We start from the raw sequence: 422,739 nt of genomic DNA on the forward strand, positions 1-422,739 counted from the left end.
TAATAGTGCTAGTTTTGTTAGTCAGTCTTAATGGGTCATGTTGAAGTTTTATCTTGATGAGCTGGTAAGGCTGCTGCACTTGTTTCATTCCCAGAAAAGGAAAGTAATGAAAGTACGTATTAAAATACCACTGATGGTAGAACTTGTATGTATTTGACTTTGCTACTTTGATGTTTTGTCTCTCATCAGGGTGGTATCTGAGTGCACGGAGATTGTGCAAGTAGTCTGTAGAGTCTTTGGCTTTCTGCTGTATTGTGGAAGGTGGCTTTAAAAACAGTACACATACACAACACTGAAAATCGTGGTGTGATAGGAGGTGCCCTCCCCACCCTCTCCTAAATAACACTCTGCTGCTGAGTCATGGCCTTACCCTGAAGGAAAACACCTCAGGAAATAGGAAGCTTTCTAGACATGAACAGTGTGTGTTCTTTTTGGTGTTTATCTTGGGTGTATATAACTCTGTTAACTTTGATCAAAGCCAAAGAGATTCTTCATTATTTCTAGTATTATACAACTTATGATAGTTGCAGGATTTTTTGTATTGTTACAGTTTTTGGTACTATTGAGGTTTTGTTATAGAAATGAAGCAAAAGCAGAAAGCTGATCCAACAAGTTATATGTAATTCCAAAATAAAGTCACTTCATTACCAATATGTACTATTACAACGCTTATGTGCGATACTGAAAAATCAACAATTATGAAAGATAAGACAAATGCATCATAGTAAAGTAAAGGTTGGCACTGCTGCAGATAATGCTTCTGGGGAAAAAAAGTGGCATCTGAAGTGGGATGAACAAAACGGTCTGGAGGAGGGGTGCATCCTCTGCTGGCATCTCATCCCCTTGCCAAAACTATGGTAGGTAACCTACTCTTGCCTGGGCTCCTGTAAATCTACTTAGTGGACAGTGTTCAGGTACCACCAGTCAGATGTGTCTGTTGTGTCTGCTTCACAGGCAAATTTTTCTCTGTCTTTGAGATGACAAGATTTTTGTCAGACAGTCTGGCATGAGGACATCCTTGCATCTTGGGAAGTCAAGATGTTTCATCACCAGCAATGAGAACAGACAACACTTTTTCAACTTTGACCATATTCCGTCTATATGTGGTGATTTGGGGAGAACTTATGGACATTTGTCATTTTAATTAAAATATATATAATACAGACACGTTATTTAACGTATTGGAGGCTTTCTGTCTTGCTGTTCACTTGTTTTGTGGCAAGATATGTGTCTGTGATAGAATGCCAGGCTTACGAGTTGTTTATCTTATTCATTGGATACTTGTCACTTAGTGTTAACTTAGAGCTGTACCATGTTTTGCCTTAAGGAATAGCCTTTTCTTCAAAAAACCAAAAGACATGTTTTAGGTTAGATTTACGTTATTGACAGTACAGCTGGAGAATATGCTATTGTCATTTTGATTATAATAATAACTCAGTAGTTTTTCAGAGGGTAAATGTTCCATCTTGTGTTGTTGAAAAAGTCAAATTCAGGCAAAGAGTTCTTTTTCTTGGATGAGATGTGTAATGTGGTTTTACTCTTATCACTGAGATTCTTGTTGAATTTCATTTGTAGTAGGGAATGAAGGTTTCACATCACAGTAGCTAAAATCATGTCCGTAAACTAGGTCCATCTGAGGGCTTTCATCTAAGTGTGGCTCATGAACTGAGAGAGTATCCCACATGTCGTTCTTCCTCAGGGATTTATGTAAGAGTTCTCTCATTCTCCTGTTTTCTTTAGATGTTGCTTCCCAAATGATTTCAAGTTCCCCTTCCACTTTCCTAGAAAAAAAACAAAGATAAATCCTAATTTTAAAAACACTTTTCAGCAGTATGTAGTTAATGTGGACAACTAAATTATAAACTGCATGTTATTTAGATGCTTGAAATTATCCGATTGAAATTCATTCCTCTTTTGTTTTTCAAAAAGCCCACTAAGTGTAAGAGAAAAAAAAGATTTGGACCCGTGTAGTAAATGAGATTAAGTCCGCACAGAAGAGCGGTGCCTGTGAGATCCAAGCGTTGTGACTGCCACTGCCCACTGATTCGGGATGGGTTGTGACTGCTCTGCCTCCTGCAGCAGGTATGTCTGTAACGTGTGCCCCTGCTGCCAGGTCCCGGGAGTTCCACATCTTCCCACGCCCGGGCTCAAAATGCCTGATCAAACCGAGTGTCAGACTTCGCTCAGCTAATGCCTCCTCGTGGAGCTCAAGCAGAAGTGGTGTAAACTTCGGGTTTTTTTGGGCAGGGGGATGGGGAGCAAAGATAGTGAAGGACAGTCCTCAAAGCATTATAACCTCATGGGCCATTTTCTCTGACTGCCCAAGCATAAATGAATGAATTATTTAATGTTTTTCTCGAGAAGAAAGTTACTTTTCAAACATGGCAGCTAACATGATTTAATAATGCAGTATATTCCAGCCACAGACTTTTTAGTAGGTTATATTTGGTCAAGGTTAAGCTCTTGGGTTTTCTCTGACTTGCTTCTAGTATATGTCAAAATACAAAATAATCAGAAAACCAAGATCATTTGAAGTGGAAAGGAAAATTATTCCATAGAAAATGAACACACAAATCTTAATGGTATAGACTTCTCTAACACGGTCACTTCAAGTCACTGCCTGAAGCACTTGACAGAGCGAATTGTCCTGAATACTAGGTTCTAAAAATGAGAAGCAAATCAATGCAAAACATAAATGTGTTAAGATTAAATGCTGTCAGGCTATGTTTCTGGCAAAAGGTGTATGGTAGAAATATATAATTGGTACTTCTTACGGAGCTCTTTGTGATCAGTAACACTGAGAAGAAAGTGGTAAGAAGTGGCCCAGACATAGTACTAGCTCATTTTGTGTTTCACCTTATGACTGGATATATAGATGGAAAATTAAAAAAAAGCCTTACTGAGAAGGTCTTAAGATTATCCTTGTATATATTGCCTGGAATGAACTTTTGGTGGTGGAGGCAATCGTTAACCATTAAGAATAGAATTAAAGCCAAGGAAGGCAGGTGAAAGCAGTACAGTTGCTGAGAGTAGCCCAGGCCTCTGCCCAAGAACATAAGAAGCCACATTAATGAGTTGGACCTTTCCATTTCTGCCAAGTCTCTAAAAAGCCATTGAGAAGCAAGCTCTCATTTTTATAACACCAAAACTGTAGAGGACTTTTTTTCTCACAAAGTATATTTCTCCTTGAGCCAGTGGTAAGAGTGTCTAGTAATACTAGTTGCTCAGTATATGCTTCAAAGTACTTTACAATGGCAATTATCATTATCCTCAGCTTACATTTTGGGGCATGTGAGGCACCAAGAGTAAAATTACATGACTTAGCTCCCCCAAGAAGTCTGGAGTTTCACCCATTGGTTGACTGTGGCCCTTTGTATTGTGATCTTAGAACATTTTCAGCATCTTGTTTTATTTTTAAATGACCTTTTATATCGTGATAGGGACAAGCTCCTGCTCTCTGTTGCTGCCTCTCTCTGATGAGAGTTTGCATGCAGTGTACACAGCACTCTTATGTTCTACTATTAATACACAAGAACTTAATCTGATTTACACTTACGGTAGTGCAGAATGTTACTTGGGCTTTATTTCATCTGTGAATTTCTAAAACCAAGACTTTTTTTAACAAATTGTTTCATTGTTAATGGTTGTATGAGCTTGAGGCAGAGAAAATTGGAAATTAGAAGAGGAAACTGACAGTCAGAGAGTTCCGAATTGTAGTTTAATGCTGTTGGCATGCTTGAGAAATGGGATGCTCATTTTCAGTCCATACATTCAGTTCAATGGCAACTGCATCGATTTTAGAAAAAACAGTTCAAAGAGATTAGTTTTAAAAGTATCCATGTGGTTAAAATTACTTCAATAGCAAGGAAACAGATGCCTTCAGAAGTAGTGGTGGATCTGAATGCTTCTTGGAGGATTAATTTTTAAATAGAGCTGAGAGATGCAGACTGTAAAAGTGCTGGCTGACTTCGCTTTGGAATGAGCCGTCAAAGCGTGTTGTTGTCAGGGCAGCACACTCAGCACGCTGCAGGCGCCCCTGGCCTCGCACAGGGTATGCTGCAGTCATCAGTAAGGCCTTTCAGCGTGGCAGAATGTCCTGCTGCTATAGTTCAGCTGTTTGTCAGCTTCAAGAAGTGTTCAAGAAGTGACAATTAAGATCCAACTGGAGTTAGACAAGGGAGCTTTGCCTCTGCATTTTGTTTGGTTTAAAATTCTGACCTGATCAAAATCTAAAAATAAATACAGAAGAATAGGTTGAGGAAAGGGTGTCTTTTATTCTTGCTAGTCACAACCTCCCTGCTGTCTTAGGAACTTGTATTTTATATAGCAGCTTAGTTACCATAGCTGCTGATGGTCTGTACCTTTTTCTCAACACTAAAATTGCCTTGCTCCTGCTTCACCGGGCAATGGTGCTCTACCCTTCTCTTAGATTTTTTTTGGGATGTCAGCAGAAATTCCCTCAAGCTCCGCAAAGCATTATTATCCTTGACTGTGACCACTGTGACATTACCTTATACAGGTCACAGGTGAATAGGTAACCATTGTTATTCCATTGTGCCCACAGCAGCTGGTTCACCTCTTCAAACACAAGTCTTTGTCACTTGGCATTTAAAACTAGATACGTATTCAGTAGTAGATGTGTCCTGTTTCCAGATGTCTTTAGGCAAAAAGCATTAAGTTTGTTTCTCATAAATGTAGGCTGTTGTTACTTAAGTAAAAATAAAAATTCCGCTCAACCCCTAACCTAGCCAAAATGTAAGGTTTTATATCTTGTTGAGAGTAAGCAAAATGCCAATGCTGTACTGATGTTTGAGGATGAAAAAGTTAACAGAAATAGATTCTGAAAGCAGATTCTTCTTTACAAAAGACAGAGCTTTCTGCCCTCAGAGAAATAAATTAATTCAGCCATAATCTCCAAGAATTTTATCTGGGCTGCTGGAGTTAATTTTCATTTAATCTGTAGCAGTTTACTTTAATCCTTATCATAAAGATCAACAGTTTTCTCATGGTCAACCTTACAAGTAAGACAGCTCCTCTCCCTGGCCTGTGCATGGCTGCGAAGCTTTTCTACTGCTGACCCTCTTCTGAGGACAGTCTGAGGCTCATTACTGAGGCTTTCAAACCTGCAGTTAACATCCACAGTACAGCAGCTGTACTGTCTAGAAGTACTGTTCCTCTGCAGAAGACTTATGAAATACATTGTGACCTAGAAAGCTCATAAAGGTAAGTGTCCCGTGAAATTAGACAAGGCATTTATGAACCTGGTTTTCTACCCTAGAACCACATTAACAACTTGGTTTATACCTGGAACATGTGATGTATTTCATTTAAGGAAAGGTATGTGATAGTGATGGCTCATAAGATCACTCTGTAAACAATACAAATGTCATTATGATTATCACCTGCCTGAAGAACAGAAAATGACACTGCTTTCTTGTTAGTTGCTTCAGGCAAAAGGTTGCTGTGAATTTCCAGTATTCTCTAGCAAAGGCTGTAACTGAGAAGGCTCTACAGAGCAGCTTCTAGGAAATCTGCATATCTACAGAAGTTTTAAAAGCTTTTATTTATTGAAAGGACATAGGCATTTCTGTTTGACAACCAAGTGGAAAAATTCTGTCCCCTTGGACACAGTGGGAGTTGCACAAGTAGTGCAATCCCTGATTTTTGTCACCAGATGAAAGATGATGCAGAAGGGGAGAAAATTTCAAAGGAAAGTCACCTTTGTTATGTTTTATGAGGCCCATGTTAGTTTGGATGTAGGCTTGTTAAAAACAGAATGATGAGAGAAGAAAATGAGGAAGCACATGAATATTGCTACTGTTTTAAACAAACATCACTTCTGAATATGCTGTGATCTGCAGGCAGTGCACCTCTGGGCACATCGGTGCCATCTCACATGCCGTGGCAGGAGGGTCCTGCCCTGTGACGGGTCAGGTTTGCTGTGGTCCTACTGGCGGGGCTGCTTATCTGCTGCAGCATCTCGCTGAAAGAACAGTGCTGCTTCCAGATCTCAGTGGTGTCTTCCCTTGTTTTACAAGAAAACTTACCACCACCTACAGATACGATAAACGTTTATGATAAAGACTTTAATGGCAGTAGCTAAGTAAGACTTGCTATGATTTCCTAAATTCACTACTGTAAAACTAAATTCAAGAGCAAAAGCAATTATGAAATTGTTTTTGAACAATTATGAAACAAAAATGAAAAAGTTTTCTGGGATCACCCACTTATGCTTCTTTTGACTAGACTGACTGTGGTCTGTGCCTTTAAAATAGTTTAATTTGGTTTATAGTTTTCTTAAAGAGAAATTGTAACTTTAATAAAATACAGAATCAGCTATCCAAATAGTCAGCATACCTTCAGCTAAATTTTAAATTAAACTGGCTTTCTTGCTTAAAATATGACATACTACTTTGATTTTCATTACTTAAGCACTGAAATTAGAGAATGCAATATACAAAATACTTATTGTACCTTAATGTTTATTCAGGTATTTTGAATTAAAACATTATCAGCTAGACAGTTTTCTGGACTGTAAATTTACTCCATGAACAAAGCTAGTGGAAATAAATGTAAATGTTTGGTACTGTCCTGGCAGTAGTGACTTCAGTTGCCAAGCTACAGATGACTAGCAACATCTCAACTACAAATAATTTTTCCTTCCTTACTCCTGTGACTGTGTGGATGGAAGGGAGAGAGAAAGTAATAAGTCTTATAAAACCAGAAGTACACAAAGCTGACCAAAATACATGTTTAATTTCTGGCAGATAGGCATAACAGAGTACGTAAGTATCTGGATTACCCTGGGAAACTGTATTACCACAATACTTGAGATGCATAAAAGAACAAGAGAAAACTAGTTTATATGAACAGTATAAGCCATGGTGTTAGTTGGTTTTACTGATTTTGTTTTATAAGAATAAATATATATTCTTATATAGGTATAGAATTCAGCTAACTTATCAGTGGCATTTTAATCTAGATTTTTTTTAATAGTTATTAAAGGAAGATAGTGGATGATGAGATGAACCAAAATACAGCTTGAAAGATGAACGTAAAAATTACTTTTTACTTTCAGAGTTGTGTTGATTATGTTACACTCTAATAAACCCTTAAGGTTTAACTACCACCAGAGAAAGGCAGTCACCAATTACACTGTTCATTAACGTAGGAGACTACAGCAATGAAAGACATCTCTTTGTGAAGTTCATCTTGTCCTTGTTGCCATAAACCATTTTTCTTCATCATCATATTGTTAAATGGACTACTATGTTGTAGTTCCAGGTGCAAATCTTGCTGCTTAAAAGTTAGTTGCAAGTATTAATTTTGTGTGGTTACTGAAGAAAAAATTAGTCACTTCAGACTGGAGAGGAAAAGGTGATTTAGTATACTGTATGGAAAGTGTAATTGTATGACATAGCTGTGTTACATCATCTCATTTCCCTACTTTGGGGCTAGAAAGATAAATTTTTGAATGATCCATATTATGGGACTTTGCTGTTGTACACTGAAAAACTCCTCTTAATTTAACTAGCTGTTCTCTACTGTAAACAACTGTAACATAAGCCCAGAGGTATGAAAGGCACTTAATTAGTTAAAAATCCTAAATCACTATTTCCAGATAAATGTGGAGTAGTCAAATTACTATTGTTTTCATGCAAATTTTATAGATTAGTGGGATGTTCAGTGTACAATTCCCAGTTACTCATACTTCTTTAATATTACTGTATAAAGTAATGGAGAACTGTGCTGATAAAAGGTAGATGATACCAAGCCCTGTTTTTCCATTGCCTTTAAATCTATTATTTCACAATGTCAGAGGTGACTTGCAAAATGATTTCTTAATTACCTCTCTTCAGTTTTAAAAAGCTTTTCCTGTATGCTGATAATGTGAATGTGCTATGAAATTTTCCACAACCAGAGGGGAAAAATACCTTTAAAGGACTCTATTTTAAAAGAATATTTCAACACTGACAGTCATAATCTTGTATAAATCTGTTAAATGATATTTTCTTCTTTTTATTCTGTATGTAGCCAATCTAAGTCACTTACAGAACAGTAAGGTAGATTCAAAAGGAAACCCATCATATGCATACTTATTAGATTCTTTTGATTTCCTGCTGTTCTGAACACTGTTGAGTGGGGAGGGTAAAAGTGTTCAGCCTTTAGTAGAAGGTGCTATTAAATAATTAACATATATCTTGATGATACATAGACCTCGCAAACCATCAAAGACTAGGCTCAGATTGATATTCTTAAGAACAGCAGTAGTCATCCAGAATAAACTCCTCCTTTAAAAGCTCTTTCTTGGAGCTGGGAACCAAGAGGAGTGTTTCAGCATTTTCAGTATAGCTAAAAGATACGTGAGAAAAGATACCTGGAATATACCATGTGAGGCTCAGATGAAAAGTAAGAGCCTGCGGCTGTGTGGAGCTGCCTCCCCCCACCCCTTTTACCCATCAGATCTAATTGGATTGCTTCTGCCTCCGACTGACTGACTTACTTATTCTGCTGCAGCACTTCATCAAGGGTTTCCTGTTTGTCTTGCAGCAGACGCTGGAGGTGCTTCATCTCTTGCTGGTACTGAGCAGTCTTCCCGGCAAATTCTTTCTCCCGCTCAGTCATCCTGAGACTGATATCGCCAAGCTTCCCAGCTGCTTTCTTCTTATACACCTGTAAGGGTTAAAGATAATAGGAAAAATGTGATTATAGGAGAAATAAGGACAACTCACTGCCAACAAAAGAAATAGCTAGAGATACTAATTTGCAGTTTAACCTTTACATCAGTGCTGCCTTGCTTAAATATGTCAGGTAGGTTGCATTATGTTCTTTTTCTTTATTTGTTAATTTGAAGGTATTACACTTGTACTTTGTTCTGCTTATAAAACTTGTGTGCACAGTGAACACCAGACCATATGTTTGTCTTACGGGTGAAAAGAATTAGCTGCAAAAAAAGGGCTTGTTTTCCAAGATGCAAAGCTCCACTTTACTGCATGTGTTGCTTACCACTTGTCTAACAGTCCTATTTATCAAGTGTTTGTGTTCTGTTAGCTGGTTTGTGTATTGTGTTATCTGAATACTAAGAGGAAGAAGAGTGGCTTCATGTTTTGATATATCTTGCTGCTTCACTTAATAGCTCCTTCTGTTCAGTGAAGCACAAGTGATTTTTTGCTTATTGGCAATAATAACCAAATGTAGTGGTCTAATCTCAAAACCAATAAATCCTTTTTTTACAAAGGGATTTTACTTTCTGAAACAACATCCCCATTAAATTACATAAGCACACGAGGAATTGAAAAATATGGCTTGTGTATTGTTACACATTTCTACATGCTGCTTTTGACAAAAACAATGGGTATTATCCAATATTAGCTTTTTTCTCATGATTACAAACAGAATGCTTAAACTGTTATTGTATCTGCAGAAAGTGATATTTGATATAGGCTATAGGACAGTTTTGGGATGGAAGCACCTCCTTTAATAAAACTGCAAACTACTTAGCGAAGCTTTGAAAACACTGCTATTTCTGTCTTGCTAATATAAAGTTTTATCTGAGGTGTTACCCACTAAGGTTTCATGTTCACCTAAATCAAAGCTGAAAGTTTGAGTACACCCTTTGCAGGAGGAAAAGAAAAGGGGGGAGCATTTTAGGTATGTGCTGCAAGATATATAATCCTTTCCACAGACTGTTTTTAGCTCTTGTAAAATATGTCGTTTTGGAGCTTGATTTTCTGGAGGTAATAGGATAGTGATAAATAATATTTACATAGAACATTAGTCATTCCGTATTTAAGGCTGACTTCCATAGATTTTTTTTTTTCCCCCTAGCTTTTCCCTGTCAGTTCCAAGGAAAGAATTAGAAGGCTGCAAATTAACCAGTTACATCACTCAACTTTTTAGATTCCTGGAGAAGTCTTCAAAACAGAGTTAGATGCCTGCACTTGTAATGCCATGGTAGGATAAAGGTAAACGTGTTCCTTTTGAGCAGAGGGTTGCTTAGACCTAGCCTAGAGGAGGCGCAGAGCACAGGGTGACAGCTGAACTGTCATCTCTGTCAGTAAATGCTGCCTCCAGCTCTGGACCCAGAACCTGAAATTCCTTCTTTAGGGCAAGTGCCTATAGTTATTTTAGAGGACTAGAGAGAACTTCCTCTCCCTTTTAACACATAAAAAGCTGATAAGGAAAGCAGCCAATAGTATTGGTAGTATTGGTGAAATCTATTTTTTTATCTAGTGGTTGTTGACCATCCAGCTGCTGGGAGGTCTGTGTGTGAAGCTGCCCTCTGCCCGAGACAGCTCAAGACTGTGGCTCCCGCATATCCCGTAGCTGCCTCTGTTGGCTTGGCATGCCAGCTCTTCCTTTGTCCACTGAAGCTGTGTCACGTGCAGAACAGTTACAAAATCAATGGGGCACAAAGAGCAAAAGTGCACCATCTTCTGACCTAATGATTAGGACATGAAACTAGATATGAGGGGTATGTAGTTCTGATCTTGCTCCTATGACTGATTATAACTAGGTCTACTTATAATGCATAAGCTACCTCGGCAGACCTTCACCAGGATGGGTGAAGAGTGCCTAGACCCCTCCGTACTCGCCGCGGGAGCCTGGCCAGGTCGGGCTGGTTCCAGACACTCCAACACACGTGGCTGCTGGCACTTGCAGATCCTTCCCAGCAGGCTAACACCTTTGAGTTGTTCAAGACAACCTCCTATCAGTTTCCTCTGAAGTGAAGCAGGTAGCAGTAAACTGGTGGAGATTACTATTTTCAGGAAGCGGGTGATAACGTGTAGCTGGAAGTGGTAATATGTTCCTCTAGAGGTGAAAAGCGTTCTCTGCCCAAGGTCATGGCATCACGGGTATAGAGTAGGCACCCAAGATGTGTACCTACCTACTTGTAGATCTTGGGTGCCTACCCAAGATGATCGTGGATGCAACAGCTGGTACTGAAAAGAACATGATTTACACTCTTCTAAAGTAGTTTCAGGAAGGTATGCTCTTGGGCACCATAATTATTTTACACTGAATTACAAACTGGAAATTGAAGCATTCTGGACAGAGAGCCAACAAAACATTATTTCTGCAAATGTAGTCTGCTGGCCACAATACATGTAATGATCGGGACCCAAGATCCTTGTTGAGGCAACAGAGCTATCTTCTGTCAGTCATGTATTGTTTTTCTGCTATCCTTTTACCAGTAAAAATTAGTATCGTCCCTTCCAAAAGAGATCAAAGTCTACTGTCTGAAGAAAACTGTCTCCCCGTCTCTATAAAAAGTGTAATTCTGATCCTGACAGAACAGCCCTGTAATGGGAACCCTGATGAAATTTTTCCTGGGTGCTATGGAACATTGCCAGTTGTCTCCCATGGCAACTAAGAACTTCTGAAATACATTAATTAAGATCATAGACAGTTATCTGCAGGGCTGTGTAAGAAGTCATAGTATGGGGCGGGGGAAGTCCCTTTTTAGTAGTAGACAAGGATGATGTTTATACCCATAACCTTCCCAGTAAACTTAGCTTGTCACAGATGAAAAGTGATAACCTATATATTCAGAAGTTTTAGTGAAAGAAGGTATTTTGTCAAACAGTATTGTGGTGGTAATAGAAAAAAACATTTCCTCACAAACACTAGATTTCTGGTCTGTTAAGGGTTTGTTTCTCTATTCAGTCTCTGTGAAAAGGATGAGGAAACTTTTAAATTCAAAAGCCAAGAAAATCAAGAAAATATTCAGCTGTAGTGTGCCACAGTAAATAAGCTTCCTTATTTGCAGACAGATACTGGCACATACATGAAAGGTAGATAGTTGGGCAATCAGTTTAAAAGGGGAAGCTGTTTATGCTGAAGAAACCTTGTGTCCAAAGGTATGAGATGGTTGTGCATGTACATGACCTGCTTGGACAAAAGATAATCTAGTATTAGATAAACAGAACTTTTTTGTATTTGAGACAGAATACAAAATAGACACAAGAACAGGAAATTGAAATTTGTATTACTTGAGTCTTACTTTATTCATGAGCACAGTGAACATAAACCACTTTGCAAACTGACCAAATATTGTGAAACAGATTTAAAGTAATTTAAAGGAATTATCTTAAAATTCAGTAGCTCACTACAGAAATCACTTTATACAGGATATTTCCTTATCTTACTCTATTCCTCAACCTATTCTTATCTTAATCTGTTTCTTTAACCTATTTCCATCTTAATTTTCTCCTCCTACCCTAAAAAAGGGTATGATGAAGTATTCTGTTCCTATATAGAACAGAACTTGCATAAGTACAGGAGAAGGCTTGAGTTTACTTGTTTCATCTTCCCCCTGGTTTTTGAACTTGCAGGTTGAACTCGTCAAATTTAAGTATCTCTATAACCAGGAAGGCCAGAAAGTTCTTTTTAAGCAATTGGGTTTTTTCCTAGTAAAAGCAAGCTTTTGAGAGCTGAGGGAGGATTTGGCAATGATAAATTTTCATTTTCTGAGCAACACAGCAAGTGACTTAGTTTTATTAATTTCATGAAACAGAGCACTGCTACAATAGTAGGACAGATGAATAGTTCAAATATTGGGCTTGTAGCATCAAGGCAACATTTAGAAAATATTGCTCTGGTTAATTGCAGGTTTATCCTAAAGAGGTTCAGAAGATTTAGCCTGAAGTTTTAAAAGGTACTTAAATGTGCTAATGCTGAGTGTTTACTGTTAATTGCATTGCTTCATAACATGCCACCACTATCAGTTTTCTCTGAAGAGAAGCAGGGAGCAGTAAACAGACTGGTAGAGATGACGATTTTCAGGAAGCGGGTGATAACATGTAGCTGGAAGCAGTTAACATTTTCCTCTGGAGGTGAAATGAGTAGTCTGCCCAACAGAAATTTTCTATCCTCCTCAGGCTCTAGTATCAAAGTAACTTACTAAACTTTCTGATATATGCGGTTTCTTCCACCTCAAGAAGGTACCAGCAGATTTCAGATGTGGTAGGTTAATACTTTAGAAAAAAAAATAATCCATTACAAAAATGTAAATTCAGTGATCAGTTGTCACATGCAATGTCTTATTTTAGAGACTGCACATAGATAGCAGCAAGCATATCAAATTTCTGTAGTTATTGTATAACTGAAGGGTTGTAACCACAACCAAAAACCCAAACACACACAAAAAACCCCAAACCAGTTCCATTCCTGTTAAGAATTGTAATTATGCAAAATCCTGCTGTAGAAAACATGACATTGTAGTTTGTTGTTGTGACAAATCTGAGGTGTTAATCTAACTCATAACTTTGGTTAGTTATTAATTTGGAACTTTCTACATAAAATGTTAAGGTGATTGTAGTTTCTCTGCAAACTATCTATTTTGGCTACCAAGTGTACTTTAGAGGGGCTTAGTCTAGTCATTCTTATTCAGAAATTGTTAATCTAAATTTATTATTTGGCTTTGAAAACCCCCAAAATATTCTAGGAGGAACCTAAGCACTTCTTTTAAAGAAGACTCTGAGTTCATAAAACTGCTGTCTGTGCTTAAAAATTTTCCTTTAGGATCTTCACCTCTGAGCAGTTTGTTCTTTTTAGAAGGCTTAAGGAACCAACACGCAAAACTTAAACTGAAGTAATCATCCTTGAAGAACAGCATACAGGGAAAAAAAGAAGAATTTATATAAGCTTTGTTTAAGGGCTCATGCCTCTGCTCAACTCTGGAAATAGGCAGGGGATTTCTTAAAAGTCTTAAGAGGTGTTAACTGTTTTGCAGCTTTGGATGTTGGTTAGCTTTTGGGGTTTGTCACCATTATATGACTGTACTGCAGTGATGTGCCCAGGTTATGTCTGGAAAACCAGAGGTCCATTTTGACTGTGAGGGAGGGGGAAAGAGCAAACCATGCTCTCCCTTTTCTGATTCTTTGGAGAACACACAGACATAATGCACTCCTCTGTTTCCCATCCACTGTTTAAATAGGACTGGCTGAGACAAAAGCCACATGCCAGAGTTGAAAGCAGGTTTCTGGGGAGAGCGAAGGTGGCTTCTAGCTGCTGGTCATCCTCATAGACATCACTCAAGCTAAGCACAGAGATTTAGATGAAGCAAGGAAAAATCAATCTGTGATAGAGACAGGATCTGTTGCTAACTCTAAAGCACATTAGAGAATACCTCTAAAGTGAATACACTGCAACAGGTCAGCAGGTAGTCACTTTTAGTAGAGAAGTTTATGATGCTACCCCATATGCTCAAAACAAGCCCCACAGAGCCTGGCGGGGTAGGCACTGTGCCATCGTTCTGTCTAGGCTCCTAAGAGGACCTTGTTTCCAGGATTCATTACAGAGATCTTGGGAACAGATGACTTTGTAGCTATGATGGAAAGACAGGTTCTACTCAAGTGAGTGGTTCAGAAAGGCTGAGATACATGGCCGGAGTTACTGGGGATATTCACCTCTTCTCCGATTTGTAGCAGTACTTGTGTACTCTGCCACTCATACAAAAATAATCTACCTGTAAGTTCACAGTCATGACTGAGTAGAGGTGTAAGAAAACTGAAGCAGTTTCAGACAGAAGCCAGAGTAAGGGGCATGTGTGTGTCTCCTGTGCACGTAGACCATCTCAGGTGTGTGAAAAGAAAACTTGGAGGAAAGAATACTTGTTTCTAGTGGTGTTTCCTTATCAGTAAGATGAATGCATTTCCTTTCAATTTTGGCTATAACTTCTGTTTTCTATGCAAACACTGTTAACTCTGGGGAACAAGCTACCTAGTATACGTAATAGTAACCTGTACTTACAAGACTCACTTAGGGATTCTTTGTATACTTCAGCTAACATCACAAAGTCTGAAAGATCTTGAACATGTCCTGGAATTAAGGGAAAACAGGTGTTGCAGTATTATATGCTCTACTACCTGGGCACTTGCATTTCTTGGTAATTTGGGACAAAGATACGGTTGCATGTTCTATCAGATGTTATCCTGCCCGGTAATTAAAAAATCTGGAAAAAGTAGTTCCGTGGGGTTTTTTGGTTGGTTGGGTTTGCTCAAAGTTTGCATGTAAGGAGAAGGACACAGCCACCCATATTGATGGTAACAGTGGGTGGGATGAATAGATGCCGGAGGGACTTACTTTAACCCCTATTCCTCTAGCACCTTTGTCTATGATAAGAATTAGGGCAGAAGAGTGAATCTGCTATTTATTCTAATCTTCTGAGTCAGAGATCTGCCTTTTTTTCAATTATGATTACAATCTCTATAAGAGACATAAAATTGAAGAGGTTTAAATAAAATTATCTGCTATTCTGTGATGGTCATGATTCAAAGAATAAATTTGTGCATCTTCTCAAGAGACAGAACTCTCATCATCATCCCATCTCAAGTTCTATGTTAATGAGTGACATCCAGGACCTCCTGAAATTAGTGGCAGTGCTTCATTAGGTCTATTACTGTATCCAAGATTGAGACCAGGCACAGTTAGAAAATGGTCATAGAAAAATTCTGGGAAGGGTGGATCCTGTTCTTGGTAGGTACTGAATGATTGCTTAGAATAAGCCTCAATCCAAACAGAATCACATGGCTAGATGGATGTATTATGATGACAAAATGAATATGGCATTAAGAACAAAGTATGTCTTCTAAACGCTGAATGCAAAAAAAAGCCAACAAAACAACCCACCATAAAGTTAATTGCTGTGCTGACCTTGCATTCTGAAATTGTTGGGGAGAAAAAAGGAAATACATTTTACTTTTTTTTTTGTATATAAAGCTCTTCTATGCTTAGTAATTTGCTGGTTCTGTCTTGATATTTAATGCAATAGAACAGTTCAGGTGCAAGGGACCTATAACAATGATGCAAAAGCTGATCTAAGTGTATCATTCTGTTTTGATCATAAAAAGTTTTATGTCTCAAGGACTCTTACAATTATTGCTGACAGTATATCACTTTTAAATGCAATACAGATTATATGGGTTTTATAGGTAGTTTCCTTGGCTGTGTCTTCTCCAGGGATGGAATGTAAATTAGTAAGTGCCATCTTCCCTTCCTGCCAGAAGGAACATGATTGGATAGTGCCAAAACAGGGTTGAAGAAAAAAAAAAGTAATCAATTCTAATGCTTTCTATTCCAGTCTTACAGAGCTAACCAAAAGAAACTATGTACTGAAACTGAAAACATTTTAGCAGGCCAGGCATATGCTTAGAATAAGAAAGCAAGACAGCGAAGTGTCTCTTGGATGTTCTGGGGTGTTCAGACATCTCAGTGAAAAAAGTGAGACTCAAGTGCACTTTACATATCTCCCTTGAGTTTTATTCACGTTCACTTGATGTGAGAATAAGGGGCAAACTCCATGTGGTTAAGGTCCATCTTTAAGGCTGACAGAACCATGGAAGCAGTTTCTTCTCTGGCTGCATTACAAAACCAGCAATGCTTAAATTTTCAAGGGGCCCACAATGGAAAACTTTAAATTCTAACAGAGTAGAATAAGCTCTGGACAGAAGAGCCATGTGTGCAGTGTCACTTAAATAAACCCACAGTCTCCAAAGCACCTTTCCCTAAATTCAGATTAAAGTTGATGGGAACATGGTGAAGAAGCAACTCTTGTTTCACTCAAATGTGCTGGTGTGTGCAACGGGTTTACAGGAATAGAGGGAGTAAGTTATGCAAGAGTTGCAGGCACTTCTGAAATGCACAGTTCCTCAATGTTCAGGTGGTATTAAAACCAAACTTTTAATGCTTTCTCTTTACCAATAACAATTTTGTACTCTAAATGCATTATGTAGCAAGATGGTAGAACAAAAATTAAGGCCAGCCTGTTTGGTAAAATTGCATGAAAATGAGAGGAGTTACAGTTGGAGACGCTAGGTATCTTCAGTATAAAGGTTGTTTCTACCTATTTTTACTAAAACCTTATGACTGACAAAATTAATATGAAATAGAGATTCAGAATCCATGAAACAACTTGTTATAATCTGACTTCTTCTTTTTGACAGTGTGCCTAATTTAAAGATGAATAACACTTGCACTGAAGGAGAAGAAAAAGTGCCTGATGACGAACTGGAGTGCAAAATCTGTTATCAGATATTTACTGTTCACAGTCGTAAACCCAAAATCTTGGATTGTCTTCACAGAATTTGTGCTAGATGTCTGACAAAAATCCTTCATATAGGAGACAGATCTCCCTGTGTTAGCTGTCCCTTTTGCCGCCATGAGACAAAGTTGCATGAAGGTGAAGTTGAAGGGCTCCCTGATGATACAAACATTATGTCCAAGCTCATATTAAAAGACAAAATAGCATGGAATTCTGACTGTAAAGAAGTAGTTTTAACACCAGAAAACTTGACTTTGAGTTCTTCCCATGGATTGTCAAACTGCTTAGTAATTACAATTGCAGAAGTACAGAGAGACTCGCCAAGGACTCCCAGTCAAAGTACTGCCTCAGATTATTCTGCTGACCATGGCACTGAGTCAGTATCGCAAAGTTCTCAGAGTCAGCTGGACCAAGATCTCTTTTCAAAGCTGTGCAAGCACGTACCCAGAATACTGGTATGGCTGCTTGGCTTTCTTTACTTTGGTTCCCTCCCTCTCGGGATCTATTTACTAGTGATTCAGAAGGTGACCCTGGGTGTTGTGTGTGTGAGTTTTGTTCCCTCCAGTCTAACTGTAGGTCTCTTGTACGGCTTCTGCCAGTGCCTCTGCGATGGAATCTGTGACTGCTCTTCATGAAGCTGATACGCAGTGTTTTATCAATTGGTAAATTTTTAATTGAATGGTAAATTTTTAATTGAACCATAAAACAATCACAAACTTTAACCTTTACAGACTGTTAAAAGTGCATATATATGACATATATGTATTTTTGTTAAAGCACAATAACTTGTGTGAATGCTGGCAAAATTGACAACATGATGCTGTGTTTTTTCTTTTACTAAAAAGATGGTGGTTACTATCACCTGATCCTGAAGTTACAGATGGTTTTAGACCACCATCTCATTAACTGTGAATAAAACAGATAGTTGAAGGGTGCTTACTGCTTAGAAAAAAAACCCTCCCTCTTTTTATCAAGTACATTGTCACTAATTTTAAAAATGGATGGAGTTTAGAAATGCTGTGTATCACCTGTTAAAAAAAAGTCCCATTACAAGCTAGCTCGGATTTGAGTCAGATCTTTTCTGATATCAAAGGGAAATAGTTGCATTAAATATTCTGCCCTGCAATCAGATTTTTCAAAAGAGTTTTGAGTTACAAGAGTTATGAAAATGCTTGTAGTTGAATCTTAAAGGGCCAACTAACACTTTTTATGTAAGTTATTTTTCTTGATTCAATATGTCTGGAAAATTATCGGACATAAATATAAAATATCTGATATAAAAGTAGAAATGAACCCTATTTGTTTTCATAATTAAAATACCAACGTACGTTTTGTTTCCTTAACACAGTTCCTGCACAAAAATTATTTTCTTTTTCTGAATATTTGTCTTTAACCTATTTGATACTGCTCTACTGTTATTTTCTAAATTTCATATGATTGTACTGATAATCTACAAAACTTTTTGCACAGTAAATGACTTTGTAAACAAACTTTACCTATTTTTAGTTTGGGAGTTAGCAATTACTATATTTATAAAAAGAATCACTTTTAATTTGCTACCTTAAACATGCACAGTTTAAAATATGTAATAAAGCTGTGTATATAAATCAACATGGTTTTGGGTTTTATTTTAACAATAACTTGGTATTTAGCTTTCAAGACTCTCACAGTGATTCTGTGTTTAACAGATCTGCCAGATCTTAATTTGAGACTTCTCAATGAAAAACCAAAACCACAGGATTTTTGTTCATTTACTTTCTCAAAAAGAATTCATTAAAAGGAAGAACTCCAGATCAGAAGATCAGATTCACTTTTATATGCAAAGCACAAATGGCCTGACTTCCAAGGGAAGTGACCTAAAGGGAATGGAACTGCCAGATTTTTGAATACGCCCTGGCAGTAGGGTAGGTGATGTGTGTTTCCAGTGAAGAAGGGCTGTCCCGCCTGCCTTCCTCCCCTCAAATAACATTTGCAGTGATGTGGAAGAAGCCCCAGGAAATCATCTGACACACACACACAGTGCATCTGACCTGTAATGTAATTTTGGATGAGCTTGTGCCTGCTGAGATACAGGGCAACACGTTCATCAAAAGGTAAACTTAAGATCCCTGGTTATGTCTAAGAAGTAGAGAACACAGAATACATTATAGGCACTTGTACCTCACTCAAACCTGCAAGCTAGAAGCTTTTCCCTTCCCATATCCTGAGGACTGTATGCTCTAATTAATATGATATAATTTGTATTTCTTATCTCATGTCTTGCTGAAAGAGCTGAAGATGGCTAAAAGCCAATGCAACTGCACCCTTTCTGAAGATAAGAAATAGTGTTAACATCTCATTACCAGTAGTTATATCACCCTTACAGAAAAATGAATGCATTTTAAGTACTATTATCACTAGAGGCAGATTACAGCTAAATACCTCCTAAATACTTTATCCTGTAATTCAGAATGCAGGGAGGGCAGTTACCCAATTTCCTAAAGCAGCTGATAATAGTATTTCTCCATCTGATCTAATCATAGCGTAGTTTCAGTTGGAAGAGATCTTAAAGGTCATCTAACTCCACACCCTACACCCTGTCCTGGGCAGGGACACCTTCCACCAGCCCAGGTTGCTCACAGCCCCGTCCAGCCTGGCCTTGAACCCTGCCAGGGAGGGGGCAGCCACAGCTGCTCTGGGAAACCTCTGCCAGTGTCTCACCGCCCTCACAGGAAAGGATTTCTTCCTTAGATCTAATTGGAATATACCCTCTTTCAGCTTAAAACCATTACCCCTCATCTTATCCCTGTGCTCCCTGATACAAAGTCGTGTGTTCCCCCCCCCCCCCCCCCCCCAATTTTACCTGCAGCCCCTTTCAGTACTGGGAGGCCGCTCTAAGGTCTCCCCGGAGCCTTCTCTTCTCTAGGCTGAACACCCCCAACTCTCTCAGCCTGTCCTCACAGGGGAGCTGCTCCAGCCCCTGAGCATCTTCATGGCCTATTCTGGACCAGCTCGAGCAGGTCCATCTCCTCCTTCTGTTGGGGGCCCCAGAGCTGGACACAGCACTGCAAGTGGGACCTCACAAGAGCAGAGTAGAGGGGGAGAATCCCTTCCCTCACCCTGCTGGCCACACTGCTCTTGCTGCAGCCCAGGACACGGTTGGCTTTCTGGGCTGTGAGCACACATTGCTGGCTCACAGTCATTTTTCCATCCGCTCATACCCCCAGGTCCTTCTCCGCAGGGCTGCTCTCAATCCACTCCTCGCCCAGCCTGGGTTTGTGCTGGGGATTGCCCCGACCCATGTGCAGGACCTTGCACTTGGCCTTGTTGAACCCCATGAGGTTTGCACAGGCCCACCTCTTGTGCCTGTCCAGGTCCCTCTGGATGGCACATCCCTTCCCTCCAGCGTGTGACCGCACCACACAGCTTGGTGCGTTTGCAAACTTGCTGAAGGTGCCTCGATTCCACTGTCCATGTTGCCAACAAAGATGTTACACAGCACTAATGAGTTAAGTTAATCAGACTAATGAGACCTCCAACCTATCTCCTTCAAAGAAGTAGGAAGTATTTAGTCTTAAAGTAAGCTGCTGTTCAAGTTTAATGGTTGTTAAAATTGTGCATGAACTGTGGTGGCAAACAGATCTTGGAAGTGAAGAATCCTTTTGCCTTTTCACATTCACCTGAATTTTTATCAGCAGCACCTGAAAAAGCAGTGTGTGCAATAGGGCCTGTCCTGTTTGAGGTATTGTATTACATACTGGGATTAAAAAAGTCTTGTGACTGAAAAGAACCAAACTAAAAACCTGACAATGTATTTAGACCTACGATATTTTTTTTAAATATATGTAACACAAAAGAATCCCCATAACTTCCCAAAAATCACCGAAGAGAAAAAATTAATAAAGCTTCTGTTTAGAAAAGTGGATTACCTGACTGGAGGTGTTTAAGAAATTAAGATGTTTTCAGCAAAGAAAGAAATGATGCTAGCTTTTAGCAAAGTTCAGTTAATACTGAAGTTATAACCAAGTAGTATATGATATTTTAAGGTGTTTTGTGACTGTTTAAGTCCTCTGCATTACTGGCAAAAGTTAAGAACAAAAAAGTTTTGCAAGTAGATTAGTCTTATTTTTGCTCAATAGAAAGAGCAATATTTAAGAACTTTATTTATAGGCTGTTCTTTCTAATTTCTGTTTATGGTTGATGGGTTAAGAATGATTTTTTCATTTTATTTGGTTTTGCACTTAAAATTCACAGCATGTACTACATGTAAATATTCCTAATTTTATGCAAGTCTGTGTTCTCTCTCTTATAGTAGTCAAAGATCTATTACATTGCAGAAAATCTGTATTTAAGAAGAATACCAGCCACTGTGTTGGTAGAGAAGATTTTTTCTGAATTTAGATAGACATGAATGAGGATGAAAAATGGCTAAAAACATTTTATAGTTTTATTAGTAGAATTAGAAAACTTTTATGGTAGTGTTTCATGTATTTAGATTTTTTATGAAGGGTTTCTTACAAATTCTAGCTATTTTTCAGCTTACTTCTCTCTGTTTACGTCTACAATTTGGTTTGTTTCTAAACCTAATTGCTGGGCTGTGTTTACAAGGCAAGTGCTTGTAAGAAGGAGCTGGTCTCCGTTAACACAGTGGTGCACATTTGTGTCATTTGATGCAGGAATACCAGCGTAGGTCTTGACTGGAAAAGTGCAGTGTATGGAGACTTTCTGCTTTAGGGTAAACTGCACAATCTTGACTTAGTACAAAACAGCTTTTGAAAGTAGTATGTATTACTTTCTGTATCTAGAAACCAATATACCAGATAGCCTTCTCCTTCCTTTTTTGAATTTACAGTAAAAGCAATTATGGTAGTACGAAAGATGCTAAACCATGAAAGTTTCAAATGTATTTCATGCTATACACAGTTATACTGCAGTTACACACTGTGCTATGTATTTGTTTAAGAGAGTTGTACAGAAAACCCATAATATATTCTCTAATGAGGCTGGATGTTTGAACATCCTCTCAGTTTCTAAACCTCCTACCCTATGGCCATAGGAAAGTATCTGATGATCACTGTACACTTGAGAAGTGTTTTTCATTCTGCCACATCTAACTGTAATGGACTTCAAGTTGAAGCATTAGTACAGCCTCAGAAAAGCAGGAGAGAGAATAATTGAGCAACACTACAGAACAAAAATTAAATGCAAATTAAGTGTAATTTTTAATTATTTTTACAACTAGTCATGATTCTTCAGGTAATGATGTAAATGCAATGACCTGGCAGACATACAGTGTACAAATACAGTGGAAAAAGATACTTGTGAAAACTATGCTGATGATCTATTTTGCTTTTTAAAAGCTCTTTTTAAAATAATCTTTCATAAAAACACTGACACAGATTACCTACTGACTTTTCTCATTAAAAAAGGAAACATGTCACATAATATTTAGCTTAGAAACACCGCTTACCTTAACTTTTTCTTCCAATCTCCCTAAGCGTAGACTGCCTTCTACTATTTTGTTAAGAACACCATGATTCTCATTTTCCAAACATTTGGCCTGCAACCATACAGTATACATGTAACTAAATGCAATCATTACTTTACACAGGGCAGACAAAATACATACACTGAGGAGGACAGAGCTGTTCTGTTTTGAGCTCCAAGAGTCTGAAGAACCAAGATGGAAAAAAAAATCCTGAAAATTATTCTAATAATGTCTAATTAATAATTTGTCAACTAACTGTGAATACTATCTCACTAACAAAATAATACCCTGAAACAGTTTTATTCTGAAAGGATCATAGCTACTAATACCATAAACCCAACCGATTCTGCATATTTTTCTAAAGATGTATGTAGGTACATGTAGGGATCCCATTTGTATGCATGAGACTCAGCCTTCTGGGTCAGATTTAATAGTCTCTTCTCAAAAGAGCCCTTGAAATTGGCAGGGGTTCAGCCAAGGAATCTGACATGTGCCTTATGAGATGCTGCTGTCTTATGACTGTTTCCATCATTTCACAAGCACCACATTCTCGCTCAGATATAGAAAGTAAATGACACAAGAACTGCATAAGCTGTAAACAATAAAATAATTTTGAAACTATGAGGTTTCAACTGTTAAATCCACTGAAAGCATTCAAGAGAAATAACCAGGTTTTAGAATCAGCAATGTCTGACCACCTCAAACTACCCATCTCTCTCCAGAGACCCATCTCCTTTCACAGAAGTAAAAATTAACTAGCATTGCTGGAGTCTGCAAGCATCATGCTCAGTCAGTGACATTTTGATTTATTCTCTGGTAGCTGAATCATACAATACAATAAAAGAATCATTTTGACAGCTGCTAACTCAGGATTACAGTTCATCATTAGTGTTGCACTATGAAAATAATTTTAAATAAATTTGTTGCTGCTCTGTTTTACCGTTTCTGGATTTATCAGTGGGCTGTCACTGTTCCCGGAATAGTAAATTTAAGACTATCCATTTATTTTTGTGGACATGTGATTACTGCGGATTTATTTATTTATTCCTCATTAAGTAAGAATATAGGCTAATTCTTAGAGTGCTGTACCCTTTCTGCTTTCCCCATTCTTCTGGATTAAATCTTTAGTTCAATTAGTGAATTAAAAAAGAATAAGGCTAGGGTAATAGCAGTAGCTGAACTGAGTAAACAAACCTGACATTACTGAATTTTGAGGTGGGGGAATGATAATAAATTTTTAATTATACTTTATGCTCAGTAGTGTCTCTTCATAACCATTAAATTCAATTCTAATCAAATTTTTTTTGGTTTTTAGGCCTTCCCATTAGACAACCATATCAGATTACCTGACTACAAGATACCTGCAGTCTAACTTTCTGCCAAGGTAGGTTTTAAGTTCAGCAATTAAAAGTAGGAACAGGTTGTTCTGATCCAGCTCTACCTGGCAGCAAAGTAAACCGGTTATTTAAAGATTTTACTGATACTAGACTATTTCAGTAGAAAAGTTTTTTCAGACTATCTGTACTGTCAGCCCAGACACAGTGAATTCATGAAAAAAAAAAGCAAGACTTGTGTGCTGTTTAGTATCTAAGCCACAAAATGGAGAAACAATGGACAGCAAGTAAGTATGTGTCATCATCATAAACATACACAACAGAATGTGATCCACAAGGAAGAGATAAATCCTGTTTTGCATGACAGGACTAGTTTCTAATTGCTGGATCAGTTTATACCTGTTTGGGCTGCTTTCCACAGACCTACTCTGGTTTTCTGCACCTGCACAAAGTTTTCTAGTGTACACTGCAGGTTTCAGAGGGGAAGAATATTATGTCAGATACTGCACACTTGCAAAGACAGGTGATACTTACACTACCTTGTGGTAATTAAAGTTCTATTAAGACATCTTTCCTTCCGAAACAGGCTTTTTCTGCTAAAAGCATTCTGAACATCTACTAGGGTATTATTAAGCTAAATGGCACACCTTGTATTTAAAGGTAATTCTGGATCTCTATGATACTTCAGATGTGGTATACTGAATAATTGAAAGTAGATATGCCAGAGATTGAGAGAAAAGAACCAAATCCCCTAATTCCTAGGAGACGTTTATTGTCCCTAGTTTCACAATTCTCAAGTCCAGTTTGCAGTGGACAAGGATTTGAGTTGGGTCACCACAGTTCCTCTTCTAAAATTAGGAATTAACCACTATAGAATCTTTTTACCCAACACTAATTACAACCTTTGTCTACTACCTGAACAACAGAAACAAAGGAAGCTTTATTTTATAACACAGTTTTGTGAAATGGTTTCCAGGACCACTTTGAAGACAGAGTACCGATATGTAAAATTGAAATTGTATCTAAGATCTTGTAAAGGAAATGAAGTGTGCCTGTAAAAAGCCCAGTAACCTTGAACCAAACACTTCCACTAAATATAAGTTGTTCCAAAAGTCTCAACCAGCCTGTCAAAATGACTGCTCACCAAAAAGGAGCAATAACATGCACGTGCATCCATGGTAGAAGGTCCATAGAGATCATTTCAAGGATAATAGTTTACCTTTAGATTCAGAAATTATATTAAGTTTATGATTGCGAGCTATTTTTCAATACAGTTGAAGCCAATCTCTAAAATCAGGTTAAAAAAATCTTTTAAACTTGATATATACCATTGCAGACCCTAATGATGATATAAGTTAAGGCTTAATTATCTCCAGAAATATTAATTATTTAAAGGTAATTACCAAAACAAGAAGATGATCACGTTCCTGAGTTATCTTCTCCACCAAACCAATAAGGTTAGTTAGATAGTGATGGGCTGCAACTTCTTTTTCCATTGCTTCCTCCAACTGCAGTTTCAAAACACTTATTTTCTTCTTTAATTGCCTATAAAATTAACAGAAAAAGGAAAATCTTCAGATTGGAATTAATATTGGCATTGAAAGAACTTGCATTGCATGTGCAAATCAACTTGTACAAGTCTCAAACAATCAAATATACTGTTCAAGGTGCACTGGCTCAGAATATTTGCAATGCCTGAGTATCATTTCCCACTTTTTGGGGCTGTCTCTCTTCACAATACGTTGTGTGAATAACAACAATAACAGTGATTCAAAGAGAACAATTTGTGCAGTGGCGGCAAGGTCATGTTTCTTAAGAATATAGTGACAATATTGGGTTTACTTTTTAAAGTATCATGAGCCCAACTCTGAACCACTGGGATGTATGAGAAGGTCTGCAAATAGTGTAAGACCCTATTTTTCTGTTGAGTACACAAATGATTACTTGCTATAGCTAACTACTAGCATTAAAGATATATTCTTAATTTGCATGTAGACGTATAAAAGTGTTCATGAACACATATAAAGTTTAGCAAAGTTACTTGACAACCAGGCCTTTAGATATGACAAAGATGTGTTTAGGAAACATATTTTTTCTGTAATAGGTAGAAATTATACGCTGTAGGATGTCAGAAAATATTTTTACAGATATTTCTGCTGTTATTTTTAGAAATAAAAGTATTTTTCTATAAGAAAATGAGAACATGATATGACCTGTTTGTTTTTCGTGTCACTTCCATCTCAGTTTCTAGGATCTTGTTGTCAGCCGTGAAGTTATTTTTCTCTAAAAGCAGTTTCTTGTTTTCAGCTTGCAGTGACGCTATCTTTCCCATTAGATCTTCCACCTCACAGCGCTTCCTCTCCTGCTCCTGTTCTAAGTGGCTGCAAAAACCCAACAGCATAGAACAGGCATCATGTATAGAGCTACATCACTAAAAAGGTAAGTTACAGCAAGATACCCATGTTGAAGGCATGAAAAAGATACACTGAGAATGCTTCATGTTCAGTGGTGACATCAGAGAGGTATTACAATCTCATGACATATCAAATAATGAATGAGCATAATACAAACAGAATTATTCAAGTAATTAATCCTGACTGTACTTGAAATAGAATTTTGATCATAAAAATATTCTGTATAGTCCAAATGTATTTCCTTCCTTTTTTTTAATACTAATAATGCCAAAAAACAAGGTCTGAACTTCTCAGGAAGGCACCGTACGAAGAAACAGTAACTTGCACTATTCTAAGGCGTGACAGTAAACATATTTACAGAATGTCTTTAGAAAAATGTTGCTTTACAGATGACGCTGCATGACAGCACTTTTCTGTTGTGCTGTTTCGTGTTATTTTCATATTGTACAGACTGGAGAAACTTAGAATTAGTTTAGAATTTCAGGATCTTTCAGACATTTTCCAAAGATGGGTACAAAAGAATGAGAACTTTTTATACACAGTGTTGATAGAAGTAAACAGATTTGACAAAAATGGTATTTTTAATGCCTTCTAGTATTTAAAAAGGTACATTTAGCAGTACGTGCTCTATGGTAGAAACACTCCTACTGATGTCTCTAGATGTGGAATTTCCTTCTGTAATTTTAATTGTCTACAAAAAGCAAGACAGTAATTTTGAAATATTTCTTTACCTTTCTTTGTACTTTGGTAGTTATCTTTCTAGATTACCAGCATAGGTTTCCACTCACCTCCTACCTACAGAGTGATGCATATGCGGATCTGTTCATGTGAATGCTTTGCAGAATTTTTGTCTGTGCACCATATGTAAACTTATACCTTTTTAAATCATTCACCACAGCAAAGTGCTCCTCTGATGATATTTTGCTATCCAGTTTGGTCTTCAGCTCTTCACAAGTAGAACGCAAAGCTTCCAACTGCTTCTGGTACTCTGCTATCTCTTCTTCTTGACTATGTTTCCTATCTTCTAAGATTACTATCTGTTTGGTCAATTTTGAAGCTTTTGGGAGGAAAAAAAAACAAAACTGGGTACAGCAGAATTAATTCAATTACCTAGTGAAACTCCCAACTAAACCAGTAATATGTTAATTCCAAGTTGTTCATAGCATTATGTAACAGTGGATTTGTCAGTTTGTTTTGTATTTTAACAGTTTGAGGTTTGGGTTTTTAGTCTCAAGCAGTTTGTTTTGGGAAAGTGCCAAAACTTCAAAACTGCTTCTTTTCAGGGCTGTAAGCTATTTGCTCATCGAAATGTCATTTTACTCTGAAAAATCCCCTGATTCAGATTTTACTAATTCAGGAAAAGAACAAAAAATGGAACATAACTTTTGTAGCTTAGTCGCCTAGAGACTGGCCTGTTTCTGTTCACTGATCTCTGAGTTTTTCCTGTAGTATGTATTTCAATCACTGGATACACTGCCAAAACAATTGTAGGAACTGAAAAGAAGATCAGGCCTCTTGTTTCCTCGTGAGAACTCCAGCAATAGATAACAAAATCTGTCAGTGTTTACCAGGGATGTTAATAACTCATGTATAATAACTCATACTGGATCAAGCTATTTTGAGATTTGGAAAGAGGAACACCTGATTTTGGGGTATTATCGAGCCTTTGGCCCTGGGTATGATGAGTTGTTATCTTCTAAACACAGATGGATATAGAGAGATAAAACTCTAAATAAGAAACTCAAACTTTAAAAGGAGAAAGAAAAGTATTTATGGAATTAGATGGCAGATGAATAAAAAATTTCAGGATTGAAGTTTTGCTGTGTAGGTTCACTTAAAGAAATTGTTCTTATCAGTGACTTATGTTAATTGCACATAATTAAACATTTTTCAGAACATCCTGATCTGTCAAATAGGATTCAGTTTTGCTTTTTAAACTTCACAAAGAAATCTTACTTTCAGTTTTGGGATTTTAAACTATAACATGTTTGTTCCAGTCAGAAGGCTATTAAACAAGAAACATTCAGAGGAATCTACTGATGCAAAAATTAACTAATCAACAGAAAAATAATCTTGGTCAAGAAATAGTATTTACAAGCAAAACAAGGAATACCAAGTGTTTTGAATTCAAGCAAATACAAAAATCTGATAAAACAGTGATAAATTATTACTTGAAGTTGCATGTAAATTTAAGCAGTATCATTACAAAAGTCTAAAATCAAATCATTCTATTTATGATATAATTAAGTATATTAAATGATAAACATTAGTTACAAAGCAGAAAATTTTAAAATCTTACAAATTCTAAATTAAACATTTAAACAAGTAAAAAATACCTCACAAATTCCAACCTGTAAAATATAAAGTGCTCTTAAATTATGAAAATGAGTGTATTGCTGTTTAACAGTTCTTGTCACTTTTTCAGAGGAAGCATGTCAAAATGGAGTATGCTGTATAGAGTCAATAGGTGACACTGACATTTCTTTTCAGTATCAGTTGACATCCAGAGCTTGATCTCATATTAGTATTACCTGCCTCCAGGGATGCTTTGTAGGCATACATGAAGTTGCAAAAAAAGCCAAAAACCCCCAAACAAAATAAAACTTACAAAAAACCCCAAACAAACAACTAAACCTGCAGTACCATCTTTGGTGTAGTTCAAATGACCAGCAGCTCAAGTGCTTTACCTTCTTTAACATGTTGTCTGTGACTATCTTTTGCTTTAGCTTGTTGAATTTCAAGTTGCTCCATCAACAATCTATTTTCTTCCAAGACCAGCTTGGCCTGAGTTGTCAGCTGCTGCCTGCAATGACAAACAGCTTATAAAAAAATATATCATTCAAATATTAACATGTCCAAAGACAACACTCAACTGAACTCCAACAGTGTAAACTTATAAAATCATATTTGAATCTCTTTAATAAGCTTACCTTGGGCCTTGACATTGCTTTCAATTAGGGGTTTTAATTTGTTTTTTTAGAGACATGAACTCACAACCCTCAAAATTTAAAATATTTTAAATAATGTTTAAAACCTTTGACTAACTAAAGCAAAAATTCCCTACAGAAAGAAGTAAAAATACGTATGTGTGAATTAGAACCGTAGAAGCATAGAATGGCTGAGGCTGGAAGGGACGTCTGGAGGTCATCTGGACCAACCTCCCTGCCTAAGCAGGGGTGCCTAAAGCCAGAGGCCCAGGACCACATCCCGATGGCTTCTGAGTATCTCTAAGGATAGAGGCTCCACAACCTCTCTGCACAGCTTGTTGCAATGCTCACAGTGGAAAACTGTTTCCTTATGTTAAGAGGGAACCTCCTGTGTTTCAGTTTGTGCCCATCACCTCTTGTCCTGTCACAGGGCACCACTGAAAAGAGCCTGGCTTTGTCCTTAGAGTCTTCCCTCAGCCATTTATACACAGTGATAAGATCCACCCTGAGCCTTCTGTTTTCTAGGTGAAACAGTTCCAGCTCCCTCAGACAGTTCTCATACAAGAGAATTAAAGCTACATAATGGTGCCATAATACTTGCAGTCAGATGTGTAACTAGAAACTGAATGAGATTTGTTTTCAAATCATACAATAAATTCTTGGTTAGGATTTGGATTTACTTGGCTTTAATCTCTGTAAAAATACTGCCAGTGTGGCTGATGGGCCTATCAAGAAGATGGGAATTTAAACTGAACTACCCTGAGCAGAGAAATTAACTCCCTGCTTTATAACTAGCATTAATTCAGCTTTCAAGAAAATCAATACCACTCTTTCTGATGTTATCAAAAGCTTAAGAAACTATTTGCTGTTCTAATAATAACTTGGAAAGTTGAAAAGTATTAGCCAGAATGCAAGTAGGTGCAAGTAGTATCAAATGATATCACGTGAACTTGAACTCAAGAGTTGTCATCAATCCATCAGCAAGAGTAGCCTAAACCCAAACAAGTGTAGCAAAATAGACTGTTACTGAGGAGTTCTGATGACAGCAACTAACACAACATATGTATCTATTGTGTTCATGTGTGGCCTGACCTAGATAAAAATGCGTCCTATTGTATATAGATCTACAGGGACAAATGCATCCTGTTGTGTCTAGATAGGGACAATTTCCCCTACCATTAAATGATACTCTGACTAAAATTTAAGCTGAACCACACAGCTAACAATTATTGTCTGGCAGCTCAAAAATATAGTCTCAAACAGTCTACCCTGAAAATTTTGCAAACACATTAACAGAAGTCAGCTTACACTTGTATCAATGAAAACCACTGCCCACAGGAGCTTGTAAGTTTAGCTGACTTAATTTACTGTGAAATTTACTGCAGTGGGCACAGGAGAAGGAAACAAATGCACATCGGCCACTTTGAAATCTGTTAATAGCTAAGATAGAGTTCATACTGTTTAACCACTTAAGACTGCATGTTTTCATCTGAATGGATAAATATCAAATGAAAACTGAATGACAGAATACATTAGTTATTTATGACAGGAAGGTCAGTGCTGATGTAAGATGCTAAGCATTACCAACTGAAAGAAACAATGGCAGTTTTTTTCCCTGTCAAAAGTATCCATGCTGGAGTTAAGGTTGAGAAAATGGATTGTGAATCTTACTTGACAAGTCTTTGAAGTATAACAGTTTTAAACAAAGAACAAAATAATTCTCCAGGCAAAACTACAACCTTCAAACTGGTATCACTAAGATCATACTTCATCAACAGTTTTAGGCACAAGAAATGTCTCCCACACTGTCAAGCTACACCCTCACCCTCAGCTATGGCTGGCACCATGAGGCTACATTGTAAAAGAAAATTTTAAAAATTGCTACAAAAGGGGGATTAGGCTGATCAAGATCAACTCCTTTTATGTGCCTGACAGTGCATCCCCATGAGCAGTTATGTCAATACAAATAAAGGAGCAATGCACTGCAGCACTCAGCATGAAGAAGCCACTGAAGGTACAAAGAAAAAGCTTGGTAAGCTGGTATTGCTGCTGACATCCCTGCCTTGCTGAACCTCAACCTTAAAAAACAGCTCCCAGACAGAGACTAGAGACAGCCTGAAACAGCTCAGACACATAGAAACTTCTTGAATTCATTTGCAGAGAGGCAAAATTAAAAGTTAAGGTGTTAAAAGTTCAAAACCTCGTATTTTAAGAAGCTGAAACACCTCTATGAAGAGTGTTTTGGAATTTGTGGACAGTATATAAGCATCCAAAGATACGTAAAATATTCAGAGTACGTTATTAAAGCACCTATAAAAGAGTATGATACCTTTATAACAACCTACTTAACCAAATCTGAACAGAAACTAACCACTTCTGTAATTCTGCCTTGAGAAGGCTCTCATTGAAAGTCAGGTGATGTTACTGGTTAAATCTGCAGAGACTTAACATTGGAAGAGACAGCTTGAGTCATAAAGTCCTCCTAGTGAGGGCTGCATATGATCCCTTCCATATAACTACCACCTGTGTCATGAGTGCAGTAAGAATTTTTATGTTCATTCTTCAGTGGATGCTGTTCCAAAACCTGTTATACTGGTTAGGAATCATCTTCCAGTTTCTACTTTAAGTTTGTTTATGGTGAATGAATACCCAGTTGTTGTTCTAGTAACACTGCCTTCAGTCCTATAAATGCAGCTTAAAGTAGTTCTTTGTATACTCCATGACTCCTGTTCCTAATGTGCTTACAGAAAGCAACACTGTCCCCTCTCAGCCTTTGTTTTGCTAAATGAGAAAGGCCAATCTGTCTGAACTCCAAATAAAAGAGGCCCTCCATTTCCTTAGCTACCCCACAAACCCTTTCAGCTTTGTTTCTCTTTACTTAAATATGGATGACTGGGACCCTCCAGAGATTTCCATATAATTGTGTTGTTATTGCCCAGCCTCTACCAGAAGGACCTATTCTAACATACCCCAGGACTCTACTGCCTTTTTTTTTTTTTTCTTTATAGCTGTTGCCCTAAAAAGCTCACAATCATCTTGTAATGAACCAGTACAACCAGTCTCTTCCCCATCTGAAGTTACCAACTGATGAATGCCTGACTCAGGTAAATTGCTATTAAGCCTTGTATGTATTTTATACTACTTAATTTCATTATGTTTGCATTGTTTCACTTCTCAAGAACATCAAATTCTTCTAATGCCATATTCCAATACCATTTTATATTAATGAAAAACTGAAGTCATTGGCACATTCCTACTACACGTGGAAGTGTAAAAGTTAAGTATGTAACCTACAAGGTCAGGGACAGAATTACATGGGCTTCAGGTGCAACACTGCACATTCACTACTTAACCTTTACTCCATAATTATTTCAGGCATTGCAGATCAGCATTGTTCCAACAAGACATACTCATGACCCTGCTAACTCTTCAGCAAAACTTAACTTGCTTGAGGTCAACAAAACTTTTACTTAAGATCTATAATCTTAAAAGTTTGCATGCAACAAAAAAAATAATGAGTAGTTTTAAAATTAATTTGTAGTGATATAACTTACCATTCTCTAGGGGTAATAAAGTTACTTTTATTTAATTGCTCGTGCAGGTCTTCATTCTCCTTCACCAACTCTTCAACTCGTATTTTAAAATTTTTCATATCCTCCTGGAAGACAAAAGACTCCACATAAAATTCTTTAGAGATATTTTGTGTTAATTTTTACATCAACAAAAAAATCTTATAAATATACGTGCCTGGGTGCCTTCTAATTCTTCTGTTAACAGCATATTACCTCACTACTCACTCACCTTTAATTCAGATGTGCATACTTAACTTCTAAACTGCTTCATCAATCTAGTAATATTTGATTAAAAATAATATAGATATTTGAATTGTGCCACATATTTGCCAAGTGTCATTTGAATTAAGCAAGATGTAGATAGTTAAAATATGGATTCAAAAAAATTAATTCTGAAAATTACTAGACGGTACTATACATTTTCAGTATGAATGACATGAATTTGAATACGGTAGGAAAATAGAGTGAATTTACAGTAATATAAAATGCTTGGTGTTTTATGCTCATTTTATAGCTTAATTTTTTGAAGGAAGTAAATTATTTTGAAAAGCTATGGCAGTTCTGCTTTGAAGCAAATCACCATTTTTCAAAGCTTCAGTGACAACAGAATACTTCTAAAGAGCAAAAAGAGTACCCATTCCTTCAATATCTATAAATAAATATTCTTCTACCACAAAATCCACAGGCCTGTAACTGGAAGAGCAGCTATACCGGGCACTGAATCCCCGTTATGAGTGACAATAGTAAATTCTTTCCACCACTGACTGTGTTTATGGTTTACTCTATTCAGAGAGCACAGTTCTTTTACATCTCAGTGTAGTGCTTGCTTCTAGCCAAGTAGGATAAGATAGTACAATAACCATGCATGGAAAACTTTAATTTTAGGCAGAAAACAGCTTTGACAAATCCCTTTAAAAATATTTCAGTAATTTAGTGTAGAAGTATATTTTCTTTAAATGGAAACCTACCTCATGTTCAAGAATTAAATCTTCCTTTTCTCTTATTCTGTCTTCATATGCCAACAGAAGAGGTGACAAATATTTCATATCCAACTTAAAAAAAAATAAATCAATCCATATAAATCAAATACAAACCATAGTCTCATCAATATTTTTTTACTTCTTCTCCTGCTATATTTTGCTAGTTTTAAAAGCTGTTAAGGGTTTTATATATGCTTTGCAGACACAAGTGCAGGACTCGCACAAGCACGCAGACCACCATATACAAAATGATACCGCAGAAGCACTTAATAGCATCACTTTAGGAGCAAGCTTTGGAAGGGACAAGGCTAGATGCTAAACTTGCACGCTTCACTAAAATGCAACTATTACTTATCAGTATATATAACACAGCAGAATGTGGATGCAATTGAATACAAAACCAAACTGAAACACTACAGTGAATATAGTTAATAATCAAATTTAGCCCAGGTTCATTAGCAAGCAGCGAAGAAATTTTTACACTCTCAAACCTACATCTTTAAATACGCATGAATGTCATTCCTGGATAGTATAGCTAGAAGGACAGAGCAGATGTACCTATTTCTGTATAGTTCTGACTAACAGTGAGGAAGGAGAATTTAAGATCTAGCCTTTCAAGGAGAAATTGTTTCACATATTGCAAATGCATTCAATTTCACAGACTTGTCAGAAGTTCATAGTCTACTAATGGACCCATGATCATTCCTACCATCAGGATCACTGAAATACACTATTTTCTTTTAGGTTGTCTTAATAATAATCACAACAGAAGATTAACAATTAAAAAGATTAACAATTATGCAACAGACCTTGAAGCAAACTATATGCTAGACAACACTAAGTGAAGATGGTATTTATGATTCTCAGGGTAACAGTACTTCTACTTAATTTGCATTCAGTAGTTCAGAGTTGGTGATTGTACACAGCCTATAGCTTACTGTAAATTCAACTGGACCTGCACACAATCATTGCAGAGTTCTGCCCTATATCTTTTTATGCAACAAACAAAAATGTTTATAATATTCTACTACTATGTGATAGATCAGCAGAGTAACTAAACAATATCCCAAATATTTTGATTCCAGTAAAGAAAGTCTACTACTTTACTTAGAAAGGAATGAACAGATGAGTGAAAATATTATTTTACTTACCAGCCATGGTGGTGGTGGTCCTTTCATGGGTAAACTTTTCAGTTTTAGATGCTAAAGGAGATTTTTAAAAACATACTGAAATTACTTCCTGCGTTTTGAAGCACCAATCACTGTCCACTGCAGTCACAACTATTACCCCAAAAAAGCTTATGTTTCTAATTAGATGTGTTGCATATGTAACACACACTCAACAAAGTCAACAAAACTGAAGTTCAGTATCTTACTAATATAGGAGAAAGTCTAACTTCTTAAGTTAAGACTTAACAATAAATGCTTATTTTAAATTTCAGAAAAAGCCTATGCCATTTGTAGACATTGTATAGATAAATATGGTAAATATGGAGAAACTAGACTTAAAAACTCAAAGATGAAAGAAAGGACAATGGGACACTTCAGTACAAATTGCCTTTATAACCAAGATTCTTACCTCTTCTTGGGACAATGGTCTGAATTTAGTTTGATAGCGACTTAATTCTACATTTAAACGATGGACTGTCATTTTCAAAGCATCATTTTCATCTACCAGTTCTTGTGCTTGTTGTCTGAGAGAAAGTAATTCTGTAGCCTCCTCTATTATAACAAAAAGAAAGTTTAATCAAAATTCAAGAAATGTTCACAATAATTTGTTAACTGTAAGGAAAAAGAATGTCAATAAGCTAGAATCAGAAGAGAACTTCTCTCTAAAATACTGTAATGGAATAATCCCATGAAAGCTTACTAACAAAAACCCCATTAAATTTCAAACAACCAAGTAATTTTTTCTCATGATCATTTAAGTATTCCCTGCAAAATTTCTACAAATGTAGAAAACACTGTTCAGAAACTAATTCTGCATCGATACTTGCTCAAATCAATGAGTGGAAACCTGCTACTGCAGGAATAGGTTGTAAGAAATTAGAAAAATCAAACAAGATAATTACAGAATAGCTTATGTTTCTCCCACCTTCTCTATGTGACTTCTCTGCAGCTTCTTTAAGACTTCTGTTTTCTTGTTCTAGTCTCTTCATCTTTAATTGCTGTTCTTCCATTTGCTGTTTTGTTCTCTCAAATTGTTGGACCATAGCCTGGTATGCCTTGTTCAGAGACCAGTTTTCTTGTTTTAGTTCTCTGAACTTTTCTTTATTCATATTTTCCCGTGCTTGCCTTGCCCGAATAGACACATCTGTAATACCACAGTACAATGTATTTAGATGGTATTCAGACTTGAATATGAATTTCAGAAAATTATAATCCATTTTTTCTAATATTAGCATTATGTATGAGTGATACTTTGTAAGATATAGATCAGCTCATGGCTCCCAGAAGATAAGGCCAGAGAGAATGAAGAAAGTGGATTTGGAAGGAGAGCTGTATAGTGGAGTGGCTGCAAGTTCCCATCTTTTCTCTCAAACACTGAAAACATTCCTTCCTTAAAGTGTCAGCAGATCTCCCTAGCACTGGGACTAGAGAGGCGAGACAGAAATATCCACTGCAGTAAGCAAAGTGTATGTGCCCTGCATGGACTGGTCAGTCCTCTTGACCCCTCCTTATTTGAATCACCTACATAATGAAAGCTTTACCGTCTTTCTCACCAAACAGGCTTCACTGATCTGTAGAGTAGAAATTACTTAACAGTCCTTACAAAAGTAAAATTCTAGATCATCTGCAAAATCATGAATGTACTGTTGCATCAGTAATAATGGACTGCACTTTCAAATTTTTCTTTTCATCTGTTTGGGCTGAACAACTTACCTATGAAAATGAAGGCTGAGATTTTACCCTTAGCATCAGACTTTTAAGAGCCAGCGTAATCTAACAACATACAGGCACGAATATAACTTAGTATAGAACGATTCCTCAGTATAGGATATATATGAAACACAAGAACTGGTTCTGAAATACAGACCTATCTCTTGTTATTGATGACACAGAACAGCTTCACATTTTTAGTAATATTTCAGGCACTTACGGTCACTGTTCATTTACTGTGAGAAGGCATAAGATACATGGACAGCACAGAAATACACAGAAACCCATGAACTCATGATAGGCACGTATGCCATCCATGCGAGACCCAAAGTTCAGAGGTGCTGTGCCTTTCCAGGCATTGCTCCATGGATGCAGTAACATACAAATAAGGCACTAGCTGAAGGTAGACCACGTATTTCTTATCACTGTATGTTTAACAATTCAGTTGCGATGGTATACTTAATAATGGTGAAGTCCTCTAGTATAGACAAAACTTAAGGGATTGGAGAGTTCTAGTATGACTTTAATTTCATTACATCATTTCACAATCATTTACTTAAGACTTCAAAAGTCACTCAGACTGAAAAATAAAAACACCTAACATAAAAAGCCTGGAACTACTGGTTTTATACATATCACTTTCTCGTCTCCTGTACAGGAGAAATACTTCCCCTCCACCCCCGAATTAGGCTTAGAGAATACAAGCAGTAAAATGTATTTCTATATACATATGCATATTATTAAAGTGAAGACAGGTAGTAAAGTCATTGAAAAATCAGAAGTACCTGGGGATGGTGGAGGCTTTTCACATATCAGATTTTCAGCTAATGATTTTTCTTCCTAGCAGAGAAATAAAAAAATTAGACAATTTGCTTTAACAGTTGTCCTTTCTGAAGTACTCTGAATAGCATCACTATTGAAACACTTAAGAAACAGAACTTTTGAAGCAGATTCTTCTATATCCATAGAATTTAAGTTGGATTCACTACGACCAATATACTACTTATCCTACCTATCTTGACATCATTTTGTCACTTATCACTGCCATCAGTCACTTATGGGCACTTAAAACTGTTAATATTTTCTTTCTTTTGTTGTCAGAGAGGTACAGTTCTCAAAACAGTTTTGTGGCTGACATAAAAGTCACATAAACAAAAAAGCTTCTTGACCAAACAGGATGGACATTGCTCCCACTTCTTAGTTTGTATAAAATAAGACTTCAGAATACTCAGTTATGATATAAACTGTCAGTCCCTAACTGGGAATCAGCAAATAAATTAATTATTTTTCAAGCCTATGAAAGCAGTTAGATGTGCCCAGCTGGAAAACTAGATAAAAATCTAGTGAAGGCAGGCTCAGAATTTGAAAATTACCAGCAAGAGCTATCTCTTGCTATAACATGATGCCTCCCACTCTCAGTTTGTTTCTTTCACATGAGGAACAATGGAAGATGTATTAAAAACCCCCAATATGGCCTATATACCTATAGTCATATTTTTCAAAAGGAATTATTAGCCATTCTTGTACTTCAAAAGAAAAAGATTCCCTATTGACAATAAATTAGTTTTCTTTTAAGTGATTGTAAACTGTTAGCTCTTTACAACACCCTTTTTCCCAAAGTGCATCAACAAATTAACCTTCATATATGTCTTACCTTTGAATTCACACCAAGATGCTGGTCTTCTGCTAAAGAAAAACAATCTTTCAGCCAATTAAGAACTAAAGAATCTTTAAGTCCACAAACTCTAAGGTTCATATAGATATGTAAGCACTAATATTATATACTGCAAATACATGTAAGAAAGTCTTCCCCAAACCACAAATTAGATCACTAACTTTCCATTATCTCTTTCATGGTGTATCAGGATACTGATGTTGAGATCTTACTTTACCTCACACTGTACAAATGCAACTACGGAAGAAATTAAGATGTATTGTTGTCTTCCACTATTATTTTAGAATTTGACTAAAGGACAAATGAAATATTTTAATTGATTTTACTGGGCTTCTCTGAACAAGGCGAGTGCAAATCTGACAGCTTCCAAGATCTGCAGCACTTACTATGTAGAAGAGGGATTAGAAAGAGTTTATGTATCCTGTTCTTTTCCGTTTAATGCATCCACTTCCCAACTGGTTTTATCAAAGCAACCCATTCTTTCTGGATATTGCTCTCTGTAAAGCTTTTTAAATAACTCCACCGAAATATTATTGAAACAGCACTAAGATCCAGCACAAACAAAACACAGAAAGACAAAGATTTTTCAAAACAGACTCAGTTCTGCTTCCTCCTTCCTATCCTTTAGCTACTAGAGTGCTGCCATCCTCTGCAAAAAATGCATTTTGCAGCTCTAGTACAAATTCTGATTTCCTGTTTTCCTGATTTTAAAATAACGGACAAGATAATTATGCAATAAAACTCCTGTACAGGTATTTAGTAGCATTTCTTCCACTGCCCTTTTAAAAAAGGAATATATCATTATCATATAGTATTAAATTCATTTTATTAAAAAAATATTTTTCCCCATGGTATTAAAAGATATGGCATTTTGACTTAAAGTAAGTTATTTTACCTTCTGTTTGCACATTTGACTCATCCATCAGCACCTGAAACTCAGTTTCATGAGAAGGCACTTCTTTCTTGTCAGCATTAGTACTAAGAGATGGTGGAAACTCTTCCTACGTGAAAATAAGACAAGCCTATCTAAATCATGATAATACGGTTAAAATAGCCCTAATCTTGACATCTGTACGAAACCTTTAGTGTACTAATGACTCAGTCACACTCAGAACTCCAATATTTTAAGATAATAAGTGATAAGAGATACTTTTTTATTTTGTTTAGGGCTCTCTGTAAATAAAATCTAAACCTTACAATGATCAACAGGAGGTAGGAAACTATGTTAGTCATTTAGTTCACAGGACAAATATTTCCTGTCACCTTATTCAGTCACAAGAGTCAAGTGAAATGATCCTACATTTTCTTGTTTGCCCTACCATAGTAAGAACTTGCTCTTAATAAAAGATCAACCATGTATCTTCTACATCAGAGCACTGAGGGATTCATGAATAATTTCTAACATTCTCTTCACTGGTTTTCCCCTGTCAATCGCATACCAGTGTTCCATGTATTCCACTCCCTTCTTTTCTTTTCCCCTTCCCTCCTCCTACTGACTACTATCTCTTCAGAAAGAAATCTTCTGATTTCTTTCCCATGCATAGCATTTTATTGCCTCTTTACTACTCAGTTATTTATTCCTGTTTCTTAAATTTTTGTATAATTTTGGACTGAACTTTAAATGTGCTTTAGGAATATCAAGCTGCTCGTTGCTGGTTAAGGTAATCCAAAACTGTAACATAGAAGAATTCCACTGGTCTTCAAGACAATAAGGTAATTTATTTTGTCTGATTCTGAATCTCCCTGTCTCTACAGAAGTCTGCTCATTAGCACAATACTGATTCATTAACTAATCTTTCACCATCTAAAATGAAAGTTCCTAGTGTTTTTAACAAATAATCTACTATATAAATATTACACTCAACATAAAATATTGGACATTTTAGGAGACTATATTATGCACAATAATTATACACAATACCAGTGTTTTCCTAATGAGAAAAGGCTCCTCATGATCAGAGATATGGCGTCTGTGAGGATCAACAAACAAACCTAAGTTGTGTAAAAGTGATTCACAAAAAGAAGCATGGGAAATAAAAACTGAATAAATGTCAAGAGTAAGAAAAGCATGAAAAGCTTTAGAAATATTTAATGTTTGCATTAATATATTAAAAAGTGGTAAAGGAATTAACACATTTGAAAATCCTACCTTTTTATTTTTGCAGGGAACAGCATAAATAGCATTGGTGCTAAAGCTTTGTTCCCTTTTCTCATTACTCTGACAGCTGGACTCTGCCTCTTTATCAGCATCTGAGAGATAGGTATCCATGTCCTCATCTTCACCATAATTGCCTGATATTTCCAGGGACTGTACAGATCTGTCACTATCATCAAGTTTCCAGTTGGGCCTGCAAGTAGAAAGCAGTTTAAAGCCTGTTTCAGTGTTGCTTACTCTTCCAAAAAAATAAGCAACAGTAAAGCAGAACCATCAGCCTTACACTATACACAAGTCCAAACAGCCAACACAGACATCTAAGCTTCTGTTAGCTGCAAACAAGGAATCTAGCCTGTGTGTATGCTTTAAAATAGACGATTAACACTGGAGCTACATTTTCTTCTCTACCTTAAAGAAAATGCCAGATTAGAGACAGAAGGTTGCCAATTCTACCAAAAGAGTCTGAAATAATTATTTAACATGAAGGAAATCTCTGACATGTAATTCAGGTGATTCCTCAGTGATTAACTGTTTGTATAATTGATCATCATTTGACAGAAATAATATGTGGTTTTACTTATGACTGCTGTACAATCCAAATCTCCCTCCCTGAAGATTGTATGCATGACATCATGTTATGAGAAGTGGACCAAGGATTGCAGACACTTCAGATCCAATTTACGATGTGGAGATACAAATCTAAGTGGCTATAATAGCAGGAGTTTGCTGTGACTCTTTGGTAAAATTGTGTCATTGGCAGATTCTAAGATATGAAATCAGAAAGTATACACTACCCCATTCTGAGATCTGTCACTGTCGCATATGGTTCAAAGCATTCTTGTTCCACATAGGTGGAATCACTTTCAGAAAGGGATCGCTGCCGAGGCTGAGGAATAGCAACAGTGCGCCCTGTTAGTGTTGTTGCAAGGATAGCTGCTGCTAGAGCAGATCTGGACAAAAACAGAATAAAACAATGAAACAATACTGATGTCTTCTCCATGCTCCACATTTTGTATTTTTTTCCATTGCAAAATGTCTTCACTACTTAAGGAAAGCAACACATTCACAGTTAGCAAGCATAAACACCGCTGAAAACGCTAAGGGACTGGTTATAAACTATTAATTCCCAAAGTAAAGCACAAAACTGGGCAAGCAATTGTAAAGCAGCTATCTAAGAGTCAAGTACAGTACCTACTGGCTTTCCCAAATCACGTGCATGAAAATCATGGAATATACTGAGTTACATTCCCAAAATTGACACTGATAATTAACAGTACTTAACATTCACATCAGTCATAACAATACTACCAGGCATCATGTTGAAAAAGTGTTCCATGTTCTGCTATTCTGTCTCCTACTTTCCATTATTCCCTACTCTGAACCTTTTACTGATGACTTTGAAGCTGTTAATAAATGCTGGCACATTGCAAACTAGGGCAAGTAGAAGTGCCTATTTGTGGGATGCAGTGGAGTACAGAGAAGCGTAAGATAAAGGAGGAAAAAACAAGGAGGAACAAAGATTAAAGGAGAGAAATGGTGAGGACTAACAGGAATGACAACAACTTGAGGTCAAAAAGGAAAAATAAATTAACTAGGATTAAGTAGGAATGTTAGAGACACTAGAAAGACCACAGAAAACCACCAGAATTGAACTAAATATAGCAAAAACCTAAAAGAAACTTCATGTATGTAAGAAACTACAAATGAAATTAAATTTGTATTTTCTCTTTATGTAACTTGACTATATAGCTAATTCAAATTCAATCCAACATGGTTTTACATGCCAATTTTGTAAGTCCCTGCTTTTTTTAATGTTCAATAAAATGGCATGTTAGTAACATTTCATTTATGCTTTTCTAATGAGTTAAAACTACTCCTATACTCTACTGTAGCAGCCAAATTAAAAATGGCCCTAACTTTAAAAAGTCCATTTGTCTTTAATTGACTCAGATTATAAGAAGTTACATATTCATAAGTCATTGTCCCCATTATTTAGCATGCTTAGGAGTGGGAGAAAATAGGTATCTTTAAAATTCAAAGTAGGGAACCACCCCATTTAAAATATATTTTCTATTTATGAAAAGGTTTATGTAAATACTGCAGCAAGGACATGCAATTCTTTTAATCATGCTTTTCTAGTATGCTATTGTATTTGATGAAGCAAAAAAAAAAACCCAACCAACAACTCAAAACCTACCTGGGCCTTTCTGGAGAAGGGTTTGGACTACGAGGGGGAGGGGTGCGGGGAACTGCAGGTTTAGGAGCTATGGTAGCAGCAGGGACCAGGCCACGAGCTATATGTTTCTAAACAATTTAAAATAAAATTAGTTGACATTGACTTTAAGGATCACAATGAAAAAGCACAGAATTGAACAAACAAACTAACAATGCAAAATAATATAAAAGGGAAGAACAATTACATGCAATTAATGTAAACAGAAGAACTCAAAATGGTTCCAAGTTTAACTTTTTAACATGTATGAACAGCTGCTAATGGAGGTTAGAAATGTAATTTACATAAGACCCATGAATGTAGGTTTTTCCACCCACTATATCGCAATCTTCAAAACCAGAATTTTTAACTTGCTCATTTTTTTCCTGTATATATACAAGAAAAAAGGAGTACTAAAAATTAAAGTTTTTAAACAATATTTGAACCCTGCTTCAGGGTAACAACATTAGTCCCTTTCTTACAGTCTGTCAGTCAAAATCCTCTGTCATAGCAGAATGAGATGGAAGAAAAAAATATTACTAAATGAGTCTTGCAGTCAAAGGTTCAACCTGAATAAAAAAAAAATCCTAATGTGTTTTTATCAGCAAACCCAACATTTTTTTTAAAAGGGTAACATTAAATACCAGCTCTTCTGAGACCAGAGTTCCCTACAGAGTACTTTGAATGGAACCACATAATGGTTGAGGTTGGAAGGGAGCTCTGAAGTCCCTGCTCAAAGCAGGGTCAACTAGAGAGGGTTGCTTGGGATCCTGTTCAGTCGGGTTTTGAGTATCACAACCATGGAGACTCCACAACCTCCCTGGGCATCCTTTTCCAGTGTTGGACCACCCTCACAGCATTTTTTTAAATTATTGTTATGTTTAAGATTAATTTTCTGTGTTTGAACTTGTGCCCGTTGCCTCCTGTCCTCTCTCCAGGCATCAGAAAAAACTACATCATAATAAAGTCCTTCTGACAGATGTTGCTTTTTTTATGGAATAAAACAGGCTGTTTCCACTATTTCTGCTTCAGAGATTTTTTTTTTCAATTATTTTTTAATTGTCTTCTCCAACAGGATAATAATGAACAGGTGAACTGGGAAGTATTTCTGTCTTTACAGGAAGCCACATCAAATAACTAAATAGTGCATTACAAAGTACGTCTTTTTACTCAGGTTTGTCTTGCAAATGCACTCCTCCCTAATTCTGGAAGTCTGTCCAGCGTACACTGTTTACTGTAGATATCTTACTATGATTAGCAGGGAATACAGCCGAGGTAAAAGGATGATGCTGTCATCCCACAGTAAGACAACATAAGATAAATATTTTCATTCTAATAATAAAAAAAAGTTCAATGGCTTCAAGTACGTTAAAAGGTAACACCCGCACCCTTTCTGACAACTCCACAACCCTTGGCCGCTCGAAGCGTTCGCTGTGCACCATGCCAGCGGCAGTGAAGCTGTGCTTCCAGGCCCGCCTCAGCAGGCGCCGGCAGCCCCGCCGGCACCCTGAGGGCTCCCTGGAGGCGAAGGGCGCCGGGCACACCCCCCGCCCCTTTGGCCGGGTGTTTCTGAAGACGGGCAGGCCTGGGACTAAGGGAAATGAGAGCGCCAACACCGGCCGCCAGACACCTCCTTTTCCTCGCTTAGGAGTTATTCCGCTCCCCGTTTTTCCCTTCAGACAAGCTGGTGCCTCCGCTCGCCCCGCCCGGGCACACCCCCCGCCGCCCCCGCCTCACGGGGACGGAGACCTGCCCCGGAGGGGGCGATACTCACAAAGAGGCCCTTGCGGCCTCTCCTGAAACTAAACACCATCGGGACCGAGTAGGTGACGGCACTCCGCCACCGCTCCCCGACTACTTTCTTCCCGCTTCGGACGTTTCCCCCGTCGCGACGCGCCTGCTAACAACAGCGCAGCGGATTTGCTGCCGGCTTGCGCTCCCCCAATCAGCACGCGCGTTGCTCACCCCATCTCCGGCCTTAGCAACCTACCAGTGGCGAGGCTCGCCCCGTCCCGTCCCGCCTTCTCATTCGCTCACGGGTGTCAGCGCTCTCGCTTCCTATTTGCCGCCGCCGCTGTCAGTCAGGCGCGCACGTTGGGGCGGGCCGCTCGCCCGGTAGCCGCGCGGCGGTGGCGGGGTTTGCTCCCCGCGCGGCGGGCAGGGCCGCGGCCCCGGAGGGCCGGCGCGTGCGGGACCGAGCTCGGCCTCTTTGGGACGGGTCAGCCGTGGGCTGGCGGCCGCCCCTCTCGGAGCGGGCCCCCGGTGAGGGCTCGCTCTGGGCCGGGCTGCAGGACGTGGCTCAGGGCAGGGGGGCTGTGGTGGTGCTAGTAGGCTCCTATTTGGCTTTTCTCCTTGAATCCTGCCGCAGCCGCAAAGGCTCCAGATTCCCCCTGAAGTCAGAACGCCGCGTAAGGCTGGCAAACCTGGAAATAATCTCTCCCAGCAACTACCTTCTAATAATCTGTCTGGAGACTTCGGGCAGCTGAGGGCTAGAGACGCCTCTGGAGCCAGCGTTGTAAGTGAAGCAGGCTTTCTCCCGGGAAGGGTGGATGGAGGCATAGAAAAGGCGGGGTTTTTTTTTTACCATCTGTGGTAAATAAAAAATACAGGTGCTTTTCAGATTGACTGGCAAAGATGGGAGTAGAAGTCGCAAGCCAACAGTTTGTGTTCAAGTAAATAGAGTTAATTACTGAATTTGATGTTAACTATAACTGTAAGGTAGCTTCGGGGGGGAGTATTATATGTTATAAATTTTAATCATAAAATTAAGTTTGGAACATGCTTATAAACTGTGTTAATATCTCTCCCGCATTTTTTTTTTATTATTTTTTTTTTAGAGTGTAACTGCTACTGAAGTAAAGATTTAAAGGCGATCTGATGACAACGAAAGCAAACTTTCCTGTGACAGTAGGACCTGTAGTTGTCCCTTATGGGCATGTGATTGGAAATGAGAAGTGGAGAGGGTCAGAGATAGCCCAAAGGCTACAAGGTAAGCACAAACAAATTGGAAGAGCAAAAGCAATTCGGGCAAAGCATTCCCCTCTATCACCCAGTATTGTTGACTGGCTGGAATATGCTTTACTCTGTGTCAAACTGGTCCCATATGCATAGTACAGCCTATGTTAGCAGGCTGAAAATTCCTATCTGTCTATCATGTATTTACAGGATCAGTTCTGTCACGTTTGTACAGTTGCTGAGCACTGTAGCGAAGAAGCAGAAGTATCTGCTTCTTGCATATTCATGTTAGCCCCGCTGCTGTGGTTCCCATCTCCACAGAAATCCCTTGAATTTACATGGATATTGGGACTGTATGTGCTATCATCTGTTGGCACTGCAAACTAAATTAAAACGATCCTTTCAGAGTAGCTTGTGATGTTTTTGTTCAAGTCCAGAATTTACTGAGAGGCTGTAGCACTTTCAAATCTGTAGTTTGGAAGTGCTATTAATTGGTATTACTAAAGGCATCACACTGTATATTTGATTGCTTGTACCAGTTTTGCTTAAAGAGAAGTCAGGCTTTCCAATAATAAATGCTTTGTTGTCAAGTCACTGGGGTTACTGACACATTAGGAAGGCTGTGCTGTAATTTTTTATTTTTAACTACTGTATTTTTTCTTTTCACAAACTTGCATTAAGGGAAAATCAGACTCATCTTTGAAGATGGTTTGGGACTTGTGGATTTTCATCTTTCAAACAGAACTTGCATTTTATATATTTCTGAAGCAGATTTGGTTGCAGGGAATGAATTTAAACGAAGATTGGTTCGGTTTAGAAATGTAAGTACTACATAAAGAGAAAAGGAAGAGTTTTGAAACTGGTGTTTGTTTATTCTGTGCTTCTGAAAACATTCTCCTAGAGTGATTTTTAAATTCCAGTGGAGCTAAACTTTTTTGATGATTTCCACCTGAAAACTGAAAGATTATGCAGCTGTGTAGTAAAGCTGTATTAAACCTCAGTACTGTTACTGCAACTTCTATTCTTCCTCCAATTCACTTTCAAGCAGCTCATACTTGACAGAAGTTTGCTCTCTGTTGTATTGTATCAGCTTGTCATTGACAAGTTTTTTTCTTCTCTTTTGCTTTCATACAGGCCAGCAGTCTTGAGGGAATTGTAATTGTGGAGAGAACCCCAATAAGTGATCAGTACTTCTTAGCAGTACAAAAGCTTGTTGTGCTAGAACTTGGAATGGTGGTGTTTCCTGTGGCAAACCAAGGAGAAGCTTCTCAACTTATTACTCAGCTAGTAAGTTTCTATGTTATCAGAGAAACGTTTATTAAAATATGAGATATGAGGAGAATGACCTGTTTTCCCACAATCTCACTCATTTCAGAAAGAATACCTGAGATCTTAAAGGAACACGACATGTTTTGTTGTTTGAATGTAAAGTATCATATCACTGTCATCAGAGATTTATAGTATAATTCAGCTGAAACTGGCTTACTTGGGAAAGAAACGAAAGAGTTTAAGAATATGATACTGGATTTTTTTAATGTGATCTTGCACTGAGGTGCCACTAGATAGTTTTGACAGACAACTTAAGTGAGGATTGTCTAATGCTGACTTGAGATTTTGCTTTGTCTCAGGCTGGGGAAACTATGTTCTTATTTCTGTTTTCCTTTATCCTTTCTCTGATTGCATCAAAAAGATGAAAATCATTGTTTTAATTCATGGTTGGTATTGAGAAACTGTTGGTTTCCTAGTGAGCTTTTGTGGATCTGCATCAAAACCCTTAATAAAGGTGCACACTTAAGGAGTAGTTTTAAAACTTCCTAGTGTTTGCACTGAACTCTTTTGAGATGAAAGCAACTATTTTAAATACCAAAAGCTGAGCTCCAGCAGAGGGCACTCAGTGTCACTTCTGGTTTTGTTTTGCTTTAGGTCCGTGAACAAAGTAAGGATCAAAACAGTAACCCCTTTCTTCGTAAACAGTCTTCTCAGCTGGCAGAGCCATCACTGCTCCGAACGGTGCAACAAATTCCAGGAGTTGGGAGAACAAAAGCTCTGCTTTTACTGCAGCAGTTTGGGAGCATCCACCGGCTATGTAATGCATCTGTCAAAGAGCTTGAGCTAGTAGTTGGACAAACACTAGCACAACAAATTTACAATTTTCTGTGTTCCTGATGTGCATGTGTAGTGCTGTTTTCGAAAACAAATACTTTTTGTTTGTTTGTTTCTGGTGAATTACAATATTTTGGTTTTAATAATCACATATTATGGTAATTTCTATAATCCTGGCAACAACGGAATGGTGTTGACTAATGGTTTAGATATTACTCTGCTGCTGCTTCTTTACAGCTTATGGAGGCTGAGCTCTGAAAATGACCTTGGAAAGAGGGCTGTAAAGTGTTTTGTATCTACACTGTACAAAAAACCAGAAAGCTGTCCCTTTCAGCATCCACAGAAAAAAATGGAAAATAAATTTGTTTGTTTGCTTTAGTATTCCAGACATACTGTTAATATGTGGATGGTGTTATCTTCTCAGCAACCGGAAGTGAGTTACAGTGCTTTAAAAAAGTTAGTGTTCATTGCTTTATAATATCTTTGATTTATAACTTTTGGAGTTCCTTTGGAATGTGCTGCTGGAATACTTCTTTGACTTTACACCATCTTATTTTTCTGGAATCTTTTTCAGTTCTCAAGGTGTTACCAAATTTGTTTCTCTTCTGTCTAATATCAAAAATCTTTCTTAATTAATTTTGGACTTTTGAGAATATAGGTTGGGATAATTATAAAAAAAATACAATATATTTGACACATTACAATTGATAATTAATGTATTATAATATATGCTGCAAAGAATAATATGGAGAGCTTTGATCAAAATTCAGGATTGAACCTGTTCTTCCAGTATTAATCTTTATAAATAACTATTGAACAGAGGAGTGATTTTCCTGACATACCGTGTTTTAAGTTATATTCTTATCCTATTTAATAAGGGCAAAATTGCCTTTTGCCTTATGCACCCACTAAGGAAGTGTGTGAAAAGCTTCCTTCATACTGCTTGGATTTTGGATCGCAGCAGGAAGGCAGTTGAGCAGGATTTTCAACTCCCTTTCATAAACTAAAAGGAAGTGAATAATAAAGCTTTGGCACCTCTGTAACCAATTTCATCCACCAGTTAGCATGGACAGCAGATAGACTTGTTATTTATATTGATTCCTTACTTGGGCTAAAAATATAATTTGGCCCTAAATATTTAATTCACTGAATAAGAAACATCAGAATTTCCAGAACTACAGAACAAGATACTACTTTATTACAACTAAGGAATGCTAAAGTTTCTTTATAAATCTGTTTAGATTTTATTCTCATGCTCTCAGACTTTGCCACTTCGCTGTGGAGACTTAGATGTGAAATCCAAAGGTATGTGGCTATTGATGTTGCAGGGCAAACACCTTTTTATTACTTCAAATAATCCTTTGTTCAGTGCATTAATTGAACTTAAATTTAAATAAAGTAGTTAACAATTAGTACTATTGGAGTTACAGGCTGAACTACTAATCCACCACAAATCTTTATTTTTAGGGCTTTAGAGTAGCCTTTCTTCAAGGACTAGTGAGTGTAATGATGGGAAGGGAAAGGCAGTTTAATCAGCCAGCTAAGAGAGAGTTGTGGGAAGACTATCATAGTGGGCGAAGGCAAATGAAGAGCTAGAAAGGTGATTCATGTGGCTTTGCTGAAGCTTTTATTAGCCAAAAAGTAATTTTAGCCATACACGCAAAGTAAATCTGTTCTGTATGGAATAGTGCATGGCAAGGTCTTGTGTATCAGTAAGTGACTGCTGCTGCTTGTGTATCTGAGAAGTGCTATTACATGTGAAAAATAACCACTAAGGGTGAGTCACAAGTAATTTACTACATTTTGGTTTATGTAACCTTTAGAGTGAAACTAGAAATAGATTAACATTCTTTGTAAGGAAGTTTTAGACTAATTTTTAAGTTTATAAACTTTTAAGAAAGACAAGTTTAGATCTTTGTAAGCAACATTACAGAAATATGTAAGAGGTATGCCAGCAGTAAAGAGTGAAAGCCTGTAAATTATGCTGTAGCAGAATCAAGGAGCTACTACTAAATGGCAGCATCTGATTTTTATTCTTAAATAAGTGTCATCAACATATTTACACCCATTACAAACTAAAAACAAATGACAACTTTAAAGTTTACACCCAGACACAAAATTTCCCCTTAGTTTAAGTTTTGAGTATCAAACAGCATATATCTACTCTGTAGATGGCAGTGTTAACTAACACTACAGTGTTAGCTATTTTTCAATTTCATAAAATAGAAGAATCTCAAAGAAATACTCAGTTATTTGTTTCTCCCAATATATATAGCCAATACTTGCTCATTCTAAGGGGAGAAGGATTTTATATCTATTTGGGTTTTTACGTGGTCTGATAGTAAATAAATACTCTGCCACTTTGACTCACAAGCACTTCTTTTCTCCTATTTCAAAGCATCACCACGATTTATGTACTCTTGATCAATATACTGGAATACATCACTTTTGAGATTTGTTCCACAGCTATAGATTTCATCAAGGCTAATGAGATACAAGTCTGATGGTAAGTAGGTTAAAGGATTTCAAGCTTGGAATAAAACCTGTTAACAAATGAATCAGCAGGCACTTAAAATATAACCTAGATAAGAAAAAGAGCAAAGTAAAAGCCTTCTGTAGTTCAAAAGATCTTTTGACTTCTAAGTCTTCTAATTCTCTTCCAGAATTAAATTAACTATTCAGTAGAACACACCTATACCGTCAGAAAGAGAATGTCTGTGTGTAAAGACCACAACTAGATACTGCCCCTTGGCACAAGGCTACTTGCTCTGAATAACATTATTCTCTCTTGCTGGTGGTTTGACACTAAAGTAGTATTTTAACAAGTGATTTATTACTGACTCAACTTTTACAGTAAAATCATCCTTTGCTGTGTCCCATTTTACATGCAGCATCAAGTGTGTAATAAATAAGTCCCATCAGTTATAAAAAAAGTAGTTATGATACTGTATTTTGACATTCCAAAGGAATCCCGTCCTCATATAAGCAATTTTATCTACAACTTGTTATTGCATACCTCCCAAACCACTTCATTCTAATTTTCAAATACTGAAGTTTTAAATTTTTTGTCAGCCTCTGACCTTCATAGTGGCTCAACACACAGTAAATGAAGTCAATGGCATTTGTCTGAATTTATACATATAGATAATTGATCAATATTTTTATATACATTTTAAAGAAAAATGTCAAGTTAACAGATCCTTCTGAAAAATTCAGTACAATGAACTTTCTGTGTTCAGAAGTGTGAAGGGAGAAAGCTTCTTCTTAATCTGAGAAGTTCCAGCCACAGCTGAAGGAAGGCAGAGAGTGCTTGCAGCTTTTTGTCTATTTTTAGTTCCCCAACTTAGAAAAGGCAGCTTCAGTGGGGCTTTCTTGGTCTGATCAATCTTATCATCTTCCATGGCCAAACAGATTAAGGAGTAGGTTTTCTGCATTCCCACAGAATAAGTTGCACTCTTACTATGCTGTAGGAAAAAGAGAAGCATTATAAGAATCAGTCACCCAAAATGGGTCAAAATTTTGATGATAACAAAGGATTACTGTGTAAATAGTTTTCCAAGATGGACTACAGCAAGCTTTCTGTGCTAATGACATACTAACTGAACACAAGGCCCTTCAGAGTGCTGTGATTCTGGCATTCTGTCTGTGTAGACTCGAGGGTGTACTATGCAAAGTGTAAAGGGACCTGTGAATTTTTTCCACGGGCTGTGTTATAATTAGCACTTACTGGCTTCTAACGTAACTACGATATATACGCTAACCTCTCTACAAAGCTTAAGTATGTAGCTCTTGCACAAATCTCTGACAGGGAGTCTTTTTGCTGTCTTTGGACAGGTTCCATGTTGATTGCAACTACGACAAGAGCTACTGTATGACATTTTTGGGGATACCTGGAAGGCACAGCCTCCTCTGTCTTATGTTAGCTGTGCCCTGAAGTAATTTGATTATATTCTAGCCTTTTGTTTCCAGGTAGCCGTTTGGAATGGCAGGTGTGCAATAAAGGAAAACCAACTTCTTAAACAAAACAAGAAAACCTAACAACAGTAAGAAGACCTTGATCACTTGTAAGGCAGCAATGCTTCAGTGCCTAAGCTTGCTAGGGAATGTTACAAGCATGAAGCACTGAATTCAGATGAACTACAGGTTCTCTTACACTACAAATAAGTATTTAGAGCTTAACATTTTTTAATCTTGTGATCATTTTTCCTTAGTCTAAAGCTTCTACAGGAGCTTAGTAACTAACTAAACAGTTAAAGTCCAAAGTAAAAACCACATTAATCCATGATCCAATACAGAAGTCATGGATCATTTATGTAAACAGTGCATAGAAAATAAGCATGTGGTCTTGGATATTCTACTTTAGTCCCTTATTGTTTCATTGTGGCTTTTCCAGTGCTGAACAAGGTAAAATTTTCATCCTCTAGGACAAGTTAGGGGAAAATAAAGTGTGCCCTGGAATTTATAATGCAATTAAACTAAGTAGCTCCACTACAAAAAACACCACACAACCATTCTTATGTACACAGACTGTACTTTAGCTCACTAAGTCATGATGATTTAAACAGACTTGTTTAAAACTGAACACATGCCTGAATGCTTTATGTATTCACTGGTGAAGTAGGATATCTGACTACATGAAAGTAAACATTAAATCAGGGACCAAAGCCAGGAAACTGAAAAAAACTTTCACATATCCAATCTGCAAAACGTATTTGCTTTACTACATACCATAGACGCTGCTGTATCCTGGCAACTGATAACCTCAATCTCAATGGGCTGCTCTCCCACGCTTTTGAATTTTTCCAGTACCTCATTCACTCCAAGCCACTTGCAATCCACGTCACCAACTGAAACAATGTAGTCGCCTTCTTTTAGGCCCATTGACTGTCAAAAAATTTTGCAGACGTTATTATCTGGAATTATAAAGATGCATAACATGGTTTTGTCATCATACAGTATCTGCCCTTTAAGGCATTTCCCTCTTAGATGCTATAAAACTACTGTCTAGCCAGATGTGGAACATATGTATACATAATGTAGAAACATGCAACTTTTTCAAGTATACAAGTTACCTATTTGAGTTACCATTGACAAATGTGATTCTGACATACTCAAATGTTGGCTCTTCTTACATTCTTTCACTTTCCCCTTAAGAAAGGGTAATAAAAAACAGGTTTCACTATCATCTCCCATGAGATATTTTCTCCTGTTTTTACTTCTAAGTATTTTGTTATTGCTACTTTCTAAAGCCTTTATCCCTTCTAACTTCCGGAATTAGATGGGGAATAACAGTTGCCTTTGTTATTTGTGACTTTTTATCTATTAAGTGCAAATGGATACTCTAACACGTAAGGTTTGTATAGCACTCAGAACTTCTTCAGATTCTACGCATTGACTGTACTGATGTCTAGTAGAACTCAATAAATACTCCATGCACCAGTATCCACAAAGCTAAACTTACATTTAGGAGACTGTCATGCCAGAGTCTGCAGATAAATTGTTAATGTTGCACCAGTGTACTTACTGCTGCAGAACAAAGTGGATCAAGACAATAAATTTGTACTGGTGAACCTCCTTTAAGACTGAATCCTAGCTCTCCCGCTTCATGGTGGATGCGAATGGTACGTGGAGCTGTCCATCTCTGCTTGGCTGAGAACACTGTCAGTGGACCCTGGAGGAAACACAGCAGGCACATTACAGTTGACTGACATTCGTAAGTAAGCATTTCTAATTTTTCATGTTATAATGCTTTAAGCTCATCTTAATAAAGGTTTTACTCAGGTTAACTTTCAGCTACTTCCACTGAAATGGAAGAGTGAGATTTATCCCATGAGTTTAAGATGTCCCCTGAAGTGCTCAGCCCTACTTTGTGACTGTTCAGGTGATGCTTCAGACAGAGGGGGATGACAGCAACTGCCAAGTTATTCTGAGATCTCTGTTAAGGTGTGCATAAATCTTTTGGCTGCAGCAGGCTCTATAGTCCTCTATTACTCCATTTTGGAGGAGATAAACTGATTCACAAAACACTGTATATTCTGATCCTAACTGCAACTCCCAATTCCCTTTGCCCACCGATACACACAGAGCCACCTGAAAGACTGGCTTTGCAGCTTGCAACATTCCATGATCTACACGCCCATCCTCATGTACTACTTGTTTCTCCCTGTCTTTAAGTTGTATGCAATTATCCATTGAAGCTTCATGGGACTTTTGTGAAGGTTATAAAGAATGAATGCTGTGCAAGGTCACATACAAATGGCAGTTTTATTCTTTGCTAATCACAAATTAACATATCTCTGAAACTAGAGGTGTTCTCTCCAATAACTTCTGAAAAAAAACCAGTTACTACAGGATCATTTTTTCAGGCTACAATACTTGTGTCCCTTCCCTCACATTAAGAGTGAATTTATACTGGCTAGCAAAATGACAGAGGTTGGTTGGCATTAGCGTGTTACGTACCAGCCTGTGAAAGAAGTCTTTAACTTTCACCTTGGAAAACTGAGGAGCGATTGTTTCTATTCTGTGCTCCGTTTTAGCTAAAACAAAAATAAAAACAAATTTATTTTCTCTCAAGTATTAGTTAAAAGACGTACAATTTTTTTTTTTCTTGCATTCCAAGCTAGACAGAAACTTCTTCTGAATTCTTACCAGGTTATAGAAAAACTTTTTTGTGGAAGTGTGCAAGACAAATACCTGAACTGCCTTCAAAAGATTTTCAGAGCTCATAGTATCAAAACAGAAAAATTAAAACAATCCATCCAAACAAAAATATGGTATTCTACTCTTTATTTTTCTTTGGAAAAAAAAAAAAAAAAAAACAAAAAAAAACAAAAAAAACAACTAGCCCTTATTCTTTCACACTGCTTCCAAAGAGGAAACGCTTGGATGAGCTGGATTAAGGTAGGAAGAATCAATAACAGTCAAACTGAGTTAACTCGGACCAGTACGAATTGTGCTACAAGAAACAGTTTTTAGTTTTCCCCTTCATTATTTTAGCTCTTAAAGTTTCACCAAAAAAAGCTGAATTCTAAACCATTGTTATCTACCCCAGAAAATGATGTGGCCAGAGACAAAACTACTGTAAAACAGCTGTAACAAAATTCATTCATCTGTGATTGAGGAAACATGTAAGGAATCTGAACTCAAATGCACAGTCTATAACTTGTGCATTATTTATATTATGTATGGATGCATATATTATATGTGTATACATATAGAGGCATATCCCCATGAAAGCATATACATGTATGGTTAGATACCCTGTATTTCTAGCTGCATATACTTACGAAGGATATCTGGAGCCTGGATTAGGCTGAGAAAGTCATCTTCTGTCTCCTGCTGAGCATACTTCAGAAGTGAGCGCTTATGTGCTGCTGTCAGAACCTCCTGAAGAACATCAATGTTTCGAAGCTTTTTGCACAGACCACAGACTCTTAGAGCTTCTTCATGGTAAACAATGGCTTTGCGTAAATGTGCTTTCCCTGAAAAAATTACAAACTGTTGGTTGTCCCACACACACAATAAATACAAGGTAATTTTCAACTTGTATCTAGAAACTGGCAGTTACCTAATTGTTTTCTCTGAACTTTGTCTTTTAAAACGGTGAGAACCATCAGTCCTTCAGGAATGCAGTCATACAGCTGGGACAAGGCTTTCTCCTGCTGATCTTCATCATCACCAGACTGCACTATAATAATTGACATAGGACATTAACAATGACACATCTCTTGGTGCCCTGTTCTTCTAGGTGTATTGTTGTGTAGTTATTACTACTTTCTCTCCAAATGCAGTCAGATATTTTTCCACATATATATATTGATAGGAATTTCAAGTTTTTAAAACTTTATCAGTTTTATCATCTGCAATATGCAAGTAATAACAATATGCCAGAACTTATTGATGAGAACTGAACAATTTAGTAGCATATAACAGATATAACATTTCTTTTGTTTCTACAAACATTAGTTTATAGAATTTTCACATTCTTCTGGAAAGGACAAAAAAAGCATGGCCTCATATCTGAATAGGAAAATGACCACAAATTAACATAAATTTAAACCCCAAAGTTCTTGGCTCCTAGTCTTATTCATAGACCAAATTATAACTGTTTATATGTAGTTTCTACTGTTATTTATATGAATATATAGAAAATAAATGATTCTTACATTCATGGTCACACAGAATGGTGGCAATGAAGTAATGTGCCAGAGCTTTGTAATGGTCTGATTTTATTTGTGCCAGTTTAGACCAGGAATAGGGGATATTCTCTTTCACTGGTTCCTGATTCATTGCAGTGTTAACCAGCATGTAAACCTCTCCCACCTAAAATAAAGCACAGAATTGAAGTAGGAGAATTTAACATTAGTTATTAGGAGCTCAAGTAAGGGATATTATATTCAGCCTTAAGATAATTTCATGGGCATCACATCAAAGGAAGGGGGAAAAAAAATTTGTTGGAAACAAGTTTTGAGAAAATTTGAAATTTCATCTCTGTTTTTTTCCTCTACAAGAAAAGGAAATAAGTTTTGTACAACAGATGGGCTAAGTCAGTCAGTCTATGGCTTTGGAGTTCAATAAAAACACCATGAAATAAATGGGTTTTAACTTACAAATACATCTCATTGTTAACTCAGCTAAGAAAAAGGGTGAAGCATATTACTTATACAGTAGGTTTGTGCTTCACTTCTGAAACTGTGGAGTCGTATCTAGCCTTAAGTTTGTATCGTTTGGTTAAAACAGGGCTGCTAGCCTTTGTGCAGAGGAAATAAAATAGCTTTTCAAGCAGTAAATGCTGCTTTAATGGATCAAACACCACCACTTGACAGAATCAGAAAATCTTTCCCCTGCAGCTGATCAATCCTAAATATAAGTTAGGGTGGCTTTACACGGTTGGTAGGAAAGACTTTGCCCATTTATCTAGTATGGAACCAAACATACATCTGCTACTCTGACTATATAAAATAGTGATATTTAAATTGCAGCTATTTGTGTTTTAATCTTCTGAAGGGTTGTGATTCTCATTGTAGCTGGCAAGCTGTGCCTTGTTACGTTTGGTTTTCAGTAATGGTTCTTAACATTTATGTTTAATAAATTCTGTTAATATTACTAGAGGCTAGTAACACAGCACTGGAACCAGTTATTTTAACAACTAAGTTGTAAGTCTCATATATTACCTTGGCAACTTCCTGTGTCATTTTCACTAGTGTGAAAAACTCATTGCGTATTCCAGGAAGACCAATCTGCTCAAAAACACACTCTTGAGCTTGTGCAAGCATCATTTTTACCAGTACATTCAGCATGGCTGGGCTCATATCATAACTTGGCGTGTGAGTAAAGGTCTCCTTTAAGTAGCTTAGGACTCCTGAAATTACAAAATGGTTTTGTCAGCATTACAAAGAGAGAAACAAGTGAGCTTAATTCTAGCATGTACCATAATAATTAAGATTGAAAGCATACTTTCTAGTATTGCACTCTGCAATTTGAAGGGATTCTCAGTCTACATGAAATTTAACTGACCTAAAGGTTTTGCTTTGCATTCCCGTCAAACATCTTCAGGCACAGTTCTCAAAATTCAGAGAAGCAACAGAAGCTGCAAGTTTTAAGGGCCATACCTTCAGATTTGCTTATAACAATTTTCATGATTGCCCATAAAGCTGTGCTGAACTGAATGTAACTTGTATATGGCAGTAGGAGGCTAGGACTTATAGAAAGGACAAGAAAGAAAAAGAAATCTACACAACGATAATAAGGAGATGACAATAGAACCTGTGGATGGAAGGAAAAACCACAAACATATAATAAACTTAATTACGAATCTTCTTTTCAGATGCTGCTAAATGCATTGTGTCCCAATGCAAGCTCAGTTCCATCCCTGCAAGTAAACTAGAACAGTGTATTTAATACGGTAAAATTTGATTCTGCTCTAGACATTCGGTTCCACCAACATATTAATCGTTTCTATCATTTATCAAATTAAAAACAAACACTATCTGTAGTGCAAATATTAAGTAACAGTTTCATGGATGGAAGCATAAAATTCAGCACTCACGTCATCCAACAGGTTTAGTGACTTCTACTAGCCTGCCAATTGCTTTTTGAGTGTGTCGGCTTCTGTAATCTTACTTCTTGCCACTACATTCAGTTCTGGTTATGTTGTGCTGTATTTTCCTACTACCAGTTTCTGAGATTTTTCATGTTCTGTGTTACACTTGTATCATTTAACTTATTACTATGACCCTACACAAATTTGAATTATGGCCATCTCTGCCTTTTTGCGCCAAAAAACCCGAACTTGCCAGGCACATCCCAAGTACTGACAGAGTGCCCTACTGAAAGAAACTGAAAGTACAAGGGGAAAAAAAACAGGTTTTTTGTTCTCAACATATTTCTGCTTTGCAGTAAGCATATACATACTGAGAGCTTTGTTGAGGATAAACTCTGTTCAACATTTTCTGTTCAGCACAGAGAAACAGTTAATACATGCCCTATATCATGTCTCTACCAACATAGTGAACTGCGTTACGGAGCCATGCACAGGTACAATGCAATGCCTCCTGAACGCGTTGCTTTGGGGCCCTGGAAAGGTACTGTGGTAGCAAATCATGCATTTAAATTTATTAATTAATTCTGTTCTGCAAATACACTAAAGTGAAAAGCAGTGATTTTTGTATTTGCAAAATGCCAAGAGCAGCAGCAGCAAAGTGGAGAAATTCCTCCAGTATTGAAATTTTTTAGAGGAAATAAAGAGATTTACACAAAGATAATATAAAAAGAGTTTTTCAGCATTTAATAAATGCATGAAGACATATTACCGATTTTTTTTGATAGCTGTGTATTCAAAAGAGGGGGTTTGTGACAATCCAGCTCTGTGGTTCACAGTTTCTAGCTGATAAAGCTACCCATACAGTGGAGACCAATAGCCACAGATTGTTAGTGCAGACAAATCTTACAGTACATATTAATTACTCAGGTCATGTCTCTAAGAATTATATATAGCACAGATGACAAAAAAAATCAACTTGGAAAAAAACAAACCAAAAGCTTCAATAACACGTTAGTTCAAGGGACATGATTCTTTATTAGAATTTGGGGGTTTTTTTGCTTGCAACAGAGATTGAATATTTTGAACCTGTTTGCCTTTAGAATCTATGGAAAATGTTGTAAACTTCCAATGAATTGCAAATTTCACCAGAGAACATAGTAAGATAAATTTTGAAGAGATCATATGGAAAACTAAGTTTTAAGCCCTTTATCCACTCTTTAAATTGTTTCCTGTACAGATTTCACACCAATATCACTGAGGTAAAAGCAGCTATGCTGGTGAAACAAAGAATGAACAATGAAGCAGTTAATATTAGGGCTATTACTCAGACCTTTGAACTGCAGTTCATTAATCATTAACCACAGTATTCACTGTCTTTATCTGCATGTTCAGACTACAGTTCCAGGTTTTGAATTAAAGCTTCATCTTGGCTCTTTACTAGGCTTCTTGAATTTCCCTATTCATCCTTTTTTATGTAATGAAGTCAGTGGGAAATGCAGAAATCTGCAGGATGTCAGGATGAAATTATGAACATTTGCATGAAGACCTTCCCCATGTGTTTAAATTTGTACCTGCAGCTCTCTGAAAAGCATCAACAGCATTTTCAAGTCCAGCCTGGGTCTGACGATTGCATCTTGTTCCAATCTGAGTGTAGAGGGCTCCAATGTTGAATAAAATACTAGCTTTTTCAAGCAACAGATTTTGCTGACACACTGGGACACCTGTGAAAGAATCGTACCTTGGGAAACAAATATTAGAAGGAGCATTAAGATTAGCAGAGTCCACTGAAACAACAAACATTTTCACTCAATTTTCCAAAAGAGAGTCAGATTCTTAATATTTCTGCTACAGTGAACATGAAGGTGAATAGAAATACCATTATGTACTGTGAGGACAATTTAATTGCTGCAAGCCAGAGAATGGCTTTATTTGAGGCTTAGTTTTCAGCAGGCTTTACAACAGTGCTTCCATAAACATACTGGATCTAACTGAAAAGTGCCTATAAAACATCAGAGAGGCTGGGAGTATACTAGAGAAGTATCTATACGTGCTGCTGTGTTCTCGCACTTAAGACGTTGCCAAAGATCAACTATTGGCATCGTCAGATCCTCTATAGCTTGTATTTTACAAGCTATACAAGTTTCTTCTTGCAGCTATGACTAAATATTTAATAGTTCCTCTTGGCTGCATGGTAGTCATCTTTTTTCATCATAAAAACAAGAATTCTGAATTCAGGGTCAAACTTTGCTCACAGATGTAGTAAACACTCCACTATAATAAAGTTGCTTCTCCTCTCTTCTGGCCCAAATGGTCGTCTTCAATTGAAGGAGGGGAATTAAGGTCTGACTCATTCCCTATCTGCTTCATGTAACAAGGTTCAGAGTCCAGAAAACATCTGAAGTTGTCCAAAATGAAGTCTATTTTCTCTCTTTTTCCTCTGTGCTAACCTGTAGCCCAAATCACAATCTAGCCAATGGCGTCATTCTAAGCATGAAAAGGTTGTATTGTATTCAGGTTTACAAGACTTAAAAAAAAAATAGACACAACACACACTGTGGGGTGGGGGAGAAACACACCAACATGCTTCAAATTAAACAGAAGACATTTAATCATTAACAGTGTTCTGGGGAAAAAAAAAAAAAAAAAGACAAAAAGACAAACATGAACTACATACTTACCATGTAAATAAAACTCCCATGTGTCTGGTGGGTGGGAAAAATCTGTTTTCTACATAACCAAGTTGAAGGAAATAGCTTATCAACATCTCAATGCCAGCTTCATCTCGGCTAGGAGTGCGGCAGGCCTTAAAATACAATAGATTAAAATAAAGTGTATTCTGTTGAGTTACAGGATGAATACTGAAACACCAAGGATAAAGCTCTGCAGAAGTCCAAAAGAAGCAGATCATAGAAATGTGTGGAATCTGAGAACATTAAGCTTAAGGCCATATGGATGCATTCCAAATAAGAGTTTTTCAGCTGCACAGAAGTAGCACATAACCTTTAAGGAAGCAAAGAGGATCTGTTTGGCAAGTCTCAGAGTTAATTAAATAAAGATTGTAGGTATTTTATGAAAGCTACAAAGAATTTTATGTTTCTAGTATAATACAGGAAACAAACAATAGTTAGAAATAACCACCGTTCTACTACAGAATTTTGCCAGATTAATTCACTTCAACACTTCTCCTGCTAAATCTAAAATACTTTAAAGTAAAAAAAGTAGATAAGAAATCTTAGATTTACAAGATTTACAAAGTTGTGTCAATAGCTCATTCAATTCACATAACCTTCATCCTTTTCTTTACTCAGACTGTAAAGCTCTTGTACAATGGAGATTCATGTCCCATATCTCAGAAACTGAGTCCTTAACAATATGGTAAAGTATAATTAATAGTGGCATATTCTGATTCCATGCAAATATTGTTATTTTACAATACCTCATGGTATGCCATACTCAAACTTACTTGTCTCAGATCCATGAGATCTGCTATTTCATCTTCGTACTCAGAACCGTCTTCACTATAATGTTCCAGAATAAAGTCCTAAAAAAAAGGTTAAAATGGAATATCTAAACCCATTTATTTTTCTGCAGTTACAAACAGTACAAAATAGATTCAATTGTGATTTGCATGGTGTTTACTCCCTTACAGTCAATAGTACAGTAACATATAGCAATAAGACTACAAAAAGACAATAGAACTAATAATTTGATATCTGAGGCAAGAAATTTCAGTCTGATGTAAAGGAACCGAACACCTATTACATCAGCTCCATTGGGGTTTAAAACAACAACAACACTTAGTGGTTTTGAAAGGGACAAATGAACCCCGTTAGTCAAAATAACAAGGGAATCAAGTGACCATAAAAACTTGTTAACAGAAACTGCCAAATTCTTGTCAATTATATTAGGGCAATTCCACTTAAATTAACAAATCTGCAATGGCATAAAGCAGTGCCATAATCTGACCTTGGACATTAACCTACAGAAGTAAAAGCAGAGACAAATGCTACAGTGATATAAGATGTTTTACCATGAGATAAAATCTACATTGCACAATACACAGTAGTCCAAAAAATACAGAAGTTGGCTCAAATAGCCAGCAAAGTGTATTAGCCAACAAACAAGCAGTGTTATGCTGCAACACTGCTTCCCAGCTGAGCTAGCCTGGTTACTGCAAGTTGGAGAATCACTGTGTTACCCTGAGTAAAACCCTCATTACTACTTCCTTTCACGCTTAGACTAGTAATCAATAATCTCATTTGAACCAAAAACTTTGGAAGGAATGTTTATTCTGTTTGGTTTTACTCTTCTGTCTCCAAAGTGGGATTTCTTATAACATCTTCTGACTCCTTGTCCCAGTTAGATATGAGCAACAACCCAAATAATTGGTGGTAAATTTTTAAAACATTGTGTTCTCAGTTTTAGGGCAAATAAAAATTACTTTGTACATAAATTACTTCTGCTTCTTTAAACAAATGAAATTTACCTTAAGAGGGAGTGTAAAGTCTACTTCTTTAGTTTCCTTCAGGCCAAGAGGTACCAGGGGAATACTGAAAGTCTCTCTATGGAAAAAGCAAAGAGATTCAGAAATACTTGGGTTTTGTTTTTCTGTTGATAATTACTTTTGTTTCATTTGATGACAGGAAGTTTGTATGCTGATGGTGTTCAAGTAAAAGGCACATAGTTTATAACAGTTCCTTCCTGCCCAAGAAAGTCTGTTTAATGGCCTGTGACTCCTCAAGAAGAGAGTGAAGAGAGCTACTTGCATATGTCCTTTTTTTTTTTCTTCAGTTGAGGCTATTTTTCCTTTAAGTAAAAAAAAAAAAAAAAAAAAAGAGACTCTTCAAAAGCTGGCTTACTGCAATTTAGCTCAAACTTCACACACCTGCACAAGTTATATGGACAGAAAACAGCTCCATAGCTGCTAGGAGATCTGCCATGATAAGAGCTATGGTAATTATCAACAGGTAGCAGGTTTTTTACATGCTACCAATGGTTTACCATGTGGAAGTGATGTGTGTCTAACATAGGAAAAAGCAGGGCCAAAGTATACCAGCTTTAACAGTGAAAGGTCTAAGAGGAAGAAGTCTGAGAACTACTTAGGTTCTAGACAATGCTAGGTGTTAACCTCTAAAACATCACAGGGCAGTAAGGATGAGAACTGTGACTTAAAAAAAAAATAATCAGATCCTCAAGGGAATACGCATCTGTATCACAGACTTAAACCCGGATCATGTTAGTAAAAAACACTAGCTAATAAAGACTATTAGGAAGTAAAGAGCACCATTTATCCCTCAAAAGCTACATATATTGCTCTTCCACTAAGCATATTACCCAATTATAGAAAAGATCAGAATAGCTTCCAGATACATCGTTTGTCGAGTAGGTATAATGGATCAGTATTGGACAATTATAAGGTTTATCCAACTTTTTTTTTTTTTTCTGAAAACAACTGATTGACTGTCTAATCATTGTTTAGAGTGTTCCATCACCAAATACAAAATCCCACAGGTGTGATTCATTTATGGTCTTATGAGCAAAGCCAGCAAAATCACTTTATTAATGGTGAAAATTCCATCCCAGGAAGGTAGGAGTAGGAACACAGCTTCCTCAGCAGAGAAAGAGTCAGTCCTTAAACTGGTTGGCATGATCCAGAAAGTGGCTCTGCTAGCTTGAGAAGGACCTCCAGGATACAACACCAAAACACCACTGCAGGTGATGCCAATGATTTGATTTCTGATGAGGCTATTAGAAGAAACCACAACACTTTTACAACAAATTATATCAAGACTTTTTCCCCAAAAGGAAGTGAGACATACAAAGGAAATCCTAACTTACTGATTTAATGAAATCTAGTACCACCCATATTCCCTGTAGACAACAGCATTTGTCATTCAAAGGAACTGAATTTCTGTTTTTTAAGTTTCTAAGGTACCACACCCATGGAGCCAACATCATGGAGACACTGAATAGTTAAGGGAGGTGATCCTGGATTTCCAGAACTGAGTAGAAATAGCATCATGCTTCCCAATCCAGCTGAGCTGTTTGCAAAGTACTGGAAAGGCCAACCCTTCAGACAGCTGTAACACAATACAGTATAACCCAGAAATGTGAGCGTGACCTCACGTTGATGACTATATGCACAATAGATTCAGAGAGCAACTATTAATAACTATTTGGTATTAAAGGCTAGAGAGCAGTTACAGAGAGAATAAATTATTTTAGCTGATGGAACATAAAAAACATTTAGAACTTAGAATGAACAGCATCAGAAAGGTAGAACACCATTCAAAACATTGGGAGAATCAGGAAAGAATGAAAAACATACTACTGTCCAGCCACAAGGCTTCTACCTGCCTTGGGGCCTGCCCTACTGCTCACCCTTCATTGAGAAACCAAGTATTTCAAATATTCTTTAGCTAGAAGAAGGAATAGTACTTCTGGAGTCTTGCTCTCATTTCCACAGCCATACCTTTCACACTGCTCTCTATGCTCACATGCATCTATGAAGACTGCTAAAATCTTAAACAGAAACCATTTTTGCATCAAATAGTTGTCAAATTTTGCCATGGGGGTGGAGGGCAGAAGCTTTAGCACAAGTTTCTTTTAGAGAAAAATGAAACACAGATATTTTACATCAGGCCAGCATTCAGTTCAAAGATATGCCACTGGAAAGGTGCTTAGTCCTTCTACATTAAGAATTCCTTGTAGTCCACCTGGAAGTTAACACCTAACTGAGAATAGTACTAAGAGGGACCCAAAATTATACCTCCCTCATATGAAGGGCTTCAATTTGGTCCTGAGCTGCTAATGTTAATCAAATAGTAAATGTTTAGTTTTAAGAGCAACAAGACATCTAACTGATACAGAAATCGTTGCAGTATTCAGGCAATGAAGAATCTTCAACTTTGAAGTTTTATCTTGGAGAAATCATCACAATTTGAAGTTTAGTGTGCTCTTTAAAGGTGGAAAAATATCTTGGAAAAATTCCAACTTCATCTACTAAAAACTCCTGTTTTAGCCAGCTGATTTATGGATTTCTATTACTGAAGTGCACACCCTAAAGATTACTTCAAGTCTGCTTTAAACTCCAAATCAGTGTTGTGCTTCTATTCTTCAGCTAAAGAGAGGACTGTTGTATGCACTGCATTTGAGAACAGATATTGTATCACTAAGTTTGCTCACTCCAGAACACACTGAACCAATTAGCCATTCTAGCACTGGAAATTCTACTAGGTGTCATGTGTCTCCCCATACAGCCCCAAGAGCTTTCAATTCTCGCAATACTCTCCTCCACACAGGAACTCCGTATCTAAGGATTAGTGGTACATACCTTGCCCAAGTGAAAGACAAATACGCAGACTAACCCTTAGTCAACAAATCTACCATCAAATATGTTCTCTTCCTATCAAGCTCTCTGTTTTTTCATGTAGTTATTGTCCAGCATTCACATTCACCTAGAAACAATTTTGTTTCCAAGCGTAAACAGACAAATGTTAGTAACTGGGTAACTTAGATTTATACTTACTCTGTATTTTGATAAACTTCTACTGAGATATTAAGTCCTTCCAATTCCTCCTTTAAGATCTGCAGGTCTGAGTTTACGAAACTCAGTTCCAGTAGTACCTGCTCTCGTACTTTGTTGTTGTTGGTTGCTCTGCAGAAAGAAAGAGACATAATTTTTTTTATTGCTGAGGAAAAGGTTTTGTACATAAGCTTGGTTGACCCGCTTCCTGGCATTCTCAGCATTTTTAAGATTTTTTTTTTTATCTCCTTAAGAGATGATACATGACTTCATGTTTCAGAATTTATTAGGTTTTTCTGTCAAGAGAGTGCCTGGGATGGTTTCCAGATAACAGCATGCAGACCCATAGAAGGTTTGCTATGTGCTAAATTTTTTGTGTGATTAAGGGTCAGGCTTATTTTCAGATACATTAATCCACAAAACTAAAGCATCTTAAACAGAATCACTAGCCTATTTTCAGGTTTTGTGATCTTTTCCTAAAAGAAGATATGAGGGTGGAGGTGGAGGAGTCAGGAGACGTTTTTTCAAGAGACTTCCCCGCTTTGTAAATTGAATAATGATCTGTTGAGACTTCTGATATTAAGAGTAAGAGAAAACAACTTTTCCATAAAACTGCTACTACAGAATGTTTTACAATCAAATATACAGGTAGAAAGATATTTCTTTTTAACACAATTTTCTTCCCTTTTCTTTTTGGTCAGATGCAAATAGGATTTTTTTGTTTGCTTAATTTCTTTGCCATTTATATATTTACATGACCACATTTTGAACGGCTAGTACAGTGAATGTCCATATCTAACCTCACAGAGAGATGCTCTGGGATTTCTTATTTGTGTATTTCAGGATACTGTATCACTATTTCTAACCTGATTCTCTGTACAGTATTACTGTTTTCAAGAGACTTAAACTGTTTATCTATAACCACAGGTATAAGATAAAAGGTCTTGATTCATACCCAGGCCTAAGATATTGTACCCCCATATTAAGAGTCCAAATCATTAGAGGATAACAAACTTATTTTAAGTTTGCAGCATTTTGCATTTATCTTTACCTTAAAATAAATTCACCTTCAAAATACTTATGAACAACCCTCTCATACATCTAGGCTCTACTTGGAACAATCCTCCAGTTTTATGGAGCACCTTGGTGAAGAACTAGTTATTCCAAGGCTCAAATTCTAAGCTTGTACTTCATATTGTAAATGTGTGTTATCCGTGAATTTTCCATATTGTACTCTTGAATACCCAAGATTGCTTAAATTAAGCAATGTTAACATCTGTTGCCTGAATAAACCAAACAACACAAATATTGGGTGGAGTGGATCTTCCTTGATAAAGGCAGCACTACACAGATAACTGGGTGAGCTTTGATGCTAGCAGCAATTCAGTTAGGATGTTATTAAGGCTCCATGTTTGGTCTAGCTTACTGTCCTCCACAGAAGGGATTCTAATATCTTCTTCAGAGACCTCAATGCTCCATCCAGATGAACTTCTCCAATATGGCTATATTGCTCTCAACATCCATGCCAATTTGATTACCTTTTCATGGTTTTGCTCTGTAGATATACTTTGTAATAACAAACAACAAAAGACAGCAACAGGGGCAAAGTGATATCCTTGAGATCCACATAACTCTCCTCTAAGTTCAGACTTCCAGAACAAAAGACAACAAAAAGGAGAGGGCAACTTTCAGAAGTTCTAAAACCAAAAGTCTTTACACAGATCATTTGTTTCAAACCTAGCGTTTACTTTCAGCCAAAAGTAAAGAAACCCGCATTTCCAGTTTTTTCTCACATCCTATTAGAGGAGGCTCCTTGTGAACAGCTATTGGTTTGCTTCTTTTAGAACCTGATGAAATGCAAATAGAATCTGAAAACACAAAGCTCATTTATTTATGTTTTCCTCTAGGATCCTGTAAATATGTTTAGCAATGTGAACTATCTAGTGGCCAGGTTACTTTAAAATTGCTTCTTTCAGAGAACTAGCAAGTTTTAATAGTCTAACAAGTGTAAATTCATTTTAGATTTTTAATAACTTAGAAATAAGTTTGATCTTCTACTCTTCAAATAGGCTTAGTTCCCACTCTCGTCAATAGCAACTTCAGTATTTCAGCAGTTAATATTGGTATCAGGAGTCAAATTTTAGGACATCTTCAGGTTGAAGGTTAGAGTAACTAGTGTTCACATTAGATATTACTCATCTCTTTGGCCTTTCCAAAATATTTCTGTGTTGGCACACAGAAACATCTGCTGAATGAACAACGTTCCATTTTGAAAGCCAATATAAGAAGTTTGCTATGCATACAAAAAGTAGCAAAACACCCTAAGTCTTACTCCTCAAGTCAATTACCAGAAAACAAAGCAAAATTAAGTCAGGCACAGAGGCTAAAACTACGTGAGCTTCGAACCTATCACCTCTCTTGTCAAAAGTGGAGATAGAAGCAGGTCACAGGCAAAGGGCAACCTATCAATAGCAGGTATAAGAGAAGTGAATTTATCCCAGCATTTTTCATTCTCTAAGGGAATTGTATTGACTAGATTTTTGTTCTTAAGAGTTCCATTGTTGTTCCAGTTGCAGAGAAACAGACATGATAGGAGACTATTGTGGATGAGTATTGGGGAAATTTTCAGTTATGTGTAACAGAGAGGTGGATTGTTGGAAAGCCACAGGGCTGTTTGGTAAGCAGTTAATCAGGGGATCTAATAGACTCAAGACAGGGTCAACGCAAGGCTATTCCTGTGGGAACAGCCACATAAGAAACTGTCTTTAAAAAAATTTGGTGGACAAAACATAATACGTAAAGGTCAAAGTCTCTTCCAGTTTACCTCAAATTGTAGGAGAACTTGGTGGCAACTGTAGCCCAGCTCCAATTAGATTTACGCTACCCTGCTACTCCTATATCACTACTACATGGAATCAATAAGGCAACTGTTGGTCCTTTCCACTGTGGAGCACAGATCTAAAAGGATCTTGGAAAAAGCAACAGCATAGTGACAATACCTTTATTTAAGGTGTAAAAAGGATTCATTACAATATTCAGCAAGGTTCACTTGCCATTATCATCACAAGCAAGAAAGCTGATCAAACAGAGCAACACAAGATAGTCTAACATTCAGCTCACTTGCTACAACATAGCAGCTTTGGAAGTGCACTTTATAGCAGGCAGTGACTATAGAGCTACAGCACTAAAAAAACTTCAGGGAGATTCACAAAGCATCCAGCAGTAATTATGCAGCATGTTAGAGGAGTGGTTAGGCACACTAGGAAAAAGCAATAGCTAAGAGGCTTTTAAATAATCAAAAAAAGAATAATTTTGTTGCTCTGGCAAGAGAACTAGGAAGTCATAACACATACCTTAAAAGATTTTCAGCACCAGCTCTCATTCTTACTGCTCTTAAGATCTGTTGGTTTAGGACAGCTCTTTGATTTTGCAGTTTGCTTCGACCAGTCTCAGCAAGAGGATTACACCCCTAGAATTAAGGAAACAAGGTTTTTTTGTTGCTGTTATAAGAGACTGAAAAGGAAGTAACACTGAATTTGAATGAACTTTAAGGGGCATGGATTCTGCATGAATACAAAATAACTACATTTAAATCAATGATGAATGACTGACAGTGGTTTTTTCCTCAAATTTGGTCATCAAAAACAGAAGAGACACCACGACCGATTTGACATTAAAATCCAGGCAGAAAGTATTTGTTCTAAAGTTTACGTACATGTGTGAGACAGTCTGTTTTCCCCTACAAATCTTTTGAAGCCATTTTCCAATGACAACCAGATTTGACAGTGTTAAGTTTCTACAGGTTTCATAAAAAACAGCATCTGGCAAGGTAGTAACTCTTATCAAAGCTTCTGCTTAGCCTTTGCAAAATATCGGAGTTCTGTACTGGAATATATACAGCCTTGAAATACAACTTTATCAAAACCAGGCTTCGGTGGCACCACTGTTCACAGTTTTAAGAGTCTTTCTAAGGATGTCTACTCTTGTTCCTTCTGGTACTCAGACAATCAGTACAGTTCCTCCTACCTCTTGTTCCCCAGGTTCCTTTCTTTCCATCCCAAACTTATTTTTTGGCACAATACTTATCTGCACTGCTCTTCTTCACACCCAGGAAATACTCTTGGATCTTTTAAGTCTACCCTGACCTAACCCAACAGCACCTTTGCATACTGCAACAGAAATGTGAAATATGAATAAGCTTTACAAGTTATTTCACAGTGCCAGATGCAATGATTTATCCATCCATTAGTTTTTCCTGTTACCTGTTGGCCAAACAAAAATTATGTATTGATAGTTCAGTATCAGCTAAGATGGGAAATGGAATAATATGAGATGGGATAAGATAAAATGGGATATGGAATATAGAGCTTGACAGGGTAAGATAATGATTATACCTTCAGATACTCATCAATTCAAGCCCTTAAAAAGTAAAGCAAGAAATCCAGAATTCACAATTCCTGTGTAATTGGATACCGTACAAAAGCACAAGACTCAAACTACTGCAACCTGTGTTTGAGGAGAACTGAGCCACTGTATTCTGGTAAGCTATACCTAATGAATATGACTGCATGTTTTTCTTTGTTTTTTAAGGGAAACACAAGGTTAACACCCTTTTTTAATAGGTTAGAAGTTTCACTTCCACTTTATTATTTGCCCCTGCCCCCCCCTTTTTTAAAGTATCAAGTGTCTTTGAATATTAATACTCATTTATAGCCAACCAGCACATCCCTGCCATCTTAACTACTGATTTTGAAGCGAATAAGACCACTTTGTTTTAAGGCTAGCCCTTAATTAAACCGTGTCCTTTTGAGTGGCCTTGTCAGGCATCATTACAAAGCTTATCAGGGTCCTGCTGGATGGTGCATTACGCAAGAAAGAGGCTCAGATCTGTCTGGTACAAGTCTTCCCTCAAGTACTCCAGCCACTAAATTATGTGCTATTTTTTACCTCTCCCTCTTAGTTTTAAATACAAAAATTTGGTTTTGATATAACAGCATTTAAAAATCTCTCCACAAGCTCTAATTATGAGTGGTCAGGCAGTGACATACCAGCACAACAAAAGCAAGTATTTAAATAGAACATCAAGTTCTAGTCACCTGTTTGAATTTCAGTTCTTATCTGGGTTGGCAAGTGAAAGAAAATTCACTTGACAATAGAGAAACAAGCTGATCAATTCAGTTTACACTAGTTCAGATGAGAAATCACATAGCCTAATATTGTTAATTTTAAATCTCTAGTTGAAAAGTTTATTATGAACAGGTAGAATGACAAGAAACTTGTGCAAACATCTTCAGAAGCACCATTTGCCAGATAACTTGAAAAAAAACCCATGCTGCATTAAATTATCTTATTGCAGAAATGTTTCTGCATTGAAATACCAATTACAGCAGAAGCCCAAAACTTGGGTGTGGAGTATATACTCTCTTCATGAGAAAGCACTGGCAGCAAGCACGATACACAGAAAATTAACTGCTTACTGGAGAGGACACGCACAGGTAGCAAACTAATTCATTCATCTCAGATTAAAAGTAGTCCTTTAACTACCAAATACCTTGTGCTTCTTTACACGTGTTTATACAGAGACATAAGCAAGACACACTTAAAGGTACAACATGGTCTTGTAACCACAAGTTGCCTTCTGCTCTTAGCCTGTTTCTTTTTGTGGGCTGCCACTGTTTTTCCTACTTTGCTTTTTTCTTCATTGTGTTATATAATCTTTCTCTATTACGGGTATTCAGTCTTTTTCCATTTTTCATTTGAACCTTGCCAATTATTTCCTCTTGTTTTTCACATTCAGTTTGAATACTTGATTCTAATCTTGGGCCTGTCATTTCTATATCCCTGTATAGGTCCTGTGATGCTTTCTTCCTACTTCTTTCTCAACAACTTAGTCCAAACATCCTTCCTAAATGCATCCTTGCCCTACCCTTGTCTTCATTTTCTCTGTAAAGCTGCAGCTTCTTTCCAGAACTCTCTCCCCTTCCTGTGTGCCAAACAAGTTTCATGACATCATTCAAATACTTCTTTACAGCTCTATTTCTGGGAAATTTTTCAGGAAGATCAACTGCCTGATTCTCAAGTCCATGAAGCTCTGTAGAAGTGGTATATTTATTTCAGTGCACCTTTAATCAAGCTCCAGCCCAGAAATCAAACAAGCTCCCATTGAACAATTAGTGCAAAACTGCAGTGATCTTAAACTGTGCAAAGAAAAAGTGGCAGAGATGTTTCCTTGCATTTCAGGACCAGCCACTAAACTCTGTATGAAGCTTTAATGCAAAAACAGCTCTGGGGCCTAAGAGGGCAAGGCACAGAGGACTGACGTATCTGTATCGCCTCCAGTGTGCCTGGAAGCACTGCACTTTTGTCTCCTTCATGAAAGGCTTCTCATGGAGAGAGGAGTCTGTTTGCAGGATCACCTGCTGCAAGCACATACCTCCCATTTACTTCTTAAGGCCTGTAAGGAACTCCTTTTGGAAAACACTCCTTTTATTTTACCTTTATGAAAACACTCCTTTTTACAATTCCTGCACAGAGGACAGGGACACTCTGCCAGTTTGTGTTCATTTGCAGGCTTAAACTCTTATCTTGTAATCAAGCTGCCAGAAAAGTCATGGGTAGGAGTCCGCATAGAAGACAGTGAAAATAACCAATATCTGCAAAAAACATGGGAAATACACAATCTGGGGAAGATTTCCCTGTGTATAAAGCACAAGTTTTGTGTACTAAGAAGTTATTTAGCAGACAGGTCCAAGAAAGTGTTTAATCTTGTTTTCCTCCATATAGAAGATTCCTTTCCCAGACAGCATTTGCACTTGGTTCACATTTGGACAATCCCAAGAATGTTAATGTTTAGTTCATTACAGTACCTGGCAGCCAAACTTCCCAGCGGTTTCCACACCTACTGTTTCATTTCTTATCAACAGGATGCTAGATGCTTCGTTTAATTACTGTTTATTTCTTTGCCAAGCCAAGACAACTTGGAAGAGTGAACTGGATTTTACCCTGGCTTATACACTAGTGGTAAAATTATTAATTAAATAGCAACAAAAGAATGGTTATTACTAAGGAACTTGCAAAAATGACCAAGAATGGAGTATGATTTAAGCTTTCACTGCATGCATGGGGACGGACACACACACACACACACACAACGACACAGACATGACACAAATAGATTGAGTAACTTTGCTGTGAAGAAAATCCAAATAGTAAATTCAGCTGTCAGTTTTGGAGCCTTTTTCCTCTCAGAGCATAGCTGCACTTCTTAAATAAGTGCTTAAAGTGGTTAAATATTATTATCCTGAACCAATAAAAGCTTGTTAAAACCTAAAGTTCAATCAGCTGGTTACTTTATTTCTTCCTGCTTGGTTGAATAGCATTGTTGAGCTGCACAATCAGGAAGCTGGCATGTTTTTAATGTATCAGTATCAGAGGCAAGACCTGCACAAGTTACAGATTCTTGCTATATGTTATTTGTGTACCTATTCAGGTAACAGACACTGACGTTAGACAAATAAACGTGCACCTGATGAAGGCTGGCCTGTGCAGGAGCTGCATGTGTGCTAGCAACCCTCTGACTCAGTAATGGGGTGTGCTGACAGGTTCCAAGGGGATTCCTGCTGCTCATCTCTTGTGATAGCTAATGCCTGAGTTTAGCTGGCAGGATATCCCCTGGCTTTTATTTTTAAGTTTATAAACATTATCCCACACACACTTATTTGACAGTCAGTTGTATTATGAATACCTGTGGGATCTCGGTGTGACACTGCCTCTGTCAGACCAGGCTCAGCCAGCTCAACAGCAGGAGCTCAAGCAGGGCTAGAAAATGGCTGACTGACTGTTCAGGACTCAACGTGGGATTTTAGGAGAGATTTTATTCTACATATCACATGGGCAGAGAAGGTAAGTAGGCAAACCTGTAGTCGTGTTAACTATGGATGGATAGTATCTTGCCTCTGTACAAGGCACCAGTGCTTGCTGAAGGAGCCTTAAAATTTCCTACTCTAAGCGGTATAGGCAGTATCTTTCGGTTTTTCTAAGTTTAGGCTCTAGGCCTTGAGAAACTACTTACCACAGAAGGAAGATAGCTAGCAAAAGTATGGGCCCCAAATGAAGAAGCAGTTTTATTTAATTAGGATGCCAGACAGTTCTTTCTTCAGGACAGAAGTATTTTTTAATATCAGAAATCCAGTTGTGATGGACACAGAAATCACGACTGTTTGCCAGACAATGAGTAATCACAGAAAACATATTAAATTAACATAAATATGATTTATGAAGTAGTGGTTTGAACTTTTAAGGTGAGCCATACACTGTCTGAAGGTGACACAGAGTTGAAACTGGGTGTGGTGTGCCTTCTTACTTAAAATAAAACATTCCTTTCCAGCCAGTGCAACCTGTACTGCTCGTTAAGCCCAGCAGTGTACACAAATGGCCATATCCTCCAGATATTTAAACATGTGTGTAATTTAACTTATGCATGTAACTTCTTTGGCTGTAATAGCAGTTGTAGTAAACAGCATGATTCACAGCAGTATTTCTAGAACTGATCCTAAGTCTTGCTAAATTATTATGTTTATTTCCTTACCTTCTTCCATTACTATAATTAAAGTTTCTCTTTGCATGTTTCTACTAGTTCAGTTTTGAAATTTTAGCTATATACTGTAAGTATTTCAATAGTAGAAGTTTTATCTGACTTTGAAAAAAAAAAAAAAGAGGAAGACCTGGTCTCTCAGAACCTGGTCTACTTGTGCCATTAACAAGTATTTTACAGTTCTAAGTGCCTGGCCCCAAAAATTAATAAAAAGTTTTAGAACTAATCATTGTATTAAATCCCAAATATGTATTTCCTATACAATACTGCATCTTGCCACACCACTCACTAAGCAAAATGAAAATTAATATTTCATCAGAGATGTTGTCTCTTGACTAACCAAGTTTCAGATGATTCTTAGTTTCACATGAAGGCCCACTTTCAGTTTTAGGTTTTATTAATTTGTATATAATGAGTGGATGGCATGACAGGGGTATGATTCACAGCAACATTGTTTCTGTCCTGTCAGACCAGTGGAAAGAGAACAAATAGGCAAATAAATATTCCTGTGTCAATGCTAATGTTGATGGTTGCCTGGCTACTAATGATTAAAAAGAACCACAGGTAAACCCCAGTGGAAGCACAGGTGTAGCAAGTTGGTAAACTGATACATTAACCACAGTTGGGGGGGAAGCCCTGCAAAAGAAACTCCAAAACTTGAGAGAGTTAATTAGGGAAGTGTTGATTCACAAGCTGGTTACCATACCTATCATCATTTTCAGCCTGGTGCTTCATTTAAGGAACTGCTTGGTTTCTGGTTTTAGCCTTTTACCCTGACAGGGAGGACTAATATATACTGTCTTCCTTTCTGAATCACCAGCTTGGGCTATATGATAAGTATCTAGCCTCACAGACAGAACCAAAGCTTTAAGAAAGGGAAGATGAGCATCTTCATTAAAACTGATCAGACTCTAAAGATTCATTAAGCTAGCTGTCCTACTGCTCTGCCTCTATGTAGCACAATGCACTGCTATACAAAACCACCAGATTGAAAATGGGATGTTTAGTGCTGTACCAGCAGGTGTGCTCTAAGAACTACAGGAAGGGTAACCTTGGAAAATAAACTATGGCTTTTTCTTATCATTTATTGCAACTTTCTGACCAATTAGGGAATTTGAGAAGTTACAGTCTGCATAAGGTGTTACAAAGCAGTAAACCAAATGGGAAAGATAAAGTAGAAAGAACTTGCCAGGTTCCTTGCCCCGCTCCCACCCACCCAAACAAACAAAAAACCAGGGCAGGCATAGCCCTACTAACAGATTATCATGGAAGTATTGGATCCTGTGACTGGATGAGTATTACTTTACAGATAACCTGAGTTCTGTATATTGACCTGTTTTGGGGATATTTACTTTGCAAAAACTTACTGGTTAAGTGGGGTGGTGTGCTGTAATGAGAAAAAGAGAAAATAGGGGAGAACAGCTTGAAAAAGAAAGCTGTTTCTCCCACAAGAGTTCAAAAGTAACTAAAAACACAGGAAGAGGTCCAAGAGGCCGAGCAATTCACAGAACCACAACAGGGTTAAAGAATAAATTCCCCAGAGATGAGAGAAGCATCTCACATAAGCAAAGCAGCACAGGAGGACAGATTGCTGAAAAAAAATCTTCCTGTTTAAATGCCTTGCTCTACTTTTAAAACAAATTGTTCTTTGCTCTTATCATTAGTTTTGTCATTATTTTCTGCTGACCACAGACTCTTTCATAGGAAGAAAGACTGGGAGCAGGATTTGGATGGATGTGCCGGCTATGCATGGCTGATTCACAGGTTGCTGCCAGTAATACTGAAAGAATGTGAAACTCCCGTAAAGAGGTCAAGGCATGAGGTCCAAGAGTACTCACACCACCCAGAAGTACAGGTACAGTTTGCCTTAGCAACGTACCATAGAATATACTGAACTAAGCTATCCGCATGTGACAGTCGAGATAAACAAAACAGTAGCAGAACCAGTTTCCTGGTGTATTATCTTCCCAGAAAGTAAAAAGTTGTAGACAGAAGATCCATCTTCTTTTTGATGGAAAGTGAGGTGCTTTTTACACTTTGCCATATCCTGTTCAGGACACAAGCAAGGATTTTGTTGTTGTTCACTTTGTTTTAAAAACTAAAATCCTTCTCACAAGTAGTCAAATTGTTAAAGAAGACTGGTTTGGAGGGGAGATATAAGGGGAAGGGAATAGGGTCAAGAGTGACAGAGTTGCATATACATGGTGTGACCACACAAGTAATTTCCTTAAAACTAGATATTAAAAAAAAACCAAACACCCTTAACAAAATGCATTTGAGCTAGCCCAAAGCATCTTATAGGTTTAAGGAAAATTTAATTTTGCCTATAGAGATATGACAGGCCTTTGCCTTGGGGAAAAAGGAGATAACACACAGAGATGGGGTAAGGGAAGCAGGAAAAGGTCCCTACAGAGCAGCTCTGACATCACTGGAAGGGAATGGAGAGAGGGAGTCTGAGGAATGGTGCAAGTGGACCACAGTAGCTGCCACTCATCACATCCACAACTCACCAGGCAGTGTCACAGCAAGCCTGACTTCTGCCACACTAGAAAGCTAAAGCAGGAAACAGGGCTGTGCAGCTGTTGCCCCATTTCTGGTCATGGCCCTTTACATAGAGCCAGTCATAGTTCTACAGGGCCTCCTCCCTACAGGAAAAAAAAGAAAATCACTAAACAAGAATTAAGTAAATAAGTTGGTTTACATATTGCATCTTGGGGATACTGATGGTTGTTTTCTGGTATGCTGTATTTAAGACTTCAAAAAGCATAATACACAAAAGGGCACTATACGAACTTTGAGCATGCTTCCCACAGTAATCCGTTCATCAAAAGAAAATATCAAGAGTCTAAAACAAATGGACATTGTATGAACTGCTCATTTTTTCTCAATTATAAAATTTCATTGTGCACAATATTCTTGCAAAGTATGGAAGGCACTCTCATTGTGTAAATAGTGCTTGGAAGCCCTTTTGTGATCAGGACTGATACAAAGCAAGAGTTTTCACCTTGCTCCACAGCTTACAGAATAAATGTCTTTTGATCTAAAACCACGAGGATTAGCCTTGGAAATTGATGTGAATCCGCACCAACAAGACTGGTAAACCAACCCTCAAATCCTTCCAGGAGAACAAAAAGTAGTGTGATTGTAAAAGAGAAGGGAAAGCAATACAAAGGAATTTGGGGCGGGGGGGTGGGGTGGAGACCCATGGACACACACGAACAGCTCAGTCACTAGTTTCAGTAACATGATATCACCTAGCACACCATTCAGATTAACACGTAGGACCTAAACATGCTATGTGCAATGCGTCTCCTCGGGTTCACAGCTTGTATCTGTTCCAGATTCCAGAAGAGGTTTGGGTTTTTCGTTGGTTTGGGCTTTTTTCCCTCCTCTCTTCTCATAGAATTACTGAGTCAGAATGAAAGCTCTGATCTTTGAGACCATTCAACTAATGTATAACAAGGAATACTGGTTTCCTGCTTACATCTCACTTTTAGGGACAGAAGGCTTTGAGCATCTAGCCTGATCTGAAGTTGACAACTATTAAAGACACTCATGAGCTAGTGAACCTATCAAAGGTCTGAGTGAACAGAGGGAAGAATGTTCCACTGCAACACTGGCTCACCCAGATTTAATATCAGATTCATATCTATTTTCTACTGCTTTAAGATAGAAGAATTGCAAAAGTGGGAAAGATGCTCATGATTAGGTATAAAATTGATCTTACAGTATTTTCATATACAAGAAAAACTTCATTCCTGTTTGGGATATGGGGTTTACACTGATCTAATATTGTTTCAGTGAACTTAACCCTAACATACAACAATTTAATTGAAAATAAATTCAGTCCTTTAGCAAGTCCAAGTGCAGAAAATATACTCCTTTTATGACTTACGCAGCAGAACTTGGCTATTAAACTTCAGTTAATCCCCATCAGTAAAAACAAACAGGTGGAAGAGTTGATTTATCTAATTTAGCGATCCTGACAAGTTCATGAAAAGTCAACTTTTTACTGACATGCCTCAAGGCAGCCTACAAGCATCCCACACAATAGAACACATAGCTGTGAAAATGCTAAATAATTACAACTCTGCCACACTTCGTGATTTCCTGCTATGGACTACTAAGAAAGAAGTTATTACTCACCAAATATTATAGTAGGATTACTCAGTGAAGAAACCAGACAAGATTTGGTCGAAGTTTTGTTTCAGTCTGTCTGGTTATTTATACAGCAGTACCGATTCCTTGCAGCATGGTTGGCACAGGTAAAACTTTGCCCTTTTCAGCTGCAAACAATTCCTCTGCTAAAGGGCAGTATTGTTGCTTAAGCTCCTGGAGGCTTATGAATTTGGTGACTACTGGGGGCAAAAAAACCAAACAGCCAGGGCAACAGAGCAAGAGTATGTGCCTCCCTACCACGTAATCCAGGTGGTGGCTGAAGTGCATTGTACGGATATTTTTTGTGCAGAGGTGAGCAGCAACAACCTGATGTGTGACGGGCTTTTATTTCCTCCATAGAATAAACAGTTTGTGATGTCGGATCCAGAATCTAAACCGTGTACCTACACCCCTATTTATAGCCCATCACCAAAAAGTTACAGGCGCGGGAAACTTAAAAACAGCCAGGAAGGGCTGAATCAAAGCACCCCGAGAACGGCACTTACTGCCCTTCACCTCCGGTGAAGTTCACCGAAGCCCACAGGGCTGCATTACAGGCGGCACTTAACTCTAATTACTGTTGTGCAGAACAGAACTCGGGTGCAGGTTGTGGCAAAAGCCGCCCACTCAGTCTGAAAAGTAATTAGGGCAGATGTTCATTAAAGACTTCCTAACAAGTCTGTTAACTTCACTATCTTACACCAGTACGCTTTCTTACAGGTACACAAGGCAATTTACTGGAGAGCGAGCGAGAGGAGGCAGCGAGGAGCGAACAGGAAAGCGCGCGGGGTGGGGGAGGAAAAAAAAAAAAAAGATATTTCACTTATTTCGCAGAGGTATGAGCGCTCCTGTCCTGCGAGGCGGAGCCTGGCCCGGGGACAGCCGAGAGTCGCGCCGGTGGCGGTCCGGCCTCGGTCGCCCGGGACCCCGCGGAGCGCCGCGCCCGCGCAACGCGAACCGCGCAACGCAGCCGTGGCCCGGCCCGGCAGAGGCGCTCGGCCGGAGCCCGGGTCCCCACCTCGCCCCCCTTCCCTCCCCGGGGGCAGCTCCCCGCGCCGCGGGACCGAGCTCTCGACGCTCCACCTGGAGAAAGCGGCCGGGGGACCCCCAAAAAGCCCAGGTGCGGGGGGGGGGACACGCAACCCCCCACCCCTCCCACCTTCCGAAAGTAGCCGTCCTCCGCCGTCTCCGCCGCCTGGCAGCCGCGGGGCGGCAGGGCGTCCATCATCTCCAGGCGAACCAGCCGTCCCGCCGCCGCCGCTGTGCTGCCGTGGGGAGCCGCGACCCTGAGGGAAATGTCGGCGCTGCCCCACGGCGCCGCCCGGCTCCACCTCCGGCCGTGGCGGGGAGGAGCCGCCCCGCCCGGCCCCGCCCGGCCCCGCCGCCCCTCCACGCCCCGGCCGGTCCTCGCAGCCACCCCCCGGCCGCTGCCCGAGGGACCCCGCGGCCCGGCAGCCCCCGGCATGGCGGGGCGGCTCCGCCCGCTCCTCCGGTTGCGCTCCGCTGCGCTGCAGCGTGGCGGGGCCTGGCCGGCCGCCCCGCGGGGACCGCTCGCCTCTTGCCGCCTTCGCCCGCCGCCGAGCCTGGCCACAGCCCGCGGCACCGCGGGGCCGCCGCCAGCTTTCCCCGGGCCCGCTGCCCGCCTCCGGGGAGCAGGGTCCCGCGGGTGGCCGCCGCTCAGCGCGGGCTCCTTCCTCCGGAGGGCGCCCCCAGACCCGGTGAAAGGCAGGGCTGGCCCCGGCTCCGGGAAACGGCTGTGGGATCGACCTCAGCGTGGCAAAAATCTGCACCGTTCGCACCGAAAACCTCCTCTCTTCGAAATATTCCATGTGTAACCGTTTTTGCAGATGTTACTGGACGCTCGTGTAAGGGAATTGCTAATACTGGTTCCTGTGACTAGCTAGGTCTAACCTACGGACTTGTGTGGGCATTTAGCATTTTAAGATGCAATACAGCAAAATACTTAATATTACCAAACTTGTCTTCCCCATCTCCCTTCTGTTTTTTTCATCTTTCTTAGAACTACGGCGGTTTTGTGTCAGGGAAAAATCTGCAGCAACAACGTTTCTTTATCAAAGGAAAAATATCTTTGGAATTACACCCTTAACTGAAACTCTTTGAAAACACCGGTGTCTCCAGAGAGTTATGCAAAGCAGTCCAGTTAAACTGTGTGTTTACTGCCTGTTTTTAAGGAAGAAGACGAGTCAGCAACTCAGAAATTGAGATCTTGAAGTCAGCTGAATTTTGCTCTTTCTCATTTTGTTTACTCTCACCCCAGCACTTTTTTTCAATAATTCTAAAGATACTGGATTAATGTATCCATTTCAATGTTAAATAGAAATGGGTAACAGTGGGAAAGTAGTTTAACTTGCTCCAATTTCTATTTAGAAGTTGTAAAAAATGTTTTTATTTTTTTTTATGGTGTTAGTGTACTTACCTGCCAAATTAAAAAGGATTTTAAAATTTAAATCTTGCAAAATCTGTGTGAAAACCCAATGCAATACACATACACTAGTTTAAGTTAATATAAATGAGAGAAAAATTAGAAATTTGCCAGCATAGGCCATGCTGATACAATCTGGCAATTACAACAGTATTAACATGACCATCTCAGGAGTGTGCACTTCTTCACTGGATTTATTGAAAACTGATCTCACTGAAAGGCTACAGCTGTTACTCCAGATAAAGTCCTGAGAGTTTGTAGCCAGACCAAAGAGTCAGACGGGTAACAACAGGACGAATAACTATTATCATGGTTATGTGTAAAACACACACACATTTGCAGAAGTTTCTGCACAGTACGATACCAAAGATAACTTCTAACATATCCTGCTGACAAAATGCAGCCTTTCTTCATTGCTGGTGGATACTCTGAATAAAACAAAGTCAGCAGTGCTACACACTTCTACATCAAATTCAGGGGAGTTCAAGATAGCTCTTACAGGCTTCCTCCCCCATCTTTAGTGTCCTGGGTATATCACCCAACACTCTCACAACTGCCAGATTAGACTGTGCCTTCCCCTCTCTTCATCATGACTGCATTAGGACTGATATCGTAGTTCTTAAGTAAGTCACTGTAAGTTTTATATGCATATGGTGAATATGCTTTTTTGCAAAAGGCACATGTTGATTTTATGGTCTCAGTAGCTAGGGCTGAGCTGTCTAATGACTGGGTAGGAGTGTTCTCTGACCCTGGAATGTTAATTGCAGTTTAGAGCATTCCAAAACCTGGTTTACCCTCGAAATACCATGTCCCTGTTCTTCTCACCAGTTGGTTAAACATCCTGACTCCAGTAGCTTTTTGGCTCCTATTAGAATCCTAAATAGAGGTGGGTTCATACCACAGACTTTCTCAGTTTCACACGATTATGTTAATCAGAGGGTTTGGTTTACTGTATTGTAAAGACTGAGTAATAATAGGCTAAGAATCTGGAACACAGGCACTTAGAAAAAGGGGCGTATAGATTCAGATGTTTGGTTGATATTTAATATTAGAAGAGAGTAAATTCAGTGATCTATTGCACTAGAAATGGCACTACCTCTGAGAAAGCATCAAATGCTTAAGAATTTGCATCCAAAGAAGGTCAGTATGTTGTGCCTAAAGTACTGAAATTGAAGCAATTAATCTTATCTCTGCATCAAATCTCTTTGTTTTACAGAACTTGGTGCTATCTGGCTTTGTGCATATTCAGAGATAAACCAGGCAGGTGATCCAAACAATGACCATGCTGAAAACAGGCACAGAATAGCAGAGCTTGAGTCGTCCCAGATTGTGTCCCACAACAGTAAAGGTAAGAGGGACGGGAATTTGGACAGCCTTACCACAGACACATGATCGTATGCGACATATATGTACATGTGCACATTATGTGCCATATATCTGTCATGTTTGTATCACTCCACTTGCTCAGTCAATCCCCCTCTCCCATCTTGACAAATATGTGAATATATGAAATTCCATCTTTAGTCTTCTCTTTGGCCACTAGGAAGTGGTCTCAGTTTGGGAAATTCATTTCCTGTTGGGATGTCTGTTACATATTGAAGATAGGAATTTGCTTTGACTTAGTAAGGACAGGTGCTGCTCTCTGGAAAGAAAATGTTTCTTTTTTGTGATTTTACAGACCTTGCAGCTACAGAATGGTAACAGGTGCCTCAAAGACAGCTTTTGTCTCAGACACAGGGGCTTATCAGCAAAAGCACATAAGAATGATACTGTGTGAAGGGAGAAGTATGCCTGAACCCCTGCTGTTTCTCAAGGTAGATTCTTGAATTCTGAACCTGACACATGGTTACTTATTTCTCCCCCTATTGTTGGTGGCTTTGAATATTAAACTGTTCTGAGCGGAAAGACAGTAAGATTTTGTCAGTAAGCTGGACAGCCTGTAGCTTTGCAGTCGATGAATTCAACTGTAGCGAATTAGTCGACTTAATATCCTCCTTTATTTCTGAAGATTGCAGTTCTTAATGTGCAAATGTCTAGCTACCGTAGGGAAGTTTTAGGCGAGGAGAGAGGAAAAGGGATTTTAGGTGGATTTTTTTTTTTTCCCCACTCTCAACTCTTTTGAAATACCTACTTGGGAGAAAAAAAAAAAAAAGAAAAGAGATTGAGAATGGCAAAAGCAGGGCATGGGGGCACAGTAGCAATAGTGATGTGAATCTGCTTTGAGACTATTGTAAGTTTACAAGATGTAGGACATTTTCACGTTAGAAAAGTTTGAGAGTAAAGAGTGGGAAGGTGTTCTCATAAACAAAAGAAGCTCTTTTGCGTTTTATGACAAATGAATTGAAAAGTCACCAGACAGGAACTGCAAGTAAGAAGTGCCAGTAGAAGGTTTCCTTACCAAGAAATCTACTGAGTGATGTGATAACAAAATAGTATAAAAATGGTAAATAAACTCAGTGTAAGGGCTTTGGATGGCCATGATATGTTTGGCTATAGGTGCAGTATTTCACTACCGCTTCTTCAGGTCAACAGTGTGGGGCAGCTTCATCTTCACTGAAAAAAAATGCCATTTACTATTGACAAGCTAATAATGCTTTGCCCATTCTACTGTGAGATCATCTTGGAAACGAGATGTTGCAGTTCCACTTCTAATTAAGAATGTAAGCCCAAACATGGGCAAAATCATCACCACTCTTCTCAGATAAGCCTTTGCCTTTAGCTGAGATCCATAGATAAAAATCTGCGTACTTAAGGACAATATTCATTATCTCTTTTGTTGTTGCTGTTGTTGTTTATTTTAAAAAATTAAATTTAGCACTTTGTAAAAGCTAAAACAATGCCTCAGGGTCTGTACTTCATGTGTCTGTTTTGTCAACTGGTACAGTAGCCATGTGTTGACAGGAAGAGTATTAGGGGGAATATTCCCATTGAACGCAAGGCAGAGGTGAAGTCAAACTGTTTGCCTCTTTTTGCTGTGTTTCAAAAAAAAAAAAAAAAGTGTATTTAATACTGGTTTTTCATACTTACTGTACTTACGTATTCCTTTTTTCTTTAACATGCTTTTAACACCCCTGTATATGAATCAGATGTTTGATTCCTTCTTTTATATATCGATTATGCCACTTTTAGTCTGAAGTTCCAGTGACTCACATAACTTAAAACTAATCAACAAGAAGTTATCTGAAGAACTGGTTTTAAATTATATAACAAAAGATGTAGGAAGAGACTTTTATGGACGACTTTCTTGATGCACTAATTCAAACAGATGTTGAAAATGTGTTGGAAAACTAAACCTGAAGTCCATCTATGGCTTAAGGGTGCAATTTCAGCCTTATACGTACTATTTGAGATTTCATTGAATTTTTTTTTTTTCACCAGCCAAATAACAGTACAAATTTAATTTAAATGTAAGCTATCCAGACCTAGTAATATTTTAGTTTCATTGCAATTATCAAAAGACACTGGAATTACTGTCTTGTTTAACAGGTACAAATAGCAATTGTCACCTGGTTTAACAGTTGTAAACAGGAGATAAAGTTCACCATGGAGAAGGAAATACCATTGGGATGCAAAGGTAATTCTAGTCTGATAAAAGCCTTCAAGGGAATAAAACCTTCAATATTTGATTACAACTCTTTGAACATAACAGACAAGACACTCAAAAGATTTTCTGTTAACACTGTGTAAAAAAGGTTTATTTAAGCCTGTGTGTTGAATCAAAGTCACATAGAATTGACTACTGAGGAACAATTATTTCCTAAACAAAGAGAAACAGCAACTGTGCTAACAACTCATTTTGCCACTGTATGTTCTAGCTAGCAGCTTACTAATTAGTAATCATGAGAAAAGATAATGCGTGTAGATAAATGTCTGTGGCTTCTACTATATTGTTTTAAAGTGAATTAGAAACCTAAATTAAACAGAGTACTTCCTATTTGCATGGAACTGTGTAAATATTTCCTATGGAAACCACATGAAACTCTGGTAGTTTCACTTTGAAAGAAACCAGTTCTGTGTATACAAGCAATCACAAAAACTGGATTAGAGAATATGCCCCTAAACGTGCAGAAGTCTTATCTGTTAAAGGCAGGAATCTCTCAACTTGTGTTGTGATTTATTTTCAAGGATTTCAAGAAATTGGATACTTGCTTACAAGTTGTGGATTGATAGAACCTATTTTCAGCACAAAATGAAGGGGTTCTGTTTTGAGTTTGTGGTGGTTTGGGGGTTGTTTTAAAAATTTCTAATATATTGTGCTGTGGTGAATCTGAGTATTGAGGTAAAATGTGAGCTTGAGAAATCAAATGAATCAAAATCGACATATGAGTTTCTCAAGGAAAATACTGTGGAGAGCCACAATATTAAAATCTGAATTTTCAACACTTGGGACTTACTGGTGAATACTTACCGGTCTTACGTGGTCTTTGTATAAAATATATTCGGTAAAAGTTTCTCTCGTGATACAAAACTCCCAAAAGAGGTGCAGAGATACCTGAAAGTGAAGAGGAATAAAGCTCTTTTAGTCAAGGTTTGAATGCAGAGATTTGTGCACCTTCTTTTTTTAATAGCTCCTAAATCAACGTGGTTAACTAAATTTTGCCACGTATCTGCTAAAGTCTGTAATTCAATTGGATCCACACCTCCCTGGCCATATTGATTCAGGGTGGAGTTCGCTTTACACCTTGATTTAGATAAAATCTGTTTTACAGAAATTTTGCTACCCTTTTTCTAACCCATACGCTGAGGCCTTTGGCGAGCGGGCCTGATCCGATGCCCTGGATGTTTCGAGGTGGCTGATTGCATGGCCGTGGCTTATCGAGTGTTTGACGTTTTCTAGCGTTATTAAAGACACTAAACAGCACTTCGGACCGTGGTTTAGGAGCAGCACGCGGTAGCATTTTGCACGAGTTCAGAGAGTTCTCTGGGCCCAAAGGGCTGGCCGGAGTCACTGGAAATCCGGCCTTTGGGACCTCTTAAGTCGAGGCCGGTGGCGCTGGAGGGACCCCGGGCAGGCTCTCCGGTCCCCGCCGGGCCGGCCCCCCGTCACCGCAGCAACCCACAGGGAACATCCTCCGGGAGGGGCCCCTGCATCCCGGCGTCCGCGGGGAGGACCGGGACGGGCGGCGGCGCGGAAGCTCCGCTCCGGCCAGGGGCGGGGGCCGGGGCTGGGACCGTGTCTAGGGGCAGGAGCAGGGGCCGGGGCCGGGGCCGGGGCCGCCCGGCCCAGCGCAGGCGGCTGCGCTCCGCCTCCCTCTTGTGGCGCAGGCTTGTCCCGCGCGAGCCACCGTCGCGGCAAGATGGCGGCGGCGGAGTCCAGCGATAGCGAGGAGGAGGATCTGGTGAACTATGGGACCGCGCTGCAGCCGCTGCAGGAGGGTAAGGGGCCCGCAGGGAGCTCGCCTGCTCCTCCTCGGTGTCTCCGTCGTGCGCTGCGGCGGGCGCTGGGGAGCAGCGCGGGCTGGGGGCGCTGGGCCGGCGTGTCTGGAGGCCCGGCCCTGTCCAGCCCGGGGCTGCTGTCCGCCTTCTTACGGTCTTCACTTCGGGAAAGCTGTGGCGGGTGGGCCCAGCGCAGGTCTGCCTCCCCCTCCTGCTGCCGTGGGGCGCAGGGGCTGCCCTGGCAGCTGCGCTGGCCTGCGAGAGGGGTGCTGGGGCCGGCCCGGGGCGAGGGGCCCGGGGGTCACGCAGTCTGGGACCCACAGGTCGGCGTCCCGCGGCGGGAATGGAAAAAGGTCCTCTCAGCACTACACCGGCTTCCCGGCCTGCGGGTGTGGGCTTGGGGTACCCCAGGGTGTGTGCCGGCACTGTTCTGGTTGGAGCTGGGGGCCTGTCTTTCTATCTGTCCTTTCCCCAAGCCTCAAAAAAAAAAAAAAAAAAGAGTTCAAACATATTAGCTCCAGTGTATGCAGTTATACTACTGTGAACGTTCTGCACCTCTTTCAAGAAACGGACTCAGCGTCATCCAAGGATTTCTGTACAGCTGTGACTCCTGAGTCTGTGCCACCTATTTCATAGAAATACTGTTGAAAGGGTGCAAATGTTTATGTCAAAGTCGATAGCTTTTGTTTGGTTTCAGTTTTGGACACTTGTGTAATTTCTCCAGACAGTTACTTAAGGGATGAAATCCTGTCAGGAGTCCTGCATGCTTAAGCAACTAAAAGTGTTCTACAGGGAAAAAAATGCTCTTGGAACTTGTTAGAATTTAGGATTTGTATTTGAACACTTAATGCTTTTACTTTAGGAGTGTATATCAATAGTGTATACAAATATTTAAAATAGGGTGTGAATAAATGTAAACTGCTGATGCTTTCCACTTCATGATGGCTACTATTTGATCCAGTTATTAATTGCAAGGAAGAAGTGGCGTCTGGAGCAAGTGGAGAGTCCATTCTTTATGCAACATTGTGACTTAGTTTCTGATTTATCTGTCTGTAGGTGAACGAATTAAAAAGCCAGTTCCTCTTCAAGAACAGACTGTTAAAGATGCAAAGGGACGATATCAGCGTTTCCATGGAGCATTTACTGGTGGTTTCTCAGCTGGTTACTTTAACACTGTTGGAACAAAAGAAGGTTAGATATTTCTCTGTCTTCTGGGAGAGGTAATTGATTACCATTAATTTAGTGTTAGTGAAAACAAATTAACTGTCATAAAGCTATGGGTTTTTTTTGGGGGGGGGGGCTATTCCTTATATGCAAATAGTTGAAACAATATTGTTTAAGTTATTTCCCCTTGAATGTTTGGACTGCAGTTTTGTAGATGTTCTCATGATGTATCCTTAAGGTATAAGGTTGAAATGTTTGAATTGTTTTCAAATATTGTGTTGAAGTTTACAGTGCCTTCCTTCAATATTTACTTTCTTTAAAGGATGGACTCCTTCGGCTTTTGTATCATCACGGCAGAAGAGAGCAGACAGAACTGTTCTTGGACCAGAAGACTTCATGGATGAAGAGGTAAATTTAGAAAGAAGTACAAATCTTTTGGTAGTAGTTGCCATGACGGCAGGTTTTTCAGGCAGTGAAATCTTCTAAAGAACTTAAATAGCAAAAATGGAAGTAACTTTTTATTCCTTGTATACGGTGTTATACTGCTAGGTCTATAGGATGTTTCGTAGATTCACTTAGGGATCTCATGTAATCTCAATATTTAAAAAACCCCAGAACTCAACCCTTTTACTTTCTCTATCAGAAAACGCAGATACTTTTGAAGCTGTTTAAAATATGACCATTCAAGTTATTGAAAAAGCAACTGCATAAATGTCTTGAAAAATTTGGCCATATCCCATCATATCCTGTTTTCTTTATTCCACCATTACAGTAAGTAAGCCTTTGAGGGAAATGTATTTTTAATCAAAATTTTTCCATTTTGTCTATATTTTCCAGGATCTAAGTGAATTTGGGATAGCACCAAAAGATATTACAACTACAGACGATTTTGCATCCAAAGCTAAAGACAGAATAAAAGAGAAGGCTAGACAGATCGCAGGTGTAGTTGCTGCCATTCCAGGAACCACCGCATTTGATGATTTAATAGGACCATCAAAGTAAGTAAATTCAAATAAAAGTTAATCAAATGTTCCTTTCACTGAAAAGTGTTATGTTGGTTAGAAAAGTAACGTTTGACCATAGCGATCAGTGAAAGGGACTAGAAGATCTCGAGTGTTACACTTTCTAAGTGACCTCCACCTGGATTTTTGTTTTGTCTGTGTAGAGTTGTACCAGGTCAATATTTACAAACTAGGATGTAGTGTGTATACAAATACTGATACATGCGGATTTGATTTTCAAGTAGGGTATAAAACCATGATTTTGAATGGTATATATGTATATTATTTCTATAGAAATATTAAAGTGGTGGTTTGAGGTATTTTTTTCCCTTTTGTTTTCTTCTTAGAATAACAGTTGGGGTTGAACTGTTACGAAAAATGGGCTGGAAAGAAGGACAAGGAATTGGACCACGAGTGAAAAGAAAGCCACGCAGGCAGAAACCTGGTAAGTTCAGTGAAGTTCTTGAATTCATTAATAGAAAGTTAGCATTCACAGACTGATTAGAATGTTCATTTTAAAGCCTCCTTTTATTTGGTCTGATTCTTTAATCTTAGAGAAATTTAATAAAGAACTGTAGTTTAATATGATGCTATTATGTCTCTGACAGACCCTGCAGTGAAAATATATGGTTGTGCGTTACCACCTGGATTGTCTGAGGGTTCTGAGGTATTGAACATGCAAAACTTGTTTGCTGACTTATGTAAGAATGTGTGCTAACACACTTTAAAAAACTTCTTTGATGTCTTTGAACATGCCGTATTTAACATGCAGTTTCAAGTTTTGTTAAAAGTATTAATACGTATTTAGTAACATTATTGTGAAAAAGGGTTTTAATGTAACTAAATTTACTCTTTTGCTACCGAAGCACATGTAGTTCATACATATTTTCATATATAATTTAGGAAATGCAAACTTGCCTAGTCTTATGTTAACTAAATGTTGTAAAAGCCCAACAGACAGAACTTTTAGTAGTACTTGCTGTTACATACTTTTGTTTTGTACAAGGATGAAGAGGATGAATACCAGCCAGAGAATGTGACATTTGCGCCAAAAGATGTAATGCCTGTAGATCTGACTCCGAAAGAGAATGTCCATGGACTTGGCTATAAGGGTTTGGACCCCTCACAAGCTTTGTTTGGTGTATCTGGAAGAGAACACCTGAATCTTTTCGTGGGTAGTTCTGAAGACACAAGCAATTTACTTGGTGATCTGAGACATAGTAAAGGAAGAAAACTAGGTATTACGGGTCAGGTAAGGACACTTTTAAATGCTTTTTATTATTAGCGCAGTAAAATTTAAATAAATTGTGATTATTCTGTGGGAGATGTGTAGTTTTGGTAGAGTTATTGTAAGAAATCTTAAGTATCATTTGAGAACAGGATTTATTTTGATTTTTACTTAAGATGTGAGTAAATCCTTAGAACTCTTAAATGCCTTCACTTATCAATATTGTTAAAGAGAACTATAAAATACCTCTCTGAATAGTTGGGTGGAGACAATTTTGTTATTTTGATTAGAGAATGTTGATAATGTGTTTTTAGCTTATTTTTTTGGTCAGTTTTGCTGAATCCTTTCAGTAATGTTTAATCTGTCAGCTAGAGAGGTTCTGCTTCCCTCCACAGTATTAGTATTTCTTATGTAGAAGCATTGCCAGTTTATATTTCTGGGAATTATACTTGTTTAATTTTCATACCAACTTACACTTTTTTTTCCTTCTGAGAACTTAACCTGCTCTTAGTCAGACTGCAGATGTTACACTGTGGAATTAGGCTGCTGTCCTCTTCCTGTACAGACCAAACTCACTGTCCCTCCCTGCCAAGGGAGTGGAATATGTTTGCTTTTGTGTTTAGTGAGGGTTTTTTAAATTTTTTCACTAGTTGGTACCATTTTTTTTGGTGAAGCTGTACATTTTTCACAGTATATATATATATTTACTGGACATTTATAATACAGATGGATAGATAAACATGTAGATGTGTTCTGACATGTGACTTAAGTATTATTTTTACACTTTTGTATTCTCATTATTTAAAATATATTTTAGGCTTTTGGTGTAGGAGCTTTAGAGGAGGAAGATGATGACATCTATGCAACTGAAACACTGTCAAAATATGATACGGTTCTAAAAGATGAGGAACCTGGAGATGGCTTGTATGGCTGGACAGCACCTAAGCAGTATAAATCAAAAAAAAGTAAGAACTATAGTTCTGCCTAAAGAGCAAGTTTAATTTGTACTTGGGGGGGAGGAAAATTACAGAAGTCTAGCTTCTATTTTCCAAATATTTTAATTTTCAGTGTACTGATATCTTCTATGATATCTGAAACTTCATCTAGTCTTCCTTTATATTGAAGTGCCCAAATCTGGAAATAATTTCCAAAGTCCTCCACTAATCCCAATGTAGATTAAACCTCCAAATTATATTTTTAAAAGGACAATATATGCTGCATTGTGAGATACAGCATTCAGTTCCACTGAAGAAAACAAATGATTATGAACCATGACTACAAAATATGACCCAATTCTTGCAAAGATTTTTTAGATATACTTGTGTATGTTCAAATAACATTTGTAAATTTTATCTTGATAACACTTTTACTGCAATATTTAAGTGCATGAAATATTGTAGTGATTTCTAGAGTACCTGTTGATGTTAATTGTACATAATTAATGGCACTCGTGATGTTAGCTGTGCACAGTAGTGGTACTGTCACATCACTATTAGCCATGCTCATCTTACAGCAGTCTCTCTGGTAGTAGTTTTTTAGCTATATAATACTAATCCAGGTTCAGAACCCTTAATTTTAAATGAAAGGCAGTGAAGACAAAGAACTACAATTATGCTTCATAAAAATACCTTGAAAAATAGAAAATATTCAGAAAAAATGCTATTTGGCAAATGTACATGTTTTAATTATTGACCAATTCTGTGGTCATTTTGTAGGGTCAGAAAGAGAAGTTAAATATATAGGAAAAATCTTGGATGGTTTTTCCTTGTCATCAAAATCATCAACTCCAAGCAAGGTAAGCAGATACTGATATTTTTGTGTTAAGAATAACATCAGCAAATCAGCATGTAAGCTGTATGGACTTTACTGTTGCTCAATGTTTGTTATGTTCTTAGAAATAAAAGTTCTGGTCAGCAATGAAGATTGCTGAATGAGCAAAATTACAGCATTTGAGGCTATTCATTACAAACCTAAAATTTGTGAGACTCATGGATGAATTTAAACTTTACTTATGTACCGGCTTTGAACAAATGCCTTCCACACTATCCATTGTTATTTGTGTAAAGATGGAGGAATGGTTTGATTCAACTTTGAAATAAAAAAAAATATATACAAAAAAAATGTACATCTTTTGCTTCTGAATCTTTCAGGTATCACATTAAGTTTTCTGTAAAAATCAGGCCCCATGCTTCATCCACTTCCCTAGTGACAAGTTAATATGTTTGTGCTTTTCTCAGGTTTGTGTCATTTATGCCATATATATTTGTATAAATTAAAATGGTAAACATAGTTGTATGACATGGCCCTCTTTCTAATAAAGAAAAAGGAAGAACATTTACATGGTATAGAAAGTTGCATCTTATAGGAGGCACAGGGATAACCTTTGAAATAACAGCTTGAATGAAGAACATAGGGGGAAAAGGGCTTTGACATATGTTAAAATACCGTAAGCACAAAAGTACTCAGGAGTCCAGTTAATTGATTAAATCATGTGACTTCTGTTTAAAAAAAAAAAAAACACAACAACAAACCAATACCAAGTGCATTTCATCAATAGCAGTGCACATTAAGACGATTGTTAATTTTGCTGTGGCTTGATGTGCATGTTTTCCTATTTTTCGTCACTGATAACAAACTGTTATATTGTTAATGTGTAACAAAGTTTGTATTATGATGCCACTTAATGAATAGGGTCTAAAAGAATCAGTAGCTTGTAACATCTGTTTCTACTGTTACGACATAAATTGAGGAATGTTGAGATTACTTTTTCTGAAACACATTTGTAAGTGTTAGATACAAAGTTGTATCTCTCTCTTAGTGGATTTTTGTTTTGTCTTCCCCCACCAAGATTTATCCACCACCTGACCTGCCACGAAATTACAGACCAGTCCATTACTTTCGACCTGTGATCGCAGCTGGGAATGAAAACTGCCGTGTACAGAAGGCATTAGAGGAGTCAACTGGAAAACTTGAGAGTGATACGGCACAACAAAGCAGGCATGCTTTGAATGCGTCTCAGAGGAGGGAACGACTAGGAGAGACTGGTCTAAAAGGTATTGATATATGTGACTACACCTTCACTTGTGTTCAGGTCCCCTGTTTGTGTAACAGTAAACGTTTGGGCTAAACTTGAACACTCTTTTCTAATATAAACACATTAATTCTAGTTCGCTTAACTAGAATACCTTATCATTGTTCAGTTTCATCTCAACAGATGAAATCTGCCTGTATTTTAAAGATTAAAACTATGTTTGGGATTGTGTTTTGTTGTGATTTTGTTTTTGCTTTTTGTGGCCTTAGGAATTCAGAATATAGTAGGCTGAGAGGGTTTCTTTTGCCTGTAAAATGAGATTTCACTGAAATAAATGTAAATTCACTGAAAAAGTAATTTGTAAATGTGGCTCACATTTTTATCTACAATAGTAAGGTTTCCAAAGTAATATGTAAATATGTGGTAAATATGCTATAAGATAGAATAGAGGCCAATTTTTTGTCAGCTATCTCTGCCATTATACTGTTTATTGCTGCTTAAGAGCATTTTCTCTGAATATATATGCATAGTGGTAAGCTTTTTTTCTCCACTGAAATGACAGAAACAGTTGTCGTAATTTTTCATTTCTATTTATCTCTTACTACTTTTTTTTTGTTTTTTAGGTCCAGCTCCTTCTGTTTTGGAATATCTGTCTGAGAAAGATAGAGAAAGACTCAAAGAAGTGAAACAAGCAACTGAACAACAAATGAAAGCAAAATTATTGCCTCAGCAGTCACAAAACAGCAGATTTCAGCCAGCCTCCTCCCACGATGCTTCTCACAAATGGCATATGTTGTTGGGGGGGCAGTTAGCAAATGCTGGTTCTAGTGACTTCAAACCATTTGCAAGAAATCCAGAAAAACAAAAAAGATACGAAAGTTTTTTGAAAAGCCTTAAACAAGGAGAAAAAGGTAACTGAAGATATTAATTCTTCTTCCCATTTTTTGTCCTGATGCATTTTATGTTCACTATGAGTTCTCTTCCTGAATTCCATGGCATTTCTCCCTCTACTTCTTTTTAGGGCCAATATTAAAAGAAATTTTTACGGATATTTAATTGTGTTGACTACAGGAAAACTGGTCAGTAATTTAAATGTCAGCAAGACTTGATTATATGCATTACATTTCATACTTCTATGCTGTAGCAGAAGTTCTACTTAATTATCTGTGTTTTCCTTTTTGTTTGCCAAAGTGGACTTCAGCTTTGGTCAGTACCATAAACTATGCATGGAACAAGCATTTTCATTTAGTCCCTTTCTCTCTAAGGAGTAAAACTGACAGATCCTATAAAGGCAGAAGGATTATCAGATCATAGTAGAATGATAGGAAAAATCAAAAGAAAATCCATATCCCACACTTCCAGAGGAGATAAGGGCTTATATTTCCTTTAGGTACTCAAAATGCCACTGTCACTTACATTCATCTTAGAAAAATTTGTGGCTGTGAAATCACAGCATACACATGGAGCTTTTACTCAAAACCCAAAAACCCCACCCCCCTTCATCTGCTCATTTCATGCTGTTTCAGTCTCCTTGCATTTTGTTTAGGTTCTTGCTATTAAATGATACTATGGTGTATCTTAAATTGAACCAGGTACTTATGATGCCTTGTGGTGAGTTCCCCAGTACTGTGATTTTTCTGTAAGTCATAAAAAGCTGAAATATGATCTAAGAGATCAGCAGCAGCAGGTGAATCTAGATTTTTTTTTTTTTTTTAAGACCAAGTTGGCCTGTTTTAAATTTTAAAGTACAAAGGGGCTATTGGGGAAGAAGAAAAAGGGCACCAGCAAAGTTTTGCAGAGGAAAGTGTATAGTGTCAGTTAGAAAACCTAGTGTTTTTATTTTAGGATTTTTTAAAATAATCCTTTTCACTACATGAAAAAAAATTTCCTGGTCAGTAGCCTTTTCTGGTTACCCCATTGGGACAGACCACTTGAGCTTGGAACCCATTGCTCTTCCTTTGAGGTTTTTAGTTTTTTCCTGGTGTAAAATTGAGTATCATCTTATGACTGTAAGTGCCTCCTTGGTCATAATGATGAAAATGCAGAAATATTTAAATAACTTGAATGATTAAGATTCTGTAAGAGTGTCTTTGCTTGGCTGCTGTTATTTTTTTATTCCTTCTGAATAGAAGGAATCTCAGCCTGTTGCTTTAAACAGGGTCTGTATTGTTTAAAAAAACCTGTGCCAAATTCTTTATTTATCAGTGGCTACTTTGTATACCACAAAGCCCCTTGAAGTTACTGAAGCTTGGCCAGGCTTACTCTCTGGTTAACTTTTTTGTTCTGTGTTTTAGTTATCTGGTAAAGTTTTGGATTATACTTTTTGTTTTAAACACCTATTAAATACATTAAGTATTTTGAACATTCCTTAGAGGGCAATGAGTACAGAAATGAGTCAGCATTACAAGTAAAATTATTTAAAATGTTTTATCTTGCATTTGACAAATGCTATCATTCTTGCTATCTTTAAAAACTACCTCCACTTATCAAGGAATAACACAGTTGAGGAATAACAAGGAATATTAAGGAATAACACTGTCCTTAAACTAAATATTCATTAAATATTTGCAAGGATGTTTGCTTATTATCTTATTTTTTTGTTTGAAAAGTGTTGAACTTAAGTAAACTGTAATTTCTGCAAAGCACTTCTCTCCTTATCTTTATAGTAGATACAGTGGAGCATTATTTAGACCCAAGTATGACAGAATGGGAGCGAGGAAGAGAACAAGAGGAGTTCTTCCGTGCAGCAATGTTCTACAAATCCTCAAATTCAACACTGTCATCCAGGTTTACTCGGGCCAAATATGAAGATGATGTTGACAAAGTGGAAGTTCCTCGGGACCAAGAGGTATGTGCTGTTCACCGTACATTGGACCTGTAGTTGCTGCCTTAACCCTGACTTTCAAAATTCTTTTTCTTTGAAACTATCTTGTAGATGTCAGTGTCTTTTTGCCTTTCTGTTTAGCAAACTCTTGAAAACACTCACCACATACAAAGCGGCAATTTGTTAAACTACACTTAAATATTTATGTTTCTGTCGTTAAGAAAGTCTTAATTTGGTAAGTTGTTACTTATTCATCAGGTATAAATATTTGACTTTTTCAGAATGATATTGATGATAAGGAAACTGCTGTGAAGATGAAAATGTTTGGCAAACTCACAAGAGACAAGTTTGAATGGCATCCTGAAAAGCTGTTGTGTAAAAGATTTAATGTTCCTGATCCATATCCTGAGTAAGAAGATTACTACTGATACTTTTAGCATTTTTTTAAAATTCTGTGTTTTTCATTTGCTTGTGGAAAATCTGGCTTGATGTTTTCTTTTTGTGTCATAATAGATGTAATAAAGAACTGCTTAATGTTTTTACTTGCCTAGTGACCTCTGACAAATAGTATGCAGAGTAAGGATGGCTATAGGTGTTTCAGCTTGTAAATAATTTGAGGCCTTTTCTGTGTTGAAAGCAATAATCAGCAAACACTTTTATTTCCCTCTAGTTCTTCCATTGTTGGGTTACCGAAAGTGAAACGAGACAAGTATTCTGTGTTTAATTTCTTAACTCTGGCTGAGCCCACCACATCTGTAACTCAAGCAACAAATGAAAAAATCCAACAGAATAGCAGTCTCAACAGTAAGTTTGTTGTTACTTTATTCATTTAGCTATGAGTGGGATATTAGTATAGAAGAAGCATATCTTTGTCATGGAGAACTTATCCACCTGATTTTTTTTTAATTTTAAAAAAACCCAAAGAAACTGAAAATAAATTCAGTGACGGGAAGTCAGTGGTACTATGCCAATTTCTACCTAGAAGACCTTTACAAGTCAGATATTCATTAGAAAGATTTTTTTAAATGTCAGATGTTTTAAAATGAAATACAGGATAATTTTGCATGCAACTGATTTGAATGTTTGGGATGTTTTTAGAACCAAAGAAACCTTCAAGATGGGATGTGTCAGATAAAGAGAAGGAGAAAAAAGATTCTATCACTGAATTCATTAGTCTTGCTAGATCAAAAGCTGATGTTCAGCAGCAGCCACCAGTGCCAGCAACAGAAGAATGTGGAACTGGGCCGAGTGAAACTCTTCCCACTGAAGTGAGTTTACAGTGGTGTTTGAACTTAAAGGGGAATAGCTGTAAACATTCACAACCCTGAAATAAGGTTGGGTAATCTTGATTTAATACAGATCAATTTGCAGAAGAGCCAACTCAGAATAAGCAAAGACGTGAGATAGTTGTTTGAAGAATTTTGAGGTTTTAACTCTGAGATGTAAAATGTATACAGCATACAAGGACAGCAAGTATGACTGTACTTGAAGTAGCAGCTTAAGAGAAGGAAAAATGTAGCTCAGCAGTCTGGGAGTTAAATTCAGTCCATTACACCCACTTTGCTCACAAGCACAGAATATATTTTCTGCTTTGAAAGGCAGAGGGTGCATACTTTGGGGAGAAAGGTGACGTTTTCCTTTTTCTTAAATTTAATAGTGTGTAATTGCAGTTTGAACTAATGAATTAGAATTTGTAATACCTGGGAATCTATCTTCAACTGTCAGTGTAGCACAGATTGCACTACCCTTTAGAGGACACTCACTTAGTTTAAGCAGCATTTTAGAGTGTTGCTTTTTTGGACTAGCAGATCCTAAGATCACAACTGTTGTGATGTTTGAAATACATGCCGGCATGTTTGAAGTTATTACTTATCAGAGAGAGATTCTTAGCATCTTTAATGTTTAAATGCAGTTTGCTATGATGCTGTTTTGCAGGCAGCTAAGGAAGATAAGGATCAGGAAGAAGAAAGCAGACCATCCATGGACTTATTTAAGGCTATCTTTGTGAGTTCATCAGATGAAAAATCATCTTCTGAAGAAGAAGAGAGTGATGAAGAACAGCAACCAACTGCTTCAGTAACAGATTCAGAAACCACCAAGCAAGTTGATCTACCAGTCAATTCTTCGTCTAATGTACAAGGTAGTACTTAATGGATGTTCATTTTCAGAAATACCTTGTAAAAGCTTCACTTATGAATCAAATACTCCAGGACTGCTAGGACAGTGCTGTGTTCTCGTGGAGCTGGGCATGTAGAAAATGTGAATAATCCAGCACTGAATAAGGCTTGCATGTTATAGTGTTATTTACATTGCCATGTGTCTTGTTAAATGGTGAAGGGGATCAAAACATCTAATGTTAGAGCATACTTCACTGGAAAGTACAGGGAAACTTTTATACCTATGATAAATTGTAAAATAGATTGATAAATTATGACTGTCGTGGTGGATATTTGACAAATTTGGAAATAAACAACTTGCATTTATTGGATAATTAAATTCACTCTCTAAAACTGACATTCCCGTAAAATATAATGTGGAAATAATTTTATGAAGACATCAAAAAGTTGCATTTTATTTGTATTCTAGTTATTGAAGTTCCCCGAATACTTCCACAAGAGAGGGAGAAGACTAATCTTTTACTCTGTCTCACAGTAAAATTTAATAAGTGAGCTGTAAAAAGTTCCCATATTTCAGGATGTCATTAAATTAACAATATGTACAATCTACTTAGCTTACAGTGTAAATACTTTGTCCACTTACTGTCACAGCTGGTTCTGTTAACATTTAACTTTTAGTGTTTATTAATTTTATAATCTTGTGGAGTCTTTTATGCATTGTAAGTAGTGTAAAAGTAGTACTGTGTTACTAAATGAAAGCAAAGACATGACTGATATTAATTTAATTAGTAATTGTATAGTGTAAAAGGTCAATTTTGATTAAAACAAAACCAAAAAAGTCCAAAACCTGTTATGTTGACAAGTTTCAGAATGTGAGCTATCCAGTTGGCCAAAGCAGTCCAGAGATACAGGATGCTGATAAATTTGCATACTTAGAGCTTTTTAGAAAAGCTTCCTTTAACCTTCTTCAGCACTTCTTGAAAAAAGCCTTACCTTATTTTCCTTTCAGATAAAGATTTTGTTGTTGTTGTTTTCATAGAGAATGTGGCTGCTGCAGCTGATCCTGGCGTTTCTTTGTTGCCTGCTTCAAAGCAGGAACTGGATGCAGCAGAGGAATTTGGACCAAAGTTGCCTCCAGCTTTTACTTCTGGTAGGTTCTGTAGACTTCCAGTGTAAATATATGTAAGATATATGATATTTCTCTTCAAAAAACATTTGTGAATAGGCACTTTACCTCTTAAATGCCTGTTATTTCAAACTGGCATCAGCAAACGCTTTGTTACCATGCTACGATCCACTAGCAGGAACCTCTTTGCCTGAGTACCAATTTTGTTGTAGCTCTATAGAGGCAATGATAAAAAATTGTAGTGAAAATATAGGACCAGCCTTGCAATTTCTTTTAATAACAGATTGAAAAGGCATTTAATTACAGTAGGCAGGTTGCAGTTAGGAGTTTCAGACATTTTATTTCCATTTAAAAGTGTAGGCTTTTTTTAAAAAAAACCTGTCCTATTAGATGAAAAGTAATATAGAATTTAATAATAAAATTACATTTTTCTGTCTTTTTGTTTGTTTCTGCATTTGCTTTGTACATTAGGCCCTACTTGGCAACAAGAACCAATGGTGCAAGCAAGTTTTCCTGGGCCCAGTAGGAAAGAAAAACATAGGAAGAACAGAGAGAAACACAAGACTAAGAGAGAACACAAACACAAAAAGGAAAAGGTATTTAATTTAAGTAAACAGCTTACTGATTCTTTGTTCTTTTTGAATTTTTATTACTTATGCTAGGTTGTAGAAAACAGTTATACTGGGACTAGATCTTAAGCAACTGAGTTCTGAGGTGTCTTGAAACCTGAAGTTCATAACAGAAAATTATCCAACTAGGATGCTGCTTTTTCCATATATACAATGTGACTACAGATACAATACTGTGGGTAGTTTAATGTGGTATGCTGAAGATGTCAGGCGTATTCTGGGGACTGCATATAATTCATGGCTTGTATAAAATAATAATAAAAATGAAATTTCTATTTTGTGTGTGGTTGAGTGTTTGGGATTAAATGGGTGATTTTGGTATGTTTTTTTTAGTTCAGTCTGAGTAGTGGCACCAGTCATTGTTAACTCTTCTGTTTCAGTTATGCTTGGAGTCTACACTGAAATAAACTTTTTGCTGTTGTTGCCTTTCAGAAAAAAAACAAGTTTTTCACAATGACATAAGGGATTATTTCTCTTCTTTTTATAGAAAAAGAAACATAAGAAACAGAAGAACAAAGGAAAACACAAGAATAAAAAATCGGAAAAAGACAGCAGCTCAGACACTTCAGATAGCAGTGACAGCCTTAGTGATACAGATACCACAGGCTTGTCACCCAAAGAACTTCTAAGAAGGTAAATAGAAAGTTTAAACACTTAACAAAATTTGCAGTGAATAACAAAACCTCAATTTAAGTTGCCATTCTAGTGAACCTATTTGCAAGGAAGTATGGATCAGCCAGTCTCTTTATGAATGTAAACCACTGCTCAGTTTTTTTATTAAAGTGAGGAAGGATTACAGATATTAAGTATCTTAATTTAGAGGGTGGGTAATTTTAGGATAGAAGCCTCTTAAGGTAAAGGACACTAAATACACAACTCTGCTAGTAAATGGAGGTTATAGTTAAAGATGACTGATATTTCTGGAAGGTATTTTGAATGACAATTAAAAATTGAACAAGTGCAGGTGGTGACTCATATTTCCATTACTTAGTTTACTCCACTTGAAAGCATTGGAAGCAATATTGTCCACTTCAGTTTGTTGATAATAGCAAAAGATCTGATTCAAATAGAGCCCTTGTGTGGCATTGATGCTTAAGATAATTCTGTACTTTAGCAAGGAGCAGTGAAGCAGGCAGAAATTAATTTGAGTCATGTACGTGACTGCTAAATTTAGACTGTGCTGTTACATTTTTATAAACTAGAGAAACTTGAACATAGTGCCAGCAGAAATATGAAAATCAAAAAAAGAATGGTTGGCAATTTCATTTTGCTCACACACGTGAAGTACAAACAAAACTGTCAGTCTCTAGTTCAGATTATAGTCAACCTCAAGTCCATCCCATGTGGAACAGTCACTGTGTTGGCTTCTGTTTAGTGTCTCTTCTTAGCTGGACAGGTCTGAAGGTATGTGTTGAAGTACCACATCCAGCTGGCCTAATGGCAGAATGGTGGGGGTCAAGCTGTTCAGTAGAATAGATGTGTACCAGTGGAAAGGCTGGCGTTCGAAAGGACTCTGCCTTACATTCCTTTGGAACTGAGCTTCAGTTATGTGTTGGTGTTTTATTAAAAAACACAACTACTTCTCCTTTGATTTCTAAACAGCTGAAATATGGTTTTATGCATTTTGCGTAGACTTCTTTGTACAAGCAGTTATTTTGGAAATCTTTGCATTTGCATTTCTCTTTACATCACTGAGAAAATGTTTTTCTCTCACACAACTCAGATCTCTCAAACTAAGGTTTAAGAAACTGCTTAAGTAATTAAATGTTCTTAATGTTGCATGTTACTGTTCAGCTTAACTGTTTTCTTTCTCTTTCTCCATTTTAGATTAAAACAACTTCAGTATTGAAGAGGTAGCTTGCTTTCTTCAGTGCTGTGTGAATTGATCTCAAACTTTTGATCTCCTCCATGATGGTAGATCAGTCATGTATACTTTGAAGCACTGTAGATACTGTATTCATATTGAATTTGTTTGAAAGTAAATGCGTATATGTTTATTTTGTGATGCTTCATATGTTCAAAATGTATGAATTATGGAATGTTGAAAAGACCCCCTTCTGGGCAGCATAATCTGAAGTACTGGAGGCTCTTGTTTTAATTAACATGAAACAAGATATTTTAATAAACCTTAGTATTAAAAGTCATTTTTGTACAGTAAATCATTTCCTAGGACCTCTAAAATGCTGGAGAGTAAGTTTCAGTCTGAATTAAATTTAGGAAGTTTAAAAACTAAAGCAATGTATTGGGTGCAGGTATTTTTAATGAGTGTAATGCCGAATTTCACACTGCAGTTTTGTAGTATCTGCTATACTTTGAGTTATTTTTACATCTCCAAATTATATATAGCATTTACTATAGCAGATCTAAGCTAATAAACTATCATTTTGACACAAATTATTGAGGCTAAAGTACTAAAAGATTAGTAGTAGATTATGTAGTTACAGTGAAAACTGTTTATACCACGTTTCTTTTTTTCATGCAGTACTTTTAAAAAATCAATTGTCATGTTGTACAATTATTTTAATATAGAGTATGAAATAAAACGGAACTGCTTTTTGAATGATCAGGCTATTAAAATAGACCCACAGAGCTTGTATTTCCAGGTGCACAGGGAAACTAAAAGAATATTCCTGCTTGAAATGATGAACAAGAGCGTTTACTGGAATTCACTGTTGTCTATGGCAGTTCTCTGGGGCGCGATTTAATGTATTTTTCAGTATCCACAGCTCTGTGACAGCTCTTGATGAGAGAAAAGTGATATAATAGTCTCGTGTTGACACACTGATTGGGTGGTTTTTAAATGTTAAGTCAACAAGAAAACTTGAGTGATGGAAGGAGAATGAAGAAATTGATCCTTGAAGTTGCTTCTGTTACAGGAAAGAAATGAACCCGGCAACTGCGTTTTGCGGTGGTTGCTGGGGATTTGTCCCCTGTTAAGGCTTCGCAGGTGTTTCGGCAGGAGCGGTAATGCAGCGGCGGCAGGACCGAGCCCGTGGCGGCAGGACCGAGCCCGCGCCCCTCTGCCCTGGCGGCGGGCGGCGAGGCTGGGCCGGGCCCCCGGCGCCGCCTGAGGGGAGCGCGGCCCGCGATGGCGGCGGGCAGCAGCCCTGCGGCCACCCTGTCCCTGCACTCCCCGGCCGAGGGTCGCGGGGGCCACCGTGCGCTGGGAGCAGGTAGTCCGGGGAGGGGGCAGGGGCAGGCCGGGCACGAAGCTCTCCGCCACTTTGTGCCGCACTGGTGCGCCTGGCCGCTGGGGTTTTGCTAAGCTCTGTTCGCACGCATGCTGGACTGCCATGAGCAAACTCCCAAATGACTGAAGAAAAGCCTTTTCAAAGTATCTTTACAGAGTTTGTAATGGTCTTGGCTAAAACGTGTGGCCTAAGAGCTTGATGTGCTGCCTTTTGATGGGCCAGAATCAAGGATACAAGTGTTTGAAAGATTTGAGAGAGACTTTCCGAGGTTTAAAAGATAAATATTACTTCTCATCAGAGGAAGATCTGGGAAGCCAAACCTCCTTCCCTTTCAGAAAAATAAAATCTACATCCATCCACCATTCTTCCTCAACCAGATTTGGTAAATCCGCACCAAGCTAGTACCAAGGGAAGGATGTGAACTCTTCTCAGGCAAATGGAACTTAATGTTCTCTGCCGGTTCTTGATTTCATACTCCCCCTTGTGGACTAAGCTGTCAAAAATAATTTCAAATATTCCTAAATTTTGCTCTGTTCCTTTACAGATCCAATCTAAAATTCTGAGAGGACACAGTGATACTGTGAGCTCCTGCCATTTGTGCTTTGAAGACACAAATCCTCTTTCATGTTCTTATGATAGAACAGTGAAGCTCTGGGTATGTTATGAATGCAACAACAACAAATTAAAAACAAACATAAAAGCTGAAATCAAACAAGGAATGTTATACAGGCATTAAGATTGAATGAATTATCAAGGAGCCTTTTGAAGATATTTTACTGAAGTTTAAAAATAGCACTGTAAATGTTTTTGCAGTTACAGATAAATAGTAAAACTCATTTCATACTTTGCATTTTTTGACATTAAAGGGTGACTGTTGTAAGCAAATGTAGCATACATTGAATCAGATCTCTAGTTTATTAATATTTTAAAACTGTAAATTGATACACAAAGCTTACTCTTCTGGAAGTTTATTTTTCTGACTTGTATGTGGCTGTTTGCGGAGAGGTAGGAGTTAGGGATCGCACAGTTGTTACCAGCATGGCCATGGTATTTTCATACTTGATAATAGATTTTTCCTTTTATTTAAGTCTTGATTTTGCACCCTTTTATTTTCTTGCGCGTCCAAGTTTTATGTAGTTAGCTGGAATTTCCCTAAAATTCCAGCCACCTTGGGGGCAGGGCAGTGGTGAGATCTGAAGTGGTGAAGTGTACAGATTCTGGGTGATCAAGTATTAATTTAGTCAAAAAAATAGCTTGGGGATGTATAGTTATGTGAGCCCTTGAATTTTATGCAGACAAATTACAATGTAGCTGTGCTAAATAGAATGCAGACATTGAGATCTGGCATATACTAAACAGCCATGACTTGATCAAGAGTTGGTAATGATTTATAGAAGTGCCTTCATATGATACAAATACAGATAAAATAATTTGATAATGAATCTAAAGTGTTGACTTCTTACCAATGTGGTAGTAGGTTCCTACCATAATCCAAACCTTCTTTCAGACATACTGAAAAAGCCCAGGAACCCCCAAAATGTAAAAAAAGCCCCATCTTAATGATCAGTTCCAAACTAAATAAACACTTGGAGATCTTAAGCAAATATTGTAGATATGAGAAATTATGTTCATTTATTTTGATAAGATTAATTTTGTCTGGACAAGCCTAATTTCCTCTTCTGCAGGAACAGCGGAAGCAATTAGAATTCAGGAGAGTATGGAGGACTTGGTCGCAGGGGGCTAGGCCAGCCCTGATAATTTCACTTTGTGGTTCTTTTTTTTTTTTTCCTTTGAAAGCACAGATATCAAATGATTGAGTGTACGGAGAAAACATTTGAAGTTCCTCTTGAGAACAGACAGTGTCTCACTGTCAGTCCACACATCTTTTGGAAAACAAAGATTAATAGGGCACACAGCAGACAAAGACTAGATAAGCCTAGAAGGGCAATTGTAACTGCAAGGCTTTTTTGACTCAGAAAAATAGAAGAACATATGATAACTTGGATCTTTTTTTTTTTTCCTTTGGTCTTAGAGACATTCCTAATGATTCTAGCGTCAGTTGATAGTCCTGTAGCGCACTGATGCACGTTCAGAAAATAAGTGAAGAAGTGAAAAATAAATTTACTTTCACTCCAGTTTTGTCTGTTACCGAGAGCTGCCAAGTTAGCAGGATATCTCCTTCAAGGTCCTGTAAGGAAGCAGCTCTAGATCTGAGACTTGACAGTTGATGTTAAAAAGGGGAGTAGTAGTCAGTAGTCAGAGGTGCAAGGCTTTATTCTCATAGTGAAGACAAATGAAAGAACACAATGAAGGGATTTTATGTTGCCCGCTTCCAGACTGATTCTGAAACCTCTTGGTGCTTATGCAAACAAAAGTGTAATTGAAATAATTGGGTTAATCATGGAAATAGAAGATTATTTACCTAGATGTATGTACAGTATGATGACTGATCCTGTGATACTTTTGATCTGTGAGTTCCTTTGCACATCAACAGTCCTCCTGGGTTTTTTTGTTTTGATGTTTACAGTCATGCACTGTGATCCATTTGTAGAACTTGATTCATATTTTTATTACTAAAGAACTTCAAGGCTTTACTCAGGGTTTAGGACTGCACTATGCTTTGAACATTATACATGTATGACTAAAATGTAGTCCCTTCCTGAAATCACTTAAAACTCTGTGTAACAGACTAAGTAGATAGAAGATGACAGAGAAGTGTAACAGCCTCAAGCTGTGCCAAGGGAGGTTTAGATTGGATATTAGGAAAAATTACCGAAAGGGTTATTAAGCATTGGAACAGGCTGCCCAGGGAAGTGGTTGAGTCACCGTTCCTGGAGGTATTTAAAACACTGTAGATGTGGCACTTAGGGACATGGTTTAGCATTGGACTTGGCCATGTTAGGTTTTTGGTTTGAGTTGATGATCTTGAAGGTCTTTTCCAAACTAAATGGTTCTATCATAAATGAACCAGTAATGCAGTATGGGTCAACATCTCAGCAATTCAGCAATCTGTTGACTGCTGTTGCAGAAATCACAAACCAGACATTTAAGTGGGATTTTGTATTAGGAGAGAGATTTCCAGTTATTTATAGGTGACTCCTTCAAAACATGAGGGACAGCAAAGGGGAACTCATAAATTTTGAAAATGTAATAACTGAGTGCCAAAGACTGGCATCAGAGGTCGGGCAGAAGGGAGATGATGTCTGGGGATAAATCACGCAGAGCTTTGTATTTGAAGACAAGAGGCTTGTATTTGTGGCTGAGAATGAGGAATAAATGAAGAAACACAGACAGAGGGAAAGATATAATGCGGTAAAGGGAAATGTGTGGAAGAACATTGCACGTGATTACAAGCAGGGGAGACTGCATTTGTAAAGAAAATTGTGTTACAATAGTTGATACAGGGATGGCAGGCCTTGAGAGAGTGTGAGTTTTAACTACGTGAATGAAAATGGAAAGCCATATATTAATTTATGAAGAAAGACTTGCCAGAATTTGGGTTCATAGACGTGAGAGTCTAAGGAGAACTCTTCAAGAAATTTCGAGTGAAAACTATTACGATGGGAAGAAGATAAATAGAAGTCTGGGTGGGATAGATGAACTACTCAGTATTGAAAAGGAGTAGAGAGTCTGAGATTGTAAGAGTAACTAAAGTAAGACTAACTTTACTGATTTCACAAGTTTGTTTTCTTTTGTGATGCTTTGTATTTTTTTACAATTTAGCAAAGCACTTCATAATCAAACTCATTTGGATTTATTCAAGGATATTGAGAAAGGTTTTCCTATTCAAGTTTTAGAAGAAGAACATACTGCCCCAATTTCGGAGTGTAACTTGACTCCTGATGACAGAATGTGACCAATTTCTATCTTAATTTATTTTTTTAAAAAGTGATTTTTTTTGTGATTTCAAGGTTCAATTTCAGTGCATGTAGAAACACATTACAAGTAGAACAAATAAGTTACTTTTTCAATCCTTCCTGTGGTTTCCTAACTTGTACTACATCAAAGTCAAACTTTTTTGCTTACTTTTGTGCTTCATAAATCATGCTGTTATAATTTTGTTTTGCATCTCCCTCCGTATACTTATCCCTCTTCATCCTCGTGCTTTTATTTGTGCTGTCCATACTCTGCTAGCAGACTGTTTACTGCCAGACTCCTTCATCCCCATGAACTACCATAAATCTCACCTGGACTCACCTACAATTTGTACAGGAGCGCTTAAATATTTTCTGGTTTGCATATGATGTCTGCTGAATTAAACAGGAATCTTTTTATTATCTTAAATGCATGTTGGAATAGTCTGATAGATTATGGGCTCTTTTAGGGCAAAGGACTTGTCTAATTCTGTTTTTGAGTTATACAAGGCTGGAAGGCTATCTTTGCTATATGTTCTGAAAGCGGTAGATAAATATATATCACTTGTATAAGAGAACAGTGTTGAATTAGCCAGGGTTCGGGGGTTCATCTGTCAGAGATTTATACGTTCATAAAACTTCTTGTCTGTCTGTATTGTTTATTAATATTCTGTAGCCTTTCTATTAAGCCTGTCTTGTCAATTAAAGAGAAAATTCACCTTAATCCAGTGTCAGTCTGTGGACACAATAATTAAAACAACTGCAGTTTATATTAACATTCAGCTAAGTAGGTCACACAATGCCTCCAGGAGTACTATTTCTGGCATATTTTATCTTTAAGTCATACTTTAAATCAATTTTTATCAGACTGTAGAGTTGACTGATTAGGGTTTTGATCACTGAATAGTACATGTGCTACACTGCCTATTGCAGTTGTGTATATCTTCAAAAACTGTTAAACAGCAAGTAAAATACCACTGCGTACAGCCCTAGAAACCACTTTTCAATTAAAAATGCTGCCAGCTCATAAACTTCATGTGATCTTTTGCATTATATGTTTCTGTTTAGGAGCAGAGATTGTGATGGTTGCAGGAAGTACGGAGAAGATAAAAGATATTTTAATAATTGTGTAATTTTTTGTTAGAATATATATGTATAATTGTAGTTGTTAGAATTTTAATGCATTGACTTTCTTGGGCAAAACGTATAAAAGTGACAGTTTATGAACTTTATAAAAATAAAAAGCCACAATGGTACTAAAAACATTACAATATAAATATTACTTAATATGTGGGAATATATTTTTTTAACAAAACTGTGTGAGTGAACATTTTTGGACCGCCTATTTAATGGAAACCTGCCAGTTTTAGTAAACTTTATTGAATAGCTTTGTTGTCTAATGTGACTTTGTGTTTGTGCAGAGCAGCGTTTGTGGTAGAGGGTTACCCAGCAACATAACCACTAAAAATCAAAAAAACCCCTACTGACAAGAACACTTCACATTCATTAAAGAAAAGACATCATAATGGCTTTTAAATTATTCTAACGTTAGAAATAATTAAATATCTTGTAATGGATGAAATTAAATTGAGTGCTTGCACTGAAAATTGCATATGTGACTTTTTTATTATTAGTTTCTCTCTGAAATATAAACAATCCTTTTTTCAGCTAAGCAATGCAATAATTTTTGCTGTAGCCTTTTGAAATCTATTTTAAATTAGTGGGTGTGAAGATGTCAAATCATTGTAAGAATTAAATGTTGTTTATTTTTTAAATACCTTCTTTTAAGTGAAAATGTTGATTGCTGTTTTCATTAACCATTTTTTAGAGTGGTAACATCATCATATGATAACACTGTCAAGGATTGGGATATGAAAACAGGAAAAATCCTTTAGAATGCATCTTGGAAAAGGTACAGGTGCAAAATTGAGATTTACTGCTTTGTTATTGATAAATAAGAAAACACAACATTCTTTGTTAGCACAATGCAGTATAGTTAGGGTAGGTGGGCTTGATTTTTAGTCCTAGTTTTGGTACTGATAATTGCTTCATCTTGGGTTCATGAAGTTTTTCAATGAACATGTCTTAGTTATTTCAGATAATGGGTATAATAATAACCTGTCTCAGAAGATACATTTAAGATTGATCAACATTTTAGGATTTGAACAGGGTGGCCTTGTCTAATTTTAAGTTTATTGCTAATGCAAAAATAGAAAAATTGGATATAAAGACATCTTTCAGCTTTTACCTAAACAAAGTAATACCAAAAGCCTTCTTTCTGAATCTGTTTAAGATTACAGAAAGTCTGCTGTAAAATTCTCTCTAACCCTCAAGCATGCTTCTAAAACCTTTTATTTTCTCTTTAATGGGCAGTAGAACATGAAGGCATTGTAACTTCATGTAATATTTCTTGTGATGGCAGATATGTGGTTCAGACAAAGAAAATGCCATATATCTTTTTGGTGCAATAAGTGCAGCAGTTGTGGCACATATCCAAGGTAAGACATAAGGCTTTTACATCTTGTTTATGCAACTTTTGAATTTTTTTTTTATTTCTTACGAAATTTGAGAAGATTAATTAATTCAGTTCAGTTCAAATACCCTTACTTGAGAAAGGCAAAAGAAACTTATCTGTAAGACACTAAACCAAATATTTTTCAGAACAGGCTTATGAAAATGAGATAATAGGCCAAAATTAGACAAACAGTGATTCTTTTCTGAATGATAATTTCCCTTTGAAGATAATTTCACTAGTGATACCTCAGTCCCATAAGGCTTCCACTCAGGACTGCAGGTCAGGGAGTCTGCCAGTCCTGCAGAATCAGCTTCAAAAGATATGAGCAGTCTTGCAAATGTTCAATTAGCACATGGTTAACGTGCTCCTGTGAAACAGAGCCTGATGGTAAAATCACTTGGATTTAAAAATAAAAGGTGCAACAAATGGATGTAACTTTCTAGAACTGTCTCTGTTAGGTGACACTATCAAGACGTATTTTTTTTACACTATTTTAATGGAGTTATTTGCATTCTTAAAGTGTAATTACCTACTTAAGTGCTTCCTAAGATTCTGAGCAGTTAACTGTCATTGGCATTTGGGGCCACGATTCCGGACTTATTTTCAGGAATGGAGCAGAGAAATAAGCTACTACAGGGCAGCATGTGAATTTATGTTGAGTGCCTGGGTACAGGCTCATATTCCATACTGTCTGCAGTAACTCTGAGGCCTCTCTTTCACTGAGAGGTAGGTGAGGAGTTGTCCTAGCCAATGAAATAGCAATTTTGAAATTACAGTGGTTTGGAAATAGACTGATGCATAGATGCTATGCCTGCCTTTCAGATCTGTGTTCTGAGATCCAGATGTAATTATTCAAAATTACTAATAGTCTCGCTTGATGTTTTTTGTATAGGTCATCACAAAAGTACAATCACAAGATTTTGGTTATCAGGGTCAAAACAACGAGTGACTTCATAAAGCTATGGGATATGATAACACGATCTGCCTCAATTACAATTAATGAGTAAGAAACAATACTATAGTTAATTATCCATGGCAGCATTTGCATCTTCCACAATTATCAATGAGATTTGTGCTAAGATTTGTATAAGAGAAAATGAGGAATACTTACTGAACTAAATAATGTGGGAGATGACATATAACTCCCCAAGAACAGGGCTTGAGAGAAGCAGGCCTGTGAGAAAAAACAGTCTGAGAGAGATAAGGGGTGCGGGGGAGTGGAGACCTTCTGAGCAAAGGAATGTCTCAAACACACGCAAGTAGTGAAACTGTAGTCATGGGGTGGATAGTGTGGAGGATGAAGCTGATAAGGCTGCCTGGAGAGCACAGGATGCAGCTGGCGGAGGAAGCCCTGGGAAGGCAGGAGGGTTCTGCTCTGGGGCATCTTGTAAAGTTTCAAGAACCATCTGTTTGGTGAATGACCTTTGCTTCATTATCCACAAAATGCATGTTAAAGATGACAGCCCTGAATATGCTTATAAAGACTAACAAGATCATGCTAATTACATCATCCCATGAAACACCTTACCCCTCCCTGTACATGGGATACGTAGGTATGTGGGTTGACCTAGGGGACAGACCCAAAGAAAGTGGGTATAAATTAAGGTGGGGTGTGAAGAGTGTAAGGGAGAAAGAAAAAACGAGATGTGAAGGAGTGAAGAAGATGGATGCATCCCTGATGAACTTGGACAGGACCAATGCAGGAACCCCAACCAGTGATCTCTGTTTCTCTGTTATCTCCGTCTTCCTCCCTTCCTTTTTCCCCTTTTCCTTCAATACCATTAAGTAATGCAAGGCATACTATGTTGCTTGCCATAACTCATTATATACTCAGCCAATTATTGTGTATCCAATTAGTACATTGTGGGAAGTTAATAAATATCTGGACTTTGAGACTTGCCTCACCATTGTCCACTCTGTTGGGGATTTACAAATCTAAGCTTCCTGCTGTAAGTAATTGAAAAACCGTTTTTTGATGACTGTAAGCATTTCTAGTGCATGCTTTTTTGGAGCTTCTAGGTTCTTGGGTATATATAGAGGCAGAAGATAACATATGCAATATGGTACTACGGTGTAAACTTCTCATTCTAATTTCTAATTAGGAAAAATGTATAATTGACAAATGAGGAGATAAAATATTACTTAGAATAGTGAAGCCTTTAAAAACATTATGGAGTGAAGCAAAAATAATAGAGAAGGAGAAACTACATCTAGATGTTGGGAACTGATAATTAATCATGAATTCTTAGAGAATATTTTGTGATAATTAGGTTTTGCACTGTAACCAGACCACCTTTAGCCCTTCATAAAATTCCTGGGCCTCAGAGCAACAACAGGATAATCTTATCTGCTTCTGATGAGCTCCAGTGAAGACCTCACAGACTTACAAACGATCTGTTCCATTGTCTCACTGTGTTAATCATTAGAAAGATTTTCCTAAAGTGGGATATTTTGGTTGCAGGGTAAGCTCACATGTTTCTGTTAAGATCCACTTCAAACATGGAGAACAGATTATTTGCTTATTTTCTTCTACATTTTTATATAAATCCAAGAACTTCTATTATATCTGCTGAGTCATCTTTTCAGTAGATTAAACCATCCTTACTAATATTTAATTATTTTCTATTTTACTGATCATTCTTGATATTGATCTCTGAGATCTTTCCAACTGACCCATATTTTTCTTGAATTATACAGCCCCATAATGTAAACAGTGTTCCCTCTAACTGGAAAAATGTAGAAATGAATTTTTATTACATGTTCTCTGGATGTGCCTCTGTTCATACATCTTGGGATGAGATGGCAGCATGATGGTGAAGAGGAATCAGTATTTGTTGAATCTTTTTTTTTGCAGAACAGTGTAGTCCATTGTTCCTACCTCTTATCTGTGCAGTTGATTATTTGTAAGTTACTACAGAATGTCAGACTTTACAGATTGACCTGATCAGGCAGCACACATTTATTGAATAAACACCGTAAGACTCGTACAAACTGCAGCGACAGCACTGTTTCCTATGGAGACTGTTATAATCCTTTTATTTTCTCAATAATTTCTTCAATTTGTGAAGATAATTTTGAATTTTAACCTCCTTTGTATAACTGCAGACCTTCTTTGGCTTCATTTTGTATCTGTACTCTATCTCATTATCTACATTGTTAATGGAAGTATGAAATAAGACTGGATTCAGGACAGATGCTGTGGAACCCAGCTCACTATGTACATTCTTTTTCACAGTGAACCAATTATGGCCACTCTTGAGTACAGAGATTGTTTTTCCAGATCATTTTTCCTTATGTGCTTTTGGAGAAGGTCATGCCCAGTGCCAGAAGCCTTGCTCAGTATGATCTCCTGAGCCTTCACATGCTGAACTCCTATATCTCTCACCGAAGTCAGTAATACAGTAAAAACATTATGTCAATTTAGGATATTGTTATTGTTTTAAGAAGGAAGTATGCAACAACAGAGATGTCAAATCAACTGTTTAAAATATCAATGGCTTTAAATAAACTCAACCAATTTAGCTTTGAATTCTTAAAGCAACAATCGGAGAGAGAATCTGCTGTTAAACACTGAAATAAAATTGTCTTTTGAAGGATTAGGAATTACTTTAGATGGGAAATTCAAGGTGGAACATTGTAATGTTTCTTTTAAATTGCAGTGACTACAGCATTGTTTCCTGTAAGAGATGCTCATAATCCTTTCCCCACTGTAGGTCTGAGGAAGCACTAGAGTCCTCATCCAGTTCTGGAACATCCAGATTTCTTTTCTGATGGGTATCACTGCTTCCAAAGTAAGACTTTAATTTAGAATTGTTTAATCTTTTTCCTCTGAATATTTGAGCTGAAATTTACACGTAGAGAGATATGCTGTTTATTTAATGAAAAATGCGTGGCTTTTTTTGTAACTGCTAGTAAAATGTGGTTGTGTTGTAGCTGCTGAACAATTTCTTGTTAACCTGTGTTCCACAAAAAAAAAAAAAAAAAGAAGAAAAAACCCTATGGTCGCATGTCACTTAACAGCTAGGGTTCAATCCTGCAGAATGACCTAACCCAATAAGGGATTGAAGCCCATGCTGGCTGCGAGTTTGTAAGCAGCTCCGGAGACTTTGCAGAGCTATTCATATGGTTAAATTCAGAATATCCTTCTGATACTTTACTGGATGGGGACAGGGTGCTCAATGTTGCAGGAGGCTCTTTGAGAGATTTTTAGTGGTTACAAAATCTCACTCTTCCTCTGTTTTTATCTGTGTTTCAGGGGACACAGCAGTGCTATTTCAGATTGCTGCTTTACCTCTGTTGGTCATTACTTGTGCACAGTGTCCTGGGACAAGAGTTTAAAAATATGGGATATAAAACCAGAACAATTTTGGTGTCATGAACTGGTTTCCTTGGATCAAGGACATGAGGGTTCTGTTAGTTCCTGCTTTTTTAGCCAAGATGGTGAGTTATCTTAATATTAGTGCATGACATGTCTCAATGCCTATGTATAGGACATCTCACATAAACCCTGACTGACCAATCTAGTCATGTAGGTAATGAATTCATCGTTTCCAAGATAACATGTTTAATTATGAGAAAATGATGTCCATGTAAATAACTAAATTGAAGTTGATGGTCTGTGTTCTGTCTTAACCAGGCAACTAGAACACTTGCTTAATTGATATACCCATCCAGAGGTATAATGAAAAGTTCATAATGGAGTAAAAGCACAATACTATGTTAAAAGATTAACTTGGCACTTGCAGATATTCTCCTAACATTAGTTGAAAAAACATGTTCAGTAAATACTGTACTGATCTGTAATCATTAGGAAAATGTGTGTGTCTCTGTTAGCACCCCCAAGAGTAATGTTACTTCACAGCCCAAACAGCATATGCTAGTAATGGACTTCTGAAAAAATACATGGATGTTCTCAGCTACCCTGATGGAGCACATACACTACCATGTTCAAAGTAGATGATATTTATCACTTACAGCAAGACAATCTGGCACCTGGAACTCGATGTTTTCTTGATGCTTGGATGAATAGGAGGAGAATAGGAGGAAGAAACAGACTCCCCAGTTTACCTGTATCTGAGTGGAGGTAGTGGGGAGCTGTCTCTTACCGCTCTAGTTCCATCATTTTCACTAGATCATAGACAACTCCGACTCCCTCCACAACATGAAATTGGTGTTACTTCAAACTGCTGCTGCACTGAAATAGCTCCCTTCCCCTTCCCCTTCCCCTTTCCCTTCCCCTTCCCATTTCTGTGCTTTGTAATCTCATTGGCTGTTTTCTTTTGCAACTTCACATTTGAATACTCCAGTTAAAATGACTCCTGAACTGCTGACAGTGGGTTAATCTGCAGTCATACCCAAACAGTGCCTTTTGAGTTAGGCAACTCAAATAAATAAATAGCAGCTCTGTGGAGAAAAAGGTGCCTGTGGCATCAAGATGTTCAGATGCAGATAAGCCTGTGAATGCTGGAATCTGAAAGTATGCTTTCCACACTAAACTCTACTTTTTTGGTTTTATTCACAGTTGACCTAATAATTCTGGAAGTATTCTCTATACTTTAATTTTTAAACAAGTTATCTCCTTAATTTTCTAAGTCAACAGAATCGTCATGTACATTTTTTTCCACTGTTTGCTAAATTTATGCATTAATGTTTGCTAAATTTATGCATTAATGTTTGCTAAATTTATGCATTAATATTTACAAAATTAAGAACATCAACAGGTAGCCTAAAGGAACTTTTACTATTTTGTTAAGGCATGACTAATACCACATTATTTAAATTTTTTTACAAAGTCTGACTCACTGTTAGAAAGAGCCTCTTTTTATTAGTGTGTATGACAAAGCAAAGATAAAATGTATTCTGATTTTATATTTCAGCATCACTTGTGTCTGGCAGATATGACAAAACTATAGCTGTATGGGATACAGATGCAGGCTATAAAAAGCTAAGCTTAAAGGTACTGAGCTCTTACTTGGTCACTAGTTTGATGGGAAGGTGTCAAAAGTTTAAAAGCATTGTATATTATCTGACAAATACTCTTGCCCATCCTTTTTAGATACTGGCAGGAATATATGCTGGACTTGTGCAATTTAATTTCCTAGAACAGTATATTCTTATACAATTAGCTACAAAGATATTACCTTTGTCAAGTCAGTTGTTAATAAACTATTACATTTCTCTGTTTATGAACAAGCTCATTTAAGGATTACATTGAATGGAGTTGTGCCTGTGTTTTAGGAGAGAGTTTCTTCCAGCAGTAACAAGGGCCTGCATAGTACATATATTCATTTTGAGACATCACACTCTTGTATATCTTCATGTTTACATGCTTGCTTATGTCCACAGAAAACAGAACATTTTAAAGGGATGCATTCAAAAAATGTAAATACCAGTGTTGAGGTTGTCAAGCTTAGGACAGTCCCTAGGTTACATAGTTTACGTTACTGCTTATAGTGACAGGGATGTGGTCCATCCACCATGTTACAATATTTTCTAGAAGGGACAATTCTGTAAATGAGGTAGCTGTTCAGTATTTAGCTATCCCTGCTTAGAGCCAGGCCTCCTCTTTTCTTCCATATCCATGGTAATACTGCCCAAAATTTGAGGCAGTAAGTAATACCTGCATAAAATTTAAAAAAGGTCCAACTCTCATTAGCATTTTTTTTTGTGCCATCATGACTTTATTTTTTGCAAATGTACCTTATTTTATTACGATACCTTTCATTTGTTTCTTATTTTAGTGGAAACAATGCACAAGAGTTGAACTAACGATCAGACGTGGATCAAAGAAAAGGATTAACAGGATTCATAAAGTTACGTGCATGAGTTTTGCAAATGTTAATTTCACAGAAGTCAAGCAATGTCAGAGTTCAGATTTGCAACCTTGGGTCTTTCCTATCTTATGAATTTTATGGACTTCCCTATCTTAGGAATTTTAAGATTTTACTGGACTTTTTTTTTTTTTACTTACTGCATACACTATTCAAGGCTTAGTTAAAACAGAGATCATAAGCCTGTGCCTCACACTTCTTACCTTAAATGTAAGCTTACTTACCCTCCAGAACTGGAACTGTACCGATCAAACCTTTAGAGCCCTAACAGTACACATTCTCCACCAGCATCAGTGCTTTACATAATGCAGCTACTGCAAATTCCCCAGCTCACAGCAATCACTGTAACTCAGTTTCCCATAAAAAAGAAGGCGTCTGTTTAAATGCTAATATCTTTGTAACTATGGAGAATTCCAGTTCAGTGTCTGTGCTTTGGTATAATTATATTCTGGGCTCATAACGAAATTTAAAAACATGTTTTAAAGATTCTGCTATAAACCCAACATTTTATGTATGCATGTTTGATGACTACCTTGTGCCTGAAAAATACATGTTCATCTTTTTATTGTATTTCTCAGATGTGCCATTTGTCTATCAAAACGACACCATGCCTTCCTAAACTCTAGGAATTTTATCTGTCAATAGCATTCACATTTGAATCCCCGCCCCCCCCCCCCCAATAATTAATTACAGATTTTAACCTGTTTCTATTCTTATGCCAACTCAATGTTGTTAACCTCAAATCAGCTGTGCTGCTGGTGTCAGAACAAGGATACCCAATACAGCCACTTGACTTGGCCTGCTTTCAGAATTGGTTTCCTTCGCTTAAATGGGGGGAAGCTGCTGCCTGTTCCCACAGCTCTGTCCCTCCATTAACACATGATAAACAGCCTCAAGATTTTTTAGCCAATAAGTATTAGAAGTCAACTTTCTCTTCACAATTCTTTATTAAACTTTTAATAAATAGAAAAGACTTGTGCTTAAATGGAGCTTAAACCCATGGTAAATGTGTAGCTTAGAAATTGTTCTAAGTGCTACAACTGGTGTTCTGGTTACCAGAGATAGTAACGGTCACTGTTTTCAGGTATATGTAGGAAAGGATGAACTTCATAACAACAGTATTTCTTGACTGAACATGAGGCAGTCTAAAAAGAATTTTCTTACTGCATTTCAAAATGGATTTATGGTACAAATAGGGTGTTTTTTTATTATAATAAAAATAATAAAGTTTTTTTTCATGTGTTATAGTTACATTTTGCTTTATTGTAGGGTCATTGGGGCTGGGTGAAAGATGTTGCAATTAGCAAAAACAAGGAATGGATTCTTTCTGCCTCAAAGGTAATCGCTCATTCCTGATGTGGTTTCAGGAGCTAACTTACAAATGGATGTGGAGACTTCATCTGTTATTTTCAGGGGTTTTTTGGCTTAAATTTAACAGTGGTGTCGTTGTTCATAAAAAGTGCTAAATTGTAGTCAGTATTTACCACAAGTAATTAGATAAAATCTTTAAAAGAATTTGATAAGTAAGTTTACTTTTGATTATTTAAAAGTGTGCAGGCAGTTTTAAGATTGCTAAAGATTGTTTCCAAAGACATGATACTTAAATGTGAGAAAGTTTAGCTCTCAAATTGAGAGGGTTCCTCTGATGAGATGAGATTTCATCCCTTTGGAAATCACTGTTTTGCTAATATGTAAATACATCAAAATAATGGTATCTTTTTCTCAGGATTCTACTGATAGGGAATAAGATGTGGAATATTGAAAGAGTAGATTGCAGTCTTTCAGTGATAGAAGGCAGAAAATCAAGAGGTTCAAAAATTGTTAAGGTTCTATCACTTTGTTTTTTAATTACACCTCATACTTTATTCAGAAAGAAAATTTGAATGTTAAAGGAGAGCTGTCAGATTTCTACACTAAAACCACAAACTGTGTTTTATATTTGCAAAGATCGTCAAATTGTTTCTTGTGAGTTGGATGTAGTAATAACAGTTCTTTTTAAAACTGATTTTGGTAAGGACACCAGTTTTCATATGCAAGTGCATTTGTGGTTTTAGAAAACAAAGCCTCCTGTGTGTACTTCTAAAATTAAATATGTTTTGGTTTTCTACACCTAATGCTTCTGCAGAGTAATTGCCTGCTTATATAGGAGTATTACTAAACCAAGGCAGGTAATATTCATGTGCTCCTGGACATAAATCAGCTTATATGAATTCTGAGGAGTGTCTTTTCAAAGCTGAGATGCTATGTATTCTGACTTCTAAAACATGAATTATAAAAAGGTAAGGAAGAAGAACATTGACAAGCTTAATGCCATTGAAACATGCTTTTTATTAAAGTCCTTCAATTTGTTTTGGTTGTGGTTTTGCAAGACCTTGTATATATTTTTCTCCTTGTCAATAACCATTAAATGAAACTGCATGAAAAAGACTAACATTTTTTTACTATTTTTGTAATATTTATCAGACTTTCTTATTGAATAGCAGGTATTCAAAAGCAGTGTGCAGCTTTTAAATAAGTTTTATAAATGTGCCAGCAGTAAAAATGTGTATATTCCTAAAAATATCAATTAACAGAAGTTTGAGAATTTGGTTAAAAATGGTACAGGAAAGGATCTTTTGGTGCATTTTAGCAATACTTAAAGCATACCAAACATTTAGAAAAATGTCTCAAATTTTTTGTAAAAGGTTTCACAAGTAGTGAATTGGGAATCCATGTTATGTTGACTCTGATAGAAGTGGATTAAACTTCAAGAGTATGCGTGTAGTCAGCAGAAAAATTTCTTTGTACTGACTACAGTGGGTTAATATTTCATCTGAAATCATTGTTATGTATCAGTTTTCCTTTTTAAAATTTTTCTTTCTACATTTCTCCTTCAGTCAGACAATGATCAGGTAAAAAAAAAGTAAACAAAAAAAGCCAGAAACCACATAGTGATTATCATCAAGACAGAACAGCTGAAAACTGGCTACCCATCAAGCCACCCAAAAAGTATGATACTGTATTATTTGAAAAAAAAAATAATCAAAAGTTCAGATAAAATACAGTTTTATTCAGGAAAAAACTCCATTACAAGAATGAATTTTGAGCAGTGCTATCTGTGTCAAGTTTATGACAGCTATACGCTCAGTGCATCCCTAAAATCAGGCCAAGATACATGTGTGTATACAGAGCTGTACCTTCATGAGTGAACTAATGCACATCTGTCACAGATGATTAACTGAAATGACATTTTTGTTGTATTTACACCAGTGTGAAGAATGTGAAAAACCTTTCTTATGCCTGCAGTGTAGTGACTCTGAAGTGATAACCAAGTCTTCTCCAGTGAGAAAAATTTTGCCATTGCCACCTTCTGTTCCTCCTGACCTTTAAATTAATCTAGCAGTCCTAAGATGTTAACACATTTAAGTATAAATGGAGTGTCTGTACATCTTTATGTAATACACATATAAAGCTCAGACTTTCATCTAACCTTGCTCCACTACAGTATTGTGTATGAAGAATAATAAAATACACTGTAGTAATCCATTAAATAGCTGTGACATATCAAGTAAAGAATAAAATCCCCAGGAGTAGAAACTTTATTTATGCTGCATGGTACTAGATAATAAAATTACTTGTCCTTTAGGAAATTTTAAACAATTTTAAATAAATATACTCATTCCAAGTTCAATTTACTAAAGAAAATATACGGATATGTAAATTATCAAGAGGTTTCTTTCCGTTCTTCAGATAAACCATTCTTCTTTACTATGGCAAGCAAAAAATCTTTGCTGTCAGTGGACATGAGAAAGAGGTTTTTGAATGAGACCATGAACTTTTTTCTAACTTGTTGCCATACCCCTTACAACAGTTTTGTAGAGGAGCTTTCAGGCATTGAGAGTAAGTTGTGTTTCATGTCTGACATGTTCCAGCACAAATTAGTTCTGTATAATAAAGGTTTCCTCCAGCAAGAAACATGGTATTTTTTCTATCCTCTCTTAGGAGCAACCCTGAGAGGATTTTATCTATTCAGTATATGTGAGAATGTCAATTAATAGAAGATTAACTGTTTCAAAATGTTTGGAAGCCTTATTCCTAAAAATAGTGTTTTCAACCTTTTCAACATGTCTTTCTAAAAGGAACTTGAAGTGGGGAAAATAGGTGGAACAGGGCATGTGACAGCCTGGAATGCAGTCAAGCTGTAGAACACAAAGAAATCTAAGTAGGTAGATTTTTTTTCTCTTGTTTAAATCATGTGAATTGTGTAGCAACAATTACACTTGAATCCAAGGTTAAATGAAAAATATTTCTAGGGAATAGGATGTTTTGTACAGATTTATGGCTTTGAATAAGTATTAGGTGATAAATAGTATTATTTTCTAGCATTCTCTTCCCCCCTTTATCCATAATTAAATACTACTGTTTTGTTACAGGAGCTAAAAGAAAACGCTGTGTCTATGCTCCTCATGTGTTTTTTTTTTTAAAACAGATCACATAAAATATGCATGGTTTATAGCTGGATTAATTTGGCTTTAATGCAGTTAGTAATACTGAACTAATTTCTCTATGTTAGAAAAGATTAGTCCTAGAAGAATTAATGTTATATTAGAATTGAAGGTGTTACTTGTTTCTTTCTTTATCCTTTTCAGCCGGAAACATCAAAACTCAATTTTTTCTGCTGAAACAGGAAAAAAAAAAAAAAAAAGCAGTTGCTTTGTAGAGGCTTGGTTCATTTTGCATTAGTAATGTGAATAGGTTGGAAATTTTCTTCTGAATGAATCCTTTATTTCACAAATTGAGAAAAACAAGGAAAAAATAATTCTTGCATTCCAGTTTTAATAAAATCAGGAAGTTTTATTACTTACTGCTCTTTTCTGCCCATTATCATCATCTGTTTAGTGCTTGAGTGCCAGGTGAGTCAGCTGGTCCTCAGCCCTGACCTGATCTCACCTGCAGATGTAGGCTTGTGTTTGTGTGCAGTATAGGTTTTGTGGAGAATAGGTTACAGACAATTCATAAGATGGAGATTTATCTGCATTTTTTCTGGATCTTGTACCCCCAGTAGTTTGACTATTCCACTTAGTCCCTGTTCTAACTTGATGAGCAAGTTGTAAAACTGTTCTAGACCAGGTCAGCGTGGCTGCCCTTCTGTGGGAGTTGTTGGAAGAGTAACATCTGTAATTTGGCTGTCCGTGTGCCTCAGATGCCTGTTAAATTGCCAAGGCCATTTCTGTCTGATTCCAGGCCGGTAACCAGGTCTGTTCCTGAGCTGATCCTTCCCGCTAATCCTTGGCTTGTGGGCCCGGCTCCGCTCGTCCCGCCCGGTGACACCATCCGTCTCTCGGCGCGGCGCGGCCTCGTTCCCCGCCCTGCGCAGGTCAGGCGCCGGGGCCCTGAGGGCAGGCCTTTTCCTGGTGGCATCAATTCCGTGTGAATTCTGAGTAGCTCTGTGGAAAACTACCCACTTTTTTCTAGTTATTAAGCTCGTGTGAACGTGTGCGGGTTGGTCAGGCAGTGTGGGTTCTGTGTGTGCACCGGTCATACGGCACACAAGCAGTGTGTGCGTGTGCATATGGTCGTTCGGGGCTTTTGTGTCGTTATGGATGGTCGCGGCGGATAATTGGGGTCTGATCTTCCCGTGGTGTCTTCTGCGGTGAGCCCTGGGCTACGGCGGGACTGGAGCCCAACCGCAAGCAATCCTGCCCAAGCATTTTTTCGAAACGCTGACATTGACGCGTTTCCCCCCAGTCTCTCCCTGTGTTGTGCCGAAACAAATGCCACGGCGCGCCTGCCCTTCCCAGCGGCGCCCTGAGCCGCCAGTCCCGCTCGCTGCCCGCCGCCCCCCTCGTCCCGCCTGCTCGCAGCTGCGGCACCAGGCGCGGTCCGGCCCCCGCCGCCCCTCAGCGCCCGGCCGGAGCTGAGCGGATCCTGCGCGGGTCGGGCCGGGGTGTTGGGGGGGGGGTCAGAGCCCCGGGCCGGGGTGTTGGGGGGGGGCAGAGCCCCGGGCCGGGGTGTTGGGGGGGGGGTCAGAGCCCCGGGCCCGGGTATTGGGGGGGGGTCAGAGCCCCGGGCCGGGGTGTTGGGGGGGGGTCAGAGCCCCGGGCCCGGGTATTGGGGGGGGGTCAGAGCCCCGGGCCCGGGTGTTGGGGGGGGGGGGGGGGGGGCAGAGCCGCAGGCCGGGGTGTTGGGGCCGCGCGCAGGCTAAGCTTATCGCCCGGCGCCGTGGCTTAGTTGGTTAAAGCGCCTGTCTAGTAAACAGGAGATCCTGGGTTCGAATCCCAGCGGTGCCTGCGCGGGGGGAATCTCGCTCTTTTTTCTTCTTTTTTATACCCGCGGGCGCTGTTTTATTGACGGCGCGGAAAGGACGGGGCCGCCCGTGCCGCCGCGACGGGAGGGGGCGCCGGGCCGCAGCTCCGCTGCGATTAGGACGAAAAAATCCGGGGGCTGTGTGTGTGTACATATATATATATAAACGAACACGTCTCAATTCGGATGACGCGCGGTGCCCGCCGCAGGCTCGGCACCCCCTCCGCGCCTTACAGCCCCACGCGCCGGGTTTCATTCATATAGAGGCAAGAAAATGCATCTCAAAGTTATTTTTTTCTTGTCTCCAGATCCTCAACAGCATCTCAGTAAGGTGAATGGAGCTATTCTTTTGGTTTGTTTTTTGTTGTTTTTTTTTTTTTTTCCTCTTACAGGCATGTTGGCTAGGTGTCTGCTGCTGAGGCCTTTGTCACCCAAGAGTACCAAGACCGAGCTTTCACCTCTTCCTTATGGTACGTAAAGTCTGGCTTTTCCAACTGAAAGTCACAGTAAGTGCTCTGTGCTGTCCTCCAGGTAATTAGTGACACAACAGAGGGAAGGTTTTTCCTAGACGTCTTTAAAGATCAAAGGTGAAATCCTGCCCCATTAGGCCTGTGAATGAGATTCAGTGAAATTATTCCAAATTTGTTTTACTGTAAACAAAGGCAGTTCTGCCCTCAGATCTAAAGATAAAAAGTCTTAAAACCAATTAATACAAGTCCCAGTCTAGCAGCTGTATCTTCAGGCATTTTTGTGGGCCCACACAGCAGTGATGGGAGTAAATGGCATATTTGGAAGGTCAGGTTTTCAGAACTTGGATTTGTGGCCAAATCACAGCTGACAGTAGCCCCAGATGCAGCCTATAAATCTTAATGTCCAGGATGACCATCTTTGGTTACAACAGTTACCTGCAGGAATCTTTCTTTGAGTAGTATTTACTGTAAAAATGCACCATAGATAGTATTTGATATGTGATAAATAAAAGTAAACTGTAATTGCAAATTGTAAGGTGTTTGTTTAAAATTATGAGTATCTTGGGATTAACCTCCCATAGATTGGCATTGTGTAAAAGAAAACAAAAATAAATAGAGTTTAAAACAATTGGAAAGTGCAAATTAAGGAAGATTTGGGGAAAAGAAGCTGCAGCAAATGTCAGCCAGGTCCCCTACTGCTCCTCAACTAGCAGCAGTTTGAATCCTGCAGAAAACAAGAATTTTGAAAATAAAAATCTTGTGAGATTTTTCTGTTTCTCTGGCCTTTGTAGCTGATACAAAATCATGTACCTTCTAGCACTGATTTTGAGCCACAGGTGAAGTGCAGAATTGATGCACCTGTGAAATTTTAATGTCAAGAAAACTCAGTAGTTCAGTGTCAAATAAATCCTGCAGTTGTGAACAGTGAGACCAGGGAACCAAAGTCCCCTCTGGAGGAGAGGTTGGCTGGGCCCTGCTTCTGCGCTGGGTGGTGTGTAAGGGAAAGGCATGTCCGTGTCCTCCCTCCCTGCCCACCCGTGCGTGGAACCCCCAAAGTCTCCTCTGGATTTGGCTCTTGGGATAGTGCTCTCTGGACACCTCTCTCTTCCCTGTTAGGGCTCCACTTCCTCCACTTGCAGCTTCTTTGTGCATTAGGAGAGTAGTGCCTTAAATGAAGAACAGAGAAAAACAAATACTCTGGTAGTTTTTGCACATGCTGTTTGGAACCAAACAGGCTTGTTCTCGGCTCTTGCACAGTAAAGAGAAATGACTCAGAGGTTCTTTATTCTGGATATTTGTATGTGCTGTTACGCTGCTAGGTTTCATCTAGTTTCTGTTCTCTAGTTTGTGGATGAGAACCACCGATGTTAATGAGTATCCAGGTGTTTGTATCAAAATTGTTAACACTCTTTTTTGATGCATCATCAGGAATGGCACAATGAGCCAGCCAGGATGGCACCGAAGTGGGTTGGTCACTCTGTACTTCAACGTGGGCACCCTAAAAAAAAGCCTCAAAACATCTGAGGAACCAATTACGGAATTGTAATCGGTTCATAAGCACAGACTTAATTCCTCTGGATTCTGTAAGAGTGACTTTGTATTTTTATATATTAGTCACAAACATGGAGCTGTGGCTTCTGTAACATTTCTAGGGTGATCTGCATACTTACACAGGAAGTAATATTTTAAGGCAATATTTAAGCAGATTGAGTGAACTGTGGATTTATTTTTTTTGGGGGGGGGCATAGATCTAATGATATATAAATACATCATATAGGTTGCTTGTTTTGGCTTGCACTTGGATGTTTTAAATATGTGTTCAGGAAATCCCTTCATCTGAGCGCTGAGCTTTCACTCACTGCCCAGAGAGTATGGGTGAAGGACCTGCTGTGCTCAACTATTTGCTGTATTTCTTATTTAGGTAACAACATTAATAAGAAATTCAACAATGTGAAATTCACTTAGATGTGCCTGTTTTGCTGATAGTAACACTATCTAAGTGTTTAATTATTTCCAAGATTTGCCACCAACCTTTTCCTTTCAGAGGGGCTTTGGATACTTTCATGCTGTAATATGTCAGCCTAAAAAGGTCTAAGTCCACCTGCTTTCTTCATTCGCTTTTTCCAGTGCTTTTTCCAATGTGTACAATTGCAAAGAGAAAGGGTAAGTGATGTCTACAGAGCAGACAAAATTCAACTGTCTCCAAAAAGATCGGGTGTTCCGAGTGTCCCAAAACAGGAAATCTGGTTCAAAGTGGAAGTGGTGCCTATTCCTGTTGAAATTGGTCTTGATTTTGGCTGTTACATCGCCTCACTCATTTTCCTTGTAGGAATAGTGAAACTGTTCCCATTCAGAATTCTTTTTGGGATTAAGGCCTTTAGCTGTTCTTATTCTGTTACAAGTAATAGTTCCTAAATTGAGAGATAGAATGGGAAAGCATACTTATCAGTGGGATTGTGTTTTAATACATGTGGTAAAAAAACAAATCTCTGTTAAAATGTCAGAATAGTAGGCATGCCAAAAAGATTCTGTATTATTTATCATGTGAGATTCTACAAAGGTTTCTGAGGTAGTTTAAAACAACTAGACAAATTGCTAACACTTAAACTAAATTTGCATGTTGAGTGTGCATGGGTTTTTGGTTTTGTTTTTTCTTTGTCTTTACATTCACATGTGGGAATAGGCCAGATGAAGTCCACTTACATCTAAAGTAAGATTGTAGTTACAGATTTGTTAATAATGTTAAAACTGCAGTAAAGCTTATACATAGTTTGCCAGGTAGCAGGTAGTAACAGCTGTCTTTGCATAAATATTTGCATTTTCCGTTTTAGTGTGAGCTGAATAAACTTACTTCTCCCACTCCTCACCCAAATCTTACACCATCACATCAACAACCAGTGAAGTAAAGCAGTTGTACTCTACATAATCATGTCATCAACTGTTCTGAAATACAGCAAGTGGTGCTTATAGACTCCTGGCCTTTATGCTACTAGTATTTTCAGTTTTATATTTTAAAATACACATATAGTCAAGTGTGATCTGTTAACTCCCAACAAGAGAGAGAGCGTCTGCTCAGACTGGCCTTTTGCATCAAGAGACCTGTTCAGTGCTCCTTAGCTGCTGTTTGGCTTTGGACACACTGCTCTTAACTTTTGATCTCTTTTGCCATCTGCAAAATTACAATAATACTGAGCTCCCAGGGTTGCTGGGAGAGTTAATGTTGTATGAAGCACTTTGAGCTTTTGGATAAAATCAATATTATTAAAGCCATGTTTTTATTTTTCTTCTCAATAAGCTCAGTCTTTCTTCGGTTAGGTCATGCTGGTAGTAAGCCTCTTCAATAGTGCTGGCAAAGTTCACAGATGCATTTGGATTGTTTCTGGGAAAAGGGGCCTGACTGTCTTCATCTCATTGATGGGGTAGAAAATCAACTTGCAAATAAAACTTCTGAAGGTTTTAAATAAATGTGTTCCTTGAAAATTTAGTATGTAGGACTGTTTTAATGTTCTTGCTGAAGGTGCTTATTAGCTGTTCAGGTTATTTTATGCTTACCTCAGAAATACATGTAATTCATGTTTTTCCAGGCTAGTATTTTTCTGTCAAGATACTTTTCCGATTTTAATCTCTCAAAATATTGCAATATTTTACAGGAAGGTGTGTGATTGTTATATCAATATAAGATTGATATTGTCTGAGAAGAGGTGTCTTATGGTGAGTATTTAGAAAAGACTTTAACACCTTTCGAATTGTAAAAAAAGCTATTTTTGACGCCAAGCCTAAACCAAATAGCCACACTGTGTAAGAAAGGAGGATGCATACCATGTTTCTTATGACCTGTTCCCATAATGGCTGCTTCCTTCAGATGGAAGAAATTAACACCTGGTAAAGGCAGGGAATCCTTGCAAGTTAAGTATGATAAACTACAACCTTTTGTAAAAGCGTATTATAGGAGCTCACATACAACCCTGACCAATTCATGCAATAGACATAAGTCCCTAGAATTGTTAATGTGCTCTGGTCCTTTTATCCACAGACCATACAGTGCTCAGCATTTTTAGAGCTGTAATGAATCTCTGAAATCATATTAAGGTGGAACCGAAGAATAATTTAATTGCCAAAAGCAAGTATACTGTTTAATTATTAAAACTGGAAGAGGAAAACTGCCTGCCTTTGAAAATTTGGGACGAAGTAAACAGTATAAATTCTTGAGCAGTAACTGTTTGGGTCTTCTCTGTGCACATTACATATAGGTAATTTAACCATGATTTTCTCTAATGGTTCCTAAAATGCATTGCATTTCCTTAGTCATTACTCATGTTTACCTTAATTTTCTAGCGTGTACAGGCAAGGACAAAATATGTGAGTTGTGGATTCATGAGCAGGTCAGGAGGCTCTGTATTGTTCATGTGTATTCTGTAACCAAAGCCCCATGTAAGTAGTACAGTGCAGTCTCCTGCAAATCCTTAGCAAAAGGATTTTCAGTTTAGAAAGGCAGAATTTTTATCATTAAATGTGTTGCCTTTGTATATTCATTGGCTGTTTATATGACACCTGCCTTTAACTTGCTCTTGTATGGTTTAAATGCAAAATCTGCAAAATACAAGCCAAAAGATCTTGGGTCAGGTGACTCCAGCATGAACCAGGTATACTAGTGCTCTGGCCTGAACCTGCTTGATGGTTTGTACATGACATTCTTACATGTTTTGAGTTGAAAGTAAAATGTTGGCTTGGAACTAGTCTAATAAAACACCTTCCATCTGGAATAGAAAGGACCATAGTTCCAGGCTTTTATGAAAGCCTTAAAAACTAACTTTGAATTAATAAATAAAATATCTTTTTATGTATGTAATTGGAAGTTAATTTTGTGTCCTAGCAGCTTTTCATGCTTTATCCCAGTGGTGGTGAATTTACTGAGGTGAGAAAGAGAGAAACAAGGACTCTGACTGCCTGTGTATTCACAAATAAAGTATGTTTCCTTCTGTTTTGTAACAGCAGCAACATCACTGGAAAATGTGTTCTAATGACAATATTTATTTTTAAAATAGAAGACTAAACTACTGAAATAACACTGCTTTATAGAACTTTGGATTGGGCCGAGTGACTTTTAAAGCCCAGGAACTACATTTTGAGAGGTGTCAGCTTAGATTCTAGCTTTATTCTCAGCTGCTGCTGCAGGTTCTTTCTTTTGGTGTCTGACTGACATAATTTGCACACTTAGTGTTTGACTTGCATGTGTAAGGTGTACACCAGTGGTGGAAAAAAATGATATATTGCTATACTTTATTTGACTTAACTACAGCATATACAGTACCTCTAAGGAGCTGTAGGGTAATAAATTTAAGTTATCCTGCTAAGCGTATTTTTAATAAGCTTTTACCTTAGGCAGTTGCCAAAAATTCTGTAATTTATACCTGTTATTTATTTATAACTGAGTTAGGAGCACAAAACTAACCTGTTCTTGAGAATCAGCTGCTGAGATTCTATCAAGGTGCTATAGAAGAGTTACACGTGAAGTAATAGCAGCTTAGCGTTTATATAAAAATAATGTGAAATGAAGAAATAAAAAGCCAGTGTCTGACATGTTAAAGAATTCTCAAAGTGGCAGGAATTGCTCCAGAAGATCTTTAACTCCTGTGCTGTTGTCACTAATAATTTTCTTACGAGTTTCATAACCAGCTTGTTCTGTAAAATTGTATCCAGAACTTACACAGTGCAGTCATGGTGACTTATGAAGTTGATAATGTTAGGTACCACTTAAGAAAATAACTATACTCAGAGTGAATCGGACCAAAGGTGTATCTAGCCTAGTGTCCTCTCTATAACCATGGGCAATAGCACATGGCTATGGCAGAACTAAGCAGAGGGCAAACATGCAGTGATATTTTGCCAGAATACCAGCCCCTGGTGATTTCCAGCTCAGGGTCTTGAACTCTTGCATACAGACCTGATCAAATTTAATTTTTCATTTCTCCATGTCTGTGAATAGGAAAAAGTGAAGTGACTCCTGCAGGCAGATGTGCATATTGGAGATGTCTTTATCACAGGGACAGTTGCCTAAAGAAGGAAGAGAATGTTAGCGGCAAATGCTTAGTGGCTGTTTATTGCAGCAGTGACTATAGGCTTAGGGGACGATACTTTCCATTTCGCCTGTGAACTGGCATTGCTGCCTGCATATTATTCACAAAGATTTGGGTGAAAACATTTGATGAAAACATCGTGTGAAGCCACATTGGCTGTTAACCCCAGTTTATAAGACTTTTGTATTTCCTGACATGCTCTTCTGTGATGTGTCATGCTTCAGCAGCCATGTCCAGTTGCACAGTGTCATGCCTGTATAATGTGATGTGATGATTGTGTCATGAAAGGATTTTCCAGAGTGTAATATGTCAGCTCTGAACTTGGAGAGGGGGAACTGTTTGGGGTACTGTAGTCTGCACATTGAAAAACAAAGACATTTTCCAGTTATTGATTTGCTGCTTTTAGAAAATACTGGGATGGATGGTTTAATTTGTAAGTAATTTGCAGAAATGATACCTGTTACTTGTAGACTTGTTGTAAGATTTTCATTGTCTGTTCTTACAAAATAAGCAATGACACTAAAGTGTCTTACTGAGAAGAAAGTGACTTGGCCCCAGCACCCAGCAGGTCAGTCCCTCCTGTATTCTGCTATTGATATTTACAGTCCAGACATTTCTGGAGGTAAAACTGGCCTGTGAACTTAGAGATAGATATCCCATAGACTGTCACTTAAAAGACAGAAAACACGACAGAGGGCAGCAGCAGAGAGAGTAAGAGATGGGCAGTGAGCAATTTACGTTCTTCACATTTAGAACCTGTGTTGCTCCAGCTTATAAGTATATCTGAATAGAAAAAAAGAAAAAAAGGGTTTTGAAAGCATGCTTGTATTTCAGTTCAGAATGAAAACCCACATTCTTCAAGCGTGGAGACAGGTTAGCTAGAAAATTACTAGTTGTGTGCCTTCCTGCAGCAAAACAGAGAATTTTTCATTCAAAACGCTAAAATCTATAGCCACAAAATGTGGGGTTCTGAGGGACCAGTGAGAGAAGGGAGGCAATTTTGGAGATGTTCTTTGACCACTCTGAAAAATGTTATTTTATTAGCTATGCTTGGCTTATGTTCAGAAGTTCACTTTCTTGAAGGTGTTTTTACTTCGTGATTTAAATGTACATTGCCTATCTTGACAATTTGGATTTGTCTTTATTAGACGGTGAAGCTATTACAATTCAGTTTTTCAGCTTAACCTTCTATTTCTGCTCCAATAGGTTATAAATGAATTAAAAAAATATGTATATGTAAAAGTAAATTTTTATACATTTTTCTGTGGGAATAGTATAGATTTGAAAGCTATGAAGCTTGATGTCACAGAAGACCCATGTCCTAAGTGTGATTCAGGTGGTGTGAAGATGGACTTTGCAGTAAGAAATACATGCCTGTAAAAATCATAGAATCACAGACAGGTTTGATTTGGAAGGGACCTCAAAGACCATCTAGTTCCAACCCCCCTGCCGTGGGCAGGGACACCTTCCACCAGCCCAGGTTGCTCAAAGCCCCGTCCAGCCTGGCCTTGAACCCTGCCAGGGAGGGGGCAGCCACAGCTGCTCTGGGAAACCTCTGCCAGTGTCTCACTGCCCTCACAGTGAGGAATTGCTTCCCTAGATCTAACCTAAATCTACCCTCTTTCAGTTTAAAACCGTTACCCCTCATCCTATCCCTACATGCCCTGACCAAGAGTCCCTCCCCACCTTTCCTGCAGCCCCTTTCAGTACTGGGAGGCCGCTCTAAGGTCTCCCCGGAGCCTTCTCTTCTCCAGGCTGAACACCCCCAACTCTCTCAGCCTGTCCTCACAGGGGAGCTGCTCCAGCCCCTGAGCATCTTCATGGCCTATTCTGGACCAGCTTGAGCAGGTCCATCTCCTTCTGTTGGGGGCCCCAGATCTGGACACAGCACTGCACAGGGGGGCCTCACAAGAGCAGAGGAGGAGAATCCCCTCCCTCGCCCTGCTGCCCACACTGCTCTTGATGCAGCCCAGGACACAGTTGGCTTTCTGGGCTGTGAGCACACATTGCTGGCTCACAGTCAGTTTTCCATCCGCTCATACCCCCAGGTCCTTCTCCGCAGGGCTGCTCTCAATCCACTCCTCGCCCAGCCTGGGTTTGTGCTGGGGATTGCCCCGACCCATGTGCAGGACCTTGCACTTGGCCTTGTTGAACCCCATGAGGTTTGCACAGGCCCACCTCTCGCACCTGTCCAGGTCCCTCTGGATGGCACATCCCTTCCCTCCAGCATGTCAACAACACAGCTTGGTGTTGTTGGTGAATTTGCTGAGGGTGCCTCGACAAAGATGTTAAACAGCGCTGGTCCCAGCACCGACCCCTGAGGAACGGCACTTGTCACTGCTCTCCGCTTGGACATTGAGCCACTGACTGCAGCTCTTTGAGTGCGACCATCCAGCCAATTCCTTATCCACTGAGTGGTCCATCCATCAAAGTCCTGTCTCTCCAATCCAGAGACAAGGATGTCATGTGGGACAGTGTCAGATGCTTTGCACAAGTCCAGGTAGATGACGTTGGTTGCTCTTCCCTTATCCACCAATGCTGTAACCTGTGTTGCCTAAAACTCTATTTCATGTATGTAGCCTTATTCATTTTGAGCAAAGGGCAAGTGTTAACACCTATGAAATAAAATCTACAATGTTAAGGCCTCCTATCTGTAACATTCTGTCCTCAAATTAGTTGAAATTTAGTGTTTTTTAATGGCTGTTGTCTCTGGTCAGTGTCTGTACCTCTCTTTCATTATGGTTAAGGTAGTGAGGTGCAGCCATTGCACACAGACCTGGGGAACCTGCAGCACCATCCCTGCAGGCGAGTGCTTTGCTCTGGGTTCATCTGCATGAGCCTCATTCCAGGATGTTGCCTGTGTAATCCTGGAGATGTAAGACTGCACAGATTGCACGGGCACACATACACTACTGATGTGGTTGTGGGAACTTCTGTTTTACACATTGGAAGGGCCAGCATGCAACTTACAATGCATTCAGCAACAACAGAAAAGCCAGAAATTTATCTCTGTTTTAAGTCATTCAAAAGTCAACACCTGTGGTATATGAAACAGGGAGGCATCTGTCTTTCCTTTTTGCAACAGGTCTTTCCCTCAAAAAACTGTAGTTAGGTTATGATTAAGGTTTAAATATACAAGGATATTTTTAATATTAGTTGGTGAGGTAATCAAGAATTGACCTCACTGACGTCAATGGCAAAACTCCCACTGACTGTGCTGTAGTCAGGTTTTCATTCAATAAAAAGATAATAAAGAATCTGATTCATAATGAAGGGATGAAAAGATGAATCAACCCAAGCTGTGTGGGTAGAGTTTTTCCTGTGTTATTAACTGTGCAGTGCCATCGAAACAACAAGATCTGTCCTTATCTCCTCTAGTGTTTATTGTTATTCTTTACTTATATACGACTAAACACAATTAGCCCTCATGTTATTCCTGCCAAAGCCTGTATTCTTGTCAATGGAAACTTGAGTGCTGTGTTTTTCTGAAAAATTTCTTGATAATTCCAAAATACTTCTTGTGTTAAAATATTATCTGGATTACAGATTTTCTATTACATAAAGTTTGATTAGGTATTGTTTCTAGATGATTTTTAAAAAAGAAATGTGCTTTTTAGTATGTATACTATATACACTAAAAATCTTTTTCTCCTGTGACAGCAAATTGTAATGGTCAAAACTATTGTAAGAGCAAATAATATGCCCATTTATACCTATAATTTCATTTGACATATCTTGGTGAATGAGCATACTAGAATGTCATAACCCAGAAATAATTTAGTGCAGTGTCCCTAATTATTATGTATTCGGGTTAATATTTGGAAAACTGTCTGATATAAACTATTCAATTAACTTTGTGTGTTTATTTGTGGTGAATTATATGTACTGCTTTTCATATTTACCATCAGTAACAGAAATTGTCAAAACAACATGTTAAGTCAGTTCTGTTTGGCCAGCCCTAAGTGGCTATCATTTTCAGTACTAGATTTTTTTTTTAATTAACATTTTAATTCGCATGTCATTTTCAGTCAAAACAGAGTCACTCAGATTTTTCTCTGTATGGATTATGCTTTTTTTATTCAGTGTTTCTCATGGTCATTTGGGTTATCTTTATATAATAAATACACATTGATGCATTATCTTAATTGAGCAGGGTACCACTATCTTGTTATCTCCCTACCAGTCCTTGTACAATGTTATCTGTATTAGCTAGTTTTATCATTAGTTTGTTCTTTTGTTTTCTAATAGAATATCCTTTAAATTGTAAGAGCTCTGTGTCCCCAATGACTGTAACTGCACACACCTGAAGGCTGGGATTATGCAGTGTTCAGGTACCATTATCACATGACATCCTTTTCTTTTGCCCGAGAATATGTTTCCAAGGTATTTCTAGCAAATTCCTTAAATGAAACTGGAATATGTAAGGTTTGCATATTGAAGAAAAAAAATGCTTAAGATTTTTACGTCTCAACTCTAACCAGCTGAAATGATACACAGGTCTCTGTGCTGCAGTTCTTTGACTACCCAGAGAAATAAACCTCTCAGTGAGTAGTTAACTTGGGGCACTTGGTCAAGGTGAGTATACTGCCTTGATTGCCATGGCCAAAGTGCAAGAATGGGGTGAACTTCATGTGCTCTTTTAATATTGTTTCCCATGAGGTCAATTGCCATGTCTTACTAGCAGTCTCTCTGGCTGCGGACTGTGGAAACTGAATCTGGAAGATTAGGGAAGAATTAATGAATTAGCAGTTGCAAACACAAATTTGGAATGATCAGAGCCCAAGATGGCTATGAGTTAGCATATCTCTTAAAAGGCGTTAGTAAACCCCTAACTGTAGTTCAGATACAGCAATCCAAATTTGGTTTTATATGACTAGAAATAAAAGAAGGATTTAGTCACTTTTTTGGGTACCATCTTGTAAACTGATTATGCAGCTGCTGCTGTTTCCATATTTCAGCAACTCTGAACACGGGGCCCTCAGGAGAGCATAAAAATAGATTTGGGGCTGTCTTGGCACCACCAGCTTTAGGTCTGCCTGACACTCATCATAGCTGATTTGGCTGCAGAGCTCTTGGTTGGTGCTGTACAGTCTGAAATTGATCCAGATCTTTGCTCTGTGTCTGTTCTTCCCTGTGAAGAACTTGAGGAAGAATATTCAGTAATGACCACTGGAATGAAAATTGCCTGTGAGGAAGAGAGCAGACTTTATTCTGTAAATACAAATATTTCTGAAACAAAGTTACAGTGTAGTAATACTAAAACTGCGAATGCTTGCATATCAAGATTTATGAATTACTAATGTTTTTTGCATTAACGTTTTGTCCTCTGAATTCTGGACGTTAGAGCTTTGCACAAATTCTGACAAGCCCTTCTGTGCTGGAATGCATCAAGTAAATTGCCCGCAAATACGGCTAGACTTGTGCAGAGCTAAATGTGGGCACTGCAGTGAGTAATTGCTTCCAACTGGGATTACTGCACTTTCAGTAAATCTATAGACATGGGATGAAATATTTAAAATTTCTTGGCAGTTAAATATTTACTAGTGTGCCTCACTTTTGAGAAATAGGAAACCTCTGTGATTCATACCTCTGTATCATTGCAGTCAATGGGCACTGATTTGCCATTAAGTTCAGTGAATGTGGGATTGAGAACAAATGAATGAATCAGAATACAAAAGTTCTTTGAATAGGAGAGACAAGAAGAATTGAATTTGTGATTGCTGCATCTGGGGCCGTGGAAATGGATCAATGTTTCATTAATGAAACAATGGTATTAAATATTATCTCTTTGGATCACTTTTTTTTTTTTTTTTCAAGGTAGTACAATGCCATTTTTATGAACATAACTTCCATTATTTTTTTTATAATTAGAGCAGAAAAGCATTGCATAAATCAGATTAAAAAATAACAATTATTGTAATTACTTTCACTTGCAAAAGTTGACAAGTTACTGCAGCAGAATAATATTTTAAAATGCATAGGTTTTCCTAAATTGCATGAAAATTATACGTGAGCTGTGATATTTTTAGTACTTGACAACATGAATGCATAAAAATATTTTGTTCATTTGTTCTAAGATGGTCTGTGAATAATGATAGATTCATAAAAGCTAATTACATTGAACTCCCAAAGCAACTGGTTGGTTGAGTTAGTAACTGAAAAATCAACACAACCTGTCTATAAATGATTCTGACAAAGTGAATACAAATTTAAGTATAAATAAATACTTATTCTTCTATTCAAATAGGTTTTAAAACTGGTTTAATCTTCACAGCACCTCCCCAGACATGAACGAACCAAAGAATACGCTGTCATGGGAAGAAGTGCTATGATGAAGGATATTTGAACACTGATAGCTGTAAATGCATATGCCCATCTGGGTATCATGGGAATTTCTGTGGTATGTGTACGGCATTACCCTGAACTCTCGTATCTCTACAAGATCAAAGTACTTTTCTGTTAGCTATTTTTAATTTAGAATTTGTGACCCTGCTGGTTCCGTCTACCAGCTCAACTGCTTTCTGTTTAAGAGAATTCATAAACGTGTAATGTATAAGTATAGAGAAACACACGCATAAATTGGTTTTTATTATTCTTTCCCCCCCACCAGCCCCTTTGGAACATTTGTTTACTTTTGAGATTTCCCAGACTAAAGAACTCTGTACAAAAATAATATATTTAGGAAATCACATAATTCTGATTTTGAGTAGGTACCATTTTGTAACATTCCCATTCACCTGCCTACTATTCCAGATACTGGTGGATATTATCTTAAGTTGTTCTACTGCAATTTTTTTTTTCAATTTTATTTCCTTTTTTTTGTTAAAATAATATTTTCATTAATTTAGTTGGCTTTTCTGTCTGGCACCTTCATCTCCCACTCAGTTAAAGGAATAACTGGAACATTTTGACAGCCATGTAAATATTCTGGGAAGGGATGACATCTCGGGGCAGTAGTGCATGCAGCTGTGCTACTGTTGCCCTTAAGGATAAATAAACAAATGTCAGCTCAGGGGAGTACCATTGATCTCGTGTGAGAGGTTGATGCGTATGAAAGAGGATCTCAGATGACTTCTACCTTCAGAGAAAGGAAAGTGCAAGGGCAGGAATTTTCTCACATTTTCCTTGACTTTGTCTTTCAATTTTTGACAGATATTTTACTGCCTCTGTTTGTCATTGTATTTAGATATGATGTTGTATTGTAACAATGTGTATGGTTACGTAGTCCAGGTCTTAAACTGTGTGAAGAATTTCTCAAAAATCTCGTGAAAGCTTTGTGAAAACAAGTACCTGTGCTCTCTTAAAACAGTTTTGGTCCTCTAAATCTACTCTACTTAGTAGTATCCTCATACTATTTCTTTCTCTTTTTTAAATTTTTTCCTCTCCAGACCCACTTATAGACTATGTGTGTATGAATCCACAGAGCTGCTGTCTTGTTCATTCAGCTACACAATTGTTGCAGTGATATTCCCTTCACATTCTTCAGCCCATTTACCACAGACTTCTTTTATTTACATGCTTTGGTCAGAATGTTCAACTGGCATCCATAGCTCTGCTGCACAGACTGAGTATATTGGGGTGTATTGGATTACGGAGTTTTCTTTGTGCGAAAGAAAATCTGACTTTTCATGGTTTTAAGATCCATTGAAGGTTGAAGCAGATTTGATTCTTCTGCAGATCTCTACCATTAGCTTTGTTCCATGGTTTTTGCTTATCCTTTTCTTTTTGTTTTGTTTTCTTCATCTCTTTCAGTAATGTGGTCTGAATTAGTATGCTCATTTGTCAAAATGTTATTTGGTTTTATATTAATCAGATAGAGTTCACCTGCATGCTTCAGACAGCTTTTACTTCTTACAGATTTTTGTACACTGTTCAATACTAGAAAATAGCCTAATCAGCAAGGAACAGAACATGGCAGCTATCATTTCCTATCTGCAGCTACTAGCCCACCATCATTGATGACAAGCTTCCATTTTTTGTTTGGGACACTGAGTGTTTATACAATAAATACCTATTATTGCCCTTGCTGCTGACAGTTGGTAGAATCACTGAGGTGCCAGAGCAACAGTGTTTGTTTATTGAGTGTGACACAGCAAAGAGAGCAGAGCTTTTTGTATTATGGAAACATACCTCATGACTTAGTAGCGATGGACTTGACGTGTCCTGTATCCCTTTCATGGTAAGGATTGACACACACTCTGCATAATGATCTGACATTCACATGTGAGCACGTTGGTATTTCTGTTTCCTGGTGCTTTAAACTTGCTTTGACTTTTAGTGAAATTAGCTGAAAAGATTATTGTCCTGATGAGCCAATACACTGTCATCCTTATGTCCTTGTTAATACAATACTGTGAGTCTGGCTGTATTATCCCTGTGCAAAATAAGGAGAAATTTGTAGGTGAGCTCATGCGTTCCTTTACATCCTTTCTCGTTCTTCCTGTGGAACAGCCTCACTGATCCATAGTTCCAAATTTTTGCTGTGTTTTCTGTCTATGCATGTTAAGAAGAGCTTTGCAATCATTTGGGAAATAAGCTGTAATTACTCTTTTATGGACCCACAGTCACTGTGCTATGAATATGTATTGAGAATTTAAGAGAAAAAATGTGGAACAATTGTTAGTAATAATGATTTTAGCTGATTCCAAGGACACTTTCAGACCGTAAAATCGTTAGGACTTTTAAAACTGTGTGGAGTATTGCAGTGAATAAGAAGTGTGGTGCTTTGTGCAGAATGGGTTTAACAGAAATTTATACTCAAAAAACATGCCACTGGAACTTTAAAAATATAACTGTAGTAGACAAATAAGGGAAATGAAGCCATAAATCAGTGTTAGCGACAACCCCTGGGACAAGAGGAACACAAGTTACATTCTTTAGGACCAAATAAAGCCTCTAAGGAGGTGTCCGGGCCTAATTTTAATGAAAAAGAGTAACACATTAGTAACACAATAAGTAGTAGAAAAATTTTTTTTTAAATATTTGTCAATGAAACATGACAAGGTTATCCTTACCGTTTGTTGTGCTTTTTCTGCTGAACTAGTAATTGTATGCAAGTATAATAAGTATACTGGATAGTATAGACTATAACTCTATTTTGTTTACAGCAGAATTGCTGCAGTGCTCAAAGACCAGTTCAGAATTGTACTGCAGGTATTGCAGTGATTTTTACCCCAGTGCTTGCAGGTGGCACTGGCAGAGCACCAGCTCTGTCTTGCTGCACCATTCCTCAAACGTCAGCTTGCTGAATGTCATGCTCTGGCTTATTTATATCAGTCTTGTCTTTGCACAAATTTCCCAGTCATAAGACATGTGGATGGAAGATGTGTCTAAAAATTATTAGTGTTCCCAGCCAATGGGCAGTGTTACACCAGAGAGCATTTTCTAGGCTGGCAGTGGGAACACTACAGGGTAGCAGGACAGGGGAGCTGCTCTGCAGCCTCTCCATCTGCATTGCCGTTGTGTCCAGCCCTTCTCCACACAGTACAAAGGCCAATCACTGAACTCATTCAAAGGTGTCTGTTCAGTCCTAATTATATGTTTTGCTTTTCCATGTATGCTCAATTTTAGATATGCCTGTTTGCATGCAACATGTTATTTAATTTCTATTCTTTTTCTTTAAAAAAAAAAATTTAAAAATTGGAGGCTGGAAGCACATTGCTGAGCAACCTTGTGGCTATTTTTATCTGCTCTGATAACAATATGCATACTGAGCAAAGAAAATTTTTGTTCTCTCCCTAGGAGATAGTTTTAATGCACATTCATTGTGTTCATCCTGTGACTTACAGGAGCTTTCATCTTTCTAATACCAATCTGTTTGATCTCCTACTTAAATTCTAAAATAAGTCTGTAGTAATTCATGCAGCTAGTGTATGTTTGGCTAAGAATTTGTTGATAGTTGGTTTCATTTCTTCTGTAGGAAAGAAGTAATATAGACAATGTCAGGCCTTACTGAGCCCATCATTTTTGTGAATTTCTGTATGTGAAGGCGAATCTGGAAACATGTTCACACACCTGAAATGTGATTCAGCCTCAGCATTGTTCTTCTATCATTTACAGCAGAAGAGACTCACTTCTGAGTTACTTTAGCCCTCATCTACCCAAGATTTTGTATATCAAGTGGAACAGTAAATCCTTTAATGACTCCAGCTACCAGAGAGAGTAAGCTCCTAACATAACTAAGGCATGAAAGGATTTATGATAAACTAAATTAAATCATCCAAACTCGGCTCATCAATAGACATGAAGGAATGGGCAGAAGAGAGAAATCAATTTAGCATTTTAGTAGATCAGGGGCCTCGCTATTGTCTTGCAGTGATTTTCAAGTACGTAGATAATAAAAACTAGCATCACCACAGTTTAAATCAATCTAAATACGGTTATTAAATGATAAAGTCACCAGGGAGGTAGGAGGTGTGGTGTAGTGTTGAAGTAGCCTTTTACTGTGGAGTGACAAGTGAAATAAATTTGTGGGAATTCATTGTACTTGTGTAAGCTGCAGAACCTCTGTGCAACACAGTGGGACTGGGAAGGTGCTTAAAGGATCCCAGGAACCGGAGCTGGGGAGCGTGCCGCAGGCAGCGAGGTGTCTACGTTGGCAGGTGATAGATGAGAGCCTCCTGAAACAATTGACATAGTTGCTGGCATCAGACAGCACCACAAGTGCTTTTTTCTCTTTCAGGTGTCCAGAATGACTTGCTGTCCAGTGGAGCTTAATGATTTTGACAAGGAACCTGGATAAACTTCCTCATATTATTTCTGTAAGAATTAAAAACGAAGACAATTCTAATCCTTTTCCATAATTATGCTACATGTTTCAAAACTTTGATTTCAATAACACTGTTAAATGAAAATGAGACCTAATTTACTTAATGGAGCAGGTCACGCAGACCTTCAGTTTTGCTAAGAGAGCTAAGTTAAAAGTATAAAAAAAATTAAGATGCAATTAATGCTGCCTTGATAGTAGTTACAAAGACAACTAAACCCTTTCAAGAGAGAATGATTATATTTTATTTTTCAAGCAATTACCCTAATGTAATTGCTACTCATAATCTGGCCTGCTTGATACAAATTCAGGATTTCATTGAACATTCAGAGTGTCACAGAGGAATATCACAGCTTTGCACTTTCTTTGGAACAATGCCTATACATGGGTGATCTTATTATAGTATTTCTCCATCAAACAATTTGGATTCACTTTCCTGTAATACCAAGTTGCTTATATTTATTCCCCTCACATTTCATAAAATGAATGTGAATTACAACGGAGTTTTTTTCAGCTCTTCATAGAATACATGAATAACAAATTCTTAAAGAAGAGTAAGGAAAATAGTTCACTGTGAAGTTTAGTAATGGTCTATAATGGATCAAGACTGGAATAGCATTAAAGTTGGTACAGCAAAGTACCCTTGAGAATTTTCTTCCCTTTTGAGGAGAGTGTAGTTGTCACTAAATGTAAACCTTATTAAATCCAGCCAGATAGTGTTATATGGTGGTGCAGTATGAACCCTTGTAAAAATAAAGCTAGCAATAAACTCTGTGAGGTTGAGACAAATAATGCATGTTACCACACCTAATGTTTTCTAACCAACTTTAGTGCCAGGTTTCAAAAAAGAAAAGTGATGATTTAAATATATGGGATTGCGGGCTAGCTTATCTACACAGCTCCGTACTGCCTTTGCACTGAAACCAATTTATGCTGAAAAAGTGATACATGCATAGAAAGCACTTGTGGAACAGGTAAAATTATAGTCTTAGTTTAAAGAAATTTCAACCAAATTAATCCAAAGAGAGAGACGCTTATAAAAGAAGCATAAGCTTTTATGAGTTATGAAAATTAGATATAGAGGGAACTGATGTGGAAAATGTAAGAAAATTATATGTAGTCAGACTAAGCCAGAGATTACTTGCATGGACAGGATAAGGTTCCAAGTTATTTTAACATTTTTAATACTAATATTGATGAAATCTATCACCTCTTTTCAACATTGCTGTATCATTTCATGATGTCTTCCTCTTTTTACTGCGTATTTTTAAAAGTAACTTGTAATATCATTTGATTACACTCAGTAGAACTTTATCAGAACTTTATTTTGGTGGTGCTGCATGACTTTTTTGTGATCCAGTTCTGTCAAAAGTGTTAAAATGAATGAACATGCCTATAGGTCCAGCATATATAATGTACAACTTCTACTAATGAAATTTCCTAGAGCCGTCTCCGTATCACATGTTCTGAAATGGGATATGAAGGCTTGACACTTGGCTGGCAACACTAGTTTAGCTTGGTGCAACTCTTTTAAAATGATTTTAAAATGATCTGCAAATCATCCTGAAGTAGACCACCTAGAATGGGTTCTGCTGATTATGTTTTCAAGGTGTTTGTGTGGATGTTGAATATTATAATGAATTCCCCTATGCCAGTAGATGCTGGAACGTATGTATATGTGATTTCATATATAATTTTCTAGTTTTTACATATATTTCCGTGAACACAAAAGTGTGTGACTGAAAATCAGGAATCAGAATTTTAAGTTAGTCTTACATGAACATCAAAGTATAATTCTAAACTGAGTGGGTTTTATCTTAACAACAAGTTAGTGGCACGGATAGAGTCTGCTAAAAAAGAATGTGCATCTGTTGCTTTGCTTTCAGTCCTATACGGTCTACTGTTTCAGTGAGATGCAAGGATATTATTTAATGGAAATGAGAGATGCACTTTACTCATAATTATCATAAAAAGGGTTAATGCGGAATGTAGAGGTGACTAGATACATTATTTTATTACAATAATAGACTCACTGAAGAAAAACTCTTTTATGACACATTCCATTATTGCTGTTACAGACCCATAATTTGAAGACTACTGCTCAAAAACCCAGACGAAATGATTTTACAATCATGGGCCCATTAAAGGTTTAAGAATTGTCTGGTTAGATTAGGAAGAATTTAGTTGTGGAAAATGTTGTGTGATTTATTATGCTACTTAAAAAGAGCACAGACACATGTAGTTGTAAAGCAGGCTGCAGAACAGCCAGGTCACCTCCGTGCTGCATGAGGGGCCTTCTCACCTACGGGTAAACTTCATTTGTATTGATCCGCTTATTATTTCTGCATCTTTAGCATAGTAGAAGTATTTATTTTAACATCCAGTTCTCTCATCCCAAGTAGACAGGACGTGATACTATTGATCCTCAGGCCAATCGTCCATTAGGCATCCATTAAGATCCAGAGTGATAGACAAATGTGAATTACAATTACTATAATTCCATCAGAGGGCTGCTAAGATAAGGCACCAGTCTGTAGCTCAGCAAGGATAAGGATCACCTGAACCCCCAAGATATTACTGTAGCCACACTTTATATTGTTGAAATAAAAAGGCCTAAAGCAATATCTCAGTGTGCTGAGAGATGTCCTTTGGTGAACCGTGATGTTTCCAGGCATTAAAGCCCTTAGTCCTCTGTTTCGCCACTCTGCCAGTTTTTCACTGTAAGAATCAGCAAAAGGGAACCTGAGTCTGTTCTTCAACTTTAATGTGCTTTCTAGCTCCAATGCGATCTGCTTCCCGTAGACACTCCAGAAAGCGTCTGTCATCACTGTTGCCCTAAAATAGTATCAGCCTGGCCTGGTATTTTCTCATCCTCTTCTGCCTTTTCTTTCTTATCTGGTATTTCCCATGCTATAATTTGGTCTTTTTCTCTATTTCCCTGGCCAAATCTGACTCTCAAACTTTCTGCTGAGTGAATTAATTTTAAACAAGATATGGTGCTGTGAGCGTAGCTCTGTGGAATGGTTTTATTTTAGACACGTCTGAAAGTATTTATTTAACTGAGCAGTGTGTTTAAAATTGCACTCTTGAGCTTATGGGCAAATGAGGATCATAGTTCTAATTAATATTTTTAAACTGCATGGCACCCCAGGCAAATTAAGTATGTGTTGTAGCTTAACCCCCACCAGCAACTAAGCACCACACAGCTGCTTGTTCACTCCCTCCCGGTGGGATGGGGGAGAGAATCAGGAAGGTGAAAGTGAGAAAACTCAGTTAACAGGTAAAGAAAAAGCTGCATGTGCAAGCAAGGCAAACCAAGGAATTCATTCAGCACTTCCCATGGCAGGCAGTGCTCAGCCATCCCCAGGACAGCAGGGCTCCGACACGTGTTAGGGTGACTTGGGCAGACAAACGCCGTCACTCTGAACGTGCCCCCCTTCCCCTCCTTCCCCCAGCTGTCTGTGCTGAGCAGGACGCCCTGGGGGCTGGGACACCCCTGGGGGCAGCTGGGGTCGGCTGTCCTGCCTGTGCCCCCTCCCGACTTCTTGTGCACCCCCGGCCTCCTCGCTGCTGGGGTGGGGTGAGGAGCAGAAGAGGCCTCAACTCTGTAAGCGCTGCTCAGCAGTGACTAAAACATCTCTGCATTATCAGCACTGTTTTCAGCACAACTCCAAACAAGCCCTGTACTAGCCACTGTGAAGAAAATCAACCCTATCCCAGCCAAAACCAGCACAGTATGCTTTTCTCTCATATTTTAACCATACAAACGGATGTTTAGAATTGTGCAGCTGTTTTCCTCGATGGAGCATGCACAATTAACAAACACCTGAAATACCCATCCAAATGCATATTTGGGTGTGCATCAAATGGGCCTTTGGTGTGAGAGACCTGGTGATGTATGTACACAACTGGGCAAGTTACCTGGCATGGGCTTGGGAAACCCAGCTCCCCCCAGAGCCACTCATGTCCCTCCCCACATCCACTTTTGTAATTACACAAGCTTATTAACATTCTTGAACGTGCTTATTTTTAACTTGTTTTTGGGTGGTACCTGATCTAAACCTGACTCTTAAGATGACAATCAGAAGTTTGACACAGCACAAAGCTTTCAATATATCATAGCAACTGTTGCATCTCTTAGTGAGAATCTTACTCATGGTGTACGTGCTGCTAAAAGGTGATGTTCACTGTTAGCAGATGCCTCAGCTTTAACTCAGCATCCCAGTTAGTTCCTTTTACTGCTGTCCCTTGCTTTTCTTACTCTTCCCCAGGAATGTCGCCCTTTTGATACAATCACTCCACCATGTCTAGTTGGAGTGAAGAGCTGAGCCTGGGCCCATCGATAACAGAATAACCGAGTTCCTGTTTTGATAACTGAATTGCACCTACCGCAGCTAACCCTGGAGGGCGTGAGAGTTCGGGTGTGTGTGTCATTAGCAGTTAGACCTCGATGTTGGATGGAAAACCCTGAAATACGAATTTTACTTGGGAATTGCATCCCTTTCATGGGAAACTGGGTACAATAACGTATGTTATTGATTGTTTCGTGATGTTGATTTTACCGATCGATACTTAATTTAGCCATCAGAGTCTGTTGTAAATACACACAGACTGCACGTCTGGTATCTCTCTTGTGAACAGCCGCAGAATGCAAAGATGCAATTTTTTTAAAGCACGTAGGGAAATATTTCTCTTTATAGTGAAATGCAGCAAGACCTCATCTTTGCCCTAGAGGATTAAACTGTGCCCTGTAGCACAGCCCTCATTTCTGTAGTTTAAGAAGAGGTGCTGTCATGGAGTTTTGTACTGTTGTTGGTGTCTGTAGCTCAATTAAACGGCTGCTCGGTGGGCTGCAGCGCTCGTGTCAGAGCAGCGTGGCAGTGCCGTCGGGGCTTCGCGGCTTGGAAGAGAGAAGCTGTGCCTCCAGCAGAAGAGCTGGTACAATGAGAAGTTCAGGAAATACGTGAGGTAGAGCAGGAGATACAGAAGGTATCTTCCATCGTTCACCATTTTGCTGTTCTGCTAGTGAAGTTCCCAGTGAACTTTGTCATCTCGCCGCTTGTTGTGAACAGGTGAGGCTGTCCGTTTTCGGTGGGACGGGATGGTTCTCCGTCGCTTGTATTGATCCAAGCTGCGTTGACTCGCTGCGGATCCGTGACCCCGGCGGTATGGCCTGATTCCTTCAGGTTCGCACCGCGCGGGGCCTGGAAGGATCTGGGTCCCATCGCTCCGGCGGAGTGACCCGCCGCCTGCTCTGAGGGCAGCGCAGGGCTCCGGGGACCAGCCGCGCCGCAGGGAGGCTCCTCTCCCTGCGCACGTTACCGCCGACGGCCCATTTTAAACCTTCAACGCGTTCGCTCTGGCGGGCCGCGGAGGAGGCGGCCCCGGCCGCCGCTTCCCCGAGCCCCCGGCCCAGCTCCGGCGCAAGCCCTGCCCGCAGCGGCTCGGCCGGGCCCGGGCGGCTCCCCACGGCCCGGCGGCGGCCGGGGGGCAGCTCCGCCCGCCCCCGCGCCGCTTCCCCCGGCAGGGGGGGCCGGCGGGCCGCGGCGGCGGCGCTGGGCGCGGCCTCCCGCCATGGGGCCGCGGGCTGCCCGCAGCCCGCCCGGCCGAGGGGCAGCTCCCCGCGGGGCGCCGCACCGCCGGCCCCGAGCCCGGCGCGGCCGCCGGGGCGCGCCATGGCGGAGGGGCCCGGGGCGAGGCGGGAGCGGAGCGCCCGGTGCCTGACAGGAAGCCCGGCGCTGCAGCGGGCGGGCTCGGCCCTCGCCTGCCCTTCCGCCCCGGGCCGCGCTCCGCCTGCGCCGCCCGCCGGCTCGCGGCGGCCCCCCAGGTGTGCGCGGCGCGGAGCGGCGCGGAGCGGGGCGGCGCTCCCCTCGCCCTCGGGCCCGGCCGCCGCAGCTGCACGGCGGGCCTGTCACGTGGGGCGGCGGAGCGGCGGCGGCGCTGCGGTCTGTCCTCCTCCACCTGCCCCGGGGCGGGCAGCGCGGACCGGCCATGGGGCTGCGGCGGCGGCGGCAGGCGCCCGCGCCACTCCCGGCCCCCCGGCCTGCGGGGGCACCGCGGGCTGCCCGCGCCGCCGGCTCCCGCGGCTCGGCGTAGAGGCCAGGCGGGCGCGGAGCTGCCGTGGTCCCCCCCGCGCTGAAGGGCAGGCGGCGGCGACCCGCCATGGAGAAGGCGGCGGCGGAGCTCCGGCAGGGCGCGCTGGCGCCGCTCACCGCCATCTGCCTGGGTGAGTGCCGGCCCCGCCGCCGCCGCGCGGCCGGGCATGTCCGGGCACGGCGGGGCGGGGGGCGGCGCGGGCACCTGTGCCGGGGCCGCCGGGCCCCCTCCTCCGCTGCGGGGAGTTACCGGGGCGGGGGAGCGGGACGGGACGACGACGCACCAAACCGGGCCGGCGGATAGTCCCCCCCGCCCTCCTTTCCCCCCGCACCGTCTCCGCTTTCTAGCAGGGCGGGGGGCGGCGCGGCCGCGGGTCCCTCGGGGCGCCCTCCCGGGTCGCCGTGCCCGGCCGCTCCCCGCCGGCGGCGGGGCCGAGCGGAGTTCTGCCCGCTCCCTGCGGAAACCAGCGGTTTGTCCTTCGCCTTGAAACCGCTACAGTAGCCCCGCATAGCGTTTAGGGGAGGAGAAAAAAAAAAAAAAAGTTTAGACATGATCGGTGCCTTCTCCAGACTTTTAACTCTTGTGCGGCGCGGTGCGGGCAGCGGCTCCCGGGGCGGTTACGAAACTGCCCGCGGTGCCGCCTCGCCTGCCCGGCGCTCGGTCGCGTTTCTCGCCTGCCTGTCACTTCTCTGAGTGGCAGGGTGGAGAAACATCCCCCCCCCCTCCTCCCCGCCGTTTCTCTGCCATATTCCGCTCTCCTCCCTCCCTTCTGCTTGAAGCAATTGCTCTCCTCTCTGCTTCGCAGCAGGTGTTAAGTTATGGCAACGCGATGAAGCGTATTACTGGTTTCCAGTCTGTCAGCCCTTTCTGTCAGGGAAGATGTTTTTTGTTAGGGAGAAGCGTTGACGCTTGTGACTAGAACGAGCGAGCGAACGGCCCTGTGTATTTAACAGGGGCACGTAGAAATTGGGAGTTACTAAAGCTGACTGCTCCGTTCCTGCGTGCTGCCGAAAGATTCTGGGGGAGCAGCGTCGTCAGCAGCTCTGGTGCAGCTGAGCGGTGCCGGGGCTGCTCTGGACTCTCCTGACAGTTGTTTGGTGAACTGCTACAGCTCCTCCAGCTAGCATGTACTGAAACCACAGCTATTTGCTAATAAAGTGGATCAGAGTTCATTTTTAATAATCCCAAATCACAGTTAGCGTTCATTATATAAATGATCAGAAATGGGTGTCTGGCCAGACTGCTCGTTCTATTTTTGTAAAAGTGTTTTTTTAACATCAGTGCTTGCCTAGAAAAATGTAGGAAGTTGAAGTTTAAAAGCTGCTCTGGTTACTTCAAATGTATCTATTTTAATTAACGGAAGTGCAGTGTAAAACGCTATCTAAACTACAAACCGGTTTGAACATCCGTTCTAGCTAGTACAACTTCTTTTTGCGGAGACTTAAAGGGATGTCAGAGATGTGCACAGCGTGAGGATAACGTCTGCTTGCGCTGTTTATTTAAAGTTAGAGAAGGATACAAGTTTCCACCACATCTTTGAATTTCTTGGGTATTTTTTTGTGGCTCAGTCAGACCTTCATTAAAGCTTTTGTTATTTAACAGAAATAGCATGGTGACTATTAAAATGACTATTAAGATAATAAAAGATTATGTAAACTCCAGAGTTTTAAGTGAGAACTCTACTTGTATTTAGCTGTGGGTAATGCCAGGCTGAAAGTTTAGTAGATTTTCTGCTTTCTATGACTTCTAGAATTTCACTGTCTGGCTCTTCAGCAGGAATGTTTTATTCCTATTCTTTGAACAACTGACACTAGTAGAAGTTGGGAAACATAGGAGGTGGGAAGCTTGTAAGGTATTTGCTTCAGTGAACCCATAAGAATATAATGCTGCTGCTTTAACTGTTTTTCTATTTTACTTCCTGCTTGTCTGTCCTTTCCTTTAGTTCTCATTTTTGGTTCTTGCTTCTTGCCATCCTTTTCTTTTGCTTTTTGTTTTCCCGCAAGCTATAGGAGGTCTTTGGTGTCTGTATCAATTCATTGCTACTGACCATTGCTGTATGTGACCTCATCTATAAACTGCTGCTCCAAAGAATTGAACTGAGTTTGTTGCAACTGTTTTTTCACCAGGCCATTTTGTTTCTCATTCTTGAGAAATTCTGGAGGCCGTAGAAAGTTATCAAATAGGAAGTAATCAAAACAGCGAGGCTGATGTCTCCCCTTCTCGCTGTGGGAAAAGCCTGGTAGCTGTCATGTGGTTCGGAGGTGCCAAGATGTAAATTTCCCTTTTGATCCAAATAACTACTTTCCCAGCTGAAAACCTCACCCTGAGAATTATTTAGCAATCCAAATGAATGGCACAGTAAGTTTCCTACATGGAGTTCAAGCCAACTGAACCGCTTCTGTTTTTTCTGGCTTTCCCATAACTCTGCTCTACAGTTAAGAAAAAGAGTGTCTAGAAAACTTTCTAATATATCTCTAGCCTCTCACCTATTTTTATATTTTGACAAGATTTTGGTTTGTTAAGAGACAAGGAGACCATCAGGGAATGGCTGTTCTTTCTGTAGGGCCTCTGACACTTTTAAGAGCTGAGTGCTTCAGAAAATGCTGGTTTACATCACTCGTGTCTTGGTTTGACAGTCTTGAGTGAGACTGAGCGTGAGGAGAACACATACTGGCAATTGTAAGCTTACTCAGTCACTGGGGAAAGTACCTGATGTGAAACTTAGACTTTATTTTAAAGAACTGTTCTTGACTGCTGACTTAGTGTGAAAGAGTTTGAAAATGAGAGCAAAGAGCTTGCAACAGCAGCCAATAGATGTTTTGCATTTGCAGAGGTAAAAGAGCATTTTTGGAGGTTGTCCTTCTTAGGTATCTGCCAGGGCTGATGTGCAAAGCTCCCTATAAATGTCCTTCTGGTAGCAAACTAGGGCTGTCTCCTTAACAGTCCTCAGAAGAAAGTAAAGTGACTCAGAGTCGGCTAATTCCGCTCTGTCATGCCCCTTGTCCTCATGCTACTTATTTCCATTTAAAGGGCATGGGGGCCCCTCATCAGCCGTACGAGGGAACCTTTGCTTGGGAGCTTGTCTTCTGCTATGGCCATCGTGAAGATTTGGGTAGGAAGTGGGAAGAAAGATTGTAGAATGGTAGTACAGACCCAGACATTTCCATACAGCCCACCTTCAAACACTCCCTTCAGTTGTGATGCTAATAGCTATGCAGACTATATTCGTGTACTTTCTTTGGAGCAAAACAAAATATTTTAATTTTAATGCAATTACATTTGTGACTTAATCACTGGTTAATTTCTTCTCAGTCTTTATGACTATATTACTATGGTTACAGGAATAGTGGTGCTTTAATACAGCGTGAGAAAATGTTGTGTCGCCGTTATTTCTGTGATCCAGGGTTTGTCACAAACGGACGTGCTGCTCTGTCACAGAGCGAGAGTTAACGGAGCTGAGCTGTTTCCTGGTACAGGATGGTGGTGTTGCTCCTAGGTGTGCTTACTGACCTATTGGAGCAAACCGGTGCCATGAAACAAAGGAAATAATTACATGTCATGTTGTTATCATATAACAAATGTTACATTAATTATGTAATAAAATCAGTGCTGTTAAGGTCCTTTGAACGTCCTGTTAATGCTGATTAACATAAATCTGCAGCTCAGGCCTGTTTCTTCTCAAGCCACAGCATATGTATGCTGACATTTAGATAAACTTCTGCGCTTGTGCGTTACTAAAAGCTCAATCCTGCAGCCCCTCGGAGGGAGCTCGAAGTCCCTGCCCTTGCGGCAGTACCCTGAAGCCCTCTGTGACGGGTGACACCAGGAGCGGTCGTTCTCTCTGGTTTGTGGGGCCTGGTCTCAGGCTGAGGTCTGTAGCAGTCTGTGCGCCTGCCGAAATGGCTGTCTGCATTTAGCTCTCGGGGTCTGTCTTCAGGAGGGAGAAAGTCCAAGTTGTGGACACCCAGACCTAAGTCGGGGAAGGGCTGCTGCTGGCACCTGGCCTGCTGGAGTTTGGTGATAGTTCAGATCCACCACTAACTGAAAACTGACTGGGCTCAAACTGGCAAGCTAAGGGATCATTTTTAGCTTTTCTATTTCCACCCTTTCAGTTCTAGGTACATTTTTCCTCTTGTGCTCGTCTAAGTTACGCCAGAAGGTGGTTAGGGCAAGGGTCATTGTTTTGTGATGTGTTTGGACAGTGTCTAAAACAATGGTGGCCCACACTTGTACATGCTACTCTGAGACATAAATAGTGTTAATTGTCAGCAGCTTCCCAAGTGACTGTTGGGAACGGGACAATTTCTCTTCCTCTCTTCTCCTATTGTTCATTTTTTAATGATGTTTTTTACAAATGCTTGCCAACAGATCGACTATAAAAAGATTTAAGACTTAACACATGCAAAATAAAGCCAAAGTGAGTGCTTGAGCTGGGATGTTGTAAATTAAGTTTTGGTAACCTTTTAAACCTTTCTAATTCATTTAAACATTTGTCATTTTATTAATAGGCTGTCTTTGTAGATTATAGACTACTGCTAAAATGAGAGCAGTTAGTGAAATATGCTGTAATTCTTTGAGAAGTGCCTTAAAGAATATATGGGGAATCTAATATGATACTACATGTTAATGCTGACCTCTGGGGCAACAATGACAGGAGAAATTTTTTTTGGCAATAACTACTCTTACCAGATCACTCTAATGGTATATACTGTGAGAGGAGACTTCTGAGAGTATTTTGGAGACTAATTTGTAAGTCAGGTGTGTGTTGCAAGCATTGCCTTACCCTGTTTTGATTTTACTAGTGGACCTTTTTGAAAACTTCATTGCCTTTGATTAGTCAAGGTAATCATGTTAGCTTTAGCAGTTTATTTTCAAGGTGACATTTACCCGAGAGAAGCTAACATTGCTTTATTCAGAGGAGACATATTTAAAGATAATAATCTTATTAGTTGCATTTAAGCAGGTAAAGTACCTAGCTGTGATGATGAATGTTTTAGTATAATTGTTGTTCTGTCTTCCCCAAATAAAAAAAAAAATCCTGCAGAAGGCAACTTAAAATAGATTGGCAGTTGTTTCTTTTGGTAGCATATTTGATAGATGCTAAACTGACATTGTGTGTTGAATTTTTTTATAGCTACAGTGAAGGATAGTAGTTGACTTGCCTGTATAGATAAGCAAAGTTCTTGTTGGAAGACTGTGGTGTATTTATATTAACACCCCAGTGAACACGTAGAAATGGTTAACTACTGGCTGACACCCTGTGCCACTGGAACCTGTATCAACATTATTTTTCTGTCTTTACACAGTGAATCTCTTCCTGACTGGGAAAATAGAAAGTGCTGTTACCTCATTAGGTAAGACGTACTTTTCTTATTTGCATTTACTGTTCTTTTGAGTCATTACTGTCTTCCCCATGCCAAGAGATCTTTTAACAAAACAGTATGACCATTGTTTGAGAGAGTAACAATGGCGGTTTGGGAAGCTTAGGGCTTCTAAGTCTTCCTGGGGTCATAGACCCCCATTGGTGTCACTGTGCTAGGAAAAAATTGTGAGTTTGAGGCTAAGGTTATAGTACATGTGATATGTTGAGGGGAAAACTGTGTTTAGGAAATGTGCCTGGGAATATCAAGCCAGGGACAGTGGCCCATTCCCGGGGGAGCTAAAACAAGAATGTTAAAAATGCCTCGTGAATGTCAAAGTGTAAAGTCAACCAGAATTGCAGCACTTGGTGTAATTTCCTTTCTATAGCAGTACTGTGACTTACTGATGTTACAGGAACATTACGGGTCCTCTTAGTGATAAGAGCCCTCTTGTGCTTGTCAATTCACAGTCATGTTGGCAGGCATACTTTATGCCCAAAGAGGTTGCAATTTAAATTAAAACAGAAAAAACAAATAAGGGAAACAGGAGGAAACAGAATGGGAAAACACAAAAATAATTCTAAGGCAGTGGGTTGATTAATGTGGGAGCTTTAGCATTCAAGTCAACAGGGGGGTTTGAGAGAAGGTTTAAATCAGGAAAAGGTAGTAATTTTATGATTAGGTAACTGCCTTAAATTTAGCTTAGGGGAAGTGTGGATGAACCATATAGGACGTGTGTTGCTTGCAACACAGTATTTACGGTTTTTCATTAGAAGAAAGTCCGGAATGTCATCTATGTCCTAGTCTGTTCTGCCTGGGTGGTTCTTTGGCTTTTCATGGACTTTGCCATCCGTTTGCTGTATGGTATATGAGTTTACAAAGTGTAACTTGAGTAATTATGCTGGCCTAGACTGGTGATAGCACCTCGTCCTGAAGTATATAATGCTTCATCCAGTTGGCTCAGCTGCTTTCTAGTGCCGTTCTTTTGCTAGAAGCAGAGAGAGTTGTAACATTTGGCTTTTATTCTTTCAAGTATTCTGAAAACCTCAGAGTACTGTAGCCTTCATGTTTTCTTGTCTTGATATAGTTTTGAGTTATTTTGTCTCCTGACAGCATGACTGGAGCTGGGGAGAAAAATGATCATAAAAATGGTCATTGCAATAGTGTGATCCATGTGTAGCTTTTCACCTGTGTGTTGCAGGGTAACAGGTTAGGATAGTGCAGTTGTAAGGCAGATGATGTTCCTTAGGGGAGCCCTGATAAAAGTTGGGAGGAATGCTTGCTGTCCTAAAACACGTCCAGACAAAGCAGCTTATTACAGCGTTGATCCCCACGATAAGGTGCAGTGTGGTTTCTTTTCAGAAAGCTAGTAATAGCAGAAATAATGAGTTCTGGAGAATGCAGGTTGAGTCACCATCTTGGCTGTATTGTACAACAACTTTAAGCCAGAAAAGCTGCTGTTGCTGACAGGGAGCAGACCTCCCCCTGAGCCCCCTTTTCCCAGGCTTGCCTTGAGCCAGTTCAGCCTGTTGATGCAGCGGAGTGCGAGCTCAGCTTTTGTCATATCAGTGAGTTGAACCCTTGGGCGGTGCCTTTGCTGGTTCTGATATCAGGGGCAGAAGCAGCCTGCTGGAGACTGGATAAAATGAAAAGGAGTCTTAAGTCCTTTTCTCTCCACAGGCATAAAGGATCTGCATTAAGCAATGTGTGCAAGCCTTCCTTCAGGGAGCATTTGGAGAACTTGGGGAGAGTTTCCTGCTGACGCTGAGGTAGCTACTGAGGAAGTGTATATTGCCAAGCATTTGGTTTTCAGAGAAGGTTCCTTGTGGCAGGTGCAAACCATTCTTTATGCTGGAGCAGATGGCTGGGATGTGTCTCTTGGGGCTGGGGCAGACCCTGGGGCATTGCAGAAGAGTGTGAAACTGCAGGATTTATTTTCTACTGGGATTGTCTGAAAATTTATTCCTGCACAGTTTAGTGCCCCCAGCGTTGTCCTCTGGTGGAGCTTGACGTCTGTTCTGTTCTAGTTGCTTTCGCAAAAATAGGAGTAATATTATTCATGTAAAGTTTTGAAGTTTCCCAAACTTCTTGCAAGTATTTGTGGCATATTTAACTGGCAGGGGGAATCTTCTGCTGTTTACAGTAGAAGAAATCCATTTGATTATTACAGAAAGAGCCTCATTAAGATTTATGCCTGCTTGACAGAAACTCTCTGAACTAAAACCTCTTCTGGCATTTGTTTAAAGGTTTGGTTTTTTTTTTTTAATCTATGAAAGATTCATTATTGTGTGTCTTAAGAATTTATGCTTTTTAAAAGCACCATCTCAGTAAGATTTTTGGTGGGTTGGTTTGACAATCCAGGGATTGGTATTCTGTTATGTTTCTTCAGTAATCCTAAATATGTAAAATGTAAGCCATTTGGGACTTTTAGTAAATTGGGTTTTCACTTTTTTTCTGGGTTTGTGCAGAAAGGCTGCAGAAAAAGTTGTAGGACAATTGTTGAAAAAATGTTGTTACTGCTCTTCTTGTGTGTTGTTGTTGATGATAAGGCCTTCAGAATCCAGGACTGTACCTTTCTATTTAGAGACTTCCCTTTCCTTTAGATGTTTAGGCAATTTGAAAAGGCTTTTGTTTATTTTCCTTAAGGAATCACACTGTCCTGTTGAAGCCCAACTTAATAACACAGTACTTACACATGTATGTGATTCTGCAGACTTCATGGCCAGGAGCTGAGGAGGGAAGTGGTGCCCCTTTATTGTCACCAAAACTCCAACAGTATGAAATTGTGCCCTTGCGTGGTTTTTGTTTAGTTGATACCACTGAAGGCTTTGTTTAGGGACTTCTATTTCAAAATTTATGTAGGTGAAAGAACAGCTGCTAAAAGTAATGCTCAAGATACTTCACCCTGTCTACTACACAGCAGTCAGCGCACAAAGGGTAAAGAGGCAGATGACTGGTTAGGAAGATCTAGTGATACATTGCAAATACCATAGTGATGGGTCTTGATGGGAACTGAAAGGCATCAGAAGCATAAGGCAATTAAGTGAGGTCTGGGTAAACACAATAGTAGTTTTGGGGGGTGGATGGGTGTGTGTCCCCAGTTTGGTCCAGTAGGTTTAGGGGACTGGGGACATATCCTTAAAATAGTGTAATTATGTTTTGGCAATATGAACTCAGATTAGTGGTCCATTCAAATCAGGAGCCTTGGTAAGAGCAAAGCAGTTGCCCTTTTAATTTTGAGTAGGGCACGTCTGAACTGCTTGTGTGTCAGAGGGGTAAAGCCATGGGAAAATATTGAGCAACAATGACCATTGCCAGATGAACTGCCCAAAATGGCATATAGTGTCAGTGTGGCCCTTACCTTGCTTATGTCCTTAGATTTTCACAGCTACAATTCTTCTGTTAAAAGAGGAAATATTTTTCATTTGTCCGTTCTTCCTTCTGTGTCCCACATTTGTAGCAGATGTGCAGTGTTAATAAGAAAAAGTATTTTTCATTGAGAACCTGGACTGTCATGTTACATCAGATCAACTGCTTACAAATGAGGAAACTATACATCATTGCAAAAGAAAAAATGCTAGCGATGTTACTTCAAAGAAGCTGGCATGCTTCAAATAAAGATTGCTCAGAATCTCTGTAAATACTTCCTAAAACTGAGAAACAAGTACTTGGGAGAATAAAAGCTCTGCTTAACTGCACTGATGAATGCAGGAGTGGAAGTGCTGGTGCGGAGTCATCAGCGTGTCAATGGGGCTTCCTCAGAATGGAAACTAAAATAAGTTTTGTGTAATTATGATTCTGTTTTCTATTCTAATGCATATAATACGAATAAGGGATATTAATCCAGAACAGTGCTTGGTATAAGGGGAACAGAAATATTTGCAGAGCTGTTGCTGGAAGCCTCTGGATAGTGCTGTTGGGTGTATTTGCTCTTTCTGCTTTGTGCATTCTATTTCCTTCCCATTGAGAAGTTTTAGTAATCTGGCAGTTAAGAAATGCAGTCTTTCCAGCTCCTTTTATGTGGTTGCTAGCTCTAGTTAGGTCCTCTTATGCTGCTATGATACGTTGATGCAGTGACAAGCGTGTGGAGGAACACATTTAAAGACCTAAACAAACTGAGAACTCGAGTTGAAAAGTCCTGTGGATCTTACATTTGCTTTTATGAAACTGTAATCGCATCTGCATCTCAGTATTTTGCCAGCATCTAGCATGGAGCCTCTCTGGTTTTAAAAATGTGATAACAAAAATGTTCTTGTTTTTGGTAACTGCTTTAATGCAAAATGTTTGGAAAATAGATGGGTTATTTTTCATGTATTCATGTATTCTGTATGGTTTTGTGGCCTTTGAAACTAGTAGGAGTTATATACACATGTTTCAGTGGAACGCCCTGCTTGGAGAGTAAAAATAATGGCTTTTTACATGTTTTTGCCTCAGGTAAGTTACCTCAAGCTTTTTATATTCCTGTGGCTCTCGCTTCAAAAGTGCTTACTGTGAACAAACAGAGTATCACCAGACACAGATTTGCTGGTGGGGGGATGCTGCAGCCTGGCCCCGGCCCCAGCCAGGAGCTCTGCAGGCAGCCCTGCCACCTGACTTGATTGCAGGCAGGCAGCTTTGCCGGCGGTCTTCACCCTGTCCCTCCAGTGCAGCTAAATCTGATCCGGACTGTGAATTGAAAATGATGCATTTATGTGGCTGAATTTCAAGCAGTACTGTAAATCTGAGATTTATAAAGTGGTATATTTGGACATGTATGCATATGAGGAAACTTGATGTATAGGCGACCTTTTTTTTCCTTGCCACCTTTTTAAGCTACAAGAAAGTAAGCTTCTGTCAAAAATTGGAATACTTAGCTGCAGTCCACGAGTCATGCTCTAGATAGTCATTTGTTTTAAAAATAGTTTTAAAAATATTTTTGGAGAATGTTCAGAATAGCTATTGCGTTACACAGAATTTCCCCTCATAGTCTGCTGAGAGTACATTTTCCCATCAGAACAGCTTTCCCACTTGTCCTTGGAACATTTCACTTTCATTTTTGAATTGCTTAATTACAAATTATAAGTATTTGATGTAGCCTTAATTGGCCTGCTGTTTTTCATAGGAAGAACTGAAAGTGCTTTGAAAATATTGAGCTTTATTTAGCCCTGTTTGCTCCTTTCCCTGTCTGGAAAATTTCTCCTATCTATGGGAGTTCAGAAGGAATTTAGAGTATTTAGTAATGTTCAATGAAAACATTTGAGTCCAGTTTACTTTTTTCTTTTTTGTTGGGGATTTTTTTTAACCATTACAGACTCTTCAGGTCTGTCATATGGTCAGGAGAATAAACGACGTGTCCAGGAACACGTTACAACAAAACGAGCTTCTAGGTATTTTAAATTGAATATGGATCTTCTTCAGTTGCTGGGTGATATAAGCTGGCTTTGGGAAACTGGTAAGAAGGAATTCTGTATTGCATCCTCTTGGCAGATCCATGCAGTAATATTGATTGTAGCCTTCGGTAGATTCATACAAGGTTATTGATTGATCCTGCATTGAAATGCAGGTTATGCTTACCTACACTTAGAGCGGGTGTCTTAATTAAAAACCGAGGCAGTGAAGAAAGGAGTAAAAGGATAAAATTGTTGACTCTCGTTTGTCTGCAATCCCCAGGAATTGATGAAAGCTCTCGTAGATAATGTGAATTGTTGATTAGGCAAAGCATTAACAATTTTTTTTTCCCCCCCTTATTAACAGCTCCTTGCAGTGGAAAACTGGAACAGCACACAGAGAGACGGGGAGTCATCTATAGTCCTTCTTGGCCATTGAACTATCCTCCAGCTGTGAACTGCAGCTGGTTCATTAAAGGAGATAGTGGAGACATGATAACAATTAGGTATGGTTTGATATTCCATGGAGATAAAGAATTGCTTTGCTGAAATGAAACAAAACGCGAGTTATCTGATATACCAGTATGAGGCTGTTTGTCAGAGCTACTGAATGGTTGAAGGAAGCTGAAGTTGATTACACTGAAGCATGATTGCAGGTTGGGCACGTCTCTCATTTTAAAAGTGTTCCACTGTGTCTTGTTTCTGTAGGCTACTTCTGACATCCATTATTACATATGCAAGTCACTTGTAGTCTCTTAATATCTTTATCTTCACAATACCTGAGAGAGATTTCATCCACCTTTGATAGATGAGGAGGCGGGAAAAAGTGATATATTTACTCACATTAAATAGTCCCCCTTCTCTTCATCACTTATAAATAGGAATAGGTGAAGGCTATAAAACCTGCAGCAGCCTCCGTGGGATACATAAAATTCTTAGAGCAAAAATGGCTTTTTCTGTAATGTCTTGAAATGGTGCTTTGTTTAACTGACAGTTGGAGATAATCATGGCTTATTGCTACTTGTTAACCAAAAGACACATGCTTTTTGGCTTAATATTTATTTCCAACAGAATTAAATAATAGAATTTGTGGCATAATTTCCACTCATTCTATAAAAATACTATTCAGAAAAGGCTAGAATATGTTAGGAATGGCTTGTCAGGAATGTTTAGGCTATAATATCAGCATACTGTGAATGTGTTTAATTTCTCTGGGCTAATCATAGTATCCTTCTCAAACCAAGAAATTCTTATTTTAAAAAAGAAAAAAAAAAACAAACCTGGGAAAGGGGTTTTTGTTTGGTTTTTAGTACTGTTGTATTTGACACCATCTGCTCATTCTTTGCTCAGCTGCTTAAAAGGACTGCAAACCTCTTCAACTGCAGATGCTCAGCAATTAAAAACAAATCTGCCACAGATGGAATAATAGGAGGGCTCCACCATCCGTAGGTCAAAATACGAACTACTCATCAAAAGTAAGGAAGTAGATACCTGCCAGCATTTTTGATCCATAAATAGAAACACGCTTTTAAACCCCATTAAATGTATTGGACTTGGGGAATTTGTTTCAAGGCAGAGATTGTTGGAAACTCTGAGGAAGCATACAAATGAGACATGGGACTTGGCTCTGGAGAATAGTGCTGCCGTTTATGCTATGAAAACATCTCAGAGCTCCCAGTTAGAATTAGGGTTCTCTTCTGCAAGTATGACTATAACAGAGGCTAAAGAAATGAAGGAAAGATGAGTGAACTGGTAATAACGTGTGTATACAGTTTAGATGTGTGCATAGCAATATGATTCGAAAGCTTTCTTCTCAATGGGTTTGTTTTCTGTCACTGCCATATCCTGCCCTCCTATGCACATGCAAACAATGGGAGCTATGTGTTTACATCCTAGGGAGTAGTGTTGTGGTGTTACATTTCTGACTATAAGTGTACTCGGAATGACTCACTCTGGTGTATGAAATGCAAAATGTTACAGCATCAGAGGGTTTCTTTAGAAGATTGTAGCCCTCGTGATGCCAAGGACGTAAAAGAAGTAGCTGACTTGCCTAGGCTAGCATGATACAGGCAAGCTGGGAAAGAGGGTTGAACTACAAATTTTTTTCCTCTTAACAGCTGGGTATGCTTCTTGTCCTAACAGCATGCTGATAACAGTACAAAAGAGTAGCTTTTTAAAATTTTCCTAGGAAAATCAAACACAGTTCTTGTGATAACATCTGGATTTTGAAAGGTTTAAAAAAAACCCCACCTCCTTTGTGTTATGTTATGCTGAATAGATTTCCTTTGATCTTGAAATCTCACTGACAGTAAGACAGCAATGTTATATAAGAATCATATTTGAGATACAGCAGGAGTCATCAAGGGATAAAATTGCAATTGAAAGTAGTTTTGATTTCTAAAACATTTGCAGCCAGTGGTCATTTTTTATAAACCTATTATTCAGCAGCTTTCAATAGAACAGTGTCCAGATCTACACATGGTTGTAAGATGCTGCCTCCTGTGGGCATGTCCTTTAGAAGCTTTGTCTTAATATCTGCCTTTCGTGTGTGTATTGATTTTCTTCATATCCTCACATTTCTGTGGTTATTGTTTTGCTTTATAGTTTACTGTTTAGAAATCCTTGGGGGAGACTTCACAAGAACAGGACATACATGTTCTTTGTGCTTAGACTTCTCTGTTAATTGTGCGTGTTTCAGTACTTTCTTCCAAGTTTGTGTGCGTGAAGCAAGGGTGCTGTTCAGACCTGGGAACAAGTGTGTAGATACTGTTTTCCAGGACTGTGTTGTGTCACTTTTAGATTCAGGTAATCAGTCTGTTCTGTTAGTTATTGTTTTGGAAACTACTTGATTTTTCCTCCCATTTTCTCTATTTTTATACCTATTTTCACATTCACAGAGGAATACATAAAAATCCTGTAAGATCAGATAAAGATGTCATATGCAGTGCCTTTGTACCATTCTTTACAGGCTTTATATGTGTATGTTTCCTTATATATGAGAAAAAGATCAAAATTGGTTTTGTTTAGCAGTTGCTGTTACCTGATGGTTGTAAATTAACCTGATGTAGGCAGAGTATAAATTGCTTTTTATTATAAGAATTTATGGGACTGAGAGTAAAATGTTCTCCATGTTCAGAATTCAAGATAAGAGTATTGAAAAGTCATCTACTTAGTGATCCACTCAGTAAGTCTCTTATTAATTGAGGTGGGAAGGGAGTGGATCACCTTTATTGGCTTTCACTTCAGTGATTCATGTCATCAGCTTTGAAAAAATATGTTTTAATAAAAAAATATGTTTTCATGAAAACCTGAGTTTCAATTTGAGAAAAAAAAGACGCCTGTTCATGTAAAGGCTTCCTGGTCTGTAATTGTATGAAGAATTAAATGGACTGCTTCATAGTCTATTTACCAAACTCACATTGTTTCAGATCTTGACATTAATTGGAGAAAACTCATAATAGCCGTTTATTTCACTCAGTTGCATGTGCTCAGCTTTTGAAAACACAGCCCCTGTGTCTCTGGCCTAAGGTTACACAGTTAGCTTGGTGCTTGGGAGCTGGGACTAGAATAGAGGTTTCCTGACTTCCAGGTCCTTGTGCTTCAGCGGTTAAGCAGAAGTTTTTAATGAGCCAATTAAGTCATCAGTTGTTCACAGTCTGCACTTGCTGTGAGAGGTTGGCAAATAGAAGTAACTTTTCTTGCTTAATTGGCTGGTCTGTTTTATTTTGGGACTGTGCTCTACTGATCTACCCATAATATTTATTCTCCAATTTTTTAATGAGTTTAGAGGGCCAAATTGGACATTTATTTATTTTATTTATTTACTAATTACTTTCATTCAGTTTTTACATCTGCTGGGCCTCTAACAGTTTACCCTTTTTTTTGTTCGTTTTCCTCATCATCCCATGTTTGTCCTTTTCCAGTTATTAAGAATGCTGCTTTTTAAATTTTTCTTTAATCTGTAGTTGCTCGTGCTTAAATTACTAAGGGGGTCGTAAGGAATTCCCTACATTATTTATAGAAGTACTTTTTTTTCCTAGCTGCTACTGCTTCTTTCAGTGCAGATGACAAAAAGCTTAGCTCTGCTTAGTATAAGTTTTGCAGGTAGCACACTTTTTGCGTATTTTCAGTGTAAATGAGTATTTAAGATAAGCTGGTTTAATGAAGTTCTTTCCAGCAACATAAGAAATACTTGACAGTTAATAGGAAAATATCATTGTAGGCTACTGTTGCTTCACTTGAGTAATTTTACAGACAAGATCTGATACATAGCTGATCCTGTGATTTTCTGTAAGCTCCTGGAGTCCTGTTCAGTCTTGGAGGTAACCTTGTTTCAGTATCATACCACTGAAAGAAAAATCAGGTGCTTTTACCTATTTCTGCAGAATCCTGTAAAAAAAGATTTAGTGCTGCATTGTCAGTTCCTATTGAGTTGTTCTGGTCCTCAGAGTTTGAATGCTTCCCGTGTTTAATAGACTGTGCTTGTACTTCTGTATAAAATTAGGGGATTTGTATAAAATTAGGGGATTGAGCAACTGACGTCATCTACCTGGACTTGTGCAAAGCATCTGACACTGTCCCACACGACATTCTTGTCTCTATATTGGGGAGACAGGACTTTAATGGATGGACCACTCAGTGGATAAGGAATTGGCTGGATGGTCGCACTCAAAGAGCTGCAGTCAGGGGCTCAATGTCCAGTGACAAGTGCCGTTCCTCAAGGGTTGGTATTGGGACCGGCGCTGTTTAACATCTTTGTTGGCAACATGGACAGTGGGATCGAGGCACCCTCAGCGAGTTCACCAACGACACCAAGCTGTGTTGTTGACACGCTGGAGGGAAGGGATGTGCCATCCAGAGGGACCTGGACAGGTGCGAGAGGTGGGCCTGTGCAAACCTCATGGGGTTCAACAAGGCCAAGTGCAAGGTCCTGCACATGGGTCGGGGCAATCCCCAGCACAAACCCAGGCTGGGCGAGGAGTGGATTGAGAGCAGCCCTGCGGAGAAGGACCTGGGGGTATGAGCGGATGGAAAACTGACTGTGAGCCAGCAATGTGTGCTCACAGCCCAGAAAGCCAACTGTGTCCTGGGCTGCATCAAGAGCAGTGTGGGCAGCAGGGCGAGGGAGGGGATTCTCCTCCTCTGCTCTTGTGAGGCCCCCCTGTGCAGTGCTGTGTCCAGATCTGGGGCCCCCAACAGAAGGAGATGGACCTGCTCGAGCTGGTCCAGAATAGGCCATGAAGATGCTCAGGGTCTGGAGCAGCTCCCCTGTGAGGACAGGCTGAGAGAGTTGGGGGTGTTCAGCCTAGAGAAGAGAAGGCTCCGGGGAGACCTTAGAGCGGCCTCCCAGTACTGAAAGGGGCTGCAGGAAAGGTGGGGAGGGACTCTTGGTCAGGGGGTGTAGGGATAGGGTGAGGGGTAACGGTTTTAAACGGAAAGAGGGTAGATTTAGGTTAGGTACTAGGAAGAAATTCTTTGCTGTGAGGGTGGTGAGACACTGGCAGAGGTTTCCCAGAGCAGCTGTGGCTGCCCCCTCCCTGGCAGTGTTCCAGGCCAGGCTGGACGGGGCTTTGGGCAACCTGGGCTAGTGGAAGGTGTCCCTGCCCATGGCAGGGGTGTTGGAACTAGATGGTCTTTAAGGTCCTTCCCAAACCAAACCATTCTGTGATTATTTAAAGGAATTACCTGTGGAAGAGGCATTCCAAAAGCTAGATAACTGGAGTTAATAGAAGAAACAAACCCTGCTAAATTTGGTCCAATAATTTTGATCTTTTAGACCAGTCTCTCTTCCTGTATTATGTTGGAGATCACAGGTAACTGTGGGAACAGCTTAAGGGACAAAGCACTTTAAAGGATGTTCTGTGTGTTAGTGATGGGTTCTGTTCTTTGTTAATAGTGCAGTTCTTAAGTGCTCGAAATACCAGTGATTGGTTCCTGCAGTATTGTGCCTGAATGTTCCTCTTCTCCCTGCCCTCTGAACTAGGGCTGTCTGCTCTGATTCTGAGGAGGAAAAAAAGCCTGGAGAAAAGCAGTGTTCTTCCCTTCATCACTGAGTGCTGAGATGCCAGAGCAGAGGGGTGTTGCTTATAAGTTAAGCCTGTGGGTGAAGGAGGGTGTTTGCATCCCAGGGAGCAGCTGCAGTGTGGTGGGGAAGGCTGTAGTTGAGGGGTGCAAGGGCTGGAGTTTAGTGCCACTCTGCACTGCTGCTTGCATGGTAGGATGGACCTCTGTGTCTGTAACCCACTCTTTCAGACATGTGCTCTGCTAGAGAGGGTTAGTGACTGAACTGACCCTTCTCTTTCTTTTCCTCCAAAACCCTGTGCTTCCCTGCCCAAGTACTCGCTGATGATGCATGAGATATGGGTGACATTATCTGTTACTACTGTCTGATTCAGTACAACTTGATTCTGTTTCTTGTTTCAATCACAGAAAATGATGTGGGTTTTGGATACAAAGGGCCTGAGACCTCCTTCAAGAACCGTAACTGCAGACTTCATTCAGTACTTTTCCAAAGACTGTATGATGTTTGTACAGTTCTACAAGCAGTAGGATCACAAGACTTTATTAATTTTTTTCGACTACATATTCTCAATCATTCAACCACTGGGCTAACCCTTTTCACAGAAGAATTTGCATTCCAGTTTGAGAAAGTTAAGTGGAATAAGTAAATGTCCATGTGCTCTGTTTTGTGGGTAGCAGGATTAAATTATTCTTCTGAAGACTGTAACAACACCAGCACTAGATCTAATTACAGATGATGAAAGAAGTGAAGTAGCAGAAGTTGAATGCACTATTCAGGATTCTTTGGTAAAATAGATTAGTGGGCTACTGAATGTCAGATTAGTATGGCAGAAACTTCTTACACAAAACCTTGTTGTTCCAAATTCATTATAAAGTGAAAACCAATTTTATATATTTATACACGTGCATATACATATGCATGTTATGTTGTATTTCTCTACAAAGGAGTGGTTTTTGTGCTGAAGTCGGTTGATGGCTTCTTCAGATATATCATGCTTTTGGTCTTGAGTAAAAATCACCATCAATTTAAATGGGGCAAAATTTGTTTTCATTGAAGATGATATAACTTGAAAGGATGCTGGAGTGCAGTGACAGTGACTTAACCAAAGCAAAATTTGTCTGTTAATTAGTTTGCATGAGATAAAACATAATTGCTTTGACTGCTTTGGCCCTTAGAAGAAGAAATTTTATAACTGCTATGGTGTCTATGTAATACTTTACATCAGAACTAGAACATCTGTATTTCAGAGAAATTGTGTTTATTCAGTGGTGTTTGAAACTTGTAGGCACCTGTGATTAAGATACTGTTTTTGAAGAAGAGGTCATTCTTATGTATATTCTGTATTGCCCTTTTTTGGATACCAAGGCATTTGTTTCGGTAGCTCGAGCATCCCTGAGAGGCATGGTGTTTTCAGGGAGGCTGTTAAAGATGATACTTCCTTGCAACTCTTATTCTGCCTCATTACCCCTGTACTCAGTTTAGTGGCTAAAGCTTGTGTTTCTTAGTGGAGAAATACGGGATTCTGCTCTGCATCTATTTCACATCCACAACTGACACTCAGGAAAATCAGTTATCCTCTGTATGCCTGTGCTTCTGCTTTGGAAGACGGGACTGAAGTTTCTTCCTTTTCCACGCCATTTTTAATAAACCAGAAAAAGCCCTTTATTAGCAATGTACAATACTATATTCTCAAGGTGCAAGTAGAAGATATTGTTAATTATAAACAAATGCAGGTTTTCCAGAGGTATCGCTCTCATCTGCAGAGGAGCTTTTAAACAAGGCATATATATGTAGCTGACTTTTCTGTACTCTTCCTTTGTGTGAATCTTAAGTGTTAAACTTTTTTTTTTCCCCTAGAAAATTTGCATTTTAATGTAAGGTGCAGACAGCTTATTATGTAGGCAAATTCTTCCCTGGGTGTGTGCAGTCTGTGTTGTGTAACAACACTGATGGGTGAATTATTTACCTGACAGACAAAAGTAGCTCTTTTCAGCAGAGTGAGGAAAATGTGTGGCTGTTGGACTAGGCTGGAGTGCTGGGAACTTGGTAGGACAGGAGAACAAATTGTTTAGCTCTTTTAGGTTGGTCCTGGTGTATCTAAAATAACCATAAGAGATCAAAAGATTTAGTAAATGATCTTGTTTGTATTGTACAAGCAGAAGTTTTTCTAGTCATCCTCTGCCCCCCCTTCCCAGTTCTGAGTTTCCATTTCTTGATTCAGTGACTGTTCCATTTTCTTAAAAATTTTTGTTGTTGGGCGGATAGATATTTCTAGTACTTATCCTAGTCTTTATGACGAGAAAACCTTGCAAGCAATCCTCCAAGTAGATGATAGAAACCCTTGTTGATGTCTGGTGCCAAAATGAGTTATAGAGAGCAAAACTAATGTGGTAGCTTAGTAATGCTGTCTCACATATCTTGCAACAGGCTAGACGTGGGTGCCCATAGTTTCACTGATGCTTTGTATAATTCCTCTTCATGCTGTAGTGCTCATTCGTACACTTTCTTGGTTATTAAAAAGTTTTTTGCAGAGCACCGGGGACAGAGATACTCTTTAGTTTACCATTGCATGGCTGAATACTTAAACCTTTTCATTCTGAGTACACAGTTGTCTAAAACTTCCTTACAAAATATGCTGGTTTCAGAAGCTTGATGAGATCGCTTGTAGCAAAGAATTAGGTGCTGTGGGAGTATTTCTTCCTGGCTGGAAGACACATAGAACATGGTGAGACAAGAAGAATTAGGAAAGAGGAAGGACATATTTCTGGTTGGATTGACCTTGCCTGCACATATGTTGTTGGACGTCTCTTGATTTCCATTTTAACCTAACACTTTCAGTGCTCTCTCACTGCTCATTATCTTGATGATAATTTTTTTCTGGTGAGTTATGAAACCTATGTATTTGGGAGAACCTATGGGGGGGGGGGTGTAAGGTGGATCTGCTTAAATCAGTTGGCTAGTTTATGTAGTTGCTGTTCTTTCCCTTTCACCTTTAAACGGCAAGATCTGGCAGGTGTTGACAGTCTTTTGTAAATACACAGTGATATCAGAAAATTATCTTTATGTTTATCTTTTTCAAAGAATTAATCTTTTATTTTTGTGAAAAATCCTTTGTGGAAGGAGGACTGTGTTTTCTTGCAGCTTTTCAGCCTTTCTGAAACTTTTGGCTAGGTATTTGCATGCACAAACTTCTACCAAGTTAATTTTGTGTAGCCGAGTTATATGAAAGAGGACCTAAATTAATTTCTAAGTGTCCTGAACAATGTGTGCTTTCCTAATGACTGTACTTCTCTGTGCAGTGCTATTGTCATTGCAGATTACTGAATGCAAATGTAATCTGTTTCATCAGACTGAACAAATACCCTGTATGGTTCCTGAGTTACAGGTTATCTGGTTGTGTTCAGTGTTTTGCAAACAATTGGGGCACCTCTTAGCACTAGGTGAGCTACTATTGAATAATCACTGAGCCTGGGTCAGTGGAAGGGCCTGGAGGTTTGACTGTAAAAGGTTACAGGCTTGTTTGTGTTTGCATTCCCAGAAACAGAATATTTCAGTTAAACTTTAGGTTCCAGTTCCACCCCTTACAGTCCTCTTTTCTTCTTGCCCTCTGTCTGCATATCCATATCTTGAAGAGTTGATTGGTTTTGTCTCTTTTATTTATCCCTTTAGGGTTCTGCTCCCTAATGTTTTTTTTCCAAGACAGTAGTCTCCCCTCTCATCCCATAGTTTAATAGCTTTTAAGGTTGGAAAAGACTGTTAAAATTAATCTACTTTCTGTATAATATATTCTGGGATTTTGCTTTTACTCACATCTGTATATTAAGATGCAGTTTTGTTTAAGGACTCTGGTAAAAGAATCATCATCCTTTCAGCTTTTGCAGGTACTTGGCATGATGTTTATGCCTGTGAGATGCGTGCTTTTCTGAATTGGGGGAATTTGAGTGCTTTGTTTATATGTACTCAATATACTGTATGTCTATCGTTATCTTTGAATGTGGTCTCTCTATGTCAGCACTACTTGGTGCAGAATATCAACTGTTACAGTCTTTTTTCTTTGTTTGGCTTTTAGATCTATGTCCTCTTTGTAACTTGTGTTTTCTTTTGTTACTAACAGTTTTAAGAACTTCGATTTGGAAGACTCTCAGAAGTGTGCAGTAGACTGGTTGATGATTGGCCCCTCTTCCAAGAGGGAGGAGTACAAAGTGTGTGGATCTTCCATACCTCCGTCTTTCATCTCTGCAAGGGACCATGTTTGGATATATTTTCACTCAGATGCATCAAGCTCAGGACAGGCTCAGGGATTTCGCCTTTCTTATATTAGAGGTAAAACCTTACAGTTTTGTTGCCTTCACTTATGCTCTCTCTGGCAAAACTTTTAAGACAGTAGATTTTTTTTGTTGACAGGAGGCTTGGGCCAGTCTTGATGACTGTAAGGTGTTAGGTTGGTAACACTGACACTGTTTCCACTTCGCTTCTTAGCAGTGTTCCTGAAGTATACTGGCCTGACTGATTGACTTGTGACATGCAGGGTAGTAAACATTAAAAAGTGACATCAGATGATTCTGGGAGTTCTGATAACTGACATTTTTCCTCCTTGCCCTCTTTCACAGGAAAGATAGGTCAGGCTGTATGCCAGTCAGATGAATTCCGCTGTGCAAATGGAAAGTGTATTCCCAGTACTTGGAAGTGTAATTCCATGGATGAGTGTGGTGATAACTCGGATGAGAGAAACTGCACTGTCCCTCCAACAGAGCCTCCGTCCAGCATCTGTCCCTCAGGAATGTTCCAGTGCAGTGCAGCCCACTCCACCAAGTGCTTGATGAACGAGCTGAGATGTAATTCAGTTAAGGATTGCAGTGATGGTTCAGATGAAGATAATTGTCCTGATCTTTCCTGTGGCAAAAGGCTGGGTAATTTTTATGGATCTTTTGCTTCCCCAGACTTATTCCGTGCTGATCACAGCAGATCAGACCTTCGTTGCACATGGTACGTGGACACACAAGATAATCGACATGTTCTGTTGCAGCTTGATTTGCAGTTAGGCTACAACGACTATGTAAAGGTGTATGATGGCATTGAAGAGAGAGGTGATAAATTAATGCAGACATTTTCATACCACAACAATAGGCATTCAGTGAGCGTGGAGTCGTCAAAGGGCCAGCTCACTGTCTCCTATCATGCCCGTTCCAAGAGCACTGGCCATGGGTTCAATGCAACCTATCAGGTGAAAGGCTACTGCCTTCCTTGGGAACACCCTTGTGGAAGCGACGAGGAGTGTTTCACAGATAAGCAGCATTGTGATGGGTGGTGGCACTGTCCAAATGGTAAGGATGAGGAGAACTGTCCCGCTTGCCAGAAGAACGAATACCCATGTGAAGGAAACAGTGGGCTTTGTTACTCAATACTTGACCGCTGTAATAACCAAAAGAACTGCCCAGATGGCTCGGATGAAAAAAACTGCTTTACTTGCCAGCCAGGAAACTTCCATTGTGGTACAAATCTGTGCATCTTTGAGACTTGGCGCTGCGACGGCCAAGAAGACTGCCAGGATGGAAGTGATGAACATAACTGCCTGGTGATCGTTCCCAGGAAGGTCATCACAGCTGCACTGATTGGGAGTCTCGTGTGTGGCTTGCTGCTGGTGATTGCACTGGGTTGTGCATTCAAATTATATTCTCTGAGGACCAGGGAATACAGGTAAGCGTCTTGCTTTTATGATGCTTTAATAGCTGCGATGTTTTTCTTCTTTTTGTTTAATGGAGGAAAAAAAAGTCCATTGCTAACCAGAGAATTGGCAAAATACTGTGAAATCAATCCAGGGAATTTGATGACAGTTAAATAGCTGTCAGTGCATTAGGTTTAGAGAAAATTGTTCAAGATTTTGGAAACAGTGAGGGGAATGTCAGCTTTTCTGTGATCTATGGGAAATATACATTTATTGTGCAGCCCGGCAGAACCTGTATTTAACTTAAAACTGTTTCAGCAGTTTCCTCTCCCACCTCCTCCTCCTGCAACAAACCCCTTGCACTGCCAAAAACTGAACACTGAACTGTTACCGTGAAGTCTTTGCTGAATCTGAACTGAATAACTCGCCCCCGCCCTCCCCAAATAGGGTCCTTCTCAGTTCTGCTAAAAGTGAGTCCCGGAGTGGTGGGGCCTGTTCTGAGCAGGAGTTTTTTACCTCCACTGTTCCCATTGGTGTGAGCTCTGCCCCTTTACCCTGGCCCTATATGCCTTGCTCTATGGATAGTGTGTTTGTGTTTCTGTGTTTGTGCAAGTGTGGCTTTGCCCTTTGGGAGAGAGTCATAAGGGACTTTCTGAAGCCTGTTTCTTGTCATGTGCACCAGCTCTGTGCTGTGCTGCTGACACTGTTTGTGTTTTCAGCACAGTGTGCTTTACATTCTCTCCTGATCAAATCTTCATGATTAGGGAGCTGGAAACCAGCTGCCACGCTATGTTGGGAACTTGGGTGCCTTGGCTCTGGCAGGGCAGCCAAAGATCTCTGCAGCTGCAAGCTGCCCCTGTTGTGTGATTGTTTCCAGTTCTTAATGTTGTATTTTCCAAAAATAACCTTGCTGAACAAGTTACTGCTGTTACTGGCATAAGCTAGCCTATTGAAAAAATTGAGTTGCTGCAGAGTCCAACCTGGGACCACACCAAAGAGTTCGCTGATTTGATTCACTGATGCTTACCCTGTACTCTTATTCCTTTTGTTTATTTTAGCATTGTGAGCCTAGCTGAAGGTTTGTGGTTTTGATGCTAGTGTGAAGCCCTCTGCAGTGCTTTTATACATTAAAGTGAGGGAGGCAGGACAAACTGACTGTTATTTCTCTTGCATGTTTTCCCTCTGGTTCTATTTCCAGAGCATTTGAGACCCAGATGACGCGACTGGAGGCAGAGTTTGTGCGGCGGGAAGCTCCACCTTCCTACGGGCAGCTGATTGCACAAGGACTTATCCCCCCAGTTGAAGACTTCCCTGTGTACAATGCATCCCAAGTATGGAGACACGATTGCCAAGGAACCTATCAGCAGCCAAACTACTATAAATTAGATAGAATCAATCTGAAACTGTATTCTTTCGGTAGCTGTGCTAATTATATGGCAGTCATATCAAAATGTGTTTTACTTGCAGCTGAAGAACCACAGTTACGCATCTTTGTGCTGTGGGTAGTTTTGAACACATTAAATGTATTTGCTAGGGAACAGCAGTGAGATAAGGACATGCTGTTTTGCTGTACATCAAGATAGAATGGACAGGGACAGAGAGAAAGGTCAGAAAGTAAATAGAAAAAAGGCTTTTCAAGCTGAAACTGTAAATGTGCCTGAAGTGATAAGAAAGTAAGGTCTCTCACAGTATTTTTTTGAAACTCTGTGATTATTTTTCATTTACAAGTGCATTACACTGCAAAGCCATTAAATTGTCCTTCTATGTCTTTGCTTAGTTCTCAAAAATCTCCTGTACTTTGTCAAAAGTATCAAACTGCGATACAGTTCCTAGTGTGATAAAGCACTTGTAGATTGTTACTTGTGTGGAGAAGTAGTTTGCCTTGGCCTTTCTTCTCTACTGTTGTCATCAGCTTTTGAGGATTCTCTGCTATTGCTGATGATAGAGGACTCGGTGGTCTGCAGTTTGGTCCTTCAGTGGTGATGTGATCGTGTGAGAGGAGCATCTTCCTCAGCAGACAAGTAGAGCTTAAACTTGGAAACACTTTAAGGGCGAGTCTTTTGGTACAGGCAGAGCTGTCTTTGGTATTCTTAAACAGCTCATCAGAAAATACATGTTTAACAAGTCTGAGAAATCTGGTAAGGTGGAGATACTAGTGGAAAGAACAGGGTTTAGGAGAAGCCTTTTGAGTATGTGTGAAGTCATGGTTTGTTATGTCTGTGTTACAGGCTTCTGTGCTGCAGAACATTCGAACAGCCATGAGGAGGCAGATGAGACGACACTCCTCAAGACGGAGCTCATCTCGGCGGCGCTTGGGCAGGCTCTGGAACAGACTCTTCCACAGACCTCGGGTGAGAGGACAGATCCCGCTCCTGACACCCGCCCGCACTTCACAGACTACACTGGGTGATGGAATCATTAACCGTGCTGATGGGACTGTTCGGAGTCCTCCACCTTCCCCCGAAGGACCTAGTTTAGAGGCAAATGCCCATGGCCAAGCCAGGGGCGTACAAGAAGCTGGATGTAGCAATTTACAGCCAGAGACTGAAATCACAGAGCCATCGCCTTCAAATGTCTTACCGAATACTTGCACAGCAGCACACACAGAGCCTGAGGCTGGACACGCTGATAAGTCTTTAGGTGCTGAGACCTCTGGCAGTGAGCTTAAGCAGTCCAGTAAAGTGGATTCAGGAAAAGCTTTCAGAGATCCTTTATCTGAAAGTGTTACAGAAACGATCCATGGAGGGTCAGCATCCAGAAGGACTGTCCCTGAGGACAGTAGTTTAAGTAGAAGTCATCCGCTGAGTGAAGAGCCATGTAGGTTACCCTTAAAAAAGTGGGAGTCTGCTTATCCAGACAGCCCTGTGCATGTTCATATCCAAGTGGATGGACAAAACCGATGTTGCCCTAACTCATACCGGGAGGAGCCTTTGGGTATTCATGCGGCTTGTTGCCATTCTGTGGAAGTGCCAATGTTAGAGTCCTCTACTCCCCTCTCTGAAATCAATACCAGTGATGATGAATCTTTACTTGTTTGCTAATAAAAATTTTTGTTTTGGCCCTGTAAATTTTGTAACTTCATTGTTTATATGACAGTGCACTTTGATAGGTGGTATGTTTGTGCTCTCAGCTTTGTCTCTTAAAACCAGTGTCCTTTAATCCCGCAGGGAGTACAGTACAAGACTAAATGGGACAAGTTTTTGTCTTTGTTGCTATTCCTGAAACTCCAGTGGGGTAGAAGTAGGCCAGTATGTGATGTCAGGGGCTAGGAGAGCAAGAATGTGTCACTGCAGTTTGGAGACATCTCCATCCTCTGGTATTTCTTCTGTGCAGTTATTCACTCTGCATTCAGGGAATTAGTGTTTCTTTGCTTTTCAAGTGGTCTTACTGAAACCAGAGAGAACTTCGTTGGAACCTGGGGCAGTCACCAGTCATTGTAACTATGAGTACTAAACTACAAATAATGTCTTTTTAGACATCATAATTAAAATTTAATAATTTTAGTTACAAATACTTAGAAGGGAATAAAATCCTTTGTAGCTTTGTCTTTGTAGAAATTGCTCACTTCCTTTGCATCCTTCATAAATGTTTTGATGGCCATATGTAACTTGAAGCATTCACTAAAACCAAAGTTTCTATATAGAATACCCAGAATGATGCCAGGTGTCTTATCTGCTACAGCTTTGTAGAAAGAGATTAGCAGTGTTCAGTATAAGCAGAGTGTATTGAATCCCGGTTGCAGCAATATTTTTTTTGTGTAGTCATAGGTTAATCTTCTCTTCATAGTGATCTTGTAAAGGTTGAAGAATTGTTTGATTTCTCCCTACCTTGTTTTTCCCCTTCCTCCATCTGTTTTCAGGGATTTCTTTTATGATTATACCACTTTGGGTGTGCCCTGAAGAATACTGAGGCTTCACAGCTCTCATTGGCTGCAGTAGAAAGCACTGAGCACTTGGTAACTGTCAGGATCAGACTTCTGTTTTATTCTGAAATAAAATCTGCTTCACAAGTGTGCTTGTAAATCTGCTGCCTAGGTGCAGATGTATAAATCAGGTTTTTTTTATTTTTAGAGGATGCTATTTTGTTTGCTGTTTTCTTTTAAGAACTGAAATAGGTCAGTGCCATTTTCAAAGCTGACACTGTGGATTGTACAACACTTAAATGTAAACTGGTGCCTTTTTGGTGTAATTAAAAGCAAGCAAGTTATTTACCTGGAAAAAGGGTGACATTGCTTAACCAGGAGTGACTCAGTGCAGAATGACAGAACGTTACTGTGTGATAGCGTGGCCCTGTTGCGATGGTTGGGGTGTTGGCCGGGCCCTCCCTTGCTCAAACAAGAGCTTTGCTTCAGTTCCCCTGTGACACAGTGACAAACTAAAATGCTCTATATAGGAGATAACAAGGAACTTGGTGCTGTTGCTCTGTAAATACCCGAGTGCTCTGAAGCCTGTTTATTGCTGTAGGAATTCAAGTTGCCCAGAGATACTGACTGAACTTGTAAAATTGAGGTGGGCTTTGGCATCTGTGGACCTGGGCTCAGCTGCCCACAGGACCCTCCTGGCTGTAATGGTAAACGGGCTTTTGGAGTGAACAGTTAAGTTTACATCAAAGTGTCAAAAATGTTTTTCCTTTAAATGGGCTATATTTTCCCTTGGATCTTTTACTAGGACTCCCTTTTGGAATGTCTTAAAAAAGAACAAGGAATAGGACTGGCTTTACTGAAGTGTAACATGGAAGAATTAAATCAAAGTGATTTTTTTTCCTCTCTTCAGTTGCAAATTTCATGCTGTACATTCCAGAGACAGAAGACTCAAACTCCTTAAGGGCATTAATAGAAGGAAGGGCTTGTGGCAAAATCCGTAACAAGTAAGAGTCGTGGTTACACAAAATAAATATTGCTCACTCATTTTTTCCAAGTGGTTTTGTGATCAGAATGCATTTCATCAAAGGAAATGTATTTTCAAAAGAGATCTTGTTTTCATAGCATTTGTGAACATTTTAGGTACATTCCACCTTTGCAAGGCCATGTACTGTAGTCATTACACTGCCAGGGTTGTTTGCATCTAAGGCTACAGGTTTTAGTGGAGTTTTTTTGTCTAAAGGTAATTTTAAATACATCAGATTCTATGTGTAAAATAGTTAATGATAATTGGGAGGAAGATTTTATGTCAAGGTTAATATTGTGCAGGTATGAAGGACCTTAGAAATAAATGTGTACTTAATTCTGTTACAGAAATGTATTTCTATAATAAAATGATGTTGATCATACTATGCCTTAAACTATGACTGCTGTAAGGCTCTTAAAGTCGAAATATGTACTTCAGAATACTGCTGTGTTTTGGGAACAACCCTGAACAGCTAACACTGTATTTTATTTTCAGATGTGTAACTTCACATAATTTCTTACATGTATCATACATATTTTCTGTACTGATCCATTTGGTAATTCAGTGGAAATTTAATTGAGAGGGTTTTATTTTTAGAAACTTAAAAAAATCCAGGTTAATAAAAATTTGATGCTTGAAATGTACAGAAATTTTCACAGCCCTCACTGCTGGAATTTATAGCCTTGCATCAATGAGAGATACAAGCCTTGGTGCTCTTTGTAAGCCCCTAACTTTTGTATTCTGCAAGACAGTATTCTCTCCTGATTCCCCTAGCTCATTCCTTGGAGGGAGGAGTCACAAATTTATTGTTAATTTTGCAGAAGAAATCTTTGTCTGCGCTGTGAGCACAAACAAGTGTGTTGCAGTGTCCTGGAACATCAATACCTGAAGAAAACACAAAGTCTGCCTTAGTGTATGTCTGCCTTTCCTCCAGCTCTTGTAAGCATTAAGCAGTGAATTAACCATCCTCAAAGACACCGTTCTATTTCATATAAGCTGCCTCCTTGTATTCAGAACTTCTTAAAATTTAAAAAAAAAAAAGGGGAAAAACTGTTATTATGCCAGATGTGAACAGGAAGATCTCATTGTTAGATTTATTTGCTTAGTAGAAAATACCACTTTATACAACCTAAAGTTAATCAGCTAATAAACTTGTTAAAAGTTTTCTTATTTTAATAAAGCTTTTCTGCACTCTTTAAAGATTTTTGTAGATAGAAGAGAAACTTTAAGATAGCTTTTTTTTGGTTTTATTTTAGTTTTAAAGATACAGAACTCTCCTGTCCAAGCAGCCAAAAAACATCTCCCTAAAAAAATCGGCATAGAGAATACACTGGTTTAAGAAGAATGGAAGCTCAAAGGCAGCATTAAGGGAAGAGTGACCCCCTTATGTTTTCTCTTACTGTTACTAAAATGTGGTGAATATTTGTTTTAAATTCTGGCACCTTCCAGCTTGTGTATGACTCTGTAACATCCCTTAAATGTACTTGTTTTCTTTTTCTGTTCTCTGCTTTTTTTTTTTTTTTTTTTTTTAATTTACATGTTGTATATATTCATTTAGATATAACATTTTACTGTAATGTATGTACAGGTATATGGTTCAGGTATGGCATCATGGTTGCCAGTGTCTGCTGGTTCCTGGACAATGATACTAAGTAAGTAAGATGCTGGGCATCATCGTACTTTGCTCTTGCTTTGGATCTCTTAATTTTTAATAAAATTTCACATGCCCAGAGACTGTGGGTTTCTGACTGTCACTCTAACACCAAAGATCGAGGGTGCCTAAATTGTACTCCCACAGGCTTTGCTTGGCTCTGACTCTGCATATGCCAACCTGTGGCTTACTGTTGACACGAAGAATGGGGGGTTTTTGGTTTGTTTTTCTGTTTGGGTGGTGTTGGTTGGAGTTTGGTTTCGTTGGGTTTTTTTTTTTTGATTAGCTGATTTTTCTGGTAGCTGAAGCTGTGGAGGTGCATTTTTAGGGAGAACCTGTGAAATCTTACCACTAGCAGTTGTATCCAGCTGCCTTTAAAATGCATGTATGTATATGCTCCACATAACAAGAAGAGGCCCTGAAGTGTGTGGCTCTTTAGGTGGTTAAAGAAAAAATAATTTCCTGAAGTACAGTCTCTCATTCCCATCTCTGAGGGAAATGCTTGCTTTGGTGATGCTTCCCCTTCCCACTCTGTGCTTTGGAGGGTACTGCTGGCTCTATCCTGCTGTTTTTCAGTAGAAGGTGGGGCCTGAATTATTTTGTGTTGACAGAGATTTACTGTACAGACTTGGAAATCTTTGTGTGTATTGAAGAGAACTGGACAGACTTTGGTCATCCAGATTTATCCATAGCCATGAAGGATGAGAGGACACAGCTTGATTCAGAGGGATGATACCTCCTAACCTAGTAGAAAGAGTGTTGCTTTGCTTCATCATGAAGTGCTGATTCAGCTGTGATGATAATGGCACAAGCAGTGATAGTACAAACCATACCCTGGTGTGAGGCTGAGATGAATATAGCCCATAAAATGGAAATGGAGCCATAAATGATACCTGTGCACTTGCAGCAGAGTTTGGAGACGGCCTCTCCAGTGCAATAGATATGACAAACCAAGGAGCTAACTTGAAAAGCTTTGAGGGAATGATGTATTTTTTAATCAAGACCTTTCTCTGAGAGGGTGAACTGCTTTTACTTACTTAAGATTTTTGGTCTTTGTAGGAAACTGATTTTTAATCTTGCAGGCAGGTGTTAGGGTTTAAAGTCCAGTACAAATGGCTATGTGCCTGTGACCTCTACTCACAGATAACAAAACTTATCTCTTGTCGGTCCGTTACCCTAGCAAACTGTTCAAGAAGCCATCCTTCCTTTCTCAGATTCTGGCTCTTGTGTTCTTGTCTAGAGGGATGAAATGGTGACCCAGACTGATGTGAGTGGTGGAGTTTTATGTTTTATTCCCTCTTCATTCTTTGTTTCATGCCTTATGATGCTTTCTAGGTCTTCCTCCCTTCTATTGCTATCTCTTTAGGACTTTTAAGACAAATTTTTTTTTGGCCTCTCAGCATCTCTAGGCCACTTTCTAATCCTTTTCCTTGGATTTTCCTTTTTCCTATGTCCAAGTGCAGAAGTTTCTTGCGGAAGTTAAAGCACCAGTGAAGAGTGTCAAGGAACAAGGAGGGGAGGTTTAAACAAAGAGGCTTTTCTTATATTCTCCTCTGGGAACAGAGGTGGTGACGCAGGCGGGTGCATCCTTCCAAGACAGGACACACCTGTCTGAACTCTAAAGCTTTAGAAAATTATGAATTCCAGCAAGGTTTACCCTTGATTTTGTTTTCTACGTTTTAATTTATGACATGCGCTTCAATATGTCTCTTAAAACTCACCAGCAGCTGAATAATTGCTAATTTCTTGCCATTCGGTGCTTGGTACGAAGGGGCTAGAAAGCAAATGGGTTTTGGTTTTGAGGTTTCAAGAATTCACAAGTAAGTGAAAAATGATAAATACCTTGACGAAGGCCTCTGAAAACTAAGCGTGGGACAGCATGTTTGCTGGGGATTGTTTGTTTGTTTTCCCCTCAAAGATGAGTCATTTTATTTAGCTTCAGCTCTTTGGCATGGAGAGGCGTGTTTGCTTTCACAGCATTAGCTTGTTCACAGGAAGGAAACGGGAGCAGGCTTTGTCCTGGGCTTCCCAACCCACCACAGCTCCTCAGCAGGCGACGGTGATGCTCTTCTGGAGCCACCAGCTCTAGTCTCATGGTCAAAAGCAGAGGCAGGGTTGTCTTTTCAGAAATTATTGAGCATGGCTAATGAAGTCTTGTCTGCATATTTTTAGATACATTTTTTCGTAAAGATGCTCCCAACTCAGATGTATTGTTAAATACACAGTGACTCATCAATCCTTTCTGAGTTGGATGAAAGACCTCATATGAGTCTCTTACCTTGACCCTGCTGAGATCAAACTCTTCTGCTTTATGTACTAATGTGAACTGAAAACAACCAATTCCTTTATTAAGATGATGAAAACACTTGAGAGTGGCCCAACTAGCTGCAGCAACTCTGCCTTGTTCTCCCTGTGCTTCCCACAGGTGCCTGCCCAGCTCCTACTTCCTGTTGAACATCGTCTTATTTGTGAGAGGAACTGTCTTCCCAGTCCCTGTTTTGCAGAGTGTGTAGCACAGTGACATAGTGATCTGTTGCTGCTTTTCCTGATAGTGTGATAATGCAGATAAGAATAATTCGATACATCTTTTATTGACTTTGCAGGCTGTAAAGCTGACTTACAGGTGATAGTCTTGTTAATACTTGTATTATCTTGTTTTCCCTCTGAAATTCGCTGAATGCCAATGCTAAGAGAGTAAACAGCACAGAGTACTTTTTTGCATTACAGCCTCTAATATTTTATACTACATGACTATAATAGCATATAACATAGTATTATATAGTATTGCATTGCCTTTAAAGCTTTGTTCAAACTCTTTTGGAAACAACTTGCTTTTCTGTATCAAGTATCACAATGCTTGTAGTGTCAGCTGTCTGAGATTTTCTTTTTTTCAGTGGGCTTTAAAATGCTAGCAATTATGTCTCCTCTGGGACTGTTGCTTCATCTTTTGGAAAAATCACACTTAGGGTTGTGCATGTTGCTAAATTTTGTTTAGCATATGAATTTCTTTCTAGTTCTGTCCCTTGATTTCTATGGTTATAAATTGTACACATTAGGATATAACTTTTGCAAAGTCTTAAAAATATGTGATGTTGGGAGCGCAGATAAAGCTGTTCCTAAAAATGAAATGAGACATTGTGGGACACCTTTTGGGGACTGGTATGTTATTTGAAGATGAGCTCTACTAAACCATCCTGTTCTAAATTCAGCCTTCTGATAGAAGGCCAAATGCTGATTGTTTTAAAGCATGGTAGTATAATCAGGAAACATTTGAGCCAAACCCAGTTAACAACTATGAGGCAATTGGTCCTTTAATTTTGCTTTTGATTTCCTTAAACAAGAGCCAAAGAAAGCCTTGGTAACAGTTACAGCACATTATTATTATTATTATTATTGTTATTATTATTATTGTTGTTATTATTATTGTTACTACTACCTTTCTAATTACCATGCAGACTTGTTTTCTCAAGAGCTGCAAAGTTTCTGTGCTGGCTGATTTCCATACCTTAATTATTTAAACAAACAAAAATAAAACCACACCAAAACTTAGCAGTTCTGAAAGCAATCATTATTGCTGGTGCTAGAATACTTTTAATTTACCCACTAGATAATAAAGTTATTGAGAAAAATTAATGTGTTGGAAATTATACCACAGAAAGTGGATTTTAAACTATGGAAAATGAGATTTAGCCATGAGAGCCTCTGACACAAATTAAGCTCTTGGGTACTGCTTAGCCAATATAAATAGGAGAGGTGTACTGTGAATTAAAAAGAAAAAAAGCAAGCTGAATATATATGAATTTCATTAGCAAACTATATATTCATAACATTATTTAAAATGTGGAATCTCTTTACAAGTGTGCATATGTACACGCAAGCCCACCCCTTTTTATTTATCTAAATATATATTTTAATCTTATGATTAACAGAGAAGAGTGTAAGTTGTGTTTCTTTCTAGCGTCTACCATCTGATCTGAAAGTCTGGAGAGAGATGGATAGATATTTAAAAATAAAAATACTTCTGAATAATGCATTGTGTTGGAAAGATAAGTGCCTTGAGCTCACTCCATATTTTGAGTCTGTTCTTAAATTTTGTAGAGTGTGGTACTTGATACACTAAGAGATTAATGAATCTTAATTTTTATACCAGGGCCTGTAACACGTAGAAAGATACTTTTAAAATTAAATTCAACGTGGCTGTTACCAAGGCTACTGAATGTGATAGTTTTTGTTTTCAAAAGTTGCAAAGGAATAGTAGTGATTCAAAATACTGCTCAGAGCTGGTTTTGTATTTTGCATTTTCAAAAGATTTTGGTGTGAAAGTGGCCATATTGCTACAGCAAACCTCTATATATTAGAATAGATACACGAACTAGATATTTTTTCCTAATGTTTGCCACAAATAAAATATGCAAAACACCTTCTAAAGAGCATCTGATGTGAGAATGATTTAGGCTTGTAACTTGGCTGAGCATAGTGGAAATGACGAATTTGTCTTTGAAGCAATGTGACATCACTTGATGCTTCAATAAAAAGGAGGAATGTTGGGCTTTGTTGCCACGTTTCCCCCCGAGTTCCCACTGCTGAGCCCACTACAAACCCCTCCACATCCTCGTCCTCCCCTGCCAGCACCTGGCTCATGCTGAGCTCCGTGCAGGAGTTCCCGGGTGGTGCAGTGAGCTCCAGAATCCCATCAGGGGTACGGGAACCCAGCTCTGCCTTTGCAAAAATGCTTCAAAATTGAGATACTTGAGATTTTTAACACTACTTCTGTATATTTCTTTTTTTGTGTCACCAAATGGTGCCTGAACAGCCAGCAGACTATTGGTTTTGTACCTTTTACTCTGCGGTCGGCCCAGGCAGGTTCGTGTTCAGGGATGACCCTGGCCCTGGCCGCGCTGGGGCTTGGCTGCTCGGGCGGGCGCACTGTGCCCTTGCAGGTACGTGGAGGGATGATCTTTTGGATTGTAACTGACACCTCGTGTTAGGTGGGGATTCATCCCACCCAGGGACAGCAATAGAAATTTTCTTGCTGACATGGGTGTCCCAAGGTCTCCTCGTTTTCTCTTAATTTCTCCACGTTGGCTTTGCATCAGGAACTGCCCTACTTTTGAAATGCCTAAATTTGTACATCTCTGATGGACCCTCACAGTTGCTAAAATCAGTATTCTGGAGCTGTATCTGTGCTGCTTTCCCCTGATGAGCAATTATTATGCTGCCACAAAAAAACAAAAAACAAAAAACAAACAACCAGCACCTTATTTTATATTTTATTTTTTATTTTTTTTTTCCTCTCATTTCTTTTTTTTTAGGGAAAAACTAAAAGCTACAGATGCCATAAAGGGTGTAGCTCATTTTATGGGCTTCACTGTTGGAGCTCTGAAAACATTCTTTTTTCCAGAAAAACTTTTTTGCAAAAATCAACATGTAAACAAGAAGCCACTTCAGCCTCGCCGGCCACGTTGTCATTTCCTCGCGGTGGTCTCGCTCGCCAGTCGTCGAGAGCGGGCCGAGGGTGCCTGCTCCTCCTCGGCAGCTCCCCCCTGGGGGTAGACCACAAAACACAGCTTCTGTCCCCAGCACGTCACGGACTCTGTGAAGACCAACCGTGCGGGCGGTTAATGGGAATGCTCGAGCTCTTCTAAACAAAAGCGCGATGCTGGGGCGATGCAACGTGTGAACAAACGTGCATCTTCACGGCCGGGGCCGCCCGAGCCTGCTGCACAGCCCCCGGCAGCCCTTTTCGTCTCCAGCTCAGCAATAAAACAGTGTCTGCGAAGCCGGGGGAGGTGGCGATGGGGCAGCTCCAGGAGCGCCCACCCAGAGCCCGTCCCCGGCGGGGCCGCCCGTCCCCGGGCATGCAGGCTGGCAGGGCCGCGCGGGGCCGGTGCCAGCCCTCCCTGTGCCCGCTGTGGGGACCACTGGTCTTGGGGGCGCTGCTGGCAGGGGGGCCCCGCCGCAGCCATGGAAACCCGCCAGTCAGAGCAAAGCGCGTCAGTGAGCTCATCTGGAAGTCCTCGCCTCGGAGCAAACCAATTAAAAGCTAAACACAGCCAAAACATAAAGACTTACGTGCAATTTTAATTTTATGTGAGTGATAATGTAAAGCTTTCTTTTGAGTGCGAAATAATTCATCGTGCTGTGTGGGGCTTGTGCAGCAGGATGTGCTGGTGGCACAGTGGGAGGGAAGCAGGGCAAGGGGGAGGCAAAGCTCTTGGCCATTTTTGCTTCCTTTTGTGATAGCTCATTTAGCCTTCATGTGCTTAAAGTTACACTCCCGTGTATCTGCCCTGGGACAGCTGCTGTGGGCAAGCTGAGTGGATGGGGAGTTGCACAGGGGATGAACATTGGCAAACGTGCCCAGAATGAGCAGAGCAGCTGCCCAAAGGCAAGTGCTCTCTGACCACTTCGTGCCCAGGGGCTGCCTGTGACCAAGAGTGGTGGCCAGGCTCACACAGGCAGTTCCCTGGTTACTTTAGTGCTGATGTATCAAGAGATTAGAGAGATCCTCCCAGACCCAAGCACAACTAGCAGCCCTAGGAGTGCAGTGAGGCACCGCGACGTTGGCTTACCTATTAGCCTATTTACACACTTTGGTTTATTTCTCCAGTAGACTCCAAGGAAAAACACTGGCACTCCAGTTAAAATGATAATGAGTCCAACTCCACAGACGACTGGCTCGGAGTATAAGCTGAAGATCAGCAGAAATGCCCAAAACGCCAGGTAAGTGATGGGGACGAGGAGGTTCACCTACCAGGAGAGAGCAGAGCAGAGCACGACCGTGCAGAGCAACAGCAGCAGCTGACTGGTGCCAGGGGACTGCAGGGGCCTGCAGGCAGTTCTGCAGCTTCACGACCCCCACCGTGGGTAATGCCCCCCTTCCTTCTGCCATTGTTGTCCTCTCTGCCCATCCCGGCAAATTCACAAGGGGTCTGTCTGTGCATCCCATTTTTACACTAATGGCACTTTGGGACGTGGTTTGGGACCTTGAAACATTAGCATTACATCAAAAAATAAACCATTCTTCAAAATGGGAAAATGGAGGGCTTACTGTGCCCATCCCATCCTTTGCATCACTATTGTAACTAAGAGATTTAGCTTTAACATTGTCACCTTGATAGGTCTGAAGATTTTGGGTTTCTTCCAGCGTAACACAATCAGACCTATAATTGTCACTCCATAGCAGAGGTAGTTAATGAATGACACGTAGTTGATTAGCGTGTATGTGTCTCCAACAAGCATGATGATAAGAGTGGCCAAACACTGCAGAGAGAGAGAAGCATAGCCTTACTTGAGTCATTACTAGAAAAGGTAGCTTAAAACCGACAAAACCAAGCAAAAAACCCATTAAAGCAGTTAAACTTCTGTTCATGGCCCCCTCTGGGCACCTCCTGCCTCCTGTGGTTCACTGCGTTAGCCCTGAGCTGGGCTGCTGGGGCTGAGTGGGGATTTAGGGTTATTAGGGGCATGCTGAAGCCAGAGAGCAGCAGGTCTGTTTATAAATACCCCAGGGTGCTGGCAGAGGTGGCTCTGCTGCCCGTGGCCGGGCAGGCAGGGCTGGGAGGAACGGCACAGCTCTCCAGTGCCCCACTCCACCCATTTCTGTTGTGTGTTTTAAAAGCTATTGAACCTATGGTGAGGACTTGTAATGAAAGGATTTCTTGCAGACTAACACATTGTGGCCAGAGCACTACATTGTTGCAGGTGCCCTGTATATTACTAAGAATAAAAGCTTTGCCCTTTGCCCCCACCAGCCCACGGCTCATGCTGCAGATGACCAGCATCATTAATCTTTTGAGCATTACTTGTGTTTGGAAACTGGCAGATAGATGGTGGAAATTTCCACGTCTAAGCTTGCTTGTTTGCACTGTATTTTTGCATAACTCTGTAAAGCCAGGAGAGCTGGCTTGGGGGGCAGGGGTTGTTTCTCAGGTTCCACACCCCTGCATGTGGGTACCCCAGGATCTGAGCCCCTGCCCGCACCATGTACCCGTCTTGTGAACGTTGTCTGCTGGTGGCCAGAGGCTGAGGGAAATTAAATATCCAAATCCCTCCAGAGTGCTCAGGATTTTGGTCTGTGTTACTCCATGCTCTCTTTTTGCTTATGTCCCTTTTCTTAATTAGCTCTTTCAGTAGCAAAGTCCTTTCCGGAGGGAGGGCTTCTGCACCACCGGCACCAGGAATTAAGCACCACCACAATCAAATACCCTCTGATCCCTTCGTTCCCCTGTTCAAAGCCTCACAGGCTTGTCAGGGGGATTTCAACACCTTGAGCAGTCTCACCACAAAATGGATTTAAAATAGAATAGTGTTTTATATCAGTGTTCCCTGCTTTCCTCTGACAGACACACAGCGTCGTACACACATAGGACACTCTCCTGCCACTAACGGGTTTTTCAGCGACGCTGCTTGGAGCAATGAGATTTCGTGCGTAGGTGACACTGATGTGTCAGATCTGCTCACAGCGTGGGCGTGATCCCCGAGTGGTACGAAGCTGCAGAGGGGCGTGCTGCCCCCCCGGATTGCCTGGCCACAGTTGCAAGGCAGAAGGGAGAGCCAGCCACTCCCCAGGGTCTTGCAAAAAACCCCCAGTCTGTTCATTTTACAGTTAGCTTGGCCCCTTGATTTTTGAAAGGATTAGTAAAAATACAGGTCTCGGTGGTGACGTTAAAAAGGCCTTTCTTCATGTACAAAGAAACCTTTCTCCATGCAAAGTGCTAGGTGTGATTCACTAGAAGAGAAAAAGCAACCTGATGTACTAATTAGGTTTGCCTGAAGTCTGACCCAGTTTGCTATTGTACCTGCCTACACTGTATTATTTTTATATTTCTATTTGTTAAGAAATTACTATTTCCTAGCAGCATTTGATATACTCCAAGCTGCATTAAAACACCTTCAAATTATGAATTGATATGCAGTGTTGGTTCTGTGATTTGCACTGATTCAAGGGGAATGGTTTGAGCAGAGCGGGGGGCTGGCATACGCCTGATGGGTAAGTCGGACAGCTTGGCTCAGGCAGCCCGCTTGTGTTGGGGCTGTTTCACAGCATAACAACCTCTGAAACTCAGCATGTTATTTCAGCTGATGTATTTTTACAGACAAAGGAGTTCTGCTTCATGGGCACCAGCAGAGCGCAGCTGCCTGGTGGGAGCCTGTGGTGGAGCCAGTGCTCTCTGGCTGCTTGGGGCAGGGCAGGCTGTGGGCAGTTTACAACAAAACCCTGCATGGACAACACGAGATATTTGTGATGGGGTACTAAGCCCTGGGGATGCCATAAAGCCTCAGCTAGACATATATTTTGTCATAAAAATGGAATGTGCAGAAGGCTTATTTGGTGAAATTTGGTCTGGGTGTATTGTGCCAGAATTGCTGTTAGAGCCAGGAGATACATAAATGTGCACCTTCCTAGTGCATCTCCAATCAAATCCTCACTGTTTTAATATCAGTGGCAGATCTGCAGTTGACAGCAGTTGATGCAGCTGGGATTTCAAGCAAATGCCCTTTAGGGAATTCCCTTGCTTGGGTCATGCAGCATGATGATTCCTTTTCCTCTTTAATGTCTTCTATGCTACAGTAAAACCCGTTACATATTCTAGCTTCACTGTTGATAAAAGTGTATGAAGTTCTTTCTTTCAAATAGCAACTTCTGTAAGTCATTAGTATTGTGGAAATTTATGTTATATAAGAAGTGAGAGACGTCTTATTCTCGCAGGAGCACACCAGAAACATGACCAGCCCCAAACCCTCCCAACACTTGGCCCGTTGGTTTCTGATCTTTGCAGGTGACCTCTTGTCTGCTTGACATACCATTCAACAGATGTGTTATACAGGGCTGCTGTAATCATTGTTCCTACTTAATTTTTTGGCCCACAAAAAAGTAATACTGGTCCTCAGAGCACTTCCCAATCGTCCCTCACAAAACATCTTGCTTGTTGAGAGTAAGTAACTTCAGATGCACTTTGTCCTCTCCGTGGGACCTACCATGTCTCTGGCTTTGGTGGCAGGATCTAAACCAACCCTGCCTGAGTGGGATTAGCAGTGATCATGGGGACTTCTATGTGCTTGTGGATAGCAGGCAAAATTGGTCAAAAGAGCTAATCTTTTCTTAAATGAAGCATCTCTGGTTCAAAAGCCAGTCTCTATCTCTGCTGTGAGTAGGACAAGTGGTAATTGGCTTAAATTGCAGCTCATGTTACATATGAGGGAAACCCTCCAGGTGTCAAGGGTGGTTGGGAGTAGGAGGGATTATTCCTGAGGCTGAAGGCTGCTCCTCTCTGGGTCTGTCAGAGATGCTCAGCCAGCACCCTCCAGTAGCACTCCAGGCCGACTCGCTTATCCTCCTCTGGGGTGAAATGGACTCTCAAAGATTTTTCCAGCTATCCTCTCCATGATTCAGTATTTCTAAAAGCAGATTACAGGGTGACAGAGCGGGGTCAGTCAAACTTACGCAGACGAGCAGGGCAGGGATGGGTGTGCAGTACTTGACGTGGATCATGGCAAGCAAACTTGGCAAGTGGCCTTCTCGGGCACCGGAGAAACATAACCTGGAAATAAGAATAGTAATGCTAAATCCACTTGGTGTACAACAGCCTCTTCAATATCTAACCATTCAATATCAATTTAATGTCTCTAATCTCAACTGCCTGCATTGGTCTTGCTGTGGAAGGGAGCTGTGCCCTGTGGCTGCTGGGCTGTGACTGGGGAGACGACTAGAGACTGCTTGCATAATCTGGCATGTTATTTAAACAAGACCCTTCAGTACACAAGGCCTTTAATGGCTAATGTCATCTGTGAAATGACCTGCTCAGAATTGCTGAATTGCCTGTGAGAAGGAGGACCAAAATCTGTCCAGTCCCTGTCTGCTGGCCAGCATTGCCTCCTGGCCCAGGGTGGGATGAATACTGGAAGGTTGTGTGGAGACCAGCCATACATAGTCAAGGCATAAAAACCCTCACAGATAATTTCAGTGTCAAAAGGATTTTGGATAAGGTTTAACATGCCTTAAGATTTTACTTTTAAGTGCATAACCTATTACATATGCACTCAGATTTGTTGCATCTCATTATACTCATGAAAGTGCTGAGATAAATAAATTTCCCAAGATACTTAAGACTTGAGTCATTTCCTCAAAAAAAATTTATAACTTTTTAATTAAGTTCAGAGAGGTCAATTAATATAAATAGACTTTATAGACTACAATATAATAGACTTCACAGATTCTCTCCTCACTATCAGCAGTGTGCATGCAAAGCATCTTGCCTGAAAGGAGTTTTTCCAGCATGAGAATGAAAATGTCTGTAACTGAGAACAGCACCAGGCCCTAAAACTCCTTCTTGAGCAAAGCACAGTTTAGCTCGTAGTTACTGGAACTTTACTGCTATAAAATGACTTTGGTTCCATGCTAAAGCTGTTTGGCTCTTACTGTGAGTTATTCCACATCTGCAGAACACTTTCAGTAGCTCATGAGGATTATTTTGCAAGAGATTCCACGATTCATGTTATGTTTGCTGATTCAGAGTAATTCATAACTGAATGTATCCAACATGCCCAACGACGACCTCATGCTCTACAACATCCAAAATGTCTAGCTAGCATTTCTTTAGCAAATGAAGTTAAAACAGCCCCTCCCCAAATTAGATAACGTTCATAAAATTGTACTCCATCTAACCTTGATGAGGTAAAAAGGTATCCATTTATTCCTCCAAATGTAGATAGGGCCACTGAGACTGGCATAACCCAGGAAAAATAGCCCAGTAACTTTTCACCAAATGTCTAAAGCAACAGAAGGCAGAGAAACTGAAATAAACTGCAAAGCACAGAACCGAAATCAAAGTGTATTTTAGACATCCAGGGAATGGTTTACTTACTACCGCCACAGCGTTGGAGGACAAGAGCTCTTGGGGTGACATGGCAGTGAAATATGCAATGTTGGTGAACGTATACACAAATGTCACCAATGGGATGGATATGAATATGGCACGAGGTAGGTTCCTAATAAAAGAATTAGGAGGGTAGATAAGAAATTACAGTCATGCACAGCAAGACCACAACAACCGTGTACAGCCTGGGGGAGGTCTCCCAGCTGGGTTTCTGTGGAGGGGAGCTGCGCTTCCATCAGCTCTTTGACCCGCTGCAGGCTGGAGAAGGCTAACAGTGCTATGGAATGCCACGTCTGCAGGGGAGCTCCCCGGGGCAAAAGTACCACGTGCTCCCTTTGGGCTGTTGTTTGGGACTGAGGCAGTGTGTTGCTGAAAAATGAAATAGTCATTTCTCAAAAGCCCGGTGGTGGAATAAAATGCTTGTTTTGCTTTACTTTCATCTGCTCTGAAGGAACGGGATCCTGTTGTCCAGGTGATTGCCTTGGCCCATCCCATCCCATCAACCTGGTCTGGTCGTCTGGTCATACAACACTGTGGCAACTTACAGTAGTACAGATGTACTTGGCCCCTGATCCAGAGACCTCCTTAGAGGTGGACACCTGAACCATTTTGTGTACAACACAATAATGCATTTTTCTTTGTGTGTCAGATTTGGAAAAAGTTTTTTAAAAACTTATTTAACCTTTGTGATTTTGAACAGATTTAGTAAAAATGGGAAGTGTTTTTTGTTATCCAAGTATTTTTTTATAGTTTAGTTTCCCCTCAGAGGCTGTAAAAATAATAGGAAAAAAGGCCATTCACTCATTTTTTTCTTTATTTCTCAACTAAGGCCATATTTGCCTTATTTAAGTTATAACTTTCCATTATTCAGCTTTGAAATCGTGGCAGTCCACTAACATGTTGATGTTTTATTGAGGGAACACATTACCACACTTTATTCCTGCCAAGATCACTGGACATGCACTTTGCCGCTCACTAGTGTGAATGTGTTTGCAGAGCCGCTTGTAAGGCCGCAGCTTTAATTCATTCCCATCTAGGCTGTGTAATAGCTTAAATTTCTCCTTGTTTAATTGCTGTGTGCACTGGATGCCCAGAAATAACTATTGCTCTGAGAGCTATTCTTGGCATTTGTCATTCCACTTCATCAACTCAGAAATGTTGAAACATTTGAGCTTTGCTTTACTAAGGTAAAATTCACTTTCCCTCCAGCTTTTCCAGCCTGCTTGTGATAAATAATTTCCAAGCCCCTTCCCATAGCCAGGACCAGCAGCGACCTGATGTCAGTTGCCCCAGCAGGCAGGTGCTTGCAGCCGCATTGGGGCAGGGAGAGCTGCCTTTACCATGCAACGACTTTCTAAAATTCTCTTTCAGGTGTCTGTGGGAGATCCCCTTTGGGTGAAAAAGCGATGTGACTTCCAGCATAATTCAACATTTTTCTAACAGAAGTGATTCTCCCTATAGATAGTTGTGTGGTATTTCAGCAATGGTTAATTTTCTGCTATAGAAGCACTGTATGATTGAATAGTGCCATAAAAGATACTGCTTTGTCTATAGGCTGGGTTGCCAGCCTTGTTAATGCCTTGTGCAATATATTTTTAATTTCAGTGTTTCTTTAACTTGCCTGCTATCTGTTCTAAACAAAAAACCTCTCTCTCCTTTAGAAAGACCAGTCCCATAGACATGGAAGGACATTGCTGCAGCTTATTAAATGGATAATATTACCAGACGGCTCCAATGTTTCAGCACTTCAGGAAAATGTGGATGACGTGGAAATGGATACTTGCCTGCGGGGATCAACCAGTTCTTCTGTTACATAGTTCAAGAAGTTCCAGCCACTGAACGCAAATGACCCTTGAAGAAAAGCTAATGCTAAATGCCCCACGGATGGAGTCATCCAAAAATTGAATGCCTTGCTTGGTGTCAGCTCTTCGTAGTTTCCTGCACAGAGAGTGCAAGCAAGAGGTTAAGCCACCCCTACCTACCAGAGACACCAGAAAATAGGTAAACTTTTTATTTCTTATTCCTTATTGGATTTGGGACTTCAAGCTCTTCATGTCACCATGGGCTGGCATTGCACTTGCAGTGCTTTCTGTGGGGCGGTGTCCTGGGGGGGCAGCTCGGGCTGTAGGCACCGGCAGCTCACTGCCATCTGTGCTGCAGCACTCGTGTCACCTCTGCCTCTCAGGGGACCTTTTGCCAGCCTGCACTGTCTGAGAGATGGCTCCTTGTCAGGGTAAATTCCTACGTGTGCTTCATGCAGTTTTCTTTCACAAGAGTTTGGTGGTGTTCAGTACAAATGCTGAAAAATAAATTGTCTATGGGGATGGAAGATTTGTCAAGATTGTGGGACTATTACCACTGAGAAAAAAAAGTTTTTTGCTCTCTGTAAATGTCATATTTCATCTTCCTTTATATGACTCATCGTATACAGGATAGAAACATTGTGAGTCTTCTGTGTTTTCTGTTTTCCATTAAGTTGGTGAATCAGTGAGACATTTTTTTTCTTATTTTTAATCTTATAAGTGACTTTTTGTGGGAAACTGGACTAGTGCCCTGGGCGAGCTTATTCATTTTACACCCAGAGCACTTCCAATTTAAGGAACATACAACAGATTAAAAAATTGCAGTAACTATTTCAAAACATCCTCAGCTGACCTCCTTTATTCTATCAAAACCGACAAGGCGGGCCTGAAAAGAACTTGTTTAAGGGGAGATAGTTGATTTCTCTGTTGTGCATTCCTTTCCACAGCCCTGCAGCTTGGCTAAACCCAGCACTCCTTCGGGCTGGTTTGTAAGGAGGAAACAGTGCAGTAAGTGGGAAAAATCAAATCTATCAACAGTACCATACCCGTGTTAGAGCTGTCTCACAGAGTACCTTTAAAGATCTGTATGAAGCCCACAGTAATGATAAGGGCCAGGGCTAAGAGTTTTCCTGCTGTAAATATATCCTGAATGCGTGTTGCCCATCGAACGCTGGAGCTGTTCACCCAGGTCAGGAGGACTGGAGAGCAAAAGACTGAATTCAGTGAAATGAAATTATGTTTATTTAAGAACACGTAGTCAAAGCATTGGAAAACACAGACTGACACACGTTCCCGTGGGGAGCTCTAGTGTGGCTGGGAGTGGGGGTGAGGAGGAGTGCTGCCTGTCCCGAGGAGACTCCTGGCTGCAGGGACAGCCTTCCCCTCTCAGGCGCTGCTGGTCAGGGCTCCCCTTAGCTCTAGTAACTGTGCCCGAGTAGTGCTCGATGTGCAGGGATTGCTGCCTCCTCACAGAAATGGTGACCGTCTTCAGGCCCTGTAGCTCTGGTTTGCTTTTGCTGGCTCTGTCAGTAATTAATGCAGAGCTGTTGGCATGCTGCGCTTCCTACACACTTGCATTTGCAAATGTAAAAGAAGACTAGGAAGGGCTCAGATGGTGGTGGGTAACCTGTGTCAGTGGGTAACCCGTGCTGGTGAGTAACCTGTGCTGGTGGATCACCTGTGCCAGGTGCCCATGGCTCTGCAAGGAGCACAGCACCACCCCATCCCACAAGCTCACTTGCTGCCACTCTCCCCAGGACCCGCAGGGATTCAGGCACTGTGACTGCTGTGGGCAAGTGGAAGGGACTGAATATCCTGCAACTGTCACAGGGCCTGTCCTGGGACCTCTCTGCTTGCCTTTTGGGTTGTGACCCTGACCCTAGCCTGGCTGGAGCGACCCCTCGAATGGTCCCATGTAAAACCGAGGCAAGCTTTTTGTGTGCGCGAGAAGCAAATACTCACGTAAACACACCATGGAGAGGATCCTGGAGGCATTATAGGGGGGGATACAGTTAGGGAAGACGGGCTGCAGGACATAGTTTGAGAATGTCAGCGCAATGACAGCCAGACTGGTCGGGTACATGATAAGCACCGCGCTCCACAGCAGCAGAAACCTGAAAAGACAAGAAAAAGCACAAGAAAGCAGCGCTGGGAATGTGCTGGAGGAGGGAGGTAACACGTGCATGGCTGTGCAGTGGTCCAGGATGGCTCCCGAGGCATCAGACTGAGCGCCCTCATCCCGCTCACACCTAATAGTTACCCACTTGTGCCTCTCCTCATACCTTTTCCGAATATCCTGGTGCAATCTGGATATTAAATTAAACATTTTTAAGCAGCACAGTTTAGGGACATACAGAAGAGTGAGGATTATGCCCAGTGGGCATGCTTTCATTTAGCTCTGTATGTCAAAGTGAAGCATCTCTGCAGCAGACAGCAGTCCCTACATTGAAAGATTTCATCAGAGCTCCCAGCTGTGGGCCAGCCGCACTCTTGGGGCTGCTACCGGCTCCCTGCTGGTTATTAGGGGGTTTCTTGTCACCATTTGGGTTGGCTCCATGACCTGGGCAAGGGCAGTTTAGTGCTGCAGTAGCCTGCAGTCACTCAGGTGGGGTGCACCCGGGCTGGTTGTCTGCCTCAGCTGAGGCTGAAGGTGCCCTTGCAAATATGACGTGTGAGATATTTTGGTTTCTCACTCTGGAAAAAGGAAAAAAATACTTATCTTATAGAAGCAGCGGCAGATCTGGTTAGTATTTTAATATATTTGAAGTATTATTATTTCTGTAGTAAGATGTAGTCATTGCAAGAAAGCGAAATCCTTCTTGCCATGTATATACACACACAGATATATACACATTAATTCATTCGTATACATGCACAAATGTAATTTGCAGGGATGCCCAGCACAAAGGAGGATTAGAAATGATATTTTCAAATAAAACACTGTAATTTCTAGATTACATGGGTTGCTCTTTTAAAGGCTGCTCCCTCCCAGCATGCTGCTTGCTGCCAGCCCTTCAATCTGTCACAGGTGGGGGAGTCCCTCCTGCTGCCATTTACCTGGAGGGAGGGAAGGAAGGAAGGAGTGTGTGCTGTTTGCTGGGTGCTCCTTGGGCTGAGGTGGTGAGTGTCTTTCAGTCACATCCTTTACATTGCCTTGTTGTTTCTGAGAAGTGTGGGGCAATATGATGCTTCCTTTTTCTTATTAACTACCAGAGAGTTTATTTGGTAAACTGGTATGATGTAAGAGCTGGTTACTGTCCAAATAGCACTATTGTTTTTAAAACTCAGAGGTTTTTTCCTTTCTTAGTTTTGTTGTGTGATTTATTTTTTATTTTTTTAAATTTCGAATGTCTTTCATCATGGTTCAGCACAGTGTCATCCAGTAACTTTGTGCTATTCGGTGCTGTGGGTGGTGTATCCAGTTTGGGGTAGCTCTGCAGACCTTGCTTGCTGGGTGGGTTAACACAGCTGGTCCCTACTGAAGACTAAAAGGACTGCAGTAATCATTTGCTGATAGGGTTAGGATGCTGGCAGTGCTGAGCAAGATCAAGTTCAGCCCTCCTTGCCCCGGCACAAGCCCTAGCTGTGTGTGCCTAGGAGCACTGTTGGGGCTCAGGTAGAGCCACACCTGTGGGGCCATGGGGTTTGGTGGGCAGAGACCACCAGCTCTTCCCTATCAATCACATTTATCTTAGCCCACACAATTTATGTCGGCCAAGAACTGTTTGCAGCTACAACCATTCAGTGGGGAGAATGACTCTGAAAACAGTATTTCAAACAAAATTGGCCCTTGATTCTATGTTGTAATACAGTGCATTACAGTTGATATTGGGTAGAATACGGTTTAGTGGGAATGTGAATAATTCAATAGATTTTTGACAGTCAATTTGTTTCATGCTGAATTGAAATGCACGCAGGACTGATAACACAAACGAAAGTAAATGCAGAATTTTAGCAGAGGGTGGCAAAGTTGTACTGTCAAAAGGGAAGTTCAAATGAGCGATGGCATTAAAATAAGGATGCTTGCCTAAGATGTAGGCCCACTTTTACCTTGTTCTTCCCAGCAAGTTTTAACCAAAGCCTGTTTCTGAGAAAGATGTCCACACTTGTCACTCGGATCATGTTAATGTCCTGAACATCCCGCTGCTGGGGCTGGGGCGGCACTGCTGAGCACTTGCCTTGCTCTGGCAGGGCTGTCAGAGGCTGCCGGGGCAGGTTGGGGAGGCCCAGCCAGCTGGGGATGGCCGTTCTCCAGTCACATTTCTTTGGGGAGGTGGTGTTTCCTGTGGCTGGCAGGCAGGAGTTAAGCCCAATATGATCACCCAGCACTCTGAGTCTTCTAGGAAGTTTTTGCTTTTAAAGCACGGCCTTTTATCATCTGTTGTGCAGGAAGACTTAAGAGTACAATTTTCTCAGCAAAGAACAACTGTTCCAGATCAGCTGTAATTAATTTAAGTGACACAGGGCTGAAATTTCCTGCAGACATAACTGAGTTTCAGACGTCCTCGCTATCACACTGCACACAATTTGTCAAATTGAGGTGCAAGCCAAAGGGCTGGAGGTGCACTTTCTGCCCTGGGCAATCATGTGGAGGAAGTGTAACCAACGCTGGGAGCACAAAGTCCAGCTGGAAGCAGGAAGATGTCATCGTGGCACACCTGAAGATACTTTGCCAACCTACTCAAATGAAAAGTGGGGGAATTACTGCCCTGAGGGATGAGTTGTGGCACTGGGGGTGTCAGGAGCTGAACCCTATCTGATAGATTTTCATAGTTACTCATTAATTTACAGCACTACAAGAACTTCTCTCTTTGGTGACTAAGAAGTGATCAGACCTTTAGAAACAGGCTCAAGACAGCTGAATGTAGAGAAAAAGGAAGATATAGCTTCTCTTGGGTTTTGTTTGTTTGTTTTCCTGAGCACTGGCATTTGCATGTGCTGATGGCGAAAGGGCTGGTAAAATAAGCTCCCTGCCTGTATTCTGAGCAAACCACGGTTGTGTGTAACGAGTGTCAATAGCTACTAGCTGGATGGCCTCTGATGTGTTTTTGTTGTTGAATCGGATCCAAAGTCCATTGAAGTTAACGGCTATCTTCCCATCAATATGCGTTAGGTAATGTCTCTAATTAGATTCCTCCCCTCTCTCCTCTCTCTTCCCCCCCCCCCCCCCCCCCCCCCCCCTCCATTTTAGAAACATGGAACAAGTGACAACCTGTGGTGGGACATGTTGCTTTTGGGAAGGTGTGTGTGGCATTCATGTGAAAGTGCCAGTCATCCCTGGATCAAAACTGAATTTTTTGCAGATATCTTTGCATACTAGTTTCCTCCCCTGTGGAAAGAAATGAACAGCATGGTTTGATCTGAGTCTATAATAGTCTAGTGGACCTGGTGAAATTGATTCTCAAACATTTATTTGGGATGTGCCTGTACTCCCAAGAGGCTCTCATGTTAGATATAAAATATCATGGAGTCAAAGCAGCCTGTGAAACTAGAAAATTAGAGTGTACCCTATTTGTGTGTCATTAACAAAATAAAACAGTTTTGAAATGGATGCTGTAGTACAGATCACCTTATCTTAAGCTGGACCTGGTTTAAGAAAGTTGGAGCTAGTTTGAATATTATTACTATTATCCTATATTGCTGAAAGAATTATTGCCTTTGGAAACTTTAGATTTTTGCAACAACAACAAAGAAGCATAGAAGTATATTTGAAGCATGTTTTACTAGCAGTTTGGAGTGACAGTTATCAAAGCTTTGGCTAAGAGCTCTCTGCTGATTTCAGTACTATTGATTTTTAGTAAGGATGTATGTCCAGTCATCAGCTGCTGGTAAAGCACCTGTGTTAGCTGCAACATTACTGCTAAGTACTCAGAAGTTGTATTTATCAGAAACACACTAGTGGGTTTTTCACAAAGCTGAATTTATTAATTGTCTTCTGCAAGAATACATATTAAGCCTATTACTGGTTTTGGTAATGTTCTTGTTATGACCTGTACAGACATGCAAGCCCATATAGGATGAGCTGTGCTCAGATGGCTCCAGCAGCACGGGATGCAACACATTCCCTGCAGTTGGTACGCTCATACACAAATGTTATTTAAAACTAAGATCATTTCTAAATGAAGATTAAAGTGGGAAGTCTGCTCTGTGGTACCAAACCAGAGCCCAGTGCAACAGAAGCTCTCCCTCAGCTCTTCTTTATCCCTGGCCGGAGCTGCCAGCAAGTGTCCCTTCTGCGGGGTTGTCTCCAGCTGAGTTTTACCATCACCGCTGCTTTCAGCAGCATCTCATGCACTGTCCTTTAGCTGTATTCAGACTTGGGGCAGGGCAGCTGGTCTGCAGCCAGAGCTTCTGCCCACTCAGGAGATGGCCCTGTCTTGCCTCTCTCTCTCTTATTCCATTCACCTTCTTACATCACACCTAGCAGTGTTACGATTTTTTTTTTTTTTTTAATTCAACCAACTATCAATACTGCCAGGCACAGTAGCTGGGGCATGTAGTACTCCAGTGGCTGTTACAATCAAATAGTACTCCTTTGTTCCTTATACCTGTGCAAGAAAGCATAATAAACAGGGAAGATTTTGGGGGGCAGAGACAAGACAACAGAAGTGAAGAAGAGGAAATGTTTTAGTCTGGGTGGTTATGGCACATGCTCCTATAATAACATGAATAGAACAAACCATCTGGATTTGCCACTAGGAAAATCGTTTGGCAGATGCAGTAAAGCTCTGTGTGCTGAATATGCTGTTCCTTGCTGTAGAATGGTTAAATCAGAAGAGAAAATTGGACTTTTGGAGAAGCAGTGTTTTTTCTGTCAGGGGAGGCTCCCGAAGGGCTCCTTTCAGCTCAGAGCACTATGCACAAGTGCCGAGGTGAAGGGGCACTCCCAAAGTGGAAAACTGAAGGTGCTTGTGAGTATCCCCAAAGCTGGAGGCTTTAGGTGGTGGCTCGGCAAAGTGCAGCAGGGTGCACAGCTCAGCTTTACTGGAAAATATGACTGACCCCCCCGCCCCTTTTTACACCAAAACCTACCTGGAGGATTCTTGCCTGAGGCAACCCTTTGTCACACTTACGAAACTGTTTTCTTGGGAGAAAAGGTAAACTCTCTTTGCAAAGCAAGAATGGAAGAACTGCTTCCCTTCAGGTGAGAAGTTTGTGCTTTTTGATACTGCCTGTGCATCACAAGCCTGGACACTGAGTGACCTGCTGCCACAGCAGAGAGCTCCCTGCTTTGGGAAGGGAGAGAATTGCTCTGTCCCCAGGTAAATGCTGGGTAGTGACCAATCAATGGCTGTGTGGTGCTTTCTGGTACCATGAGAATTCTCTGAACGTGGCACATAGTGAGCTGAGGAACAAGTAAAGCCAGGTTTAGTTGTACCTAATTTCTAACTACTTTCTTTCTCTCCCCTAGAAAGCATAGTTATAATATTTCAGCTTTGTGAAACTCTGGTGGTTTCTGGCGTCCCTCACAGCGATATTCCAGGGGTAGCACTTGTGACCACTTGTGCAGTTTTATGCTCTTTCATTTTCACGGTCCTTGCTTGCAGACCCCATTCCTGGGAACAGGTGATGGGGGAAGCTGCTGACTGCCTGCTCTAGCGTCCCAGCGGAGCAGGGGCTTTGCCATGCAGCTCCTGCCCCCCATGAGAGAACAGACCTCAGTGAAGATGAGTTGAGATTTTGGTTAACCAAGCTGATGTTGTTGTTACCTCAATCTATGCTGCAGCACCAGTGTAGTTTTCTATGCAAAGTGGGACAGTGTTCAGAGGAGCAATTCCTCTGACTGAAGAAACATGGACTTCCATGAGAATGGCTTAAGTCTGACCAGCATCAGAAAACTGCCTTGTCACCTAGCATGTTTTCAGATGCTAGCTGTGCCCAGTGCCTGGGTGGCACTGAGCTGAGGCAGGCGTGAGCAGGGGGACAGCCTATGGGATGGGGTGACAGCCTGCCCTTGCTACACCTCTGCTGATTTACTCTAGCTCAGCAGCCAGCTGTTATGACATTGTTTTCCATCTCAAATGAGAGAGAATATGTTTTTCTTTTTTTCCTTCTTCTTTCTCTAGCTTGCAGTTATGTTGCTTATTTTTCCAAATAAAACACCAACATGTGGCATGGCCTCTTGGCCTCTTTACTCACAAATGAGCAAGTTGGCCAGAAAGTTTCAGTGTTTCTTTAGTGAGCTGTGAGTACAGGCTGATGGTTTAGTTTTTCTTGTTGAATACACACAAAAAATATACAGTCAAATATAAATGATGACCTCACTTGTCCCATCCTCCCTTAGCCATGCTACCCTGTTAGTGGTATTTTCAAAGAGAAACAATTCCCTGAGTTTCCCCCCCTCTTAGTATTTACAATACTTGTTATTTTGTACAGTTGCAGTAAGTGAAGCAGTGCTGCAAGCAGCTTTGGTTTATGGCAAGTAGCTCCAGCCTGGCTTCCCTGGTGCATGAAACTCCTCAGTACAAGGTACTGATCATTCATGGCTAGCACACAGGAGTGTCAGCTGGACACAGCATCATTTACAGCATCGTTCTTTCCTGTCACAGACTTCATTGAGTGAGAGAGGGAAGGGAAAGCGACTGTTGCCTTCCCTTGGAAGGCAGCACCGGGAGCTCTGTGTATGGGTGATTTGGTATTTCTAATGAGAACAGAAAGAATGATTTTGCAAAAGCATTTTATTGACAAATGTTCCCTGTCGGACGGCTTTTCCACACAAAATACTTAATATAAACATGTTTTCAAATTACTTTATAGATATAGGGTACTTACCCAGCTAACCCACCAAAAATCTCTGTGACGTAGGAATAATCCCCTCCCGATTTGGGGATAGTGACTCCCAGTTCAGCGTAACATAGTGAGCCAAGGGCAGCCACCCCGCCGCCAAGCACCCAAATAATGAGAGCAAGTCCCACCGAGCCAGTGTGCTCCAAAACTCCTTTTGGCGAAATAAAGATCCCAGAACCAATGATATTACCTGGAAAGGACAAAAGGTTTTCAGTGAGGTAAAAGAAAGCGAGAAATGCATTTTTCTTATTAAAAAAAAAAAAAAAAAGAGAAACCAGACACAGCCCCCATCCAACCAAACAAGACACCCCACCCCCCTTCCAGATTTTGCATGATCATATTTCATTCAATCACGGCCTGCGGAAAGCATCGCCATTTATCAGCAGTCAACAATGGTAAGCATGTGCTTGGCTCTGCTGAGGCTTGGTAAGACTCGCGTGAGTATCTGTGTCTGCAAGGAGCTGTTTTGTGGCACAAACTCACACAGCTTGCACAACTGTCTGCTGTTACCTGCCATGCCCAAGTATTTTATCGAAAAGATTTGGAAGTGTTTGTAAATGAAGATTTTAATTTCCTCCTGAGATGAATCTAAACCAATTAAGGCTCATCTTCAGGGCAGCTGATACATCAAAAAAAATTATGTAGCATTATCTATAATGTATGGGCCAAGAGGTTCTCTTGTTACCAGGACAGATTTAAGATTGTGCTTGAAAAAAGGTAATCTGAAGGTCTGAGATACTAGAAATCCATTAACATTTTATATTTGCAGTAACTCTGCTGCTTAGTCATCACCCACAGATTTTTTTAAGGGATATGTGAGGTGACTGAAATATTGGATAATGAATTTTGTCCTATTGTTTGATTAGCGTGTGAGCTGAGGCAGTGCTGGGGGTAGAAAGGGAATGCTGGGTATCACAGATGCTCTTTGTTCACGTGGGACTAGGGTATGGTAGGCCTTCCCAGGCCAACAGGAACCAATCTGCAAGGTGTGATTTGCAGCTGCTCAAGGTCTCAAAGGAGAGGTTTTTTGTCAGGCTTGGAATTTTTTTGAGCAATATCTAAATAGTACTTTTCCCAAAAGGATGTGAAGACTCTCCTGTTGTAGGACTCTGCTGAGGGCTTTCTTCTTTTATGAGTTGGTATTAAAATCTTCACTTACAAAGTTGACTTTATAAACATTTTTTATCAGTGCAGTTACAAAAATAAGATACTGGATACTGGCCATTAATGAGGTATTGTCATTTAAACCAGCTTCTCCACAGGATTTGAACCTGTGTGTCACCAGATCTATGCTTTCTTCCCCCTCTCTGCTTTATAAATGCTTTTTAGGTTGCCATGTATAATAAGCTCCCTAAACGCATCCAGTTACGCCGAATTTTGCTGCATTTGCTTCAATTCTGTCCTCGCGTTTCTTAAAACAGCTTCTGGAAGTGTGGCTCATCCTGCCTGTCTGCCCTGGTTGTGCTCATGCGTAGCTGTGTGTTTGTGGTGCGTGTGTTGAAGCAGATACTCTATCTGTGGTTTGAAATGAAATGAAATTAGAAAATAGACAAGTCCAGCAACTGATAAGCAGGTGGTCACTTCCCAGCAAGAGTGGAAGGGCCAGAGGCTGTGGGGACAGCCCTAAGGGTGCCAAATCCCTGCTGGATTTCCCGGATGGTTTGGGGATTCTTGGAGCAATAGGCTGCTTGGGGCATGAGGGTCTTGCCACGGGTGAAGCCATTCCCTCAGTATTAAAGTGTTGGTATAGCACTGCAACGGCAAACCAGAGACTCTGGCTAAACAAAACAATATGTAATGCAATAAAGACACATTTTTGGGATGGGGTGGTGGGATGTGTGCTGGGCCTTTCCTGTTTGCTGGCATGTCAGCTTGTGAAAGGGCACTGCTGCATAGGAGGGCTGTCAGTTGGAAAACCTGGCTTTTCAATATTACAACTGAACCACATTGCAAAGTGTGCCCAGACAGCTCAGTCTGTGGTGTGGCAGCTTCAAGTAAGATTATCCAAGCACAGCAGTAAGGAAATATTGGTACAGATTAAAAAAACTGATGCAGACACCCCCCCCCCCCCCCCCCCCGCCCCCAAGTTGTAAAATCAGTTTTAAAAGGCATGACATTGAAAAAACTTTTTTTTTTTCAACTTTTCATTTTAATTTGTAAGCTTTGTGGCTGGCCATGTTCCCCTGTAGGAGTCCTTCCACACAGACAGGCAGGCTAGAGTAGTTTTCTTATTAGATGAAAGTTGAGAGCCACAACTACCATTTTAGGAAATACACTGAATAGCACCAAAATTTTAATAATGCCTTTAAAGCAATGTTAGTAAATCTTGTATCGTCCCTGAAAGCCTCACAAAAAGAAAAAAAGATTTGCTAGTGTATTATTAAAGGGCTCAGTGAGTGACTTCTGTAGCTGACTGGTCTGGCTCTGCAACCAGTGCTCAAGCAGCTCTTCAGTGCTCTCTCACACAGGGCACTTTCTGGAGCATGAGCCACAGGATGCCTCGGTACCAGTGACACAGGGGACTCCTCTGCTGCGTCTGACACTGTCCTCCGCAGACGGGTGCAGTGCTGTGTGATGGCTGGGGCTGTTTCAAGGGGTCTCACTTAACAGTGGCAAAATGCTATGCAAGTGTGGGTTTGTATTCAGGAAGGAGTTGTATGTGCAAGGAAACCGATTACAGGTCAACTTGGAGGCTATTTTAAATGCTCTTTTTGGCATGGGGAACAGCCATGCAAATCCTCTCCCTCCAAAGAGAAGCCCTGGGTGCAGGGATGCCCCTTCAGCGCCATGGCTCACATATGGAGAAACAGGAGGGTGTAAGATGGGTGGGAGCAGGAAGTTTTATGAGGAAAAGGGAACAGCCAGCCCTGTCCACCCATGCTCTTCTCTGCTTCCCTTCTGGAGCCAATGGCCAGGTTGGACCCAGCGGCTCCCAGTCCAGAGTTACTGTAAAATAGGATGTAAGGGGTGTGGGTTTACTCTGGAGAGGAGCTGAACAAGAGAAGATAAGCCTGCAAATACAGACAACATGTGTAAGGAATACAGTTTTTGTGTGCATGGGCTACTTTTTTTAATGTTTGTGATGCACAGATAAGGTTAAGCCAGAAATAAATGGCTTAAATGGTGATGGAGGAGATCAAGGGCAGAGCTCAGCAAAATCTTGGTAGTGTTGAGATCTTTAGCCATGGAGGAAGTCCCTGGGAAAGACCAAGATGTCTCCCACCTGCGACCGCCAAGTGCAGCTGGGATGGACAGCCACCAGGACCAAAGGCACTTTCTGTGCATTAAAAAAAATAAATCAGATGAGGCATGTAGATGTTACCAAAACTGGATCATACTAGAATAACAGTAAAATAACTATCCCTTAGCTGAACTAGCACAGGGAGCCCTAAGCCCTGCTACAGCATTAATCACAGCAGCTTGCGCTGAAAGGATGGGGTTTGATGTGGACGAGTCACACAATATTATTCATAGCACTAATAGATTTGTTCTGGGTCTTCCCTACTGGGAAGCTACACGGTTGGAGTGGAGCGGTGAAATCTTTCAAGAAGATAGATGAGGAGTTAGTGTATGGCTAAAGCATACATAATATTTGATAAAAATTGTGGGGCTTTTTGGTCATAGTGTCTCCTGCTCACTCAAGCATTGCAACATATTTAAAACAAACAAGCTTTTCTGGAAGACTGCTTGTGCCCTGTTCAGGAACTGTAACAAATCTTGAATGTAAGCTGAAAAAGAAATACCTGCCTTAGGAGTTTAAAATTGGTCTTTATAAAGTCTCTGGCACTCCTGCGTGCTTCAGTTACAACAGTTATGCATATGGAGGAAGGCATTAAGTTATAAAGGACCCTTAAAAATGATCTGCTACCTGCCAGAATAGATACCTGTGTGTCTCTATTTTTCACAGATCAATGTACTTGAAATTACTGCAATTTTTGGAGGCGATGGTATTTTGGGGAGCATGAGGAACTTTGGACATACTGCTTTTCACAATAGATCTGTAGGTTTTAATTGCCTCTTTCGGATGGGACAGTATTCCTTTCTAGCAACCACAGTACTGAACAAACAGGAATTGCCCAAAACCAGAATAACCACTAGATGAGTCCACTGGCTCTTCTCACACCATCTCCTCCTGCTCAGTGCTCTCTTTCACCTTAGCTCAGGTTTGCTGCTATTTTTGGCAGCACATAGCAGATGCAAATACCCATCCTTCAGCAAGCTCTCAGCGAGAGCTTCCACCCCCACACTTTGTGTCACCTTTTCATTGTGTCAATATGTGGAGAAAGGATAAAATCCAAACACAGCATGGCATCCCTCAAACTGATAACGGATGAGAAATCCGGAAAATCTCCAAGCTGATGTGCAGTGTTGCAGTGCAGTGTCCCTGCAGACCTGTGCTGCGTGGGCTGACAGGGTGATGTCGGAGCGCTGCTGTGGCTTTCACGCTGGCGAGGGGGTGAGAGCTGACAGTGTGCCTGGCTTTCTGTAGCTGCCCAGCTGCTTTTGTGTGATGGGCAGACCTGCTGGCAGGCTGGGAAGGGTGGGGAAATGGGGAGATAAGCAGCAGCAATGCCGGGGGAAGCAGTGTGATCACGCCATGCTGTGATGGACTCCAGGAAAAGAGACAAGTCCCAGTGAGGTGTAACCGCATAGGTAAAGTGGCAGCAGTCTGGCATGGCAGTGATTAAGTGTGGTCTAAATGCATATACAGATAGTCTATGGTGTGTTTTTTAAATGCTTGTGCTTGGCGTTGTCAAAGCCCTGAGTCTCTGTGCTTCGGGTTTCGGCCTCGTCCCTGGCTGCCCAGGTGATGGGCAGTGAGGGGCAACTGCAGTGGGGCTGTTACTGAAACCCGAACTGCTGCAGGGAGGAGGTGTCTGTGGCACAGCATGGCTTAGAGTGATGCCCTCCTGTTATGGCAAGACTGCCAAAGCAGTCCTCCTCGTGTGCAAGTCTGTATTGAGCTGGAAATAGCCAGTACTTTTTTTTTATTTAAGGATAATGCTTTCTGGGTGCAGCTACCTGAAGGAGCAGGACAAGAAGGAACAGGCAGCCTTTTGGATGGTCCTTTCATACAAACATTCACAGGAATTTTTTTTGTTAAATTAAGTAGTTGTCATATATTAAAAAATCTAATGTCCTTCATGAATGAATATACGATAAGGCAAAATTATCTTCCCAACTCATTATGGATTTCCTATTATTTTGCTCTTGCAACATGTGCAAAAGCCATATCAGCAGAAGTGGAAGTGCTACGCCCCTTCCAACAACAAAATGTTCTTATGGAAACTTGCCATGAATGTGGTAAATGTGCCTGGGAAGTACCTTTGGTTCACTTGGCATAGGATGTGTTTAAAAACAGATATAGTAGAGATGCTGAAAAGCTGCAAGAAAATGAGATGTCAGAAACTGCCTGATGAGAAGCAGAGTTTTCAGAAGGTCTCATGTTCCTTAGAAGAAGTTCTTAGGCCAGAAGACTTAGCAGTAAGGCAGATGATTTACCTACAAATAGGTATTTCAAAGCAAGCCTCGGTCAGCGGGAACTGGAAGGAATTTGGTAAGCAACTCTGGGGCAAGAAAGAAATTGGCTGTGCAATTCAGGGAGACTGTCATTATTGTGCTCACCATGTCAGGGATGATTTGTTTCAGCTTTATGAGTGCTGGTGCTCCTGATACTCACTGCACTTATTTTTTTCTTCTAAGATGTGAAGAAATGGAAAAAATGAATTACTTCTTGTCAAACAGCCACTTTCTCTGTTCCTTCATGGTCTCTACTAGAATTTCTTGCTACAAAAGTACCTCTTTGAACCAAAAGGAAACCAATGTTTGAATTCCATATGTTCATGCTACGGACATATCTTATAAATAAAATACAGAATAGGCTGTCTCAAGTCTCAAACTGTGTGTGTGTATTTATTCTTGTTGGTAATAATACAGCCTTAACCCTGCCTGGGAGGTATGAGGCAGTTACTGGAAATTTTGTTCCAACAAATCAGTACTGAGTAATCACAGTAAACAGCACCTCATCTAAAAATGCTAAATGATGAGCTTCCCATGTGGGAGATGTTCTCATCCCCCGATCAAGGCTAAGGAAGTACTGGTGCACTCACACAGCACAACTGCTTGGGCAAGGGAGGTCCATACTCATGTTGTGGTGCTGTGTCTCCAAGCCCACTGCAGATGCTGAATGCGTTGTGCTAGCCACAGGAGTGGAGGATGGAGAGCGATGGAGCCATGTGAAATGGGGCACATGAAGTGTGCCAAGGTGTGGAGAGTGGGATGATGAGCCTGAGTTTGTCTGCCAGCCCAAGCCTGCTTCCTTGGGATGTGAAAATGTTTCTGCTAATAATAATAGTTAAAGTAAAAGCTATTCACTTGCTCAGGCCTCTCATATTTCTAACCTTAAACAAGTATCAGTTTTCTGTAGGACAGAAGCTGTCTTCAACTCAGTACTGTATTGTGTAGCACTGATGAGCCTTGAACAGACAACCTCCAAAAATACTGACCTCTGGAACAGAATCCTTTCTGCTCTAGTCAGTCAAGAGTTTGTAAAAGAGATATTTGAAAGACTTGAACTTGACAAATTCAGGGAATTTAGTTATTTATTTGCTTATTCACAATAATAATGGTCTGTGGAGGTGAGAAGAAAGGTAGACCACAGCTACGCCTGCTCAATGTTAAAGAAAAGCATTTTTGCTCCTAACTTAGAGAAATTGGCCCATAAAATTGCTCAGGAGCTGTTCATTGCTGTGAAAAGATGACCCTGGCAGGACTGCCAGAGCCAGCAAGACCTGCTGATCTGCTTCCACACTGCTAGTTGCACACATTTACTGAGATCCTGGGATGCTCTCAGCCATGCAGTGCTGACGGATGTATTACTTGACTGGAGAGGTGAAAAGACACAGCCATTTCTTCCCCTTTTTTTTCTTTTCTCAATGCCCCTCTGCATTTTTCTAGGATGTGGAAATCACTATCAATATTGTCAAAAAAATAAAAAAAATCATGACACTGGATAAGACCTTAGAAGTGATATACTTCAGGCTATTTTACTTGCCTTCTGTGTTTTGTAATTTATTTTTTTTAAGGCTTCATGGTTCAGATTTTGACAATTTTCTAAAACAACTCATGAGGGTTAGAAACATAATTTTTAAACAGAAGCTGAGGTTCTCATGGAATAATACCACTTCAAGAGTTATTGTGAAAGGGGAAAAAAAAGGCAACAGACACAAAACATCATGCTGTATATGGGAAAGAGTGCATATTGCATCAGCTGACTATGGTGAGACTACAGGATGCAGATAATAAAAGAAAAAAAGGTTCTGTGTTATAGGAATTTATGCTTTTTACATTTTTTTAATACTGAACAAATCTTCTCCCAGCTGCATTTTGTATGCTATGCTGTAACCTGCTGCTGGGGAGTTTCATCCAAGTCTGGAGCTCAGCCTGTCCTCTGTGAGCCACACTCACAGCCCCAACAGCCGGGGCAGATCCAAACCAGCTATTTTAACATGTCAGTGAACTGAGTGTGAAGCAAGTTCAGACTCTTCCACCAGCCATGCTCTCCGTCTCCACTGACTTAGTGGCAGTGAGTCCCACACTAACGTTTTGCTGAACAGAATGCCAACCCCCCTGCCGTTTCCAGTCCTTTATCTAATTAAATTTGGGTCTTCTTGTGTTTGTAACTTTGACACCAAGACCTGGCCCTGGGATGGGTTTCCCAGACCAGTTGCTCACACGTGTAGCTATGGTTTTGCTCGTAGGTCAGCGCCTCATGTAGAGCTAAACCATTCAGGAACCATGTACTGACCTCAAAATTAGGGCATGGGGCTTTACTGAAAAACCCAGTGTTTTCAGGTCACCTCTGGCTTTTGAACTATGAGAGTGCATTTGGGGTCAGGTTTTGATGTTTTTCAATATAACCATGGGAGTTGAAACTCATCTTTTAAACAAAAGCTGAATTCTTATTCAAGAACTGCACTTTGAAGGAAAACACTGAATATCACTGTGTTTGTGAGAAAATAAAGGGACCTGGTAATACTCTGCATATTCACTTAGCATGTAAAGTCCTTAGGGCATCTTTTATTTATCTGCAGCACACAATCCATGTGGACTGTAAAAATAATGGATCTTGCAGTCTGTTGAAAGTATTTGACAGTTCTTTAGGAATGGCCTTACTGATTGTATTTAGGGAACAAATTTCTGATAAAACTATGCAATTTCCTGTGTGGTTAGGAAAGAAAAACATCACTCATGCCTTTTTACTGGTTGTGCATTTCTTTAAAGATCTGTTGTATATCTGAAATTCTGAATGGGTCTGTAATATGGACTAGAAATTTGTCTAAGCAGGTCTTTCCCCTACAAAGTGAAATATTGACAACAAAGAAATTCTGTGCTTTTTTTGCTGCTCTCACGTAAATCACTCTGTGACTAGTTGTTCAGTGAAGGATTACAGCAGGCAACATTCCTGAAAAACTGTGTGTGGTTCACGAGCCTAAATCCTGCCAGACTCCTGCTTTCATCGAGTGCTGTTTATTGTTCTCAGGAGACGGCACTCCACAGCTCAATGTGGGTCACGCAGCACTGGGTGGCCGCAGGTAACCATGTGGGGAGATGCGATTCAAAGGCAGCCTATGGCAGGTAGCACTGGCAGAGGGAAAGCCTGCATCACCTGGGTGTCCTGCTTCCTTCAGCACCATTAGGGAGGTGCATCCCATGTTAATTTGATCAGAGTAGGAATTAGTAAAACGGTATACTGGGTGTTTCATTGCTACAGTTGTAACAGATGGTCTGAATATGTGTCTGGGTATCTCAGCTATGAAGGGCAAGTTCAGCATCATTTCTTGATGTCAATGTGGGGAACATAAGCCACTGCTTGTCACTTTTTTTATGAAGCTGTAAGAAACAAGACTTTAATTTTTTTAAGAATGAAATGTCTGAGACCAGCCTGGTTTCAGTTACAGCTTTCTTTTGATATATTGGTATATTGTATCCTCAACAGCAGACACAGTTAGTTTTCACTGATAGCTGTGAACAGAAGAATAATCAAAAGGCTACCCATCCTCTCAGGACTCCCACATCTAAGTAGACATTGTTCAGGCCAACAGGATGATAGTCTGTGTCACTGCTTAAAATAGCTCTCTTATAAACAAATGCTGAAACTTTGCATCTTGACTTGGAGTTAAATAAATATATCATATTTGAGTATGAAATATTGTAAAGATTTGAGATTACTGTTTAACAATAATATAAATAAAAAAAGTTTGGTCAAAAGGAATCATGTTTTACAAATTGTTTAAATCTAAATTAAATATGAGGTGGATTGTGTCAATAATGGTGATGATGTAACTCACTGTGGATATTTATTTATATATTTACTAGGCAGAAAACTGCCGAATTAAGCAGCCTCCAGTCCAGCTGTCTAATTGGTTCTCAGAAGTTAAGCACTCCTAACTGAGGACATTAGTGACCAGTTGTGATTGTCACCGCCTGTTTGTGAACTCAGGGCATGACACACCTACAAAACCAGCCAAGAAGTAACATGCGTAGCTTGTAATTTTGGTGGTAACCAGAAATCTTGTGGCAGCACAGGCAGTCCCAATGGCTCTATTTTTTTACAGTAAATAAACCTGCCACTCTCTGCCCTGGCCCATGTGCTGGCAGTATGATGGCTGCTGTGCACCAAAGCTGTGCCACGGCACTTAACGGGATGGATGGGCACAAAGTGCTGATACAGAGAAATAATTACTTGTTTTGAGATTTATTTACTTCTAGAAAACTGCTTAGCAACTTATTTACTTACTTATAGTAAGTTATAGTATTTTTTAAAATATTGCTAAGAATCCTGCTTGCCCAGACTGTTCTGTGGAATTTTACCAAGGACTACTGTGTTCATCAAAACAAAGCAGTTCACTGTGAAAATCTACCAAGGATTGCAACGTTCAGCAAAATATTGTACTTTTGGCCTTGAGTAACAGGTGGCTCTAACTAGCTGGAATTTTGCTAATGAGTAAAGATAGCCATATTACGAATGGTAGAAGTTCTGTTGGTTCTCTTAGATAAGACAGAAAGTAAACTGTCTGAAAAACATTCTTGTTATTCAAGAAATTGGCCAAGAGAATCTGCACATGCTCTGGGGAAAAAAACCAAAGTGAGAAAGACTACGAGCCTTCCTCCTAAAGACCCCTGAAGACGCCCACCACGAGGCAATGCGCAGGTGCAAAGATGACATAAACAGTTGACATCATCCTTTCTAACTAACCCAGCCCTACTCATGCATATGTATGTTTGTGTTATGTAACCCAATGAATATGGACATCCACACTCTATGAGTTTTTGGTAAAATGTGCGGTGGGTGTGCAAGCTTTGTGGAGAAATCCCCTTGCACCCTGGCACCGGAGTAAACATACCTGCTTTATAACTCTATTCGAGTTGTGGAGTCTTTTTCCCGCAAATCAAGGCTGCTCAGCCTTTGCCCTGCTCTTCTCTAGCTTATTAACAGAAGTGTAGCATTTAATACAAGAGATTGTAAGTGCCTCCCTCCAATTAATATACAAAGGGTAAATGAAGTTCTGAATCAACAAAGCACTCAGGCCTGAAAAATTACTAGGCTATAGGGACTGTGCTGAATTAAAACCAGCAAACACTCCAACTGCATTTTCTTAACCCCTAGTCAAGCATGAATTTAGGCTAAGTAGCAGTGTTTTAGATATTTCATGTAGTGGTCTTGAATTTATTTGCTTTTAATTAGCATTCAGAAAACTCTTAATGAAGAATGGATGAAAAATAAAAGAATCTGTAGAGCTTGGCATTAAAATAATAGCTATTTAACTTCATACGTGAGTAAAAAATGTAACTACTGTAGCAGTGGAAAATGAATTATGGTTCCTCTGCTAATACACTTGCAAAAGAAAAACTGAAAAATGGCTATAAAAGTAACAGTGACAATTTAATGTCTACAGGGATTGGTATTTAACAAAATTAAAGGATCTTAAAATCTGACTTCAGTTCAAATATTTATGTTAAAATTCCTAGCAAGTAAGAACATGACCAGTCATTATAAACTGCAATTCCAGCATTCCAAGTGGATTTTACTGGGTTAAGAATTTATAATCTGATTATGCTACACTCAACTTTAAAGATTTTAAAAATCAGGCTACTTAAAATACTGACAAAAGTGTTTTCTTTAACTTGTCATAGATTTCTAAAGAAGATATTTGCCTTTTGAGCGCTAAAATACAGGTGTAGTCCATGAAGACTTGAAGAACCAAGTTTTTCTGACAGCGAAGGCGTGGGTAGAACAGAATACTGAGTAAAGAAAAGTAAATATTTCAGGCATACTTCAATAATGACAACTGATGTGGCCTTACAGAGGGTGAGATACTCTGTTTTAGTACTAGGGTTAGATTTTGCTATTGCATAAGGTACTACGGAGATTTGTCAATCATGTTAATATTTCTATATTAAAAATGTAATACCTATATATAAGAATGAGCTGCAGCATCCTCCAAAGGATGTTTGCAATTTCTCATATTGCCTTTTACCCACTAGAATATTTAATAAGCCGCGCTCATTTTCCTGCAAAACTGTTTCACTTGAGAAAAACAAGCAAAACTCCTTTAGTGAATGTAATACCCCGGAGAAACACGGTCGGTTTTCCCTTCCCTTCTCCCCGGCGAGGGGGTGCGGGGGGCAGGAGGGGCCGGAAGCCCCGCCCCTCTCTGGCCAGGCCCCGCCCCTCCCTGGCTGGTCCCCGCTGGACCGAGCTCACAAATGGCAGCAAAAAGGTGAAATTAAGCAGTGCCATCAGTTGGGAAACCAGGGATCGAAAGCGACTCTTATTGGGCTAACTTGGGGAGCTGCAGCGAGGACAGGATATCATTCTTCACCTGAATTTTTGGGAACATTATTGTGGCTGTCACGTTTCTGGCTTGCAGTTTTCCTCAGTGTTACTGTAATCATCCTGTTTGCAAGATGATTCCATGTATCCTTCCCTTGAGAGAAAAGAACCTCTGTTTTCTTGTCTTTGATATTTCAAGAAAATAGAGTGATCTAATTACAAAGAGTACTGATGAGCAGAACTAGCAAATGGATATTACTTGTATACGAAGGCTGCATGGTGGTGATTTTGTGGTGTTAGGCAGCTGTGTTGCAATCAGATGAAAAACTCGCAATCTAGAAAAGAGCAATCAAAGCAAATTGCTAACCTCAGTCTTCCTGGAACCTTTAATATATCCAGGGCCACTTAAAAAGTTCTTTAAAAGTAGTAAACTGCACATCTGGGTCTGGTTTAAGGTGTATAAACTGTGTAGTAATGACTGTTAGTTTGTAATCACTTTCTGCTAGCAGGGGAAAGCAGCCTTAGAGGAAAGCAGTACTTGCAAAACCCTGCAAGGTGCGTTTATGAGACTGCACTACTTTGCTGTTCAGCTGAAGCCTGCTGCTTATCTTATAAGGCTGACCATGCTCTGACTGTAGCCCAGCCTCTGCCAATGTACCCAGTAGCTTAAAACCAGAAAATGTGGTGGTTTAAAACTTCTACCTTTGTGAAAGGGGATGTTCTTTTACCTCCTCTTTGTAAACTTAGTGATAATTTATCACTTGCTTTTCTTCTACAGAAGGCAGCTAACCAAGAGGAGCTTCATCAAGAAAGCTTTTAAGCCTCTGTTTTGGTAACATGATCATCACAAGATGATCTGCCACTTGGATAGCATTCAAAGGAGGTTACATTGGCAGGTGCTGACTGTACTTGTCGGAAGTGCACATCTGTACTGTAGAGACCTCACTGCAACAGATACGACGTGGGATATTATCCATGTAGTATTTAAGAGTTAAAATACAAACGCTTGTTTAACCAAAAACAGCACTGGAAACTGATCCGATGCTCTGGCATACACTGGGTATGACAGATTAATTTACAAATCTGTGTTCAAAATTGCAGAGCCCAGCTGAGCACCTGGAAGGAGGCCTGGTCCCCGTGCTGGACACCAAACATTTATTAGATGACGTGTGCAGAGGACAGACCTGCAGTAAGGTAGATAAATGGTGATGTGCTGGGCATCAGGCCTCTTTGGAGCATGTGAAATGATAAAAGAGAAGTCAGATGTCTGCTAGTGCATGGTTTTATTCTGTTTTATTTGAGTAATGCTGCTGCAATGTGTTTATATCAAAGGAGAAGTTAAAGCCTGTATGATAGCATTTTTGTTGTTGCTCTAAACTGAAAACTCCTTTTATTCTGCTAATCCTTTCACCGGCTGCAGGCTCTTTTCAGGCACACAGTCCACTGCTTTATTTCCTGCTCCTCTGTTCTGACTCTTGTACTTGGTCTGATTTCTCTACTTCCTTAACTTCTGACTTGTTCTCCTCTTCTCTTGCCAGTGTTGGGATATGTGGGCTGCATTTCATTACCACAGAGACCAAACCTCAGCCTCCTGTACCCTTCTCTATATGCTATAATGAAAACCACAGATAAGGCAGAAATACTGGGAAAGGCCTTCTAGGGACTAGGAGGCATTTTCCTTGGGATTTTCTCAAAGGAGTAACACTAAGTGAGCTCCAGCACACTGCCACACTGACAGCAGCATATGTAGTGGTAGTAAGGCTGTGTGGGCAGGTGGGGATTACTACCAGTCACCTTTGCTGAGCTTCATATTGCACCTTCCTTTTCTGCTTTCTTCCCTGGCAGCAGGGACCTTGAGTAGGGTTTATGACAGGTCAGTGCTGCCAGGTGAAGATGAAGGGGTCCTACAGAGAGCTGTGGAGCAGTCCTTTTTGGTGGGTCCCACTGCATTGCCACTGGCAGTGGCACAAGGGGCTGCAGGGAACAGGGGCTCAAACTACCCTCTTGACTGTGGGACTTCAGCACATGAAGGAGCTATTGTGACCCTTGAAGCCAAGCTCTCCTGTGGTGTTAGAAAGCTTTGATCCTTCCATTAATTTCCAAAGAGAAATTGAATGCCAAACCTACCTTGGTGCTGTAAGAGGGTGCTCTAATGTTCCTAAAACCCCTGGGTTGCCCTGGTAAGAAAGTGCAAGCACTTCACACTGCTCGCTATACATAGTGCAGCTTTATGCTGTATTAGCCCTAGTTATCTGTATGACAATTGTTTTCTGTGCTCTCTGGATCTCAGTATCCTGACTTGGAATTTTTACCTGCGAACAGCAGAAATGTGTTGTTAAATCCCCTGATGTAGTTAGTTCCTAATGCTCTGCCCTGCATGCATGCTGGAGGAGGTAGGGGTCTTCTCTAGGGTACTGTGTGACTTATTACTACCATATAAATCCTGACAAGCAACTGATAGTGGAGCAAGGTCCCCCCCACAGTGGCTTAAGAAGCAAATGACAGCCCACGCAGCTGATCTAGTGTTTGTCCCTTGGCTGAGAAATCCCACAAGTGACAGCTGCGCCTCTGGGATGGCTCTCATGGTGCCCACTGCACCTGCAATGGTTTTCAGTATTTATCAATGAGAAAAGCAATTACAAAACACTGCTCTAAATCTCCCCAACCTCGCTTTAATAACAGCCAAAGAGTTCAGCTGTGTCGGGGAATGCTGTGGGTCAGACAAGGACAGTACGACAGATCCAGCTTTATGCCAGCCCAGACTCTTCAGCCCTACTCATTCCAGTGGCAGGGATACTTGCACCACCTCTGAAGCATAATTTGTCTCATGGAAAATGCTGTGAGTTTTTTTTCTTTTTTTTGTTTTCTCCCCCTAGCTCTATTCTTTTTGTGACTGACCATGGTAAACAGATTACTTGAAGAGCCTGGAAAATTTATCAGCAACTGCTGTCCAGTGGGAAAGCCTCTTCTTGTCTGTTCCTGAAAGTTGTCAGTCCTCATGGAAGTATCATCGTTTGTCTAATTAGAAAGATGCAATAAAAGGGCAGTATGCAATTTCAAAAGTCACACAGTACACTAATACAAGTGCACAGAAGGACCTTTTCTGTTAGACGAGTAGGCTCTAGCGGAGGAAACCAGCCTGGAAGCTGGCACCATCTCCCTGACCCCCACCCTACTTCCCAGCCTCTGTGGCACCTCCCTGCTTACCTTACACAGCATCATGCTGCAGCTTTTTGCTGGGAAAAATGTTCCTCCTTGAGAATTAAAAACTTTGCATGCATTGGGGCCCTTTCAACCCTCAGCTGTGGCTACCAGAACCCACATGTGAGCTGTGTTTGCCCCAGGGCTCGGCAGCAGCAAAGGGACCTGAAGGGACTCACAGGGCAGCATTTCAGGAATGAACAGGTCTGGAAAAAAGACACAGCTTGAACCAATTTGCTCAACTGTCAATAAAGCAAAACTTAATTCTCACTCTCATCTCTGGTTTTCTCTCAAATTATTGGGTTTTTACACCTCCTGCTCTGACCCATAAAGATGAGCCCTGCAAAAGTGTGGTCAAACTCAGGCCAATTGGTCAATTTTTTGGCCCTGCTTATGTAGCCTCTTCAAACTTGTAACAACACTATAACCTTGGATCCATTAAGAAAAGCATCTCTAAATCAGATATCATTTGATCCTTAATCTCTGAATGGGTGTCATGGGAATTTAAGCATGTTAAACTTTACGGTAAAGCTTAGTCTTCAATATTGTCCTGAACAGTAAAGGAGTTAAATGCTGACAGTGCCTTCCTGAATTGAAATTCCAGGCCATACTTATTTAAAACAAAGCAATATGAAATTATAAGCTCTACTGCCACTGACTGGGATCCTACACAAACCTTATTTTGGATGCAGATGTAAACAAGACATGAGCTCTTTAGCAAAGTTTGCTGCTCTTGCAGGTTTCACAGCTCCTTGACCGGAAATCATTCAGGCTCTCAAGTTTACATTCCGATTGTAAATCTGTGTTAGCAAATTCTGGTGTAGTTCATTTTACCTGTATCCGCATGGTGGTATTACACCTCTACACGGCTTTGTCTCTTTTTTTAGAAAGAATACAAAGATATACTTATGGTTCGCTATGGTCAAAGAACTGAGGTGGAATTTAAAAGCCAAAAAAGATATTTATGCTTTCTGGAGTGTGCACAAATATTGCACAATGATATTTGATTTAAAGCTCGCATCTGATTTTAAGTGCACTTTAATAACTATCTCAACCTGAGTTTAAATGAGATTTACAAATACTTACCAGCTTAGTATACACTTCTACAGGCATCACTTACAATGCTGTGTTGCTGTTCTTATGGATTTAGAAATTGATGCTGACCTATGTCTTGACTATTTATTTTTAAATACTTTATCTTTTTAAAGAATACATTTAGATAATTTTACCAACATGAACTAGAAACGTCTTTATTTCCAAAAGAAATAACCATTTTTCTTGAAACTCTTAAATATCTATGATCTGGGAATTTAAGGCAAATGCCAGACATGTTGTAATACAATCTCAAGATTTAGCAATATTACTACATAATTTTCTTTTGTGTATATGAACCTTGTATTAGCAAATACCACAACTACTTCTTGAAATTAAGTATCTTTGGAATATCTGATGTCTTGATATATCAGGTTTGTCTAAGCAGTTGACCAGCTGTATAAAAATTTAATCTAAAAAATGTCACTCCTTCCTCTCAGATGGAAAAAACTTTTTTATGGAATATTTTGAGTACACAGACACATGGAGTTAGCGAATACTGGAAAATACAGATTAACACAGACCTGAACATCCCTCCATCACAATGTATAGGGCCCTAATGATACACTCTCTATTCCACTCCTGCCACATTTGATTTGTCTTGTTTTCCTTCTTTCTCAGTTAAAACAATAAACTTCTGCTTGAAGTAGGTTCTTTATAAATGTCACTTTACAGAAGTTTTGTCAGTGGTTTGGTTTTTTTTCAGTTCTGGTGCTTTTGAGCAGCTAAATCTCAGCTAAGAAGTCCTCAGACTATCTCAGAAGGCCACAAAGGGAAAGGTAGATTTCAATCAATGGTGTTTTAAGATAACTGTCTTCAGAGAGGTCTTGTGAGTTGGTGGCTGGAATGGAATTTACTCCTCTTGGCCTCTGTGTGCCATTTTCCCTGTCTCTGAAATCAAGAGGACAATCCCTACCCTCTGCAAAGGGCAGCCGGGCTGCCTGAGAAGCTTCTGTGCCTTGACCACGTTTGGCCAACAACAAATGTTTTTGTTATTAGATTTGTACTAAAAGGAGTGTGTGAGACAGGCCTCTATAACTTTAAATAACACGAACAGATGACACTTGTACCCATCACTCTCTACTGTGCTGTACAGCCTGAACACAGTACAGTCCACTCACAGCCAAATTCCCTGCGGTACGACTGCCATCCTCACTGTGTTATGTGGGTAATAACAGACTAATGTGCTTCATTTAACGTAATTTAGGGCCTGATCCTATGAGGCAGTGAAGTCCTCTGCTCTTGTTGACTTCAATAGGAAGTGGGACCTGTTAAGAAAAGGGTCTTTAATGCTCTGTCAGGAGCCCAAGCACGCGAAGGGGAGCTATTCCTTCTGTACGCACTTGTAATATGTACAGGATTTGGGTACCTTTTGTAATAGTTCACTTAAATCTTGACGTGTTGCTAGGGAATGGGCTGTGTCCACAACCAACAAACATGTAGACGTTGTGTCCTACTGGTCTTTGGCAGAGTTTACTGTAAGAAATGGCTTTATTGCAACAAGATCTACTAGCAGTAGTACAAAAAAGTAGTTTGTCAGCTTTTTTTTTAATTACAAATATTTTGGTTCTATCATACAAATAGAAATCCCTTCCAAGCTGAAGGCTAGGCATGTGAGGATACCACCCAGAATCAAATACTTCTTTCCCTTATTCTTTGAAATATCGATTCAGCTATTTTTTAATTTACTTGAGTCTAAGTACAGTGTTTGGAAGCTTAACAAGCTTGGAAATTTTCTGCTCTTTTGTACTAACTAATGCTATTACTATTTTCAAGACACTTATAAAAGAGGCGATTATTTATGTTTCCAAAGTGTATGGCTTTTCAAGTTTTCAGACTGCATTTAAGAGTATCAGAAACAATGAAACTTTTGTCTTTATGGAGTCCTAGATGCTGTTTCTGAAATGGTTTCATCTCCTTTTCATGGACATCAAAACTGTCTGCATTGTTTTAAATTAGTGATAAAACAAGGCTTGAAACCCCAACTACCAAAGAAATAAGTCTACTATCAAAACACAACAAAATCTGGGCAGAGAAAAAAAAAGTCACAGGGCAATAAAAATTAAATATAATATAGTCTGAGATGACCTCCCTAATAAGCAAACACTGTTCTATTAAGCTCTCAGGAGAGTTGCTAAAGAATTTTAAAATAATCCAGAGAAGGAACTCAACCCCTCATTTTCATTCTTCTCAGTCCATTCCTTGCAACTCCCTAAGAAAAACTGATCCCTTGGGTGTTTTGTATAAAAGTATGATTTTTTTAAATGATATAGAAGCACACAGCTTAAAGCTGTAAGTTCTCAAATTCCTTGGCAGTCTTTATCTTCAGGTTTATGGAGAATCACACATTGATCCTTTCCAAGGCATGGGTTGGCAGGCAAGGAACACTCTTCTGGATTCATCAACTTTCCTCATGGGGCCTGAGCAGGAGCGATCTCACAAGCACAATATGGGACCATTAAAAACCCATCGTATATGACAAGTGCTAATAGTTTTTTCTCCTTGCGTCATGGTGGTTGCCCAATGTAACAGAAAAAAGATGGAAGACACTTAGGAACTCCAAGAGACCAGCCAACTAATGATGCTTTTTCTTGTCAGACCTGTAGCTTATTATGTCATGAACATGTATTCAAGTGCAGTGACCTTTTTGCAAAACTTATTAAGTTATAGAGAAAGTGTTTCAGTATTCTGAGCTCAACTTCTGTCCTCCCATGTCTGAATATATCTCTATACTTAGCAACTTATTCTAGCCCAACTGCTCATCCCTGTGTGATTAGCTGACCCAGAGTTAATATAGCACAATTAACTCGTCTCTGAGTTGTCCAGTGCCACAGGTGAACTAGAGGGTTTATGATGGGCAGCCTTGTGACATTCACTGTCATAGATCATGTGATATTGTAGATTTTAGTTCTCTGTGTATTCAATAGAATGAGATTTTTCCTTAATTTGATTTTTCCTGGCTTTTGTGACTCTAAATAAGGTCCTTATATGTTCAAACATAATTTTCACGGTATATTATATTAAGATGTTTGGCCTGATCTAGATTATGTGGCTTCATGTAACTGATGAAAGAGCTATTGTTTTTCACAACAGAAAAACTGCCACTCATCCAGATCACTGACCTATTTTTTGGAGTCAAAAGTAACTTTTCTGAAGTCTTACTATTTTCTAATGCTATGTTTTACACTATTAATATTGATGTATCGCCCCATGTTTGAAGTGTGATTACAACAGTATTTAAGGATCAGATAAAAAATTTCAACTTAATTTTCAGATGCAGAAAGATTTTATTTTTCCATAAGTTTTGGTCCATTTCTAAAGAAAGCGTTAAATGAATTGGATCAATTCAGCCATGGGGGTTATGCCACTACAGAAATACATGATACAGAAATTCCTCAGGCTTAAATATCCCCAATATATTCCTCTCCTCCTTCCTTTCTCTGAGATCCAGTAGAATTTGTCTCTATTGTCTGAAAGAGATGATGAACCATGTTCAGAAGCAAGAATTTAACTGACTCGCCCTAACAGTAGATTGGGCTGTTCATTACCCTGGAATCAGAAAAACAGAATCTACAAGTTCCTTAAGATGGGAACAATTTGTAGACAGCAACTGCTCTAATCTTGCTTTTCAGTCCTGACTTGCAGAGGCCAGTGCCAGAACAACATATGAGGAGAATAAACTAATACTGCATAAAGAGATTTTGTGGAGGCTGGCATGTGAAGAAATGTATTTACCATTATATATGGCTTTCCCCTGCAGGAGAACAGGGCTTGCGTATTGTCCATGCTTTCTCACTATACAGAGAGGGATACAGGCACATTTAAAAAGGAATTAGGATGCTGAGATGTTCAGTCTGTGCTGGATTGCTGGCTCCCTGCTCTTCACCATGGAACATCTGCTAAAGAACTCTTTGGGAGACTTCTGGTTTTTTTTTCAGGACCAGCAGAAAAAACAACACTGTTAAGATGCTTTATATTTGGGGCACTTCGGTACTGACAAATGCCTTCTCATTTTATCATGCTGCAATCAAGATGACAAAAAAGTGTGGCAGCTAGTAGAAACTCCCCCCACAGCCCAACAAAAAAACGGGGTCTTGAAAGGAAAAGTTTGGCACACAAAAAGCTCCAAACACAAAAAAGCTAAACCTCTACCAAACCATTTCTGCTTGTTGTGAGCCTGCCAAAGCAGAACAGACTTTCTCAACAGAAAAGGCTACATTATGCTAGAAGGAAATGAGCTGCAAGGCACAGGAAAAGGGAACGCGAGTGGAGATTTATGGCACTACTGAAAGCAGACACTGTACTGCCAGATTAGGAGTAAGACACTACCAAAGGATGCTACCTTTGTTTTCTCATATATCAAGGAATGAGGAGAGTTTCTGCTGCACGGTATCTAAACTACTGATGCCTGCTGCAGAAAGCCCATTGCTTCAGCCTTCTGATCACAGTCTATGTCCCAATCAGAATTTTCTACTTTTTTAAAAGGTAAGAAGGGAAAAAAAAAAAAAAACAACTAGCAAAACCCACACAAACTAAACTGACCCAAACCAAGACCAGGAGTCAATGCATAAATGAAAGTTAATAACCTGGAAACAGAATTGCGTTACAAATGTTGCAAGTTTTGCTCAAGTATCACTGATTTATAAACTACAAATTGAAGATTTTTGCAAAAGATCTTCGTTAAACCCTACTGCTGTTCCTGAAGATCATATGTAAAAGATTTGTCCATGTTGACATTTTTTACTTTGTTGTTGTTTCGGTTTGGTTGTTTGTTTTTTGTTTTTTTTTTTCCTGCTGTTTTGGCTTTTGCTCTTTGTATTGTACATGAGGGACTTCACGTGCTGAATTCTCCTGGATAGAGACTGCAGCAAAAGGCACATCTGTGAACAAACAAAACTGTTTTCTATGTCCAGAAAGAGTCATTTAAGAAAAATATGAAGTTAAGGCTTTTTTCTTTTTTTTTTTTTTTTTTCTGCAGGCATTTCTAATTAGAGATCTTTTTTGCCTCCTGTAAATTCAGCCTCAGAGGTAAGCCGCTAGCCCAGAGAAGCTGCAGGATCTCCTTGGATTTTTACCAAGCTTAATCTGAACTTTGCCATGGTTTTTACTTGCAAGTGAAACTGCAGCTTGTTTTCAGCTCCCTAAACTCAGGTGAAAGGCTACCCCAAATAATTCTGATGGGTAACTATGTTGGAGCGGCCTTGAAGAACATGAGAACACACTATGACCCCTAAAACCTATCATGCCATAAATGTAACTTGCATGATGCATTTCGGATGGGCATCCCTAGGTTTCTTTTTTTCAAAACTTAGGGTCTGATCTTTCTCAGTAGTATGCACCTCTTTTTCATACTGGGTATTGCAGACACCTATCATCTTTTATGTACCTATGGAACCTAGATATGTAATTTTCAGTAGTTTTGAATCTGAGCCTAAGCCTCTGGACTGTATGGAAAAAACCTCCTCACAAGCGACTCTAAAGTGTCTTTGTGGTTTCTCACTAGTAAGGAATATGTGCCGTTTATCTTGAATAAAACCTGACCGCTGCCTTTATTTAACCATAATTTCCATTTATAAGAGGACAAGATGTTGAATTAGATTTCTCTACAGTCCAGAGCGAGATCCTGAACTGTTGCCCTGAAATCAGTCATGCACGTGTAAATACTTGTGTGTTATGTCAGCAAGTGCCATGTGGAACTGAACGCTCAAAATATTAGTAAGGTGTGTAACTGAGGTAAGGAAGGCTCTTTCTATTTTAGAAACACTTTTTTTTCAGAGAGAGAAAATCACTGAAGTAATCTGTATTACTCTCACAAGTCAGTGAACAAAAGTGTGTCCTGAAACTTAAGCTAGCTATAAAAGTGAAATGCTCTCACACAGATTCAGAAAGGGAGAAGATTCTTGCTTCAACACCACTGTTTTCTGTGATGCCATGTAGGATCACAGAAATCGGGAGAAATCACCTAGAGATATGGGTACTTTTTTTCTTTCTCATACACCTTTCTGCTGTAGTCCTGTAACTTGGGTGCTACTTCACTAAAGCCTGCTGGGCCTGACTAGGAATGATCTAATAATTTGATATGTTACTTGATAAAGAGATAGATCTGATGAGTGCCAGTTTATTCAATGACCAATAACTAGTCTCCTTAAGCAACAGTGGCATATGAAACATGACTGGAGAAGATTCATCAAGCAGCTGGCATTTCCTATCCATTTCCACTTAAGTTTTTGTATGTTATGAAAAAAGATGGGTATGAAGGCTATTCCCAATTCCATCTGTTCTCCTTCCCTGGCGTTAAGCTAGCCGCTTGACGAATCCTGTACTAGGTTTCTGCCTATAAAGACCGCTGTGGGATTCAGGCCATGTTAGAACCACAAGAGACATAGTTGCAAGAAGAGAGCTAACTGACATGCAGGAAGGCCGGTAAATACTTTTCTGTTAATGGTAAGGAGCAAAAATCACATCCAGTGCAATTATACCTCTGAACTCGGCGTTATCTCAGAGCGCTGCCCTTGGAAGTGATATTTAAGGAAATATAAATTTCCTTGTAGATGCAGTTGTTAGTAAATAAGTATAATTCCAGGCAGATATAATGACAACAAAAGAAACTTATTTGGTCATTCCCTTGATGGATTATCATGATATGGACAGTAATTTGCACTACATACTAGGACAACCCTCACATGAAGAAGCATCTCCAATGTAAGGGGGCTTTTCAGCCTGTATGCATTCTGCTAAAATCATCCATAAGGTACCTGACTGACATCAACTATGGAAGGAAGCGAGTGTGTGCTGTTTTCTGGGTGATGTGGACAGATAAATTCCAGAAAGGTACGTCCAGAAGTAGCAACAACTGAACGTATTGCTCACTGGCTAGCTGAACACAGTTTTGATAGTATCACTGGACTTGAATTGGGAACCGGTTTATACGTGATCTTACACCAAGCTTGTGTGTGAGTAGAATAAGCACTGCAAGCATTTTTTAAGCAACACCAAGTCAGCTGATGCAGATAACTTGACCGCCTGTGCTCAGCAAAATAAGGAGATGTATTTAGTTTCAGCCGACATTTTATTATGGATCATTTGTAGGTCTTCTAATGAGTCTTATATAGCCTGACATAAAATCATTCATGTGTATAGAACAGACTTCACCATAATGTGAGTATGACCCTATGGCTACTTTTATGCAGTTTTACAAGCCACATAAACAAATGTTTTAAGAGATGTTTAACTGTTTGTTTTATATAAAGCTACTCAACCTGTATTAAACAAACATCTCCTGTTAAATGTCTTATACATACAATTTGTGTATACAGTTAAATGTATATTTGTAATGTAAGAATTTGTTATTCAGATCAAAAGAACCAGCCTGGTATTAGACATTAATCCGGCTGCTGTTTGTAATTCTTGTACCTTTTTAAAGAACAGTGGAATGTGGTAGAAACTACCCAGAGCCAACTTGTGGAGCTTCTTACTTAGTTTTTCATGTACACAGGTAAAACTCTCATTGAAGTCACTAAGTAAGTTTCACTGTATAGCTCGTATGCCTGTGCCCATAGAAAAGATACACATGCATTAATCTTAATTACACAGAGCTCTGCAAATAAGATGTAAAGCCAGCTATGTAGAAAGTGCATAAAATAACTGTTGAATTAAATACAACATAGATTTCTGTGTCTGCTAAATAAATACTAATTCAGGTTTCAAGCAATTATATAGAATCTGTAAATTATTATCTACTAGACAATAAAGCACATGTTACTACCTTTTAAGCTGTATCACCTCATCTGAGTATTGGCAAGCTTTATTTGCAGTGTAACTGAGTACATTAGAAGATTATTAATAGCTGAAGCCCATGAGAGATTTGTTTTCACTGTATGTAACCACATTAGCGATAGAGTGGTTTGGGTACTCCTACAGCAAGTCTCAGGCACTTTCCAAAATTCTGTGGCAGAAATGAATTGCCAGAAAGATTTGTTACAACTACTATACTCTGTGTTCAGTTTTAGAATAATTAAGTATCAGTCTCTTTTTAGTATTAAAACAAAAAGGTTTTGTATTTAGTATCTACATTTACATTACAGTACTCCAAAGAGGTGTCTTCTGCCTAAACATGAAACAACTTTCAGAAACAGCTTTCTTCTCTAATTAGGCTTGTTTGTATGCAAATTAAAAAATATAAATAATACAGTAATGAAGGATAGTCTTACGTGTTGTGAGAAAGCCAGGCTGCTGGGAGAAATCAGGAGACTGTCCCATAGGGCAGATATAGGACAGGCATATTATATTCCTAGTTTGATGTAATTTGTTCTGCTAATTTTCCGAATATTTTCTGTCAGATGAACTGGTATTTCTTACAGCAAAGCCTTTCAAGCCTCCATAAAGAGAGGATGAAAATTTTGAAAGATGAGTTTTGTGAGTGTATTAAGATAGCATAGTAATTTATTCTGTTGACAAATATCTCAGTGTAAAAGTAGTAAGAAAATTGTCCTATAATTCAAAACATGGAAAGAAGATTGAAAAGGAACACCTGTTTTGCAGGGAATCAGCACAGGCTATGGGAGCTGCAGGGCAGCTGGCAGATGAGAGCTGCCTCTGCCCTCCTGTAACAATCATTGCTCCCCAAACCAGTATGTGCCCCGCGTTCACTGGGAAGGCTGAGCTCTAACAGCCAGAAGCCTGTAATGTTTAAACTGGATGAAGTGATGTACTTGCATCTAGAGGTAGTTTTTACTTCCTCAGATGCAACTGTGAAATTTCATGGAGTCCTAAAAGATTACAAAATATTGAGACACATTATTGGAATACTCTCAAATATACCAGATAATGGTGCTCCCACCTCCAAGCCTTCTCTTTCACCTCATTTCATTGTGCTAGGAAGCACTCAGAAAACAATCTCATTTATTTCCTCCTCCAATTGCAAATCATATAATGCTTTATTTTAAACAAGGAGAATTAGTATAGAAGGCAACCATGAGCTTATTAATCACTATTTATAGGCTCATATTTACAGTATTTTCCAAATACTCCCTGATGTTTCCTCTTCCTGCTACTAATTACTAGGAGATTATAATTCTCTATAACCACCCTGCAGCTGATAGGAACTGTAGAGCAGTCAGCTAAAACAGAACATTTGGTCTAATGCTGGCAGATCATAACATGAAACTTCTATTTTATAATGCAAAAATATCCTCTTACATTTTCTGTATCTACAGCACTTTTATACACTATTTGAATAAAGATAATCTACAAGAACATTTAAAGAATGGTTGAGGGCATAATCTTCTAGATCCATGCAGAGCAAGGAGACATCTTTTTCAAAGGTGATTTCTTTTTTCTTGGTGTTCTCAAGCAATATGACTTTCCCATGGGACACATCAGAGTTTGATGTCTAAACCCTTGAAGAGAAAAGGGTTTCCCTTCCCCACAGAAATGGGAAATTCATTATGATGGTTGACATAAGAGTCCTGGTCTGTCACCAGTTCTATGACACTGACTGCACCCCTTTTTTCCCCACATTCAATCACTGGAAAGAAGTCTTCTCCCTATGTTAAATTTTATCATACAGAAAATTTATGAGCTAACTGGTTGCCTAATACCAATTCAGATCAAGTAGTGTAGGTTTTTTTCTGAAAGAGAACATCTTAAATAAGATTTCCCTTATTTAACTCCAGTAATGGCTTGCAAGCTGATCTGGTGTAATTTACAGTGTCCTCTGATTAAGAGCTGTCATGTTTTCTATAGTGACACCTACAAAGCTATACTATACTCTTACTGTGTATCACTTTGTTACTGATGACTTTGTGATGCATGGTGTAATTTCACACACCTGCACACAAACAACTCAAACTCAAAACCAGGATCCTAGGGTTGCTTTTCAAACTTCTTTTATCAAAATATGGGGGAATTTGCAGCATAATTTTTAGGCTTTATTTGGCAATGCAGATAACTTCTCTAATACTTAAACCACTTGACAGTACTAGACTTTATCATAATTGTCAATATTTTTCCCTACTCAAATGTCTTTGATTAGATGAGAGGCTGTTTCACAAGATTTATTTTGTACAAGAGTTATATATATGTATTCTGGTTGCAATGTGTCGCAAGTGAGTCAGGTTGATGAAAGGTTGACTGGGAAAGGATCTGGGAGAGGAGGGGAGCAGTCCTGAGATACAATTATCTAATACCAGGACTAACAAATGAGATAGATGCCATAAATCTTCCCTGTGACCAGCAGCAACTCAGGTGATACCTAACCCTGGAAGTGCCTTACAGCACTGCTTCGTTGAATACCCACAAGTACCCCACTCTTACGCAAGGTCACTGAGATCCAGAAGCTAGTTATTTCCCCTCAAATATGCCAAGGGATTCAGTGTCAAGGTAGGTCTTTATACCTGGAACACATCCTCCCACAAACTGCAGTTATAGCTGCCCATTAGATTTTAGTATTTCATTATGGGAACGGAATGAAATATTTTCCTTTTATATAATAGCCTTGCCTGCAATGCAAGAAGAGATCTTGTTCAATGGCATTAAAATGACTTTTTTTTTTTTGCAAGACCCAATCCACCTAAACAGGGCATAAAGGGATACAGGGCTAACAGCATAAAATTGCAGCAGGATAGTATGACAACCTATAGGAAGTATCAGTAAAGTCCTCTTCCTCGAGCTTGGGGACATGGTTCATGCGGGTGGTGAATCGGTCCCAGGCAATTCTGCTGCCGCTCAGCGCATTCCCGCGGACGCGGCGGGTCCCGCGGTGCCCGCCGCCGTCTCCCCGTGGTGCCACGGCCCTTGCCCCAACTGCGAGTCTTTCCAACAGCTCCCGGTGGAGAAGGCAGGGGCTGGGTCTTCCCCCGGGGTGTTGAGGCTCACTGGGTTTGCACGGGCTGCCTGTGTCCGACTGGAGACTGCTCCTTCCCCAGGCTTGCCCCCACTTCTCCGGCCCAACCGCCGCAGGGACAGAGCAAGCGGAGGGATGGTGCTGAGCAGAGCCTCGCCCCGATCTCTGTGTTGTCTCTTACGGGGGAAGCAGGCTCAGCCCCGCCGGCGGGCAGCTCCGACACACGAACCAGCAGGTCTGTCGGGAAAGGCGCTGCCCGGCAGCGGCTCTGCCAGCTCCCAGCCGGCGCGGGCAGCGGGACCGCCACCCCGCACACCCACCGCGGGGCCCGGGAGGTTGCGTGGCTCTGGGAAAGCCCAAGCTGCCACCTTCACTTCTGAAGAAACCCGATCTCAAATAAAAGCAGCAACTTTTGGTTTAGCCTTAGAAGTAAGAGCCGCATAAGCCTTAACAGCTCGAAAGGCCATTGGGAAAACACTTCAGAAAAGCTGACGGGTTTGCGGTCCGCTGAGCGCCTGGGGTAGAGGGGGCTTTTTGCTCCTACTTTGTGGGCACCTCGGGAAGGACCGTGCCTTACAGGCATAACGAAACGCCGTCCCGACCGCCGCTCGCTCGCTCCCTCCCTCCAACCAGCTCACCGCTGGCCGAGACGCGCTGTAACATGCACCATCGCCCGGTAACCTTCCCGGTGCCGGCAGCGGGCGGGGAGCTGGCGCCGCGGTACACCTGCCCGCGGGTGCGGTGCCGTGCCGTGCCTCGACGCTACTCGCCGCGCCGGCCGGCCCCCAGCCCCCGCCCCAGCGCGGGGCTCAGCCGAGCGGAACGGGCTGCCGGCGCTGCCCCGCGGGGGCACCGGGCGGCGGCGGCGCGGGCCCTTACCGATGATGATGGCACAGGCGCTGACCAGCCCGATCTCCTTCTTCAGCGCCACCCGCTCGGGGCCGCCGGGCGCGCCGCGCTGCTCCCCGCCGGCCATCGCTGCCCGCGCCGCTCTGCCCCGCTGCCGCCGCCGCGCGCATGCGCCGCCCCGGCCGCGGGCGGGAGGGGGTGTCCGCGCGGGGGGCGCGCGGCGGCGGCGGGAAGGTGCGGAGGGCTGCGGCCGCCGCTCGGGGGGGGGAACCTACAGGCGGGCCCTCCGGGGCGCGGGGGGGCAACCGCAGCGGCGCCGAAGGCAGCAGGGCTCGGTGAGCGCCAGGCGTCGAGGGACCGGTTTGGCCATTTGGCCTGTCGGGCGGCGGGCTCTGCCCCGACGCCAGCAGCCTGCGTGCCCACGGCTCCTGCTGGACGGCTTTTATGCCAGCCAGCCTCACGCCGTGTAGCGCTCACTTTCTCAGCGCTGTCTCCACGTGAATCTTCTCGGCGGTGGTCCACCTACTGTTGGTGCCTTATTAGTTCTGGTAGTGTGATAATTTAAAGGAAGAAACATTTTATTGCTTGTAATCAGTACTGACAGCGTGTGGCCAAGTTAAAATCATCAAGGCAATGCCCAAACGCTGACTGCTTGGTTGCTGCTCTTACTTCCCTTGTGTCTTCTCTTTCCTGCCCGCTTTGTTTCAAACCTGTCTGAAAGGCGTTAACCCCCTCAGCCAGGCCTGCCCTGGCTCCTTTTGGACCTGTTGGTGCTGAGGGGCCTACAGCTGTGGGCGTCCCCCCCAGGCCTTGGTGGGCAGGCAGTGAGCTGTTGGTCAGCTGCAGCTGGAGTCACCTGTTGGCAAGCTTAAGGAAATAAATATTTCCTTTCCTCACACAGGGGATGGAGCTTAAATGTTGGGGTACTTCATTGCAGCGAGAATGTAGGAATACCAAGGTAAATATAAGGAAATAATGTCATGTAGTAATTCACATATCTTTTGCTCCGTGAGCAAACTGCCTTCATAAGAGTGTCAATGGATGATGTCTCCTCTGCTCTCAGATGAAATCAGAAAGTTAAATCGTATCTTGGGAACCTGTGGTCTTCCCTCAAGCTGTAACACCCAGGGGTTAACTGACGGACATCCCTGGTTTATTCCTTGTTTGTAAGTCAAGATGGACACCTTCCTGAGAGAGGTTCTGCATTCAGAGAGTATCCTCATGTGGGTGACCTATTCTGAAAGTTCTCAGGTTAGAAAATTTTCATAAGATGATGATGCAGTATCTAGGAGGTGTGGGAAGGAGATAGTACATGTCAGTGGGGCAACCAACACGGTAATGGAAATTGGATGTGGTGGGTGGCATCAATAGGAGAAGAAAGATCTGGTTCTTTACCTCAGTGAAGGAAGGTGGGAAGTTTCTGTGGTGACATTGGTCTGATTTTGTTTGACTTTAGGATGAAAAGTATGACCTGAAAACTGGTGAATCATTTGAGGAAATCAGTGGACTGTTCTTAGAAAGCTGATAATCGTAAAGTGATTTTACTATATAAAGCTGCTTTATCCTGCTGCTGTTACAGAAAGGCTTATTGATTTTCAGAGGCTGAGACTTGTTTCCTAAATTGATCTATCACTCTGTGGAATTGTTGTTCCTAAACGAACTGCCTCACTAACTACTTCTAAAATGTCCTTTTATTGAATTACTATGTACTTTTTATAAGGAAGCATTTTACAAGAAGATTTACTTTCTGAACTATGTAAACAGTACTACTGTTCCCTTTAAAAGGCAGGGAAATGCAAAGACTAGAAATGAAGTGTCAGATGTTCAAAAGTAACCTAATGTTTTAGGTATTTCTTCTAGGTGGTTTAAATGATTGCTTCAGAGCTATGTTTTCCCCTGATAGCAACTCAAGTAATTTCTCTGAAATTCTTGACGTGCTAGTCTTATATGGACATTATGATTTGCTCTGTAAAAGTTGTCAATCACAGTCTATTTATTTTGTAAAAGCTAAAAAAACCAAAATAAAATAATTGAAATTCATCAGAAAAGTACAAAAATCAAGAAATGCGGAATTAATGGTGTTGCTAACTGTATTGCTGAGTCCTAAGAGCCTAATGAAATTTAGGATCAGTTAACTTTTACAGAACAACCACAGAATCTGTTAAATGAATGACCACTTAGAAGGATAACACTGCACTTGGTTTCTTTTGCTGTGGTAGAAGTGTTGGTTTGCTCTGAAATATGTGTGTAATCTTTGTGGTATTGTGTGGAAGATAAAAGTCCCAGTCAGCCCTCTTACGCTGATTAGCAAGGAACAGTGCATGCTGGCTGTGGGATGATGAAAATGATACTAGAATTCAATTAACTCTAATAATCTTCTTCAACTCAATTGTGCAGTAGTTGCAGGATTTTTATTTTTTTTTCTTTAAACATTCTGGCCAGTTTAGGGGGCTTTGCTAGGGAACATGCTAAGTATTCATATGTGTGTACATTCTGTGTGCTGATACAAATACTTTGTCCTGTAATTGTTCCTCCTTACTGAAAGCCATGAGGCACAACTGGGTGACCTTACTGATATGTTTTCAAGTATTTTACTGGTAATAAGAAAGGAAAAACCTGTCAGAAAAGCACCAGAAAACTCTCCTTAGGAGAGGTAGCCAACAAGTCATTAAAACTAAGAAAAGCAGAGGAACCCTAAGAGCTTTGTGTCTTCCTATCCAGTTTCACATTGGGTGCATTTTGAACAAGGCTAAAAGAACAGAACTAGCACAGGGGAACCATAGGGTAAAATCTCAGCTTTGTCCCAAGAAAACCTTTTGCAGCAGAAACATTAATAAATGGGTATATCTGATGGTGGCCCAGCAAGGCCAGGATATTGTATATTACACCTTACAGTTTCAGCACCAGGTCCTGGTTTGTGAGTTTCATCCTTGAGGGCAGCATCCATGCCTATGCCTTTGCCTTGGTGTTGAGCTGGTCCCAGTTGGAAGAGGCAGACTTTGTGGCTGGTCAGTGTGTGCTCCTGGGGCAGCTGTGCTTCCCTGGCCTCTGATAGGGGACACTCAAGCCCCTGGCTGCTCCCCCAAGGAGGGTTTTTACAAATGCTCGTTTGAAGGGACCTGTGCCCTTGCCCTGGGAGATGAAGGTAAAGATACCCATCTTTTTCTCAAGATGTACAGCATTATTTTGGTAGGTGCTTATTTGTGGTATCTCTGACACAATGTACTTCCTAGTGCAGGCAATAAGCTTGTAAGCAGTTTAGCCTAGTTACCCCACAGGTAGTGTGGGTAATAAACAGGATGGGCAAATGGGGTTGGGTGCAGCTATGTTGGTGGTGGAGGAGGATGGTGATTGTGCAGCAGCAGCTCAGTTTCCCCCTGCCACATGAGACTGAGTAGATGGTGTAAGGGATAAAGGTTATGGGTGAGGGCACACAGCCAGGGAATCTATGTTGGTAACTTAATTGAGGAGTGTAGTTCTGGACCCCTGTTTTTCCTCATTTGTCCTTGGAAAGAAGATAAATTCTTTACCTAAATCCGTATGAAGAGCATGGATTTACTGATTCTTTTCCCACTGTGTGCATAATAAATGATTTATTTCCCTTTTCAAAGTTTTAAGTGTTGTACTATTGCTGAAGGAGTAAGCAGGTGGCTGTTTACAACAAGAGCTTTCGATATGCTCACATCCATAGCAAAACACAGGAGTGTAAAACAGCAGTGGGCCAGAAACCTGTTGGAAAAGACAGCAGTGACAAAGGTTGCCCACATTCACTGCCAAAATGCTCTTTTTTTTTTTTTTTTTTTTTTTTTAGGCTGAGTGCCTGCCTTCTTCACTGTTTTTTGCATGAGGGTGAAGAGAGGACTTTTCTCTTTGTGGTAGTGTTGGCTGCTTATTTAGGTTGTATATTCTGTCCTCTTGTTAATATAGTTCCAAAGTGAGCAAGTCAGAGGGCATGTACATTCTAATTAGTAGTTATCTGAGACAGCTCTCAGAGCAAAGACTTCTTTTAAATTGTTTTGGATCTGAACATACTGTATCTACTTGAATGACGAAATGTTAGTAAGCAAAAAAGCCAAAGTTCTTTGTAGGAAGGCAATTGCTGCATAGCAACTGCACAGAGAGGATGCAATGAAGCTTGCGTGTGTTCCCTTTCGTTTCTATTTTTGTCCTCATTTTCTCCATGTTCTGAAATGTACAAAAATTATTAAAGTTATTGGAACCAGTTATTTCATTCATTGCTACTTATGCTCTAAAAAAAAGAAGCAAACAATGGAATTTGCTTTTTGTATTTTGGGAAGTAATAATAAAGGGAATTTAATATGTTATTTACTAAGGGATGCTGTGACTGAGTTTTCAAATGAATATGGTCTTTAATGTATATGAAGTGTATGGAAAGAGAGCAAAGCTAAAGAAATATAAAGACTCTCCATAATAGCAGATGTTCTTTCCAGTCTCACTCAACTTTTGTATCCTTCTAAATAAATTTCTGTTGTCTTAAAAGATAACCAGCACTACAAACCCAAAACATACCATAGTTGTTAAAACATAATTCAACTTTGAATTTAATGGGGTCACCATAAACAGCTGGGAAATAGTTACTTGTAATGATAGATTATCTTGTAGTGTATCTTCGAAGCAGTGGACTGACTGGTTTAGCAAAAGAAAATTTGGGGAGTAATGGGATTGTAAAGTGATTCTTAACTGCTAATAAACTCGAGAGTAAGGTTTGCTGTGTTGAACAGTGTCTGTGGAAAGCCTGTTAAGGCCATACAAAATACAGGAGGCTCTAGTCTGAACTGTCTTTATGGATGTGCCCTACACCAAGCCCACGTTAGGGGATTTCACCAGCCCCACAGCTGATTTGGGATTATGAGGTCCCACTGCAGCAGAATCGATGTTACTCTGAGCTTCATCATTTTTCTGTAGTAGCACAGAAACTTGCAGGGCATTGGGTTTAAGAGCAGGAATACAAGCAGGAAGGAGGCCTATTTACTGGGAGGTGACATCAGTGAGAGGGAACCATATGAAGCCTTTCCACTTTAATGTGAATGAGTCCCAGCCGTCAACCCTAAATGTAGCCAGGTGCAAGGTGAATCAGTTACTTGTTAAAAATATCCCATTCTCTATCAACTTGGTCTATCATGTTCAGTCTCTATATTATAAAGGAGGAAAAAATGGTGTTCTTTGTATTTCTAGTAACATGATATTGTACCTTCGTGTTTTCAGAAGGCTGTAGTAGAGGAAGCTGCATTAGTATGTGACTCCTCAGTAGCTAAAGAAGAATATGGGGGATGCACATTTGAAAAGGGAAGGCAGAATATTTTCCTCTAGTCCAATAAAGGAGGAAATTGTGTGGAGTGGCCTTTTTTGGGTAGCTACTCTTCTCTGCAGTAATGGCCACAGTAAACAGGTCCCTCCAAGTGTTTAACAGTTCTGGAATAGGTCAAAGGGGCTAATTAGCTAGTGCAAACTAGCTAAGCATCTGAACCAGGTAAAAGTAATTCCTGTGATTAAATATAATCCTAATAATTTGTTGCTTATGTTTCTGTCATCCACCTTGATTATTACAAATTTCATTCCCAATAAATGTTATTTATAAACAATGTCCTTTTACATTTGTACCTTGCCAAATGATAACGTGAGAGCTGAGTAACCAGAATGTGTATGCTATTCTCTGGCAATGGGTATGAAGATCCTTCACACCCTCCTTGCCCTAGCAAAGCACTGCCCTCCAGGACAATTTAAACGTGGTATGCCAAGGGATAAATGGAGTTCTTCACTGATCCGTAAGGGCTGTACATTGAAATCCAGCAGCCATCTTTAACCAAAAATGTCCTGTGGCATGCAGTAAGGCAGTGAGAAGTCTGTGTTTATAATAAAACATTCGATTCTCTCTTCCTCCTGTTTCAAGTTTTTGGGAAGACTCCCTTTCATGTCATTAAAGGGCAGGAATGTAACTAAAAGCTGAGGTTAGCAAATACATGATCTTCGGGCTTGCAACAGTGGCTTCTGAGTGGGCTGAGTTACAGAGAGTGTTCCAGATTTGCTGAATGGGGACCTGGATAATTAGAAAAGTAGGCTGAGAAACAGGTCTTCTGCGAAGCTCTCTGATCTGAGTTATTTCTGACAATGAAGTAGATCTTTGGAATTCTGTAATGTATTGCATTCACTGGGCATTGGGAAGAGCCTTATTAGGGAAGGCTGACTGATGCCACTCTTTCATGGTCCTCTGTAAGATCTGTGAACTTTAATCACTTGATTTAGGTAGCTCAGGAGATTCTTCAGGCAGTATCACTGTGTTTTGAGCTCCTCTAGGAGGAACATGGGTCTTGTACACAGCAGAGGCTCACCTAGTGTTCATAACTCCCTCCACAGCCTCTGTAACGGGCAGTATTTTGGCAAAGTACAGAAAAGTCAGGGCCAGATACTTTGCTGCACTTACAGGTCTCTTTGAGCACCAGGCTTTTATCCATAGATTTGGATGACCAGAATGTTTGCTGTCTTTTAGGTAAATTATTCATCAGGTATGAATATCTGTGTAAAAACTCTATTTCTAAATTTCTACCTATATGAAGTGGGCCATTGCATGTTCAAATTGTACCACCTCTTCAAAGACAGCTCATAAGTAGATGGGTGTAAGTAGATTATGTAAAGAGTTATTTGTAAGTTGTTGATGAATGAGGTTTCTAGATCCAGGATTATTGAAAGAACCTAGTTTCAGTTAAGCACTGGTTCATTTGGTGTGTTATCAGAGTACACTGAAATGCAGTGGTGAAAGGGACAGGGAAGAATGATCAATTTCAGAACAAGCATTTGTTTTACCCATTTTTTTAAAAGATCTCTGACAACACTGTAGTATTTCAACATTTCACCACTATACCAACTAAAAAGCTTTTCTTAAATTGCCAATCTAAATCTTCTTTGTTGTGACTAACATAATGCTATCTTTTCTTCCTCAGTAGTCACTGGGAAACCATCTCTTTCTATACTATAGTTTGGTTTATCAGTTTGCCAGAACACTCCTTTTAGTCACCTCTTTTATAGATTGCAAACATGCCCGATTTCTTCATTTTTTTCCTCAGAGGACATGCTTTCTAAACCCTGTTCTTACTGCTGTCATCAGGACTGGCTTTAGTTTATGAATATGGTGTGTCAAGTTGGACATGGTATTGAAGCTAATGCATCACAACTGCTAACTGGCTTGGAATAGTCGCCTCCATTTCTTACAAGTGATGTTTCTCCCAGCTTTGGACTTTTTTGTGTGTGTGACACGGTTGTGATGCTGACTTAAGGCTTTTGGCTTGAGGTTCTCCATAACCTGTTTCACATCCTTTTCAGAAGGAAGAGTGCTACCAGATGCTTTTCCTTCTGCATTGCTACTTACTCTGTCCTTTTCTATTCTGTATCTGGGTGCTAGATCCCTTCTTGCACCACTTGTTCAGCTGAATATCAGCACCCTAACTTTACACCATTTCGTCAGTCAGCTGTTGTCATTCTGATTATTCCTCACTTCTGCATCTGTAATTGCTCTCAGCTTGGTGCACCCATCAGTTACTAATCTCCGTTTGGTCACTCAAAATGAATAATTTTGGTCCCTGGATAGATTCCAGGGGTCTCACCTTGAAATTTCTTTCTGGTTTGTCAGTGCATTCTGAATGATTACCTCAAGAGAGATTAAACCAGTTACACAGGTAACATGAAAATTGTCGTTTGACTCTCATTCGTATTATCTTGCTTATGAACATGACACACTGGGCAGAGTTTAAAGGAAATTAGTTCATATCCACCGCTTCCCCTTTATCTACTGAAACAAGTTCCTTATCCGAGACGAAAACCACGACTCGAATCATCCCTTCCTTTCTGTGATCTCTTGCCATCCCCCGAGAAGCCCAGTAGATGGCACTCTGGATCTGCAACTCAGTATTTTAAAGTAAAAAGTGATCACAACTGCCTCCTGTGCAGATTATTTTAAGTACTTGTTTCTCAAAGTTAGATATCTAATTTTAAGATTAAAATTACCGTAGTGATAAAAGTCTTGTTGAAGTGGGTTTGGGTTCATGTTGTCATTAAAAAAATTCTAATAATTCTTCAGTGTATATTTGCAAACACAATTTTCTATAGTATGCCATCGAGGGAGTGAGCCATCTCTGTGAGAGCGGCTGGAACACGTTCCAGTGCTGGCCATGCAATACACTTGTGTATTGGTGCCCGATGCATGAAGAAGCAAAACAGGAAGGACAGAGGACCCAGGGGTTGTTCTGCCCTGTGTTCTCTCAGTCTGAGTATGGCCCAACTGTAATTTAGATGAAGGGATGGAAGTTGTTCTCAAATCAGGCCAACCATTATCACCATGATCCGTAGGCCATAAAAAAGGTATAGTCTGTTCTAAAGATTTCAAGTAACATTAGTTCTGCTGATGTCATTAGCTCTGGAATCCTGTTTCTGATTGTGTTTAATCACATCATATCACACCTGAAACCATACGTACTACTTCATTTTGATAGCATCATGTGGCTGCAGTTGCGATCTGCTGGCTATGCTTTTGCTGAGTTCTGTGTAGGCTCCTGCAGTGTTTTGGGGAATGGAGCCTGGACTTTGCTTTCTCTGGGGGTCCAAAGCATGTCTGTGAGGCTGTGGCAGTTTGCTGAGGGCCTGCACTGGGGCAGAGCAGCTTTCTGCTTTTAGGGGGTAAGTCAGCTGCCAGAGGAAATCTCCAGGCTGCTAGTCTAAAGATTTACCACTGAGATACAATGGAGCAGACTGCTGCCTCCTGCCTTTTTGAATACTGTCTTCCTGATAATTGATTGTGCCAAGGCAAAATCAGTGGTATTTAACCTTACCTGTCTTGGCTTTCCTTCAAAGAGACCAGTGCTTAGGATGCCAGTTAGCTCCATTCATCCAGGATTTTGGAGCACCTTCTCAACTCTTCTTGACCTGTGAGCACTTCTGAGTCTTTCAGGACAAAATAAAACAAGTTAGCTGAGCCACCTGGCAGTGGTTTGAACCGACTTGTTTGACTTTGCCCTAGAACTGACTAGAAGTGCTTACACAGCCAGTTACTGGGTCTCAGCTGGAATGTGTTAACTAACAGCTGAGAAACAGAAGGGAACAACTTTCTAAATGGCCTGTGAACTGTACGCCCTGGATGAGAGGCTTTATTTTAGCCTGTTGGCTTTCCCTGGAAGAGGCAAGGTATGCTCCTATGGCATGTTCCAGTGGAGGGGTGCTGTAAGAAGCTGTCATGTCTCAGCTGCCAGCTAGTGTATTTTCCTGCAAAGGTGTGTTCCCTGCCTGTGCAGCGCAGATGGGATTGCTGTGCCTGAAGGTGTCCAACTGAGCCACACAATGATCTTTGCAGGGGTGCTGCAAGTAGCTTGTGGTAGAGACTCCATTGTAGAACCTTATGTTGTTGTGTACTTCAGAGAATGGAGAAGCCAGTTTGGCACACCAGGTTGTCTAACAGTCTTTGAAATACAAAGCCCTTTTTTCCTCTTTCCTGTTAGTAAGCTGGTATATTTATTGTATCATGGAATAATAGAGAAATTATAGCATTTCCTACCTGTACAATATTATCATTTTTGAGAAGAATAACAAAGTTGGAGTATGCATTGTGCTCTTCACTTAATGTATTTCTGAATATTTGCACAGAGAACCACAAATAAAATACCTTATCCTATTATCCAGGAGCTCGTTTATCTGCAAGATGAAGAGCTGTCTTACAGACAGAAATGTATACTTGGTTTAAGTGCATTGTGCTCAGAGTTCATACACATCCCCTCCAGTACTCACCTATTAAAAGAGTTCACAGAAACTACACTGTAAACCCGCTGGAATAATTTTTATTAAATAATTTTCTCTGGTAAACAGGGAAAACAGAGCTGCAAGGAGGTTAAAATCTGGGCTTGGCTTCCCCACTAATGACAAACTCAGGCCCCAAAATATGCTGAGACAGAGATGACAGGCTCTCGCAAGTACATTGGGTCATCTACCCACCCCTCCTTTCTGGTTGCTGCAGGGTACAGGTGCACTCAGACAGAAAGGACTGGGTTGATTTTGAGCTTTGCTCACACACAAGGCAGAGCAAGAGGCAGGTGTGGATAGCACTGTACACCTGTCCCACTTAAATGTACCAGGCCAGCAGCACCAAACCTTTATTTCCTCTCACTGCTTGAAGAATACGGACTGTAAGAGTACTGCAGCACTATTGGTGGTTTTCTTTCAGTACTGGGTGACCATTTATAACCTGCCAGCCTTGAATGGTTCCCAGTCAAAACAATTTGTGTTTAAAGAAAAGCTGCATGGAAGCAGGGATGTTACAGGTAGATAAGATTGCCTGTGAGCCCATTCACCCACATCTGCTACATGCCCCAGCCCAGGAAACAGTGACTGATGCTCAGACAGTGGCGCTTGATGTGATCTTGGACAAATTTCTTACCTCTCTGGACTTGGTCACCTATCTCTAAAACAGATGTTTCCTTCTCAGTTGTAATCTGCCTGGACACTTATAGTCTTATGTATTGTATTACCCTTTGGTATTATCACTGGTGGGCTTTTTCAAGTGGATGAGGAACAGGATGCCTTTTTCTTATGCTAGGCTTTGACAGTATCATCACAGGGGTAGGGGCTTTGCTGCATAGTGCATCATCCTGAACATTTTTGATGATAGAATCAGATTTTTCTCCTACTTGCCCTTTTCCCTGGAAAGGGGTTAGGCTCCTTGGGTGTTGCCTGACAAAATTCAGGAGGTGGGTGGGTGCGGTGAGATTTTCTGGCTGCACCTCTTTGTAGGGTTACCAAGAGTGCAAAGAGCCCTCAATCCAAACAGGGAACAGCCTGCGCAAATGCAAGTAGAAGCAGAAGATTCTCCAAGGCAGCATGTTTCTTCTTTGTGGAGAACTTGCCAATAGAGAAGGAGATTATGTTGGAAAGCAGCTGGGCTGTCCTCTGTGTGGGTGCATTTGGCCAATCATTCTTCATGTGAACACATCAACCTCTTGGAAAGGCGAATTTTAAGCCAGGTGTTGGTATTCACTTGCTGTCTACACATCACAATAAGGAAATGCAAGGGGAATTTGTAAACTAGGGAAAGGCTGTGTCTCTAACAGGAGGACCAGAACCTAGAGCTCAATCTTTGCTTGTAATCTCACTCATCTCTCTTCCGGTAGTATTCTGTGTGTTCATACAACAAATGTTGCTGCAGGATGCCTTCATGTCCTGCAGCTCACCCTAACTTCAGTAGCTTCTTCCTGCCTCTCTTCACTACTCTGCCCAATTTCTTTTCTTGATCCTCTGCATATGTGCTTACATGCTCCCTGACCATCTTCATCCTCCTTTCAAACTTGGAAGATGTGGACAGACAGGCATTCCTATAGCATGATTGCAAACCCTCATTTTCTTGGGAAATCTTGCTCAAAGGAGCAAAGTGTCCAACTGCAGCAAGTTCTAAAGCATTGAGGTGCAGAAGTCCAGCAGTACATGGCATGTAGTGTTGAAAATAGTGGTAATCTAGATATAGTATCACCTATGGAACTATAGGACAGCAGGCTGTTTGGTAAGTGCTCTTAATGCAATGTGCTTAAGTGCTTTGTTGAACTGGAACCACAGTCAGCCTGTGGCACATGGAATATTTTCAGCTGCAAAGTCTCAAATTGTTGAGTCAAGTCCTTTAGTGCTTCAGGAACGGCTCAGGGAGCTGCTGACAGCTCAGACAAATTGGTGTTTTTCTACCTGAGTTGTTGGCCATTCAAGCTGAGCTCAAAGCAAATCTTTGGGGCTTTGGGGAAGCCAGTGACAAATCAAAGAATCTTGTTTAACTTGGCTATGGCTGAATGCTGCACTTCCTTATGAGGCTTGGTATACTCCTCTGATTCACAAACAACATCTGCTTCTCTTCACTGACAATTCCAAAGATGACCTCTTGAAGGAAAGGGAACAAGCATAATTTTCTGAAATGCTGGTGATTCTCCGTGGAACAATTGCAGGTGTGTACAGAAGGCCAGAGCCAAGTGTCCTGGATGAACACCTGCATGCTGCCATGGTTGAACACATCTGCTTTACCTGTTTCTCTTTGCTTACCCAGCACTGATTGCTGATGGCACTGTGTGGATTTCAGGGTGCTCAGCCTCCTAAAGTCTAAAGGGTGTGGCTAAATATTCTGCAGAGATTAAAACCCAACATATATCTAGGTGTTCTTTCTGGTACTTAATGTTAAGTACTATCAATGCTTAACAGCATCTAAAGGTTAGCGCTTTCAATTCTGCTGGTGTCTAGTCACAGTATTTTCTATCCTCATATACACATCTCCTGTCTGTTCCTTGCAGTGTACCCATTGTGCCTCATGCACGTTTTACCTTACGTGGACAAAGCATACGTGGACCTGGTTAGCAGTTTTGTTTGACTAGGGGCTTCCTGTAAGTGGCAACCAGAGGGCCTAGCCCACCCCTGTGGCACAAGCTTTTAAAGTCCCATTATTCTCTGAATCACACCTTCGTCTCCACACCCTGAGTCATATATTAAAATAAAACTGTGGGAAATAATAAAACCCAGTTATATGAATGTGTTTTTTATTATAAGAGTTCTTAAATTTTTTTTTATTACTGCTTTGAGGCCAACTCATCATCTTTTGTTATGTTCATTACAAAAGGCTTTGCTCCAATCCCTGTTAACTTGAAGGGAAAGGAACACAGTGCACAGGGAGAAGAGCAGCTCCTTGCTGGCATCCATTCCCTTGTCCTCAGCATGCCTCACAGTCTTTACCACAGCTGCTCTACAAGAGCCCTCTGGGGTAGGTGGTGTTACAGGGGAGGTTGACCAGGCAAGTTTGCAGAAGACGACTCGCAGAACAGGGGGTCAGATTGAGTTCTCTTTAAGTCTCATATTTAGCACTCTAGCTCATGGCCTGTATTGTTCCAGGTACTCCTGATATGAGCTGCTGTCCTTTGTCAAGCAAATACAAAATAGTTTTCAGCTTTGCTGATGTCTTGTCTGCTTTATCCCCAGCAGGTGAGAAGTCTTTCTCAGTCACAAAGAGGTAGAAGATGAGATTGGAGTGGAGCGGGGTGTGTTTGTGTGTGTGAGGAGTAAGTAGGAGGTGGAAGGCTTATTTATATTTGCTAATTAGAAAAGTAGATTGTTCCCACTTAAAAAGGCATAACCTGCAAGACTATGTTTTTGTGAAGTATTTAGACTCAGTAGACTGGGGAATGGAGGGAGCCCTTTTCTTCCTAGGATTCTTTGTAGATGAAAGTGTTTGTGTCTTGGCTGAAGCTTGGGAAGTTCCGTTTCATCTCCGGTTTTAGATCATACTTGTTGACTACACCAGTACCAGAACTCCTTGCTCAAAAACCAGCACATCATCCAAGCTGTTTTCTCTCACCCTAAAAAGTAGCTGAATGTACAGAAACTGAGTCCTGGACCAACACTCCACTGGAGCCTGGCATCATACCGAAATAAAATAATTTCTCCATGCACCTCTGGCTACAGTTTCCAACCCCTTTTTTTTTTTCTTTTCATGTGTCTCTGCTTTCTCAGATAGTAGCACAGGCCTTAGCCTGTGCTCTAGGAATAGTCTGATATTCAAGATCTACCTCTATTGCAGGGCATGCTACTTTCTGCCATCCCACACAGTTATCTAGGTCATCTGGATATCTTCTGGTTTTTAGAAGAGCAGGTGCTTCTGAGACTACAGCCTGAAGCTCTGATGAAGCAGGTGAGTCAGAAGTTGGCTTCCTACTTACTCTATGGGGAGAAAGTGCTAAAGTCTTCATTACAGATTTGCTATAGCTTTTTTCTGAAGCTTCTTCTCATAGAGGCACTATTCAAAAAGATTTTCTTTTTTTTTATGATGCGGGCTTCTGATCATCTAAAATTCTGCTGCCACTGAACTTACAGTCCATAGGGCACCCAACAACTCTCTGGTGTTGAGGACTTGCGGTGGTGAATGACTTCCCAGTACTCTTTATATATCTACTTCTGTCTGTTTCCGGATATGTATTAAATAATTCTCCATAATCAGAAATGCATTAAATGTTCCCTGACTGACCATCCACAAATCATTTAAATAGCATTCTTCTGGTTTATTGAATGTCTTCTGTGACATGTATTATTCTCTGCTTAATAAACCATACAGGATCTAAAAATGTGGCAAGTCCACTTGATCTCTGAGGATGGCATGTATTTTAAAATGATTTTTACCTGTAGAGTCATTAAATCATGAAACATTTTCTGCTTCATTGCTAGGAAATAAATAGAAATTCCTGTCAGGTAATCAGAAACCCAACAGACCAAGAAACTGGCTCTTGAAAGACACAATAGATCAACAGGATAGCCCCATGTGGACCAAACGCTTGGAAACTGGGCATAGTCTGAAAATAATGTATACAATGGTTGAAACCTTTGGGCACAGCTATGAAGTCCCTGCAGGTATTTTATTCCCTGTTCCTCAGTAATTCAGGTGACTATTGTAAGGCTAATGCCTGGAGAGCTCCCATGGAAACGAGAACTAATGATAGGTAGAAATAGAGCTGGGAGAAGCATATTACAAAGGCTTCACAAAAGCTTCTAATCCATGAGATCTAGCATATACTATTGAGGATATTGAATAATGGATTTGCTCACTGTACAAATATAAAGCTCATTACAGGCACCTTTCACTAACTGTGACATTCTGAAACAGTTCATCCAGGATCTAATGTCCACCCTTTTTGGTACTGAGTTATTGTACTAGGATATATTATCAAACTGAAATACTGGCTGCTTCACTCTTTCTGTTTCTGTGGTTTGTCAGAGCTTCTGCATTTCTGAAAAGGAGTGTATTTTTAAGGGAAAAAAATGATAGCTTTGAACCTGGGTGTTTCCCCACAGGGTAGCTGTTCATGGTCCTTTTGGTTTTGTGAGTAATCTGTCTGGTCCTGGGCACTCAGTATCTAACATTTTGCATACAGTGAGTGGATGAATGACTTATATCCATGGCATTGGTGCCTGTGGGTAGGTAGAACAACTGGGAAATTCAGTTTTTATAAATCTATAAAAACAGCTAAGAGGTGTAATGTACTGTAAAGCTGCCACATTAGCACGCACTGGGCTGTCTTTTCATTGTTTTGATATGCAGCAACAGTTTTATGGCTGTCTCGGTGTTATAAAGCTTTGTTTCAACATGGATTCAAAATCCAAATTTTGCTTCATTTTTTTGTGGTTTCAGAAAACTGAAATTAACTAGAGTGCATTTGCATTTACCTTGGTCACAATTACAAGGCAGGTGCAGAAATAATGGGAGTTGTTTCATTTAATAGCAAAGGTTCTGCAGTGTTGTCCTATTCAACTGCCTTTTTTTTTTTTCCTTGTGAGTGATCTGAGAATCAGAGCTTGAGATGTACAACTACTGGCTTCAGTTGCTTGGCCTTTCTTTGCATCTCTTTCCCCGTGTCTCCACAGAGTCTCTCAGGAGAGCTCATCAAAGTCAGCTAACATGGAGAAGCACACATGCAAAAATGTGTTAATCCCCAAAGCACATGGGAGCAAGGTGGCCAGGTGTGTGTTGTAAGGTGACAAACACCAGTGCTGCTTTACTCCTGAGACAGTACCGCAAGAAGCATTTGAGAGTCAGTGATGTCTGTGCTCTGACTCTCCCCATTTAGTTAGCCTTTGTTCCCCTCCAAACAGCCTCTTGGACTACCCCCAGGCTGTCTTTTCCTTCGTCCTCCTCTATCCCTTTCAATGGAAGGAACTCTTTTGTTGACTTCATGACTTACAGTCATTATTCTTTTCTTCATCCTCTTCCTGATGAGGAGAGGAGGAGGACATGGAAAAACCCTGAGGGGACTGAAGCCATGATAAACTCAGGTTCAGTCTGAGGAGTCGCACAGCTTTTCCCCTCCTAATGGCCATGGTATGACAACTGTCAGGGCCTTTCTTGTGTTACTCCGCTATCTTGTAAAGCAACAAACATTTTTTTTTGTAACCGTTCCTAGGGAAGAGGTAGCTCAGAACCGAGCGGAGAAGCCCTGTGGTGCGACAAATTCTTACTTGGACCTGTTGCCCGTCTGCATGATGCCTAGACTAGAGAAAAAAGCAGCCCAAAAAGAGAACCAAGACCAGAACAGCATCCACCCTAATAATGACTTATTCTACTGTGTTTGCTGTCTGAAAGGTGAAACAGCTTTGAGTGATAAACTTGCCCCATGGTGTTCCCATGACAAAGCATCCTGACCTCTCCTCCTGTGTGTTTTTTTGGTGGCATGTGTGTTCTGCTGTGGTCAGAAGAATGAAGTTCTGTTCTGTGGCCCAGAAAGCCCGACCAGCACCCAGTACCTACCTGGCAGCTTTCTTGGATTTGTGTTGATATCATGTGCATTTTCTCATTTTAGGCTATCTCCATGCTAGCATCTGTCTGCCATCCTCAACATATCACAAGGTATCACTCGAAGGAGTGAGATTTTAAGGGTGGGGTGTCAATCCTTCCCTGGAGTTTCAGTTACTTGGTTCACATCAGCAAAGAAGGGGTTTGGTTTATTTTACTCTGTATAACTGAGAACTGATGACCAGATAAGACTCATGCACTTATGAAGGAGAAGTCCTGAGAGGATAGGTATAAGGAATGTTTCCAGAAAGAATTCTTGCTATGCATTCTGGAAATACCATATACATATCTTTCCTTAGTGGTTTAGGCTTGTGTCTATCCAGCTGATACTGGCTGATCCTGTCCTGGGGCTCACACCTTCAAAGCAATGAACATTCAGGTTATCGTGAAGAACTCCCTAACATAGAGGTTAAGAGAATATAGGTTCCAAAAGAAAGTTGGCTTAACATTATGCGTGTATTCCCTGTCTTCATGTACTGTGCTTATTGTCAGACATATTTCTGGTGTGTAAGATGATACGAAGTTAACCTTTCATGTAGGGAATGCCTTCTGAGGTACAGTTTTTGTATGACAGGTTGTATGTGAACCAGATAAATTCAGTGCCCCAAACAAATCATGTTCAGTGTTTTAGTTCCAAAGATGGCAAATATTTATGTGCATTTGTCCTGTACTTTACCTTGTTAGAGAAATAGAAATGAGGAGGTGTGGATCTACATGTAGCTGGCTGTTGTAATGGAGTCAAGGAGCTTTGCCCGATTTCTGTTCATTCTCTTTCTGGTCACTGGAAATCTGCTCAGCTGTCTTTCTCAGCATTAAAATGGGGATCATATTATGCCATTCTTTTCTTGTGGGGAATGTGACATCTGTGCCAAGGTGATTCTGGAAAGATAGCTGAAAATGAGCAAACCACCTGCAGGTGATGCAGGCTGATGTGGTGTCAGTTATGGCTGTTTTGTGCGTCTGCACTGTAAGACCTTGTTGCATCAGAAAATATCAAACAAAATACTTCTGCAATTGAGATTATATTGTCTTCTCTGTCATGCCTTTTAACTCTCTCTGCTTTACATTGTATGGTGTATATATAGCTGATAATTTTGCTTTTACACTGTACCAGCAGACTGCAACTCTGGCTAAGTATTATCAAAACAGTATTAATGTGGAGAAGAGGGATGAGTTCTGTACAGAGATTTTAAGTGATGGCATTAGAAATTAGTCTTAAATTCTTTTACAGTATAGGTAGTCCTAATTATTAACTGTATTTCAATCTTAGTGGTAATAACAAATAGATCACCCTGATTATCTAGAGTGATAATACACAAATAGGCATATTTTGCAAGAACTCTGGAACTGTGATGACAGAAACCATAAAAGTCTCTTTGTAGATGGACTGAATTTGAGACTATGTGCTGGGATCTGCTCCTTGCAATGCTTCCGTGCATCTTCTCCTGGGATGGCGAGAGAAGGGATGGCCTGTTCCACTCTTCTGGGCTGCCTATACCACAAACTGGGGAGAAAATTAGTAGGAGAGGCAGAAGAGACATTGCACACATTCTTTTCCCTCAACTCAGAAGTGAGCTAAGGTCAGTGCTTTTCTCTGTGAGACAGCTTGCGTTTTTTTCCTGCATTCTTCCAAGGATGTCTTTAAAACAAACAAACAAACAAATCCCAAACAAAAAACCAATCCTCCCCCTCATTTGCCTAAAGCAGGACTATTTCTATTCTATTTGTATATGAAACAGTAGTTTCATTGTTGATAATGTAGCTGAATAAAGTCTACTTGCTTTCTGTTAGGGTAATAAAGTATTTATTCCTTCCTGGTAACCCAGAACCCTAGTGGGATTTCATCTGCTTTTGCACCACTTTTCACCAGAATCAATCTCTCTCTTGTATTTTGCTTGGAGAGGGGATAATATGGGGAAAGCACATTTAAGTAGTATTTTCTATCTTTTTTTTTTCTGCAAACATTGTTTTGAATCTGATTCTCATACAGGAGCACACAGTAGGCAGAAAATTTGCTTTGCTTAAAAGGCAAATACAGATAAAGTTTGCTTATAGGAGAGACATTTTCACACTTCTAGTACTGGCCCTAGTACATGATTTGCAGAGGGGAATATAGACCTTCAGTGGCTTAATTGTTTCAAAGGTTAGTGTTATAAGAGAGTTGAAAACATTTTCAGCTCAGCTTGCTTGAATTTACTTTCACTTTCGAGATTTCTCAGTTATTGTGGATCACATGTACCGGTTTTGTTTTTTCCTTGTCAGCAGCACCTCTGAAGGGAAGTTCATCATGCAAAAAGTTTTAAATGCTAGAAGAAATTCCAATAAATAATCCATAGGTGAATGTAAACATGAGTGGAAGATTTATTGCCAAGAATTTTTAAGTATTAAAAAAAAACCCTGGATGTGATTAACTTGAAACTGTTTTGAGACCAATAGATGCCAGTGAAGGGTCTGATTCAGTAAATAGTACTTAATGCCATGAAATGCTGACAAACTAAGCATTAAAATCAATAAGATGTATTTGGAGGATTGCACCCCAAATATGATTCTCTGGTTTCATCTTGAGCTGTGGATGAGTAGGTGTATACTGTATGACAGCAACGTTGCTGTAGTAATTATTCATTAGCTTTAAATAACAGGGTAATTATGAAGTTAAAATTCATATACCCCAACACACCCTTTTTTGCTAGCTTTTCAATTTCTGAAGAATGCCTACAGCCCTCTGCTTTATGCTGTAAAAGAGGGCACTGCCTCTAGTTGTACATGATTGTTTCTTTGCTTTTTGCGTGCTCCTTGCAAGAATGTGAACTGGGGTGAAAAGGTAACATGAATCAGGGAGGCAGGCACTTGAAGAGAGTAAAAACTCAGTTTCTCTTATGCCACCAAGGATAATGAAGGTCACTCTGGTGCCCATAAACACATGTATAGTGCACACAGGACTGGTTTCTCCATGACAATTCTTCAATTATCTGTTTTTACAATTTCTGTTCACTTCTATTCTGGATCAAAAAGCAGCTAGCAGAACAGAGATGAAAAGAACAAATGGCAATATTTTGGGAAGACAGGACCCAGTTTGGTAATCTATATCCTAGATATTTAACCATCAGGTGCTTTTGGGTGGCACGGCATGACCAGTGAACTGGTGTTACAGAGGCAAAATAGGCAGAGTTTCAATGCCTCTCCATGAAAGTTCAGATCCAGGAATCAGTTTCTCTCACATGGATTGAACCTAATTCACTATATTCAGAATCTCGGAATGAAGTCCATAAAAATTACTCTGTCTTTTTACCTGTAGTTGGAGACTGTTGCACATGATATGCTGTGGTTATGCTCCACACGTTCTGCATAGGAGCTCTGATTTAATGCATTTGTGAAGGGCTGCTACAGTGCATGATGCAGGGTGCTGTACAGCACTGCGACCTGTACACACAGCTGGTGAAAGGTCCTCTGCACCCTTGTGGGAATGAGACTAACACAGTCTCATTCTACACTTCCTGTGCTGCAAACCCCATAATGCTGCATTAGACTCTGGGGCCATCACCTAGTGAAAGGGGTGGACGATTTGGCAAGGGCAATGTGCTCAGCAGTGCTCTCCCAGCTAACTTGTTAAGGACAGGCTGCTGCCGCCAGTTTCTTTCACTGAAGTTTTTTGGGTTTGCTGTTCTTCACCCAGCTGAGTGCTGCAACCACTGGCTAAGAATTCAGCCCCTGTTTCTTGCACTATGAGCATCATATTGTGCATGCCCAGTGGAGCATAACAGCGCTTACACCTAGGAAGGCATACGCAGTTCAGGTCCTCGCACGGGGTATGATGCATATGCACATTGCAGATAAATTCTCAGTGCACTGGACTATTTGGATGACTGTCAGTCACCAACAGTACCATACTTGTCTGTCTTCAGTTGTGCCTTCTTCAAGGTCCAATCTGGTAGGTGTGCCCTGGGATCTTTCTGAATGAGATTGGCAAGATGACACCAAGTTCGTGATCCCAGGTATATCTTAGACATGAGACTAAGCCTAATGCTTAGTGCTCTTGCAAATGAGACTTTTTTCACCATCTGATAATATTCATAATTCAGTAGCAGTGGTGAGGAACAAAGTACTAATAATGAATAAGTGCTAATAGATTTTGGGTCAGTCACCTGATGTGTTAGGCAAGCCCCTAAGATCTTATGTGGGAATCGCCTATCATGTTTTTCTGTTCTAGTGGAGAGGATGTGAGCAAAGACTGTAGTGTAAAAAGACCCATGTGGACCATGATTCTGGTACGTTCTGAACTCAAGAGTTGATGTAGTTCTAGTGTGGTAACAGGCTGGTGCAATTTCCATAGCAGCTGAAATGCTGAGGAGATTGGAGAGGTGCACAGACTTGTGGTAAGGGAAAAAATAAATTGTCAGAAACTCAAACTTTTGGAAGAAAACTGTCACTATCCTGGGAAGAATGGAGTGCAGATCTGTGAGACCAATCATCTGAAAATGAAAAGGGTAACTAGAGAGCTAATTCTTGGAGTTTAATGGAGGCTTTTCAACAGTAAGCTCATTGCTGTGGTGTCTGGGTGCTCTGGCCCTTCACTAGGGGCCCCTTTTATTATTCTGAGGTATCCTATTATGTTGTAAAATCTGATTTTAAGAAAAAGCTGAAAAAGAAAGAGTGATATGTAAGCTGTTGGATATCTTTATGGGCAGCAAATGGTTTTCATGTTAAAAAAGCCCAAAACGTATCCACCCCACCCACCCCAGTCCCCAGCAAAGAGTCCCTTTGCATTGTCACTGAATTTAAAAATTAACAGTAAGAGTCTAGGCCTATAAGGAAAGGGAGATCTCTTATCCAAGCAGCCTGGACAGGGTGACTCTTTTTTCAAATCTTGAGCATTTAGTTAGTGGAGCCCTGTTTTTGCCTGCTTCTGTACCTCCTCTTGCTCTTCATCCTCAAAGCAGCACTGTTATTTTTAAACACCCTGGCAGCTTGGAAAAAAAAAATCTTATTAGGCTCTTCCAGTAACTATCCCATTCTGTCCACCTGCTCCACTGTGCCCTCCAGCTGAAATGGAGCACACTCGACCATGCGATGTGACACATAGATGTGTGGAGGGCTGGGCAACAACTCAGTGTTTGATGTTACAGAAGTATTTGTGACCTTATTGAAAAGAGGTTGGGATCTCTGTAAGAAATACACTAAATAAACAGTGCTTTACACAATAGGAAAATCAAGACTGATACAGAACAGATAATCTGTGGTAGTGTAGTTGTTTGAATAAGACCAAATATAGTAGCTAAACTGTACACAAAATACTATGAGGAAAAACAGAAGGTCAAAACCACATACACCCTTTTATTGCACAATGCTGTAAGCTATATGCATGAGATATACGTAAATATACACATTGCTCTCTTATGTGTATTCCTTGGACCTCACAGTGTATCATTGCATAAATAGAATCTATAAGTGCCTATTGTATTGAGCCTTTGGCTATTTTTATTTCATAACACTAACATTGTATTTTTTCAATGGTATTCAACTGAGAACATCTGAGAGCCGTGCAGCTCTTTAAAGGAAGCATGTTTACCTGTACTAGTGGATTACTTAGCCAATGGCCTCTGGTTCCTTCACAAATTTTGCATCCTAGCATCACAGAAACACTAAATCATATTGAGAGGCAGGTAAACACTTCAAACAAAACTTGTGAGTTCTAGAGACTGAGGCTTTTACATTTGCAAAGTAAATCTTCAAAATTTGGATGCCTAGCTTTGGATGCTGATGACCATGGTGGACAATCACAAATGCAGTCTTCTTCACAGGAAGTATTAGTGCTCAGCATCTCTGAAAGATTGAGAGGTTTGATATCTCAGGCAGGATACCATGAACTAACACTTCTATGGATCTTAGCCTCAAATTGATAAAATTCAGCCCTCATTCTTACAGACTGTTGATGTATCAGGCAGGAACAGGACCTTTTCTTGTTGCCATTCAGTGCTCTGTGTTAACCACAGAGTCATTCTTCTTCTTGTGTTGCTCTAATGAAATGGTTGACATGTCAATCCATTACTTCAGAGGTTAATGGCTACGTGGAAAGTAATATAGCAGGCCCTTGTGGCAAAGCAGAAACTCTATCATGGTATTTCCTTTCTGATCCCCTCAGTTTTGACAACTGTTGTGGAAAAGAAAAAAAAAATTAGACTTTTTTTATCTTGATTTCTCTAAATGACATTGGGCAGTGAACCTAGGATTTTTCCAATGGAGTCAATCCATTTTGTTCCTTTTCCCTTATCTCTTAATTTAAAAAAACCCCAAACAGTATGTGGAAGTTTGAATTATTTTGTAGATGGAAGTGAATAAAAATTGGATTACAGACTCTGAGAAAACAAGGATTGTAAAAGCAGGACTCTCATAAAGTGAGTGTCAGCTTATTAAACAGGATTAGCTCTGTCATACAAGCGTTCAGGTGTAGCAAGCACAAGCAGAAAACAAGCAATTTTCTCACCTTTAGAGAATGGTATCCCATTCTATTCCTTATGGTGTCCCATACCAGCATAATGTTACGGTTTCAGTTAAAAGCTCTACACGTAAAAATAAAAAAATACCCCCCTGCCCAACCCCCCGCCACCCTTCATGTAGAGACTGAACAAAATTGCAAAATATTTTAAACAGGAAAAGCTGCTGCTAGAGTGAAAAAAAAGGGGAAGATTTTATTGCCAAATTAGGAAGTGGAAGTTCATATGGAAGACGTTTTCCTCAGGAAAAGATTGGTAGATGTGAGGCAAGGTGATCTGCTATTGCAATATAGCAGCTCTCAGCTCTCTCTCTTTAACAGACATTTCTTCTAGCATCACGTTTTATCCGTGTATGTCACGTACCTGATACCCAAACAATAATAGCAAAGAATGAGGTTCTACATGATGGTCTGGGTTGTAAGTGAGGATTCTGTAGCACCAACGTATTTGGCATTAGTGGTAGCTAAGGATTATCAGCTCTTTTTAGCACTATGCCCTTTTTTTTGGTCTTTCCTTTCTCAGGGGACTAGGAACAACATACAAGAATTTGTATCACATTTTGCAGTCAAAATGTGTTCTATGCAGATAATAATTCACTATGAATATATCAATGTTCATTCAAAAAGTTTTTCTGGAACATTTGAGGGGTAAACAGCAATGCTATACAATCATATAATTTCCCATTCTGTTTCTTTATAGTTTCACAATGTGAAACATGTTTTCCCAAATCAGAATTTACATATTTATCATAAAGCTTAACAGCTTATTGTTACAGTAGTTTGTCATCTGTTTCTTTGTGCATTAGTTTACTTGTTCATTCCAGAATGCACACTAAGGTTTTTTCTGTTGATGATTCCAGCTACTTGGTTTAATTAATTACAGTTTGCTCAAAAGCCACATGAAATAGCTGGTCTCCAACCCAAAAAAACTTAGGAAGAAAGAAAAAAACAAACATCCTTAGGCTTGTGGGTTATATGGGCAAGATCCAGGACTCCAGATAGCAAATGCTAAGACATTCCTTTGTGGAAAAGGAGGCTCAGTAAGGAATTGTTGAATACTTTTCCATTCTTTCTTCTTAGAGGCATGCAACAAAAGCACAAGGTCAGTGGTCACAGATTGAAATAAGAGACATTTCAGCTAGACGTGAGGAAATTTTTTTTCACTAGGAGGCTGGTCCAACACTGGAACAGGTTGCCCAAAGAGATTGCTGAGTCTCCAGTCTTGGGGATGTTCAAAAGCTGAGCCATGACCAACCTGCTCTAGTTGGCCCTGTGCTGATCATGGCAGTTGGACTAGCGGCCTCCAAAGGTCACAGCTATTCCCTGACCGGTATGTGGCTCTGTGTATCTTAGTTCCATACATTACTTGCTATAGGCCAGATTTTTCAATACTGTGACACAAAAGTAGAAGATGTGTTTTCTACTCACTAGGATAAGTAATTTCACTATGAAAAAAAGTGGGTAAATTCAGCATATGTACTTTTAAATAGTCTCAGTCTGCTTGTGTTATGTATTTCAATTATTTTAAGCATAATGATTTGTCCTGTCTATTGTTATTCCCTTGATCTTGTCCTTTTATGGATGGTTACAATCAGATTTATAATTTTCTGTCCTGTTTTCCTTCATATAGGAAGGACCAACAGTGTTAAACTGTATTTAAACACCATTGGTTTCAGTCATTTGCCCAGTGAGAATTATGCATGTTATAGGACAGTTGAATTTTCTTTGTGAATTAGTATTAGTTTTCTCCCCACTTCCTGAATATCCATATCTATGTACCAAATTCTTTATGAAAATCAATAACATTTTGAATGACAGTGTTGAAACTGAGGTATCAGCATTCAGAATGGTTGGTTCTTGTAGATGATATCTTTTCCTTGATGACCTGCAAATAATTGTTGTGATTATCATGTTTGGTAATAATTTTCAAATAATAGAACCGAGACACATTTAACAAATTTCACTGGTTGAAAAAGGCTTTTTCCTACATTGTAATTATTTAATAAGCTAACAAAAAAAGACAGAAAAAAAAATCTGTTCTTTTGCAGATGTTATATCTCTTGTAATGTGAGATGTTATTCTAATGCTTTAGAAAGTGTTTATCTTTGGTCTAAGCAGTTATCTGATCGGCACCTTCTTTCTTTTTCTTCCCCCACTATCTTTTCTCTTGTCTGGCTTCTTCAGTTTCCCTCTTTCTTTCCTGAGAACTGAATAATAATTTAAAAAAAAAAAAAAAAAGTCTCATTAAAATACAGTTAAATATGTATGTTTTAACAATTATTTCTAATGGAAAACTCTACCTGTGATGGCTGCTGCTATTATATGTATTTTGAAATCATTCTAGATTTAGAAAACGCATCTTGTGTGGACAGACAGAACCTTTCCTTTCCAGAGGTAATTTTTATCCTGACGGTGCTTGATTCAACATGCTTAGACTATGTATGAGATGGAAAACTGGGGAATGGAGAAGCATATGTAGAGCCTGAAGAAAATAGTTATTAAAACAATTTAGCTTGCCATTAAATCTCACAATTTTTGAATATAAATAGCTTGCTCTTCCCTTCGCCTCATCTGTCATTTTATTATAGCAGAAAACCTGGTGCTGAACAAAATAGGTAGGATAGCCTAGCAGTTAAAATAGAACTAGAAGCCAGGATCTTGATTTTTGGTCTGACTCCACCAATGACAAGCTGTATCATCCTGTGCAATTTACCAAAGCTCTGAGTCTCACTTACCACTCTGTAAATGTCATATAACTACATAGGATGCTGAGAGATGTAATTAGAATTAATTTTAGTCTTTCAAGTACTTTGTGTTTCTTAGATGAAACGTGCTGTGCAAGTGTGAAGGATAATTATTATGTTGCGTCTGTGTTTTTCTGATACATTATTACTATTCTTTTATTAACCATGTTTTGAAAAAAACCCCACGGTACTTACTGGTTTTCAGTTTTGTTTGTATGGTTTAAAGTTAGTCCCTATGAGCACAGTAAGTAATTAAACTAATATTGGCATTGAGATGTGGGTTTTTTCATTTGAGAATGTTAATGGCTATTAGTAGATTGTCACAAAATGTATGGCTGTTTTGATATTTCCAGCACTTTGAATCATGCACTTAAGTGTAAGATGGGTCATATTGCTTTTAAATGTAGTGAAGTAACCAAGCAATAACAGCCTGCAAAGTCTCTGTTGATAGCTTCCTTGTAGCTGGTCAGGCTTGACCCAGACGGCATTATGGAGCAATTGTTCAGAAAATTGTCCTAGCAATCAGTGCCTGGTGCCTCCTTAACTGTTTGCCAGTCTTGTCAGGAGCTGAGCATACCTTATGCAACAGGCCACTGCCTGTTTCTCCATTCTTTTCAACCGAAACACTGAAGTCAGGGGAAAGCCGAGATACCAGGGGATGACACGTAGCACATGGAAGCACGCTGTCTTGTTGGATAGGAGATAACTGTTGTTTCCAGATGGAATTGCTGCTCCATGAGAAATAAAAATAACTGATTGTAGCAGAAACTCCATGTCCCAAGGACATAATAATTCAGAAAGTGTTGAGTTATAAACTGTGCTTGTACTTTAACATGGATTTGAGCATGTGATTGGGCTTTTCTTGTAGCTGAGTGTTCGGGAGCCTTAAATAGAAAGGCAGTATTAACAAATAAGATCAGATCATTTTGGGATAATGAACTTCTTTCAATAAGGTTATTGTTTTATAGGCAGGTCACACTCTTTTTGACCTCACTTGCCATGTACTATAAAGCGCGATCGTACAATTACTCTGACACACAGGACTCCTGAGTTAATTGCAATGAGATAAATGTGACCAAAGACAGTCTCTTCTAGTCAAGGCCACAGATGTAATGAAGCTGACTTACCTTGCTATTTGACATACTGTCTGGAAAACTGCTTGAGCTGCTTTGGTGCCCTCCTCTTCTAAAGTAGGTTAGAGCATAAAAATAAAAAGGAGATGAATGAGTTTATGCTATTCTTACACTTTATAGGTACAGCATGCAGATGATTGTAGATGTACCACAATGCTACCTAAGCGAAACACAGACCCAGCTCATCCACTGGAACTGCATTTTTGTCCTGCTCTGGTAAAACCACCCTTAAGCAAAGTCCTTAAGAGTGGCAGTCTTACAGATATAGTTGTCTCTGCTGTCTCTGTCCTAAGTACCATTTGATGATCCCAACAGATGTAGGATAGGGTTGGTCAATGTGGGCTTTGTCAACTTTATGCAATAAACTTCTTTGCTAGCACAGACCAGATATTAACTTCAAGATTCTAGACTTACACAAAAACTGTTTCTTAAAAGATTGAAGTCCGTTAACATGCGAACTCCAGGCTGATAGCAAAGTGCCATGTGCTAGTTGGCTCTTCTTTTGCAACAAACATCTTGTCCTTGGCTTACCTGGCAACTTGTGTATTTGTAGGATAGGATGCCAAATAAAAGGGTGCACGCATTTTGTAAGGCTTGTTACCTAAAAATGTTATTTGACGTACTTTGTTATTGTCAGAAGGACTGGTGTGATACTGGAATGTTCTCAGAGCAGGGAATAGGCACAGATACATTTGATGACCCCAGCAGTTCCTCGTTCCTCCCTTGCTATCTGTGACAGCTTGTGATGCCTACATTAACACATTGGATTTAAGATCTGAAGTCATGTCACAAACTAAATGTTGATTGTACTGCCATGTCCAACGACCACTTGGATGCCTGGGGTCTGATGGTTCTGGCACCATACTGGGCAGACAGCAGTTTGCTGTCTGGCACATCTCTGTTGCCCTTTGAAAAATAGCTGATCGTGGGTATGAATCTAGTGGAGTCATTAACAAAGAGACTACCAGGTCTGTGAAGAGACTCACAGACTGAAAGGGAATGCAGACGGATACTACACATTTGCAAGTGTTTATTATTTGAAGTCTGTGACTGCGAAATATATAGAATGAAAGGGTCAGAGGAAAGACAGTATGCTGTGCTTGCTTTGCCTTTTAGATTTTGGGATCAAAAAGAAAGAAGGAGGAATATGTCACATTGCAGGTAATTAAGGATTCATCAGGAAATAAGGAACACTTGGTCCCTCTCATAGCTCTGAGGACAAAAGGTGAAGGGTATCTGGTATAATATCTTCCATATGTGGCATGCTAATTGGAGGGATAGAAATGAGGTATTTGGAAAGCTGAATATAAGCTCTTATAAATGGAAATTGCTTTTGCTTAATGAGTTTGCTGGTATGCTCAGTGAGTGCTTTACAGTTGGAAAATAAGAAAAGATTTTTTATTATATGTTTGTAAATTAGGGCTAGTCTACTCATTGAGTTAGCCTTAAAGATTTAATAACCTATAAGTAAAGAATTATGTTTTTTCTTTCCTATAAATGTTCCAGATTTGAATGATAATTCCTAAGCATTGCAGTCTCTTCTCATTATCAGTGCATAAGAGTTGCTGTAAATGCAGTCTAGGCTGTTGGAATTCTAGTCTTAGTCTTTCCAGAGTCTTGAAACTTCACATTAGGAATGACATTCTGAAAACCAAACCATTTCTGTCTTTAGAAAAGTGTGGGACTTATTCTGATTAGGTATAACTTTGATTTTGAGGATGAAAAGGCATTACCACAACCTGGTTTTGGTAGACATCCCCTGACCCAGACAAATGGGTCGCTGTGTTCAGGTGAGTCGAGCCAGAACAAATACCTTCTGGGCAGTTATGTCCTGCAAATTTACAAGTTTGTCTGGGCTGGAGAGGACAGGATTTCTCTATGATGTGAGAAACGTTGAGAGACGGAGTTGCAAGTTATTCCCACTAGATGGCAATTAAAACACATCGAATAAATTCGGCTGGTCAAGCCCGCCAAAGTTTTCAACTCTTGTAGCTTACTTCAGAGTGTTAAAAAGCTGGGCTTTTGAGTAAGACTTTGGGATATCTGTATTTTCCTTGGAGTAGAGCATGCAATAATTTCCATATGACAAAGGAAATATTGTTAAAGCTGAACAGAATTTTGGATTGCACATTTGGATTCATACATGTCTTGGCAGTTTTGGAAAGGATGTATTTGGTTTCTGTGCTGTAGAACCCCCACCTCCTTGGGGAGGGGGAGTAGTAGAGTCAGCAGCAAGTAGGAGAGGTCTTGGCAGGGTGGCCTCTTGGAAATTCACTGCCAGGAAGCCAGAAGAGCCCTAATTAGGCAGGCAAGTAGAGCCCGGTCCAAAGCCTGCTGAAGTTAATGGGAGTATCTTGGGCTTGGGCATTTTTTCCTATTTCCAGGTAAATCTACCAAATGAGTCTGTCCTCTTCAGCATTCTGCTTTATATGCATTATATCATCTACTGCAATCGCTAGCATACTAGGTATAAATGCACATCTGTATTGTTTGTGAAGAAGATATGGCATTCACGTGCTCTGTATGAATAACTTACAGGAACACATGTGAGGTAATTGAATTGTTTTTCTATTTTTTCCTAATTAGACTTTGGAACAATATAATTTTCTCACATGTGTGTTGGAGAGTGTAATTTCTTTTGAATGAAGGGGAGGGGCGCCTTTTATCCTGACTTTTGTCTCAATATATTTCAGTTAAAGTTCTAATTAAATGCAGAATGTCACATGTTGGACTGCCCTAGCATACACCCAGGGGCCTTAATAACAGCTGGTCCTGGACTTAGAAAATGTCATAGCTAGCAGAATTCAGGCGAAAGCTACTACAGAGTTAGTCTGCTTCTCTGTTTAAAATTGCTCCAGTACTGGCAATACTCATCTCAGAGATAACTAATGTAAAATACTGGAAATGACTCTGTGCTCTATAATCAGCAAAAAATTCCCCAAAGATTCAGTGGGAATTCTGCCTGGGTAAACCCACAGGTATTGTGTGCATTGTGAGATTGCATGCAAGGGAAGATCATCCTACAAACTAACTTTATGGCCTGATTAAAAAAAAAAAAAAATCTAAATAAAGATTAATGGAAATAACTTCTCTGATTACACCACTACTTTATGCTTATTTGAGCAACTTTAAATAGATAAGGAAATATGAGTTTCAATCTGTGCCTGGTGCCCCAGAGTAATTGAAACTCCCCTTTGTTGCAGAAGTGCTGGCTATAACCACTGTAAAGCAGTAAAACATCTGTCAGATATTCTTGCAGAATTCTGGTTTTGTCTGTCAAAGTTTATTCTCCCTATTCGCACAATGTTAGTATGATTTTCATACTTATTTTAAAAGATACACTTAATCTTTTCATTACGAAGTGCAGCATATGAAAATGGAAGATTAGCACTTTCAGGATATTCATATTGGTAAGTCACAACTGGATTCAGATAGCTTTACACTAGGTTTTATACAGAGTTGAGACATTTGTGATTGCAAAAGGATGTTATTTTCCCAATGGCTGACAATGACTGCTACACATTGTACACAGAGAAAGATTTTAATGTTTTTCTGTTTAGTTGAGTTAATGTTGCATCCCTGAAAGTCTCCATTTACTTCTACAAGATGCTGTGCTGCATGAAGTTCCCAGTTTATATGGATGGGTGACATAGCTGTCTTTTACCATAAAGACAGATGGGTTTATCTGTCCCCATCTCTTCTCTGACAACTTTTGAAATGCTACAGGTAGGTATTTCCATATGCTAGACCTGGGCTCTGCCTTTACCCTTTCAGTTCTCTCATCCTCTGATAGAACTTCTGCCATCCCACTCTTTTCATCATAGTGAACAGGATCAAAGAATTGGTCAATTTGCAAGGGATCATAGCTGGATTAATCTGGGAGGAAAACACAAGACTTGATGTTTGTGTGAGTACTTAGTGAGAGGAGGGAAACTGTTGATTTGAGTCCTTTGATGAGAGCTTTCAGACTTGGGAGGTAGATTCAGGAAGGAGTGTAGTTCTTAGGCAGCAATTGCTTAATGCCCTATGTGGAGCAGCGCAGGGCTGTACAGTGGTACCAAGGCAACTGCTGAACAAGCTAGTTTGGATATGGGAAACCGTGTTATTGTGTTAGTGCATTGTTCCTGTGAGGCCATTCTTCTGATGGGGATAAACCAACCTAGGCAGAGCGTGAAGTTAACACATCTGTATCATGTCTGGTACCTGAGCTCAGTAACTGAGCTTATTTCTGTCTCTCCAAGTGGCTTTACACCCCGTCTTGTAAGGCTGTCCTCTATTATGTGGCCCGTGGAGAGAGCACAGCCCTTTATCAGCTCCATCTGGAGGACTCTGGGTCTCCATCAGGGATGCATAGGCAGGTGGTTCAGTGGGCCCATATAGAACAGGAGCTATGGATTCATAGTTCAAACCACCTTCCTGAGGATAGGTGCTGGCCCCTATTCATTCAAATAATTAAGTAGAAATAATTTGTTGTAAAATGTGATTTTGTATATAATAGTCCAATAGTTTAATGAGGGGGGGCAGTGTTCAGAGCCTCTTCAGGTAGGAGAATTTTCAGCCTGCATCTTCTTCCTTCTCCCAGGAGAGCTGTGTCAACTGCCTATTGGAATGAATACGAGACTGTATGAGAGAGACGAGTGCAAGGGAGGGAATTAATCTGTCAGTTAGTGACTAAGAATTCATCAGAAATCAGGGTCCAGTCCCAATTCCAAATAGTTTCCAGGTGAACTCTCTGAGCCTTCTGGATAGCGAGAAAGGTTCATGTTGGCTTCTCTCTCTTTTCTTTTCTGGACCAGTGAATTCTGAATTCTTTCCTGCACATGAGCACTTCAACAGAGAGTGAATTGCTCTCTGACTGCATTTTGAAGGAGTGGGGTCTTCTGATTGCTGCCAGGCATGGCTGAGACCATCTGACAAATCCAGAGACTTTGATGGGCAGGCACTAAATTCTTCCATCCCAATCCAGGATGTACAGGTGCTGTTGAACAGAACTCAAGGAACAGGGTGATATGGTAAAAATTAAGGGTTCTTCTGGAATTAGGGTGTATCTAGATGAGGTATCAAGTTTTTGTATCACAGTTTTGTACTAAGGTACCTACCTTCCTCCTAAATGATACTGTAAAATGCCTGCATCTCTCACAAGAGTTAACCTTTGGATCCCTACACATTTTCATAAATTAAAGGGGCCCATTATTCCGAATGCTTGTTTCTACTGCTTTGATTTACTTCAGTTGCATTAAAATATGCACAGCATGCAAAATACTTTATACTTTCAACTTAGTTATTGCAAAGCCTTGAGTGGCAGACTATTGGTAGAGTTGTCCCATGTCAAAAAGAAGTGTGAAAATATACAAGATGATGACAATGCAGTTCCTGAACATTGGCTGTCAGAATCCTGAGAGAGGGATATGTTCAATTACTGTACATGACAGCATGCTAACATGGTTCCACTGGTGCTTAAGGATAAATTTTATAGAATTTCTTGTAGTGTCTGAACTGATTTGAGACTCTACAGAACTGAAATATGCAGAATGAGTTAGTGTGAGACTTCTTTACCCGGAATGAGGTGCTATGACAAATCCTACAAATAAAACATGGAAGGTTTCATTTTGCTGGCAACAAGAGATCTGAGCCGAGCAAAGTCCTTACAGAATAGTGTGATAACCGCTGGAGAATCCTTGGTCAGAGAGGACTGATTTGCTGATTCATGCTCTGGCACTCGGAGCAATTGTGCTGTTTGTTGGGAATCACTTCATTGTATCAGTGGAACTGAGGTGGAAAAAGTCTAGGAATTCATTTTGGCTCTTCATTAGACTTCATGACTCCTGGCTGTATTTTACATTGCAGTATCTTTCTGCTGCCAGAAAAGGTTTGAGAGAACCATGTGGCAATGTTCCCTGCCAGGAGTGAGCCTGATATTAGATTGCTGGTGGGCTTCTATCCCATCTCCTCAAAAACACAGATGACCTTCAGTTCCCCTTTCTTTAGTAATTCCAGGCAAGTTAATGGTTGCTACTGGAGGTTAATTAAAAGGTGGAAAGATGCCCAGAGAATGGAAGGAATGTAGTCCCAGTGAATAAGTCATGGAACAGGAAATTTGTGAAGATCTGGGTTCCAGTACCAGCTCTTCTGCAGTTGGTATCTGTTTGCTGTCTGTTTTTCCTTGTCTGTGAAATAAAGCCAAAAGTTTTGCCACTGCTTTGGGATATTTGATGTTTATGGATGAAAAGGTCTACATAACTACTCAGAAAATCTTATAAATTGCTTTTTATATTGTGGAGCCATCTCAATTCAGATACAAGCTCTGAAAGCCCATCAAAAAAATCTTCACTGTTAAAGTAAAATTATTTGGGAATGAACAGCAGGATTTCAGATGCAGTAAAGCTATAACAATATTACAGTGCTGTAGTGTTTCAGTTCCTCAATCATTGTATGAAGAGAGGACTTAATTTTGAAAATTGCCAGGGGTTGCCAGACAGCAGAAACAAACGAAAACATTATTACAATTAAAGGAGGTAACATTATTAAAAGTAATGGGCAATATGATTGTACAACTAGTACTCATGTATTTATCCTATGTTGTGTCTTTTTTGCTGAGGGGTGGGAAGGCAAGGTGTAGTGGTTCAGCAGCTAGTTAGAAAGGTGCTTTTCTAAGAGTTTTTTCAGATAGTGGAAGCAAAAGCCCCATGTAACACCCAAAGTGTCAGAGAATGAGTTCCAAGCTGGTCTGCTGTATTGCTGTGTGCCAGCAGCAGTTTTAATGGACATCTGCTAGACTTCTGCTAGGAAAGGTTTCCAACTCTGCTCAAATTATACATATATATATATATATATATATATATATATAATGAGATGTATTTAGTAAGCTCATCATCTATTTATTTAACTACAAAGATATGGGTTACTTTTGCTTGACAGTCAACTGCCAGCTGTCTTTGCTGACATAGATTATCCCATTTGAGATGCTTGGGGTTTTTTACTGTTTAGTTTGTTTAGCTCTTGAGCTTTTATGCTCAAGTTACCTTAAGGAAAGTTTTAAGACAGCAAGTAAATAAATCCCAAATGCTATGAATTCTGTGATGTGTCCTCCAAATTCCAGATGAGAATGTATCAGGAGGAAAGAGATCAGTCATGAGTGCTTGTGTATGAGCATTCAAACGTATAGTCATGTCTCTCTCCTGGAAATTTTGTTGTCTTCCAGTTAAAGGTTTTCTGGTTGGTATCCTGGAGCAAATAAAGGACTAAGTATGACAAGGAGAACAGGCAATTCCTTCTCAGCAGCTTGGAGCTGCTGTGTCACATCAGTCTTGTGACTGCTGGTGTCAAAGATGAGGTTCTTCATCTCTGGTGCTAGCAGGTTCCATACTATCTGAGCACTGTTTTATCTTTCCCTCTCTGTGAAGATTTTCCATCACTTCTGACAGGGCTTGAACCTGTTGAAGTTCCAGCTGAGGGCCAATGCAAGACAAATATCCTCTGAGAAACACGCTACTAGATCCCTGTTAACCTGTACTGCCTGTTTTCCTTTGCTGCAATGAAAAGAATCCACGCCAAGTCAGTCTTGAACTAGGTTTCCTAGGGCAGCTGCAATTTAGTATTACTTCTTGGAATCCTTCACCTCCAACTTGAAATGAGTAGGTCTCAGTGCTTAGATTTACTTTTTTTAAGCTTTTGAGACTTGCCTGGATTGAAAGGTGATAATAACAGTGTAGTTAAGGCAATTTCAATTGTTTTAAATACTCATTTTCCTCTTTCAAGGTAAATGCCTGGACGTTCAGTTTGACATTAGAGTGAAGAAACATGTTAAAAATACAGCAGTTTAATAGTACATGCAATAAATAAATCAAAGCAGATATACCTCTGAATTTCTTAATGCAAACATTGTGTGACAGTATACGAATCGGGTACTGTATGTATCTTTGTGTACCTGTCTATGCAAGTACCTTTATGGTACCTGTCCCTGCAAGTATTCTTATCCATACACAGTATTGCATATGCCAATTTGTTCTTTGCACAGAAAACATTCTTCACTGTCTGGAAATTTTGCCCAAACTGTACTCCCATTTTTAGTACTTCCATTAAAGACTGTAGAAGAGTGACGGGTAAAGAATTGCTCTAGGAGTTCACATTCAGAAAATGCATTATAAGAGAGAAAAAACTTGAATTTTTTGTAGATGTGTTAGGAGAAAAGAAAATCTCAACTGTGAAAGTCTGAAGGCAAGATTCATGTGTGTTCAGGAGGATAATGCTGGTCTGCTGTGGAAGATACACATCTAGCCAGCTGGAGAATGAAACTGTAGCCAGTGCCAGTAGTGTGAGGACAGGGGACAGATCTCAGCTAGCAGAACTGTACTGTTCCAACATGTTCAGCGTGTCTGCACCTCCTCCAGTAACACAGCACTTGTGTTTGCTGGCTTCCTTCTCAGTTTGTACGATACCCTCCAGGCCAGTCCCTGACAGACATACAGCCAGACTGAACTGGACTGTCAGCTGCAGAAAGCGTCAACAAAAAGGATCTGATTCTGCAGAGCTCACAACAGCACTTGTGATGTGGTGGAAGGTGACACAAATGTGTTTCATGACCTCTGTGCTCATGAGATTTATCTGCCCTTATTTAAAATCACTAATGATAAAATCCCTAAAGGGAGGATGACAAAAATCGGATGACTGGTGCTCTTACAGGGGTGATGTATGGCCTGATCTACTTGTGTATATCATGTATTGCTTATGCCAGCATGATGACTGATTTCAGTGGTACAGACAAGAAGGGTTAATGTCACCCTTTGGCAATGGTATGATTCTTAAATCCCTTCTAAGATACGTTTAGAGAGTTTCAGTGAGACTTTAGCGGTACGTAAGACCTGCCAAGAGTTTTTGTGCTGGAGGAGTATGGGTTGGCAGGATCAGCCCTAACACGTTAAGTGCTGTTTATGATATTATTATTGCTTTGTGAATTCATTTCCCGCAGAGACAGACTGGAGATGCAATGTTCAGATTCAAACTTCCTCTATGCTCTGGGGTGTCGGCTCCATGGTTTAGATTTGGGCCCATGTCAAACTTCTAGTTATTAACAGCAATACTCAGTATTGTGTTTATAGACTATACTGTAAACTGTATGAAGAATGCAAACAGTTGATTTTCATGAAAAGGCTAGGAAGATGTTATTTTCAAGAATAAAAGGAACATAATCACCCTTCATAGGTAAGATATGTTATTTACACTATGGGGATTCATGTCAGTACATTTTAAGTAAGTTGCTTGGCTGAACTTGTTATCTAGCTGCCAAGAACGGAAGTGAGAGAGAAGAGCCAGTAAGAATTATTGGACTCTACACTCCAAACTTACATCATGTAAACATTTATAACATGACTTTTATTTTCAGCATTGACCATTCTGATGGGGGCCTCTTTGTTCTTTAGTCCTGGCAGACTGCTTTTGATGGCACTTTTTGGCTTATTTGTGAAGATGTAGCAGGCCAACAGACCTGGAACTACACAATATTTGCAACATGTACAATGAAAACTTCTAGTCATCCCTTTCTCTCTCCAGGTTCCCAGCCACAGCCAGCTGCTTGGATTTAAGCACTTCCTTATGCCCCTACTGTTAACGCTGACTTGCAGTGACCGATGGTCCCACCCTGCTTTCTCAGCATATAGTGGTGAAATCAATAATCATGCATGAGAGAGAGGAAAAGAGGCTGACTTTCCCATTTCTTCTTAGTCTCACAGTTACAAAAAAGAATATAAATTCTAAATATGTTATTTTCCATTGAAGAATAGCAACAGATAACAATTTGCAATATACCTGGTGGTATTTACCTTGAGACAGGACACAGTCTTTCATTACAATCCAGCCTTCCTGCTGGTATCAGTAGTGTTTTTCCTCTTTCATGGTATCAAGATATGTTCTTCCCAAATCACTTAAGTTTGTGTCGAGAATGAAATGCATAATTCAGATAAGTTACTTAGTTACTTCTTTCTTTCAGATGCATGTTTTCTGTAAAACAACATAGAGCAATGCAGATGGGTGGGGAAGAGGAGAATAATTCAGGTTTCTTCCTTCATGCGGTTTTCAGATTTCTGATGATGCTACAAGTATCTGACCCAGCACAGTTCTGTAAGTGAACTCCATAAGTTTTTCTTAGCATTTCTTGCAGTTCATCACTTTGTACCATTTAGGCTGTAACCACAACTCAGTTTATACGCAAGTTTTGTTGTTTGTTGTTGTTTTCAGAGCCCCTTAATGCTCCTCACTGACCCTTTTATAAGCTATAACTTTTGCTCACACTCCATAAGTCAGGGAGTCTTTAGTAAAAGAGCCTATCAAGAAAAAAAATCTGGGACACTTTCCAGGGAAAGGCATGTATAATAGAGAATTCTGGCAGTTTTTCATCTGGCACTAATTTATTATTTCAAGCTGGCTTGCTCTTTAGACTATAATAAACAGTATTTTACATCTAACAAATCACTTTTAATATCCCTGACCTTGACAGTGGGTATCTAGTATGGGTTTAAAGGAAAAAACTCTAACCAGAAATACAGTGGGTCACAAACTGATGTAATCGTGGTGGTTCTTTAAGTTTTACCATTTCTAGTGAAACAAAAGATATGTGGAAGAATAGGTTGTTTGAATAGAGACATCTAGTCTCTCCAGCTATGCCATATATGCTAAGTTTTGAAAAGTATAGTTTTTATGTTTAGTCTAAAGGGATTTAAATGATGTAATGATGGAAGGAGATCTTGGATTCAGTGAAGTGAAGGCAGCGTTTTGCTGAAGTGTCAGGAGGCTGCTGTTTGTGTATCCTTAAGAATTTGAAGAAATACTGTATCAACACACTTGAATTGTGTTTAAATGGAAATTGCATTCTTTTTAAGTTCTTTATTATCTCAAAGAGAAAAATATTGTTCTTCCTTTTATTAAAAAAATGTAAACCCCCAAAGGAGAACAGTGTCAGAAGGTTCACTGTGCCACTGGGATATGCTGTCTTTCTCTTATAAGACAAGTGGTAGCCAGGGAGTTGCTTGCCAGATCCCTGGATGGGAGAAAGGATGAGAAGTTGAAATATATCTTGATTAAAGACCAGGAGAAGTCTGCTAGCTTCATGACCCAAGCAACAGTTTGACTCTCTTTCCTGTTCCTTGCTACTAAGTGTACCCCTTGACTACTTCAGATTCACTGAAACATGATACTGGTCACTAGGCAGAGGTTTTTCATCTTTTTCCAGTTTACATCATCTGCATTTTTAAGTTCTAAACCAATTATGATGAATGTAACATGGGTAAAGGCTTTGCATAATTTAAAGCAGTTGCCACTCATGTACACACACATACACAGAGCCACACACAAAATAAGTGACATTGCGATTTGGATTCTTAATCACTTTATTGATAAAAGGAAGCTGTAAGCCCTAGCTAGTTATGACCATTAAAGTTGTAAAGAAATTACTTATTTATGTGATACTATTAGTAAACCTGCTTCCAGGAATGCTAACCCACTGTTTCCCTTAATAGCCTGCACCTGACTTCAAAGCTAACTGAAATTAAGCTTATTATTTCTACTCATATTGTTATTATGCAAACACCTGTTCAATGATAGTTCTTGTACTTGTCTCTCTCCCCCCCCCCCCCCCCCCTTTTTTTTTTCATCCTCCCCTTCTCCAACCCTTAAGGTGAAATTTGGCTCTGCTGTGAACTCTTTTCATTTCAAAAGTTAGGAGCTGATAGTTCTGTTTCTATCTTGCACTGGTGGTATTTTTCTAGGGCACAAAGATGGGAAATGGTTCCCAAAATAAATGGTAAATATTTATTGCCGAATATCAGACAGCCCTTTCTATGATGTTAATGCTTTAGTGATTAGATTAGTTTGGTGTTGCTTCTTCTTAGTATTTCCTTCCAACAACTTAAATGTGTGTGTGTGCGTGTGTATTTAAAATAGATGTTTGAAAAGATGGTTTTGATGCAATATCTGAATGACATGAAAAGGTATCCTTAGTTTATTATTCTGGAGGATAGATAGAGCTTTTAAACAGTGTAAATTTAAGGTTTTCTGGATGTGCTATTATGAGATTTTAAGAAGACAAGAAAGAGAAGTTAAGGCAGTTGGTAATAGCTTTCCAACTATTAACCATTTTCTATTTAACCTGTGTAACAGAGGGCAACTAGCTGACTTTTTAAAGCTCTGATCATAGGGGCCCCATAAGTTTTGCTTCAGCAACTCTGTAGCTGGGGATGTGTGCACAATGTGAACACTCTCAAAGAATTTAAAGAGCAATCTATTATAATTTTTTTAATGGGGATGTTGGATAATTCCTTTGAAGCCAGGAGATTGACTGAATGAGCAGAAATTGGTTGAACCTGTACAAAATGTCATGTAAATTTACAGTGCTAAATAGAGGAATTAGAATAATTGTGAAATATGCAGACATCCAGTCATGTTGGGTAGCCCCAGTCTGGTCATTACAGCAAAGAAATTAACTTTCTGTCTCAGCTGTTGAGCTAAAGTTAGTCAAACACTTGTAGTGTGTGAATGCACAGAAAAAAAAAAAAAAAAGCTTTTTAAAGAAACAGTTTAGCTAAAAATGTGCCAGATGTTCAGACTAAAATACTGGTTATCCAATTTTCTTGTGAAAAGTTAATCTCCTCTTACATTTAAACCATGCTGTGTTATGTGAGGTTATACTGGATTACAACATGAAGGGATGGAGCATGCCATATTGTCAGCAGTACAATGGAATAGCTTATATTTGAGTGGAGAAACACATTTTCAGATTTGTTGCTAGGAAGATTTGCACATTTTATGTTTCATTATGTTTCATTGGGATTTCACAAGCCATGCTGTTGAAGAACAAATTAACATTGACTGGGGCCACTGCCATAATATCTTTCCTCAAAGTACGGCCTACATATTAATTAACATTTGTAAAGCACTTTGAGGTGCGGGATGAAAGGCAGCATAGAGTACAAAGTTGTTGCTATGATTAATTAGTTATCACATTGGACATGTGAAGTGCTATATTAGAGTGTTGCAGACTATTATTTATTAATTGTTGCTTTTGCCTGTGGCCTTCTTTGTTCCATCCTTTACCTACTGTGTTACTGCCCTTATTAATCACATTCTTTGGGCTGGAAAGGAATGCTCTGACCTGTATGGCAAAGGCCATAGACTTTCATCAAGCAATACCTGCAGGAAACCAGTATCTTCTAGTTAGGTACCAAGATGTCTGACCTTGATGTAAAGACTTCAATACCACAACCCTAACAACTTGGTTAATCACCTGCACTATTAAAAATGCATGGCATGTATTTTGCCTGTCTAAAACTTCTGATTCCTTTGTGTCCTGTTATGTGTTTGTAGCTCTAATGTAATATCCAGTTAAAATATAAGAAGCAGATTTTCCAATTTTTCAAGTGGGTCCTCATGTGAATGCAGTTGGTCATCAGGGGGCTAATAATCCGCTTTGTGTGTATGAGGTTGGATCTCATTGCGAAGAACAGGGAGCATATTCATTGAAATACAGCCTATTCCCATGACCCTTGATCTCCACACTAGAAAACTTCTCAGTAGCTCAGTTCAGCATGTTTTTTTGGCTTTTCAGGGAACTAGATTATGGATAGAAAAGCCCAGTCTATGCTCCCATTAGGCCTATAGCTTTTCTGAAATGAACTTTGGCAGAAACCAAATCCAGAGTGTGGCTTCGTGTTTTCAGGGCCCTGAAGCAAATACTGCTACTTGTTTTGTCCTGTGTCACTGGAAGCTGAGAGTGGGCGCTTGCTTCCCTTTCTCTCTTGCTTATTTCTGTGGTTTGAACAGCAGAAATAGAAAACCTGTATGCACTGTCTAAGATCATTAATCACACACAAAAAAATTGGTCTGGAAGGGTCCTTTGGTTGCTGTTCCTCCTCCAGGATAGAATCAGATCTGCCTAAAACTTTCAGACTTCTGTAAATGGTCTCAAAGGAGCTCCAGTGCCCCCAGGTCACTCCATTCCCCTGCTACGAAGTTAGAGAGCACTACTAGTGAGCTGCAACATTTCTTGATACTTGTCCAAGCAGAAAACTTTTATGTACCTGAAAACTCCTTACCTAGTACTTACTTGGTTTTTGCTTGTTTGGAGACAGCTTTAGTTTTTTCATTTCGTCTGCACGAATCATGATTTCTAGCTGTCTGAGCATTACAATTGCTGAATTCCCCCCTTGCTCCACTTATGAGCTGAGAGCTCTAGCTAAGGCTACCAGTAGCACAGGGGGAGGAAGCAGCTTTGTCTTCCATGCATAATGCTCCTTCTCACTGCTCAACCTGATGATTGCTCACTTTGCAACAGCAGAGCATGGTTCAGACTCTCCTTCAGCCTTCCATTCACTAGGTTTTCTCTTCTGTGTCTAACAGTCATTGTCATGTGTCATCTTGTCCTTCTGGAGTTCATGACAATTGCAAAATATTAATTGGAGCTGCTGTGTTACAGTAAGCCTCTCTTTTGAATAACAGTTTCATTTTTCTAATGTTTTTGTCCAACACAAACCTAGATATAAAAAATTTTCTAGTGATAGTGAGTGCTTGGCAGATTGTGGCAGCAACAGGTGTAAAAGTCTTAAATATACACATTTTTTTGTCTTAAGCAATTTATTATTAGTATTGGATCACTTGACCTCTACATTTATTTAGAGTTTAAAAGAGCAATTTTAACAGCAATATTTTTATCAAAAGGGATCCATCAACTAGATTTTCTGTAAGAATGGACATCTCATTGCCTTTGACTATGCCAGTTGCTGACAATTGACAGAAAAGTTAGGGTTTTATTTTTCTTCCTTTGATAAGTTAGTATTACCAGTTTGCTTGTGAGTAAATATACATTCCTAGGAAACAGATGAGTAGAGGACTACCCCTGAGGTCTGTCATGGACATATTGTATTATAGATACACAATAGAATTAATAGTGGTTGAATTATTTATTCAGTATGGGTTGATTTTTGTAGTTCACACTATGAATTTATCTTAAAAATAACTCTTATGCTAAATAATTGTAATACTACTTAGTGTAGTTTGAGCTGAAAAGAGGAAAGATTTATGAAGTATTATTTATTTGTATTATTTGAAATAAACGTATTTTAATTCAACTAAAATGAAAACATAGCAAAAGCAAAAATCAATTAGTGTCAATGGTATTAAAACACCTTACATTTTTATAATGTCACAAAAACGTGTTTCTTGAAAGAAGAGATGGAATAATGTTGTTTCCTATTTTTTAAGCTCTATTGACGGTGAAGTGTCACTGGAAGAAAACAGCACTGATTCAATACTATAAAAACTTCGCTTTCAAATTGTCTAATTGGATTGCAACCGACAGTCAAAGGAGTCTGTGCGCCGACTGTGGTCACTATATCAGCACCAGATATGAATTATGAGGACTGTAGCAGACTTGCCTTGTCTGGGTTCTCTTAACCACTGTCCAGTCATTCCTTACCCATTCCTATCTGCTCTTTGGCCCACCAAAGGGACCTTAAGAGAGCTTAATTTAATCGAGAAATGATTTATGATTACTGTCTGACAGGCCTCTGTCAATACTTACTTCCTTTGATAAATGCATCCTTCACATCACACACATCTTTCCATCCACACACGTGTCATGTGTGCATACTCAAGAAATCTTTAGGACCACTGAGACCCTTCTACACAGACCCCTCAGTGTATGTTCCTCTTTATGGAGATACTGAAGGTCATCAAAACAGTTACCTTTTTTTTGCCTGCTCTGATTCAAAGCCTTTTCCAAAGTCTGATTGCTCTGATAGTTAGAAATGGTCTTTCAAGTATCAGCTGTCGTTATTCCAGACTAGTTTATGTTCATTTGTCAATAAGCAAACAGTGTCTATGTGTTTAAATGGGTTTTCCTTCTTTAGTGTTTACTCCTGCAGCTGTACTCATACACAATGACTTTGTCCCCTCTTGGCTTTTGCCAAAGCAGCCAGCTATTTTGGTTTCCTTTCTGTGAGGCTTTCTCTTTGCCCCTTTCATCCTTGTGACCTTCTTTGCACACACATCCCAGTTTCAAATGACACATTGAACAAGAGGGACCGTAAACTTCAGAGTTTTTTACATGGCACTGATGTTTTCCTAACTGCTGGAAGAGTTTTTTCTGATTCATTCTGGAAGTACAGTTGCATTTTTAATTTTGGCATTGTGTCAGTGCTTCATAATCATTCCATGGGCCAGGTTCCTAATCTTTGTTGTTGCAAACTGATGAACTCCTAATTTACTGCAGTTCTTTGGTTATTGATCCAGTACCTCATGGTTGGGCCTTTTATGACTTCCACACACAGGATTTTTACAGTAGCTATTCTGTGACTTGATTAAGTAAAAGGAAAAAATGGAATATACCAGCTCTCAAAGAAGATTTATTCAAGGCATGAATACCATGTCACTTATTATGCTCCATATTCCTAGAAATTACCAGAATACATTATGATGATGTTGTCTCACAGGTGCCAGATAATGAATACACTACACTACACCAAATATTTAAAAATATGTTCTTTACAAGTAAATTTTTTTTCTTTGCAAATTACCGTGTTCTTTTTTGAATACATTGTTCTTCATAGGTGAAAGCTACTTACCTAACCCACAAGTTTTGGACAAGCTATGCCTGTGCCCTGTGTGTGTATAAATCAATAAAAGAGATCCATATAGAATACAGATTTATATACGGAATATCAGTAGAGAGAATACAAGATGGAAGGGAGTAGTACAAAGATTTTTACTGGCATCTGCTTGAGATCATTGGTATTACTCTTCACCGTTTATGAGACTGTGTGGCTCTCCCAAGCTCACGTTGATAAAACAGTCACCATCCCATAGTATCTGGTAATTACTGTGTCTACACCAGGTATTACAAATACAGAGAAGAGAAAAAATGATGCGGTGCTAAAGATTAAACAATGGCATAATTAATTAGTTGCAATTGATGAATTTGATCATGCCTACAAACACCTTTAATTCCTTAAAAGCTATTACACAGACAGATGTAAAAGCTCAACCTGTGGAAATGGAGAAAATTCTTGGATTGCCTCACCCTAGCATATATCTTCAAAAGCTCTTTCTAATCTTGCACAGGCTGTTAATGTGGAGATAGTAGCAGTTATGAAACCTGGGCTAGATTCCAGATATGTTGTATCAAAGTGTAGAGTGAAAAGGAAATCAATAGTCACTCTTCAAGGAAAGTTATGCCAGAATTGTCCAGTATGGTCTGGATTAATCAAAGCTGTAACAGCTTTTTTTCATTAGTAGAACATTAACGAGTAAACAACATTCCTGTTTTGTTATTTAGTTATACTAACCTTTTTCAACAACTAAGCCCAGTGATAAGTTTGGATTTTCTCTGTTTATAGAAAACTGGTACATCAGCAGATAATAGTACAACTCAATATTTATGGAGTGCTGGCTTTCTGAAAATGGAGGAAACTGGAAGTTATTACTAGAAGGGTTCATTAAAATGTAAACAGGAGTGAGGAGACAGCTCTGACAATATTTATATATTTTTTTTATTTATTTATTTATGCTATTGTCTGGTTATACAACAATGTCATGATGTGGAAGTGGGAGTTGGTTTGGGCAGAAGCTTTTCTGCTGACCCCCTGGAAGGAGGTGAATGCCCGCAGTGTGTAACATCACTGATTCAGTGATACATCAGTGTACAGATGTGATGTAACACATCACAGCATCTGCTTGAGCAGGACCTGTTTTCTGACTATGATATATATCTGTATTGAAATTGGAACTGTTCTATTCTTGTGGTGTCTGTTGTGGTATTTTAAAGAAGTTATGACAATGGAGAGGCTGAACGATGTGTTTTGTAACTGACTGGGAGAGTTCCTATCAAGTTGGTTACTTTGATTTAATTGACTAATAGCCGGTGTTTTCTGAATACCAAATAGATGAGTATATTTTAGCTGTTATGTAAGCTTAACAGCACATATATTAGAAGATTACAAACTACTTGGCCCATAACAGTGCAAAAAAAAAAGGAACAATACTTGTTCTCCAGAGTTTATTATCTGGATAAGTGAAAGAGAGCTTATTCATAATTAGATAGTGAACCGTGTGTATTTTAGCTATTGTTTTTGAAATTAAGTTCCTGATTGAGTTGTGTTGCTCAAGCTTTTGTAAGGAAGGATTTGAACAAGCAGAAGATGGCAGAACAGCACAGATAAGCAAGAACAGGGAAAATAAAGCTGTTCTTAGCATAAGGGGGCAGCATGGAAGTGACAAGGCAAAGAAGGAAAGGTGTGCAGCTCAATTGATTTAGAAGTTTATGTGTTCTTAAATGGAACTAAAGTGTGAAATTGATTTCTGGCATTCTATATTAAAATACTTGTAAGATATCTCAATATTACATTCTTCTAAGACAAATGCAAAAGTTTCGGCTTGCTCAATGTTAAAGTGGAGCTCCTCTCTCCTTTTATAAGAATTTCAAAAGTCCTGTGGTACTTTCCCTTTGTGGCAGGGTTTGCCTTGGTGTGAGTGGCCAAGAGCTTTTATCCCCATCTGCTGAGTGCTTCCTGGGACAGGGAGTTCTTGCCCCAGGATTCTAGAGCTTTCAGCATTTCTTTGGTATTCTTTGTATACAGCTTTCGAAGTGCTGTTGGATGAAAAGTACTATGCAAATACAAAAGATGAATAATTAAGATTGTGTTAATGTGTAGTAATTGTGCATAATGTTGTGCACCACAGGAATCCCTCTTTTGGGCTGTCTGACTGGTCTTTCTTTTTTTAAAGATACAGGTTAATTATGAGATTCATAATCATAACTGTGCAATTATCACAGGATAGGCAATCCTATTGACATGCATAAAAGTGATTTAATGAAATGCAATGACTTTTGGCTTCTTATCATGAAAACTCAACACAAATCATGTGCTTCAAAAGTTTGTATTTCCTTGGGTCACAACAGAAATAACATGAATATAGTGTACTGCAAAGGGCTCAAACCATTCCTCAGCTTTGTGGTTGTTAATGATCATGCTAATAATATGCGGTTAGACCACTCTGTGATATGTCTCAAGAGAGGACATTAAAACACGTTAAGGATAAATAACTAGAAAAATCCCAGTTTTCTACGGGTGGTGTAAAAAAAGCAAGAGGTGGTTTAAAACAATACATGAGATATATATTTTATGTTTGCTATATTCTGTAACACAGCTGGCATGAAGTCCTGAAGATGTTATTATGTTTACTTTGCACACAGAAGCTCCACTGTGTTAAAGACATAAAGATCCACACTCTCACGCAACTGGTCCTCTTGAACTACATGAGCTGCTCATGTGTATAAGGCTGAATGGAACTGGGTCCTCAGGTTGCTCTGTCCCTTAGGTGAAGTGTTCTTGATTGTTAGACGGAGAACTGTACTTTCACACTGAGAGGTATGACTGGCTCAACGTAACCTTTGTGTACTTTTCAGGTAAACTAAAGTGTATAAAAAAAATAAAAATCAAAAGAACTCCTGTAAGTCAGTGTGGCTCAGGATTGAACTATGCTAGTAAATATTGTTTTCATCCACATTAGGAATTGAAAAGGTGGGACAAAAATGTAAAGCAGATCCTGAAGTTAACCAACTAAAGTATTTTCTGAGTGATACTTCACTGCAATGTCTCTGGTTTTATTATTACAATTGCTTAGATTGAATGATTTTGAACTTAAATATGGATGAAGAATGAGATGAGAGAATGAAGTCATGCTTGCATCTGCTTAACTAGTTTTGTTTTATTTTGTAAAAGAAAATTAAATTTTTTTTATACACAGTTGTGAGGGAATAACTGAGCAGTGCTGAAAAACCTGCTTAACCTAAGGGTGTGCTCACAGCTTAAACAGGGTTTATTCAGGTATCTTCAGATCTGGTTCAGGGTCAAAGCAAACCCTGGTAACCCCAGCACATTCAGACAGAAATGAGGGAGGGACAAGAGAATGTTGCCAAGAGAGAAAATCTGAATTCTGGCAATTCTGAATGTAAAAGGTAGGTGGAAGATAGTAGATAAGAAGAAGGTGTGGTAGAAATCGAGTGAGTCCTCCTACTCCCATAATACAGTGGAAGAAATCATGTGTCATGTACTCTGGATGCTTGTGGTGCCAGAAAGAATAGGGTGGGGTTAGCTCTTCCTCTTTGTATCTTATTTTTCCTTTTTCAGCTTTCTTGCCTTTGATTTTGGCTGCTCTTTGCAGCTTCCCCACTGCTGATGCCCAAATTCTCCTGAAATTTCCTGTCTCACAGCCAAAAGACTACTGTTTCTGTTCCTGTCTCTTTTTTGGATCTGTACAAGAAATCAATGTTTGGCTTGGTCACCAAGCTAAGCAATAATAATGATAATGATTATAATAATAATAATAAATATTATTGCAAAACATTAAATTACAGTTTTTCTTTACCAAACTTAAACCGACATGAATTTTTGCTGTTTGTCAGGTGAAATTCTCCTTTTGTTCCAAACTTTTTTTTTTTTTTAAATCCAGTTGACCAGCAGCTAAAGAAGTTGCTCTGGATTACAGATGTTTCATTCCCATTCTGCCTGAGATAATTGGAAGCAACATCTTGTAAAAAGAACACAGCTGCCCTCACTGGAATATAGTCTGGGCTCCCTTGATTGTTCTCAATCTATCCTTTGGTTGCTGTTCCACTTTGCAGAAATTCTTAAATACCCACTATTCAGCAACTTCAACCTTTTCATCCATCTTGTCAACAACCAGGTAATGGAGTAATTTTCTCCTTGCTCCCTCATCCTTCACACATGTTGAATAGAAGTATTTCTTACAGAGTGAAATAGCATTAACATGAGAGACTGCTCCATCCCTCCCTTCCTGCTCGTACACCCCCCTGAATGCCCTAGGGCAAGGCACTTCCAGAAATGTTGGTTCAGATGCCATCAGCCAGAAAAGGCAACTGATCCCACACAACCTGAGTGTGCTGACAGACAAGGTTTTGGCAATAGGGGGTTGAAACTACCACTTCCTCAGGCAGTTTTGTGAATCTGCTCCCCCTCTGCCCCTGTTAATTCTCTTCAGATGAAACCAGTTGACCACTTAACAGTTTCGGGATGACTAAAGCAGCATTTCCCAGTAAATTCACCCTCCTCCACTCTACTGCTGACCTTGCTCCTTTTGCCGCATTCTTGTTTCTTTAGCATGTCCCTCCATTCTTTCTTCCTCCTCTTTATATTCCCTTTTCCTGGCTGCGTTCTTCCCCATTTGTGTGCTCTTTTGAGTTAACTGTCCACCCCTTCTTTGCAATGTGACTTTTCTTTGAAGTTTCACTTTCATGACCCAAGTCACTAGGATGCACAGCTCTTCAGGGTTAGGCCACAATACCTGAGAGATCTTTGAATGAACACCTTTAGTGACAGGAAACATTCTGAGTAGACCACCTAGCAATTAAATTCACCTGGGTAGAGCATTTTCCTGTCATGAATGAGCTGGTTTTCCTTTAGCTTACATCACATCTGTGATGATAGTGTAGTAATAGTACCTTCAGTGGCTCCACAGTCTTGTACTTAGACATGGATTCTGTGGGAAAGATGCAGCTTGACATCTAATTCCTTCCATTGTCTTCTCCATAATGGTTCATGGGGAATACTGTCAAACAATTTCAGTGTATTAATAAGAACAAACAATGGTCCCACAAGGTTGTCTTCCCTTTCAACACTGGGTGTTCAGATCCACCCAGACCTATCTCTGCTTCAAGTGTGTTAGAGTGAAAGATGATCCTCGTGCTGTTAAAGCAACAGATGTGAATACACTCCCCCAAAGTAACTAATTCTTAGGTTCAGCTTGACCAAGGAAACAGCTAACACTGTAGTCTGAGTTTAGTCTTGTGCTGAGTTGTTACAGCCCCTGGGTTATCTAAGGTCATGCTGACCCACTCAGAGCATCCTGTGACATTGCAGTGAATGAAGGATACATGTATTGGGCCTAAAGTAGTTTTAAAAGATAAGTTCCCTCTTCTCCCTGCTCATTCCCTACACACACTGAGAAATGTGCAACTCTGCAGTCACTCTGCATTTCCTTGTGTTCAGGTGCTGCACTCATGATCGATTAAATACTTCACACCAGTTGGCAATACAAAGTTGGCGTAAAAATGGTCTGAGACTTTCCAATTATTTTTCTGAATGGTCTTTAAAATGTTGTTTTAAAATTGGTTCTAGATTTGGGCTTTGGGGATCGAGGGTAAAAAATACCTATTTTAAGCCCACAGTTACTATGTGGTTTTGGAAAACAAAACAAAAGCAAAAGATCTGTTTGAAAATGTTCTCCTTTGATCTGTGCCAGGAGTAATGGATCAATGCAAGTTGTACCAAGTGAGAAGAACAAGTGTTTTGCTATTGATGCATAAGCTGATCTTGAGGTGATACCCTCCTATCTACAGCTCATGATGCAGATGTTAAAGGCAAACAAGAAGAGCTCAAGTCTGCTAGAATTATTCTATCCATTTCATTAATTCGCTCCTGTAGGCTGGGATTATTTTTCTTTTGTATTTGAACAGAGCCCAAAACAATAGAGTCTATTTCATAATACGTGCTATCAGAATACAAACATGACTGAATAGAATTAAGCATTTGTTTGACTTTCTTAGCTTTCTAGGTATCCTAACCACCAATCTATTTTAAAGGAGATTACCAAGCTTGAGGTGAGAATTTTACTGAATAATACGGAATTCCTTTTCCCCTTGGTGTTGTGTCCAGGCTTCCTCAGTCTTATAGATTTGAAAGTTTAAGTTTTACTGGCTAGCAGAATAACACATATTTAATATATATATTTAACACATTTTACACAGCCTCACTTTTATATGGCATTGAGAGGACTGGAATCTTAAAATTGATATATAAACAAGAACAATTTCTGGAGAAAGCAGATTCAGGATGCACTTTTGTTCTGGCAAAAGTATGCCTGTCCTTTTTTCACATACACCATGCATAAATTGTAGATTTGTCTTAAACAGGTAAAAAGGCAGATTTTAAATACAAGAACAAAACACGCAGAAGGAGCTTTAAACTTCATTTGCTGTTTCCCTTATTTGTTGCACAACTAAAATAATGACATGAAATTATTTAGCACTCTGTGATTACTACAAACAATGGAAAGAGATTGTTTATCTCCTTGTTTCTACAATGAAATGTGAATGCTATGTAGCTGACTACTCTGATGTTAACAGCCATGAAATCACTTCTCCCTTAGTCTGTACAAGGCATTTACTGACTAAGGGAAATTTTTCTGGTTTAAAATTTCAGCTTTTTTCCCAGTTTAAAAAGCACAAATCTTTCTGATCAAATTTATGACCAGTTAATAGTTTTTAATTCAATAGAAACAAAAAATACAGAAGAAACTTGTATGACTTTTAGTGACTTCTGCTGAAGATTCTGCCTCAGCCCCTTTCCTCAGCTCACTCTTCCTTGTGCCCTGACTGTCAACAGCCAGAAGCAGATGCAGTGGGAGGAGAGAAAATGCTGGCAAACACAGGTGTTACCCCACAGATCCCCTCCTGCCTCCACCTGTTTGCAGCTCAGCAGCTTCCACCATTCTCACCTTGGGAGCTCTCCCACAGAATTAATGTCACACACTGCACTCTCTATCACTCTCCTTCAAAACTCAGTCAAATGTGAATTCTGATATATATAAATTGAAAGCCATCATTGGGCATTTTTCACATATTAGTGACCCCAAGTGAGACAAGTGTAATTTTAATGAGCTTGATCTGGTTAGCAATCATGGAATTACTCCTGGGATGTTTCCAGTATCCTGGTATAATCTGATGGCCAGGAGAGGCTGACACATGGACAGACTTACCGATCATGGTAAAGAGACATGGATACTAGCTAGGTGCTCATCTCTCTTTTGTTTAAACTTTTTCACCATCACAGTTCTACCACTGAAGGAAAGTGAAAATGTGGCAATTCCCTTGAAGCAAATGTAGGCAAATTTATTTGATTGTGATAAAGGCGAACAGATTTCAGGCAGGGTGTGTCTATAAGCCAGTGCTGGCAGCAGACTGTATGAGAGTCGTCTTCCTCTATCTTGCTTTTCCTCCTTCTCTATGTTAGTTCCACTTGTCAGTGAAAGAAAAAAGAGATGGGAGTGGTGGGCATTTCAATAGATATATCATAGGCCTTCCTACAGTAGGACGATAGTCAACCGATGTGTGTGATACCTTAGAGCGGGACCTGCAGTCTGGACAAAAGGTACATCAGGGTTAGGGGAGCTCTTTGTAAGACTGTCTTCGTTACACCCACATTTTGAGGTCCTGCAGCTGTTAGTGTATATAGATCCGAGACACACTGAGGCCTGGAATCTGCCTTGATGAGACATGTAACTTGCAGACACAGTCTTCTGTTCACTGCCATGGAATTTGCAAGGGAAGTAGCAGAGCATGGTTTAGTCCCATCTTCTACTAAGTATGTGCTGCCAAGGGAAGAAGGAGGACAAGCATCTCTCTTCTTAAACCAGGAGATTATGTCCTGGCTATCTGCCCTTAATCAAAGTTCAACATTTCTTGAAATGGAAAAAACCCCTTCGTGCCAGGGAGATGGTGTCATATCTCCTGGTACATATCTAATCCTACTGCTAGGTCCCTTGTTTCAAATTGTTAATGAAATCAAAGCATATCCTGGGCCTATCCAGGGAGTGGTTTAGTTTGTGTAGCTGAAGAACAATCACGAGACAATTTTCTAAAAACAATAGGAGATGAAAGAGGAAGTTTAAACCACTTCCCAGTTGAGAAAATACAATTCTGCTGATTCACATTTGTGCAGAACCATAGGTTTTCTTCTTTTGCCCAGTTGTTCTCAGATTGCCAAGATTATATTAATATGAGAGTGCAATAGGACACTCCCAGATGTAAAGTCCAGTAATTGAATACAAATTCTTTAACTATTTATCTAGTTAAAGAGATATTAACTAATTATCTCTTTAAATTTCATCTTAGGGTTCAGTTTTTAGCTTCCCTTCCTCCATATTCTTTATACAAATATCCTGATGTTATTCAAGGATGCTTAGGCAGAAGAACCACATTTACTGATGCACCACAGATTCTGAAAGTGTGTATCAACAATAGCACAGACACCATTCGTAGTTCAGAAATTCACCCTGTGCAGGATGTGAATGTTTAACTGAAATAACCTATTAGCTAGGTAAATTGAACACTGCCACTGTGAACAAACAGAGGGAAATTATGGCCTTTATAAGATAGTAAGATAGCTCTTGAGTCCTTCATAAAAGCAACTGCTGGCTAGCCCTTGCCCTTTTAACCTAAGGAGACAGGTCACAAAAAGGGAGTTCAAGATGTAACGAAAGCAGCACTTTCTGTACGAGATATACCCTCCATAAAAGAGGAACTTCAGACATTTTCACTGTCCAGTTTCATAATACTGAAGAAGATGAGAAAAAATTTTCAAATACATCTGACCTATATAAAGGAACTGAGATGATATATAAGCCTTTAAGTAATGTTAATTGACCACTTAGGAATCAATGTATATAGTTTGGAAGGAAATAGAATTACATACGTTGCGATTTGCCTTTGCTGAATTCAAAAGCAAAAATCCTGTTCACTCTACGGGGCACTGTTACGTAGTTTGAATGAAGTGCTTGCTCAGCTCCTGCTATGACTGGTGCAGCACTGAGAAACAACAGAGAACAGAAACACATACCGTATGTCCTGTTTGCCAGGAGTGGCAAGAGTCTGACAAGGAGTCCTGAGGAGCAGCTGAGTTACTTCAGCAATGGTGGTTGTCTCCAAGCAGGACAAATTACCTCTTGGATTTCCTCCAAGTAAGAGACTCTCTTCTTATATAGACACTCTCTTGATCATCTCCCATGTTTTGCACACTCATTTAAGTAGGAGTTAAACCACTCTTCCATAGCTGACAGAGCATAAGCTCATAATAATGGCTGTTATTTTGCACAGGTCTCATAGAGTCTAGGATTAATGGCATAGTTCAATTGCCTGGGTCACCGGATAGTCCTCTGACTTTTCCGCAACCATTTTGTGAGGTGAGAATGGCCACAGACCTTGATCCTGTCCCTAGATGTGTCTTCTCTGTCTCTCATGTGCTTCCACAGTAGGACAGGTGCATTTGGCTTTCTCTCAGCACAGTGGGAACGTGGGAAGAAGAGTGACAGGATGGACTCTCACTATAGTGCTCAGGATGACATTAGGGGAATCTGCTTGCAATCAGAAAGACCAGAAAAACTAGGCTTACATCCAAACAGGCCAAATGCATAAAGCTTCAAAGTGATTACTGGCTGTCATTAATATTCTAGCTTTAGCTTAATGATTCACTATTTTTCATTAAAAGTCAGGTCTATTTTCACAAATAGCATTACAGAGCAGTAATCATTTGTTAAAAAACAGTTACTTGGACTTACCATTCCTTACTGGGAACTCAAGTTCTTAAAAAGACAAAGTTTTAAAGAATTTTTCTGGGTTTATTAAAATTATAAAGTAAACTATAAAAAGTGTTACATATTTGTTCATCTACCTCTTAATTATTCTGAAAAAATCAGGTTTTATAGCTTACAACTCTGTTTCTATAGCTGTTAGCTTTTAAATAGCCCCACATGCAGTGTACTTGACTTGCACCTCATTACACATGCAAGCTATCTGCATGGATACTAATTAGAAGAAATACAGACTGTGACCTATCCATTAAGATTGTTTGCATGGATGTATGTGCCCCTGCTGTTTTTTTAAAAAGATAGTTGTGAATTTATTGAAATGGGTTAAAAATTAAAACTTCATATGAAAACTGGTCTTTTAGAATATGAACTTTTTAATCTCTTACTTTCTGTTTTCTTTTACCATTATACCATGACTGCAGAGATGTGGAATCAAAAGTGAGTAGGAAGGCTCAGAAATTAAGCAACAGAAAAGTTGAGAACACCAAAGTGATTGGTTGGCTTTAAATATTTAAATTGTAAATAATTCTATTGAAACTTTGAGTAAAATACTATGTTTAAGTTAACTGATATTTTTTTGTCATTTTTTGGACAAGTTTTTACTGGTGTGCATATAGTATTTCAAAAGGATTGTTTTAACATAGAACTATTATCAAATTTGACACCTATTTGGATAGCATCATTGAACATCAGAACATCTCAGCAATTACTGAAAGATGAGACTGGAATAGTCCGTTCTAAGAAACAGATTTGAACCCCATTTTATTGGTTTCCATGGGGACTAGTAACAAAAATATTGGCAATGAACCTATCGGGGGAGTTTATGGGAAACACTTGATATAATGGACATGACTTCCTTTTTTTTTTTTTTTTAATAGTTGCAAAAGCCAAGCATAAAAATACACATTTCATGAGTGAAAAATAAAAGAAACAGTTTGCATTTATTTTAAGTTATGTTATTTGACTAAAAAGAGTTCAACAGTCATTGCAGGAACTTGAGAGTTTGTAAAGCTGCTACTTTTTGCAGGCGTTTCTTAATATAGCTGTCACAGCTAATATTAATGTTGAGGGTAAACATGAATCAGATTATGCAGCAGAGAATAAAAGTCTTCACTAACTTGCAACATTTCATTCAGAAAGAATTCTTTTGTTCATATCAATAGGAATTACAGTAAATCTCCAAGATGTGTAATATTACAACCCTGGAACATTATACAATCTTGTAAATTTTTATACCAAATGCTCAGAATAAAAGACCAGTTGTATTGTTAGTTACTACTGTGCACTCAGCACAAACTGTCTTATTTAAATGTTGCCAGATTGTACAGTATTATGACATAAATAGAGCCAAATTTAAGGTACAACTTTTACAAAACTAAGATTTGGGAATATTTAATTCTCCAGGAATTCTGTAGAAGTTGAAGGAGCCAAAATAATTTCTGGCATCTTAGATTCAGCCTGACATAGGAATGATGTCATGATCTTGAGTCCTGGGAGAGGTTCTGTGCTCCATGCTCTACTATTCCTGAGATTCCTTTACAGATACCAGTTGTGCAGAGAGCGAGGAAAACAGGATGGAACAACTTGAGTCCTCCTTTTGCCTCAAACTATGTGTCTCTCCAGGGGTATACATACATAACACAGCTGTTAATCAAGATTTTTAATGCAAAAGGCTATTTGTGGAACCCTTTGAAGGTTTCCAGTATGTGTATCTTTTCTGTACCTCTGTGCGTTATTCTTCCCTTCTTGACTGAATTTCTACATAATGGTCAGGGCTGCTGCTAGCCCTTAATGTCCCCTTTCCTCCCTTAAGTTTATCAAAGCTAATGATTCCTGTGCAATTTGAGTTGAAAAGGTAGGAAATGTTCTAGTGACTCAGTTGGTCTCCTGCTACAGCCAAACTTCTTGCAGATCCCAGGAGTGAAAATCAACCGCTGTTGATCTTCTCAGGAGGCAGAAAATTCTTTCTTCTGGGTGAGATGACTGTTCTGTGTGTGATGTTTTGCTATTCCAAAGAGAGCACATTTTTATAACTTCTCTCACCTTATGTTGGTATTAGTCGACTAGCCCTAACCTAACTACTAATTTGTGTCTCATTAGGGTAGAATATTTTATTTTATGAGAATCTTTCAATATGATATCCTGAAAATAATATCTGAAATGTTTTCTATATTTTATTAGTGAAATTTTATGTTGTTGTGTGCTTACTGTAGAAGTGTAGAACAACTTTTTTTTTTTTTTTTTTCTTATATTTCCTAAACAGAAGAGGAAAATATAATTTTTCCAGTGAAATTCCTTGGATAGATACCCTGGTTTAAAATAGGATCTTTATTTACTTTTATTAAAACTGCTTGGATATGTCTTGGCTCTTATGAAGGTCTTCCAGACTGAAAGATCTGGAGAGCAGGGCAATGCAGGCATTGTCCATGACATTATCCATCACATTTGCACCTCAACCATGTTGGGAAAGGCTGCCAGTCAGTAAGGGACACTTACACCCACTGAAACCTCCGAGTAATGGAGGTTATTCAAACTGGCCCCAAAGTCTGTGACTGAATAGTGGCTTGGGAGCATCCAAGCTCAGCAACAGAAAGGTTCACAATTTTTTTAAGGAGCTCATCCTATCTGAGCAATTGAACTAGAGTAACCTTAGCTCAGTGTTTATACAGCACCAACACCCCTGGAGACAACTCTGTGTGTCTATGAATATCTACTTATAATTGTAATATAAAGTCCAAAGCTTTTGAGTTTGGATAACGAGATTGTTTTTCTTACCCAGCTATTGAGATACAGTAGTGGCTAATCTCTCCTATTATGGCATGGATTCCCAAGCTTGCTCTAAAACTCTTTGGCAATACTGCTCTTAAAAGGCTCTGACTACCTAACTTGGAGTGTCTGAGCTGGAAGGCAGTTGACTCCTTGGTAGAGTGAGCCTCTTGCAGGAGGTGATTCTGACTTAGAGGAGGTTGAATTGTTCGTAGATATGTCTCTTTCTTGTCACTGTTTTTTTAAATGCCTCCATTTTAGAATGGCTCTTTTTGTAGTGAAAGCAGAGATAGAGTAGTTCAAAATTCTGGGCTTTAATCCTAATGGTTTCCTGTTTGGACAAATCACTTGTCCTGTGTGCATTTCATTTTGCTTTTTGGTTTTCTGCCTTGTTTTCTCATTTGTAAGTAGTGCATGTTTATCTCTGAAGGGTACTGTTCAAAGTGTGAAGAAATTTCAGTTTCTCAGATGAAAGATCCTATATAATCTTAAAGGATGGTATTTAGCAGTTAATAACATCTACAGTTAGACAGGAAAACAACTTTATTTAAACTTTTATATGTGCAGTTTCATAAGGCTATTATAAGTTCTACATTTAAAACAAAGGGAACTTCTTATTTACTTTGCCATTGATTTTATCTAAATCTGATCAAATCCCAAACGGTAAATGAGCTACAAACACCTACATTTCCGTTCTTTTCCTAGCTGCATCTCAGCTTTCAAAGCTTCTGTGATCTGCAAACTGAAATTGTAATTCTCTAAATAGAAGTGCTTTGTGTTCCCATGTGGTCTGGAAACTGTGTGAAAACTGCTGTATTTCAACCTTTTTTCAAAGACACTTAGTAAAAACATTCGAAATCCTAGTAAAATTTCTTCTTATGATCTGCTCTCTGTCTCCGCCTCAGCCTTAGTTCCTGAATTCTCAGCTCAGGCAATAAGTCCGGCTGTCCTTACATGCACTCTGTCCCGGCCAAATTCCTACTCACAGCAATGGGCCTTTTGCTTGCGGAAGGGCTGAGGGACAAAGTGTCAAAGCTATAAGAGAGGTTTGGTTTACAATGACATTTTTACGGATCCTGTCAATTTGTGACAGCAGGTCACACTCTTTGGGGTCTGCAGATGTGTATTCTGCATCCTACAGTTGTAGGATAATTTAACAAAGGTCACAGTAAGTCGCAGTCAGTGAGATTGTTGTCATTGCTTAGGCAATATGCTGTATCCCTCTGCATGCCCCAGTTCTTCAGGAAGCATGGATTTCCCTTGACAGAGGTTCTAGGATGAGTGAGAAAAATAATAATAAAATGCCGAAGAATGCCCGAGTCCTGGTTTAGATGTACATTAAATTTCTGATGTAATCCAGGAGAGGGAGCTAACTTTCTAGCCATCACAGCTGGCACACTGCGCTGGAGGAGGTTTTTTCACAGCTGATATCCCATGTCTGACTGATTATTCACATATGCTGTCCCCGAAGGAGAGTCATCTTGGGAGTGCAAAACCACCCTCTCAAAACATTGGTTACCTCTCTTCAGTGCAGTAAATATAATTACATGACATATTCTTGACAGGGGAGTATTTATTGTTAATGTACTTTACTATAATTTAAACACTGTTATGTATTGTTTGCTCTCTTCCCCCACTCTTCTGCCTTTCGCCTATTAAGGAATATTAACAGGATCTGAATTTAATAGTTTCTCCACTGCAGAAAATGCTGCTCCCTGTTGCACTGCGGGAAGGCATGGCAGCGGGTGTGTTTGCAAGCTCCTATGCTCACAGCTTGCTGCCAGCCTTGGTTAGTGTCCCAGGCACAGGGTGAAATGTGCAGGAACCAAACTGCACTCACACAAACCCCCTTCCAGTGAAGGAAGCTAGAAAGCAGTTTGTGTGGAGTCCAGCTGAAAGAGCGTGTCCGCGCTGCTAGGCCATCCTGCCCTGTGCCTCCTTGCAAACTCCTCCCTGCAAAGCTTCTGCCTTGTTTGCTGTCACTGCAGCTCCCAGGCTGGACTAACACAGGACAAAAAAAGTCCCTATTTGTCAAAATAAGTGAATGAGTTATTGCCACAGAAGAAAGAAGGGAGATGGGCTGGGGTATTTCATGGGCCCACAGAGGGGAAAGTTGCAGGCAGCTGTGCAGAACATCTGCCTATGGGCTGTCCTGGAGAGTCGTTGGCCCCAGGCGTGAGCTTTGTGCTTGTTCACCGCCCACAGCCACGTGTCCCCTAAAAATGGGAAAGCATAAGGATGGCCTCACTGCCTGGGCACGTTGGGATGCTCTGCCAGGTGCTGGCCCAGGCACCCATCTCTGGACTTGGTACCCCAGTCCCCTCTCGGGCAAGGCATACCTGCTGAGTTAGCAGTCCCATGGCTGTCCTTCTTTCTCTCTCCTTCTCTGTCTTTCTTCCCTATTGCTCTCTCCATCATTTTCTCCCTCTCTCTTGTCTTCTTTCTTACACACACAAATTTTAAGCTGTAATGGTTAAGGAGAAGACTCTGAAAACCTGCCATGTGTATAATAGGAAAGTCCAGACTCTAGAAAGAAAATGGAAAGAAAACTAAAGCACTGGGCTTGTTTGTGTCTGGATTACTTGATGAGTTTGATTAATAATAATTAGTTTTAAGCTAACCTTGTGATTTTGAGTGCTTGAGGTTGGAGAAAATTTGGACTGGGAAGAGTAGCTCTGAAGCACTTTATTTGCTCTCTGCACAGACCTCAACATCTCTGAAGGCATAAACAACTGAGTGCAGAGCAGATGGAATCATTTTTCTGTTTTAGTTATTTTAATACAAAGGAACATGGGGAAATTAATATGGAAAATAAAAAATCAATTTACCACATATTTAAAATGAACAGAACATGAAAGTTCAAGAGAAAGGGAAAGAACTTTTTAAGCCTTTGAACATTTTTCATGTTTGTTTCACAATAGGCTGATGTTAGTAAACAAGTAAAACCAAAGGCAAGAGCAATTCTCCATGTCATGTTATCTAGCAAGAAATTTTGATCCATTTCAACCAGGAGTGAGTAAACACTGTGGGCTTCAATAGACCTGGGTGGTATATTAGCATATATGTGTGTAAGTTAAGTTGATAACATAACCTTGAGCTATCTGTGGTGAGAAAATAATACGGGGAGCCATCAGTGCTCTCGATGTCTTGAAATGATCTGACTTATGGCAGTAGTCAGCTTGAAAACACATCTGACGTCACTGGAAAATACTCGGTAATACTTTAATAGTCCTCTTGAAAACTGTATCCGTGAAGAATGGCCCTTTAAAGCTTAGTGGAGTTAATTGCACCAAACAGTTTATTGAGCTAATTAGCCACTTTTTTTTTGATAATTATCCATGAAGATTGAGCATTTTGCTGAATTATTTATTTGGAATTATTTGATGAATAGGGTGTGCAAGCGTATTTCAACCTTGAGAACTATCTGTCATGGCTATTACTTTAGATTCACTGTTCACACTCTGTAATTAGCTAGATAAGTCATGTGGGTTTGTTTTGCTGCAATTGGATGTCTCCCAGATTTATAGTTTTCAAGAAAGCTGGGCATATACTGAAGTGAATACATTTTTTGTGAGTGATCATACAAATTCTAGAGAGTAACACACATTTAAATTAGAAGAGCAAAACAAAGAAACAAGCCTATCATGTTTACTGTCATAATGTTCTGTGCACAGTTATAGATAAGGGGCATCCACTGACCGCCACTGCAGGAACCCTCTGTGGTACAGAACAGAGCAATTCCTTCCCCAATTAGAATGTTGTACTTTGCAATTATTTTATCACACACATCTGTTTCATTAAGCCAACGTTGTTACTCTGTTAATTTGTTTGTCATGTTATGTTGGAGTTTGTGATAGTTGTCCTTTGCTGTGGAGCTTTTTTCCAAGTGAGACATAGTAACGAAACCTGTTTATTGTGAGAATGTGACCATAACAACTCTCTAATACTGGAAATCCATGACCAACAGTGCCATTGCATGACTGCTGCTGGCATGTAATACTGATTGGTTTGAACAAGGTCGCAGAGTCTGGCCCAGGTTTGTTGGTCTGTGCTGTCATCCCCCACACAGCACTGTGGGTATGTGTTCGTACCTGTTTTAAAAATCTATGGCTTAGTGCTGAGTAGTAGTAGTTGGTACCCTTTCTGGGTACCGACCAGAACTTACCAGATTTCACTGGCAGTGTCACTACTTTGGTATTCTGCTCACTGCATCACAGCTATGAGGCTAAATGGATATTTTCTCAATTATTCAGTCATATAACTGGCCCTTTAAATTAGGCAATAGGATTTCAGACACCAGTTATGGCAAAAACGCACAATGTTCATCTCCATTATCTCTGTTATTTAAGGCTTTCAGAAAACCACTAACCTTAACTCCTACACTCAAACAAGCACACACTAGCACACAGAGTTAAGCCAACTTTTTAACTCCCAGTCATTAAGGATGTCAAAACATTCTGATATATGATATAAACTCATTATGACTGGATTTTGTTTTTATTAATGTAAGGGTTAGGTTGTGAAGAACAGAAGATTTTTTTAAGCCTCTTACTCCTTAGAGACAATGTGATTTGGTGGTTTAACATTGTAACATTTTAAAGGGCTTGTTAAGCCCTAATCAGAGCACATTAAGCACTAACATTTTTAAAGTGCATAATAAGACCTAAACATTTTAATAGCATATTAACTTGTAACATAAACCAAACACAGTCACAGTGTTGTCTTTTTCCTAGTGTTTTTCCTATAACAAGTTCAAACAAGTCACTGATACTTTTAACAACTCTTAGAAAGTTGAGGGTTTTTGATTGTCCTTCCTGTTCTAAAAAAAAAAAAAAAAAAAAAAAAAATCACGTTCTGTACAAGAAATTTTGTTTGGAGTGAAATTTTAAAATTAGTGCAGAAAAATTTGCTTTGACTTCCCATCACTAAACATTAACAAACAGAGTATGCCACTAGAGAAAGGAATGTTTTCAGTGAAGTGATGTTTTGTTCTGGGAAGATGGTTTTGCTTGAGAAGTTTTACTCAGATGTGATAATTTTGGAGTCATCTGTGAATAAGAACTGTGGTATGGGGTCTTGCCAGTCATAAAGATTCACGGAAAATCTGTAGGGGATTTTTCAATAATTTTTTTTGATATAATCTCCTGCATGTGATTCTGGAAAAGAGGTACAAGTTCATTGATACCATGGCCCAGCAATTTCCTTTGAGAAAAAAAAGTAAAAGGAAAGCACAATGTAGCCTGTGAGCGTCTCTTCTTAATTGGTTTGGAACCTCTTGATGAGTGATTCCAGGCGCACCTTCCCTCCAGGGAGCTGAGCACACCACCTCTGCAACTATCCCAGCCCCTCCCAGGTTATGGCAAGGCATCTGAGCCACCTTTTGGACCTTCATCTTCCCCATGGTATTGTGAGGGGAAGTTGTGGCTCAGTCATTTCAGCTCAGGTTTGATTGCAGCTGCTCCTGCTTTCCTACAGTGGTTGTAATCCCAGTGCCTTCCATGGTGGTGGCAGGAGGAGGATGACAGTGCCTTTGGAAAGCAGTTTATAAAATGAGTTTGGAGATAGCTGCGTGAAGCTGACTCAGAGCTGTCCATGTATTACTCAACTGATAGTGACCTACAGCCTCCATCAATGTGGACGGTCACAATAATGTGGAAATACGCTTGTGGATTTGGTCCATAAGCTGTTGTATCCATGTCACTGCCTCTTCATTTCTGTCCTGTTTCCACAAGAGGAGGAATGAGCACAGGGCCCCACTGCATGTGCACAGCAGGGCCTTAACTCCTGTGGGGATTTCTCTCCAGCAGCTGGGGAAAACAGGTTGCCCAGAGAAGTTGCAGATGTCCCCTCTCTGGCAGTGTTCAAGGCCAGGTTGGATGAGGCTTCAAGCAACCTGGTCTAGTGGAAGGTGTCCCTGCCTAAGGCAGGGGGATTGGAACTAGATGGTCTTTAAGATCCCTTCCAACACAAACCATTTTATGATTCCGTGAGAGGCTGTGCAATGCAACAGCAGCAAGGGACTCATCTGCAAGGGAATCGTGTTCAGGTTGAATCTAGTGTGCAAAGAAACTAAGGGAGCAATGTGGATCTTGCGTCATTTCTGGGCACTGTTACTCTGATACAAGAACGCCTTTTTGTTTGTTTGTCTGTTTATTTATCCAATGTAGTAGTTAGAAGTAGTTAAAACAAAACATAAAACCCCATCCTTATTCTGGAATAAAAGTGACCACAGAGAGGAAGAAGTAATTCTAATACAACTGTAGAAGTTCTACTACACCAGTGTAATTGTACTATGCAACTGGGAAAGTGCTCCTGTGCTCCAGTCAGAGAGAGACAAAAGCTTAAAATTCTGTAGACCTCATCCAGAGAAATTACTCACTGTTGTCTCGGAATAATGACTCTTTATTTTTAGTAAGTAACTTGAGTCAATAAAAGGACAGGGCTTTGTGTTTGTATGAACTGTATTCTGGCGTTAACATGACTGACATTCTGCAAAACGTTGGACATCACAGGGGAATGAACCAGGGCTGAGGATGTGTTGCTGTACCGATGCTGTTGTAGCCCATGGTTTGGGGAATGATGTAGAGGATGTTCTTCAGGTCTGGCTCTCCATTCCGTCTCTCCCCAAATACTTTCTGCAAACTTGTCAGTTTTGCCTGTATTTAAACAAACAAACAAAAAAAGAAAAAAAGAAAAAGAGACAGACATTTGAGGCTTAGTTTGACTCCTTTCTGAGATTCAGATATTCCAGTTTAGACTAATCAGTCTGGGAACTACTAGCCTAGGGTCCCTTGGTGCAAGACTCTGCTTGGACAGATCAACCTATGCATGTGCTCTGCTACTCCTGCTGTTCTACCAGGGGAAGAGGAAGAGGAGGTGGCGTGCTGTAAGGGACTCTGCTCTGCACGAAGTCTTGTTTGGCAGAGTATCAGCTCTGTTAGTGGCACCACAGAGAAGTGCCCAATAGACAACTTGAGTCAAGGATCAACTCTGACTGATGGCTAAAGGGAATTGATAAAGCACTGATGAGGGAGTGGCATGCTGATTTCCTAATTGCCACTTCTAAAATGTGATAAAATCTGCACTGTGTGTTCATCCTTATTATTTGTTACTTTGTACTCTGAAGTAGTGTCAGTGGGGAGCAGTGGATATTACCTTAACATGTCTGGAAAGGAGCCATGTAATTTCAGAATCCCAGAATGGTTGCAGTGGAAGACGTTTTATATACAAACCATCTGCTCAAGCAGGGTCACCCAGAGTAGGTTTCCCCAGACCATGTACAGACATATTTTGAATACATACCTCCAAGGATGAAGATTCCAAGACCTCTCTGGGTAGCCTATTACCTTTTATGAAAAACATCAGAGCATACCCTGTTCTCTGAGAACAGCTTAGTGCACAGTATCTTGTTATACCAGCAGCCACAGTTCATCAAATTGCTGTGACCTGGTGGCTGGAAGGATGGCACTCTTCATACCAGCATTAACCAACGGCAGCATTACATTGCTGCTGCTCAGCTTTCCCCATGTGAGCAGTTTTTTAAAGCAGGTGTGTTTTTCCCAAAAACTTTTTTATTTTTAAGGAAAATACCTGACCTATGATAGGATGGCATTTGTAGACTCATTCTTAAGATCATCAAATACTTGTGCTGTACTACAGTAACATCTGTGTGTTACTGTAGGCCTGCTTTAGTGACTTTGTAGCCAAAACCTTAAAGGATGAAGCACACAAGTTCTAGATTCTCTGGCATCCTAATTTAGCATGTTACACATGTGAACACCAAGCAGTTTATGGTACCTGAGAAACTGCATTTTCAGTTTAGAAGATATGGGATAGACTATGCAAAGGCTATAGACTATGTAAAGTGTATTTCTTATAAAGGTGGGAGATGTGGCTTCTTTTAAAGGTGAGAGACTCAGCTGTGAGAAGTATTTGTGAGTTCCTGGGAAAGAAGGCTTAAGAAAGGAGTGTGAAAGATTAGGAGAACCTGTTTGAAAACCCAGCTGCTTTCTATATTGTGTCTGCCACACAGATCATAAAATTTCTAAGCTACTAAGTTGAGTGGAGTACCTGGAGCACTTTCAAAGTCCGTAAAAGCCATCTCAGGAAATGCTTTAAGTGAACTCTATAGGGACCATGGAATAGCATTGCACATAGTGTGTACCTGGATTAACTGTACTCTTGAGGATGAGCCAATCTTACATGCTCATAGCCCTTCTTATTTCAGTAGGAGTATTTGTGGATGCTGAATGTTCAGTCTGTGTTTTGACAGGTATTGCTTCTATCTCATTGCATATTTGCCTGCAGGTTACTGTGTTCTTGTAGAATGCAATGGATATGTCTACCAGAGAAGAAAGGCTCACACACTCTTCTGCTTGTACACTGAGCTGACTGGATGTGAGTATGAACACATTAGCACAGTACTAAGCCCAAGCTAATGTATCTGCTTCATTAGCAAGGCTTATCAACTCAGATTCAGGACTGTGCTGAAGTCTATGTGGCTTTGAAAGTTCAGATAATGTCTGGCTAGCAAGGAGAACCAGCAGAAGATTTTCATGCCTGTTAACCTATGAAGACATCTCCTGTGGATAAAACATATTAAACATATTAGAAGACTCGAGTAGGGATATTGAGGCAATATTTGGCAGTTTTTTTGTTTAAAATCTCATTATTTTATTTAAAATATATTTTAGGGTATTTAATCAACTTGACTGCAAGAACTGATGAAAAGGAAAAATATGCAGAGGGGGAAGACAAAATAACAAAAAGTTTGCTAGATGTTTGTAAATTCTAAATTTTGAAAAGACCTATATAATTGTTTTGCATAAACATCTTCAGGAATCAAGTAGTTTTACCTAGCTTGACACAGACTTGAAAAGTATCAGTGGTGGAAATAAATTTGAAATAATACTACTTTTTAACAACATGTATGTTTTCAATTTATTAGTATAGACAAAAATAACCCTTAGATAGTTATTAAATTTGGCAAATGGATCTAACTTTTACAGGCATCATTCTCAGAGATGAAAACATGTGGTCCAGGATGAAAACTGAGGAGAGTGTGGCATGATATTAAATGCTGAAACTTATATACTAACTTAGAAGCACATTTCACGCCAGGTTAAAGAGTGAGTTTGAATCTCTTCCAGTACACTTAAATATAGATAGCCTTTTGACAGAAAGAGTTGATGGGTAGAGATGGAAGAGCATCATATCTCCTAATTTGTTTCAATAGCTTGCTTCTTTTATAAAATGTGAAGAGTTTAGGTGAAGTATGCTCCTTTTCAGGCAGTGTATAGAATTGTAACAGCTTTTAAATAGAGTGCAAGTTCTCTTTTTTTCTTGGAACAAAAATGTTGATGTGAAATTGAAAACTCCTTTCAGATGCCTGCTGGGCTGGCAGGATGTCAAGTTGTTTGGCTTGACTGTCTCTCTCTTTCACTCCCTTCACATTGTTTACAGACAACATATTCAACTCCAACTGACTGTATTTAAATATCAACTAATTATGTGCAAGAGGATTTGGAAAAGGACACTACACTAAAGAGTCTACATTTCTCAGACTGGTCAGGAATAGACCTTGCTGCAGGCAAATCACAAAGTACCATCCTAAGAAAAGTGCATGGGACAGAGAGATAGAGAGAAAGAAGGTAGGAAAAGAGAAAAAAATGCTTTCAGCCAGTGCTTTAGCGCTTAGAACTGAGAAAGTGTGTGACTCCCGGCTTTTGCCTCAGGTTGTATAATGCTGTTGTGAAAGGTCCTCTAGATGCACCGTGTTTGCCAAACTCAGGGAGGAGGGGGCACTTCCCACAAGGTACACTGCCAACCTGGATCTTCGCTGGATTTGTGATTTTGGTGTCTCTATAAGAGTTTCTTGACTTAGGTATCAAGGTGGTTTAAGCACAAATTTTGCGAAGTGTGTGCCTGTCTTAGCCCAGATTTACCTGCAGTGTGGGTGGGAATTTGTGCACCTTATAGTGAGACTAAATCACTCATGGGCTGTTAGTCCTGCAGTGCCTTTGCCATGGTGTTCTTGGAAGACAGGCAAGTTCTCCTGCAGCTGGGCCAGCTGTCTGGAAAGGAGTCCTTAAAGCATCTCAGTCCGAAGTGCTGTAAGATATGATCTCAGACCCAGGTAACGGTGAAAGTGAAAGGGTAAAGCGTTTATGGTTTTGGAGAGGAGGGGCTCACACCGAGGTAAAGGATTATTGTTCACATAAATACCTGGGTAGGTCAGCTATGGAAGTGGTGATGTATGGAAGCTCATGAGAGTTCCTTGGCCACTTAGAGTTTAAGAGTTACTGTGTCAACTTCGATGGTGCAGCCACCACAGAGGAGGCTAACTCAGGCAGAGGTTTTGTTTTGCTGTCAGCCAAAGAACTCTTGATATTCCTTAATTTTTAAAATGTATAAAGCTTTCTCTTATTTACAGCATTGTCTTTCTTTTGGTTATGTACCCGGTTTTGTCAAATTTGGTTAAAGTAAGTAATGTGATACAAAAGGTAAATAACTGGGAGTCTGTCAGGCTTTTATCTTCTCTTATCTATATGATGTGGAGTTTTGCATATACAAAGGTGATTAGTGACCCAGTGTGACCTGGATTTTAGTGCTTTAACAAGAAAATTCACTCAGCTTTGCACAGATTCATATCAGATTCTCTAAATGTTTGAAAAAGAACCTGTTAAAAATCTATGTCCAATAGTTCATCTGCTTTAAAAAAATTATGTGATAGGGGAGGGAAAATAGAAGAGTTTCATCCTGTTATGACTAAGGAAATTTTCTTTGGGAGCCTCATCTACCAAATGTGCTTATCTGTTCTCAGGAATTACAATGTGGTTAGTTTACAGTCTATTATGCAAAGTTGCATGCAATGTGTTAATGATATTGGTAATTTAGTAACTATGTTCTGCACTAATTAGTAAAGCTGAATATCATATTGCTCATCCTGGATCACTTTCAATGCTGCTGCATATTTTTTCAGTGTGTTTTAACTCTTGTCATTAAAGCATGTATGTACAAGCCAACATACCTTGTGAACTTTGGAAAGAAACTCAAAGCCCCCAGTGTTTTATTATGTCTGTCATATTAAGCAAGAAAACAATCTGGTGGTTTGATAAAGAGATTATTGTGGAAGGACAGCTTCTGTGGTTTAGGGAATAGAACAGACTAGAATCCTTTTCCATCACCTGTGTTAAATGTAGGGTAAAGGACAATGCTCTGTGTTGGGAATATAGCTGAGAGAAAAGGTTTTGACACAGTGAATCTAATTATACCTTCACTATTAAATGTTTTGGTCAGAGGTAGGTAAAATTAAGAGTTACACACTATAAGGTCTCTGTCATATTTGGTCTGGGTTTTTTTTTCTGGTGTTATCATCTGCAACAAATTTTTAAAAATGAGGCATACCTGTCTTCTGTGAAGTGACTGAATGTGAAAATATGGAAAAGTGTTAGTATTACAGTAAGAAAAGGCAGCTATTTGGAAATAGTCTTACCTCAGTATTAGATAAACAAACTAGTGTCAAATTTGTTATGTGCTCAGTTCTCTCAAGACCACTGTGAAATGCAGATGTGTTAGCAGTTAAACATCTTTTGGGGGATGGATGGATGCCTCACTTAAAGAGCTAAGAAGAGACCTGTTGCCTGTTCCAACAGCTTGAATATTAATCTAGACTCCACAGCCTTTTATGAAGTACATGGGACAATCTAGTGTAAGGATTGAACAGCCCTCTGGGAGGAACCCTAGAAGCTGAGAGAAGACTTGAACTGACATTTCAGATTAACAAAGCAAACTGGATCACACAGACACTTTGAAATACTTGCAGTATCTGATGCCAGATCTTCATGTGATGCATACTGTACTACGGTATACTAGCAGAGCCTTTTTGACCTCAGCGTGTAGCAAAATGAGTGGGAAAAACACATCAGTTTCATTGTTCTGAACTAGTTACTAGCACTTGGGTAGATATTTGGAGATTTTACTAATTCTGTAACATGGCCAGCTTCAGGGTTCAGGAGCAGTTAAAAAAATATGAGATATTCAGATTTAGTGGAGAGGAATAGAGGACACATCAGAATATACTGTTATATCACTGTGTAAAGCCTTGATCCATCCACATTTTGAATATTTGTGAAGTGTTCACTTTCATCTCAGGAAGGACAGAACAGCTGCAGGCAACCAAAGGCAGAGAATGATTTCCATGCACAGGAGAGTCAAAGTGACTAGAAATTAGCAGCCCCGTTGAGTAAGAGGTAGTCAAGGTCCTGAGTGGCCTGTAGAGGTGATTAGGGGATAATGGTCAGTGTTGCAGAATGTGACATCAAATTAATTATCAAGGGGCATGTTCAAAGCAAACAGAATATGAAACCCATTGATATGAATTGTGGTAGATGCCAAAAGCTGACAGGTTTAAAAGGTACGAGATAAATTTATGGAGGGAAGATTCATCAAAGCAGAAGGTTTGGGAAGCTGGAGCAGTTACTGTAGGGTGGGAGGCTGTACAGGAGAAATATCACTGTGTGTTACTCACCACTGGTGGAGCCTGGATGCAGGACCTTGGTTTGATCCAGTAAGGTTTTTCTTATGTGTCTAATGAAATGACAGGTTCCAGATCTGCCTCCAGTTCGTTGATCCTGAACCACCCATTGGTACTGTACAAATAGGGAGGGTTGAGGAGACTGTATCGATATCTAAGCTGGGTGGAAGCAGTTACTGCTTAAAAAAATCATACAGAAAGTAAACACCCTTGCTGTCATCTGCTAGACTACAGTCTTTTCTGCAATGTTATAAACAAATAATATTTGTCTGCTGATAGTGGAGATGAGCTGACTGGAGATGCATTTTTCAAGAGCAAATGTCAGGTGTTAATTTGATATGTTAAAAAAAATAAATAAAAAGAAAGAATATGTTGCAGCCAAACTGGAATGTGACTTGGTGAAGAGAAGTTGATATGCTTCCTGGGAGCACTGACTAATGGGCTTGTCTATATTATTCAGTATTTGTGCTGTAATCAGTTGTATGAATTTCTCCAAATATCTTTGTGTTAGAAGATAACTTTTTTTTTTTTATTTTACATAACTTTATCTGTGTTGTTTGGCCTCTACAATGTTCATTTCCATGATGTTGAAAGAAATCACGTGTCTGGAAAGACAGAGGTCTTAATTCTTTTATCTCCAATTACATCTATTGCTTTGAGTCCATAAAAACAAAATAGGTCCCCCCTAGCCAATTATTAATGCACACCTGCTGTGTTTCTTGACATTCACAGAACTGGTATAGTGCTTGAGAACTTAAGTACTTTTAGGATCAAATTCAAACTCCAGTAGAGCCAGAGAAATGTATTTTGCATTTGACCATCTTTTTCCTGAGCATAAATACAATAAAACTGTATAAAAGTAAAAAATTTAAAACCCAAAGATTTCCTCTGATACAAGGGAATTCAGTGTGAAATGGTGTCACACAAAATGAATACTGCTGGTATATAGCCCAAGGTTAAGCAGTCATTTAATTTTATCTTGTATAATAAGTTACCAGATAGCAGTTAATAATTGAAGAGAATCCCATATTTCATAGCAAAAGGCTTCTATATTTTTTTAAAAAGCAAGAAAAAAGTAGGAATAACTTCTGGGAAAATTGGTGCATCTTTTCTTTGACCTGTGAGTACATAAAACAATGAGCTCTTGATTCCATATGTATAAAATCTATGGAACAGTTAAGAGACCTATCAGGAAAAGGAAATAATGAACAGAATAATGCAATAGAGTATGCTGTGTGGCTGAGCCCTAAGCAAGGCAGTTCAGTGGGGACTTCACTGAGGGAAGGCTGGGCTGGCCCCTAGTGAAATCCATGGCAGTTTGTCAGGCAGTTTTGTAATTCCCTCCTCCACAAAAGTGGTATAACTCAGTTATGTTTCACACTTGCTGAACAGAAAAGCAGGCAGCTTTGTTGGAACTGATGCTGTTTTTCACAGCAGCCTTCTGAGTGAGTTTTCATGGTACAAAAATAAGAGTGGGACCATACTCAGTAAGCTCAAACTCTGCCCTGAAAATAATAGGATCTAGATGTTGTCTGGGGCATGAGGTCTCTGGGTTAATTCACCAGCTGGAGTGCTTGGCATCCTCATCTGAAAAGCCCCAGACCTACCTCCCAGTGCCCAGTTGGTACTGCCCTTTAAGGAGCTGGCAGAAAAGGGAGGAGATACCATTTACCCTTTATTCTGCTTTCCCTGCCTCAGGGATGCTTAAGGGAGCCTCCATATGTATCCTCCATGCTCCTACAGTATCTTTTCCATGACTGGAAGAGTGTTGGTACAGTATATATTATGTTGAAACCTTGGCACCATCTCTTCCTTTGTCCTCCTGCTCTGGCTGCTGCTCAGTAAGTCCCACAGAGCACTCTGAAATGTGCAATGGATGTATTTCCCCCTGTTTCACTTGACAAATCCCATTCCCCTGCTGCAGAACAGGCCTGTCTTGTATTTGCTAATGGGGTCCTTCAAAGAGGGTAAGCAGCATGTTTTTACCCATTTTAAAATGAATGCATAAAGTCCAGATTCTGGCAGATTCTAAATATTCGGGTTATCAGAGTTGTTCCTGAGTTTTGGGCTTTTTTTTTTCCCGTTCACACAAATATATCTGTTCCAGTAAAAATGTCATCAGATCCAGGGTGGGGTAAAGCAAGAGGAAGAGCTCCACCCAAGCTTAGTGGTTAGGACACTCATCCGAGATGTGGGAGATCCAGATTCAAGTCAGTGTTTTCCTGGTTCAGAGTGGGGACTTGAACCTGAGTCTCCCACAGATCAGTGAATGCTCTTACTGCTGACTAGTGAGTTGGGGATGCAGGGCTTGGTCTCCCAGGATATTTGAGAGTTTTTGCTTTTATTTTGTATTGTGTTGAAGACAAATTTCAAACACTGAAATTGTTTTGCATGAAATGGAATAGCTCTTTTCTAGCCAGCCCTAATTCCCTACGTGGCAAACTCGGCCAGGGGTCTGAGAAGCAGAATTTTGCCATGGCTTTGGAAAAGAACATCTGGAGGCAGAGCCATAATTGAGCCATTGTACATTAGAAGAATGTACTTTGGACTGTGTAGATGGGTGTGCAAGCAAAAACAGTCAGCCACTTGCCTACTGCCCATGGACATCACTCCAACCAAATGCCAAATGTTCATGGACCAGAGGTTGCCCCTAGAGCACTTAGTGTGTGGATAAATGAAGAACTGGGGTAGTTTTTCTACACTGCAAATAATATTAAGATACTATTTCCTGTGGCTTCCTGCCCCTGTCCTCTTTCTCTACATTGATTTCATTCACAGAGATGGAAATTATCTGCAGCACTTTGAGACACAAGCATACTTAAATGACTATTTAAGTAGCTTGGCTTGAAGCTTTCAGACTAGCCAACAAATAATGTAGGGAGCTGATTGAGATGTTAGCTATGTATGAAATCTAAAAGCAAGCTTGTTGACTGAGTATAGGTACCACCACTTCTGTGAAAATTTGATCTTTGACTAAGTCTGTATAATGTCTGACAATGTGGTTCGTTCTTTAAAAAAAAACATCCTGTTTCATCCTGGTGTATCTAGGCATTTTGGTATATCTAGGCAACCTATCATCACTTCGGACAAGCTTTCTCACAACATGTGACTACTGATGGTTTTGGCACAATGAAGGAAAATTCTACATTACCTTCACTGAAAAACAAACTTTCATGAGCCTGTAATTACACCTGGAGTATTTTCTAAAGAAAAACTTTCTGGTTTGTAACTAAGTTAGATTTTGCTGAGCTAACACTCTACAGTTTAATGTATGTATTCTCAGTACTTGGTTAGTATTTAGTAAGAGAAACCATTCTGGTTTCTGAAAAATTATAAGAGATTCCAGGTAAAGAGAGAAGAAATTATAATGTGATGAGAGACATTGAGAAAGCACATATAACTTTATGTTTGTAAAGCTAAACTATAGAAACTGAGTGACTACTTACGTAATAGATCCAGACTCAGCTGGGGAATGGTAATCTGTGCCTGTTTATCTTGAAGATCTATCACTTTTAATGAAGGATAATAGCACTCACAACAGCCACATACATGCCTGGAAAAAGCCCACGTGTGTAGGTGCAAAAATTTGCCTTGCCTCAGGCAAATACACTTGAAAAATTGAATGCTGTGGTTATAGGTTGGTTTTGGCAGAACCATGAAGAGAAAAAAAACACCAAACAAAATAAATATCTTGTCAATTATAATGCTGTATCTCTTTAACCCTTTGATTTGTTTTCTCCTAATTTTTTATTGTGCACACCACAGTAATTTTCTGAGTGACATATGGAAATTAGAGCAAATTTGAATAACTAAAACCATCTCCTGGTACTATTTCATTGTTGTGCTGCTGAAGTTGAGTCTGTGCTCGTGCCAGAAGGTGTTTTATCATTTGCACTACTTGAGGTAGCACCCACAACGCTGCTGTGCTGGGAGTTGGGCAGAGGTTGTGCAAAACGTTTGTGGCAAGACATGACTCTGGCTGGGCAGTTGTGCTGTCCTTCCTTACTGAGAGCACTGGCACTAAGCCTTGTGATGGCTGCAGCAAACAGCCTTGAGGAAAGAAAAGGAGAGACAGGCACTTGTCAGCAGCAACTAACCTAAGGAGTCTCTGATGAGAGGCACCTCCCAGACTGGTTTGCACCACCTCATTAGCATAATATGATCATGAGGCCTCTGAGCACATCTGTGGCTGTTCAGCCCCTCCATCGGTAGCAGAGTGGCTACGAGTGTACCTGTCTGATGAGATGTGAAGACATGAATAGAGAGGGAAGACTGATGGTGAGCATGAGGCTACGGCTTCACCTCAAATGGCCAGCAGACAGAATTCAGAAACCTCCAACAGAGAGGTTTTGCAAGACATTGCAGCTAGGTCATTTTCTTCATCACACCTATTTGCCCAGTCGAAAGGAGGCAAGGCAGAGCTGGCTGCTCTATCCATTTTAAACTCTGTAGTAGCGACCTTGCAAAGAGACTGTTACTTTTACTGACTTCAGTGGCAGCCAAGTTGCAGATCTCCTTGTAGGACTGGCATTCTCGTTGATCCTGGTGAGCACAACAACTGTTGTTAGTGACTCTGTGGGTTTAGCAGGCTGATGTTCTAGCACAACATCGCTAGGGATCACTCTCTTAAGTTTTGCTGCTGATTTTAACTGAAGTACTTGCCATCTCATTGTTCTACATCGACTGTTGTTACTAGTTAATTCTTAATTCAGACTAGAGAGATATCTCACATGGTGAACAAGGTGCAGTGAGTGTCCACCCTGCACAACATCTGTCTCCCACTCATTGCAATGATCTCAATCCATCGGTCACGTGCAGGATGCAGCATGCCGGCTGCTCTGCAATCCAGCCACCAGCTGCACGTGAGTGGTGAGCATGGCCACTGCATTGTACTGTGGCTGGTGATGGAGCCCCTGGAAGGTGGGCACCTGCAAAATTCTGTCTTGTCCTTCATCAGTCTCCATGGTCACATAATGTAGCACAAAAGTACTGCTACAGGCCAGAAGAAGTTTAAATGCTTAAGGTTTGGTTGCCTTGTACGTATTAGGTTTTTTTTCACAGGGATTTCCTCTGGCTGTAGCTAGATTGATGCTCTAATATCCAGAAATGCTTTTTTTTCCAAAGCTACCCTGTTCTATACCCCTTTACAAAGCAAATGGGTTTCTTACCGCTTAAACCCAAAAAGCTGCTAAACTCCAGGATCAAGCATGAGTGTTTTAACAGCAGGAATTGAGAAACAGGCTCTTGTGATCCTGTTTGCCTCAAGAGGATGATGTCCCCACCTGGGCTATTTCACATCTGATACGCTGCTGCAAGGGTTTCCTGTGACAAAATTTTCATCCATGCTGGGAGGACAGCAATACATGATGGGAGATGTAGCCTATTTGCATACATTTGAGACACATTTTAAGCAGTTTCCAGATCAAGTTTCTCGTTTTCAGTTGAACATGTCTTGCTTTTCAACCTTCCTTCTTTTTGTCTCAGTTACTGTACTTTTCTATGGAAAGACCAAGTAAAGAGATCATACTTGTTCTCAATATACCCTTTCAGGACAAAAAAATTTGACATTTTCTGAGGATTACTTCTTATTTCATCTGTTAGAGGTATCTCTGGAAGCATCTGTACTTTTTCTTTCAGTAAAGACAGGTCAGCTGATAATGAGTCCAAAATACTGCCTGTGACAATGGCGGGTGAAGCCTAGCTGTATCCTTGGTTTTCTTTCTTTGCATATCTGTATTTAAGACAGCTAATAATTGATTGTCTGTATCTAAGAAAGCTACTAGCTAATAATTTTTGCAGAGAAACGTGAGAACAAAACACAACATTTGTTAGTATGTGGTTTTAGAGGGAAGAATTTCTTTTGTGTGTGCTTCTTCTATAAGCCAGAGCAGTAGAAAGCTTTTCCACTCAAGAGCCTCTGTAAGTACATTGTATTTAAGAAGGTTTTGTTTTTATAGGATGGTTAATTATTTTTATTTAAAAAATACATAAACAATTTAGCTGGGTTATTTAAAATCCATTTGCTTTCATTATAGTAGATATTCAGTTCCTTGCCATTTACAATGTATTTCTCAAAATTATTTTCTCTTTCTATCTTCTTGCCAGCTGGATTTTTATTCTGCCATCACTAGCTGCCTTTTTTTTTCTGCCAAAATCTGAAACATTTTAAAATTACATTAAAATGGTTTAAAATTAGACTATGTGAGTATAATTTGGAAAATGTGTTATATTGACTCAGCCTAATGAGTCAGGCCTATTTTTTAGATACATTTGGTATATTGTAATATTTTATCTGACTATCAGTAACTCAGTAAAGTAAAGGGGGATGAAAACAAAAAATGCTTCAGCGGAGCAGAAAATATCAGAATAGTGTAAGTATGGGAATAATTAGGAGCTGAATTGGCATTATTTTTCATCTACATTCCCCTTTATTTTTCAAAGATTTTTCTAGATACAGCTTTATCTAGGTAGCATTCTCTTTTCAAGCTAAAGAAACACAAGTTTATTCATTAGGATTTCAACTCAGAGTGGAGATTTCCATTCCTTAACACACACCAAGGAGCTATGCTCATGCATTCAGAACTGTTTACAAAAATGGACTAATGAGAGAAAACAGCTTTATCATTGTGGTTTTCCTTGTGGTCAGCATCTGCACGAGAGAAGGAAGGGTATGAAGGAAGGGTAGTCACATTTCAACAAAAAGCCAACAGAGCAAATCCTGCTCTGTTAGGTGGGTGTAAGGCCATAGCTAACTGCCGATTTTAAAAGAGTAGTTACAGAATCATATTGCTGTATGCAGAAAAGAGGATTTGGCATTGTATCAATTAAATTATTCCAGGGAGATGGGATGAAAAGCAACGTACTGTTTCTGCTTGCAGATTTAATCTGCTCTTGCAAGGCATGTCCTGCAGGAGACAATCCGGGGGATAAATCTTCCTATGCGACTCTCTTTAAGCCCACTGAAACAAGATTTATACCTCTGTAGCTGATCCAAGGATTGAGTTCCAACTGCCAAGCCCTGAACAACCTCCTCATTATTTTTCAGCATGGGTTTATACACCAGTTCGACATTACTTGAGTTAATGTTATCAGATGCATATTGCTTTGTATAACCTGAATCACAACATATATATGGATAGTAATGACCTAGAATCATACAACTGCTGCTCTGGCCCCTCCTCAAAGGATCCTTGGGTCAAAAGATGAGGAACTAAATTTAAGGGTCAGGAATGACATGATTCTGTGGCCCTTGCAGTAAGAACTGTACAGGGTCCTACCCATTTCTAGTAAAGGGCACCACAAAAACTCTGTCCTGAATGCAGTTCTGCACTGAGCCGAAGTTACCTCTATAAACCAAAAAGACTGGTGGTTCCAGTGATGCTGGCATGACAGGTATTGGTGAGAAGTGAGGCCCTCTGCAAGCTCCTGTTCAGATGAGTTTGTGCATGAGTGAAGCTCTGGGATGTTTAGGGGGGCAGGGTAGCAGGTGCTCCTGCTTCACGTCAGCTACAGTGTGGTGTGACAGGTCACAGGGCCCGCACCAGGGCACAGCAGTTCTATCCTCAGTTTGGTGGCAGCAGGTTGCATAGGCGGTGCTCTTCCCTTGTGTGTGCTGTGATGGGCTTGCATGGTCAATACGGAAGTATCGATACAGGTGAAATACCTGCCATTGCAAAACATTACATTGCATTGTACAACATCTTGTGGATAAATAATTTGCAATATTCTTTTACCCAAAGGGCCCTGTCTTGAGCTCTTTTACCTAGCTTAGATTCCCACTGACATTGGAAATAAAAGTTGAGGCAACTGGGTTTGGAAACTTTACAAAGAAAACATATGTATCAAGTTTGCTCAACATGGGTGTCTGAAGAAATGTTAAAAGGTGTCCAAGATGCAAATGTTTGTTTATGAAACACTCAGGAGAATTTCACAACGGCATATAAGAGCAACTTTATTTTCCATTTGAACCCTTGTACATCAGATACATGTGGTGTGGATATCCACTCAGCACCTGTACTTGTCATCTCATTCCCACTGACTGCTGCTTCATGAGGTTAGCGTGACAGCAGAGCCTCTTACCCTGCAGCACCATGACTGCCATGTGCTAATCCAGGTGTGGGTTCCTCCTGAGAAAGGTGTCTCACTGGCTGTACTGCCCCAGGTGTGTTCAGCACCAGTGCTTATGGAGCAGTGTGGAGAACACAGGCTAGCTGATGCATTGGGTTGATTTTTATGTGGATCATTTCCCAGATCTGGCTCCCTGCTCAGTAACACAAGGATTAGTGCTTGCACAAGGGAAGAGAGAACCTGGTCAGACCTACCCCTTGCAGCAGCCCTCGGTGCAGCTTGAAGCTACCATGATGTTGGCTCAGTGTCAGTGCAGGTAACACTTCAATACAATGCATGAAAGTAGGTTTCAGCACCATTGAGTGTGTGCAGGCTTCCCAAGGTACCAAGAGGTGGTTTCCACTCTAACGCTAGGAACTTCTTCAGTGTAACTTCCTACAAAGTGTCCAAATAGGACACAATGGCTCTCTAGCTCCACCCTAACTTTTCCCCGTTGCTAAGACCAAGAGGCTGGGAAGCAGCTGTCTGCAAACTTCATATAAGTTCTCATAATTCTTTGCCATATTGTAGGAGAATTATTTCTTAGTTTATCTCAATTCTTTTTTAGAATGTGAATCTAATTGCAAAACTATGATACTGCACTTCAGCCTGTATTGCAAAGTTTCCGGGATCACGTGTAGCTGCAAACTTTCACTTCATGCCAATGTACTGCACTCTAATGGGTGGACTTTCTAAACTCAGTGTTCTGGAAGTGTGGAGGTATTTTGAAATAAAACCCCAGTGGATAAAAATAATCTTCTATTTTACTCCAAGTTAACCTTTTGATGAGAGAGGGTATAGATTTTGGGCAGTAAAGCTGAAAGTCCAATTAGTCTCAGTGGGACTATTCATAGAATAGATCCTATTCTGTGTTAATGAATCAGAATCTGCCCCTGAGTAAATAATCTCTACGTTCAACATCCGTGAACAGGGAATATACAGTAAAGAGCCATAAATACTATAGAGTCATAAGTCAAGACAAGTGGACATTTTGTGGTGATGCACTTCGTAATTATTGAACTGTAGGTAAAGTCCTAAGCTTGTGGATGCAGCCATGCAAGGAGTTCACATATTCAGTAGGCCACCTCATTTTTAGCTTTAGGCTGAGAAATAGTCCCTTTCCTTGTCCCATCTGCTCTTTCTAGCTCAGTCACTGTTTACTGATTCAATGCAAAGCTGAACGGTGGCTCTCAACAGAGCTGAGAAAGTCCTTCCTCCAGGGCCTGTGGGGTAGCAGGTATCTCCTTCAATTACAAAAGGGGATTAAACCTGTTTCCCTTCCACACTGCCATTTTGGGTGAATGATCTAGCCACTGAGCTGTTTGTTAGTGAAGGTGGAGGATGAAGGCTTGTAGGAGAAAGGTGACCATGTTCTGTGGGGAGACTGCTCTGTTTGCAGGAAACACTCATTTTGTTTACTTGCTTGAGTAGTGTGGGAAGATGCAGGCAGTCCCTGTGAGTCTGCTTCACGGAGCTGGGTCGTGCCTGTGCCCACACCAGCCACATTAGCATGGGGCATTCAGAACAAAAGCAGCTGGGACTTCGGTACTTATGGCCTTTTGTGTCTCCAGGCAGTGAGTTCCATCAAACATATCATTAGAGTAATATCTACTGGATCAAACAGAATTTCCTGACCCTAATAAAATGAAAAGAATAAAACCATATTAAATTTGGTCCTGATTCAGCTCCTAATCGAATTGATTTACCTGCAACTTACTGTGCAAATGGTTATCTCAGTGGCAAAACTGTGTAGACATCAGAGAAATTGGTATTAATGGTGGAATTAGAGTTCTAGATACCCTTCTAGGCAGAAGGCTAAACTCTCTTCTTTTTGACCTGATTGATCTTTGCTAATACAATTTAGGGTCTTGGTGGTGTTTCAATATAATTGAAAATTCATTTGTATTTTTAAAAATTTTATATGAGAAGTCAAAGACTCTCTTCTAGGGACATTATAACATGTTACTGGCTTGAGCAGGAGTTTGTACATGAATAAACTTTTGAAGGACCAGATCCTGAGCTGGCATGTATTTGCATGTAGATGTTGAACCTCACTGTTTCATTAAGCTTGTCAATGCTTACCCAGTGTGGCCTCCAGTGAACTGGGAACTGGGGTGGGAACCTTGCAAGAATGAGTTTTCCAGGGAGCACTTCTGGCCTTTCTGAAAATCTTAGAAGCAGAGCTGATCCTCTTGTCTTGGAACAACTCCGGGGTTTGTTTTGGTAAACTGGCAGTGGGAGGTGAAGATGAAAAAATAATTACAAGGGACATGGTGAGAAATTAGTTTTGTAAAGGTGGGTGAGCCCTTTCTTCTCCATCAGTTTGTTGTCTCTACTATTTATATAATTTAAGGCAAAATCTTCCTGACAAGTATTCTGTGTGGTGGGGAAGACAGGATCGTGGAAGTGCTTTGCTGGCTCCTAATTCCCCTAGCTGTCCTGGTGTTGATATGACACCTGATGTACCAGAGCAGCATGACAGTTAAGATCAGCATTCACCAGCAGATAATACCAGTAAAGATTTTATTTCTAATCAAATGTGGTATCATTGATATCTGATGACAATTGCTGTCTTTTTAATAATCCCCACTGTGGAAAGCCTTGAATACTCAGTTATAGTTGCGCTGCATTCCTGGAATCATTTATTCTCTGCATAGAGATGTAGTAAGATGTTTGCTCCAGTTAAGCTAAGACTGAACTGTGCCCCTGGGAGTCAACCAGCCAGCTACTGAATCTTTATCAAACTGACATGGATGACCCTCATCCCTGGTAGGGAGATCGACTACCCCTCACAGGAACACAATATTCTTTCAGCCTTTCAGCGTCGCGGGGTAAACTGGAGCATGCATTGGCCTGCTGGCTGGACACGGAGGGAGATAAGCCTGCAGCCCATTACCTCTACCCCCACCAGCTGTGGCAGTGAGACTGTGCTGCAGGTTCCAGAGAGTGTGGGGATGTATTTGGACAGCTGCAGAACATGAGCAAGGGGAAGAAAAAGGGCTGTCTCCAGGCAAACATGTCCTGATTTATAACGGAACTATATTTATGTTAGTTGTAACCACATTATTCAATGTAATTGGGGTCAAGAATTGAACGAGACTAAAAGAATGCAAAAAATAGTTTCAAAATTCCTATTATAAATAAAGACCTGGTTTAGAGGTTTTGTGAGAACTCCAGAAGTTGAAAGGGTAGAAAAACCCCAGTGTTTTCCAAAAGACAATGCCAGAAAAACCACATGAAAATTCCTCTTAGTGGAGACTGACTGCTTTCAATTTTTTTTTTTTTTTTTTGGTGCTTGTCAGTGTCTCTTGCTGCCCTCACTGTCATTTTATTTCACGCTATTTCTGTGCTAGCTGACCAGTTCAGTACTGGCGCATTGTAATACCAGTCAAGAGCAGGGACTTGCTGTTCGTTGTTGCCAGGAGTAAATTTCTGTCCCCTTACCATGCCCCAAGGTATTAGCAGTTGTCAGTCAAACAAAGCAATGGCAGTACCCTCCAGTCTTACACTGTGTTTGTTAGATTTTCAGCTCAGAAATGTATGTATTTCCCTCCAGCTGCATTTTGGAAGGTTGGTCCCCGGGCTGAGGCACTATGTTCTGTTCTCGTTTACATTTATGTGCTACCCGAGGGCAACATTTGTCTGAAGAGTTCCTAATATTTGCCCGATTTTTTTTTTTTTTAATCTCACTTCTTTGCTTATGCTCTGTCTGGCAGGGTAATACCGAACCCATAGTGAAAGCTCCGCCTAGGCACAAATTTTTAGATATGAATTTTACTGTGTTTAGCTCTGTCTAAAAGGATGTTTCTCCCATCAGCGAGAGCTCTCCTGACTACTGCTCTATTGCTTCTCTTCATAGTTCTCAGGTGAATATGAAGTCTTTCCACTTCCTCAGGTCTTCCCTTCCCATCTACTCCTGTCTTCTTCCATGGTACTCTGAAGAAACATTGACAAATAGTTCTCTGCAATTGACTTTGTATGGCTGTGTTGCCATAATTTAAAAAGTTGTTTTCATTTTGAAAAAAAAAATCAGAATGTGGCTTGTAAGCTATAGTAATGCAGACATTTTCTATTACAGTTAACCTTTGCTCTTCAGTTAAAGCTCTATCTCAGACCTAAGCCAAGGGTCATAGATAAAACATCCCTAGGTTTTTTTCCACCTCTTAAACAGAGTTGCATCAGTGAACCATTAACTTAGTAGATTATTTACTGTTACCTTTATGGAAGAAATGCATACTGTACTTTTCCTGCATTGCTCAGGTTTGATTTATGTATGGCCTCAGTTCTATAGGTTCCTCACTGAGGCAGGGCCTTCATACTATAGCGAAGCAAACAAGCAGCTGAAGCTTGCCTGAACAGTAGTCAAAACTTACAGTAATTCACATACTTTTGTCCTCATATCTTTTCTATTTAACATGCAGCACTAACAGTTCTGGTTTGCACTGGGGAAAAGCTAATTATAGCACCATTAAACTTAGGTAGGTGTTAGCCTCGAGTTAAACTGCATAGGCCAGGATTTGAGCTGTGACCAGATCCTACAGGGAGCTGTAGCCAATTAATTATAGCTCCCTGATCTGAGGACAAGTTACAAGCTGGCCCCAGCACTGATTAGAGCAATATTAGAGAAGAGATTACAGCATCTTGGGGGCTGCTCTAATCAGGACCAGCTGCTGGTACCCACTGAGGGCTGCCAGAGCAGGGCTTGTGTTGGACTACACCCCTCTGCCCTTGCTGTGGCCTTGAAGGGGGCTGCAGGAACTGGTTGCACCAACTCTTTGGCAGGATAAAATATCAGGGCTGAAAATGAGTGAGTTCTTTTCAAGGAGGCAGCATACGGAAGTGGGGAGGCCATGGGCTGACTAAATCTTCATGCTCTCATTGGGCAGTTCAACAGGAAGAGATAACAAAACAGGAGACATCTGCTGGTAGTGACCAGCTTTTCTGCTCTCTGACTAGCAAATGGAGCCTTCCTGGTGTGATGATTTTCCACTTCCTCCTAGTCTCACCAGCCTATCTTTGAGAGTCAGATATTACAGTAATTTTGGGAGGTGGACTTCCCTATTTCTTCTCCTTCATGCTCCTCTTTGCTGTTGCCAAACGTTATCTCCCCTCCCAGCATGTTGGAGCTCCCCAAAGTGAAGGGAGTGGAGTGTGAGGAAACCAAGGGAATTGTCTGACTCAGCTTCATTGGGTCTTTCAATCAATTGAGAAACAAATGTGATATCCCCCTCCACTCCCTATTGACTGGGCCTGTGCATGTAGGTCAGGAATCTAGAACTGGATTTTTCCAATGGTTGGGAAAGAGCTTAATCCTTAAGAGGAGATTTGTAGGGAGGTACAGAATAAAAGGGTTAGGTTCTTGATGCCCTTACAGTGAGAGCCAGGAAGAGAGGTGATTCACTCAGCTCTGCTAGTAGCCTTCTACAGACACCTTTTAAAGGGGGCCAGAGCTCCTAGAGAAGGGCAGTACAAGCCAGACACAGATGCTGTTTACATTGACTTCAGCTGATTTGTTGACAAAGCAGGGCTTACTGCTGCTTTCATTCTGCATTGTGGGGAATGATAGGCTTAATCTATTTCAACAAGAAAGTTTAGTTCTGCACAGTGTTGCTGCTTTGCTAATGGGGATATCTGGGTCTGACAGTGGTGTCAGGGGTGCAGGATAGGAGCTTGACTCTGCTACTCTTTCGTGATGACGCTGCAGAGGCTCTGCATGCTCTAAGCAGCCTGAAAGGGCTCCAGCCCTGACTGCTTTCAGAAGCAAATTCCCTGTGGCAGTGGACAAGTCTGAGGACAGCACTGCCAGCTGCTATCTTGCTACATCTAGCATGCCAAAAGTGGCACAATTTCTGGAGGCAGTGAGGAAAGTGAGGACAAACAGAGAAAATGTTGGGATCTCACCGTTTTCCTCCCACACACAGCTGTCTTAAGCGCCAGGCTGCTGTGAATTGTGCAGCACTGTTCAGCTTGAGCCTGAAGTATCCAACTGTGTCAGGGCTGCCACTGCTCTGTCTTTAAGCACCAGATTATACAACAGAGCCTAGAGGCCGGTGGCATGCTAACCTTGGGCTACATTCCTTCTGATGCCCAAGAGTACACTACCCTCTTGGATAGAGGTCCAACATTTCACATCTCTCGGCTGTGATGTTTTCTTGCCCTCTGGCCTTTGACTAGATGGTGCTGCCCAGACCACTCAGCAGATGAGTAGTGGCTCATGCCTTTACAACCTTCAAATATCCCGGTACCCTTTGTGTGCTTAGGACACACAGTACCCACCATGCAGAGCCCCTCTCTCTCATCCTGCACTGTCAAGACATAGGCATGCACGGGTAGAATGCACCTTCCCATGCCCTGCAACCTGTGTCAGCATTTCCAGGACCCCTGTCAGCAGCCCACATCATCCCCACATACTCTGCCACTCCCATCTGCCACTTTTGGCACTGTCCAAATGCAGTGCAGCTCCAGATGCTCTTTCCAAACCACATAAGAAAGTAGAATGGAAGTTCATAATCTGAGGCTAACTCATGAGTACTCTATACATTTCCTTTCCCCACCCCCACCAAAGCAGTATATCAGTATCTGCACTTGGCTGTATGGGAGAAGACATTGAGTTCTCAAATCCCAGTCCCCCTTTGGCCACAGAGTTATTGCACAGAGATGTTGTAGTAGGTGAGGCAGAGGAAGCTGGCTGAGAAGGGAAATAAAAGCTCTTTAAGTGCATGAGACCCTCATTCAATATAACTTGTTGCTAGTCAAACTCAGAATTCCTTTTTGTTGAATGGATGTAACACCCTTCCCTGTTCTCTTTCCCAGCCTAGGCACTCTTCACTCAACTTAAAATAGCCCATATCAGTGAATCTTAACCCAGTTGGGTGCCACAGTAAATTATGCTACGTTAATTTTAAGCAACCTTAAACGAACTCACTGAATCAGCTTTAAACTCATTTTAATTAGACCTGTGTTTCTTCATGAGTGGTTGATGCAGTTTGGTCCCAGCTGTGCTGTGGTTTGTGCTTCAGCCCTGACCTTGCTCTAGCTGTGCTTGTTTGTCCCTTTTTAAACACTCCTCTAGACATAGCACTCTGTGTAGTGCAGCATGGCTTATGGTAAGGTCGTAGAGGAAACAGTTCGGTCCTATCCTTCATACTCACAGTGTTGTTCATAATCAGTGTCAAGATAACAATCTGCTAGTGTTTTTCCAAAGGAATGAAGCTATAATTTTCCTCTGCATGACTTTAGCTCTGAAGAGGAGTTTGTTTTGCCCCTCATTACAATAGTTGAGCAAGATGATGAAAACTTTGAGGTTAAGTAAGGTCAGGAAGAGACAGCCCTTGTGGCCTTAAGTGTCTAACAGGTGAATTTTAAGTACCTTTTTCCTTCTCCGGAAGACACAAATAATTCAATTCTGCTTTTCCCATGGCTTAGAATTTCCCATTATTTCAATTACTATTTTTTTATATTTTCTTCTATTCTGTGCTTCAGTGTGTGCATTATTTTTAGTTGCTGTTTGCTCTCACTTGTAAGTGTACAATGGCATGAAAAAGAATCTTCAGCTGTAGGACAGGACTGAGAGATGCAGTAAAAGTAACATCTGCATTTCTAGCTCTGTTTATGGTGGCCCTGTCCTCTGACAGCTCAGTTTTCTGGGGTGTATGTATAACAAGTCCTTGAGACTCCAGAGTATCTCTTGAGAGAAAGGCAAACTAGTTTTTTGGGCCATTCTTCCTGTGCAGGCTTCATGACATGGCATTGATGTTTTCCAGGATTTTTCTTTCAGAATTTTATAAAGGGAAGACATCAGTTTTCAGGAAATTAGATGTATCATGTTGACCTTCACCTCCCACAGAGGATTGGTCTGATCATATTAATTGCTCTGACTCTGCAAGAAGCAAACTTTGGCTGTGTACTACAAGCAAACTCATGCTCTTTAAAGCTTCTCCTTATTATATTCATTGGCATTCAAAAGCGTGAGGATGTAAATCTGTATTGAAAATGCAGAGATTAAAATTCTGAACACAACATTTTTCTTCTGTGGGTTTAGATCTACTCTCATTCATAACCTAGCAGTTCCTATGAAGTCAGTAGATCTTAACCTTCAGGAAAGAATGCACAGAGATTCAGGATTTGCAAAGAATTCAGTTCCTCTGGAGATTTTGCTTTAGGGACCACAGTGATCTCTCTTTGTGTTAAAGCCAGGAGCAGTGCACATCACCCTTCAAATACTTACGCTCCTAAAAGAAATGTCATTCTTCCTCTTGGAGGCCTGTGGGTACCAGTGTTTCTAAGCTTTCCTCCTCTACTGCAATTTCTGTAGGTTTTCCTCTGTGAAAACTTCATCATTTCTAAGCTCATCATTTCTCTCAGTCACTCACTGTCTGTCTTTAAAAATAGTTTCACTTATGCATTGCTCAATCAATGCTATTCTTATATTCTTCTATTTTTGGAGCTGGACTTTTAGACCTGTAAGATGGCTCTGAGTAGTGGCCATTGCTAAGAACCAGTGAGCTCCAAGATCCTCGGAAATGGAGAGTGACTGGGGTGACTTCTCTTCTGTTTGCTCTGCTTGCCAGACCTTGCAATGAGTGAGCTCACTCATGCCCCTAAAGCAGGCTTAGGTCAGGTCTTAAAGGCTGGGTACCAGCACTGGAGCTGTACCAAATCACCTGAAAATGTTGGTCTGGATTTTTCAATGTGTAGGTATATTTTTCTATTAGCTTCCATTTTTCTAGGCATGGAACTGTAAATATGGCAGAGATAGTAATTGAACGTAAACAGGATGGTGGGAAGCTTCAGACTGTCTGATAAAGGGTACCCAGCTTGTCTGTGCCTGCTATGGGAGGCATGGGCACAGGCTGAAGACTTGAATGAAAAAGTCCTTTTGCGTGTGTGTACAACGTCTGGTTAGCGTGCAGGATGAGCATGAATGAAGTGTATGCACTTGTATCGTGTCTACTGGTGCTCCTAGTCCCAGGGGTCGCGTCATTTAAAGTTTAAAATGGTTAATAAGGTTTTCTATTTTATTTTGGTATAAATAAGGAAGTGCAGTGTGCAGCCATCTTTACAGTCAGCCATTTTCAGTTCCCCTTTTTTTTCTCATCCACCCTTGGACACGAGAACTCCTGCGAGCTCATGCAGCTCAGAAGCAATCCATGGTCACTTCAGGAGTCATATGAGTCATTTAGTTGACCAGATTTTACTGGAAGACACTGTTCTGATTTCAGTAACAGAAGTATGCAAATAATGGAAATAATACAGATTTGAAATGTTTGCTTTTTAATTTGATTAACAGCAGGATCCATTTTTTTGCTATTACCTTCACACAGTACTTTCAAGTAATTCTTTGCAGTTCCTTAATTTTCATATTTCACTGCAAATTTGTTGCTATAGCTCTGATATGATTACATTTGAAATCAGCATGTTAGACGATGATAGGATTACGTCAATTATAGTAGACAAAATCATGACTTTAAAAGCAGTGATGAAGGGTAGAGTAGGAAAAAATGCTGTAAGATAAGCTGCACCACAGCTGGTGCAGCAAGACAACTGCTCAGTTGCAGAACAGTTGAAAATAATGGTTAGGAAAGATGTATTCAGTGATTGAATCCCCCTCACTGCTCGTGTCATTTTACAGCTAAAGTCATAGACTCCCGTATGTGGAATGCTTTTGCACAGGACAGGTTGTGCCCCGTTTTAGTGACACCCACATAAGAAGTGTTTATTCCGTAGTGCTGATACTGAAGAGCAACCTGCCTTTAGGATACAGGCCGATGACCCTTCATTTAAAGTCAAAGGTCCCAGACAGGAGAAGGGAAGTGAGGTCATGAAAAATGACCAATGCTTGACTTGAATTCCAGTGAATTCAGCTGCATTAGCATAATGCTTCCTTTGAGGGAAAGTATGTAACATCTTTGTTATGTGTTGGACTACCCAGTGGCATCCAGTTGCACAAGATGAGATCTACTGCTTACCTTCTGGTAGCATTACTGTAGTAGTAATAGCATTAATCCTTCAGTTCGTTTACTAGAAAGCCAGATTTTTTAAGCTAAGAGTCAGGGATTCAAACCCAGTGAATAAAACATCAGGTCTTTCCTCAGGAGACCGCATGAATAATCAATGATTTTAATCATGTGAACAGATGCTGACGGATTAGTTTTGTTTGCTTCGGCAGTGTAAAGATTCCTTATTAGCATGGCAAAGTGGGTTTATAATGCCTTTATCAGCTCTCAGAATGATATGAATTGTTCTTGCATGCATGGTGATTGTACCTGCCTATAGGGGCTCTCTCAGTATTGTGCCTGTTGAACATATCATTGACTTTTGCTTGTTAAAATATATGCACAGTAGTTGTGATGTTTCTCAGCTTCTGGTAATTCTGGGCTAACTTCACTAGAGTCAAGCTAAATCGAATCCTGGCCATAATTCTTTCTGTATGTGTCGTAATAATCTCTTCTTCCTCCCTTTGCCTGTTATGTCTCCTTGCAGTCTGTGACCGCTGGCCTCAGTGGCTCTAGAGCTCATTTATCGCTTTTTCACAGCTCGCTGACAGGCTGGGTGCAGCAGCAGACTGAGAAAATATGGCAAAACTCAGAAGAGAAAAACCAGGTTTATTTGATGAGTTACTAAGATATATGTAATGTATTTAAGATAAAATATACTTAATAATTTAAAAAAAATAATTTTATAATTTATAATGTTAAAAATACCATGCTATTGTCAGGACAATCCCTACAGAAGATACTCTTGTCACCGAAATAATTTGCCAGGTTCTGGTCATTTTTTGGTAACAAAACCAGATCTATCAGCTTCTGACTAGACTGGCAGTAATCAACAAATAACGCAAAGGCTGAAAGTGGCTATATCATGTCTTTCAAAAGAACGGAAAGTACAGGTTTTTCTTAAAAATGTTTTAATTTTGTTTCTAACATTCTACATGCATTTTCTTCATCAGTCTGGGCCCAGAATTTTCTCTTAAGAGGTCCAAATGAATGGTGCATCTGAAAAAGGCACTTGTTAACTTAGTATTCTTAAAGGAGTAGCCACTGATCAGCAGGACCTAGAAAAATGAAGTATGGACCACTGTTTAAAGCTGCACTGGTTATATTTCTATTGATTATGCAACTCATTCAAATCTATAGATGTGCATTCATTAGCAATTGCTGTCTGAAGTCAACCAACCACAGTAGCCCGAACTTCAGATGCCAGAAGTCAAACCACAGTCAGACTTGAGAACAGAAAGTACAATACATAGAAAGGGATTTTGAAATGCTGTTTTAGTGAACTTTTCATAGCAGTGAAAATGATGTAACCATTTAAGGAGTTTGAGGTACAGTATGTCAGTTGCTGAAATGCTTAAAAATAAACCACAGCACACTTGTTTTCACAGAATGGGAAATCGAAGTGCAGAAAAGTGAAATGACTTGGCTGGGGAAGCACAGTAGCCTCTAGCAGGTCAGGACCATATCCCAGTCGTCCAAGGCCCAGTGCTGGTGTTAATCAGTAAGGCCTGCTGCTTTCTGTGCAGTGTTGTGTCTTATATAATAATTGTAGTCTGTTGCCATTTTTCTGCTTTTTCTCAGCTGGGAGGGCTGTAAGAAATAACTGTTTCACTCGCTAGGTGACAGTTTTCCTGACTTCTCACTGGGAGAGATGAGTTACCAGAAGTGCCCTACAGAGAGAACAGTACTTGTTGCTGGGAAGTTACACGTTCAAGTGTCCAAGCCCAAAACCACAATGTACTATTGGCTTTAGACAGTCATGCGATAACGTGTTTCTTTCTTTTGTAAGCTGTTAAAAATAAAACAAGGATGCAGAAAATAAATGTTAGAACAGAAGGAGCGCCCTGACTTTCCACATAGCTAAAACAGCAGGGTGGCAGCCCTCGAAGCCGAACAAAAGTATAATTTGGGGAGTGATTTCTTTTCTCCCAGATTTAAAGAAATCATCACAAAATTTCCTACCTTTTTAAAATTAATTTTTAAATCAGCCCTGTTCTGAAGTGTTATGTTGGATGCTGACATGTGACTAGGAAGCAGCTATGGAGAACTGTATCTGCTTGGATCATGTCTCCTGTTTATCACCTAACTTTTGGTCAGGTTGCCTACAGTGGGTGCTGTAGCATTGGGCTTGATCTGCAAGTTCTTCAGGTCAGGGACACTGAGTTCATTGTAATTCAGGTGAATTAGGGTGGTTAAAGGCAACTGATAATGAGCCGTAACTTCATCTGTATTATGGCATGCTTTATGTGACAGTTACCATCCTGGACAGTTATATACTAAAAGCACTGATTTCTTCAGCTGAAGTTTGGTGATCCAAGCAGCCACTGTGAAAGACTTCTGCCATTTGTGTGCTGGAAATAGGGAAGGAGAGATGGGAGTGGGAAGAGACATAAAAGGTAGATTTTTCCCCGGATTAAAACAGCTCCTCCTTGAGTATTGTAAAATAAATCATGTCTAGTGCTCGTTCCCAGCAAGAACGTAATACAGTGACTGGTTGTCAGTAGTTTGAAATAGGAATGATTGTTGCTAATTAGCTCCTGGCCCCAGCATAGAGCCTCTCTCCTCAGGATAACAGCTGCATGCTGTAGGTACTGTTAGCTTTGCATACTGGAAGTACACTTCCAGAAACAGGCAGGTTACTTCCTCCTCGCAGGGTTTATATGAACACGTTTCCAAGGCGAGTGACTGAAAAGCATCTAGCTCCAAAGCAGGCTCTTAAAGGGTTTCATGTTGTTTGAGCAGATGGAAACCGCCACTGCTACCACTTCTGCTCTGTGGGACAGAGAATGTTGCTCTGCGCAGGGACAGAAATGACTATCTCTTATCACCATAACTTACATGTGACCAAGAGGGCGGATGCTGCAGCTCAGCAGGTGCAGAAGATTCCACGATGTGTTATCTCTGGCCACGGACTGTCCTGTTTCCAGGAACATTCTTCTGATGAAGGAGATAAGAGCCTGCCAGTAACTTCTCTTGTGTGAAGTCAGCAAAAGTGTCTTCATCAAAATGGCTATGTAATTGCATTATATTCTAAGAAGCACAGGAGGAAATATAGATACAGCTGCATGTCATATCCTACTTTTTTACATATTCTTTTTAGGTAATTGTATCATATTTGCCACATAGCTGATAAATTAAATGTACTATGAAATGGTACATAAATAAATCAGTCTTGCAAATGTGAGTGAGCAAACCCGCTGAATCCGGTGAGACACTAGCAGGTGTGACGATGGTCACTTTTTCTCAGGACTGAAAGGATCAGCTGCCAACATTTAGATTTGTGCAAGATTTGGATCTTTTTTTAGAACAGGATGGATAGAAGGTACTTTATGGTGTATAGCAATTAGCATGCATTAGGAATTCCCCATAATACAACCCAAATCAGCACAAATGAACAGAAAGATCCATTTATACATTATTCCTTAAAATAATTGGAAATGAAGTTTTTCAGAATTTCTGTCCTGAAATTTAAGTCCTTCTCTTTTGTGGTTAGCTCTAGGTCTCTGGCATCTTTCCAGGCTGGAGCTGAATGAACACTTCAGGGTTTTGTAAGCAGGCAAGTGTGGAATCTAAGGAATAAGGGCCTGATCCAAAGGCCATTTTTTCCAGTTGACTTGGAACATTTCCACTAGGCCAAAGTAATTAAGAATATTGTGCCACCCTGCAATGTCCAGGCAACACAGATCTTGCAGCATGTAACTAAGTATTTTCAGCTCTTCACAACAGCACATTTTGCCCTGTGTTAGCCCCCTGGCAAACACTTTCACTGCTTTTGTCATTGTCTATATCATCCTTCTGGGGACTATGATCAGGCAGGCATAAAAGCAGAAAAATCAAAAAACCCACAATTTGCAAAGAAATTGGGATCCATGCAAGTGAACAGAAGATCATTGTTTCTAGACCACATTCCTGAGCTGCTTCTAAACAGACTGTGTTTGGGGTTTCTGGGATTCTGTAGTGAATGAGGGCAGGTGATGTGTTGATACATGATGTGAGGACAGATAGCTGTGGGCATTATAGTGTGCTCAGAAAAATTCTAACAGGGGATTAGTGTTGCAAATTGGTGTTCAGGCTGCCTCAACTCTGTTGTTAGTTATCACTCCCTATCCCTCTCTCCCTCTCTCAGATTTAACTTCTGGTATTCCCTCTGGAGTGCATCATCTAGAGACAGAGTTTGTCTATCACTTTGCCCCCTGGTTGGAGTGGGAATTTGCTAAACCCGTATGTGCTCAACTCTAACACTGGGTTGGGCTATGCACTGCTTCTGCTGCTTTTGAAAGCAGAAATTCATCTTGATTTGGGAAATATTGCACTCCTGGGCCAGCTCTTGCAGAGGATTCTTGCTGTCATGTGGAGTAATGGGAAGGGTTGAAGAAATAGCCAGGGGTCTGAAATACACAGCCATGAGGCTTGCCAAAATGCCTGGCTGCTCTGGAGGGGCCGGCTAGTCCAGGCATTCAATGGCTGACAGATCCTGAGTGCCCAGACATTCACCCCATCCCAGAGCTGCTGGAGGAGACCCTACAGTTGCTACAGCCTTGACAATCAGCTGGTTCTGTGGAGAACAGCCACAACCCCCAGATCCTGTTCAGACCACATACAAAAGCTCTGTGTGTTGCAAGAGGACTACAGACCACCCTTGGGAACCCTTGATGGACAGCTTCCCGGCCTCCTGGCCCCACAGCATCACCCTGAACTCATCATTTCTGCTGGGCCAGAGGCCTTCCATGAGTTAGCCTGAAACACGAATGCTTGTTTTCCTCTTGTGCTGAATAAGAGACTGACAATATCTAATTGTCAATACCCCTCCCTTGAGAGACATGCAACAGCATTGCTCCTCAGGGCATATTCCCCACTGCTGTATTTAGAACAGTTTGAAAAGACCAAATTTAAAAAATAATAATCTTTCCAAAAACTCCCCACCCACCAGCACTCCTCTGCCAAATTTCAGTTTGAAGAAAATGAAAAAGGACAAGTTTATACACTCTGATGAACAGGAGTTCAAAATGGAACCTGAACATTGTAATTCTTGCAAATGTACACTGATCATGGAAAGCAGTGGTGAAAATGGCATTGTGCCCAGAGGGGCCCTTTGTTGTAGATGCTTGTGGTGTTGCTTCTTTTTACAGTTTATATTAAAGGTAAAAATGTCCGTTTTCTTCAGTGTTTAAGGCTACTTTCCTCCCTCTCAGTTTATTGATGGAAATTTTAAATAAAACTACACATCAGCAAGTCTGCAATATTGCTATCTGTAAATCACTTGTACAGTGAGTTTAGCTATTTTTCTGTTCATGAAACTCCCACTTTCTGCAGATGTTATTTCTAAACATTTGACGCAAAAGACCAAGTGGACAGTTGTCAGACTTGCTGCTTCTATTAAGTATTTTTAAAGGAAGGGCCATCTAAATAGACAGCATCATCTCTGTTCCTGGATTTCATAGACAGTATTTGCCCTGTGTATGCCTACTTTGCCTAAAGTGAATGATAATATAATTTTATTGGCTTACAAACACTTGCTTTAGAAAATCAAAGGAGGCTGAAGTGTTGTGATTGGTTGTTTCTTTAAAACTTAAATGAACAGAATTGTTTTGTGCAAGTTGGCTCAAACTCCAGGTAGGGGGCTTGAAAGTGGGTGGAACAGCAATGTCTTTGAATTTGTAAATGCAGGGATGGATGTTGGGTTGCACAGTATGTTCACTGATCAAATTTGGTGGTGTGAATTTTGCAGCTTGGAATCAGTTGTCTCTGTGCAAACTACACTGTGTAATACTTATCCCGCTCAGGTCCAGGCAGTCATTTCTAAAGGTTGTAGAGTATGTTTGCACCACTATGATTTGATATCAAGTATAGGTATTTTGCCTAATCTCATGGCTAAACCATTATTGTAGATTAATTATGACATCATTGAATCCTCTGCAGCACCAGTGAAATCTATGTAATTAAAGGCAGAATTTAGATTTTATAAGGCTATAACAATTACCTTTTACCCATGCACATGAAATACTGCATCAGGCAAATCTATAATTAGTTAAAACTAAAACAAAGTGCATTTCTATTATTAACAATATTGCATAAAAGTCTCAGTGCCATAGCTGAAAAATCAAAGCCAAGTAACAGTTCAGAGACAGTTGCTGCTATAAAACTTTTGACCTTAGTTACCGAATGTACATACAAACAAATAAACTAACCAGACAGAGATAGTCCCCTAGGAGCAATCGTGATTTGCAAAATTTTGGGGGCTTTTAGCCAACCTGTAAAGTTGATGGAATAAAAAGTTTGCCTGTGTATGCCAGCTCATTAATCAGTGCCCTTTTTCACTGCTGAAAGGCTGGTTTGTAGATTTACTTCTACTCATGGCATCCGTTTTTGCATCCTTTCCAGTAAATATTGCTGACTCGAAGGCTCCAGGAGTCAGGAAGTGTATTGCTGAAACATCATGGACAGCACTGTGTATCTTGCAGTGATAGCTCCGTGGAAGACCATAAGTCCAGTCTTGCCAGTTGTATTCTTTAGATACAGCTGTCCTCTTGGATACCTATTGCTTCATGTGCTTAAAATATTGCTATGTTATATTGTCAAATCCAGGACCCCTTGGATAACCAGTTCCAAATTAATTTCTTCAGTAATGTTAGAGGTCTTTGATGGTAAGCATTGCTTGTTCAATGGGTCTCAAGTATGCCAAGTTAGTTCTCAGTATTGCTGTGTTGATTCTTCTGGCCTCTGGCCTTGGCACATCTCATTTGGAGTCCTGAGGATTATCTCTATGAGGATTTGATTAGTTTCCATCATTCAAGTCTTCTTGCCGTCATCTGTAATCATGCTTCAGTGATCAGCATAAGGGGTCATTATTGAATCTTACATGTTTTTTTCACCTTCAGCATAAATTTTGCCTTGATAGCATGCTCATCCCCAAAGCCCCTTAAAGTCCCTTTATGAAACACATATTAGAGGCTTAAACTTACTGTGCTCTTTTTACATACTGGGTTATATACTGGTACATACTGGGGACAGTTTAGGGTAGAGATTTAGAAAGTGGCAGCTCCTTCTTAGTGTCTCTGAGGACACATAGGACATGTTAAGCTTGTTGTCCAGAGCTTCGTTCCCAGCTAGCATTGCCTATCAACTCTGAAAACAGGGGTTTGTGTCTCTTAGCCTGAGCCCCCTAAACTAAGGGAGCATCATAAATATGAGCTTCAGTTACCAGCCATGCAGCACCTACACGGTGCAGCTGAAATCAGAGCTGTGGTGCCTCTGACATCCCTCTTCAGGACATGTGTGTTTGAATAGCTATATAACATGCTGATCTTATCCCATTTCAACACACACCTACTCAAAGAATATCGCAACTGGCTTACATAAGAACTAGACAAAACAATGCCATTTAAAACTTGTTCCCATTGTTAAAGCATGAAGAGAATGATTCCTTTATTCATGTTTTGGTTCAGATGCTGTGTCACGGTGAAGCACAGGGAGCAAAATAGACAAGTGGATGTTAGGTAACCAGCTCAGCAAAATTTTATTTAAAGGTTTACAGAAAGTCTTCCCATCTTCAGGTGCATGGAGGATGGCGTGAGGATGCCTCTGGCTCTAGACCCTAATCACTGAGAATGGAAGGAAAGAAACACGGTGAGAAATGGGGTGAATGTTGATAACCACTGTGAGCCACAGAAAGGCGCTGGGATGTGGGTGTAACACTAAATGAGGTGCCAGCTGCAGAGAGGTAACACAACAGAAGAAAGCATACTACCGCCTTTTTTTTTTTTTTTTTTAAGTACAAGAGCACTGTTTCTTGGTGTTTTGGGCCAGATCCTATCACTACCTTTGCCCAGCCTCTGGGACTACTCCTGGGAGAATAAAAGGCTTAGAAATCTTGGAAACGCAGTCCCACACCCTTGCAGCTAGTTACTAAGTCCTGTAGGCAAAGCTGAAGAAACACAAGCTTTGTTCTGGAGCAAGAGCAAAAGACCATCTTCTGCCCTTTACCCAATAATATTTATTTTCTGAGTGCTAATCTGAATTAAAACTTTTCACAGTCTATTTTTGAATCAAAGAACCTCACCAAGCTTGGATATGGCAGTCCTGTGAGCTAGGCTTTGAAACAGCAGACTGCTATAACAAAAGGTTAAAATGTCAAAAACAAAAATGACCCTTTGCCTTCAGGAAAAGGCCACACAAAGCAACCTATACTTTGTCCACCTAATAAGATACACATGGAGCTTACATCAATAAGCCTTTAATCGTATGTGTGTCTTCACTAGCTGTGCTGCGACTTGTTTGCTCTGTATAAACTCTTCAGAGCCCTGTCCTTGTATATTTGTGTGAAATGTCTTGCACACCTACAGAGCTGTATATAAAAAATAAATCCTAATCCTCATCAATAATCAAAGAAGGGAGCAGCTGCAGGCTGTACTTTGGCTGACCCTGGCCCAAGTGAGCTAAAGAGAAGAAAAAAACCCCTGTATATGGCACTGTGAAGCAGTAGACAAGTGTCTCAGCTCCTGTCTGAAATGATCTGTGTACTTGCAACCCTGCAAAAATATGGAGGAGTTTTCTTCCCATCAGTAGCAGGGTGTTGCACCAAGCGCCCTGCTGTTCTGCAGATCCTTGCAGCCCACACGGCCTGTGAAGGGCTGCGGCAAAGTACATGCATGGGTAGGTCCAAGGCCAGGAGGACAAGCCCTGGGACTGTCTCTGGCCCAGGAGGGGAAGAGGCAGGATGACTCTGGGAGTGCACCTGCAGCCTGACACAGCTCCAAGGATGTGAGTGTCATTTCTTTCATCTGGGCATCACTTTGTTGAAGCCAAACTTCCCATAAGGCCATTTCCACAGGCTACTCTGTGTGACACTGGAGGTCTCGGGATGACACAAGGTGTGAATTTCCTCTACTTTGTCTTCACTGCCTGCCAATCTTTGGCTGTTTTCAGTCCTCGCAGGGATAGTGGATATGCACAATTTCATATGTTCCACCACAGCTGAATTTTCCATACAAATCCCCACTTTACAGCTCTCCTGTGCTCTCAGAGATGAGAAATTATGTTCTTGCCAGTTTAACCCATGTAAATTTCATCGTAAGCTGAGTTTGAGAGAGAATTAATAAATCCCAATGCATGTTTCTTGGGAAGGAATTCTGGTCTGTTTTCAAGGCGATGATGCAATCTCATTGATGGAGTGAGAATAACTTTTCCTTCAGTCCACACCTTGGGTTGCACATTAGTTACGCAGAACAAGTGAAGTATTCCCAAGAACACCAACAGAAGGGCAGTAATTTTCTTTCTCTCCTTTTCCCACCATTCTTAAATCTTCCCTGTTCCCTTTCAGCTTTTAAAACAGCATGTACTTCTTTATTTTAAAACTTAAATCCTTCCATCAGACCTCTTCTGCTGGCTACATGCCTGTCTTCCTTCCGCCTCCTGCACTAAAAATAATGCTGTGATCATGCCAGCAACAGTTGATGGGGGACCAGCATACAGGACTGGCTGAATCAACAGTCTAGGGAGCACAAAAGTAGCACTGTTACATCGCTACCTGAGAAGTGATGCAAACTTCTAGCTCTTTTAAAAACTTGAAACAACTGTGCAGTTAACATCTGTCCTGCAGAATAGCCTTTCTAGCAGTGTTTCAAAGCTTACCAAGTTTTCTTTCCCCCTCTCTTTGCCATTTCTGTCCCAGTGCCCTTGTTTTCCTTTTTTGCTAGATAGGACGTAATTCAACACCAATCTCTTAAGGTTGCATCCAAAATGCCACAGATCTTTCAAGATCCATGGACAATCCATTTTTAAACTGACTTTTTTTTTAATTGAAATATTTATTTTGCTGGAGCTGCTTCTCAAAGACTTAAGGCAGTGGTTATATGAGAAAGTAGGTAGCTTTTAGTCACTCTGGTTAGGGAAGCAGTTCACCAGTAGCATTTTGCACTATTTTGGTTTGTTTGTGGTCTGAACTTGCTTGTTAAATTGCTGTAATTCACTATTAAAGCTAGAAAACTATTTCATAAGTGCATAAGCACTACATGACGTCTTTTCCTATGTGCTGTGGGTTGTTATTAGTGCCTTTGTTGGATGGCTTTTGTTCTCTTTGCTGTTTCTTAGTCTGACTTAAAGACTGGCTCTCACTTTGGGATAAATATGAATTGCAGTTTTAGAATATGGAATTAAATTCTGTGTTTTATTTGCTTGACTTATTTCTTTGTTGTGAAGCAATTAGTGCCCCACTCATGCTGTAAACATTGTACTTTATTAAAATCTATATCAAATGATATACAGTTTATCTACTTTGAGATCAGTATTCACTCACTGGTCTGTCCCTGCTGCTTAGTGGTCTTCAATTGTTGTTCACTAACTAAAACCCTGTTGGGTCTTACTTGCTCTTTTGTTTTTCTTATGTAATGTCCTGTGGATGCAGGTGGTCAGTGAAGGACAGCATAAAGCCAAGTCTAGCAGAAGACTTCTTTGGCCCCAAGACAATCTTCAAATCCTTGCTGTCATTTTTCTAGCATGGCAAATTTAGCATTTAGAGAGGCAAGGAGACAGACTCCTGTTATGTGGAGCTCACTTTATCTAGGAAATACTGGAATTTAGTGTAGATAAATGGAAAATAAAGAATTCACAATTGAAACTGATTTGGAAATTAAATGTAACTTTATTGTTAATTTTGTATAAAATGCTGCCTGCAGCATCTTTTGAAGCAGAGTCTTCTGGAGCTAGCCTAAATCAGCTAATGGGCCTAATCAGAACAGACCTTAGCTAAGGCACAAATTCTGCTTTTAAATTGAAGCTTTCACTGGTTTAACTGACCTGGTACAAGTTTGTGTGTAGATGAATGTGAAGTAAAAGACAGGATGTCTGCTACTGCTATATGCATGCCATCACTGGTAGTTTAGGCAGCATGAGAACAGATTTTAAAAAGCATGGCTGATTTTTACTTTCAATCCTCATATATTATATATTGCTTTTTCCCTTTACGTGCCCATCTAAGCTAATAACCTTAAGAGAAAAAATAAAAGGTCTTTTGCTTGAAGTAACAAAGCTGGCCAGCCAGTGTGCCTTGGGAGAGGCCACTGGGTTGTACCCCATAGCTCATTAGAGTTCAAATAAGAAGAAATAAATTGAAATGGAAAATACAGTCCAAAATGCTGAGAAAGGAAGGAGCTATTTAGACTGAATTATGGGGACAGCTTCATCTGGTGGGTGAATGCTACCAATAAAAATGCTCACAGCATATAGTTCTGCGGGGAGGAAATTCATGTTGCTGTTTGTGCCCTTTCTGTCATTGCATTGTATGATTAGGCTAGTGAATAAGTGTGTTTTCTTGGCATTAGGGCTCATAAAAACCATAACTGAATGTTTGGTGTTTTGCTAGAAGTGGGCTTCAAAGTGAGTAAAATTCAAATTAGGTTGACAATGGGACTTTGAATCTCACTTTTTTTGTCTTACTTTGGATATGTCCCTGGGAACGTATAATGCAAAATGCATCAGTGACAGATCAGAACTAAATAATCAGATTAATTTGCTCAACCTCTAAAAGCTGAAATCTGCAAATCTAATTTCCTGTAGAGGCTTTCAGTATTGTTTACAGCTGTACTGTAAAGCATATATGAATGTACAACAGGAGAGTCATCTGGACTTAAATGCAGTTGATTGTTTGGCTCAGGAGTGTAATAAAACTGTCAGCCAAGCTCTGCCATTGAACACCAAGTTATCTATATTTGTTACAGGATCTTGTCAGTGATTTCCAGTAAAAAGTCCTGGAGGCCTAATAATTGTAAAAATGCTGAAAGAGAATTTTCACCTTCGTTAAGAGTCAGAAATGAGCTGTATATTAGTGGGCTATGGTCAAGCTACACACGCTTGAACTTCACAGAGCTGCCACTCTGCTGTGCATACTGCTTGTCTTGCTTTGCCATCCCATCCCATCCCATCCCATCCCATCCCATCCCATCCCATCCCATCCCTCTATAGTGTGTGATTCACCCTTGGCACCACCATCTCATTGCTGTTTCAACCAGGAGGGTGTATTGGGAGCTATAAGTATCCTTATTTTAGTTAGCAGAGGTGAGAGCTGTAATGAGGCCCCAGTACTGCAGTACCTGGCACAGGCATGCTGCCACTGCTTATGAAGGTCTCAGCTGGAAGGACACCCCAGAGGAAAGGGGGAGAGTGAGCTGGCTGTGCTGACTATAGCAACATCTCTTCTGGAGCATATGCAACACCCTGCACTCAAGACTGCCAGTTTTGCAGCTCACAGCAGGCTCTCCTGGGCTCCCTCAGTTACCTGGGAAGTGGGTGATGGGTGCACCCACAGGAACAGCTCCAGGCAGAGGAATGAAGTGACTCCAGCCTCCCACATCTTAGATAAGTGCTGTAACCACTGAGCTAGTGAGGGAAAACCAGATGCTGCCTCTGCCAGGTTTGGGAGAAAGGACTGATGTTGTTACAGGTCCAACCTGCAGGCAAGGATGTGGGTAGTGGGTACTGTGTGTTTGCAGTCCAGAAGAAAGCATGCAACATGATTAGGGTAAAAGATATGTCTGTCTTCTTGGCATTTACTGTAGGCTAATTTAGATGGTTGCTTTCCCTGCACACTTGTCTTTCCTTGGTGTCTGTGTCTCTAGAGGCATTGTATTCAGGCTTGCAGGTCTTGCTGGATGGTTGAGCTCTTGGAAGTCAACATTACAATGATCTTTTGTGGATCTAATCCTTGGGAGTGTGAGTCTTGTTTGCAAAAGTGATTTAAATGATCAAGTGCCTAAGAGTGCTCCAAACCACCAGAAGAAACACTTCTTGCCCTGAGCCCTTATGAGTACCTGTAGCAAATTTTCATCAGGAGAGGTAAGAGTATTCCCTATGCTGTAGAGATTAGTTCCATCAAAAACAACAAGTGCTCAAGAGATCAGAGAGGGAAATCTGAATTTATTTTATTTCTTTGTATTTATTTTCTTTTTGTCTACATCTGAGTGCCTCACAAAAATTTAAGGGCATTATTTGAAGGATTTCAGTGGTAGAAGTACCAGTACTGTAACAGTTGCTGTTTTCACGTGTTTCTCAATTAATCCTCAAAACTCCCTTCATACTATTCATTTAGCCTCTGAAAAGAAGATTTTAAACTTGACCAAAGAGCTTACGATGAAAGCAAATGCCTTCAAAAGAGACTGAGCCCCGGAAGTGTCAGCTGTGATTCATTAGTGTCGTAGAGACACATAATCAAGCTGATGAGGACAGGGAAAGTTTCCATAACAGCAACAGTACTAAAATGAGACTGGAAGAGTTGTCATCATTGTTTGAAACAGACACAACCCCTAAGCAGATCACTATTATTTTCTAGATTCGTTGCAGTGCTTGAGGCATTGTGCGACTCACAAAGCCCCTCAGCCACCTCTTTCCCTTCAATTTCTCCATCATTGTGGAATTTAAATAGCTTGTTCTTCTCAGACAATAGATTTGTCTTTCTTCCACCAACACTGTATTTATTATAAATGACATTCCTGCTTAAACTGAAGGGTCTTGATTCAAAAAGGGTAGCAGTCAAATTTTCTTTACCAAAGTAGAATTCATTTTAAAGAATTAAACCAAGTAGATTCAGATATTTGCATAACAGCCAGACTTACATTCAGAGGAAATTCAGTGATTTCAGAAAAAAATTAGTTTAAATTTAATTGCTTATCTATCTGTCTATCATCTATCTATCTATCTATCTATCTATCTATCTATCTATCTATCTCTCCATCTACCTATCTATCTACTTAATTATTTTGATTACAAAGGATTTTCTAAACACAGCAGGATGGCCACAGCCTTTATGACCAACTTTGGCTGCAGGAACAAGGTGCAAAGTTTAGTGGTGGGCTCATAAAAACCATATTTCTCAATCTGGAAGTGTTAATCTTGCTTGAGATAGACTGGTGAGTCTGCTGGGAGGCACTCAAAGTTTTTTTAAAGTGCTAATTGCATATATTCGCTTGATGTTGTTTCCAGAAAGGAAACAGTTGGGACTCTTTTGTTGAGTTGGGCATTGTGTTGAATTGAGTTAAAGTCAAGATAGTGTTTCAGTATCTCTGTTCTTATGTGTGTTGGCTAATGCACAGGGATGGAGAAATGGCAGCATGTGCATTACAGCCAGCAGTCTGTGGTTTATGCCCCATAAGCTGTAGATCACCCACGTTTCTGTTTGAGGCAAGCTTCAGCAAATTCAGGCTTGCAGGATTTCTTTGTATGGTTTGGAGTTCCAACCTGCTGAGTCCCGTTTGGGTGTTCAGGCTCATGCGAACTAGGAAGTGTACAACTGATGTCAAAAGGAAACAAAAATAATTACTTTGGAATCTGATACAAAGTTTACTGAAGCCAGTCCTAGAGCCTCATGACTTCAAACAGCCTTTTGGTCAGACATGTCTTCTGTAATATAACCAGTGCCATTCACCTCCCCTGTTCACCTGTCTGAATGCATTTCCCTCACTTAAGATGAGTAGGAAAGATCTTCCCAAGGTGATCTCCTGAGCTGTGAAGGACTGCAGTAGAGTTTCCCTTTTGTCTTAATTTTGTGGTGACCAGCATCCTAGAGGAATATGCCAGAAACAACTTGTTAAAACACAGGTTGGGGACACCTGAACACAGTGCTAACTGGAAGAGCGAGTTGAGAGCAAGCCCCCAAAGTCTCCAGGACTGGTTGCAAAATGCTACCTAGACACAGGGCAAACATAACAGGAACTGACACTTTCACTGACAAGTGCAGAGTGAAGGTGCTGGCTCAAGCTATTTATCATGAACTGGCGCAGTTGATATGTGTGACAATATGGAGGAACGTTTGAAGAAAAGATTAACGTTGCTCCAAGGTAGCAGGAGTAAAGGTTCAGGTACTTGGGACTAATCCCTCATTTCTTAAAGCTTTTACTTGTAAGCATGCTTGTTGGTGACTGCTCTGAATTCACTCCTGGTAGGTTAGTTTGTGAGAGGTTAGTGTCTGTCCCACCTCCCCCTCCAACAGCACAGCTCTGCACCAGTATGCTGCAGGCCTGTGGTTAAGTGCTGCAATCTGGTCCTGTATGAAATACTCTTTAGGTTTGTGGTACAGTAACTTGAGCAATCCCAGCTATGTGTGCCTTGTCATATGGCACTATAAAATAGGAACACACTTTCCTACAGTTATTAATTTTCTTCAGCAACATAAAAAGTATGCTAGATCTGCCACTAGAGTTCAGTGTTCTCAGGCTACCTGATGCTGAGGGGTCAATTCTTGAGGGGCAAATGCATTAGATGAGGAAAAGCTTCTTGTCTCCAGCAATATTTCACAGACATTTTTCATGTATTTAACGTGCTGCCAGGATATATAGGAATGCCTGTAATAGATATCAGACGGAGTCTTCTCTAAAAAGGAGAATTTCCTCTACCACCATATTTAGTTTGTTTCTAAACAAAATTATTCTTTTTGTACCGGCCTGTCTACTTCTGAGAGACTGATCACACTGCACTGGAGAAGAGATCTGAGTGAAACTGTGTATGTTGATTTGCTCCTTGGTGTTTAAAATTACAGACAAATTCAACCAAATAGGATTAGAAGAGAGGGGTGAATATTTCTGTATAACCTTTGTCAGTTGAATATGAAGCGTTAATGTTTGTTGGCTTGGTTCTCTCCGATCTGCAAAGGAGAAGGTTAGGAAATATCTTTGGTCTCATCTTTCCTGTTATGATAAATAACTGATCTGTGGTCAGAGCCGTAAAGTTCATAACCTACCCAGAAAAAACTTAGGAACAAACCACTGCTGCTGCAACATTATGTAAAGTGGAAAACCTATTTTCCTGGGGAGGGGTGCTGCTTAAAGATGATTTCACAAAAGAGGAAGCCCTTGCTGTTTATCCTGCTTGATCCAAATGTGCAACATTTCCTGTGGCCAGATCTGCAGTAAAATCAAAGGGGGTAGCCATTTTCTGTGGTCTATTGCTTCCTATAGCATGCCCATATGAGAGAGGAAGAAAATTACCATTTGTTAGAAAACTACACCTAACCTTCCTTATCTGATTAATCAATTAAAAACAATGATGCATTGGTAATAACCCCACAATGTCCAACTGATAATCTGTTTTTCACATCTGTCTGGCAGAACCACTGTCTATTTTAAGGTGACAGAAAGCAGTTTTACAGATTCTGCAAGATGGAATTTATCCTTAAGACTTTGCAAACACAGAGGGTAGACAGCTGATAAAATCTCTGCTTGTAGGAGGTCATCAAGTATTTGACTGTGCAAAATAGCTACATCTTGGGTTTAAGAAAATCAACATGGCTATTTAGAGCAATCTAGAAATTAAGACCCTTGTTAATCATCAACATATATGACCAAATCTGCAATCCTGACACAGGCATAATCACTGTTGAATTTAGGAATTTTGGTTCAGGTGCTGTATTATCTTTATTTCTGCGTATCTCAATTATCCTGGAAGGTGCTTAGAGGCACTATGCTAGGCAGCTTTATAAAAATGGAGTACAGACACAAGGATGGTCAACCAGACTTCAGGCCTTCTGTCAAACGCAGACAGGCACTAATGCCAGCAAGCCACTGGCAGAAGTTGTGTCATTCGAGACCAAAGGTTAGTGCATTGACTAACACCCAGAACATTTACAGCCCAAGAGTACACACATTCGTCATCTGTACTACTAGAAGGACTTCATTTAGCTGTATACAAATATTTGCCAGTTACTTACAGAAAGTCCGTGGCAGATGAAGAAGGCTACACTGTCTTTCACGAGTGCATGTAGTGCTGCCACACACACACAAAATTGTATTAAGAGAAAATTATTTAGGTTACAGTGTCGAACACAGAACAGATATCAAATGCCATAATTAAGATTACCTGTGCAACTTTGTTTCAAGTCCCCAGTGTATCTGAATAAAATTACAGTCTTTAATGGCACTCTTTGCATTTTATCTGTGATGGCTCCTACCTGGAATAAGCAGTATTCAGCAAGTCTGGAAAATGCAGAGTGCTCTCTGAATGGTTTTACTGAAATACCTCTACAGATTTTACCAAGGAAACAAGCCATGCCCAGTGCAGTAGAGAGCTGGCTTTCTCCTTTGTTTGTAACTGTAGTTGTAGTCTGGTGACAAGGAGTTTCTTTAAAAAGGCTACTGTGTGCACAGTTACCCACAGCCATGCACAGGGAATGCAGTTCTTCCCGTTTTCTTAAGCACTGAGGTAACTGTGCCTCCTGGATTCTGCAGCCTGGTGACTGGCACCCCCTAAGTACTGAAATGATTGATGAAATCAGTTGCCAGATAGTCCTGGGTGGGTAATGCAGGAGAAAAGAGGCAGGATTCCTGGATTCTGCTTGTGTCTAACTCAATGTGTGATCTTCAACAGCAAATGTAAGTCAAATCAGGGCATGCTCTGATCCATCACAGAAAGCTGTTGTGGGATTAATGTATGTTTGACAAAGCTAGTTTAGTCAATATTGCAAAACACAGGCACAAGTAACTCTCGGGTGTTGAATCCCATTTTATCAGGGACAGGCTGACAGAATTAATGAGGATGCTGCAGTGCAACGCAATGCTATTGTTAGTCTGCTGAGAATATATGTTCTTTCTCGGTACAGGGCTTGTGATAGTGTTTTCTGTCCTCCTGTTCACTTAACCGGCCACTGCCATCCATAGCTGCCTGAATTAATTCACTGAACCCACATACCATTTCAGCTGCATCCTCCAGAGTTCCCCTCTCTTTGCATTGGGTCTGCATCCCTGCTCCACATCTCACACAGCAAAGGACAGACCCAAATAATCTAAGGACAGAAATACATGCACATGCACCAGCTATTTTAGACTAAATCCAATTCTTTTGGGACAGGTCAGATTTACTTTTCATGCTCTGAACAGTTTACAGGACTTGCACCACATTTCTAATGTTTCCCTGAGGCATCAGACTGACTGCCGCTGTGCAGAACAATGGGGTAATCAATGCAGGCACAGTGGGGCTGTCTAATTCGCCTGGAAGAGTGTCTACAACATGCAGTCGGTCTGATTCTTTGGGAGAGCAGCAGACTTGCAGAGCAGCCCAGCACAGAGAGCTGCCTCAGAGCTCCTCCATCAGTGGTCCCACAGCACCCCTGCTACCGGGGGAAGGTAGCAGAGCTGTTTTCCTCCTTGGATCCTCAACAGTTCCAAGGAGGAAAAATAGAGGAAAATTCTCTTTATTGGATACTGCCTGCTCAGTGGTACTGCAAAGAGTCTGAAAGACAGAAGTTAGCAATGAAATGAGTGTGCACAGCATCCCACAGTTGGCTTGTGTGTATCGACTCCTAAAATCCAGGTGCCAACTTCCCACCCAGAAATCAACATTCTCATTCTGAAAATATTAAAATGCTGAAAGCAAGTGTCCCAAATGTGAGACAACCAAAAAGTGGATTTGTTTTTCAAATTATCAAAGAAAAAACCATTTGAGTTTCATTTAGGTATTGACCCTTTATATTTTCAAATATTTCTTACAGAACTTTTTTTTTTTTTTTTTTTTCTCCCTGGTAAAACGCTTTCAAATGAAAATGGAACATTTAATTCCAGAAATGTTAGTGTGGAAGTTTTGAAATATTAAAATGTTGAAATATGTTGAGTCATGAAAAATTATGTAAAGTATTTCTATGATCAAAACTAGTCTGGTATCAGAACTTAGTCCGGTATACATATGAATGGCATTAAAATGGAGTTGTTTCTGTATGCCGGTTCCCTGTATTTCTCACTCACTACCTTTGCTGAAAAGAAGCTCATCAAGATAATTTTGTGTTACCTATTTTACAGTAGTTAACTCACCAGTTAGTCAGAAATTAGGAAACATTACGAAGTTATCAAAAAACTGGCATGTTAGGATGAAATCGGTTGATCTTCAGCCTCACAGGATAGAAAAAGGAAATATAATTGCAACACTGAACTGTGTTTCACAGTCATTATCACATAGAAAGCCCTTCAGATAATTCTATAATTAGCATGGGACATGTAACAGAGGGAAAAATACCTGACACAAGAGGAACTGAGTGAATGTTTTCATTCACAAGTGGGATTTAGCTACCATGCTGGTGCAATCTGATGAAATAAAGCTCATTTGAGTAAGAAGTTATAGTTTATGATATCTTAGGGCAGTGGACACCAGGACCTTGACTGAGTGGCATGGCTCAAACAGCTGCTTGTGCTCATCACTGAATAGCACACATGGTCAGTCAGGAGCAAACTGTAGTCACCGAATGGTAAGCAAGATTTATTCCAACCAGGCAACTGACTGCATTTGTCTGATTCTCAAAATACCTTTCAGTACAATTACTGCTTCAGTCAGATCACTGAATAAAAACCAACTCAGTTTATCACGCAAGTTGATGTTTATATAGTACCTGTCATCACTCACTTAAATGGATAAGAATATGGATAGAGATTAATTCCTGCTCTGTATTTTGTCTTGAAATATAAACAGTGTTTTTAACTACTAATTCCTGAAGTGTGACACTTTGTAAAAGATCTACCTAAATCTTAACAATAGTTACTGGTGCTTAGTTCAGGATTGATTTGCTCCAGCATTATTTATACAATGAACAGAGTGTTTCAGTGATTTCAGCTCTGCTGAGGAAACTTAGTTATGTTTTCAAGTGTTCAAAATCCAGGTTCTAATGCTGAATTGTGTAAATAAAAGATGATAAAAGAAAGTATGGGTTCATGATTCTTTTAGCAAGGTAGGAAAACCACCTTGGATTTCTTCTGGAATTTAAGAACAGTTCTTCAGAAATAGCCTCACTATGGTTTTTGAGTGGAAAACTGCTGTTCAGTTAAACTGTTTGTGGGAAAATTTATGTCTTTGTAGAAAATGTATTTTTTATTGGGAAAAAAAAGAGAAAATCTATAAATGGAAAGTATTTCTTTTGTCTGAAGGATGATTAAAAATAATTTTCAATATTACTACTCATAATATGAACTTGGGCTAAGGGACATGCTGATAGATATGGGTTGAAGACTGAGCAGCTCTGGGAAGGGGGCAGTTTAGTAGCACCACAACAAGCAGTAGACGATCCATGGAGTTGTATCGTATCACCATAGGGGCCCATATTTTCAGAACCTTAATAATGGCTTCTGATCCCTAGGCTGTGAAAAACATGTATAAATACCCAGTTCAGACTTCAGATCGTCACCCTAAAGTCACCTGAGTTTCAGAACTGCACTTGTAATCAAGCAGCCAGAGAGCTAGAACCATCCTTGTGAGCCATGTCTGGGCAATGCCTCTGTTTTCCATCTCCTGTAGGATATATTGGTGGAAAAACCTTCTAGTTTCCAGCTTCTGCAGACAACTGTATCTTCTAATCCTACTAAGTCTGAGATAAGCTTTTTCTTCCCCCTTTTCTTACTAGGATCCTGTTCTGACTCTCATCTTCTCATGACCAGAAGCTTTCCTTCAGTTTCTAGCCCAAATATATTAATGGATACCTGCTTTTCTTTAGTTGTCTTTTAGTTTCAACAGCTCTTGTAGTATCTCCTCCCACAGTACTGAAGCAGTAGCTTTAATTTAGCTAGAGAGTTAAAAAAAAAAAAAAAAAAAGCGCCAAACTCTCCTCAGAAAAGAGAATATAATACAAGATCAGGCCATTTTTTCCTCCTCAGCACCAAGCCTCAGTCATTTTGCAAAGTGCCATCAGCAATGCTAGCTGCGCTGTCTCCTGCTCTCTGGCAGTAGTGGGGATCCAGGTTGGCTGAGGAGGTGATATTTCCTGCTTGTGAAACATTCCAGTGTAAGGAGGGGGCACTCTCACATAGTCTCCTCTGGTGAGTTGTATCAATAAATTCCAACCAGAAAATGCCAACTGCATACCATTATGACCACAATCACTCCAGCTAGAATGCTTCACATGCTGCCAGAGCTATCAGTGGAAAGGCAGTGCTTCCACTGCTGCATCAGCTGTCCTTCCAGAGCTGTTCAGCAGCATATCCTCTCATTCAAACACTGATGAGGCGTGTTTCAAATTTAACAGAAACCAGATGTTGTGTATTCATTGTATAATTGTACAGCTGAAAAGAGGTTACAAAGTGGCCAGATAGTACTGAGCAGTAACCGCGGGAAAGTATTCTGTGAAATCTCTGCAGACCAGGTTGGGCATAGCCATTCAGTGCTGTGGATTTGACATTTGGGAGAGGTTAACCCTCATTTTTGACTCACCTGTAAATCTCATGAGTGATCTGTAGAGTATGCCCCTACGAGACCTGACTTGAATCTCCAGGTTACCTGCATGGGCCCCACACCTGTTTTTTCAACTGACCACGGCTGGCGTTGCGCCCGTGTGGCACATGAGCATCCATGGTGAGCTGAGCACATGTTGCATGGCATGTAAAGGTGTGAGCTTTGGGCATGACTAGTTCTACAGAACAAACCCCTCCAAGTGTTCTGGTCACATCTAAACTTTGTGTTTTCAATTCAGGCATTCATGTGTATATTCAGTGGGTCAAATTTTGTAAACAGACAAATGGTTGCAGTGCTTGTATCAGATCTGCGTTTGGATGCGTATGACTGTGCTGCCAAAATAATAGTTTGTCACCATTAGCAATTGCTGACAGTATCATTAGTAATCTAACATTATTGGGTAAACAGGATTTTTGATTACAAGATTTTTATTCTCCCAAAGATTAGAATTTCAAGAATAGAAATAGTTATTCAGCATTTGATATCTGGCCAGACCAGTTGAATTTTCACTAAAAGAAATAAATCGAGCTAACACTAAGCAGGGATACTTTGTAAATTTAGCCAGATAACTCAAAACCTTGACCAGTCCCAAAGTGCAGATAATTTATTATTTGAAACTTCATGCTATCACCACAGGACCCAGGGAAAAAGTTCAAAGGATACAACATATTTCTTGTTAGAAGCAGTATAAAATGACTCTCTCCAGTGATGGCATTCTGATGTTTGTTACCCATCCAGATAATTCCATGAAATCTTTGCTTGAACTTGTTGACAAAGTTGCTTCAATATCTTCCTGTAATACTAATTGGACAAAGTCAGGGTTTATGCTAGTGAATGGTCTTTGTTCACTGCTAGTAATTAACTATTTAATTCTTAACTGGAAGCCTTAGGGTTTCACACCCTCAAGGTACATGCTCAATGCAACTGCTAAATTTAAAGGTTAGAATTGCCAGAATTATCAGGGAAGTGTCAGCAGATTGATTTTCTTTAAATTTATCTTGGTGGGGGAGACTGGCAGCTAATAAGATTATGATTGTTCCAAAAAACAATTACGTATTGAACATGCTGCCAGTTGCTATAAATCCTGGAACTTTTCGAGAGATGGCTCCATTATTAGCAATGTTTTTGTGGAAAAATGAGAACCACAACATTGGCATTAGGAAAATCCTGGAAATTGATAAAAGCGAGCTTTTGTTTGGAGGCAGAGTATCGTTTTGGTTCTCACCTCCTGAAACTGAAAGAGGCCCTGTGTGGTTTTACCCAGAGGAAGCTCAAGCCCAGCCTTGTTTATTAAAAATTCGAGCTACAATGTTATCTCCCCTGAAGAATCAGGTTCCACGCTGGCATGATTCACCCCAGCTGGAGCCAAAGGGCTTGCTGCTGGCCCGACTGGGTGTAACTCTGTTTTTGATGACATAGGCACGGAGTGAATCTGCCCCAGTCTTCCAGAGTTTCACATTCATAAGGACATAACGTGTATAAAATATGTCCCTGATTGCAGTGCAGTTTTGGCTGCCAGCAGCAGCTCTGGAAGCAGACCTGAATCTCAGAGGTGTCCCGTGGGCACAAAGAGGAGGGGCTGAGCAAAGGGCAGAGATCAACTTTGGGTCTTGCATGTCCCTCCCTTCTGCTGTCAAGAAGCCCCTCTTCATGCCTGTGGTAGCTGCAGAAATGTTTTTTAGAAAGGTATTTTGGGGGACGTTCAGTAGTAGTAATTAGAGGAAAATGGATTACACTCCAAGACCACATGAACTGCATTTCCAATCCCTGAAAGTGCCAAAGATACAACAGTCTTTGAAGCTGATGAGGTACGAGAAGCCTCTGCAGTGTACTGCATTTTCCCGTTATATCATATGCGCAGTATTGATTCTGAGCATGTTCTCCCATGGGTGAAAATTGTCTTTTACTTCCATGTGTATAAGAATGCTCAGAACACAGGAAAATGAAAAGCAATAAATATACTAACAAGACTGTTAGAACTGTGTAAACAAAATCTAAAATAGCAGTAGTTATTCTATAAAATTCTGGCATCTCTGAGATGACCTCATGCTTTTGTTGTGCTGTAATGACCTGCATCACTCGCTTCTCAGGGTAACCTGGTTTTCCCAAAATGAGCTCCAGATCAGAGAAAAATCCTGGCTCCATTGAAGTGAATGGGAATTTTGCTACACACAGAATCTCATCCCCAGATTTTCAAACATGAGGAGATGAAAATTTGGCTCTTAACTCTCCCTTGGGATTCTTGAATTAGTGGTTCAACTTCCAAAAGCTCTGACACCCACTGATTTCAATAGGAGCTGCTGGAGCTCTGTGAAAAAAGGTTGTTCATTTCCAACACTAAATATGGATGGTGGAATCTTAAAATTAGGCTCCTATTTTTGAAAATCTTGGCCCAAACCTTTATTAATACCACAGTACCATGTGTCCTGCATCTATTAGCAAACATAACAGCATTCAGATCGACATCTGTTTTATTCTCTAAACGTGGGAAACAAAAATGGTCTTATAATCAGATTTAGATGAAAAGCCCTCTCTGAAATAATGCTAGCCAGTTATGGATAGTCCATAATTTGCTATTAGTTAAAATATTCCCAAATAGCACAGAGGACAAGTGGTATGTGTATATACTGTTCCCAGACAGCTCTGGTAATTGGAGTAATTTCAGCAATTTCCAATTTTAGAGGAAGTAACTGATCCCAAGTTGTTACCTAAAGTAATTCTTACTGACAGTATTATAGGCTTGAAACATCTTCTGCTATGCCAATACCACAAACTAGCTGTGCAATTACAAATGTATTTGTCACTTCTGTATTTATGTTATTAACATTGGTAGTTTTAAAAAAAAAAATGTATTACTTGGGACAATCTCTGCCTCTGTTCAAAAAAGAAAAAAAAAAAGGAGGTTTTTTTGATATGTTACTAAAATGAGCATTAAGTCAGATCTCCTCTGATATAATCTCTCCAGCATTAACCAGCTAAATAGGGCTGGCTGTGATCTGAATTTGAATGAGAAACCTCTTGGTGTAATGTAAACGCTGGGGGAAGTGGTATTACTAGTTCTGTAGGTGGCTTGAGTCAATAGCCCAGCGTTGCTTTTATATTGCATTGGGCTGTTGAGTTCACTGACTGTGTTTTTAATAAAATTCTATGGGACATCTTGCAGAAGAATTAGTCCAGATGTTTTAGCTGGATTTCAGTTTGGCTATCCTCTGCTTATCTCTCTAGAAACAGCAAGAGTTAGGGTTGCAAAATATTTTCCATTACAATCCTTGCTTTTAGCAGGCTCCTAATTTCCTGAACTGTGTACTTCTGTTTGCTGAAAATTCTTGAGTTTGGCTTCTGTTGTGCAGTGGGGCACAGCACTCTCCGTGCTATGGTTGAGCAAGATCTCTTCAGCCACTTCTGTGTGTTGGAGAGGAACTTTTTACACATTCCCCAGTGTAAATTGAACCACCTTGTTGTGAACAGAGCTCTGGTAAAAATCTCCCTCCCCTCAAAATGGCTGAAGTGTGAATGTTAAAACCTGGCACAAACAAGACAATTGTGGCTAAATGATGATTTGAGCCAGATCTCTATACCTCTCATTTTATATGTGAGAGAGCAGCAACTGTGGACATCACAGGACTCGTTGGTAATATAGGATACCACTGAATATGACAGGACAATTAGGAGCTGACTCTGGCCAGAGGTGACAGGAGCTGCCTTCAGTTTCTGCTGCCTTGAAAATTGGACCCCTTAATAGTAATATTGCAAAGTGGTACCAGGACTCTGTCTCCTACATCCCCTAGGAAGCAAGAGACAGGGGTAGTGAGAAGGAAACCACACAAAAGCCTTGTTGCATTGCTACATCAGCTTTCTGAATTTTATTACTGGAGGCAGGGTCTGTCTCCTCATCTGCTTTTCATCAAGGCTGAACCCTGTGGTACCCTTGTATGTTTGGGCCATTTGACACTACCATAATAAAAACAATAATCAATAATAAGTAAGCAACTGGAATCTAAAGCCTTAGGATGAACTCCTTCCAGGTCCTAATGGAATGAGTGGTAAAGTCCTGGTGGACCAGGAGAGCCCCAGTTGCTAGTCCAAAAGGCCAGAGGTGTCTGCAGGACTCTGTCATGGGACACACCAAAGCACACCCTACTGCTGTGTGGTTCACGCTCAGCAACAGTGGCTCAGAGCAAGATCAGACCATTGCTCAAAGCCAGCTGCTCCACCACATCGTGTGCCCCTACTTCCTACCCATAGCGATCTTATCTTCTTGAGCTTTCTTTCATAAGACTCCAACCTCTTTTGTCTTCTACCTTGTCCCTGTCTTTCAGGGAAGTCCCAGTGTTGCTGAGGGCATACCTTTGTATTAAAAGTGTATATGCCTCAGTGGCTCCTAAATATTTCCGACATTTTATTGTTGTGGTGTGATGCAGAGAGGAAGCATTTACAGCTCAACCTATACTTAATTTCAGGGCACTGAATTTCCCTGCCGTTTTGTTGTATAATGCATTTCAGAGCACAGCGTGACACTGTATTTGAAGATGACTGTGACAACAGTCTGCATTGAGGTGTTGGATTTGTCTTTCTTTCAGGACTGAAGATCACTTCAGCTCAAAGGCTGTTTTCACCAGCACTATAGCAGGGAGCACCCAAGCGTGGTCCAGTTGTTGCCCTGGTGCTGTGTTAGCCTCTCAAGCTGTGCCAGCCAGAACTACAAGTGACAAATGGAAACAAGACCTGAAGGGTACTTCACAGGCTTTTCCCTTGCTGCTCAGTGGTGGTCAAGAGTGTGTAGCCTCCAAAATTTGGAAGATACTTGACAGGTTGAAAAACTGAAAACCAGAGGCCACACCTTTAATGCCAGTTTAGACACATGTATAAAGCATCTGGTTACCCCCGTCTGGGAAGCTAATCCACAGAGAGCTGAAAGTATCTGGCAAAGAAACACATTTTGCCTTGGGGTTGATTTGAGGAGGGAAAAAAAAAGTAATATTTCCAGTTTTTTAATCGGTCTTTGGCAGCCATGGAGCACTGCCTTACAGGATTACTATGATTATAGGCTACAGCATGCACTGCAAATAAGGACTTTTGAATACCTGCTCAATGCCTGGTTGATGGGCTGGTGAGGACGAGCAGTGTGCTGAGCTTGGGCAGAAGTGAATACCACATTTGTCTCCCGTTTTTTTCAGCTATAAAACACAAGCATGTTCACATTACATCAGTATGTACCAAGTAATGTGCTATCTATTACATGACTTCGTATTTTAGATCCTGTTACCAAATTTCTCATTGGCAATACCAGGAGACAATGAAGAAGATGAAGGATGTTTAATATACCCAGATGGTAAATAGATATGGCCTCTGTGAAAGATGGGTTTTCAGTTTTTTCCTACTTTACCAAGGCTGATTCCTTTTCTCAGCTTTTTCCATTTTTGACGTCTGTAACTACAGGGTTTTTGCTGAGTATCAATGTATTTGAAGGTGGTTCTATCAGGATTCGATTGCTTATGAACAGTTTCACACACACTTTTAAAATTAATTACTTAGTACTATACATAAATTATATTATTTTAGGGTTCCTGAGAAGCCAAAGGCAGGACCTTAGCACTCAACTACTAGCGTTTGAAAGGAGCCTGCTGCTGATATAACCCAAGCTGGTTTGTACGTTCTGGCTGTACAATCCCTACAAAGAAATCTGGGAGGCTGGGCAGGCATTCTCACAGGGCTTTGAACTGATTCCTTGTTGAAAAGAAATTGGGCACCCAGGTTGCATCAGTGTCCTGAACACCGTCCCCTTAACATGCACTGGATGAACAGTCCTCATTAATGAAGGGCCCAATTTTTGCAGCCCACATCAGCATCTCCCAGAGAGTCCCAAGGGGAACTTGTACAGAAGAAGATACAAGTGAGTAAGATGAGTCTGACATGTAAAACCAGAAAAGGTTATGAAACATAGTTTAGGGCCTCTGAAAGGTTTCCTCACAGAGAAATGCAAAAGCAGCTCAGTGCAGTAGCGTAATCGTAACAGTTGATTGGCCATAAGCCACAGCTCCATGCTGTTGCAATGTGTATTTTCTGCTGTTGAGACACGCCATGATAGGAAGCTCTAACATAGCCACCAAGTAACAGCAGCAGACCTGTATCAGGATCCTTCCTATTTTTGAATGTGGGGCAAAAATGGCTGAGAACAGAACTGGAAAACAGAAGAACAGGGGCCTGGGGTTAGAGGGACCATGGATTAGCAGAAAAAGCCTTTCTGCTGGAAAGAATAATAATACACTACGAGTAAGATTTGCCTCAGAGACACATAGAGTGTCCACAAGGCACTCACTGATGAAGCACACATTCATGTGCCACATGCCCAATTCATCATTATTTCAAAGCCATTTCACCATTGTTTCTATTATAGACAATTGTAATAGGCTTAGATGAGAAATATGTATGGCATATTCATTCTTAAAATGATCTGGGGAAAAAAGAGCATTGACATATTACAGTGAGAGTATAAGGAGTGCTATGAACTCCAGGTGAGGTAGAGGACAGTATGGATTCCTCTTGCAATTGCTAAGCCCAACACAGGTAGAAGCAGTGTCAAATCTTGGTTTTAGTTATTTTTCTGGGAGAATGATTGCTAAGGTTAGTATCCAGCTGAGGTAGGCAGCCCATTCTGCTTGCATGTATTATCACTTGGGAATTATTACTTCCTACTATTTGTAGGCTGTAGTAGTACCATGTGTTGATGGTTGCACCCAACCTTCGATGAAGATATCAAAGTGTTTTAAAAAATACCGTTAACTTCTAGCTTGTCCACGCTCTTATTCCACTTCATGCAAAAGCCGTATTGAATACCATTAGCTCATATCAGGAAAGACACGAGAGCTCAAATTTGCAACCTAGACTTAGCCAGACTTCCATTTTGTGGTCATCGCAAATTCTGGGTCCAAAAGCTTTGCAGCTAAAATGGAGGTTAGTGTCAATAAAGTTGCTGTAAAGATGCAGAAAAGGATACTCTCATCTCTAGAAACAAGGACTGAAACATATTTAGGAACAATGCCTCTGTATGCCTTCTACATATTTGGTGAACACTGGGCTACCAGACTGTTAATCAGGGATGGTTCTGGAGCAATTGATGTACTTAAAGCATCATGACACTTACTAATGCAATGCAGATCTCTTTTAAGGCATGTGATGTTTTGCAGAGCTGTGGAGCTGCTGTAATTTCTCAATGAAGTTGGAGAGATGCAGGGAACTAGCATTAATTTCCAGCACTATATAGATGTATCTTAATACGGGGTTTAATTAATGTTCAAATTAATCACTAAGCACTCTGTTTTTTCATTAACCCATATGTATTACATTTTGATAGTCCAGTGGGAAGTGTTCTACTTTGTTTCTTGGCAATACTGTGTATTCAGTTTTTATTGTCTGTGATAAAAGCAGCTCAGCTGCATTATTACCCCAGGATTTGGGTGACAGTAGGGAATGCATCACAGCAAAGCTAAAGCCTAGCTGAGAGCAATTTTACTATTACAGGCACAATTACTGTCCATTACAAATTCCAGGAATGAGCACAACCATAACTTTAATAGGTGACTACGTTGCAGCAGCATAAAAAGAAAAATGGCATCCCTCCCTCAGCTCAGAAGAACAAAGAAATAAATAAAAGACTTTTGGTTGCATGCTCTGTATTAAACCCAGGCAGTCCTGAAGGCATTTGGCTCTTCAGTGGAAAGCAGCCCTGGCTCCTCCATCTGTTGCAGTTTCGCTTGATTTAGGAGACTATTTAAGGCCCTTGTCCTGCACAGTTAGAAAGAGGCACCTGTGCAGAAAGCTGTTAGCTTCAGTGAATCTGCTCGGGATGTCTGGGACCTGTTCCCCACAGAAGTGCCCATGTGCCAGGCTCGTGTGTGACCCTTTGCAGCCACTCTTCTTATCCCACAGAAAGGACAGACATTTGTGTGAAGACTCGGACAGTTCTAGGCCCAGAGTATAACTGAATTTGAAAGGGATTTTCTTTTGTTGCCGTTTAAAAAGCATCAACTGAAGCTTAACTGAAGTTGTTTGCATTTACTTTCTTTCTACAGTTCAATTATTACCGCTTTAAAGAAAACATTTTTTCACTAGAAGTGAAACTTGGACCAAGAACTCATTTCAGGAAAGCACTTCTCCATCCAGATAGCACTAAAGTAAATTCCTGATTTTAAGCAACCACCCAAACGCCATTGACTTTTTATCTCTTAAGAAAATTGTTTAGTCAAGTGGATGAAACAGGTCAGAAGCAAATATGAAGCTGAAAAAAATCAATCAATTTACATTGCTTATAACCAGAGAACAACACAAATGCTTACTAAGGAAGAGAGCAAGTGTTGAAAGTTAAACTGGTCCTTTCTTTCAGCAAAACTCTTTAATTTAAATAACCTCAAAGTTACAATTAGTATAAGAAATATGGATGTGATATTATTCATATTCCTTTATTAATATCTCCTCATATCACACTTGTGTGCATAAAGAATGCTGAAAGTGAGTTATTCAGTGAAGACTCTTAAAGAATACCTTACTTGACAAGGGTTTGCATTTTCTTGCAACTTCAATAATTAATCCAGCTATTGTATGAAAAGGGAAACTGTCTATACAGGTTCTACACAACATGATTTCCATGCCTACGTTTTGTAACTTTTTAATTAATTTGTGTTCTTGAAGTACCAATATTAGCATAATTTGTTGCAGAGATTTAATCACATATGACACTTTAGCTACCCAGACATTTGTATTTGAATAACTGTATAAGGTTACTCATTAGAGCAAGATCTCCAAATATAACAGACTAGTTTTCCTTCCCAGACGTCTGTCCTCGAGTAGCCTTTTGTGATTGTTCGGCAGTGTGTTGAATTTATAGAATTATGACTATATGAAATACAACAGCATTTCTGAAGGGATAATGGAGAAATTGCCTTCTGTGCCTGATTTTTCAATAGGGGACTGGCAGCTCAAACATGCCTTTTTTTCCCTAAGGTGTTGTGGCTCTGAGTGACCCTGGGCAGGGGTTGAGTGTGCAGCTTAGATGGGCTCAGACAAGCAGTTGTGCCAGGGCATGACATGGGTGCCAGCACTTCGTGCTTCACACAAAGCTATGTCTTGTCTGCAGACCTCTGGCCTTAGAAGTAAAGTTTGTGGCCACCAGATCCCATTCATGAACAACACAAGAGCAGAGAGTTGACGGCCGAGACTCCTTACCACTGCCAATGACTTAGGCATGGTTCTGGCCAAGTTAGCTGGATTTATACACCTCCATTTGTAAAAGAAAAGGAAACACAGCCCAAAGTATTTTACTGAGCTCAGCTGAAGTGTGGTAATGTGTTAACATTAGAGAACATGGTGCATAATGCAATGAAATAAAGTGTGCAAGTGCCCAGAATCATGACGATAGGCTTTCTCTGAATAAATGACACAGAGATATAAGTGTTGAATTTTGATTTGTTTTTGTTTAAAGTACACTTATTCAATGAATTTTGTACAAATGCATTTGCAGGCATTCTGGCTGTTGTCAGCATTTACATCTGTAAATGTGAAAGTCCAAGGCATAATTCAGTGCTGTTAATTCTTATTTCATTTCATGGGAAAAAGAAACAGAACAAGGAGTTAAGTGCGCTTTTTTTTTTTTTCCTCTTGTGTCAATAATCCAACCGGTTTAAATGTATATTTATACTATGTTTGAAATAATGCAAACTATTCAGAATGCTATGAGAGCTATGAAAAACACAGGGCTTGGAAAACTGGCAGTTTTTGTGGTTTTGGGGTTTTGAGTAAAGTTTCACAACCAATCAGCCCAGAATAATGTCCGGTAAAGGCATTTCTGCTTGTTAGTCTATTTATTTATTTACTTTGGCTTTGTGAGGCAAGGCAAGACACATTTAGAGGAAGGTCAGTGAAAATACTCCCGATCTGTCAGAGGGTCTGATCCTGCAAACTGCTGAGGACCTGCTGTCATTGGGGAGGTGCTCAGCACCCCTCAGAGGCAGTGCTGCTTGCTCAGGAGCAGGCTGGAGTGCAACCTGCTAGCTCAGGCAGCGTGGGTGCTCACAGCCTTCCTGAGGAATTTGCGCAGAAAGTAAAATCAATATTGGATCCGGTTGATGCTTTACTTTGGCGGCCACTGGTTTCTGTGTGTCTCCTTCTCTGCTGGTGGCCCTGATCTCATCTGCCTCACTGGAGATCTACCCTTTGGTTGATACTGTGTGTCTTCCAGCAGCCTTCCCACCCCAGCACCCAGCCTGCCCCAGTGGCGATGCCTGAACTGTTAACTGAGCACTGGCAGTGGCTTCGAAGGGAGTGGATGTAGTCTGTGGTTCCTGTTTCCCCCTCCCCGAAATGTGTTAACATGTGTCATACAATACTGTGCTCTTGGATTTACATCCCCAGGATATCGGGATGACTCGAGTTCTGGAGGGGAGATTTCTCTGGGGGAATATGTTTGCTCAGATCATTCTGGGGACTTCCGACAGGAGAGGTCATCAAGGGGCTGCCCAGGGAGGGCTGGAGGATGGCTCCAAAAGGACTTAGGTGTTTCCTGAGGAGTGTAGGCAGTCCTGGGGCTCAGGGTTAGTTGTGCCACTGTGCTTCAGCCCCTCTTGTCCACGGTGGTGCCAAGGCCCCAGCACCACAGGAGCAGAATTGCTCTTCTGCCAGCGGAGCCCACCGAGAGCCTCCCTGCACAGCCTGTGCTCCAGCGTGTGAGCAGGGGGCCTTGTGTGCAAGGTCCAAATCAGGGGTGCTCTGCGCCTTTTGTTTGTGTCCCTGAGTGTGACAGACAGGTTGCAAATAGCTACCACCAGGAGGTCTCTGGAGAGGAACAAACAGTTTTGAAAAGTAAAGGCTGCTTCTCCATCCTGCACAGTCCCCCAGCCACTGCCCCACTGGCTGGGTCACTGAGGGCACCCCCGCAGCCATAGGCCAAGGGAACAGTCACATCCCAGTGAAGATTTGTCATTTCCTTGCGCCAGCCTCCAGCCTTGCTAGCTGGCCTTGTGGTGCACCCGAGCACCAAGAGGGACACATGGGTGTAGGGGCCTGGCCATGCTGTGGCCATGGCATGGCTGTGCCATGCCAAGGTGGCAAGCAGCAGCAGCCTCTCTGGCTCTGGAAGATCCCGGAGGAGAAGCTGTGGCAATTTTCTGAGAGCACTGCCACCTTGTGTCAGTCCATCCCACACTGCGGTAATGCCATGTCCTGGCACAGACTAGCAGATGTGCTGTCTACAAGATCAAGAGATCGTTTCATGGCCCGAGGTTGCTGTTTGACACTGCTGACTGTCCTCTTCAGTGGCGTTGTCTCATAGCTGCAGGAGCAGAGCCTGCCTGTGCAGCACTGTGCACGACACTCCCATGCGTGACCCAAGGGTGACGGGGCGAAGCAACTGTTTCCCTTTAGATCCTAAATGTCCATAGCACAGCCTTGTTGTCCAGACAACAAAAGTAGCCTGGAATACCATCAGCAGTCCCATCTAATAGCTAATTGCTCTGTGCTATATGGGAAGAGAGGCCGAAGGAATTTTTTGTTGGTTTGTTTTTCTTTTTTAACCTGAAAGGTCAATTCTAGTTCTCCCCATCCTTTCCTCTGTGCCCAAACAGATTGTTCAGAGCTGCATGCTTCCATCGCGCACATTCTGCACTACATTAGTTTAATGGCACTGTCACTATGAATTGCAAACTTTCTCAGCTCCCCCCTGTGCTGGTGAAACATGGCAACATAAGGAACATCTGTTCTCTTACCCTTTGCTGGAAATGGGAAACATCATATTGCATTTTTGTTATTAGCCTTATTTGGATGCCAGTGGTTTTGTTTCTAAACACATCAAGGCAGCTGAATAACCTTAATTGAGTACTACAGAAAAAGCATGGTTTCATGCAAATACAGCTGCCAGCGTAATTATTAGGACAATACTGAACTTCTATTCCTGAGATCGGTTCCAGTTCCTTGGTTTTTATATTGCTCCCTTGCTGCTGAATTTCATTATAAACATCTCCACACAAACCGATCTATAGTTAGGCAGTAAACAAGCTAAGTCCTTAATTTTTGACGTTAAAAAGCCAAACAAACCTAATGATTACAATGTGCATTTGAGCCTTTATTTATACACAAAATTAATTACCTAATCTTCACTAGGAATACCTACCACAGGTAAATCTCTGTCTTACATGACTTCAAACAGTCCCCAAGATTTCTAGTGCAATTTCATTAAAGACAAGAGATTCCTGCAGCTCCTATGGAAGATGACAGTATGTGTAAATGGAATCAATTAATAATTCCCATATTTAATTATAATAGATTCATTGTTATTGCATGATCGACCACAGCATGCAACAGGCAATTAAGCAAAGCACATATATGCAATTCTCTAGTCCACCCATTATGTAGAATCACTTCATTATTAAGCTTGAGGGCAAGTCAGAGACCAAGAATATAGCAAGGGCACAAAAAGTGGCAGAGCCTATTCCAGCAATTCTGTAGGTGTTCTTCTGCATTGCAAGATACATGCATTCTGCATGATCAGCACACTTTCAATGAGCCTTCATGAAAATATTTCACTTTAATCTTATCTCCTTTACCAGCTTACTGGAGCATTCCAGAAAACTGTTAGCCAGGTGTGGCTTGCTCAGTTTTTGGTAGGTTTGCCTAGGTTTGGAGAAGTCTTTGGTGAAGCCTGAAAATCAGGCTTCTGGTGGGAGTGTTGGGGGGTCTTTTTACCCTGCAGACTTAATTAGGTTTTATTTTCTTTTAGACCCACAGCAGAATTCAAGGCTGCTTTGGATCGCCCATGAAGTATGTTTGGTCTAATTCCTAGGAGAGATGTGCTCATTGTCACAGAACAATTGGATCTAGTGTCACATTAGTAACAGTTTCTCTTTAAGAAAGGCAGACTGTAAGACCAGCAGAGGTTTTGCAGGTCAGAATTGTGTTGTATCAGCAGAACTTTTGTGGGGAAGCTTGCACAGCACGTGCCTGCCCTGTCTGGCTCAGTCTGTTGTCTTCACAACTAATAACATTTACTCCAAATTTAAAGAGGCGCAAAGGTCAGAAAACCAAATTTAGTCTGGGGGTATCTTTACTGAAGTCAGTAGAGCTGATAAACTTGGCCTGATATTTGCTGTTGGAAGAGTGAATATGAGAACAATTCTTGAAGTGTTTATTTTAATTTTTACAATCACAGAACAAGGAAATTTGAATCAAAATGTTGCATGCAACTCTGCTCTGAGAGCGTAAGTCACAACGGATGCCAGACTCAGTTTTTAGTTTAATTAATACTAGAAGTTTCTACCACGTTTGTGCTCATTTCTGTCTCCCCCAGTACCTCCTCTTTGAGAAACAGACTCCCTGGGTACTATAACTGGTCTAATCATCTGAACTGGGAAATCTGTACTGATGGTATGTACCGAGGTAGTGGTGGTATATACTTAGCTTTTGCTTTCTAAAACTCATATTCCACTAAAGATTTATCATATTCCCTGGTATTACTGCCCAGTTAGTGTAGTGTAATTAAACACGTGCCTGAACCCCTATGCAGTCTTGCCTATACCTCTAGCAAATAAAACAAAGGGAAAACTGCCTGTGAATTTTTGGATGGGCTGATATTAGCCAGGATAAAAGCTACACGTGCAACTGAAAAGAGACAAAGACTGAAAACAAAGAATGAGCGCCATCCTGTTGAGAGAAGATTGGTATGGCAGAGCTTGTTCAGTGCTTTGCTTGACTTATTTTATTCTATTTTAACAAATCTGCATTAGTAATTTTGCAGTGGTTTGTAGCTTGAGTACAGTGTGTGCTATGCTATATTTGTGATTTGTTATTAGTAAACAGTCCTGAATGCACTATTCGCAGAGCCTGAGCCGAGTGTTTTCCATGCAGTCCAGCATAGTATGTTCACCATCATCACATTTGGAGCTCTGATGAAGAGAACACAGAAGCAAGTCCTCTTGGAGTTAAAGTCTGCAGCCATCTGTTTTATGAATCAAAGAGGAACACTTCAATGCAAGTAAAGCGCTCCAGTGTTCTGAGACACCGAATTTTTGGAGAATCCCCATTTTTTTAAATCTTTCCAAGAAGATTCATGTCTCGGGGATGGATCTGAGACCCTTCTTCTCCTCTGACCAAGCCAGTTTCTGGGAGTTTGCCTGGGCGGTGACTCATATGCTTCCAGGCCAGCGTCACTGCTTGCTGTACGTGACAGCCGGGACACCTCTGACTTCCCCAAGCCAAGCAGGGGTGACAGGAGTCTCACAGAGCAGCTCCCCCACATTGTGACAGGGCAGTACCCTGGCACCACATGCTCTCTTCCCCTTTGCAGCCCAGAACAGGGGTGCCAGGATGAAACACTGACTGCCCCGGCAAGGGTAGCTGGTACAGCCAGCACAAGTTGCTCCATCGCAGAGTGGGGAGAGAACAGGAAATAAGTGGTGACTCACAGTCCGCACTCTCCCCAGTTGGCTTTTGAGACAGCAGAGCCATGCACAGCCCCTCACTTGGCACAGGCTGCTCAGGCACAGGCTAGTCCTCAGTAAAATTCACTGCATCTGGTGCTGTTCATTTCCTTTCAGTTTTTATCTAGTCTTTGTGGGCTTCCTGTTAGCACCTAATGCCAGGCGGGACAGCACAGTGCCTGCTGCCTGCTGTGAGTTTGCTGTGCAGAAACCAGTAGGAGCTAGTGGTTACAGCAAGGGGCTGTGATTCAACTAGTATGAGTTTGGGTGCATCCTTCCTGTGCTTTTCCATGTTCTTGCTCTCCCAGGAGGTGTGGTGCTGGGGATGAAGAAGAGCTGGGACACTGAGGGAAGTCTCACACACTCGGTGAAGTCTATGAAATGGATCCTGTGTTTCTCCCAGAAAGGGATATGGGAGGCAAGCAGCAAAGACAAGAAAGTAATCTGTAAAATGTGGATTCTAGTTTTGCCTTCTCACTTGTCTCTCCCTTTGATTATCTTTCACGCGTGCTGATATAGCCATTCACTTGAATATTTTCAGATTTTCTCAGGCCTGTGAACTTTTGTTTTTATAGGGTGAACTTGTTTGCCAGGCAGGTTTTCCTCAAACTCTGCTGGTGCCAGTAATTAAGGGATTATCATAATTACCTCACTGGTGCAGATATTGAGTATTAGTGCTGAGGCTGAATGTGCCCACTTTGATTTCTCTACGGTGACGCTAGGTAGGCTGTGGCTGAACTCTGCTCTAAATGAGTACAGTGTCATTAATGACAGCACTCTTACAATGGGCACTTTTGTGCTTAAGAAGCTTTCTATACCTTAATCCAACCTGATGCAAGCTACACATGCAAATGTATTACAGGTACAATTTACTTCATGGCATTAACAAAACATAAAAAGAGATTCAGACTGCACCGTGAAGCGTTTAATGAGCTGTGGGTCAGATTCTTGGAGCTGGCTGAACTCCACCAGCTGCAAGTCAGGGCGTAATGCTTTCTTTTCCCTATCCTGTGCCTGGCACTAGCCAGAATGCTTTGCTCCTCCTAGGAGTTCTTATTTACATGGGCCTTCAGGGGTCACAAGGAGTTGAAAAATGTAGACTCCACACATCTGCAGCAAGCATGGAGTGGCATGTTGCTGACTGCCACTGTGCTGTGGTCCAGGTGCAGAAGAGGCCACAGCCAAAGCACACGCATCTGCCGCCCTGAGTGGACACAACACACCAGCAAATGTACTTCTGTGAATCCTGAGCAGAGCCTCACCTCGGACTGAGTACTGGGAGGGAATGAAGCAGCTCTGCTGAAACTGCTGCTCGTGTGGTTCAGTGTATCCAGCACGCCTGCCTTTCCAGGCCTGTTCTCAGGGACTGCTGTGCTTTCCCACATCTGGCTCTTTCATGTTTGGCCTGAAATGGCCTTTCTCCTAATGGCAGCTTTTCCATTGCACGCAGGCTCCTGAGGTGATGATAACGTTATGTTTCCCTGCAAGCTGTGTATGAGAAGTCGTGTCTTATTTTGCATTTCGTCTGCTATAATTAAACTGGCGATGAAACCATTCAGGACCTGAATACCCTTCCCCTGTGGTCGATACAAAGCTCTGACATTCATGGGAATGAAGTCTGATCCTCAAGTTCCCTTGCAGATCATTATTCTTCATTCTGCGCTTTGCCCTGCTCCCTTTCTAAACAAGCTATAAAAACATTTGTGCTGTAAGGCAAACTGTGCCTCATCGGCATCAGGAGAGAGCCCATGCTCTAAGTGTGTGCTCGTTGTTCACAGATGACCAGCCCAAAGCAAAATGATGCCCATAGAGAAATAATCTCTAACATTTCTACAGCCTTTAATTTTTGTTTGTCTTTCTGCCATAGAGGCTGTATGTTATGTATGCCATCTCTGCTTGCTTCCTGTTCCTGGCCAGCTGTGGATTGATGATAGCATCTTCAAGTTGTTGGACTTCCTCTTCTTGTCTTTAATCTCTTTTGGTTTCAAAATGCCCCCCCACATTTACAGTTACCAACCACAGCAGGCAGATAGCAGCAGCTGGTAGCCAAGCAGACAATTCTTGACTACATTTTAAAAACAAAAGGAGATCTGTTCTTTAGGTTATATAAGAGAATTTACTGCTAAGATTTAGTGAAACTCAGACTAATTTCTGAAATGTTTGGCAGTTAATATCTTAATTGTGCTAATTCTTGACATTTTCAAATTCACATTTGTTACAATTTGACTCAGCTGTACCTGTAGGAACAATGATAGCCAGTTACACATTTATGCTGCATAGTGTATAAATTCAAAATGTAGCGACTTAAGGAGAATTTTATACTGCATAATCTTACTTGACTTGCTTGCAATAGACTCCTATCTGACCATGCATTTCTTGCCCTAAATCTACAGGCTGCAGATCAGAAAACCCACACATTTTCTTTAGTTAACACCTGTATTCAAAGCCAGGCTAAACCAAGCCTAATGTAACCATCCAGTTCTTCAGAAGCAAAGCCACAGGTGATTTTGCTTCCTCTTCCTTTCCTTCTTCATTAAAATCTGGTTTCACAGGGCACAGAGCCTGACTGAGCTGCAGAGCAGATGTTTTGAAGTCCTGGCCAGAAGCCACTTTGTGTTTGTTTCTGGTTGGTTTTGTTTTAAGATAGAGAGGGACATGTACCTTATTATGTATAGGTGTTTCTTCCAAGATGTATGAAAAGTAAAAAGTAAAAGTAAAATGAAAAGTCAGGAAATGCAGAATTTCTTCAGTCAGGTGCTACAGACCTCCCCAGCTGGGAGTACAGCCAATGTACAACTTATATAGCTGGAGCATCCTCCTGTGTCAAGGTCATGAAGATAAGAGGAATTGATCAGTTTGCCATTAGTATGCACTATTAATTACAAGTTGTTTTTGAACTGATTTTTATGTTACAAAAACCTGATTTTTATGTTATGTTATTATTTTATAATTCTACATCAGAGTCTAAACCTGGGCTGGTGGTAGCAACTTTTGCTTCTGAGATTTCTTTAACCATTACCCTATCAGTGTGCCTTCAAGACACTGCAAGTTCTCACTTTCCTCACTCCAGTAACGATTCCAAATTGCAAGCTGTTCTACTTAAGTGTTTTACTGTGAAAGTTTTATTTAAGGCTGTTATTATCTGCTCAATGTGTTTCATTGGGAGGGAAGTTGTGTTTATCATTTGGTAACTGTGTCCACAACCAGGAGACCTATATTCAGTTCATGATGTTTCCCCAGACATTTTACCTTAGGCCTCAACCCTGAGGGTCTGAGTGCCTTGGGCTAAAGCCGGTTGGAGGTTGCTATGATCAGTATCATGGACTGGTGGAGGACGGTAGAGGGTTTATCTCCTCTAATCTGTTATCTCCTCTTATCTCTTGCTTCATTTATAAAATGGGGACTCTGTCGTAAAAGTTCCTCTATCAGCTTGGCTTTAGGGTTGTTAGAGCAGCTTTGGTCCTAACCATCTTCTGTTGAAACCCTCATACCTTCTGGACTTGATCCAAATTCCAAACAGGACAAATCAAGCCATACTCCCTCAGGCTCTGGGGACAGGCTGGGAAAGATTATGCTGTGCAAATCTGATGGTCAAAATGTCCTCAGTTTGCCCCAGAGCTAACCAGCAGCTGTAGCTGGACTTCCTGCCCCAGTGTGCTTGCAGCATAGCCAGGCTCCCAGGCTGAGGATATGAGATTCATCCTGTGTAACTCTCATCTAACTCCTCTTTCGACTCCAAGAGCCATATATTGCATCAGTAGGTGCCTCTTGTCTGATGCTGCCTTCTGACAAAATAGTTCCTGCATCCATTTCAGCTGATTTTGCAGACCAGCCCACCCAGCAGGGAGAACTCTCAGCCAGGCCGGTGTGTGTGCTGAGCCCACACCAGTCACCTGAAGCAAGGTCAGCCACTCCAGTGCAGTGCATCACAATGACACCCACCTCCCCGGCAGGCTGCCGAGTGTCCTTTGCTGCTGTGGCCTCTGTCCTTAGACCTTTTGTAGAATCAGCACATCAGGACAGTAATCCAGGAGGCGAGAGGCCAGTGCCTGAGCAGCTGTGCCCTGCAATAGCAGCGAGGAGATCGATGCGGTATTGTTAGCATGGGCATCACAACCACTATCTCATCTGTCTAGCCTTTAGTAAACACCCTGTGTGTTACACAGTCATTTTGTCTCCTGGCTTTACAGAATCTCCTGACTGTCCAGGAAGCACCACAGCTGCCAGCCAGGAGTGGCCAGCAGCTGCCTTTGAGTGCATCTGGGATTTGTTTTTCAAAGGGTTACTTCCGTCCCACACCCCCAAACTCAGGACAGGGAGACGCCAACCAAAGGGGAAGGAGACAGTGGACAGAGAGCTCAGCCTTTTCTCATTGGGCTGACACATGCACTCCCTCTGCCCCAACCTGATCTCTGTGACCTGCTGATGCAGAAATCAAATTGTCATTGGCAACAACCCATGCTGGCCCAAAAGCCACAGATTAGCTTCTGAGAAAGCCTGACGTAACTTTTCATTCTCGTTACCAAGTCTAGAGGGAAGACACCCCCCATACGCCTTCTCCCTCCCCTTGGTTCAAGGATTTCAATTTCCACGTAGTAGGTGGTGATGGTGGACATGATACATATGCTTGAATGGACACATTTAGACATGAGCCAGGGAAGAGCTAGTCTCTCCAGGATGCCTCATCCTTCCCCATTGAGATTGTGCATTTGCACAGCGCTGATTTTTCAGAGATGCTGAACCAATGGGAGCTGTAAAACCTCAGCTTGCATTTCAGCCCATATGTACTTTGGTTGCCACTGAATATTGCATCAGAAAAATATTTAATGGTAGGGAAAGAAAGAATATCCCTTCTCTGATATGAGCAATGTATTCTCAAGAGCTCAAATCTGCTACCTTTGCTTAAGCTAAACAGTACTGTGTTGTGTTATGTTATGTTGTTATGTTATGTTATGTTATCAGAGGCTGAATACTGATTTTTGCCAAACTGGTTTAAGTCCAGCCTTTCTCTACTGGCTTCAGGAAAGGCAATCTGGATTTATCCCATTGATTGAGAGTTTCAAAACAATCACAGCTTCACACTTCCAAAGCCGTTACATTTAATCTCATCAATATGAACACGCAAGCAATGTATGGACACTAACAAATGGGGAAAGTCTGCCCTGAAAGCCCAGCAAGACCTGCCCTTATCAGCCCAGGACATATAAATCACTTTCTTTTCCAGCTCATTTAACCTTGGCCAGTGGCTTTATGCCTCAGTTTGCTCTCTTTCCAAAAATGTGTCCAGTTCCTCTATTGATGCATGGCTAAGGCTCTCTCTTCTATCGCTGACTCTGTCAACTGGGTAGTATCCCAGCCCCTCCTAATTGTGTAATTCTGCCTCAGTTTAAATATATTATTCCCCTTTTGCTTTCAAATGAGTTATCTCAGAAACGGCACTGGCACTGTGAGGTCCCTTTAGCTTTCTGGTTTCTGTGTACCTTTCCTAGTGGAGCTCTAACTTTTTACTAATTTATATCTCCCTTATACTCCCCACCATCACATGTGCAGCTGCTGTTAGAGTCCACAAAACACACATGCCAGAGGGAAGGAGAGACCCTGTTGCTCTTCAATGTGAAAAAATCAGAGCTCAGTCCAGTGATTGGTGCCAACACTGAGAGAAACTGCAGAGATGCCTATGGTTTAGCCTTACAGGTTGGGGTGGGCTGTGGGTGCGAAGCACCTGTGGACTCCTGCAGCCCATACCGCAGCTGTGGTTGAGGTTTGGGATTAAAGTGTAGCAGAGGCTCTGCCACTGCTGTCATGTTTGCTCTTTGGTGGCAGCTGAGAGCTCCAAGATGGAGCTCAGAAGTGTCCACAGTACATTTGATGGAAACCACAGGAGGATGAGCAACAGGAGGAAAAGGTCTGTGACTGAAGGGACTTCCAAGACAGGCTACTGGCATTGACACTGTAATGACAGCTCGTCTGAGCTAGGCTGGTCCAGGGTTGTGAATGTTTCAGTAAAAAACTCTTAAAAGGACTAATTACCATTAAACAAGCTAGATTGCTGAAAATTAAATTCATGCACTGAGTATAGTGATGTTACCTCCATAAGGAGATAACCTATGTCATGCTGAGTCTCAGGTCTGCTGTGAGTGGGACACGATGCTGCTGTATAGTCTCCACATGTGCGTGGTGGGGAGGGCAGAGCAATGCGTTCCTCCTGGTGTTTATTCTTGCATAGGAAGTGTGAGAAGATGCTATGATTAGTACTAATGTGTTTTAAATGGATCCCAGTGTACCTTAGGTGATCAGCGCACATATTCCAGCACAGTGGGCTGTACGGAGTAGATGGCATCATGTAGAGTGCAATTATGCAGATGCATAGTGTTTCCATAATATATTGCTGTTCTCAAAGACATCATATAAATCTCTGGGTTTGCTGCAAAAATGTCCATTTTTGCTGTCACTTCCAGCTTGCCAGTCTGTTTAGTCGTCTGTTCGAAGCTTGTTAGGGCTTTGGAGTGCTGTGCAGGAAAATCTCTTGGTGAGATGTGCGTTATGAATTACAGCCCTGACAACTATCAGAGGGTGCATGCTGAGGTGTAGCATTAATATTTGTTTGGGAACAGATGTCTTGGCTATTAGCCAGGGCAAAACCTTGTTGTGTTAGTAGTTGGGGGAAAAAAAGTCGTCCCTGCTCCTAAGAATTCAGTGTCTCTATATAGCAACTATTAAAAATATTGAATATCATTTTAAACACACAAATGATTTAAAGGAATAGGTAGAATAAAAGTGGAGGGTAGCTGGGTTTTAAGTATCCTTTTTTATTCCGACTTTTTACACAGATAAACCTTAGCTATAAAATAATCTTATTTTGCTTATACACTGATAAAGATGTTAAGTAAGAATTCTTAAAACATTTTCCAGCTCTGTAGAGACATGGGGATGTAGCAATACCATATTTAAAAATATTCCTTTCTCTTCCTGGCAAGATTTCTAATTCCAGTGGAGCATGACAACATCAACTTCTGCTTTGATAATGTCATGCATGCATGCGCCTGCTGTTAGTTGCAGGACAATGACTTCACACCAGACACAAATGGGCAACAACTGGCAAAGCCAAAATACGGCTCTGGTTATGTTGATAATAGCTTTCCTCTATGCTTTGTGTGCTCCTTCTAGTGGAGGAGCTAATTCCAGCTTTGGACCAGTTTGCAGCTGATCATCTGCTCAGGATGGCTTTTGAAGTCATGGTGTGCTGTGGAGTTAGAGTATGTACAGATTCTCCCAGCGCCGCTTACAGAGGTGAGCAATAGCTGGCTTGGCAGAGTTTGACACTCCCGAAGTGCTGTGATCACTCCTATGCCAAATCCCTGTGACAAGCATCCAAGGGTTAAGCTACACACTTTTCTACATCCTCTCTTTTCTTTGCATGCGCAGCAAGACGAAGCTTGCCTATTTGCTTTTCTAAATTAAGATATCTTCTAGCTGGGCACCTCTCAGGAGCTCACAAAAATACCACTTGATATTACTGGCTGTGAGAAGCCAGAGACTGACAGGTGTTAACACATATTCCCTAAAGATATGTAGACATGGTCTCTACATCTAGGGTGAGGGGAATGTGGAGGTGCTTACAAGAACCCTGCCCAGAGTGTCCCTTTTCTATGAGCAACGACTTTAACCTTTAGAATTAGAGGCCAGACAAGAAAATAACTCTTTATAATAAGTATCTGCAGAGCATGTGAATGGGGAAGAAATTTGCCCAGAGCCCATGAGGCTCAGTCTTTCACTGTGATTACTGGTGAGGAGAGAGTGAGGAAAAATCATATGACCTTCCCTGACCTCCTCCCTTTCCACCAGGAATGAGGGGTGAGAGGAATAACAGCCTTCCTTTGATTCACCAGGTTAGTTCATCCTTCCCAGAAGAAGTAAAGTGCCATTTCGAACCTTGTAGCCCTAGTAAGGAAGCTCTGGTAGTTTTTTCCCCAGGCAGAGCTGCATTGGGCTCTGTGTGTCAATGTTGATGACAATCCAACAGAAAGCATAGAGAGCAGAGGCTTGACTCATCGCCATGGGTGCAAGAGCTTTTTCTTTGAACCCACTGCACTCATGGGAACAGCTTTCTTGGAGAGGTGATTCATCACTGGGGAAGTCCAGGATGAAGTATGGACATCGCCTTCCCAAAAGGGACAGCTGTGATCTCTTACACAGACTCCTCCCCTGATTGTCGTAGCACTGAAAATGACTTGCTGCTTCTGGGAACGAGCCACGTGGTGCAGATCTCAGGGACTTGTCTCCTCACTGTCAGTTCTGAATTACTAAGACTGGGCCACTACATGTATGTCCCCTCAGAATGAGGTCTTTGCCAATAACTGCTTGCAGGCAATTTAATGGGTCTTTCTCAGGAGCCAAAAAAGATTGCACGGGGATTTCCAGGAAGACCTAAGGCTTTTGTCTTTTTCACATTTTGCAGGAATCCGATGTACATTTAATCCACCTACTTCAGGAGTGTCACACACTCTGTGGCCTAACGTGGGTTACACAAGATGACAGAATCAGAAGATTGGTCCATCACTTCTCATCAACAGTTCTGCTACATATAAGCCAAAAAATTTGGGGAAATTCAGATAATCCACAGAGATTTTGGGGGGAGCACAAGTAAACCTCAGAGAGGGGCACCAGCCCTGGATGTCGAAGCACAAAATGAAGGTTCAGAAAGAACCGGTGGGGGTAAGGAAACATGGAACAATATGTGTATCCTGGGACAAAAAGGTTTTGAGAATTTGTAGCATGGAAGTATCAACTTTCAAGTGATGGACAGTCCCAGTAGGTGACTTTGAGCTTTAGGCATCTTCATCAGTTGTGGTAAAGTTTGAAGGATGGGGAAGAAAGAAGGAGCATGTAAGACTAAGCGTAGAAAATTCAGATGAACATTATGGAGGGGCATACATCCAGCGTGAAGGGGGTGAAGAGTATCTGGAGGGCAAATAAATAGAAGATCAGAAAAAGTAGTCCTGAGAGAGCACAAGGATTAGGGGAAGCACAAGGACTGTTGAAGGATGCAACCCAGGGCAGCTTACAGGGCTCTAAGTACAGAAAAACATACTCTGCTCCAGAAATTTCTAATCTGGAGATGGTTGGCAGCTGGGAGAGCACTCAGGGGAAATATTGTATGTGCTTGCCCTGTGCTCATACTTTTCCCCAGGCATTTTGCTTTTGCCCACTGTTGGAGACAGAAGCTAGATGGACCTTTGGCCTGGCCCAGTGTGGCTGCTCTTATGTTCTTGTGCTCTCATGTTGTGAAAGAGTTGGAGTCCTTGTGGTAAGTCTTGCGTTCTTTAACACAAACTGCAGGACAAACTGCGCTTATCACGGCGCCATTGCTCAGTCAGTCACAGAGGGGATCTTGCTGACATTCCTCATTGCTTTGCGTATGACATGCTGAACATATCGTGAGGAGAAGACTCTCTTTCCTCTGAACAACTGGGCTCTTGACCAAAATAACTTCTGTAGGTACAGCAAATTGCTGCTAGTGTTCCTATCTCCTTCAGCTGGGCTGCTCCAGCCCTAGGCTACGGAAGGGTGGCAGCAGCAGCTTTCTGTTTTGTTGCTGTTTGGGTCTAGCAGCCAGGCTGTTGGGTTGCTGGGGCTGCCCGGGGAGCCTCTCCTGACGCATTCCTCTCACCTCTGGCCCACTGTGGCCAAGTAGGTTGCCCACAATGTGTTTGTGAGGCTGCTTTTGTTCCCCGAGGGTATGGAGGGGTTGGTGAATCCCATTGTTCCCCTCTCTTTGCTAGCATCAACAGGAGAGCTTTCTGAGCTTCGTTTCTGGACCTTTTGGCTGTCTCACTCCTCCCCTACTTCCTTGGCTTGGTACTCCCAACTCTCTTGAGACTGTAATTATCTCCCATGAGTAGTGCTGTCCTGTTTTGTCTATTAGGGTTGGCATTATCAAGAGGGATCTCCATTCTTCCAAGAATACTGTGGCACTTTTTAAAAATAAGTATCTCTCCCAAGGAGGTGAAGATAGTGTTAGAATCTCCTGATAGCTGTGCTCACCTTTTCCTTTCTGCTTTTCCTTGTTTATTCATTCTTACTGTGGGAATGACAATATTTCTGTCTATTAACATGTAGGAAGAAGGGGAATATGCTTCCAGAGTAAATGGGAGGATAAGGAGGGTCAGAGGGTCAGAGCAATGTTTATACACATATACAGTAATTTCTTGCTCTATGTATGTGTACGTATGCATGTGAACTCCATATATCAACAGTACATTTTTCCTAAGGTCAATGTTTTTCTCTATAAAGCCCAGACCCCACTTAGGGGAGAAACAAGCCTTGCCAATAACTGGATTCAATTTATAAGAAACTAGGTGGAAATAACGATGAGGAAATGAGAAAAATAAGCTTTTGATGAAATAATTAATGACTAGTTGTGACACAATCTCACAGCAGCAATCCAAGGCTCAGGGAGATCAGAGGAGCCCATCCGCTGCCAGACAATGCTTACCATGCAAAGCCAAGTAGCCTCCTGTTTGCAATTTAAAATCATAACCATATACATGAACTGCAGTTGGTGGCGGCTTGTTTGTTTTAAGTTCTCTCCTAACAAAGTAAGAGAACTCCCTTTGCGTTGCATCTGAAGGAGGAATGGACCAGCGGGCTCCAAGCAGTTATGTAGCGTGTAAGACAGGTCCAGCTCTAAAGCAGCTAAAGCCAGGAAATGAACGTTTCAACATGTGTGAATTATTCTACTGCCACTAAACTGAACAGAGCTCTGCTGCTTGCAGATCTGGTCCAAAAGACTGAAACCAGTGATTCTTAGCTGGGGATGTCTAGGGAAGGGAGGGACTTCTGAAGAGTCTGCAAAAGGTGCAAAGGAAAAGCAAACTTTTGGCAACAGGCTTGCATTTGCTGTCACCAAGTCCCCACCCCCACTGGTGATATTTTTATGAACCCACAGGTGGACAAAGTTGAAAACCACTTGGCCCAAAATATTTTGCAAGGGCTCAATTCTGCCCCCAGAGCCAATGTTCCTTACTTCCACCATGTAGAGCTGCAGGTGAGCCTGTGGCAGTGGGTTGGCTCAGCTCAGGAGTCACTTTCAAAGGAAATCTCCTGTTTTTCCCACTCACCTGATTCTGTTTGCACTGCAGAGTGGTCTCAGCTGTGCAAACGGGATTGCTCTGCCTGAGAGCAAACGGGCAGAGGCGCTCCAGGAGTGCACCAAATGGGCTCCGACTGCTAGTGGGGGTGTTGAGTCCACTCAGCCAGGCTACAGTTAGTCTGAAACCCCTGAAATCACTGCGATACAGACACAAAGATGGCTGCACCATGTATTTCACATCACGGTCTGCTTCTTTGCAAGGCACTACATGTCAGTGCCAGCAGTCACTGCCACCATCCTTTGCTCTGCTCCTGAGCCAAAGGCAGGCTGGTTGCGGAGGTGCAGAGCCACCATCTCCCTGCTCAGCTCTGGGTTTAGCTCCTTTCACTGGCCTGCTCTGCATATCTATCGTCCCAAACAGATTAGTGGGAGAAGGCATGATGGGAGACAGTCCACTCCTAATCGCTTCCAGAGGTCCTGTTTCCAGCTTGGTCAAGGCACTGCTGAGTCATTTTCATGCAGAATGAGTTATGGATGTGTTTAAAACCTTTTTATTACCCTTCAGTAATCCAGAGCTCAATCTTGCGTTTTTAATGTTGCTCCTCTAAAGGGCAGATTTATATGTAAAACACTTTACACTTTGGTTTCCTCCTAAATAATAACTAACGTTGTTCTTCTGAGTGCTTTATGACATTAGCTAACTAGTCCTGACAACACCCTGCTTTTCCATATGCACAGCAGAAAGCTTGGATGAGCTTCTTAAGTCTGGTGTTTTCAATTCTCATGATTTTATTGTGAGTCTGGGGTGGGCTTTTTCTTCAAGTCTCAGCTCCTGGAAGCACATGATCACATGACTCTCTCACTTTTTTTTTTTTTTAACAATAAATTTCTAATTCTTCCAGTTGCAAGGAAAAGCCTGAAAATGTGATCCAAATGAATCCAAAAAAAGCAAGGCTCAAGAAACCAGATGCCAAACAAGAAGCCAAACTGTGTTGCCATTTTTAAATCTCTGAAGTTTTAAGGCAATCTAAGCATTCTCTGGGTCTTCACCCACGTTTTCTGACTGTGGAGGCACTTGGCAGTAAATAAAACTTCACATTACAAAGAGGAAAAGGCAAATAAAGTCTTCAGGGATGCTAATACTCCCCATCTCCCCTCTCTTGCTTGCTTGTTTCTGATTCTTGTCCTGCATGTGCTTTGCTTTCCACATTGTGAGTAGTCACGTTCCTCACAGTGGTAAAGAAAAGCATACAAATAAATCTTTGCTGGAACAGAGCAAATTTTAAATAAAATCAAAATTTTACAAACAAATAGGATCAAGGTTTTAAACTCTTCCATCTGTTTTTGTGTGTTTGTAGAGTGCAATGTGCAGCAGGCCAGGGCATGTGACTCCCAAGGCTACTGTAACACAACAACCATTACTGCTGCTGCTGCTGATAATAATAATAATAATAATAAAATAGAATTGTTATTGTTAAGTAGAATTTGTAATTGTGATCATCTGCTTAGAAAGGTGCAAGAAAGTGTGAAGCAGGCTTTTCTTGCACTGTAGTACTACAAAGCAGCTATTTCCACATTGTAAAAAGAGTTGGACAACAAAAAGTGATCAACACATTGATTTTGTGTCACAGATTTTTGTGTTTCTTCTACTTCCTTACTTGTTTTATACTGACCCATTTAATTTCTTCCATCTGGTCACAGAGACCGTAACTGGCTGACTACGGGACTACAGTTTAGATTTGTCTCACTAGTTTTCAGTCCTGTATAATTGTTGCTCTAAAAGTGCCATTACTATTTCATGTATACATTCTGCATGGGAATCTAATACTATTTTATTTATTCTATGCATGTATTTATTCTTTAGCTTTTAGAAAATCTCTGTGAGACTTCAAAGTCCAGAGCTTCCCTGAAGGAAATATTTCCCAGCCTGCTAGATCTTAGTGATACAAGATCATCCTGATATTTATTATAAAGCATACTTTTCTTCATTTTCGCCCATGGCTTCCAGACAAATATTTCTGTGGCTCCCTGAACAAACCCCTTGTCCCTCCAAGTTGGATAGTTGCCTCCCTCTCACTTCTGCTCAGCTGAACAATATCTTCTCCTTTAAGCATTTTAATAATGGTTGCTGCTTTTTAAACCATTCTCCCTGTTTGCTCACATGTTTACATGCTGAGTAGAAAAAAAAGTATTCCAGGTAGAATCAAAAGAAGCAGTGGTTTCCATCTTGTGGCACACAGTTAATATATTACCGCACCTTCACATGACAGACTGCCAGCAGAAGCCACGGAGGAGCTCTCCGTGCCAGCCGCATGGAGCTCTGCCATAATCGGTCTGTTGTAAGAGCTGATGGGAGGGCCAATTGCTTGTTTCAAGTGTTGACCACAAACTCATTTAGACAGGTTTTGTCTAGGAATCTAGGGATTCCTGTATTGCAGTCTTCCTGGGACCAATTCTCTGCCCACTTCCCTTAGAATAAATCTGCATAAGTAAGGTTACTTTAATTTTGCAGATCTTTATTTTTGTTTCAGTTTGGAGCGTTCAAAAGCAGACAACCCTGGTTTATGTTTGCTCTTGTGAAAGGCAGTCCATGCTATGGGCAGAGCAGAGCAAGACCAACACAAAGTGCTTCTGACAGTCCCCTTCAGAAATGTAAGAGAGCAACCACAGGAGCAGAGGCATACTGGAAAGAGAAGAGCCTTAATATGTGAGTAAAAATTAATGAATGATTCTAAAATGGCTGTACTGAAATTTTGCACTGAGGAAAGTGACCGAGACTCCAGATGATGAATTTGCTCATCAAACAAGAGAATTACTAACAAGCACATAAGAACTACTAATAGGTCCTTCCCATCAGGGAACTGACTCCCTGCTAGACCCTTTCCTCTCCACTTCCAACAGTAGCAGTAACAACTCCCTTCTAAGAGGGCAAGAGTTGCTGTTGAGCTGAGCTGAGGCATTGGCGTGGCTACCTGGTAGCAGTGTGATGGGTGCCTTGGCAGTGCCTTGGCAAAGTCAGCCTCTGAGCAGGAAGCAGGCTAACATGTTTCTTGGACAATACAAAGCAAGGAGGAAGTAAATTTATATAGGGATTGTTTAACATTAAAATCAGGTATCTATTCCGGTGGGCATTTTTTTTACACGCATTCTAGCATAGAAGGAAAGATGGGATATTAAGTCAAAAGGGTGTGTGATGGTCACATCATGTGGTCTGATAACAAATTGATGAACCGATAGATACATGTTGATATGCATCAGATGACTGACTGCTCATTTTTATGTGTGTATGTTCAGTAAGGGGTACACAGGTTGAAAGACCTGTGGATAGAAATGTTCTTCTCCAGACCCAGACAAGCATTCAGTCTTTCAAGAAAGAAATACAAAGGGGAAGGCTCAACCAGAGACAGGGCTGGTGTTTAGATGCCTGTTATTTTGACAGCTTCCTAAAGTAAGGCCTCAGCTGCCTGTATAAAATGGGGGATAACGTCAGTTCTGTACCTCACAGCGTTTCTGAAGAGAACTGTTAAGGGGTGTGAGATGCATGGGCAATCTAGTAAAGAAGGTGGCTTGTATATATAAGGTAAACAGCTAACGCAATAGGGTAATGATTCCAGAAAATATCTTGCATGGGAAAGGGACACATACAATACTGATTCAACTGGCTGTGCTCTTCTGTGTCATTTCTTGATAGATTTACCATGCAAATTTGGTTTGTTTTCCCCTCTCCAGTCCTTCAAAGAATTATTCCTGTTGTGATGATTTAACACACACTTTACAGTATAGCAACTCAAGACAGTGGATTGAAATTACATTGTGGATTCTGCAACAAATGCATCAATGTGCTTTCAATGACTTCCTGTGTTATGCCAAAATAGTTGGTCAAAGGCGTCTTAGTGAAAGACAAAGGCAACTCAGAGTCATACCTGGGCATGAGTTTGATCCACTGAGTTTCATGCCCTTGTATTTACTGCAGAGGCAGTTTGATTCACTTACAGCTTTGCTCCTCCAACAGCTATTGAAGCAGTTTAAATAAGCTGCACTGCAGTATTTGGACATTGACCTGCTTTTTACTTGTTTGTTTAGTGAAACTGCCGCATAACTGACCCAGCAGAGTCGGGAGTTATAAACAAACTTTGACTGCAGAGTGTGTGTTTAGTTCAGCTTTCACCTTGACACAAAGCCTTTGCTTTCTGGAGGAGCAGAGACACTCTCCACAGTACATCGGCACAGTTCATAGCAACTCCCTTCCAGTACAACGCAACTAGAAAAAGACAGCAAAAACCCCCCTGTCATGCAGGGTTTTTTTTAAAACAGAGTGTGTAATTAACTTGCAATCTATTTATGTTAATTCATTTCAGTATTAGGCTTATTCATACCTTTGTGAGATATAAAGCTGCTGTGAACAGATTGGCCTATGATCTCATTTATGTCACTGTAAATCCAAAGTAACTCACTTGAAAACAGCACTTACAGTAGGTCTCCATCAGCGTCCCTAATAATTAATTTGTCCTACCAAAAACGGTAGGTATTTGTTCTTTACAAATGAAAGTGAAGATTGTCTTGTTCGTAATGTGTGATTTTTTTTTTGAGGCAGAATTATTTGCAAAGACTTTAAATATTTAAATCCATCTAAATATTATAGAATATAAATTCTGCTCTATCAAATATTATAATCTGGACACTACCTACCTTGAAAATGTAATATAAAGTTTATAATCTCTAGTTTAAACTATTAAAAGTAGTCCAACTAAAGATGGACAAGAAAATAGCTATGGTATCAATTCTGTGGTCTATGGCAAATAAGTGACAACTGTAACTGAATGACTAATATCAATACCAGGAAATGACCACCATCAACCGTACAAAGTTAGCAATGCCTTTCAGAAATAAGTCTTTCAGGAACTTGTGGAGGCTTCTTGTGACTTGGAGGAGCTTTCAGTGGTGAGATGTCTGCTTGGACAAATAGATAAATCTTTAAAACTGTATGTTTGCAGCAGTAAATTCATTCAGAGACGTTTTTCCTTAAGGGATTCCCTGCAGGGGAGCTATTATACATGTTCTAGCCTGAAACTTGAGATGGCCAGAGAATGGAAATTGTGTTTCACAGACAATTTTGAGATTTTGAAATTTGTTTTCATTCCAATTCAGAACAAAACCTCAAAATGTTGAAATTCTCCACAAAGGAAAATTCCACAAAAATAAATAGTTTTGGCTTATTTAAATCATTGTAACTCTTAAAAACACATATATTATATAAAATAAAAAAATTTAAATGTTTCATTACAAAAATTGTTGGCATTTTTTTCCTAAAAAAAAAAAGTTGGTAAAAATAAGTTTCACAAAGCATTTTGATTGTGACAGAATGACATTTTTGAAGGAAAGCTACTCCATTAAATAATTTTCCATCTGAAGTTCATTACAATTCCTATTGCCATGTTGTCCAGACCTTCTGCTGTAATGCAAAAACTCTACAAATAATCTAGTGCCAGAACAATGGTCTAGAATGCTGCTACCTGTGGACTTCTTATTGCATGTCTGTGCTATGGCAAGACCTAGAATGTACACACAGATGTCTCTTTCTCCTTGGCAAGGTGTGAGCAGGAAGGAAAGAGCACTCTTTCTCAAGAGAGCTCTCAAGCTGTGACAGAAGTGCCTTGAAGCTGCTCTTGCTGCCCCCAAGCCCCCTGACACAAGAAATCCTCCCCCTGGCAAGGGAGCTAGCAAAAAAACCCGCGATCGACACCAACACTGGCTCCTTCCACTCAAATGACCCACACAAGGAAATGTGCTGCTTCTCCATCACTAACAAGCAAAGTCCATGGTGAACAGACTCTAGGACACTTTAACAAATAGCAGTGTCAACAGCCTGTATCCCAGAGCTCAAAAGAGGCAGTGGTGATGTGCTTTCAATGCCTCTGCTCAATTTTGGAAGTCTTGTGCTGTTCTGGGGTTATCTGAATGGAAGGGAGTTTCATTTTTCATCCAAGTCCAAGTATGAACTATTTGACACCATGAACAGATGGAGGATGTATCTCTAACTGAAGACTACCCAAAGAGGAGCTTTTGGTAGTATCATAAACATTGGCCATACAGCATTGCATCAGTACAGCAGCAAGGGAAAGAGAAGCAATGAGGATTGCACTGTATTAAGTACCCCATTGTACTGGCTGCCCTCCCACCCCTCCTTAGAGACTGGGACAAAATGGATGGAGCTGAAAGACTTTATGGGTGCTGCTGCCTCTTTGCTCCTGATAAGTGAAACATATTTGGTGTGTGTCATGGGCAGTGACAGTGGCAGGTGATGAGGTTATTGGATGACAAACCTGGTCACACAGGTCTAGTGACATTCTTGCCCTGCATGCTGTGCCCAACGAGGAGGAGCAGCATTTGGGTCCCTATTGTATGTACACAAAGCCAGCATGTTGTCTGCAAGTGGGACGTTTGGGCTTGGAGTGTAATTCTGGAATATGTTTTTCTCCTTGGGATATTTCTGAACTGCAGTCAGCGTGCTCCCCACTAGAAAGTGACATGTAGGAGCCACCCTCTCTTGTTGAAAACTTGGTAGAACGTCTGTACAATATTATGGTCACCAAACTATGTCTAAACCTAATTGGTTGCATGTGGGATTGATTGCTTTAATATAAAGAACTGAATGCACTGAAGACCTGCCAGAGGTTGTGGAAAAGATCAAAGAAGGTCAGATAAAAGGCCAAATGCAGCTTTAGTGAGAGCAATTGTAATTGCAGCGCTTCAGTGGAAGGTCTCTTCCAGCTCTGAGTTGTAGCTGTGATCTTTTGTTGGCTGTGTGGAGATAGACCTTGATAGGGCCCGCACTTGACAGCCATGTCCATCCTCTCATGGAAACATTATGGTCCAGGCAGCTGCATGGTTTCATCTTCAGCTGGAGCCAATAACTCAGTGTAAAGAGCTCAAAATGTTTCAGTCCTCTGGGAAGTAAAAATCTCTCTTGAGAAATTTATAAATTAAATGTCTTAAACAATTGTCAGAAACTCCATAAAAGCATCAGGAGAGGCACCGACCTTCCTGGTAACACCACCATCCTCCCATTTCCCCAAAGACTGTAACCACTGCAGAGCTGTTGCCATCACGTTGTGCCCCCGCACAGTGGCCCCACTTGAAGGCCAGGAATTCACTGTATTGCAAAGAGAAACCATTACAGTTCAAAAACAAGACCCCAGGGTGCAGAGCCCTCAGGATTTTGCAGAGGACCTCACTTACCTCCAGAGCACGCTAGCACGTAACTGCATGATGCATCTCCAGCACTGCTCTGTCAGGTGTAGATCCATGTGGGGAACAGACTCAGTGGAATCCTGATGGAATATTTGCATTAATGTGAGATAGGTTTCTTGGCCAAAAAAATGCCATGAACTTATTTTTCCATGAGCTAATTGTATCAGCTGTTCTTTGTTGGTTTGCTGCCATCTCAGAGCATGTAAAACTGTTTGGTGTTCAAAAGCAGTGAGTGTTGCTGAGTCTGGAACAAGGATGGTTTCAGGGTTTCAGTGAAGAACTTCGACAAATGTGATGAATGAAAAGCAAAACCTCAGCCCCTGCCAGGGACACAGCCAAAAGAAGCTGCCCTCTCTGCAGGGCTGCACGTTACCTGGCCAAGGGCTTACACAAGATCCAATAAACTTTTACGAGGCTCAATCTGTGCAGTGAGAGATGCAAGATGAAGCTTATTAGACAACATAAGATACTGCCAGTAGGCACACACAAGGCAAAGGATCAATTTCCTCACAGACTTGGTCTCCATTTAAATTTTTGCAGCCATAACTACAATGTTCAGGAAAGAGGAAGGTAGCGCACCTCTAAGCAACGTAGCTACGCTGGCAAGAAGCCTTGTGTAAATAGCCAAGTCTCCTTCTTTGTGTTGTGTTGTGCACCCCCCTAGCAGACTGGGGACAGTTGCACAGGAGTCCTCCCCAGCATGGCTGACTAAGCCTGTCCTTTTCAGGTTGGCACCTTCAAGCTTGCCAGGATATAACTGGGCAAGGCAAGGAATTGGGGCCACACTGAAAGCTGGAGTGGCACTGGACACCCTTGTGAGGGAGCTTGCCTGCATCTCTACTCCCACCTCATTAGCAGTCACCAGTGAGGCTGCCAAGAGGCAAGGGCAAGGTGCAAAAGCAGAATCTTGCCAGACATCAGGTTTGATGTGCATCAGATTTCCAAAGGCTTTTGGGGGCTCGTCCCATCTGTCCAAATGACTCTGTGCCTGGTCCTGGACAGTTCAGGGCTGGTCTTCCCTGATGGGCTCTGGGTGAATTATCCTCTCCTATTACTTGTACAAGGAACTCTTGAGATATGCCTAAACACAAGCTCTGTAATTATGGTGTGTGTGTTAGCAAATTAGACCAAACTGAGCCAAAAGGCCTTACCAAGGTATTAGATGACGCTGTGTTGCATGCTTGCTTTCTGCAGCTGCCTGGTCCGAGAGGACACTGCAACAGTGAAAAGCCTGGCAGTGTGCGGGGAGGGCAGCTGGCTGTTCACAGTGTCTACATCCCTGCACAAAGCCACTAGAAGTCTAGGGAGATAAAGGTTGGATGGACTAAGGTAATTTAAACACAAGCACCCCTAACTGAATTCATGAGCACCTTTTAAAGCCTTTTATTTCCTCAAAATAACAGTGTGTATTTAGACACCTGTAAAAGTGCTATGCCTACTTGGCACTTGCCAGCCTGCTGCAGCTCATTAAGAGCCTGCCTGGACTCCTGGCAGAGGCCAGGGCTGGTGCCAAGCACTCCAGAAATTCCTCTCTAGCTCCAATTCTGTTTGATTTATCATCTTTGCAGAGCAAGCCATCTAAAAGCTGCCTTCTGAAGGGCCCCATGTTAAAAAACACCAAACACTCCATGGTGCTAAGTGGTGACTCAAACCAGTGTTATTTTTCCCCCGCGAGACACTTGGGGAAGCCGAGGCAGCGAGGCTGGAGTGTCCCTGTGACCTGTGCTTGTGGCTTTGAATGGCTTCGACCTTCTCAGCACAGCACAGGGATGCCAGTGCCTCCGAAGTGCTGAGAGAAGTCCATTATGAACAGAAGCCATGGATTTGTTAGCCCTTTTTTTAATTAGTGTTTCATTAATTAGTATTAATCGAGCAAATGACTGCCATGATTAGCTTGATTAAGAGTAGAATGGGGGGGGGAAGGTGTGGGATATTGAAGGGTCTGCTCTGGTTTAAGTGGGGCTGGGTAGGTGCTGTCCTGCAGGGAAGGAAGATGGAGCCATGGGGCTGGCCAGGACTGGTCAGCCAGCTGCTACTGTCTCTGCAGAATGTAGCCACTCTCATCAAATCCCCAAGGCAGTGCACTTCAGGCTGCCAGCCCTCTGCTGTGAGCAGGGTGGTCACAATGGATTGGTGTTCATATACAGCATGTTGTAGAGGCTGGCAGAAGAAACCTGCTGGAGAGGAGCAGACTCTTGTTTTTTATGGTGGGGCTAGGGGAGCCTGAGGAGCTTTTTGACTGTGGTGTCCCCTTGCAAACAAGTAGTGTGCAAGTCAGACACCTATAGAGACTGTTGTGGCAGCTGCAGAGTGTCGGAGTGACATTCCTCATTCCCAATTTCTACCTGCTGCCATCAAATCCCTGCATCCAGCCTTCCTGTGCCCTTGACACAAACACCAGGATCCCCCCTAACTCCCAGGGTAGAAATTTAAGTACAATAAGCAATTTTGCCATGGCCTCTTTCCACTGTGGTGCTGCCTGATTAGAAAAGAGGGCAAAATCTCTGTGTGGGAGCTTGGACACATCCCCTCCAAAATTTAGTCATGGAAACCTGCCCCTGTGGCTGGGGCGCTCCAGGCACCAAGCAAGAGAGCTGAGCACCCTGGTACTGCTGCCCATAGGGTGGCCCAGGCCCCTCCAAGAGATACAGCTCCTCCAGTGCCACTAAACCACGTCAACTTCCCTTGAGCAGATTTTCCTGGTTTTAGCACAAAATATTGTCGCAACTAAAAGCTGCTTAGTTGATGCTTGCACATATCTCATGGACTGCTGCAAAGTCCAGTTAAACTAAGAAATTGCTAGCTGAAGTAGTGGTCCAGGGGAAGCAGCAATTGTATCTATTGTCTGATTGCTGCTTTTTTGCAGCAGGGATGACTCCCTGACATTAGGCCTATGGAGTCTGCCCGTTAATAGTAGTTTTAAATGGTCAAGAGGTTACAGCAGTAAGGAATGTTAGTAAAAAATGTCTCTGTGGAGTTTAAACAACCAGTATTTTAGGCAGGGCTTGGTGGGTTACTGTCCCTGCACAAACAACTAGAATGTGAGAGTCTGGGCTGGGAAATACTTAAACTGTTTGGAAAAACTTGTTTTGTGCAGCTTGAGAGTGTCCCTGGAGGCTGTGGCCCAATGCCATGACTCCTGGTAAAGGCTGGGCTGCAGTAACAATGAAGCTTTTATGGGGAAGCTGGAGTACAATCAGAAACTTTTCGGTCCTGAGGGATTATGGGGAGGGGAGTTCCTGGGTTCAAGATGTCTGGCACATTATGCACATTTCCACCAGGATTTGGGGGTGTTCTATGGCATGCAAGGTATGCAAATTGCTAAATGTGTTTTCAATTTTGCTGTGTTGTGCTGTCTTTGTTGGGTGATCATTTTCTCTTCAGTGTAGCCAGAAGACAAGATGGGTTCATAGCACGAGAGGAAAAGTGTAGTTGTGTCACAAGTAGTATTGACCTATGAGGAGCTTGTATTTTTGGTTCTTCAGCATGCTCCTAACTAGGTGGCTGCGGATTATTCACTGATTAAACTTCCTCTAGTAAGAAGAGTCCTGAACATCTTTGATGGACCACTCTTTACCAAAGTGATCAGAAGCATGCGCATAGAAGCTATCTTGTTCTTATTGCTGTTACTTAATCATTTGTGTGCTGTATATAGCCGATGTCAACAGGAGGTCTAGCAAGTTACTGGAGTATCTGTTCACTCAGTGTTATAGCACCAATTCAGATTTTCTTTGAAGGCATCACATCACACTGCTGCTAATTAATTTGAGGGCTTTGTTACAGGAGAGAAGGCATTTCCTACACGTAGATTTCTATTACTGATGGTGTTAACTGCTGGAACAAAAAGGCCAGGATGGGCCCTACAAACCAAAAGAGAAGATAAGGGGCCATTCCTGACCACTGAACTATCACTACCACCATACATCTGTTCCAGCATCTGGTTTGGGAACATTAAATCTGATCCAATGCCCATTGAAATAAGTGAAAAGCTTCCTGCAGATTTTGGTAGACTGTGGAAGGGACCATTCAGGGGCTGAGGAGCAGCTAACCCAGCATCGCAACCACAGTTGCCTTCTTGTCAGCCTGCAGCGTGGGATGATGGCCATCCCTGCGCCCCGCACACACGTGCCACACATGCCAGGGAGCATAGGGCTGGCCAAACCCTTGTTCGCGCTGTCAGGGGAAATAGGCCTCTCACAAACAGACCCTGGGAGAGGAGAGGTTGGAAGTAAATCTCTTTTTGTAGGCTACAGAAATGTAGCTACCAAGCTGAGACTGCCCATTGGATTAAATGGTATTTATTGCTGCTGTCTTTCTTTATTCTGGAGTCTCAAGGAAGTGAACCAGTGACAAGGAGGCTTGTTTGCTGGTAGGGGTTCCCCTGCCAGGGCCCCCTTGTCCCCCATTTTGTGCATCTTCCCCCTTCATTTGCTGAGGTTTAACCTCGGGCCTGCCTCCAGTTTGGAAACACTGAATGGCCCTTAATGACAGCAGCACAAACAAAACCCTATAAAGGCAGGATTTGTGATTTACATGGGGTTAATTACCACAACAAGCATGTTTATTCACTTCTCTAATAAATCCTTAAGACAGGAACAAGTATGAGCTTGACCAGATTCATCCTGTGCATGTATTTTTCTTGTAGCCATTTTTGCAAATCTGTATGTACAGGACAGAAAGAGACAAAATATCTCCCATCACTTAAGCAATAACTCATGGGCTGTGTGTTTTTCTGCCTGTAATGGGTTCAGCATTTTCTTCATATCTGATACAAAAGAGACTTTGTCATGACCTTTGCTGTCTTGTCTTTTTTTTTAAAGGAAATGAGTTCATCATACATGCATATTAACTACAGCAGTGTGATCTATTGTTCTGACACCTGCTTGCCACAGGAGGAACATGAGGTCTATGTTTGTTTCTGCTAAACTAATAAGACCTGATCATTATATTCATGAGGTTAAAAATCTTCAGTGACAGGTGCTGGTGCATGTCCAGGCTCTGTGGTGTGAAGCTGTGCTTCTGCAGGGTCCTACAAAGTCCATCATCTGCATAAATATTACTGATGACAGCAAAGTGAAGATTCACACCATCGAATAGAATGAATAGCTTGGTTTCATTCATCTGATTTACAGAAGTGGTAACTGATGACTAGTGGCCTTGGGAACCTCTGGGTTTAGGTGATGGATCACTTGAATGACTTTATGGGGACAAATATTATTAAACACTGCCCCAATTCAATTGCATTCCGATATATGCAGGTTGCAGGAAGGTTTTCTTCAGCTGTTGATTCAGCTTAGCTTTAGCCATCTTCTAAGTTTTCAGTGGCCACACATGTGTAGGGTTGACACTGCAGTGTCCCTGATTTGCCAGAAAATTATTTGCAATGGCTCAGCACCGTACCAGACAGGACCCCCTGCCATTCTTTAGGAATTTATGTCAGACAGAACATTTTGTACAATGCAGAAGATTTTGTCACCTTGATTTGAAGGAAGTTGTTTGTGTTAATGCTTAAAGGTAATGTGAGACAAGGCAAGCTCTTTACTTTAGAACACACGTTGTGCCATTGATGTACACAGTACAGTAAATATAACAAACAAAGAATCCACTGTATTTACACTGACCACAAATGCATTTGCAAAATAGGATTATTTGCAATCCAGTAAAATAGTACTGCTTTTAGGCAGAAACCCTGTGTGATCAGTGAAGTGCGCTCCTCAACTTTTCTTACCATTTATCAACCCAACACATTCCTCTCCATTTTTTTTAATGCCTTCCATTAATAGTTAAGAAAAACCTAGGGAAAACAAACACTCTATTCCTGATTGTTTATTCACCAGTCTCTTAGGAACCATAATTACGTCTCGCAGGAATTGTGTGTTTTATCATACTGTATATCTTAAAGAGCCACTTTAGGTAAAATAACAAGGAGTGCCTTATGAAGGAAAATTGGATTCATTTTAAGACTTTTTTTAACCCTCCAAAGAATGGCTCTTTGTTTACTTCTTTAGTGCATGTGGCAACTTGCCCAAGTAAATACTATGCTGCATAAATACCAGAGATTGGTATTTATGATATTACATAAACATACTCTGAATAATGACTCGTTGTTGCAGTGAAGAAGAACACAAGCAATATACATTGCAGTCAATGCATTATTTCTCATCACAGTATTAAGTGGCGCTGAATCGTTGTAGTACAAAATGATACTGAGATTAGAGAGGAAAAGTCCTGTAGCATTGTTTAGCACATCAGAGTTTACTAAACAATATGGAAAACAGCCAAAACAGGAAGGTGATGAGGATAAGAAACACAGCAGGTTAGTCATCAATATGCAGGGGTGAGGAATCAGTGGTTAAGTATATTTTGGGGTTGACTGGCAAAAGGTTTATTGCTCTTTAAACTAAAATCTCATCCAGTACACCACAGTTACAACAAGGAGCTGAGCCCTCAGGGTTCATACTCCCAGCCTGCAGTGATACTCAGGTCCACTTATGGCAATAGGATGTTGATACCAGTTTTCCACTCATGGAGGCACACTTTCAGGTGGCTTTATTTCTCAGCGTCTTAGTTTATACATCTACAGTTTAATTAAACATTTACCTGCATCTCAGCAAAATTCTGTGTGTGCAAGGATTTGTGTGAACAAAAATGTCACCGTGTCACAGCTTTGCATTACTGACAAATGTTGGCTCCCCTGCTACATGGGGTTCAGATCTGAGAAATCAAAATCCCAAAGGGAAAATGTGTATGCCAAACCTTCTCTTTGAAAACCAGTGGGGTATCAACAAACTGTTTTTCAAATCCATGGTTGTAGTCTGTCTTGTTCAAACAGCAAAAATAAAATATACTCAAATCCTCAAAGGGCCACTGAACCACCCCTTTGAAAAGGATGATTACAATTGTCACCCATAATAATGCACTAGCCTAAAAGTGTGACTCTTTGAAATTTTTCCCTTTCCCTGAAGCAGCCACAGCCCTTCAGGAACAGCAGAGGAATCCCAAAGGCAGAGTATGTCCACAAAATGGGTGGTTGATCCTCCTAAAATGCAGAAGTTTGGGAGGTGCTCTGTGCTGTGTTCACCTTACCTCATGAATGCAAGTTTGCATGTTGTGACAGAGGGGTGGCTTCTTGTATTTACTGTGGTTTATCATCATCAGACATTTCCTCCCTAGGTGTAAATAAAGGGATGAATTAAGGAGTACCACTTCTTTGTTCCTGCTCTCTCACCTGAGAAGATAGCACTGGATGTTCCCAGCAGCCTCGCAAAATTCATGGGTTTACAGAAACCTCTGCACTACCTCATGGTTAGTAGCTGTTTATTGTGGTTATTAAACTGTACCTTATTCCTCTAATTTTTACTAGTTCCTCGTTTTGCTTCTTTAGTCAAAACCCACTGTGTTTAAGCAGAGCTGTGTTTTGATATCCTGGGTGCCATCTCTTATGCATTCCATCTCCTATGCAAGGTCTTACTGGGTAAATGGAACCCTCACTGGCTTTTTCATCCTTGCACTTCACCGTTTTTGTATGGAATAGGAGGGAACACAGACGATGGGAGAATAGAAGGCTGCTAGTCTGCAAGGAGCAATGTTTAGAGGATGTGTCCTGGGCCATAACCGAAATGCATGGCCGTAGTTAGCTGAGGTTCTGCTAGCAAGCCTGGGAATGGCTGTGGTGCCCTCTGTGCTGTTTTGGATGACGGAAGATTTATGCCTGGGCCACTTGCAGACAGCTGCCTAAAGCACTGCAGGTCCAGGCAGAAAGCTACACCTTCAAGGTTTGTCCTTATTTCCTGTTTTCCCAGAAAAAAAACGGAGCAGTAAAGTATATCAGCAAAGTCGAAAAAACAAGAAATATATCAAATTACAAATTCAATCATGCTTCTATTTTTTTTATTAGTATTATTATTAATTCAGTGGCTCTGGCCAAAGCCTCCAGTTTTATGGTGTTTGGTGCTCTTCAAACACATGCTGGGATATCATGCTGAGACATCATTCCTTTATTTCAAGATTTCACTTATCTCAAAACACATATAGAAACCTGTCCTGGGCAGTTTTAACCCAAATTCTTTCCTCATGTTTGGGGTCTGCTATTCTCTCCTCCTGGGAGCCTGGGAGATGAGATGGCAGACTAAGGTCAGCACCAAAGCTTGATAACAAGCAAGCCCCATCCAAGCCCCACAGAAGTCAGTGGGAAGGCTTGGGTGGACAGCTGTGGTTTTGACTCAGGCCCAGAGATACTAGAAAATAACAAAGGGGACAGAAGGAAAAAGCTTGGTCAGCTTTGGGGGTTATTCCTCATGTCTTTTAAAAGGAATAAATATATGGTTTTTGTTATGAATTTCTCTGAGAAGTTGTTTGTGCTCCCAGTCAGCCATGTCATAGCAATGTGCCTGTGTGATGGAGGCAGAGAAATGCTGAGCTTACAGGTTTAAACATCCTTTTTTCAGTATAGTTCATGGCAAGGAACTGTGAGTCACCAGTCTTCTCTCTAACATACTGGTCTGCTCTGCGTAAAAGCACACATACAGTTTGCATAAGCAGGAGGATCACGCTAACAAAGAATGATAGCACTGCTTAAGTAGTTAAGTTGGTTATTTATCCATTTAAATGTATGTGGATCAAGACATTTTTCTGTGATCTAAAGCGGCTGCCAAACCTCTGATTAGTTTGTAACTCTTATTGTGTCTTGTCTCATTCTTTTGTTTCACACAAAAGGATGCAGACGCAATTTCACTGACAGTTGCTTTGAAAACAGCAGCCGTCTGTAGCACCTCCCAAAGAAGAAAACAGGCAAGAGACTGCAACTGCATTTCATTCCTTTATTTCTGCATAAGTAAACTGCACGCCCATGATCTCAGCACTCACTGTGCCTGTAGAAATGCACAACCCCCCCTCCTGTTCTAGTCAAAATGTACATATGTGGGCCTAGTCCACAGGCAGCCCTTACAAATCAGGCTAGGTTTTATACTTTTCAGAAGTTCAGCTATCTAAACAAGGCAATTATGTTTTGGCTCCTTCCCCTAACTATTGCTGCACAAGTGAGTACCCACATGATTGCAGAAGGTAGAGAAGGATGAGGCAAACTCAGCATATAACATTTACTGAAACGGCTTAGAAAAGGATCTTAATAACTTGAAGATGATATCACAGCCATTCAGTGGTGCTGCTTCCTTCTGCCACTCCCCACATACGCAAACAAAGCAAATTCTGTCTCCCAATTTCACTCATTGTGGTTTGTACAACGATTGACATTTTTCAGATATCTTTTCTGTTATTTTTCAAATACCTTTTCTATTATTTTTGTTGACCAGAAAGCAAAAAGATAAATAAACCTGCAAACCAGACAAGGCCAAGGGTTAACTAAAGTTATCTGACAGGCAGGAAGTTGACATCCAGTTACCAAATCAAGAGACTGGCCTCTTTTCTTGGCCAGTTCAATGTCAGATTTTTTTGAGTCCTGAAAAATATTAACTGCTGTGTGGAAGAAGATATGTCTTCCCTGCACCTCAGCTATCCTGAGAGGTAAGAATGGTTCATAGTAAGGATTGTCTGCTCCACAGATAATGTTTGTTTTTAAAATGTTTCAAGATTCTCAAATCAAAGGGGATATATGGACCATATCCACAAATACATTACGTTAAGACAAGACACACAGCTTTAGATGTATGTAGACAGGAAAAAAATACAAAATTATTTATTGAACTTTGTACAGTTCTGCGCAGTGTTAAACGTCATTAAAATCCAAAATTGCATTTTAATTCTCCAGTTCAGTATATCACCAGCAAGGCACACTCTTCCAGCACTGTAGTGTCACCAGAGGAGCTGAGAATTATCCCAGACAGAAAGTGGGGGCTGCAAAGGAAGTGCTGTTAAGTCAGATGGCACTGAGACTGGAAGGGGTGCATGGGCCCAAATAGGATCCTTAGCCAAACACATGGGAACTGCATCTTTCTTGCCATATGCCTCAAGAGTCAGAGGACAGGAGCACCACCATTCCTGCCACCCGCTGTCTGAGAGCAAGGAGGGGCAGGGATGGCATCCATCAACATTCAGGTTTTGTAGTGGTTGTCACCTGCCCTGTTCCAGCTGTGACAGGAGCCACTGAGCCACAACGACGTACATGTTCAGCATACCCCTGTTCTAGCTGGTCCCCTCTAGCCCACAGTTCAGGGTACCCCACATCCCCCACAGCTCACTGAGAACACTTGGCCTTGGCTTTACATCTCTGTGGTCTCTTGGCCCCTTTTCTCTCAGCCAGATCTCTGTTTGGATGTAGGGATCAAAGAGTCTTTGACTGACTGTAGGTGAAAGAAAAATGCACAAGAGAAGCTCCCTGAGAAAAGCCAGACTGATGACTATGTTATCTGTTCTATGTATATATATATAGAGCTTTTCCTGACATTCCTTCTAATTGCTGTGTTGTGGTAGGATTGTGCTCTTGAATTTCTAGACAGAAATATGCCGAAAAAATTGCTTTTTCACTCAGCGCTGTGCAGCCTGTCCTTTCTGATGCAGATGTCTGTGAAATGACTTATGTACATTTGAGCATAAGACCACATAAAGGTATATCACTGTATACTTCCCCACTGTACAAAAGCTCCTGTTGCTCTGCACCATTCAGGGTTTGCCTCATCTCTGTGGTACAGCTCACCTGTCCAACTTCAGACCATGACAAGGAATTTACTGGAGATTATCTGAAGAAAAGCTTAGTACCAGTGTGAAAGGTACTCAGTAGCTCTACAAGAGATGTGGTGTCAGAGATGTCAAAGAGCAGTCACAGCTGGATAATGAACTACAACAATGGCCTGGATTCCCCCATAGTTGATACAGTTGATAATCCTGAAAATACCAGAACCTACAACCTCTGGGCAGCTATACTCAGCAGTTAGATGCCACATCATATAAAGCCACAAGTATCAGTGGATATAATGATAACATATTTAGTGTACTTAAGTGTGTTATCCACAGAATATTTTCATTAAAATCAATAGTATACAAGAGTTTATCTTAAAAAATAAATAAATCTCAATGTTCTTGTCAGATGCCTCCAAGTGAATCACTAGTCATTCCTGCTCACTGAAGTCAACTGATTTTTTTTCCTATCTGCAAATGCTCTAAACTCAACCTGTGATCTAAAGAAAACAGGCAGTGTACTTTCATTTGCATCAGTGTGTTAATGAAGATTCTGCAATCGGATTTTATCTGAACAGGTGATTAATTGCATTGCTGCACGAGTGCAAGTGGAATTCAGGTCCATCTCCCATCCCTGTGTTTGTCTCTCTGTGTAGTAAAGGGGTTCAGTTTGGTTTGTTTTTTAAAAAAAAAAAAAGCTTGACTTCTGTCAAGCATGCAGCTTTGACATGAACCTGGGTCTGTTGTTCAAGTTCAATTTTTTACCACTTTGCTCCCATAACCTTAACTACCTTTTTTTAAGAAAACTGAGATCAGCCTCATTGATGATACTATGTGAGTCAGAGACGTGTCAGAGACTAGAAGTGTGATAGCTGTTCTCCTGCAACCACAGGCATCCAACTGTTATTATTTATGTACCATCAACAACGGGACATGCTCAGACTTGAAGGACTAGTGCTGACCTTCCCTTGCTAATCATTTATACACTCCTTGTTTTGAGTGCTCCACCTTAAGTTTTCTCATGACTCACTTTCTCTCTGGAGTGAACAAATAAATCCTGAAGGACTCTGTACACTTCCAAGTGTGTAACCGTTCCCCTCATACTCACCTTGTTCTCAGCAACAGAAGCTCTCCAGGTAGTAGTGCTATTTATTATGGTGTGACCTCAGAGCTGTAGGACATAGAGAGCTGAGAGGATGGTGGTGTTCAGGCTGTTTTGGGCTTCTCCTGCTGAATGTCAACCCAACAGGTTGCTACAAGGAAGTCATAAAGCTCCTCTGCTCTCTGGAGATAGTGAAGTTGGACATTTATAGTTCACCCTCCAAACAGGGAACCTCATATCATATCATGGAATCATAGAATGGTTTGGGCTGGAAGGGACCTTAAAGACCACCTAGTCCCACCCCCCTGCCCTGGGCAGGGACACCTTCCACCAGCCCAGGTTGCCCAAAGCCCCGTCCAGCCTGGCCTTGAACCCTGCCAGGGAGGGGGCAGCCACAGCTGCTCTGGGAAACCTCTGCCAGTGTCTCACCACCCTCACAGGGAAGAATTTCTTCTAGTACCTAACCTAAATCTACCCTCTTTCAGTTTAAAACTGTTACCCTTGACCTATCCCTACACCCCCTGACCAAGAGTCCCTCCCCACCTTTCCTGTAGCCCCTTTCAGTATTGGGAGGCCGCTCTAAGGTCTCCCCGGAGCCTTCTCTTCTCCAGGCTGAACACCCCCAACTCTCTCAGCCTGTCCTCACAGGGGAGCTGCTCCAGCCCCTGAGCATCTTCATGGCCTCCTCTGGACCCGCTTGAGCAGGTCCATCTCCTTCTTCTATTGGTGCCCCCAGAGCTGGGCACAGCACTGCAGGGGGGGTCTGATGAAAGCAGAGTAGAGGGGGAGAATCCCTTCCCTCGCCCTGCTGCCCACACTGCTCTGGATGCAGCCCAGGACATGGTTGGCTTTCTAGGCTGTGAGTGCATGTTGCTGGCTCATAGTTTTCCATTCACTCATACCCCCAAGACCCTCTTTGCAGGGCTATTCAGGTATAGATACCTTGACCATAGTCAAAGGCTTATTGAAGCAAAATGAAACCTGATTATATCTCATAGGGATGTATATATTTGCCCTTCTACCTTAGATATATAGCCATGTATATCCATGTGCATATATACATATGTATATACATAAATGTGTGTGTTTATAAATACACATGCATTTTTTTAAACCTTTTTTGCTCATTGTGCATAGCTGAGAACTCTTAAGGTGACTCACTGAATGAGCACTTGAAGACTTCTTTATCTGGAGGGAACAGTAGATTGAGGAGACCTATTTCTGGGCTGTTCAGATTGGAAGACCTCATGCTGGACACTCAAATGCTGAGGCTGCTGCTGATAATTCTTATCTTATTTGTATTGACTGGTAGATCTGCTAAGTGGGGCTTAGTGCTGAGATCTCCACTTCCCTTGCGCTGCTTTTGTGAGAAATAAGCGGTAAATAGTTGCCAATTCTTTGAACATACAATGAGTGTACAGGAGTGAATATTATGAATAGTACAAATATTATGGAATATAGCAATAATGGAAAAGCACTGATTTTGTCATTAATGAGACATGCAGCAGTTCACAAACAAGACCATGAGTTTGAGAAACTTTGCAGAAGCCAAGATGACAGGAGAGAATATAGGTACAAGAAGGTGCAAGGAAATACCATCTTGCCTTTGTCCTTTCCTCGTGTAGCTCTTCCCCAAGAGGCATTGAAGGGAAGTGGTGGGGGAAGGACCTCCCCACTGCAGGTTTGTGGGGAGCTTTGGAGAGAGCCAGTCTGCCTTGGGCAGGGTTGACTTGGCTGTGGGGTCAGAGGTGGAGGGAGGGGAGAAACATCTTTTGGCTTATGTTCAGCAGAGGCTGTGGGGCTGAGGCTTAATTGTAGGGCCTTGGGATAGGCCAGCAAGGGTGGGGGACACATCAAAATGTAATTGGAAAAGAGAGAGGCTTGATCTAACATGCTAAGAGCATTGCTGCCCTAATGGTCCCTGGTCGAGACACATCTAATGGGATGGAGCTTCACCACAGCAGTCACAGGGGAGCAAAGTTAGAAGTAGGGCACTATGGGTTGGTCCAGTGTGAGGGAGTAACAGCAGGGCTATGATGCAGAGCAGGATGTGGTTCTTTTAATTCCTTCCCCTTGTCCCATTGTTTCCTTCCCAGGCGTGCACAAAATCTTCCTCTGCCCCTCCCTCCCAGCTCAGCTTTTCTCCTCTCTTTGGCTTTTTGTCCTTCCCTGTTGTAGAGCCAAGCTCACCAGTATATACCCACACCCAGTGCAGTGGGGACTTTCCCACATGGAGTTAAATTTGCCTTCTTTTGACTATTTCTCCCTATCTGGGACCCATATGTCAAGCAAAACAATTGTTAATGGGGTTAGTTCATTACTTTGGCATGGGGTAGCAGGAGGCAGGGTCACAAATAAGTTCTTCAGAAAAGGTTGTATTTCACATCTGTGCCCATTAGTTGTGCGGGGGGGGGTGGGGGGTGGGGGGGGGTGGGGGGGGGTGGAGAGCTCATTTTTGTATATTTACAGGTCCTGGTCACACCACAATGCCCAGGCTATGGGTGTCCTCCCTATCAGAAGATGCTAGGAAGGTCCAGGAGTTAGGAGCACAGGCAAATCTTGCCTGCCTGGGACATAAAGGACATGACCTGTCCTGCCATTAGCTTTTAGAGCCAGACTCTCCCTAGCTTCAGAGGATGTTTTATGTGTGTGTAAGGAACGGTGGCAAGGTCAGGGCTAGATTGCTTCACATCACCAAAATACAAATTTATACTTTCATCCTAGAGCAAGGCTTGTGCAACAAGACAAAATGGAATAACATAAAAGCTGGGAGCCAGAGCACACTGCAACATCACTGGAGAAAATACCCCAACAGCCCCACAGGAAGGTGACGCTGAATCTGCTGTCAGTTTAATCACGGGTTTCTCTTATTACCACAGACATGACCCTAAAGCTTTCCTTTGCATGCTAAAGGTGCCACCTTTGACACTGAGAGGTGCAGTGCAGTAGAACTACTTCTTTTAATGGAAGTTCCCAGGCAACATACCAGTACTCTACAAACAGGTGCATTTATGGTCTTTCAGGTACAAACAGGCATGATTTGTGATCCAGAGGAGGATGTGGTTCTTTCCATTCGCTCTCCCTGTCCACTTCTTAACCTTCCAAAGCATACGTGAAATGGCCCAGCAATGTAATCTTCCCAGGGCTGGTAAACAATATTCCTGTTCTAAATTACTTGAGTAACTTCACCAAAAATTACTGAAATACCTACAAGCATGGGCTATTAATCATTCTGCAAAATACTAGGGTAGCTTTACTAGTATAACTCAAGTCCAGCAATTGTAAGGTTTAGTCAAATCTCTGCTGCTGAGTTTGTGCTCTTTTGTTACCAACTCCATTTTAAAACATTGTAAACATTGAACTGTTTGTAAACTGGGAAAAATTCCTTTCTCCAAATTTGAAATACATTTTCCCATACTGATCTTGCACCAAAACAGGCAGCATTCACACTGGAAGAGGACCTTATGCTAAATTCTTGTGCTGTGCTGAAAAAATACATCTCTCCAGACAGGTGCAGACAGCCCTGAACTTGCTTTGCTCACGCTCTGAGATGTTTGGATGCGTGCCGGCCCTGCAGCCGTGTTACACAGCACAGCGCCTGAGCCTTGCCATGTGCTCTCAGTGAGACCAGACAACTAGAGAACAACATTTTTCAGAAACCTCCTTGGGTCTGACACTGAAGAGCATGACTGTTCTGTGGTCTTGTGGTACATCTGACAATATGACCATGCTCACATGTGCAAAGCCAGCTGCCATCTGGGTTGCAATATTAAAAACATTAAAAAATTAAAGGCACATTATGTCCAGCAACAGCCCCAAGGTGTACTGGAACAGGTGTGCCAAATGCAGCAATTTATAATGAAGCAGCAAGTTACAGCCCTATTCTTTTGACTGTTTTCTGTCAGCTAGCTCAGGAAGAAGTATTTGTGGCATTCTCGTTGGGCTCATAGTTCCTGGCCTTATTTCTTAGGGACTGTAAACAGGGGAGTGCTTTTCGTATGAGCTTGGCTACTATCGAGGGTTTTTTTTCCCGTAGTAAAGTGTATCAGGAAGGGAGAGAGGGAGATGCAGAAACTGCTGTATGCACAATTATATTTATGAAGTCTTGTATTTAACTGTTTCTCCACCTGCCCGGTAATATATTGTATGGTTTTGTTTGCTTCCTCCATTCAAGGCTCTTAAAATGCCTTGTAGACAAAATTGGTGGTGAGCAGTAGTTTTTTTATTAGATCAACAGGTAAACAAGCAAACTGATAGATAAATAAACAAACATGTTTGGGGGCACAAAGGTCTGTTTCCATTCTAAAGTGATATTCAGCAGAAGCAGCAATTTTCAGTGGTAAATACAGGCTAAGAAGTTCTGTGAGGTCAGGTACCAATGTCCTTTGGTTCTCCCAGGCTACTGGGGAGGCAGCCAGTGTCTCATTGCTGCTGCAGCGGGGCAGACTGAAGCACAGAGAGGTGGGCTGGCTTTCTCAAGGCTATGTGCCAGTTCTGGAAGATTGAGAAAGTCCCGATCCAGGACTCCCAGTCTTTAGTAAGTCCATAAAACCACATTTTCTCCTCTTGTGGCCAGTATTGTCTCAACAATATTTTCAATTGCTCTCATATAAAGCCCCTTTTTTCCCTGGGATGTTAACGTTGGCATATAGGTGTTTTCTATCAACCTTCTACAGCAGATTCAAGTTGTTCTGAAAAAGGAATTAAGTAAGGAAGTTTTACTACAAAAAAGCCATCACTTCAAGGCACATCCCTAAAGGAATACTTTGTGATCCAAAGTATCATTGCATATCACTGCATTGGCAATTTGTCCTTAGTCAAAGCCCTTCCATGTTTCTTCCTAGAACATTAACATGGATTTAATCATCAGTTCAAACATCTAGTGAGATAAAACTTCCTTCTAAAAATGGGTTGAGTGAAAGGGACATTAAGTTATTTATCTTGCATTTTTAATGGTATTTTTGAAGCATTTAATGGTAGTTTTGAAGCATTGATAATTATGCAGGTTATTGGTGTTGCCTCCCCTCCAGTGACAAGGACAAAATTTGGAAGAGTTTCACGCTGGTCTTGGGAGAACAAGAACAGGATGTCTTGTTCCCTGCGTGGGATTTATTCTAGATTCATTATTATTTCCAGGTAACCTCTTCATCTGGCTGTTTGTCCTGCTGTCCCCCTGGCTGTATGTTGTTAACCTAAAGATCCTTAGAGGAAGTTGCAAGGTGGCTCAGACTTTACCATCCTAAAGCTCAGGTAATGGAAGTAAATGACATTTTTTCCAACTTTCTCAACAGGAGCACCGCTTGCCATTACCACAGCTAGCTGTGTCCTTAAACCGCAACCCAAAGCATTTTGAGAGCCTGGCATCCTTCTCCGAGGTCTCCAGAGCCATGGCTGTGATGGCAAGAGCCGTTGCTTGGTGGTACCAAGATGATGAAGAGCTCCCAGTTGTTATGCTGCTGTACAGGTGCACCAGAAGTTGGCTGTGAACATGGGTGACTGTCTCTGTGAGCCCAGCGAGAAACCCGGTGAGTTTTGCGCAAGTGCGTGCCTCGGCACCAGCCACACGTCAGAGGTCTGCAGCCCCCTTCCTAGCAGGACACAGGCTGCCCTCTAAATGCAGGGGAGTCTTGCAATCCCGGCCAAGATGAGGCTTTAGAGTGGTATTTTAGAAGTACAGGTTTCAAATTATTGGTTATCCCAAACTTACTGCCTACTACGGACAGTCCTAAAGGCTAGGTAGGGCCTCCTCTGGCACTGCCCTCTCTGTGTACAGAGAGCAGTCACCTGGCAGGAGCAAGCCTGGGTCACGCACGGCACTGCCGTTGTCACAGCGTCCAAAGCTCTCCCAGGCGGTGGAGTGGGGCTCCTCTGGCCAAGCTTGCACCAAAGCTGTGGAGCAGGGTGAGTCCAAATGTCATTTCAAGGGACATTTTTATTTCTAACCACCTGCTGTGGCAGCAGCTCTTACTTCCAAAGCAAGCTTTTTCTGTTATGGGTTTTTTTTCCTTTCTTTGTAGTTTAGTTAAAGTAATTGTGAATGTAAGTGTACAGCTGGCTTCTGTATAAGAAAAAACACACACGGCTGCAAGCAGGAGGCTGCCCTGTCAGCGCTGCTACCCAGAGCAGCCAGGGCTGGCTCACCCGCAGACCCGCATGTCCCCATCCTCAGCCTCGCAGCAGCGGAGCTGTCTGGGATGCTTTGTGCCAACGCCAACTCCCTTCTGCCGCTGCCAAAACGCTTGCAGGCCCAGTGTTGTCCTGGTATCATGGCAAGAGCCCTCGGGGAGGTGGTCTAGTGGCTCCCGGCGAGCGTCCCGGCCGAGGCAGGCATCACCTGGCCACCCGCCTTGGCCGCTGGGCGATTCCTGGCAGAGGTGACTCACAGGCAGGGAACCCTGCGAGGGCCCTGGCACATGCCTGCACTGAAACACTGCCTACAGCCTCCTGCCTCTGCCCAGCTCGCCCTTCCTGCCGCCTTTCCCCCGGGGTCCTAACTCCCGACTTTGTTGCTCTATAAACATAATAACAATAATTATTCTCTCATTGGACACATAGCCATCTTCTTTGTTTGCAGGCTTAGATAAATATCATTCAAATCATGGAGTCTGATTCATGAGTCAGGACGATGGCAGCCCTCCAAAACCTCCTTGCCCATGGAGAGTGTGTTTGTGTGAGAGAGATAGAGAGTTTCACTGTACGAAGAGTAAGAAACTGGAAGCCAAGTGAATTAAATACAAAGCAGATAATTATGTGTAATTCATTTACTGACTAATGATTGCACCTGGTACGGAGGTTTATGAATTCATTTGACTCTGCATAGGTTCTCAAAAACAATCTCCCTGCTACAAGATAAAAACTAGGCTGACATTTCTTAACAGACCAGTGTTTACATTAGTGTTATTGTAAGATTCTACCTTTTTGGCTTATTTTGTATTTTATCTCGTGAAATTTCACTTTTCCAGGTTCCTCTGGTACCTCTTTGACAGTGACAATTGCTCAGTGCTGGTCGGGGCTGGGTGCCACTGCAGAATGAAGCCATCAGGCTGCTCCTGAAAGCTTTGCAGTGCAATTAGACGTGGCACTTATCTCCCATGTGCTGCAGCCAAACATTGTCACGGAGACTGTGCCTTTGGCAGGGGAATGGCAGGTCATGGCCCCCTTCCCCCTCTGCTGGGATCACTGGCAAATTGGCATCTTCGAAAGGTGTCACCCATGGTTGTCACCGCAGCCTGATGCCATCAGCTCCTTCCAGCGGAACACCAGCAGGCGGTACCAACCTTCACCAGCTAACGCCTGGGGGGATTTCAGGTTGGAGACCCAAAGACAAAGCCTTTAACTGGGTGAAAAAGCTTGTGCTAGCCCAGTGAAACCCGGTGAAACCCAGCAGTGATGTCTCAGTGTTGATGTCAGCCTGAAGACTGCAGCCTGTGTGACACTGCTCACGCCTGGCGCTCAGCCCCGGCGACCTGGGCGAGCGGTGCTGGGGCACGGCCGCTGTGCTGCCAGAGGGGAGGTGTGAGCCATGCTGGGCAGAGCAACCTGCCCGAAGCCTCACTCAGTGCCTGCAGCGGCAGAGGTGCTACCTGAGGTGATGTTCGTACCAAGTGGTGGAAGCAAAAGAGCTTTTCCAGTTGTGTTCCCTGTTCAGTCACTAGGCATAAGCTGACGTCCCTCTCCCAGCCGGTTAAAGTGCTAGAGGCAGCTCACCTTAACCATCCCCTCTGCCCGCCCCAACTAAACTATACACTCAGTTGCTTGTGTCCCCTGTGATGGTGGTTCATCAAATCAACAGACAATTTCCTGCTGAGACTGTCTGGACCACGATATAACTGGGATTCATTTTTTTATTAGTTTTAAGCACAGGGTGCATGAGAGGTAAATGTACAGGTTTGTGCACAGGGGAGAGGGCTACGTCTGCAGGCATGGGATGAACACACATTTCTATGCTATGTCCTTTAAGACTGACTTTGAGAAGGGCACAAACCAAGAATGACATGTAAGGGAAAGGGGAAAGTTATTTGGCAGTTTGAATAGAGACTATTCAATAAATCATGAGGTGATCACACTGAAGGAAGAAAACCCAATAAGCTGATTGCATGTACATACACTTTCTAGCGTTATTTGCCATCGCATGTTTACCGAAGTGTAACATGGTGCAGCTGAGCTCACGGCTGCCAGTAAAATAGCTGTAGTATCAGGTGTAACTCGCATTGCTGCAAGAACACACACTCGGAGGTTTCTCCTTGGAACTGTCACCAGCCTTGGTGCGTGGTGATGGGAGAGAGTGACCTGCATGCAGGGCGCAGCCAGGAGTCCCTCCGCACGGCGCCCAGGCTGCACCGCCGGGTCCCTGCGGGGGGATGGCCCCAGCCCCGCAGCCCTCTTGGGCAAGTGGAGGAGGTGCTGCTCTCTCCATCTGTGGCAGCCCGGTAATGAAAACATCAGCAACAAAAAAAAGTACCCCATGCTCTGCTATTTTTGATCTATTTGTAATTAGAAAAGCCCAAACCAGCTTATCTTGTTCACACAAATATTCCCATTGACTAAAGTGCAGTCAGCATGCGCTTTAATTTTGAGCCTATGCAATCCTTTTCCGATGAAGATCTGGCAAGCCAGAACAGATTGCAGTCTGTGAGATACTTGCAGTACGATAGTATTTTACCTGTAGGTGGATCCTCATTTTAGATAGTGAGATGCAGAGCCAACGAGCCTGATTCACTGCTGCGTTACTCCAGCTTTTCAGCAGAATAACACCACTGAATCATCAGCAAAGTTGAAATAACAAACTTAAAATGGGAGCATTGTGTCTAAGTTTGCAGCATGTGTATGGAAATGACGAGCTCCTTCTTGCAGAACCATTAACCTATACGGATTTTTTCTCAGTTCAAAATGTATCAGGAATATGACAATGTGTGCAGGATAAAGTTTTACATGTCAAAATTAAAATGCAACAGCTAGCATGGGACTCTGATGTGGTGATCAATTTTTTTTAAATTCAGAAAAAGAGGATTTTTGAGAAAAGAGCTTAAACAGCTTTTAAAAAGATGCATTTTTGATGCAGTTCATTTCTATGCACCAGAGGGTCACCAAGTAAAGCTTAGAAATGAGTTAAAAAACTAGTCCTAGTTTCATCACAGTTTATGAAAATACTCACCAAGCAATTGGGAAGAACTGAGCAATTGTGATCTTTTTTTTTTTTTTTGCAGGTAGTGCTCTGGAAAAGCCAACTAAAGGCAGTAAGCAAGCTTGCAATTAGTAGTTCTAATTATAAAGTATATACATAAAACAATGTAGCATCATAAATAAAGGCCAAATTCAAATGATGCAACAGGAACAGTAGAACATCATATAAAGATGGACAAAGAGAAATGCTTCTAAATTATCAGTATTTTTTCTAATAACAGCAACAACAAAATAATAGCAGTGCTTTGTTCTATTGTATGTAACTTTTACAATAACCCTGTCTCAGTGCCACCTATTGCACATGCTTCTGTTGTAGACCAGAGTCTTCCGTGGATGACGTTCAGTCACAGTGTCAGGCTCCGTAATGAGAGACTGTCACCAGCACAGGCTGGAGTGGGCGCCTGTGGCCCAAACAGCGGGCTCAGGCCACCTGTGTCATTTGTCTTTATCAGGGGACTGCTTCACGACTCACTTCCATCTCCATCACTGAAAGCAGCTACCAAATGCCACAGCTGCTTTTTTTTTTTTTTTTTTTTTGAGTTTGAGCCCATATGCTTTCTAGGTAAACCAGATTTATGTCAAATGCAGGCTGTGGAGCTTGAACAAGGACTGACTGAAGTACAACGCAGGGGACTGTGCTCAATAGCCTGCAGGCCGTTTAGGTATGTGCACACCCTAAGCTCCACCAAACGGACACCGCGTTCTGCACAACTATGGAAAAGTGAAACGCCAGCGTCCTGGAGCAGCATCTCTGTAGCTCTCCTCTGAACAAAGCGTGTGCAATAGCAGAGCGGGATTACCTGCTGCACTGCTTCCAGAACTGCTCTCAAAACAAAGTCCTGGATGCAACTAGAGAAGGTGAAGAGACATAATACCTTAGGGAAATGTTTTTATTTATTCTCCTTGGGTGCATACATGGCAATCACCCATGCAGCATGATCCAGGATGTTGAAAACCATTTCATTATGTTCTATAAATAAAGGACTGATGTGGTTCAATTGTATCAATTATGCAACTCTTCTAAGTGGTGTAGTCAAGGGTAAATGCAGGCGAAGGACACTCCCTTTGTACCCACTTCGACTCTTGGGTATTTCTAGTATTTGCCTGCTCCTTATATACCACAGACAGATGAATCTACCCACTTTTATTTACCACTGTACCACTGACTCCTCTTTGGTCAAAAGCTTTTCCTATGCACAGATGACACAACGAAATAGAAAATGGAAGTCAAGACACTGCTATGTGTTAGTCTGTTGTGCAAGATGTAAGTGTGGCTGTACAGTAATTTCGAGCAAAGCATCGGTTTTAAACAATGTTTAAACTGACACCATTATTATGCAATATAGTTAATTATGGCTAGAAGGGCATTTGAGGTTAGTTGGCGCTACCTTTGTCCATTTTATAATTACACTAAGAAGAGGATGACTAAGTTGTGCCTAAGCTAATTGTATCCATTTGGTTTTATCCCTCTTCTTCACCATTGTAAGTCACTTGCATTCTGAACTGTAAGTTTTTTTGAGGGGTTTGGGTGCATTTGTGCTGAATACAATGGAGCTCAGTGCTGACTGGGCAGCCTCAGGTAATATTGCAATAGTAGCATTAACAATAGCAATAATAATTACAGCTAGTCTAAGCGTTAAGCACAAAACAAATGTCACTTTTTTTCCTGCCACTACTACAGTTACCTGCAAGAGATTTAGCCTCATCTGCTCCTGCTCTGTGTGTTCGAGGATGCGCTTGTGCAGCGAGAAGAGAAAGCTTCGCAGCGTGACGTGGTGTCCTCCAGACGTGCCGTGAACCCAGCAGACACCTCCAGGGAGCAGCTGGGGACGGCGACAAGCTGGCACCGCAGCCCGGGCTGGGCCCACCCTCCTGCCGAGGGTGCCGGGGCTCGGTACTCACGGGGTGCCCGGCGCGGCCCAGCTGCCCGGGCGGATGGCGCTGGGCGCCCCCAGCAGCGGCCGGGCCCCTGCTCCCCGGCCCGCCGCACGGCGCAGAGCTGCTCCTCTGCGCTGCCGGGTTGCTGCGGGTGTCCGAGCCGTGGCGCGGACACCGCTCACCCGGGCTCCGGGGCCGGGCCGGCGGAGCCCAGCCGCACCCGCGGAGTGCCGCGCTCGGGCTGAGCAGCCGCCCCGGAGCGGCGCGGGCAGCCCCCGCGCACCCGCCAGACACGCGGCCCAGGGGTAGAGGCGGTAAACGGTCTCTTCTGGATGTTACCTGGCAGTGTCGGCATTAAAAACAACCAACCAACCCCAATGACAATAGATTTACCCCGGAAAGGCATTTGGTAAGGCATGGTCTTGTTTGGCTACAACAAAAGGCTGGAGTCTTCAGTTGATGGCTGGAAACTGGATTGCACTTATGTAAAATAGAACTGCCTGCAAGCGCTGAATGCTGTAATTAACAGGCAGTTTTAGAAATTATTGGCTAATGCCATTTAATAGAAATACTGCCAACTATTGTTGTAAAAACTCAGTTTGCTCCTTCGGTGGTAATATAAAATGACTCAACATGGCTTCACTGAGAAGAGATACCTTTGCCTGTTACGTATCGTTACCCACATTTTTAGAGTGGTTTAACATGACAATTCAAATTTTGAAATGTATGTTTTCCAAAACTTACTAGAGGGCCAACTGCCTTCTGAGCAATCACAATACTGGTGATACAACCTGGCCTCTTTATCGTAACATGGTGTTACTGACCCAGTCCCGCTCCCACAGCAGCCAAGGTGCTTTTGCCACTGATGGTGTTCAAGCCGTAGTGAGTTTTAAGGTTTCTGTAACAGGCAGATATGTTCAGGTGAGCTTGAGAAGCTCTGTCTGGAGCACTTCCCTTCCAGTGTGTACAGTATCACTCAGAGAATTCATTCACATTTTTGGTAACAAACTCTCCAAGTCCGACTGGAGAATACAGGTAGCTCTGAGATAACATGCTTTGCTCATGTGATGCCACTGGTATATCACCTAAGAACATTTTCACAACACTGCAATAGTGACTGAGAGGTTATTTCTCAAACCTTGTCACCCAGAAGGTACCAGCTGAAAAGTTTCTGTTTGATTGCTAAAGAGTAGAAAGCAACAAATGAATATTGGCAAATCTTAGATGAGGCATCATGTGGATGTTGCACACCTCAGCCTAACACCCACCTTCACTTCAGGGAAAGGAGAAACCAGACCTGCAGACACACTAATCGCCTCCTGGTCTGAGAGTTCCCACTCACCTGTTTGGAAATGAACTCCAGAACCTCACTGCTTTCTATTTACGACAGCCAGTAATCATGTAGTGCTTCCAGAGTCATTAACTGCGCCCCTATTACAGCATTTTGTGATGCCTTTTAATGTATAGAGTTAGAAGAAAAGGCAGTCTGGGTGGAGATTGACCTTCCTGATATAAGAAGGGAGGTAAAGCCCTCTCCCTGTTCAGCTGGAAGTGGCACAAAGGTGAGGCTCCACCGATGTGTGGAGGGCTCCACAGCGTGGGTGTCTGACCCACCAAAGCAGCTCCAGCTGCAGCCCTGGGCTCTCGAGGCAAGGCTCGGGCAGTCAGTGTCAGGCCAAACTAGAGCTCCCAAAGCCTGGTTTCTGGCTGCAGCCACTGCCGAGTTTAAGCACAAAGACTCTGTGCATCCTTTCAAGGGCAAGAGGCGATGCCCTTGTTTCTGAAGGCAGGCACATGGGCATGGACACTCAGCGATGGGCGACAACTTTCAGACATGGCTGAAGTAAGCAAGACAGGCGTGCAGGCAGCACCAGGGGGTTTTGGGTACCCCACCCCACTGGCTTTCAGTAGCACCGACCATGAGAAGCCCTTGGAGAACCCCGTGAAACCCAGCCCACTGTCCAACGCAGGCTACAGCCCCCTAAGCTGAAATGCTGGTTAACGTGTATGTAAGCGGCATGGCACCTGCAGCCGCTGCTCTGCAGCGATCCCAGGCAGCAGAGCTCAGCAACTTCCCCGAGCCCCTTTTGCAGACCCACGTACTGGCCTGCGTATGGCCTCAGCGAGGAGCAGAGCCTCGGGAGAGGAAGGCTGGCCCCAGAACACACCCCCGGGTCTGGAGGCTGGGGGGTGCTAGTGCCGGGGCCAGAAATGAAACCGATGGCAGTAAACTTACGGGTGCGTGGCAGGGCTGCTGTTAGCCTTATCCATGAGCCTCCTCATCAGCACTGTCCCATTAGTTGACATGTCACCTGCCTGATTCAGGTGACGCTGATACTACAGTATCAGCTCATAAAGGTGGTGAAGCTGGTGTATTAACAAGTAACACCGAGTGAATTGCTTTCCCCTTCGTGCATTGCTGTCTCTGCTCTATTCACTCCATTGATCTAGGCACTAAAAGACAATTTATTCCCTTGTCCAGTCCCCATCCATCATTCTAGCAGGAGAATTCTTGTCCACCGGCTACAAACAGTGAGGATGTGAATGCACCTTCTCTTTTGAAATGCTACTCCATCCTCCCACACCTATTTCTCCTTTGCTAACTCCATCCAGCCATGCCCAGGACCTACACCCACTCTGATCCCAACTCACTGATGAACATACATGAAAACAGACCTTGCTAAATAGATTGCAGCTCCTGTTCCACAGCTGTGTTTATATGGAATCTACACCTGCTCCATGACTGAGAGCCCCCGTAACTGGGTGGATAAGGACTCCAGGGTTTAGCGCTCGCTCCACAGAAGAGGTTACTCACCACTGCACTCAGCACCGCAGCTCTGAGCTGCTCCAGGACTGAGCCACATGGAGGCTACAGCCGGTCCTGATGAGGTGTTTGGGACCATCCCCCGTGGGGGGGGTGTGTCACACAACCTGGACGAGGAGACAAGGAGATGGCTGAACGCCCCGGGAACCCCTGACTGTTCCAGAGGGCTCCCGTGGGCCTTCCTGCAGACTGTGTTACAGCTGGAGCATCCCTGTGTGGCTGAGGGTGCACTAGAGCCCCTCGCCTGGCGCCTCCTGCCCTCCCTGCCAGGGAGAGCCCCCTGTGCTGCTGCCTGGGGCCTGATAGGCTCGGCCTCGCTTCGCTTAAAAGTTTTCCACTTTGTACCAACAACCTCCTGCAAAGATGGAGGCGGTGAGCAAACAGAAAGCTCGGCTCACCCTTCAAAAGCTGAAGGGAGGAGAAGTTACCTCGTGCTGGTACTGTAGTGGCTCAGCACTGATGCCATAAATAAAAGGAAGTGTGTTCGACATTTTAGGTTTCTTGTTTGGTAAACTGTACAGTTAGAGTCTGAATAAACTGCTTTTGTCAATTTTATTACCTTTCTGATATGAAAATAAATAAACTTAAACAAAGAAGGAGTGGAGACCTGCCAAGCCAGCCTCGCTCAATAAGAACTACAGTGACAAGGGAATAATTTTGTCCTAAAGCTGAGAGGACAAAATTATAAGCTTTCAGGAAGGCAAAGCCCCTCCAGAAGGAGCTGTGTTTTACAAAGGAGGATCTAGAGTAAAAGAATTTAAAAGGGGACTCTTCCAAACAGAAAGGAAAAACCAAAAGTGCCATAAAACTTTTGCTACCAGAACTGCTTTCTGGTTTGATGGGAAGGCTGCATGCAAATAGCTGCTGAGAAATAGGAGCGTGGCAAGGTAATATCAATTAAGAATTTTAACGATCATTAAAAAAAAAAAAATCACAAGTAAATGATACAGTGTACTAAGCAACTTTTACTAAGCTGAATATAAAACAGACATCAAGATGACATGCTTTTACTTTGCAATTAATCTCAAGGCTTACCACTCCAATGCCAACAAAGGAACTTCCAGCAGGCAGCAACACATAATTACCGCTGGGCAGAGGCGAATCAACCACTTTCCATCATGAAGCCAAGGAGAGACCCTCAGACCATCGGCTAAAGGTGGGTGGTGGGTGAATAAGAGCGTTACTTTCTGCTAGACTCCAATCAGGACACCACACCTTGTGATAGTATCTCTGTAATAAGCAAACAACTCTAAATGATATTGTGTCAGTGCAGGAGGGTGACCCAGCCAGTCAGGTTTCAGTAATGCACGAGGGACCGCAACGCACAGGTACTTGCACTCTCCTTGGGACCTCGGGGGCCTCAGCCCGCCGTCAGAGGAATCCACACCCTGAGACTGTGTCTCCTTCATTAGAAGTGCACATGGCTCCACAGCAGCGCTGACACTACACAAATGTCCTATTTGCTCTTCTGTGCATCACTGTTAAAAGTCTTCTAATGTGCTAGTAAGGAGATTACAAATGTAAGTTCATCCCAGAAATACAGTCACATTAGTGTGGGCACAGCAAAAGTTGACAGGTTTATGTATGTTTCTTCTAATTAGCCTGGCATGCTCGATGCTGCATGCCCAAGTGTTCCCACGGGGTCATTTCCCCCCACCACTGCACCCGCCTCTTTCCTCAGTCACAAATTACACGGCCCCGTCCCAGTCAGAGGGGTCGTGTCCGCTCTGCCAAGCCTGGCCAGCTGGGAAGGCCCATGAGTCCCACGAGGCCCTCCACGAGGCTGGCCCATGGCTGCACCCACCAGCATTTCCAGGAGTTTTGTTTCCCACAGACAGGCAGCGATGCAGGGGATGTGGCAGATGCTGTGGCTGCAGCCGGGCCGCTGCGGCAGGAGGGAGCCCCCCGCCACTCAAGGGCCCCCAGCTTGGCAAAGCAGCATTTGTCCTGCTCTGGCTCCACAGTCAGATCTGGTGGCTTTCCAAACATTTTGTTTCTTACTTTCTATAGCAGTTCTTCCCTCAGTACTGTACATGAGACCCCAGTGAGCCAAAGTTATACCTAGTGGAACTCAACTGTCTTCTGTGAATTCAAACCACTACAGGCCACTGCGCAAATGTCTACTCTGGTGGGTGCCTGGCCCTTCCTGTTGACTGAACTGCTCACGCTCTCTAGAAACAGCCATGCCTGTCCCTTGTGCTCCATGCAGATGACCTCACCCCTTCTTCCTTAGTTTTTGCTTTTACTCAAACTGAATCCTGGCCAGGTGCCGGGATCTGACAGCACCATACTCTACTGTCCATTGGCTCAGTAACCACCTTCCTCCTCTTTTCCCATTTCCTCCCCTTAGGGCTCCTGCCCTGAGGTAACACAAAGGCCATGGAAACAACAGCTGGGAGATCATCCTTGGTGGCGAGGCTGGGAAAAAAGGGATTCCCAAGAGGAGAAATAGGTGTGTCCTGGTTAGGTTGCTTCTGAGTTTGCCCTGCTCAGCCTCTCCCTTCCTCAACCAACACTGCAGACTCATGCTGAAGGTCTCACAAACTCAACACATGTAACCAACAGGCTGCTTCTGAAAAGGGATTAGCCAAAGCATTAGCAAAGATGAAGATGTCTTATATAAGATATCTGTACATTTTTCCGGGAATATTATGGAGCAAGTTCACATAGAAGCCACGTCCAGATACAAGAATGTTGCTAGGAAGAGCCAGAATGGAAATACTACAGACAAATTGTACCCATCCAACATGGTTGTCACCTGGGCTGGACAGACGAGGCGGGGGAAGCCATGGATGTCACTTACTTTGGTTTTAGCACGGCCTTAGACACCATCTCCCATATGGGTCAAACTGGGTGGTATCACCTGAAGGGAGAGACCACAACCTGGCTCAAAAAAGCTCATGGCTGGGTCATGAAGCTCAAGGGATAATAATGGTCAACAATTAGACCTTTAATTGGCGTTAACAGATGGCATTCCTCAAGTGACAACGCTAGGACCACTCTTCACCGGAAATCTAGGTGACAGAGCAGAATGGCTCCTCAGCAAGCTTGCGTGTGACATCATTGACCTGAGGCTGTAGGTCGTTATGCTGAAGAACAAGGCAGCCATTCGGGCAGTCTTCAGTAACCTGGAAGACAAGCCTGGAAGAAATCGTCTAAAATTCAGCAAGGACAAATGGAAAGTCTGCACCTGTCACAGAATAAACCAGAGCAACAGCACAGGCTGGGAACTGAGTGGCTAGAAAGCAGCTTTGCTCAGAAAAGGACCTGGGGTCTTGGTGGACAAGCAGCTGAAGAGGAGGCAGCAGTGTGCTTTTGCAGTGTTGACAGTTAATCACACCCTGGGCTGCGTGAGCGAGAACAGAGCCACGCTCTCTGCAGAGGTGCACGGCACATGAGCAATGACCACGAGTTGCAGCAGGAGGAATTCCACTGGACATCATAGAACTAAGTTTTCAAAATAAGAGTTGTTAAACTGGAGCAGGTGCCCAGAGAGGTTTGTGAAATCCCCATGCTTGGAGATTACAAAAATTTAATGGAAAAAGCCCTGAGCAACCTAAGCTAATGTTGAAGTTGGCCCTGCTCTGAGGGTGCTGGAGCGCAGCCCTCCAGACACCCCTTCCAACTCATATTATTTTGCGGGCTGTTTTGTTGTTTGCGTTTTTTATAGCTGTTGATCAGGGAGACCTGGCTGGAGTTAATGAGTCCTCAAAAAGAATGGAAGCTATTCTCTCTATAGCAACACCTGCCAATTATTTATAATATGAACAAATTCTGAGTATGCATCACAAGTCCGAACAGCCAAGAAATTTCACTTCAGAGATTTTATGTTTAAGGATAAAGAACTGAACTTTCTCTGTCCAATCTTCAAATTGAGCAGAAAAGAGGTCCTGCCATTAACCCACAGGAGTCAAATTTGCAAAGAAGTCCTCAGTTCAGAACTAACATGAGAAAGACTGTTTCTTGGCTTTGTTTTGGATATATGCAAGCTCTCACACACTCTTATGGTGACAACTTAAGGTGCTGAGAGGCTTTCTGTCGAAACCATTGGTTTGGCCTCAAATGTGAAAGCAACACCTGAGATATGGCCTCCAAACCCAGTCCCTGCCTCAGTATTCGCCTCCCACCATGATCGGTTTGGTTCAGATAGAAAACCACATCCCATCTCCAGTCCTGGCTCTCCCCTGGCACAGAGGTGTGCAGAGCCTGTGTGCTTGGGCATGCAGGGGACAACCTGCCAGGGCCTGACACAGTGCTGGGGGGGAACCCTATAGAACAGCACAGATGAAAAGTGTGTACATGCATGGTGCAACCCCACAGCACACACAGGTTGCTACACCACACGTGCCCGAGTCCCATCCAACATGCTGTGCTGTACACTATGTGCAGCCATTTGTCCAGCAGCCCGGCCTGCCAAAAGTTCAGAAAAATAGCTAGCTGCCATGAAAAAAAATCAAAGCTGGTTGCTGAGTCTCAGCAGAACCACACTGCAAATGCCGGGCATTGGCCCGTGAGACCACGTCTCCAAACAGCACTGGCTGCAATGCCAGGTGTCAGCACAGCAGGAGAAGCGAAGGACACGGCACCCCCTGGGACTGGCTGGGATGTTTTTAATTGCCAGTCTCTGGAGAGACACAGGTCACTCCTGTAAGTCACAGCCCCAGATGCCCCCCACCCCCTAAGCCCCAGACAACCCAGCCCTTCTGCAAGCTTCCTGTTGTCAGAACAACAGTGAATGCTCAGAAAAGGCACCAGATTTGTCCCCTATCTCTGCATCAGTTAGATTCTGTGACACCAACACAAAACCTGGGCCAAGAAGGGGAAAAAAAAATAAATAAAGTTTAAAACCCAAACATATTTGAAAGTATGTTCAGAAACAAACAAGCAAAACCTCTTATCCAAACAAATCATAGTTAGATCTTGGGTGAGACCGTGTTTATGAAGGTTTAGCCAAGAAGCTTGGTTGGAGATACTTCTCCAGCCTTAACATAACACTACCAGCCTGGACAAGTGCTACTAGAAAACACTTCATTAAAATGCTGTTGTGGTATTTATTTATAGATAGTAATTTATATCACACCCATCATCACACTGATCTGGCAGCCATTATCAGCAAATTGGAGTGCTTCTCCCACAGCACTCCCTGCCCCAAATCCACTCCCCAGAGCCCCCCACTCCCTTACCAACACAACTGCTTCCCACTTGGTATCTGGCGTGTGTTCAGCATGACAGCAGTGTTGCTCTGAATAAGCCTCTCTGTCTGCATTTATCCAGCCCTGCCGCACTCTTCAAACAGGCAGGTGGGGTATCAAAGATGCAACAGCCCCATCAAGAGCCAGACACACATCTGTGGTGCTTTGTAGCCAGGTATTCTTGGGTACAATCACAGCCACTACAGCGCTCATCCCTCAAGTGGGCAGGCAGCTGAAGTCTGCACTTGCTGGAGGGTCCAGGGGTCCAAGTGGCTTTATTATCCACCAAGGATAATACCAGAGAAGATCATATGCAGGTCATAGGCACCAATGCAACATCCAGTGTGATAAAACATCTTATAAAAAAGCATAGGATGTGTCTTCAGTGGAGGAAAAAAAAAAGGAAAAGGAAAAAAGAAAAAAGAAAAAAAAAGACTGGCAAAAAAAGGAGGTTAGATGAGGTAGCTGGGACTGCCAGGGGCAATCTGAAATCAGTTTACATTAGAGCAGGTTGCTCTTGATTTCGCTACAGCAGTTGTCACGCTTGGTAAGAATAACAAGCTATTCATACTCCAGCCACCATTGTGCAGCTCAGCACATGCAGCCTAGTGGAAACAAACCTAAGCAAAGGCAGTGGCTAGGATGGGACTTCTTTTTTTAAAAAGCACATAAAATGGTTATGCAAATAAGTTTCCACTTCAGGAATCTGCAAGAACTATTGCTTCCCTGTAAGAGGACTTTGTTACTGAAGTACCTGATGTCTTACCCTAAATCTGCACTTTAGATTGAATACATCCCACTGCGACTCTGAGGTCCTTCCCACTATCTGGCCCCTTCAATCTCCAGCTTTTTTTAATTACTTTCAAGCTCATCAGCTATCTAGAGTTCCACCTTCGTGCATGCCCAGAACTGCCCCAGTCCTGACAGGGCTAAGCCGCTCAGCCCAATTCACACCTAAGTCTGATCAGGATCCAGAAACTGGGCGTTGCTTTGCCTAAATCCCCTGAGGGTTTTGATCGGGGATTATATGTTACCTGGTGACTGTTTCATGTAAAATGCATAAACAGTCCTGGGAGCAGAGTCCAGAATCTCAAACTCCCATGTGAATGCTTGAACCAGTGGGTAAAGACAGCCATGCTCCCCCACGTGCACTTGCTTTCTGGCCCAATGATTCAACCGCACGTTGCTGTAGAGCAGTGGATTCTCATCAGCAGAGAGCAGGCTAGGAGTGTCCAGCTCCCTGCCTTGTGATTTGGGTGCTCTGCTAGGGGTGGCAGATGGGAACAGCCTGAGGAGAACAGTGACCCTGTTTGTCATTCCTGGCTGCTGGTGATCTGTGTTTCAGAATAGACACCTTTGCTGTGACAGAAAGGCTGCCAGTACTCACCTTCCAGAGGAGCTGCTGGGCTGGGGCACTGCAGCAGTAGCATTTAAGTCTTAAAATTTCCCTATTAGTCTCTCTGGCTGTCACACTGAATGTTTTGGTCCCTGTGTGGATGTGACAGGCTTGCCTCGGGCACACTGCAGGGATTGCTGGCTCTGAAGTCAGAAACTGGGCAATAGAAATAAAGAAACACAGAGCTTAATACTGAGACATCAAAGTACTGTTGGGTATAACTTTAAAAATTTGTATCTGTAAATGGCTACACCACATAACTGTGTACTCAGCTTGGGCGCTCAGGTCTTAGTGCATAACATGAGGAGTTTCTTCATGGATTAGCATGTGCTAAGGAGAAAGCCATTGGGAAAATCTGTGCTACTGCTATCGCTACAGAGCCGCAAACTCTTCCCCTACACTGGGAGCACAACAACTCCCTCTCTGATAATGCTCTCTCCCTAACATGCACGGATGCATTTGTCTCATCCAATACCATTTGGGGGAGAAAGGAAACAGCTTTGTTTCTTCTAGAAAAGGGCAAAATTGTATTTAGATCATTAAATAGCAAAATGTTTTCTGTATCTGTTTGCATTGCTCATAGACATTAGAAACATTTTTTCATAAGTAGAATAATTATTTTACCATCAAAATGCAAAAACAATGACCTTTCTCCGAGGAAATATCCAACTGGACAAGCTTCCATTGGGACCAAATTCATGACAGTGTGCAGCTTGGTCTGGTTGTTTTCCATTTTTACTACACAAATCATATTTGCGACAGAGAAATTGATAATTCTGTCTGCTATCAAATACTCAACCATGCTTTGGAAAATGCTGTATTTTGCTCACAAATGCAAAGCAAAAGTTGTTTCTAAATTTCATTTCTGCAGCAACTGTTCCACAGTGAATTTCCCCATTTGCTGCAGCGCTCAGCAAGATTTGGAAACCACTCAGCAGACCCAGTACACACAGAGAAAACACCATGAGAGACCTACAGGCCAAGTCAGTTCCAATAAACACTCTCAGGCTTCCTTCTGTCTGAAATGCCAGGATAAAAAGCAAAGCTGTTCACGTTGCCCCCATGCCACAATATGGGGTCAATACCTCCTTCTGATACCTCAGAAGAATGAAAAAAAAAGAAAGAAAAAGCGGGGAAAATGTTTCTGAATTGTGTGCTTCAGACAAAACGAGCCCCACCAGGTTTTTACCACTAATGCCACAGCTCCTCTTTGGATTTTCATTGTGTTTGCCATCATGGACATTAGGGACTCTTCAGCTAAAAGTAGGGGCAGCTACCAAGGGCGCTGTTAGGGCATTCAGCTCTCTTCCACAACTCAGCACAAAGCAGAAGCAGAAACACAGTCACTGGTGAGTCCAACCGCAAGACCACCATTAGCTACAGAGGGCTACAGATACCACAGGGCACATACTGAAGGCTGACACTTGGTGCCATGAAGGTTGGTTGGTATTTTTATTGTCACACAGGTGTATGCATTGGTCAAATTGTAAGGGCCAAAGGGGACAGCAGACAAGGAGCAGTCTTAGCACTTGACCCCTAAAGTAGCATAGTTTTTGCGTGGTGATCTTGAACTGCTCCTGAAGCATAGCTAGATACCCGAATGTCTCTAAATGTTTGTAAATATGGCAGTTTATGAGCAAGACCTCTCTTTATTAGAAGGGCTATAGGCTATACAAACTCCACAGAACAAGAGGGAGTCACCTCTGCCACAGGCTGAGGTGAAGTGAAGCAGTGTTTGTGGGCAAACAACTTTCTCTGAGGCTGATGATCGCCAGGTGCATGAAGCTCCGAGGTGCAAGGTGAGGAACCATGTCACCATGCTATTTCCCGTCAGTAGAGCTTGCCTGGTCCAGCAGCAGCAGTGCAGAGCTGTGATTCACAGCACTGTTTGCAGGGCATTAGTGTGCCACCTCGTGCAAATCAATAATGGCTTCAGGGGAAAATTAACAGATGGTCACGGAGAAAAACTCCCCAGGGTTTTTTTCCCCTCTCCTCTACGATAACAGGCTACTTACGATTTTCTGAAGCCACCTGTGTATCTTCCCAGGCATCCTGGCTACCAGTTAGAACAGAGTGTATGTCTCCACAGTGGTGTTTGCAGCCCTGGGCGTGCTTTTCATTAAATGCCTCTCATTTGTGTGCAAAAGACTGTACAGTCCAGAAGTTCACTGTCATGATGCCACTGAGGGGTGACATGGCAGTGATGACTAATGCTCAAGCTTGTGTTCAGTGAATACTTAATTTTTTCTAGCTAATCCCACTGCAGCAGAGTCACCTGACAGCCTGGTCCCTGTTTTCCCATTCCTGTAAGGGGTAAAGCCTCATGGGTCTTCAGCCGAAGAGTTCAGCGTATCAGTGTTGTTAAAGATTGCTGCAACTCACTAGGAAACTCAGAAACAACAGATGTCACCCAGACAAAGCACAACAAGAGGAAATAGCACAACATCCAGGGACAGGAGCAGAAAGCTCCACCACCCTGGGTGTACACTACTGTAGAAAGGCGGAGATGGGCGGTAAACGTGTATCTCATGAGTAACGAACACGTGCATTTTCATGTGGCATCACCATTCTGCAAAGGCTGCCAGCTAGTAACACTTACTGCTCTCCCCGCCACAGTGTGATGTGTGGCAAGGCCACGTGCTCCTTCAGAGTAGCGCAGAGGCACGGGAGCTAGCACTTTATGCCACCATCCTCTTAACCTTGCTTAAACTACAGGATATTTGCCCAGATCCCCAGCTCAGGCAGATTTCATAAAAGTGAGCATCAATCCCGCTGCTCTCCCTGCTGCCCACACCAGGTGTTCTGGGATGAACAACCCGCACACACCAGAAACCATCAGTTTGAGGCTCTCTGTGAACTGCACTGCCGGCCAACCACCCAGCTGCAGCCCATCGTGCCGGTGCAGGCACACAGGGCAGCACCAGCCATGCCTGCTTCCCCAGGACACCATGTGTCCTCCCCTCCTCCCCACCCCTCCTCCCCTTCTCTTGTGTCAATAACACAGAACAGTACAGCAAACATGAGGGCTCTGGGGCATCCAAAACACCGCCTTCCTGGCAGCTAGGAGCCGCTGGTGCTGCCTTCTGATGTGTGGGAGCACTCAGTTGGATGAATCTTCTTCCCATCCCACTACAAAGACCCTACAACAGCTCCCACATGTGTTGTCCCCTGTATACTCTACTGTTTCCTCACATCAGCATCTGCTGCTCAGCTTCACTGTCTTCTGCTTGGTGCCAGAGGGGCAGTTCTGTAGAAAGCCATTCCTCCCCTTCCCTTCCCTGCTCGTGTGGCCCTGCCTTGGGTGGAGGCAGACCCTGGTGCCCTCTAGGACTACAGAGCTCAAGAATAGTCTTTGTTAAGGCTCTGGCACTGGAAAGATGCTCTGAGCTCACAGCTAAACGTGACCTGCTCTGCAGGGAAAATCTTTCCTCACCAACCTCTTTCCCTCCCCCTGGGTTAACACAGGCAGTTGGGACTGCCCGAGCAGGGGTTGTTCATTTGTTAAAGGATCATTGCCTTTCAAAATTGCATTTCAGGAAGCTAGGAACTGTAGTTTGCAGTCTGCATGGTTTCTGTTGCCAAAAGTCACCTCGTGCATACATGTGTGTGTGTGTGTGTGTGTGTGTACCCCTGATGCCTTCCTTCAAAAAGTAACTATGCATAAGGCAAAACACCCTCACAAACAGGTGTTGCAGGTGCGTGCCAACAGTGCCATGCTGCCTGTGCTTTGGCTACATCTGCTCTAGCACTGGGCACATCACATTCCCTACTTTGAGGACTAGATGTGTGCCTCAGGCCAGTACAGTTGAAGGGCATGAACGCCAAGGGTTACAAATGAGAAGCTGTGGTTAGCTGGCAGCTGGCACAAGTATTGCTTTTTCGATAAGCACTTTTAAGTGGGTCATTAATGGCAAAACCTCTTCTAGTGAATCCTACCTGCAGCCAGTAGGTGAACCACAAAGGACAGACTCCAGCCCTTTTCCAGAATGCTGCTCAGTGACTAAAGACAAGTGTTGCTCGGAAAATGACCGTTTGGGTTTGGTTTTTTTTCAAAAGACAATGACAGGGCAGGGGTCACAATGCATAAAGTGTACATATGCTCAGTCACTTGGAGGAAGGATGCTCTCCAGCACCCATGTTTGAATTTTAACTGTTGACTGTGAGCCAGACTCAGAGGTGATGTAGGTGGTTTTGTAAGTTACATCAGTAACTTGGTGGGGTGGCTGTAAGCACGTCAGCTACTCCACAGCTCTCGACTGGCACAACTCCATAGAGAAGATGCACAGGTCTGAGCCTAAAGGAGAATTTCCCAGGAGACAAATAATGCCCTACCTGATAGTTCAACCTTGGTTGCCTGAAGTGTCCTGAGACAAAAACTGGCAAAAATACGGAAAGGGGTTTTTTATGTTGTTGTTGCTCTTGTTCCCCAGTTAGAAATCCTCCCCATAGATCTGGAGATGTTGAAAATAATCTATGAGAACGTGGATTATTTTTGAATTGGCATTTTAATCCAGAATTTATTGGAAATAATGGTGGTGGAAGAAAAGCTAAGCCAGGCTGGTTTGTTACAGTAAAGCTGTGTTGTACCTTAGATTACTTATTAACAAACAGCAACTGAGCCTCTGCCTTGACCTTTTTTCATTTGAGCAAATACACTCTTCCTGCCCCTTGTAAACAGCAGTTACTAGTAACTGAGTCACGTACCCCCTCACATCACTGGAGTTAGTTTTTTTCATCTGTGGCAAGGATTTTAGTCAAATTGAATTTTGTCAGGCTCACTAATGTTATTAACAGTATTATTAGTCTTAATAATACCAACAGTAATAATAATACTCTGGATCACCATAAACCTAAAAACATCTAAGTACTCCACAAATATTAATTAACAAAACTCAATAGGAGGTCTGAGAAACCAGCAAAAATTGTCAGCTTCGCTTCAGAGCTAAGAGCTGAAAACAGAGTCACAGCAAACAGAAGTGGCTGTTTGCTTGATGAGTTTCAATTAATGGCTGTTCCTTAGGTGTCATGAAATGCCAGGCACCAGGCCCTCTGAGAGCACTGCCAGGTTAAAAGCAGCAGCCCACAGCACATGTCTGGAGCAGCAGAAGGTGGCATTGGTTTGGGAAGTGGAGTCAAAAGGATAGATTCTTGCACTGAAAGCTAGGCTTTCCAAAGCTGTGCTGCTTAGAACGGGACTACTGGATGCACCCCAGGTGTCTTGTGCCACGGGATCCATGACCAATGAATGGTTCCTTGGGAACTTTGGAAAATCTCACTCCTGCTGATCTCCAATGAAGCTGAAGACCAAGAACATGCCTAGAACCTGCACGTGTCCCAACAAACTGGATACCTCCTCCTTCGTCAGCCTTTATATTAAACAGTTTTGAGTGGAGGAGGCAAACTCTAATAACCACAAGGAACCCCTCTTCAACAGCTGATGACTGTTTCTCCTACCTAATGATTTCCCTGAGTCTCCTAGTATTAAAGCTCCAGTGGTGTCCAAATCATGACAATGGCACCAAGGAGTCTGCAGTATTCCTCTTGGTTGCAAGTTAATTTATCCTGCAGATATCACCCAAATCCATTGGGATGTCTAAGAGTCTTTGCAGCAAGGGGTAATTACTTGTATTAATTGTGGACTCCTCTAAGGCACATTATGCCACAGCGTACAGAGGATTGGACGTGTAAATTGGAGGACTGATTTTTTCGTTTCTTGGATTTGTTCAAAAAACTCACCATCTGTAGGCAGAGAAAGGACACAGGCAAAGTCAGTCTGGATGTGGTTTGCAGTCGGAAAGTTGCGGTGCCAGGAGCAACGGCCTCGCAACTGAGAGATCCAGGGGCAGTTTCTCACTCTGACACAGACTGCTCAGGTGATCTTGAGCATGTCACGTAACCTGTCTGTCCCCATCTGTAAAACCAGGACAATAGTAGTTAGTTCATGTTAAAGCCTGAAAGATGTCAGAATGGTAAGTAAAGGGGAGTCTTTCCACACTGAGTTTTCATCCATTGGTGTCTTCTAAGAGTTACAGAAAGCACTGTGACCAGACTGACTCCATTTCCCTGTCTATGATACAACCACTGGTCTTTGCCTGGTGGGCAACTTTTCACTCCATGTCTGTGCTCACTCCCTGTGCTCTATGCCTTGTGTAGACATTCTCCGAGAACCTTTTCTCTTCTCTGGAAAGGTGGATGGCAACCAAATTCTCTAACTTCACAGTCATATTCATCCAATTCACTTAACTCCCTCAAGTTCTTTACAGAGTTAGATTAGAAGTTCTCCAACTCTGCAATGAATTTGAAGCATCTCATTTGCTGACAATAAATCCCAATGTCTCACATGTTCTTTTACATCTCCTGTGATCCCCACTATAATTATTCCTTACAAAAAAAAAAAAAAACACCAAAACCCACAACCCAAGCCCTACAGCTGAAATTTTGTGAGGGGTTGCTTCTGAGGGCACGGTGGAGTTCATTTCCCTCCACTTCCCTTTGTCTCAGCAGCCCCAGCCCCAGTCATTCCTCTGCAGAAACATACTGGTGTCACAGAAGCTTTCAGTCATGTGATGCCTAGTAACTGTAATGGGAGTCCCATAGCTGCCATCCCACATAGTGCTTTGAAGATCCAGGCTCTGTGTTTCATCCCAGATAGACAGTCTATAAAAGTCTCGCAAACAATTCAGGCACAGTCTCCGGCTTGGCCAGCTCTCACCACTGACATGTTATCCTACAGCAGAAGCAGCCCCCAGGCTTACATTTGGGCAGGAATGGAAGCGATGCTGCTTCTCTTTGGGAGCTCTCCTAGCCAGCAGATCCTAGAATACACAACACAAGTGAAACAAGGCAGGGGTCCCCTGCATGGCCCTCTGGTGTTGCATTCTCCAGGCGTAACATTTGGCAGACATCAAAGAGGGGCAGGAAGAATTCCCCCACACCAGCTCGGCAGGAGTTTTGGGGGTTTCCGCAGGGTAAGGCACGCTCCATCCAGGCACACTCCCTCGGCCTGCAGTTGTTCACAGAGCCATGGAATTATACATTGCTTTCCGAAGAGCTTTTGTGACTGTGATAGAAAAAAAAAAATAATTGAGGATGAGATGAAGGGAAGGCTGCTTGAGTCTGCCGAGAGCCCGCGAGAACACTTTTGCACTGGAGAACTTCCCATCCACAGGCTGGGGACTGCTGTGTGTAACCTCCGTTTGCCACGGGCGCAGCCACTCTGGATTCATGCAGACCCCCTTTCCCCTGGCTCTGTCTCACCCAGCTGTGAGCTCTGTGCTCTACAGACAGGGCAGCCTCCACTGCCGCTCCCGTTTCCTTCACACATCAGGGAAGGACAGACAATCCTACAAGCCAGCAGGGAACAGGACCACAGTGCAGGGCTACAGGAAGGAAATCAGTACCCTGTTGGGTCACTGAGGTCCCAGACTCGTGGGCATGTGGATCCAATGCAGGTATCAAAGCAGGATGGCATCACCAGAGCTTGCTGCATCCTTCTGCCACACCTCCACGCATCCATCAGCTGCCGAGAGCAGCCCGGTGAGGCAGGCCTGCTCCATGTAACCCAACTGCTGTTCTGCACCTGCAGCGGTGCAATGGTGCAACAGCTTGTGTCCTCACTTCACCCTTCCTTCCTTCCCTTTATCTCAGACACCCGGCTTGTCAGTAGCTGTCTCCTCTACCGAAGAGCACACCCAGGTGTGCTGTCAGGTGAACGGGGACACAGGGAGCAGTGTCTCACCATCACCCTGTTCTCTGGCTCTTGCACAGCTGCAGCAGAGGGTGCAGGATGACAATCCCTGGGACTAGGTCAGTGCCAAGCACCTCAGCACTCTCCTTCTCTGGGGCTCCTCTGTGGAGGTCCCCCTCAGCAGTGTGAAGGGAACGGGAAGGATCTGGAAAGCTCTGTGGCTCTGTGCTGTTTTCATATCTGTTTACACACATTACTCTCTGAATGGGCAGAGGTCTGTGAAACTGCTGATTCATGAACATCTTTGCCATCTGTGGCCTCTTCAAATGAGAGTTCACCCTGACCCAAGGATGATTTACTTTTCTTGGCCGTTCATCTCAAACTGTCTCCAGTCTCTCAGACTTCGAGGGATTTGGGTAAAAATAAATATTATTGAATCTCTTGTGAAACTGTTGAGTTAACTCTGAGCAGTGAAGCATTCAAGTCTCTGACAGAGAAGAGAAAGATGTCAGGAGTTAGTGCCGGGGGATGACTTCTCACCAACTTCATTCCCAGCCACCTTCTTCAAACCTACCAGTATCAGCATATTTGCAAAGTCTCAGTTTGGAGACCACTGAAGAATGAGCAAGAGTCTCTAACACTCAAGAGCCCTGAGCGAGGTCTGAGTGTAGACTAGAAACAGCTGCCAAATACCACACACATCCTTCCCAGACAGGCTACAGCCACCTCCCATCACAAAAAAACTTCATTTCCTTCTTCCTCATCCCAGCCATCATCAGCACTTGTTTTTTGCAGATTCTTTCATCTTTAGACCTAGTGTCTTTCCTTTGTTTCTTTTCTCACTGTGCTTTAACAATCTGTTGTTGCTGATCTACTTTCCCATGAATGGTCACAGTCTCACCAAGCAGGGCAAAGCTGTGGTCAGTAAGATCTCCTGCCAGGGCATGTTATATGACACAGTTGTGGTCAAGCAGCTGCCCCCTTCCTCCCCCCCAGCTACATCTTCCTACTTGTGAAACCATCCCCTCAGAACCAGAAGAACCCGCTCCAGGGTAAGGTGCCTGAATAGGGCTAGCAGGAATTGGCCCTGAAACTTTGTTATTAGAGCTGACACCAGAGTCCAAAGAGATGCTGCTCAGCTGCACCTCACACTAACGTCATCAGCATGGAAGGTGGTTTGCATGCCTCACTATTAGCCCCAGTGTTATCACAGGCCAAATCATAACCACCATAATAAAATTTTGCAATAACCTCAGTTTAATTAATAGTAAGGAGAAAAAAGTCTTGCCGGGCCAGATGGCAAACTCTTAGTTTCTCACGTGATGACTGTCAAATTACCATCTCCACAAAAGAACGTCATAGAGCACATTTAATAAACCTTGGAAATGTTTATCAAAACAGCAGTAAAGGTCCTGGTGGATCCACAAGGATCTGTCCACATGAAGGAGCCGAAAGCAGAGTTGGGTTTCAAGGAGTTGCCACCAGTAAAGGACTTAAGTGCATAAAACTAGACTTTAACTGAACTCAGGCACTGAAGTCCAGAGTCACCTGGGTCACCATCTCTCAGGCATCTGTGCTCTGTGTCTCTCCTTGGTTCACATTCAGGTTTTCTGCTTCTGCATCTGCCCAGAACAGCACCTCCAAGGAGATGCACTTTACACTATCCTCCCTGAGCATCCAGAGACAAGGCGCCCCTTCTCTGAACACCCTAAGGCATGGAGTCTTGCAAACCAGCTCCAAGAACACCAAACTGCCTAAGGCTCCTCACACCATGAATCTCAGAGCACTTCACTCTAAAACCCAACACCAGGATGGGGAGAGCAAACATCCCATTAGTGGAAAGCATGGTTTCACTCTGAAGAGCTTCACCCGGAATAGCCGATCGGCCGGCAGTTAGACAGTCTCATGGGAAGTGAGAGATGAGCACTCTCAGATTGAGGAACGCATTGAACCCAGGTCTCCCACTTCCTCAGTGAATGCTCTAAAATAAAAGATAGTGACTTAGAAGACAGACACCAGCCAGGCAGAAGGAGCACTACTCTCTTACTTCCAAGGTATGGCTGGCACTGTCCTTGGGGAGAAGCATGCCATCAAGTCCTTACAGGACACAAGCATGAAATCCTGAGTGAGGTTTTTGTGCTCTGACGGGATGGCAGGGATATGAGAGTGGAAGAAGATTTCAGAAACACCTGTATTTTCAGTCTGTCCTCTAGACATCAAACATGGTCTCTGTTTGGGAGGGAGATGTCTCAAATGTCTAGGTTGGGTCTGGAGATAGCCCTGCTGTGGATAGGGAGAATAAAGAGGAAGGGCGGGCCATGCCGTTGTACAGCATTTCTGCTCCAGTCCCTGGGAACACACACTCATCCCGGCTACAATCTCCTCAGCCCGTGCAGGCAGCCTGGCCTGCTGACTCCTCCCTGTGCCTTGGCACAACAAGGCTGCTTTTGGCTCCAGGGTCTGGCTCTGGAGACTGGAGAAGGCAGCACCTCCTGTTCAGATACCTGTGCCCTGTCCTGAGCCTCATGCACCCTGGCCCACAGTCAGTTCGCACTTCTCCTACGGCTCAGGGGACTGGGGTGCCTGTGGGGCTCTGTCAGCACAAAGGTCTTTCATTTCATCTGCACTCTGCATGAAAGGATGTGGTTCACTCGAGCTTTATAGGTCTTTTGGCTAGTGAATGGACTTGTTCTATGGGAATTTGCTTTGGTTCTTCTATGTTTTTGTCTTCTGGTAGGACAGAACACTTTGAACATTGCTTTCCCCCACTTTGTAGACAATAGGAGGAAAAAATTACTCGATACTTTCACAGTGCTGTAAAACACTGTTTAAAGTGTACTAAGTTCTGCCTCATCTGGCTAAAAGTGCATTGTACTTTCATGGCTTTATGTGTTATCTTGCAATAATAACAACAAGAAAACAAACCTTCCATATAAAGCAAAATAATAAAAGCACATCAGTTTCAAGTGTTGGCTGGTAATTCCACATAGAGTATTGTTAGGCCTGTCAATGAAAAAGGGCAACGTAACACAATTTTTGCAAGCTGTTTCTCCTGGCAGATGATATTTCCATTTTCATTGTAACTCAAAAGGCTGAAGGGACTGACACCTCTCTTCAGTTAAACCCTACCATAGCTGCTGCAGCCACTGCAGAGTTCTGCTTTCATGTTGCTGGTAGTGCAGGGAGTTTTGGATTGGCTTGGATACAAGTCTAGTGGGGTGCTACAAATAGAAATAGCAGAAGAAGGTAGCAGAGTAAAAATAGGCAGTGTTAGATCATGGGTAGAGAAGTAGCACAGACAGGAAGTCAATGAAAGGGATGGGCAAGCTGCTGCTTTCTGCCACTTGCTATGACTCCGAATGCACTCCATTTCCAAATCCCTGACAAAATTCCCATGTGCATTAACTTTGTCTCCCACCTTCACATCAACATTGACAGCCATTCTGGATAAAAGGGCAGCCACTCTAGGAAGAAGGACTGCTTTTAAACCTGCCCATTCAAAGCCTCCTGTGCATTGCATAATAGTTCACACGGTCACCACACTATAAAGTTTCATCTCACAACAGGTACAGTGGGGCTGAACAAAGAACCCTGCACTTGAACCTTTCTGACCTTTGGGGGTACATCTTTGTAGTCTGGAGTCAATCCATTCGGTGGCCCACATCTGAAAATCAGGGTGCCTGCAGCCAGGCTTTGTTGATGCACCTAATGGCCTGGCTTGTTTCCCAAGGTGCAAACCACGTCCAGTTCCTACTGACTCCCGCGAGATTTGTCCGTCACATTAAGGAATCTGAATATGGATTTAGGAGCCTAACTTTTGGCACTTGGGGTGGAAAACTTTAGCCAATAAGACTGCACAATTGTATTACCATGACAGCTCGGGAATGTGAGAACTCAGCAGTTTGGAATAAGGCGCCACATTAAAAATAGATTAAACTGAAAACAGCCCTTACGGCCTACGGCGCCTAGGACAAGTGTCTGCCAGCTGAAATGCCTTGTAGGTAACTGTTTGCTAGTGAATCAGGTGCTGGCTGAAGGTGCCCACAGTTGCCTCAAGACACAGACAGATTTTTATTCCAGAGACACTGTATTTTTTTTTTTTTAACACCATATGAAACTCAGCAGCTCCAACCCTAAGGGGATCCATGCAAACCTCCTGCTTGCTCTGGTTCCCATGGCACTCACATCCACTGAGTTTCACTTTGAATTTCAGTCTCACAAATCTCCAAACTCAGCCTAGAGTAATAAACTGTGCCAAGCCTGGGATTCAGCTGTGGAGCAGGACTGTTCCCCTACTGTATGAAACAATGGAGAAACCAAGTTGCCCTACTGTGACACAGGAAAAATATGATCAGCATCCAGTGCAAGGTGTTGGGAGGACTGACTTCCTGGTCTGTTTGCAGCCTGAGGGTGAAACAAAGGGTGAGCTTGTTTCCCTGGCTGGCGTCTTCCTGCTAGCCAGGGACAAAGTCACTTGTCCCTCGGTTCTCTTAGATCTGTCCAGCAATGACCACAGAGATTTGCTGACCTGCTGGTGGGCACTTCTGACAGTTGATGGGGTTGCATTTCAGTGGTTCTGCGTTTTCTTCTCCGACAGATCCCAGGGGACAGTGATGCTTTTATGCTTAATATATGCTATCTTTTCTTTGGAAGTAACTTCATAAATGACCAAAACAAAACACAATCCCAAACCCCAAAGAAAGTTGAGGAGTGCTGCAGACATCACAAATGAATTACTGTTCCTTCAGCTGACATGGAGTCAAAAGAAGCCATAGCCCTGCCTGCTTTACAAGAGTGATCTGCCATAGAGTGGTGGTTACTGGTCACTAACATTACTTCCCTGGATTTCTGCTCTTTTTCTTCTCCAGTCCCATGATGTGGTGAGGCCCTTGATAGAAGCTTTTGCTGCTGTATCAGCATTTGTGGCATAAAATAAATGTGACAATAGAGCAAACCTTTGGATTCCGCAGCTGGGTTGCTTCAAGACATAAATGACCAAGCACAACCCCAGTGTCTAACTGTCCTCCTCCTCCTCAATCCATCCTCCCATGCCTGATTCACGCAGCAGTCACAGAGTGACAGCAAGGGTTACAGTCTTGCATAAAGAACTGACAAATGACTTGCTCAAAGCAGACTGGATGTATTCACATGTAATGGCTCAGTGTGCTGGAATAATATTACAAGTACACTCAGTCCCATTTAATCTTCAGCTGAGTATAGTAACTCACTGAATATTGCAATACACTTGACAGATTAAGAAACCTTTTTATTTTATTAGGTTTAATTCCCTGCATATCTCTCCTTATTTTCCCTGCAGGATTGATTGGGAATGCCTTACAGTAACAGGATCAAGAAAAGAACAGTATATACCAGGTATGTGAACAACTAACTCTGCCTCATGATAAAAACAATGCCAAAACTTTGGGGGGATTTCAGAGTAATTCTATTTCTGTACATACAGGTTGTCTGAAAACATCACTGACTAGGTTCTGGTGGAATAAATAAAAACAGGTAAACAGTAGATGGAAATATATCTGCCCCAAACTCTGCGTTTTTCAAAGACGTCTCCCAGTCCCTATACTCTACACACAACCTATACATTTTAAGATCCAGAAGGCACCTTTTTTCATATGTAATTTCAAAAATTTACACTAGGCTTTATAATCCTAAAATGCCTCTGTGGCACAAAGCCACATATGCAATACGTGGGTGGAAAAGCTGTCAGCATAGCGGAAAAAATATTCTGCTGAAACTCAAAACTTTGCAGAAACAGCTGAGTCACTCTTTCACAGTTAAGGTAGTCTGGGCTTGTTACCCTCTTCTATGCCTCTGGATGGTGTCTGGCACACACACCCATCCTCTGACTGCCAGTGACTCCAGTATACCTCTAAACAAGAACTGCCTTGGAAGTATCAGGCTGACTTTCCTCACACAGGTGTGTCTTGTCATCCACACACACAAACGGAATGAATGCTGACCCTCCTGGAGACTCAAAGCCCTTGGGTACGTACAGCACTGCAGGTAGATTTGCACTCGCCAGTTCATATGGATCAGCTCTACTCTGGTATGCAAGATGATACTCAGCAATATTGCCAACTTACAATTTGATCACAGTTCTCAAGGCAAACAATGTTTTCCTGACCTCCTGAGAATTAATGCTTTTTTATTAAAAAGCATGAACATAGCGAACGTTTGAAAACCCAGCTCAAGTGCACTAAGCTAAAGAAGGGAGACAAAAATTGAAAAAAGATCTCCTCGTTTATCATTCTCTTTTCTTTTCCTTCTTCTTCTTTTTTTTTTTTTTCTTTTTAAGTCTCCTGATTCTTCAGTCAGCATTATTGCTTTGGCTGGGAAGAGGGAGCTGCCTATGAGCCATTTATTAGCACATAAAATTACTGAAATTGCAAAGGTCCAAAAGTCATAACTGCCAACAGATTATAGACTGTACTAAAGCAGTCACATATGAAATCTATAAAGCTAATTTTAAAAGGAACTCCAATACAGCCTATACATTTTGATCTCCAGAAAATGTAGCTTGGCTTGAAAAACTTTTGATCCTTTGACCTGCATTTTAATCGGAATGCAAGATTTTCCTGAAAACTTGTATTTATGTGTCCAAATCAGAAAAGTCTACATACATGTGAACAACAGCTTAATTTGTAGGTGCAACAATGTGCCAGATTTTCAGCATGTAAGAATAATTCTCATATGAACTGCAGCAACAATAATTAATTTTAGCTGCACCATACACTCACAGCCATGCTAATGCTATCACTGGGATTCAGAGTTGCTTATGGGGTGAGTTTGCCACTGAAAAATGGCATTATCAGAAGGTAACTTCTCTGTTTTAATTCCTGACAAATATTCCACAAAAACTTGTTTCCCAGTTTTGTGTTACACGCTAATACAATAGCTGCTAGCCAGTTCAACTTGCATCCGTGTGTTTCCTCCTCCAGTGGGAGGTTATATTCCATATTGTACACCATAAAAGGTGCCCAGGATGTACACATACCCCAAACTTGGATTGTTCCCTTACCCTGTTCTCCTATCACACTGGAGTTATGGGTGGGACACTTGTGATGGAAGAAATGCAGGGAAGGATTCCCCTATGTTTCAAAATTTTCTGAAACTTTTCTCATTCTCATATTTCACAAAACCCAGCATTCCTCCAGCAAGAGCACTTTGCTTTTCACGGGAAATGACTCCGACTGGGGAAAAAATATGCTTTTCTAAATAAACAGATTATGTTATATAGCATGAAAGCTAAAAAAAATAAAGTAGCCTCAGCACGCCTACACCCTGCCTGCCATCACCAAGCACGCACACATGCCCAGGCTTTGGCTAGATACCATTTCAAGTGCCAGGCCCTCCAAGAGCAGATGTCGGACAGCTTGTTCTCTCTCGGGCCCTCTCTCTCCTTTTCCTGGATTCCTCTCCTTGAACATTTGCTCCCAATCCAGTTAAACTCAATGCAAATTTTGCCACTGGCAGAATCAAACTCTAAATATCCTCACTTCTACATCCTAACCGCAGCTTTTTTTTCCTTCTCCCTTCTCTAACCTTTCCTCAGTATATTTTCCTCCAAATACATCCCTCCTTGTCTCCAACAGCCTTGTTTATGCTTCTGCTGACTGGTGCCTGCCCACAGCTGGCCTGCAATGACCTGTGCTGTAGCACCATGCTGATGAAGGGAAACCCACTCTCTTGTTCACATATGTTTTACATGCACAGCAGCATGGCAGACAGCATTGCTAGACTCATGTTAGAGTCTAGCTGGGCTCGTTTGCTCAGCCCTCTTTCCTCAGTTAGTCCAGAACACAGTGCCTGCTGCAGTGTGAACAAGAAGAGCTAGGACACCAGCTGAGCTTCTATCACCGTCAACTGCATGATTTGCAAAGGGAAGAGCAGCCACATCAATACGTAAAATTTCTTGCTGTTAGCAGCGTACCTGAGAAAGAAAAGGTAGACACAACTCGATGTCCTTCCAGGAAGGTCCCTCTGAGTCAATCAGTAAAGCCCAGTGAAACCAATGAAAAAACACCTGTAACCCATAATGGGCATGGAGCAGGCATCTTGCACACAAGTATGTAAGCCTTTAAAAACCACTGCTCAGTTATAAGCATGAAATACAAATACCAAAATATATACTGTTCAGCTGAGCCCTGAAATGTTTTCATTACTTGAAATCTTCTCCTATTGGCTACTGAAAGGGGAAGAGGAAATTTCACTCAATTAAATGAAATTTCACTCAATTAAATGAATACACGAAAACTCTCTCTCTCAGCCAGTTGGTCATGAGCTCTTAGCAGGGATAATCCAGGCCACTGATGTAACACTGAGGAATATATCCAGCTACTGAACAAAAGTCATGATGAACACCAGTCATGTCAAGAAACATCTGTCACTGTTTAAAATTCTAAGGAAATCATCCATACACAAATTAGCTAATAAAAGTTACAGTTATGTTACTGATAGCTAAAAAATCAGATTTCCTACACCACTTGGTAATCAAATTACAAAATAAATTACATGAGCTAAATTAAAAACATGAATGACATTCTTCACATATTATATAATGACCTATATATTGTTACGGGTCTCGTGAAATATCCACTTGGAATTTGCCCTAGCAAAGGCCGCCTTTAAATTGGTTTTATCCGCTCAGAATTCTTGATGTGATATTTGCAAATGTTATTGCTCACAATGCAAACATAAAGCAGTATACCTAGAGCTTTATTTATTTACATTACCTACATGTTCACTTAAAATCAGAACTTGATGCTTTCATGTGGTAATCATATATTGACTTTTTCAAATAAATGTTGCCAATGGGCATGTTATATACATTCCTCACTTAGCAAGCCAAATAATACAGTGCTATTCTTAAAACTGCAGTCTAGGGGATCAAATCCTAGTTTTCTTGCAGTCAATGGCAACCCCCCTCGCCTCCAGAAACAATTGAAATAAGCCAATTCTGTAACCAATAACAAGATAGGTCAAGAAATTTTTGGTATGAAAACTCTGGCAATCCCATTCTTTTGATATTTAGCATGAGTTCCAGTAAACACAGGAGGGTTGCTGACTGGAATGAAGCAAGCAGCACTGGCACATAGCCTTCCAAATTTTATATTATTTTATGAGAAGTCTAAATGCTAATTTGCACAATTATGAATCAACAACAGACACTCATTTCAGCCTGACTCTGTCATCAGGGTTTTAACTGAACTGGCATGTCAATAAAAATGTGAAAATAACTTTTAAAAAGTTAGCGAATCTACATTCCCAGTCCACCAAACTGAACTTGGTTCCACCAAAGCAAATTAAACCCTAATGTATAAATGACAACATCATGAAAGTAAAGTGTGTATGTGACAGAGGCGACTATAAGCTTGTATATACAAGCTAGAATATGTGACACAGTGACCAACACCAGGTTTGGCATTCTGCCCTGATCTCACAGTTGCTGGGTGTATTTACTGGTATTTGTTCACATCGTCTTCTCTCCCTGAGGGACTTCAGTACAAATCACATGGTGGATCCAATACATATCAGCAGCCCAAGATTTATTTGGTTCTTGAGGCAGGTCTACAGCCAGACTCATTAGAAGCTATGGAGGAAACACCCAAAGCAAGAAAACTGAGGTACAAAAGTTCCCCAGTATTCAAGACAGTTCTGAAACATTTTGAGGCATTTATTCAGCCAAGACTTTCCCTGACTCTGAGGGGATTTTGCCAGAGAAAGTGATCTGAATGCCTAAAGCATGGTTAATTCTTAAATGTGGTTCTTTATTTTAAATGTAAATAATTAGAAATCACAAAACCCTGCTCAGAAAAGGTGCTGTGCTATCCCTCTCTACAGTTACTTGCAGACTCTCGGTGAAGCTGCACTCAGAAGAGCACCCATTGCTGCCTGCTACCAAGCATCCTCACACTGCAAAGGTGAGTCAAGTCACCAAACTAATAAAGGAAGGAATAATGCCTAAAACTAGGGGAGGTCTTGAATTTCCCTGTTGACTAGGAACTGTTGTTAAAGGGAAGTTGCCCTGCTGCACAGAAAATACAGTCAGCGCAGGTAACCAGAGCCAGCTTCCACCGCATGGGCCCAATCCTGTTCCCACTGAAGGCAGTGGCAGAACTCCAACCTGCTTAATGGGAACAGCAACAAGCTTTCTATCTACTTAATATAAATGAAGATACACATCTCCTCTTTGACATATTTTGGGCTCAAAGCCATTGGCTGACACTTGTTTGGTTCTCTGCATGTATGTGACTCATGGGATAATATAATGCCTGATTTCCATTCTGCCAGACCTGTCTTTCTCCATGGTTAACTATTAATTTCAGAGGCAAGATGCAATACTGCAATAAAATAGGATGGTGTTAAACTAAGAAAATTGCACTTAAATATTTAGAGTAAATGAATCAGATTCCCTTTTGTGAGGATTCACTTCCAATTTAAGAGTTATACCCACACAGTCCTTAAGACATCAGTCCATTAGTCCTGCATAGAGAGGGAGTTTGTGGAAGTCTTTAGCAAAGTACTTGGCAGGCAAGGTAGTGTAAACACACTGCCTATACCCCACCAGGATGGCTTGAGAAGAAACCCATTAATGAAAATGACGTAAAAAAAATTTATTCCAAATAGTTGATTTTTGTTTCAGGCTACCTACACAGAACTGGGTTACTCTGGATATACAGGTGCTGGTTAACCTATAGGGACATGCTGATTTTCCACCAAAGCTGCAGACTGTTCAGGATGAGGGCTGACCTTCTCCCTTTGGATCCATGGCCTAAGTCTGAGATACTAAGCAGTACCATTTAAAAAAAAAAAAAAAAAAAAAAAAGTATTAATGATATATTGTGGCTGGAAGGAATTATTTGAACAGACTTTCTGATTCTGCTGAAGTTTCTTGTGATATGCTTGTTATTACTAAGCGTTGTCTTGGCTTTAAAACGTAGTTACCTCAGATATGATACAGCAAACCACACTGGAACACAGATATTTCTGTGCAAGGTGGGTGTTTGTATGCAACTTCACTTGTATAAACACTGATTTCACTGCAGGGGAAAAAAGAGATGCCCAGAATCAGAGATGTCAATGTGTAAATCACAATTTTTTTACTTAATCTATTATACCAAAAGAAGGCAGTGGGCCTGTTCCTCCACCCTTTGCTCAACCATTTGCCATTCTTTTCGCCACTGAATTGGGTCAAACCCAATTCAACCAGTAAATTCAAACCAACGAGTGCAAAGCACTGAGAAGCACCTGCTTTCTCCTAACAGCAAAGCATCTTCCACTGCCCCCCTTCAGCATGGAAATTTGTGTGGAGCACTAAAAAAACTGTTCCTATCCTCCAACCCCCTGAAGCAGGTGGATGAGGCAAGCTCCTCAGGGGCAATGTGCCCATCACAGTGGAAAAGAAATAAATCACTGAGAAATCTTGACATTCCTTTGCCACCCCCAACTTGCTGCAGGACTTTGCTATGGTCATGAGCAATCTCTCAACTCTGTACACAGTGCTAGCAGACAACTACTCCCTTCCTCCCCAACATGTGATTACTTGCTCGGCCTCACAGTCACTGCCCACCGCCACGTCTCACCCCCTCTGTGTCCCCAGCCCTGTGTCTGGGACTGGCGAGGGTGAGGGGTGGAGAAGGAAGAACTGTAACAGCCACACTTGTGTGGCAGGACGGGCAAAGGCTGGCAGCATCGCAGCAGTGCTGCGTATAAAAGGGAACAGGCTCGGTGGGAAACTTTCAAAAAGCCACCCCGCGGTCGTGAAGACAAATGCCGCTGAGTATATACACACCCACAGCACCCCGCCCAGCGCTGAAGCTGCTCAAGCCCTTCCCCAAGCCAGGATAAACAGTTTTGGTGCGGGGTGCGCGTGTGCGGGGAGACGAGTGGGAATGCCACCTGCGAGGGCAGCCCCTGCCCACGGTCCTGTCCCACTTACCTGCTGCATCCAAAGCACACTGCAGCAGCGCAGCCTTCGCCTGCCACCCTCTTCTGCAGCAGCGTGGACTGGCAGCTGTTTTCACATGAGCATGCTGGACTAGACGATCCCCAGATCCCTTACAGCTCCAACTGTCCTGTGATACTTGGAGTAGACAGTGCATAAAAATCCATTCCACCATGCAGCGTTTATAACACATACCTAAATACTGCTGAAACAGGCAAGGCATGGGGTCATACATGAGACTGGAGCGTTACAGTACTGCTCACTTTGCCCATGGTGTTAAGGCAAACATCCCTGAACACGCTGCTGTGAGAACTTTTTCATCTGGGCAATGACATAGGGGCTTGTTAAAGGCTCAGCTGTGCCAGGGTAAGCGGTCAGATTGAGAGGAAGAGAAAATGCAGAGCTGCAGCTGAGAAGGGCTGGGAGGGGGGGTGTCAAAGCAGAATGCAGACTGCAAAGAGCACAAAGAGTCTGCAAAGAGCGCCGTGCTGCGAAAACTTTTTTGTCTAGATCACGGCTGGGGGCCTTGTCGAAGGCTCAGCCTACAGTTAGGGTTAGGATTAGGGAACACTCCTCACTTTGGCACTGTGTTTAGGGCAAGTGTCTCTAAACACTTTTCTGCTATCAATAATTTACCCTTCGTAATATTCCAGAGCATGCTGTGTTTATATAACTATCGAAACACCTGTGTGGTAGATAGGTGATCTTAATTTTGAATCATAGAATGGTTGATTCTTCTGCCACTGAAGACCTGTTTAATCTACAGTTCATTTAAATTAATGGAAAAATCTGCTTTGTCTAAGGCCATAAATGATTTGCTGAAACCACACACACACACACACACACGGTGAGTCACGGTTCAGAGCATAACTCAAACGACCAGGACTGTATTCCCATGCTCTAACCACTAGATTACAGTCCCTCCCACATATACCCTGCAATAATCTTTGCTCAAGTGATAACAGCGTTTCCCCACTTTACACGTTGGACGGCATTACTCAGTAAGGCACATCATACCCGACGGGAGTCTAGCTCTGCAGGGCTGGGGGAGGAAGGAAACACAAGTAAAAGTCATTATTTTCACCTGACACCACTAGAACTTAACTCTTCCCTTGAAAAACTACCAGCTCTGAATCCCCCAATTTCCACCTAACTCAAAAATAAAATCCTTAATTGTGATCCACACTCATCTTTTACCCATCCTGAGCAGCAAGTGCTTGCAGCTGACCACTGTGGTGGATTTCGGAGGAGCAGCCTTTCCTTTCCTTCACCCTGCAGCCCAACACGAACCCTGCCGGGAGGGGGCAAGGCCCCTCGGCACCCTCAGCGCTGCCCCCATCGAGCTGGCTGTGTGGTGGGGCGGCCCCAGCCCGGGGAGCCTCGCACGGCTGCACCTGCACCGGGCTGAGTCGCCCGGGGAGTCCTCGTGAGGCCGCGGCCTGCCTCAGGGCCTGGGCACCACCGGGTCAGGCCTCTCTCTCTCTGCGGGGTTCGGTTCTGTTGCTAATGCACCACGCGGGACGCGCCGTGGGGCGACGAGCGCCGTGGGGAGCTGGGTTCTCCCGGGGGGATCACCCTCCCCGGGAAAAGGCGGGCACGGGTGCTGCTGAAGGGGACGCGACCCGGGGCAGCTTTTCCTCACACGCCCGAGGTGCGGCCGCGGACCCGCCGGGCAGGCGGCGCCCGGGCCCGAAGCCCCGGCGGAGGAGAGGACGGGCGGCGACTGGGGGTCCCCGCTGACCTCCCCACACGACGCCCGGGCACTCCGCCACAGGCCGGGCGTCACCTCCCCTCAGGGCCGGCCAGAGCCGCCTCCCCCCTTGCGGCCGCCCCGTCCCGCCTCACGGCGCGGGGCCCTATCGCCGCCGGGGCTCGCGCCACCTCCCCTCCGCGCTCCGCCGGCCCCGGGCAGGGCCGGGCGGGAGCCCCCGGCGGGGCCGCCTCGTTCCGCGCAGCCCCGCGACCCGGCCGGGGCAGTCGCCGTCCCCGCGGAGCGGCCCGGCCGCAGCCGGCGTCCCCCCCGAGCCCCCGCCGTGCCCCACGTCCCGCCGACACCGAAGAGCCCCGCGGCGGCGTCTCCGGGCCCGACCCGGCCGGGGCGAAACTCCCCGGGGGAGGGGAGGGGCCCGGGCCGCGTCTCGCCGGCGAGGGACGGGCAGCGGCAGCGCTGGCGGGCGAGCGGGGCCTGGCCCTGCCCGCGGCCTCTTTTCGCAAGGCCCCCGCCGGGTGACGGCGCGTAACCCCCCACCCCCCCCGCGCCCCGCCGGAGACCCCGCGGTGTCCCCGGGCCGGGGCAGCCAGGCCGGCCGGGGCCCGCGGCTGGGGCAGCGGGCGGCAGGCCCCGAGCCCCCGGGCGGGTGGGCCGCCTGTCCCCAAGCCCCCGGGCGCCCTCCTCGCCCCGGCCGGCGGCCTCGGGCCCGGCGGGGAGAGGCGGCAGGCCCAGGGCAGGCGGGACGAGCCCCCGGCCCAGCCAGGGTGCGGGTGGCAGGGTGAAGGAGCGTGACTCACGGCCGCACGTCTGACACCACAAGTATTTAGGAAATTGCCGTTCTCTTAAAGGCAACCGTGTATTTATTTCTCTGGGGCGAAAGCGAGGGAGTCGTGCTCCACGAAGGCGTTTGGGTCCCCAGTCCTGGGAGGAGAAGCGGGTGCCGACAGAGAGTGGGATGCGGGTCTGGAGGAAGAGGAGGGCTTTCACACTCCTGCTACAGGAAAAGAGCTGGAAACACACTGAGAGGCAGATGGTTATGGTAGAATATATGCTGTTTATTTATGAACGTAACCAGGACTTCCAACAAACTTAATATGCAGTGTCCCCCCCCATTCAAAAAAAACCCCACCAATGTGCATATACATACATGTGTACATACCCATACACGCACGCCACATACACACAGGGCACACGCACACACACCCCCTCAGCACTGTCCTCCCGCTGTCACGCTTTCAAACAGCTCCATGTCTCCATTCACCTCTCCCATCACAACTATTGCAACTGGATGAATTCTTGTGCAGCTACAACATGAGGAAGAAATGCTCTGCATGGCTACCAGCGGTCCCTGGAAGGGGGCCTGTTTGTTTGTTTATTTTTCTCTCACCCTGGGAGAAGCTCCAAAGTCCAAAGGTGCTGCAGCACCAAAGACGAGCCTCCTCGCCCCACTGCAGCCCCATGGCCCGCGCCCCCTCCCAGGCCTTGGGATTGGGAGGCAGCGGCCAGCCCAGGACAACGTGAAGAAGGCAACACACACTCACACTCACCCACCCACTCAAATAATAAAATAACATTGCAGCACAAGGGCATAGTCTCTGTCACCAGATAAGAAAGTCATGTGATGGCAAAGATCTAAGTAATGCAATAAAAATAAAGTGTAGCTAGTATACACGGAAAGGCTTTCACATTACATGAGGCACAGCTTGGACAGACAGAGACTCGGAGAGGAGCTAAATGTCCTGGAATAAAGCAAAATACACTGAAAGTTCATAGTAAATACCCGCATCGATAGGTATTTATTCATTTGTGCTTCGCCACGTCGTGACATACAGTACAAGACACTACTGCTCTTCCTTTTGATGGAGGGAGCTCACCACTCTCCCTCGCAAGCTGCTGCTCCGTCAGTCTCAGGCTGCATTGGTCCCGCAGCGGCGGTGGCCCCCGCCCCGCTCCCAGCCAAGGCAGGGGACAGGGCTCGGCAGAGGCAGCCCAGCCAGGCTGAGACAGTCCTGGCAGCAGTCTGGCAGCTGCCCCACACCTCAGTGCTCCAAACGGGGTCTGGCGCTGCACATCTCGGCCTCAGCCCTCTTCTCCTCGCCAGCCTCCCCGCAGCTGCCCCTGCCTGCTGCGCTGCAGGCCAGCCGGGGGGGCCTGGCCAGCACCCCAGATGCCCCGTCCCTCAAGCCTGCACGTCGTTCATGCTTTTTCCTCATGCTCTGCGGGGCTGGGGGGAACAGAAAGCCCCAGAGCTCCTGCAGCCAGATCTTAAGGCACATCTGGATTGCTATGCGTGCTTTATTACTATTATTATTATTGTTATTTACCCTGTGTAGACACGTGGGCTTTTTAATTTCTTCCTTACCCTCGCCTTTCTCCTTATAAAACCCACCATGTTTTCAGCTTATTCGTGTGTCATCCCTAAGGCACAAACCTTTTAATACTACAGCTGCCTGGCTTCCTGTATTGGTCGTTACTTGTTAAAAAACAAACAAAACAAACCGAAAAAACAAAACACCCCCCCAAACCCTTCCCCCACCCCCCACCCCCCTCCCCCCGAAACAATCTGAGCTCGCTGCGCTCCGGTACACAGAGTATCTGGAGGTGAGCAGTCCCGGCACTAGGCGCAGCTGCCCATGGCCTTCACCAGCGAGCTCTCGGGCAGCTGTCTGAAGATGCCCCGCAGAGTCTCCAGCTCCCGGGTGAGCTGCTCCACCCGCTTGCGCAGCCGCTCGTTGTCGGTGGTGAGCTCCAGCACCTTCTGCTGCGTCTCCACGTTGCGCTGCTTGGCCTTGTCCCGGCTCTTGCGCACCGCGATGTTGTTGCGCTCCCGGCGCACCCGGTACTCGTTGCTGTTCTTGTCCACTGTCTTTTTCGATTTGCTCCGGTGGTCCGCGGGCATCATCTTGAGGGCGCCGGCGGCGGGCAGGCCGCCGGGGGGGTGCGGGTGGTGCGGGTGGTGCGGGCTGGGCACGGGCGTGGGGGGCGGCGTGGGGTGCCCGGGCTGGAGGTGCATGGTGGTCTGGGCGCAGTGGGCGATCTGGTACTGCAGGTGGGAAGGGTGCTGCTGCGGAGCGTGGTGGGGGTAGAGGGCCGACAGGGCCGCCGACTTGACCTCCTCCTCCTCGCGGGGCTCCTGCTTAATCACCAGCGGCCGCAAGCCGGGCGCGGCGATGCGCTCGTAGAGCGGGTCGAGCTTGCCGTCCATGTAGCCGGCCACGCAGCCGAAGAGCGGCTGCTGGTGGTGCTGCTGCTGGTGCCCCGGCGCCGAGGCGGCGGCGCCGGCCCCATGCATGCTGTGGAAGTCGAAATCCCCGGCCAGGATGGCCTTGGCTTTCTCCTGCTGCTTGCTGTGCTGGAAAAGGTCGGCCAGGAACTCGTCGTTGAAGGCGGCGGGGTCGATGTAGGCGCTGATGTCGATGGAGTTCTCGTTCTCGCAGATGTCGCCGAGCTCCGCGCCGCCCGCAGCAGGTGCCGCCGCCGAGGGAGCCTCTCTGTAGCTGTAGGCGCTGCCGGGCAGGGGAGTCTGGAGCTGGTGGTGCTGGCCGCTGCTCATCGGGGGCCGGGAATCGACCTCGTAGAAGTTGGCTTGCTCCATGAAGCACCTACAGTCTGCCGGGCATGGTGAAGGGCTCCTGCAATCCAGGTTTCGGACGGGGCGGTGGCAGCGGCGGCGGCTCTACCAAGCCCGTGGCACTCCGGCGGCGAACGGCTCGGCGCGGCTCGGCACGGCGCGCCTGGAGCCCGTCCCCCGCCCCAGCCCGCCCGAGCCCCGCTCGCCGCCTGCCTGCCCTGTTGCTAGTGGGTTGCTTCGGTCCTGCGTGCCGTATATATACACACCCCCCCGCAGCAGGGCCGGGGATCGCCCTCTAGTGTCCAACCCCTGCTGGGAACCTTTGACCACCGCGCAGCCGGGTCTTAGCGCCCCGGCAGCGCCGAGCCGACCGCCCGCCCTGCCCGGGAGAGCGGGGATAGCGGCCCGCACGCCCCGGCCCCCCACGCCGCCGCCGCCGCCGCCCTGAGCTCGGCGGGCGCAGAGCGCTGGGCTGCGCCCGCCGAGGGAGCTCCGCGCTGATAAGAGGCCCGGGGAAACGGCGCGGGGACTTTGCTGCCTCCCTGCCCGGGGCCGCCCGGCGGGGCAGAGCGGCCGAATGCGGCTGGTACGGCTCCAGCGCCCGCTCCCACCCCTGCGCCGGGCGCTCCGACCCGGCGACTCCCCGGCCGCGCGGCGGAGAAGGTCTCAAAGTTCACCATCACCGCGCGTACCGGCAAATATTTGGCCAGTCGGGAATACTCGCCCCGCCGGGTTAGCCTGCGGGACCCCAGGCGCTGGTTACCTGC

The 422,739-nt window shown here is 41.2% G+C and overlaps 9 protein-coding genes, 1 long non-coding RNA gene and 1 other non-coding gene across 21 annotated transcripts; 7 read left to right on the forward strand and 4 right to left on the reverse strand.

Moving 5' to 3' along the window:
* Positions 1–612: 612 nt before the first annotated feature.
* Positions 613–44,543, reverse strand: CEP89 (centrosomal protein 89). 9 transcript variants are annotated; one of them, XM_074913021.1, is made up of 19 exons: positions 44,434–44,539; positions 42,645–42,751; positions 41,242–41,397; positions 40,442–40,640; positions 39,188–39,293; positions 38,272–38,300; positions 37,403–37,457; positions 35,833–36,051; positions 35,317–35,459; positions 34,890–34,940; positions 33,727–33,810; positions 32,741–32,844; positions 28,947–29,062; positions 27,136–27,316; positions 26,059–26,226; positions 25,249–25,390; positions 22,494–22,583; positions 8,504–8,673; positions 613–1,781 (listed from the first exon to the last, which is right to left on the reverse strand). In XM_074913021.1, exons 1-19 carry the CDS (start codon positions 44,470–44,472, stop codon positions 1,544–1,546), a joined length of 2,397 nt encoding a protein of 798 aa, XP_074769122.1. In that variant the 5' UTR covers positions 44,473–44,539; the 3' UTR covers positions 613–1,543. The 9 variants fall into 9 exon arrangements, with proteins under 9 accessions (XP_074769122.1, XP_074769121.1, XP_074769118.1 ...); XM_074913020.1 differs by having other exon boundaries at positions 38,272–38,303; XM_074913017.1 differs by lacking the exon at positions 44,434–44,539 and adding an exon at positions 44,048–44,411.
* Positions 16,963–17,724, forward strand: LOC141963634 (E3 ubiquitin-protein ligase RNF182-like). The gene has a single exon (XM_074913165.1). It carries the CDS (start codon positions 16,963–16,965, stop codon positions 17,677–17,679), a length of 717 nt encoding a protein of 238 aa, XP_074769266.1. The 3' UTR covers positions 17,680–17,724.
* A 215-nt stretch (positions 44,544–44,758) lies between the features above and the next one.
* On the forward strand, positions 44,759–48,105 carry FAAP24 (FA core complex associated protein 24). The gene is made up of 5 exons (XM_074912980.1): positions 44,759–45,174; positions 45,497–45,648; positions 46,296–46,435; positions 46,749–46,901; positions 47,538–48,105. The coding sequence occupies exons 2-5, from the start codon at positions 45,537–45,539 to the stop codon at positions 47,778–47,780; spliced, it is 648 nt and encodes a 215-aa protein (XP_074769081.1). The 5' UTR covers positions 44,759–45,174; positions 45,497–45,536; the 3' UTR covers positions 47,781–48,105.
* Positions 48,106–50,227: 2,122 nt separating this feature from the next.
* RHPN2 (rhophilin Rho GTPase binding protein 2) lies at positions 50,228–79,347 on the reverse strand. Its single transcript, XM_074912979.1, has 15 exons — positions 79,195–79,347; positions 68,638–68,753; positions 65,288–65,416; positions 62,246–62,321; positions 61,223–61,300; positions 60,438–60,562; positions 59,331–59,497; positions 56,891–57,078; positions 55,883–56,039; positions 55,285–55,404; positions 55,004–55,198; positions 54,177–54,253; positions 53,242–53,388; positions 52,446–52,601; positions 50,228–51,181 (listed from the first exon to the last, which is right to left on the reverse strand). The coding sequence occupies exons 1-15, from the start codon at positions 79,261–79,263 to the stop codon at positions 50,930–50,932; spliced, it is 2,052 nt and encodes a 683-aa protein (XP_074769080.1). The 5' UTR covers positions 79,264–79,347; the 3' UTR covers positions 50,228–50,929.
* A 6,406-nt stretch (positions 79,348–85,753) lies between these two features.
* On the forward strand, positions 85,754–101,356 carry GPATCH1 (G-patch domain containing 1). Of its 2 annotated transcripts, none has more exons than XM_074913050.1 (20): positions 85,754–85,854; positions 86,911–87,045; positions 87,341–87,426; positions 87,856–88,016; positions 88,367–88,464; positions 88,628–88,686; positions 89,026–89,271; positions 90,065–90,212; positions 90,963–91,042; positions 92,096–92,300; positions 92,902–93,189; positions 94,948–95,126; positions 95,384–95,511; positions 95,773–95,906; positions 96,201–96,370; positions 97,038–97,242; positions 98,259–98,369; positions 98,817–98,941; positions 99,462–99,607; positions 100,802–101,356. In XM_074913050.1, exons 1-20 carry the CDS (start codon positions 85,776–85,778, stop codon positions 100,821–100,823), a joined length of 2,805 nt encoding a protein of 934 aa, XP_074769151.1. In that variant the 5' UTR covers positions 85,754–85,775; the 3' UTR covers positions 100,824–101,356. The 2 variants fall into 2 exon arrangements, with proteins under 2 accessions (XP_074769151.1, XP_074769149.1); XM_074913048.1 differs by having other exon boundaries at positions 94,945–95,126; positions 100,802–101,355.
* WDR88 (WD repeat domain 88) lies at positions 101,212–118,733 on the forward strand. Its single transcript, XM_074913667.1, is given in 13 exon segments — positions 101,212–101,226; positions 102,710–102,820; positions 105,929–106,017; positions 107,848–107,910; positions 108,385–108,443; positions 108,446–108,517; positions 109,427–109,483; positions 109,486–109,537; positions 112,790–112,974; positions 114,411–114,490; positions 116,634–116,702; positions 117,113–117,190; positions 118,614–118,733. Coding segments are annotated over 13 exon segments (1,050 nt in total).
* Positions 118,734–121,559: 2,826 nt separating this feature from the next.
* TRNAT-AGU (transfer RNA threonine (anticodon AGU)) lies at positions 121,560–121,633 on the forward strand. Its single transcript has one exon. It is a non-coding gene; the product is annotated as a tRNA-Thr (tRNA).
* Positions 121,634–143,736: 22,103 nt separating this feature from the next.
* LRP3 (LDL receptor related protein 3) lies at positions 143,737–174,090 on the forward strand. 2 transcript variants are annotated; one of them, XM_074912994.1, is made up of 7 exons: positions 143,737–144,033; positions 150,364–150,411; positions 156,151–156,289; positions 165,920–166,128; positions 166,416–167,502; positions 168,669–168,801; positions 169,699–174,090. In XM_074912994.1, exons 3-7 carry the CDS (start codon positions 156,276–156,278, stop codon positions 170,509–170,511), a joined length of 2,256 nt encoding a protein of 751 aa, XP_074769095.1. In that variant the 5' UTR covers positions 143,737–144,033; positions 150,364–150,411; positions 156,151–156,275; the 3' UTR covers positions 170,512–174,090. The 2 variants fall into 2 exon arrangements, with proteins under 2 accessions (XP_074769095.1, XP_074769094.1); XM_074912993.1 differs by lacking the exon at positions 143,737–144,033 and adding an exon at positions 144,887–145,187.
* A 5,270-nt stretch (positions 174,091–179,360) lies between these two features.
* Positions 179,361–224,466, reverse strand: SLC7A10 (solute carrier family 7 member 10). The gene is given in 12 exon segments (XM_074913368.1): positions 179,361–179,600; positions 180,580–180,757; positions 181,121–181,270; positions 184,455–184,551; positions 185,676–185,779; positions 185,875–185,998; positions 187,671–187,824; positions 188,762–188,887; positions 189,651–189,802; positions 196,461–196,665; positions 224,327–224,423; positions 224,425–224,466. Coding segments are annotated over 12 exon segments (1,557 nt in total). The 3' UTR covers positions 179,361–179,472.
* On the forward strand, positions 187,782–388,193 carry LOC141963752 (uncharacterized). The gene is made up of 4 exons (XR_012634199.1): positions 187,782–187,887; positions 209,413–209,505; positions 381,860–382,093; positions 387,433–388,193. It is a non-coding gene; the product is annotated as an uncharacterized LOC141963752 (long non-coding RNA).
* Positions 388,194–419,457: 31,264 nt separating this feature from the next.
* Positions 419,458–422,235, reverse strand: CEBPA (CCAAT enhancer binding protein alpha). The gene has a single exon (XM_074913587.1). The coding sequence runs from the start codon at positions 421,994–421,996 to the stop codon at positions 421,019–421,021; it is 978 nt and encodes a 325-aa protein (XP_074769688.1). The 5' UTR covers positions 421,997–422,235; the 3' UTR covers positions 419,458–421,018.
* Positions 422,236–422,739: the final 504 nt, after the last annotated feature.

The sequence above is a fragment of the Athene noctua genome, chromosome 9 (genome assembly GCF_965140245.1).
Source record: "Athene noctua chromosome 9, bAthNoc1.hap1.1, whole genome shotgun sequence".
Lineage (NCBI taxonomy): Eukaryota > Metazoa > Chordata > Aves > Strigiformes > Strigidae > Athene > Athene noctua.

Coding starts and splice junctions, on each gene's coding strand:
- LRP3 (XM_074912993.1), top strand. CDS start 145,124: ATGGAGAAGGCGGCGGCGGAGCTCCGGCAGGGCGCGCTGGCGCCGCTC. Junction 145,188..150,363: donor GCTCACCGCCATCTGCCTGG/GTGAGTGCCGGC, acceptor GTCTTTACACAG/TGAATCTCTTCCTGACTGGG. Junction 168,802..169,698: donor CTGTGTACAATGCATCCCAA/GTATGGAGACAC, acceptor TCTGTGTTACAG/GCTTCTGTGCTGCAGAACAT.
- RHPN2 (XM_074912979.1), bottom strand. CDS start 79,263: ATGATGGACGCCCTGCCGCCCCGCGGCTGCCAGGCGGCGGAGACGGCG. Junction 65,417..68,637: donor GGTGCTGAAAATCTTTTAAG/GTATGTGTTATG, acceptor TTCTTTCTGCAG/AGCAACCAACAACAACAAAG. Junction 55,405..55,882: donor CATTCTGTGTGACCATGAAT/GTAAGAATCATT, acceptor CAATTATTATAG/TGCAGTCTGGTGATGATGAA.
- LOC141963634 (XM_074913165.1), top strand. CDS start 16,963: ATGAATAACACTTGCACTGAAGGAGAAGAAAAAGTGCCTGATGACGAA.
- CEP89 (XM_074913016.1), bottom strand. CDS start 44,101: ATGGTGCACAGCGAACGCTTCGAGCGGCCAAGGGTTGTGGAGTTGTCA. Junction 40,641..41,241: donor GTGACAGATCTCAGAATGGG/GTAGTGTATACT, acceptor TTCTACTTGCAG/GCCCAACTGGAAACTTGATG. Junction 22,584..25,248: donor GTGATCATCTTCTTGTTTTG/GTAATTACCTTT, acceptor GTATGGTTGCAG/GCCAAATGTTTGGAAAATGA.
- GPATCH1 (XM_074913048.1), top strand. CDS start 85,776: ATGGCGGCGGCGGAGTCCAGCGATAGCGAGGAGGAGGATCTGGTGAAC. Junction 85,855..86,910: donor GCTGCAGCCGCTGCAGGAGG/GTAAGGGGCCCG, acceptor ATCTGTCTGTAG/GTGAACGAATTAAAAAGCCA. Junction 87,427..87,855: donor AAGACTTCATGGATGAAGAG/GTAAATTTAGAA, acceptor TATATTTTCCAG/GATCTAAGTGAATTTGGGAT.
- FAAP24 (XM_074912980.1), top strand. CDS start 45,537: ATGACAACGAAAGCAAACTTTCCTGTGACAGTAGGACCTGTAGTTGTC. Junction 46,436..46,748: donor GATTGGTTCGGTTTAGAAAT/GTAAGTACTACA, acceptor GCTTTCATACAG/GCCAGCAGTCTTGAGGGAAT. Junction 46,902..47,537: donor CTCAACTTATTACTCAGCTA/GTAAGTTTCTAT, acceptor GTTTTGCTTTAG/GTCCGTGAACAAAGTAAGGA.
- CEBPA (XM_074913587.1), bottom strand. CDS start 421,996: ATGGAGCAAGCCAACTTCTACGAGGTCGATTCCCGGCCCCCGATGAGC.